The sequence below is a fragment of the Tympanuchus pallidicinctus genome, unplaced genomic scaffold, assembly GCF_026119805.1.
Source record: "Tympanuchus pallidicinctus isolate F22 unplaced genomic scaffold, pur_lepc_1.0 scaffold7, whole genome shotgun sequence".
In the NCBI taxonomy this organism is placed as follows: Eukaryota; Metazoa; Chordata; class Aves; order Galliformes; family Phasianidae; genus Tympanuchus; species Tympanuchus pallidicinctus.
In genome coordinates, this window is record NW_026294791.1 from 26,129,695 (window position 1) to 26,694,264 (window position 564,570).

At 45.4% G+C, this 564,570-nt stretch overlaps 17 protein-coding genes, 6 long non-coding RNA genes and 7 other non-coding genes across 58 annotated transcripts in view; 22 read left to right on the plus strand and 8 right to left on the minus strand.

Moving 5' to 3' along the window:
• Nucleotides 1–5,248: 5,248 nt before the first annotated feature.
• Nucleotides 5,249–14,523, minus strand: LOC128072418 (uncharacterized). Of its 2 annotated transcripts, XR_008202243.1 has the most exons (6): nt 14,344–14,523; nt 13,219–13,386; nt 11,875–12,048; nt 9,989–10,070; nt 7,062–7,168; nt 5,249–5,924 (listed from the first exon to the last, which is right to left on the minus strand). It is a non-coding gene; the product is annotated as an uncharacterized LOC128072418 (long non-coding RNA). The 2 variants fall into 2 exon arrangements; XR_008202242.1 differs by having other exon boundaries at nt 9,989–12,048.
• A 28-nt stretch (nt 14,524–14,551) lies between these two features.
• Nucleotides 14,552–71,652, plus strand: RC3H1 (ring finger and CCCH-type domains 1). Of its 12 annotated transcripts, none has more exons than XM_052666160.1 (20): nt 14,552–14,681; nt 33,268–33,633; nt 40,569–40,689; nt 41,622–41,861; nt 42,899–43,074; nt 43,924–44,124; nt 45,402–45,534; nt 47,525–47,643; nt 49,220–49,332; nt 52,466–52,747; nt 53,035–53,252; nt 54,837–55,210; nt 55,591–55,722; nt 56,322–56,492; nt 58,132–58,342; nt 58,757–58,847; nt 58,982–59,117; nt 61,155–61,325; nt 61,949–62,064; nt 63,158–71,652. In XM_052666160.1, the coding sequence occupies exons 2-20, from the start codon at nt 33,403–33,405 to the stop codon at nt 63,309–63,311; spliced, it is 3,390 nt and encodes a 1,129-aa protein (XP_052522120.1). In that variant the 5' UTR covers nt 14,552–14,681; nt 33,268–33,402; the 3' UTR covers nt 63,312–71,652. The 12 variants fall into 12 exon arrangements, with proteins under 12 accessions (XP_052522120.1, XP_052522123.1, XP_052522127.1 ...); XM_052666163.1 differs by having other exon boundaries at nt 63,161–71,652; XM_052666167.1 differs by having other exon boundaries at nt 61,182–61,325.
• Nucleotides 71,653–73,328: 1,676 nt separating this feature from the next.
• SERPINC1 (serpin family C member 1) lies at nt 73,329–79,415 on the plus strand. 2 transcript variants are annotated; one of them, XM_052666192.1, is made up of 8 exons: nt 73,336–73,469; nt 74,674–74,794; nt 75,757–76,138; nt 77,208–77,423; nt 77,692–77,829; nt 77,919–78,312; nt 78,617–78,681; nt 78,908–79,415. In XM_052666192.1, the coding sequence occupies exons 2-8, from the start codon at nt 74,790–74,792 to the stop codon at nt 79,079–79,081; spliced, it is 1,374 nt and encodes a 457-aa protein (XP_052522152.1). In that variant the 5' UTR covers nt 73,336–73,469; nt 74,674–74,789; the 3' UTR covers nt 79,082–79,415. The 2 variants fall into 2 exon arrangements, with proteins under 2 accessions (XP_052522153.1, XP_052522152.1); XM_052666193.1 differs by lacking the exon at nt 74,674–74,794 and having other exon boundaries at nt 73,329–73,469.
• A 1,796-nt stretch (nt 79,416–81,211) lies between these two features.
• On the minus strand, nt 81,212–99,338 carry ZBTB37 (zinc finger and BTB domain containing 37). Of its 2 annotated transcripts, XM_052666191.1 has the most exons (5): nt 99,233–99,338; nt 97,059–97,167; nt 94,570–95,522; nt 93,063–93,162; nt 81,212–90,641 (listed from the first exon to the last, which is right to left on the minus strand). In XM_052666191.1, the coding sequence occupies exons 3-5, from the start codon at nt 95,490–95,492 to the stop codon at nt 90,153–90,155; spliced, it is 1,512 nt and encodes a 503-aa protein (XP_052522151.1). In that variant the 5' UTR covers nt 95,493–95,522; nt 97,059–97,167; nt 99,233–99,338; the 3' UTR covers nt 81,212–90,152. The 2 variants fall into 2 exon arrangements, with proteins under 2 accessions (XP_052522151.1, XP_052522150.1); XM_052666190.1 differs by lacking the exon at nt 99,233–99,338 and having other exon boundaries at nt 94,570–95,519; nt 97,059–97,184.
• A 211-nt stretch (nt 99,339–99,549) lies between these two features.
• LOC128072567 (uncharacterized) lies at nt 99,550–106,142 on the plus strand. Of its 4 annotated transcripts, XR_008202351.1 has the most exons (14): nt 99,550–99,574; nt 100,546–100,594; nt 101,126–101,165; nt 101,435–101,471; nt 101,875–101,907; nt 102,133–102,225; nt 102,837–102,862; nt 103,300–103,349; nt 103,865–104,021; nt 104,127–104,175; nt 104,662–104,706; nt 105,610–105,636; nt 105,821–105,856; nt 106,027–106,142. It is a non-coding gene; the product is annotated as an uncharacterized LOC128072567 (long non-coding RNA). The 4 variants fall into 4 exon arrangements; XR_008202348.1 differs by lacking the exon at nt 103,865–104,021 and having other exon boundaries at nt 99,551–99,574; XR_008202350.1 differs by lacking the exons at nt 99,550–99,574; nt 103,865–104,021 and adding an exon at nt 99,634–100,354 and having other exon boundaries at nt 101,065–101,165.
• LOC128072875 (small nucleolar RNA SNORD74) lies at nt 100,144–100,223 on the plus strand. Its single transcript, XR_008202482.1, has one exon. It is a non-coding gene; the product is annotated as a small nucleolar RNA SNORD74 (small nucleolar RNA).
• Nucleotides 100,973–101,039, plus strand: LOC128072882 (small nucleolar RNA SNORD75). Its single transcript, XR_008202489.1, has one exon. It is a non-coding gene; the product is annotated as a small nucleolar RNA SNORD75 (small nucleolar RNA).
• Nucleotides 101,714–101,796, plus strand: LOC128072877 (small nucleolar RNA snR60/Z15/Z230/Z193/J17). The gene has a single exon (XR_008202484.1). It is a non-coding gene; the product is annotated as a small nucleolar RNA snR60/Z15/Z230/Z193/J17 (small nucleolar RNA).
• Nucleotides 101,966–102,049, plus strand: LOC128072878 (small nucleolar RNA snR60/Z15/Z230/Z193/J17). The gene has a single exon (XR_008202485.1). It is a non-coding gene; the product is annotated as a small nucleolar RNA snR60/Z15/Z230/Z193/J17 (small nucleolar RNA).
• On the plus strand, nt 103,610–103,673 carry LOC128072881 (small nucleolar RNA SNORD78). Its single transcript, XR_008202488.1, has one exon. It is a non-coding gene; the product is annotated as a small nucleolar RNA SNORD78 (small nucleolar RNA).
• LOC128072867 (small nucleolar RNA SNORD79) lies at nt 104,515–104,593 on the plus strand. Its single transcript, XR_008202474.1, has one exon. It is a non-coding gene; the product is annotated as a small nucleolar RNA SNORD79 (small nucleolar RNA).
• LOC128072565 (heme-binding protein 2-like) lies at nt 104,999–110,519 on the minus strand. Its single transcript, XM_052666481.1, has 5 exons — nt 110,357–110,519; nt 108,376–108,460; nt 107,886–108,021; nt 107,453–107,618; nt 104,999–107,165 (listed from the first exon to the last, which is right to left on the minus strand). Exons 2-5 carry the CDS (start codon nt 108,448–108,450, stop codon nt 106,991–106,993), a joined length of 552 nt encoding a protein of 183 aa, XP_052522441.1. The 5' UTR covers nt 108,451–108,460; nt 110,357–110,519; the 3' UTR covers nt 104,999–106,990.
• On the plus strand, nt 105,679–105,753 carry LOC128072874 (small nucleolar RNA SNORD47). Its single transcript, XR_008202481.1, has one exon. It is a non-coding gene; the product is annotated as a small nucleolar RNA SNORD47 (small nucleolar RNA).
• A 9,678-nt stretch (nt 110,520–120,197) lies between the features above and the next one.
• Nucleotides 120,198–131,533, plus strand: NPL (N-acetylneuraminate pyruvate lyase). 5 transcript variants are annotated; one of them, XM_052666215.1, is made up of 12 exons: nt 120,198–120,318; nt 120,498–120,566; nt 121,971–122,044; nt 123,133–123,220; nt 123,630–123,687; nt 123,779–123,854; nt 125,074–125,166; nt 125,448–125,596; nt 125,955–126,001; nt 126,793–126,877; nt 128,034–128,073; nt 129,198–131,533. In XM_052666215.1, the coding sequence occupies exons 2-12, from the start codon at nt 120,502–120,504 to the stop codon at nt 129,347–129,349; spliced, it is 927 nt and encodes a 308-aa protein (XP_052522175.1). In that variant the 5' UTR covers nt 120,198–120,318; nt 120,498–120,501; the 3' UTR covers nt 129,350–131,533. The 5 variants fall into 5 exon arrangements, with proteins under 5 accessions (XP_052522175.1, XP_052522180.1, XP_052522176.1 ...); XM_052666220.1 differs by lacking the exon at nt 120,198–120,318 and having other exon boundaries at nt 121,971–122,013; nt 122,720–123,220; XM_052666216.1 differs by lacking the exons at nt 120,198–120,318; nt 120,498–120,566 and adding an exon at nt 120,573–120,700.
• Nucleotides 131,534–133,683: 2,150 nt separating this feature from the next.
• Nucleotides 133,684–155,123, plus strand: LOC128072431 (uncharacterized). 2 transcript variants are annotated; one of them, XR_008202245.1, is made up of 9 exons: nt 133,684–136,583; nt 136,958–137,153; nt 137,913–140,199; nt 143,561–143,687; nt 143,843–144,973; nt 145,428–147,825; nt 148,542–148,597; nt 149,872–150,076; nt 150,201–155,123. It is a non-coding gene; the product is annotated as an uncharacterized LOC128072431 (long non-coding RNA). The 2 variants fall into 2 exon arrangements; XR_008202246.1 differs by having other exon boundaries at nt 143,843–143,923; nt 147,291–150,076.
• Nucleotides 155,124–156,423: 1,300 nt separating this feature from the next.
• Nucleotides 156,424–206,407, plus strand: LAMC1 (laminin subunit gamma 1). Its single transcript, XM_052665662.1, has 28 exons — nt 156,424–156,823; nt 183,339–183,643; nt 185,419–185,549; nt 186,526–186,692; nt 188,533–188,721; nt 190,728–190,845; nt 190,937–191,035; nt 191,139–191,275; nt 192,053–192,175; nt 192,263–192,452; nt 192,733–192,845; nt 193,502–193,723; nt 193,808–193,996; nt 195,324–195,569; nt 195,658–195,811; nt 196,251–196,393; nt 196,864–197,042; nt 197,204–197,360; nt 199,123–199,328; nt 199,747–199,826; nt 200,118–200,255; nt 200,435–200,579; nt 201,124–201,273; nt 201,694–201,808; nt 202,358–202,557; nt 202,689–202,847; nt 203,308–203,407; nt 203,777–206,407. Exons 1-28 carry the CDS (start codon nt 156,424–156,426, stop codon nt 204,031–204,033), a joined length of 4,812 nt encoding a protein of 1,603 aa, XP_052521622.1. The 3' UTR covers nt 204,034–206,407.
• On the plus strand, nt 156,942–164,914 carry LOC128072199 (uncharacterized). The gene is made up of 2 exons (XR_008202169.1): nt 156,942–163,305; nt 164,448–164,914. It is a non-coding gene; the product is annotated as an uncharacterized LOC128072199 (long non-coding RNA).
• A 4,791-nt stretch (nt 206,408–211,198) lies between the features above and the next one.
• On the plus strand, nt 211,199–225,143 carry LAMC2 (laminin subunit gamma 2). Of its 2 annotated transcripts, XM_052665666.1 has the most exons (23): nt 211,199–211,350; nt 214,450–214,638; nt 215,316–215,445; nt 215,624–215,719; nt 215,805–215,941; nt 216,033–216,155; nt 216,449–216,638; nt 216,953–217,065; nt 217,360–217,578; nt 217,934–218,110; nt 218,623–218,856; nt 219,303–219,439; nt 219,590–219,743; nt 220,007–220,212; nt 220,405–220,484; nt 220,922–221,059; nt 221,199–221,343; nt 221,538–221,687; nt 222,027–222,141; nt 222,552–222,751; nt 223,076–223,234; nt 223,323–223,422; nt 223,605–225,143. In XM_052665666.1, exons 1-23 carry the CDS (start codon nt 211,278–211,280, stop codon nt 223,853–223,855), a joined length of 3,516 nt encoding a protein of 1,171 aa, XP_052521626.1. In that variant the 5' UTR covers nt 211,199–211,277; the 3' UTR covers nt 223,856–225,143. The 2 variants fall into 2 exon arrangements, with proteins under 2 accessions (XP_052521626.1, XP_052521627.1); XM_052665667.1 differs by lacking the exons at nt 211,199–211,350; nt 214,450–214,638 and adding an exon at nt 214,731–214,996.
• Nucleotides 225,144–225,806: 663 nt separating this feature from the next.
• NMNAT2 (nicotinamide nucleotide adenylyltransferase 2) lies at nt 225,807–247,399 on the minus strand. Its single transcript, XM_052665701.1, has 11 exons — nt 247,227–247,399; nt 233,554–233,642; nt 233,004–233,071; nt 232,589–232,667; nt 231,977–232,103; nt 231,290–231,370; nt 231,155–231,199; nt 230,413–230,489; nt 229,067–229,168; nt 228,428–228,495; nt 225,807–228,275 (listed from the first exon to the last, which is right to left on the minus strand). Exons 1-11 carry the CDS (start codon nt 247,309–247,311, stop codon nt 228,173–228,175), a joined length of 924 nt encoding a protein of 307 aa, XP_052521661.1. The 5' UTR covers nt 247,312–247,399; the 3' UTR covers nt 225,807–228,172.
• Nucleotides 247,400–253,324: 5,925 nt separating this feature from the next.
• Nucleotides 253,325–298,619, plus strand: SMG7 (SMG7 nonsense mediated mRNA decay factor). 3 transcript variants are annotated; one of them, XM_052665665.1, is made up of 23 exons: nt 253,325–253,435; nt 268,990–269,021; nt 270,222–270,339; nt 270,826–270,958; nt 273,239–273,410; nt 274,222–274,293; nt 274,959–275,109; nt 275,446–275,581; nt 277,638–277,800; nt 278,601–278,757; nt 280,719–280,789; nt 281,171–281,231; nt 281,777–281,896; nt 282,259–282,691; nt 286,239–286,383; nt 287,539–287,927; nt 289,394–289,759; nt 291,330–291,479; nt 293,537–293,617; nt 294,196–294,355; nt 295,621–295,791; nt 295,884–296,032; nt 296,510–298,619. In XM_052665665.1, exons 1-23 carry the CDS (start codon nt 253,407–253,409, stop codon nt 296,621–296,623), a joined length of 3,573 nt encoding a protein of 1,190 aa, XP_052521625.1. In that variant the 5' UTR covers nt 253,325–253,406; the 3' UTR covers nt 296,624–298,619. The 3 variants fall into 3 exon arrangements, with proteins under 3 accessions (XP_052521625.1, XP_052521623.1, XP_052521624.1); XM_052665663.1 differs by having other exon boundaries at nt 253,329–253,435; nt 278,601–278,754; XM_052665664.1 differs by lacking the exon at nt 291,330–291,479 and having other exon boundaries at nt 253,329–253,435.
• Nucleotides 298,620–299,569: 950 nt separating this feature from the next.
• Nucleotides 299,570–306,677, minus strand: NCF2 (neutrophil cytosolic factor 2). Its single transcript, XM_052665695.1, has 15 exons — nt 306,438–306,677; nt 306,264–306,346; nt 305,973–306,081; nt 305,198–305,332; nt 304,981–305,088; nt 304,270–304,329; nt 303,742–303,785; nt 303,408–303,549; nt 302,954–303,016; nt 302,363–302,438; nt 301,411–301,454; nt 300,853–301,004; nt 300,673–300,784; nt 300,377–300,533; nt 299,570–299,816 (listed from the first exon to the last, which is right to left on the minus strand). The coding sequence occupies exons 1-15, from the start codon at nt 306,609–306,611 to the stop codon at nt 299,719–299,721; spliced, it is 1,557 nt and encodes a 518-aa protein (XP_052521655.1). The 5' UTR covers nt 306,612–306,677; the 3' UTR covers nt 299,570–299,718.
• A 1,844-nt stretch (nt 306,678–308,521) lies between these two features.
• ARPC5 (actin related protein 2/3 complex subunit 5) lies at nt 308,522–314,132 on the minus strand. The gene is made up of 4 exons (XM_052665716.1): nt 313,933–314,132; nt 313,688–313,759; nt 311,822–311,998; nt 308,522–309,642 (listed from the first exon to the last, which is right to left on the minus strand). The coding sequence occupies exons 1-4, from the start codon at nt 314,074–314,076 to the stop codon at nt 309,580–309,582; spliced, it is 456 nt and encodes a 151-aa protein (XP_052521676.1). The 5' UTR covers nt 314,077–314,132; the 3' UTR covers nt 308,522–309,579.
• On the plus strand, nt 310,894–336,574 carry LOC128072194 (uncharacterized). Its single transcript, XR_008202164.1, has 4 exons — nt 310,894–310,948; nt 316,104–316,153; nt 321,006–321,122; nt 335,584–336,574. It is a non-coding gene; the product is annotated as an uncharacterized LOC128072194 (long non-coding RNA).
• On the minus strand, nt 314,424–316,082 carry APOBEC4 (apolipoprotein B mRNA editing enzyme catalytic polypeptide like 4). The gene has a single exon (XM_052665699.1). It carries the CDS (start codon nt 315,803–315,805, stop codon nt 314,783–314,785), a length of 1,023 nt encoding a protein of 340 aa, XP_052521659.1. The 5' UTR covers nt 315,806–316,082; the 3' UTR covers nt 314,424–314,782.
• A 2,636-nt stretch (nt 336,575–339,210) lies between the features above and the next one.
• On the plus strand, nt 339,211–342,924 carry LOC128072203 (uncharacterized). The gene is made up of 2 exons (XR_008202172.1): nt 339,211–339,362; nt 342,550–342,924. It is a non-coding gene; the product is annotated as an uncharacterized LOC128072203 (long non-coding RNA).
• Nucleotides 342,925–344,799: 1,875 nt separating this feature from the next.
• On the plus strand, nt 344,800–408,148 carry RGL1 (ral guanine nucleotide dissociation stimulator like 1). Of its 2 annotated transcripts, none has more exons than XM_052665683.1 (18): nt 344,800–344,943; nt 345,691–345,801; nt 369,620–369,828; nt 379,190–379,267; nt 387,186–387,370; nt 389,993–390,117; nt 390,760–390,975; nt 394,505–394,608; nt 395,353–395,437; nt 397,531–397,620; nt 399,248–399,334; nt 400,137–400,169; nt 400,812–400,933; nt 401,450–401,539; nt 403,551–403,737; nt 405,434–405,688; nt 406,687–406,801; nt 407,267–408,148. In XM_052665683.1, the coding sequence occupies exons 1-18, from the start codon at nt 344,917–344,919 to the stop codon at nt 407,452–407,454; spliced, it is 2,307 nt and encodes a 768-aa protein (XP_052521643.1). In that variant the 5' UTR covers nt 344,800–344,916; the 3' UTR covers nt 407,455–408,148. The 2 variants fall into 2 exon arrangements, with proteins under 2 accessions (XP_052521643.1, XP_052521644.1); XM_052665684.1 differs by lacking the exon at nt 344,800–344,943 and having other exon boundaries at nt 345,784–345,801; nt 369,620–369,671; nt 369,784–369,828.
• A 1,347-nt stretch (nt 408,149–409,495) lies between these two features.
• Nucleotides 409,496–442,700, minus strand: COLGALT2 (collagen beta(1-O)galactosyltransferase 2). Its single transcript, XM_052665693.1, has 12 exons — nt 442,357–442,700; nt 419,952–420,062; nt 419,282–419,399; nt 418,669–418,803; nt 416,698–416,902; nt 414,603–414,722; nt 414,413–414,489; nt 413,116–413,222; nt 412,341–412,473; nt 412,026–412,153; nt 411,362–411,568; nt 409,496–410,932 (listed from the first exon to the last, which is right to left on the minus strand). The coding sequence occupies exons 1-12, from the start codon at nt 442,620–442,622 to the stop codon at nt 410,656–410,658; spliced, it is 1,884 nt and encodes a 627-aa protein (XP_052521653.1). The 5' UTR covers nt 442,623–442,700; the 3' UTR covers nt 409,496–410,655.
• Nucleotides 442,701–444,493: 1,793 nt separating this feature from the next.
• On the plus strand, nt 444,494–453,918 carry TSEN15 (tRNA splicing endonuclease subunit 15). 2 transcript variants are annotated; one of them, XM_052665713.1, is made up of 4 exons: nt 444,494–444,679; nt 445,438–445,519; nt 446,507–446,642; nt 446,829–451,528. In XM_052665713.1, exons 1-4 carry the CDS (start codon nt 444,563–444,565, stop codon nt 446,998–447,000), a joined length of 507 nt encoding a protein of 168 aa, XP_052521673.1. In that variant the 5' UTR covers nt 444,494–444,562; the 3' UTR covers nt 447,001–451,528. The 2 variants fall into 2 exon arrangements, with proteins under 2 accessions (XP_052521673.1, XP_052521672.1); XM_052665712.1 differs by lacking the exon at nt 446,829–451,528 and adding an exon at nt 453,384–453,918 and having other exon boundaries at nt 444,531–444,679.
• Nucleotides 453,919–480,107: 26,189 nt separating this feature from the next.
• Nucleotides 480,108–564,570, plus strand: part of LOC128072182 (uncharacterized) — a 406,177-nt gene continuing 321,714 nt past the window's right edge. The window contains exon 1 of the mRNA XM_052665711.1: nt 480,108–480,511. Within this exon, the coding sequence (XP_052521671.1) occupies nt 480,284–480,511 (228 nt within the window). The 5' untranslated portion in view covers nt 480,108–480,283. The remainder of the gene's footprint in view (nt 480,512–564,570) is intronic.
• CUNH1orf21 (chromosome unknown C1orf21 homolog) overlaps nt 521,145–564,570 on the plus strand; it is an 88,013-nt gene continuing 44,587 nt past the window's right edge. The window contains exons 1-3 of one of the 2 annotated variants that reach the window (XM_052665715.1): nt 521,145–521,293; nt 531,933–532,138; nt 556,803–557,008. In XM_052665715.1, the coding sequence (XP_052521675.1) occupies nt 556,915–557,008 (94 nt within the window). In that variant the 5' untranslated portion in view covers nt 521,145–521,293; nt 531,933–532,138; nt 556,803–556,914. The remainder of the gene's footprint in view (nt 521,294–531,932; nt 532,139–556,802; nt 557,009–564,570) is intronic. The other variant, XM_052665714.1, reaches the window with a different exon arrangement.

The following is a 564,570-nucleotide window of genomic DNA, read 5'->3' on the forward strand; positions in this document are numbered from 1 at the left end:
CAGAACTGCCTGGGTTGGAAAGGACTCCAAGGATCACGAATCTCCAACCCTCTGCCACATGCAGGGCCACCAACCTCTACATTTCATACCAGCCCAGGCTGACCAGGGCTCCATCCAACCTCCAGGGATGGACGGGGCATCCACAGCCTCTCTGGGCAGCTGTTCCAGCACCTCACCACTCTCACAGCAAACAACTTCCCCCTGACATCCAACCGAAATCTGCCATCCCTTAACTTCAAACCATTTCCCCTTGTCCTGCAGTTATCTACCCTTTCAAGGAGTTGACTCCCCTCCTGTTTGTAGGCTCCCTTGAGGTACTGAAAGGCTGCAATGAGGTCACCCCGCAGCCTTCTTCTCCAGGCTGAACAAGCCCAGCTCCCTCAGCCTGTCTTTGTAGGGAGGTGCTCCAACCCCCTGATCATCTCTGTGGCTCTCCTCTGGACCCTCTCCAACAGCTCCCTGTCTTTCTTGTTCCGGGGGCTCCAGACCTGGACACAGTACTGCAGATGCGGCCTCACAAGAGCAGAGCAGAGGGGGACAATCACCTCCCTGTCCCTGCTGGCCACCCCTCTTCTGATGGAGCCCAAGATACCATTTGCTTTCTGAGCTGCAAAGGCACACTGCTGGTTCACATTCAGTTTTTCATCCATCAGGACCCCCAGGTTCTTCTCTGAAGGGCTGCTCCTTCCAGTCTTTATGGATGCCTGGAATTCCTCCAGCCCAAGTACAAAACCTTGCACTTTGCCATGTTGAACCTCATTAGGTTCACCTGGTCCCACCTTTCAAGCCTATCGAGGTCCCTTTGAATGACATCCCTTCCTTCCACCAATCACTGCAGTGAATGTTATGAGAAATAAGATGAACAAAGTGTAACTGTCAGCATGCTCAGGTGCTACACACTGCTGTGAGGATGCGAGCAACACACAGCAGGAACTGAAAGTCACATTCGTAATCAGAAATGGTTATAAATGGTGACCATTATGGAAACAGTTTGCTCAGGAGGCACTGGTGGAGAGAAACTAACATTAGGGCACGCAGCTGTTGATACAGGGCTGCTCCAGAAGTAACACCACTTCCTGTGTCATTCTGCTGGCCCACAGTGACAGAGGCAGATGTTGGTGGTGTGACAGAGGTTGAACCTTCCTGCCAGTCTCATTACATGTTGTTGCTGTGTGACTGATAGCAGCAGAGTCTGACAGAATGGCATCTGACATGGAAGTGCATATAGAGCGTTGATGTCCCACTGAATTCCTCCATGCAGAGAAAAAAATGGCTTACTGACTCCTGCTGAACATTCATGGAGACCAAACAGTGGATGCTGGCACACTGAGGGGTGGTTGCTGCATTATAGTATATTTACAAGCACAGCATTTACATTCTTATTAATTGCTGGCAAAAATGCATAGCTAACAGCAGCTACTGTATCGAAAAGAAAGTATTTTGCATTTGAGAATTTGCTCTATCAAATGGTATTATTGTGTTTGTTTTATGTGTTGTAATTTCCATAGAAATAAATAGGCAGCATTCCTTTTGGAGCCATTTATGTATTTGGAGAATGACAAAAAGAAGAAATAGAGAAGAACAAAAAGAAAAAGATGTTAAAACATGTTAGAACTGTGAACCAAAAACATCAAGTGTATGGTGCCTTAATTTAAATAAAATCATACAAAGCATAAAGACTTGTAACACGATGGAAAGCATAGCAACAGCAGCAGAGCAGCAAAGTTGTAGACAAGTGAGGATTTGCACAGATGTAACAGCCATGAACTGTTGAGAAATAAAGGAAAGAAGCTGCTTACCTTCAGAAAGCCTCAAGTAGGCAGTGATCTCCAGCAAGATCCCCTTGCTTCCACTGCCAACCCTTAAATGAGGTCAGGGAAGGGGTAGATCTTGGCTCCATCCCTTTGGTCACTCAGGTTCATTGCATACACCTGAGCTCTCCTGGGTTGGCCCTGCCTTCCCACCAGGTGCTCAATTACTGCTTCAAGCCATGACTTAGCATTTCTGTTACAGAACTGGTGGTGACAGCAAGAGACTTGAACTAGCTAGATACCTCCTCAGATTAGAATTTGGGAGACTATCCAGGTGACAGTAGTCTTTAAGTAATGATTTGAGAGAGGGAACTCCCAGCCTGCATGTAAAATCCCACCATGCCAGATCTAGGAATGAGTACACTACAGAAAGTTTGCAGTTTCTTAAAGAAATATAGGGCCACAAACAGACCATCCCAATGAGAAAGAAGGGAAGCTGTCAAGAGAAAGCTGTGACTAAATCTAAACCATTTTGATGACTTGTATCTCTTGCAAAAAGATGTACAAGAGCAGAATCTAGGTTAAATTACAAGAATTGGTGACAAAATGACTGCAATAATGAGTACGGAAATTCAGGAAGGTTAATGTGCAAAGCAAGCTAAAGCAATCAAAGAGTCATGATAAAGCTAATTTTTATTAACTGTATTATTATTATTAATTAAACTGTGATATATCAAAAACAGATCATGAGATTTTGTCTTCGGTGAGGTTTCTGCCGCTGAGCCACCTACTATTCACATAAGAAGGTGAGAGGAGAATGGGCTGTGTGAAATTCACATATAATGGTTAGAAAATGGCACTCAGGAGTAGTGTCACACGATTCACATACAAACGAGAAGTTTCTCACAAGTGAGATCTCCTGATATTTTTGTCCTGAATCCCAGACTGCCTGATTTTAGGTGATGCAACATGACAGAGAATATTTTTATTGTATTTATGGAGGATATCCCGTTCCGGTGAGAGCTGCAAGCACTTCAGAAGACAGAATTGAACAAATCCTGACAAGTCGAAACAGAGTTCTGAAGTAAATAGAAAGTAATTCTGTAAGGTGAGAAGCTTACACGGTGCTGGGAAGAATTGACTGCAGAAATGTAAGCTGGAGACAAACTGGTTAAGCGGTTACTTCATAAAAAGAAGACTTCATTCATAGCAGTGCACAAAAGAAAATGAGTCAGTAGAGATTTGGTGTTAAAAAAATGTGATCAGTTAAATACAGTAAAAGGCTGTCAGGCACAAGAAAAGCAAAGAAATGTTTCTACTCCACTACGGTTCCAAATGGCTTCTGGTGAAGAAAACTTCTCGGTTTTGGGCACCTCCTTTCAATTACAGAGAGTTCTGTGGAGGACAGAAACACTTTTCACAGAAGTGTGAGAACTCCACCCACTGAGCGTGACTGATAGAAGTACAGTTGGACACCTGAAAAGTCTGCAAGGACTTATGAATGTACAGCCGAAACAGTATGAGAATTTGACACAAAGAAAGTAGTCTGTATATGAGAAAAGTGAATACACACACCAGCCCATCTGTTTGGCAAAAGAAATACTTTTTTGCTGCATAATAAACTCTCAGCCAAAGGCATTGAATGTCATAATGAGCCTTTCTTTTTTAGTATACCCAAATCCTCAAACTCACAATATCCTGTGAGGTGCAGTAGAAGTCCTGAGGACACAGAGCATCCATATGCTAGGGAAAAATAGTGTGGATTTTTACCTTGATGGATAAAAATACACCAAGGTAAAAAATAAAAATAAAAATCAACGCTCGGCCTCTCCTGCATTATCCACTATGGGGAGCTGAAGGGTAATCTTGCTGGATAGATGGTGATAAAGGAATCCAGTTGTGCTCTTAGTTGGAGCTATAAAGTTCACACGTACTGATTTCCACAACCTGATCTCTGCAGAGCTCACATATAAATGTGAATGCAATCCCACCTTCTCTGAAGGGTGATGATGTCATCCAGGATCTGCCCAGAATGGGTACCTCCTGCATCCATTCCCTCTGCCACTGCATCAGGAGCCAGGGAACTATGGGGTCTGCTTGAGAAAACAGGCTTGAGGAAGGATTCCTATTTAGGAGGTAATTAATCTTATCCCTGTAAATTATAGGAAGAAACTGCATGTTTCAGAACAAAACAACCAAATCTGGGGGAAGGAATGCCAGGAAAAATCTGTTCAATTCTAGGATATACCAGGAAACGCAGCTAGTATGGACAGAAAGGTCCCAGAAACATTCATTTATCTTTGAATGTGTTTTTTAATGTCTTTTTAAAACAGAATTCCCAAAATAAAAAAAAATAAACTGTAGAGAGTATTTGTAATTGACCATGTTCTTCCCCCACAGCTCAAGCAGTAGCATCATTACAAGGACCTTGCCTCGGGTGTCCATAGTACACCTAAGCACACTGCCTTGATATATCTCTATATTGATCTTATTGCTTGAGTAAGCTTTAAAATCCAGAAAAGTGAGTGATTTCTTACACATTTAGAACTAATAGCTTTAGAAATACTTAGGAATAGATTATACAGTGACTTTTCTCTATGTAGGGAGATTTCATATCCTTAAAACCATAAGGCTAGAGCCAAATATAATATGCCTGAAGTAAAATCAAGTCAATTTATCTTCAATGAGTAAGTAATTAATACTTGTACTTTACGTTAAGTATTTTACAGTTTAAATGCCTATTGAGGCTTTCTAGCTACAAGATATGGAGAAGTTAAGTTCAGTGTATTAAAGATGCTCAGCATATTGTCAAATTGTACTTAAATATTGACACAGCCTTAAATCAACACTGTGTTGAATTCTGTACACATAATCAAGAACAGAATATAGATAATCTATTTTATAATGTGGTTGTTGGTTTCCCATATTTGGTGGTTCAATAGCACAGAAATGAGTTCACAAGTTATTTCTGCCAGAACAAATCAATATGTATGCAACAGTGGATTCAATGGCACTGCTAAAGTGCCATCAGCTCAGTAACAGGCCAGCAGAATGAAGAGAGAAGCCTTCCTCATTTTTTGGGGTTGGGGTTGTAAAAGAATACACAACAAGGAAGCTGCCTCCTTCTGAGAAATGTAGCTTTGATCATTTAATTAGTATTGAACTCATATTTGGTGGAAGAGTTTGGAAATGAAATTTTAGAAAAGGCTATCTGTAGACTTTAGGTACATCAGAGTAAACTTTTTATGTGAAATGAAGCTGGAAAAAATAGGTCACTTTCCTGAGAAAGCTGTTAAGGATTATATCAATCTTCTGAAGGCCAGCAGAGACACACTGTGTCACGTAACCTTTCCCTTCACTGAGTATGTAATACAAATCCACTTGACAATATATGCTTTACACGGGCCTTATTGTCGTGACCTAATCTCTCTATTTCTGGTGTATGGCATTACGAAAAAGAAACACTTTTCTTTCTTCTTCATTTCAAAGAAGATTCTGAATCTGCATGCAAATTACCAAACCATTAATGGAGCACATGGAAGCTGAGTTTTCCCTTACATATCTTGCATAACTTGTATGCGTTATGTTCCACATAGCACAGCAGGAGTGACCACTTCATGGCTAGTCATTATGTGTCAATCAATGCAGACTATACCTCGAGTTGCTGAGGTGAGGATAGTTCGTTATCAAAAAAATGAAAGGCCAGCATCTATTTATTTCCTGATGCTTACCTAGTTCTAATGCTTACATTTCATGCTGCTGCGTTAGAAGATCTCTATCTTGTTTAAGAAACAAAGCCAGATAAGTGCAAAAGTGAGTGCTAGGAAATGCTACCATGAGATCACAAAGGGCTTTTGTGTTTATACATATCTATACTATGTATATTCATAAGTATTCATTGTATATAAACATACACCCACACAAACACTCTGTGCATTGTACACATCTCTGATATCTAGAACTGCTGTGTTGCCAAATCTATGCTCTCCTGCCTTTAAAGCCAAGTGTCTTATTTCCATCAATGCCAATCCGTTGACATCCTTCAGAAGTGTGAGACATTCCCAAAAGTTGCTGTAAAAAAAAATTGCTTCTGAACATTAACATCAGAAAAGCTGTTGGAACTTCAGGCCTGTCTGTGGCAGACTGCAATTGGTAGGCTCCAATAGTGGTGTCCTACAAAGATGTAAGTATAAGACAAAAAGTCAGCCTTAATGTGAAGCAGAATGCGAAGAGAGGGGGAAAGGCTTCCGTATTGCTGACGTATTTCTGCTGTACACAGTGTGTATTTATTATCACAAGAATTCCTGACCTTCAAACTAACCCTTCACCTGGAAAGCTCTGAATAAGAAAATTATAGATTTTGTGATAAACAGTTTTCTGAGGAAGATATCCATCAGCTGGCTCCTCATATGCACTCTTATCTGTTCTACAGTGCTTGACTCACACGTCCATTCTTATCAGTTTTTAAATGGTTAACTCACCCGTGTGTATTAGAAACAGATTCATGTCTGTTTCATACAGAAATAAGTGTAGATATGCACGTGTGCTTCCTTTGGAAGAAAATATAAGGAGAACTTTTTTTTAGTATTAAAATAGAAGACACTCCCTTTTTTTGCAGAGCACTGTATGTTAATAGAAATACTGGTAAGAAAAGCTGCTGCCTAAGAGAAACAGCAATAAACTGCAACATAAACAAACAAAACCTAACTGCTGACAAGAAGTTCAACTGCAGTCAAGTTATTAAGACTGAAGACAGCAAGATGAACACCTCTTCCTTTCTGATTCCTGTTTTCACATGTCTGTCAAGCAGAACCACTAGAAAACCAAAAGCTTTGGAGACAATGCACCATGGATACTGTGGCTTTACATACAGGAATGGGAAATGTCCCCAACAGAACAGAAAGGGCACTTTTCAAAATACAGTACACTTTACAAAATACAGTATTGTTAACAGGCTAACACTTCTGCTCGTGCTGCAGCCTTCTGGGCGCCTCAGTGAGCACAAAACTAATTCTCTCTAATGTCTAAGAAACTGATGTCACTCATTCAAAAATGAAATTAATTTAATGCCTTATAATTTTATATACAAGCCACATCTGTGTTCATGTTTGCAGAGTATATTCTGATCCTTCCACTGTTGTGGTTTTTTTGGTTGTTTTATTGCTTGTTTCTTTTAGCAATTATATCAGTAGTTTATGAAGAAAAATAACATCAGAAGTACCTAACCAGCCAAACCACAAATACTATTCCTTCCTGTCTGGTAATGAGTGATAATTCCACTATTTAGTTACTATTTCATACTCAACTTACAGTTTCCCTTTATGAATTTCCGTTTTCTTTTGTGAATGCCTCCTCCTTCCTCTGCTTGAATCAAAGAAAAGTAGACAGCATCACGTGGCACAACAGATTACTCCTGCCTTCAATCAGCCAAAGAAAAAGAAGTTTGAAAAATCATTTTATTTTTATTAAAAATAAAAGATAGCAACTTAGCTTTTAACTTCATTAACAAAATAAATGTCCATAGTCAGAATGTTAAGTTAAAAAAATCCTTCAAGGTTAGGATTAAATATGTAATTATTGATAATGATTTACCACCAGCAGATAAACACAGTGGCCAGCAGGGACAGGAAGGTGATTGTCCCCCTCTGCTCTGCTCTTCTGAGGCTGCATCTGCAGTACTGTGTCCAGGTCTGGAGCCCCCGGAACAAGAAAGACAGGGAGCTGTTGGAGAGGGTCCAGAGGAGAGCCACAGAGATGATCAGGGGGTTGGAGCACCTCCCTACAAAGACAGGCTGAGGGAGCTGGGCTTGTTCAGCCTGGAGAAGAAGGCTGTGGGGTGACCTCATTGCAGCCTTTCAGTACCTCAAGGGAGCCTACAAACAGGAGGGGAGTCAACTCCTTGAAAGGATAGATAACTGCAGGACAAGGGAAAATTATTTGAAGTTAAGGGATGGCAGATTTCGGTTGGATGTCAGGGGGAAGTTGTTTGCTGTGAGAGTGGTGAGGTGCTGGAACAGCTGCCCAGAGAGGCTGTGGATGCCCTGTCCATCCCTGGAGGTGTTCAAGGCCAGGTTGGATGGGGCCCTGGGCAGCCTGGGCTGGTATGAAATGTGGAGGTTGGTGGCCCTGCATGTGGCAGGGGGTTGGAGCTTCATGGTCCTTGAGGTCCCTTCCAACCTGGGCCATTCTGTGATTCTGTGATTCAGTATCACCAAATGATATTTTACACTTACAGTTCAGAAACACCTGTGTTTCCCACTCAGATTGAACCGTTGGAGTGCTATGTAACAGCTTTTTACTGGCACAGTAGTAAGACAGAAGAAAACAAAAATATTATCTTGAAAATAACTTTAAAGTTGTAAAACTAGGAGAGGAAAATACTAGTAAAAAGGTAATGTTCTGTGTGTGATAAAATTTGGTTGTGAAAGTAGCTGTGATATGTAGAAGCTGTTGAAAGAATTAAACAAATAACCATACAGCTATGAACTCATAAAAAATGATCTCAGCCTACCTGAACAAATTTAACATGTTCCCACTGAAAATGCTATTTTTGCAAAATGCTTCTCAAGTGTGTACTGCACCTCTGTGCTTGTGGTAGCAATAGTAATGGGAGGACGGTTGGACTCGATGATCTTGTAGGTCCTTTCCAACCTTGTGATTCTATGATTCTAAGTTACTCAGCATCTTCTCAAAAAACAGTGTGAGATGATATCTTATATATGCCCCCCTGCAATTACCTGAAAATAGTACTTTTTATAACACTAGCAGAATTCAGGTCTGCGATATTTGAAAAAGCAGAAGCTGCTAGGTAACCCCACTAATAATAGTAATTATTTAAAAACCAAAAATCAAATCAAAAAATAACACGCAATCTTGCTTTACACATGCATCATTAATGTATTAAATCTTATTTGGTCCTTTGCTTTCATTTTCCTGCAAGAACTGACAATTCTGTTTGCTGAAAGACACACTCGGGAAGATGTGTACTGGATGTTCTCAAACCAAACCAGGGCACACTTCAGTCTTTACGGGTGATACAAAGCAAAGTAGCTCCTGGAAACAGTGTTTTCTTTTTCTACAAAATTTCACCACAGAAAGGTGAAAGAGTCCCACTTACTACTTAAGCTCTAATCTGGAAAAATGATAGGAATAATTACTCAGATAATAGTTTACTCATAATGCAGTTACTGTAACTTGCGTAAGTGTGGAGGACGCAGTGATGCCTGGTGGTTAGGAGACCAGACCATGTGTCAGGCCTTTATTCCTTATCTTGCCACTGCTTGCTGTGTGAACCTGAACAGTTGCTAAACATCTACTACATTTAGCTTCCCTTTCAAAGTGAGAGTAAGGTTGTGGTTTTACAGGCAGCTCAGCAAAGATAGTGAATTGCCGCAAAAAACCCATGCTGACTGTATCACACTTGTCTTTTTCCCCCAGTTTTACAGAACATGAGGAATCTGCCAGAAAGGAACAAAAATTATGTGGCTACTGATGGTGGTTTTTGGTTTTAAATGCATGCAAGCAAGTATTCTTGTAAAATGCAATTTTCTTAATTCTCATGGATACCATGCTCAGGGAGAGGCTGTTGCAAACTGCCGTGCAACAGTGTTAGTAAGGAAGAGAACAGATTTCACAACAGAAGTACTGCTAAGGAAGCACAGGGAAAAAAAAAAAAAAAAAAAAAAAAGTGCTGCTTTTTGTTGAGATTGAAAAGGAAATAAAAAGGAACTGAACTACAAGATGAAGAGGTAGCAGCATATGGCACTTGACATAGGCTCTTGGCCCTCCCCACGGAGGATCCAGAAGCCAAGCAGACGGTTATTTCAGCAGAGGGCACCAAAACGACAAGTACGTTGTAGTGCCTTCGACTTGCTCTGCCCTGTGAGCACTAAATCCCTGATATCCCCTCAGCCTTAGAATGGGTTTGTGACCTCATTATGCCCTGACTTTACTTATATTGATTCCAATAAGTTTTTTATGTAAGTTTTTTTCTTGTGTTTTGTTTTGCGTTTCCCTCCTGCCTGGAAAGAAGTGGTGCTGAATGACACTGGAAGGTATACAGTTAAAGCAAGCAAGGCAAAGCAAGCAAAAAGGCACTAAAGAGTACCATGAGAATCTGTGACACTGTACCAGATCAGTCTGTAGGATCCCTCAATGTCAGTGGGACCAGGAGACTAATGAGATGTTACAGTGAAGTGAAACTGTTCTTGAGAAACCATCACAGGGAAGTTTCTTACCTTCCTTGCCGTTTCTTCTCTTATTATATATTTTTTAACACCAACTGAAGCCACAGTGTACATTTATGTAATTATTTCATTCCTAGCAACCAGAAAACACAAATGTTAACTGTGCTGATATCCTGCAAATCTGTTGCACATAGCATCATAGAACTGTAGAAAGCTTTACACATTTTTAAACAAATACGATAACATTTGGAGAGTTACATAGCATGTTCTTGCTTGTGTAAACTGAATGGTAGAGAGATAAGCATTCATGAAGGTACATGAATCTCACACTCATGCCCTTCACATCCCATTACACCACTAAGGCTTCTCTTGTATAAATGAAATCTGAACTTTGTATGTTACTACATTTAAGATACTGGGCGTAGCCTTCCACAGGGGAAAACTTTACTTTGTTTTCATCCTCTTACTACTTTACAGTAAGCATATATGACTGGTTCTGAAAGTTGCATCTGAACTTTCATTTGGATGATATTCAGCATTTTCTTTAATGAATATTTTTTACTTTTGCAGTTTTCACATTGGAAGGACATGCTTCTGTCTTCTGCTTCTGTCAGTGACACTTTATAAAACAGCAGGAATTTCAGGTTTTGTTAATGCATATATTTGCAATGGTCAAGCACACGAAACTGCTGAAGCTTTCCTCCAGTGTTATCTTTTATTTTATATCATATATGCAAGAGTCCTGCATATGTGAAAGAAAAGGAACATTTTTTAATGCTTGAGGCCAGTTGGAAAAAATATTTATTTCTTTCCTTTCATTTTGATATCACAGGTTTCAAAATGAGAAAATTTCCACTATTATCAGCTTTATAGGTCACGCAGGTAACTGAAATAGCAAACTGAAACACTGCCGACTTGTTAAAAACCTTTCTCTTTTATGCAGATGGCTACTGTGTTACTGCACTAAGATTTTGTACGGAAAATAATATAAATTGAATAATCAAATTGATACTATTTCACAGTTGCATTGATATTTTAGCTATTTCTGTCAGTCATGTAGGCTTGTAGAGGGACTCATTTCTAATGAATCTGAAGGCTACTAGGTTGGCTACTAGAACTGTGCCAACATTAGCATCTCATTGATGAGAGGAACAAAAATAATAAAGATGAAATGGAAAACTGACACATGGTATTGTAGAATCTAAACTAATTTATGTTGTTTTTTGAGAACAAAATAATAATAATAATAATAATAATAATAATAGAACAATGTGAATAAGTGAAGATAAATTACAGCAGAATTAAAAAGCTGAAATGAGATATGAAAACAGTAATCCTGAAAGCAAATATTTTCTGTTTCATATATTGAAGCAGTATATCATATAGGAAATAATGCTGGATAAGTGGACAAAGTGAACCTTAAGAATAAACCAGCTATCTTGTGAGATCATCTCCTGAAGAAAAAAAAAAAAAAAAAAAAGAGGGAAAAAAAAAAAAAGAATAAGAAGGAAGAAGCTCACCTACAAATTCCTGAATATTTAAAATCCAGGACACAGAATAATGACCTAGAAGCGTTACTCTGATGAAGATTAAAATGGGTTATGAAATTCAGGGCAGTCATCTTTGCAATGTTACTTAACAAGCAAGGTCATTCCAGAGCCCTCTTCTCTAAACAATGCAGCACTGGGACAGACTATGCTGTAATATGGAAATTTGTTGTTAATGAGTAAATACTGGTAACAGAATTTACTAAGTGGTAACAGAATTAAATATTGAAGGCAAACATGAGTTACCTGAAATTAAAACCTTTCAATAGACAGGAACAATATATAGGAACTGACTATAGGAAGTAGTAGAAGGCTTCTGAATGAAGTACTGAGAACACAACTGAATAAAATACTAGGATTATGTACTCTGTACCACCACTTGATATACACCAGGAAGGAGGAGCACGTGTTTGGACCTCAACTGGTTCTAGTTTCTTCAACTTCAAACAAAGTTTGCATAGAACACCAACCATTTTAGCTCCTGGTGCTGGCTTCTGTGTCTGAACAAGATACTAGAAACTTCTGCAAGGTTCACACTTGTAGCATAACAGTTAAGAAAGAAACCTGCAAAAGACAGCAACTGTTGGTTCGAAGTTTTCTGTGATACGAAATGTTTAAAATAATAGGATGAAGTAGATACTCAAATTTATATAGGGTAATGTGCAGAGATACTGTTTCATAGTTCATTTGCAAGCAGAGGGGTTAATTAGATAGCAGTATGATGATTCAGATTTTTTTTATAATAAACCAGGCTGCAATTTGCCAAGTGGTCATATGAAAGATTGTGCTTCAGGAGAGACTCTTACATAATTTACACAGTCATTGCGAACAAGTGATCTTAGTGTGTCATTGTAGGAAGCATTAAAACATGAACATAATGATAAAAATGTAATAATGTACTGATCTGTGATCATCCCTGATTTCTGAATGTGGCAAACATTGACAGTCTTGGTTAAATCATTCATCAGGATATTTAATTGTGTAAAGATGGTACAAAGGATTTCAATGTTTACAAGCATTGCTTTAGATTTCTGTTGTCCTTAGGCTTTCACAGCTCTTCTGTTAAGTTCTTGGACGTAACAATAAAACAGCCATAATGCTTGAGATTCACAATTCCATATTAAACTGTGGAAGTTGCATTTCTATAGTTCACACTAAGACCCATAATTGCTGAAAGAAAGGACTAATTCATAAAGGTTTTTTCAGTTATCTAGGCAATAGTGAAAAATAGGCCAAGGAACAGCTAATGGATTATTCAGAGCACACAATTTACACCCTAGGTGGCAAATTCATTTAGAATTGAGCCTGGCTAAGTTAAAAGTGGCCTTTGCAAAGATCCTAATCTTCCATGTTCATACAATGCCAAATGCCTGTTTTTAATATTATTTTATTCAAGCACTGATTCTTGAAAAGCATGAAGTTTTAATTATGTTGGTGGAAAACTCCAAATAGAAGTATGATTGAAAGTGATATTGTTAAAACCAGTAAGTGTGATAGAATTAATATTTAGCTACCACCAGCACAATTCTTGTAAAGTTAATATGAAAATCATAGCAGTTTGCAACGAATAAAAGAGCCAGAGAGATGAACTGAATATTAAATTCCACATAAGCTTTCCCTATTGTCTAAGAGGCTCTAGGTATTTATTTCCAGGTCTGTCTGAACGACGTGGCCCTGCATCTTTTTGCAGGTTGCTATCTCGAGGCCCTGACTCTGAGCTTTATTATTCCTCACCTGACATCACATTGCTTCAATGGTAGATGAAGGTCACACAGTCCTCTGCTGTTGGGATGTTGAACTGACAGAGCAGTGCACGCTCCTTGCAGTATTGTGAAGTGGTTAGCAATGCAAGGATTCCACGTGCAGCATCCTTACTGTATGGGTTGTACACCAAAGCCTTTCCTGAAAGGAGAATAACAGAAAAAGTATCAGCATGTAACTCTGTAAGTAAGACCTTTTAAAAGCACAACATCAGCTGCTGGTGCCTGTTGTAGCTCTGAAGGAAGAGCTGCACAAAACAAAACCCAAGCAGCTGCTGTGGCTCCAGCTGGACGCCCACGCAGGGACATCCCTGGGGAACGCCTTGGGGCCAGTGACCCCAGTGCTGGGTTTTGTATACAAATTTGAACAAATTCCATTGTATTTGGTATCTCAGATCGTACTTCCATAGAATGAGAATCAGCTTGATGCTACACTGAAATATCCTGATGTTAAATAGTTGAATGTTCTGGGGACTAAATGTCCATCCGTTTGCGCTAACTAAATGTGGTAGTTGTCAAGAATATGTGTAAAATACTTCAAAATTTCTTCAGCAACCAAACTAGCTCCACAGAAGGGCTTGGTGGGTCCCCAACACACTGAATCATGGAATCATAGAACGGCCTGGGTCGAAAAGGACGACAACGATCATCTCGTTTTAACCCCCTGCTATGTGCAGGGTTGCCAACCACCTGACCAGGCTGCTCCTTGTTTTTGGAGGATGATGGACCTTCCCGGCAGCCAGCCCAGCTCTGTGCATTCCCGAGGACCTCCTGAACAAAGCAGTGCGCAGACATCTGAGAGTGCCAAGCTAGGGAACAGCATTTATTTATTTATTATTTTATTTTTAGGAAGAAAACCCAAGCCGTAAGGCCGGCGCCGGGGGGCTCCGAGCAGGAACGCAGCGCGCCCCGCCTGAGGTAAAATGGCGGGCAGGAGCCCGAGGGGCTTCCAGCTCACACAGCTCCCTAGCACGCACAGAACGCAACGAAGAGCCAAAACCTCGGTCCTGCAACCTCGCTGCGACTGCGTGAGCGCTGGGGACGAGGAAATGAAGTGAAAGAACGAAGGGGGGAAAAAAAAAAAAATCCAACAACAAACCAAAAACACGGAAGGCAGGGAGCAGCGCAGCGGACGGCTCCCCCGCCCGGCAGCCCCTCGCCCCGCAGGGCCCGGCCCGTGACTCGGCTGTTTCTGCCGGTTCCTCCTCTCCCTCCGCCCGCCGGGCGCAGGAAGGGGCGGGCGGCGGCGCAGGGAGGCAGCCGACGCACAAGATGGCCGCTGCTGCAGGGGCGGCGGAGGGGGTGGCGGCGGGGCGGCGGGAGCTGGCGGGGGGAGCCCGGAGCCGGCGGGTGCAGGAAGCGGAGGGCGCTGCGGCCGCCCCCGTGTGCCGCAGCTGAGGGGGGCCGGAGGCCGCCGCCGGGAACCCGGCCCGCGTGGTGAGTACAGCTTCCCTCTGCCCTCACCGCGGCGGGGAGCGGGGCGGCGGGGAGCGGGGCCGGCACCGGGGTGCCGCCGAGGGCGGGCGGGCCGTGCCCGCGTCCCGCGGGGTGCGGCGGAGGGGAGGGCGCGGCTCTCGGGCCCGCGGCGCCGCCCGTCTCGCTAAGGCCTCGGGCTTCGCCGGGCTCTATTTCCGAGCGCCCCGGGAGGGAGGTAGGGAGGGAGCCGGCGAGGCGAAGGGGGAGGGGAGGGCAGGGCCCGCCGGTTGGGTCCGGCCGGGGGGTGGGGGCGGGCGGCGTCGCCTCGGGCTGCGGTGGGGAGGGAGGGGGCCGGCGGCTTTGTGCGCGGCCCGCATCTGCTGCCGCCCTTCCCGAGGAGGACCGACGGCCATCCGCGCGTCGCTCGGCACGGCTCGGAGAGAGCGGCCCGGCGGCGAGGCCGGAGCCCCCAGCCGGTGACGTGCCAGCGGTCGCCCTTTTGTCTGCGGTCCCGAGGGCGGCGCGGAGCCGACGGCGGGCGCTTTTACCGCTTTTAAACCCTGCGTTATGTTACGATTGCGGCGTGATTCTCACGGTCGGGGTTTGCGGCCGGGTGCGAGTTGCGGTGGCTGGGAGTGCCCCGGTGTAAGGTTTTGTCCGCCAAAGCCGTCGTGAGGCGTGTTTTGTGTTAAAAGCAGGGAACCTCTGTGCTTTATTCCTTGGAAGCGGTAGGGCTAAGTTTCTCTCTACTTGTAACTCTAGAGTTGCTCCCTTGTTTTGCAATTTCAATCAGTCATGAATGAAAAATCCTGCGTGTTTTGTATTATATGGAATATGGCTGAAGTAAATAGAAAAAAAAAAAAAGAATTATAAAAGAGCCAAAAATTGCTGTCATCCCTGTAACTGATTTAGCAGCACCATCTTCTTATGGCCCTCCTAGGAAGAGAAACACAGTTGTCAAACTCTGCGTTTGTATTACATTCGTGCCGTAGGCCTACACAGAGCTGTTAGGTAGCTCTGCAGTGCTCCAGTGCAGAACTTCACCTCTTCTTCCTGTTCCTGACTTCTCTTTCCCTTTCAGTCTTACAAGGAGAGTGGTGCTAGTTGGCAAACTGTGCATCTCTACATTTGTGTGTTTGAGATCAGTGAAGCTGATGAAAGCCTTCCTAGCTGTGTAAATAGCCAGGCGCACCTAGGAGGTGTGTGCATGCAATGGACAGTTTCAGTGCTTCTCTGCTAGAACCACAGAATGTGACTTTCTTTATTCTATTAATACATGACATGGATATGAAATTACGGTTTCCACTAACATAAATAGAAGCAGACTTTATCAGGTAGGCACCTTTGTTTTTCTCTGCAGTTGTTTTACCTTCCCGTTCTGCCGAAGCAGGCAGCATGACGGGTTGGTTTGAGAGGAATTTAGAAATGACAGTACTGTCATTGTAGTCTGTTTTGAAAACCAGAGTCTTGGGAGGCATGTCGAGTTTCTCAGTCACTTCTGAGCAGCGTTAACAGTAATGGAGATGAGAAACAGAGTTATTGGCATGTTTTCTGCGTTGTTGTTTTGTTTTGTCAGCATTGTGTTTGAACTAGTTTAAAGGAAAAGTGATTTAGAGATTTGTAATATTATTGTACGCTCATAAAGGTATTAAAATGTTCTAATGTGCAGGTGAACGTGTGGATCCTGCAGTTGCATACACCGGTATGTCAAGGCTTAATTGAAGGGCAGCTTAGGACATACATATTACTGTATAACAGTACACGATCAGGTGAACAGAGATTAGCAGGATTGTTTTCAGAAACCTCTGCCCTGTTGCCAGTGATTCATCGGCAATCTGGGAGGAAACCACTCTTGTTGAATTAAGCGTTGCAGATACTGAGATTCGGCAAGCGAGTGTATTGAAATAGCGACTGAATTTCTTTATATTTGATTCGGAGGTCTTGGGTGACGATGACCGTGATCACCCTTGATAATAATGATGCAGAGACTGATATCACTGATTATCTGGGGTCTCTATCTCCAAAGTAACTCCTGCTGCAAAGGGGATGTTTTTACAATATTTAACAAGTACTCATCTGCATTTACACTCATAAATGTGCATCCCCAGTGTCTCAAAATAGCTATGCAGCAGCCACTGTATGATGCCTTATAAGCAGAGAATCTTTTGTAAAAGTTGTTAATTTTTTTTTTTATAAGACTGTTCCCTGTGTAAGATTCTTATCTCCAGTGGATTCAGTGAATCATTTGGCAGATAAAGCTGTGGTTTGTGGGTTGTCCCATCCCATGCACACCCCAAGTTGGGGGATAGCCGTTTGCTGGAGAACCCCAAGCTGTTAGACCATAAATTCTGACTCAGTAGGGGATTTATAGTTTGAAGCTAATGCCTTGCACAGCGTTTAGCAATGAATATTCATCTATTATACAGAAATAAAGCTATGTTATACTGCTGTTGTGAAAGGTTTTTATATAAACGTTCTAATCCAGCTGAAATTTCAGAGTTGCCTTCAAGGTTACTTCTTTATAGGATGTATGACAGTCAAGCAATCTGAAGTCCGCAGACTCACACTAACTGAGAAAGAAAGCCACAGGTATTTACCTCTGTTACTTTCCTTTCTATAGAGACAGTTCTCAGTGTGTGCTGAATTGAGTGCAGTTCCCATCACCCACTTTGGCCACTTGTTTTTCTCAAGAAGTGCTTCTGATGATATTATCTTCTGCATTGGTTTCAATTTCTTGGTTACAGTAAAAGCTGAAATCATATTAGATTCCAAAGGGCTAACTGACTTCTGATTTATTTTTTTTTATTTGTGGAAATGTGTAACTGGGAAGAAGGTGAGGAAGCCCCATCACATTGTTTTAAGTAGATACTCTGACATAAAACAGTTGTCTGGTTTGAGTTGTTTATGGAAATAACTTCATCGCTTCTGTATGGTAGAAACTTATTCTGCGGTACCAGTGAGAAAGGAAACTGATTTTTGTGTTTGAAAGATCAAGATTTCGAGATCGTTTCTTCACTTGTACAGTTCCCTGTGCTGGAGTTGTTAGAGGAGTGTGTTTCATTCAAGGTTGCTTACTTACCTGGAGATTCGTTTTTTAATGTAGCAGGAAAGAAGGTGGGTCTGTGTGGACTGGGGTACTTCTGGCAGGTACAGGTGGCTTGCTGTGAGCAACACGGTTTGTGCAGGTGGGCTTTAGAAAGGCCATCAGCATCACAAGAGCAGGTGTAACTTGTGTTACCTCTGAGGAGGTGGCAGCTCCTGGCTCCGGCTCAAGCTTTCAATTGTGAAGAAGAAACTGGTGCCTTATTTAGATAAAGAATGTCATGTTTGTTTAGCTGCATTTTTCAGCACCATCCACTGACAACTGGGAAATCAAAACACTTTAATTCACACAGCAGAAAGCACTGCACATCTTTTACAGGCTTCCACCTGAGAGCTTTTGCTCAGCATGCTGTTAGAAAGCGTAAGGGCCACATGCACAAATATTTGAAGGGGGTAAATATTGTGTTGATCTGAGACTGATTGCACTTCAGCTACAGGACTACTGAAGAAACCAAGTGCGCGGCTAGCTGCAGTAACTCAAGTGCCTGCTGCTCTGGGAGAGCCTGCATCTTGCAGGTCATTCCTTTTCGTGTGGTTTATTTGTGTTCTAACAAAGCCTGATTTATGGCCCCCTTTCACCATGCTGGTTTAATACGTGTCTTTAGAAATGATGCTATTTAACTACTGCTCAAAGGCAGGCTGTTATGTTGAACATGCAGTCCAGGCATTCCAAATGGCATGACTTCTTACGATGCTAAAAAGCTGCCAGGCTAAGCTTTGAAGGTTGAGGTATGGCCGTTTTGAAATCTGTTGTTTGTTGTTACAAACTTCTGGTTGATCAGCTGGTGGAACAGTAGTGGTTTCAGTCCAGTTTTAAAGGTCTCAGAGTTTCCTTCTAAAATCACTTACAGAAATTACTTCATATAAAAAATGAGCAAGCTGGAAGATTTTGCAATTAAAATTTTTAACTTCCCTTCAGTTTTGAAAGGAAGCTTCTGGTATAGAAGCAGGGTCATGTCTGTTAAGTATGCAGTGAAGGTCTTCAGGGACCTGCAAACTAATTATTTTTGATAAATTGTGGCAGGCAGCATTGGTCTCCAGTTCAAATTGAAGAGCTGTCTTCTGAGGCGAAAGGAGTCAGGTTGAAGGAAGGTATTACAGAGTGAATGAATTGAGATTCATTCCAAGGGGGACTGTTTTAATTACCTACTTATTAGTAAACCAGCTTCTTTGCAACACTCCCACTGTTCAGTAGCATTTTTCCATTTGTTTGAGATGTTATTCATGCTGACCTACTCTTTTTTTTTTTTGCTTTGTTTTTGTAGCAGTTGTACATGAATCAGTAACTCTTCCATGTTTTAATACAAAGCTTGTGTAATACAAATCTTTGTCATTTCCTTCAAAAGTGAGAGTTAAATGAGACCTTTAACTGTTGACTCTTGCTTGTCCTGTAAGTCACATGGTTTGGCTTCTTTTTTTGACCCCCTCCTTCCTTTTGTTATCAGTTTGGAATAGAAGTCCTTCAGGTACTGTTTGGTGTTTGGAACTGTACAAACAAAGGCAAGTGCTAAGAGTTCCTTATCCAGTGTTCGTATCTGTTGAATCTGGTACTCACAGTACAGGAAGGCTGAAGTGGTTTGTGCCCTTCTTCTAATTGCGTGCCGAGACACGAGAACTAAAGACCTTGAAATTATCAGCTAGTTCAAAAGAAATAGCAGAAAGTGAGTTTGATTGCCTTACATGGCTCTCTGAACTTGTGACACACTGCATAATCATCATTTAATGACCATTCATAATTCTGGCAGTTACACAGACTTAATGTTAATTAAATCCCATTTCTGGACAGATGTTCTCCTGGTGGGCCCAGTGAAGCAGTTTCTCTGTTTGTGATACTTTAAAAAGGACCTAAACAGAAATTTTACAGAATCAGAGCTGAATTCTGTGCCCCAGTCGGATCTTCCGAGTATTGGGAGGAGATATAAAATACCAAAATGCTGTCCTGCTTCACGTGGAGGAAAGGAAGAACGTATACATGCTGTGAAGCAATTCTCAGCCTACCCCCTCGTTGGATGGGACATTATCTCAGCTTTCACGGTGTGTTTCCTAGCGTACTTAGAGCTTGCCTAAATCAATATTTTTTTGAGCCTTCTAGAGCCATTAAAAGGATTTGCTTTAGATGGTGGTCAGTTAATTTTTTTAGTCTTGTCAGAGGAACTCAGGAGTTCCCAAGTGACATGCTTAATTGACAGAGTACCCCGTTGCAAACAGCAGAATGAATTAATCAAGTTAAAAATGATAAATGATGGTACTGAAACTGTCACTGGTCATCAATGTGGGTAGACATCAGCATCCAAAAACTTTTTTTTTTTAAAGCTAAAATATGGCTAGTTTTTACTTAGCAGCTTTTATTGGCAGCTTTAAAAGGCCAGGAATTTGAAGTTTTACTTACTTTGTACAGCAAATGTGGATTTTTGTTTCAAAAATCAGCCAGGACAAAGCCAAGTCTCAAAGATGACTGATCACAGAGAGAGCGTACCTCCTGTGTGTCTTTCCAGACTTGCAGTGACTTTTCTATAAGGGTCTGTATTTGGTTGCTTGCTTAACTGCTGGTTTGGTTTTTGGATTTTGCTTGCTGAGTTCTCCCCGGTCCATTGGTGTCTTCACCTCCCATTGTTTTTCATGATCTTTCTCTGGTGTTACCTACTTTCCTCCTGAGTGTTTTGTTTTTGTTCTGCTATCAGCCAGTATTCAATTCATCTAGTTAATGAAGGTAACAGAGATGGCATATTGCTTATTAATTTTGTTGCTTGGACGATCCAGGATGGGTTGTTGGATAATGGAGAGGCCGTGGGACTCTTTGTTCTTGGAACTTTGCTGTGGTCTCCCAAAATGTCCTTGCTTCCTCTGGAAGCGGGGAGAAATTGGGAAGCATTGTTCATGGCACGTTCCCTCGTGACTACTTGGGCTGTTCCTGTGAATGTGAAAGATAAAAATAAGCTAGGTTAAACTGGTGTGTTGGAATGAGCTGCTAAGTTAGATGAGAGGTTGCAATTCAGGCTGCCCTTCCTGTTTGTGAGTCATTCCTATTTAATTGCGTGAAGAGGCCTCCTGTGGAATTAATTAAAAGGGATCTTAGTAGTACTTCAATAACCTTGCAGTTTGGCCAACTGTAACTTTACTCTCCCTTCTTTAACCTCCTTAAAGATGGAAGCCTGGACACGATGACTAATTCGTAGGAGATGCATACAACAAGCAGAAGGAGAATGTTGTGGCGTAAAGTGAGCTTTAGTTGGACTTCAGTTGCCTGCATTAATCCAGACTGCTTTATGGGACCGCTTTGTTGCCAGCTGCTGTTGAATTCTACGGAAGAGCTTGAGCCATCAGGGCTGTCTTCTGAACTTGATAATGCCTGTGCATATTATTAACCTCTTGTCTACGTGCTCTGTCGCATTGTGACTGTTACCTGAAGGTGTTACTTCTGTGATGCCTTTGTATGCTACTGAGCTTCTGTGTGTTGTACTTTGTAGAGAGCCATTTTCTGACTTGAGGATGGCTCACTTTGTATTTTCCTGTGTTCTTCTCTTCTGAATCATCTATTCTGTTTGCCAGGTTTAAGGGCATGTTTGTGTTAAGGATCTGAATAACGAGTTTCATGTTGATAACTGTGGCTTAAAAAAATGGTACTGTGGGCAAAGTACAGCAGGAAGGCACAGTTAAGTCGCTACTGTTCAAATTAAGGACTCGTTTTGTAAAAAGTCACCTTTAATTGTCTGCTTGAATTCTGACAGTAGTGTTTCTGTTTTGGCCTTGTGCTTTGAGAGCTGCTGATAAGGGCTGACTTAGATGAGAACAGGAGAACTCCCTTTTTCTCAATTATTACCAGAGTTGTTGAGGCTAACCTTCTCCCCAAGCACTGTAATTATTGCAGAGAAGTTTCCAGAAGAGGAGGAATATGTGGCAGATTTGTACATGTCCTCATGCTATGTTTTGTTTTCTTTCTGCAGTATTTGCAAAAAGGAACAGAGAAAAACAGAGCTATTAAAATGACATAAGAACCGGAAAGGCACTTTCAGCCTTTCTTAGCATGTATTCCTGTACCAGACATATCAGAAATGAGTAGGATTATTCTACGCTACGCATCAAAGTCTCTGCATTACAGTTCATAGAAATTAAATATTTCCACCCCTGTATTTTGGTGGCTGAGGATTTACGTGGGTTCAGCAAACGGCAGCCTGCAGTTAGCTTTTCTGGTCGGTTCCTTTCCCAGTGGAACTTCTCAGTCAAATGTTTCTAACAAAACTGCGCACCAGCACTGGGTGGGGATGTGTCTGGGTGTGCTCCTGAGGAGTTACATGATCACAGCCATCTGTATGCGGGTTTCTGGATTCAGTAGCCCAATTTAGAATAGAGTAACTTGATCTCTGTCAAGCTGAAGCCTGGATATGATTTAGATGATTTCCAGGCATACCTGGAAGAAGGCTGCCACAGCAATACATGGTAGGTGAGCTAAGCACTCCGGCATTCTGGACATAATGGTGTGGCTGTCATGTTAGCACGGTGTGACAAGAATGGGGTGTGGTGGCAGAGTTGCTCACTGAGCTTTGAAACTATCCCAGGTGTAGCTTCTCTTACGTAAAATCTGAGTTAAAACCACATTCCATTGTGTCTTCCCCTGAATAATACATGAATTCACCTGCTAAATAAAAATGGGAGCTGGCTGTTCCTCTCACCCTGCCCCAGGAAAGAGAGGAAAAACCGTGGACCTTCATCTGGCAGCTTGTGTGACAGTAACTGGGAGCCTTCAGGAGGGGAAGTGGGCAGCAGCAATGCCTCACCGATAAGTTCTGAAGCAACATGAACGAATTAGTGTAGATTTTGAGGAGTGGGAATAAAATCAACCGTGTTGCTGTGATGAGCTGGTTTGACTGCTGTCTTTGTAGAATGAAAATCGACAGTAAGCCTGTGGAAATCCAGTGACTAAAGTATGCTAATAAATACACTGAAATGTTTTGGTCCTAGCAGGCTTTGTGTGTTAAAGTAATTCCCAGCCCACATGTAAGGGCTTCGTAGGACTGTTAGAGGCTCAAACAGTGGGCTGACAGCAGTCAGTGTTAGAAGCTCTTGATGGGCTGCAACCACTTCAGGAAGAAGATTCTTAGCAGGATCCAAAACGCCCAGTTGAATTACAGGGATGTCAGACTAAAGAGCTACTTCAATTTTCTTTCAGAATCGGGTTCATTAACAAAGTTTCCTCTTTGCTTTTAAAAAATATACTAGTTCAGCAGCCATGAAGAGTTCTATACTTAATAGTATACTTCTGTACTAGAATTGGGGCAGCAGATTGTGTGAGATGGAGTGTCCTGAGTATTTCTAATTTTCTTTCTAGTTGTTGGTGCTGCTAAAATGTGGTTATAGTGTGTTTTTGGAGATGAACTAATCTTGTAGTACTTAACAGTGGTATCAACTGAGAATGAGAGAATTATTTTCCGTGGACTGCTCCACTTGCATCAGTTCTATGCTAAGTAAGCAGTAAATTGGAGAACTTTCTTCTAAAAGAAGTGTGTGTCTGTAGCAGAACTGCATTTACAAGACTGGCGTAGTGAAAACCATCAAGTTGGCAATGGAATTTTAATAGGTAACTTCATGGGATTATGTTTTGCCCTTTCACTTGGATTATTTTCAAGTTATGTAACTTTAAACCTTTAAGACTGGGTTTATAATTCAAAACCCTTATACGCCACACACTCTTTTGCTCCCATCTGAATTCAGGCTCTTGCCAAAGGTAGTTAAACCTCTCATCATTACTGATAGGAGGATGCCTGGGATGTTGGAAGGTGTTTTATTTTTTTTTCTCTATTCAAGGCTGTCTTGCATGGTTTGGTGTACTTAAATCAAAAAATATCAAGTAGTGTTCTTTTTTTGTGGTTTAGCTCTGAAATGTCAGTCGTTGGATAGGAGTAAGCAGTTAATGGAAATGCTGAGACTTAAGCCTGCTTGTTTCCACTCGCCAGAACCACGCAAGTATTGTTTTTAATAATCTTAAAGCTGCAAAGAAGAGGCACTATTTATAAATCTGGGAGGTGAGACTAACAGCAAAGCAAAAATAAGAAATAAATGTGAGGTTTTGTTTAATAATTGCAAGTTAGGTGAAATACCACATTCAGAAGTTGTAGCTTGCTCCAGGCTATTTCTGGCCCCTGGGACTGCTCTTTTTAGCAATACTACAAATTGAATCACTAGGTGCCAGTAGCATAAGGCAGATCAGGCTCAATTACACTGTGAGTCAGGAGTACCTGAATGAACCTGCTTTTCAGCAAAGGTGGTGTGACTCTCCTGCTGCTATTTGAAGTCTTTCAAGCTGTGTGTGCGTGGTAATTTAAAACTACTTGGAAATGTTGAGCAGGTTTGTCTGTGTTGCACAGTGTTTAACTTTTTTATAACGAAACTGTGCTCAGGCATGGAGAAAACCTTTGGAACAATTTGTTTGACTCTTTTATTGTTGTCTTTTATTTTTTTTTTTTTTAATCCGACAGTTGCAACAGAGCTGAAACTCTCCAGGCTCCCTGCCATTACTGCAAGGAGCTGCTGCTTAACCTTGGATGACACCAGAGCCCCAGTGTAGACTGAGTGGTTAATGAGATGCAATTGCAGCCTGTGTCATGGAAACAAGCACAATACTCATCTGTGAAACTTACATTCTTTATCTGAATATTCCCCCTGTTATTATCAGTGAAGCTACTGCAATGGTTGCCAGAAGGGGGTATCTGGCTGAGTTTGGTCTCAGTGACCTCTTTTTCTGTTAGTTACTGGAACATTCACATGATTGCTTTTACCTTCCTAAAGGAAGAATTCCATTAATTGTGTTCATTTGAGTTCTGTGTTCCATTTCACCTCTTTTCATCATGCCAGACTGCTATTCTCAGTGCTGGGATTTAGCACAGTTTAAATATATAGGTGAAAAAAGCTAGTACTTTAGAAACAGATCTCATTGCATAAGACACACTTTTAAAGTCTGTTGCCCTTGCCCTTATGCAATAAGCTGCTCATGAAGATGCTTCTAAAAACTTCATAAAACTGCACTGATGCAAAATGTGGCTTGCAGTTGGCCCCCTTCTCCCTTCTTCTTTCCTTTATGTTTTTGGGACTTCTTGACCAGTCAGCCAAACTGGAGCAGCTTTGGAGTCTATAAGGAGCAGACATGGGATGGAAAGGGATTTGGTTTTATCAGAACAAGGTCCCTGGTATAGATGAGACAGATGTGTCTGGTGTAGAGCTGGGACATGGGAGGGATGTAAGAATGCTGGGCCGTGGTGCTGCTGCCTTGCTGTGATGTGGTTCTGATTTGCTCCAGCATAAGCTGTATATGAAACTGCACTGAAAACACCAAAGAGCTTTAATTAGTATATTTAATTATCTGTCTTCTTTGATTGTGGAGTTAAAATGTAAGTCTGGGTGATTCAGTCCTCACAGGGATAAGATGGTTAGTCCTTTTTAGCTTGTGAGCAGCACAGATAATTATCTGGTGTCTTAATGGAGATAAAGTTCTGTTGCTGCAGTGTTAGACCTTAACTGGAGAATCCCATTTGTAGGCAGAGGTTGTGATTTGGTCTTTGTTTACAATGTGGGTACACAACAGCTTCTAACAGTACTCCTTTCAGCTCTTGACGAGGCAAATGAAGGGAGGCTTGAGCTGCAAGCAGGGAGAAAAGTGGGGGAAATTCAGATTACACTCCGTTGGCATCTCCTCGGTGTGCCAGCATTACTTCTTGGAAGCAGTGGCTGTGGTTGTGGTGTCATAGTAAGCAAAGCAGTGTTTGGACAACTGTTCTCAAACCTGCATTTCTTTTCCAAAGTTGATGCACCATCCAGTGTCACGCTAATGCAGAAGCGATAGGCATTGTTGACTGAAGAAGTGCAGGAGAAGAGCAGTTGAAATCCTGAAGCTGATGTAGTTTAATACTTCTGCCTCAGAAGCATTAGATAGAGGAGGGTGTAACACACAATAGAATTATGAGGTTCAGTGAGTTTAAAAAAAAAAAACCTATTTAGGAATTCCTGTTATGGTAAAAAGCATGCCAGTGCACTAGGTGCTCCATTGCTCTTTGAAATAAAATCACAGTAGTCTAGAGTTTGTTTTGTATACAGCAGAAAATAGGAGATCTCTTCTTTTGATTGTAAAAACAGCTCTTGGATAAAAACATGGGCAGGTATGCAGTGCTTCCATAGGTTTCTGTTTTTTAAAAATTCGTAACTTTGTTTTACTTGATGCTTTTATTAAAAGCTCTTTTTGATGTTTAAATGCACTCTTCCAAATTAAACGGCGTTTGGAGGTAAGTACAGTAACCAAAGGTTTATTAGAGACTCCTGTTATGTAAACAGTTATTAACGTAAGGCTGCTTGCTATCTGCTTTTAAAATGGGGGCAGTACCTACTGAATGAGGAGAAAAACCAGCTCCAAGTTAAAGGGACTGGAAGGGGTAAAAAAGCTCAGGAGGAACTGCTGACTCCAAATTTTCAAATGGGTGCTTAACATCCTTGTTTCCTGAAGCCCTGCAAGGTACTGGGAGCTGTAGTGGTGATGAGTTTCTGGTTCCTCACTCCTTACCTATGTTTACTTTTCAGTTACAGAACACCTACAGTAGTAGTCAGGTCACTGCAGGTTTTCCTGCATAGAAAGGAGTGATACAAATTTCATGATTTTGATCTCTGATACATTCTCTCACAGCATCACAGAATGGCCTGGGTTAGAAGGGACCTCAAGGATGATGACTCTTCAAACTCCTCCAACCTGCCACAGGCAGGGCCACCAACCTCCACATTCAATACCAGCCCCATCCAACCTGGCCTTCAACACCTCCAGGGTTGGACGGGGCATCCACAGCCTCTCTGGGCAGCTGTTCCAGCACCTCACCACTCTCATAGCAAACAATCTCCCCCTGATATCCAACCGAAATCTTTCTTCCCTCAGCTTCAAACCATTTCCCTTTGTCCTGCTGTTATCTACATTTTCAAAGAGTTGAGTCCTCTCCTGTTTCTAGGCTCCGTTGAGGTACTGAAAGCTGCAATGAGGTCACACCATGGCCTTCTTTTCTCCAGGCTGAACAAGCCCAGCTCCCTCAGCCTGTCTTTGTAGGGAGGTGCTCCAGTTCCCTGATCTCTGTTCTTTGAGCTGTGCCCATGCAACTGAAGTATTTACCACCTGTAGCTTACTACCTGCTTCCAATCTCTGTCTCTTGAGTTTCCTGCTGTTTACATTACTTTTCAGGTGAGGTGTTTGTGAGCTCACACAAACTGGTTTGTTGCCCTGTTTCAGTTAAAATGATGTATTTGTGTAGTTGCTGTCCAGCCGTATTTCTGCACATTTGTGTTTATTAAAAGGTTGCATTTATATGTAGAAGTAGATGTTAATGTGTATGTTCTGCAATGTAGGCTTTTGTGTAAGTTCTGCAAAATATCGTAGGGAGAACAGTCCCCCTGGATGCAGAAACTTTGCCTTCTGTTTCAGTCTCCTGGGATAGATAAGGAATTGTCCTTACTTTCCTTCCCCATGACTTACAGAAGTCTCAGGCTCAGTAGTGTCACAGTGTTGTTGGCTGGGGGCACATGAATTGCTTCGGCATTAGCTCTTGGGAGCAGGTTAGTGTTTGCCATTCTTTTGTTGGTGTGTTTAGATGGCAGCTCATCAAACATGGCTGTGCTTCTGGGTGTAGAAGTGTTTGGTTGCCGTGGCTTCTGGAGAGCAGAGTTGGTGGCTCTTGATACGTTGTGACCAGTTGAACCTGAGTGCATTCTGAAAGCTGTGGATATTTCAAGTGCTTTTTGCTGTTGATCTGATTGATTCTTTCCTTCATTTATTTTTTAAATCCTGGTTTAATCGTTGTGCTGCTGGAGATAGTCATCTGCATTGAAATATGCAAGAAGTCTTAATTTGAAGGGAGCGTGTTCTGGACCTGCTTGTCTGCTCTTAATTCCCTAGCTTTAATCATCTGTGGGTTTGAGGTTCCTTATGATTGGTAGGAAATTTTTCCTAGGTAATAGGCCATGAAACCATTTGCTATGAAGGGTTGGTCGCTTCCCCTTTCTTTTAAATGAGCTGTGAGAGATGTCTGATACCACCCAGAAGTTACAAAGGTAGGCACGTGTGGCATCCCTGACAGTGCACTGCTGGGGCCACGTCCAGGGTTGTGCTGTGGGGCAGGGTGAGCAGGACCTCCTTTCCATGCACACTGCCTTTCAGTGCTCTTGTCCTGATGGAATGAGACTGGTGAAAGAGGACAAGGAGTCAAGAAGGTGATTTGTTAGGTTTCATTCCTTTTGTGTTTTGTTTTTCCTCCTGTGGAAAACAGAGTGAACAACTCTGTTGAAGTTTTATAGTCCATAGGAAGACATCTTCCTTGCCTCACAGGATGTATGAAGTGTAAATCATTGCAAATTAGTTTTAGGTTTTCTGTCGGAGAGGTACTTGAAGAGAGATGTGATATTCCTCCACCCTTCTCCCTTGTGCTGTGACAAGCCAGGAAATTGCACAAGTATAATGTCTTGACCTTAAACAGCCCCATTTTCCCAAGGAACTTTACAGATGACCAAATAAGATAATTTTGAATGAAAGCCTTCATTGTTCAGCTATATTACTGAGGCTAAGAGAAAGCAAACCTTGAATCTGGTTTAACTGAGCTTCAGTGCTTTTGGTGCAGAATTTTGACGGTGTTGATAATTTGCTATTACTATTTTTTCTAAGAGGCTTTACGTCACTGGAGCCTGTTGGTTTTTCTGTGGGTTGGAAAGAAGAATAGGAAGGTGTTACACACAGGCTTCTGGGATTTGAGCGGGGTGGGAATCCCTGCCTTGTGTTGCTGAGGGCTGCGCTGGGAGCGGGCAGGCTGGGCATGCGCGCAGCAGGCCAGGAATGAGGAAGCGAGGAGCTTGGCGTCACTCGAGGGTGTGCAGCAGAGTTTCAGAGAGCAAAGACTGGGGGGGAGAGCTCAGCCTGTCGGAAATACTCTTCTGGGTTATTGTATTAGTGGTGTTCATGGAGCTCCCCAGGCAGAGGTAAGCAGCTTTTTCTTCTGCCTTCTATTCCCTGCTCAGGCATGGGCTGTCTCTTTCCCCATTTTTTTTTTTTCCTCTTATTTCCCCAGAGGCTTTTCTGTGGAACTAGATACAGAGAATGCTGGCCAGTGTTTGTCCTGTTGTGCAGCCTGCCTGGGTGGCTGTGTGTGCTGTTAGTGTGTGTCACTTCAGTGACAGTGGGGAACTGCCTTGTCTGTATAAACAACTGGTTACTTGTGGCTGGTCGGCATTTCCCAGGGGTCGGCTTGTCAGCTTTTCCCTAAGATGAGATTCAGGACTTGTTGAAGCGTTAGGTGCTGTGCTTCCCTTCAAGAAAGAAAAGAAATACATTTCTGCGCTCTCAGAAATGCTGTTTATTACGTGCTGCGTTGGAATGGGAGAAATACTTAAATATGCCTTGTGAGGCATTGGTGAGTCTTGGGGTGTTTGTGTGGCAGTTGCTGGGTAGGGCTGTGCTGTATGCATCTGTTTCCTCTTATCAGATAGATGGTTCAGTGTTATCTATTCCCTTCATTTAGGTTGATTTGTTTTTCACCTAGAGCTTCAGAGGTTTATTAATGTATCACAGAACCAGCCCCGTGCCTTTGGCCGGGTTGCTCTTTCTCAGAATTGTTTTATTACTGCCGAGCAGTAAGAGTCTTTGAAAGAATTAATCAAGCGGTGTATGCTTTATTAGATTAAACTATAGATCAGCCAAGAGCCGTATTTGCTTGAGCAGATCAGTTGGCACAGCTATGTTTGTTTTGGCAGCGAGGAGCTGCTTTTGCATTAAGCTTTGCACTAAATAGGCTTACTTGTACGTTCAGTGGTGCAGGGAGTTCTGCTTGTTTTGTTTCTGAGACTCGGCAGAAATAATACAGCTTCAGGACCAAAAGAAAAGCAGGCAAGAAAAGTTACCATTATCCACAATTTCGATCTGCAAACGTCCCAGAGCTCACACTGCCGGGGTAGGAAAGCTTAGAGAAATGCCATAAAGGGAGAGGTGGGAATGGAGGAGCAGGTAGTGCTCTTGGTGATGCATATCCTGAAAGGGCAGGAGTGGTGCTGTAGGGTGCTGAGTCATCTGCCTCCAGCTGACAAGCTGCGATTGTTGCGGGCTGTGCGTGACGCAGCGCACGTGATGGGCTGTGTGCTGGGGCTGTGTTTTCTCATCTTTTCTTCTGGCATGTCCTTATTTTCCTCAGTCATGCTTAAAGAAGTGTGTGTGTTTGTGTGTAGGTGTGTGTGTATGTAATACTGGGAGTTAAAGCAGGAAAGAGAATGGAAGGGATGAGTTAAAAAGTCGGAATGTTATGGGGAGAGGCTTTTTTTTAATATGGGTTTGTCTTCCTAAATGGCTGCAGTCTGGGTTTTGCTCGTGAGGTTTCGTACCTCCAGCGTGACTCTGGAGGGGTGATTGAAGCTGTCTCATTTCTGTTGTTTTATTATAGCTTGTGTGTGCTTGTTCTATCAAGTTAGAGAGTACTTTTCCTGTTATTTTCAAGGTTGTAGCAGGTCGCAAAGCTTGCAAGAAGACATCTCTACCTCACCTCACTGCTTACTGACACACCATCTGCCTGTGGTGCGTCTGGGTGGGATTTAACTTGTATTTCAGTGTGTGACTCTGCTTGGTGCTGAGGATGAGGACCCAGCAGTGAGACCAAAGCTGTGTACGTGGGCAGCTGTGGAAGGCTTAGCTCAGGGCCAGACTGCATACGCACAGCTCAGAGTTGTCAGTCCCTGCGATGTCATTCCCACTGTATGTGGCACTGGAGTTAGCTGTATGCTGAGCAGCAGGGAGATTTGTTAGCAGAGCAGGGCTTGTTGCTCACACAGCTATTCCTTTCCTCTGTGGGGAAAGGTTGGCTGTCTCAAGCCAGTTAGCCATCTGTTTCAGCAGTTAGACCATGCAAAAGTAGGTGGTTTCCTGAGGTTTCTCCCAGCCGTACTTTCTATTGTCAGTGCTACCAGTGGCCTCTAGCGTTTAGGCACCAGTGTGGGGCTGTGGGTGCTTGCAGCCAGGGGCTGGAGGGCAGCCTGTCATGGGGAGAGCTGCCGCCTGGTGCCCCGGAGTTGTTGCATTTCCAGGGCTGGGGCTGTATGTGTGTGAAGGCCATTCTAGCCCGGCTGGCCAGTACATGCAAGGACTGTTCTGTGTGCTGTACTTAGCTGTGAGCTTTGCCTCCTTTGTTATCCAGCCCTTCAAAACCCTTCCCAGACTAGAAAGCAAAAACTTATCCTAATGTTAAGACTGTAAATAAATGATCTATTTTGTTACGCTGGTTTTCTTGAGTGGCCAGAGGCATGGGTATGAACAACATCTCTGTTTATTTTTTAAATTAATTAACTCTTGTGTTAAAGCGTGTCAACTCATTTTCTCCAGTTGAGAAAGTGGGATAGCGAAGCCTGCATGTCCATGCCTACCTTTGTGCATTGGCAGTGTGGTTTCACATAAGCATCTGGTTTTAGATTTTCTCAGTTAGTAAAAAATTGCTCTTTTTGTTAATGCTTGGATTAACATAGTGGTTAATAATCAGTGTTTCACATAGGCTGTTCAAATCATTTCTGAATTGGAGAGGAGACTGGGAGGCTGTTGGTGGATCTTTTAATAGCAGCATGATGGAAAGGAAGCAGTGTGATTCAGCTGTTAAGCTGTGAGCACCGAGTGGTATTTCACAACACGGCAGTACTTGCACTAGATTTATGAAGCTGTGTGCTGCTCTTTGCAGAAAGGTCTTGTGATATTTCAAGGTAATACCTACTGCAGGTTCTGATGGGATATGGAATACCTAGGTGCTCATACAGCTGCAGGGCCTGTTCCTCAGTGCCGTCTGACTGGGCACTGCTGATTTCCTCGTGGTTCCTTGTTGGCTGCCTAGCAGACTACAATATATGGCATTGTGCATCTGTTGATGATAGATGTAATTATTTTTCATTAGCTGTAGAACCAGGCTTTAGATACACTGTTGAAACATGGCTAAAAGCTTAACTTGTAACTGTTCATTGTTTGCCCTGGCAAAATGATGTTAAGCGTGAACCGCATTGTGCTAAATTCTGGAACAAAGGCCTCAGGCTTTTCAGTCTCTGTTTTGGCATCAGATTTTTGTTGCCATTTCAAAATGCTTTGATTCTAAACTGCACAAGTTCTAACTTGAAGTTTCTTTCTGCCTTTGAGTTGTGTGTTTGTTTTTTAAGCTAAGATTTGTTCAGAGGTTGCTAGGTTTGCTTCTATTTAAACAAATAATAGCAAGCAAGTGCTCACATCTCAGTATGGAACCTAAACCAATGACTTGTAGAGAAGTGATTGGTTTAGAAAAATCTGTTTAGTAGTAGTTCAGTGTGACCTGAGTTGCTTTCTGCTGCCTTCACTGATGAAAGAAAGCAAGCCAGGCATCAGAATGCTTTTTTTTCATTACCAATTTTGCTTCTGGTAATGATTCTTTTCATATAACCTCCTCTCACATTTGCTCTTTCATATTTCTCATCGCACACATGATGTAGCTCTGCTTTTATGGCAATTAATGATATAGATCAAGGTTAGAAAAGGGTATTTGAGAAATAGTTCCGGCTCTTACAGCTGACAGTGACTTCTGTAAATTCTTGTTGTGGTTGACAGACTGAGGGCAAGCTGTCAGTGCAGAATTGCACTCAGTAATGCATGGGGATTCCCAGGGCATGGGAGGTGTTCCCAGGTAGGTCCATGTGGGATAATGTAGCTCCATGTAGAATCATAGGATGGTTTGAATTGGAACGGAGCTCTAAGAATATCTAGTTCCAACACCGTGCTATAGGCAGGGACACCTCCCACCAAACCCGGTTGCTCACAGCCCCATCCAGCCTGGCCCCAAACGCTTCCATGGGGGCATATAGATCAGCTGCAGTCTGGTGGTGTTGCAGCAGTTGTAAATGCCTGGCACTGTGTGTGACTGCATTGTGTGCTGGTGGTGTCTGACCATAACCCTGAGCCATACATCCATCTTCTGAGGCTGTGGCATCTCAGGTGCTTTCACAGAGTCATCATGTGCCAATCCAGAGCTCCTGAGCTTGAGAGGAAGCTGGCTTGTGATTCAGCTTTTGGGTGAAATTACTGAAACTTCTAGTGAATACTTGAAAAAAAAAATTGTTTTGATGGAATCAATACAGCAGCACTTTGAAAGCTGTCTTGTTTTGATTCAGATCTAGTTAATGCTAATTGAATCATTTGTAAAGAAAAACGTAAAAATTTGAAAGGTAATTAATTCAGCCTTATATCTTTTGTAAGATAACTATCTTGATTTGTTTGGTTTTTTTTTGTTTTTTTTTTCTAAGATGGATAAGAGCAGAAAAGTTTAAGTGTCTTTTCCAGTGCCAGAAAATAGCTGGAATTAAAACAAGTCATGACTGAATCCTCTGTTTAACGTCAGAACTGCACTCCTAGTTCGGCTCTACCTCTACAAGTGATATTCACGTAGCACAGAGGATTTCAGATGCCTGTTCCGGTAGAGAATGCTAATTTTCTGTTTCTGTTTTCTTCCAGGTTATGTTTCACACTATGTGCTGACTGTCTGTACTTACAGAAGATATTTAAAAGCAAACAGACTTTTTTTTCGAAGATTTTGATTCCAGTGGAATCTGCTTTAGATTTTTGTCTTGTCAATTAACTCCTGAAACAATGCCTGTCCAAGCTCCACAGTGGACGGATTTTCTCTCCTGTCCAATTTGCACACAGACTTTTGACGAAACAATTCGGAAGCCCATCAGCTTGGGTTGTGGCCACACTGTCTGCAAGATGTGCCTCAACAAGCTCCACCGTAAGGCGTGCCCTTTTGACCAGACCACTATCAACACAGATATTGAACTTCTTCCTGTGAACTCAGCCTTGCTGCAGCTCGTGGGTGCTCAGGTAACAGTGCTTTTCTATTACTTCTTCCCGTGTTGTCCTCATAAAAAGAAGGAAAGCAATTACTGATTGAAGATGTAACTGTGTAGGCATCTCTTTGGTGATTACAGGTTTTGAGCTGTGACGTGCTGTAGACAATATGGCTGGAACAGCAGTTCAGATCTTGCTTCTGCCAGTCGCTGACTAATTTTGTGCTTGTGATTTAGTGTAACTGTGGGCTGTCACCACAAAGGGCTGGTTCTGTTCTCTTCCTTCTTGCTTAAGTTGTATTTAGCCAGACTCTGCTGAAAGGATGAGCTGGATCAGGATCAGTGTCAGATCTGGAAAGCCATTTTTTTTTTTTTTTGTGAGTAGGTTACTTGCTTTGCCTGGATGACCCAATGGGCTCTCATAATCAGCTGGCCCAAAAGCAGGACGTAGGGGGGAAGAAGTGGGACAGATCCCTCTGGTAGCAACCTTTGTACTGCCTTATGTTTAATTTGAAACTGAACTCTGAAAGTGTAACTTTGTGAGCTGGCACGTTAATGTAAACTCACAAAGGTGAATCAGGGAGGCTGCCCAAGATGGTCTTTCTGCTCAAAGGTTACTCAGGGGTCAGCTGAATTGTAATGAAGTGCGTGAATAGTCCTGCAGCACTGGTACTACTGGCAGCCCAGGGAAAAGGGCAAGGATCTGGCCAGTTCATCAGTTGCAGTGCAGACTTAAATTAGTGTAAGCTTACTGATTAGTTCACCAGTGATTTCTTGTGATCTGTACCTGCCAAGGCTGGACAGAACTGTGAGATAAGGGCAAGCAGGGGTGATCGTGTCCAACTTACGAGTAAGGACAAAAATGTAGAAGGAATGCGGTTATCTTAGAGTGGTCATTGTTTTCTGTTTGCTGCTCAGCTGCCTGGATTCAGCTGAGTTGAAGAGGCAGCAGAAAATTCAGGGAAGTGCACAGCTCAAGGAAGAAATGAGTTGTATTCCAGAGGAGCTATAAAAAGGGGAAGCTAATATGTTGCTACGATGCTTCTCGTTAGATTCTGTGACTTAGATCCAGATGCGGTTTTGCCACTTCTTGTTTTCATTTGATTTATCGAGGAGTGTGGCTTATTTCTTGTTGTCTTGCTATGTATTGGTCTAGAACTTGTATCAGAAGATTAAAAATTGATTTCTGTTTCTCACTGTACTGGTGATTCATCTCACTCTGCAGAAGAAGGTAATAAGTCCCTGTGCTGCCATTTCTGTAATGAATGTGTACATGCTCCATCTTTGAAGAGTGTCCAAGCACTGTGAAATCTGTGTGATGCCATGAATATTTATCATTCTCTTCATTCTCCCCTTCTCCTTTATATATTCTTCCCTTTTCTCTGGAGATCCAGAAATAATTCTGGTTGTATCCAGATGTTCACGCTTGTGGTAAACGTTCTGCATTTGTTCAGTTGTTTTGTGTGCACTTCATGTAAAGAAACTGTGATAGCTTAAATTAGAATTTCCACAAAAATAAGCCCTCTGGAATGAGATGAAAAATAACCCTGCCCCCTGTTACAGGTAATGGAGAATTTTATTCTGGTTTTGCTAGTTAGCCAACCAGAATTTCCTCATCTGTCTGTGTGTGAGCTATGAAGAATAGTGTGGTAAGTATTTATCTTGAGAGCCTTCTGAACTCTAGCTTCAGACTTAAACTTACTGGCATATTTCTTTGGTCTTCTATCTTATACTTCACATAGTGAAGATTCATATAACCTTGTTTCATGATGTCCTTAAAAGCTGTAAATGCTACTGAAGGAGTCTGCATTCTCTTGCCTTTTGATTGCCATCCTTTCCTGTATGGATGCTGCCAGCTGCATTCTGTTAACTAAACAATAATGGTGATCTTAGCAGTTTTTAGTACACACGTGCACTTTCCCCATGAGATAAACGCATACACACACACAGCCCCCTGATTTCCTAGTTTCAGTGAGCACTTTCTAGTGCTCTAAGTGAAATCAGCACTTAGTATAATTCACTCTCCTTTCTTTTACTTTCCCTTCCCCTTCCTGGCACCTCTGGGAGTGTTTACCAGACTCTGGAGTACTATAAAATAATTAGACTACTTTTCTGTGAAGGACAGGGAAATGGCTGCTTTTTTTCCTCTGGTCTTTTTAAAGTCTGGACTTGTTTTGGACTTGTTTTACAAAGGAGAAAAAAAAAAAAAAAAACTTTGGCTAAAGGACAGAAAGAGTACAGAGAAACTATGTTAACTTTGAACTCTGTCCTTTTAAGAAGATGGGCTCTTTTGCATACATCAACAAAAACGATCTGTGAGCAGCAAATCCAGTTTATGGAATGAGTAGAATCATCAATTTTGGTGTGAAACAAAATCCATTTTCTTGTTCCACTTTGTGGCTTAGTAGTTTTAGTAGGCTGTATGTCTTTAACCTCCCCTAATTTCCAGCAAACTGTACACCTGAACCTGAGCCCAGGAAAACCAGTAATACTTTATTTTTAAATGATGAATTCCATAAAAGAGGCTTCATTTTAGAAGGAAATAAGTGGAACACAATTATAGCTTTTATCTGGGAGAAGAAAGAACAGTTTGCTCTTTTCCCTTTGGGGAAGCTTTTGAGAAGTACACACTTAGAAGCGTTGTGTGCTTTTTTGCTGGAGGCAGAGAGCAAGCAGATTGAAGAAACAAATCTATTCTGCTGTGACTGGCAGCAGTGATAGGATTCCAGGACGAATCTCGTTGGCTGGCTTTCACACAGGCACAGTGGGTGAAGTAAGCAGGGAAAATGGGCAACAATTGTCACATGGGCACCAAGAGGAGCGGTGCCTGTTTCTCTGGCAGCAGCATTAACTTCCTGAAGAGCTGGTTAGCATTGGAGAGTGTCAGTTTCTTCTTTGAGTTACTGCTTGTTTGTCAGTTTCAGCTCTCCCAATCATTTTCCAATGAGTGAAATTGTTGCCCATTTTAAAGCCATGCTTGATGTGAAAATTAACCCTTCTGCTTTCCTGCTGTAGCATGGTGCACATCAGCAGTGGGTGCAGGGTGAGCTCTGGAGCAGTGGCCATGTGGTTCAGCACACACGAGTGAGGTGGGGGGAAGGAGGCAGTTGCTGTCCTTGAGAGAGCTGGAAATATCTGAGCACCTAAGAGCTAAGAGAAGAAGTGAAGAAAGAGACGGACAGTGGTTGTTAGTACAAATCAGAAAGGCTTTATTAGAGCATTCATAGGAATGGATTCAAAACTTTTTAAACTTCTCAAGTCGAGAAGAAATCTCTTAAGCCTATTTCTAGTGGAATTAAGTTTTGAATTTTGACTGCTCAAGCATCCACAGATCACTTGCTATTGTGTGGCTGCTTTAAGCATTCACTGGGCCAGTGATTTGAAGGTGCACAGTCATGGATCTGTCATCTCATTTCTTCCCTCCTCTTTTCTGTGCCATACAAAACAGAAGGGTTCACATTCCAGACAGGTGGTGTCAAGTGGCAAAAGTTCCTGTGGCACTTCAATTTCTATTGTAGTCACCTGTGATAAATACAATTCCAGACATTAGGCAATGCAATTGTGTGTATGGAGAGAGAATGTGGGAATGTCATGAAGTGACAGCCCACAAGAAGGAGGAAGATTACAACTGCAGAGCTTATATTAGCAGCTCACTTGATAATTTTGCTGAAATGAGGTGTCACAAAAAAAGGAGCTTTCTGCAGGACCCTTCACAAATCTCTGGTGAAAACTCTTGAGGAACTGAAGACAGAAGACTGTAGTCGTGTTGGTTTGTATTTTTAGCTGTTTCTTGCTGACAGGAAGCAAGATGCACATTTGTAGGAGGATAAGAGTGGGGTAAAACAGTTTTCATACCAGACAAAGAGGGATTTGGTCCGCTCAGCATGTTTTTGTTCTGTGCAGTTAAGTATCTGATGGTAATTAGTGACAACTCAAGCTGACATCCTTCATGAAATTACAGCTAAATCGCCAGTTCCGAATCTCTGCCTGGTATGAGGTGGTGCAGCGGCATGCTTTCCTGGTCACCTTCTCATGTGTCACAACCTGCCTCTTCCCACAGCCACGCTGCCGTTCTGCACTCATTGCCAAGGCAGATGTGCTCAAAAGGAACGCAAGTTGAAAGTAATAAAGCATCTGAGATTATTTTTCCGGTCTTGTTCTCTGTTGGGAGATGTCTGTGATATTATGTAAATGTACTTGCAGTGAAAACTGCAAAGGGTGTGGTGTCTGAGAAAATGGAATATTGAGTGAGGATGAAAATCATGAACTCATTCTGCAGGGCATCTATTTTGAGGTTCTCAAGAGGCGTAAACAGAAGGGATTGTGGCGTCCGGCCTGCTCTTGGAAAGATATTTTGAGAAGGGGAAGTGAAAATGCTTTGAACTTGAGTGATTTCTCAGTTGTCCTCCAGCGACTGCTTGACAAAGCCAGAATTAACATTCAGCTCTCATGTGACTTTCATAAACTGTGGCTGTACTGTTTTTCTCTTGGTCAGTGCTGTTCTTACAATCGTTACAACGATAAATGCATGGGGAGAAATGGAACTGCATATAGCAGTACCAGCAAAAGGACAAATTACTCACAAGCTCTGCTGTGAGGTGCTCCATCTTCAGTGGTGTTGTGTGTGTGAGAAGAAAGGTATTTTCATCTCCTGAGACTCCCGAAACCACAAAATAAGCATCTTGTTTTATTGTTCTACGCGATGCTTGCTTCAGCTTAAGATGAACGTTGCATCTCTTTTGAGCTGCTCTTTTGGATTTTACACTAAAGCTTCCTTTGCAAAGAGGAGAAATAGCAGTGATGTGCAGATATGCAGAGTTGAATAGCTTTGTTAACTCTTGGCAGGTTTTCCTGTGCCAACTTTGTCCTGGGAAAGGGGAAGCTTTCTGTGAGCTTCTGCAAGAGTGTCTGGTGGGCTGTGTTGTGCTGCATACAGTGTTCCAAACCACAGCTGTGAATACGTGCTGAACCAACCCTGCCTGATTCCTGACTGAAATCCAGGGCTGAGCGAGCCATTCTATGATTCCTGCCCCATGGCTGCTGCTGCTGTGATGCTCTGCTTGCATTTCAAGTTGTTGCTGCTGGCAGATTGAATGCTTGCAGGGGGACGTGGGAGTTGTGCAGAAAACCCATTCCAGCAGTAGATAGGGCAGGGACTGCCCTATAGGGCACCGTCTGTCTCAGTACAAATGCATGAGATGCGTGTGCTGTTTGATCAATGAGCCAGTTCTGCTTGTGTAACTTCCCAGACAGAAGCAGGCTGATAAAATGGCAGCAACTTTGAGAAGGAGGTGGAGTGTTCTGTGAACATGAAAGCAGATGTTGTAGGTGCTAATGTGTGTTTCCCAAAGCCCAGTAGTCCGGTCCAGCTGAGGCTGCTGCAGTTGAAACAGTTATGGCTGACCTCCATAAGGCACAGCTGCAAAATCTTTTGCTCAAAGCTTTTTTGCATAGAAACTAGGGAAAAAAAAAATCCTTCCCAAGTTAGCTGTGGTCCATGGAAAGCATCCAGGCCAGCCTTCCTGGCTTGCTGTGATTAAGCTTGTTGTTTTCCCGTGTAAGTGGTGTGAAAGTGCCAGATGCATCCTATCTTGTGTTGTTTTTGGGGTGGTATCAACTGTCCTAATTGTTGCAGCCTATGTGTTACACTGGCAGACTTTTTTGTCACCAACTTTTGAAGCAAAAATGATGCAAGTAGTAACTTTGTGATGTGTGCCAGAATGAGCATCTGGCACAGCTGGTCTTCTGGGCCTGTGGAAGTGACATCCCCTCTGACTGGAACAGATGGCTTTCAACATAAATCAGCAGGGAAGCTCCTGTTTGTATGCATGGTGATGAACATAAATGTGTGTTTGCGTGTGTATTTTACTTATGTTCACTGCTGCCATTGTAATGGTACTCTGCATGGCTGTATAACATGTGAAGGCTGGCAGGTTCATAGCTCAAGCATTAAAGGCTTGCTCTTTTAGATTGAGGGTCATGTAAGCAGCTATGCAGGATTAGCATTATGTTATTGCCGGTGGGATGGGGATTGAGTTGGAAATAATAGAAGTCAAAGTCTGAGGTCTGTTTGCACTTAGGTAGTGTATGCTAAAATCTTGCAGTTAGTCTTGTGAGAAACCCCAGTTCTTGATGCTGTTGTGTGTTTATTGAATTGATTGCTGAATGGTGTTGCTTATAGGCCCTAGTGCAGTGCTGTACTGTCCATCCAAACTTGTTTAAAGCTGTAAGAATTCAACTGGAGAAAACAGCAACAAAAATAAAACTTTGGGGGTTAGGATCCAACATACCTTTGAAAAATGTTGGTTCCTAGTGAACACTTGCACAAGTGCCATAACCAAAACATAATAAAACAAAGCGTGGCCTGTGATGTCAGTTTAACGCTTGGACTTTGTGTTCATAAAGCTGTGTAGGATAATGTCCTCTTACTACTTGATTAATTGGGACTGGGCAAAATACATTGCAGGAGTGGCCTAGTGTATTTGCTGCTAAATCTTTCTCCCACTAATCCAAGTAGCTCAGATTGCTTATCCCAGGATGACTGTAGAGCTGTGAGGCCCTGGATGCGAATCTGCACTTTCCTGTAAATCAGTGTTCATCTGATCTGTTCTGTATTTGGTCATCCAGCTTTGAGGATGTCTCAGTATGCACGTGGCTTCAGCAAAAAAAAAGTATAATTGCAAAAAATGCTGATATCTCTTGTCATATTTCTGTTTCCTGTCAGCCACCAAATAAAAGAAATCTGATACAATAATCATGAATTTTCTACATCTGTTTAATCTTGTTTTTAACTGGTAGATTTTTGCAGTTTGTTTACTAAAGCTGAAAAAATTGCTTGCTAATGTAGAAAAATGCAGAAAAGAACAAAACAGGAAATACTTGGTATTAATAAACTTAATTTGATATTTGTAAGCATGGCTGCCAGATATTTCTGTGCATTTGTCATAAATGTACGTCATCTCTTTCCAGGTTCCTGAACAGCAGCCAATTACTATATGTAGTGGAGCTGAAGATACCAAGCATTACGAGGAGAGCAAAAAATGTGTGGAAGAATTAGCATTGTACCTCAAACCACTCAGCAGCGCAAGAGGTAATTCCTGCCTGGATTCCTGGGAAGATGATAGGTGGAAATACCATGTGTAACAAACTGTTCAGGTGCTGTTTAGTCTGTTTGGGATAAATGGGCATAGACCTAGTTCAAAACCACATTGAAACCGCTTTCCTGAGCATTAAGGTCATGCCTTTACTTATGGGAAATAAATAAAACCATTATGTCAAAAATAATACTGAGGAAAAGGCTGAATTCGTTGGTAAAGAAACCCAAAGCACATCAGGTAAAAATAAAAATTAGTATTTTTTGACTTCTGCTTTGCTTTGAGATAACTGTAATGCTGTGTGTTTGTGGCAGAGGAAAAAAACTGAAACAAGGAAGTTAGTGGATATGGAGCATGAAAGAGAAGTAATACTGTGTTTATACAAGGTTGTACACAAGAGCAGGGTCAGTGAATAATCCTAACACAGCAAATAGAGCTGAATTCAAGAGTTTTGTATCTTATCTGCCTTACATATGATGAACTTAGAAAATCTGTCACTCCCTCCTAGCTGTGGAAGCTAATGAAACACAGGCAAGAAACTGATGTCTCAAAACAGGTGGTCAAAGAAGGCAGTTATCCCTGCGGCCTGTGAATAAGGGAAGGACTGCAGTATGATTTTACCATTGAGGAGACACTTGGGAATCCGTATCAGAAGGCTCAGGACAGACTTCTAGTGTAGGGAGAGAATTCATTTGAGGCTGCACCATCTTAGAGAGCCAAATCAATCAACAAGGCATAAATGTGTGGGAAGGCTGACTGTTAGCTTCTAATGCTGAGTGAAACAAACTAACCAAAACAAACTTATACACCTTTTCTGTAGCATCAGAAAAACTAGTTTTGTGTTTCTCCAGCATAGTAATTGAAAACTGACACAGGAAAAGGAGATATGAGATAGTTTATTCTTTTTCTCTCTCATTTTACTTTGAAGGTGTGGGTCTGAACAGTACTACTCAGAGTGTCCTGAGTCGTCCTATGCAAAGGAAACTTGTGACACTGGTTCACTGCCAGCTAGTGGAGGAAGAAGGACGGATCAGAGCCATGCGTGCAGCACGGTCACTTGGTGAAAGAACAGTCACAGAGCTCATTCTTCAGCATCAAAATCCTCAGCAGCTCTCTTCCAACCTCTGGGCTGCAGTGAGAGCCAGAGGATGCCAGTTCCTTGGACCGGGTAGGTGATGTTGCTTTTAATACTTGTTTGTTCTAGAAGCAATTCAGAATTGAGGAAGATTCCTCCACAAGGGTATCCTTGTGACTGACATTGAGGGATTTCTTTTCTTTTAGGCTGTGGCCTGATTTCTTAATTGTAGGTCTTCAGAATTAATGATGTATCTGTTGGGCTGCTGTCCTGGGCTTTCTCACCTTTTTAATGCTTTTGCAGCTCTTCCATAAAATTCAGAATGATCAATGCCCTTCTGTTTTTGTGCTACAATAAAATAGGAAGTAGTCTCTCCTGCTATCCTTTGGAGAAGCAGGATCTTTCTAGAAACAGGAAGGCAGCGACTAGACATGTCATCTTTTCCTAACCAAGGGAAATAAGCAGACAAAACAGTTGTAGGGAGCGATCTGGTACCTGCAGGTGTTTGTGTATACATATCTTTTTAGAAGCTTAGAAGTTACTCAGAAATCTGAATTCTTTTGCATGGAACACTAAACTGCTTTTGCTAAAAACAAATCAGTATAAAGGCTGGTTGCTTGAAAGAGAGTTCACTTTGAGTGCCAACTCAGAAGAAAAAGAATTATTTGAATCAGAAGCCAGTTTCTTAAAATAGAAGCTTTTTACCACTGAAACAAGTGGAAGAAGACTAGCTTTGGGATGCTAGCTTTGGCTCTGCTGCAAGGAACATTGAGGCTAATTTGCTAGCAAAATATGTAGCGGTACAGCTCCTAATTTGTTTGTGTGGGCACTAATTGCTCTTTTACCTGCATGGGAACCAGCTTTGCCATTCTTTAGCCTCTCAGTATTCTGTTGCTGGGAAAGATGTGAGAGCAGCGCACTTAAAAAACTTATGTTAAAAAATCATCGAGATAGACAGGAATGAAGAAATCTTCCTATCATCTGGTATCCCAAACTCTGTGTGTGGTTTGTGCCTAGTCTCTTACCCTTGCTTGCAGGGAGACATGAAACAGTGCAGAGACCTTCCTTGGTTTTCTCTTTTTTTTTTTTTTTTTTATTTATATATATTCTCTTTCATTATTTCCTCACAGCTATGCAAGAAGAGGCTTTGAAGCTGGTTCTGCTGGCTCTGGAAGATGGATCTGCCTTGTCACGAAAGGTCTTGGTTCTCTTTGTGGTTCAGAGGCTGGAGCCGCGATTTCCTCAGGCTTCTAAAACTAGCATTGGGCATGTTGTCCAGCTTCTTTACAGAGCCTCATGCTTCAAGGTATGAAGATTCTGCTCAGAGATTTCATCATGCAGGAAAATGTTTCTTCATATAACAAAAAGATCCCTCAATGTAAAATTCTTTTTAATAAGCATTCACTGTGTCTGAAAAGATTTCTGCTTTTCTTTTTTCATTGTCCTGTACAATTACATGAGTCTAAAAACGGTTACAGAAGATATTTCTGTCAAGTCCCATATGTGTTTAGAGAGTTTCTCCTACATCTGTGATGGCAGTGTGGGCAGAAATTGCAATTCTAAGCTGTAAATCTAAGTTTGAATTCTGTCCGAGTTTAATGGATGCATCATGACTAAACCTGTAAGCAAGTCCGTGTAATGTATCTCCTTGGAAGAGGCCTAAAACTGAAAAATTGCCAGTTCTGTTAACTGAGTGGTGATGTGCTTAGAAACAAAGAAATATGAGGCAGTGGAATATGGGAGTTGTAGTAAAGTAAAGCTGTGTTTGCTGCTTAATGCTATTTAAACGCCCATTCTTATGTGCTAAATTCTTCAGTCTTGTTAAATGAGGAAAAAAAAATGCTTTATTGCTGGTAATTATATTCTAAAGTAAACTAAAAACTGCAGTGCACATAAAATACCTTGATTGGAGAAATGAAGCGATCATGTTGTGATATGTTTACAGAGTGTGGCACTGCAGTGAGTAATGTCTGGGTCAGATTCTGAGTGAGTTACAGTTGGTATCCGTTTCATAGTGACTGCAGTTGATGAAGAGTGCATGTTATTTTAGTAGGCACCAATAGCAGTGTTCACTGCTGGCTAAATGTTTCTCTTGCCTTGTACTTCACATCAGTTTATCCTGCTTAATTGTACTTGGCTTGTTTTTCCGTGCTAGGTGACAAAGCGCGATGAAGATTCCTCCCTGATGCAACTGAAGGAGGAATTTCGTACTTACGAAGCTCTGAGAAGGGAACATGATTCCCAAATTGTTCAAATTGCCATGGAAGCAGGCTTACGCATTGCGCCAGATCAGTGGTCCTCACTGTTGTATGGAGACCAGTCTCACAAATCCCACATGCAGTCTATCATTGACAAGGTAAAGCCACCTAAAATCAGCCCACTTTATCCTGTTTGCAGCTGTTGTAGATTTATGTGCTTGTAACTTGAATACTTAGATTTGCACGTTGTGCCCTGGTGTACTCACCTTACTCATTAATCATTTGCCCTATTATTATAAAACCTGTTACGGCTTGAATAATTGCAATATATGTTTGTAATCTAGTGAATCTTGCTCCTTTCTGTCACCTTGCCATCTCTTTCTTCTTTATCTCTTTCAACAGATGAAAAACCACAGAAGTTAGCTGCATGATTGGCACGTGTCCTTTCTAAACACCTGATAAGTGCCAACACAAAAAAAGAAACTAAAGGTTCATGCTTTCAGGCAGGGAACTAGTCATTAAATTGAAAGAAATCGCTTGTTTACTCTGTACTCAGATGAAGAGAGAGAAGATGAAATGTGTTTCTTAAATAAAATGATTCCACCTCTGGAAATGCCCAGATCACTTTTTTTTCAGAGTGAGCACTAATGAGAGGGCTAATGTTCCCTTCAAATGTTTAAATCAGGGGGTTCCCTATAAATAATAGATCAGACAACTCATAAAACTGCCTAAATTAGGTAGGAAGAACTGAGCCCTAATGTCTTGGTGAATGGTTATAGAAGCTGTGAAACAGTTGCTTTGAGTGCCATTAAGGAGGATTGGCTTTAGGATCTGCTATGTATTTATGTAAGTTTAGCAAGAGGAGCCTTAAAAGTGCTAAGGGATAAAACTGTGTTCCTCAAGTAGAGGAAACATCTTCTGTAACTCATGTATTTGCCCATGTTTTCAGATGTCCTGCCAGACATCTCCTGAAGTTTCTAGGCAAACTTATAGAACTTATAAATGCTAAAATGTGGGATGTTATTAATCTTTTTTCTTTCTTCCACCATGCTCTTTCCTGGCTGCTGTACTCACAGTGCAGTTCTGTTGGTTCAGAAGTTGGAGATATGAGACTCCTCAGAAATATCATATAACTGAACCTTAATATCTGCATTTCTTTCTGCCAACACAGCACAGAAGAGATCATGGGTACATTGCTAGATGTAATGCCAGCCTATTTTGTTTCTTTAGGGCTGTATTTTAACCTACAATATCAAAGAAAAGGTGTGTTCATAACACTGTAAGGGAGAATTAGTACAAGCTGCTGAAGTCGGTCTGTGTGTGGAGAAAAATGTAGTCCGGTTTGTTAAAGCAGCTCTCTGGTCTTGTGGAGTAACCTTGAGAAACCCTGAGGATTGCTTTGCCTGTAGAAAGTTAATTATTACAATTTTTTAAGTTGCAGACCCCAGCCTCATTTGCACAGAGTGTTCAGGAATTAACTATTGCTCTTCAGAGGACTGGAGATCCAGCTAACCTGAATCGTCTTCGACCTCACCTTGAGCTCTTGGCAAATATTGATCCCAGCCCAGGTAAGCCTAGATGCTTTGCAGGGCTGGAGGTGGGGAGGCCGAAAGAAATCACAAGCTCTAGTTTAGCAAGAGGAGCCTTAAGAATGCTAAGGGATGAAACTGTATTCCTCAAGTAGAGGAAACATCTTCTGTAACTCAAATTTAAGATTTTTGAATGGCATTCATAACCAACTTGAGAACAGCAGTGATCTCTGAGAAAATCAACCATTTTGAAGCCAACAAAAAGAATGGAAGGAATAGTTCAGCCACTTTTCTGGAGACACCTTCTTGTTTGTCAGCACCAGGTGAGTGCTGATAAGGATTTGGAATACATACAGTCTTGTGAGATTACACAGTACATACTTCATATTAGGCAATGCTAGCTGGAGGGACTGACAGCAGTCTTAGTTTTCTCCTTCCCCTCTTTAGTGCATTTGCTGCTGTTGGAAGCCAGACTTGCAAAGTGACAGGAGGGTTAGTAGAACCTCTAGTTCAGTGCTTTGGTTGGCACTGTGTTATTTTTGTATCTCCAGTTCTTTACTAGAACAAATTATTTATGAACTGATGGGAGTAATTAAGGACTTCCATTAATCCCCTATCTAAAAATTGTACATCTTTTCCATTACTCTAAAAACTGTACATGTTAGTTGTTGATCCAAGGTCTCCAGACAGCAGACACTGCACTCAGTAGACACCCTTGAAGGCAGCTTAAGACTGTAGGGCGCCTTCCACGTGAACAATTTCAGACATCAAAGTAAAATTTTGATAGATAAAAGCTTGGCAAGAGTCTGTCTTAATGAGACACATTATCTTAAGGAATCTGTAGATCTGCAAAACTGTGGATGATGATCTAAAGAGGGGAAATTAGGTGAAAAGAGCATAACTGGGAAATTAAGATGTTGACAGAGAAGAAAGCGATGAAAGATGTTGGAAAAGTCAGCAGCAGGAATAGAAGAGAGAGTGCTAAAACTGAAGCTTTATTTTATACCTGTTGATATTTGTGAAATTGAGACTAGTGTGAAGAATATGAATGCCTAACCTGACATCAGGAGATGAAAAGTTGTAGATAGTCTCTATATTTTTTTAAGCCAAAAAAGATACCTTCTAAATGAGAACATGCTGCACTTAGCAGTTAAAGGCAATGCAGTGGTTTCTCAAATCTTTTACATTGTAAGAATTCTGTCTCTGACTACTATGTACTGACAGTTTGGAAATTTCAGTGGGTGAGTCTGATCTTGAAGTCATTTCTCTGCTGTGCCATGGAGCTGCTTCCCTGCTATTCTCTGTAGGTATGCTGAAATTCCTTGGGAATCAAGTACTTGTGAGCAGAACGGGATGTAATTGTGTTAAAGATCTTGAAACACACTCAGTGAAGCTCATTGAGGTCCAATATATTGCAGCAGAGTGTGTCAGCATACTGTGGAGTGTCTTCTGTTGGAACAGGTTAAAGGACAAGTCAGCTAGAGAGAGCAGATGCCCCTGTGGGTCTGAAATTGCACTTCATTCACACTGCTGCGTGCTAGATGGTTGGATGCATAGATTTGCTCTGTGTCCCATGTGTTTGCATGTGAGACACAGCAGCTTTGTTTACTGCTCAGTAACTGACTGTGTGATCTAGGCCATTGATAATGGCATTTGTGCAGAATGATTTTGCCTAAAGGAATCTGAGTGTGAAGTGGGATTTTGATTTTCCATTACATGCAGGGTTTGTACAAGGCATTTCCTCTGGAGTTCTGTGGGGTATGAAATCCCTTGTAAAAGGAGAACGTCGATGTGATAGTAGTAGACTTGCTGTCTGACTTATTTTCTGTGGTTCAATATTGAGTCTGTAGGTAGCTTTATTCTTTGAATGGTGTGTACCTCTGAAAAACAATGCTTCATCCTCTTTTATTCCATTACTTTTGCTTCTAATAAAACTTGGTAACTTTTTTTTTGGTGATACTGATGGTTTCCTTATACCTGGTTTTGGAAATCCTTCTTCACTTTATTTTGTTTCCTGCTGATACTATAGATGCTCCACCTCCAACATGGGAACAACTGGAAAATGGGCTGGTTGCTGTAAGGACTGTGGTTCACGGCTTAGTTGATTATATCCAGAATCACAGCAAGAAAGGAACTGATCAGCAACAGGTAAAAGCCAAATCATTTAAGAAAAGCTTGCTCCTAAATTTTATTTGGCTCTGTGTAATAGTAGGGGTTTACTGATGTCACCTGGGGAGATCTGACTTCACAAAGAGTATGTTGAGAATGTAGCTGCTCTTTCATATGTATGTATTACAAAAAAAAAAAAAAAAAATTGCATGAATTTGCAGAGTTCATTAGGATGGAAAGAAAACAATCTGATCAAGTTGCAAGCATAGAGATTCCTGATTAGAGGGTGGGGAAGGAAGCTGGGGTGCCTGGCACTGAGCTGTGGGAATTTTCTTGCCTTAATGTGACAGATGTTAGCCACGTCACTCTGTGTTACCAATGATTATTGAATCTATGCTTAATGGAGGTATAAATTGCAAAGTTTTAGGAAGACCGTTTGGGTTCATCAAACAATTTTTTTTGTGTGATTTTTTTGTTGTTGTTTGTTTCAGAATTTGATGTTGCCAAATACAAGTATGAGATAAGCTAATATCATCTCATCACATGGTTCTTTGATCTCATTTTGTTGTTCAACTGAGTTAATCTAAATGCTAGCTACTACTGAGAGACAGAGCTGCTTGCCATACGTTCCCACTCTTTCTGCATTGGCACTCTGCCACCTGGAGAGCTGGTTCAGGGAGCTGAACCCGTGTGGGGAAAAACGATCACAAAATCAGAGTGAATTATTTCAGCTCCTTTTACCTTTTTGTGTTTCACTGCTGCTGTTACTGGCAAGAGGAGAAGCAGTATAAATACACTTGTAGAAATTGGGGTGGGAAAAAAGTGAGGAATTCTGTTTTTTTTGAGAATTACCAGGACTTGGGGCATTTTGCGAGGGAATGCAAAACTCCAAGTGGGGAAGGGAACAGTTGTTGAGTATTGGGCCATCAGCACGTCCTGTCTAAGCCTTTTCCACTGTAGTAGATAGCAGAAATGAAACAAACACAAAAAAAAACAGTTTCCAAATGCCATCTTATAGGTTTTCATCGTCTGCCTGGGTTTCTTGGAGAGCAAGAATTTATTTTTACAGGCCTTTTCCATGGTGGGAAGTCCGATATGGCTTTTTTTCTTCCATCTACTGATCAAATTTTGCTGTAAAACCAGTAGGAACTTGGTATCTTTGAGCCCACCTCTGTCCTGTCAAAGTTTACTTAGGGAGAGTGGAAAATGGGCAGACAGACAGATGGTGAGATTGCAGCAAGTCATTGTTTATTTAGGAACTGAACCAGTAAGAATTCAGAAGACAGCCCATGTCCTGATGACCTGTGTAGGAGTAAGATCATATCCTTAACTGTTCTTTCAGTTTTGTCCGGAAACATACGTTCCAATGGAGCTCCAGTAAGGAATAAGGAAGTTTTGAAAGCCTGATAATGACTCAGTTGACAAAGCTTGTTTTCTGTGATCTGTTGAGCAAACACGGATGCTGCTCCAGTCACTTCTTATTAGGTACTCCTGGAAAGCTTAAATTTGAAGGAATACTCTAGTTACACCTCAGTCTTTTAGTAAGGGAGGATATATCCTGTTCTTGCCTACGTGCACTTATATTCAGATATCTTCTTTTTTTTAACCTTGTCAGCCTCCTCAGCACAGCAAATACAAGACGTACATGTGCCGAGACATGAAGCAGAGAGGAGGATGCCCCCGAGGGGCCAGCTGCACCTTTGCACATTCACAGGAGGAGCTAGAGAAGTAAGTGTACAGATCAGTCCAGTATTTGCTTCACCTTATCCTTAGTTCTTCACATCTAGGAATGGGGAGAGGAAGCGTAACTTGTCTGTTACACCAGCCAGAAACAACTCGAAAATGTTACAGCAGTTACCTGTAAAGTTTTGGAGCTGTTCATTCTTGAATAGAGAATGTTTTGCTTTGTTCAGCAACAGTGCAGCTCTGAAACTTTGATATTTGCACAAGAAGCATTACTTGAGATTTTGGGGATAAACATTATAAACATTTTGTTGGTTTTTTTGTTGTTTTTTTTTTAATTCTTTTGTGTGTATAAATATGCTACTAGATTGCATTCATTGTGGTTACTTCTTCTTGTGTGTTTCTCAACCTGGCTTTATAGTTGAGTGTGAGAGGTAGCTTGATACTGACACGTTCCCAGATCTAGGGTTTTGTTCTTCTGTGCTGCTTTTGCTATTCACAAAGCTAAAGAGCACAGAACTGTGCATTTTTTTCTTGGGCAGTTATCCTGTACAGTTTGGCTGGTACTGTTTAGCTAGTTACATGTGCAACAGCGTGAAGGTGGTTGACTTTATTTCTGAAGAGTAACAAAATGGTGGACATAGGAAGTTTGCAGAAAATAAGCTGAATGGATTACAGATCCAGGCAGGTTATCTGAGTGCAAGCTACTCTGTTTTGAAGCTTATTTATGGTTTTTCTAGGAAAAAAAAGAGAAGCTGTATTGAGAGTTGAAAGAAAAAAAGTGTATGCAACTTGACCTCTGGTTTCAGGACTAAAGTTTCCAAGCAGAATACTTGTTTTCTGCAATCAGGAGACAACTCCAGAGATTTGGAAATGGTGTCTGCTTTTTCTTTAAACCTCTAAAGCTTCAAGTAGTGGTACAGCAGTTCATTAGCTATACAGCAGGCAATACATAGGCAAAAAGAAATAAAAAGAGGAGAGCACGTGGTGTTAGAATGAGAAAGGCGGTTCTTCAAGCTAAGCAGAATGGGGACTTTGGTACTTTTTTTGCAGAAACAATTGGATTTTTTCCCCTTTTGTCGTAATATTAAGATGAAGACTGGTAGTACTATTTTGGATGATTGACAAGGGTGGTGAGTCAGTATTAGTGCCTCTAAACTAGTAGTGTATATCAAGGACAGTTTGTCAGGTTTGCAGGTGGAGGAGGCCAATTTTATCCAGACTGGATTGTTTGCTTTAGTGATAATGTTGTCCTGGGGCAAGTGAGGTGAGTGCTGTGTGTCAGCTGCAGCAGTTACTGTAGGCAGTTGGAAAACTTTGAGTTCTGATTCCTCCTTGTGCCTTTTATCTCTGCTTAATTCCTTTTAGTAGATTGCGCTTTAATTGTTCTCCTTTTAGAAATATTTAGTATGAGTAATATGCATGGCAGAATCCCTGAAATAAACTTTTCTGGGGGAAGAAAATAGTTGCTGCATAACTGTTACATACCTGTGTATAGCTTTAATTTTGCAAGGTGGGTTTATAGGGAAGTATGTGATGATGTCTTGATAGCAAATTGTCGTCTTGTGCTGCTTAAGTAACTTGGAATGGACCGAGGACAAGTCTGATTTTGGTGGGGGTGTTTCTGTTTCTGTTGATGTTGTTTGTTTAAGATGATTTTTGTCCTGCGCACCTGGAGACTGCAACATTGTGTTTTGAGGAAGAATCCAGAGGGATACACTGTATAACTGTGTTTCTTTCTAAGCATTGTATTATGGCGTGTATCTAGAAATGTTTGCTGTGGTTTTGGAATGAGTGTTTGTATGTGTGTGTCTGTCTCTTGAGCGTACTGTTGTGCTCTAGATGAGCAAGCAGGGATTGCTAGCTGTCTTCCTCCTGCAATTTATATGCAGACCTTCAAAAGGTCAGGAGCTAGGAGGCACTGCACCTCCATGAGACCTAATATGAGTGAGATGACCAGAAGTTATTGGCAGACAGAACATGGCGTGCTGCTGCCTTTGCAGGGAAAACCAGTTTAGCCTGGAGTGGGATGGCCAAGTAAAGTGATACATTGAGTCTTGGGAGTTCATTTCAGCTCACCTCCGTGTCTCCAGCTGGCAGGAAATGCCAGAATGACTTCTGAGCAGCGTGTGTTTAGAATGCCTTAAACTGTCTGTCCCTCCTCGGGTGCTCATAGTGTGTTAATATCTGTTTATTCCTATTAATATGTTCTGAACGATGCCTCCTGTCATTACCACATAACTTGGATTTAAAGTCTTGTTGTGTTGTCATCTCACTTTGCTCAGAGCGTTTGCTTCAGCCAGTCCAACCCCTGTGAAGGCTTCCCACATAGGAAACAGTCTCTTGCTCTGTGAGCACTCAGGCTAACAGATGTGCCTTCCCACTTGTGTTCCTGTTTCTAAGCTAATAGCAGGAGGCTTAGTGGAGGACCTTCAACTCTGGAATTTGCTCTCTTTGTTAGTCTGGTACCATCAGTCTGCTGGTGTTTTAAAAGGCTCTTTTTTGTTCATCAAAAGCTGTTAGATTTTGACTTATATTGTGTTTAGAGATTTTTCTCTCTGTAGTCATTTATCAAACCATGCAAGTGGTATAAGCTGTATATGCTATAGTAATGTAGATCTTGATAGATCATGCTTTGTAAAGATGATACAATTTTGACACTACGGACTTAAGTTGGCTTACTGTTGGACGAATGGTGTAAAAGGGAATCTGATCGTCTTCTATCATTCCTTTAGTTGTCTGGTGTTGGTTTATTGAAGTCTTTATGTAGAGAATAGTCTGTGAATCTTGCTTTGAAACTTCCATTATTACAGGTCGTATTTCATATGCTGTTTGTTCTTTGGTTGGTTTGCTCCGTTACGGTTGTAATGGATATATGTGCAGGAGGTAAGATTTCAGATTCTCTGAGCTCTGAGTGCTTGGTGTACTTGTCATGAAAAATCCATCCTTGGTGTGACCGATACTAGTTCGTTTGATTGAAATTGATATCAACGTGTCGAATTGCAGTGAGATCCCAGTCTGCCAGGTATTAATAATAAATCCCTCAAGTCATTAGGAAACATGAATGAAATATGAACTTGAAGCTTCGGGTGCCACCTGTGTTTGGGGGAAAAAAAAAATCTTGAAAGTCCTTTCAGTGTTTTGTTTTGGCTTTTGACGTGTAACTTCTGTTTTGAAGATTTCGTAAAATGAACAAACGTCTGGTTCCAAGAAGACCTTTGAGTGCCTCCCTGGGCCAGCTGAATGAGGTGGGCCTGCCTTCAGGAGCTATCCTCTCGGATGAAGGGGGAGTGGACTTGCCCAATAGGAAAACCTCTGCTCTGCCAAATGGAATTGTGTCAACAGGCAGCACAGTGACGCAACTTATTTCTCGAGGGACTGACTCCAGTTATGAAAGTGCTCTGAAGCCAGGGAAGATGGACCATCTGAGTAGCAGTGCCCCCGGATCCCCTCCTAACTTGTACGGGTCTTCCTAACTGTTGTTCAAAGTGCTGTGTGTTAATATGCAGTAGAAACAAAGTAAACCCATTCTTTAGGAAAGAAACAGAATGGTTTTCTTGTTGTTTTGTTTTGTAGTGGTAGAGTGCAATAGAAAACTATAGCTTAAACTATAAATTGCATTACATCCCTGATTGCTTATATTTTAATTGGAAGAGATGATGCAAGTCTTCAGAAAGTGAGATATAGACAGAGTGCCTGTGAACTGTATCAGCTGTTAATGGGCAATGTCATTTTTCTACTTTTTAGGCTGGAATCTGTCCCCAAGAGCTCTATTTCTGCCTTACCAGTGAACCCTCATCCTGTGCCTGCTCGGGCACCAACAGATCTGCCTTCAGTGTCTGTCACAAAACAGTTGCAAATGGTACCTCGTGGATCTCAGCTGTATAATACTCAGCAGGCAGATATCTTTTATCAAGATCATAGGGGAACTGCCCCACCATTTGAGCCAGCACCCTACCAACAAGGTAAATTTGAGGCCAAGCTCTCTGTCTTTTGATTTACATACCAGTTTTATTTTTCCTTCTCACCTTGGTGTTTATGTTTCCGATCAGTTTTTTCTGCATGTTATGGAGACTTTAGGCATTACTGTGGTTATGGTAAAGTACAATGGAAATGCATGTGTCAGGATGCTGCACAGGTGTGCTTTAGTGTGTAAATGCATTTGGTGAGTTACCTCCTGCCAGACTGCTTAGGTCTTGATTGAGGACTCTGTTTTCATTTGCTTTAGAGGTTTTTGTCCACTGTACTAAGTCCTCTTTCTTCAGTTTTTCTGAACAGTTGGCCAGGTCAGGAAATTAATAGGGTAACCCTCAATTCAACTTGATGCAGGAATAATGGAAAGAAACATTTAAGCTGCAGAGGGATTTATTCTTGAGGGGTAAAATAAGTTCTTTAATGCAAGGTGTGTCAATATTTCAGAAATGTGTGCTCATGCATATGATGGGTAGAAACGAGTGAAAGTGGAGAACAGCTGGGCACAAGAAACAATGTTAAAAAAATGGAAATAATAATAATAAAAATAATAATAATAAATAATAGTAATAAATAATAATGGGAAAGGAAAAGTAAAGGACACAGGAGGAGAAGTTATATGTGAAGAGACCAAATGGAGAAAGAAAATATTGAAGAATATTTATAAAAAAAAAAAAAACAAAACAAAAAAAACACAAACCTACAGCTATATTAACATGGGGAATTAGTCTTGTCTTGAAAGAAGAAATTGAAGAGAGAACTGAAATAAAGTGAAAATAATGTCATAGAAAAAGAAAGGAAGTGACTAAGGGAAGCGGAAAGAAGAAGCTCTAGAAAGGAGTGGAGGAAAGCATTTGGGGGAATAGGAAGCTTGTATTTAATTTTTGCATGCCAGTGAAGATGTAAGCTACCCACAAAGTTGAATGTGCTCATACTTAGTGATGTGCCCCTGTCCATATATGTTTTTAAATTATCCAGAAATTCCAGATGAATTACCTGAAACATTCAGGTAATTAGCAGATGTGATTTTTAGAGATCTTCCTGTGGTTCACAGTACTGAAATTTGCTGCTGCTTTTCAAGAGGTGGAAGGAATATTTGAATAACTTTAAAAACCTCATCAGTCCCTGTTTGTGCAGGCAGTGACTGATGTGTTGGGGCAAACTGAGCTTTAGTTGCATGGATAGAGGCATACAAAATGATGGTTCCTTTTGCTTTTAGCTCTCCTCTAGCTAAAAGCATTCATGTGAAAAGAGAGACATCCTAGTGAATTAGTTCTAGTTATTATGCTGTGGTACCTGTGGTGGGCTCGATCTCGCTGCCTTTTCTTCAGCTACGGTAATCTTTACATCTTGCTGTCACTTGTGCTTTGGATCGAATCCTGCTTCTCCAGGATTTTCTGAAGTGGTCATTGAGTAGAAACACCTATTAGACAGCGGTGGCAAACAATAAATGTGAATGAATTTATTCCTGTGATCGTGATACTTGTAAACTGCAGTATTTGGATCAACCTGCGTTTACGAACGATTGTTGTAATTAATTTCTGTATTTCGTTTGTCTTTTTCTTGCCTAAATTCAGGAGTTTACTATCCTCAAACCATGTCTCGCTTTGTGCGGCCTCCTCCATCAGCTCCAGAACCCGGTCCGCCTTATTTAGACCATTACTCACCCTACCTTCAGGATCGTGTGGTGAGCCCCCAGTACACACAGCCGCAGCAATATCCTCCCATGGGACAGCCCATATATCCACCACACTACGACAGCCGCCGCGTGTATCCCCCTGTGCAGCCCTATCAGCGAGAGGAGATGGGGACAGGGCTTCCTCGGCCCATTGAAATTCCACAAGCAGCTGTACCCTCCTACGTACCTGAATCCAGGGACAGATACCCACAAGCGGAGGGTTATTGCCCAATGGCTCCGCATCTCAGTCAGATCAGACCTTCCTGCCACCGGGTACGGTTTTCCTATTGTGTTTTTGAAATCGTTCCCCAGAGAGAAAATACAAACTAGTTGAGAAATGGATCTTTCTTTTTTTTTTTTTTTTCAATAAGGTGATGGTTTTATGAGGAATTAAAAAAAAAAAAAAGGAGAATTTGGTGAAGCTGATGAAAACCAGAAGGCTGTTTATTATTGACCAACTAGGCAATTGTAATGATGTTAGTGTGTAAAAAAGCAGCTTGCTGCTTAGAGCTTGAAAAGTATAAGTACCGTAGTTTTCCATTTCTTGCAACATACAGCTGCCATCCCTTGCTTGGATAAAACATTTTCTAATTTAGTAATTCAGTATGTTAATGCTTCAGAAGTTTTGTAATGTATTTCTGTCTTAATTTCAGCCTCATCCCAGCCTGGATGAACTGCACCGACGAAGGAAAGAGATCATGGCACAGTTAGAGGAGAGGAAGGTTATTTCCCCACCTCCTTTTGCACCTTCTCCAACCTTGCCTCATCCTTTTCATTCAGAAGAGGTAAGCATATTTTTACTTGTGAGTATGGTTAGAAAATATTGTAGAGTTTTTTGTGTGTGCTGACAAGTGACAATAACAAGAAAATTAGAACAGTACTGTGTTGAAAAACATTGTGGAGATAATCATATCTTGCAGGTGTGAAGCCCTTGTAGTATGATCTCCAATGTGGCTGGCTAGTATGTGATCTACCACTGATCTGAAGTGATCTGCTGTAGGTGCCACCAAGGGAATTAGATCAAGCCATTATTAATTGAGGTTGTCAGGCTTTAAGTCACTAAACTTGACTTCATTCATTCCCGACAAGTTTTGAGTTACCCAACAGTTTGACAGAGATGTGGGGCTTCTTTGGTATTGTTTGTTTTTTAAACGAGGGTTAATATATAACTCTCATACTGAGCAAGTGAACAGTTGACACTGGAACTGTTACCAGGCGATCAGGATTTGATATGTGTTGTGCCTGTTGTGGCCTAACTCCAAATGGATTCAATTTAAAAAATAATAACAATAATAAATTCTGATGGTGTCTTTTTAAGCTCAGTGCTGCTGATCTAATCAGTTGTGGCTGTGAAGCTGCATCTTCTCCTTACTGACAGAACCAGATCTTTGTTTTTGTACAGTACTTAGACGAAGACCTGAAGGTAGCTGGGAAATACAAAGGAAATGACTACAGCCAGTACTCTCCCTGGTCCTGTGACACCATCGGCTCCTACATTGGAACCAAAGATGCAAAACCCAAAGATGTTGTGGCAGCAAGGAGTGTGGAGATGGCGGTATGTAGGGAGTACGGGAGCACTGAAGAAAGGTTACTGCTTCTCCAGGTTGGGAAGGACTCTTTGCTCTCCGTGTTGATGGCAGTACTTGTGATGGACTTTTAAGCTCAAAAGTGCATCATAGTGAAAGAGTGTATTTGCAAGTGAGCGGAGTGCTCTGCTTTTGAGGTTATAAACAGCCTGCATTACTGTTTTTAAATTCTGGATGTAGATGCAGGCTAACTACTCTGCCATGGTTCTTTATGCTTACTTGGAATCTAAAAATGACTCTGCAGGCAGCTTGTTAATTAGACACATCCATCTGTTGCTTCCTTTACTCCTCTCTGTAATAGGGAGATACCATAACTTTGTGCTATTAATTCCATTTACGGTGATTATGACTGCTGTCAACTGTATCATTAGATGCTATTAGAAAGACTTCCTGAGATGTCGTGACCACAAGAATGCTCTATATTTGCTTGAAATTTCTCAAAGGAAGTGTAGTCATAACACTTGATTGATTCATCTTGAGAACAGTTTCCAACTCTTTGCTGTGCATATTCAGTCCTTCACTGATGCTATGACTGGATATGGTGTTACTTCATGCAGCTGTGTTTTTCTAGATCACTTCTGCAAAAAGAAAGGGGCAGAGCTACTGGGGGGCCACTACTGGGAGACGTGAGTGTAGGAAAAAAATCTGATTCTGAAGTAACACCACTGTTCTGTTTCTTCCTAACATTTCAGAAGAAGTATAGTGTTAGTCCTTGGAAGTAGAAATGCCTGCAGACCTTGAAGGGAAATGTCTGTTTTTTCTGAGGGACTATTTTAGAGATGCTGAAAATACATAATGCTGGATTTCATGCATTTGGCATTGTGACTTTTGCTGCTTTAACTCCTCGTCACTCAGTAAAAAGAAGTACATGAGAATTGATGCTATCATCTAACAGACTCGAGATGAAAATGTCAGGCTTTTTTTAGAATCCCTTTGCCTAATGCTTCTTTCAGCATGTTAAATTTCTTTAGTTTTCAGCTCAGCAGTGATTTCTACTGTCATCCCTTTATTCCTGTTTGTTACCTGGTCAATTTCCATCAGTCCTCTCCTCACTGAAAGCTTGCAGAGTTTTAATTTTGAGCTGTAATGAAGCGATTTTAAAATTTTGACTTCTCTCTGGTCTTTTGTGGCCCCTAAGAGTGTTGACTATGAACCTCAGTTAGAAACTGGGGTGTTCCAAACAGTACTACTGCTTAAAGAAAAATCTGACTATGGAGAGATGCATTGTACATGTCCAAGTAAGTGTTTTATGACTGATTCCAATTCTGCAGGCTGTTAGATGATAAAGGCCTTAACCCTGTGCTTCAGAGGCATTTCTTTTGGACTGTGGAAGGAATATGTATTCCTCAGTGATGCCTACTGATCTCCTTGATTTTATTCTCTAGTTCTTCACTGCTTGTCCCATTAAACTTTCTCTGTCTTCCATCGGCTGCTGCTCTCTTCTCTTGGTTTGCTCTGTTGGCAACTGTTTCACATTGGTGGTAGTGGTGAACATCTTAAGCTAATGATTCGTGAACCAAAAGCAGCAGAGATATAAACTGCAGAACAGGAAGACTATTTGGTTTTGCTCTCTTCTGATTAAATTCTTCTTTCCCATCTCTTGTCTAGAACGTGGATAGTAAAGCCATGCGTGACCAACGATTAGACATGCAGAGAAGAGCAGCAGAGGCTGGTGATGATGACCTCATTCCATTTGGAGACCGACCGACTGTGTCGAGATTTGGGGCTATCTCTCGTACTTCCAAAGCAATGTACCAGAATTCTGGTCCCATTCAGGCCATGGCGGTTCAGGGAGCTTCCACCAAATCAATCATTTCAGGTATGCACGTGCTCTGGGATTCTGATGGTTGTCACTGTTTTCTTCAGTGCTACAGTATAGTGCAAAGTGAACAGGCTCTGAGCTTCTTTCTTGCCTCAGAAATACAGTTAAGGTGTATGTTATGACCGTAAAATAACTGCTAGAGCTGTGGCAGACTGAGAAACCCAGATAAAAAGCTGCAGCTTCTTCCTGTTCCAAGGACAGATTTGTTCACACACAGAATGTGCGTTGGTAACTTGTCAGTGATACAGGAAAATTAATTTGTTCTCCTGGTCCCTCTGAGGTGAGGTTACTTTAAATCTGTTGCAGCAGAATCTAGAAATTGGCTGCTTTCTCAGGTATGAGTTAGCTGAGTGATTTAAGTGATAATTTTGTAGGATTACAACATGACTTGTTTTCCTTGTTTGCTGGCAGACTACAGTCCTTACGGAACTCATGGTGGCTGGGGAGGCTCTCCATATTCTCCCCATCAGAATATACCTTCTCAGGGACGTTTCAATGACAGGTAGAAGTGTTCTACTTTTTTTTTTTTCTTCTGCCTTTTTCTAAGATCTTCCTTTTTATCTCTTTCCTTCTGTACCAGCTCAATTATTATTATTTTTAATCTCCTTACTTCTCGTTGTTTTTCTGATCTCAAAGGGAGAGACTGTCCATGTCAGATGTGGCTGGTCATGGAAAACAGTTGCCCTCAGCTGAGCGGGAGCAGCAACTGCGCATGGAGCTGCAGCAAGTGGACCATCAGATTAGCCAGCAGACACAAATGAGAGGACTGGAGGTTGGTACCAACACTTGTAAGAGTGATGAGAAGTGGCAGGGAGAGAGAGATGGAGCTAACTTTTCATATGGAGCTGCTTTTTGTATGTTGATGACCCTTTTCTCTGTAATAATACTCAGTATCAATATTTAATTCTCTGATGATAGACATTAGGACTGTGGTAGAAGTGTAAACTTCTTTGCTTAGCACCAGAAACTTCCAGGACTTCACAATTAAGCAAATCAACACCAAACTTGAATGTGCACTCTGCTCATTCATGTTTGCTTTCATTATCTCTCTCACTCCCCCTCTCTGTTCACCTGTTCACTCAGAGGCAAACTTCTTTTTCCAAATGGCTGTTTGTTCCTCTTGGCTCCACTGGCCCTGAAAATGTCTGATTCTGTGTGCAGACAGCTGTGTGACCTTCATCTGTTTCATGTTTGGCTTTGTGTTGTACCTGTTTCTTCCTGAATAGCACAAGCCACAGAAGTGAAAATTAACTATTAAGTACAGTTAACTGAACAAATTAAAGCTTAATATTTTGTCTCCTTTTGGAAGAAATGTTGTCACTTGCAACATAAAGAAATATGGGAGTCTGCATTTGTAAAGGAATTAATGAGCTGAAATTTTTGTTTGTATTTTGTGAGATTTAAATAGAAGGAGAAATACCAGGGCATAACGAAGCAGTGGATATAGCAAATCTTTTGTTGTTTTTTTTTTTGCTTGTTTCATTTTCGTAATACATTGAGCAGGGGAAAAATCAGTAAACATTTCTGTCTTCAGAAAACACTAGAAAACTATTTTAAGTTCCTCAGCAAGTACTCCTATCAGTTGTCTTTGCAGGAGGAATTGCTATAAGTAGTGAGTGGTTAGCAGTTTCTACTGAAGCTATGGCTGTGTGAGAACTTGTGTCAAGTTAGAAGGATTGTTGCTGATTTGTGATAACGGCTGACAAATTTGAAGTGGCAGCAGCAGTTACAAGTAGTCTGTATTTTTTAGATACTTGAAACGTAACTTGTGTTTTCGTGCTCTTGTTTGGGAACAAGAGATTGTTCAAAATTTTGCATGTCTACTTTTGCCATAATGGAAGAGTATTGGAAAGTTTTCAAAACCCTTGAATGTCCTGCCTCTCCTCCTCATTGTTACTGCAGTTGTGTCAGTGTTAAATCCTACATAGTTGAGTTTGAACTTCGATTTTACTGTAGTGGATGGTAAATCCAACAATTTGGATTTGTTGGAACACACAGGTTATTGTGAGAAACAGCAGCCTTCAGGTTGTAAGTATATTTGTAATACAGAAAGCTTTATAATTTGCCTGCTACCACGTTGTCACAGTCACTAAAATTCAAGTCTGAGCATAAATAACTAGATTATCTTGCTTTTTTTTTTTTTTTGTCAAATTAATGAGCGCCTCTACTTATAGACCAGCCATATGCTTGGCTGTGAGTAGATGGTGCAGTTCTCAGTGTCTAAATGCAGAGCACAAACTCACAGAACTCATTCCCAGATGTTAACAGATTTTTGGAGTGGCTGACATGGTTACTGCTTTTAACTTGGCTGCTGATAACCTGTGACTACAGTCTTCTGACCCTCTCTCTTCCTGTGCTTCCTTATCTGGGTCAGTAGAGAATGACATATGCCATTATCTTATATATATACTGAACTCTAACATAGTGGTGTGATAAATTCTACACTGTAAAACAAAGCAGCAGGTTTATGTATCTGCTCTTATCTTTTCTCACCAGGTAGCTCACAAAAGAGTTTTTGCTCTTATGCTTTACCTTACTTTCAGGAAGGGAGAGGCATGCAGGGAATATCCATGCAAATTTGTTACAGTAAAAGGTTTTTAAACACTTCAAAAATGGAAAGATATGTCTGTATGTAGAAGAGATGTTTGAAGTTGCATTGAAATTATTTCAGGTGGGACCTTGTTAAGCATGGAGTGAGAAGGTCTTGGTTTTACAAATAAGCAATACTCCAGAGTTATAGCCTAGTGCCCTTTTTGTGCTTGCTGTGCCATGTGCTCAGTTGTGTATGTGCTTGGCTTTATGCATTTAGGCTGTTAGTAACAGGCTGCTGTTGCAGAGGGAGGCGACTACTCTGGCAGGCCAACCACAGCCCCCACCCCCACCTCCCAAGTGGCCTGGGATGATCTCAAGTGAACAGCTGAGCTTGGAGCTACACCAGGTGGAAAGGGAAATTGGGAAGAGAACCCGGGAGCTGAGCATGGTGAGTGCTGTGGGGCTGGGAGGCAGAGAGGTGGAGTGGAGGGCTGTGTAGCTGCCTGCAGCCCTTTCACCCCAGCAAAATGGCTCTCTGCTGGCTGCCAACAGCTGGAGTCACCCATCTCCCTCTTCACCTCTTGATTCTTCGAAACCTCCAGAGAAGTTTTGTGATTCTTTGTAAAGGATTTGAATTTGAGCCACTTTAAAATACTCTGCTTTTATTTTGTTGCTGTTTGAAAATGAGCGTGGCGCTGGATTTGCTGAAAATATGAATTGTCTCCAAGATCACTGTGCTGTGAGTTGTGTAAATTGCTTTAGTACAGAAAACATCTCCTGCAGGTGTTGGCTAGTGTTCAGTGGTCTGTGTGCTGTTACAGTCTATGGTCTTTGTGTGTTCTTACAAGAATTACCCCTTCCTTTCAGAAAGTACTGCGTCCTGAGATGATGAGAATATCTTACTGAGTCTCTTTTCTTGTCTCATGGCTTTTGTGGGCTGCACTTTGCAACTCCAATTTACAGGCATTCATCACTGATCCCAAAGAAAAAGTCTCAGGTTCTTTTAACACCATGTTAAAGAGTTATTTCTTCTCCCCCCCACCCCTTTTTTTTTTTTTTTTAAAATAAAAGGAAAGCCAGTCTTCACTGGATATAAAAAACAAACTGGGCACCACTAAACAGACAGAAAATGGACAATTAGAACCACAAAGCAAGGTTCCAGCTGAGGACCTCACACTGGCATTCAGGTAACATGAATACTATGAGCTTTCTTTGCACAACAGGGAAATGGCTTAATTGGGGTCAGACTGTTATATAAATACATACCTCTTGCCTCATGTTTCTGATGTGGAAGCAACTGCTAGGAAAAGATTGTACAAATCCAGTTGTTGTAGTGTAAGTGTGAATTAAGGGCCATTTCAGCTGATGGGTAGCTCGCTGTACAATAGTTAACACGGCAGAAAAACTGCTGTATTTTTCAGACCAGAAGTTCATCTAGTCAGTATTGGATGGTTAATAGGGGGGAGTGGGAAATGCACAGTGAGAGTAGAAGAATTATCTTCTGATTTAGTTTCAAATGAATGTTCCAGATGTGAGGGGGAAGTTATTCCATCCCGGTTTGTAATGTGAGTGCTGTGTAGGATAGTACATAGCTTTGAAACCGAGTTCATTTTTATTAGGAGGCAATAATTTTTAATGTAGATTCTAGAATTAGTTTGATACTCAGTTGAAATAAGTTGTTGGCTGGCAGTGCTGGGGAATCTACAGTTTTCATTGGCTACAAGTATCTGCAGATACTCAGATGTTATCAGAAAAGCTCAAATGCTGCAGATGCGTCATTACTCAAGACTGTGGTACTTCATGCACGTGGTTTGGAATCTGCATATTTATTCAGAGAATGCATCCTTTTCAATAGTTCATGAAAGTCCACACTTCTTATATCCGCTCTTAGCTCTCCTTTGCACCATTAGACTGAGACTTCCAAAGGGGAAACTGTTTCTGTTGCTATTTTAGTACAAAACCCTGAAAGTAATGAAATAGAAACAACTTCCATACATCCATGCATGTTAAATATTCTGGAATGAATGTGTGTATCATGCAGAGCTTATCTAGAATACTAAAGGCATTTGGTTTTGTTTGTTTTCGTAAAATCTTATGTCTTCCTGATGAGATCTGAAGTGTAGCAGACAGCCTATTCGTTGTGCATAGTTTGTGATTACACATGTTCAGAACTGCTTATTGAGGTGCTGCAACAAGTACTGAAATCCTTTCACTTAAACTTTCAAAGCTCAATAATTACTCCTCTTCATCTCATCCCCTTCCTCCTCACAACTTTTCCAGCAGCGATGTTCCAAATGGATCAGCCTTGACACAAGAAAACATCAGCCTCCTGTCAAACAAGGCAGCCTCTCTCAGCCTGTCAGAGGACCCGGAGGGAGGAGGAGACAGCCAAGACTCCCAGAGAATGGGTGTTACACCCACATCTGCTCCATGAAGAGAGGCCAGCGTACCCCAGAGTTCCTTTTGCTGGGGTGTTGGTAGCTTCCGTCACGTTTTATTCCAGGAGTGATTGGAGAAACCCAGGAGCAACAGCTGTAGCAGAGCAGCAGGTCCAGAGGCAATGTGCACAAACACAAATACTAGAAACAAATCCTGCACATAGTTCACATTAACGCATTTTTTAATTAAAAAAAAATGAAAATTAGCAGTATCTGCAAGCAATTCAAATTAAATTTGTTTTTGTTCTGTGAATGAACTTTATTTTAATAACTTCGGACGCCTTGGGTCCCAGGGCTTAAAAAAATAAGATATTATATATATACTCTGTTTGATTAATTGTATGATCTTAATGAAGTAGGTTTTTTCTTTTTTTTTTTTTTTTTTTTTTTTTGGTATTATTACATACCCAGTGCGTAATTCCTTATCACTTCTATTTCTCAACAAATATAACAACCTGGCCATTTCCTTTGTATGATTTAAAGGTGAACAGGGAATGTGGGCTGTAGAGTAGCTCTGGATTGCAGTGTCAGAAGATGTGCAGCAAATTAAATTCATAGAACAATTTCTCCCCTTGTTTGTAGGAACTGAGCCCAGCTTTTTTCTCGTTTAAGTAATTTTAAGTTTAAATATGACAAAATCTTTTTCAGTGCAACAGATGCAGACCAAATGTAAGCTTGTGCACAGCATGTGTGATCAGAACAGGAACAAACGATACGTCCAACATTCAGTACTTTTATTTGAAGATTGCTGTCCTGGTGGGGTTTTTTTTTGGTGGAGTTCAGCAGAATGCAGGCAGCTGAGGCTCACAGTAGAGAGACTGAACTATCCAGTCAAGGTTGTGCAGCATTAGTGAGGCAAGGTCTCTAGAAATAGCAAGCAGGAAGAATATAAGGCTGTGCAGTTGCTTGGAAGGATGTTAACTGGAGGTGAACTGTTGGCCTGTACTTGGTCACCCAGTGTTAGGTTGGTTTTGCTTGGTTGTTTTTCCCACTCTCGTTACGCTTTTAAAATAAGCTTGTCCAAAGTGCATACAGTGAGGTTAAAGCAGAGGGACTCGTTAACCTCTCTGCTTTCTGAAACAGGTCTTTTGTGTGCACTTCCCTCTCAGCAATCCTTGCCTTTGTTATTTCTTCATTGTTATTTTATTATTAAACATATAATAATTTCTTCTATGACCTGATTATTTTTTTTCTGTTCAGCGGCACATCAGGTATTTAATTGTGATGCCGTTTTGAGTGCCTTTCATTGACAGAGATGGTCATCTTTGGTTTGTGCACATCAGCAATGGTCATATCTCAGAAACAGAGGAGAATTGTTTGTTCTCTTGTAAAGTTCCCATTGTTTAGGTTCTGTGTGTCACAGACCTCGGAATCAATTTCTGGTTTGTCTGTCGCTGCTGCACTGAATCCTTCCCAGATGCCTATTTAGAGGAGAAAAGCTGCATCAAAAATTCCACTTCAGGTGCAGCACTGATCCTATCAGTCATAGTAAAAATGAAGTAAGTTTGGTTTGAGACCTAGCGTGCTGCTTCTAGTAGATGCTTTGTAAGCGTGAGTTGGAGGAACCGTGAGCCTTTCTAGATCTGTTTTCTTTAAAGAAACAAGGGACTTGTTCTTGCTGCACAATTTTTGACTTTGTTGGCGTGCACTAGGGTGAGACCCTGCATATGAAGAACTTCATAGAGGTTGATTTTTGAAGTGCTGCTCCCTCTGCACCTTCTTGGCCTGTTATTTTCTTTCTGGGTTAGACTACTAAATCAGAAAGCACTGGTTATGTAATAAATTACTGCATTGCTTTGGTTGGGTAAAGCAAGAGTTAATAATTTTCTTGTTTGTTTGTTTGTTTTTTCCTTAACTTTAACTCCTGCTGAGGTCATAGCAACCTTGGGCTAAGCTTTGCATTCATCATACTGTTAAATAAAACAAAATATGGGGGGTGGGAGGGGATACAGTCCCACTATTGCCTACCAGTAGGAGAGTCCAAACAGAAGACTCTTTTGAGTAGCAATTATTTAATTTGCCCAGTCAAGGCACCGCGTTTGTATACTATTTCACATTGAATTTGATTATGCCCTACAGACCTGGCTGGTCAAGGATTTGATACACATATTGGCTTGGGATTCGAGCTTTCTTTTTTATTTAAATAAAAATTTATATATAAATATATATATATACATATATACATAGTTATATCTGTATATATATTGGGTATGTTTTAAGAATTTTTTCGCATGAGCGCAGCTGTTGTGATCAGATATCTGGGAGGTAGAAGCACTGAGTGAAAATAAAGGCATTTTTCAGCACACACCCATGTATCTCCATATCTTCACGCATATTTATTTTGCTCTTAGTTGAGCTTTAGCCTCTTAACTGCTAGCAGTAGTTTTAAAGCATGCTTTTATTTTTTAAACCCCTCTTAACTTTTGGCAAAGAATCATCTTGGCGCTGCAACTTTGCCAGCCCCCATCCATCCGCATCTCCTACTTGAAGCCTAGCAGCACAGCCGTTCCCTTGGCACTGAGCGGAGCGAGGCTGATGCAGTTTAGAGCCTGGTAGGTCTGTTTCCTCCCTTCTCTGCTCTGAGCGTGGTGAGGAGCTACAGGTTCCTGGCAGCGTGCTTGGCAGCCGGCTGACGCAGCACGGCGCTGTGTCCTCCCATTCTCGAGCGCAGAGCTCCACCATCAGGTCAGCCTGCTCTTCCTTGGTTTTAATTAGTGTACTTCTTCCTGCTGAGTCTTTATCAGCACAGGGAGCTCGTTTTTGTTGAGATAATTAGTGCAATATTCTCACCTAGGAGGACAAGCCCAGAAGGTATCTTCTGTTTACTGCAATATTTTTTTAATGTGAACTGAATTCTCAAAAACGGTTATGTTTGGAACTACAGATTCCTTTTCAACACTAGTAAGAAAATCTGGAGGAGCAGAGAACTTTGTTTTACCTTTTATTGCTTCTGCCAGCTAGTTTCCTTTCCACGTTAGGAATCACTCCCTCTTTCCTCTTTGCTTTTGCTCCTTGGAGGTTAGCATTAAATCTTTCAGATTGCCTCTGCTGGCCTACATATAGCAAATGCTTCCAAAACATGGATTAGAAAGGAGACCTTACTCTTGTTGCTTCTCCTGTGTCCTGCTCTCCGTGCTGTACTTTGTGCGTGGTGTCCTTGTTGTGATCAATGTGTCCAGGTGAATGGCCTCTTTGCCCAGTATTATAGTTTGGCTTGTTAAATAGTTTGTTTAATATCTACCAGCAATATTGATTTTTGTTATTTCCCCCCTCCTCTTGCCCTTTCCTTGTTTCTCTGGAAAAGCTTAGTTGATGAGACAGTCAAACAGCCATGTATGGTGCATGCGTTTAATTCTTTCTGAAAGCAGCACCTAAAATGTTCACTTTTTACGAAAAAAGCTGGGAGAGCAGGTAGTTATACCTGCAGGTAGTTATACATACAGTGAAGGCACTGACAGTTGCAGTGTGTAACCAGAGAGTGACAGTTCCTGGAGCAACCCTATAGCGCATCATGGCCCCAGCTGTACAGGAATACGTGTGCACCTGCATGAAGCTGGTCTGATCTGTAAAGCAGTTCAGTCCTCCTACTAAAGCAAGAGGAAATAGTATTACAGTGGTGTTAAGAGCATCATTTCATAGGTAGGTTGGATTTTCTCCTGCAATAGACACCTTTGGACAGTTGTTGATACCCGAGTTTCAGCTTCAGCATGGACAGCCCTCCCTCTCCCCCCAAGAATGGGAAGCTTCAGGTGGTAGGTTAAGCTTCAGTGTGTCAGTGATTCAGCCAGTGTAGAAGTGATGTTGGTTTATTCTGTACCACCAGTATCTTTCTTCTCTTAGAAACATCACTGCATCCTTTCCTACGCCCTAGTTCTCTATATAGGAGGAATCTATACTTAGTTGCCCCTTTTGTATGTTACTGTATCCTGTCCCATTTTAGAATAGCACCTTTTTCCTTATTATCAGAGCACCTTTCAAAACTTGGAGTACTGTTGTCTGCTTCTTTTCCTCAATTTCTTTTCTGTCTTGTTTCCTTCGAGCCTTCTTCTCTGCCTCTTGTCCATACCTTCCTTTCTTTCCTTCTTGGCTTGCCCATTCACCCTCCCTGATTGTGTAACAGTGACAGCTTGCTGCCTCAAAACAGAGCATTCAAATGAATTCGCTTAGCCAATAACTTCTGTGAAGTTGCCTTTTCTAATGGTGTTATTACTCAGTGATGCACAAATGTGATATTGCCCCTACTGGTAGGCAAACGAGGGATCTGTATAAACATGGTAAACTGCTGTTTTTCTTTAAAGGAGAGCCAAAGACTTGTGCTTTACACTTTTTTTTTTTTTCCTGGTGTAGCCATTTGATTGTCAAATCTTTGTAGGGTTCTGTGAGTTGACTGTATTATCCTAACAGAAATTTTAAAATCTTCACAATTGTTAAGCCTTACCCATGCATTGTGTTGTGGAAAATCATTCCGTGTAGTCATACAAATTGCCATGTACTGAGATGTATCTGGGGTATTCTGACATGTTCTGTCTCCCGTGTGCTCTCCCAGCTGCTCGAGTGGCTCATTTAGAGAGGGAGAAGAAACAGAAATTTGTATAATTGAAGAAGCCTTGTCTTAGTTTAAATCGACTTGAATACTGCTTTGAATTATCTTTATTTGCAGAAAAAGAAAAATCTGTGCTACAAACAGATTTATTGAGCTATTGAGCCCTTTGGAACTGAAAAGGTACATCAAACTAGCATTAAATTAGATGAATAAGAAGCAAACTCATACGACTACCTTGTCTCATGACAGCAAAAAAGGCAAAATCCTTTTAGAAAGGACTAGGAAGGAGACTTTTCACTGACAAAAATAAAAGTTCACTTGCATTTCCCTGCCTAACTTAAATTCTTGCAGACTGTTACTCAGGTTTTTGGCTTCAGAGAGAAATCTGTGAGGAGCCCAACACCTTGCTGCCATTTCCACTTATAATCTGAACCATAACGAAGCAAACTGCAGGATAGTTTCCTGAAGGAGTACAGTATAAACTAGCTATTTCACGCCTACTTGTATGGTCCAACAAATTCAGAGCTAACAGTCAGGAGGCTCAGCAGCAGGAGTGCTGACTCACCTTCCCTGTTCTCAAGTGAGGAACGAAGAAAACCCGTATCAGCAGCGTGCAAGTGCTGTGTGTGTCCACGTGCAGATGGAGTATTCGTTGTCTTAGAACAGCTAGAAGGAGCACAGAGCAAGGCTGGCTGTTTCTATGACTTCACTGCCGTGTTCGGATTTGGTCATTGTTCGTTTTACAGAACATCACCTCCTACTCTGAGCTAAAAAAAAATAATCAAGTGTCAGCAGCTTAACCTTTTGTATGACAACAGATCAATTTCCCTGGGTGAAAAAAAGGAAGCAAAGTTCTTGAGTTGTTTAAAAAGGAGTTTAGACATGAATTGGAAAGACCATCTGCCTTGCTTGCATAAAGTCTGAATTTGAGGAGAGTGAGGTCAGACCTTGGTGCTAGAAGTTGGATGGCTGCTGCTTGCAGTACCCGAGCACGCAGTCTGCGTAGCACAGATTGATCTTTCTCAGATCAAGAATAGCTTGGAATGTCAAACACTGCACTGGGGATTCTGTTTTCCACACTCAGCTGTTACCAAGTGCATTAACTCCTACTGAAAGGAGGAAGAAAGAGGCTGAAGAGTAAATCAGCTCAACTTATGTAAGTAAACAATTCAGGGGAGCGTTATCCCAGCCGCATCCCCTTACCTAGTTAATAAATGGTCTTTACTCTTGTGTAGGAAGAAGCTCAGTGTTGTCACTGTCTGTGAGGCACTTCTTGTGATGCAGGTAGGGTCTTGATTAGCAGGGAAAGGAGAACAAACTTAGTACTGATTTATTTATTTTTTATGGCAAGAGTAACATGGAGTGGTGGAAACTCTGAACGCTGTTGTAAGTTAAGAGGGTGCAGTTTTTTCTGAAAATTCCTAATAAAAAGAGCGTGTGGGAATTTGGATTTTTCTGCATCCTCTTCTTTCTACACCAGAAACATCCCAGTCATTAGAAGCTTAAAATCTGTGACCATAGTAATCAAAATTGGATGTCTTGTAGCTTAGTAACGTAAATAATTAACTATTTATCCCAGTCAATCTTTGCGATTTCAGTGAGCTGGCGTATGATTTTAGTGCAGATTGCCAAGTGTTCAGCATTTTGGGCAGTTTAGGTGCCTGGCTGCATCCTGCACACAGTTGGATGTTTTCCTGCTCCAGGAAACAAGAGAGTTCTAGGAAAAATCAGCTTCAGGTGAAGGAAACACAGCCTTGAGAAAAACAGAAGTAACAGGTGGTGCAGTGTCTCTGAAAAAATAACAACACAACGCATTACAGGTAATGGGGTTACGTATGAAATGTGAATGGGAGAAAATATATGTGTAAGGAAAAAAAAAAAACAACCTTGTGGAGTATTTGATGTTTAAGAAATGATTTGCTTCTTTGTACTGTTCAATGGATTTATGGATAGTTCTGTGGCAGGCTGTACTCACAAGTCTTTGGCATCCGAACCAGATTGTGTACTGGATGAATCCCACAACTGGACGTGTGCACTGACCTCTTCATTTCCAGCTTTTTAAAATAAAACTTGGTAGCAGCACTTTAGAAATGTGTAAAGCAACAGAGTGGAAACCCTGTTTGCATCACAGCTGCTCCAGAGTTTACAGTTGGCCCCTTTTATCTGCAGCCCCTTCTGCAGGAAGCTGCTGTAACGTGGACAAACCCAGCACACCGGACGGCTTGGTTTTTCTAATTCTAAGGAGTTCCCGTTACCCCTTTGGCCTTTGCTTGCTGTGTAAGCAGCCTCTGTGCTAAGAGGAGCTTTCCTTGAAGTCAGCTTAGCAACTGTGCTGTAGCTTGATTATTTTCCCCGTTTTCTATACCCAGTAACATAGTGTCAGGAGCTCCTTCCTCATTGTAGCTGTTGCTGTGGGGAGGAAGAGGTGAGGCAAAGCACTGGTGAGATGAGAGTGGAAGAGTTACAGGACGGTCAGTGCAACAGCTCCCAGCTCCTCTTGGAAATATCTGCTTCCAGTTGTGGGATTTCTCTATAGATGACTTTTTTTCTCTTGTTTTTGTAAGCCTAGGTGTTTGTTTGGTGTTTTTTTTTTTGATCTTGTTAGTTCTGTACCGGTCTCCCCGAGACATACTGCAGTCATTATCACCTTTTTGGGTGGAGTTTATTTTTTGGTTTGTTTGGTTTTTTAAATAACTTTTTAACATTGGTGCATATATGCTTGGGATAGAGCTCATGTAATTTTCCAATCGTATTGATTGTATGTGATTGTGCCCTGCAGAGGTATATTTAACAAAAAATAAAAAAGGATAGTCTAGGTAATAAAGGAGACCATGAGATTTGTTGAGTCAGGTTATGAACTATTTCTTGAATTTATTTAGGATTTTGGATAAGTGAAATTCCTTGTCTGCTGTTCTCATAAGTCACTGCTAAACAAAGCGTCGTTATTCCCATGTGTTGAGCTGGTTCTTTTCTTGCTTTTTTCCTCCCCCTGTTTTTCTTTCTTTCCTGCTTCGCTTTCCCATTGAAAAATAATAATTCTTAAGCCTTATGTGAATGGCTGACTGTTGGAGTGATTTTGTGAATATGTGCTGTGTGTAACTATCGGGACGCTTTCAATAGAAGTAGAGATGAAGTAGAGCTTATGAGAAGAGTTCCATCAAGTGAATTCTTTGCAAGTTCAGGGGAAGCTGGAAGCCTTGTACACACACTGAGCCTGCAGGCACTGCAATACCTCTCCTTGAAGCATGAGGTGCTTTCCTGCCTTTTGGGAAAACCCGGGTGACAAAAGGAGTAGAAGAGGTCACTGTATCTGACTGTCTTTACTCCTGCAATAGACTTCGTATGGTGGGAAGAACAGCCTGCCAGGTATTGTGCTGCAGCAGGACGGAGCGGGCTGAAGGAGGCAAAAGGCAAGGGAGGTCCAGAGGTCTGAAAGTCAGTGTTTGTCTCCCTGTTTCTTAAAGTACAGAGCCTACGTGTCACTTGTGTTAAAGAGCAAGGAAGCGGAGACCTATTGCGTGTGCATGATGGTGACATAGAAAAAGCCTTATGTTGAAATGCTGTTTCCTTTCCTCTCTTTGCTTTGCTTTTCTCCCTGTTCAAGCTGGCTCAGCCTCACCTTGCTTTCACAGTGTCTGAGAGTCCTTTGAGTTGCAGATCCAACGAACACTTGAACTGGTGGAAAGGTGGTGATTCACTACTTGGTCTGTAAATAGATGGAAGTGTCTACAAGGTCTTATCTGCTTTTCTGTCAGCATTTATATTAAATGATAAATTAATGGAGAACACTGAAATATCTCTCATTTTCTGTCTCGGATGAATGTGCATTCCTCTGGGTGTGCTGTCCTGATGGCGTATGGTTCAGACCAAGGTGTTGGTTCTCCTTGGGCCTGGAGCATGAGAGATGCTGAATGGCAGAGAAGCAGCTGCTTCTGTGGGCTGTCTGTTCTCTGCCTGCCTGCAAGCCAGGTCGCTCCTTCCAACAAGAAAGAATGTTCAACATAACCCATTTTGCTAATTGACTGGAGGTCCAGCATGCAGTGAGCACCAAATGCTGTCCTCACTGCCTTTAGGGCAGTCACACAGCTGGCCTCTCACTGGGTCACTTGAAACATTCAGTTCCTATGAAGAGAGTTGTGTTTGGTGAGCGATCATGTGGAAACTGGGTGTTTCTGCAGGCAATGGTTCCCTTTCTCATTTTCCCCACTGGTCTGAGGGCTCAAGGATGTTCAGGTACACTTGAAACCAACTTGAACTTCTGTGGAAGTTTGCTTGAAAAAAAAAAAAAAAAAAAAAAAAAAAAAAAAGTGAATTGCTGCAGAGTCTGATCAAAGGAACTGAATGGGGAGCTTTGGGGAAACCTGCTGGTTTTTTTCTCTGGCCTCCTCAGGGGTGGCTCTGCCCAGCCAGTGCTGAGCTGTTAGTTTGAGCTGAACCCACAATAAATTGCCACTTACCTACTGCACTCAAGATAGGTATTTATCAGCTCCCCTGTGGAGTATGGCTTGGGCAGCTGATGGATCCTTTCAGCCCTATGCTAGGTTTGGGAATAAATACTTAGAGGAAGCCCCCAGCTCGCCATCTTCTGCATTCTGCAATTAGCCTCGCTGCTAATAGAGCCACCATCGTAAGGGAGTTGTTCCCTTGCTCTGTTTTAGACATTCTGCCTCTGTTTGCAGTGAGTGCATAGCTACAGTGCTGCTGTGCCTCATCATGCTGGTGAGCCTTCAATCCCGTAGCTTGAGCTGCGTGGGATGTGCAGAACACAGTGGGTGCCTGCCCGTTTCACGTGGCATAGAGCTACCCCTCAGCACTGGATGAAGAGCCCCTGCTTGGGTGCAGCACACGGCTGTGCTGGGAGCAGAGAACAGGCGATGCCTTCTGAAGGCTCCGGGGCTGGGAGCAGACCTTGCCTCAGTGGTGACACCAGCACTGCTGGGAGCGCTGTGAGCAGCACAGCTGAGCCTTTCCTTGCAGTGCGCTGCTCGCCTGGAGTTGCTGGGTGCTGCTCAAAGGGCACCGTGTGGCTTCTGTGCTCACTTTGGACAAAGACAGCCCTGCTGGAGGATGGGTGTGAGCAAGAACGTTTGCGAGACTGACGTGTTGGGCACAGCCAGTTTCCAGGTGGTACTTGTGGCCCTGGGCTGTAACGCAGCCTTGCTTTGGAGGCCCTCCTCTGCAGCCTGGGACCACAAGCGCTGCTCCTGAGAGCTGCGTTTTGCTGAGCAATGAGGTACCAGAGTGAGATTCACAGACACCTCAGGGGTTGGGATTTAGTGACCTCTTGAAAACTTTTTCACGAGCAGTTATTTTTTTTATTGGCAAGAAAGGAAGGCACCTTACGTTTGTAAGGGGTAGGTGGTCAAACTTTCCCTTGTCAGATTGAACTTTAAAACCTCTTTCAAGCCAAACATTGCTTTTTTGTTTTCCTGCTCTTTGTTTAACCTTCTGCAGCGGTCATCAGCCTTTGGCCCCAGCATCCTGCCCCCATCCTGCCCGCTGCTGGAGCCAGTGTGGAGCTGCTCTGGGAGCCTAGGGCTTGAGCACTGCCTGTCCTCCTGGGGATCTGCATTTACATCCAGAACACAGGAGGCTGGAGGCACCAGGCCGGGTAAGAGAAACCACTTCTGCTAATGCTTTGTTTTTAACCAAATCACAGCTCCGTTTTCCTATTGAAGGAACTCAGGCTGCTGCTGCTCTGGATGTGGGGCTTCTGCCCAGGACATGGGGAGCTTAAAACATCACAGTTCCCATCGAGGAGCAATTTGTGCCCAGCTCACTGATGGACTGCGCTTCATCTTATTTCTTTGTGGAACTGCTTCATGCTGTGGCGACCGCGTTGTAGGCTGGGTTGTCCTGGGTGAGCACCAACCCTGGCCTGGCTGCGTAGGAGCAGCCCTGGTCTGCTCTGCACCAGTCTGGGGGAGGGGAGCAGTAGGGAAGGGTTTTCTGTTGATCTCTAATCAGGTTGAGCTGCTGGGCTCAGAGTGCTGCAGGACTGCCAGGGCAGGTAGCAGGGGTGAGTGCAACGCTTGTTGTGGGATGAAGGCAAAGCTGTGGGGGGACACATGGGCTGTGCTGGCTGCAGCCTGGCTGTGGGATTGGGGGTGCTCACATCTGTATGGAGCCCTCTGGTTTTTAGCTGAATCAGCAACTTGTTCCTTGGTTTTCTGTGCTTCTCACAGAGGTGACTGAAACAGGACGGCCAAGCCCTTCCCCCTCTGTGTGCTCTTCCTTGCCAGTAACTCTTCCCAGGCAGCCATTTGCTGTAATACGTTTGGACTCCCTCCAGCTGATGCGTGGAGTGTGGACAGTATGAAAAGGAGGCCCAAGGAGCTGCTGGGGGAGCAGGGCAGCTCCCAGCCAGTGGTACGGCATGCAGCCCTGTGGGTCTTGTGTTCCTCTCCCGCCGTGTGTGTGTGCACTGGGTATGCTGGGGGGCTGGGATGGCCCAAGGAGCTGATACATCAGATTGAAGGGGCTAAGAGTGTGAAATCTCACATCCCCCCCCGAACGGATGGAATCTAAAGCCAGGAAAAGCTGTGGGATGTTCAGCACCAACCGCAGGGCATGCAGTGCAGTGGTGTGGGGCTGAGCTCCCTCCCCTGCAGGAGCTGGAAGTAGGGAACAGTGCCACTTCCTGCGGTGCTCCCAACTGCCAGAGTGCTTCCCTTCCTCCTGCCTGCCATGGTGCTTGCAGGGTCAGTCTATTTGACTTCCCACCCCTTTCAGGCTTTGCGTTCTGTGCTGCTGCAGCTGTTCCATGCATCTGTCCTTCATATTCTTGCAACAGTATGTTTGCTTTTACCACTCAGAGAGGCCGTGTTCTCAAGAGCAAGAGCATCTTGTGCACGTCCTCTTGCAGTGCTTGCTGCTGCACTAACAGTGTGCTGGAGAGGGCCCCCAAGGCTCGGTACAGCCCCAGTGCCAAATGAGGTAATTTCTGCTTTCATGGAAGAACTGCAGCCCAGATGAAGTCACAGACTGATCTGGGTTGGAAGATCATCCAGCCATTGCACAAGAGCATGGGCAGGGAGTTGTGAAAGAGCCCAGAGCTCCGTGCATCACCCTGTGCTGCCCTGCTGGGTGCTGGCAGCTCCAGCGGTCATTAAAAAAAACCTTCAGTTTTGCCGCTGAAGGAGCAGCACAAGGTGGCTGCAGCGGTGGGCACATGGGGTCTTTCCCCATGCCTGCCTCCAGAGGAGCCGTGGGGACATGAGCAAACCCATCGGGAGTTACACAGAGGACATCTCTAGGATGCAGTGTTTATCAGCCCTAGGGTGCCCAGTAATGTGCTGCTGGGGCTGGCGGGATGTGTATCCCCTGCTTGAGCTTCCTGCAGTAGTTAGAACAGCGCAAGGCTGAGGTGGGCCTGAAAGCACAGCTAGAAATTGAAAGGGCAGAAGGATTTGAGGGAAGGAAGGAAACAGAGCTGGAGAAGGAGGTCTCCCAGCAAAAAGGGAAGGAAACCATCCAAAGCACCGTGTCTGAGGGCGCTCCTCTGCTGAGCTTGGGACACGGAGCTCTTCCCCAGGAGGGAGCAGGGCAGGGTCTGTGCAAAGCAAAGATGTGAATGCAGTGCAGAGCGGACTTTGACGCCTTCCCCATAGAGTGATCAGAGCTTTGGTCTGTTTTTGCACCAGCTTGTTAGGTCTGCTTAAAAAAGGGCACCCGTGGCTCTAGGAAAGCACTATTTCCATTGTGCTATTCTAAAAGCAGGATGTGCTCAGAGGTGTGCTGCCCTGCTGGGGCTGTCCTGGTCCATCCCACAGCTGCACTACAGGAGGGCAATGGGAGGAGGACCATGAGGGTCCCGATGCCCCGATGCTGGCTGGGCTGGGGGCACTGGGAGCTCCCTGGGCAGGCGGGCCCACACTCAGCAAACTCTCTGCTTCCAGGATGATGCATCTCTTCATGGTGTGTCTCTTCAGCCTCTGGGGCATGGCTGCCCCTGTACGCTATGCCGTTGAAGACATTTGCACTGCGAAGCCCCGCGACATCCCAGTGAACCCCATCTGCATCTACCGCAACCCTGAGAAGAAGCCCCAGGAAAGCGAGGTGCTGGAGCCGGGGAAGAAGGGCAGGATCCCGGAGTTCACCAACCCCCGTGTCTGGGAGCTGTCCAGAGCCAACTCGCGCTTCGCCGTCGTCTTCTACAAGCACCTGGCCGACTCCAAGGACAACGAGGAGAACATCTTCCTGTCTCCCCTCAGCATTTCCACAGCCTTTGCCATGACCAAGCTCGGGGCATGCGGTGACACCCTGCAGCAGCTCATGGAGGTCGGTGGCGTTTCCTCAGCCTTCCCTGTAGCTGCTACTGGGGCCTGGAAGGCTGTGGAGCTGGTGGTGCCAGCGGCTGCTGGGGGCTGCCTGGCCTGGGCAGCTGGCATGGGAGGGGATGCTTTTATTTAAACAGCTGTCGGGTGGGAGACAGGAGGCTGCTTGGGTCTCAGCTCATTCAGGTTCCAGTTCTGCAAGGACCCACCAAAACCTTGAGGTGTGCCTTCCTCTGTGGGCAGCCCCTGCTGTGGGACAGCAACCCTTCTCTCTCTGGGCCATGCTCCCAACACTCTCCTTTTCCCTACAGAAGGGCTGGTAACACCCACTTCTGCCTCTCATAGGAAGTGATGCCACAGATAATAAGCAATGTGCTATGGGATTTTCTGTGCCTGAAGCCCTGAGATGGATAGGAGCTGACAAATTGGAGCTGTCTTTCCAGCTGACAGCTAGGAACAGAATAGAAAAAAATCACTGTGCTGCTGCAATCTACCCTCAAAACAATTGCCACATACTTGAAAATAGATAACGAGTAGCAGAATTACTCAACAGACCATGAGAATTACTCCTGGGAAGGAGCAGCCTTCGGCATTCTCACAGGATTAGAGCAAACCCTGCAAGTCCTCCCATGGCCTGCACTGACCCAAGAGCTGCATCTGGCCCCATCAGTGCCATGCCCACCTGGTGCAGGGCTCTCATGGGGAAAGGCCAGGCTGCTGTCGATTCAGGAAAGGGTCAGGTTGGATATCAGGAGTAGGTTCTGTGCCAGTGGGTGGTTGGCACTGGAACAGCCTCCCCAAGGCAGTGGGCACAGCACTAAGCTGCGGGAGTTCAAGAAGTGCCTGGATGATGCTGTTGGACACAGGGTCTGAGTTTTGGGTGGTCCTTGTGTGGAGCCAGGAGTTGGTCCCAATGGTCCTTTTGAGTCCCTTCCAACTCGGGATATTCTGTGGTTCTGTTATTCTAAGGCTGCGCCTTAGGGGATGAGCGGAGGGCAAGAGCTACATCACCACTTGCTGTTGGAGCACAGGAGCCTGCTGATTGATTCCTTTTTCCTCTGTGGCCCCTCCAGGTCTTCCAGTTTGACACTATTTCAGAGAAGACGTCTGACCAGGTCCACTTCTTCTTTGCTAAGCTCAACTGCCGTCTTTACAAGAAAGCCAACAAGTCATCAGAGCTAGTATCAGCAAACCGTCTCTTTGGAGAGAAATCCTTGGTCTTCAATGAGACTTACCAGAACATTAGTGAAATAGTTTACGGAGCCAAACTCTGGCCATTGAACTTCAAAGTGAGTTTGAACTGCTTGAGATTCCTGGTTTGTTTGTTTTTTTTCCTCCCTGTCCTGCTTTTGCTGCATCCCCATCCCCTGCTGCAGGGAGTGCCACGCTCAGCACAGGGAACACTGGTGAAGACAGACAGCAGCTTCTCCTGTCCCAGCTCTGTAACCACAGTCACTTCCCAGCTTCTCCTTTCTAAACGGTGCTGTGCTGCACAGTGTCCTCCCTTGGGAGGTGTTTATAACCTTCCACTTAAGCTATTTTGGTCTCATCCTTCAGGAGAAGCCAGAGCTTTCCAGGCAGATCATAAACGAGTGGGTAGCCAATAAGACGGAGAGGCGCATTACAGAAGTGATCCCAGAAAAAGGTATCGATGAGCTCACTGTCTTGGTCCTGGTCAACACCATTTATTTTAAGGTACGGCTAACAAAGCTGGAGAGCAGCCAATTTCCAAGGGGCAGCGACGTTGCTCATGTTTGCTTTTGTCCTCATCATCTCCCTGTCAGGGGCACTGGAAGTCACAGTTCCCAGCTCCAAACACGAGACTGGATTTATTTCACAAAGCCAACGGTGAGACCTGCAAAGTCCCCATCATGTACCAGGAGTCCAGGTTCCGCCATGCGTTCATCCAGGAGGACAAAGTCCAGGTGCTGGAGCTGCCTTACAAAGGGGACGACATCACCATGGTGCTGGTTTTGCCCAAAGCTGGCACGCCGCTGGTGGAGGTGGAGCGAGACCTGACGTCGGACAAGCTGCAGGACTGGATCAACTCTATGAGGGAGGTCTCCCTTACTGTGTCCCTGCCACGCTTCCGCATCGAGGACAGCTTCAGCGTCAAGGAGAAACTGAGAAAAATGGGGCTGGAAGATCTCTTCAGTCCAGAAAACGCCAAGCTGCCAGGTGAGGTGTGAGGGTGGGGGCAGCCTGCCTGCGAGGAAAAGAACACTGAGCACGTTTAAGTGATGCTGCACCACTGAGGGACTCGGCACTCAGCCCTCGCTCTGGGCACACAGCCCTGCTTAGCTCTGAGGGCACGGGAGTTGAGCAATCCACTGCGTGCAGTTGGTGGAGGATATCCTCGTTTTAGGGCAGATGTGCCTGCTGGGTTTCAGTGCTGTCCATGAAGGGAGGGACTGTTTTGCATCTCGAGCTCCTGTCTCAAAACATGGTTTTGATTTCCTTGTTTTGTTATTCTGGGTTTCAGGTATAGTTGCAGAGGGCCGTACAGACCTGTATGTATCTGAGGCTTTCCACAAAGCCTTCATTGAGGTAAGCTTCATTTTGTCCCAGGATGTGTTTTGCTTTTTGTTTTTTAAAAGCATGAAGCATAACAGGAAAAATGTAAAAGACTGTGGCTCTAACACAGATTGTCTCCACAAGGAGACACTGAAGCACAGTGCATCCTCGTGCTTCAAATTGGTGGGGAGGGATGTAGAGCACTCTAAAAGCTGCATAACGCCTGTGTCTTAATTCCTCCTCCTCTTCTGGTTGGTAGGTGAATGAAGAAGGCAGTGAGGCGTCAGCAGCGACATCTGTTCTTATCTCTGGCCGTTCCTTCCCCATAAACAGAATCATCTTTGAGGCCAACAGGCCCTTCTTGCTCTTCATCCGGGAAGCCGCCCTCAACACCATTATATTCATGGGCAGAATATCTGATCCTTGCTCCTAAAGGCTGCCCGAGCCTCACCTCTCCCCTCCCTGCCCCTGGGAAAGGGGTGGTAGGGCACTGCCATGCAACCCAGGTTGTGCTGGGGTGGCTGTATTACTGTTTGGTGCCAGCTGCAGGGAGGGGCCGTCCTTCTCCCGCTCCAACCCTCGTTCAAAGGAAGCTGATTTATTTTTTTTTTTTAAATAATGGCACTGGTATTTTCATGGCAGCCATTCCAGTATCACTGGCATTCTTGCATCCGACCCCTCCTCCCTCTCAGGCATCAAACTGTAACTGATCCTCCAGTACGTTAAGGCCTATAGATCTGTATGGAATAAACTCATCTCTGAACGGACGCTTTTCACTAAGTCACTTCCTAGGCTTAACCTTCCCTTTCTCAATGAACATGCCCTTTCCCACACTCCTCAGTCGCAGCAGCAGCAGCCAAGCAACCAATGCTGGGCCAGGGCCATCTTCTGCAGCTCTGCAGCGTGCAGCTGATGGGTGGAGGAGCTGCCAAGCACCAGGGCTCTGCTTCAAGCAGTCCTGCCGTGCCCAAGTGCTGAACTAGTGAAAGCCTCGCCGTGGCTGCTCAGGCTGTTTGTCTGAGTAATGAGCTTTAAACGAGCTCCGTCCTCTGAGAAATCTGCATTTACGGCCGGAGTTCAAAATAACAAAGGTGGTGAAAAAATACGGTCTTGTCCTGCTGTTGGTGCAAGTTCCAGAAGAGCTGAGCGCAGACTGCTGCTGACACCAGAGTGGGGGGCAGTCCCTGGGCTGCCATTTGCTCTGGATTTGGTAGGGCATCTGTGTGAGCTTTCTAGTAATGTTCCGGACTGTGGATGTTGAACATGATGAGAAAGGAAGCAGCTGGGAAAGCTGGGCAGGCTCACTCCCATCACAGCCACCCACGGTGTGCAGGTGCCCGGCCTGGCTGGGAGGAAACCCTGCTAGGCAGGAGCAGTCAGCTACAGGAGACGGGCACAGAGCTGAGTATTAAACCATTTAATTCTCAAACCACTCACATGCATAATGTTCTTTTACACCGTGTTAAAAGAAAGAAGAAAAATGCAATTTGTTTTTGATACAAACAGAAGTTCAAGTATACATTGCTAGAATTTTCAAAGATTCCTACCCAAGTCGCTAGATTTTTTCATTCACATTGTTCTTAAAGCTGTCCGACGAGAGCACTTATTTGCTGAACTGCTGAAATGCAATTGTACAACTGCACAACCCCTCCGCCTCGGCCTTGTGCCCCTGCCACAGCTCTGCTGCTCACACTGCAGCCCCTGCCCATCCCATGGGGCACGGAGCAGCACGGGGACGGCTGGTGGGATCGCTGAGAACAGCAGGACCACGCTGCAACCTACTGCAGACCGAGTGTGAGTACAGACTTCTTTTTTATCTTTTTTTTTTTCATTGCAACCAAGAATAAAATTAAAAATAAACAATAATTAGTACAGCAGGAAATTTTCTTAAGTGTGAGAATAAGTCTTGAGGGTGAGGACGCGTGTCCTACGCGTTCGAGTTATAAGCCAAGAGTCGATGGTGACAGCACAATTTCTCTTACAAATGCTTACTCTGCAACCCAGCTCTGAGCGGAATCAACAGGGGACACGTGGACTTGGACTATTATTATTTTTAAATACTCAACTGCTGAGGGCTCCATATCCACAATATGAAAAACCTCACACCCCCAGGAACAGCCTCACCTTAGCTCAGCCCTGTGCTGCGCTGGACCTGGGGGCACCATCTGACCTCCTGTAAATGGGTTAAATTCTCCCTACAGGCAAAGGTGGTGGCGGGTTTTGTTTTTGTGACCGATTTACAACCGGATTGCAACAGGCCCCATCCTGTTGTTGCCTTCGGGTGGGACTCCTGCAGCAGCACAGGCCCAGGGGCACGCAGTGGGAGGTAGAGCTGCAGTAGTGCGTTGGGCAGTGCTGCTCCCTGGGCTCTGGCTGACAGCGAGCCTCCGCCGGGACGGCCGCCTCAACAGCAGCCGTGCTCACCTACCAGTTAAAGTGCATTTCTTCAGTAAAGGGTTTTTCTTTTTTTATTTTTTATTTTTTTTCCTTTTTTTTTTTTCCTTTTTCTTTTTTTTTTTCCTTTTTTATTTTTTCTTAAAGAGGAACCTATTTTAAAGTGCTGTTCTAGTTTGGAAAGGGACTCTGTTTAATTAAAAATAAAAAATTTAAAAAAAAAAAAAAAAAATGGCACCTTTTCACAGGTCAGATCTGCTCCCTGTATATTTGTACAAGACATAAAACCAGGGAGTCACATCTGCTGAGTAATGACCGACTTATAAAAGTTGTTATTGTTATTGAATTTATTGCTTTTTGCTGCTGCCTGCTCCCTTGGGGTGGGAGGGAGGTGGGTCCTCCTCACCCTCACCCTCACGCCCTCCATCCCTCCCAGTGCAGAGCACGTAACCCTGGGAGCCTCACTGTGACATACAGACCCACGGGGCTCAGAGAGAGCTGCTGGCACTGCAGGGTGCTCCCCAGTGCCATTTCCCTGCTCTAGAGCCCCCCTGTGCTGCTGCCACACGGAGGTAAGGAAAACAAATCCAAAGTGAATGCTTTGCTGACAGCACGTAGCGTGGCAACCTCAGCACTCTGACAGAGAGAGAGGTAGTTACTGTCCTGGGACTCTGCTGCTTAATGCAACACGCTTTCTGGAGTGATTGCTCAGATACAGAACAGAAAAGCTCCTGTGCTCTTTATAAAGTTATCCCAGTTAAATCCTCCTGGTGAAGACATCCTTGACTATTCCCTCCAAGAAGCTCTTACATTTTAGAAATTGATTGTCAGTTTAGTTCATTAGGAAATCAGGCGTGATTAGCAAATTGCTACACAAAGCTGCTTACGTCGTTAACTGTGCGCCAACGCCTCTGCATGGAGCGCTGGGCCGCAGCTGTCCCTGTGTGCAGACAGAGTCCTCAGCCCCATCTCCCCCAGCATCACCACGTAGGGCAGCACTTCATGCTCCCAGCAAGCTGGATGGGAGCATTAAAAGAGTGACTGGTGTCATTCACAGTGTTGTACAGGAAAGAGGAGGGTGATGCTGGGGGAAGGTGGGGGCAGAGAGCACCTTGGGCTACAACAGGGCTTCACCTCGTGTTACAGGCGGTGGAGAAGTGACCGCAGGAGCAGGGAGCTGTGCGTGGTTCTCATCCTCAGTTTCCACCACAGAGGATCCCTCTTGCTCCTCAGTTCATCCTAACCAGCAGCAGTTCTACGTACACAAGAAGCGTGTGTTATTTAATGACAGCGTTCCCTTGCACTTTCAAATATCTCTCTGGCACTTGCTCTTTGCCAACAGAGCTTCTTCCCCAGGCACAAAATTCGGGGAGCCAAGAGGTGTTTGCCTTATGCCAGGGGCCGAACGGCCAGCAGCTCCACTGCTCCCCAAGCACACTCTGGGCCAAAACCAGAGCTGTCCTTCAGAGAATTGCACCATCCCGTTTTGTTAGTGTCACGCAGTTGCTGCCTCAGCCCTCACCTCTGTCAAACCAACGATTGTTCAGATACCAACTCCCACGCAATGGAGCATTAAATAAAAGCTTCACAGTAATCCAGAGTTGCCTCAGATGTGTTAGCACTAAGGAAATGGCATCACAGAGCACCCATACCAAACCAATGCCTGCAACACACCGACTAGCATGCAGGCCCCAGACAAAACTCTCTGTCTGAGGACAGCTCCTGAACTTGGCCAAGTGGGGACTGGTGCAGAAACACCTTCAGGTGATGTTCCCACAGTGGTTTCCCAGCTGTAGTTTCATGATTCCTCCCCCAGCCTCAGCAGCTTTAATCTTATTCTGATGCTGCTACTCACTGCATTTCATAACCACGAGTAATTCACCAATCTAGCTTCATTCTTACTTTACAATTAGTTTCACAGTTTCGTGGGCCGTGGCCAATGGTACTGGGTCTGACTGCAAATGTAACAGGAAGGTTCAAATAAATAAGCTTCACTCAATTTATAATAAAAATAATGAAGACATTTAACTGTAAAACTGAGGGGGGTTAAGTACAAAATCTACGTAAAGTTGGAAGCTTAACATAACTGACAGTCTGCAAAAAAAAAAAATACACTGATTTGCTTTAAAGTACTGACGTAGACAACTGCAGAAACACAATTAACTCAGAGTATGTCAGGTTAAACGAGGAGTTACACAGCAGTACTTAAATGATACCTGAATATGTTTCAAAAGCTTAACTGATATGAACTAGGCAGCCTGTTACAGCTGCCCGTTGTTACATGGTAATTCTTCAAAATAAAATACAAGTCTAACAGAAATATAGCTTGGCTTAGTTCCAAGGAACACAGGCTGCTGCACTCAGGCACGGCAAGCACCGAGCCTGTCCACAGACTGCTGCAGACAAGATGCTGTGTCACAGGTCTATCACTGGCAAATGAAAATACAATGGTAATGCATGGGCAGGGTTGGAGCCTCTGCCCCTCGCTTCGTGTAGCACAGCACAGGGACAGGGACCCCCAGCTCCCACCTCAGGGCAGGGCCACCTTCAGGCAGCTGGCTCGGGGCTACCTTCAGGCAGGGGGTAGATCTCCCAGCCTCTGTGGATAACCTATTCAGTGTTTGGCTGTGCTCAGGGTGAAGAAGCTTCTCCGTTACACCTAACCTGCACATCCCACGCATTAGCTCCTGCCTGCTGCTGCTCCTTGCACCGTGCATCTCGGAGATGTGCCCGGCTCTGTCTTCTCTGCTCCCTGTCCTTCACGTAGAAGGAACGCGGCACAGCAGGGCTCCTGCGCTCAGCCCCAGTGCCCAGCACCTGCAATCAGACATAGATTAGCTTACAGGCTTTTTATATTTGCCAGATCTGAACTCAGGAGCTAAAAATGGCACTGTGTGTACACCCCGAGCTGTGAGCACGCACTAATCCTGCAGGAGAGTATGAAGGGAACCTATTTGATCAGCAGCAGCGGGCGGGCGGCTCATTGCTGCTCAGTGCAAGGACGCAGGGCAGCCTGCTACAAAAAGAGGCTCTGAGAGGAGGCACGGCCGCTGCCAAGCCTGCAAGAGACATTGTGGAAGAGCTGGCTGCAGAATTTGTGCCTTCCTTGGATAGGCAATTACTCTCCCGTGCAGAACGATTAGCAAGATTTTATCTCTGACCTTACTTCCATTGGTGACAGCAAAATGTGCCCCTCCATAGAGGTTACTGAAAAACAAACACGCCTCTCAACATCAGTCAGCAGCAAGCGCCTGTTTGCTACGGCACCTCAGTGGCCACTAAACACACTGGCAGCTCTGTGTGGCCCTTCTCTTGCTCCTGGTTGTGCCAGACTACATTCTGATTTGCTGCCTTCCCTCTTTTTATTTCTGGGCTTGCCAGAATACACTTGTTTTCCACAACACAGCTAAGTGCCATGAAGAACATGGCAAGTTTTAAGCCTCGATTCTGTTTAACAAAACCATTTCTCTGTACCACAGGGCTGTTCAGAGGCCTTCAGAAGGCCCTGAAGACCATCAGGGATGGCTGTAATTGCTGACAGCACACGTGAGCCAGAGCCCTGCAGCACTGCGCCTGGCTGCAGCTCTCCTCCACCTCAGTGCAAACCTCCCAGCCCTGACCCACCGCAGCCAGGAACAGCAGGCTGGGGGAGATGGAGGCAGAGCCACAGCCAGCACAGACACAGCCTGTCCCAACAAAAACTCCTCCAGTCCTGCAACAAGAAGGGAGGGCAGCAAATCCAGGCCTCAGTTCCCCTGCAGGGAAGTCCTGCTTCGTCCAGCAAAGGTAGCTGAAGTGCCAGCTGCACTGTTCCTGAAGCAGCTCCTCCAACACCAAGTCAGACTGGGTGAGAAAAAAAACAGAGCTTTAAAACAGTAACTCACACTGCCTCCCCTCAGTCAAACCTTATCCAGAAAATCTTAAACCTGCCCAAGGTTCCAAATCCCTAAGGTTCACCAGAGCAAACTCTTACACCTTACTTGTATCCGTATTTTTGTCAATACAGATCTTTTGGAACTCCCACCTCAAATGGTTCCTCCTGTTTCCAAGACACATCATTTCATAAGCTGTAATACTTTGGTTTACAACTGGATTAAAATATAAATTAAATAAGAATAATGCTAAATGAGCTTATATTGAAACACTTTATATATGTATACGTATATATGTATATACAGTATGTGTGTGTGCATTCCCTAATGACAGCTAGAGGAAGCAAAAGTCACTCTGCAAAAGCTTCTACTCTTCCAACTAGCATGGTCAGCTTATCCATTGCAACAATTCCCTGTGCATGAAAACTAATGGAGCACTGGAAGGTGGCACTGGTAAACAGCCGGATCGCACAGACGTTCAGGAACGGAAAGGTAATAAATTATAAGAAGCAGTAGTAACGTGTTCACAGTTGGGATGAGGATAATGTTAGATGAAACCTGAATTTTCTACAGTCCCTAGGAATAAAAAGTCAAACAGGTCAGTGAAGATTACAGTTGGATATCTTTTAGTTCAACCTAAAAAAAAGCCATGGTCGGATCTGACACAAAGAAATGGCAGGAACCGCATGGCAGCTCCCCAGCAGACAGAGCTCTGGTACCTTCAGATCAGCAGGAAGGCCTCCAGTACCTGTGTGGGACCAGCACGCAGCCCAGCCCTGCTTCCATCACAGCCACCATCCTCGCAATGGCAGCATTCACAATTTGCACAATGAAACCAACCCAATCAATCCTACGCTCGGAAATAAGATGCTGCCAGGCCTTCCTCTCCCGGCACCTCTCCTCCAACTAGCACCCCAACCCCCGCGGTTCAGGCACTCCTACACCCTCTGATTTTCCCTATATTTCACACAAGAGAGCTTTTCATCGACAAACCCGAGGCGGCTGGCAAGAGATGGCAGGACTCCTCAGATTATTTCAGAGCAGTAACAGCTCCACGGAAGACCCCAGGTTTCTGGCTGTGGTTATGGCTCAGCTCCTGGGGGAACTCGGAGCCCAAGCCCAAATGAAACACGAGACATTTCCTGAACCAAAGCCCCTGGATTTCTCCCATCCTCAAAATGTCCCTGACATGGTAACCACAGCACTGGTGCAGCTCAGTGCAGGACGAGCGCTGGGGCCTGCCCCGCCGACCTGCCCCAGCACTGGCTCTCATTCTGTGTCTCTAAGCGTGCTGTCACCCTGCTGTGATGAATTCCCATTTCACGAGCCCTCTTTGCTCATCCCTCGCCAGCTGCTGGAACGAAGCAGCCCTGCTTGCTGTCCCAAGCTCCTGTTGCAGGAGAACAGCAAGACATTTCGCTCGTCTCTCTCCCAGCCATTCCTCCCCAGAGGAAGGCTCGGCTTTTCTCAAAGCAGCAGCACAGTACTAACATAATTCTCATTATTTTCACAGCTATTCACAGGGAAGCTGGTGGCAGCGGGGACCGTCCGAGCGCTTTGCTCTGCTGTCACTCAGGGCTTTCTGCAGGCTGCTTGGAGAGAAGCGTTACACTTGGCATGAGGAAGGTTTCTTTGCCACAGCAAAGAAACTGAAAGAAACTAAAAGAGGTAAGAAACTAAAAGAGTTAAGAAATGTGTTCTCCCTCTGACACTGAAGCCTGCAGAAATAGAGGACGTCCCCCCTGCCGCCTGAGGCAAGCAAACAAACAGGTCAGTGAGCCCCAGCTGAAGTTGGCAGAAATGTTAAGTTACAGAGGTATCACGACAACACTTCGCTTCACATCCTCCTTGAATCACAGTTGAAATCACAGTTTTGGCAAAGGGGAAAAAGCCGCAGCCAGACGTGGAAACGCAAAGCTGTGCCTCAACCCGTCACAGAAGCATTCGTACTTGGAAAGCCGGCGTCTGTTCCTCCACAGCTTCGGCGCGACCGCAAAGAGCTCGGCGCAACCAAGGACGCCATCACCACACCGAGCAGCTCTGCCAAGCTGGGAAGCTCAGCCCAGGTTTGGCCACACTGCACGCGACCTCCAACCCTTTACTCTCCAATCGCAGCCCTGTCTGCACCGAGCAATCAATCGCCGAAAGAAAAGTTAGGTGAACAATTCCTTCCGAACCGATTCCCTCTCCTGGTGCAGATGGGCTTCGACTGCTTTCAGCACTGCTCGAGAAAATGTCAGAGGCACCGTGATTTCCACACATACATACATATACACATCCATTAAATGTACAGAAATAATATTAAAATGATTCCCACTACCATACCTTATACTGACTCTAGCTACAAGCTATAAACTTCACCTCGGTGAGGCCTGGGCAAGAATATTGGCTCTTTTGCATGCAATCAGAAATGATCATTTATACAGTGGCAACCTCTGCACTAAAACAAAACAAAACAAAAAAACCCAGAGGAAAAAATAAAGACCTTTCACAAGCTTTGTGTTCAGACTAGCCTAGAACAATATGAAGGAACAAGGTAATGATTTTCACCAGGCCAATCAGAAGTAGCGAATCAGCCCAACAGGATTCCAACCTGGGCTGTGGATGCTCCTCCATTCACAGTATCAATACAGTAAAAAAAAAGCCCAAAAATCTGCTTGAGAAACTCGCAGCTATGCCATACAAGTAAGGCATTCACCATCTCATCTCCATCGCTACGCACTGATGGATCGGTTGCCATCTGTTTCAGACCAATGCTGCTTGTATAGCAGTTACTGCACCTTCACCCCTCTCTTCACAGCAAGCTTAGCAGGGAAACTTTCCCACTATATTTATATATAATATATGTATATAAATAATTTTATGTTTTTATAGTTTGGTAGTATTCTTTTAAAAGTTCTATTTTAAAACACTTAAAAATCTTTTAAGCAACTAAAGTAACTTCTGACGCTCTCTAGTGTGAACAGGATAGCATTTCAAAGTTTGTAACTCTTTCTCTTAATGATTTTTGGTAACTTCAAAAGCTATGACTAAAGCAGCATACTCTGCATATCTTCACTCCCCCCACACCTCAATTGCAACACAGCCTGCCTCAGCCACCTCTGAGCTCTCATCTGTTGTCACTGCTCTCCAGCGACCGTACTGCTTGACCTCTGATAGGAAACTGAATGGGGTGGCTGCTCAGAGAGTCATTCCCCACGTGATGATGCACTTGACAAGAGAGAAAGAAGGAGAGGAAGGAAAATGGAGTCGAGATATCAGTTTTCCTGTCCAAAATGCTCAGTGAACTTGTACTCTGCAGGCTCCCTGCTCGGAACACTGGCCGAGGTTCCTCTGAGGAGCACATCCCTAGTACTGCTGATGAACACCAAGCCCTTCCCTCCCCCGCACACAAAAAACATTCATTAGAGCCACGTCTGCCTTCTGAGAGACGTGGGAGGAACAGTGAGACCCCTCACCTGCACAAAGCAGAAGCAAGGTAAGAGTACTTCCCTCTTCCCCAAATTCTTGCCTTTAAGGAGGTAGGGAAATGATCACGAGTCCCAATCTGGACTGGGGAGAGCAGGGCCAGGGGTGTTCCCTGTGCCCACCAGGGTGCAGTCAGACAGCAGGACGACAGGACAAGCTGCAGTTTCACTTGGGAAGCCTGCCGCCTGCCAAGCCCACGCTGTAACTGCTTGCCCGGCTTCCTTTGTGAAAGCAGGATGGAATGTTACTTTTTCAATGTCTCATTGTTCCTCCCATCATCTTAAGGATCAGAACCTCATCCTTCCTTATTATACACATTAGACATCCTCCAGAGAATCCCTTCAAACAAACGTCCTCTTCCAAACCCAATCTGCGCAACATGTCGCTCATTTCCCTCTCCATCGTGAACAATTCGGCACCAGAACCAAAGAAAACTCCTGAAGTATTGCATATTTTTAAAAAGAAGACTTCTTCAAAAGATGTCGAGATATTTGCACTTCTCTACCTGTCCCATGCTGTTCCATTTATGAAACACGTAAGCACGTGCAAACACCTATGATACACAAGGCAGGCATGTCTCTCTGGGTTTGCCAAACTTGCTCTAAACACCAGAACTGCTTAGAACTTGAAGTCCATGCAAGGGGACAGAGTCATGATTGCTCTAGGAACCATGAAGATTCCCAAACCCTTAGAAGGAAATAAAGTAAGGTTTTGTTTTTGCGTTTCATCGATAAAAAACTTATCAAATTAGTTTGTAGAAACAAGTTTAAAAGCAACCACCCATGATTGCTTGGCTGGGATTATAGTATCTCAGTAAACCATATTGCTGTTATAAAATATCAAGTGCGTGTCAAGGGAGAGCTGGGGTGAAGGACGACTTTGGTAGCCAGCCTCTAACTCCTCTGTTCAGCCAGTCCACAAACCTCTTCCTAAAGCTTGGCAACAGCCAAAGCATGGCAGTGCACCGGTCTGAAGTCAGAGTGCCCTGACCTGTCCCGGTCAAAAGATGCCTCTCCCCAAAAGACCCCTCCAAACCTTCTTCCAACACATTAAGAGTAATGCAGACCTCACAGCTGCTAAATCTTACTTTCAGTAGCCGAAGTGCTTCCAATTTTGCTGACCTCTAGAATGAATACTGCTTTCCAGCCTTGCCCTTTCTTAACAAGGGGCTGGAGGCCACGCACCTGGGACGGGCAAGCCAAAAGCCCTAAAATAATAGTTGGAGTAGAAATGTAAAAAGAGACACACCAAAAACAAGACAGGGATAAATACAGTGAGGCAAGGCAGGTTCCACCAGGACAGTCTGATTTCTTTAACGTGGCAGCTACCTGGGAAAGGGAGAAAGGCGACTGCCCCTTGCCCTGCTCTCCCCTCGCCGTTGGCTATGGCGAGGAACAGCCTGGCTCACCTGCTGGGCCACGATGCTGCTGAGAAATAAAAGTGACTGTTGTCCTGGATCACTATTAAACATTACAAAAATTTAAAATCCTGTCGATCCCTGAATAAGAAGATGATTGACACAGTTGTCTTGTTTCTCCCCAGGAGGAATAAAGGGGAAAAACGTTTAACACTCTAAGTGTGTTTGTGTGTGTGTGAGAGAGAGAAAGAGAGAGAGAGAGAGAGATTTTTCTGTTTTGGCAACATCTTGGGAGCTTCTTTCTGTCCGGTGGTGGCATTGCACTAATTACAGTACCAGCCTGTGAGGTTGGTGCTGCCTCCAGAGCCCGAGTGGGAAGACGGTCCTTTCTCCCCAGACTCCACAGCCGCGCTTCAATCCGGCCCAGTAGTGGACACAGATCCCTGTGCCGTCTCCCCCACAGCGACAGCTTCCTCCTGCGGGGGGGACTCCTCCTCCGCCTGCCCCCGGGACGTGACCGTGGTCTCAGGGGAAATGCTGTGAGGCCCCTCCAGAGGCACACAGCCCGGGTGGTTCTTGCGAAAGTGCTGGTTGAGGATGGCCTGGAAAGGGAAGCTCTTGCCGCAGACGTGGCAATGAAAGGGCTTGTTGCCCGTGTGCTTGCGGATGTGATACTCCAGCTGATCCTTGCGGGTGTACTTCTTCCCACACATGCGGCAGACGAAAGGCGTGATGCCCATGTGCAGACGCATGTGCCGGTCCAGGCTGCCCTTCTGGTTGAAGGATTTGGCACAGTAAATGCAGGTGAGCCGTGGGTTGTACCGGAACCAGCGCTCTGACACTTCCTGCTCCCGCAGGTATTCCACGTAACCGCTCACTCCGATCATGGCAGATTCCTCCCCCTGCCCAGGAAACAACACAGATTTAGAAAAACAGTGTATGGGGACTGCTGAATCACGGCCTGAACCTCGGATTGATCACCTGAGGCCAGCAATGAGTCAGCCATGGGAGCAATTCACCTGCGCTGCTGGAAGGGATGGAGCCAGGCTGCACCTCTCCTAGACCCATTTAGGAGCTGACTGCCAGTGGGGAAGGATCTCTTTCTCGAAATCCCTCCTTTGGAGTTTTACATTGAGTCCAGGATATGGGTAAGCATTCTATCTATTCTCTTCTGGTATAATAACTTGCTTAGCTAAACTCTCTTGTTTATTTCATAATTATGACATCTGTATATACATTGATCATACAAATAGGTGGCTTGATAGAAAAGAAGGGAAGAAGACCTGCTGCTTGTTCCTCTAAGCCCCAGTCCAGTCAAACATCGAAGCATGTGCCAAGCCTAGAAATCAACAGCACTAATGTCTTCAACCTCAAGCACACATTTAAGTGCTTAACAGGAGCCTTGGGGCTGGAAACAAATGAGCAATCAATTAGAAACCTCTGCTCCACGGCCCCTTCTGCCAAGCCACTCTCTAGGTCTGGGGAAGAAAATACTGCCTTTGTCAGAAGGGCACTCAGCCACTGATGGAGTTGTGGATCAAATAGGTCAATTCATGGTATTCTTTTTTTTTATTCTTTTTTTTTCCCCTTAAATTTGGGTCAGTTTCATTGTGCCCTATTTTACTTATTCAGTATTTAAAAAAAAAAAAAAAAAAAGCCAGCTGATGAGCTTACAGTAAAACCAACGTGGTGTAAACTCCAAATCACATCTGAAACTCTTCAGGTGTCATTTCACAGGTGTTATTTATTCAGGTGTCATTCAGGCTTCATTTTATCATGAATGATGTTTGCCTAAATTCTTATCCAATCCATCTACCCCCGTGTCATGGCAGGGGAAGCCACAGCACAGAGAGCTGAGATGTGTGGTCCAAGACACACAGCCAGGGCAGCAGGCTGCCAGAAAGACAAACAGCTGAGGGCTGCACTGCTCTAGGGCAGCCATGGGCACTGCTTTCTGGAACTTTCCAGAGCTATCACATCCAAAATGAATGCGGGCAGATGGCCCCGATTGCCTCTGCGTTGCAGGATGCAGCGTTTGCATCCCATGCCTGTGGCATTTCCTGACGATGCCAAACACAGACAAGCAAGCAGCGTAAGCACAGGAGAAGCTCTTCTCTGGCTGCTGGGGTTGGGCACGTGCAAGCAGCAGCATAACCACGTCAGGTGCCCCTGAAATAGGCTGTTCAAGCAGTGGCAAGCTGCATGGAATTAAAGGAGATGCATCATGCTATGGTACTTTGCTTGCACTCTGCCACCAGGCAGGGATTAAAGGCAAACTATTTATAACACCAGTACAGGAACACCAGAAGAGTGAAAGGTGATAATACTGCCCTGCATATGCTGAAGCCTACGGTTCTAAGTTTGAGGCCATCTCACTACAAAGAAATAACTGCAGCTTTTCCACACTAGGAGCTAAAATTGCTTTTTATGTCATGTTTGCCCTGGAGGGTTAGTTTGACCTGAAATTTTGTAGATGAATTCTGAGGACACAAAACAAACCTTCAGCAAAATAGGAACAAAAAGGTATCATCTGGTTTTTTGAAGGGTATTAGGAAGTTAGCAGATAGAAATTGTGATTTTTTATTCCTCTCTTCACTCGCTCTCACTCAAGGTCAGAACAGCCTGCTAACTTCTCACCTGCTTCCAGCAAAGTCACTTGATTACGAACTGACACATTGCTCATGTGTCAGGAACACGAGAGTCATACTATGCAGTGCTGGGTGATGCACTTGCACTACAGTGTCACTGCAAAGCTGACTGTATGCAAGAAAGAAACTAGACAAAGGACAAAACAGTACAAACCCACAGGGTAAACCTACAGCCACCTGACGCTCCACCCAAAAGTTTTACTGGTGTAGCACTGGGAGGGCTTTTGGGGATGGTTTTGATACTAGTAGGAAAAAGCTCAGATGTTGTCACCCCCCAGCCCTTCTACAGAAGCCAGCTAATACCTCCTCCTTCAGCTCAGGCATTTGCTGTCAGCACTTTAGCAGATACAGCTCTGCAGGTGAACAAAGTTTCTCCGCAGGAGCTGGTGGCCTGCCCAGAATGAGGGTTGGCATTTATGCCCTCAGACAACAAGAGAAAATCCTCATGTCTTCCAGCTATCTGGATAAAATCCCAAACAACAGACAATCGGTTTTAAATCATATACTGATGGCATGCGATGTGAGTGCACACAACTGAACCCCTTGCCACAGCAAATGGTTCTTGTTTCTCAAGCAGCATTGCTTGTAAATGCAGAGCATTAGATATTACACCACGACATAGTCCCCTTAACCTTCAAGGACAACGTTTACTTGCAAACTTCTAGAGCTGCCTACCTGGGAACTGGGCTGCTTGGGCTCATCCATCCGCCCGGGAGACTCGCTTTTTGATCTGTACCGCTCAGTCACAGCAACCATGCTGCCAGAAGGGCTAAATCTGTGGGGTGGGGGAAGAGCGTAAGTGGAGTTTTTAATGGGCATCAGGTCACTGTGGTGTGTAGAACAATGGGTGAGCAATAGAGGCACCTGTGTAACATCTCTTCATCCTCACCAGCTAACACACAGGAGGCGGAATGCGGAACAGCACAAGTATAAAGGAAAAACCAAGTCATAGTGGTCTGCAGTTTCAGTCTTAACATCTGAAAAATAAAACTGAGTCATTTGGCTTCCAGTTCAGTGACAGTGAGCTTTTTGGTCGCTACTGCAAGCAAATAAATTGATATGGGCCCGGGGAACTCAGGAACTCTATGGGAGAGGAAACCATTTCTCCAAGGGCGTCCCTCACGTGCCACCCTCATCCTCCTCCCCTCACAAGAGTGACACTGAGACACATCACAGCAGTGATGAGGTGGGTTCCAGGTAGGAAACAGCAGATACGGAATGCAATGCAAAAACAGATGCTCAGGGCTAGATGACCCATGGAAAAGAGGTGAGAAGTTAGAAAAGGCTTCCTGTCCCACAGGCCAGCTCAAGACCACTCCCACAGACTGATTTATTAAAGTGATGGAAAATCCCCTGCTTCTGGGTAGCTGTTGCCCCATGGGACCAGAGGGATTGAGATGGAAGAGAACAGAGGCAGATGTGAAGGGAAATCTCCCACAAATCCATAACCTCACAGATAGAAACAATCCACCCTTTATCAGCTCCGCTGTTTGGTCTGAGCTAAGGGCAAGAAAACAAATGCTGGAGCTCAGGGAAAGTAGATGGATGGAGAAACAAAACACAGGGTATTTCACTATCTATTACCAATAAAAGCTTTTTGCTCTTTCACATAATCAAAACAACAGTGGAGGCCAAAAGGGTCCCCACTTTGGTAGCTTCAGAAGAGATAAACCCAAGATCCGCTGCTATCTTGGGCCACCAGGAAGAAAATTTCCTCTAGACCCATAGCTGGTGACCAGCTAGTCCCTAAAGCAGAGCAACCCACCAGTTCCCAGGCCAGAAGGCATTGTTACAGTGGCACTTTGTGTAACATATTGCATACAATCTCATCGATTCCATCTGCTGAGGTTGAACTGCAACGTCTCTTTTAGACAGAAATCCCACCACAGTTGGAACACTGAGACACAGAGATTCCAATCTATACGTCTGCAAGTGCTAAAACTCGAGTTCCCAAGTCAGCTTGCACATGGAGAACCTGGTCTGATCACGATCCAGCCAAAACATCATAACCAAAACCATACACTCTCTCACACGATAGAAAAATTCCATCAGCTCTTTTGCTTAAGATGGCCATGTGAAATATTAGGGGCAGATATTCAAAATGGAACAATCCAGACAAGTGAAAATCTTGCTCAATCTCTTCATACAGCCAGGGTCAGTAAATAAGCTCAAGGAAACTCACCTGTCAATCTCACTGCTGGTCGGCCTCACCACTTTGGCCCCGGAGGACCCTAACGTGTAAGTCTCTTGGCTTATTGATCCATGGCCCGTGGTGTCGATGACCATAGCAGTGACCTCCTCAGCACTGCTGCCATCTTCTCCTGACGGCTGATTCTCTGTCCCCAGCCACTCCTCCAGGTTCTCTGTTTTAATGCGCACTCCTCCCAGCACCCGGACGTCATCGTCGTTCCGTCCCCCGCGCTCTCCCACTCCTGTCTCAACATACCACTGTCCCGCTCTGTTAATCCGCAGGATGGGTTCCCTGCTTTCCACGTCCGAGCTCTGCTCGATTATCTGAGGGCTGGTGGACTCCGCCGGTGGGCTGAGCTCCCGAATGTCCAGCACTGTGCTAACCTGGCCCAGGCGGCTCCCTTTCAGGGTGTTGTGACGGGGGCTCAGAGAACGGTTCAGATTTGGCGTCACCCGGTGGGACTCCGGGGGTCTCTCCTGGTGTTTCGTCCTGGTCTGGCTCAATTCTGCTTCCACCTCCGCCACGTTGATTTTGAAATGAATTCCCTCGAGAATCTGCGTGCATTTGTCTATGATGTGCTGCATCTGCAAGAAACTGGCGGCTGTTAGGTAACTTATGATGTCAGCCAGCTGCAGACATATCCGACCGGTGTAGCAAAAAGAAAGGAGCTGCTCAAAAACAGATGGGTTCTTGATGACAGAAATGGAGACCGTGCTCATTTCGTTCAAGGACATGTGGTCACGGAAGTAGGGCGAGCTGGCAGCCAGCACCACCTTGTGAGCGCGGAAAGCTTGCCCCTGCACGTTGACCACGATGTCACAGAGGCGACCCTGCATGCGCAGCTGATTCAGGTGGCTCAGGACAGAGTTACTGAAGTCAGGAATTTCCAGCTGAATGTTCCCGCTCTTCTCCATGGCTGTCTGAGTTGCAGGTGTACGGCCCTACTGGCAAAGAAAGAAAAATGCCATCGTTAACAGAGCTGGGCTACCATTTGCATTTAGAACGTCTTTCATCTCCTTTCATTCTGCTTGAAATATTGCAGGTTTTAGAGAGCTTTTCCAGCATTTAATTTACAAGTGGCTCGCAGCAGTTCTCTGATCTTTATGTTCTGCACACCACCTTTTACAAACGTTATGTTAAAACAGACCCTGACAGATCCTCATTCCTGTTCCCTGCGGCTCAAGTGCTCTAAACAGTTCGTTCTGTGAGCCTCAATAAAAGCACATTTGCATTGTAAAAAGAACATAAAAAAATGGTTCAGGTTCTAAAAATAGGTAATGATTGCATAATGGATTAAAATACTTAGCACTTCTACCTCCATAGCACGTTGATAGGGGAGAGCAGTGTTGTTACAATAATTGTCCTTTACAGGACAGGAGCAGGAAGGAGAGAGAACCTCTCCCCACAGAGACTTTTCAAAAGCTGACCAGCACGTATTTGAACTGAAGGCATCTTAATCGTGTCATTAAACCCAAAATATCTGTCATCTGTAGCGCTTCCAACAGAGGGCAAACAACACACAACAGGCCAGAGGAGAAAAAGAACAGCATCCAACTCTGAACATCAGCCGATCAGACCATCCACCGAGCACAAATGACTCTGTGAAAAAAAGAAGCTAACATTTGTGTAGTTAGATACTGCATACAGCAAAATATGACTCCTGAACAATGGGGATTAGCAAACACGCTCTCTTAGGTTTTTGGTTTTGTTTTGTGTTTTTTTTTTTTTTTATAAATCATCACATTTCATTTTGGCAAAGTTTGAAAAGGAGCCCTGACCATATATGGTAAAAATTCGGAATGGTCCAAAATTAGATGTAAACTCACAAAAAAAAAAAAAAAAAAAAAGAAAGAAAGAAAGAAAAAAAGGAAAATAAATATCTTCATTAAAGACCAGTCTTGGCACGAGCAGCTTCCAAGCCGGATGGCATCCACGCGTCAATTAGGCAGAGTGCTACAGATATCACAACAATTTCAGGCAGTCCAGGAATATCGAGGCTGATAGTGCCTACTCTGAGAAATCTCCCAATCAAAGGCACTAACACATGCTTAAACTTAAGCATATGTGCCTTTGAAGGACAGGGCTCTGGAGCTTCAACGGGCTTTTTTCTTTCATGCAGGATAGTGCATGTTCATATGCCAAAACAGACTTTGTGCAAACTTGGCAAAATATGTTACTAAACCTGAAGCTGCAGAGCAGCCTGTCAATCTTCTGGGGTTGTGCAAAGGGATTGCTACACGGCAGGACGGCTGCGTATCTACAGGGCGGATGAGATCAGAGTTGCATAAAGCTTCCCAAGGAGCAGCTTAACAATGCCACATCTGAAGGCTTCTTCTCCCCTCTGCTACGTTTGGAGGAAAGCAACAGAACCCACACGAAATGAAGAAGTAACTGTAGCGCACAGGTCCACCTCAACACAGAGTTAAGAGCAGAACTTCAAACACACAAAATGTGGTGAAGCAGCAAATCCGCTGTCTTACCTGTAACGCTAATGGTAACGTGCACCGGGGAGGAAATGGGGCTGGCGTGCTGCTGTTCTCCTTTTTTCTTCTGAGGTTGTAACGTCTCAAAACTTTTTGCCCCCTTTGCCTTTGGAAGGAAAAAGAAGAACAAATGTTGCATAGAAGAATAGGGCTGTCCCTAACAGAATCGAGGATGTCAGGTTTTGTCATCGTGTTGTGTTGGAGGATACAGCTGCAGTATTAGCTAATACATGACGTCCCACCCCAAACTGCAGGGCCAAGGAAATACTGAGTCTTATCACACCGATCTTTCCCCACCGCCTGCTCCGTGTTTGTGTTGCATGGACGGTCATTAAAATAGGAAAATGGAAGTGCAGATAATCCAAGTCAAGTCATTTCCTCTCCTACGTGGCCGATATCTCCAGCCCCAACCCTGCAGGCATTTAAATGCGCAGGGCCTTACTCACATCAGCCGTTTCACTTATACCATTAGAAACACACAGCTGAAATCACGTCAAGTATGTGCAAATGTTTACAGGACCGGGGCCCTGTAATCGCATAATCTTCCCAGCCACCGGTTTCTAAAGCGATGAAATCCAAAGCATTCTCTTAATCAAGGCAAACAGACTCTTGCAGGAGCGTGGCCGGCACACATTACACAGGGAGTGCAGGGCTGCGACGCCTGGGCCCAGTCAGGCCTGCAGGGCCGTGGGCAGGCCCAGCACACAGGGGAATCCCACGAGTTCTCAGGAAATCAGCTTGGAAAGCGCAGAAAGAAAAATAAAAGGAAAAGTCAGACGCTGCCTGTCGATGGGGGCTGTGTGCAGCCGGGGTCAGAAGTCAGCTGCTCCCCAGGGAGCCCCAAACTCCGCTTGTGCGCTTGCTCCAACAGCAGGGACACGTCGCTGCCTCCGTACCCAGGGAGCAGCAATTTGTGACACGTTTTGGGGGCAGCCTCAATTAGACGCTGGCGAGGCGTAATCTCTCTGCTCAGAAGACTGGACGCTGACCACGGAGGCAGAGGATAACGAGCTTACACGGCAGCCTCAGCCTTTGTGTTTCCTGGCACCGCACTGCACACTCCTCACCTGGAGGATAAGTGGGATCTCCTGCTGAGCGCTGCTCTTCGCAGAGAGCATGCTGAAGACGCTTGTCTATTTTTAATACAATTTAAAGCATCAGCAGCTGCGATTTGGGCTTATCTCAGAAAATGCCTCTTCCCCAGCCACTGGGAGGTGGCTGACAGCCACCACGGAGTGCAGCAGGAACCCCCCGCCAGCACTCAGGGTTTTGGGTGGAGGTCAGGCTGGGTCTATCTGTGGGCAGAAACAGTCATGTTTGGGCACTGGATGGAAAATGTCAAACTTGGGAGACCAACATCTCCCTTGTCAGAAAATTTGGGTGCTGAGCACAGCGGCAGCAGTTGATTTGAGAAGCGCTGCGCCTTGGGGCTGAGGAGATGTGCTGTCACTGGCCAAGCCGACGGCTTCCAAATTAAGATGGGACTTGAATAAAAACCTTTCAAAAACCACCGTGAACTGTGAGGAGAGATCACAGGATCATGAAGGCCAGGAAAGACCTCTCAGCCCACCAAGTCCAACCGCAGCCCACCCCACGTCCCTCAGTGCCACATCTCCGTGCTCCTCCAGCCCCTCCACGGCCGCCTCCCGGGATGCTGCCTTCCTCAGCCACCAGCGAGCTGCACAAAGCTCATTTCTTCCTCACCAAATCGCTAACGAGCGATGACTCAAGGCCTTCTCTCCACGAATGAGGCAATTACGGTTAATTTTTAGCCCTCAAAGCTACGGAGAGCAGAAGCCCGGCGACACGAACCCGAAGGCGAGCAGCAGCGCATCGCTCCCTCGGCACAGGGACCCCTCAGCCCAGCCCGTCCCCACACGGCACCCCAAGCCCTTCCCTACGGCTCGGCCACTTCCACGCCCGCCGTGTCCACAGCGCAGACCCTTCCCCCCCCGCCCTTCCCCTGACACGGCTCCGTGCCGCCCCCCGAGCCCCGCCGCCGCCCCCAGAGAGCGGAGCTCAGCGCCGTCCCCCCGCTCCCCGCGAGGAGCTGCAGCCCCCGGCCCCGCTCTCCCCCCGGACGGCCGGTGCCGCTGCCCGCCCCAGCCCGCGACAGCCCCTCGGACAACCCGACACCTCCCACAGTCCGCCCGCCTCCCCCGCCTCCTTACCGACACGGCGGGCGGCACAGCGGAGGCCCCGCCGGGGCTGCCGGGGGTACGGCGCGGCCGCGCTGTCACGGGCGGCCCCGCTCCCCCCGCCCCGCCCCGCCCCGCCGCGCCCCGCCCCGCCGCCGGCACCGACCTCCCGGGGGTGGGCACGGCCCCGAGCGCCGGCCCGGAAGCGAAACCGCCCCCCCACCCCGGAAGAAAATTCCCGCCCACTCTGCCGCGCATCGCCATCCCGCCCCAGCCCGGAGGGAGGGGCCGCTCCGTGGTCACGTGACTGCAGTGGGGCTATATAAGGGGCGCGCGGGCACGCGTCCTGCCTTTCCGCTTGTGGCACGGGAGCAGGTATGGTTACGTAGCTCTGTGTGTCGCCGGCGGCGCGCGTGTGGGGTTATTCCGCTCAGCCCCGCTCCGGCGCGTTCGGTGGGGGGTGTGGAGGCTCTGCGGGTCGTTGCTGGTTCGCGATGGAAGCTGGAGGAGGAAGATGGAGACGGATTGTGGCGGCGGGGCCCGGCGCGCCCGTTAGGCCTCGGCTCACTGTGAGGGCGGGAGCGGCTGCGTGGGAGCGCTTTTCGCTGCCGCCGCTCTGCTTTGTGCGGCGAGAGCAGTTCGAAAAAGCTCAGAGCGAAGCGCACGGGGAAAATAGGCGGTGCAGATACGAGCACCGGCTGGTTGCGCTGTGCAGCTCTACTTAAAGATTTCCAGGAGGTGGTAGTGCTCACTGTTGCCTGCTCAGGTGTGAACGAGTGGTTCTAGTGATGCTGGGGAGGGAGAACCCTCTCTGGGGAGGCTTTCAAATGTGTATTGTAAGTGAGGAGGTGCCCCTGCCCCTTTATTCGGGTTGTAGGCTGAGCTCTAGAAGGCCTCGGACCTCCTGTGCTGTTGGAAGAGTAACAGAGCTCCCTTGGCATTCCATGTGCCCGCACATGATGAAAACTATGTTGGTAGGGACATCTGAGAGGCTGATGAGTACCAACATATCTGAGCTGGACGTGGAACCGGGGAGGGAGGCAGGCAGGCAGATGGAGTGGCTGAGGCACCACGTGTTCAGTGCTCCTGGTGCTGCTGGATCCACCTGCTGGCTGCAGTCAGTTGGAACAGGTCAGTGATTCTGACCTGTTCCTGGTAAGCAATACGGGCAAGTAGTTATGTGGGTGGGTTTGTCTCCAAGTTGGCGTCCTTTTAGTAAGGGGAAGCTTTGCAGCGAGGCTCAGGGTGTTGCTTTGAGTTGCGCTTCCTCCTTTTTTAAAGGAAATGTGTGACCATAATATCCTCAGACTTAATAGAAAAGCTGACGCACGCTCTTTTGTTCTCAGTGTAAGATGAACCGGTTACACTCTTCTCTCTCCTGCAGCTTCAAAATAGGTGAGTGCTGTTTTTTGGAATATAGAGCTTAAATTGAAAAATAATATGTACTGTGTAGGTGCACTTAGAGCAACTAGCCTGGATTACTTTTCTATCTCAGGAAGAAATTGCAGGACCCGTGTAAAGCAATTCTCATGTCTCTTAAGTAATTTTCATTCTACTGCTGGGAAAAGCCACATGTTCCTTTGCTGGAAATTGGATTTCAGGCTCTCGGTTCTAGAAAATTAGTTCAGCTTCTAACCAGACCAAGAGTACACTAGATGTGTGTCTGTTCATTACTGATATTTCACCATCCACATCAACAGATTGGGGAAAACATTCTCAATGCATGTTTCTAAAAAGGACCTGTAATGATCAGGATTTGTCAGTAAACTGGAGAGCCTGTGATGTTTTCAGTATTAGAGTAGTGGACAGAAGTGATTTCTGAAAACTCTGTGCTGAGGCTTTTTCCATGCTTACTGTCACTGCAGTGACAGCTGGAGATGCTCCCTAGTTCTGCAGGCATTTGATGATGTCCTGTCTGACTTTCAGGCCTGCTGCTGAATATGAAGACTTGATGCTACTTCACAAGGTAAAACTTATTGGGGGGGGAAAAATCAAACATTTAAGGGCTCACTGTTTAGATCTTATTTTTAATTTAATGACCTCAGTAGGCAGACTTTATTCCCTAAGTTAATCCTCTGGTGCCACAATGATGACTATATAGTTTGCTACTCTTGACCAAGAAAATGATGAGAGCTCAAACCACCATAACTTCTATCTGAGGCACAGCAGCTTAAAATTCACCTTGATAAAATATTTTGGCCTTGAATTTACTTTCAGAAGCTTTTTTTCTTCCAGGATTTGAATAATGCACTCATGGAAGAAACATCACCTGGTAAGAAGCTTTGTGCAGTCTGTGTTTGGGTTTGTTCTGTGTAGCTGCTGAGTCACTGCAGTGAAAAGGGTGGGATGCATAAAATGGGATGGCAGTGCTTTGGGATTCATTGCCCCTGATGCACAGAAATGGGTACTTGTTAGTATTTCAAGCACTGTACAGAGATTTTACATGTTTCATTTTGAGAATTTGAGCTTTTCAAAGTCCTTGCTAGATGACTGCTTGATACTATTACTCCAAAGCAGATACAGTGATGACAACATAGTTCAGCAGATTGTCTCATGATGAGCCATGTTCTGTCTTTCGCTCCTATCTGATGTATCTTGCTGTTGTATGTGGCTCCTTGCTAGAAGTCTAGACTTGACTAAGAAGGCAGAGGGAATCTGATTTTCTTTTGTTGCAGGCACTGGGAAAAGCCACGAGATGAATGTGCAAGGTAAATATTGCATTAACTGCAGCTGCACAAACTAGCTTTCTGTCCCTGACCCGTCAGAAGGCTGTGTGTGATGACAACATAGTTCAGCAGATGACTTGTGATGATCACTCTACTGGTCTTTCGCTCCTATCTGATGCAGCCTCCTGTGCCTGGGGTAATTCTGGCAGACAGTTCGCATGGGAAGCTTGGGTGAAACACTGTATTCACCATGTTGTTGCTTTACAGTCTGCCCTGCCTGGAGATGGAAGAGTGCCTGTGCCCAGTAGAGCTAATTTACCTTTGCTGATGTTGGTGAACATGCTGCTGTTACAACTGAAGGTAATTCAACGTATTTTAGAAGGCTGTGTTTGACTGTGCTGCTTTTGTGGACTAGGTCAGTTACAGTGCTACATTTAGGCTTGCATTTGGAAAATGCAGAACCATATTGCTTCTGGAAAATTTGCAGCAAAGATATGTGCCCTAAATATGTCTTAACGATCCTGTATACTTCCCAGTAAAGTAGAAATTTTGTGAAGTGTTCAGATTTCTAGAATGTTCCTGCTGAGACTAAATGCCTTGAGCAGTAAATGCAGCAGTGCTAATTTAGTATCTGAAATGCTTTTTCTGGTTTAGGCCAACTTGAATGTTTGCATGGAGTTGAGGTTACTGGAGGTTTTTTGTTTTTTTTTTTTTTTGTTTTGCTGCTTTTTGCAATTCTAGCAATTGAGGAGTAAGATCCCAAAGATGCTGAGGAGAGCTGTGGGGTAGATTTGGGCTCCCCTGTGAAGGATGGGAATGTTGCAGTCTGCTGTAAATGATGTTGAATCAGGTCTCTGATCCCAATGAGGATAAAACTTGACTAAACACTGATACAGTATTTGACTGAGATGGTTGTTCTTCAGCTAAAGATTTTTGTTGGATCACATCTAATGGCAGCTTTTCCTTTGCAGGCTTTGAAAGTGCTTCTCATCAAAACGTAAGTACTTGTTTTTAACTTTGAGTGTTAGCATTAACAAGCCTAGAATGTGCTTGTGAAATGAAATACTCAGCTGAGGGCGGGGAAGGAGGGCAGCATTAGCTGCTAATTGCATTTCAGCCAGTCCAGGGGGATGTGTAAAAGAAGAGCTGGATAAAGGCCCATCCTACATGGGCTGGCTTTGTTAATCTGCATGTGTGCTTGTGAAATTGTTGATAGCACAGCACATCTGGGTCCATCCTGTTCCCAAAGCAGCCATAGCCCAGAGCAGATAGCTGTCCAGTGACTGGATGTGTAGGCTGCCTGTGTGATGAGACATAAATACCCTGACTTCAATCATGGAGGTCTGCAATTAGCTCTATCTGACTTCAGGCATCTGACTAGATTTCATTCTTCTGTGTTTGTTTTTGTGCTCTCCTGACTACTTTTTCTTCTAGTACTGTTGTGGAACTGTGAAGTGGTGCAGTTGATTGTGCTGCAGGCAGAAGTGAGTAACCAGTGAATTTCTATTACTGGTCATGGCTGTGTGTGTGTGATGGGGAAGATGCTAGATGTTAGCCTCTAATTGTGCTGCCATCTTGTAGCTGCAGGATTATTCTTAACCTCCTGCAGTAGATAATTTTGTAGCAGCCAGCAGGCTTCACCTACCAGGGTACTGGGAATTGAATTTCGTATTTGAGGCTCCAATTATTTGAGTGCTCTGTAAAGAATGTAATTGCACAGACAGGCTAGGCATGTCTTACAGGGTTATAATGATGTTGTCAAATGTCTGACCTGAAACTACTAATGTAGACTTCTCTTCACTGAAAAACCCTGTGTCTGGCAGCAGCCATAGGTGTGCTGGTAATAGATCATTAATAACTTGCAATGGGAGGGAATTCTGTGTAGCAATGGATATAAAGGGGAACAGCTTTTCTTTGAGGCTTTTACAGAAGTTGCTCTCTAGGGAGGTATAGGAAAAGTGCTACCTATTTTTGAACTGTAATTTAGGATCTTTCCTAGAGGAGAATGCTTTGAAGGTAGCTGCTGCTTTTTTCTGGGATGGAGTTGGTGGAATGTGAATGCTTCTGTGCCGCCAGATAAATGGCAGACGTTCGTCTGCTGATCGCATTTGTGAGCACCAGTAGCTTCAATGCATGTGTGGAATCACCAAAGACAGGTGGTGATAATTTTTCCAGAAGGAAAAAGAAGTTTCTGGAAGTCTCGTGGTTGTAATGCAGCACTAGCATTGTACTAAGAACTTACATCCTTGTGTTTATCTTAGATTTCAGAACGGAAGAACTGCCCAAGATCTTGTGCCAGATACTTGGTTGGTAAGCTCTTTGCTTCTCAGTTGCCATGAAATATTTTAATGAGATGTGTCGACCAGTTGAAATATGTAAGTGCTTCTGTTGGAAAGAACGCCTAAGCCTAGCAGTGCAGAGCTTGCATCAGTGACTGCTGCTGATAGAAAACAGTACAGTTACTGTTCAACTGTTTGTTGGGTAACTCATGCAGTGGGTTTTTGCAAGGATTATTACTGAATAATGTAATAAATTACTTGTCTCTGTGGCAAGATGAGTTTTTACTTCATGTGAATGAGGCGAAGTCTGAAATACTGAGTGTCCACTAAGGGAAAACAACAGTAACAACTTCAAGCTTCTCTAAGCATGTACTGTTCATGATGATTAGTTCTAAGCAATGGGAATCTCTCTGAAAGAGACTGAGGAGGACCTTTGATCTGAAACAGTACACAGATTTCAATCTTTCTTGAAACACTGCCACGCAGAATGTTAATAAAAAAAAAATCATTGTTACAGAGTGAAGCTGAAGGGGAGCATGTGAGAAACAACACCAACTTTGAGGTAAGTTTAAACTAGAGTATATTTTGGAGGTTATGAGGTCCACTAATCTCTGGGATGTTGTAAGGGTGGTGGTACATGAAAGTAGATTTGTGTGTATTTTGTTGCGAGTCTTGCACTCCCTGCTGTTGGGAGAATAAAATTGTGTGCATGGAGCAACAGTGAGCTGCAGTTCTCAATTTGAGTTAGGAATTTTCCCAGCAAATCTGGTAGCCTGATAATTCTTAAATTGTAGTCACTGGTAAACTTCATGTCTTCTGTTTCTATGAAGAAAAGGCTTGGCCACAGTGGCTCAAAAAACATTTTTTTATTGCTTGATGTCTTCACACAGTAAAAATCATAAAAGCTGAATCAGTGGGGACTACTTAAGCCAATATGTTGACAATTTAATACAGCAGAATGCACAGCAGCAGGCATACAACTCCTGGCTCGACACCTGCCTACCTGTATGGCTGTTCTGTGAACTGACACTAACACTGCTGCACACTTGGAATAAAAATACTCTTTAGCTGGCAAAAACTTCATAGTAGAATAATAGTAATCTTGCTTATGTTGGAGGTACACAAATTTAGGATTGAGCTGAAGATGTAGGTTGCTGTAGCACTTTGTTCCAGTGGTTTTATGGGGCTTATATTGTAGGTATCAGCTCATTCCAACAAAATGACTCTCAGTTAAAGTACCATTAAGCAAGTATAGCCAACTTTTTCTGATTCCTCTGGTGTTAGTGATTCTGTATTTCCAGTTCATTTAGGATTATAAGCTTTTTAATATTACATTAGGTGTTACAAATTGAAGTTGCCAGTTGACAGCTGAAATACAGCCTTTGAACAGGTTAAAATTAGTTTGATATTTTATAAACACACATATAGTGATATCTTACTCTGAAACAATTTCTCTCTTCCTCAGGAAAGGACTGCTCTGCCTCCTCACTGCGTAAGATAACACAGATTAATTCTCTCTTCTGGGAGTGTTGGTAACCACTGATGAAACTTGATTCTGCCAGATGAATTTCTGTGATATCACCATTTCCGTTCCATTCTTTCTGAGGTTACACAGCTGCTGAGGGCATCTCTTGGCAGGTGTGTCACTGCATGCTAAGTGTGTTTTCCTGCTTTAGGTGAGGATGCAACTTTGGAACTGTATGAGCAAACAGGTGAGTGTAGCTATTAATAAAACCTAGTTGCTGGAACAGATGATGATGATTAAAACCTTAGCTTGAACTCTCTCACTGAACAGAGATGAAAACCTAAGGTCTGAGTTGTTCCAGTAAGCTTGTTGTACTGGTTTGGTGCCTTGTAACAGTTCTTATGCCTTATTTAATAGGTGGAAGATCCCGGGATAATGGGTTGCACTTACATGAGCGGCATTAAAACAAGACTTTGTGATGTTAACATTTGCCTCATACACTGATTGGAGCCAATAAAATCTTGTAAACTCTACCTGCTGTTGTGAACTGCTTTGTGATTTGATTGCTTGCTATGAAGTAGCTCTAGGGTGTTTGATAAAAGCTACAATACTTGGTTTAGTGCAGGGAGCCAACTAGTTAAAAGAAATGCTAGTCCTGCAAGCGCTCTCTGCTGTAGAGTGTAGCTAATAGGAGTGTTAAGGCAGACTGGAGTTGACCTGAGCAATACCTAGGTTTGGGTGAAGTTGAAAAGAAAAACAGCAGAACAGACTTTTCACAGAACCACCACAGGGCTTGGATTCTATTAACTCTTTTCTGCTCGATGAAGTCTGGTCTGGTCAGTGGCATTGGGATGGGGTATGACTGTCCATCCTCTGTGAGGAAGAAAAATGCTAGCAGAGGTGGGGGACTTGGATAATCCAATCCTGTTTTAAAGGTAGAAATGTTTGTATGGTACTAGAGCCTGTTAAGGCATATCTGTTATCAGAACTCATTAATGCCATTATTTTCTGGAAAAACTAATGTTCTTCCCCCATCTTTTTGTGATGAAAAAGGAAACTTGCTGCTCTTAACACTTGAGCTATTGTATTGGTACAGCACTTTGAACAAGAAGAAAAACTAGATAACTCTTACAGGAATATTTTCTGATGCTTCCCAGAATTCTTGATTAAGAGGAACAAGATTGAGTTCTATCTCCCTCCCACTCCAGCTGGTGTGAACTACTTGAGTTTTTAGCCAGAGTAACTTCATCATAGATAAAATCAGTTAGAGATGTTCCTGTGTTTGCATACAAATATCTTCTGCAGTAAAACAAAAGCCATTAATAGGGTCTGTTTCCCTTCAGAGTTGATTAGTAGCCTCCTAGTATTCTCTGACTCTGGATTATTTCCTAAAATACCACACTTCATTGTGCCTGTTAAAGAGCTTGAAGGGACTGTCATAGCCTGCTGTGTAAAAGAAATCTTCATGGAATGGTTGGCCTCTGTTTCTTAAGAGTTTAGCCAAGGCTTCAGCTTCTTCAGCGTATTTATCTGGTGAGGCAAATCCACTGAAGGACCTGGTGGAAGTAAAAAGGAAAGGTTGTTTCATTCTGTTAGGAGTTCAGGCCAAAATGCAACTGTTCTCTGTTTTGTTTTTTTCCCAGAAGTGCTGGGGTGGGGAGCATCAGTATTTGAGCAATTCTTATACAATTTGTATTTAGAACTACCTGTCAGTGTACAGGCACATGCTATAGCTGAACTCCAGGCTCCTGGTTAGCATGGTATATTCACTGTACAGCTAAAAAGTTGATAGAACTAAGAATAGTGCAGCTCTTAGTTTGTCAGCTACAACCGTGCTGCTTACCTGACAAAGATGGCAGCTGCCTTCCGCTCCTCGACAAACACATCGGAGTCAGTGGGCTGTGGTGGGGAGTCCTGATGTTCAAATGGCACAAAGAAGGAGATCTTGAAGTCTGCACAGCCAGACTTTACCAGACATGTCACTGGCACAGTCATATCAATCTTGATTTCTAAAGAAGGATGAAAGATCCGTAGTAAGCTGCAAGCAAAAATGGTGAACGCAAGTGTAAAGACTGCTGCAGGCTTAGCCTAAAATCAGGTGCTAAGGTGGCCTCGGTGTTGCAGCTGAAAAAAATCTGGTTTTTACATTACCCTGCATGATTCTGCTTATATCTGCAGATATATGTCATTGCCTGGGATGCAAATCCATCCTGATGTGGTTCTTTGAGCTGAAGTTTCGCACTTGAAAGTGAGAGTTCAAAACCAGTGTGTCCTACCTTTCTCATTCTTCCCCTGGATGTAGTGGAAGAGTTTCCAGAAGCCCTGGCGCATTGCTTCCTTCTGGGTCTCTCCCTTAATGACTGTGCTGACCCACTTGGCTGTCTCATACTGGCGCAGTTCGGAGTCCTTTGCCTGAGAGGCAGCAGAAGTTACAGTGACCACAAGCAGAATACTGAAGATGACACAAAAGGGTAGCTATTCTTCCCAAATCAGCATTAAAGCACTGTGATCAGAAAACCCCAGGCAGCCTCATAGCTGCAGGCACACCCCGAAATCAAACTTTGTCTTCTTCATTGCAAAACTACACTGTTCTGCCTTAGAACAAGTTGCTTAAGATTTACAGGTGTCCCTCCTCCCACTTTGCTGTTAGGCATGAGCAGTGTTCATAGTAACGTTTCTTCATTGCTCGTCAAAGAATCCCAAATCCACCTTAACTCTGCAGCACCTTGGCTGTAGAGAATATCCTCCCAGGCCTTTAGTACTTACCATGGTCTCTATTGAGCTCCACCTAGGGGACTGCAGATCCAGAGACAGAAACGTTTGCTTGAAGGATTTGATCATCTTGCCAGATCTGAAAAGGAGACACAGTTTGTTGGCCTCTCCAGTCAATGTGGCATAGATGGGATGTGAGACAACAGTAAGGCTTTTCTGCTTAATTTCAACAGGTTTTCCTCATCCTTTGGTTTCTAACCTGTAAGTAACACCTTTCAGCCCCAGTATGAAGCAAAAAACTGTGAGGTTTAAAGTTCTAGCTTGAAATGTTAAGAGCCTTGGCTTATAATTTTTGCCATTACTCACTAGATGACACTACATAACCCGTATCCAGACAAAGCCTGCCTTTACATGTTACAGTATCCCTAGCATGCATTTCATGTTGCAGAAGCAGCATGTCATTAAGACACCATGAGGTGCTGATAATGAGGTCATAGCGGGCCATCTTCTCAAAGCACAACTCAATTGTGTGTGATTTGGGCATTAGAACAAGCTTTGAGGTTATTTTGCATTTCTTTGCTTACAGCTGCCCTCACAAGAAGCTGTTGCCCCGTAACTGCCTTTTTTTTTCCTCACAGGCTTACAGCATTCAAGGTGAATGAATGTTATTAATAGCATCTCCCACCTGACTGCTCTGAGTGACAAGGTGAAATCGTGCCACCTCATATTACCAACAAAGACAGCGTCCATGTTTTGTTACTGACTGATAGCGGTATCTAACATGAGTGGTGCACCATGTGCAATCCATGACAAATATATTTTAAAAGTCTTGAGTTACGCTGCCTTTAACACAGTGGTTTGTAAACGTCAGGCCACGACTACGTATGTAAAACCAAGACTGCTTTCTGTTTGCTTTCAGTGGCCTGGTAGCCATGAATATGGTGTATATTACACTTGCAGCCCACAGGCTGCTAGAGACTAGAGTTGAATATTATTCAACTCTATACTATACTAAACTCTATACTATAACCCTGTACACCTTGCTTTGATTCCCCTGTACACCTTGCTTGTGAGGTGGCTAAAAGGAGTTTTCTATTTGGGATTTATAAGGGTGAGAAGCTTTAAAAACCCACCCCAAACTGCTGGCAGTGCTTTCATTTACAATCCTTAAAGTATACAGACACGCATGCTGAAAAGCGCTATCTAGCAGCTGCTGTAGAGTTGTAGTACAGCAGTGATGTAACACAGACCTGATGGCAGCAGTTAAAAGCAGGCACTGTCCCTTTCCGTGTCCCAGCCTTAACATACAGCATAACTGCCCAGTCAGCACTTAGACCACAAGGTACTGTTCCACTCTAGTACGATTTCTGTCCGTAGTATTTACAAATCAAAAATAACAAGGAAGCAGGAATCCAATTGCTTTATTAGAAGCAAATGTGAACAATCTATACTGAAACTTAATACGTGGATATGTTTTATCCTTTGCCATCTCAAAGACAAAGCTGAAAAAACTTGGTTGGCACTTCCCTTTATTTCTCTTTGTCACACTTGGATAGGAAACAATTCATGTGCTGCTGGTACCCTAGCAGAGAAACAAATGTTCCTCCATTTCCATAGCTGCATTAGCTAGTCTGATTCTGTAATTGCCAGTCCTGACACGTTTTCAGAGCTGCTGCTCACAGCACTTGTAACTTCGCAACCAAAACCATCATGACTGCATGCAAGAAATACTTTTGGATTATGTACATAAAACAGCTCTTTTTGGGGAAGAGAGAGGAAAACGAGTCTTCCAAATATGGAGTTGAATTCATTCTTAGAACTACAGTAAAGCTTAGCTTTGGATTTTCTATTGTATTAATATATCTCTAACCCAAGAAGTCGTTTCCTGTTGCTGTTAACACAAAGGCTGAAAGGACAGAAAGCACAGCAGGCATCGCCACAGCTTACGCTGATGCAGTGAGTAAACGTAGCAAGTATAAGCCATTCCATGGAGCTGTTAGTTGCATTTAAGTGCAGAGAAAGTGGATGTACTTACGTTTTGGTGAACAGGCTGTCCTAGCTATTGGAGGCTGCGCGCACCCACGAGGTGCTACAAGTCGGTATTTATTTTAGTTCGATCAGACTCCGCCCATGCCTCAGCCCTGCTGCAGGGGATGCTGTTAGGAAAACCGGAGCTCTGGGTCTCATTGGAGATCTTCCACACAAAAGGCCGAAAGCTCCACCTCCTGCCCACCAGGCAACACTGGGTCCGATGTGTGATCTGGCTCCATAAGCAGTTTCACACCCTTGTGTAACTTCCACCGCTTCTATGGCACCGTGCCTACTTAGGGCTGGCTCAGCAATAGGTTTCGCGCTCCCAGGAGAAAGAACTGTACAAAAAAATAATGTCACACCCCTCCAACTCAGGTCAGAAGGTGGTGTTAGAGAATGAGAGCTTTTCCTTTTTAATCCTGGTGTGAAATGGTGGGTACAAATGTGGCTGCAAACAGCTAAGACCATCCTCACAAGATTTCTGCTGACATGTTATGAAAAGCACAGTGTTCTCTGATAGCTGGCTGTTTTGAATGGCATTTGGGGCTGGTCAGCCCCCTTAGCTCTTGGATATGTGCACAAAGGGGTTATACAGAGCTATTGTGAAATTCTATTGTGTTTATAGTACACAAAGTGAAGCTGGACTCTCCATTTAACCAGCTGCAGTTCTCGACATATTTAGATGCCAGCACAATAGGGCAAATTAAACTTCACCATTTGATTTCTAAGAACACCTCTCATGTTTCCCACACTTCATGCAGATTTCTTGCCGCTCGATTCACCCAAGCACTCTGAGACATTTGAAATCAATAGCTGGGAATGACTTCTAATAGAAAACATGCTGCCTGCAGAGATCTATACCAGGGTGCTGGCTGATACACTTATATTCTAAAAGGTTCAATTAAAAAAAAAAAAAAGTATATGCAAGTAGCACTCGCAAACCTTGATCTCATGCCATGAAAATAGGGTTGTGTAAAGAGGAATTTACTAGTTGAGCCAGTTAGAACATGCTAGGGCCTGAAACAGGTTCTCTGCAGGTTTAACTCTTCCTGTGGAGTAAACTGTTCCACCTGTTTTCTGCTTGGATCAAACAGGAAAATCATCACCAAGGTGTTTTGGGGACGGAGAAGCTGTTATTTTCTGGAGTATGCATTGGAGCTGCACTTGCTTCTGTAGGGTTAGCTGTTAAATTATTCTGTCACCCTAAATTTCCTGTGAAGTGTATGCTGATAATTACTTTCTCCAGAGCAGAGAAGGCCATGGAAGGACTACATCCTGCCACACCACTTTGGTCCATCTCAACAGTTAGCCCTGCTCACATGCGTGGAGGAGTTTTGCCTTGAAAAGGAGGGCGACTAAAATGTAGATAAACACAGGCCCACTAAATTCTTGTTTTGTTTCTGAAGCAGAGAACAAATCCCCAGTCAGTATGTATGTGCCAGCTGATGTTTCTGTCCCCAACAAAGAGCTAACTGTTCCCAGTGGAGTAGCCTGAGGTTTGAGAACAATCATCAGTGTTCCCCCAAGAGGTTGTTTTTCAACCCTCTCTTGTTCCTCATGGATGCATTGTGAAGACATGCCAACAGTTGTGAAGGGCAGCAGGGCAGCCATGAGGACATGCATTCAGTACATAACTATATATGTGCCTGTATCATAAATACCTGGGGGAAGGGGCAGGATGACAGCTGGCACATGGTTTTATGTCCGGGTAACACCTGAGCACGCTGATCTTAGCCATTGTCTGTTACACAAAAAAATAACATGAAAAAGCTGTTTTAGCACCTTGAGGTCCTGGTAGTTTGCAGAACATACAGGCAGGGATGTTCACCTGTACTGTTGGTGTGTTTGTCTATCTCTACTACATGGGGAAAGCAAGCCATATCATAATAGAAGCTTACATAAGTATGCTTTCATAAATATCAACCTCTCCTTGTACACTATACTTCTAATGCAAACATAGGTAAAAGACTTATTGCTCACAGAAGAGCTCTAAAATATATTAATTAAGCAGACAATATTCAGTATCTCATCTGTATGTATGTATGCGTGGGACTTGGCTGGTATTCTGTACAATAGCTAACAAAGCAATATTTTTCTGTATTGTAAGCTCAAGAGGCAGTAATGAGAGTAAAAGCTCACAGGCTTGCTGTTTGGAGCTGGAACTTTACTATTTTCATAAGATACTTGTGTGTGTTACAGTGTAGTGCGCTTGAACTTAAGTTGTGGTATTTCAGGCTACCAACTTCTATTGGATAAATACAAGGACAAAGCTGTGGTACTGATGGTTTCCATTTTTCCTCTGTGTAGGCTTAGCTACACTTGTCATTAACAAGCCTAGACAAGCCCTTAAACAACATGCTGTAAAGCAAAAATGCCTAGGTTTGTTCTTTGTTGTAATTGCAATCACTGTTGTCAAATGTATGCAAGTGTTTTTTAGGTCACCTTTATTCCTAGGGGTTCTTTTCACATTGCTTGCACAAATTGATGAATCTTTTCCACTGGCCTAATTGTGTCAGCCTTAGACAAACTCATGGAAAATGTTTTGTTACAGTATAGTTAGTGATAACTTTGAGTCGTGTTCTTCTAACTGGGAAGTCTGTATACTGATATGAAAAAAAGGGTGTGTAAGGGACTGAGAGGAATGCACGCTGCTCACATGCTCCAGGCAGTCTTGCTTTCCTGCTTAAGCTTCTCCCAGCATCAGCTGCTCTTCCACTTGATGATTCTGATTTAAAAGAACTGGGAGTGTTCAGGTATAAATGCATTTGCTTTTGCAAACACCTATCAGTTGCATTCTGAAGCTTCTACTTCAAAACAGAGAAAGTAGGTGTTGATGTTTCAAGTTACTGAAAATAATGGTCTGAGTCTTTCCATATGATTAGATGATCCTTATCTTTCTAATTCATCTGCTTAAAGAAACCTCTTATCTCCTTGATCTAAAGAAAGAGAAAAGCTTCTAGCAATTTCTATTTTCTTCTCATTTCCAATAAGGGAATGGGAATAACACAAGACTACCACCTTCTGAAGAAGCAGTTGAATGTACTGAAGTGCTGCTCCAAGAAGTCTCCATGTTATCCCCTGTAAATGGAATATCTCTCTAATGAGGTGGTGTTTGGACCTTGTGCTGTAACATTCTATGTCAGCACAGCAACTTGCCATTATTTGGTTGGCCTTCAGCCATAAATCCTTTGCTTTCTGGAAATACCTGTCTGTATTTTGTCCATGTGCTTTTTGCCTGTTACAAGAGATACATGAAAATGTTGCATCTCCCTTCTGCCTTGAACAAATGACACAGTTGCTAAAGCAATTCTCATTCTAAGTTGATGATGAGTATTGTTTTTTCACTACATCCAGATAGCCTTTGTGAATGAGACAACAGCTGCTCAGTGAGAGCACTATCTAAAAGCTTTCCAAATGAGTGACTTGTTGCTAGTGGTTCACTTCATCAGGGTTTGCATGGAACTCACCGATCTTGTCCAAATAAAAAGCATCCTACATCCAGCACCACTCCAGAGCATTCCTGACTTAGAGTTTTAGAAGATTTTCTTGCTGAAGGTCAACTTTTCTGAATCAATCTAAGTTTGAAGAATTAATCCTAAATTAATCCTCGCAGCTTCCATGAAGAATCTCCCTAAAGCTCCTTCTCTTCTGTCCATAGAGCCCAAAGATATTGGAATCTTTCTCAGCTTAATACACTGCTTTATTCGCTTGGCTACTTTCCAAAACAAGAGTTATTTTTAATATGAATCTGTTTAGGGATCTAGCTGCCAGCTGAACCACAAGCAGTTCCTTCAGGAAACTTCTTTAGCCAGCATTAGTATGGCAAAATAATGCAGAGAAAACCTGCATCCCCCTCGAGAGCTGGAAGGATAGGGAGCAAATTCAGTTTCTCCTACCAGTTTATCCTCTTTCTGCTTTTGACAGATTCTACTCAGAAAAATGAACATGAATCAAGGGCAATCCTTATCTTTGAGATGTTTTAGTGGTATTTTTGATTTTTTTAATTGTATTTAACAGTGATATAAGACTGTCGCGATAACAACTATAGCCTACAGCTCCGAAGATTAAAGAGCCAGATATCAGTTGTCTAAGGGCATTACTTAGAGCAAAAGCAGCTCTAAGGAGAACAGCTACATATTGATGGTTTCTTATCAACAGGAAAGTCAACCATGTTTGAAAGTGGTGTTTGAAGTCACCAGCCATCCACATCACAAATAATGTTCCCCAGAAATGAGGAAAATGAAGTTATTAACAACCACAGCAGCAGCCCAAGGCCTCTGTCTGCTAGACAGGCTCTCCAGAAGAAAGTAGGCATTCAGTATCATCCCCAGAAAGAGTGATTACCTACATCTTCCAGCAGTTCCTCAAGCAAATGCCTGTTGCCCTGTCTTCAAAGGCAGAAAGACAGTGCTTCCACAATTTCTCTTTTTTGCTCCATCTTCCTAGTCTTTAATGTGATGTCTCACTTCCATTTTTCTTTGCCTGCTTTGGCCTTCTACTTCTTCTTTTTCCCTCCTTCTCTCCCTTTCATTCTCAACTGTCTCCATCTGCATGCTGCATGGAGTGACAGCACCTTACAGCTTCCCTGTCTTGTGGTCTGGGTGCTCTTGGCTCAAAGTTTTTTGATAATGGGGACAGTCTCCAATGTGAAAAAGACCTAGGCATGCAGAAATTGCCATAGAGAGCCCAGGGACCTGAAAGCATGTCCAGGGATAATGGAAACAGGCCCAGAGAATAAGAGAAGTGTCAAAGAAAATGCTCTCCTAAAACAGATTTTTCCACATTCTACAAAAACTTAGGAGATAACTGAAAAAGCAGCATGCTTCTTGTTAGGGGGCTTTCTATTTTCAGGTCTTCAACAATACAGATGAGGACCACTGTGTACCGTGTAATGTGAGGCAGAACACAGAATCAATTTCAAAGTCCTTGCAATCAAGTTGTGAGTGTAGTTTTGGCACACTGGTGTTAGTGTTAGTGTTGTATGGCAGTAGGAAAGTGTATTCTGACTGAGGGCTTGTCTCCTGAGGTTGTTCCTGATCCTTCTTGCATGAGTTTGGATCATATCAGAACTTTTCCCATCTGCTAAGGGTGGAGATTTTGGTAACGAGTGTGGGTATTTTGATGGGTATTTTTCTTGCTTAGATTATGCAGTAAGGCTTCCCGATGGGGCTTCTTGAAGAACCCGTTCTCTCTCCAGGGATGATCCAGTGCTGCTTCCTGCAGCAGATGGCACTGTTGTTTGTTTTCAGAGGTGAAGTTTACTTTAATTACAAATTCCCTCAAAGCCTCTTGCTTGCCGAGAGTCCCTTTGGTTCATTAACAGATCCATTGTATAGTGACAGTTCTCTATAATTCTAGAGCCTTGCATGTGAATATTCTCTGGTGAGCTGTCTCTGGGGCCATTAAGTATTCAAATGCCTTGACATCTAGAGCTTTAGCATCTTGGCATGCCGAACATCTGTAGTGCAGCAGACACGTGTGAATATTCGTGTCAGAAAAATTAGGAAAAACATTGCATCAGCTTCTCAGATATTGTACTTCTGAGTGCCAGTAGACAATAGGCTATTTAAGGGAATTTCATCACTTCCACCCCTAGTACCTTTTAGAGTTTCTGCCATCATTTAGGCTTTGGTACTTGCAATTAGTTCTGAAAATAGATTTGTGTCAGAATATTGTCTTTGAAAGAAGAGTGTATCTGGGTACGTTTATTTACTTCAGAGACAAATAGAAGCCAAAGTATATTCTAATTGCACCCAAACACAACCACACACGTGATAGCTTGAGAAATGGGAAAATGCAGATCTTTGGTGCAGGTAGTTTGGGGAAGGTCAAATTAAAGTACAGAGGTGTTCAATTGTTGCCAATGTAAAAAATGTTGGAGATGTTAATGTACAAACAGCAACAGAAAGCACAGCAATCTAACATCCTTTGGAGGGAAATTGGAGTACCTTTGGCTGACCTGCCTTAGCAAATCAGTGATCTGAATAATGAAGCAAGTTCTTAGTAGCTATGTCAATTCGCTATGTCAGCACATGGCAACCTAGCTGTGCCTCTTGGCACAAAAATTCTGATTCCTAGATGTCTATAACTCCCCTCTTTGAAATTGAATACATGGGGTAATTTAGATAAGCTTTTGACACCGATGTTCATTTATTTTCCCAGTGGAAAAAAAAATACATCTGTAAAACTGTATTTTTATTCCTGTAATTGTTTTTGAAAAACAGCCACTGTATTTTTGTTGTTTTCAGTGGTGTCCTTACCATCCTCTGTGTTTTGGCAGCACTGACACTTTGCCACTCATTTCTCTGGTTACCGGGGTGATGCTTTTCCGGTCACTGCACAGCGTGCCGCAGCTGCACACAGCCTAAACCTTTCTTCTGCCTTACCCAAAATTTACAATGCAAATGTTGGATTCTCTCCTGAATACAAGCTCTCTTGTTTGCATTTTCCTGAATATAAATTTCCAGAGCCTTTTAAGCCTTTCTAAATGTGTATTTTTGGCATTGAACACACTCTTAAAATGAGTATAAAGGAGAGGAAGTATTTTAAATGGCCACAGTAAGCTCTTTTCTTCTTTCCCTCAAGGGAAACATCTTCCTTAGGATGCTGTACTCACATCCACATCATTGGCACTGCTGATTGCTCAATTGGTGTATTGGGATGGCAGGATTTTAGTAGATGGACAAAAGTAAAGTATGACTGTGAGTTTCGGCCTCATGAGACTCTTGTATTGTTCAGGAAGAATTCTCTTTTATGCAGGTGTTAATTTGCTGATGCCTGGAGGACGGTTAGTAATTATCCACTCTATTACATACTACTGTGGAAGTGAACTTATGCCATCCTTCAATCCACCGTTGAATAATTTGCACATCAGTTTTAGTTGAGGTGCAGTTCTCTTTGCTTTCTTCTGGTAATTACAGAGAGCTTTATCAGTGTAAATATCTGAGGGCCCTACAGGCTTTTTTTACCGTCCTTTTCTTAATTACATTCTTTCTGAAATAATCAGAGACCGACCTGAAACATAAAGCCCTCACCTAAGGACTGGGGGAGGGAGCCATTGTCAGTGAGGAGTGTCAGAAACAGTGAGCATGGCCTAGAAGGATGCAGGAAGACAGTCCCAACCCTCAACCAATTCTGAGCTGCGGAGGTAATGGGCTGGGACCACTGTAACATTCCTCAAAAGCGCTCTTAACCACTCTAAAACTATCCTAACCCCCTTATAGGCAGCTCTAAACTATGTATCTCTTCCAGATTGCTTGAAAATCCTTTAATCAGCTCTGAAGAGCTGTAAGGACAGCTTACTGTAGCCACAGTAAGGCAATTGCCTCAAAATGTGTAATCTACACAGCTTTGAATGGTCTCTCAACTACTCTAAAACTCTTCTAATCAGTTCTAAGCTGCCCCAAAATAGTTCTAAATATCTCAAAGGACTTATTGCCATTCAGATGCCTTGAACTTCCTGTTAACATCTCTGAAAATCTCAGAAATAACTCAAATTCCTCCAAAGCTCCACAAAAGCAATCTAAGCAGTCCTGAGGAGCTGTAATATGCCCATAAAGAGTGCTAGGGTCCTCTAAACTACCCTAACATCCTTCTAAACCTGCTCTAAGCAACTTTCAGATTCATCTGATTATATCTAGACCCCTTCTATATTGATCTGAGAACCTCTGAATTTCATTTGAGTCTCTGCATTTCCTCCAAGGACTTTTTAAACTGCTTGGAGATGCTTTGAGATGCTCTAAAGCCCTTTGGACAGCTATGAAACACCTCAGATAGGCTCTTAAAGAGCTGAATTACACCCCCTAAATTGATAAATTAAATTAAAATGTATTTAATTTATTAATTAAATAATAGAAGTTAACTGTTTCTAAAGCACTCTAAAGTGTCACTAAATCAGCCTGGACTTCTTTAAACAGCTCCAGAATCAGTTATAAGCAATGGTGAGAAGCTATATATTCATCTAAAACCTCCACTCTGCCCCTCTGAAAACCCTCTAAATTGCAATAATCTAATCTAAATTCTCTTACACTGCTTTAAGCAATACTGTAACAGGACAAAATAGCTCTCAAAACCCTCTCGATCCCCATGCAACTGCTCTAGAACTCTTTTCTGCAGCTCCGAAACTTCTTTTCTAGAAATAACACTTCTCTTTGGGCCTTTAAAATTCAATGATGCTATCAGCTCCACATCCTTCTAAATGTATCTAACTCCTCTAAAGCCCCTACGGACTGTTCTGAGCTGCTCTAAGGACACCTGGAAAAGGGAGAAAAGTCTCCAAGAAATGAAAAATAGATGTGCTTTGTGACAACCTGCTAATGAAGCCAAACAGCACGGAAAGTGACCACTGAGCACTAATGGCCCACAGTGAGCATATTTTGGAGTGGAGGAGGAATACCAGAGACCCAACCACCTCTGAGATCGTTATGTGACCGCATGAAAAATGTGCTCCCGGAGCACGCAACAACAGGGGATTGTTCTGCAGGTTACACAAACATCAGTGAGTCTTCTGTGCCTGGGCAGAGTTCTTCAGGGTCTTTGGTGGTCGTTTGGGGAGGTGTCCCCCTACTCACTTTGATGTTTGGACACAGGATTTCTGAGGGCACCTAGTCTCCATCTGCATTCTGCTGATTGGTTACTGTGTTGGACTCGTGCCCCTGTCTCAAGGATGTTGCTCTTAGTATAGAAGTCTTGTGGTCAGGAAGGATGTTTATTTATTTGGCAGGCTGAGCAAGCTGGGCCTGTTCAGCCTGGAGAAGAAAAGGCGGATAGGAGACCTCAGTTGCAGCCTTCCAGTATTTAAAATGTGATTATAAACAGGAGGGGAATTGACTTTTTACGAGGGTAGACAGTGATAGGATAAGTGGGAATGGTTTTAAGCTCAAGGAGGGAAGATTTAGGTTGGATGCCAGGGGGAAGTTGTTTCCTATGGTGAGGTGCTGGAACAGCTGCCCAGAGAGGCTGTGGATGCCCCGTCCATCCCTGGAGGTGTTCAAGGCCAGGTTGGATGGGGCCCTGGGCAGCCTGGGCTGGTATGAAATGTGGAGGTTGGTGGCCCTGCATGTGGAGGGAGTGTTGGAACTTCATGATCCTTGAGGTCCCTTCCAACCCACACTGTTCTATGATTCTGTGATTGTCATGATAAGCAATTCGTATGGAAGTAATTATCGCTTTGAGCAAGCACCTTGATTAGGCAAAATGGCAGATATTTAAGTATATTGGTCTTATCATAGCATAGATCAGCAGTACATCTGGAAGTTTTATGCAGAACTATAAGTCTGAGCAAAACTGGCAGATAACTAGCTCTAAGGCATCAGCTGTAGGAAACCCAGATGATTGTGCTGGGAGGACAGATGGGGTGGTGATGTGCACTGCTGCCTTTCTCCATGGGACCCAGCCGCCGTGCTGCATGTGCCACACATCTGGTGAAACCGCATGTGGGGAAAGCAAACAAAAACCACATGGGCTGCGTGTGGGCAGTGGTTTTAGCACCCATCTGCCATTGTCTTCTGCTCATTTTTCAGTGCCACGACTTAGAATCGTAGAATTACTTAGTTTGGAAAAGACCCTTAAGATTATCAAGTCCAAGTGTCACCTAGCCCTGCTGCCAAGGCCACTGAACCACCACCCTCAGTGCCACGTCCCCGTGTCTCTACCTGCAGGGCTGGGGACCCCAGCCTTTCCACCAAGAAATTCTTCCCGATATCTAATCTAAACCTCACTGGGCACAGTTCGGGGCCGCTTCCACCTATCCGATCGCTTCTCACCCGAGAAAAAGAGATAGCTGCGCGGGACGATGAGGTTTTCCCTCAGCCTCCTCTTCTCCAAACCGAGCAGCCCCGCTTCCCTCAGCCGCTCCTCCTAACTCTCATTCTCCAGCCCCGAACCCCCGCGGCGGGGCGGGGCGAGGCGGAGCCGCCTCAGGGCCGCTCCGGAGCCGGCGGGGCGCTTCGGACGCTGGTTGCGGAGGTGAGGGGGCTGTGGGGCAGGGGGAGGGACGGACTGCGACACACCCGGCCCCAGCACCCTGTCGAAACCTGCTTCAGAACTTTGACGCTGTTCATAGCTGGAGTGAGTGGAGACAAAGCTTTAAAGATGGGCCACTGCTAATCGGTTATTATTTATATTATTTATTTTTCCCCGATCAGCTCGATGACGCCCAGAAAGAAGCTGGAGGGTCTGGTGGCTGCCACAGTCACCCCAATGACTCCTGATGGGTGAGCATCGCCTGGCACCTCTGCACGGTTGTGTCACGCCGTCAGCTCTCCCCTCGGGATTTCCTTTCTTATTTGGAATGGATGGCTTTGGGCTGCGATTTGGATCAGATCTCTGTGGGACGGGGAACTGCTGGGTGAGAGGCTGTCTGTCAGGGCTTGGAGGTTAGATCAGTCCTTAATCCATTTTTTCAGCTGTTTTTGTAGATGCAAACTAAATCACAGGAAATCGTGTTAGTATTGCAGTATTTTCAAACTCAGATCACACCCCTCATTAAAAAGAAGTCTTAGGAGCTAAGGAATAATGATCTAAATCTGACATCCTTTTACTCCTCTCTTGCCCCTAACGAATTCACACGTGCTTTTGCGTGCATACATGTGTCAGCAGAATTAGTCTAAACCAGAACAAAATATTGCAAGGACTGCAAAAATAATGTCAAATCAAAAGTTGAATTTCCGCCTTCCTCATGGAAATGATAAACAGATGTCGTCCTTACTGCAGTTTGATGTTGCAAGACTGAGTTGTTTGGAGTCAGCAAAGGGCCCTGAGCTTCTCTAGTGGGGGATGTGTCACGATCTCTATGTATTTTTGAGGAAGGTGGTTGTTATTTACTGATACAGTCCTCTGAAAGTGAGCCTTTACAATGTAAATGTACTGTAGAGCATGGTCTGAGATCAGTAAGGGAATTTAGGTACATTGCCGTCACAGCTTGCTTTCTTCCTTTAAAGAAAACTTATTTTCAGTGTTGTTTTTTATTACTGCTTGAATTTACTGCGAGGTGGTATTTGGAATGTGATCTGGGCCCTCTACCTGGGATGCTTGGCCCTCATAAGATACATCCTGTGAGAACTGGGGTAAATTATGAACCCAGTAAAGGTCCCAGAATCAAACGTCAGACTGTGGGGTCGGTCTGCATGCTTGGCAAATAGGAACAAGAATAAAACACTATGCACTGATAAACATTTTTTCTTTTTTTTTTTTTCTGGAGAGAAGACAAACCTATAAATCAATTTCTTCTGTTTGTCAAGGAAGTCTGTTGTTTTCTCCATCCTCTAATGAGAGAGAGGTCAAAGTCACATGCAGCAGGCTCTGTCTCACAGCCTGTGTCCTGTAGTTACAAGTGTAGTTTAACTATTGGCCAGCACGTGCACAAATACCTTTGGGCTCTCAAGAGCATTCTTGCTTCTCTTAACAGTCCAGAAGATTCAAGTGTGTCTCATTGCTTGTGGTATGTTAAACACATGCTGAAGGTATCATACCTTGGGGTAATCTGTGTGTGCACAGATGCAAAACTTGACAAATACATGATGACTTTATTTTTGATTACTGAATCTTAAGTTTAAAATTGTTGTAGGTAGACACGGTTGCTGAGACTCCTAAAGTTGCTATGGTTCCTTTCATTTCAGACAAATCAACCTTTCAGTGATTCACCAGTATGTGGATTACCTGGTAAGCAAGCAGAATGTGAAGAACATCTTTGGTAAGTTTTTTTTATTCCCCACAGGAAGTGCATAATGTTCCTTTTGCCTGGAGAGCAATCCTGTGCTGCCTAGCCTCGTAGGAGCTGGAATGGGAGGGAATATGGATATGAGGTCATCACTCATGTTTATATTCACCACTGGAGAGAGTGTAAACAATACTTAAAGATCTGGTTTTACCTACAGCCATTTCTGTGCAGGGTAAAATAAGTATTGCCTTCATACAGTGACTTCCCAGCAGTGATGGATAATACTGTATTTGAAAGAGAAAACTCAACTGAGTGATTCTTCCCTTTTCCTGAGTAGGATATAATCATCTGACTTAAAAAAAAGTTCACTCAGGAGTCCAGAAGTTCCAAAGGGTTCACCAAAGCCAAGTGAATTTCTGTAAGAGATGTGTGATACACTGTGTGATACAACAGCAGCTGCTGCTCTTTCTTGTTCCCCTCTCTGAGGGATGGCTAGATAGGTGACAGAGCATCTGATAAACCATTTCTGTTCATAGCCTTGTGTAGTTAAGTAAGCTGAAGTCAATGCTGAGATTTCTGTTCAAAATTTTAGTCAAAAGAGGTTCATAATGGAAACTGGAGCATGGCAGTGACTTCAGCAGCCTCAGTTTAATCTATTTTGTTTTAATTTTGTGACTGAGCATACTGACATTTCCTTGTTTCCATTAGGTGTTAAGCCTCAGATACGTGGTTCCACTTCATGACAGAATCACCAAATTTCAGTTCAGACTTTTTCCTTGTAGTGAAGGAGTGACTGTTCCCTTGCTGAGTATCCTTTCATGCACTTGACATTTTGCTGGGTGAAAGAGGTAGCAGCTGTTGGGGAGGACATGGGACAGTTTCAGCAGCTGGCTTTGTCTCCTTCCTCGTACAACTGCTGATGCTGAAGCATGCTTTAGACACAAGCATTTAGCGATGGCAACACTTTAAACTCCTTGCAGATGCTCGTGCAGACTGATGTTGTCTTAAAATGGATTGAGGGAAATATAATTCTGCTTAATATCATCAGAATTGTCAGTACTTTTCTTCAGCATAACCAATGTATTGGGCCAGATCTCAACAGCTATGTTGTGTTGTAACAGTGAATGGCACCACAGGAGAAGGCCTGTCCCTTAGCATCCAGGAGAGGAAGCAGTTGGCAGAAGAATGGATGTGCCAAGGGAAAGACAAGTGAGTGGCTGAGAGGGAGCCGGGAATTCCAGATCTCACGTTATGGTACTGGCATACCTGATTGCAAAGCCACATTTTGCTGATAACCTTTTTTTTTTTCTTTGAGTACTTTCGTTGTTGAGCTTTGTTCCCCAGCTCTTTTGTCATAGAAGCCTGCTTTTTTGTAGCTGCCAGATAGATAGTATCCATTTCCACTCAGCTCAGCCCTTGTGAGAGTCCTTTTTGCTACACCGAAGGGTGGACAGATAAAAGCCCTGGAAACTCCCTTGGCAGGAGCAGTCTTTTAATTTACCCCACTGAAGTTCTTAGCCTGTGTCACTTCCTAGTTTAAACTGGTTCCTTTTGGCAGATGGGCATTTTTTGTCGCTGCTGAAACTTGCTCAAACCTTCTGAATTTGTTGTTGTGCAGGCTGGATCATGTGATAATTCACGTGGGAGCTTTAAGTCTACTGGAGTCCCAAGAACTGGTGTGTATATGATAAGATTTCTTTCCACTATGTGCGTAATAAATATAAAAGCAGATGTACCTTCAGGTATTTATGATTCCTTCTTTTGTAGGCCAGACATGCAGCAGCCATAGGTGCTAGTGGCATTGCAGTAATAGCTCCCTCCTTCTTCAAACCCACAAACAAAGGTGAGTAGATGTGACTGCCAGACCTCCTGAGGCCCTTTTATGCTGTCCTCAAACCATTAACAGTGTTTCATGGCAAAAGCCAGCTCCAGTCCATGAGAACCAGTGATGATAATACCGCTCCTTGTAGAGCAAATTTGGCTTTCCTCTGAGCAATAGGGGTATTTTCAGCTGCTTGCAAGGTGTCTCTTCCAATTCCTACATTTTAAAGGATATTCTCTAAGGCTAAGCATTTGAGTTGTGCATTAATCCTCTCTCAGAGCTCTCCTGTGTGCTGTTTTCCTTCTTTGTAAAAATGCTGGTTATAATGTTTGCACATCTGTGATGTGCCTGGCACCATACAAAAGCAAAACCTAGGACAATCTTTTTAAAAATGGGAAGTACCAAATATTGCACAGCAAGAAGTGGGAGGGATGTCTTTCGAGAGAGTAGTCAGCTTGTCTGTCTTCTGAATAGTCAGTACTGAAGTCACACTTGGTCTGGGCTATGCTAGAAAGAATTCAGATCCATGATCACCCTCAGTGGACGCTGACCAACTCAATGAGCTGTAGATACAGCCACATCCACTGTCACTGAGGTGATGGGGTTTGTGACTTGGCATGCCTAGCAGGGTTATCTGCCCTTTGGTTCTCAAAACTTGGAAACTGAGTCTTTAGCTTTTAACATAACTAATGTAAGATTAAAAAACAAAAACAAAACACATATCACATGGAGGTTTGGAACAGAAACGTTTTGTTTGAGTGGTTTATGAATGGAATTGTACATATGAAAGCACCAAAAGAAACAGGAGTGGATTGCCAGGATGGCTGATATTAATGACCAAGGACACAATCAGCAGCAACTGAACTGGTAAAAACACAGAGGCACAAACAGTAGAAGACATTTGCAGTGATTGTAGTAGGATGACAGCAAGGTTTCAACACAGAGCTTTTTGGCATTCCTCTTCCTTCTAATGCCAATGGGAAGATTGCCTCAGAATTATGAAGGATGCAATGAAAAGATTCTCAGGAAGAAAGAATGTCAGCTGAAACCAGACTGGCTTAGAATAAATATGACCTTTCCTGAGGTCTTTCATTAAGGACAGTTACAATTTATTTTTGTGATGTGTTTATATGGTTTATATGTTATTGGCTATGTACGTTCCACAAGCTATGAATGGGTGTTCCACAGTCCCTGGCTGCTGTGAATTTGAACTTCCCTTCACTTGATTCTTTTCTTCCAGATGAACTCCTTGGTTTCTTACAGAAAGTTGCATCCGAAGCCCCTGCAGTTCCATTTTATTACTACCACATTCCAGCTCTGACGGGTGTAAAGAGTAAGTACTGCTTAGGCAGCTCTTCTTGAGCCCCTAAACTCATTTTCTTTTTCTTTTTGATCTTGTAAAAGGAATGTTTCAAAGTATTCAAAAATATGTTTTTAATGTAACTTTTATGTCGCTCAAATTGTCTTGTAGTTGTTTTAAAAGGTGTGTAGTTTACCAGGCTTAGGCCAAAAGTGGGTAATCTGTAAAATAAAAGTCTAACACTTAGGGAAGAGACAGGGAAATCTCCCAGAACAGGGCTGTGCTTCTTCATGTGTGGTTGCTGTTATGCACAGTTCGTGTTGAGGAGTTGCTGGATGGAATAAGAGAGCAGATCCCCACCTTCCAGGGTGTGAAGTTCAGCGACACAGACCTCTTGGACCTTGCACAGTGTATAAACAAGAATGAGAGAGAACAGTTCATGTTCCTCTATGGAGTAGATGAGGTAAGAGGCTCCTTTTAATGATTTATTATAAGGTATTCTCTTGTTTCAGCCTTGAGGAAAAAAATAACCCTGAACATACAGTGTCAGGTGGTTTTGCTGTCCTCCTCATTTTTTTTTTTTCTTTCCCCTTTTCTTTTGTTAATTGAAGTAAAAGTCTTAGAATCATAGGCTCATTAAAGTTGGAAAAGGTCTCTAAGATCATCTAGTCCAACCATCCACCTACCACCCATATTACCCACTGACCACATTCCTGTGGGCCAAGGTCCTACTCCCTTCCTGTATGTCCCGGGGGTTTCTCTCTTCTTGAAAGTGCATCTATGATTATTTATTTAACATTCTCTTTCTCCTCCTAAACTAGCAACTGTTGAGTGCACTGGCAATAGGGGCAAATGGAGCAGTTGGAAGGTCAGTATTGCTTAAACTTTTCCCTCTCCCACACACATCTTACTGTTACATCTTCCACTGTCGATGGGGTGTTTCTGTAACTGTCCTCTGTCACAGAGACAGAAGGTTCTTCAGGGTAAAGCTGCACGGTACAAAGCAGACAGACAAGATAGCATTGGGATAGTTTTATTATCTGGGATAAGGGCATAATATACCTTAATTATAGTTTAAGGGATTATTGCTGCAGTCCATAAGCAAACACAAAGGTTTCAGCATACTTTTTTTTGAAATAGGGAATCATTCCTATCTTCATTGTATTGGTAAGGAATCAAAACCCAAGCAGATTAAAGTCATTTACTTCAGTTCACATTATAGGTCTGTGGGCTCTTTGACAGTTTTTGCAGCTTGGTTTCTGATTTCACTTCTTCCTTTTGTACTGGGCTGCTGGGCTTCTTAAATGAATTTCTGTATGACACCCATGGTTTTGTGTAGACGATCCATTAAATGAATTACTATCTAGAATGTTAGTATTCAGAGCCTAATTATTTATTTTTTCTTATACATTTTAAAAACAATTCCCTTTTGAAAGAACTTGGCAGAGAAATCTGATCTCCAAACTACTTCACAGGCCTTGCATACTTCTGGTGCTTTTCTGTTAACAGCACTTAGCAGCAGGAAAGTAACAGGCATTCTGATAATGTCAGCAGAGAAAGCCAGCAGCTGCTTTGTTTCAGTGGTTCTAAGCTCTTATTCCACATTTTCTAACTTTGTGGCTTTATTAATTTAATGTACTTACTTTTTTTTTTTGACAGTACCTACAACTACCTAGGTAGGAAAACCAATCTGATGCTGCAAGCTTTTGCAAAGCCAGACCTTGCATTAGCACGGAAGTACCAGGTACAGTATTTTGCTGTCCCCACAGAGAGCACCCTTGTTTCTCCTCTACCTGCACTGGGATGTGCTCTGTGTCTTTTTGTCATCTGTGCCCTGACATGTATCCCTGCTAAAGCAAACTGCTTTCAGCTCCAGCCCCCTGCTTCCTAATCATAACATGAACATATACTTACCCTCAGCACGCTGGTTTCATTTGTGCAGAGCAAACAATGGCTTGGCCTTTTGCCTTGAGCAGGCCCCACAGTAACTAAAATTCTTGGCTAGGCATATTCTGATACCTTACAAGATGTAATACAGAAAACTCTCCCAAACGTGCTCTGCCCTGACCCCTCCTGGACTTGGGCTGCACGAAGGTTTTGGAGGAGTTGTGAGCACCAGTATGCAAACTCTACTCAATATCTTTATGTCTCACTGGGACATTTGATGCTTCCTTTTTTTTTTTTTTTTTTTTTTTTTTGCCTTAAAAGATATGTGGCTGCAGGATGAATGTAAAAAAGCCCAAACACCTAAAGAATGATCTGCTCTGGGAAATGTCTTCACTAGGCAGTGGATGTTCAGCTTGGTAAACCCCCCGGAGCCTGCCACAAGACTTACCACTATTTAAAGACTGCTTGCATTGAGGGGCAGCTTGAGCTTTAGTAATAGAACGAGTCTAATGTTTTTTTAGTATTTCACTCTCTCACCTATTCCAATGGAATAGAGTTATTGTTTCATATGGGCTGCCCAGGTGGCTGTAGTGGAAAAGCTAAGTCATGTCTTGAAGCAGTGATTGAGCACCTGGCAGGAAGGCAGGGCCAACACAGGGGAGCTCAGGTACAAGCAATGCACCTCATTTGAGGTTCCAGGCCTCATTTAAGGGTTGATGGTAGAGACAAGGCTGTCTTTTTGAGGGTCCTGCCTACCTGAAGCTTTTTGAAGGTAAGCAGGTTTCCTTTATTTCTGTGCCTATGACTGTTGCATCTGAGCAAATCCTCACTTACTGTTGCCTGGGACCTTGCTGCTCTGTTGTTGTTGCTGTGCTTTCCTCATGTTACAGTGACAAAAGACTTTTCTCAAAACAGTGTAGCAATTGTATAAAATGTAAATATCATTATGGTTCTATATGCTTCTGCTTCTTTAAATTTGAAGGAATGGTTAAACTGTTGTTTGTCTCTTTTAGTTTCTCACGGGGGAATTTCTCAGTTTTGTCATCAAACTAGGTAAGTTCTATACTGCCCATGTCTGTTGTTATATCTTAACATGCAGACTCAGTACTCCAGGGACGCTGTACCCTAAGAATTTCCTTCCTGAAAGATTTCACAATGAGAAACTGCTACTTATGCAGCTTCCTGAGTTGATAGCTGACCAGGCATCCCTGAGAGATCTCACTCTCACTTCCTTCTGTGAAATTTTACAGTTTCAAAGCTGTGATTTACTTTCCTTTCTTATCCTGACTGTGGTGTCTTTTTGTTTGTTGTTTTTTTTTTTAGTCTCCTAAAGCCCATTGGTAGTGTTTGTTAAGAGTCTCCTCTCCGGAATAGTGGTGCCCAAGTAGGGGAACGCAGCTCTCATACTTGTTTCTCGTGCTGCTCTGTAATTTAGAGTAACTGCTTGAGGATGTACAATGCCAAAGCATTTTCAGATTGTATTGATTTTTAGAAATTAAGTTTTAATGTGAAAAACAATTAAAACCAACTAAACCAGAGTCATGTAGAGGGGCTGAATAAGATATTTCAAAATGATCACCTGGTGAAAAGAACCATCCGCTGTGCTTTTGCTATACGTGTTTTATAAGAACTCCAATGAATCCAACTGAGCTTTCAGGTTAGAACTAAGAGGAAATGCATCATCATTTAGTCCTACAGGTTAAGAAGCAAACACCCAGAGTATATAGGGAGACTTGATGTACAGGCAGGTAGGCATCCTGAAGTTTCCCTTGGTAGTTGAAGCTACTGCCCTGCTGTCACCGTCACATACCAACAGGATGTTATCATTCCCAGGGCTCTATTTCACATGAATGCTCCATAGGTTGTGTCAGGGATAGCTGTGAGGCTGCAAATGTTGAAGACAGAGAAGCAATTGTCTAAGATGGTACTTCGATTTGATATCAGCAGGAGGGAAACAGTAGTAGTATAAGACATGTAATAACTAGGTATAGTTTTTGCTGTAATGTCTTTCCTGCCTGCAAGCACAATCATCTGTTTGTTATGCTGTTCTCACTTCTGGGAAGTGCTTCAAGCCCAGTTGATGCCATATTACACAGGAATTGTGTGCTGCTGCTTTTTGACTTCTGCACAGAGACTGGTATGTGTGAAATAACCTGATCTTGCTTTTGTCTGCACAGGTTTTGGGGTTGCACAGACAAAAGCTGTAATGACTTTTGTTTCTGGCATCCCCATGGGACCTCCACGGCTTCCGCTTGTTAGTGCCTCTGAGGAATTCATTGCCAAGGCCAAAGCAAAGCTGGAGAGCATTGTGTGGCCCGATGGTGACTGACTTCACTCCCACGTCGGTGTGCAGGGGCTCCTTTTCTGGGATTTGCTGTCACTTGGCATGCTCCTCATGCAGTGCCCTGGTTTGACTGGGATCTCCTTCAGGAAAATGAAAGTAATCGGTGTGGAAGGGCTGGCACACATGTAGCCAGCCACCTGCTCTTTAACTTCTCTCTGCTCCTCTGGAGCTCTGCACTGCCCGGCACTGGCTGCTATCATTAAACAAACAAATGAAAAAAAAGACAAAAACAAACAAACAAAAAAACCTGGTTTGTTCCAGCAGAGGGATCCTGACCTCCTTTTGTCTAGAAAGAAAGGTCTGTCTGCACTGCCCCAAACAGGAGGGGAATCAACTTTTTACAAGGGTAGGCAGTGATAGGACAAGTGATAGTGATAGGACCCTTTAACCTCAAGGAGGGTAAGTTTAGACTGGATGTCAGGAGGAAGCTCTTCACAGGGAGAGTGGTGAGGTGCTGGAACAGCCTGCTCAGAGAGCTCTGGATGCTCTGTTCTTGGGGGTGTTCAGGACCAGGTTGGATAGGACCCTGGGCAGCATCTGGTCTGCTACCAGATCTGGAGGTTGGTGGGCCTGTCTGTGGCAGGGGGGTTGGAATTTGGTGATCCTTTGTGTTCCTTCCAACCCAAGCCATTCTAGGACTCTGTTTTATCTCTCCCTGAGCGTCTCAAGCCCTGGGGTGTCACTGCTGTACCACAGCCTGCTCAGGCTGGTGTTCTGCTGTTTCTCACCAAGTCATTTGTACGTTGGTTGTGTCAAATCACTGTTTACCTCCTCTCATTGTCTTCGCACATCTTCACTTCCTGCAAAATTTAAAACAGAAGAACCTAAACCAACCCTTTTCTAAAATCTGTTGACTCTCCAATGAGTCATGGTCCTGCAGCCGTTTCCTTGTAGCCCAAATGTTTGGCACATCTATGACCCCTCACGACACAGCCCTGCCATGGGATAGGTGCTCTCCTGTGGTGGTAGAGCCTTCCCTGACCACTGCCCAGCTCCATTCTGCACCCTGGGTGGGAGGGTTCACTGTGGGTTGGCTGCTGGGCAGGGGGGCAGCTGATGTTGTGGGCCCTGGAGAGAAGTGAGCTCGATGTGTTGGGTGGGAGGGCGGTCCCTTTGGGGCTTTGTGACAAGACCCTCAGGTGGGGACCTGGGGTAATCCAGTGCAGGCATCTGGGAGCTCTAAGGGTGAGTGAGAAGTGAGCTAAACCACTTTGTCAGGCATGAAGCAGCCTGTTAAAGGCTGCTGCTGTGAAACTGGGTCATAAAGAACTACAGACGTCTGTTGAACTTATGCTGAAATGTATTAAATTCCACTGGGTTGGCATCTGCTCTGTGCGCTGCTGGGCTGATCCTGGCTCCTGGGGTCCTGCACGTGCTGCTGGGGAGCCAGGCTTTGCTGCTCTACAGGCAGAATAGCAGAGCTGCTGCACTGAAGCATCAGCTCTGTTGACGAAGCTGCTTGTTGCTAACTGTAATGACGTGGAGCAGCAGCAGAGGACGCACGAGCTCGCTCCTGACCTTGTCTGAGGGTTTGAGATGGAGGATGTGGGGAGTGAAGCTGTGCGGTTTGCTGCTGCCTTTTGGTAGAATCCCTGCCTACGCCTCTTCGTGTTGCTCAGTGAGGTTTTGCAGTACAATCCTACTCTCTGAGAACGAACTGCAGCGTTTCCTTTCATAGATACGAAGGATTTTCTGGCCACAACTTATACATGAAAAACCTATGGGAACGTGCATCTATCTGTCTGCATAGCTATATATATACACAGTGGTATGTGGTAATGTTTGGTAATGTTCTCTGGTACTTTTAGCAACTTAAATTTAGCACTTGTATATTACTTATTGGTTTTCAAGGCAATCTACCCTGCACCCACAGCAGATCAGCAGTTCTGTTTGCAGCTCTGGGTGAAAGGCTTGAACGACATTGCCAGGACAATTCCACCAGCAAGAGAGATGTGCAGAACAGCACTGCCAGAGACCTTGTCACTTGCTTGATTTGGCTGAATGACATGAAGATGGATGTGTTCATAAAGAGTCTTTTGGATTTTCCTGGATGTGAGATACAGCCCAGTGTTTGTTAGCTTTCTCTAGGTGCCAAAACAGTCAATTCTAGAATTGCTGAACTTCAGCTACTTGTTGGCTGGAAATCTTTTTATAGAGCACTCAGAAAAAGCCAAGTATTCAGCTCTTCTCTTTCTTTCAGTTTTTAACAGGGCTTTACTCCTGGGGATTATTACTAGGGCTTGCTGTTACATAATGATGAACGATCTCTCTAAGTACCTGAGCAGTCTTTTAGCTAAACAGTAAGAAGCTTTACCCTATACAAGCCTGCTGATAATTCCCTTCATTCTCTCTTCTGGTCAGAACTGGTTCAGGTTCTACAGAGGTAGAATCTCTTCCTCAACATTTGAGGCTGAAGTAGGTAAGGCTGTGAAAACTCCAATTTACAGGTACGTGAATATCATATATATATCCATGAAAATTTGAGTGTTTTAGCTTTTTGTTCCCCCTCAAAATAGCATGATTGTGCACAGAGAAAGCAGTTAGGAGTCCTTGTCCTTTTGTGGCAGAGGTGTGAACGACAAAATTGAGTTCATCCAGTGCTCCATCCTGGACTTCCTGGGGTAAGAAAAGGATAATTTTTCTGTGGGGACCATATTTTGTGCTGTTGTCCTTTTGTAGAATGAATTGTTGGTTTTCCATTTGTTTTGGGTTTGATAGAGGTTATGTACTTTATCTTGCAGTCTATCCATAGATTTTTCAGTATACTTTTCCTGTTTTTTGTAGGATGTTTTGTCTACCAGCACTGCTGAAACCAGCATCACCACCAATTATGTGGTCTATGTCATAGACTTCTGCGAGTGAGCCCTGCGAGTGAAATAGCTTTTTGTTTTGTAAATCCTGTCCTTTGGAATGCAAAAAAGGGTTTTCTGACCACACAGAACTGCTTTGTATTCCCACAATCCCAGAGCTGAATTTGAGGACTCTAGCTCACTCAAGACAGATTTGCATTGTCTTTAGCTGCTCAGCGGAGTTACAAACCGCCCTGGCATCTCAGTGGGCTGCTTTTGGTCATCTGCATTCATGCTGGCACCGTTCATGTGAGGTGTCACCGGGTCTCCATGCAGATTGTAAATATGAAGTGTGCCAAATGGGTGCTCCGAACACACAGCATGCAGGTGATGGAAGTTAGGAAGATTGTTGTAGTCTGCTGCAGATCCCATCTTGCTGTGCACGAGCTGTGAGCAAATTACACACAGGAATCTCACTAATCGCATTAGAATTTGGAGCGTTTTGAGAGAGTTCTGAGCATTTCATTCTGTATATAGCTTGGAGCACTGCTTTATAAATAGTGCTATGTTTGGTTTGCAAACAGATGGCTAAGTAGCCAAAGCTTAGCTAGTCAAGCAGGGATGGTTTGCTTCTTAAAAGCAGTGTGGCTGCAGGGAATAAAGTAAGAGCTGGTTTGGCAGGACTTAAGATGTTGAACATCAGATCTTCTGCTTCACTCTGTAACAGATAAAAAGTGAAGCTGTTCTCTGCTCACAGTAACATCAGTCTGAGCATCAAAAACTATTTTGCAGCAGCAGAAAAGAGCAGCAGGACACATGCGTGCTGGGTTTTGTTTCCATTTGTGTGACAGAACTCTTGAAAAGCAAGGCTGTGCCCTTCAGAATTAAAATAACCATGGAAAGTTCTCCAAGAACTGTTGCATGCTACTTCTGATCTAACTAGGAAAATAAAGTCAGGAAGCACAGACAGGAAATGCAGGAATTCTTGGCTATCTTGGTTCTTTTGCTTTAGAAACATATATGTGTTTATATGCTTTTACCCATAGTAGGAAGTCGAGAGAGAGTTCATGATCTTATTACTAAGAACTTTCCTGTGAACCTGAAGAATCTCTCAGGAGAAAATGTAATGCTGCTTGAGAACTGAGGCAGAAAAGAGCTTTGGAATGAGAGTAAGGCTCTCAAACATTCCTTCAGATGTTGCAAGCAGCTGGATTTTTCACATAACACGCAATTTTGTCATGAAGGTGGTAAAATCCAAGCAAGACAGATGTTCTTTTCCCTCCACCCCCATTCTGTGGTCAGGAACACTGCTGAACTGCTGCTCTAGCACCTTCCCTGCTGCTGAGGCTTCTGATTCCTCTACTGGCCAAACTGTTTCTCAGTCAGTAGAGCTGTGGAAATCTTTTTGCCAGCTGCAGAAGTCTACAGAGCTGTTACTCTCTGCTCCCCCTCATGAAACTTAGCAAGCCCCTTTCTCAGGGAACAGACAGAGCATAGCTGTGTTTGGGTGCTCAACTTCATGCATGTGTTTGGGCACTCAACTTCTAAAAGCATCAGTTGCTCCAAAACTTTCCTCACATTCTATGATTATTTCAGATTTAGTCTAGTAGATCTCATTCTAGTACAGTGTAGTAATTGTAAGTCAGAATGTTTGACAGTAGGCTACTTCATGATTTTAAGATTATCTTCCTGTAGAAAATACAGAAACAAAATATGCTAAATTCATGGTTCTGGGAAGGAGACTGTGTGTTTTGTGGATTTGTGCAGAGAAATATCAACTAAATCTGATACCATCTCAATGTCAAATCCGTTTGAGGTGTCCTGGAAGCTTTTCCAGCTGTCTGCTACTCAATGTGATCATTCCTATAAGTTCCTATTTCAACCAGCAAGCTAAGTGTCCATTGACAATACCATGCCAAAGAGAGATAAAGACTTCAGAACTCTCTAACAGGTCCCTGAGATGAGAACTGAGAAGAATGGAAGGCTAGAAGAATGTAGTGAGAGATGATGGAGTGGCTAGGAAGCAATATTTGCTTTGAGAGGCAACAGTTGATGCTGATGGAATGATCCATGTTGGTCATCAGAGAGCATGTTCAAAAAATGTGGGCTTTTTGGTTCTCTTCTCACTCCTGACTTAAACTCATATGATATCTGAGCTGTTTTGAACATCCTTTTGTGAAATACCCTCAGGAAACTCGTCGCTTTTTGACTAAACAATAGAACCACCACCTTTGGGTGCTGGGATGGAAACTGAACGCTCACTAAGTGGTACCACTGTTTGCTCACAAGGCTGTGTGTTAATGAAGGTGAGACTGAGTGATTTCCCATGTATAGTGATCACTTACAAACTGCTTTAACTTCTTTCTTGTAAGCTTGTTTCTGTAGTAGCATGCTGACCAAAAGAGCAGGGTGTTTTTTGGAGGCATTGTGTGGGTGGCAATGTCTTCTTGCAGCTGAAGAAATATTTGAATTCCCAGGTGGAGCATCTTTCCTTTAAGAAATTTGAGCCTTCGAACTTAAGGCTTGTTTTGTTACCAATGACTTTTGCTAGCTTCCAGCTTCCTGTTTTCCAGCTGTGGCACTGTTGTGTATTACACAGACACAGTCCAATGCCTAAGGCATTTACAGACCTACTATAAAGCCACTAAAAAGAGGCTTCTATATAATTACTGCTTTCCACAGTTTGTTAACCTGAGATTTCAATGTTTTGTTGAATAATTAAATCTCCAGTTTCTGAATGTGTGAGTGTCAGTATCCTCCTAAAACAGAAGAAATGGAGGTGGGAGTTAGGCAGTATGTCCAGTTTCTCCATATGGAAAATGAATAAGATGAAACAGAGAGGAGCATGACATTTATGCTTTGGATTTAAAGCAATGATCACAGACCTGAGCATTCTTTGTAAATGTCACTGAATAAGCATTTCGTAACAATTTAAAGTAATTTGAAGTATTTGTTTGATGGCTTTTATGGGGAAAAAATATGTAAAGAGACTACAGTGCTTCTGTATAGAAAAAAGACCAGAATTAAAAATAAAAATCTCTAGGATGTTCAAGTTTAATCATGGAATCATAGAATGGCTTGGATTGGAAAGGACCTCCAGGATCATAAAGCACCAACCTCCCTCCAACACGCAGGGCCACCAACCTCCACATTTCATACCAGCCCAGGCTGCCCCGGGCCCCATCCAACCTGGCCTTGAACACCTCCAGGGATGGACGGGGCATCCACAGCCTCTCTGGGCAGCTGTTCCAGCACCTCACCACTCTCATAGAGTAGTGACATCCAACCTCAGTCTTCCCTCCTTAATCTTCCCCTTAATGACTGTGACTTAAAACGTTAGTTCTCTTACTTTTCTTACAAGAAATGCTTTTCTTTAGAATTTTTAGACCAACAGATACTAAAAAATGCATTTGATAATGGCTAAGGAGTCCATTATCTATTTGGTTTCCCATTTCATTGCTGACACAATAGATGTAAGTTGTCTAATTACACTGAAGTTTCCCAAAGTATATGACGGCTCAGTCTGTAGAGCATGCAAACGGTATGTTAGCAATTTTCATTTGTTTCTTACGAGTTTCTGAAGATCACTTTTGAATAGGTTTTCTTTGGCATGCAGACTTGAGAGAGGGAAAGAGAACAGAAGGGAGCACAGAATTGTGAAGTGGAGTGTGATGATGGTGATCAAATCTCCACATGGAGATGGACCAAATCTGCAATCTCCATAACTTAGAAAGTTAAGGAAATCCAGGGGGTTCTTCCATCTGCAAAGGAAACAGCCACTGCTGCCGGTGGTTTCATAGCTTAAAGGTTGAACTCGAGTGAAAATGTTTGGATTATGGAGGGAGAGAAAGGAAGACAAATGCTGTGTATAACCTCACGGAAGGAAGACTTTATGTTGTTCTCTTTCTGATGAACAGAGGGTTTTGTCTTTTACCAATTGTACTGTTAGCTACAGATGACTGTCATGGGGCTGCTTTGGTTTTGTGAGGCAGAAATTGGGTTAGATGAATTTGATCAAATTTAGAGACTTAAAACACCTGCAATTAATAGTGTAAGAAAGGTTTGTACAGAAGCAAACTAAAAAGAAAAGGAAAAGTATGAAAGTGAATCAAATAGTGATTAGCTAATGGAAGAGGTAATAAAACATCCATGAGTATAAATACATCTGTATTCTTAGCTGACCTCAGAAAATCAGATAAGCATTATTGCCAACACTACACTTAAACATAGATGAGGTTCTATATTAATTCAGTCATTAAAATTTTGAATTTCTTATGTAAAGATTGCTTGGATAATTGTCTTTGATGGTAAGAGATCTTGTAGAGCTTCATGCCCTGAATTCCAGCAGTGAGCTGACATCTCTTGGAAGAATCCTACCAGCCTTCCCATTGAACCACTTGGCAAGATGATGACAACAGGATGTAATTTTAGTAAGTTTAATGGCTTTGTTCCTGTGAGCTCTTGAGCCTCTAGAAGTGCAATATACAAAAGAAAAAGCAGTACATCCAGATGAGCAATAAATGCTACAACTGGGAATAAAAGACTGAATATTGATGAGATCAGAAAATAAATAACTTTTTGTATAGGGAATAAAGTAGTTGTGAACTGAAAGGGTGAGTGGAGTGACTGAAACAGACCAGTAGAAGCTGAATATTTATGAAGCAAGAGTGGGACTACAAATACTAAGTGCAATGGTAAGGTAGAGATAGAGGGATAGGAATTTTGAGGCCTGTAGAGATAGAGGGATAGGAATTTTGGGACCTAGACAGGTCAAACAATGAATTCACGCATTTTATTTTGACAGAAGACCTATTGCTTTTAACTGTGATGGCTGTGGGGTCATTTTCACCCAAAGAAGATGGTGGAAAGACCTAGAGATGGTTGGAAGAAGATAGACAAAGTATGCAGCAAGTGAAAAAGCAGAGAAACACCACACTTGTGAACACAAAGAATTTAGCATGGCTTAAGAACGGTTTAGGTAGAAAAGGTGCAGCTGAAGGGTGTGTATTCAATCTGTCTTCCCAGAAAGTGAGATTCTATTTGGACATAGTGATTTAATGAGGGTAATTTTCATTCAGGGATGAGAAATAAACAGGATAATCTGAGATGAACACACAGGCAACGAAGTGTGCCTTAAAGAGCTTCTACTTTTACAGCTATGTTCAGGTGAAATTACAGTCCTGCCTCATTCTCATTATTGTCTACCAGACAAAAACAGACAAGCTGTGATGGCTGAGATGCAATACAGGGAGGTTTTGGAGGCTGAGGCTAGGCCAGAAGGATTGAAAATATGTTGATTGATTGTCCTTAGAGAGTAACCTCCCTGATTTACTGTTCTTCACTTGCTGCATCCGCAAAATGTCCTCTCTAAGTGCTGTGTTTCCTGGCTCCTTGGTATTAGCCTTAGGGAATCTGTGTGTTGTAAACACTGTGCTGTGTGTCTTATGATTTTTTACATTTGTGCCACAGCAGAGATGTGCAGTAATGTTTTATTCAATTACTCAGTTTTCTAAAAGTGCCATTTTAAAACTGTTTCTTAAAGATGACCAGGTTCTGAATTTGCTGCAGCTCCCTGCAGCCCAAGGAGCCTGCTTATTTAACTGACATGGCTGGCTGAATTCAGCAGATGCTTGTCTCTCTTAAAAAACAAAACAAAACAAACAAACAAACCAACCATTCCTTTAATATTATTTCTCTCTTTACACTGCTAGAATCATTATTGCATTTATCCTTAACCTTTTTTTTTTCCTTTGGGCAAGATGACATGAAACCAAGCCACCAGAGAATCTGGGGAAGTTCATAACAAACGAAGTAATGAAAACATTCTGACCTCCCCCAAACGATCTGTCTCCAAAACAAATGACAGGAAACACACTGTGGTACAGCACATTCTGGGCAAACCTCTCGCTTCTTGTTTTTGAAGAGCTTGGGAGAGAAAAATACTTCTTTGTAGTAGTATTTTTCAGCTTTTTGCTACCCATGAATTAATTGGAAACTGGTTGTAGAGCTGAAATGCTCTGAGTGCAGAGGTTATTTAAGAGTAGATGCCCATCTGCCAGCTGATTGAATCAGAAAACGCATTGATCCGGGATCCTAAACAACTGCTGTGCTGTCCTGCATGACCTGTGGATGCTAGCCAGTCTTCTGCTCTCTGTCAACAGAATGTTTGATGACTCAACCATTTAACAGCACTGGACCAGATAATCATCTGGATGTTGTAATATCCTTGCTTGCTTTTGAGGTCTACCCCAATGTCTGCTATCACAAGGAGAAAAGGAAAATTCGTACTGCTGAGGGGCATTACGTGCTCAGCCACACATCACCTGTCAGCAGACAGGACAGGAAGTGTCGGCCACCTTTCTTCATGGTTGGACAATCTTGGTTTGATGCTTGGGATTTCCACAGGTATAATTCAGAACTGTGGTGAGGCTTCACTTCTGCCCCAGCTTAGCCAGAACTTCAGTTTGCTTCTGTCGTCTGTGTAAAGTGAGCCTTCTAAATAGGCCACAAGACTTTTGAACTCAAAATACTATGCTTTGTTAAATCCAAGTACACATGGAATCTAAAAGCAATTAAGCTGTTGGCTTAAGAGTGACTAGGTAAGACTGGGGTGAAGGAATGATTTATTCGCAGCTCTCTTACTACCCACTGCATACAGAGAGCTCCTCTTTGAGGCTTGAATGTCTTGTTTTCTGCTATATTTGGCAGTCTCTGATCTGCAAGTTCATTGCTGTTTGTTATGGCCATTCTGCTGTGATTTCCATTCTGGAAGCTTCTCTCTTCTGAGCATGCAGCTTCTAGCATAGGATCAAATCTCTTTCCTGAAGACAAAAGTAATAGATTGTGCCCCCCACGCTGATGTGTGAAAGGAGGAGGGAGGCTGCAAACCCTAAATACTACTCTTCATGTCCTCTTTAAAATGAATGGCAGCAGCCCACGCAGCCAGCGCTGCTGTCTGTGGCTCAGTTGGATGGCTTGTTATTGTCAGAGTGCTCATTTCAAGTCCAAACTTAAGGCCTTGTTTCTACAAAATGGCAAAGTGGGCATCTTTGCATGGACATGTGGCAGCATTCAGATGTGCACATGTGAGACCCTCTTATCATCACTGCCCCAGCAATGCCAGAGGCGGGAAGATAACTCAGCACTGTCTCGGTCCTTTTTAGACTGACAAAAGATGAGATGGCTGTTGCAAAATGTCAGCTGCTTTCACCTTTCATAACTGTTTATACCTTTTAACAGCGAGTAGCTTTGAGCAGCTTTTTCTGTTTGCACTAATCAGTGCTGAATCCCTGTAAACAGCTGCCTGGTGTTTCAATTTGTTTGCATGCACATCATATCTAGATTTTGGTGTGTGCTTTCTCGTTTAGTTTTTGCTTTCCTACATAGCATACATCTTATGAAAGACATCTGAATGTCTCTTTTAAAAATATTTTTTATTTCCTAATTATTTTTAATTTCCCAAAATGAAGGTGAAGAGTTGCTGGAGTTCAGTTCACTGCTATGCTGAGGGCAGCCTGTAGTTTCTGAAATGCTGAGGTGCTGCATGCTTTTCGTTTACACCGTTTTGTATCTTGCTGTTTTGACACGAAGGATTAAGTGTTAGTGTTACCTAAGTATGCTAAATCTGCAAATCTAAGCAGGAGGATAGCTGATGTTTTAACAATATCATGTTGTAGGGAGCTGGCAAATTTGCCTCCTGAATTTCACGTCCCTTTCGTAACAAATCTAAAAGATGAGAATGTAGAGTACTGGATCAGTATGTTCTGCACACGATGGAAGACCAATCGCTGGAGTGTCTTCCATAACAGGTTATCTCCTGGAAGCTGCGATACATCTGATGTCATTCTTTCTGCTCTAGGATCAAACTGAGAGTGCCCCGCATTGGCTGCCTGTGTGTGCTGTGACGGAGATGTTCACTGTGGAAGCAGCTAAAAACCTGGAGATCATTTGGCAGCTGGACCCAGCAGATGAGCAAATGTGGCACGTGATCTATCAGATCCCCAGGCCGCCAGCAGCGGGCATCAACCTCATGGCTACTAATGGAAGGTGAGCTTGACGCTCTGGGGTGGGGGGCACTCAGCACCTCTGCCCCCAGGGACACCAATCCCCCAGACAGCAGCTTTGAGCTGTCAGCTCCCAGCTCACAGAGGCTGCAGAAGCCCAGAGCTAAAATCAGCGGGAGAGGTTTTTTCCAATGCGGAAAAGGAGCTTCAGGCTTTTGTCTGAGCATATGTGAAACTGTTGTATTCAGAGTCTGCTGTAGACAAATCACTGCCTGTTTCCACAGGAAGTATGAATGGCTCTCAGTAATAAAAGCTGTCATCGCCCGTTCCAAAACACAATGACTATAAAAGAAAAGATAATCTAGATTTATTTTGGGCAAACCTCTTCATCAATGTCTCTGGAAATAAAACAAAACTCTTGGCTGTGCTGGCACCCCTCTATTGCCCCTTGTTTACACATCCTATGAGGCAAAGGAAAATGAACACACCTGTGAGCTGTTGCTAGTTTAGGAATGAAATGAAGGACAGCTTGCTCCTCCCTGGAGACATTCAAAGCCAGGCTGGATGGGGCTGTGAGCAGCCTGTTCTGGTGGGAGGTGTCCCTGCCTATAGCAGGGGGTTGGAACTAGAAGGTCTCTTCCAACCCAAACCATTCTAAGATTATATGATTCTAAGTCTTTCCATTTTGACAAAAGAACTTGTTTCTTTCCTGAATTGCTTTCTTGCTGTTACCAGTCTGCCATTTCAGTTACCCAGCACAAATGCAGCTCTGTAAAATATTGTGCTTTAGGGGATTTACTGCAAGTTGTGTGATTTCTTTTTTTTTTTTTTTTTCTTAATAAAGAATTTGGTTTTCAAGCTTTATGGCCTGTACCTAAATTGTATTTAGATTTTGAAGCCATCTATTGTTAGCTTTGGTTGTAGGAAGTATAAGACATTCTGAAGGAATCTCGTCTAAAACCATTCTCTGCCAAACAAATTTCAAATTACAGAGCTTGGACTCAGTGGGGATTTTTCTTTGTTGTCTAATAAGCTGTGCAAATAGGCCCTGCTGCACTGGTTTTCTGTCTATGCCAGGCAGTACTTCGTTGCTTTGCAGCCACCCACTGTCCTGGTGCACGCTGCGTTGCACTTCACAGCGCAGCAGCTGACAAGCTCTTTTGCTGATTCAGATGGTGTGGGAACACGGGATACCTTTTTCAAGACTGGTGTGATGCTGCTTGCACCCAGCAAACCTCAAGTGAACTCGGAATTGTGAAGCGTGCCCTTTATCTGAGGCAGTGTTCATTTACATTCTCATTCTGAAATAGTCACACTTCATTATTCCAAAAACACGTGAAAAAGATTTTTTTTTCATTAGGATTCTTTGGATCTGTAGCCTGTGCATTCCAACTGGAGTGCTTATTCAGAACCAGTAATTCGCTGGATTTACAGGGATGTGGGGGGTATTTCAGTGTTTGAGAAACATCTAAAGCAAGTCCAGCATTTTTTGTATTTCTTATTAAGAGTTCTTAAAAACTATGTGAAGTTGAAGCACTGTTTTCCTTTAATCAAAACTGTTAAAAGCCAAATAACACATGGAGCTTAGATGTGTTGCTGTGAATTGCAAACGTCTTTGATGTCGTGTTTTAGTGTTCATCTCTGAACATAAGTCTTAAATTAATTTGGAACGTAGATCTTCTGCACTGTGTGGTGTGCTAAACTCCCCAGCCCTGTCTGTTGATGTAGACAAGTGTGTAGGCTGAAGAATGGTTGCTCATGGCTATCACTACTGCTGATGCCCAGCCTGGGGACTGGAACAGCCTTCCAAGAAACCAGAAGAGATGGACATTGAGAGATGTATTGTAGCATTAGCCACTTTCTCTTTTCACAGCTATATTTATTGTATCCAGACAAAACTTGCTTCTCTTGGTTTGTCCATCAAACTTTGTCTTATTCCAGTTGGCGTTATCACAAGTCTGGAAACCTGAAGCAGATGCACAATGTTCTTAAAGAGAAATAAACTTAGTAATTTCAGTATCAAGTTAACAGGTCTTAAAAATGATCTAATATCTGTTAAAGCTTTCAAATTTTCTCCCTAGCTGTTACTGATCTTCAGAAGAAGTCAGCATTTAAACAAGAGGCAGGAGATGAATGCAAGGTGAGCACAGAACAGCTGTGCAGAGCTAACTCAAGTGATGGCAAATACATTTGTTTTTTTTTTATACTCTGGCTGAACACAGTCCTGTGAACAGCAAAAGATATGCAGCCATGCTTTCTATTGTGATGAAGGAATTTAAGATCAGGTTTCAAGATTGCAAAAAAAAATCATGAATTTTTTTATTTATTTGCAGCTCCATTTTCAGTTGGCATAAATACATGATCTGTGAATCTTAAAGTGGAATGTATAGAGTTGCAATGCAGAATGTGATCGTGTCTTTTTACCAAGCTTTTGTAGGAGAGAAACATCCCTCTCTTCACAGCCACACTTTGTTTGTGTCACCACTTTTTGGCAGTGCATCCACTTGTGAACAACTGTAATCGAGATTGAAGACAAGAAGAGTAAGATTTCATCAGAAATCTCTGATGAGCATTCTGGTTAACTTTGTTTTATCTTTTATGAGGGCTGCTTTGAAAGTAATGCATCCTGTGGTACTACTTTGACCCATGACATCAGAAGCAGATGGTGGTGGTATGGCAATAGAGATTGAACCTTCTGCCAGTATCCCAGTATGTGTTGTTACTGTGTAACAGACGGCAGCAGAGGGGCAGCCTGACACAGTGGCATCTGACGTGGAGGTGCAGATGAAGGAAAGATGTACCATTGAATTCCTCCATGCAAAAAAAAAAAAAAAAAGGCATTTGTTGATAGTTGGTGAATGTTTATGGAGACCAAAGAGTGGATGTGAGCACAGTGAGGGGTGTGTGGTGCATTTCAACAGTGGCGACAGTGACAGGTGACAGTGGGTCACCTCTGCTGGTGTAGATTGTTACAAGCATGGCATGCAGGCTGTTGTTCATCACTGGTGATAATGCATGGCTAATGTTGCTGACTGTTGAAAAAGTGTTGAAAAATGGCTACCTGGAAGTACTTCCTGCATTCAAAGGCCATTGACAGTATTGGTTATGTGCAACAAAAAGGCAGGCAGCGCTGGCACACGCTAACTCTGAGATCGCCTTGTTCAAACTCTTCCTTTTTAAAGAAAAAAAGTCAAAAAAGGTAAAGTAAAAGATAAACTCAGAACCACCTTTTGCCAGATACGAGACCATACAACATGTAACCTGAACAAGGGTATATGTGCAAGTGAATGCATGCATTTAGATCCACGCTCACAGGCTTTGTATTGGTGAGGTGCAATTTACTGAAGCGTGATTTGAAAGTTTGTTGCTGCAAATTTCTGATTCAACCTTTCCCCTTATGGCAGTGCCACGTACAGTGCTGATGTTGACACTCTTTTGAGAAACAGAAGAAAAATCACAACAGGAGACTTTGAGGGGAGAGGCCCCACTTACTGTAGAGGCCATTATGGACTGATTTTGTGCTGAATTAAGGTATGTTTGGTTAAACTGATTTTTCACTGAATTCCTGTTGTACTGCATTCCAGTTGCACGGCATTTTTCCCTTGGTAGTAACTGATGAACTATACTCTGCTGCTTATTTTCACACATTGAAAGCTTTTAATCCAAGTAAACTTTTTCTTTCCTAGCCTTGACTAAGGATCACTGGTGAGGACTGCGTTAGAGCTGCAGTTCATAAAGATGGACATAAATTATAACAGACTGCAGTGGTAAGATCTAATCATAAGGTCTCCATTAACTGGGGTGTAAGATGATAGCCATGTATTCTCCCAGGAAAATGATCTTGTGGCCTCGCTCAAGTTACCAAGTTGCTGAGGTAGAGAACCCACAGGAAAATCTCTCAGCTATATGGAAAAAAATGAGCACCACTTCATAGATCTGAGCATACAAAAAAAAGAAAAATAAAAAATAAATTAAATTTTCATATTTCAGCACAATTTAAAAATTGCCTGCACCATCGTTTTCCTTAGCTGTTTGCAAAGGCTACTAACTCTTTCCAGATTCCAGGACTGCATTTTGGAAAAGGAATTCCAAGTTTTCCTCCCACTCTGAAAAACAATGACAACAAAAAAACATTCATAAAGGCTATGCTGGAACACAGATGAAGAATTGCAGTTTTTCCCAAGAACAACTGAGCTCCTGACCCATAGTCAGTGGCTGCTGTGTAATTACCCATCATTCCTCTTTCCTTTTCCTAAAGGAATTGATTACTCAGTGTAGACAACTTTTGTGGTTTTTTTTGTTTTGGCAGTGGGGTAAGGAGAGTAAGAGTTGTCCCAACTGCGTCAGCACTCTTTCCAATGACAGAAATTGAAAGACACACACTGCAAGAAGGAAATTCTCAGCCATCATGAGCTTAAAGAATAACTACATATTTGGTCACGTAGCTCCATGCCAACCAGTGCTGTGAGGGTAGTTGTTGCCCCCAAATTCCCAGCTAGGGATGGAGAACAAAAAGCTGAAAGTCCAATACTGCCTATGTAAAAAGAATACACAGTAGTACATAGGAGTTTAAGGAGGCTTCAACAGAAGAGTAAAAGATAACAATAATGGAAATGCTAAGTCATGGCATGAAGCAGTGATGGAGCACCTGGTGGGAAGGCAGGGCCAACCCAAGGGAGCTCAGGTGTATGCAATGAACCTGAGTGACCAGAAGGGATGGAGCCAGGATCCACCCCTTTTCTGACCTCATTTAAGGGTTGGCAGTGGAGACAGGGGTATCTTGCTGGAGATCGCTATCTAACTGAGGCCTTCTGAAGGTAAGCAGCTTCTTTCCTTTTTTTTCTGTGCCTTTGGTTGTTGCATTTGTGCAAATCCTCACTTAATGCAGCCTAGGACTTTGCTGCTCTGCTGTCACTGCTGTGCTTTCTGTTGTGTTACAATAACTCAATTTTTTTTTAATATTCTTTATTGTGAAGTATCTTAAAACATAATTCCTCTTTGACTGATTGCCTGTTTGCACACTGTTAGTACTGATAACTCCACAGCAATACCATTTTAGTTGATTATTCCTTTTGACTTAGGTTGTTCAAACTGACTGCTTGCTACATTCTAATACTACTCAATGTAAATTTTAACTGAAGTTAGACATTAAGATTCTGGGCTCTGACTCAACAGCTCAACCCAATCCCAAGATTCTGGGCTCTTTGAAAACAAGCTCTGACTTATAAACTATGCTTTTCTACTGCAGCTGCTCTTATAAAATTTATACAGATAATGCTGGAAATATAGATGTGATAACAAGCTTCTCCCTTTCCATCACATCTATCAAGAGGCCACGATGCTGTAAGGCATTGTTACCCCAACAGCGGATGTGCAGTTCACCTACAGCCTCTGAGGTTACTGCAGATACATGACAGGGTGGGTCTATTGTAGCAGTATTTAGTTACACATGTATGTATTTTTACGTAGAAGCTCTCCTCCATTCAGTGCACTAAGAAATCATAGAATCACTAAGGTTGGAAAAGACCTACAAGATCACCCAGTCTAACCATCCACCTATGACTGATGATGTTCCTGAAGACATCTTCTACTTGTAATTTATAGTTATCCTCCTCCTTTACCAGCTGGGATTTGGGGCAGGAAAGAATTTGAAGTTTTAAGATCCTCCGAAGCCCATAGTGTGGGAACTGTATGAACACAACCTACTGAGCATAAAACTGCTAGAAAATCTCCCGACGCTTTCCACCACATCATACTTTCCACCACAAAATTATCAGTATTGATTTTATTTATTTTTTTTTATAGCCTTTGAGTGACTCAGGAATCTGGCAGTGTCCGAAGTGTGAGCTTTGCTCATGCATCTGTAGTGGGTGGAAGGGCAGAGTTAAGAGACTTCTAGTCCTGTAGAAAAATTCTCTGGAAACAAACTTAAGGAACTGGGTTGGAAGAAAGAGCTCATCATTACCACGTGCTGATCAGACCTCCAAAATCTCAGGACAGCCATATATAAAAGTTAGAATTAAAACGTATGTTATCTATTAATACAGGAATACTTTATGATAAGAAGCAAACGTGTGTTTTTACTTTTCCATGCCATATACCAAATGGGACACGTTGCCCAACAAAATTCTGCTCTCCCTGTTAAAATACAAATTTCTAGCCATATCAAGTCGTAATGAAGGGATTTATGTGCTTATTTTCATGAGGAGAAAAGATTTTTCCCCTGACGTTGTCAGATGTCCCATGTGCTTTCAGACATTAGATTTAATCCAGTTTCACACGTGAAATGTACATACTGTACACTGTGCTATGTGTAAGGCATCTGCATGTTAGCTGGTGGATACATGATGAAAGCTGCAGTTTCAAAGTAGTTAACAGCTTCTAAGCAACCTGGAAAATGACCTCCAGATTTCTCATAAAAAAAAAAAAAAAAAAAAAAAACACATTTTTAATTTTTTTCTTTTTCATTGAATAATTTGGCTTTAATTCTTAATTCTAAAGTGATGACATGGAATGTTTGTCCCACATGCACCTCTGTGGCGGCATAATGCTGCTGGAGGTGGGAACCTGTAAAACACTGTTAAAACACCAATGGAAGCAGAAGAGTTGGGCTGCTAAACTTGTGACTGGAAAACCAATCGCAGCAGTGAATCCAGTCTGATTCTCTTACAAGGAGAAGACAAAGCAGGAGACTTCCAGGTGGTCTCTGACTCTGGTGCAAATTAGTTTATTAGGTAACTGTAATCTGGTATAATGGTGTTGTCCTCATCAGCAACAAACACAAAAAACCCACCCTGCTTGAATTTTGTGTATGAAAGGCAAAAGCTTTTTTTTCAAGACATGGGTTTTCAAGCCTTTTTCAAGTCCCATTTGAACAACCAGTACCACCACAGCTACAGCAATCCCAAATAAATCAACTCTGCCTTCCTCGTTCTCCAGTTTGTAACCTGAATCTCAAGGAGCCAGGACAGCTTCAGACAGCTCACTGATGCGCGCGCACACACACACACACCCTTTCCCCAACTCCCCCCCAAAACCATTCGGGTCAGTTGAGACAACAGATGAGCGGTAGCACCGGTGTTTATTGTATGACCTTTTACAGCTGCCATAAAATGGCTCATCCTCCTCCCCCAGGGCTGATGCAGACATTTAGTTTGGCGAGTGGTGCTGGCAGGCTGCTTGCATGAGTAGCCAGAAGCTCTGCAATAGTTTTGGACCAGAGCGTGACTTAGATCATAACTGCATAAAGCAATAGTCTACCATGAAGGAACAGGAAGAGAAGAAAGGGAAAATAACACTGCACATCATCTGTAGCAGCCAGTGTTCTTGCATGGGTGTGCACTTGAGCATGCCAGCCTGTGCTAACAGAAGCTGGATGGCTCTATCATGCTGGTAGAGAATGGGTAAGTGTGATGGAACAGCCAGTGGGTTATGCTTTGTGGCCAGAAAAGCACAGGCCAAAAGCAGACAGCAGTGCAGTGTCAGAATCATTATCTGCATCCTGCACAGATCCTTCCCACAGCTGAGAGAACAGTGCCCGTCAAAGAGCTACTACAGGACTTCCAACTTGGTCAGGCAGTGCCTTTGGGAGGCAGCCAGTCCTGTGAGCACCTCCATGTGACACCCCTGTGCTGGGAAGCAGCACGGCACTGAGCCAGTTGCCACAGAGGTTTGCTTCTAAAGGGCTTTCCGTGCTTTCTATAGGAGCTTCTGTGTTGGTGTGCTTACAGCCCAATAGATCACAAAGAAGCTGGCACCCATAGGAGAGCATAAATGTCAGGGAGACGTGGAAGGAGCAACATAAGTTGCTCTTGTTTTAATGTAAACTAGCACAAATCTTGCAGAGAGATGTTCCTTTGCAAATATGAATAACTGCTAAAAGTCAGCATCAAGCAGTGGAAGAGTGGAGCAGAACAGAAGTTTTCATAGTACTTTGTTCACAGCTTTTGGAATAAAGAGTGCCTTGACCTGCAACAACTGTCTCAATAACACTAGACATACCAGTAGAGCTGGAAGAGGCAATCTTGAGTTGGGCTGAAAGCAGAAAGTTATTGCATTTGTGTTTGCTTGGAAGCAGATCCTGCATGCTCACTCTTGGCAATAACACAACAACATTTCAGTGATCTGAAAGCTGTTTACACATATGATACTTTAATGCTATTAACAATAACAACTTAGAAATGAAGTTCACTGCACAAATGATTGCTCTTTGCTGAGAGTTGCGTGCACGGTCTTCATCGCTCTGCATGCCCTGGTGGCATCACCTACTCTGCTGTTAAGAGGCTTTGCAATTTGTGAAGTAAGTTGTGATAAGGTGAGAAGGTAAGATAAGGTGAGAAAAGCAAAGTCAAGTCATTATGAGAAAAGTATTCTTACAAATTACAGGCTGGCATCTTGTAATCTGTATTCGAAGAGTGAGGCATAAGAAGTGAAGCAGACAGGTAAGTGTGAAAGAATTGTCATGCTTTCAAAGCCTGAAGAGTTGGAGATTACTCTTTCTTCCCTCACTCATGACAAAGTTCAAAACTTATTGAAACTTAGAAAAATAGTTCTACCTTGTAGTCTTTCAGATTATATTTGCTTGACAAAAGTTCCAAAGAATGTAGTTGTCACATCAGCTCGTAGGCCAGAGAAGCTTCCTAGCAATGAGATGTGGATTTGCTCAAAATACATTTTCAGTTTCATTGCACTTTAGATTGAAGTTTTTTTTGTGTGTGATTACCAAAACGAAGCAAGCTTCTCAATAGTTCTGCCATGGGTACAGCTCCTCAGCTCCATCTGTGAATGATAAAATGGTGCAAAAGATGTTGCATACTTCACAACTTCCAAAGCCTTGGAATTCAACCCAGCATCATCCAGTCCTTCACCAGGGTTGTCTTCCAGCAAAGCTATGCAACAGCCCCATTCCTCCAAGGTATTACCAAGCAGTTCTCTAGGAATATTTTCAAAATAAGAAGAGAATGGTTCAGCAAAGAGGTGGAGACTCTGAGCTGAGATCTGAGGTTGTTTGCAAGGAGCCCAATTTAGACAAAGGCCATATGTCAAAGTGAATATTTGCATTACTATTGTCACACACACACTCAAAGAACTACAAAGACAGACGTTCTTGCGTGATCTTGCGATTCAATTCCATATGATGTTAAAGTAGAAAAATTGTATTTGTGAAAATAGCATCTTCATATCCTGCAATTCTTTCCAGGCAGAGTATTTTTGAGTCTCTGAGCAATATATGTTAAAAATAGTGGCTGCATCAGGTAGCTATAGTAAGCAACATCTACAAATAAGTGACAGAAGAGTACGTAAGCTGTCCCAAGTGATAGTGCCTGAATTTGCATTTTACCAGACGATGACTTCGCTCATTGCCCGTGACACATCAAAGCTGTCTAAACAATGCAAGTAGCTTGTCTAGCTTTCCCATGCTGTATACCTTATTCTGAGTTGCTTCCAGCTTCCATGAGCCTCCAGTTTTCAGGTCAAAGCTTGCCAGGTTCATTCTCTATAAAGTTGACCTTAAACTCTGAATGGGGGCTGTACGAAACAGATGAGAGGAAAAGGAGTTACTGTAGACTTAAATATGGGTATGGTTGTTGGTATTTTAAAAAACATTGGCAGGGCTGCCAATCACTGGATCAAGTGCTAGACCAGGCTGCTCAGGGGTCCATCCAACGAGGTCCCTGGGGCCACCAAGTCTTCTCCTCATCTGCCCTCATTTTAGCTTCCCTGCAGCAAGAACTCAAGAGAAACTTGTGGAATCGTCATTCATCATTTTATGTCAGGCTGAACAATTTCTTCATTGAGTTAAGTGCTACTTGTACGCTGGAACCTGAATAAATTGGCAACGCCAACTGCATGATGTGTGGAGAACAACGCAATGGGAGAACATCTGCTGTCCCAACAGTGACCTGGAAGGAAATCTGACAGTGAGTACTGGGGATCAGTATGAGAAAAATGCTGTGTTAGTGTCTGTTCACTTCAGGGGACTAACAAAGTTATCTGCTATCTCTCTGCGCTGTGGTCCTCACTCTTTTTTCTTTGCAAATCCAGATGTTGTTACGCTGAGGCTTGGCCATGCAGCTTCCAGTGACTGAATAGCTGTTATTGCCCCTTGTCCTGAAAGATGGAATTTGTGAAAACTGGGGGCTCCTGTATTGGAGATGAATACTAGAAGAAGCTTTCAAGCCTCTATGATGGAAACCTTCTGCAGCTTGGTCCTTTGTGACTGACAGTCTGAGATCCAGGCAGGGCAAGAAAAGTAAACCAAAGCAACTTCAATGATTCTCTCAGATTAGCACAAGCTAAAAAGAACTCTCAGCCATTAACTGGAGGCTTACTGCACTTTGAGGTACTGCGTGCAGAATTAGATTTATATTTGCTTAAATGAACTGGAAGTCCCATGGAGGGATCATAGAATCACAGAATCACCAAGGTTGGAAAAGACCTCTGAGAGCATCCAGTCCAACTGTCTGTCTACCTCCAGTATTTCCCACTAAACCATGTCTGTCAGTACAACAGTTCTAAACGTTTCTTGAATACTTCCAGGGACAGCAACTCCAACACCTCCCTGGGCAGCCCATTCCAGCACCTGACCACCCTCTTGGAGAAGAATTTTTTCCTAAAGTCCAACCCAAATCTCCCCTGGTACAACTTGAGGCCATTAACGATTCTGACTAAGTTAAAATCATTCCATCCAATTCAACCGCTGTGCAACCAGCTTCATTGTAAGAAGAAAGACAAACGAGCATATAGAGTTAATCAAAAAGTATACAGAGTTAATCAAAGTCTGGTGGTGACTGATAAAGCAGCAACATCCGGTAAGGTGCACTTCCCTAATAATGTGCACCACCCAGGGACACGTAATGGTTTAAAATATGTGAAAATGCAGAAGTGAAAACCATCTATAAAATGTCAGACACAATTTTTGAGCTCTGAGAGCTGCGCTGAAGCGTTGATGACAACGGTATGTTAGGTATGTATCACAACATAAAGATGTTTATGTTCCGGAGTGTTTTGTTTTCTTAACCTTTGAAGTTCAGCAGTTCGGGTGGCAAAGCCTTGGTAGCCACAAGGCCGTGGTTGAAAAGGAGTGTGAAAAGTATTTAGAGAACTCAAAGCCAAAAATGGGACCAACAAAAAAGTACATTTCTGGTTAAACAAGCACTGGGCAGTGACAATGAGGTGCTATTTTAAGGAGTATTCTGTGATTTAAAACAACACAGAAAATAGCTTCTAAGAAGCACGTTCTGGTATCTCAATCTAAAATGTCGTTTCAATGCTAATTGAAATTTAACAGTCTTTAACCAACAGGAATCTGGGATGAAACTTTGCCAGAAGATAGAAGCAGGGGAGACTGACGTTATCATCACACGAACTTGTAGCCTATGCTCTGTGCCTTCTCCCTGCCACAAACAATTATAATTTTTTTTAAAAATATTTAAACACGATAAATCTTGATTTTTAACTTCTTGCAGTGATTTTAAAATGACTTGCTAATAGCTGAGGGTAATTAACGCACCTGAAAGGAATTATTAGATAAATATTGTAGTTGATCTACTTAAGTACTTCTAATTGAATTAAATGCTCTGACATAATAATTTTATTGAGCTCCAAAATGAAAGACATGAATAACAGCTGAAGGGAGTACAAATTTCCTATTTAGAGACCTACCAAGAGGACACGATGTACAGGATGAACCATCTCTTAGCAATCACTGCTTTTTTCTGAACAACTGGCTGTCCCTTTCTGATATTTCCTGCTGAACTGAGTAGCAGAGATGAAAACGTGGGCAGAATGTTGAGGTTTCCAGCAAGCGAAATGCATTTACAACTTGTGGGGTTCTCTCATGAGGTTCCAACACCCTGCTTTATGGTTTTATTTTTTCAGAATAAATTTTTTGTCCCTGAGAAATCACTATGACTTAGAGTCATAGAATCACCAAGATTGGAAAAGAGTCACAAGGCCACCCAGTGCAAATTCCAGTCTTCTTGCAGACCAGAGAATGGTTGTGCACATTTCCTCTAAGGATTGCAAGATGTAAGACCTAGCACTTCAAAGAAACGTGACTTGCCCTCTTTAGCTGAAGATTTGGGAGAGTAAACACAGCCCTGCTCCAGCCTCCACATGCAGTATCTTCTTTCCCACCAGACCCTCCTGGGTCTTTGGGGATATTCTCTTGACTCAGATGAGGAAAGGAAGGGTGAGAAACCAGAGTGCCGGCTTTTCTCCCAGCTTTTTGCAGCAGGAACTGTGGGTGCTCTTCAGAAGCTGTGCAGACTTATCACTTTGTTTATCTAGCAGCAATAGAAGGTTTAGTCATTGTACAAAATATGGGAGAGTCGTAAATCCTGGCAGTCCAGAGTGAGAGAAAGGGAAAACAGGAAATACAAAGCAATATTACTCAGTAATGGTACTGTGTTATCCCGCCAAGATTGTCCATGTTTGATAGAGGGATGATCTTGTTGTCAAAAAAAAAAAAAGCTTTTAGTGTTCCTGCAAACATCTACCTTGAGATGGCTGCGTGACAAACCTCTTGCATTTGTGGTTCATTTATGCTTTGTAGCTTTGCAGGGACCTTGTGGGGTTTAATAGCTGTAAGTTCAGAAGATTGTGCTCATTCCAAGTATTTTTGTTTTGCTCCTTGGCTACGAGGGCTGCACAGATTTTCCCCGAATTGCTTTGTGTAATTATTGAGTCTTTTACGGCAGCATTTTTTAAGTGCAGGGAATGTGTCTTCTGTCCTCTTAGCTGGTCCTTGTCTGGCAGCACAGGGGAGAACACAGTGAGCTGGGGAGCGCTGAGAGCAGAGATGATACGTGCTGATAGACAGCAAGAACAGATGTAGGTAAGAACCCCAAAAGCAGCTCTGTGGGGTCAAACTCCTTGCAGCTCCTTGCCATTCACTGTGTACTCAGCTCTGCTTCAATTCATTTGGAGCTTCAGAGGGAGAACAAGCAATTGGGATGATCTGTGACTATCCAGATCCCAAAATTACATGCTGCTCTTACCACTGTCCAGTGGGACACCCAGATTTGGCTCTTCTGGCATGACAAATTAAATGCACAAATCTAACTGCAGCTTGCTAATCATGACAAGCTATTTATTTAGCAGGAGACACACAAGCTCTGCTCATCCAAAATCAGTCATCTGAAAGATCAGCCTCCCCAGTGGACCGTGCCCTCCATTGGTCTGACCTTGGCTGTTTGGGAATCATGGATTTCTGGGATGAGGCTTCACAATGTTTGGTTTGGAGGAGCACTGGAACTGTGCTTAAAAAACATGAAGCTTACAATGGCAAGCTATTAAAAGATGAGTTGAATTAGGGTTGGTGTCAGCGTCCATCTTCTGTGACCAAAGGAAGGACAACAAAATAACTTTATACTATTAATAAAACAATGATCATGAGAAGACCCAGACTGGCAGACAGCACTATGAAAAAAAAGCACAAAAAAACAGGTTGTGACTATAAACAACAGATAAGAACCAACTGGGAAGAAAACGTCAGCCTAGAGCCACTGGCAAAAGTACTTATCCAGCTGTGTATTGCAAAAAATCTTGGGAATTTTGCTGGGAGCTCAGGAAGGATGTTTGTTAAACAACTTTTCTGTGGTCACACAGAACATCCTTCATGGTGAGATACCCAGGACCAGCCCCAGAACTCAGGCTGTGTGCTGGGATAGTGCTTTATCAGGCTTGGAAGATAATTCTAGAGGGAACGTTTTACAGTCAGGGTAAGCAGCTCCAGCTCATGCCTGTGAAGGATTTGCATAGCTGGGCAAGTCTCTGCTCTTTGCAGTATGCGGTGCTGGAATTTCTTGGTGGCAGAGTTGACATCAGTGGACCCAGTAGTGCAAAGACACTGAGCCTGAGGTTGTTCTTGGTGAATATGCAGCTACATATTAGAGATGTAATACCGTACAGAGATATGTTAACAGTGCCTTTGATGCCCTTCCATCCTTGCAGGCTTTGAGACTGTGTGAGCTACAAGGGAAGGAGCTTGAGGAACGCTTCATCTCCAAGAAGTTCTCTGTGTGTTTCAAGGCTGAGTTCACCCATCCACGCATGCGCTTATCCCAAGGCCATGCTATCAGTGGGCTTTACAGAGGCGGCAGCTCACTGTGGTGCAGGACAGGCAAGTGGAGGTCTCAGAGGAGGAAAGGAGCATAGTAAGGGCTATCTTGGATCCTCCTGGGCTCTCTTCCGCTGCCTAACGTAGGCTGCAAAAGGTTGCTGCTTAATTACAGCACAAGGCTACAGCACAGGTTAAAAAGATGGGGTAAAAATAAAAGGTAAACATCCCACGTGCTGGGAAACAGAGATTATGATCAGTGCCTCCACTAGACAGCCATTAGGCAAAAGGATGGGCTGTGTTAGAAGAGGAGAAGCTGCACAGTCCATTCACGTTTCAGCTTTTTCATGTTGGCACATTTCTTTGCCACATTACTGTCTTAAGAAGAGAGGAAGCATTCCAGGCCTGCTCCAGAAAAGAGATAACAAAATCGCAGGGACTCGTAAGAAGCAGATTTTACTTCCCAGAAGCATGCTCAGAGGTGTATTTACTCACCTTGCTGTAGCTGCTGCACAGGATTAATTGGGATGATCAGCAAAAGAGTGACTGGAAAGTCAGACGTAAAGAAAGCGCTTTTTGAAGCCATTTCTGCTTTCACAGCTATTGGTTTTCTATTTGGTTTTCTTCATAAGATTGCTGTGACTGCTTTTCTTTGATAGACAGAAACCTCACAGTTCTCTGATGTATTCTTGGCTTTTACAACTGCTGGACGAAGGTTGGACTGAAACCACAGCCATTTACCAAAACAATTCACAGGACTCCTCTACGCAGGATGGCTTTAAACCATAATGGAATATAGAATTGTGTTGCTTGTGCCCTTTTGGCGTTAGTTTTAAGTTCCACTTGTTGCATTACCAGTCTGTGCCGTCCCCACAGAAATAAAAGGTGAGGCGCTTTGGCTCTGCTACCACTTTTCTCTCCAGTTTCAGCCATGCCCACCCACAGAAATTAAGCACTGCCTTCGCTGCCATGAGGTGAAACGGGATGGAAATCAGCCGGTGTGCAGTGGTGGCCCCGCATTGCGGTCTGGGGGGCAGAGCGTCTGATGGGCCGTGGTGCGTTAATGTCAGTGGGATTGCGAAGCAAAGGGGACTGTGGGGAGGATGCTTTGATGGGCTCAGGGGTTCCAGTCATGTAGGGCACTAAAAGTAAAACACGGGTTGTGCATTTTAGACAGGTGCGAGCTTAATGAATGAAACTTGGCTCGGCTGAATGTGAGCCAGCAGTGTGCTCAGGTGGCCAAGAAGGCCAGTGGCATCCTGGCTTGCATCAGGAAGTTGCCAGCAGGGACAGGGAGGCGATTGTCCCCCTGTACTCGGCTCTGGTGAGGCTGCACCTCAAGTACTGTGTCCAGTTTTGGGCCCCTCGCTGCAAGAAAGACATTGAGGCCCTGGAGCAGATTCAAAGAAGGGCGACAAAGCTGGTGAGGGGTCTGGAGCACAGGACTGATGAGGAGCAGCTGAAGGAGCCAGGAATGTTCAGTCTGGAGGAGGCTCAGGGGAAACCTCACTGCTGTCTGTAACTACCTGAAGGGAGTTGTGAGCTGGGGGTCGGCTTCTTCTCTTGTGTGACAGTGATAGAACTATAGAGAATGGCTTCAAGCTGCGCCAGGGAAGATTTAGGCTGGATGTTAGGAAATACTGCTTTTCTGAAAGAGTGGTCATGCAGTGGAATGGGCTGCCCGGGGAGGTGGTGGAGTCACCGAGCCTGGAGGTGTTCAAGGAACGTTTGGATGTTGTGTGGAGGGACGTGGTTTAGTGAGAACTATTGGTGATGGGTGGATGGTTGGACTGGACATCTTGAATGTCTTTTCCAACCTTGGTGATTCTGTGATTTTGGAATATCCTGTGAAACGTGACTTGCTACAGAGGTGCGTAGCAAACTGCAGGCAGGAGCATGGGTTGGACGCCCACACCAAACACCACAGAAGACCACAGAACCGCGCGATCACAGCCCGCTTTCACTCCGCTCCGCCCGCTTCCCACGACCCCCACCCCTGACCTGCCCGCCCCCAACCCCAGCCCGCGGTGGGCCCCACCGGCACGGCCGCTTTAAGGCCGCCCCGCGGCGCATTCCACCCGGCCGGGCGGGGGGTGCCGCTCCCGGCCTGCCCCGCGCCGCCAGCCCCGCCCGCCGCGGCGCGGCCCGGCCCAGCGGCACAGCAGCCCCGCACGGCCGCGATCCGCAGCGGCCCCGGGCCGAGCCATGGGCGGCGTTGGCGGGCGGCGGGCGCTGCCGCGGGCGCTGGCGCTGCTGACCGTGCTGGCGCTGCCCCGCGGCGGCGGCGCTGCGATGGACGAGTGCTTGGAGGAGCGGAGCGGGCGGCCGCAGCGTTGCATGCCCGAGTTCGTCAACGCCGCTTTCAACGCCACGGTGGTGGCCACCAACACGTGCGGCACGCCGGCCGAGGAGTACTGCGTGCAGACCGGCGTCACCGGCGTCACCCAGTCGTGCCACCTGTGCGACGCCTCTCAGCCCCACCTGCGGCACGGCGCCTCCTTCCTCACCGACTACAACAGTCAGGCCGACAGCACCTGGTGGCAGAGCCAGAGCATGCTGGCCGGCGTACAGCACCCCGCCGCCGTCAACCTCACCCTGCACCTCGGTACGGGCCGTGCGGGGAGCGGGGATGGGAAGGAGGGGAGGAAGGGGAGCCGCTCCGCGGGACGCCGCTCTCGGCCGCAGGGTTGCGGCTGCTGTGTGGGGCGGGGCTCGGTGGTCGCTTTGGTCCCTTCCAGCTCGGGGTTCGGGAACACGTGCGATGGAAGCCGCGCCGTACGCGGTGCGATGCCCGTCGTTGTGCGGGTTGGGCTGGGAGCACGTGGCTTCGTAGAATGGGCTGGGTTGAAAAGGACCGCAGTGCTCTTCCAGTTCCAACCCCTTGCTGTGCGGGGTCCCAAGCACCCGACCAGGCTGCCCAGAGCCACATCCCGCCTACACGTCCTCGTGCTTTCCTTCTGCTCTTCTTAGAAGTGGCCCCTCGATTCCCCATTTCTAGCTCCTTTGCCTGAATTCCTTCTCACTGAGACTTCACCGCAGCGATCCTTCCTTTTCCCAGTACTGCCCCGTACCCCCGTGGCTGAGCAGTGGGGCGGTGGGGACATGCCGACCCCCGGTGCAGCAAAACAGAGCTGTGTGGGAGGGACGCTCCTTCAAACAGTGGCAGAAAAGGACACAAAGCAGCACAACATGTCTTTGGAGTGCGGCACTTCTGGGCAGGGGGCTGGATTTTCTCAGGCTCGTCGTTTTTTTCAGAGCAGATCCTCCCTTTGCCTTCCCGCAGCTCTGTTGCTCTTACTATCCCTGTGTTGCACGTATCCACCTCTTCTTGGGCTGTTACACGTGTCCCCCCACCCCCTGCCTGGACCTGGCCTGGTGTCTGTGCATTGCAGCCTTTCCTGGGCAAGGACACAGCTGCTGCCATCCTAACAGAGGCATGGGCAACGCTGTGGGCCTGTGGCTGTGGGTCCAAGCACTGCTGCTTGTGGCTCTTTGGGCATCTCTGTCTTGGAGCTGCCAGTTGTTGGGAGAGATGGACTGCAGGGCTCCTCCACCCCTCTGTCAGCGCTCATCCCTTTATTTGGCTGCGAGGAGAGCGGCGGTGCTGGTTATATACGTGGTCTGCAGAGAGCAGCTCAGAGCACGACTGCCATTTGAAGGCATTTACAAGGAAACTCAGGCAAGGAGCCAGCTCTTGTGCTCAGCTCCAGTCTGATTTGCTGGTTGTTTGCAGCAGAAGAGAATTTTTTTTTTTCTTTAAGAGCAAAAAGGCAGCTTTTTGTAAAGGGTGGGCTGCAGAACGTGCCTAACGGAAGCATTCAGCACATGCAACAGGATGCAGGGAGTTGCTGTGTGCCATTATTGAGGCTGCTGGGTGCCCTGTTGGAGCTCAGCAGGGGGCTGCTCTGTGTCTTCTTAGGAAACAGCTGAGAGCATGGGAGGGTTTGTGTGAGCAGATAAAGCTTCACATCTCTGCTGAGTGGTGATTGATTTGTGGGGAGAGTGCTTAAGTTGGCACTACAGGGCTCTGTATGCTGGTGGAAGCGCCCTGCAGGATCTGTGTGACTCTCAAACTGCCATGCAGGGGTGGGCTCAACCACCTTGCCACCTTCCTTCTGTAAAGGCTGCTTATTACCCAGCACCATTCACCTGGGAGAGCCCTGCTGCTCCTGCACTTGGTTGGGAAATCCCTGGGAGCTGTGCTGGGGCTGGGCTGGGAGTGGCTCGCCCAGCGCCCAGTGCCTGCACTGCGGTATTTGTGGAGCCCCGAGGGGACTCTATTTTAGTTGGTCTCACAAAGGCTTGATTTACATTTTGCAGGTTTCAACATGAGCGAGGAGATCAGGCTTCGCGTGGCCAGCAGTTGTTCAGTGCAGTTATATAAAGCAGATTTAAAGCTCTTTATCGCTTCCCTCATACCCTTTAAATTCCTAAGTTTTCTCCCATTCCTCTGTCCTGCACCCTTTTGGGATGCTAATGCCACTGAGGCATTCAGGAACGCTATCCATGGCGGCACACTTATTTTAGGGGATGGAGAGAGCTGGAGTTGGCTGGTGGTTTAGCTGCAGAAATAGCTGCTGTTTGTGCTCGCCCTGTGTCACAGGAAGGGTTCATCACTGGCCTTGATACAGCCAGTGACTGCTTTTGCAGTCCGAAATCTTGGGAACTTTGCAGCTCGGAACTCTTTGCTTAATGAACAACGTGTGGTTTGCTCAGTAGCGTTTCCCTCGCAAGTAGCAGCCCTGGCTGCTGCTTTATGGGGGGATGAATGTGGATCTGCAGGCAGCACGGGGACAGCCACCTCCATGCTGGGGGGAATGGGCCTCTGGTTCCCAGGGTTTGTAAACTGCGGTGTAAAGAATGTAAATGCAAGCCTGGGAATGTTGTCTGACAGCGTGCAGCTCTGTGGTGCGGTACAGCTCTGTCCGTGGGGAAAGATACATCCCTCACTGGTTGCTTCAGAAAATACCACGGGTTTTATAATGTCCCTGTAAACAGTGGAAATCTCTGTTGTCCTGCTGCACAAACAGGAACGGGTTGGTTTTTCCCCCAGGTGCTTTACAGGCTCGAGGTGAGGGGCGAGTGGTGGTGCCTGTGCTGAGGGCTGTGGTGTTACCACCTGCTCTGTGTGTGAGACCCTGTGAAGAGCACGACCCATTGACATCCATTTGCAAGGAGTGTCCTTGGGATGGCCCGTAGCATCCTTTGAGTGACCTGACTTTGAGAGGACATCTTTGCTATATGCTGGAGTAGCCTATGAGAACATACGCGTTGTGAATTGTGTTTGCTGACTGCTTTCCATGCTGTGGGGCTGGGATGTGGGCTGGAGCTGCTCTTAGCCTTGTGGGAGTGGGCTTTGGGGTTGAAGCATACATTCTGGCTTTTTCCTCTGCAGAAGCTTGGAAAATGGTGAAAACCCATCAACTGTAAAAAGGAGCAGAAGTTATATTTAAATTGAAATACCAATACCACCCGACCTTGTTCTTTAATCTCTTTTCCACTGGTCCAGGCCTGATTGAGAGATCATCTAAAAACAACAGAAGCCCATGAAATGTGGTGATCTTCACCATTTTGTTTGGAAACTGGGTGGCACAGCTTTCCTGGTTTCCATGCTTCTACTTGTTGTAGATATTCCGATGCGATAGTCATCAAAGAGATGCTTCCAGTGCTAATCACGCCTGCAGTCCTGACACAACACAGCTGTGTTCGCTCGTGGAGAATTTAAAAATTTCCTCTTTCAGAAATAGTATCCAAAAACTATTGTTGGATTTTGTCTGTGTGTGTGTGTGTGTAGGTGAGCCAGTATGGTCTTGTATATAGGAAGCAGAACTCCAGATAGATGTAGGATCTTTGTACGTTTGGTTTTGGGCACTGTTGTTTCTGTGGGGGAAGGTGTTTGTAGGGATGGTACGTTGAGATTTTGCAAAGACGCAGGATTTGTGGATTCCTGTGGATTTCTGTAGCATTCTGGTCTTTGTTGCAGAAAGAAATGCTTGGAGAGTTGATTATTCTTATTGGGTGCCATGTTCTACTGAACCAAACCACCAGGACCTGCTGGGTAGGGATGGTTGTTCTCAGCACCTCGGTGGCTCGCGTGTGGCTGTCCGCAGGGCCTGCTCCCTCCCGTGCTGCAAGGCCGAGTGAGCTCTGTAGAGCCTCAAGCTGGCAGCACTCCAGTTCTCAGCAAATTGCTTTCATCTTGTGATTTATTTTCTCAAGGTCTGCTTTCTGGCCCAGCCTCCATTGGCCCTGAGGAGCCGCGGTTTCTGCCGTGCGCCCAGCACCTGGCACATGGCTGCAGGGTGCTGCTGAGGGGGGGTAAAGTGCCTGCATCCAGACATGTTCTCTTGTTAAAACAGATTTTCTTTCCTTTCCTCATGTGTTCCATTTTGGTAGTGCAGTTTTGGAAAGAAAAATCTTGATAATTCTCTTTGAATTAAGAGGTGATGTTGCTCGTCAGGGGCTTTAAGCTAATGGTTGCACTTGGTCTCTTAAAGAGGGAATAAATGGGCCCATTTCTTCATGCATGTGTGGGGTGGGTGTCTGAGCTCGGTGATGCTGGTGACCTCATGGAGACCGATGGAACGGAGAATTGCTCCCTTCTGGAAAAGCCTTTCTTGATTTCACAGTGTTCAGTAGGCTTGCTTGACTTAAGTAACGTTTTTTCTTTTCTGAGGACTTCTGCAGTCCGTTTCTGGTTCTGCCAGTTATTTATAGGCCTTCCATCTGCAGCCCTTGACGTGTCCATCCTGTGGGATTTGGCTGTGGGACGCTCTTCCCGGCAGCTCCTGGGCCGGGTGAGGGGCAGCCCTCGGTGGGGCCGCACCGCCTCCATCTTTGGACACGGCCGATATGTGGGTGTGCAGCCTGCATTGCTTGCCTCTCCTTTCTCAGCTCCCTGCATCCTGCCTGGGCCCTCTTGTTCCCATATCCCTGCTCCTGGCGTGTGTGGGCTGTGTGTTTGGGGTCCCTCCCCGATCTCCTGTTGGTGAAGGGCAGCCTTCTTCCTGCTGCCCTCTCAAGGTTTCGGCAAAGGGATGCCGGGATGGAGATCCATGGGCGCTCTGCAGGCATGAGTTAACTGATTAAATTACCAGCATTACACGAGTCACTGCTCTTCTGCTTTCTAAGCAGAGTGACTCTGCGTGCATCTGTACGTACACACCACCTCTTTCTCATCCTGAATGGCTGTTGGCCCTGGTAGTTTGTCAGTCTGAACACATGGAGCTGCGTGTTGCGGTGCCAGAGCCCTTGACTTCTGGTTAGGATGGAGGCCTGTGGTTTGGGGAAGGGCTTCTGTTTCAAATACCTCAAGGAAACAATGGCACAGCTTGCAGAAAGACACATCTGGTACTGCAGTGCTCTTAATTGTGTCAGTTACTATCTTAAAAAGGTGGTGATGGTCCTAAAAAAGTGAAATTTCTCCATTCCTAGATGCATTTCTTTGCACTGGGGAACTGGGGCTACTGGATGAAGACAAGGCATTTGGAAGCTGCCTCAATAGATGATGCGTTTAAAGAGACTCTTACTGACCCTGTGTTCCCTGGCATCTCTGTGAAGGCCTTGTTGTGTCACCGTGAGTCACCACAGACATCTCCACTCCCCTGGGAGCTGCCAGCAGCTGGCCCAGAGCCTCCAGGCTGAGACTGGGTTACTCATAGAGCCAGGACAGCAGGGAGGAGTGGTGCTTGTGGCACTGCTGGCTGCTGGGCAGCTTCATGTGTGTTCTCAGTACGTCCATCCCCAGCAGGATGCAGGAGCTGTGTAAGGGTATAGCATCACAGAATCACCAAGGTTGGAGAAGACCTCCAAGGTCATCTGGTCTAGCCATCTGCTTATCACCAATACTTCCCACTAAACCATGTCCCTCAGTACAACATCTAAACATGTCCATGGCAGCGTGGAAGATGCTAGAAATCCTGAACTCAGAGGAGCCTTTGGGGTCCCTCTCAACCTAAGCCATTCTGTGACTCTGAAAGTTGGTAAGGAACATCAGATTTCCCCAAATCAGATTGGTTGAGTTTCTGTGCTTTGTGCAAACAAAAGCATGACAACAATGATGCTGCTTTTTGATAACAAATGATATTTTGCTCCTGATTCATTCTACCTTACAGTGGTGCCTGAGAAGTGGAGCAGCTGTGATGCAGCTGCAGCGCTGGCTGTTTGTGAGCATGGGGTTGCAGCCCTTGTGAGGTGCTCAGACAAGTCAGAGGAGGGATGGTTTGAGTTTTGGTACACTTGAAGTACTTGGCTCTGGTCTTTCCCTACTTACTAACCAAATGGATGTTTATTACTGCCAAGGATTTGGATGTGCTGTAGCAGCAGTGGTGTGGTTTGTGCTGCTGACGCTGCTCCCTGCACGCAGTGTCACTTGCACATGGAAGGGGCCAGAAATCTTTATGGGAAGCTCGGTTCTTCCTATTGCAAAACCTCATTCCGAATTTGACTCCTCGTTAATTTGTCCATGAATTGATTGCCTTTTTCATGTCATCCAGATGGTCTGTTGCAACTTCAGGGGCTGTGGCACGTTCTTTTGTTGAATGCTTGGTGGGAAATTAACATGCTGCTCTGGCAGATGGGAGGGACCCTGTCCTCTGGCCTTTCTGTCACGCAAATCCAGCTTTTCTCTTTCTCCCCTACCCCTAAAAAGTCTACATTAACTTGAAAACAGTGGGAGGGAATTAAATGTGTTTTGAAAGGGTGATCCCATGGGTAGGGGTGGTATTGAGTGCTTACACAGGGTATAGAAAGGGCTTGTGGGAAGAGAGGTTGTTCAGCAAAATGAATGGCGTTTAGAGTTGTTAATCTGTGTCATTAGCACTGTGTACCAGAAAGTTTAAACTGTGCCTGACTGAATAGCACGAGTCTTTGAAATTCACAGCAGTGCTGGCAGCCCGCTGGCTTTTATCCTCTCTTGCTGCACCCTGCCTGCTCCAGCTGTTGTGCCCAGCATCCTGCGTGCTCCACATCCCCACTGCTCCCTCGTTTCAGCTGCCAGAAAGCCATCTGTGAAGAACCCGCAAGAGGTTGACTTGAAGAGACCTGCAGAAAGCAAGTTGGTGTTGCCATTGGACCCACGGAGTGAAAGTGAGCATGGGAGGGAGCAGAAGGCACACCTCACATCTCTGCTCTGGGTGCGTGGTTAATGTAACACAGGCAAACTTTATCACCCCCTTCTGAGGAGTGATGTGTGTCCAACTTGCTCAAGAGATCTGTTGGTCGCAGTGCAGCAGTTTGTACTTCTGTAGTGGTGTGTACCCTAAGAAGCCCTCACCTCCTTCAGGTGACCGTGCTGGCTGCCTGCAGTGCTTTGAGTCAGGCCTCTCTTGAAACAGGTGGCTGCCATCTGTCTGCTGTTGCTTTTCTCTTGGTGGTTTCTGGATGACATATTTTGTCACAGGTAACTCAGCAGAAAAGGCTACTGATTGCTGAAAGGATTTTGTAGAACTGTTAAGCTTGGAGAAGAACTTTAAGGTTCCCAAGTCCAACCCCACCCCACCGTGCCCACCGACCACATCTCCCAGTGTCACACTTGTTTTTTGAACACATCCAGGGATGGTGACCCCACCACCTTCCTGAACAGCCTGTTCCAATGCCTTACTACTCTTTCTGAGGAGAAACTTTACCTAATTTTGATTGTCAAAACCCCTTGAGGGTGTTTTTTTTAAGTACAGTGGTTGCTCACCAAGTGATGCTCAGTTACCTCTTGGGTCAGGAGTGGCAGTTGCTCTGAGTTGTGCTGCAAGGCATTGTGCCACCTCCAAAATAATGGTTGCCCCTCTGTGCAGTTGTTCCTTTAAAGGAAACAAAAGAATACAGACTTGGTGGCTTATGGAAGTGTCCTGCTCCTGATGATTGGACTACTTCTGCTTTCTGAGATGTCAAGATGGAGAAGATGATCCTCCGGTAAAAGTGGTGGTGCTGTAGAGTGAAGCATTGAATTCTGTTGTAATGATTATCTTCCCATTCACCATCCCTGGAGGTGTGCAAGAAATGTTTAGATGTTGTACTGAGGGGCATGGTTTAGTGGGGAAATACTGATTGTAGGTGGACAGTGGGACTGGATGGTCGTGAGCTCTTTTCTGACCTTGGTGATTCTTTGAATAACTTTAGTATCAGAGGTCATTGCTTCGATATATATATATATATATATATATATATACAGCCATTTGAGTTGAAAGAAGCTTAAATTGGAGCTCAATGTGCTTTATTTATTTTAACATCCCTAGGAGAGTTATGTTTAAAGGCTTGAAGAGGAGGATTCTTAAGCCAATGGAAGAGAGTACTTGTCATTCTGAATCAGCAGTTACCGAGGAATTAATAAACAGGTGGTGCATCATTCCAGGAACGTCTTCCATCTCCCCTGCCTAAAGGCCACATGCTGCTTTTCTTTGAAGGATATGAACAAAATTAAACAAGCATTAAGCTTTTCCAAAACTAAACATGGGCAATAGGGGTGTGTTGGGCTCCCAGTTACGGGCTCGGCTCATGGCACCTCTGATTGCTACCTGATCTGTGCCGTTCAGGTACCTGCTTCTTTCCCTCTTCTCTTCCACTGGCCCCACAGTTTTTATGCTGCAGCTTCGTGCCTGGTTACTGTGACAGCAGAGCATAGGGCAGAAGTGTGCTGGTGCCCAAGCAGTGCAGCATTTTTGGGCCACGTCCTTCATTTGGAAGGAGGCAGTGAAGATGTGGCTTTCCACACTGTCCCAGCCTTGCAGCTCCACTGCAGCCCTGATGCTGTGGGCTCACTCAACTAAGCCCAGAGATAACCACAGCTGGGTTTGGTGATAGTGGGACTGCGGGCGGATGCCGGGGGGGCGGGGGGGGGGAAGTGCTGGGAATGTGCAGCCTAAGGCTCTGATTTCAGTTTGGAAAACACCCTAAAAGAGCTTTGAACAAGGAGCCTCGTGGTAAGGCTCATCAGAAGGGAATGCTTTGGTTGGCGCAGATCTGCCCCGAGCTGATGCTCAGGCTTTGGTCAAAGGAAGGAAATGAGCTCGCTGAGACTTCCGCCTGTGTGCCACGCGTGGGGACACTTCATCTGACAACCTGGGAAAGAGATGGAGAGATCAGGGAGCCTTCCTGTGGTGGGACTTCATGCATAAGGCGTTTGTGAGCATGCTTTTGCTCAAACGCAGAATTCTTGCAGTGTTTGACTTTATGAAAAACGTCCTGATTGTATGTTGGGATTCAGCTGCCCTAGCTTGTTCTAGCTGACTTTGCATAAGCAGATCTCTTGAATTAATGGCCCATTAAAATAAGCGGGCAAAATGATATTTCTGCAGCTGTCTGACTGCTGGGGAAGCAGGTTCAAGGACAGCAGGTTGATATGTAGGGTGGTTTTTGTTGTGTTTTTTTTTTTTTTTTTTTTTTTTTAATCATCATAATTTTAGGAAAAAAAATGAAACTAAAGCCTGATTTTCATAACTGTTGCTGAAGTATTGGATGGCGCTTCCAAAGGCAGTATAATTTACATACTTGCTCATTTTGGTGTTAATAACTCAGTGGCTTTTCTTGCTGTGGGCTCAGGGCTCCTGTGGTGATGGATGAGAGAGGGCTGGTGGGAGAGCAGCGTGCTGCTGGTGGTCACTGCACATCTGAACAAAGGATGGATGGATGGAGGCTGGACATGTCCGTGGTGCCTCAGCACTGTGCTGTGTTCAGTACTCAGCAGCTCCTGCAGAACAATGCTGTGAACACGTCAGGTTGGCTGGGCTGGTGTTGTGTCAGCATTCTTCTCATTGAAAAGCTTCCCAAGGAGCTGTGTGTGCCAGCCTTGTGTCTGCAGGAGGCAGCTTCCCTGTCTGCTCTGCCACTGTGTGAAGCTGCAGATAGCCTGTGTACAAGGATACACCTTTGTAGAATACAGCTGTGAGAAAGGTTGTGCCGCCTTCTGATTTTTTTGGGGGTGGAGGGGGAAGAGCTCTTCAGGCCAGCGAATGAGCTGTTAGCCTTAAGGAGAGGATTTTCTTGATGCAACTTTCACCTACTTGCTTAATCTGCAACTGCCTGGAGGAATGGAAAATGAGCTTAGCTTACCTGGCGGCATCTCTTGCAGAGCTTTTCCTTTAATTGTGTCCTACCCACACAGAGATAAAGGTGAGGAAGAGAAGCCCTGGAGTGATGCACTTCTGTGCAGGTATGCAGCTGTGCCTTTGGTTCAGCTCTGTCCTGTGCTGCTGTGATCCCAGGTGCTCAAGCACTGCTTTCCAGCATCTCTCCCATCCCCAAGACTGCCACACCGTGCTAGGTTAGGGATCTTCACAGTGTATTTGGGCTGCAGGAGGCTGTAGCTTGCATTCTTGTTAATGTGGCTGGTGCTGAGTAAGTTCTTCCACTCTTTCAATTGCACTTCCTTTAGGTTTATGTCCTTCTCACAGATGGAAAAAATGTTAAAAATAGCAGGGCCATTGTGCTGGTGCTGGGAGTCCTGCTGGCAGCCAGGCATGCACTGCATCTTAAGGAGCACTGGGATTTGGGCTGCGTTGCTCTCCTGTGCCTTCCTGCCCTGCCACTTGGAGCTGGGAGGGGAACCTTTTGTGTCCCCAAATGTGAGCTTACACCACTCGCTTCAGCAGATATGTGGGCTTATCTCAGGCCTGCAAAGCGCTTGCCCAGCGTTACTCTGCATCCAGCTGTCTCGTGCAGCTGTGAAAGTCATCTGTGACTCGTGTGGGACAGCAGCTCTGCCAGGAATTAGGACATAGAACAAACAGAAGGAGAATGTAGGAGCTGTATTTTTCTTTTTTTTTTTTTTTTTTTTTTTAGCTTGTGTAAAATGGTTGAAGAAAATCCAGTCTGGTGAAGGTGTGACTGTGGGGATAAGGGATTTTATTTTCCTGTTGGTGAGGTAGTGGTTGTTTCACTTTTTCTTACTGTGCATTCCCCATCATGTGGTTTTGGTAAGGAGCATTTAATGTGTGCAGCATCTTGATTTGTCGATACTGTGTGCTCTCTGTCTGGGGGGTGGAAGCCATGCTGTTTGAAGAGCATTTCTTGAGCACATACAGGTTAAACTTCTCTGCTCTCTACCAACTGTATGGACAAACAGGTGGCAGAGCAAAATGCAGGGAGCTGACCTGGCTGATCCCGTTGTTGGGGGCACTGAGGCTTTCCTGTTTATGCAGCATGCCTCTCAGATGTTCATCCCACTCCTTATGAATAAAGCACTTGGTGTTGATCTCCGGGGTTCTGGCATGCCCCTCATTGTGCAGGTTTTGATGTCTCCTCTTTCATAAAATGCATCCATTTGTAAGTATCAGAGGGAAATCTCTGTCTTTGAAGGCATGAAAATCCACCACTGTCAAATTGGCAAACACTCTTTTCTTTTCTTTTTTTTTTTTCCTTTCCTTTTGGAGCCAACAATCCATTAGAGAAATTAAAATGGTATTTATTTTCTTTTTCCCATTCCTTCTTCCCCCCTAAGTACTTCTGTCCTGAGAGCAGCACAGGCCCTGGGCAAGCTGCTTTGCAGAGCTGGGGATCACAGAATGATGGTTAGATGCTTGCCTGCTGGAAGCTCCTTACTCTGAACATGATGCAAATATTCCAAAACTGCTGAATTATAAAGCTGGTGGCAATAGCAAGCAACTTTGCCCTTGGAAAGAATTACCCAAATCTCTGCTAAGTGCTCATGCAGAGTCCCCATGGCATAGAATACCTTACGTTGGAAGGGTCCTTATAGACCATCCAGTTCCCCCTGGGCGTGTGCTGGCTGCCCCCACCAGCTGGGGCTGCCCAGGGCCCCATCCCACCTGGCCTTCATGCTCCAGTTGTGCATTCTTTAAATGGAAACTTATTTTTTTTTCTCCTGAAGATGTTGCACACAGTTTCGTTTGCAGAACTGTTTGCTCCAAAAATGTTTTCTTTCAGGAAGCAGAAAGATCTGGGGGCACTCAGCTGGATGCTTCCTTTGTAACCAGCATGACAGCAAGCCAGAGTACTCTTAGCTAAATAAAGTTTTGCCAAAACACACATTTTTTTTATTTGAAGAAATATCACCAGGAACACTCAGGAAGAGGAGTTGGTCTGGACACTAGCCTGATTTTTTCAGTTTTCTGATTTCTATTAAGCATGAGCCTGGATTGTGGAGACTAAGGTTATGAATCCACCGGGAGCCTATAGGGAAGATGCCAAATGAGTTTTCTTGAGTGTGAAACGTTTTGTTTCTCAACCCAGCCTGCTTGTAGAGGGATGGCACTGAAGTGCCTGCTGGGCCACCGCAGGCCAAGCAGAGATCTCAGCCTGACAGCTCTGTGCTGCTTTGTTCCTGTGGCATCTGTATGGAGCAGGGTTGTTTTCTGCTTCCAGCAGGGGCAGTTAGAGGAAAATGTTTCTAAAATATTTCAATGCTTCAGAGTTTTGTGAAAATGTTTTAGAAATAGAGCTCTATTCCATGCAACCACTTTCTCCCTCTGGCTCTCATTTCCTTCTATAAGAAAAGGATTTCGTATCTGTCAGTAACCTTCCTGCAGAAGCAGTGATGCTGTTTGGACAGCTACAAAGACAGCGGCCCAAATGGGGACACGTGTCCATAGCAACTGGGGAAAAAAAGAGCAAAAAGAGGAGGTGAAGCAGCAAGCTCTCTACTGGCTCACCCATCCTCTGAGGCTGGTGATGTGGGAACATCTTGCCCAGTGGTTATGCAAGGAGTGTGCTTGAAGACATCCAGGGATGTCTTCTTGCCCTGCTGTTCAATCAGAGGTGGAACTGATGCTTCCCTACATCTAGAATCATCTGATTTGCAGAACTTCATACTTTCAATTGACAGAGTTACAAAGTCTTGGTAAGAAATAAGTGCTCATCTGTTTGTTGAAAATAAAGGGGATAAGTAGGAAAAGAAGATCTCTTATTTCCCCTAAACACAATTGCAAAGCTCTTAACCAACACAGCTTATCAGGATCTGTGTGTACTGCCTGTGCATGCTGTCAGCTTCAGGCTGATCTCTGAGTTCTTGTGTTCCTCCCCACTGTTGTGTAAAGCAGAAATTACAATAGAAATGTATCTCAAGTGTAGTCTGGAAGGGCTTTCTGTAAATTTGTCTGGGGTTTTCTGTAAACTTGTGTGTCCTTTCTTGTCTTGTTCCTCAGTGATGCAGTAGCTTTGGCTCTTGGTTATGATCAAAGTCTGAAGACTGCTAGATTTGTTTTAATATTTCATGGTTTAGGATGTCAAGAGATTGAAAACTAAGAATACATCTACTATGTAACTAAGGTTTCTGAGGAGAGGAACGTGTTACAGAAATACTTAGACGGCCTGTAGATTTTACCATTTAATGAGAAATGAGGCTGTAACACATTTGGACAAGCCAAGAAGGCCAAAGGCATCTTGGCTTGTATCAGCAGTGGTGCAGCCAGCCTCTTGTCCTGGCACTTGGCAGAGGTGAATACAGCCTTCATCCGGAGAGTGGCTAGCCAGTTGGATGCTCATGTTTTGTTGGTTTTTTTTTTTAACATTTACCTCTGTAGACAGGATTTGACAGCTGCTTTCGTTCTCAACACTTCGTTAATGGTTCTTGTCCATGTGAGCTGTTCTGTGTGTGAAGATAAGGGTGATGGCAGAAGATAGCTCTCCTCTTTGCATTGCTGAAGCCTGGTCCAAACAATTCATTCAAGCTGGAAGGGTCGGCAGGGGCTGTCGAGAGGAACAGATGGTTCTTATTCCTAAATTTACAGTGTTTTTTCCCCTTCCCCCACTCCCCACTGTCAGATGAAACGATTTCTTTCATTAATTCCAGCAAGTTCTGTAAACAGAGCGTGTAAATATATATAAACAAATGCCTGATCTGCCTTGGTTTGAATATTTAAGAGCAGCAGTTTACAAAGCTCACTCCTGCCTCTGGGCAGAGGAGGAGAAGTGGGAGGAGGAATTCAGCCGTGGGTCTCCTTTTGTCTTTGCAAACCTCTCATCTGAGCTGCTGGGGTCTTTGTGGTCCTAAGGGCAGGCTGACCCTGGCAGTCGCAGCAGTATGTGGGGGATGTAAAGCCTATCTGCCTCATTTTGGGTGGAGCTGGGAACAAAATTCTCTGCTGCTTTCCCCACCTGATGTGTTTTTTGTTGTTTTTTTTTTTTCCTTTTTTTTCCTGCCAGTATAGACTCAAGGCACCAGTAAGTAGGCTGATGTGTTGGGTGGGGATGGACGCTGGTCTATCCATGGTTTCATCATGGTTTCATCTGTGTGATGGGCTCACCGTGATCTGGGCTCCCTTACAAGGGCAGCATCACCTGTGCTGATATTCAGTCTTCAGCTGGTGATGATGAGCTCAGGGTCAGTGTTATTGCTTGTGCTGGTGCCTGCATAGAAATGCTGGGAAAGGCCTGCTGAGCACTGTGCGTGGTGCTCAGGTTGCTTCTGTGACCATCTGCTAGGAGGTTCCAAGGAGGTAGAGCTGGTGATGCAGACGCCATTTGTGCTTTTTGTTACTGGCTTTCAACTAATAAATTCTGCCAAATCCTGATGATTTTATATTTCTGCTAGTGTGTTTAACAGGGTTTCATTGGAGTCAGTGAAGTGATCTGCCATGAAGCCAGGGGATGTGCTGGGGACAGGCAGGTTTTCTGGCAGAGGAAGAGGCTCTGCGGCCATGCAGAACTGGGCATAGAGTCAGGACCAGTCACACAGTCATTCTCCTGGCCACAACTCACCCTTTTTCAGGAAAAGAAAACAGAGGAGTGAAAGGTTGTTGAAGGTGCACTCTTGGCATTAAAATACTGCAGTTAGTTTCCATCAGAGGTTAGCAGTGGGGTTTCTTGAGAACCACTGTTGGCATCTGTGGTTTTTAATCGCTTCAGAATGGGAAGAGGTAATATTTGCAGATGACACAGCTACTGAAGCCAGTGGTAATGAAGTTGATAGAGTGGTTTCGGAGGTGTTTCAAAAGGCTGTAGAGAAGTTGAGCTGCTCAGCAGCATCCAGCAGGGAAAGCACTCGCAGACGTGTGCTCTGAATAAAGATATTCAACCTATTCAAATACAATTGATGGGGGTTAATTCTTAGCTACTTGGTGAGAAGCAGGCTGGAGGCTGCTGGCTGTCAGCAGCAGCACCTGTCTTCTGTTCTGGTGCAAAATAATCGCATTTGGTGCAACTGCTGCTGTCCATCGTTTTTGCTCTGTTGTTTTTGTGCTTATTATCAGTGAAAGCCCTTCATATTGCAGCCTGCAGTAGAGAACCTCCTTTAGCAGGGTTTGGACTTGGTGATCTCCATAGGTTCCTTCCGACCTCTGTGATTATGTGATTCTGTGATTTTGAGTGTGTTTGTCTGTACCATCTCAACCCCTGACCTACCCAAGTCGGAAGTTGGGATAAGCTCAGTACTTATTTAGAGGAGTAAAATGTTCCAAAATGCCAAACTATTCTATTAAATCATCAAGAGGTTTTAATTTCCTGCTGGATAAATGCCTAATAAATTTAAGTGGTCAGATGAATACAAATATCACCCTTTGTAGGGAGAGATGGAGGCAGGGGTGTCAGTTTGGCCTGTCTATACAAACCAGCCTCCATCAGAGCCCTTGCCCATTTGTTATCAAGGGTAAGGACAGAAGTTTCTCTGACTGTCCTGCTGTGGATCTGGGTAGCGTGAAGGCCTGCAAGCTGGAGCAAGAGACAGAGAGAAACAGCATGGGAGGGAGAAGGACAGGGTGTGTGGTTGGATCCATCTTGGTTGAACCCCAAATAAGTATTTTGAGGCACCGGTGATGCATCTGGGGCTGATGGCATTCAATAGCTGGGCTGGGAGCCATCCTGGATGACTGCAGGAGCCTTCAGAGCTTGTGGCTGCTTGGCTGATGGCTGCCGGGGGGTGGAGGAGCTGGATGTGGTTAATGTGCTGTTTGCAACGCGTGGCCCAGTGGGGCTTCGGTGAGGGGAAGGAGAGGCTCCTCTGCAGCTGCACTGAAAGGATAAACAGGAGGACAAACAAAAATCTCAGTACACTTTGTGCTCAGTGCAGCCGTCCAGACGCTGAGCAATGGACGCAGAGCAGATGCGACCTATCTGGTGTGCGTGGTGCTGGCAGCCCTCCTGGTGCTGCGCCCTTCCCCAGCTGGCTTCAGTGCACTCCTGAATTTTAGCAGCTTCTTCCTTTCTTAATGCTTCCCCTTTGAGAGAGGTCTCGCTGTGGCTGCCCTGAGCTGTGGTTGTGGTTTATCTGAACCACAGATTATTTGGCTTGTTGCCCAATAGAATGCCAAAGCTGAAGATGTCCACAGCCAAGCAGCGTGGGAAGGGGGGAGGAAAGAAGTCATGGCAACGTGTTATAAAGGCCTGTTCTTGAAAGTAAACTTAGATTCTAATTTTGACTTTGGATATATATGTGCCGTCTTCAGCCTTGTAGCCGTGGATGCTCTGCTGAAGGTGACATGAATGCAAAAAGCACTAACGAGGAAATCCTTGGCAAATCTCCTGATAGCCTGACTTCAGCTGAGATATTTCCAGTTTTTAAAAACTATTTCACGGTGTGGAAAAAGAAAGAAGTCAGAGCAAGGGTACAATCAGCTCTTTGCCTAGAGGTTGCTTACGGAGCTTTCCTTATGTCATTATTTTCTTTCATATCGGTTTGAAGGTTCCCTTGTTTGTTCTGAATGGTGTTTTGTCTGAATATACTTTCAAGATTTGCAGTTAATGGTGGTTGTAGGATGGAGAGATTATCCCAGAGCTGCCCTATTGTTCCGTGGGAAGTGGGAGCCACGGGAATGAGCTTCTTCTAAGGGGATTTGGTGGGGAGGTGGGAAAAGGGAGAGCTGGGAGCGTCCTGTGTGCCAAGCAGTGAGCGGGGTGTCCTTCCAGGCCCAGGGAGAAACCTCCCAGCTCTCATAAATGGGAGTTAATAGTGTGGTTTTATTTATTTGGGTATCGTTTTAGTGCTGATCTGAGTCCTGCCTCGAGGCTTCTGTACGGGTAGGATTGGCACAGCTTTGATTTTCTTTGCTGTAGAGATACAATTATATATAGAAACTTGGCGTAGCAAATACATGGGTATGTCCATCTTCAACTCCATGGATATGTTTGTGTCGGGAGGACTTGGGAATATTTGAGAGCTCTGTCTTTTGAGGGGAACAGCTGACTCTTGGAAATAATTGATTTAAAATAAGAATCTCTGCTGCAATGTAATGTATGAGTGCAATTAAACAGTACAATGATTTTCTTCTTCTGCATCTTCATGCTCATGGCTTTACGGGTTGAAGCTCCCTGGTATGTCCATGAGGGCTGGGAACAGCCTGGCTTTGTTTTCCCATGAGTTGGGGGGAAATAGATTACCGTTCAGTCCATGGGTCTGGGGGAGGATATGGACGCATTAGGCAATGTGGTTTAAATCTGAAGGCCATTACTGTTTGGGCACTTAGTTAATGGAGCGTTGCATAGTTTATGTACTTAGTGTTCCTGGGAGATTGAAATGCCCTTAAAAAGCAAATCTGTCCAACAGCCCTGTCTTTCTACAACATAAATTAAAAGGCCAAGTAACCAGATCTGGCTCGGTGATCACCTGGGGAAAATGGGGCAGAGTCTGCCCAGTGCACTGCCTTGATTTCTGACTGCATTCTGTAGCAGTGATCTCTGCCTGGATGAGAACTACCTGATGCATACGCATTTCTATCCAAACTCACTCAAATTTAGTTCTTATTGCTGCTCATGTTCACTTGACTTCAGCACTCCGGGCTTACAAATAAAGGAGGGATGAGAGGAGAGGGGAATGGCAGCTTGGGGCTGATAGAGGTGGGAGTTGAAGCATGAGTGCATCCTAACATTTCCTGAAGGTGTTTCTTTTTCTCCCTTCTTTTGGTCTTTTCAAAAGTAGCTTTTGCTTACTCATGAAGTACTTTCCCAGTGTAAATGCAGGGCAAGCTGCTGCTCTGTTTCAATAACATCAGCCATTCCAGGGAAATCACCCCCACCCTTCCCTGTGCTGTCAGCACTAACAATTTTTTGTCCAGATTTGTTCATGCACATTTCAGAAATCAGTGCACATCTGGATCTAGAAGTGTTAAATGAGCTTTGAAATGACTTTTTCTGTCTTTAAAGGAAATAAAATGCACATATTTCATAAGAGGGATAACTTTCAGATAAAAATAAGTTTTGTTACAGCCATGCAAATCCTCTGCAGCAAGACCTGGGGCTGTTAGGCTTTGGTGAAGGGAAGTCTGAGCGCATGCTCACCTCATCCACACGTTGGAAGCTCATTACAGTTTGCTCTGTATCCACTATCTTTACACTTGCTCTGTGTGTTCAGGCTTTATGGCGCTGTGACATGCAGGAGGCTCATGGAAATCTTCAGTGACTTGGTTAGACGTAGGTATTAGTTTATGCTGTCAGCTGTCCTACTCTTCTCATGTCCATTTGCTGCTGTATGTAACAAAACACCTTATACTTAAAGGCCAGGGATGAAGTCCTTGGAAAGCTGTTAATGTCTTGCAACTCTTACTTTTAAGCTAAAACCATTACACTAGGATTTTTTTTTTTCATTGTAGAGTGAGAATCTATAACAAGAAAGCCAAGTGGGTTTGGAGCTTAGAAGGCAGTGTTGGTGGTACACGTGTTTTTGATGAGAAGAAATCCTGCCCCCAGTTCTCCATCACATTTGTAGCATTTCCTTAACGTGGGCAGATCTTGGTTTTGACTTCTTCCTTCTTTCAGGGGTTTATATTGCTGCTGTCACTATGGCTGATGTGTGCTGCTAATTGGCTTTTTTTTTTTTTTTTTTTTTCCCTATTAATTGCTTTGTAGATTTGTGTTGATGCCTTCATTTGACATCAGAACTTGAGTGGAAAATTGTATACTTAAAAAAATATATGTTTAAAAAAAGTAATCTGATGAGGCCATTGAGGAAGGGAGCCATAGATCCATCTTAACATGATAAATGTATTGATTGCTTAGCGAGGTCTGTGCTTGCAAATGAGTGGTAGCAGTATCTAAGGGCATAGAGGTAAGAAGCTGATCTTCCTTGGTGGTGTTGAGCAGATGAAATGATTCTATTTCCAACTGAAGTAGCTTTGGTTTTCCATTATTCCTTTTGTGCTTTTTCTAAATTTTGATCCTTGTAGGATCCCCCCTCAAAATACTGTCCAAAGAGTTGGTGTACATACTGAGGACCCCAGGAGCAGACCCTGCTTAATGGGCTGCCACTGAAGGTCAGCAGATGACTTAGTTGAATATGTGGTAGTTGATGTTAGGAGAGTTATCATCTTGTGCCTTTAGAACTTTTTTTTTCTTAAGGAGCTAAGTATTTATTGTTTTTACAGGCATGTTATGGCTCTGCATGCTGCCTTAGCAGTCCTAATCAGAAAATGAATTTTTAATAGTCTCTCTCCTGGAGAAAAAATACCTTCTGGTAGTGTTGATTTGAGCTTCACAGCAGTGTAGCTTGCCTGAAACAATATCTCTTGTTTTGGCATGCAATGCAAATGATTAAACTAATTTTCTGCACAATCACCCTCTTTTAGACACTGCTACTGAAGGAAACCTTGAGCTATTCCTGTGCAGCCCAAAATCCTGTGTGTGACTGGGGAGGTCGTGGTGTGATGTCACAGGCACACTGCCTTGGGACAGGTTTGGTTGTGTGCAGGATGCTGCTTATCAATATTGCTCTCTGTGCAATAACCCAGGGGCTGCTGAGCCTCATGTAGCCATGTGAGTGGGTTTTCTCTTTCTGGGCTTTGTTCTCAATGTGTTGCTGCAGCTGTTCCCAATCCACACTTCAAGGCAGCTCTGACTTTTTGAGCACCGTGACCCCCGACCATCTGGGAATAAAACATATTTCTTTGCAGGCTGCCACCAGCCTGCTCAGGCTGTTCTTATCGCTGTGACTGCCCCGCTGCTCTGCTCCTAACAAGGTGAATTAATGAGGGAATTACTGGGCTTCACTTGCATTCCTGCCACCAGGAACCAGTCACTAACATTTAGCTTTACACCCAGAGGCTGCAGAGCCTCTGTGTCAAGACCAGTAGGTAAACTCAGCAAATTAAAAGCCCTGGGAACAGTCCCTTGGTGTGTTAACATTTAACGCTTGGTTTCCGCTTGGGCTGTTCTAGGAAAACATGCTTTGTAGGAAACTTGTTTGACTTCTCTGCAGTATCCCAGGTGGTGGTCAGACTGCTTCCAACATCAGCTTTCTGAACCCAGGTTCGGTGTGGGTGTCTCGTGGTCTTCTGGAGCCTGACCTGAAGCAAATTTGCAGCTGGCAACCTGGGAAGCCTGGGGTTCGTTCTCTGTGAGACGTCAGGAGAGAGCAGCCAGTTTCATTTTTTGTCAATGGTGTTCCAGAGCAACCCTATCGAGTCGTTTCTCTGGGAGAAGAATAACGCTAAGCCACGCTTACTTCCCATTTTTAATGCTTTTTGATAAATTCTCTCTCCTTAGAAACAGGCACTGCATTTAGTGCTTGTCTGGACGGAAACATGGATGGACGTGTACTCGTGTGACTGTCTTTAATGCACCTTTGTAACTTGGAGCATTTTCAGTGCCTGCACTTGATTCTCCAGATGCAGAGCCAAAGGCACATACTGGCTGTTCCCGTGAGCTGAGAACTGAAATGCAATTCCCTCTCTGCCTCAAGAGAAAAATGTTGGAAGAAGCTTTGTTTCTGACTTTCCAAAACATATTTGAAACATAAGTCAGTGGCAGGCTTTGTTTTGGAAATGGTCTCGCTCCAGCAATGGTTCTGCCAAGGCTGTTTATCCCAATTCCTACATAGTTTCACAGGCTGAGAAAGTAAAACTGGTGTGTGGGTGGCTGCTTGAAAATGGTCCTTATGGATATTGCTGCAATTTGTTTAGCAAATAGCGGTAGCTTATGCATGAGCCTGTAATTCACACAGCATGTACTAGAGCACAGTGCGATGGCATGTGGAAAGATGGGGTGGTGGAAAAAGCAGAGGCAGGAGGCTTTGGAAACTCTGTGTCCTGTTATGTGACGTGATTCAGATGTGCTAGAAGTCGGTTTTCTTAACTGGTTATTGGAGAAGTCAAAACTTCCAACATCACAGAGAAAAGAGGGCTGTTCTGTCCTTGCTGGGGCAGGTGATGGATGTGAACACCAACAGTGTTCTTTCCAAATAGTTGCAGCGTTAATAATGGACTGAGTCTGAGGAATCTTTGGCTGGTGAGTAGGAGGTGGAAGGACAGGGGTGGGAGGGAGGTGGAACCATCCAAATTCCAGAAAATTCACTGTTTTGGGATAGGAAAATGCTCGGTCTCTCTCTGGTGGTGAAGACAGCAGTGTGCTAGCTAGCCTGGATGGCTGTCCTGTTCCTAAACTGGTGCTGCTGAATTTGCAGCTCTCATCTTGTCATATAATTTAATTTCGACTTAATTAGGCTCAACAATGCCAGTTATGTCTTTGATATCATCTGATTCAGATAGGAGCCGAGTTAGGCGCTAGCACTGCTTTGGGCCATGGGCACATGAGGAGTGGAGAAAGGGCTGCCATTCAGCAGGCTGAGGAAGGAAATCCTTTAAGAGACTGTTTAATAAACCAATGGGCTGAGATTGGTAACGATGAAGGACTGAGCTGCTGGGTTGTGTCCAGAAGCAAGGGCTTTGGCAGTGTGTCTACTTGCGCACCTAAGCTGAAGCTGCCTCTGTGCTGCCTTTGGCCTGGATTGCCTTCAGCTCACCACTTGAACTTGCCCAGTTTACTTGTCCTTTAAAGAAATGGTGTTGCAGTTCCCACCAGATCGCCTGATATTTCAGTTTACTGTTTGCAAGGTACTGCAACGTAGCCCAGTAATCCTGTTTTCTTTTTACAGGAAGATACTTGTTTGCCAGTTGGCTAAATGTCATGTTTGAAGAAGCTACAAGTTCGTGTTTTAGCTATCTAAACTTCTGCTGTTTGGAAGTAATTTATTTTCCAGTTGTTCTTCCCTCCATGCATCTCCACCTCTGAGCAGACAGCAGACAGAGCTGGGGCTGAACATTGGGAACATTCCCACCTACATCTCCTACTGTCTAATTGAAATGTCATAGCAGAAATTAAAATGTAATGTGATTTGTTTAGTTTTGATGCCTTTGGAGATATTTTCTCATGCAGGAAACATCTGTAAGAGATGCCTTGCGCCACTCCAGGGCTGGGAAGTATGGCCTTCATACAGCTGGAAAGTTGTTGGTGGATCTCCTCAACTCCCAGTGCCACCATTGGATCTGTGGTGGGCTCTGGTGGGTAGGAGCTGCATCTCCCACATGAGGAAGACTTACCCTTGCTGTGACCTTTCATATTCATTTTGGGGTTAGTTTGGACTTGTCCAAGGATCCCAGCCCTCTGTCGCCCCAAGCAGAGGTAGCTCTGTGGTTGGGTCTGTGAATAAAATGGAGCCCTTCCAAAATGGCGTGTGCAATCCTTGATCATCTGTGATCTGGCAGCACTTGCCAAGTGTAAAATGCCTTTTTAAAACGAGCTTTTATCGTTTGTGCTGAAAAAGAGCTTTGAGCCTTCCTGTGTGGATAGGACTTTTGTGTTGTGCATGGTATCTCTCCAGTCCCTAATGAATAAACACAGCTGGCGTTTTTGGGAGATGGATTTAACATCTTTTCATCAAAGCTGTAAAAATACAGCGGCGATTACAGAATTCCACATCTTCTGATTTTTGTGCCGATCCGCGCACCAACTTCAGAGTGATCAAATGAAAAATGCTTTTCTTATGAGGCTGCCTTCAGCCCATTCCAGAGGAAACAAGTTTCCCCTCCTTCCCCCCCCCCCTCTGGAAACTCGACTGGAACAAGCAGCCTTGATGACTTATCAATGTTGGATTATCATGCAATAATTTACCAGGCAGCCCTTTGCTGTCCGGAGCCGCCTACACGCACAAGTCAATGGTGCCTTTGTTCTGGAGTGCCTGGAAGAATGCATGACCTAATGGGGCGGTGGGAGTTCACGTTCATTCCAGCATGCTGAGGTTCCCCGAGCGTCCCTGTGCCTTTCCTTCCTCCTGCCCCATTTCAGGACAAGTGCCATAGGAAAAGCAACCTGCTTTGTTCCATCCATCACTGTTGGAGCTCACTGTGCCAAAATCTATTGTTTTGGTTGAGCACGGCTTGTGACGTGCTTGTGATAAATCCTTCAGATTATCAGAAAAGGTAAACCCTATGTTTTCTCTTTGTTTCAGACTCTGGCTACGCCATTTCTATGTGCAATACCAGTGCTGTAATAATCCTGCACAAAATTTCCCAGAGAAGCCTGGGTGTCATTATTATAGATGTCTGCTGTAGCACTGTAATAATTCCTTGCTTTCATAGAATTACAGAATGGCTTCAGTTGGAAGGGACCCTGAGGATCATCAAGCTCCTACCCCTCTGCCACAGGCAGGGCCGCTAACCTCCAGATCTGGTACTAGAGCAGGCTGCCCAGGGCTCCATCCAACCTGGCCTTGAACACCTCCAGGGATGGAGCATCCACAGCTTTTTGTGCAGCTTGTACCAGCACCTCACCACTCTCTCTATGAAGAACTCATTCTCCTTAAACGCTCCCTTCCCACCATCAATCTCTGTGCTCCAGGAGGGTCTCTAGAATGAGAGGCTGCCCAAAATCCTGCAGTAGTTGAGAGCAGTGCTTGGTGCAAGAAATTTACTCCTAAGTAAAATCTTGTTAACTCAGTATCACCTGTCTCTTGCCATTGCTGGTGTTTCTCCTTTGGAGATACTGAGTGCTTTCTGCCCCAAGTCTTTGGCAGTAGTGTCTGCTTGTAGCTGGTCGAGCCTTGCGCTGGGTGAGGGAACTGAGGCAAGAGTAAGAAGGAGGGATGAATGTCCATAGGCACCTCCCAGGGCCTGAGCTGGCTTCCGTTCTGGCCACGAGCATGGGGCAGGTCAGCAGGAGGAAATGCCAGGGAGCTGCTGGCCCTTACCTTGTTGCTGTGAAATGGAAATGAAGGCCAGTCGAAAAGCAATAAATGTGAAGCAGGAGATAGCCAAAAGGGAAACATTCAGAGCAAGGTTTAACTGTTTCATTACAATTCTGAGAATTTTGCTGAAAATGAAAGTGCAGGAAAAACTCTTTGCCCAGTGCACGTACTCAGACGGAGTTATTTTCTCAGCAGCAGAACTTAGCAGCGGCCGTTTAAAGCTTGCTGTGAGGAGGCTGCAAAGTGGAGTCGCAGACAATAAGGAAGGGAGCGGGAGTTCTTCCTGGGGCCATGGATGTGAGCGGACCGATAATGAAGGAGCCAAGTGTCGGTCGGGGCTTATCTCAAAGGCATCTGCTCACAATCCGGTGCTTGTAGTGGCTGTGCCAGCTGGCAGGATGCTTTCCTGATGTAAATCATCCATCCCTTCTGAGGAGCCTGAGCACAAGGAGCCCTTTTGTGAGTAGGCATGAATTCTTAACTTGGAGGGGAAAGGGAGGAGTTTCTCATCCAGATCTAAACAGCATTTACTTACATTTTCCAGGCTATCTTTATGGTGCTCAGTGTGGTGTGCTTCCTGCTGGGGTGCAGGAATGATGACCCTACTGATGTCTACCCCCTGGCCCTGGGTGTTGTGCTTGGGCTGACAGCATGGTTGGGTTGTTGGGGATGGTGTGCCCTGCATCCGACACTGCCAAACAGCTCTCACCATTACTGCTGCCTTCTTTGAATCTGTAACAGCAGAGCAGCCTTGGAACCACGTGCATATTTATGTGATTTTCTACATCAGCATGCACCGTAAGAAGATCTGGTTGTTTTTGTCACCTTGCCACTTGCAGGTGGACATCTTCCTGTGACAGAAGGGATGCTGTATGAAAACACGAGGCTTGTGTTTTTGTGCTCCAGAGGCATGCCAGGTTGCACTCCCAAAGTGCTGAGCTCATGATTGCTAATTACAGTGCATCATCTTTCTGCTAATGACCTTCTTTAAAAAACACATGGAGCTCTTCCTGTAAAATAGATCTGCTGCTTCTCACTACACAGGGAAATACATCAGATGCATGATGCTGTTAGATGCTTTAAGGCCACAATGAGATCAAAACAATTGTCATTGTCTAGGAACAGAAGAGCAGTGACTTCTCTCTTCAAAATAAAATGTTTAAAGCTGCTTTTCACCTCATTACTGCTGTTGCTATTCCTTAGAGTAACAGCAACATGTATTTATGGAGCCCTGCAAGACCTGGAAGCCTTATCTTTGCTAGGGAAAAGGCTGTGCAGCCTTGAAGAGTTTGCAGGCAGGCTGCTAAGCACAGCTTTTATGTTCAGTATAAACAAGGGGGGGAAACGTGTTTCAACACTGTGTCAGCTGGTCTTGGGTAAATGCTATTGTTCCTGCAGTATTTACCCATGGCAGGCTGTTACAGTGCTGGAGCACAGCCTTGCTGTGTGCATTAACTGCATTCCAATGTCATGCCATTAGCGGGGCTTCTCAAGCAGTCACGCTGCCAGCTAAAATAAATGTCTTTTCACCTGGGCTGTGCACTTGGACAAGTTTCCAGTAAGTTTTCTTTGGCCTGTGATGTAAAACTGAAGATGAAGGAAGCGTTCTTTCAGTTTAACGCATGGGTTTCTATGGAAAAATGTTTCTGTGCTGCTCAGAGCCTGGTTTGCACATGCTGTGCCTTTAGCTTGGGTGATGTTTTTTGCAAGGAGCTGCAGGAGAGCTCTTTGGGAAACAGAGATCATAATCCAGTTAGTTAGAGTGGAGATGGGAGAAAAGCCAGCAGGTTGTTGGCATGAGGTGGTGAGGGCATGGATGTTTTTAGCTGGGATGCTCCTGCAGGCTTTGATTTATTTCTTGATAGGGATGTTCAGGCTGTGAATTGGCCTTCTGCTGGAACAAAGTACAAATGGGATTACATCTCCTGCTTGTGTTGGGTAGTGAGAGGAGGCTAAGCCTTTGCAGTACAATGGTAAGTATTGATAGGAAGAATTTCTGGCCTTCATGGGATCAAGTTGTCATTGACAATGAGAAATTCTCACTTGTTGCCTTCTGTGTGTAAGAAGATCACATTGAGTAACTTGACTCTGAACCAACAGTCAGCTGGAACAGAGCAAGAGGAACAGATTGTTAATGTCTGGCTTCCAGTATTGGGCTTAGCTCATCCATAAGCTCACACACTGTATGAGTAGAATAGTAGGAAGTGTTGGGGGCCTTGTATCACTGTGATGCTCCAGGTCGGAGGGGGAGTCATTCATTAACTTCAGATCAGAGTCTCACTTGCATAAAACTGGGATGATTGGAGTAAAGTTAGATGTGAAAGAACTTAAATTGGAGGTGTCATTTCATTGCAGTCAGCTTTTTGCAGATGCGCTTTAGGCCTATGCTATTCCTGTTGCCTTGTGCTGCCTGTCTGTGCAGTGAAGCACTCTTCAGCAGGTGCCAAGTCTCCTGATAAAATTTAATGTGGTGCCATTCATTTATTTTTACAAACAGGGGTTAAACCTGCATAACTCCTGCAGCAGAGGAAGCCTGTGTCTTGATCAACTGATCCTCTGAGCATTTGGTTTATGTGTGTAGGAATGCATGTTCAAGTCACCAGAGAGAATCCTTTTTGGAGGATGGTGTGCTGTTGTCTGCAGACCTGTTGGGAGAACAGAGGGAAGGGATGTGACTTTGTATTTATCCCATGGCTAGCGTGTTGCACTTCGAACTGAAGAATGTCTTGGCAACTTTAATCATAGTTTCCAAGAAACTTGAACCTTGCTTTGTCTTTCCCAGGGAATATTTAGAAGGGGATGTCCTCAATAGTTCAGTGCTGGAGGAAAGACATCATGAGTACTGGAAAGAGTTGGGACTGTTTCTCTGTCTGAGCAGGGGGAACCCTGCACTGTGACTCTTACCTCTGGTTAATAATGTTTCTCCAATATGTATTTTTGGAATAAATATCAAATTGCATGATTAGCTTAGACCTGACCTTAGATATACACGTGCTGTTTGTGCATCTGTAACTGTTCATCCTTTTGGGATAAGGATGTAATCAGTGATGCCTGCAAAAGAGAATTACAGTGCATTAGCTGTGTGTTAAGTTGTGCTGAAATCCATGGATCTGTTTATTTATCTCTTCAGCCTTCTCCTTGACCTTTGGTTCCTTCACCTTGTCTTTGCTGGGAAGTACAGTGCTTGTGGTACTGGAAGCTGCCCATCCTGTTGGATGGAACTGGAGATCTTCTAAACCTAAACCTTTGTTGTGAGTTGTTTCTCACTCCTTTGTCCAATCTCCTACAGGAAAGGCCTTTGACATCACATACGTGAGACTGAAGTTCCACACCAGCAGGCCAGAGAGCTTCGCCATCTACAAACGCACACGGGAGGATGGCCCGTGGGTGCCCTACCAGTATTACAGTGGGTCCTGTGAGAGCACCTATAACAAAGTCAACCGGGGCTTTATTCGGACTGGGGAGGACGAGCAGCAGGCACTCTGCACGGATGAGTTCAGTGACATCTCCCCCCTCACTGGGGGCAACGTGGCTTTCTCAACGTTGGAAGGACGTCCCAGCGCCTACAACTTTGACAACAGCCCTGTGCTGCAGGTACGTGAGCAGGACTGGTGTCTGTCAGATGGTCTGAGCTGGGTCCTTCTGTTAGCTGTCCTGGAGGGCAGCTTTGGGGGCTGGACTGTTCATACTTGAGCTCTTGTTCATACTTGAGGACCACTGGACAGGTAGGGTGGGTGGGGTGATCCAAAGAAATGTTTCTGGAGAAAGAATGGAACTCCATTGTAAGTAAGTTTAAGGTAAAACAACAACAAAGAAAACATCAGTGGTATCAAAGATGACTTTTCATAAACACCATGGAAATCTTCAGAGAATGGATGCTTACCTCTGTCAGCTTAGAAAGCAGCTGCAGCATTTTGCTGTTGTTTCAGCTATACGAATAGGGCCTGAGTCTGCTATGAGGTATCTTCATGTATGTTTTGAGCACAGAAGATCAAGAAACATAGTATATGATTAACAAGTGAGGAGTTGTTTGAAACCCTTAACTTTCTGCATTACATGTATGCTGAGGCAGGGGGAGAGTGATTTTATCTACCTTTAGTTTCTCTTACAAAAGGCTTAGATAAGGGATTTGGTCAGGGGCTTTTTGTTCTTACCATTCATGCTGCTGGCTGGGCAGTGCTCTGGAGCATACTGGGGGCACCAGTTTATCCGGTTTACTTGCCATTTTCTCCGTGGTCATCATGCAACAAAGAGCTAAAGCTGTGGAATTTGCCCCAACAGGGCTTGTCTCCTTCTTTTAGGAGCTCCTCCCTCCCTCCTCTTACATTAGCAAGGCGATCCCTGATCTTCAGTCAGTGGACAGAAAAGCAGGATCCTGTGGGGCTCAGTTCTACAAACAAATATAAAGATAAATGGGAGAGAGAAAAACTTGTGAAATGGAAAAGAACCAGTTTGGCCACCTTATTCCTGCAGCTAGACCTTGTTGAGAGTGGTTTCTAATCATGAATGTGAGCAGAAAAATTTCCAGTTGGTGATAGGGTTTATAATCCTCTAATAAACTCCATGTAGGGAACGGAGACCTGACCACTGGTTTCCTAAAATACATACAAGCCTCTGGCATTGATTTTGCAGAACTGAAGTAAATCTGTGTTTTGTGCTCAGTGTTTCCATGTGTTGATGCCAGTGCGTGTAGCTCAGCAAATCTCCTTATTGTGCTGGCTGAACAGCAGCGCAGCTGCAGTGTACACGCCTGGATGTTTTTCCTGTACTCTTCACCACGTTTGAAGGAAAATAGGATTGCAAAAGCTGTAATAAGAGCAGTGAAATGCTAACAGCCACAGGCTGAAGGTGACATGAAATCTGGAGACTCGCTATGTTTGCTGGCTGTTGCTGGGAGAGGATAGGGAGGTACTTCGTGGAAGATGCTGTGTAAGTACAAAGATTAATTCACACCCTCACTCATCTGCCTGTCTTCTTTTCTGGAGATGTATGTCTGCAGATGAGCGCACCCTAAAGCTCTTCCCATTCTTTGCAAGAGGGCAGCCACCAGGTATGTGAGGGTAGCAGAGCTCCTTGTGCTTCTTGCAGCTGAGAGCAGTCAGGGCCCAAGAAGGCCCTGGGAAGGGGTGCAGAGAAAGGGCTGTGTGGAAAACTTATCCATAGCAAGAGGATATGAAGTAAGGCTTCCTGGGCAGGGCTGGGTGAGCCTCAGAGGAACGGAGGGGAAGTGGTGAGGTAGGAACGTGCTGACTGATGGATGACTGCTGGCCAGACTTACGGAATGTAAATACAGCAGCTGGTGATGCGGTGCTGACACGCACTTCAGGGTTCCTCTGTGTGTGCTCTGATGGGGTTTCTGTCTGCCCTAGGAATGGGTGACGGCCACCGATATTCGGGTGAGCCTCAATCGCCTCAACACCTTCGGAGATGAAGTTTTCAATGACCCCAAAGTGCTCAAGTCGTATTACTACGCGATTTCTGATTTTGCCGTGGGTGGTAGGTGAGTAAACAATAAACCTCTGTGTTTGTTTGGAGCTTTTGGTGGGGATTACCGGAGTGCTTGACAGATGCTGGTTATACTCACGTGGTACTGTTAAGTTCCTGTCTTTATTGACTGTCAAAATGCCACAGAGTGAGTCTTTATGGAGCTCACAAATACTATACGTGTCTTCTTGAGGCTGTAAATCTCAGAGGGAGACGAGGACTGTGTTTTATTTCCTGATTAGCTCAATTAGTTCAGCGGTTGGGGAAGTGGGGCACAAAAAGTGACAAGAAAGTAAAACAAAGGGGAAAAAAAGGTATTTAGGAGTGCTTTGTTACACACGTCGTTAATCCGTAGCCTGGAGTAACAGCAAGTAGGAAGTCTCAAGGTTGTTGCTTCACCTAAAGGTTGGGGGCCATCTCCCATGGAGATCTGAAGCACTGTACAGTGCTGTGATTCTCTGTTCCTTCTGCCAAAACGTACTGCAGAATGCTTTAATCTTCATTTGTTGGCAATAGAATGTTTTCGTAAACAGAGTTGAGCCCAGTGGAGCGTTTCAGGCTGTTTTGCAGAGAGCAAGCTGGAGACTGGGCTGCCATACCAGTCACATTGTGATCTTTAATTCCTTACTCTGACAACAGTAGCATATGGGCAGCATGTATAACTTTTCCAGGACTCCCATGAGAGAGACAGTAAGGAGATGTGTACTAATGTAACACCAGTACTATTTTTGCTTCTTCTGCTTAGTTTATCCTGCTTTAGTGACAGATTTCAGAGGGAGGTGGGTTGGCATTCTTGCTTTTCTATGCACTTGCCTTGAGGATGCTACACCTGCTTGTTCCACAGGATTTGTATTATCAGTTTTGTTGTAATCTTACACCTTCTGAAATACACCTTGTCTCAAGTTTTTATATCTGGGCATTTTCTGGATTGCTCCATGGGAGACCTGGATCTCTGGATTTTAAACACCCATTCTTTGTCTCTTGTTAACCAGATGTAAATGCAATGGCCACGCGAGTGAGTGCATAAGGAATGAGCTTGGGAAGCTGGTCTGCAACTGCAAGCACAACACCTTTGGGGATGACTGTGAGAAGTGCCTTCCCTTCTTCAATGACCGGCCGTGGAGAAGAGCAACAGCAGAAAGTGCCAACGAGTGCTTGCGTATGTGTGTCCACACACCTGGCAGGGCGAGTGCTTGAGGGTTTGCTCCCCTGGCTGTTGAAATGGCCTGGTTTTAAGTCTCCGTCTCTATCCAAAGCCTGTGTGATTTGTGCTCCCAAGTTGGAGATGCTTCAGATCCCTCTTAGTGCCCCTATAGAAGTATCTCAGGTTTCTGAGAGCATGAAATGTTTGTTGGAGATTCTGGTGTTATCCAAACTCACATCTGCCCACATTTTCAAAGGAAGGAGACCCAAGCCTTCCTTAGAGGCAGGCCTAAAACTGGGATGACCCAATGCTGTGTTTTATCTGGCATTTCAGCAACATGTCCTGCGAGTTCTCTGATGAAGCATAGGGTGGTAGATGGACTGTTACTGCTGTTGTGTCAGCAGAGGCGTTCAGATTCTCCTTGGGGATCTGCATGCATAACGTGCTCTCAAAACAGGCTCAGATTCCTATCTCAGAGTATATGCTGATGGGAAAGTAGAGCAGAGTCCATTTCCTTGTGCTGCTCGGAGCACATCCAGATCTTTTGAGGAATGTTGCCTTTGGTTTGTCATCCCTGTTCTGCAGGAGCTTTTTGCTGTGTCCCTGGGAAGGAGCATGTCCCTTCTGGAGAGAGATGGGAGCAATCTTTAGGAGAGAACTTTACCACAAAACCTATCAGCTCGTACTAGTAAAACAAATGCATTTAGTTTCTGGAGTCTAATTGCCTTTTAAAAAGTTCATTTAGTGTTCCCTGATTTCCTCTTGGATTTGGATTACTTTCTTTAGTTACTTCTAGACTATTTCATCCATTTTCAAGATTATTGCAACAGTTCTGGGCTGCAAATGGAAATGTCTGGGACTGAATGCCAATTTATTTTTCTTAGTTTAGTGTTGCAGCTCCTGGTAGTTTACTTTATGGGGAAGCTTTTTCAGACAGAAAAGCTTTCTTCCTGTCTGACCTCGGTGTGCACTGATGGTTCCCAGCTGGCTGTTGGAGACCTGTGGCTTCCCTTGACAGGATGCTGAAGCCCGGCCCTCCCTCTCCCAAGCAGAGGGAATTTGGGCTCTGCCTGCTCCCAGGAAGAAGCCCTTCTCACAGCAGGATGTCAGCCCTTGCTCTGATCTTGCCATGTGTGTTTGCGTGACTGGAGTCGGTGGTACTGCGTGGGATGGGAGGGCACTCTGTGGGCTGGAAGTCACCACTAGGCTCACGGGGACGAGAGTGGCCCTGCTGGTGGTCACTGGGTGCCCCGTGTCACCAGGATTCCTCAGCATGGCTGAAGTATTCATATTTGTGTGCTGGGTTTTGTGACTGGCCGGGTTGGGATTTTTTGGGCTCCTCGCTGCAAGAAAGACATTGAGGCCCTGAAACGGGTTCAAAGAAAGGCGACAAAGCTGGTGAGGGGTCTGGAGCACAGGACTGATGAGGAGCAGCTGAAGGAGCCAGGAATGTTCAGTCTGGAGGAGGCTCAGGGGAGACCTTACTGCTCTTTATAACTATCTGAAGGGAGTTGTTGTGAGCTGGGGGTCAGCTTCTTCTCTCATGTAACAATGATAGAATTAGAGGGAGTGGCTTCGAGCTGCGCCAGGGAAGATTTAGGCTGGATGTTAGGAAATACTGCTTTTCTGAAAGAGTGGTCATGCAGTGGAATGGGCTGCCCGGGGAGGTGGTGGAGTCACTGAGCCTGGAGGTGTTCAAGGAACGTTTGGATGTTGTGTGGAGGGACGTGGTTTAGTGAGAACTATTGGTGATGGGTGGATGGTTGGACTGGACATCTTGAATGTCTTTTCCAACCTTGGTGATTCTGTGATTTTGGGATATCCACACAGTTGATCCCCATGTGTTTTTCTGCAGCTTGTGACTGCAATGGGAGATCCCAGGAGTGCTACTTCGACCCCGAGCTGTACCGCTCCACCGGCCATGGCGGGCACTGCTCGGGCTGCCGGGACAACACCGACGGCGCCCACTGTGAGAGGTGCAGAGACAGCTTCTACCGCCTCGGGAGCGAGGAGGGCTGCCTGCCCTGCAGCTGCAACCCTGTGGGTAAGTGTAAGGGTGCTGCAGCCGATGGCAAGCCTGGAAGTGAAAAGGCTTTTTTGTCATTTTTAATTTCGGCCTGCACAGGAGATGTTTAGTGGGTTGTGTAATGGTTAAAATTATCCTTGGATCTAACTGGGCTTGGAGTGGCAGGGGCAGATAGTTCACCACTGCAGCATTTACTCCTTCGAATGTACTCTAAAATAGTTGTCTTTTTTTTTTTTTTTTTTTTTTTTCCACCACTGTGTATGTGTTGCCTTGGGCACACCCAGCACTAAAGCACTCATTTAAATTCTTAATAAACAAGATTACGCGAGCGGATATTTCAGGAAGTTCTTTGGACCAAAGAATGGTAGTGAATATTAGCAGCATCAGTTTCTCCTACTGAGTATCTAAGCACTGTAAATACAAACCAGTGAAACCTTAAACACAAAAGGGGACGAGAAGAAACAAAGTCAAGTCAAAACATGCAGTTAGATTCCTTTTTAAAAAAAAAAAGAATGGAAAAAATCCTGGCAGGAGAACAAATCTTTTGTCGTCAAGGGAACCGCTTGACCTGTATGGCGTGGTCCCATAACTCCAGCAGCCCTGCAACAAATAGGGGCGAAGGAAACAAAAGGGTAACAGATAGTAAGATATGATGTGAGGTTCCAAAATAGAGTAGCTGGAATAAGTAATTGCTTTCGGCATGCCCTAAAAGCAGCCAGTGAGAGGGCTGGCAGGGTACGTCTGCTAGCTAATTTGGTCAGAGTCATACAGTTCTGAAGCTTTGACCAAGAAAGGCCTCTTTTTTCCTCCCTCGGCTCTCCCTGGTTCTCATGCCCTACCTTATTTTAAGACATGTCTGTGCTGAGGGTTGGTGTCAGTGGAGTGAAGAGGCAGTGAGGTGACTTCCCAGGTATTTTAGGACAAATTTCAGAGGCCCTTATAACTTAGTCATCAGCTTGTGTCATCCAGTGTGTATCTGGATTACCTTACATGACTGTTTTTTACCTGAACGCTGTTTTTACCTTAGTAGTCATTTGTGGGATTGCAAAGGAGTCTCACAGAAGTATGCTGTACTTGGTATATGGTGAAGGTTTTGTACATTCTTCTCTCCTGTCCAGCCTAATTGTCTCATGACTTTTCACTTTGCTATAATCGTCTAATGAGGACTGAAGTGGAAAGAAAAGTATTTATCTATTTTAGTATGCTTTTGTCCTAGTTGTTAACTCTTGTAGTGCTGACAGCTTTTGGCCTGCTGACTGCAGCAGTGCCTGAGGAAGAGGCATTGAGGATTAAAGAAACCCTTGCTGCTGTTTGTGCAAGTCCCCTTCTGGGGATTTTTGGGTAGTACCTTGGAGGAATCCTGTCAAACAAGAAAGTTTTTCTGTAGAATTGATTAGGGCTAATAGTGTAAGCACATGGAGCCTCTCTCTGGGGGGATGGTTCAGTCTTTAAATCCAGCTTCGGAATCTCTGGGGGAAATTGGAGCGTGAAGGGTAGAAGAGATCAGGATAGCTCCTGGCAAAGGGGAGGTGGTCACTGGGGAGACACAGGGCTTGGGGAATAATTTCTTAGGGCGTGCTGCGGGGAGAAAAGGTGGGGCATTAGATCATAGACTCATAGAATGGCTTGGGTTGGAAGGGACCTTGAAGGTCATCTAGTTCCAACCTCTGCTATAGACAGAGACACCTCCCACCAGACCAGGCTGCTCAAAGCAACATGGATGGACGTAGATGTATCAAGGTAGTATTGAGAGCAAGAAATAAGGAAGAGAATGCAATTAAGTTTTGAAGAATTGTATAAAAATAACATTTGGAAAGAATACTTCAAGCTGAATACAGGTTTGTTTTTCTTTTTGCAAAACTTGATAATCTGTCTCCAGGCCTGCTATGGAGAAACACCAAACTGTGAGCTGTTGCTCATCAGCTTGAAGCTGTTCTTGAGACTTCCTTGTATTTCTTGCACGTTCCCCACAGCTGGGTGAATCTCACATGTGTGTGGTAAGGCCCCTGTCCTTGTTTCCCCAGGCTCCCTCAGCACGCAGTGTGATAGCTATGGCCAGTGCAGCTGCAAACCTGGTGTCGTGGGAGAGAAATGTGACCGCTGCCAGCCGGGCTTCCACTCCCTCTCTGAGGCTGGGTGCAGGTAAGAAGAGTTGCTCTCTGAAGGGAAAAGAAGACGCCTTTTTAAAGTATGAGTGATTTTAATTAATTATCCTCTCACGTGGCTCTCTCAGGCCCTGTTCTTGCAATCCTGCTGGCAGCACAGGTGAATGCAACATGGAAACAGGACGGTGTACTTGCAAGGACAACGTTGAGGGCTTCCACTGTGAGAGGTGAGTTTTCGTCCTGTGGCTTTGTTTCAAGAATGAGAAATATTTGAGCAATGGCCTGGAGTAAGTAACAGGGAAATGAATTCTTTTTCCTTTGCAACTTCAGATGCAAACCTGGGTTTTTCCATCTGGATCCCTCAAATCCAAGAGGCTGTACGCCCTGCTTCTGTTTTGGACACTCCTCAGTTTGCACCAATGCTGTTGGCTACAGTGTGTACAGCATCACCTCCAGCTTTCAGTTTGGTAAAATGAGCCTTTCTTTGTATCTCAGGTCGGGTTGATGAAAGTGGGATAAGTCCTGCTCCCTCCTCTCTCTGTGAGATTGCAAACTTTGGGTGCAATCCCAGATTCCCTTTTTTGGGAAGCACGGAGCTTCCAAAGTCAATGAGAACTTCCCCATCTTCAGGTTGTTTGTTTCGTTGGGGTGGAAAGAATTCATGGCTTTGCCCTCAGGCACCCAGTGCATGCAGTTTAAGTGGGTACTGATAATGTAAAACTTTATGCCTCAAAAAAGAGGTGCTAAAGAAGGAGGGGCATTTTCTCCATTTTAGAACTGAATCAAGAGTTTGAGGGAGAGGATTATAATTGCTTCAGGTTTTGGGTTGCTTGGCTCTGAATGAAACGTGATTGTGTTTCTGATGGATCCGTGAGCTGAGCAGAAATCTTTTCTCATACAGTCTGTTTCCTGCATATGAATGTTTTCATTCTGCGTAGTCTAAAAAGAACATCTTTATAGTTAAAATTCCAATGGAGAATGGTTCTTACAAAGGCTGAAACTTGCATAAAGTCATTGCTGACTGCTAGTTTCCCAGTCTTTTCCTGAGGTCTTTAGAAATCAAAATGTTAAGCAAGTTTGCGTTTTTTGTAGTGTTTGAAGTTCAGAGGGCTTAAATCAGCACTCTGGATATGCTGTGTGTGTTCTGCACAGTACCAGCATATAGAATAGAGATGGGTTACATATGAGCAGTTTGCAGGATGACTCCTTCGAATGATGTTGACTGTTGCATGTTTGGCTTTCAGGAGAGGACGAGTGGCATGCTGAGCAACGTGATGGCTCCCAAGTCCCACTGCAGTGGAGTTCAGAGACCCAGGACATCTCTGTCATCTCGGACAGTTACTTCCCCATTTATTTTGTTGCACCACGTAGGTCACTGCAGAAAAGCTCCCTTCTTGACTCCCTTGCCTCTCTGTTCTCTGTCTCCTGACCATAAGGATTTCTTCCCATTCCAGGCAAGTTTTTGGGCAACCAAGTTTGGAGCTACGGTCAGAATCTGACCTTCTCCTTCCGCGTGGACAGACGGGACACACGTCTCTCTGCAGAGGACCTGGTGCTGGAAGGGGCTGGGCTGCGTGTGTCGGTGCCTCTCATTGCCCAGGGCAACTCGTACCCCAGTGAGAGCCCACTGACCTACACCTTCAGGTGAGGGGGCCCAGCCCAGCCCAGTGGGAGCCCAGAGAGCAGGTGGGACCCAGTCTGCCACACACCCTGCCCTCTGAGCTCCTGGGAAAACAAACAGCAGTAATTTTAGCTCACAAGAGCGGTCTTATCAGGTCAATTTGAAGCTGGCTGTTCAGCGGTGTTGCTTAAGTGTATGAAGAGTATGTGGCAATTGCATGCCTTGCTTGGAAATAGTGCTTTAAAAGGACACAGCTGTTAGCATCTGAAAGCTTTGCAAATGGAGCATGGCTTTTCTCCCTAGGCTCCATGAGGCTGCCGATTACCCGTGGAGGCCTGCTCTCTCTGCATTCGACTTCCAGAAGCTTCTTCACAATTTGACTGCCATCAAGATCCGTGGAACATACAGCGAGAGAAGTAAGTCGCTGAGCAGAGTGCCATAAGAAAGAGGGATAGACCCCTTTATTTGGTGCTGTGATTGCTTACTTGCAGGGATTGGTCATGAATAAATGCGGCAGGTTATTTGGCAGAGCCATGCTGAATTGCTTTCTGCCTGGCCTTCCTGTGTAGCAGTTTCTCCTGGGGCTCCTGGAGAGGAGATGGAGAAGAAACATGATGTGCTGCCTTTGAGAATCTCAGAGTTGAGTGCTTGTCACTGCTGATGTCCCTCTGTGGAGCAGATGTGGTTCTTCACTCCTATTGTGCATCCAGCGCTTTCCAAATTGATAGGAACGTGCAGTGCAGAATCCTGACAGATACGATAGCGTAGATGTGGGGAGACAAAAATCAGTTTCTCTGTGATCAGTTACCTTCATCCTGTTGAAAAATTCCCCATGGTGTGAGGATTTACAAAAATCAAGTGCTAGTTATGGACCGTTGGATGTTGTCATGAGAAGAAGGATTTTCGGAGTTAAAATCAAGCAGACAAAAATGCACATTTGCAGCTTCCCCAGATGTGAGTAGGGGTTGTTCATGAAGAGGAGCCCAGAATGATGCATGACAGGGAGCGGGCTGTCACCTGGGCAGCTGCTCGTAGTGCAGCAGTGACCATGTCTTCCTCTCCCTGCTCCGAGGTGCCGGTCACCTGGATGACGTTACCATCACCAGCGCTGTCCCAGGGGCCGGCGTGCCCGCGGCATGGGTGGAGAGCTGCTCCTGCCCTGCAGGCTATGAGGGGCAGTTCTGTGAGCGCTGCTCCCCCGGGTACCGCCGAGAGACCCCTGGCCTGGGACCCTACAGCCCCTGCGTGCCTTGCAGCTGCAATGGGCACAGCGAGACCTGTGATCCTGAGACGGGTAAGCAGCAAGAGGGCGAGTGAAGGGCTGTTTTTTTTGTGTTGGCTGAAGAAGGAAAAAAACCCACTTGCCTCCTTGTTTCAGGCGTTTGTGACTGCAGGGATAACACTGCGGGCTCTCACTGTGAGAAGTGCAGCGATGGGTACTACGGAGATGCGACAGCAGGCACAGCCTTGGACTGCCAGCCCTGCCCGTGCCCTGCTGGCTCCAGCTGCGCCGTTGTGCCCCGCACAAAGGAGGTTGTGTGCACCAGCTGCCAGACGGGCACCACAGGTGAGCCCCTGCCAGAAGGGCACTTTTCCCACCCTGTGTTCCTGATCTCCTAGCAGTTCTGCTGCTCTGACCCACAGCAAACTGCTGTGTCTCTTCATTCAAATGTGACCTGTTTTTCCCTTCCTCCACCAGCCCTGCTTCCCCAGGCGAGGCTCAGGGCTGAAGGACTTGTTCTTTGTGCACTTCTCTCAAGAATGGAAGGGAAAGGAATGTTTTCATCTGTGCAAATCTTAACATTTCTGTGCTATGTATGTGAGCCATGCTGGCTTCTAGTACAGATCTGGCACACGGGCCCAAGGCCATGAATCCCCATCCCTGAGCTGACTGGGGGGCAGCCAGCCCATGGCAGGGAATGTTGCTGAGTCTTTGGGTTCCCTTCCAATCTAAGCCGTTCTGTCCTCTGATAAAACTGCATAGCATTGGGCTGAAACTTTGATAGATCTAAGAGTCAGGAAGATGGGTTAGACTGAAACAAAATTAGAAGGTGTGCCTCCTGTTTGCCAGCCAGAGGCAGTGTGGGATGCTCACAGAGGCCAGTGTCCTCCCTAGAAAGAGCTGGAAGTTTGCAGTGACATGTGAACACCAATCAAAACATGCAAGACCAGACTTATACTCAACAGTTTTGAAAAGAAATGTGTGAACAGGTGCTGAGCTTTTTCCTTAATGACAAACCGGAAAGCCTGAGTGCGTACTTGAGTTGTGAAGTGGAGCCTTTTGTTCTGTCTGCCAACAGCAAATAAGACTTAAGATGGTTGGCAGCTTCCACTCTTCTCTGTTGGTTTTTTGCTTGGCATGAAAGACTCCAAAGTCCAGAGTACCTGTAAATGCTTTAAATGCTTGGGAAAGCCCCTGCTCAAGCCCAGAGGCACGCCATCTGGAGCAGCTCCTGGGGGTTCCCATGGATGCTATCGCTTTGTGAACCAATTCAGAGTGCTGAGGTCGGAGTTCCTTGCAGCTCAGGTTTCCATGCAAGCTCATCATTTATTGTAGCTAGCATGACCACCCAAGAGTTGCTCCTGCTTCTCGTGCTTCTGAATGTGTTCGTAAAGAGGGAAAGGTGAGGGAAAAGATGGTTTGTGTGTGTAGAACTGCCTGAGAAAATGCTTGGGACTGGCAGGGAAGGCTGAGCTGGCAGCTAGTTTGGGAAGCTGCTAGGCTGCATGCTTTGGGGGCTGCCTGCTGAGGTTCAATAAATCTCACTGTTGTGTGGCTTCCTGGAGCAGGGGTGCCCCCATTGAGCTCCTCCCACTCGGACTCTTAAATTAACAACAAATTACAGCAAATACGGATGGATTTAGGGGTAGCATGTGCTTCTGTCCCGCCACAGGCAAGAGGTGTGAGCTGTGTGATGATGCCTACTTTGGAGATCCGCTGGGTGAAAATGGGGCTGTGAGGCCGTGCCGCCTGTGCCAGTGCAATGACAACATCGATCCCAACGCTGTGGGCAACTGCAACCGACAGACAGGAGAGTGCCTCAAGTGCATCTACAACACGGCCGGCTTCTATTGCGACCGCTGCAAGGATGGCTTCTTTGGGAACCCTCTGGCCCCCAACCCTGCTGACAAATGCCGGGGTACGAGCATTTCCTCTCATGTTCTAAGCTGGTTTGGTCCCTGAGAACTGCCTTGGGGTGACGTTTCCCATTCCTGACCTTTTTGCAGCTTGTCACTGTAATCCCTATGGCACCGTGAATCAGCAGACGAGCTGCAATCAAGTGACAGGGCAATGTGAGTGCCTTTCCCATGTCACTGAGAGGGACTGCAGTGCCTGTGAGCCTGGCTTCTTCAACCTGCAGAGCGGCCGAGGCTGTGAGAGGTAATCTTCAGCCCATGCTGGGGCAGCGGGCCCTCTATTGGGTCTGCCATCAGCAGCGGTGGGAATGTGGTGCTTGTCACCAGTGCCTCTTGTTCCTTGTTAACACTGCTGAGTATGGGGAGGAGCAGGAGTTAAGGAGTAGCTCCAAGAGCTGTACAAAAATCTTGATTTATAAATAGCTTTATAAATAGCCCTAAATCAGAGTTTTAAATAGAAAAGTGTCACATGGCTGTGTGACTGTTGGTAGCAGGGGCTCGTGGGTTCCTTTTTTAGTGCAGCCACCAAGTGACCTTGCATGGTTCAGGGGCTGGGTGCCTTGTCCCAGCAAGAAAAGTTCACTGCCTTGCTGTGGAGGCTTCCAGCAGTGCTCAGAGGGCTCCTTCAGAGGCACATCAGTTGTGCCTCCTGCCCGTTGTTGATGTATGGCTCTCTCCCCCAGGTGTGACTGCCATGCTCTGGGCTCCACCAACGGCCAGTGTGACATATGGACGGGGCAGTGTGAGTGCCAGCCCGGCGTCACCGGCCAGCACTGCGACCGCTGCGAGGCCAACCACTTTGGGTTCAGCCCTGAGGGCTGCAAACGTGAGTGTGGGTGCTCTATGGCCTCAGTGTACAGATCCAGACTTAAGGAGCAGCGTGATTGAAAAAGAGGGTGATCCAGACTTTCCTCCTGATATTCTTAGAATCACTAAGGTTGGAAAAGACCTCTCAGACCCCTAAATCCAGCTCTAGCCCATCCCCACCACTGACCACATCCCTCAGTGCCACATCTGCGTGGTTCTTGATTGCTTCCAGGGATGGTGACCCTACTGCCTCCCTGGGCAGCCTGTGCCAATGCCTCACCACTCCCTGTGAGAGTGAGTTTTTCCTAATATCCAACCTGAACCTCACCCTGGCACAACTTAAGGCTTTGCCTGCAGAGCAGCACTCTGATGAGAACAGGGCTCTGCCATGGGTCGTTAGGTGCTCTGCTTCTTTGGCAGAGAACGGGCTGCAGTTTTTTAGTGTTTGTGTGTCTCCTTTGCTCTGACCAAGGCTTAACTTCCCCGCAGCATGTGACTGTGACCCGGAGGGCTCACGTGCCCTGCAGTGCCGTGAGGATGGTCGCTGTGAGTGCAAGGAGGGCTTTGTGGGGAACCGCTGCGACCAGTGTGAGGAGAACTACTTCTACAACAGGTCATGGCCGGGCTGCCAGGAGTGCCCTGCATGTTACAGATTAGTGAAAGATAAGGTAAGGCCACCAATGTGACTGACTGTGTGGTTTCTGAGGTTGGTGCTTTGTGCCATACCTGCTTGCCCGGTAGCTCTGGTGCAGTATCAGAGTGACGGGAAGCAGAAAGGTGTGCTGTTGCTCTCCCCGTGATGTAACTGTGCTCTGCCCTTTTCACACAGGTAGCAGAGCAACGAGAGAGGTTACGAGAGCTGGAAAATCTTATAGCAAACCTGGGCACGGGAGAAGAAACTGTCACTGATCAAGCCTTCGAGGAGAGGTTGAAGCAGGCAGAAAGAGATGTTATGGAGCTGCTCCGAGAAGCACAGAACAGCAAAGGTGAGCTGAGCAGATCAGATGTGGGCTAGCATGAAATGAGCTTGGTGTTTGTGTTCTCTTAGGATGTAGAGCTTTTTATTTCAAGACTTCAATGTGCACCAGGAAGAAGAGCTATTTGGGATGGTGTTGAAACTACTATGCATTATTATAGGAACAGCAAAGGCTGATTTTTGCCTCTGATGTTCTTTTTTTTTAAAAGCAAAAGGGTGCTCAATAGGTTTGTATTTCTGCAGTTTCACCATTAGCAAATGCAGCCTGAGTTGCTCACAGATTTGTTTGTTGGATGCCTTGGGCCAAAGCGTCTCTTGTTGGGATATCATCAGTGATAAGAATAAATGCCTCAAAATCCTGCTGGCAAACTTTATTAGCTCACCATGAAGTGCATAATGTCCTAAAAAGTGCTGTTGTGGTGGCCTGTAGCTGTTTTTCCTGTTACACTCTGCTTCCTAAGAGTTCTTGTTCTGCCACCTCTACTATAGGATGTCTACGAGGAGGGCATTAAGAAGTGTGACAGTGGATTTTGCTTAGGGTTTTTTTTAACACATTGAGTTAATGCATGCTCTAGAAAAGAGCAACTTGAAGGAGACTCGACTTTGCACTAGCAGTGTTTCCCCCAGGAGTTTGCTCGCTGATTTGAGACCGCCTGGGAAAAATCTTTTGGCAAAGCTTGGAAGAGCTGGTACCAATCTGACACTGCATGTGTTTGGAGGGATTCCTGCTGATGGGAATGATTTCTGAAACTCTGCATCTCTACATAGTGTTGTTTCCTTCTTAGCATCCGTGCCTAGATGACAGTAGTCCTGTGTGCAAGGTGTGAGTGTGGGTATTACATTAAGGTTAGGGCATAGATTGGCTTTGGGGTGTTACTTCTCCATCTCTCCACATCTTTCCTCTGGAAAAGGCAAGCTCAAGGCAAGCAAAAATGACACTTGCAAAAAGCACATGTGGCATTTCTTTGTGCTCTTCTACTTGAGATGTGACTTTTTTTTAATGCTTTAAATGCTCACATTTAATACATAGGATGTGCTGCAAGACAAAGATGTGTATTTGTGGAAAACCTTAGTTTTGAAGGCATGTGAAGTTCTGCTTGGACTTTGTCCCCAAACAGTGCTCAAGCCTATCAAAATAGTTCACGAGGCATGTGCCTGTTCTACAGCTCCATTATTGAGAAATTGCTATGGGGCATTACCTGGCAGACAAGATTTTAGGGAGCTCATAGTTTGTGTGTTGAAGAACCAAGGCTGGATCATCTGTTCTGCCAGCTTTCATCATCCCTCTGGAGTGGGTGGCAGTCAGGGTGGGTTTGCTGCGCTGCACATCTTCAGCTGCTCTGTTTGGGACAGAGTCTGGCTCAAGGGAAAGCCACCATTGCCCAAAGAGGATAACATACAGCCCTGCCATTCCTCCAGCTCTGCTCATATTGTAGTAATGAAGATAAATGGAATCAGGAAAGCAGATGTTACGTACCTTTAGAAGAGCAGCTCAGTTGCCTTTCTTTAATCAATGATAGAGGTGAAACAAGATTCTGAACACAAGATCTCCCATTAGAGCCAGTTCAAGCACCCAGCAGGTCTGTCCGATTAGTAGTTAATGATGATGACTTTGATCTCAAGCCAGCTGAATTATGAAACACCTTTGCTAAGTCCCCTTTCAGCAGAGGATTAACCTGCCAGTGTATTGACTGCGATGCTAAGCTGCTGCTCCAACTTTTTTTCCTGCTTTAATTAATTTTGCTTCCCTTCTTTTGCATGGTGTCTTTCAGACGTAGATCAGGGTCTCATGGATCGTCTCAGAGACATCAACAGCACACTGACAAGTCAGCTCAGCAGGCTGAGGAACATCCAGAACACGGTGCAGGAGACAGAGAACCTGGCAGAGCAAGCCCGGGGCCGGGTGGAGGACACAGAGGACCTGATTGCAATGGCTTCTGATATGTTGGAGAAGGCAAAGATGGCAGCTGGCAACGTGGTGAGTGTGCTGTGCAGATCTATGGGGCAGGGGGAGGGCAGGGCCATTCCTTGCTGTACTGTCTGGCTGTGTTTCTCTGCTTTTTGTCACTGCCATAGCAGATTTGCTGTGGAAATGTCTTCTCGTTACTGAATAATGCTAGAAAATAAATTAAGGAATTTGCAAATTCTCTTTCACAAATGGCATCCTTGCCCCTGTTGAAGGAAAAACCCTGAACATACACCAAAATGTTTGCTTTTAAGGGAAAACTGCTGGTGGAAACAGCAGTGGCTTAAGAAAAAATAGAGGTCAGAAGTAGGTTAGACCCATCTCAAAGCATTTAGATCATGACAATAAATATTTAAAGCATTGATGAATAAAAGATGAAAATAGAGCTTCAAGGTATTTTTTCCCTCTTTTTTTTTTTTTCTTTTTGCAGTCCATTACAGCCCCGGAGTCGAGTGGTGACCCCAACAACATGACTCTGTTGGCAGAAGAGGCTCGCCGGCTGGCTGAGAGGTAGGCTGTGCTGCAGCTCCTACCAGTCCACATCTGGGCCCCGCAGAAGGAGCAAAACAGAGCTGGTTTGCTTGATGTGAAACATGCATCCTTGGGCTGCTTAAGAGATTGCTTGGTACCCTTTTTGCACGCCTGTGTGTCAGGGCAAATCCTGGATGCGTGCTGTATGCTCCAGCAGCATCTTCCACTGCACCACTTCACTGGGTGAAGGAGGAAGATCTTGGAGCTGAGGACAGAAAGTGCTGCTTGGCAGTTCTAACGGTGTCATTTTCCTTCTGTGATCTTGTCCAGGCACAAACAAGAAGCTGATGAGATTGTTCGCATTGCCAAGGCAGCCAACGATACTTCCACAGAAGCGTATCAGCTGCTGCTGAAGACCCTGGCTGGGGAAAACCAAACAGCACGTGATATTGATGAGCTCAACCAGAAGTGAGTCAGGAACAGAAAACTGAGTTCATTTCCTGGCAGTACTTAAAATTAGATGGCTTTTTAGCATTTTGTGCTTTTGGGTATCTCTGTGTTCTAGCCTCTCTGCTCTCAGTAAGTTCAATTCAACAAAAAGAAATGATAGAGTAACGGGATCCTTGGTTTTATTTATTTTTTGTTAGGTATAACCAAGCAAGAAACATTTCTCGAGATCTAGAGAGACAGGCCAGCAGTGTGCTTGAGGAGGCAGAGGAAGCTGGAAATAAGGCCCTCCAGATCTATGCTAATCTCACTAATCTGCCTACTGTGGACACCACAGGGCTGGAGGTATGTGATGTGCATGGCTTTGTAAAGAGGACAGACATTAAAGCAGTGTGCTAGGTGGCTGACAAACACTGTGTGCTCTTTTCTAATGGTACTCTGCCTCAGATCCATCTAGACATCATCCAGATGTCTGTGTTTTAGTTTTTATGAAGGAGACTTGCAAGCGAGAAACTACAAATAGATCCCCTATTTCTGCCAGGTTCTGAAGGACTAAAAAACAGTGAAATCTCGCTTGTCATACATCGTGTCTTGAATTGAAAAGTGGGAAAAAAGTTGACTCCTGTCAAGTTTGCAGAGCTATTCCACTTCCACTCGCCATGGAAACGTAGTTTCTCTTAGCACAAAACTGTTCGCAGCCCATCCTTCCTTGCACGGACCTTTGGAGTATATAGAGCTTTGAAAAAGTTGCAGCTCTAGTTGTGAAAGATGGGAGCTTGTCATGGCTTCTGCCTGTTTTATCATTAAAAACCATGCTGTGTTTTGTCACCTGTTCAGAAATTCTTTAATGTTCAGAGAACCTGCATGTGTTTCTGATGTCTGCATGCAGAGTGAAGCAAATAAGATCAAGAAGGAAGCGGAGGAATTAGATCAGTTAATAGCAAGGAAGTTGAAGGACTATGAAGACCTGAGGGAAGATATGAAAGGAAAGGAGCTGGAAGTCAAGAACCTCTTGGAGAAAGGGAAGACGGAGCAGCAGGTCAGTTCTGTTTGGTGCAGGCAAAACAACCCAAAGGGAAACAAGTAACTGGTAAGATGCAAGATATTTAGCCTTAGTCATGTCCTAGTGGTGTTTGTTACTTATGCAGATCCTGGAATGAGGATCACTGATACCATGAGGAATGATCCTGGAAAGGAAAACCAAAAAGCTGCTAAAAGCAATGGCATTGAGGCTATACTGGGGAGTTGGTGTCTTTGCATGCTGTCTTGTTTGTATTCAAGACAGTGTTCCAAAATACCTGAATTTATGTGGTTTCATAGCATGTATTGCCACTCACATGGGGACAAATTCTGCCCTGTATTTGCATTGGTATTTCTTGTGGGGTGATGCTTTTTGATAGGCCAGCATGGTCATCCATCAAAGAATAAGAGTATGCTGATAGGTGTCATGTCTCTGTAGACTGCAGACCAGCTCCTGGCTCGAGCAGATGCAGCAAAAGCCTTGGCTGAGGAAGCTGCTCGGAAGGGCAATGGCACATTGCAGGAGGCCAACACCATTCTCAGCAACCTGAAAGGTAAAGAGAACTCGTGTGGGGAATCCTGCAGCTCCCATCAGCTCACTCTGCAGGAGGGCATCTTGGTTAAATGGCTCATGCTGTTGTCATTACTTGTGTTGGAGGATTCTTTTGGCTTTTTTAAAGGAAGAGCTGTGTTTTAGCTTCAGCTGGGTTGGAATTCTTTTCTTCAGTTTCTGGTACGATGCTCTGTTTCGGTTTTAGGAGAAAAACAAAGCTGATTACACACTGATGATAATAGTTGCTGTTAAGCAGTGCTGTACAGAGCCAAGGCCATTTGCAGCAAAGGGCCCAGGGAGCTGGTAGGGAGCAGAGCGAGGACAGCTGACTTATGCTGACAAAGGGATATTCCATGCCGTATAACATTATGTGGACAGAGTTTTGAAGGGGTTGGGAGGGCTCTCTTCACTCTCTCTTCTGCTGCTTGGGGTCTAGCTGGGCTGTTCTTCCCCCAAATTTCAAGGAGGCAGAGGCAGGGCAGTGCAGTCAGAGAGGTGCCACAAGGCTCTTCCAGAGCAGGTGGTGAGAACCTCTTTTGCCCTGCCTCAGATTTCGATAAGCGGGTGAACGACAACAAGACAGCAGCTGAGGAGGCTCTGAAGAAGATTCCTGCCATTACCCAGACCATTGCTGAAGCCAACAACAAGACCCGCCAGGCAGAGCTGGCTCTCGGCAATGCTGCTGCTGATGCCCGTGAAGCCAAAACTAGAGCAGATGATGCTGAGAAAATTGCCAGCACTGTTCAGAAGGTGAGAGCCCTGCAGTTCTGGAGCCAGCCCTCCAGAGCCACGTGTCCCACTTCAGCAGCACGTAAGCTCTGTTCTGCTAAGTTCTTCACCTTCTCCAGCTGTTCTCATCCTTCTCCCCATGCTGGCTGTAGAGTGCTGCTGCCACCAGAGCAGAAGCGGACAAGACCTTCTCTGACGTGACGGGGCTGGCCAAGGAGGTGGATGACATGATGAAGCAACTCCAGGAGGCAGAAAAAGAGCTGAAACGTAAACAAGATGATGCTGATCAGGATATGATGATGGCAGGCATGGTGAGTAATGCTGACACTGGTGGCAAAGAGGTGACTTCTCCCTGCCTCTGGAAACTTTCCTCCCTCTGCTCTGCTGTACTGACCACACTGGGTCCGCTTAGTGTTCTCCATCTTCCGAGTTTTAATTGCAAAAGTGAACATAGGTTAACACACAGTTTACATAGGTTCCCTGCTGGACTTGGAGAGCTGGTTTTCTTAATGCAGTCCTTTTTACAAACCTGACTCTGGGGTGACTTTTCCTGTGAAACAGTTTTTGGGGATCAGCACCATCTCCTGCAGGAAATGGAATGTTTGCAGGCCATCTTTTCCAGTGCTGTGACAGGTATCTCTGCTCAGAGATCGTTATGGAGAGAGAAGGCAGGAGTGCACGCAACTGCTTAGGCAGATACATGAAAGGAGACAGAGTGGTTTCACTAAACCCTACATAGCTTACAATGTTCTCTTGGCTTCTATCCCACAGGCCTCACAGGCAGCCCAGGAGGCAGAAGACAACGCAAGAAAAGCGAAAAACTCTGTGAACAGCTTGCTTGCTGTCATTAATGACCTTTTAGACCAACTAGGTAAGGCTGTCCTTTTTTATTGTCTCCAAACAGGGAAGTGCTGGCAGCCAGCATGATGTGGTGCTGTGCTGGGAATCAAACAGGTCCATTTTGTTTTCTGAGAAATTAAATTAACGTGGTTTTGGCAATTGTTCTTTTTGTTCTTAATGGAGTAGCTCAGAGGCTCATTGTGCAGTGTTCTGTACAATTCCCTGCAAGCTAAGGACTGCTGGTGAGGTGGAGCCCCTTCAGTTGTTCTTGTTTCTTACACAAAGAATGGCCTGATGCAGATCTTGCTTTGCTCATCCAGAACATGGGATCTGCTCTGTAACCACCTGGAGGCTTCAGAGGCTTTTTAATGGTTCTCACTGTTCTGTTTTGGCTTTTCAGGGCAACTGGAGACGGTGGACTTGAACAAACTGAATGAGATTGAGGGTACCCTGAACAGTGCCAAAGACCAGATGAAAGATAGCGACCTGGACCAGAAGGTGGCTTTCCTTGAGAGAGAAGCCAGGAAGCAAGATGATGCGATACAGTCCTACAACAGGGACATTGAGGAAATCCTGAAAGACATTAGCAACCTGGAGGACATCAGGAAGACCTTGCCATCTGGCTGTTTTAACACCCCGTCCATTGAGAAACCCTAAGGGTGTGCTGGGGGTGGAGGGTATTCCCCCGCTGATGGTGGAGCAATTGTTTGGCTATGGAGTGCCTTAACACACGTTACCTTCTTCCAATCCCCATCTCTTTGCTGCTTGCAGCCACTGTTCTCTTTTCAAATCAGGATAAGTTGAAAAGGACTTTTTTCTTTTTTTCTTTTTTTTTTTTTATGAGAAGCAAATTAAATATCCGTCTTTGGGCATCAAAGGGTTTTTTTAATATAAATTGTCTTCCCGAGCACTCTGCCTTTGCCCCTTTCTGAGACACAGTTTCCCTTTGATTAGCGCAAGGATGAGAGATGCTCTGGACTCTTTATACTGTTCAGCAATAACCATGTGAGCTGTGTACAGCAATGCAAAACTAACTCTGCTTTCTCTCCTCACTTCTCCCTTTGACTGTAAAATCCTTGATCTGGAACTCTGTCTCCATGAAGGAAGGGGGTTGGCTACCAAATCATTACTGTAATGGCCAGTATAGCTGCACTCATTCAGATCCCTGTTCCCAACTTCTAACCCTGTGAATTTTTTGGTCTTGTTTTGTGACGTGAACTAGCGGCCAGTCGGAAATGTTGGTAGCCTTTTACAAACTATCCTAAGCCTCTTTCTGAAATGCTTTCTGTGATGATGCATCGCTCTGAGAAAAACGCAGCCTCCGAGAGGAGCTTTTTGGGAAGATGAGATGCCAGGGGAGCAATAGGTCTCGCCAGCACCGCTGGCTGGTGGAGCAGAAGTTGTGCGTGCAGTCTGCAGGCAGCTGCCTGTTGGGTGGCCCAGGCTGGGGAGTCTGGAAGTGACGAGCTGAGTTCCCATCTGGAGGTGTTGCTGTCAGTGTCAGAGGATCTTTGTTTGAGGCTACAGATGTCTGGGTGGCACGTTGACCTGATCATGCAACAGAAATCTTGCTGAAGAGGAGAGCTGCCATCCAGAGGGCTCTGAAAGCTGGGCTGACCTCAACCTGAATGACTTCAGGTGGGGAACAGAGAGACCTTGAAGATGTCAATAAGAGGATCTTTCTCCCCATTTTCTTCCTGGAGGAGGCAGGTGGCATTTTTACACTTCCTGGTGTTGCTCTTGCCTTTTGTCTTTTGTTTTTTAAGCCAGCTGAAAGAGCAGTGTTCAGGTTCCTTGCGGTGTTCCCCAGGTCTGCTCCCAGCCCGGAGCACCCTCTGCAGCTCTCCCTTGGGCTCTGGCCCAGCATCCCCTCTCTCTTCCTTCAGATCAAGCATATATCTATCCTTAAACACTATGCAACTTTGTACGTTTGCGTAGCGGGGAAGAAATTATTATCTGACACACACTGGTGCTATTAATTATTTCAAATTTATATTTTTTGTGTGAATGTGATATATATATATTTTTCCTTTTTTTTTTCTTTTTTTTTTTCTTTTTTTTTAAATCATGATTACAGTGTGAGGAAGTCTCTCGTGCGTGTGTGCGTGTGCATGTGTAAATATCCTCAGCCATATTTCCAGAGTGGTACAGCCTGGCCTCTTCTCCATGCTTTCCCCCATAACCACCGCAGCACGTGCACTGCACTGCTCCTGCCCCATTGCCCCTGCAGCACCCGGTTCTTCCTCTGCCCAGCTTCTCATTTGTCCCCCATGTGTTCTCAGCATCTGCATTGTGTGATGTTGGCAATAACCACTGTGCAGGGAGCACACCTTGCCCTGTGCTGCTGGGCAGGATGATGCCAGCAAGCCCCGCATCTCCATACCCATCTTCTTAGGGTTTCGTGCCATTTACCAAATACTGCCTTGGGGTTTTCCCACCTGTGAACATAGCTGGACCCCGGAGGAGGGCTCCCCAGTGCTCACCTTCCCTCCGTGTTCCCGGCTGGCTGCTCTGGTCAGATGGCTGTTTCTAACCACGTCACCTCTCTGCCAAGGCTGTGAGAAGAGCAGATGCGAAGATGCGCGCATGCCCTGGCTGACCTCAGGCCTAAGGTTTCCTGCTTTCTCCTTTTTTTTTTTTTTTTAAATTTTATTATTTTTAATTTTTGTCGTCGTCGTCGTTAAGCTGTTTTTAACAGAATTCTATTTTTAAATAAAAAAAAAAAGTCTTTATAAGCGATCTCTTAATCACTGCTGCATTACAGCCATTATTCATTGTATAAGTCCAGTTATTTCTGTACGTGATGTGATGATGAGATGGCTGCTGGTGGAGTGCTGGATGGCAGCGCGTGTCGGTCCCTCATCACTCCATTCCTGACTGTGGCCCCACAGTACGTGCCTTCACTTCAGCTTTTTGCCTTAATCTGTGGTCTTGCTGTCTGGGGCGGTGAACAAAATGCAACACTTGCAGTTTTTATGTATAAAACAGTATTTCTTATTTATAATAAAGTCTGAATATTTGTAACCCCTTATACCTCGGGATTCTTTCAAGTATTGCTTTTTTTTTGGTGGGGTTTGGTTTCCATCCCAGGGTTTGCTTCTCATTTGGTGATGTCCAGTGTTGGATTGCTACGGCTGCAAGGAGTTCTGAGCTGTGGTTCTTCCAGTCTGTAAGAAATGTGCGTGAGCTGTTGGTGTGATGCAGGACAGGAAGGTGGGAGGGGTGGTTCCTTGTGTTGTAGGGGAGCAGTCCTGTCCCTCCCCAGCGGAAGAGGCAGCTGAGGCGGAAGGATTGCCTCCAGGGGAAAAAGAGACCCAAAATAAAGGGCCTGGCATTCCTTTCACTGGAACTGCCAAGAGCTCTCTGTTGTTCACCGGTCCTATTTGCAAGAACAGAGAAATTTTATTCTCAAATTCTGTTCTGAATGTCAGGACAGATTACTGTGATAGCAGACAGCCCAGCTTTGAAATCCAACCAGTCTACGTTTGGGTTTCTTTTATTTTTCTCAGCAGAAGAAAATGCACACGTCTCGTTAACTTGCATTATATTTAATCCCTTCTCAACTATTAAGTTGTTCTTCCCCCCTTCACCATTTTCAGATTGTCTGGTTGCAGCTTTATTCTGAAACTGCAGTTGCTGCTGATGGATTCCCAATCCGGATGCAGTATTACTGCATTTTGGATTTTACACCTCAGTGTATGAAGCTGTGTGTGTGTGTGAATGTATATATAAAATACGTGAGATAGATATAATAGATTAAAAACCTATAACTGGAGATTCTTCTCTGCTTCCTTGTGGCCAAGACTCTGTTAAGAGCAGCAGGTTGGCAGTGCCCACTGTGCTGCATGGGGGGAGCTGAGGATGCTTCCAGCTGTCCCTGGGTGGTATCTCCATCATGAGGTGCTATTTCCAGCACAGGAGATGATGCTGAGCACTCTGGCTGTCATGATGGTCAACAGAAGGAAGGTGGGCACCTGGGGGTCCTGCTCACTGGTGGCTTTGCCAGGTTCAATGTATTGCTGAGCTACAGAAGCTTGTGAAGTGTCTGAATGCTCCAGTCCATCCAGAAGAGCTGACAAAGGGCTTTCTCCCTGGGGTAGGGGGAATAGCCAGTACTTATGTTTCACTGCGCAGGTAGAGAGAATCTGAGGATTTCTGCTCTGTGTGGGCTGGGTTCAGAGCTGAGGTCCTCATCAGGAGAGACCTTTCCAATGCCGTGCTCTGGTGGCTTTCCTTCTCTTAGCCCCAGTGCCCAGAAGGCTTCCTGAGGAGGGGCCTTCCTGGGAAATGCCAGCACCCCTTATCTCCCCGCCTGCCACGTGTCCATCTGTCCGTGTCTCCTTTGGGCAGGGCAAGGCGATGCCTGGCATGCTGCCACTGCCCTGCCCTGCTTGCTCATTGCCACAGCCCTGAGGCGAGGAGCCGGGCGGCCCTGCGGCTGTCATCAGCGCAGGGTGCGTCACCGCCGGGCATCCTTCCTCTCAGCTGGCCCTGTAACCCAGGGGGAACGTGTAGCGTGTGGGATTTGTCTTTCCTGAGCTATCAGAAGCATTAGCAGCAATATTTTGATGCCTTGTTGGCTTTAGGAACAAGTGAGAGTGGTGAGCGCCGCTGGTGGGCTCTGTTGGGGCACTGGTTGCTGTCCTACAGAGCAGCTGGCATGCTGAGCACAGCCAGGCCCAGAGGTCTTGCCGTGCCCCTGCCCTAATCCTACAGCTCTCTGCTGCTCTGCCTGGCCAAAATGAACGTGGGCTGCCCCAGCTGTTGAGCTGTGGGTCCAAATAAGCCAGGAATGTCAAGAAAAGCCTTGCAAGTGCCCAAAGATTACTCCTGAAGAAAGCATGCATTTTCCTGAGCAAGGGGTTTAGAGGATTAGCTGATAATGTTGGAGTTCTGCTTTAGGTACTGGGTTATGAAATAGCTCATTTTCAGGGTAAATGCCTGATTTGCTGCAGAATAACACCATACATACCATGGAAATTCATCCATGAGAGCACAGCAAGGCCCATAGCAAAGGCACGTGCCTGGCAAGCCAGAGATTGAAGTCTATGCTTTACCAGCGGGCCATGCACTTAGGAGCCTGCTGAGTTCTATCACTGAGCCTTCCCTACCAAGAAAGGCACAAATGGAAGGATCGAGTGCTGCCGTGAGGCCAGAAGAAAGCTCCATACAATGGAAGATGGTGGACGTGTGTAGGTGAACACATGCTTATGGTGCAGCGACATCTGGAAGGAAAACAAGCAAGCACACATCTGCAGGTAATCCACACCTTCATAACTCCTGAAGGAGAAGCCCATAGGGGCTTGCTGGTAAGGTCACACCAATATGACTGTGGTTTTCATGTGTCTAGAACCTGTGAGAATCAGCACGATTCAGAGTGTTTTGTGGATTCGACGTATCTTTGGAGTGCTTCATTTTGGTATGGTTCCCTGTAGCCGTAATGTTAACTTCCTTAGCCCTGTTACAGGGAATGAATGAAGGACAGCTTCAGAAGGACTCTTCTGTTGTTGAGAGGGAAAGGGAAGGGCAAGCCCAGCTTCTCCAATAAGGTAATGTTGCTCTACTACAGCATCTGCTGATTATCACTCTTGTGCCTCCAAATGCCTACTGCTGCTTACCTTGCTTTTACTCTCAAAAGTGTTATTATTTCAGCCAACCATGTTTGCATGAGGCCTTTTCCAAACAGTGCTGCCATGGGTGATGAAGGGCAACATTTCTTCAGGAGAAGGTGGCAGGCATCAGTTTGCTCTGAGTCTGCTGTGCTTTAAAAAGCAAGGTCCTCAGAAATGCGCTTTGGATGGCACTGTGCACATATCGATGCTGTTTTCAGAGGTAGGATAATGGTGGAGGATGGCAAGGTGAACGTAACCAAAGCAAATATGCAGAAATGACTGGGGAGAGAGCTGTGTCAGTGCTTGTTTGTAGAGGTGAAGTCAGAGGCGGGGTGATAACGGCGAGACAGGAGGAGTAATGTGGAGGAGATGGATAAGGGGAAATTGTGAGTCTTGGGGGAAGCTTCCTGCTGGTGAGAGAGGTTTTCTAAGGGAGAACTCGGCCAAGAATTTGGGTTTTGGAGGAGAACAGATTCAGTGCATTCCATTACAGGGATTAACAAACCCGAAAGGACTCTGCCAAATTGATGCCAACACTGTGTTTTTGTTTTGCTCCTCAAAAAACAATAGGAGAATCAGATAAGACAATCTCAATGCCAAAAGTCAACATGCCACCAGCATATTTGTGAAGCTGACTTCCTTGTTGCGAACTATAATAAGACCCAGTATATGGGATTAGAAAGGAGCAGCCTGTTTGTAGAAGAGAGTTGAATCAGTCTGCGGAGGCAGGTACATTTGGCAAAGGAAGTCACAAAAATTTGGTGACTTCAGGCTGGTTGCACCCATGAGATCACTGCAGTGTGAGGAGGCACCTGGGGAAGCCCTGAGTCATTGCTGGCTATGTGAACATGTGGATGGAGGCTGTGGGGCACTGCAGAAGAGAAAGGAAACGTAAGCGTTATGAACTCCAGATCTGTTAGCTCTGGAATGAGAAGTGAATCAGCACTGTTTGGGCTGAGTTTCAGTCCTTACTGTGGAAAGGGGGCGTTGGGCTGGGGGTGAGCTTGTTGGACTTCTTCATGTAATGGTGCTGGTGTCTGTGGACCACTGCAGTCAGACAAAGATGATAAGTAGGAGAGATTCTCAGATGCAGCGCATGTGCCATCATCCCACTTATCCTGATATCTGGCTGTGGGCAGGGCAGGAGGACCTGGGGGTTGGTTTCACACTGATGGCTAACTCAGCTCTACCACACTGCTCTCTCGCTGGCCTCCTCACAGGAACAGAGGGAGAAAATATGATAAAAAGGGGCTCAAGGGTTGAGATAAGAACAGGGATGTTGTTCTTACCAAACTGTTCCTGTGTGGGCTTCCCACGGGCCACAGTGTGGGTCCCTACCAGGTCCTCCTGCCCTCTCTTCCTCTGCAAACAGGGTTGTGTCTTCCCATGGTGCAGGAGAAGAGTGAGGTGGGACTGTCCCTCGTGTATCATGCAGCACAGTGGCTCTCCTTGAGACCAAAATGCCGTGGGGCTCTGGAGCATCCATTCCTCATCCTTTTCTAGCATAAACCCTAATGAAATGGGTCAGGCCAAGGGCCTATACAACCTCATCTATCTCAGGAGTAGTTAGAGAGTTCTATCTCAGGAGTAAAAGCAGATACATGTAGATAACAGATCTTGGTAATTCCCAGCCTCCATCCTGTCTCTAAAGCTGGGGATTTCCTGAACCTGGTGCTGGTAAATCCTGATAGATGTCTTCTCTTAGCACATATCTAAGTTGACCTCAGGGGCTTTTTGCACCCTCAGCACCCTCTGGCTACAGGTCCTGCTGGTGTCCTCACTTACCTCCAGCCTCACTCCTGCAGGGCTGCTTGGACAACATGGAAGGCTGCACAGACAGTGCCTGTCCCCCCTCCCCAGGCTTCCCGTGATCTCATCCCATCCCACTCTGCTCTGTGCATGCCCGGGCAGCCCCAGCCTTGTGTGCAGAGCTGCCTGGGGAAGAAGCAGCATGGCTGGGAAAGAGCTGGACGGATGGGATGGAGCTGGACAATGGGCAGCTGTAGGGACCGCCTCATTGGGAATCATTTTGTTCCCCCCGGACGATGCCATCGGGATGCCCTCAGGGTGCTGCTTCTCAAAGCCCAAAGGCAGCAGGCACGTGTGTGCCTGCCTGCTGCCCCAGGCTGGGCGCTCCTTGCTCACGGTGAGTCAGAGCCGGGCACACGCGCTCTTCCTGTTGGGAGTGACTCAGGTGGAGCAGCCGATAAAAAAGGAAAAGCAAAGCCTAAGAGCAGCAGCCTGGAGCTGGGGCTCCGCGTGCCCAGCGCCCACCCTGGGGCTGCAGCGATGGCCGTGTGCTGGCTCCTTGCCCTGGCTGCGTCCCTGCTGCCTGCAGCCCTGAGCACCAGCGGAGGAGAAGGTGAGGGCTGGGGAAGGCTGGGGGCTCAGCTTTAAGGCCCCAGTAATGGTGAGCCATTTGGGACCAGTGGTGCTCTTCTGCTGGTTCCCACTCCATCGCTGGGGATAAACCTGGACCTGTAGGTGCTTTTCTTGAGGTTTCCTCTGGAGTTAGATTCCCGGAATCACTCCGGTTTTGTTTTTTTTTTTTTTTTTTTAACCTGCGTCTCCTTTAAATAACTTGTTTAGGTGTAATTCCTTTATTGCTTTCTGGAGAAAGCCTGGCTGCCTGGGTGGGACGTGGGTGTGAGCAGGAGGACTGCCTGGGGAAGGGCTGCCTGTTTGTCTGCTGCCCAATAAGCAGTGTGTCCCTGTGCCCAAGGAGGAGCAGGGGACATGTAGGACCTGACTCTGTGCAGCAGCACATAAGGGCTTGTGTCTGTGCGAGCTGGCAGCTTGTGGGACGCGTGGAACCCAAAGATCCAAATCACGTGTATTTCATAAATGCTGAGCAACTTCAGGATTGTTTACTGTGTCTGTCATGCTGCTGCTGCTTGGAAATGTGGTTGCTGGGTTCGAAGCAGGTCCTTTGGTATCAGCTTTCATTTGAGTGCGGTGGAAGCTGATAAGGAAAAATAAGTGCTGAATGAGCGGGTTTTTAAAGGACAGATTGATTAGCTTTTCCTGCTAATTGAGTAATTACTACAGCAGCCATAATTGCATTTCAGAATCCTGGTACAGGTTTTTATTTCCCACCTCTGCTAGCTCCTTTGGCTGTGAGACGTCTGAGCCATGCTGGGAAGGCCAGGGCTGCAAAGCACAGGGGTTGTGTTTCGTTGCTGCAATGGCTTTGCTATGTGGAAAGTCTGATGGAAAAAGGGCTCCTGATGGATGGGCTCATAAGGGTTGGGCTAGTGGCTCCTTGGTGCCCTGCAGCCAACAGAGGTTTCTGTTCTTTCTCAAAGCCAATCTGATGCTGGAATTTGCACCAGCACGGCAACCAACTTTGATCATCGTGCTCAATGGGTGGAAGCTTTGGAAGTGACATCCTGTTGGGTGCATGCCCCAGGCTTTCCACATTCCAGTGAGGCCCTTTGCCCTCCAGAGCAGCCCCTTCACCACAGCCATGAAAGTCAGGGAATGATGGTGGGGCCTTGGGGCATCTGGCTGCCTGCTGGAGCCCGTAGGCTTCCAGGAGATCAGCAACAGAACCAATGACATGGGGCAGCGGTGTCTCAAATGGCTTTGTGTTAGTGAACCTGGAATCCATGCCAAGCTGGGAGTTGGCCCCAAACATGCTCCAGCCTTGGAGCAAGGCCTGAAAACAGGCATTTGTTCCCTGTGGGAGCTGTGCTTGGCACCAGCCCTCGGATCACGTAGGGTGAGGTGTGGGTGGGGATCAGTGCCTCTGCATGGAGGGGTGGGGAGGGGACTGACTCCGAGCATGCAGGTAGGGAGTGGAAGCACTGAGTAAAAACAACCTCATGTTGTTTTTGCACTCCTGTGCTGGATTGTTTCTGTGCTCTGTGTCCTTTGGTTGCTGGCTGTGTCCACGAAAGCTCTTCTCTTGGTCCCACTGAAGGGCTGAGCATGCCAGGGCTGGGAAACCTCCATCCCTGTTTGCTGGTGCATGAGGTCATCTTCCTTCTCGTCAGCAGCTGCTCACTGAGTGTGCCTGTCTGGTATGTGTGCACTAATGGGCGTGCGAGGCAGCTGGCAGCATTGCAGCATGGAGCCAGGAGGCACTGCATGGCCCCAGGAACCCCAGAGGAGGAGAACGGGGCTGTAGGGCTGTTTGCCAGGGCTGAGCTGTGCCACAGGAGCCTGGAGAGAGAGGATGCTTGTTCTTGGGCCTCATCCATGACTATTGGTCTGGGACTGCACCTGGGGTCCTGAGGAGGCCCCTGGGAAACAGAGCTCCTTCCTCCTGAGCTGTGATAATGGGGTGGAAGCAGGTTTGGGAGCAACACTTCCAGTCAGGGCTGGGCTGGCTGGGAGCAGTATAAGAAGAACTTAAAACTGAGTATCCAAGGTGGGCTACAAAGATACTGAAGGGTCTAGAGTGGGAGATGCACGAGGAGTAGCTGAAGTCCCTTGGTTGTTCACGCCACAGAGCAGGCTGAGGGGAGACCGCATGGCAAACTGAAGCTTCCTTGTGATGTGGGATGAAGAAGCAGACATCGATCTCCTCTCTCTGATGATAGTGATAGAACCTGAGGGAATGGCATGGAGCTGCAACTGGGGAGGATCAGGTTGGATATTAGGGAAAGGTTCTTCACCAAACGGTGGAGGACACTGGAACAGGTTTCTCAGGGCAGTGGTCATGGGTCAGCTTGTCAGAGTTAAAGAAATGTCTGGACAGTGCTCTCAGACATACTGTCTGAGTTTTGGGTGGTTCTGTGTGGAGCCAGGAGTTGGACTTGGTGATCCTTATGGGTCCCTTCCAGCACAGGATAATCTATGATTCTGTAATCTGTTCTCCTTTGTGATTCTGAGGAGATGGAAAATTCATCTGAGATAAAGCTCACACTTAAATGCTGTAGTGCTGGTAACTGAGGTCTTGGCAAATAGATGAGAGCTGGTTTCATGAGAAGACCTGGGCAAGGCCATGGAGATGTGTGTGCCCAGAGAAGGGCACTGAGCAGTGCAGGGTCTGGAGCACAGTGTGATGGAGAGTGGCTGAGGGAATGGGATGGGACAGTGTGGAGAAGAGGAGCTCAGGGGACACCTGATTTCTCTACAACTGCCTGAAAGGAGGCTGTGGTGAAGTGGAATTGGCCTCTGCTCTCAGGTAACAGCGATAGGACGAGAGGTGGTGGCCTCAAGTTGTGCCGGGGCAGGTTCAGGTTGGGTATGAGGAAAGACTTCTCAGAAGGAGTGGTGATGCACCGGCACAGGCTGCCCAGGGAGGTGGTGGGGTCACCGTCCCTGGAGGTGCTCAAGAAAAGGGTGGGTGACATGGTCTAGAGTAGTCACAGGCATGAGCTGACAGTTGGACTGGGATGATCTTACCAGTCTTTCCAGCCTGGACAATTCTATGTTCCTTGGGTTGTGGTTGAGCTTCATATTCAACACTCATCCCTCTAACCCTCTTCGGATGCTGCTCTTTTCTTTTCTCCAGCTTGTGACTGCAACGGGATGTCCAGGCAGTGTGTCTTCGACTGGCAGCTCCTGGTGGAGACGGGCAATGGGTATCGCTGCCTCGGCTGCCTGGGCAACACGGCGGGTGCCCGCTGTGAGCGCTGCAAGGAGGGATACTACCGCCAGCGGGATGGGGACTGCTGCCTGCCCTGCCACTGCCACCCCCAGGGTATGGGGCGCCCACAGGGATCAGTGTACTTACGGTTGGGTTTTGGCTTTGTTTTCCAACCAGGGATGAGGGGTGGTGTCCATCCACTGTCAGCAAATTGTGCTGCCTCTCTGGATCCAACCCCTTGCTCTTCTCAGCATGGTGTGACACCCACTGATGCTCAAGAGGTTCCTCTGGTGATGCCCGATGCCATTAGATGAGCTCACACTTGTGCAAAGCTGGGTTCTGCAGACCCTGTGGATGGTGGGAGAAGGAAAAGAGGAGAAACAACCCCAAAATTCCCCAAACAAGCTGTATTGTGGCAAGATCTCTTCATGCCCAGGAGGGAGCCTGCTCCTCTCTGTCCTGAATTTGGCAGGTGACCAGGACCAGAGGCCCCATGGCAAACTGCTCATGTCCTTATCACAGAGGGTGCTGACCAGGCCCAAGCACAGGGAGCTGAGTCTTTTCCTGGCCTCATGAGTCAGACCTAAGGATTCTGTGCGTTGCCGTGTTTGGCAGGATTTGTGAGGTCTCTTAATTGCACTGTAAAAATGAAAGAGTAATTTTGGAGCCCACATGGGGACAGGAGGTGCTGCAAAATATCCTCACTCTGGGGATAGGCAGGAAGCATCCAGAGGACATCCCACCAGGCAGATGGTGGCACCTCCCTGACCTCCCTGTCCCACCACCCACAGGCTCCCTCAGCACGCAGTGTGACAACAATGGCCGCTGCAGCTGCAGGCCTGGTGTGATGGGCGAGAAGTGCGACCGCTGCCAGCCGGGCTTCCATTCCCTCTCTGAGGCCGGGTGCCAGGGATATGGGCAGTAAGTACCGGGGCTGTCCTGCACTGGGGCATCACTGCTGCGTCCTCTTCATGCTCACTTTGTCTCACTGTTATTCCTCTGGGAGATTCTCTGATGTCTCATATGACAATTGTGCTGGGGCGGTGAGCCTCTGCCCGGGCTGGAGGTCCCTTTAGTGTCCCCACTGTCCCCATTGCAGGAGCCAGCTGTGTGCCTGTGATCCAGCTGGCACAGAGGACTGTGTTTCGGGCCGTTGTATCTGCAAGGTTGGTGTCACTGGCGAGCAGTGTGACAGGTGGGTGTCTGGAGGTTTGTGCCCTACAGCAGGCTGAGCATGAGAGGAGAAAATGCACGCAAATGATGTCATCTTTCTTTTCCAGGTGCAAACAAAACTTTTATAACTTGGATGCCAGGAATCCAGCTGGGTGCTCTCCATGCTTCTGCTATGGACATTCGTCCTCATGTGTCAGCGCTGAGAATTACAGCGTCCACAAGATCATCTCCAACTTCCAGCAAGGTGAGGCTGAGCAGGATGTCCCCACAGCCCTCAGGGCTGGCATACCAGGAGGGGATTGACTGGGGGTGCCTTCTCCTTGTTTTCCCTCCAGGTCCTGAAGGATGGACGGCTGCCCATGAAGACAGGTCCCCAGCCGAACTCCAATGGTCTCCACGCCACCAGGATGTGTTCATAGCAGCAAGGAGATGGGAAGCACTGTACTTCGTGGCACCCAGTAGGCATGGGGAGCATGGCACGGAGCTGAGCCCAAGCCTGGGCTCATTTGGGGAGAATGGGGTGACTGAAGGGTCTGTGGGGCTGGGGAAGGTGTGAAATGGGCAGAATGAAGGGCCCGTGCTGGGGAAGGGAGGTGGTACCCCAGTGCTTCCACAGCTTGAGAGGTGGCAGTGGTGGCAGCCAGCACAGTGATACTTGGTCTGACCTCGTGGAGCATGACTTTAGGAGGAAAGGAAGACTTTAAGCCTTTAATTTCTTTCTTCTGCTCTTCTCCCCTGCTTCCCCATGCAGCCAAATTCCTTGGGAACCAACAGCTGAGCTATGGCCAGACGCTCTCCTTCGATTACCGCCTGGACCGAGGGGGACGGCTGCCTTCTCCGCATGACGTGATCCTTGAAGGAGGTGGCCTCCGAGTAACTGCCCCCTTCTTGCCCTCTGGGAAGGTTTTGCCCTGTGGTGTCAGCCAGACCTACACCTTCAGGTGACAGGGTGCTTGGGATTGTGGAAGAAAGGCTTTGGAAGCTTGTGGATTCAGTGATGGTTCCTCAGAGGTGGTCAGGCTCAAATAGTCACCCTGTTTGGACCTGGTTCAGCTTGTATGATTCTCTCCCTATAGACAAAGAGAGGGCAAGAGGGGTTGTAGAAGATCTGCTTTGGGACTGGGAGGGGTGCTGTGCTTGGTACAAGTTGTGTGGGAGGAGGGTGCTAGTGCTTTGGACTCAGGAGGGAGATGGGAGAGAGCAGCTGGGACATCCCATGTTCCTGAACACTGCTTCCACCTGGCCCCATGTGCAGGCTGGACGAGCACCCAGGCAGCAAGTGGAGCCCCAGGCTGAACCACTTTGAATACCGCAGGCTGCTGGGAAACCTGACGGCCCTCTGGATCCGAGCCACCTTCGGGGAGTACAGTAAGTGAGGGGGATAGCAAGGGGGCAGCACAGCTCTCCTTGCTGGAGACAAATAGCTGGACACAGCTGTGCTAAAAGGTATTTTAAAAAGCGTTGTATCGTGGGCAGAGCTATATCACGAATTGTTTAAGCTAGATGCCAACAGCCATGGGTGGAGGGAAGCAAAACCTTGGCCAAGGTCCATCTGCCCACGCATGTTGTAGTTGACCTTGCAGAGATCAGCATGAAGGGGCTGATATGGGGCTCACAGACCCAGCTGGGCTGTTGGTGGTGATGTGCCACATCTCCCACCAGGCACTGGCTACATTGACAACATCACCCTGGTATCAGCACAGCCTGCTGCTGGCATCCTCGCACCTTGGGTGGAGCGGTGCCAGTGCCCCGATGGCTACCAAGGGCAGTTCTGTGAGCAGTGTGCTGCTGGCTACAGGAGGGATGCACCCCACATGGGGCCGTTCAGCATCTGTGTGCCCTGCAACTGCCATGGTGGTGGGATCTGTGACCCGGATACTGGTAAGAAAAATCGTGACCTCTCTGAGCTTGTTGGGTGTGTGAGGCTGGAACAGACATCAGTGAGTGATGTGGAAATGTTTTGCTGCCTGTGTTGGCAGAATAGCCTGCAGTGTTGCAGTGTGAGCTCAAAGCAGTGCACTTGCCACTCTGAACAGTGATGTGGTTTGGTGGAGCCTCAATGGAGTCCCCTCAGCCCCTTTGCCTCACATGCTGTATGTCCCCTCCTGTGTTTCAATTCAAAGGGAACAGCTGAGGCTGAGTTGCTCATCTTCAGAGCCGCGCAGGGTGTCCCACAGAGGGGACAGCTGGGCTGATGGCCAACTGGTTGTCCCATGCCCTGTCCCTCCTTCCTTAGGTGAATGCTACTCGGGAGATGAAAATGTGGGGAACAGCATCAGCTGTCCATTTGGTTCCTACCGAGACCCCCGACCCCCGCACAGCTGCAGGGCATGTCCCTGTGGCCATGGCCAGAGCTGCTCAGTGCTGCCAGGCCAGGAAGTTGTCTGTGACCATTGCCCTCCTGGAGCTGCAGGTAAGGCTCAGATCATTTCTGCCATTAGCCCATCCCCTGGAGTCTTAATGTGCATTATGTGGGTGCTTGCTGCCTGGGATGCTTGGAGCTGGGGGACAACGCCTTCTCCCCAAGGCTTCCTCACCTGCGTACTCTTGCTTGTAATCAGGTGTTTCAGCAAAGCACTGGGACACATCATGCTGTGCAAATGTGCATGCCCTGCCCTGGTAATGCATGCATACATCTGCTCATACAATCTTTTGGAAAGGCTGTTGTGCAAACAGATTAAGTTGATGGAGAAAGGGCTGATGGGGAGGGAGGAGAACAGAACTTAGAGGCCCCAGCATATCTTAATTTGCCTAGGGAAAGCCACTGTGCCCATTTTGTTGTCAGCTTTATGTGCAGGGTGTGGAAGCCTACAGGCATCCTGTGAGAGGTGTGATGCTCATGTGTGGGCCTTGGTGTCAGCCGTGTCCCCATCCCTGCGGTCAGGTGGCCGCCAGCGTTGGTCCAAGATCCTCTCCCTTCCACAGGGCCCAGCTGTGAGTTCTGTGCTGACGGCTATTTTGGAGATCCTGCAGCCTCCCAGCCATGCCAGCCGTGCCAGTGCAATGGCAACGTGGAGCCCAACGCCGTGGGGAACTGCGACCGCCGGACAGGAGAGTGCCTCAAGTGCATCCACAACACGGCTGGCTTCCACTGCGAGCGCTGCAAGGATGGCTTCTTTGGGAACCCCCTGGCCCCCAGCCCTGCTGACAAGTGCCGGGGTACGAGGGTGGGGATGGGTGTGTGGGGCTGCACTGTGGTGGCCGCAGGGTGCAGGAGGTTTCAGCAGCCACAGAGCAGCTCTCTGGGGCCAAGCAGGAGCATCTTGGTGGGCACGGTTTGAGTAACAGCACTGCGGATGAGTAAGGAAATCCATGCTGGAGTGTAAGAGAGCTTAAAGGGGAGGATGTGGTGTATTTGCACTTGGCCTTGTGGCTTTCAGTGTTTGCTCCAGAACCCTGGCGGAGGCGCTGAGTGGTGTTTGCTCAGTGCACTCTCCCAAGACCAGTGGTTTTTCTCAGCCAGGTCTCTCTCACCAGAATGGGAGGAGACACACCTGCAGATGAGATACAGGAAAGTTAGGGAGAATCAGGAAGGATAGAGGGTGGAAAGATGTGCACAGACCAAATGGAAGAGGGTCCTTGGCCACTGATCTCTCACTGTGCAGCTTGCAGCTGCAACTCAGTAGGGGTTGAGCCCCTGACGTGCCGGAATGATGGGAGCTGCATCTGCAAACCTGGCTTTGGGGGCCCTAACTGTGAGCAGAGTGAGTGCCCAGCCTGCTACAGCCAAGTGAAAGCCCAGGTGAGTGCCCACCTATCCATCTGCCTGTCCTTCTCAGGGGTTGGGCTGTGGGTTCCTGCTCTTCAGGCAGAGTTGTGCTGATGCTCCAGCTGTTGAGAATCTTTGAGGCAGTCACCCAGCATCCGATGATCTGATCCTCTGTGGTTGCAGGTGGACCTGTACCTGCAGCAGCTGCGAGAGCTGGAACTGCTTTCCTCAGAGGTGCAAGCTGGAGGCGGAGCTGTGGGCCAGGAGCTGGAGGGGAAGATGCAGCTGGCTGAGGAGACGCTACAGGCCATCCTCAGAGAAGCCCTCAGCCTGCAAGGTACCACGTAATGGCTGCCATCAGGCAGGGCTGGGGAAGCAGCTGATGGGGATCTGCTTCTGGGTGGAGAGGACGTTAGTCCTTTGTGCAGAGGCATCGTGCAGAAGATGACAGTCTGGAGTTTTCTGTATTTCTCCAAGCGTGCCCAAGGCATGGGGACACCAAAAGTCCGAGGGAAAGAGCAATCTGTGTCACTGCACAGTTTTGCTGTCTCTGCCTTTGAGTTTCTTTTCACTATTGCATGTCTCTTTCCTTCTCGCCAGCTTCCGACAGATCCCTGGAAAGCCGTGTGACCAGGATGAAAGGACAAGGGTCTACCTGCCAGAGTGGCTTGGATGACGCCAAGGCAGCAGTGGAGAGGCTGATGTCTCTGGGCAGGCAGTATGAGAGGCAGGTACAGGACACCCGGCGGCTGCTGGACACAGCCAGGCTGGACCTGAGCCGCAGTGGAGCCTCTCTGAGCCGAGCGGTAAGGGAATGTGTGCGTGTGTTTGTGTGTGTGCCATGCTTCAAACCCTGAATATGGCAGGCTATTTCTGTGGGAAGCCAGGAGCTGCTGATCAGGGTGGCTCGGGAGGCTTAGCATGCCACAGTTACTAATTTCCTTGCCAAATCGGAAGCAAGGACAGGCAAGAGCATTCACACCTCTCTCTCCCCCCAGGCTATCCCAGTTTCACACTTTCCTGGAGGCTCAAACAAGATCTTGCTTCTGGCCCAGGAGGCTCTGAGTCTAGCCAACAGGTGAGCCACTCCTTGAGTGAGGGCAGGAGGCCCAGGAGCTCCCTATTCAGTGGCCTTACATGATGCTGCAGCTCCATGAGCTCTACACAAGTCCCAAAGAAGGGGAAGAAGTGTCTGCAGGGTTGCCTTTGCTATGCTCTGCTTGCTTTGGGAGTGGTGCTGGGTGGGGTATTTTGGAAGCATTTTCCTGGCCAGAGTTTGGCCTGTGGGCATGCAGTTGGAGCAGGCAGCATCAGCCTCTTTCCCTGTGCTCCCCTACCCTGGGGAATGCAGGAGGGGCAAGAAAGGCAGATGACCTCGGGGTGTGAGTACCCATTCTCACATGTATCACATGCAAGAACCTGATCTGGCACTGCTGGATAAAACCACAAAGGAAGTTGAAGGAGGGAACTTGAGTGTGCAGCCCTTATGACAAGGACCCCCCCTGTGCCTTTCAGCCACATGCAGGCAGCCAACATCATTGAGCAGGCGGCAAAGGGAGCACAGGACGACTCACAGCAGGCACTGGAGCTTCTGCAGGCAGCCGTGAGCGGGGAGGCAGAGGTGCCAGGCTCCCTGCAAGGGCTGCTCAGGAAGTAAGTGGAGGGAAAAGAGTGTGGGGTGGAGGCCTGTTTCCATGCCCCATTCCCTGCATCCCCGGCTATGTTTCAGAAACTTGGATGCAGGATGGTAGGACCTGGGATTGCCCTTGGGTTCACTCTTCTGTCTGCACAGGTATGAGGAGCTGAAGTCGCTGGCTGGAGGCCTGGAGGCTGATGCCAGTAGGATAGCCACCGAGGCAGACAAGGCTTATCAGAGCAGCCTGATGCTCCTCAGCTCTCTGTCCCGCCTGACCAAGACCAGTTTTGGGTCCTTTGAGGTGAGTGCTTTGTCCCTGTGGGACCAGGACATCCCCTTTCACTCACTGTGCCCTCCCTGCTGCCCTTTCCACAGCTCAGCCCTCTCCAGGGCCCCACTGCAGCTGGCCAGGCACGTCATCTCATTCCTCACTTGCCTGTGAGCAGTAGGGTGACACTGGGCCTCCGAAGCAGTGACCCCCTCTTTGTGTTTCAGGGGGAGGCAGCCCAATTGAAGCAGGATGCAGCTGCTCTTCTGAGCAAGGTGGACACTTATATGGCACAGTACAGGCAGCTGCAGAGCCGCATGGGCCGCTGGGAGGAGGAAATCAAGAAGCTCTTGCAGAGAGGAGAAGGCGAGAGAGCGGTAAGACATGGGCTGATACCCCGTGTACATGGAGCTGCAGGCTCCCACCAGCACACCTCCTACACGTGAGGCAGGTTAATGACATGCCCCAGGACAGATATGAGCTAGGATGGCTCACAGCAGCTTGAGCCAATCGAGGGGCACTCATAGAAGCCTCTGCTGATGGATCAGACTGTGCTCACCTGGATTCAGGGGCAACAGCAGGCATGTGGGAACAGGCTGGTGGGTCTTCTCTCTCTGCACAGCTCCCTGCAGATGGCCGTTGTGGTTCTTGTGACTGTTCTGGGATGTTCCTCTGGCGTGTCCTTCACCTCATTGTGTCCTCTTGGTCTGTAACAGATGCTGACTCAGCTGCTGTCCCGTGCCAACCTTGCCAGGAGCACAGCCCTGCAGGCTGTGAGTGCTGGCAACGCCACCTTTTATGAAGTGGAACAGATCCTGAAAAGCCTGCGTGGTAATTTTTTTCCTTCTGACCCCTCCCTTGCACCCAAGTCTCATGTTGCAGTGGAGCATGCTGGGCAGGATGCTGATGGTCTCTGCCAGAAGTGCACTCCAAAGCAAGGTGGGAGCATCACATGCTGCTTTGGGTTGGATCTACTGTGGGGAAATGTGTCCTCAGGGTCCAGTGGCTTTCTCAGTGCCCCAGCCAGTCCAGCAGCTCCTACGAGAAAGAGAAAACACCCATAGCAAGTCCTCTCTGGCAACTGCTCACTTCCCTTCCTTTCTGTCCTATCCCCACTGTTGTCAGGCTTTCTGGAAGTTGTCTAAACCAAGCCAGAACTACAGGAGAGCTCTTCCTTCTGCGTGCCTTATGAGTTCTCACAATGTAATGCTCTGCTCCATTTTCTTATGTGTTTCTTTCAGGTTTTAACTTGCAGGCAGATGACAAGAGAAGGCAAGCTGAGGATGCAATGAGGAGGCTCCCAGTTATCAGCAGCATGGTGGCAAGTGCCAAGGAGAAGACTGACAGAGCTGAAGCCATCCTGGGCAATGCTGCTGCTGAATCCAAGGCAGCCAGCAGCACAGCAGGGGAAGCGAAAGAGATCACCTTTGGGATCCAGAAGGTGAGGACAGGCCCTGATGACGGTGCCATGGAGGAGCAGATGGCTGTGACTTCAACCATCTTTGCAGTGGACCTGATGCATTTACTTCTGTGTCGACTTGCCTGTAGAGGAGTGTGTAGAGATACTTGAGCTGATTCTAAATGAGTGAGTGCGTGGGGAGTTCTGCAGACAGGTTTATCCAATGGGGATCTCTGTGGCAAGTCGCTTTAGCCGCCTTGTGGTGGTCTCAGGTCTGTGGAAGGAGCCAGGTCCCAACAGCTCCACGTCCCAGTGCACCCAGGCTGACTGCTCTGTCCCTGAGCATCGTGCCCTTGCCTCCCCCAGGAGATCATGCGGCTGAGGCTGGAGGCCAACAAGACAGCTGATGGGGTCCTCGCGCTGGAGAAGGCAGTGGCAGCTCTGCAGCATGAGGCCAAAGAAGTGGATGGAGAATTCCAGAGCAAGGTTTCAGAAGCTGAGGCAGATGCTGCCATGATACAGGAGGTGGGTCCCTGGCTCCCATAGTGTGCACGCTTCTCTGTTGAATTTTGGGCAAAAGTTTGCCTTACAGCTTCTGTCTTTCTTTCCCCAGACTACCAAGGAAGCTCAAGATGTCCATACCAAGGCTGGCCAGGCTGGGGTGGTGGTGCAGGAGACATTGGGTGTCCTAGAGGAGCTGCTGCGTCTGATGAGTAGGTTTTATCATGTTGCTGTGGTGTGCAGCTGAAATCTGGGTACTGCTGGGCTCTGGGTGGGGGTACTCAGTATTTCTTGGGAAAACGACACCTGTGGATGGAGCTGAAGTAGCTGGGAGGATTTAGTTTTCAGGCTCCACTCATGGTTCTCTCTTCCTTGTTTTCCTCCTGTGCTACAGACCAGCCTGGTGCTGTGGATGAAGAGGGCCTGAAACAGCTCGAGTTGAATTTCAGCAAAGCCAAAACCAAAACCAACCAGCTGAAGGAACAGGTGTCAGAACTTGAGCAGAGAGCCACTCTACAGAAGGTCCGGGTACAGAAACTGGACAGCAGCATCGATGAGATCCTGGCAGACATCAGGAACCTGGAGGATATCCAGAGGAGCCTTCCTCCTGGCTGCTACAACACAAAAGCCATCGAATTACCCTGAGGCAGCACTGGGAGGCTGCAGCCCATGTCAGTTCGCAGCAGAAGAGCCAGGCCCCTCTGCTCCCACAAAACCTGGCAGGAGAAGCTGAGCTTGGTTCTGTTGGACTTATCTTTACTCCCAGGCTCAGGGTAGTGCCTGCAGTTCACGAGTGCTGCAGCTGAAGTTCACATCACACTGGACCTGGAGAGTCTCTGATTTTCAAAACGATCCGTCCCTCAATTTCAAGAGGAAGATGCCCACTTGTGGGCTGGGATTTGCTGGTGCCATTTTGGATATGGCTTAGGGGTTCAGCAGCAGCAGGTGACACTGATGACCCTTTTCATAAAGCTGCAGGTTTTCCACCAGGCTCCTCAAGCAGGTGGTTTTTATTTTGCCCAGCCCTGAAGGGATGGTTTTCCCATCAAAGGTCTTTCTGGGCGAACACAGGTTTCCCTAGCATCCTCTCTCTCTCACAGACACACAGACACAACCTTTTCTTTCAAGACTGGTTGCTTTGGTTCCTGGCAGCTTCCTGGGTGTCCCAGAGCTCAGGGAGAGCAAGGTCATGTTTGCTCTGTGCAAGCATTTGGGATGACTCTCATCCCAGGCACAGGAGCTTTCTGTGGGGGACTGCAGCCAAGCGTTGGTATCTGAGAGCCAGAGCCCATTCCCATCCTTGCTGCAGTGCCAGCATCCTAATTTGACCTGGTGAAGGATACTGAAAATGTCTCAGATGTTTCTCCACCTCTGGTTCGGTGCTGCCCATTCCCTCCCATCCTACATGTGTGGTGCTGGATGTTCCCAAAGCACACTAGATGTGAGTCATTGTGCACGAGGTTTTTCTACTGTAAATCTTTCCTGGAAGAACTGAAGACAACGGTGCTCCCTACACCCACCCACTGCTTTCCTGTGGACCCACCTTTAGTTTGACACCATTTCCAGCTTTATTCTGATACTTTTTCAGGGGAAAAAGAAAGCCCAAAGCTCTCTGATGCTCAAAACCAGCCCTGCTGAAGTGCTCTGACCAGCATGGAGTGGGTGCTGGGCAGAGGAGAATGCTCTGAGGACTGAACACCAAATCTTGTTAACACTGCTTCTCTGGTAAAGGAGTGCCTGTGCTGTTGCATGGTTGAGGGTTTTCTGAGTAACTGTGTTATATTTGTATTTAAGTGAGATATGCTCTTACCTCTGGCACATTTTCTTTCTCTCCCCTACGCCATAGGACAGGTATTACAGATCTGACATTATTCCTCTAGGAGTTGGGTTTTTGGAAGGGAGGAGACCAATAAATATTGAATGCTTTTGGTAAGCTCTTGCCTGCTGGTTCAATTCCAGCGCCGTGTTTTGGCCAAGCTTGGCCATGAGTTCTCCCAGCAGCTTGTGCTCCTCAGGCTGACTCCACCTGGAGCTGGTTTGGGTTTGAAATGGCACAGCAGCAGGGAAAGATGACACCAGTAGCATCTTGGGTTTTTTTCCTTTTGTTTTGTTTATTACATAATTTAAACATTTTGCTGATAAAGTTTTTTTTCTTTTGTCAATGACCATTTTCTTTATATAGCAACAGAAGAAAAAAAAAATTTAGGCTCCAAAACCTTTCACAAAAGTGAAATTGGTGGCATGGCAACTTCAACCCTTCCCCCCGCCCCCCTTTTTTGTTTTCCAAAAGACATTTGAAGTTCATTTCTCTTTCAGCAAATCCCACTGTTTAAAATCGGAGGTTCAAAGACCCACACCCAGGAGCTGCCTCCCACCCCAGCAGTGCTGGAAAGCCCCTTCCTCACCTCCCCGCCATCTGCATGGATCTCAAGGGATGAGTTTTTCCACACCCACCCGTAGGTGTTTTCCAAACCAATCCCAGCGTTGACTGACCTGTAACAAACCCCCCTCCCACCCCATCCTCGCCCCGTTCTGTGAGTTTTACTGAGCAGATACATGAAGGCATAGATAAGACTAGTAAGACAGAATATACTCATCATCCCTATCACAACGCTATGTCTCTAAGGCATGCCATCCTAACCACGATGAGATGGAAAGCCAGCTGGCTTCCTGCACGTCCCATCTCGTGTACCTGAGGGAGGGAGAAGGGGATCTGAGCTTGCTCTCAGGCTTGCCGCCCTCGCTCCTTCTTTGTCTCCTCTTTTGTTATTCCATTGTCTTTTCCTCTCTTCAAAGCCACCATCCTTCCTTCCTCTTCAGCTTCTTCATCTCTCCCAGAGGTTCCAATCCCTTTGTGTGTGTGTATTGGAGGCTGGTTTCTAACACTGCTGCTTCTCCTTCAGCTTGGAGCTAAGAAACGTGGGTGATGTCTGAGGATGTTTTCAGGAATAACCCCTGCGTTGGGGTGGAGAGGAAAAACAGGTTGAAAACCTGAATACATGGGACAGTGGAGGCAATGGGTTTAGAGGAGTCTAGCTATCAGATTATGTAAGTTGGGTGCTCGTGGATGAGATGCCCAGCTAGAACATATCGAAGCATTAGCTTTGGGGTTCAGCAGGATGGGGACTCATCCCTGGAGGCGTTCCTACATGCTCTGGCTGCCCTCCCTGGTCTGGGATCTCCGTGCTCCCTCACCTCTCAAGGTATGTAAACAACTGCCTGGAAATAGCATGGCTGGATCTGAGGGATTCAGCATGTTTGCTGCAAAGACCCTGTATGTGCAGACTGTGTCGTTTCACCCAGCGTTTTTGCGGTTAGGGAGGTGACAGCTGCCTTCTCTGAAGGGGGCTGTGGCACACTTCCAACAGGGAGGACAGCAGTGCCCAGCAGGTCACCAACCATAGTACAAAGTCTCATCTTTGAAGCTTCCAAAGAGCAACTTACGAATTCTTGTAGGTGTGGGGGAAAAAAAAAAGTTAGCTCTTTCTTTCCCCAAAATATCTTGGAGTAGTCTCAGCCTCCGTGTGTGCTGTTACCACACTGTCCCTTGCTGGGGATAAACAAAGTGCCCTAGAATTCCCTAAATCTCACCAGCCCAGGTCTGCAGGGAATGGGCAGATGTCCAGGAGCAATAGACTCTAGAAATGTGAAGCTGGAAGGAGCAAAGGCAGGGATAAAGGTGTGAAGGAAAGCAAGACTTGTACCCTCTTCCCTGTGGCTGCCAGCTTTCAAGAGGCTGAGCCACCAGCAGGATCCTTGCACCCTGGGATACCCAGCAGGACAGCAGCTTGCTTAAGTAACCCTTATCTGTGCAGGGCTCAAATTATTCCCTTTTGCTCCATGCTACATGCCTTATTTTTTGGCATCTGGCTGAGCAGCTTCCGCCAGGCTTGTCACAGGCAGGAAGGCAGGAAACTGGCTTGTCCCAAGGGATGTATGAAGTATCTGAAGCCAGTTTGGAAGGGTGAATATATCATGCATAAACTTTTCAAAGACAGGAAGAGGAAAGGAGAGAAAGGAAAAATGGGAATTTGACAGCCAGCATTGGAGAGCCTGGAGGCTTGAGGATGAGGACGGGCCCAGCCCTGAACAGCTGAGCCAGGCCTGGAGCAATTCTCATCAGTGGCGCCAGGCCACCTCTTCCCCTCTTCTTCCTTCCTTGCTTCTTGGTGTTGTAAATAGCGGATCCCTTTCCAGGGGTTGTAGGCTGCCTCTTCTGACATGGGGCTGGAGTATAGCATCTATCCTTGGCTTTGGAGTGGGCTGAGTTCGCTTGCAGACAAGGAGAAGTGAGATGTGACATTCCCCTGATAAGTTATGCTTTGGCAGCACTGCTTGCCCCTTCAGAAATACCATCTTTATGACCTGTCAGAGCCAAGTGAAGGATTTCGGTGGCTGGGGTGTCCTTACTGCTGGCCTGAGGAGGTTCTGCGGGGCACAGAACCACTTGCATTATGCCTGCCCACTGCCCACCAGGATTACATGGGAAGCAGGGCACTGTGGCAAGAGAGCTAAGGAGCTTGCACTACAACTATTTAATTAAAAAAAAAAAACAAAGAAAAAGAAAAAGAAAGAAAAATATTCACTTAGATTTGTTGAGCAAAGAGGAAGCTCCTGCTCTGAGCATGCTGGGAGGACGGACCGGGGGGACCATTTCCCAGTGACATGCTGGGAGGAGGGATGGAGCTGTCCCTCAGTGAGCACACTGAGAACATCTCTGCCCCCCTCCCTCCCCGTATACAATGGGGAGGACAGTTCCCATAAGAAAAAGAGACCAAACCATTCCCCGTGGGGCCGTGCCGCCAGTCCCTGGATGTTGCTGCACTACGGAGCATCGGCGCCGAGAGTGAGAGGCCATGGGGTGGGGAGAGAGATGGAGACACAGAAAGAGAGAGAAAAGTGTGATGGAGAGCTGTAGAGACGTGGGACGACAGGGCTGTTCTGCTGCAGGGCCTCTGGCACTTAGCCGGAGGTGTTGATGTAGAGCTGGCTCTTGAGGATGTAGTCGATGACAGGCTGGCAGAGGTAATCCACAACGTGTCCATCCCCGTGCTGCAGGGCCAGTCTAGGGGAGCAGGGGAAGAGGAGTGTCAGAGCCTACGTGGGGAGTTGGACCGCCCCTTTCCAGGAATTTGGGCTTCCTGAGCAGGGGCTGGGAACATGGTGGTGTCCCCGTGAATGGAGGGGTTGGCTGGGAGCACCCTCACCATCACCCACCTGCTTTTGGTGGAGCTGACGACTGACATGGGGTGGTTCGAGTCGTCCTTCACCACCAGGATGTTGTTCTGTGGGTGGAGAAAGAAGAGGTGAGGGAAGGGAGGGATGAAAATCAGTGTTTGCCCCACCCGTGTCTGGTTGGCCATGGAGGTCTGCTACTTGGTGGCCACATAAGTGATCCCAGTTAGCAGCTGAGGCAAAACCAAGGGGGGGAACTCTCCAGGACCCATGTGCAGTGTGACCTTGGTGGAGCCTGGGGGGCACTTCGAAGCTCTCGAGAAGGTTTAATCTCATGGAAAGTGTGTAGCAAAGAGCGAGGGAGTGCAACAAAGACAGCATGCAGTCTGGAGAGCAAGACTGTGAGGAGCAGCTGAGGTGCTGTGGCTTGCTCAGCCCAGAGCAGGACAGAAGGACAGGGACAGGGCCTGTGTGAGCAGCGTGGAAGGGGGGAGGGTCAGGAGTAGGGAAAGGGTCTGCTCTGTGGGGCAGCAGGTGTGGCCCTGAGCTGTCAGAGCTCAAGGAGTGCTGGGACGCTGCTCTCAGCCACAGGGGTTGGGCTCAGTGTTCCCTCTTGGGTCCCTTCTAACTGAGGATATTCCATGATTCTCTGGCTCCCTGACTATGTATGAATCCACTTACTTTGTACTTGCGGAGTATTGAGGAGTGGTTCATGATCCGATCAGGGTCTGCTCCATCCCGGGGCACCACCACGATCCCAAACTCCCCAACAATCACCTCCATCTAGATAGAATTAACGCAGAGAGAGTTTTCATGACCTGCCAGTGCAAAATCTGCCACAGCCTTCCAACCCCCACCCCGAGCAGATGTGCACCCTGCAAGTACTTGGCAAAACCTGGATGGGGGTTAACCTCAGATTTTCTCTTTCTGGACAGCTTTTGGGAAAAAACTTGGATTTATTAAGGAGTGATGCTGGTGACACGCAGAGTGATCTGTTGTGGATGAAATAAAAAGGAACAGGGTTAAACTCTGTTAATGAATGTTGAAGTTAGGCTTCAGGGAGAACTTGTCATGGTAGTAAGGATAGCAGCAGATGTTGCCTGAGGATGACATGAACTCTGCCTCACTGGAGATTGGAGCGGAGGAAGCAGCAGCTGCACTGCTGCATGTTGTCTTTACAGCCCCTCATCCCTGGATTTCTTTGTGTTGATGTTATTATTTATTAGTATCTCGGAGATGGTACTCTGGAGCAGATCACCAGGACAAACTCTCCTCAGGATGGAAGGGAAAAGGATTCTTGGGGTGGTGCATGGATCCAGCACCATCCTGCATACTGGGAGTAGATTGCTCCCATTGCTGTGGAGGGATGGTGACTTCTCCAGTGTTAATTGAAGCATTTTTCATCTGTAGTAGTGTTTGAGACAGGCTCATCTCAGTGCACTGAACTGTGCCTGAATTCTAGTGGGATGCTGTAGAAGCACCAACATCAAAGCCAAATACAGAGCTAAACCATCTCTGTAGAGATAATTTGCCATCTGCAGGTTGGATCTGCCTTTGCAAGGGGGAGGAAAAGTGACTTCTCCATTGCTTTTCATGTGTTTTGCCATGTGGTTGTGGTCTTGACTGCTCTCAAAATCTCACTACAGTCGTTACTGCATATTGCTTGCCCACGTGAGATGGTGTCAGGCAATGTCTGGCTGAGGGTAGACATCATTTTTCTTCTCAGTTTTCTCTTTTCTTCTTTGTTATTATTTTACTTATTTTCTTCCTTTATTATTATTATTTACTCTTCTTCTGTTAGGTGCAAGCTGCTGGTATGATTTTAAGGGTCTTTCATTTCTAACATAAGGGCAACACTTCTCTTACATCAGCTTTTTTGTAAACCAGGGGTGCAGAAGCCCCTGTTGTTTGCGCACCAGAGACAAGTGATGGGGGTGGGGGGAAAACCAGAGCAGCACTCAGGAGATGGTGGAGGAGGAGGGATGGAGCCCGGGGAAGGGAAGAAAGAGGCCCTGGCAGTGACTCACATCAGACTCGTTCCAGAGGCCAGGGATGCAGAAGGATTCCAGCAGGTCACTACCACAGAGCAGGAGGATGCGCAGTTCTGAAGGAAGGAAGCAGAAATGCTCAGAGATGGGAGAGAGCAGGGCTGAGTACACCTCTCCCCCTCCTTTCTTACCATCCCGTTGCTCTGCTCAAGGGTGTTCTCTTTCACCAAAACACCATCTTTTGCCAAAATGAATCCTGCTAAAGAGGCTGCAGTCCTTGCATCCCTGATGATACCGAACAGAAAGCCATCCCTGAACTATCCTGTGCACTATTTCTGCTTCTCTCCTGCACTGCTGGGTCATTTTCAGCATTGCTGTGGGCTGCTGAGACACCTAGATGTGCCCTAAATGCGTGGTATCCCTCGGGGTCAGGAGGCATTTCTGTATTTTCAGACACATGTAAGTGCTTTGTGGCCTGTTGCAGGGTCTTGATCTGCAGATATGTGTGGAGCTGCACTGAGCATTTGGCATGGCTTGATTTTTCTACAGCAAAGCTGAGCAGTGCAACTGCATGATGAAGCACTCGAGCTTTTAGGATTTATTTGTTGGTTTGGAAACCCAAAAGAGGAAAGCTACAAAACTGCTCAAGTAAGGAGGGGTGGTCAGAGGAGATGTCAAGCAGTTCAGTGCTGCCTGGCACCAGGAGTGGTGATGGTTCAGCATCCTTTACTTGCCACCAGATTTCTGGTGGTGCTGATGGTGGTGGGGGCTGCATACTCACCAATCTCCTCGTATCTCATCACAGTCCCCAGGTTGGCATTTTCATCTGGGAGAGAAGAATAGAGTTACTGATACCTGGCAGGGGGTGCTGGGGAGGCAGGTGGGGCTGCGGGTGATGCTGTACTCCTGTACCTACCCACAAAGGTGAAGCGCTCCATGGGTGGGCGAACGCAGCAGATCCGACTCAGGCTTTCTCCTACCTTCCCCAGGATCTTTGCTGAAGGCAGAGAAGAAAAGTAAGTTAGGGAGAGGCTTCATCCATGGCTGATTGCCCTCACGGAGCATGGGATGCTCCCATGCATGGGGACAGCAACTCCCACGTCTCCTCTGGCAGATGACTCAGCCTTCATATAACCAAATATCCCTCAGGCACTATGAGCCTGCTGAGAGACCTCACCCAGGTCAGCTGAAAAATAAAATGATTGTTTTTTTCAGCTGGAGCAGAAAAGAACAGAAATACACCGCCAGGAGTGTGGAGGGAGCTAGACTGGTGTTCATCAGGAACATGGAGGCAGGTCAGCTTAACACAGAGTTATAGAAATCTTTCGTTAAGTTTGGGACCAACCAAAAATTAATCTGAGTCATGAGGCAGGTTGGGGATCCTTAGGCTGCAAGGAGCACAAGCACACTGCTATTCCCCAACCCCAGTGGTGCCAGCAAGCTAGAAAACTGGGAAGAGGGAATGGGAACACTTCTCCACCATTAGAGGTGAAAGAGGACTTGGAGGAGCTCAGGAGCATTCCTGAGCAAGTGTTTGGTACCTCATGATGGGGTATGAGGAACAGGTGGCCAGTTCCTCCCCTTCCTGCGCAGAGCCACCTACCTGCGGTGGGCTTGTTGGACACGTTGTTGTTCTGGTAGATAGGCTGCGTAGATTCATTCTGGGGCTGTCCGATCACAGGGGTAATGGAGGGAGTGTTGACATTGGAGAGGATGCAGCCAGTCACCCTCTGCAGCAAGAGAAAAATTTAGTGGTAAAGATGGCTTCCCCAAGGCTGGAGGTGATTCTTGAAACTTTTGCTGCTCTGGTAGCCACCCCCTCTCACTGAAGATGAAGGTCATCATTAGTGACAGACCTATCCATCTCACTTTAGCTTTCCCGTTGCTTTATAATCTCTAGCCTTGGGCTAGTAGGACCCTACTGTCTTTCATTTAGAGAAAAAACCTGTTTGTTCCCTGCTGATTGATGATAATGCAAGTAGTTCATCCAAGGGGCTCAGTTTGCTTTCAGAGGCAGGGAAGAGGAGCAGAGAACAACTGTGACATAATATCTTGTGTACTTCTCCAGGTCAGGAACATATATCTTCTCCATCTGTCCCAGCCATGTTCTAGGCACTGATGTACACCTCTGGGCTCCAGATCTATCCAGGCAGAGGATGGTGTCTGCAGCTTGATTCTGGTGCAGGACCAGGGCACGAGATGCAGCGGGACTCACCTTCATCAGGTCACGGTGGTGCTCCAGCACACTGCAGGTGGTCTGCCAGGTGTCCTGGTAGCACTCCCAGGGGTCCACCCTGCAGAAGCACAGTGAAGCAGCAGCATTAGTTGGTGGCCGCTGCCTTTATGTTCTCACCACACCACCTCCTTCCTCCAAACCTTCCACCCAGCTCTCTCTAGTAGCTTCATCCCTCCATTCCCTGTCCTGGAGTGGGAGAGAACCTGAACGTGTGCCCATGCCCAGACTCCTCCATACTCTTAACTCCTGACCCCCTGGGCTCGGATATATCTGCGTGTAGTGTGATCTTCCTGATGGCATTACTGGTTCCAGCTCACATGTGGGCTTTCGTGGACCAGGGATTGCTGCTGTGTAGCCCCAGCACCCCCTCCCTGCAGTGGTCTTTGTCACTCACCGGATCCAGTCGGAAGATTGCACAGCCAGCTGGCACATGGTCAGGCGGTGCCGGCTGGACACCAGGCCCTGGAACAGTGAAACTGAGGATTAAAAGGAGGCAGTGCATAAAGATTATCTGAGTTCCTTGTTTCTGGATAAGAAGTATTCCTGCCTTTCAAAGCTGAAGGTCTCAGTGTGGTTACCTGGGGTATGGTGGGTCCAGGCCCAGGGGTGGCTTTTCCGGTTGAAATTTCTGCATCTCACAAGAGAGGAGCAAAATCTCCTTTCTTATTTTAGATTTTTTTCCTCTTCAGAATAAAACTCATTTGTATTATAATAAGAACTGGCTTTAAAATCATTTAACCAACACAACCCCCAAAAATGACCCCCATCATTTTGGATGGTAGCATTTCTCTTTCCTTTCTGGTTTTATCTGGTTGCAGGCTCTCGCTATAAGTTTTGTCTGAAGACTGCTGGTTTTATCCCTCACCATCTTCTTGGAGGCTTTCTTGTGGCTTCTCAATGCTTGACATTGCACATACAAAGAAGAGGTAACAGGAACAACTCACCGTCTTCCCATAGGAATCATGCACAGGTGAGACAATGCCACCGATGACGATGAACCGTCCAGTCTTGTGCAGGTAATCACGGGCTCTCTCTAGAGGAGAGCAAGAGGGGATCAGTGCATTAACCCATTCCATCAAGCCCCACAGAACTGGCTTTATGGCTTTGCCAAATGCTGTTTGAGGGTTTCACCTCCAGCTTCATATGGCCATCACCTGCCTTGCCCTAAAAACTGAACCCTCAGCTGCCAGTTGTGAATCTGTTATTTTTCAACACCCCCCAGAAATAGAGAATCCTAAGGGCTCTATCATGTTCATCCTCATCCTCCTCATTGGCTTTTCTTGCCTTCTGCATGGCTTGGGTGCAGCAGGATAGCTGGAGGAACATTTCGAAAGCAAATAAGACTGGCCAGCCTGCATGGCTGAGATGTGACAGTGGAGTGTGGACATGTGTGCTGCTCATCCAAAATGCTGGATGGGAATGGATGACAGCAGCACAGGGAAAAGTGTTCTGTTTTAGTCTAGATTTCAGCGGAACAACCCTCAGTGCTCTGGGACAAGGTAGAGAAACATCTGCAAGGGTGTCAGCCCTAGAGGCTGATATGGGACTGGAGATGAGGAGGGAGGCCATTTGTGTTTTGGGGTTGCTTTTGTTGTGTGAGCTGGAGTGAGCAGGACAGGGCACAGTGTGCAGCAGGAAGGGAGGGAATTGGAGCAGGGATTGTTCAGTCATCCCTGAAAGGGGCTGGTAGAGATGCTGAGCACTGACCTTCCTGAAGACCCAAAAATACTGTGGAAAGGATTTATGGAGAAAGGGGGCACGTCCTGGGCTCTTTTGGCAGATCCAGAGGAACCCAGCTGAACTCAGGAGGTGATGCATGAAGCCAGGATGCAGACAAATACTTCCTCTGGAACAAATAGCACCCCCAGGTGTGCTCACGTACCTGTGTCTCTATCTAAAGCCACTTTTCTTTGCTTTCATTGTGCAAACAATAACCCACGTAGAACTGCTTGGGCAAAATTATTGTGTTCCCTCAAGATTTGACATGCATAAAAAGGAGTATTGTTCACAGAAACAGCTGTGGGGCACTTGCAAGTCAAGAATGGCACCATGATTACTGTGGACTTTTGTTTCCTGAGCTCTGAGCAGCCCTGGGACATCCTGTGAGACATTTGTTAGCCTTAATGCACCTCCTAGACTCACCCTAAATCCTCTCTCTGGCTTTACTCCCAGTTGTTCTCCGTGCATGTCAGCATCCAGAGAAATAAAAATGGGGGTAAATAATTCAATTTGTGTGGTGGAGCAAGGAGCAAATCATGAATGCCTGAATTAGACATACCTAAAACTGTCCTGCCTGCCTTTGGGATCCCGAGCTTGAAGGTGTTAGCACCAGCAGTTTGGTTTGAATCCTTTTCTCTTTTTCCCATCTTTGCTGGGTATTCCTCTGCCTATTGGGATCCATGTGGAGCATCTTCCTCCATCAGTGGCTCTCACTGACCCAGCTCAACCCTGTGGTATTGGGTCACCAAGGGGGAGAAAATGGGTTGGACAGGGTATTTTAGAGGAGTAGAGGTACTGGATGGGATTTCTGGGAGTTTGTTCCCTTTTGTGCATGTTGAAGTGAGCACCCATGGTACTGATGGAAACAGCAAGGACCAAAGGGCATTCCTGAGGTTGAAGGTTACTTTTTCTGAGGGCACACTCCCATCCTTTTATTTGCAGCTATACTAGGTCAGTGCTATTGCATAATTATTGCTATGGGTGATATAAATCACGTACATAAAAACAACTTATGCAGAAGCTTGGGAGCCCCTTGTGCCTGCTGAGGACTTCCAGAAACGCTGAACCAGTCCCCCAAAAGCATAAAATGAATCACAGGGGAAGAGTGGCAGCTTGTCCCTCTTGGGTGCTCTTTGTGTGCTGCTAGTGAAGTTAATTGCCTTCCCATCACTACCTTCACAGTTAATTTTAATTGATCAGAAAGGGGAAAAAAGTCTTCTTTTATTCTTTTTTTTTTCTGAACGTGACCTTTCTTTCACAGGAGCTGTGTCCTGGTACCTCTTACAGATCTTTGAAAAAAGACATCAGAGAATAAACATCTTGTGATTAAAATGGGAAAAAAAAAAAAAAAAAAAAAAAAAAAAAGAAATTCACTAACAAAAAAATGTTATTGATTTTTAAATTAACACATCCTCTCATTATCCCTGCTTTGCTCTGGCTTGATTTTTCCTTGCCTAGAGAAGATTGAAGTGAATGATCTGTCACCTCCAAGCCTTCCCATTCGTGTACAGCATCTTTATAACATTTACTTTAAGGACAACGAAACAGTTCATATGTTATCTCTGCTTCATGGCTGTCAAGGTGACCAGTGCTCTTAGTTGGCCTTGAGTTTTTGGTGGCCAAATCCAGCAGTTGCAGGCACATATCGGGAATATGAGATAGAAGATGAATATCAGGGGGCAGAACACAAATACCAGGAGACAGAACGTAAAGGCCAGGATAATGATGGGGACCTGGGACAGGTGGCTTTAGGGTGCTATAAAATTGCAGAATTGGTGCTTGCAGCATCTCGATACATCGGTGCTATAATCACAAGACTGCATTAAAGCTTTGTGTTTTTTAGCTGATTTGATTTTCTTTGGCTGAATTACTCTTCAGTACATAGATAGGGAAAGCTACAGGCAGCTGTAGCCACGCCTGTCCAAACACATAAGCTTATCCAGCCCTGAGTATCACCTTCTGCACAAGGCAAGACAAAATTACTTTAGATTTTCTAAGAGGAGATGATGCCTCCCGCCACGGAGTGGTCTTCCAGCCCAAGGTAGCAGTGCTGTGCATTATGTGGGGTTAAGCTGAGTCACTCTGTGCCAACCCAAGTGTTATTTTCTGGATCTGGGGGGTTGGAAATGGGATGCTGGATTTGGTGGGACATTGCTTTGAACATTTAGGGTTGCTCTGCTGTTGCAATGCTTTCTCCAAATCCCCAGGCCATTCCACACTCAGAGCTTTTCTAAATAGAACCTATAGTAATTTTAATGTAAAATATTCTGCTTTTGGAGACCAGGTTGAAGACTCCTTTGTGCCATGGTGGTGCCAAAAACAACTCAGTAGTGTTGCATTCCTCTTCCCATCTGTATTCCTTATGGTCAGCTGTTTGTGCATATCCTAGCCTTATCTCTCTACTTGTTCAAAGATTTTTGCCTGGGAAAAATATCTTTTTGTTATGGTTAAGGATTACTTGTTTCCCTTTTTGGTTAGTGCTGAGGGTTATTATTTTGGGTTAGGGTTAGGGTTTAGGGCTAGCTATTTGTACTAGGGTCAAGGGTTACCCTTTTGGGTTAGGATTAAGGGTCAAGGATTATCCTTTAGGATTAGGGTGAAGGGTTACCATTTGGTGTCAGGGTTAAGGGATGCTGCTTACCAATTTGCAATAGGTTTGAGAGTTACACTTTTGGGTTAAGGTTTAGGGTTACCAATTTTTATTTACTGTTGAGAATTATCCTTTTTGGTTAGAGTCAATAGTTAACCTTGTGTGTTAGTGTAAAGAGACTCAGGATCTGAGTCCCAGTTCCTTTGGTTTTCTGGACTGTTGCCTTTGTGCTCAGCCTGGTGGCAATGTTTCCAAACCAACAGCTTTGCTTACATTGGGCTGGCGTGGGAGAAGTGGGCTGGGCTGAAATGTCCCCAGCCCAACCTTCCTCCCTTCTGCTGTGGAAGCATTTTGTGTGTTTTTGGCACTGCCAAAGTTCTGCAAAATGATGGTGAGGCAGAAGTGATCTCAGGATTCTACGAAAACAATAAACTGTTTTGTCCAGATCGCATAAAAATAATTTAAAAATCCAGCTTCCCTGCTAGGAAATCACTGCTTATTTAAGAGATGTTTCTTTTTGGTGATTCTAACTGAGCATATTTAATCGTAACACTTCTGCTCCATTGGTGCTCCTCCAACACCTAAACTGCTGTGAATGCAATGAAGTATTCCTTGCACATCATTTTTCAAGGTGTGAATTCAAATGCCTTTGTATCTGATTCACATGCACCCCCAGGAGTTCCTTTTTCTCCTTTTTCTTTACAATTGTTTGTTTATTCATTTTCTGCAGAGGAGGAGATGCAGCCCATGGGATGCTATGGGGACATTGCTGCAAACCCACAGGTGCTGGCCCCCTGGCCAAAGTACCTCCTCCTGCAGGGTGAGTGACCCAGATACACAAGCATGATGCTTTACCCTTCTAAATCCTGCCAGGCAAGGTGCCAGAAATTATTCTCAGCCTAATTGAGCGACGTATATAAATATGTATATGACTCTGATTGCCAAATCAGGGGTGTGTTTGTGGCTGCATCCATTTGGGCCTTTAAAAATGCTGAAAAAATGAAATTACCATGGCAGCAAGCTGGGATAGTTATTGAAGCTGAGGTGTGGGACAAAGCCACTGTCCCTCTGTCTCTGAGCTGCTGCCAGAGGGGCTCAGACCCCTCAAAGCTGTCCTCATCCTCATCACAGAGCCTGGCTCCTCTGCCCCAGCTTTTGGTACACCCCAGGAGCTGCAGCTAGTCCCTGAGGGCCAGGATGACGCTTCTGCTACAGAAACAAGCCCTGGCTGCCCTCCAAGGAGAGCTTCCCTTTCCAAAGAAGCAGGAGGAGGGGGAAGAAATATCCCATTAAGCCCCATAATGCTTAATGATTTTCATCTCCAAGCTAATTGCTCTGTTACACTTCCCCCCCCCCCAACCCTGTTAGTCCATAGCCGCATCTAGGCATCACAGAAATAAGAAAATTGGAAGGGACCCTCATGCTAAATGGCTTCAGTTGTTGCTGCTCTTTTCTTTTAATGGCTTTTTGTCGGCACAAAAAAAGAAATGGCCAGCAAATGCCTTGAGAACAGAGCTGGAGGCTGAGCTTTTAAAGCCCGTGAGCCCAGCTAGATGCCCCACCAGTGCCCAACTGCCTGAGGGACAACAAGGGAACCCACTCCAACACCATCTGCTCATCATTCCTGGCTTTGGGAAAGAAAAGTGAAATTAGAGGCTTAAAAAAGAGAGAGAGAGAGAGAGAAGAAAAGGAAAAGGGTGAAGGCTGAGTCAGTTCACAGCAATCTGTGGCCTAGAAATGGCAGAGCATGAGGCCCAATGGCAGGGAGCAGTCCAGTTCCAGTCTATCTGGGTCTCCCAGATCATGCTGTAAAAGAACAGCCTATCTGGTATAACTCAGATTCAAATTAAAATCATCCTGTTTTTCTTTTCTCTTTTCTCAGGACAAGAATATTGCAACAGGATGTGTGCAAATAGGCATACAGTAACTGGGGAAAAAAAACCCAGTGTGTGGAGTCTGAGAACATGTTCTGCAGGAAGAGTCTAATACATGGCAAAGCAACCCACGTCAAAATGCTTTTTCCAAAATGCTGACATATCCTACAATGGAGGGAAGGAGCAGATGGAAGCAGGAATTCCCCATCAGCTTTGTGTGCTGAGTACAGAGGTCCATTATGGGGAGCTCATGTTGGTGCAACCAGCTTCTCTGGGCAGGTGCTGGGCCCATTTTTTCATCTGGCATGTGGTAAGCATGATGCTGTCACTGTCACCAGTTGTAATGACCTTTGAGACAGGTATCCATACAAGCTATGGGCTTCCTCCATGGAGATGTCCAAAACATGGCCCTGGGCACACTTCTGGGTGGCTCTGCTGGAGCAGGATGGGACCAGATGGACCCAAAGGTCTCTTCTGACTCCAACCATTTGCAATTCTGTGTGATTCTGTAATGAGATATGGTACCATTTTTTGCCCAGAGAACTTGGTGGGAAAGTCTTCCTGGCAAAGGACGAGGTGAATGTGCTCAGAGCCTTGCTGGATCCCACCTGAAGCACAGGCAGCCACATCCTGCCAACCATATTCACCTGATGTTTGATACCCACAGCTGCTCCCAGGTTGTCTTGAGGTCTTGGTGATGGTGAGGTAAGAAGTCCAGCAGTGGCTGGTCTGACTTGCTGCAGAAGAAAGGCGATGAGCCCTTTTCTCTCTTCCAGCACAGAGTTTTCTCCTCATTTAGAGATAAATGTGCCAAAATGATTACAGATGAGCATTTGAGAAAAAACGCCTTGAGCCCACTGAGCTGGAGCAGGGAACAGTGCAGTACTGTGCCCTCCCAAGCAGGAAGGAAGAAAAAGAGGTGCTGCAGGGATACAGCAGTCTTGTTTAGCCACAAAAGCCATCAAATTATTTGCCTGAAGCAGGGGATGAGTGCCACCACTGATGGCTACTTTTCTTGCTGCCTGACTCCCTTGGGAGACTGTCTTGGGGCAAATGCTGGCAGAGCTCTATCAATTTCCAGCATGAATCTAGCCCCAAGCTTGTACTGCATGGCTGTATCTCCGCTTCAATTAGAGCCTAAATATCAGTAACCAAAATAAACTCTTTGGTAAACAGAGGAGAGCGTGTTCCAGCTACACCCAATAGCTCTCTTTGGGCACAACTTTTATTGCTGTGGGACCACAGATACAGTCAAGTAGGACAAGCTGAGCATCGAAGGGCACGCAACAAATATTTTCACTATTCTGTCATGGAAAAGGTTCTGCTCTGCTTCTATTAGGACATCAGTGGATGTTGGGTTGGTGCTTTGCTGCTTGTCCTCAGAGAGGTGCTGGTCCACTGCAGGGAGCAGGGATGGACACCCCCATGACCTGGGGTTAGGTCTAAGATAGCTTTTGAGAACCCCTACCTTGTGCAAAGCACATTAGACATGTCCTTGCACAAAGGAAGCTGGAAGCAAAGCTGCTTCTTCCAGTGTTCCCACAGTCCACAGGAGCTCGTCTCCTTTCACCCCGGCCTCAAGGCTTTTCCCATTTCACCTCCCACCAGAGTGAGCTCTTTATTGACACAGTCTTTGCTGAGCTTTCTCCATGCACAGTACCCCAAAAATCCAGCCCTGTTTGGATGAGTGATGGTGGTGCTGGGGAAATGCTTTGATTCAGAGGTTATAAAAGCCAGAGAGAATGTGTTCTCCTCCAAATCTATAGATGCCTTGGCTTCATCCACCTCTTAGGCTGGCTTTGCTTTCCTAGGACCACCTGCTGGCAGAGATTAAGTGACATGCCCAAGGTCCCATGGGAGATGTGGGTGCCACTGTTGGGGTGCAGTTGATCGATGTACTCAGCATCTCGTGGGCATTGCCCAAAAGTAACACAGGAGGGCATGTAGAGGTGTGAGCCTCTTGCTAGTGAGCACATCGGTTTTGAAACGGAAGTACAGGTCCTGATTCTTGTTTGAATAAGGTTGTACGAGTGGATTTCTGTGTTTGCTTGAGTCTGGTTGAGGCAGGAGGTGTGTGGCCCATTTCAGGAGGTGGCATTGTTTTAGAGACAACACAGTGCCTCATCGACCGTAATAAATACTGCTAAATATTTAAGGGCTTATAAATATTTCAGAAGAATCCTTGAGTGGTTACTGATGGAGTTTAGTCAGGTGCTGAGCAAAGCTCCTCCCCTCTGTGGGTCAGGAGGATGAAACGAGATGCCTGAGAGGTCAAGGGGTCAGTGGGTGTTCCTCCACACTGTTGCAGAGCCCGTCCCAAATCAATGTAAAGGAAGCTGAGATGGGAGCATGGACAAATAGAATTTTCCCTGCTACGACATCCAATATCTCACCCAGAAGACTATAAACTATATTTGCCCTTGCTTGGCTGATCCTTCTGCTCTCCAGAGTCCAACAACACCACGCCAATGCAGGGGGGAGCAAAGCTGTCCCGAGTCCCATTGTCAGCTGCAATGTCCTGCAGAGAGTCCCACCAGCGACCTCATTGATCGCCGGAGCTAATTGCACATTCAGATCTTGGAGCAGAGGTGAAATGGAAGTATGAGGCAGCCTCTGCTCCTTGCTCGTGTAGCAGACTGCAGAAACAAAGCCTTTCAAGACCCTGTATGGGCTTTTGCTAGATGAGGGATTTTGCTTCTGCCCATCTGGAGATATATAATTTAAGGAAGAGGGGACAGGACAAGCTGTCCCTCCACTCACATCTCTCCCAGCCCTGTTTCAGGAAGCAAAAGCCTCGTTAAACTGCTTTGCACTTTGGTTGTCCCAACAAGTAAGAAAATGTGATTCTTGAAATTCAAGCCACTGAAACAACACAAGAACAACAAAAACCCCAGCTCCTGCCTCTTCCTCACACTTTCCTTACCCAGATTGGCTCCTTTATCTCCAAAGCCTGTTTACATAACGCAGCAGAGCTCAGCACTGCGCCTTTGGAATAGCAAGGAATAAACAAGGAACAGCCCACTGGAATTTTTCATTGCTCAAATTCTCTTAAGAAGCAATGCAATTGAGAGTTTTACTTTTGATGGCTGAGTCCTCTTTCACTGTTTTTTATCAGAAGTATTCTTTACCTGTCTACTGATCGGTATATGAACTCTCCTCAATAACAGATGCAATGCAGGATATAAGAAAAATTCAACAAAGAAAGTAGGGAAGGGAGAATAGTGGATATTTACTGAATGTTAGATGTTTAGATTCACCCAATGCATCAGCTTTGTTTTTCTGCATGTGTCCAGGAGTTGGCACTGTGTGAAAGGGATTGAGCTGACAAAACGGGTGTAAAGCATGTAGGGTGCTGAGAGCCCCTGTAAGAAGACCACATCTGAACAACAGGGCACAAGTTGCATCCACAGGGCTGAGGCAACGCAGGAGTCAATAAAGCAGTCTGCAAGAGATGATAGTCTGGTTACAGACAGACATGACAGATCTGATTAAAATCACCTATTCAGTATCAGTGATTGATAATGCAAAAAACAACAACAACAAAAAGTGAGTAAAATCAGATGAATGCGAGACAATGAAATAACATCACCATGGTCCATTCTCTGGGGTTTGCCCACTGTGCTGCCTCTGAATCCTTCAGCCTCCAGACAGCTGGATCTCATGAGTGCCAGGCCTTAAAACCACCCTTTGGCAGGGCAGAGAGGTGAAGGAATGCTCTGCTAATCAAAGCTTGATGAGCAGAGGAGGAAATGGTGATGGAGGAGTGGGCATGTCAGAAAGAGTCGAGTTTGATAGGTGGCCAAACTCTGAAGTTGAAACGGACTGTGGATAGAGCGGCATAGAAACATATCAGTAAAACTGAATTTGTTGTGAAAAGTCATCTTCTGGAAGCCGGAAGGCTGCCTGTGAGTGGACAGTTCGTGTGGAGATTCAGAACTTTATAGAGACAAAGCAAATGTCAAATGTGCCAAAATGGGAAATTATTGTGTTTGTAGAGAAACTCTTTGTTCTATAATTAAAGAAAGGGGGAGAAAAAAAATCAACATCAAAACATGGCACTTTGTCTGATCTGATATTTGTTCCCCCTCCCAAGGCCCTGATGTTTCAATCTGCAGAAATAATCAGAAACCTGCTGAACTTCATGCACTCATGGAACAGGCCAAGACCTTTCCCACAGAGTACTATGAAGAAGCTCGCCCAACAAAAGCTTTTGCTTTCAGCTTTTTTTTTTTTTTTCTCTCCAGAGCTGAAGTACTCAGAGTGACCCATGCTGGTCCTGGAGCATTTGACCTTGCAGAGGGACACCTTTAATCCCAGCATAGACCCAAGATTGCCTTCAAAGTGAATTGTATTCTGTTCTTGTTGTTTTGTTTGTTTTAATTTATTTAAAATATGCTTTCTACCTTGCCCAATGGTTTCATGCTCTGGAGGAGGAATCCATGGAGTTTGAGTTCCCTGTGCTGGGGCAGGGTGGAGAAGTGATTTATTCGTCAGAGCAAGCAGACATTTGTCATCTGGAGGGGTGCCAGCACAGGCTTCAGTGTATTTACAGCACCATAAGGATTGAATTTTGCTTTTGACATTGGCCCGTTGGCTTTTGTCCTTTGGGTGGCCTTGCTTGCGTAGTAGCAGGAAAACCTGCAGTGAGGCCAGGGTGGGTCTGCCATGGGGCAACTCAGCCTGCTACAAGGGAAGAGGACTAAGCACATATCCAGAGCTCAGTGTCCGGTGCTAAAGAGAAATTAAAGAGTATTTGTTTAAGTTTGGGACCTGCTTTCCTTCTCTGTGCATCTCTAGAGTATAAATGAGATGGATTTCCATCTCAGGCTGAAGCCAACCAATGACTGTGTTACATCTCGTAACATGTTAGTGCTATGAGACTTAACACGAGATTCTGCCCTCTTTCCTCCTGCCTTTCCTTCCCCTAGCATCCTAGGCTGAGTTTCTCATTGCCACATAAATACAGAGCACACAACTCAAAATTGTGACTCAGAACATACGTACATCTCAAAGCACAGTTGATACCACAAATAACTCAGAGTGTTTTCGGGGCTATGTGGGTGTTGTCACAGCCCTTTAATATGGATGGATGTACAGCACAATATCTCACCTCCTTTTTTATTATATGCTATGTTTGTATTTTATTAATTATTTCAATCAGCATATTTGTTTTATAGACAGAGACGTGAATCAGACTCATTTTATGAGTCCCACGGAGCCAGCCGTGGAACTGGCAGAGTACAGATGGAGCCCTGTTGAGGTAAGTTCTATTCCACACAGATGCAAGGGGTCAGTCATGAGCTGCAGCTTCAGGTCTGAGGTTGTAACAAAATCCCAGCTTCCTGGGAACTCAAACATAAGGGCGGATACTGAGTCTGAAATTCACATCAGGTGGAAAAAAATAACAATGGAGAAATGTTTTCCCCATCAGACAGTGCTTTCAAATAATTAACATGTCTCTTAATCGGGCAAAAATCAGGCGGGGCTTCAGCCTGAATAAAACACGACAGGATCCAAACAGAGAAGTGAGCATACAGTGGTACGTCTGTTGCAACACATCAGTGCAAATCTTATATATCCTCTAAGCTTAACAAGTGCCACGACTTAAAAAGATAAATTGCATCTATTTAAATTAAGCAAATGATCCTAACTGGCTCATCAAACCCAAATATTTGTCTGACAATAAAGACAATCATTTTGCACAAATTCAGCTGTTGGAAATACAATATTTACAGGATGGAGTACTGTTTTTCTGGGCTCTCACAGCACAGAGCTAAGAAAGTAGCACAAGTTTTGGTCAGTATTCCCTTGCCCTCATGTGATTCTTCTTTTAGACGTGGGAGCATGGGGGTCCTCAAACAAGAATGAATAGGGATTTAAAAGTCAGATTCCATGTAGATGACTCATATATCCCTATTCAGGCATCTCAGAACTTTATAGGCCAAGATCTCTCCAGGACATACAGAACAAAAATTCCACATGAAGCCATGTCTTCCCGAAAGATTTCTGAATCTTGTTTATAAGCCTCCAAGTGACAGAATACCTTTTCTTACTTGTTGATTAGCTTTGCTCAAAAGCACACATGAATTTTCTAGTTTGAAGTTGTGCGGTACCCCAACTTGTTCCGGCACCTCCTCACCTTCCTCTGCTAAGTAAAGCAGCCTCCTTCCATCACACGTCCCTCCCCCATGCAGACACTCACAGGCCATGATCTCGTCGCTCCTTAACGGCTTTTGTAGATCTAGATGGAGCCTCTCTCAACTCTCACCATAAAGCCTGTTTCCGGAGCTAATGCAATTCTTGTTACTGTTATTCCAGGAAGGGTTTTGCTAATGCAGTACGTAAAAATAATACTACCTATCTTCCTGTGCTTGATATTTCTCTGCTTGCATGCACCAGGATTGCATTTGTTGCTTTATTTACAGCACCACGCCGTTTATATTCAGTGGGCTGTGTACAATCATTCCTCAGTTCTTGACAACATCACTGTTTGGCACAAGACGTTTGTTTGCCTATTGTTTATATTCGATGTACATTCCTCCTTACTGGCCACATGACTTTGCATTTGACCTCGCTGTTTGAGAAAGACCTTCCTATCAAACAACCCAAGCCAGGCAGCACAACCGGCTCCTGATCTTCATTAATTCCACTTATATCCTGTTTGTGATCACTGCCACTTTTTACCTGAAGAGAATATATGTTTTATTATGAGAGACTGATAAAGATATGAAAAATACTGTGCCAAAATTAAAAAATAAAAAAAATCATTGGGAATCTGAAAATATCTACTGCGTGCTGTTATTTCACTGATAGTTATTTTCCAAAATAAATGTTTTACTAGTATTTAGTCCAGTGAATATGGGTCACATTGATATTTTTAGTATTACGTTTCCTAATCACAGTGTCATCTAAGACAAAATAATGTGTATTTCAAAATCTGTTTTAACAATAGTTACTTCTATTGAACCGAATCTCTATAATTTCATTTAATTATGTCTTGATTTTAAAATAGTTCCTCTTCTCCTTTTTGTTTGCAATTGTTTTTAGATTAGGGAATATATTTTTTTGAAGTTTTCATTGTATTATTGTCCAGTAACACAGTCTGCTTGCACTTACAAAATGAAATTACAGCGTGATCTTTTCCATCTAGAAAGCTATTATTTTCTAGGCTGCTGACCATCTCATTACGATCTGTAAAAACAAAGCCTGACACAGAAATACCCCAAGCTGATTTCAATTACTTTTCTTCTTAGAAATCTATGTACAGCTTATAGAAACCCTAGGGATGCTTCCCCAGCACTATCAAGAGATCGTCGGCATCTGCTCCCTCATCAGACATCAAGGATGTCTCCTTTCTCTGTACTACAGAAAGGTATGTTAAAGGAGATGATCTTTCTGCTCCCATTTCATTTGGTGGTTGGTAGTGGACACTTCACAGTAACAGGACCCCCTTCTCCAGGTAAGTTGCTGCTTGTAGATGGATCTCAAGGCATTTCAAGCTTTATCTGAGTGGTCAGTATTTATGTCATGTCAGACTGCCTTTCACAGAGACTGCCCTTCCTCCTTCTCTCCCTCTTTCCCTCCCTCCCTCCTGTCTTGCCTGAACAGGCTGTAGCAATGGTTTTAGCATCTCCATCATTTGGATCTCGTGGATGCTCAGTAATATCAATCATCTCACATGAAGGTTTCCAATTACTTTGACTCATTATCAGCTGAAAAGCTGGATAGTCTAATATTTCAAATAACTGCCTGTGATTTTCTTCACTTCCAGCAAACCTGGCTTTAGCTGCTTGGCCCAGTCCCTCCCTCCTCAGCCAGGGAGGAAATAAAAGTGCTGCAGAGACCGCAGACTTGCAGACCCTATGGATGAGCAGCAGCTTATAAACACAGACAAGAGTCCTTGCCAGAACCGAACCCGGGGGTTTTGTGGGGGCAGAGCACTTCAAGGGGAATGAAAGCAGAGAACTCTCACAGCTTACGTGAAACGCAAATACAACCCAAGCCTTGATTTCATCCTTTCTCACACGATACAGAAATCAGTCTCCTCGCCTCATCTCCCCATCGTGGTGCCGTTTTCCGCGGTGGCGGCCGGGTTGATTGCCAGCACCGCGCCATCACCTCATCCTCCTCGGACAGCGCTCGGCCGGCCCGGCCCCGAGCCCCCCGCCCCGATGTGCCGCCGCTCTTCCAGAACCACCCGCCGCGGACAGCGCGCGGCCGCTGCGCCCCCGGAGCCGCCCCGGCCCTGCGGTGCCGCCGCCCCCGCCCGCGGCGCTTTCAGCACCACCGAGCGCGGACAGCACCCGGCCAGGGGGCGCAGGAGGCGGCCCGGTGAGACGTGCTGCCCCCGATGCCTCCGTCGGAGCTCCTCTGGACCCCTGGGGAAATCCCCAGCCCCTCCCCGACCCCCTACCGCTGTCCCGGCGGGACTCACCGAACATCTGGATGTGGCCCTTGGTGATGGGATTGAAGGTGCCGCAGGACAGCAGGATAACGTGGGTCTTGGTGGTCTCCGTCATGGTCCCGGCCCGGCCCAGCCCCAGCCGCTTTTTGTGTCTCGGTGCGGCTGCGGCGGCGGGAGGGAAGGAGGGAGGGAGCGGGGCCGGGGCGGGAGAGAAGGCGGGGCCGTGGCTGCGGGAGCGGGGATGGGGCCGAGACCTCCCCCCGCCCCCGCCCGGGGCTGGCGCGGGCAGCCCGGAGTACACAGAGCCCGGCGCCGGCACGGGGACACGCGAGGGTGCAAGCTGGCTTGCCCACGCACAGGTAACACGGGGATACAAGTGGACATGCGTTGCATCAGCTGCCCAAGGAATGGGGGCAGTGGGCAGGCACCGCCTGCATTCACCCGCACAGACTCGGTGTTTGGGTGCAGCCACGCGGAGTGCCTCCGTGGTCCTGCTCAAAGGCCCTGGAGATCCCTGCCCTTCTCTAGGGCTGCAAGGAGAAAACACCCTGGCAGGCACCGAGCACCTTCCTTTCACCAGCTGAAGGAAATGAAATTTCTGTAGATGGGCCAAAAAACAGTCTTTACTGCAAGGTAAACTAACACGAGACCGACTGTTTTCATTTCTCATTTGTGTTCCTCAAGACAGAGCTGTGGGCAGTTGCCTTCAGGCTGCCTTTAGTTGCTGCTTCTCCCCATTTCCCAAACAAAGCCTTTTCTCCCAGCAGGGAGTTGTTGGAGTTATTTGCTTCCACCCAGTTTTCCTTTCCCTTCCTCTATCTGTTAAATCCATTGCCCTCCTCTATCACACCTCTGAGCAGCATACAAGGCAGCACCCCTGGGGAAGAAACCCAAGAAGTCCCTGAGTTGCTCAGAGAACCCCTAAATCCTTCAAGTACAAATCTGGATTAGGTCAGCTGTTAGATTAAGAGTGCACAGTGGCCCCTAACTCATGTGAAAGACTAAAAGTGCCCTGAAAATAATGGCATCACATTTGCAAGAAAGGCCAGGGAAGCAGAGCCACCTTCTTCCATTGGTTGTGTGGGGAGAACAGTGATAAAAAATAAAATAAAATAAAAAAATAAATAAATGAAGAAATAACATCATCAGGAAAGACGTGGTGCACTTTTAGGTTGTCTCAGCAGTGGTGCTGTGCCTTCTCCCTAGCTCTGTAAGGACATCTGATATTTCAGAGAACGGGGTGAGATTTGGAGGTTTGTGCTGGGCTCTTCTTTGTGCTGCACATCCTTGCTTGCCTCGAAAGGCAGTGTCACTGCTTCAGAGGAGTGGCTCTCTGCAGTTCAGTGCTGCACAGCTCTGCCTTTAAAACTACAGCCTTTAATTAGCATTTATCAGCCTCAGGGTGACAGCAGAAAAAGAGGGCATTCCTCAAGCCTCTCTTGGTCATACTTGTGTGCTCATGTGTGTGTGCTCTTGTGCATCTGTCTTCATAAAACTTGTTCTCTTTTTTTTTGGTTGAAGTTAGCCAACAGCTTCAAAAGTTATCTGTGAGACTGAGGGACGGACACCCCTTCCTCAGAAACCAGGCTGAGGAATGGCATCGTGAGCTCTCTATGCTGTGAGCAGCTTTTGCACTGAAGCACTGATGAAACATCAGCGCCTTATTTGTTTGTTTGTTTGTTTGTGTGGGTCTTTTTTCCCCCGAAGCTGATTTAGTGCTACGTTGATTTTTTCCCCTTACTATTTAACAAGTGAAGTGCCTGGATGTGGCAACCTCACAAGCTCAGTCCCCTCTGGGTGGGAACATGACTGCTGGATGAGGCACTGGAGGGGCACTGGGTGACCCTCCACAAGCTTTTGGCACTGAACTAGGAGGTGGCTCTGCACCAGCTGCTTTCCACACTGCTCTCATTCTGTTGTGCATCCCCTCATAGGAAATAAGCTGAAGCACAGGCAAAAGCAATTTTTGGTTAATCTTAACTCTACTGCCACTATGTTTATGTAGGAAATGCTTGTGCAGAGATCTTTTCCCTACAGCCTTCCATAGGAGGCACAACCTGCACCTGCAGGTGCTGCTGTTAGCTATAGAAATGGGGAAAGTGAAAAAATGTGCTTCTCTGAGGAGCGCAGGGTGGATGAGTGCCGGGTGGATGAGTGCCGGGTGGATGACAGATGCTGTACATCGGCTGTCACTTAGCAACGCTGCCGGTGCGGGAAGTGGGTGCTGTGATGCTGGCAAGCCATTGTGGTGGTCAGAGAGCCAGTGGCACAGCCTACCTGTACCCAGGGTGTACAGGAGGAGGCTCTTTCTTCCAATACAGAATATGTTGGCTTGGCAGGAGGTGGGGTGGGGGATGTTCTTTCATATTTTTTCCCACTGTCTTACATCTGAGCACTTTCTAGGGCATCAAACTGACTTTTGAAGATACCTCCTCAGGAAGGTCAGCCTGGGAACAGATTTCTCTCTTGCATCTATTCAGAAGCTGAGCACTGGCCACAGATGCAAACAGCTCCACTGGCATTTAGCATCTGTAATTCTGTCTGAGGTTACAGCTCAGCCATGCAGAATCAGTCTGTGTGGTTATGGGCTGTGGTGGGGGTGGAGATGGGGACACTTGGTGTGACTCCCCACGAATAGCTTTTTTTTCCTTCCTTTCCAAGCCGGATTTAGCTTTTATTTGCTGTGAAAGGGCATATCTTTCCAGAATGCACAGCACATGTTCTCAGAGAATTACAAGTAAATCCATTAGATACTTTATGAATTATAAGGATTAAAAGGGATTTATTTAAGAAAAGCAGCATTTTGACTTTTTTTTTTTTTTTTTTTTTTCCTGTCCAGAATAGGAACAGGATGCCCAGAGAGGCTGTGGATGTCCCATCTCTGGAAGCATCCAAGGCCAGATGGATGGGATTCAGGGCAGCCTGTTCTAGATGATCTTTAAGGCCCCTTCTAGCCTAAGCCATTGTATGAAATGGAATAATGAAGACTTTACACACGTTTATAGACTTAAAAATTCTGAAGTTTTATGTATAGAGTCTGTTTGGAACATTGATATTGCAATTAGGAAAAGAGGCTTTTGAGGCTTTTGTCACTAACCATTAAAACCCATGTCTGGGACAACAACAAATACATTATAACTAATTGCTGAGAGGGACCAATACCAGGCAAAATAAGACTGCTTAAGTATCTTTACACTTGTTTCTTCCTTCAAGTTTTTCAGTTGCTTCAAGTGCTAATTTCCTGCATTCATAATATTTAGATTCTTACAATCATTAAATTGACAGATGATCTGGGGTTTTATCATTCAGCTGTTTTGCACTGTACTCTCTGCTTCCCTTGATCCCTGTTTCCACACAGAGCAGCAGACAAACATGATGTCTCAGACATCCGCAAGTCAAGGTCTGATACTTGAGATAGAGTCAACCAGTGGCCACATCATACATGAAAATGGGAGAGTCCACATGCCCAAAGGGAGACTTTGTACTCCACAACGCTTCCAGGGTATTCCTGGACAATTAAAGAGGTCAGAGCTAATGAAGCAGGGTGGGATCAGGCTTTGGTTTGCATTCAACTCTCTGTTCTCAAATTACCTCGAGGAAATTTCTCAGGTTCCTCTGACTGCCTGTTAAATGGGAATGGCTGCTCACTCTTCTCTTAGAGCAGGTTATAGCAGTGCTCTGAGGATAAATGCATCAGAGGTCTTTGAAATGCTGACCCCCAGTGATAAGAGAGGCTGCTGGTGGATTCACATTTGGGATCGTGACCCTTACACTGGGGAGAAGCTTCGCTCCTGGGCATTTTGGCTGCCAAGGTATACTGCTGAGTCCTCGAGCTCTCTAGTCAATGATGCTCATCTGGGGGATCAAATCCTTCCCAATGCCATGTGATTAATAAAGTGCTAGACCATGATTATTGGCTCGTTAATGATAAAAATGTTGATATACGTTGATTTCTGTGAGAAATCTGCTTCTTTAAAGATAAAACTCATATCACAAATCTCTTAGAGTAAAACTAAGGAGAAAGACTTTTGACTCCCTCTTAAACAAAAGGAGATTATGCCCTTTGCTTTGTGCACTCAAATAGTTTGGAGTAGAGATTAATAAGGTCCACTTGCTCCTTGATACAACGAGCTGCACAAGACTTGGGGATCAGTTTTGCCCCATACAGCTCCCTCAGGTCTTTTGGGGCAGCTCTTGAACAGATTCAACTTGGACAAGACTAAACAAGACAGCCACTGAGTCAACACTGCCCCCTCCTTGCTTCTCCCCAGTGCACCCTGAGGGAATGCTTTGCAGCCTCCTGGTCCAGACCCATATGCTCTGGTGAAAGAGATGTTGCAGAAAGCCAGAAGTTGCCACCCAGCATGTGCTACCTAGCTGAAATGTTTCAAATTAAGCTTCTGTCTTTGAATCCACATGCAGAAACATAGTTCAGGGTAAAGCAGCTCTGAAAACTCCTTTTTGCACAGATGCACACTGTTCTGCCCAGAAGCATGCACACAGTCACAATCAGGTGTTCCAGTAACACTGAGTAAGGCCCACTACAGTGATAAAGCTGGCTGGAAAAAAAAAGAAAAAAAAAAATCAAATTAACCTTGCAGCCACCTTTTATTTTAAATAATAAATACAGATAGCTGCAAAGCATTGCTGCCATGGGGGACACAAAGCGGAGGATGTGTCTTAGTGCCATTTGCATTTTGGTGGCTGGGCTACAGCTGTGCCTTACGGTTTCATTCTGCTTGGAAGGCAGCTCCTGGCAAGAGATCCTCCCTGGGAAAAGAGGTAGAAAAGATTGTTTGGCCAAGGGTTAACAAGGGAAGGGGACACAGCCCCTGGTGTGAGTGAAGTGAGTGAGTTAGTGGGAATGGAGATAACTGCCAGGATGATTGCAGGTCAGCTCCTTGGGAGCGGCGAGGCTCAAAGAGAGGCTGCAAACCTAGAACCACAAAATCGCAGGATCAAAACATGCAAGGTTTTGACTTTTGCTGCTGAAGGTGATTTAAGCCGTTGCGATGGCACCTCCCTGGTGTTGTGGGTTGTGGCATACGCTGGCAGGGAGAAGGATGAGATCAAACATTGGGAGTGAGGGGCAATGTGAAGCACCAAGTGCTCCTGTTTCCAAAGCTCTGGCTGTACAAACTCCATCCTCCTGGGAGATGGGAGCAATCCCAGTTTGCCCAGTGCTGCCCAGTCTGCTCCTGCTTTGCAGCTGAGAGCCGCACAGAGCAGGGATGGAGGCAGAACTCCAGGTGCTGCAGCGGGAGCTGCCCGGCCGTGATTGCTGTGAAACCCATCTCAGGAGGGATTTACTTTCGAAACACGACCTCACACTTTGTCCTTCGGGTCGGTTAGAACCACAGGACGCTTTGGGTTGGAGGGGAATTTAACAGACCATCCAGCCCCAACCCCTGCCGTGGGATTGGGTTGCCTGCTCGGCCTCGGGCACTGCAGAGATGGGGCACCCATGTATTGGGTTCCATATATGCACAGGTATTTGGATGTGACGAGGTGCCCGGGGCGGCAGCGCACGGCTTCCCGCCCAAAGCCGTCCCGTCAGGAGACGCCTCGCCGGCTCGTGAAGAGACGGGGATCCCGCAGGGTGCTCCGCCCAGCACCGAGGCCCTCCCGGGGGATCGAGGAGCCCCGGGGCGGCGTGCTGTACTACAGGGCCGGGTCGCGGCGCGGGGCGGGAGGCGCGGGAAGTCCGGCCGTGTGGGGGGGGCGGGAAGGCGCCGCGGTTGCCGTGGCGACGCCCAGCCGCCCCCCTAGGTTGCTATAGAGACGGGAGAGCCAATCGGCGGCCGCCGCTGCGGGTCGACGGGGGGGAAGGCGCGGGGGAAGGCTTTGCCGGTGGCGCCGCCGGAAGTGGCTGCGGGCCGGGCCCGGAAGCGCGGCCGGCGCGGCGGGAGGCTCTGGGCGGCGAGGGCCCGAGGACGGCGGAGCGGATCGGGTGCGGCCGGGCGGCGGCCCGAGGGCTGAGGCGGAGGTTCGCCGGGGCGGCCCGCGGGCGGCCGGAACGCGGAGCGGGGACGCGCGGCCCCTCCCTTCCTGCTCCTCCCCGCGGCGGCGGCGGCGGGCCCCGCACGGGAAGATGGCGGCGGCGGCCGGAGGCGGCGGCAGCAGCGGCAGCGGCGGCGGCGCGGGGGCGGCGGGCCGGGCCGGCCTGTGAGAGCCGCGGCGGGGCGGCACGCGGGCGGCGAGCGGCGGAGGATGAGCCTGCTGTGCGCGCAGTACCTCCGGTGAGAGCCCCGGGGCCGGTGGGAGGGGGGGACCGAGGGGAGCGGGGCCGAGCTGAGGGAGCCCGGGCTCGAGGAGAGGTCACCGTGTGTCTGCTGGGGCCGCGCCTCGTTGCTGCCCGCCGAGCTCCGGGGCGGCCTCGCCGCCGGGCGGCGGGGCCGGGGTTGAGGGACGGAGGGCTCCGGCCCTGGGGGCGGAACGCCGGCTGTGCCCGCGGGATGAGCGGGCTGTGAGTGAACCTCCCTTGTGGGTGCGGAATGCTGCTGGTAGTTGATCGCTCCAGGAAGAAGCGCCGTGAAGCACATGGCCTGCTAGTGTCAGTGCCATACTAAATAACGCTTTGTCCATGCGGACCTGAGCCCCCCGTGCACCTCGAGGGAAAGATGTTTCTCCACCAAAAGGATGTGCTGGGTCTTTCTGAAAAGTTATGGCTTGGGCAAGTTTTCTAGAGTGAATTCCAGGAGACTTTTACATTTCCACCGTTCTGAAACGCTTGAACTGCCTCCACTTACTGACTCTACCAACGTGCTTCTGTCCTCAACCTGTTTGGTGTGACTCCCTGGTGGTCTAGGCCTGTCTCAGCCTCACCTCCCCATTCCCGTCCCTTCAAACAGAAGCAATTGATCTCTCTAGTAGCAAGTTTTTGCATCTTTTTCTTTTAACAGGTTTCCAGCCTATGCTTGGCTTCTTCCTTCTTTCCAGTCACCTTATGAAAAAAAGCTCTAAAATGTCTATTATTAGCTCTCCTCTACTAGTTACTTACTTTCATATATATCTTAATAACACCTTAATTTCTTGCCTTTGCCCTCATGACTGAGTCTATGTCTGCTCTAAGTCTCTGCTCCATCCACGTGTGTCCTGCCCAAGTCCCCTTCCTGCATCACCAGGTATTTCTCAGTGCTCTGTGTCCTCCTCGTGGAGGTGGAGAACCTCATTGCCTGGCAGCATATAGGTAGCAGTCACCTCGTTCTGCCAACTGTTCCTCCAGCAGCATAACTCACCCTGTACTTTTTTTCCTGAGTGTTCTATGTTAGTAGAGTGCTTAATGCAACAGGACATGGATATATTACAAGTAGTGAATCGTCTCTTTGTCACCAAGGAGCTTATCTGCTTCATTTAAAAAAAAAAAAAAAAGGGGGGGGGGGGGGAGGGAGAGGGGCAGGCACCCCACAAAACTTTCCAAGTGCTTTTTAGCCAGTACTCTGCATGTTTTATCTCTGAAAAAGGTGTGTTTCAGTTCTGGGTAAGTTTGGGAGGTGGTTTCCTTAATTCTGCAAAATGTCTTTTCTATCCACAAAAGCAGTACTGTGTGTAGATTGAATTCTGATTTGCATGGAGATGTTGAGAGTTGGTTTACAGCAACCCAGGCCATCAGGAGGATAGGGAATAGGGCCTCAGACTCTCATAGCTAGTTCTATTAGTGCTTTTCCTTACAGAGGAAGGCATTCTCCTTCATACTTAGCACTGCAAGCTTTATTTGTATGTAATAGCAAGGGATATGTAGACCTAAGTGTAGCTGTACAAAAGGTAGGTTAACAAACCATTGTGCTGAATAAAGATGTGGGGCAATTAGTCTCTGCTGAGGGATGGAAAAGTTTTGGGGAAGATCTTTGTATTTGAAGTTCAGGTGTGAGAGAGCTGAATTTCTAAGGTGACCACATAATGGTTGAATAACTTGTGAAGTAATGACTCTGCAAGAATTGGGAGACACTGAAAGAATGAGCAGGGAAGAAAGAGATTTTCAGCCAGACTGCCTTAACTCCTCCACCACCAGTCTCTTGCTTTTTCTCTCTGTGTACTATGTGTATATATGGATGCATATATATATATATATATATAAATCATTTTTGAAAATATTGTCCTTAAAAGATCATACCCAGGAGTACAAGAGCTGGGAAACAGCTGAGACTGCTGCAGAAGTGTTGCAGAAAGAACAAAGCAGGTCAGACTCAACATCTCCAGTGTTTCTACAGTTGTGAGGAATCCTTTTTTTTAAGTCATCTTTCTATACTGCGCGATAGTATTGGAGCTTTTCCTTTCCTATTCTTCGTATCCTTTTCAAGGTCACCTTTCAAGAGTGAGTACATGATTGCTTTCTCCCTCATCTCAGTTAAGTTCCCTGGGTACTCCTCTGGGGTTCTTTGACTGAGTCACTTCACAAAGATCTGCACTGGATCTGGTCAGAGGAGTATAAATTTCAGGAAGTTCCACTAGGGATCTCAGAAGAGAGGCTCTGTTTGGGTTAATGTGTTCTGGGCCTGATGTGTCTGATCTTTCTGAAAAATTTGGGCTGTTTCTTTCGTTCTACTTTGGGAATCTTAAAGTACATTCCTTAAATCAAACTGAGCTTGTAGGACAGTCTTACACTAAACATTTCATGTATCCTGCTAGGTACAAAGGCTCTGGTAAGCAAACTATCACTACAGATAGAATTTCTGTTGTAATGCCACCAAAAATGAGCGCTTCCTTTCTTTTCATAAGACAGAATTGAACTGAAGATCACCTGGTACACTTGTGTTTACTATAAAGACGTGGTCTTTGTTGCCAATTTTATAGACACTGTGTGGTTTTTATACGTTCAGAATGCAGTTACCTTGGATTTAAAAAGTGTTCTTGTTCGACTGAGATAAGGCCATCTCAATTGCATTTTACAAAGATGTGAATTCCAGTTAATAGTTGAATGTGGCATTATCCTGGTGAATTGTGGCTTTTAGAGCAATGTAAACGTAACATAAAAAATGCCTGAATTACAGGGCTGGAACAAATGCTTAGAAATTCTGGTGCTGACAAACCAGTAGGTAGCTTCCTGATGTGTTATGATGAGGCCATAACCAACTTCATTAAAGGTTTGACTGCTTTAATAATTTAAACTGTGACTCTCTTCTCAAAGACTCATCAGTAGCTCCATTAACTTTTGCATCGGCTGTCTCTTCATGGTGGCTCCTTTGCTGTCTGCCAGTCCATGACGCACCTCTTGCAAAGTTTCTTCACTTTTAAATGAAGAAGGGCAGGAGCAGAGGTAATTTAATGCTGCAGTCTTTGCTTGTGAGCATGTTCCTGATTAGGATCCCGTTCCTGATTAGGATGCTGTAGAATTGATGTTTGTCAATGCCTGACAAGCATAAACAGTGCTACTTGAAGCTCAGAATGAACTCCATCAAAACAAGCACAGTCAGTTAGTTAACTATCTTGAGAGCACACGGAGGAAGAAGTGCACATAATGTCAGTGTTAGCAGTCTAGCAGTGTGTGACTGCAGTGTTCTGCCTGGAGTGCACAGTGCCCCTGGCACTGGAGGTGACCTCAGGGTGTCCCTGTCCAGCCTCCTGCTCCGGTATCACACCAGCTTGTTCAGCACTTCAGCCAGGTCTCGGCAGCCTCTAATGTCAGAAGCAGCCTTTGCTGTTCTGCTGCTTTACTGCCGTTGTGATAGAAAAAATCTCATTGCATTCAGTTGGGACCTCATGTATTTTAACTTGCACTGATATTCCTGCCACGTGCTGCAGCCAGGAGCCCCCAGAGCCCTGCTGCTGGATGAGCACTGTGGCCTGACTGCCCCAGGGTCTCACAGACCTCCCTGCTGTTGCTCTGCAGTCCTCAGTGATTTGTCTTCGTGTCCAATCGGTCTTGGAAAGTTTTCCCTGTGGCTTTTTAATGTTCTGCGATGATTAATGGTACTTTCATGCATTGTTTACTTTTGGATTTTAAACAGGGGAGAAGTAGCAGAGGGGTCAGAAAACTGCATTGGCCTTTCAGAAGGCACCTTTTAGCACACTGTTTTCTCTGGGGGAAGATAAAGGCAAAATTTCCCCCTCCTTTTTTTTTCCGGCTTGTTCTCTAAGCAAGCTGCTTCTAGTATTTGTAAGTAGAATTACCACCAATGTTTATTATGAGCAATGCTTTTCAAGGGAGAAGGTGGTGATTTAAAATGGCAAGTAATTTTGGTGGTGATTGCTATTTGCTGCCTATCTACAAACATTGTAGTGACCTACGAAGTAAAAAAGTTACAATAAAAAAGAGTGTAAAGCGATTTCCCCAGAGGGGATTTGGATTATTGAGCATCCTTCTGCCACCCAGGGGCAGCTTGTGTGAAGGTCACATCATCTGGTAGCTATTCCCACTGTGTTTTGCCCATGATCTGTAGGAACTTGAGTGAATGTCCTGCTTGTCATTTGTCATTTCTCTTTCTCAAATGGTTTTGCCAGGGTTTATCTGTAGAGGGGTGGAATCCCACGAGGACTTGAAGGCACAAGCAGTTCAGGAGGTGGTGGGCCCGTTCCTTCTGGAGTGGCTGGCAGGAGGGTGGCTGTGTGCTGCAGGTGTGGGGAGAGTGCTGAAACAATTAGAACTTGGCCTTTCTTCCTTCATGCCTGGTAGAAGTCCGGCATCTGGAGAACTGCTGACAGCAGGCTCCTCTCCTCCTTTCACCCTCTCCCCTCAGTACTGGTTTGATGGCGTGTGCTCTTTGGTGTCCAGTGGACTGCTTTTGTTTTGTGTTTTTACCTCTGGGTAGCTGTACATGAGTAGCTTCTGCATCCTGTTGGTTATTACCACACATGCTGGCGAAAGGGGTGAGGTTGTGTGCAGCAGGAGCGAGGTGCTAAGAGTAAGGGCAGGGTGGGACTGCAGCTTCTAATGATACCAGTGCTCATTCTCTTTAAGCAGTCACTGACCTATAGCCCTGGAAACTAATGTCCTGGTTCCCATGAAGTGTGAAGCACACATGCCCTGCCTGGCTGGTATCACTGTCACAAACAGCACCCCAGCTTTCTGTCTAGGTTGAGCAGCCTTTTTGCTGCAGAACACAGCTTATCACAGATGCTGTTACTGCACTGTGCTGGAGGTTACTTGCAAAGCAGTGTTCCAGTGACCTAGAAGTGCAAGTTAGTGTAAGTAAAGCTACAGCTGTATTTATTTATTCGTTTTTGATTGTAGAGGTGATTCTTGCAGCAGTTGGTTCTTGTTCTAACCTGCATATTCATGCACGGTTTGATCTGTACGGAAAAGGAGAGGGTTGTGTTGTGGCAGTGAAGGCAGGTGATGCTTCCCTGAGGTGTTGGTGGGGCCGCTTGCTCTGCACAAAGCACTTTCAGCAGGCTGCCCTTTCCCTGAATACAGACTTTCAGAGGCTTTTTGATGCTTTTCTTCATTCCAGTGCACGGTAAGAAGACACACATGCCCACTAATTTCTTGTATGATGAATGCTTAGCTATTTTATGTAATGGAGGAGAGGTTTCTGTAGTGGAGCAGCTGGTTTTGCTGGATGAGGAGCACTGCTTTTGGGTCTTCATGGTAGCTGCGAAGATCTGCGTGTGGGAGCAGACTCATATGTAAGGAGTGGTGAGGAATATAGCTGTAGGTAAGGAGTGTATGTGAGAGGATGTCAGGTACTGTTTTCCTTGCTGTGAACTGGAGGCTTGTCTTCATCTCGCTTGAAAACCATAATGAGTCTTTCAGGCAAGAGGGAAACAGAAACACGGATCTATTTCCTTAAAACCATTAGTAGAACTGCATAGTTTGGTCCTGTACTTTTAATGTATTACTAGGGAGGTCACAGGCTTTAACAGCACTTACTAAAATGTGTTTGTTACTCTGTGCTGGGAGGGCTGAGGGGAATGGCACCTGAACTATTTGTTCATCTCCCTGCAGTGAGCAGGAGTGGAGGGCTAGCCGAGTGCCCGTAGGGTGCAGGGGATGTGGGGCTGCCCCTTGGGCTGCAGTTTGTGCAGCAGGGAGGATTGGTGGTTTTTCTGTTTATGCCTCTCAAGTATTCGATCCATGGCTTCTTTATGTTAATGTGGCTTCTTTGCCTGCTCCTGCCTTTAGGTCCTGTTCCTAGGCTTGCTTGGGCACTGCAGCTCTTCCTTCTGTTGCCAGGAACAGTTCTGATCATAAGCTCAGGGACTTCCTAAACAACCAAATAAGGGGGAAATGGCTTAAGCAGTGTTTTGATACTGCGTATTCCAATTCCTCCAAGCTATATCTGCAGCTGCCTTTTCAGATCAATGTAATGCGGTGAGTTGAGATGGAATAAGAGCTTTTTGAGTAACGTTAGGCCTGCTTTCTTTTCTTTCTGTATTCCAGTAGGACTTTTCTTGGATTATTCACCCTGGCTTCTGTACCCAAGGGATTATTGTAAGAAACCAGAAAGCTGAGGATTTTCTTGGGATTGCTACACTGCCGTGGGCAACCTACTGAATTTCACTGATGGGACTCAGATCAGAGATACCTTTGAGGTACTTAGGAGTCCTGCTAGAGTTAATTGCCTCTTCTTCTTTTAGGGCAAAAAAAAAAAAAAAAGTGTGTTTCTGAAAATACTATGTCTCTAATACATCAACAGTCTAGTTCTCATATTTTAATTTCAGTGTTGTGCCAAGTATCTTCTGGTGCTCAGCCCTATTGAACACATCTTTGCTTCATCAAATATTGGTATGTGTAAGTTGGTTCAGTCTATTCAACCCCCCATCTCTGAAGTGTCTGTTTTGAGCAGTCTGGCCCCACTCATGATGTGGCTGCATTGTCTCAGAAGGCTGCTCTCTAGCTGTTAGAAAATGAGAAGCTCATTCTGAATTCCACTGAAACCTCTAGGGCTAATTCTGCCAAATGAACGTGGGGAAAATGTCTTGAATTTACAGAACTGTGTGCAGAGAGGAGATTATTCATCTGGATACAACAAAACATACCTTTTGGCCATTGAGAGGCTTCCATCAAGACTCGCTTTGGTTTTTCTTATTGCCTTGATTTAATGAGGCCTTGACATCTGTTTCTGTCCAACCAGACTACTGCTAAGGGCAGCCAGTTGCAGAGGCTCCCTGTGTTCTCGTGTAATTCACATGACAGTCTGATTTCCCTACAGCTGATGGTGAGGAGCAGAAGGGAATGGATGTGTATTGATTCAGCTGGGGAAAACCATCTTTAAGCTTTTTTTTTTTTTTTTTTTTTTTTTTTTTTTTTTTTTTCATAATTTGAGAAATTCTGCCTCTGTTTTTGTTTGCAGTGAAAGGCTCCTGGAATTTGCTTTGCCATGTCCCGTCTTGGTCTCCCTGTGAGTTGAGGAAAGCGTGTGGGTATTGCTGTGTGTCAGACAGCTGTGACCATGTGATGTTACCAATCTTTTTGTAAACCAGGGTTTCCTGTCACCAGCAAGGAACCTTTGACAGACTCCAGCTTTGGTTCCTTCTGCAGCTGGTGTTTTTGGCAGTGCTCTTGAGCATTTAAACTCCTAATTGGAGTGCACTTGAGCCATTGAGAGGGGTCTTCAGGGTACTTTCCGGACCAGCCTTGTGATAACTAAAAATAGAAATGTCAACCTTGTCTATGAAGAGGGGGAGATGTCACCAAACTTCTTCTGGATATCGCCTAGATGCTGCTGGTCTGAAGCACTGCAAGTACTTGTAAGTAGATGACAATGCAGTAACAGAACTCCTAAGAAGAAATCTTGATGCAGACAGCTGTTCCCCAGGAATAACAAACATAGAAAGCATGATCAAATCTGATTTGTGTGAATGGCAATAGGAATAGTCTGTAAAGAATTTTTCACACTTAAATACATATACACTTGTGTTTTGTTTTACATTGAACTGTGCAAACCGTAACTGCTCTTTGAGCTTCAACATCCAGCTACAGCTGCTAGCAAAGCAGAGGAACTGTGATCCAGTATGGGTAAAAATGAGATTCAAGAAAGTCTGTTTTTCTGTGTGAGTTAATGATTATAAACGAAATGATTGTAAGATACTAGGTAAGTGTGTAATAAAAATCCTGAGGGTATTTTAGTTTGCCTTAACATCAATAAAAATTAAGGTGAACCTGTATGTAAGATCTCTAGCTAGAGAAGAAGTGATGAGTGCCTAATACAGGTCGTAATATTTATTTGAATTAAGACAGAAGACCTTAATTTGGGAACATTGCTCATAGAGTACATTGGAACTCCTGATAGTTCTTCCACCCTGGGCTTTGGACAAAGGCAGTTGTGAGGAATTGCAGCTTTCTGTGTGTGCTGAAGCACACGACTTCCAGTTATTGATCTGAAAAACTGAGCAGCCTCTGAAACTCGGAACTGTCTCCAAAGGTATCTTCAGTATTTTTCTCACTCGCTGATGCTGTTTGTGCAGCTACTGACCGTTCTGAGGGTTTCCATCCTAGGCTGCCAGGTAGAAGTGTGTGCTGAAAGTGTACTCAGTGTCCATAGGTAACATGACATTGTGTAGGGTCTAGAGGAGGCCACAAAGATGATCGGGGGCTGCAGCACCTTCCCTATGAAGACAGGCTGAGGGAGCTGGACTTGTTCAGCCTGGAGAAGAGAAGGCTGCAGGGAGACCTCATTGTAGCCTTCAGTACCTAAAGGGAGCCTACAGACAGGAGGGGAGTCAACTTGTTGAAAGGGTAGATAACTGCAGGACAAGGGGAAATGTTTTGAGTTGAGGGAGGGAAGATTTAGGTTGGATGTCAGGGGGAAGTTGTTTGCTGTGAGAGTGGTGAGGTGCCTGAACAGCTGCCCAGAGAGGCTATGGATGCCCCGTCCATCCCTGGAGGTGTTCAAGGCCAGGTTGGATGGGGCCCTGGGCAGCCTGGGCTGGAATTAAATGTGGAGGTTGGTGGCCCTGCGCGTGGCAGGGGGTTGGAGATTCGTGATCCTCGAGGTCCCTTCCAACTCTGCCCCTTCTGTGACTCTGTGTATTTAGAGTTCTGAGATACTGTTTCAAAATCAGGTAAGTCTGTACACTTTGCATTAAAGAAAGTTTTACAAAGTATACATTAGATAGTGTATAACTGTTTCTGCTAACTTCTGAAATAACTGAAGGACTGCAAAGGTAGAAGCTGCCATGTTGGATTCCTGCTTTTCAGCTGTGGCCCAGGGGAATCTTGTGTTTAAAGAAGAGCTCAGAGCCTTTAAGGATTTAGCTTCATATTTGTATGGCTGAAAGCACTGTTGCACATACGGATTTCAGATTTTGAGGTTAAAGATGCATGTTGGTTTCCACTCTTTGTTGTCAAATGCTGAAACACAGCACTAAAACTATTCTGTTTTCAAATTTGTTTTGGATGTGCTAGAATTATATACAAAACACTTGTACAACGACAAGGTCAAAGCTATTGTGGTTGCAGAGCGAAGTGCCAGAGCTGAGGTGGTATGTGAGGGAGGAGTTCCAGCCTTGGTGATCCTTGGTGTCAAGAATCCTTAATTACACATGTGGTTCTGAAGGAAAGGTACTTCACCTTCTGGCATCCTTTCTGTTTGTTCTTCAGGCTGGATGTCTTATTTCAGGAACCTTTTCCTCAGCAGCTGCAGATGAAGTGAATGCAATGAGCAGGGCTGCTCTGTGTGAACTGCCCGAGGACAGAATCCTTTATAGCTCTGTATCTGAGGTATTGAGATGTAAATTTGAAATACAAAGATTTTTATAGAAATGTTCAATCCCCAAAAGCAGGATTAACCTTGGAGGTTATAAATTTGCTCAAAAGCTTGCTCCTAGCCAATTCATTAATTTTTAAAGCAGGAAAGGTGAGTTACTGGTTAACTGGCAGCAGCTGTGGGAGCTCGGTGGCAGTATGGCTCGAAGGTGGTCTGGAGCTGTGGGCCCAGCTGGCCTTGCTGAGGGAGCTGTGTCACTTGGGTTGGGGACGCACCCCTTGGTTCTCCTTGGGATCCATTTGTGCTCAATTTGTGCCCCACGCTGCAAGCTGCATCCTTGTAGCGGGTCATCTGTTCTGCTTCATTCCCAATCTAGTAAAATGCTATCAGATCTGAGCTGGTGGAGTTGGTTTCCCTCTCAGCTGAACACAGCGGTTATTATGTGAGCAAGGAACCTGCACTTTTTGGTGGTGGGCTCTTGGCTTTTACAACGGACAGCCCAGCTGGTTGGGGGGATGGATCTCGCATGTTTCAGTGTACAGAGCAGGGAGAGCTTAAGGTTGGACACACAGCTGTGGCTGCGGAATGGTGGCAGGTTTCTCCATGGAAGAGTTGTTCCGTCTGCTGTGTGTTACTGAAACACACTGGGGAACTGCTGCTGGTGCTCCTGTAAAGTGTTGGCAGTGATGCAGTTTTAGTACCCATTAATTTCATAAATGGCTGATAGAATTCTCCGATTGGTGTTCAGTCTTAATGCCATTTCTTAGCTTTCAGAGTGCTGTTTGCTTTTACCTTCAAGACAGAGGCTCAAAAATAATATCTGAGATGCAGCTTCCAATAAGAATCATCATCATATAATATGAATGTGACTTGTCATAGCTTGTGTAAACCATGCCGTGTGCCTTCACGCTGGCAATTGTCTTAATTTTCATTACAGGCTATTTTAAAACTTATACAGATGTTGCATATTTGTGTGGATATGTTTTATTTCTACTATCACATAACTGTGAGTTAACAATATAAATGAGACTGGGCAAAAATTTGCTGTGTACCATTGTCGAATTGCTACAGTGAGTAACTTCCATGCCAATAGTTCTGCTTTAAGCCATACATTTTTGGAGGTCTTGAGTGTAGGAGCATCAAACCCAGTGCTTGGAGAGTGCTTGTTAGAGCAGTGAGTGCTGCAGTACCTGTTGTGGCCTGGCCTAATAGGATCGTAGGGATACAGTTGCTTCAGGGCAGCCACCCTCTGTATGAAGGGGGAGAATTTCTGGTGACCTGCTGATCTTTGTGCTTTTCTTTCTTCTCCTCAGCCATAAGCAATATCTATATAGAGGTTAGTTTTCTCCTGTGTGTCTCCAGTAGAATGATATTCCAGGCAGCTAATAGGTCCATATGGGCAGTATGGTCAGTGTTTTAAAACTACTGATACAAAACTCAGCTGAGCTTAACAAGCACTAGTCTTAATGCTGCTTGCTTATTCTTTGAGGAGGGATGGAGGCTTTTCCTTCCCATGAAGATTAAATAGAAGAGCAAGCCCATATGGAGTTCCCTTAAAGTAGCATTTGCTTCGAGGACACCTTTTTCAAATCTGAAGGCAAAGGAAGTTTTAAGAGACTTCCATGAAGCTGGAGAGGAAAAAATTGAGTCTGAATGATGCTGACTGAAGATGCCTCGGCTATTATCCAGAGATGAGGACTGTCAGTTCTGATCATATTTGGGGAAAGAGCTGCTTTTGGTGGCTGCTTTTTGAAGGCAATTATTATGACTTGCTTCTAATAGAGCTAGACTAGGAGGAAGGGGGGGAGATGAAGAAGAAGAAGAAGAAGTAAAAAATAGTAAAACTCCAATTCTGTCCACTTTCTCACCCTGCCATCTGGCTGAGGTGGGAGCAGAAAGGTCATGGAGCAGGATTCCCTGTGGAGGGGCTTTGGATGCAGATGGTGCCCGCCTTGCTTTCTGCTTGCAGAATTGCTGGTTTTCTTTTTCTTTGCTTTCAGAGTTGCGCTGCTGCTGGATTAATTGACTGCATGGCTTTGATCTCCAGCTACAACCTCATAAAGCCACTGGTCAGAAAATCAGCTGCACCCTGACTTCAGAGGCAACAAGCTTTAAACTCAATAGCATGTGTAAAAATGACAGTAAGATGTTGGCTGATGGGATTTTTCCAGGAAAATCATTGCTAAATGCACAAAGGCTGTGCATTCAGGGCAGAAGGTGTGTGGTGTGTTTGAGTGGATGACTCAGCCTGAAGATCTCTTGCTGGTCAGTGAGAGCTGACATCACCAAGACCTGCTGGTCCCACAGCAGGCAGCTCCAGCCCTTCTTTAAACTTGTGGATGCTTAAGTGGAGTGGCAACGCTGGCAAGTTTGGAACAGTAAAGATTTCATCAGTAAAAACAAAGCTGCTTTAAGAGAAGTCTTATATATTGCATGCATGAACAAGTAAAATTATACACATAAGAAACTTAAACTCCATAAAGCAGTCTCAAAAGATTGCTAATAAGGCTTTCTACTCTAGCAAGCGTTGTTGGCTACTCTTAGGAATGGGAAGTGCTTATTTCATATAAAACCATCAGCCATGTTGTACAGTGACTTCTGCTCAGCACTGAATAGCACGTGTGAGTGCTCTCCTGGTTGCAATGTTTAGGGGCTTCAGAGAAAGCCTCCTTCTCCCTGCGCCTGCAGCAGAATGTTGTTTAAACAGTGCCTGTGGTGCCCATGTTTCCAGGTGCCTTCCCCTGGATAAGCTCAGGTATACTTATGGAAAACACAAATCTCAGGTACATTGCAGATTTTTGTTCAAGTTAACTTTTGTTCAGAGGAAAATCTAATAGTGGTTGCTGGGTGTTGCGTTGGAGTTCCTTCTGGGTGTGAGCATTTCCACCTATTGGAAGGTTAAGCATTTGGTAACAGCATGTTTTGAGGGTGTTGAGCGTACTTTGTTTAGTTTCCTATCATAGAAAATTGACCTTTTCTACCCCAAATGAATAATTTCCTCCGCTTATTTTCCAACTCTTTTAGAAGGAGGAGAGCTTTCTGGCAGCGCCCACATCTGGACAGCTCTAGGCAGCCCTGTCCTTCAGTGAAGCTTCCACATGGGTTGTGCATCTCTGCTCAGGTTTGAAAGGCTGTGGGCACCTCTTGCTGCTGAGCAATTTCTGCCCTTGCCTCTGGGGAGGGGAAGCGCAGGAGTATGAATTCATCCTGGGAGTGAAACTACACAGATCATTCAACACAGTTTTGAGTGGTAGAGCATTCACAGAATGAGCAATTGGGGTCACATTGCTCTTACGTACCCAGCTACCCATTTTAGTGTTGAAAATCATCAATTCCTTGTCAGCGTGTGGCTGGGATTTGATAAAGGAACTGAAATAGCTGCTGGTGTTTTGAGACTGCTGGGGAAAAGCGAATGGAGTTCCCCTCCAGGCATGGTGGAAAGCAGTGTGTTGTGCTGTGTTTCTATGAGATCATGGTTTTTTTGTGGGTGTTGTAAGATGTGTCATGCCATCGCAGATCTTTCCTGGCTCTTTCTCACTGTGTAAATGAAGGAGTGTGTCCTTTAGATGTTAAACTAGTTTACTGACTTGAATGGGAAGTTATTGTATTTGAGCTTCAAGCTCAACTAAAACACAGAACTGAATATGTATTTGATTAGGAAACTTAACAGGATAGCTATCACAGTATACCAAGCTATACGTCCTAGCAAAGGTGCTAGGAATATGGTATTTGATGAGCTATGGTTTGTTAGTCCAGAGTCAAAAAAGCAGAAACTGGTTGGGTAGATGGACTTGAAGGCTGAACTGCTGAGGCAAACCAGACAGGGAGCTACTTGAGAATGGTATTAAAATGATAAAATGTGAGTGAGATGCACCAAGCTTGCTGGCAGGCAACACATTTTTGCAGCAGAGTGAGTCATTCTGATGCAATATTAGCTGGTTCAAAAATATAGGGACAAAAACCTTTATTACCAAATGCCCAATGATATTTGTAAATGCCAATTTATGTACATTTGTACTGCAAGAAACTTCTGCAGGTGTCAGTAAGCCCTGGTGTGTACCCGCTCCAGGCACCAGCAAACACTTCAGTGAAGGCTCCTGTGGGAGCCAGCAATGCTTTTCTCTCAAACAGCAATACTTTGCCAGTGGTGCAGAGCAGGTTTGGTACCATTGTGCTTTCTTAGCCTGTGCTGCTGTCTCTGCTGCAGTTGGAGCTGTTTTATTTACAGGTTATCCTTAGGAGCGGCGCGCTGGTGTGAGACCTGCCTCATTCCTTTGGTCTCAAGGAAATGCTGAAGTAATCCAATGCTTTTTATTATAAAAGTGTAGTGATAATCTCTTTAGTGTATTGTGCTGCGAGCTTATCAAATAAGCAAGGCAGATTGCCTTACAGCTAGTGATGAGATTAATATGACAGGTACTTGTCCTGGGAGCTTGTGAGGATGGCTGTACAAATCAGAGCTAAGCATTTTTTGATGGGGGGAATTCAGGCAAAAATGTTCTTCCATAGCATTGTCAAGGAGGAGTTGCACAAATATGGAAGGTTGAAGTGTAAGTGCCTGACTTCACAGTCAGAGCAGGGCCAGTTCCAGACACTCTGGTGATGCTCTTGCAGAGTGCCTTTCAGTAATTGCACGCATTTGGCTGAGGCTCTTTTAGTCTAAACTCTCCAGGAAACAGGTCTTCAAAGCTTTCTGGGGAAAGAAGAGGTTTTATAATGGTGCTGCTTGTGTTTCCCTCTTACAGAGCTGGTACTTAATATAGTAGCAGGTAGTTCTATCCCTGTGAGTTTTGGAGGAGCAGTTCTTGGGCGGGAGGAGAATTTGAGGATGGCGTTTGCTGGGCAATGCCCTGTGTCCTGCTTGGGCTGAGCTTCTGTAGGACTCATGGCTCGGCTCAAAGGGAAAGGCTTACAAAACTGCCAGGTGTGTAAAGGGCAAGCCAAACTGTACTGGCTTGGCTGTTTAAAAACAAGTCAGCTTCTCTTCTGAGCAGTTACATTTCAAACACCCAAGTTGTGGCACTGCAGGGTTTGCTCAGCTCTGTGCTTTTTAGGACTCGTGGGTCCTTCATCAGCTGTGGGCTGATGAATGCTCCTTCCCTTTGCACTGTCTCAGGGCTGGGAGAAATGCTCGTTGTCTCTCAGCTTCTCACTGTACAGTTTCCAAACTTTTCCTTTTCCACCAGCATTTATGTGTGGTCTCATCTGCCAGCACTTACTACTGTCAATAGATTAAAAAAAAAAAAAAAATCTTGGAGGAAATAAACTACAAATGTTATGAAAAACCTAGGATAGGTTAAACTTGAGAAAAATGGGTGAGGGAGGTACAGTTTTACTTCTGTTAGGATATTCTACGTTTAAGTACAGCCCTGGGAGTATCCCGTTGCTCCCTGTCAGGTGTGTTGGTTCCCAGTGACCAGAATGAGTGTTTGGACACATTTCTGCAGTTAGTACAGTCAGAAAGCCTTGTGAAGGGGCTTGCCAGCGTGCACCTTGCCTGTGGAGTGCTGGCATCAGCCTGATACCTTTAATACTGATGCGAGTCTCAGAAGCTTTGCTCTTGTATGTGGCCAGGACGTGGAACTGACTGTAGTGGGTCACACATAGAAGCCATTCTTTCTTGATGCTCTTCAGCCAGCCTTTCTTTGAACAGTCGTTCTTGCCATGACTTTGGTGAGGCAGTGCAAGGGGAAATACCTGGGGAAGCCATAGATCTTGCGGTGTCTCTTCATAAGGAAGGCTGGTAGGGTGTGCAGAGGTGTGGGAAGGCTGCAGCAAGGTGCTGACAGGCACTGGTGGCAGTCTTCAGTGCTCTGGAAGCATTTCACGTGTGGTGACTTAAGAGTGAATTTCACATTCCCAGTTACAGGTAAGCAAGTGCCGTTTGTATGCCAAGCCACTGCTGCCAGGCAAACCTTACAGTGCTGTGTAATATTCTTTAGTTCTTAGTTTTTTTCTGAAATAGACTTAATCTAAGCAGAGAAAGTTGAACAATTTACTTTTATTATGATGTGGAAGTATAAGAAAATATCGATAAACAGCAATAACTCAAATCTATAACTCAGGTAGTAAGCTGGATGGCAGTTTAGTTTGTAGGCACCCTCTCGGGAGCTGGCCTTGTTTTCTATGCTCACAGTTGCATGAATGTGGTTTAGCAGAACTTGATCAGTGTCTTTCTAATTTATTGTTTGATCACTTTCTTACAGGCAGGCAGAAGTCCTGAAGGCTGACATGACAGGTAATTGCCTTTGTTATGTAGCAGATCTGGCTAATACTGTTTGCTTATTGTTTGTCTTTCTTTCCTGTGCTCCTTGTGCTTACGTTCGTGAGAATGCAGCATTATGTTAAAAGATTGTTCTCTGCATGTGAATAAATATCAATGTAATCTTAGCAACTATGCTGGTCTCTTCTATATCTTAAATATATGATTTCTTAAAGCTGAATGTGAGTGTGATAAAAAGCATTTGGAAACAGATCATGTTCCTATTACTCTCCCTTTTGGGGATGAGAAAGAAACTTCTGTCCAGACTGTCACAGGAACTGCTGCACTTTGGGTTAGCAGGGGATAGGATCTTGCTGGTTTACAGAAAACTGGGTGGTGGAAATGTTGATCCCAACACTACCACGTGTGTTACAACATGCTACAAGCTGACTTTTAAACTTTGATTGTTTATGGAAAATGAGAGTATTTATATTAATGTCTCAACCACTAGAATGATGAACCCATGCCTGCATAACAAACCTATGCTCAGCCGAGATTAGTGTCTTGGTGTAGCACATGCAGCAGGTTGGTGGGGTCCCTGTAGGAACATCCTGACTGTTCAGATCCATCTAGCCAGCAGAAGTGGCTGCCCCGTTAGCAGAGCGTCTTCCTTGGGGCAGCGTGTGTCTCGTGTGCTTCAGCAGCCCCAGCCCAGGTGATTTTACAAGGCTTGGGCAACTATGCTGTGTAATCTGTGATAGCAAGGGACTGTGTTTGCGCTCACCTCAAATGATGTAGAGCAGATGGCAGCAAAGTGTTTAGAAACTGGCAAGGACACAGCCATGCTTCCCGGTGGTGTTCTCCTAAACAGCATTAGCTCACGGACTCTCCTACTTACTTGCACTTGATGGATTTCTTTTCTACTAAGTTTTTCAGCCTCCTCTGGATTTTTAAAATTCATCTAGTGACAAGAAGTTCTGCAACATAATGGCTTATGGAGAGTCACCCCTTTTTGTTTCTCCAAGTTTTCTGCCACTGACTTTGCTAATCTCTAGTTACTTCATTATAAGATAAGTTAATCCCCGGTCCCTCTGTGGTTTTTGTATTTCAGAGTTCTCACGAATCTGTGAGACAAGTGGGTGTTTGGCATCTTGTGTTGTTGTATTTTTTCAGTGAATAATCAATATAATTTGAGTATTTAAAAACTATTGTCTACTTTTACTTTTTGTTGCTCAGATTCAAAGCTGGGTCCAGCGGAAGTCTGGACTTCCAGACAAGCTCTACAGGACTTATATCAGAAAATGCTCGTGACTGATTTGGAGTATGCTTTAGATAAAAAAGTGGAGCAGGACCTGTAAGTACACATCAATAAATCAGTGTGTGTGTAATGTGTGCTGATGAGCAGGAATCCCCAGTGCTTACAGAAAAGTGATTTGTTTCCTATGAAATGATTGCCTTATTTCCTTTAAAGTGAGAGCTGTGTTGGGGTGGAAAGTGAAAATTCACTGTGGATTAGATTGAGAGAGTTCTACAGACGAGTATTCTACTTCTGTCAGTTAGCAGCAACCGTGTCATGCAGGATTGATTTTTGGTAAGCAAGGTGAAAGAAAGGAGGAGAGAAGGAAGGGAACGTTAGCTATACAATATCAGAATTGATTTCTGTGGTATTGAGAGGAGGGGAAAGATGATTCTTCCTGATTTAATATTTCTACCCTGAATGATGTCTGAATTTAATGCACTTCATTTTCACGTTTAACGCTATATAATTAAACAGATGTTTCCTATTTCTTGGTGTAAGATGCTTTCAAAATAAAAAGGAAAGGATTTCTTTTGTTTTCAGTTGGAATCATGCCTTTAAAAATCAGATCACAACGCTACAGGGTCAAGCGAAAAATAGAGCAAATCCAAATCGCAGCGAAGTTCAGGCAAACCTTTCTCTGTTCTTGGAGGCAGCTAGTGGCTTCTACACACAGGTGAGTTGCAACAAATCTCTTGGTTGTGGTACATCTGCATAGTCTGGAAGCATGCGTGCTGCAGTCATATGCCACATGCATGTTGGGTCATTTGTAAAGCTTTGATTGACCTCTGTCAGTTCTACTGCTCGACCAACTGCTTGTTCCCAAATGTGGATGCACTGAGGATTTGCATGGTGGCATGATGTTTCTGTGTCCCTTCCTTGTAACTCTTATGCCAGCTGTTAGCACTGAGTTAATGTTTTCCAGGAGCTATTTACAATAAATACAGCTTATGTTTTTGTGATAAAGCCTGACTTAGTGCCTACCACTGTTGTGCATATAAATAGCAGGGCTGTCCCAAAGAGTATTGTTTCACATAACAGCTTGCTGGTTTTTTTTTTATCAGTTTGTAGGCTTACAAGCACATCTTCACTCTTAATTCTATGTTTTTGTAAGAAGTTATTTGAAATTGGAAGCTTCAGATATAGCTCTTCTTCCTGTTAAGTAAAACTATATAGATGTGTGATCTTGTGTTAGGTATCTTCTGTGAGTTTTCAGTTCACTTCAGAAGCATGTTCATGTATTTATTCATCACTGCCATTTTTTGCTTTGTCTCTTTGCATGGTTAGATTTCAGCTTGTAGAATTCTGAAGAGAAAGTTAGTGTGTGGTAATGGCCTTTTTACAGCTAACTTGCCTCTTTTTTTTTTTTTTTTTTTTTTCTTTTCCCCATTTGTTGTGTGCTTGAGGAACTTGGTCAGTGCTGTCACCTGTAAATCAAGTAGTGCCCTGACTAATTGTTTTATCATGGCTAGTCTGTGCTGACTTTGGGTTGCAATGTGCAGCATAGGTCCATCTTTCTTCTTCAGTTCTGGGTTTGATTTTTGACCATGTGCAAAGCAATCCTTTTTTTTTTTTTTTTTTTCCCCCCCCCCAGTAACTGCATTGATTTCTTTTTGTTCCATTTATTTTTCCTTGGGCATTGCTTTCTGGGGTTGCTTCTTGTTGGAAGCAGCCAGTTGGACAGGCTGTGGCTTGGTTGCCAAGAGATGTCTGCCATCTACATCATTTGTCTTGCAAGTCTTTCTTGCTAGCAGTACTTCAGGAAACTTTGTTCTTCTGTATGACACCACAGAATCGGTTGTCTTTCTCAGTTTGTCATGTTAATCATTCCATTTTTAGTCCAAAGACTGCTCAGCCGCGATGCCTGCTTTCCAACAGCGAGGTCTTTATAAATGGCATTTTGGAAAAAGCATGAATTCTCATGATTCAGCATGTTGGAAGATGTCTACTTTCTCTTTTATCCTTCTTTTATCTGTGAGGTTCCTCTTGTTTTTTTTTTTTTTTAATCTCCTTACCCATCTACTCTGTCTTTTATACAGTAGATCTAACACCAACCGTTTTCTGCAGCAAACAAACAACGCATTGAATCTTTAGCTGCTGGCAGTGCACATCTCTTATCAGTCCTTGGCTTTTTGAATGCATTTATTTGGAAGTGGGACTCAGGTTTATTTTTGTTGGAGATTGTGTTCCCACCAGGGAGAAAGTCTGATAATTTTTACTTGGATTTCCAACTTGGTAGAACAAAGAATTAATTTCAAGATGACTCAATGGAGTCCATCAGGAAAAACTTTAAAAGCACTAATTAGAACGTCAAAGTTCAGCTTTTCCTTGAATCAAATTTTGAGATATCTGATTAAGTAGCTACTGCCTAGTTCATTGAGTGTTGGCTTAGCACAAATATTTACTGACTTGGCAGTCCACCCAATGGGATAACTCGGCCACTTTTGCCTCGTGTTGCCTGCAGACTTGGTTTTATTCAACCTAATCCCTGAAGCTAAACCCCAGGGAGTGCTATTTCTTATGCTTCGAGTTTCTTCAGAAGGTGAATAGCACACCTGTCTGTAATTGTCAGAGAATGGTGTCTGTTCATGTAGGTACCAAAAAAGACTATCCCTGTTTTGAAAACAAATGCAAGACTTCTAGACCTCTGATAATCCATCTCTACTGATGCTAGGTAGTTTGAATAGATGGGAATTGAGGTGCTTACTGCTTTGAGATGCACAGCTCCAGTAAAAATTCTCCTCGCAGTTCTGGGAAGAGCAGAGCAATATAAAGCTCGGTGACTTCCACATAAAGTAACGCAAATGCTCATTTAGCAACCTACACTTGATGACTTTAAGCATGTTCAGCTAATCCATGCCTCTGAGCGGTGATTTGTGTGCCAGTTTTGTCTGCTGTTTCAGTGCTGTTCTGATTGCTGCCTCTAACTGCTACTAAATTAAACCTGTTCTTCCAGTTATTACAGGAATTGTGCACAGTTTTTAATGTAGACTTGCCATGTCGTGTGAAGTCTTCCCAGCTGGGAATCATTAGCAATAAGCAGACGCACACCAGCGCCATAGTGAAGCCACAGTCTAGCTCCTGCTCCTACATCTGCCAGCACTGCCTTGTCCACCTCGGAGATATTGGTGAGTTTTTAAAGCAAGAAGAGATGGGACATTGAGTTCTGCCTCTGTGTTTAACTTTCACAGCAAGGAATCTGTGCGAGTGTGCTCCAAATTAGTGGCTGGTGGTGTACTTGGCTGTTGCAGGGGAAAGCAACACTGTTAGATATTTTTTACGTGTTAAAATTTAATGCATGGAGACGTTCAAGGGTGGCTTTATAGTGATGTGGTAGGATCTTGTGTCCTAGCATACTGACTGCATAGTCCATGCTATAGCTGGTGGGAGCAGTGAACTGTTGAAACTGGTAAGTATTAGAAAAACTTGTTGCAGCAGGCTTCTCCATTTCAGAATATTACTTTTAAATCCCTTGTATATGAAGAAGATGGTTAGGAATCCAGCCTTTCATAAATGAGGTTTTGATTTCGACATTAAATTTGACAGACAAATTCCTTTGAATAGAACTAAATGTTTTAAGAAGTTCTTTTTTTAGAGGAATCTGCAGTTGTTTATGTAATGATCTAAAAGTAGGTGTAGTTGCTGGTTGTGCAGGTAAGTATAAAAAATATATTTGTAGCTCCTTGGATGTGTTGCTGTTGGCACAGCATCTTTCTAAATAAAAAATGATAAGCCATGACAACCAAACCTGAGGTAAAAGCATGTCTTTAAAAAATTTAACTTGTTGAATCTTCTTGCTGTTTGACATAGTTGTAAGTACTGATACTAATTTCTAAAACGGTAATAAAACACTCTTGGGGTAAACTGCATTGTACTAAAGTAAGTGCAGGAAGATTGCTTTTGTTTGGTCTCAATTTGTTGGGTTTTTTGTTTCTTTAGCTCGATATAGGAATCAGACAAGCCAGGCAGAGTCTTACTACAGACACGCAGCTCAGCTTGTCCCTTCTAATGGTGAGTTGGGGATACTGATTAGTCTCATAATTTGAAAGGAAGATTTGAAGTGTCTGCCTTGTGTAGTGGTTGGAAACAACTGTACAAGAAAAGCCTAATCCATCAGTAAATCATTTAGGTAATAGCTGTTTGCCTGATCTGTGTCAATTTTCTTTTTTTGTGAGTATTTAATAACATGGCTTCACTCAGACTTTTACTGCTGCATTATGCTGAATTAGTCATTCAATTTTTTAGCTATATCTTAACTATTCTTCTTACAATAAAAATTTTATACTGCAGGCAAAAATATGAACTGTTGATATTTTTCTTTCATGAGGTAAAACTAGATAAGGTCTTACCTAATTATAGGGTAATAAATATGTTGGTGGTAGAAGCCTAGTTTGAAAGTATCTTATTTATACAAGAAGCTTGCAGAGTGTTTGTTATCTAATTTTGAAGGATATGGTTAAAAAAAAAAAAATCTATGCCACAAATGTCAAAGCTTTTTCTTTTGAATAATACTGATAATTAGGCTGGAGGAAAAGGCTGAGCAGACTAATCTGAATCTTGTCTCTTGAAAATTTTAGAACTTTTTACTCCCTTTTAAAGTGACCAGGCTTGAACTCAAATCTAACCCACTTCACTTAATGACACTTGTTGGACAACTTGCCTTTTCTCTCCTTCAGGTCAGCCTTATAATCAGTTGGCTATTCTAGCTTCTTCCAAAGGAGACCACTTGACCACAATTTTCTACTACTGCAGAAGCATTGCTGTGAAATTTCCTTTCCCAGCTGCATCCACTAACCTACAAAAAGCACTTTCTAAAGCACTGGAAAGGTGAGGCTAAGCATGATGTATTTTGTTCAGATAGGATGGAGGAGATTGCCTCCCTTGCCAGAACTTAGTTGTGTTTGGTAGTGGAAACTGAAGTCCCTTGACATCCCTTTCCAGTCAGAACATTGTTATGCATGCTTGGAGCAAAGGATTTTCTGTGTCTGGGATGCTTTTAGTGCAAGTAGGGAGTGCAGGACAAAAGCATGTTATGCCAACATGAAAAAGCAGTCTTGCATGGATGTTGCTCCTTCTTGAACTTCACAGAGAAAGCTTGTAATGTTACGTGCAGCTCTGTTTAATTCCATAGACTGAAGCCAGGTGTTTTTTTTCTGACCATAGTCGTGATGAGGTGAAGACTCGATGGAGTGTGTCTGACTTCATCAAGGCATTTATTAAATTCCATGGCCACGTGTACCTGAGTAAGAGCTTGGAGAAGCTGAGCCCTCTTCGAGAAAAGCTGGAAGAACAGTTCAAGGTTAGTTCTAACAAGTATTAATTAATATATTGAAGAGAATATTTTTAGTGGCAGAGTTCTGAAATTACAGTCCAATAATAACATTTTTCACGTGCTAAAGCAAGTGGAGCTCAAGTAGCCAGTTACGGATGGTTTGCATCACAGTTAATAGTGGATAGTTCTGTTGACTTCTGCAAAATATTAGGATATTTTTCCCATTTGATACGTGGCGTGTTGGTGTATAAATCAGTGAAGGCAACTGATTCTGTGCTCCTCAACCTGGATGATTCTTGGATGCCTCTGCAAAAGTACCTGCTTAATCTGGAAAGTCTTGGCTCAGTTGCCTGAAGAGTTTTGAATACTTCATTTTTGGATGGCATACCATCACTCCCACTGGTTAATAAGACTGCTTTTAATCTTCCTCAGACAACTAGCTTCTCTTGTCAGTGGCTTGCCTTTGAAAGTACAACCTTAATTTGTGCGTAGACCAGGGCTATTCAGAACATGTTTCCTCTGGAAAATCCAGGAGTACCTATTAATTATGCAGACAGCTCATTTAGCTGAACAATACAGCAAAGACTGAAACAGAGGGAACTTTTAAAGGTATGGGTGCAAGGTAGTACAACTTCAAAGTGGATATACAGCATTGTCTGTTATGTGCCTTCTGGAAACATCTTCACTAGTAGAAAATGAGCAGCGTGGATAAGTTCAATAGAGCAAATGGAGTAGATGTTTTTCCAAATGAAAAAAAGGGAGTGGGTCTAAGCAACTTAAAGAAATACAGGTCATCTTCATAGTGTCAGTTTACGTTTCATTGTGCATTAAAAATGCTAGGTCCAAACAGTCACTGAAATAAAAGCAGGGCTAGACTTGTATGAGCTTTGAATGTGAGCTGCTTACGTGCTAAGAGTTTTTCAAAATTAAATAATTGTCTCTCTTTGCGTTGTTGACTGTTGAGCAAGTTCTGCTTTTTCCACAATGCTTATAATCAATAACTACAAGCATTGCTCAGGCTTGTGGCTCAGGCCTTACTTTTTTAATTGATCCACAGTGTTAAAATAGAGCTAATTGAGCCCTATTTTATTGCTTGGATTGCTTTTGTTTACATCATGCAATGCTTAATTCACTAGAGAGTAACTCTTCTGACTTAGATGACTTGAATGTGGATGTGAAGTTGTTTGGATGGTGGATAACGACTGATTTGTGTGGCTGATGTTAATTGTGAATTTGGAAAGCAGTTGTAGGGGCAGGAATGTTCAGCCAGGCCCATGGCTCTGCTCCTGCCAGCACCAGTGGTTTGAATTGCCAACTGGCAAGTGCTTCCTGCCTTTAACTAACAACCAAGGTTGCATACAGAACTGACATTTTTTCTGGTGCTTACACTGGTTAAGCAGTTTGCCTGTCTGACTGTTGTCTGAAACAGAACAGATTGGTTGTGGTTTAGTATGTATATGTATGTATGTATATATATATTTATTTATTTATTTTTTCCACTTAGTACTCCCAAAAACTGTTTGTTTCTTCTCCTGTTCTGAGAAATGTGTTCTACAGTGTACCTACTGACATGCATTTGTAAATAGCTTGTGCTATCGCAGGCAACCACAGCACTCTACGGCACATGAAGTTAGATGTGGAATTAGTTTTTAATACGTAATCACTCAGTGGTTAAATTTTCCTGTTGTCTTTATTTTAAAATGTTGCCTTATCACTGACATTTCTTGGAAAGGCTGAGAAGAGCAGCAGGCACGCGCGCTCCTGCAATTCTTGCATTGCATTACAGTGCTGTAATTGCACATTACAGCCACGCTTTTTCTGGAAGAGAACCACTCCTAAGGGTTCTTTGATTTGTTACCTCTGTGAGCAAAAACCCTGGGCTTAACAGCAGGCATCTGCCTGTGTCCTGCTGGGAGTGCCTTGTGCTGCACTATTAGTGAGGACCTGAAAAAATGTAGAACGAGTGTTGCCTTGAGGGCAGAAACATTAGTCCAGCAGTGCAGTAGCAGCTACTCTCATCCTTTCAGGGGGGTGTGCTTTACCATATAAAAATGCACGTTTTATGTATATGTCTTTGTTGCAGAGGTTGTTATTTCAAAAGGCCTTCAATTCTCAGCAGTTGGTACATATTACTGTTATCAATCTGTTTCAACTGCATCACCTGCGAGATTTCAGCAGTGAAACAGAGCAGCACAGTTACAGCCAGGACGAGCAGCTCTGCTGGACACAGCTACTGGCTCTCTTCAGTGAGTATGAAAACTGTTCTTTGTATTTCTTTTGTTTTTACATGGCATCCATTAGTCATTTGCTGTCAAAAGGAGGAAAGTTAAGAGAGAGTGGTTATGCAGGGTCATTCACGTCCAGCACTGCTGATGAATGCTGAACTGTTTTCTATTTTGCTAGGACTGAGGGTGACCTGGTGCTGATAGACTAGGTCTTAGCTCTTCTGTGCCTTTGATAATGTTATGTAGAAGTGCAGAGAATTCTTGACTTTTGAATTTTTGAGTGCTTAACTCAAAAAGGCTTAAGCTCAGCTTACAAAACCCCTCCAGGTTCCAGCCTGAAGTTCACTGTGAAAGCACCAAGGTCATTTTTATCTGGTGCTGTTTCTAAGCCTGTGTGCTCTAACAACTGCCTACCTGCAGAGGTACAAATCTGTGTACGTGCTGAGATGGAAAGTGAATAAAATGTGGATAGATAGTTGAGAGCTGACCACTTACAATATGCAAACAAGTATTTTCTGGTCTGGTTTGTAATGGGGTTCTCACAGAATTTTATTGACTTATCAAAAGAATTTGCATTTTACTTACAAGAGAGGAGGGGGGAAAAAAAAAAAAGGGAAAAACTTTCTTCAGAAGACTGAAGATTATAGGGTGGGGGAAGAGATCTGATCTGCCATTGAATTTAAGATGAAGTAATTGGACTGCTGAAAGAACTAGCTCTTAAAAGTATGCTTCTATGAGGGGATTTATTTGATGAGATCATTTGACCAGTTTGAAAGTGTTATTCTTGCACTATTTTTTTTTTTCCTTTTCTGTCTTTTCAGTGTCCTTTCTTGGAGTTCTGTGCAAGTGCCCTTTACAAAATGACTACCAAGAGGACTCTGTGGCTGCATATCCTCTTCCAGCAGTGAAGGTTTCAATGGACTGGCTGAAACTTAGGCCCAGTGTTTTCCAGGAGGCAGTAGTAGATGAAAGACGGTAGTGAGTGTTAATCTTTCTTTTGATACATTTAATTGTGTAAGGTCATAATGACTGATGATATACAGATTGGTAGGAAAACTGATCCTAGATGTTGTCGTTACATCTTCTATGATTTTTGTGCTTACAGTGTTCATAAAACATCAATGACACATGTGATACATGAGCAATTTCGGTGTTTTATTTGGCTTTAAATTGGCTTCAGGGTTGCTTGTAACTTTTAAAAGTTAAGATCAGAAGAGGATTCTGCTTTATAATAGTTAACTTGTGCATAACTGAGTGTACCATTAGTCAGGTCTGTTGTAATGATTTATCAGATTTATTGAGGTAGATGGCAGGAAAATACTTGCCTTAATTTCATGCAGTAAGTCATTGGCTTGGGCAGAGCTGGAATCCAGATTTTTTTTGGCTCATGATCGTGGAAATAAATTGGTTTTGGTAGAGAAGGTCTTGAAATGTCAGCACAGACATTACTGTTCTGGACTCTTGCTGGTTTTTCACTTCTGCTTCTAATCTCATAAACACGCTTAAATAGTTGAAAACTAACCAACTTGTTTATAGCCTGTGAACTTTCCATGAGTTATAGCAGTTCAGTAAAGTGTTTCTGATCTAGTAAATGTTTCTTCAGACTGGAGCAGTTACTGACACAGTTGGATGAGTATTTTTCCTAGGATTGCCACTGGAAGGAAAACAGCATGAAAGCAGCTTGCTTTGCTGCCTTAACCCTACTCCAGACTGGAGGAACATCTGAAATAGGAAAGGCACTTACCTGAAAAGGCAGATGAACCTGTAGACAAGAACTTGAGACAAAAACCAATATATCAGCATTAACCTGTTTCATTTCTTTGGAAACGAATTTTCCAAACCACATTGCATCTAGATTTTTTACGTGACTACATTGTTCTGATTTAGAGATCTCTTATTACGAAATCTCTATTTTCTTTCAAATCTGTAGTGAAAAGCTGGCATGTACTGTACACTGCAGCAGACTTGTGCTCTCTCTTTTTTCCCTCCTTTTGTTTTTTGTTTTTGTCAGTCACAGGAAGGAGTTATTGCTTATTTTAGCATACAGAAGCAATGTACAACATAATGCAACCACGTGGCTGAGCCAGGCTTTCAAATGCATGATGCATTCTTCAGTCCAGGTGCTGGCTGGTGGCTGAAAGCCTGGCTGCAGCTGAAGGAGGACAAATATTCGTGTCACTTTTAGCACAACAGGCAACTTCTTAAAATAGTTTGCCTGCTGCTTTCATAGCCACGATGCCCATTGCTAAAGCCAAAGAAGGTTGCCTACACTTTAGGTAATAAATAAGGCAGCCTGTTGGTAGTAGTTAAATGCTAAGCAGCTTTGCAGTGATTGTTGTGATTCTTAAATTATTTGCTCCAAGACCTTTGTAACCAATTTCCAGTCCTAACTTGTACCAGTATTGCTGGGGCAAGCTTGGGTTACTGCCAGCTAACCCCCCACTTTTCATCTCTGTTACTTCAGACCTTCTTACCTTTCTGGTATCTGTTTTAGTGCAACAGAGCTTTGCTAATGTCAGTAGAACGGCAGGTGTATCTCTTACATTTTGTGTCCAAACTGATTCACTTACCATCTTTTGATAGTAGGCAGCTGTGGACTGGAAAACACGGATTACAAGCAAGTTCAGATCCCTCTGAACTTTTGCTCATGCAATGTTTTTGTCTGGTTAAATTCATAGCCAGCCTCCTGAGTTGTTGGCTCATGAACGTGATACTGCAGGAGTCTGGCTTATTGGGTAGCCTTAGGCTGGCTTTTTGAAAATACCAAGTACTTCAAGACAGTGATCTTTTCCCTGACACTTGAGGAAAAACCTTTGATTAGAAATCAGAGAAGTAATATGAACTGTAACAGTGTAATAGAATTCAGTATTTCTCTAATAAGGTGAGTGGCTTCCATGTTTTGTGGTTTTCACTTAATTTGTCTGCCTTCTGATTTGCAGCATATGGCCCTGGCTGATTTCTCTTCTAAACAGCTTCCATCCTCATGAAGAAGATCTATCCAATAATAATGGTAAGAATACTTCTGGTGTATGCTTTAAAAACAAACTAACAAAAAAAAAAAAAAAGAAAAAAAAGAAAAAGCAAACAAACAAAAAAAAAAACAGGAAACAATACAGTCTTTTCTGATGATGTGGGAAATTGCAGTTGGAAGGTGATAGCTGAACAAGTTGTCTTCTTTATGAATGTATATGAACACTTGGTAAGTGCTACTTTCTCTTGCTCAGCTGACTATGCTTTATTCTATCTCCTCGGGTTGCAGACTGGCCTAGTACAGTCAAGCACATTAGCAGGAGGCTTCACTGTGTATAGAGACCTTGCTGAGGTGTCTTTTTACTGTTCTGTAGTAAATGCATTAATACTTTCCTTATCTTGTTTACTGTCTATTCACCAGCAACCCCCCTTCCAGAAGAATTTGAATTGCAAGGATTCTTGGCTCTGAGACCCTCATTCAGGTGGGTGACAGCTGAAGGCAACTGCTCTTTCTAGTGTTGCTACTTTGGTAGACATTGATCTGTTCCCTATAGTATCTTGCTCATGAATGCATGCTACTGTTGGAATAGATAACATAGGACTCCAGTCTCCATTCTGAAGAGGAAAATAGGTTCTGTGTCAGTCTACAGTAAAGCTCTGAGGAAAGTTACAAGCTTACAGAATTGCTTATGACTTTTTCTTCTGCAATCTTCAGGCTGCTAAACTGAGAGGGGAAAAAAATAAGAAATGAGGAAAATAATTTTTTCAAATATAATACGTTTTTACTGGTTTTTACTGCTTTTAACTGTGTCCTGTGACTAATGTCATGCTCCAAAAAAAAGCACCTTTAATATAGAGAATTGGATCTGTAAATTGGATGCCTGTGCTGTCATGCTTTGAGTAGGATCTGGTGAAATACCAGAAGTTATGATAAAGTAATACTGACTAATTGTGTTTCTGAAGGAATGTGGTTTTGCTGAGGGGAGCACTGTAATTAATATTATATCCTCTCCTATTTCAATGCTAGGAACTTGGATTTTTCCAAAGGCCACCAGGCAATTACAGGAGATAAAGAAGGGCAGCAGCGTCGGATACGGCAACAGCGACTGATCTTCACAGGCAAATGGATTGCTGATAACCAGCCCAGGTAATCACAAATAGCTTTAAGTAGCAAATAGTTGTTTTCAGTTGCTACCATAAGCTTGGGTTGTACAAGCGACAGAGGTGTACCTGTTTTTCTTATTATTTTAAAGAGCAGTTTGATATAAGGTGTGCACGTTGCACTGATGCTGAAAGACTGGCAGCACTAATAAGTCAGTGTGCTGTGAGTTAGCACACTGCTTCAGGAGCTAGTTCTGATAGGAATTATTTGTAGTGAAATATCATGTTTGATAAGACCTTTATAGTGGTATTGAAGCGCAGCTGAGATGAGAGAGAGAGTGTTAATGTGTGAGGTTGCCATATGAAAACCTATTTGGACATGCTTTTCAATTCCTCTGTCTTTTTCAGGCTGATTCAGTGTGAAAATGAGGTGGGAAAGCTGTTGTTCTTGACGGAAATCCCAGAATTAATACTAGAAGACCCTAGTGAAGCCAAAGAGAGCCTCGCCTTGCAGGAAACTTCTATTGCAGAGCCACTATCCACAGATGGGAGCCCTGGACTCAAATCAGTTCTGTCATCTGGCAGAAGTTTAAACAACTGTGACTCGGGAGAAAAACCAATGGTCACGTTTAAAGAAAATATTAAGCCACGGGAAATGAACAGAGAGCAGGGGAGGATCTATCCTCCTAAAGATGTGGGTAGGGAAAGACGGGACTATAGCAAAGGAATAGTAGCCAGTAAGAATGATGGAAAGAAGGATAACAACAAAAGAAAGAACGAAACAAAGAAATGCGGTGTGGATAAGATACAAGAAGCAGGAAAGCAGAATGTGGCAGTTCAGGTAAGCCTTGAGATCAAAGGGATACTGTATCTTAGGCAGTATGATGTTTGAGTGAGGGCCATCACTGCTTGCACAGAGCACTGTAGAGCTGAGGTCTCTCCGCGGGTCCTGCAGAGACCTGCAATGCACAAAGAAACGTGTCTACCTCAGAGGCCAGACGTGTTACTGTCCTATGGATTTCTGCTCTTTTCCTTGATGCTGTCTCAATTCTGGGGGGAGGAAAAGGTGGGGAACAGTGAAAGGTGACATTTCGTATGTTCATGTTTTTAAAAAGCAAGGACTTATAGCTTGTTCCACAAATTGGTCGGGTTAACAGGGCAGCTTGCATGACCAGGTCCTAGTCACTCTTTCCCAGCTGTATTCTGCTGTGAAAGAACTGGGTGGTACTTTGCATTTTCAGTTCAGTTGCTTGTGCACATTTAATAAATTGAGTGCATCACTGTACTGCATGTGAAGTCAGGTAGACCTCCTTGAAAGTAAGGAAGACCACACAGCTTTTAGACTGCAATTACCCTGCTCAGGTCCTTGTTCGGGATTGTTGGTTGTCACATCAGTGGCTCTTTTCTACTTGTGTTTTTCAAAGGTGTGTGTTTTTTCTTGCATTTATGTGAGCATTGTGTACAAAAAATGATCACTTCTTAAGCTGATAATGAATCTACTCTTCTGGCTTCCATAGGGCAGTAGTAAATAGGGGGTTAGATGGGGAGATGCTATTGTTTCCCTAGAGAAACTGTGCGAGTTTTTCACCATTCTTACAAGCACAAATGATTTTGTTATGCGTTTACCTCCCTTGCCACTGTCCTACTGCTTCCTAGATCATGTCTGCAGAATAACCTGTCTTCTCCTCTGCAACTGCTCTGAGGGCCTTGTTAGCAAGATCTTGTTTTCCCTAGGCTGGATAAACCAGCTTTTTGTGTCTTTCTAACATGCATTGGTTGGACCCTTGAATCATTCTTGTTATCCTCCTGATTATTTCTTGTTAGGCATCAACATTATGAGCTGGTAGGTCTGCACTGGCAGCATTTGGTAGTTTTTGGCAAGGTCTTTGCAGGTGTGAAGGGAAGTAGCTTGCAGAAACCATGTGGCAGTTGCTTGTGAGTCACTCAACAAGAGACTGGTACCTGAAAAACAGCTTAGATGAGGTAGAATAACAGGAATTTTATTTATTGAACACGTCTGGAATGTGGTTGCAGGCCTGAGCATAACTCCCAGTTTCAGTGTTTGTGCCACAGTCTTGAAAAAGAAGGACCAGAGTCTGGAAAAACATGATGTTCTGATAAGTATGTGCAGTTTTTTTGGCATAAGGAAGATACTGTCATTTTGACATAATTTATCTACCAAATATTTAAGACTTTTTAGTCTTAAGACTTATAAAACCAGCAAAAACACATTTCAAACCCAAGTGTAGCACACTGCATTCTGATCTGTTTGGTCACTGTACATCTCTTGTTGCATAAGTATTAACCCTGGCTTTTTAGCCCCATCAGCTCTAGTTATATTAACTAGTACAGTGTTTTATTTTAATATAAATACGACTGGGAGGACTTATTTGCCCAGATCTACTGCAGAATATGGGGAGGGTTTTCTCCTTGCCCTGCTGAAAACAAGCCAGTGTAGGTTTTGTACCAGTTAGTAGTCTGCTTGCTTTCTCCTTCCTTGAAATTTCAAGCTTTATCTACTTCACAGTTCATTCAAAAACCTAAAAGCTATAGTCATTGCAGATCCTACTTAGCAAAAATGTTAGGATCGTTGTAGGGAAGTGATTAGTCCTGTTTCATGGATTTGTGGAAAATTGCATGCTCAGGATCATGAGAGTGTGGAACAAGTTGATTCTGCTCACTAGAGGTGATGATGCTAGCTGCAAAGTGAGATATAATGCAAACTTACTCAAGGTGATGCTATCTTGAAAGGCCACTGGGAAGAAATGATGCCTTCCCCAGGCAGTAGGTGGGGAGCCTTGAGACCAGTAGGGATATAAAGGTTTGATAGTGTTGATGCTTCTGAGGTGAGATCAAGGAGAAACAAGGGAAGCAATTGAAATTTGTCTTTCTTGATTAAACAAATCCGGTAATTTAGCTTTCAGAAGCCACCTTTGGGGATGTTTTATTGCAGCTTTCAGCATATGGTAGGCTAGGACTTTGAAATCCCACTGCCAGAAAAGCATCTTTGAATTCTGATGTTACTTATGAAAAAATGCACTCAGTATCAGTTATAAAAATGTTTGGCTTGTTGTGGAGAAAAGGGACAATATGAGTGAAATGTTCAGAATGTGACAAAGGGCAAAGGTGGGCAGTGAGCAGACGTGGCATGAGAGTGGGAGCAGAAGTTGCTACATCATTCATGGTATTTAGCAGCAGCCAGACCATGAGGAGGAGGACCTACCTTCCAACTTTTTCTAATGGGAGATGAGAAATGCACCCAAACCTCCCAGTTTCATATCCTACATTTTTAATGAAATGAAAACGAAACTGTGCTCCCACAATTTCTAAATGGGAGAAAGACTTGAAAGAAAATTTGAATGCATCTGTCCCGCCACCCCAGTCATGTTTTGGAAAGATGCGCCTGTTCTCTTAGTCCTTTTAAATCAGCAGAACTAAATGTTAAAATAAATCCCACACTGATTTTTTTTCTTTTTGTCTGTGTTTTTCATTTGGCCCCTGATTTAAAAAAACAAAACAAAACAAAAAAAAAACAAAAAAAAAGCACCACCTTTTCTTTCAATCACCTCTGAGGCTTGGCGTCAGGTCTGCTCCTGGGCCCTTCCTGTATTGCCCGGGTTCCTTGCTTGCTGTCTTTTTCCTGCCTGCTCCATCTTGCATTCCAGGCAGTTCTGCCGAGCTGAACAGAAAGGGAAAGTAGTCTTCCCCTCTGTCTTCCTCTCCAGGAAGACCCAGACTGCAACTGACTCAGAATCAGGTAAACATTACATTACATTCTTCTCTCTGCCTTTAACTGGTGCAGCTCTTTTAACAGAACATACAGCAGTTACACAGTAAACTGGAAGAGGTTAAGCACTTCAGCTATTTGTTGTATATGCCATTGATCAGAAGGATTTCATGATACTCAGGAGTTTGTGCATATTCAGCACCACGTGAGGAGGTTGAAAAAGTTATGTAGGAAGGTGGTAGTGTTTGTTTGTTGAGGTGCTGCAGGTAAGTAGCAGTAGCAGCACCCTAGGAGAACCATTAATAGCACTGTTAGCTTTTTTTTTAAGGCACTGCAAGCAAATAGCTTGGTAAGTCCTTTGTATGGTCTGAGGATATTATGTTTGCTTCCCACTTCCTCACTAGAGGAGGAGCCTGTTGCAGTCTTGGGGTAGCTATCTTTCAGGTGCTTTCATGAGGCAAGGAGTGCCTGAGGACAGACAGTTACCTGCCTGAGGTCAGAGAGCAAGGAATTGCATTCTGATGTTCCAAACCTCCTCCTAACACCGAGGGCAAAAGAAAATTATCTGTCAGACAACCTGATTTTGTTTTGTGGCTTGAGCTGTGATGTGGGTAATTACAGGAAAAGTAATCTAACTTCTTCTTGCTTTATTTTGCATTAGGTGAAATCCCAGACAGAGATGAGGAAGACTCCGGTGTCCGAAGCCAGGAAAACACCTGTAACTCAGACTCCAAGTCAGGCCAGCAGTTCGCAGTTCATCCCCATTCATCACCCAGGAGCCTTCCCCCCTCTTCCTAGCCGGCCAGGTAATTTGTGGTGTTTGTTCAAAGTGAGATGTTACTGTTGACTATGAAGAAAAACCTGTAATATTAGTAGTTATAACCTCTGAAGGTGGTAGCTGCTTTAATGAACAAGCATTCCCACACTGAGACTCTTACAGCCTAGTGAAGGAGAGGTGTAGCAGAACTGAAACAAAATGAATAAGATTCCTTATGCATCTGAATCAAGATCTGTCATGAAATCTGCTACCTTCCTTCTTGTTTAGTGGGTACAAGATCAAGGCACTTCACAGGAGGTTGTTTCAGTAGTTAGTCAAAACATGACAAAGACTTCTGCAAGCCCAGGAGAACGCGTTCTCTCTGCATAGGACTATTATAAAAGATCAGTCACACTGCTTTCTTTTTTATAGCTCAGTTCTTTTGTAGTGATGCTCACGCTTCAAGCTGTTACTTGTGTGGTGTCATCTGCTGTTGTAGCTGCGTTGCATGCTCCCATTTTGTTGAGGAGTGTTCCTGCCATGCCTTGCTGTCCATCTTTGCTCACAGAATAGCAAGGAGCAGTATCATTCCAGCAGCTGCTCTGTGCAGTTGCTAAATAAGACAGAAGCACCTCCCTTTTTCTAAAGTCACCACGAAATCTAGCTTGTCATAGAATTAAAGCTTCCTTCCAAACCTGGCTTTTTTGAGTGAGCTAAGGGGAAGAAATTGATCTTGTGGGTGTGAGGATTGGTTTGCTCACCATCTGTCTGCTTATCTAAATTAATCCTGAGACTAGTTATCCTGTGGGAGGAGGCAGGAGACTTATTGATTGCTTTTGTTTCTCAAAATGTGTGATTGAGGGAGTAGGAGCTTCAAAGGTAACACATCAAAAACACCACAATGGTGAGTGAGAAAGTTAGTGGAGGAAAACAAAAGCACAGAGATAAAGGGATGGAAATCCTGCAGTTCTCACAGATACTGCTGTAACAGGCTGTTATCAGCACCTGGAAAACTGGCAGTAAACTTGAGAACTGTGATTGTAACTGTGTACTTGCAAAGGCAGAAAAGGACACTATAGCGCATATATGGTGTTATTTCTTGTACTCACAGTATAAATATGCAAAATAAATTCACAACAATTTCTTCTTGAGGAAGCTGTCTGGTATGAGAAACTGCAATGAAAGGCATATTTTTCTTTTGCAGGGTTTCCACCTCCAACCTATGTTGTCCCTCCTCCTGTGGCTTTCTCCATGAGCACAGGGTATACCTTCCCAGGTGGTGTTTCTGTCCCAGGAACCTTCCTCCAGCCCACGGCTCACTCGCCTGCAGGAAACCAGGTGCAAGGTGGGAAACAGTCCCACATTCCTTACAGCCAGCAGCGGCCCTCAGGACCGGGGCCTATGACCCAGGGACCTCAGCAGACACCACCTCCTTCCCAGCAGCTCCTCTCATCTTTACCAGCTCAGGCAACAGCACAATCTGCAAGCCAGTTACAGGTCCAAGCTCTGGCCCAGCAACAGCAACAACAGTCCCCAACAAAAGCTGTGCAGGGCCTGGGGAAGAGTCCGCCACACCACTCTGGGTTCCAGCAGGTAAGCTTTCCTTGAATCTCCAAGGATAGTGACTTCACCACTTCCCTGAGCAACCTATTCCAGTAACTCAGTGCTTCTTCTGAGATTTTTCCTAATTTCCAATCTGAACCTTCACTGGCACAACTTAAGGCCATTACCTCTTGTCCTGTTGCTGATATCTGGGAGTAGATGCTGACCCCCACCTCACCACAGCCTCCTTCCAGGCAGTTGATAAGAGCCAAAAGGTGCCCCTGAGCAATTGTTCTCCAGACTGACCCATCCCAATTAGCTGCTCCTCACAATATTTTCATTCCAGGCCCTTCACCAGCTTCGTTTCCCTTCTCTGGACATGCTCCAGGGCCTTTATATCTTTCCTTTAATGAGGGGTCCAAAACTGAACACAGCACTCAAGGTATGTCCCCACCAGGGCTGAATAGAGGGGATGATCAACATCCTGGTCCTGATGACTATGCTATTTCTGATACAAGCCAGGATGCTTGGGACACTCCTGGTTCATGTTCTGCCAGCTGTCAGCTAATACCCCCAGATTCTTTTCCTCCACATAGCTTGCCAACCACTCTGCCTCAAGCCTGTAGCAACACATGGGATTGTTGTGACCAAAGTGCAGGACCCAGCACTTGGTCTTGTTAAAGCTCACACAGTTGGGCTCAGCCCATTGATTTAGACTGACTAGATCCCTCTAAAGGACCTTCCTGCTCTCAAGTGAATTTATACTTCTTCCCGGCTTGGTATCGCCAGCAAACTTACTGAGGGTGCACTCAATCCTCTCATCTGGATCATCAGTAAAGATACTAAACAGGGCTGGCTCCAACACTGACCCCCGAGGAACACCATTAGTGACTGGATTATCTTTCAAAAGCTGTTGTTAAGAATCTTACTTTGGAATTTTGATCTGTGAACTTCTGGGAGAATTTGATAAACAGATGAAGTTTAGGGGGCATGAACTTATGGTTCTGAATTAAGAGGGAAGTTGGGTACGTGGTAATCTGCTTTATCTGTTTCTGTTTATGGACAGGGTATGAAGGTGATGTTTCTGAGATGCTTCTCTTGGATCTTTGTAAATATGTCTCACTTAAGTGTGAGAATGGAGTCTGAATCTTACTCTTTCTGTTGGGCTCAGTTCCCTCACACTTAGTTCTATATGTACGTGCTCGACAAAATCTGCATTCTGGCCTGTCTGACCTTACAGGCAAGACCCTCCTGTTGTTCTGGACAGCAGTTCAGTACTTTAATAAATGTGCTGTTAAGTGCTGGCTTCAAGTAAGGATTATGCTTGACTATTGGCACATAGCTTGTTGAGGCTAATATGCCTATCGAGTCTGAATGTTGGTGAGTAATGTAGCAAATTAGAATGCCTGTAATATATCTGTAATGGGTTGGCTAGAACAACAGTTTGAATGAATTTAGGCAATCAGTTAATATTAATTGTTCCTACCTGCTGATGAAAGCATGTGTCTTTGTCTTAGTTTCCACAGACAGACTCATCAAAGCAGCTCTGGAACCTGCCTCAAGTCCAAGGTTCACTGGGGAAGATTATGCCAGTAAAGCAGTCCTATTACCTGCAGGCCCAGGATCCTCTAAAATTGTTTGAACAGTCATTACAGTCTCCTGTGATGCAACAGCAACCTCTGGAGAAAAAAATGAAGCCTTTCCCAATGGAGCCATATAACCAGAACCCCTCAGAAGTCAAGGTGCCAGAATATTACTGGGACTCTTCCTTTGGCATGGCTGACAATAGGGTGATGGCACAGCAGTCTAATGTGGAGCGCAGGGGAAAGCGGCAAGGAGTCTTCCGTCCAGAGCAGGATGCTGTCTCCAGGATGACCTTTGAGGTAAAGATCTGTATTACAAGTGAGAAACAGTGAGGTTCTGGCATTGCTGACAGCTCAGGCAGGAGTGCTGTGTTCAGGAGTCCCCTCTAGCCCCAGGCAGGTTACTGAGTGTATTTAGTGGGGGGCTGGATGTTGGTATTGGTAAATAGGATCCCGGCAAATGGTGCTGAATTTGCCACTTCAGTAGGCTGTGTTGTGGGATCAGACTCTTGAAGATTTAAATCAAGGAGGTGCAAGTTCTGCTGAGTGTAGATATAGATGCTGATCTCTGTACTGTGTCTGCCAGGTCAAGAAATGTGGCAGCTGACAGGGGAAATTCTTGTCTGGCACCTGATGAAAACCATCCAAATAATTGCAATTGAGTTATTACACTTTAAATAAACTCTTGCCACCCACAGAGTACCTTGAGTGTGTTGAATAGTTTGGCTACTGCAGCCTCAGCCTGGGCTACAAATCAAGGGTGATTTGTAGCAGCCCCATTGTGGGATTTTTTTTTTCTTTGCTTTTCCCTCTCTGCAAATCCCACCATGCAGCAAGAGAGCTGAGCGACTCCCTTCCTTAGCTCTTGATTGCACTGATGGAATACTTTGCTTCTGTCTGTGCAGTTGTGCTTCATGCTGCAGTTTATAAAAAGCCTGTCACCTTTTTATTTATTAACGGTCTCGAGTTGTCTGGAAGTGCTTCTAATGTTGTTTATAAGGAAACTTAAACAGAGGCTTTTTTAAACCTCTGGTCAGATATGCCTCTGTAGATGCACTCAATGTTCAATAGATCAGCTGGGATCACTTAGCTTATCCTTCAGGGAGAAAAACCAGACAATATCCAGGAGACTGCCTCTACCCTGATGTCAGGCTGTGGCTTTTAGATGGAGAGTGGGTCAAAGCCTTGTTCTCCTCCCTAAAAGGAAAGCATTGCCTTGGTGCAAGCACACTGCATACGGATAGAGACAGTGTCCACGGTGCTTGTTTTAGGCATCCCTTCCAAATCTTGGGATGCCAAGTTTTATTTGCACTTGGCAGGGTATTTTTTTGCCTGGTCTGTGGAGCTGTGCTGTGGTGTAGTAGCCATGAGCAGAGAAGTGAGTCTTACGGGATTTCAGTTCCACAAGCAGAGGAAGGAAGGTGCAAATGCAACCATAGTTGAAACCTAAATTACTCACAGCTCTGGAAGAATAATTAAAGATCTTATCAGGAAAAATAAATCATGTTCATTGTCCTTAAATGTAAAAAACAGATTTTGGTATTTGTCAGTAACGCAATGGGAAGCACGTGCTGTGTTAATTAAAAGTAGCTGCCCATCACTTTGGCTGTACCACTTACTTCACAGGCAGCTGCAGCGCTCCTGGCACACGTTAGGCTGGTTTTGTTTTCTGCTCAGTGTTTTCTCTGTGCACCTCCACACCCTTCTGTTGCACTCTTCTCATCACACCCTTCTGCATGCTGCCCTCTGCACTCCTCACAAGTCTGCCTCCCCCTCTGCTCTCTCGTCCTGCTTTGCTTCAGCCTCTCTCAGCTCTTGCTCTTCCCCGTTCTGCCTTCTGTTGTCTCACTGTGCTCGTTTCTGTCACTAGGACCCCAAGAGCTCCCCTTTGCTTCCTCCGGACCTGTTAAAGAGTCTGGCTGCCTTGGAGGAGGAGGAAGAGCTGATTTTCTCTAATCCTCCTGATCTTTACCCAGCTCTGCTGGGGCCTCTCGCCTCTCTTCCTGGACAAAGCCTCTTTGTATGTATTTGACTTAATACTGCTGCTTCTCTAACTGGCATCTCTTTCTTCTGTGAAGTTGTAAGAAATGGGAAGTTACTTTCTCCTCCCCATTCCTCCCCTCCACCTCCTCACCATTGAGTCAGTCTCTGTGTGAGAGCTCAGACCAAGGCCCCTGGCTCTGGATAACTGCAGAGGTGACTTAGCACAAAGTACAGCTCTTTGTCCACGTCCAGAGAGCAGTCAGTGTAACTGGGACTTCTTTTTTTTGTAAGCACAGTTCACGGGAAAGACACAGGATTGTCATTTAACATGCCTGTTCTTCTGCAGTTGTTTGGGGTTGGTAATAAGGATGTACATGGTGGAAGTCATCAGAACAAGAGTGTCTTTTGTTGTGAGGATTGCATAATGGCAGGGGGAAGCCACACTGTTAAATGCAGAAGAGACTGTAAAAGGGCCAGATGGTTTTAGAAGAAAACTGCAAGCAATTGTCCAAATAATCAGTAACTCCTATATCAGTACAGTAAGTTTTGACAGATTACTGTATGTGTATTCCCAGTTCAGTAGCTAGAGGGCCTTTGAGCTGCTGAATTTTTACATTACCTCTGAAAATGCAGTAAGCCTTTCTTCTATAGCTAGGAGCAAACTCATTAAACACGTATTTTGGAAATGTAGTGGTAATAAGGAAGAGTTTTTTGTGGCTTGACATGGCATTTCTGCTTAATAACTCCATTCCTCAGGTTTTTCTACATGTCATTGCAAGGAGCCAGTAGCAAAGCAGGCACCCATTGCTGTTGTCTTAAATTTGCTAAGAAACTAATAAATAGCTGCTGCTTCAACAGCTTCCTTTGAAGCGCTTACGATTGCTGTCTGCTGTCAAAGGAAATACTTCTCTGTGCAAGCTGTGTGCATATGCAGAGTGTGAATTTTGTCTGCCTTTTAAAACGTGTTTTCAAAGTAATGAGTTGGCACTTTGAAAGCCTAACAAGCTACGAGCTGCTTGCCAAGGAAGCAAGGCTGTTTGTCTCAGGCTTATAAGACAAAAGCAAGGATATTCCAGATAGTAAGATGATGGTAGAGAAGGAAAACTAATGCAGGTTTTTGTTATTGGAATAATAAAATCTGATATGTCAAGCTGGTTTGAGTGCAAGAGAACTTTTGTTTGGAATGAGACTACAGATGTAATTCTGGATCATACGTGGTTTTAATTGATTTTACTGATTCTGTGACTTCAGTGATCCTGATCCTAAATTCAGTGGTGTTCATTGTCTGCCAAGCAAGCTTCAGAATGTTGCTGTGATTTGTGCTTTGGTGATAACCAGTTTCTTCCCCAAATAGGTTTGCTTCATGTTTGTATTTTTTTTTTATTACCTAATGATAATAAGAGCTGAAGAAGGAAGCTGAAAAACATTAGGCTGCAAATAACAGCTGTATGGGAGGAGGTGTAGATGATAGAATGGGTCATGGAAAAGGCCACGATATCTTAACGTGGAACCAGGGGAAGCTTTGGAACCTGTGCTGTAAATACTGGGGCTTTTCAACTGTAGTCATTCTTAATGAAAATGAGAGAGCACTAGATGAGGCTTGCACTGTTTAACACGATTAAATTCGCAGCTAATCTTACTGTCTAAGAGTGTACAGGAGTATTCAAAGCTGAAAAGTCCTGTCAGTGAATAGCAACATACAAGGGTCTCAGCAGGTGTGGGTGAGTTCTCACGTCACTGGAAAGGATCCTGTCTCACTGACACAGCCATAGGTTTGGTAGCTTTGGTAGAAATGTCCCCTGTAGATGTGTCAGACACAAAAAGGCACTTAGGATTCTAAAAGCTGTTCTGTTAGCAGGGTTTGCCCGAGACTCTCACCTGTTCCAATTGATTTTAGGCAATGATTACAGTTAGAAAGGAAACTTGTGATCTTCTGTTTTTTGCTTGGTCACCTCATCCTCCAGGGTACCAAGGCTGAAATACAAGAGACTTTAAACACGACCAAGTATACTTTGGTAGCTCTTCATAGTTTACTTTCCTCCTGCTCACTTTGCTGAACACTAACTGCTCTTCTTCCACTTTTGGTTTTTGAAGAAGTCCCTGTTGGAGAAACCATCAGAATTGATGTCTCAGTCGTCGTCTTTCCTGTCCCTCAGTGGCTTTTCTCTTAACCAGGTACGTGATGACCAAAGTTGGAAGCCTTTATGCTGTTCAGACCTGCCTTTAAGCTAGATGTGTAGGCGCATCCTTTGGTATAAACTAATGGCAAGCACCAAGGAGACCAACATGCCTAATTTTAGTCCGTATGAGCAAGATGATCTTTGCCTCCTATTGTTCTTGAAAATCAATTGTCTTCTGAAATTCATCCTAGCTATAGCTCACAGATGTGCTGTTGAGTCTTGTTGAGTTCCTGGGATGCTTTCGGAGGAATTGCTGAGAGAAAGGGTTCATCCCCAGGCCTTGTGACACAGTTGTTTCTTTATTCCTGACTGTTGGAATGCCTCTTCTCTTCCAAGGAACTGCTGAGCAGGGTCTTTTGACTGGAAGCATGAAAAGTTTATGAAGGCATTGCGATCCAGCAGAAGAAATTCAGAATGTGATGGACTTTGTCAAGTAAATGTTCAAAAAAGATTCTGAGGAATGAGAAAGGTGTTAGAAAAGTGTTTAGATCTGTAACTGCTTCATTTGTGCAACCTGATTCTCAAATTAATCTTGTACTCAAGCTCTTGCTTTTTTATTTCTTTGCTTTGCAGGAAAGGTATCCAAATAACAGCATGTTTAATGAGGTATATGGGAAAAATATGAATACCAGCACAAAGACAGAGGTCACCCCTTCAGTTGCCCATCAGGAGACTTCGCTATATTCTCTCTTTGAAGGGACCCCGTGGTCTCCATCCCTTCCAGCCAGCTCAGGTAATCCTGGCATGAATGTCTCGACTTCAAGAGGATGGGAGTTAATTCTGAACCTACTCCAAGTTAACTGTAACTAGAAATTAAAAAGAAAATCTTTTACGAGGTCTGAAGGTCTCTGTTTATCTTTACATATCCTCTGAAATGTGATGGGATTCTGTCTCTATTGTAGTGTAAGAGCACAGATCTTAGTTGAAGCAGTTGAGCAGGGTGAAAGTTGCAGGAAGTGTTAAATCCTGAAATCTTTTCAACTTACTCCTCAGAAGTACTTGGGAGTAGGACTTAATTTTTAAAATGTCTGCTTGTAGTGTTGTTTCCTTGCAAAAAGCAGGAAGAACTAGATTTCATAATGCTGATATTTGAAAGAGAAACTGTAAAGAGTGAGGAGTAGAATATGACAGTTCTTTTTTTGAAGCAGCCTACAAAGCAAACTAGCTTTTTCTTTAACCATTTTCTGAAGGGCATAAAATACATTAGAATTGTCAAGGCTTTACCCTCACTAAAAATCCAGCAGAGTGTGAGAGGAAGGAAGGAGTTAGCTGAGTCTAACGAATGAGAGGATTTTAAGTAACTTGTCCCCTGCAGATGTTGCTTGGTCATAGTGAAACTTTTGCAACAAACCAGAAGTGACTGCTGTAGATGAAATGGAGGGAGCTGCAGAGGGCCTTAATGCTAGTAGGGGTAATGGCAGGACATGGTTACAGCTTTTAAGCTTTCACTTCACCTCATTTGAGACCACGTAGCTTCCTGGTGCCCTGCTCTGCTGGTTCTCTTTAGGCAACACTCTGTCTGCAGACACTCCCATGTCAGCCTCCTCCTTTGCTCTGTGTTTGGTTCTGGTCTGAATTACTTTCAGATTCACAGACATGTGAAACTTTCAAATTTGAGTTGTGAACTTGAAGCTCCTTGAGATCTAAAGTTATTTTATATTGGCTTGTGGAGCTTGGAGATAGGATTTTTATTGCTTTGGTTTGAGAAAAGGTGCCCAAGAAACTTGGGGAAAGCTTAATCTGTTAGCCAACCCTCTTGAGGTTGTTTTTTTGTTTTGCTAAGTGCACGTATGCATTAAACAGTCATTCTGGTTTTTTTATATGCACAAACATTTCCACTTAGAATTTAGGAATTTGCATTACACTCATGTGAAGGAATAAAAACAGGCCTTCAGCATTGGAAAAAATGGTGATGGCAGAATCGTTAGCAGCACTAAGAAAGTCAGAATGAGGAAGCTCCTCATCTTCACCTTTTTCCTCTTGCCTTCTAACCATCAGATCACTCAACACCAGCCAGCCAGTCTCCTCACTCCTCCAACCCCAGCAGCTTGCCAAGCTCCCCTCCAACCCATAATCACAATTCTGTTCCCTTCTCCAACTTTGGACCTATTGGGACTCCAGACAACAGAGACAGAAGAATCGCAGACCGCTGGAAAACAGATAAGCCAGGCAAGTGCTGCATTCCAGGCCTGGAAGAAGCCAGCTGTCGGCGTTTGTTTTGCAATAGATTTGTTTGAATTTGTCTCTCTTCCCCGTTTCAGCGATGGGAGGGTTTGGTCTGGACTACCTCCCAGCCACGTCCTCATCCTCAGAGAGCAGCTGGCACCAGTCCAGCGCTCCCAGTGGCACCTGGGCAGCCCAGGGCCCCGCCATGGAGGACTCCTCAGCTGTGCTCATGGAGAGCCTAAAGGTGTGTTGAACTGAAGCTGTGCTCGGGCGTGGGTGCTTGCCTATGGAAAGGGTGTGGTGTTATGGGATACAGGCAGTGTGCACTGCGTCCGAGTTCACTGGGACCTTGAAGGTTTCTTCCTGCAGATCCAGAGCAGGGTGGGAGGTGTGACCAGTGCTAGGAGATGTCACAGTTCTGCAGTTCTGTTGTTGAATATTTTGTGGAGCAAGAACAGGCTGGCAGAACTGGGAGAAAAATAACATTTGCTTTGACCAGTCTAAAATTAGTGATTGTTAATGTGCGACAGATTTTTCCGTTCACGAGGCAAGGGTAATCTTCAAGGGGAGCCTCTCTTCAGAAGGCCTTCTCTTGAAGTCTGGGTAACTTTCATGACAGGACAGGTATGAGTTGCAAAGGGAAGAGAGAACACAGAACAGTTTCTGAGAGAAAAGGTCTGCCTCAAACCAGGAGGTGCTAGTGTTGACTGTTTGTTTTTAGTCCATCTGGTCCAGTTCCATGATGCACCCTGGACCCTCGGCCCTGGAGCAGCTGTTAATGCAGCAGAAGCAGAAGCAGCAACGTGGACAAGGCGCCATGAACCCGCCGCATTGAGAACGAGGTGGCAACCCTTGCAAACCAAGGCTCCATAAACCATGGCATGTTGGGTTTGCAGGACTGGCCCACACAGTCCTGTGCAGGTGGCAGCCCTCTCTTCTGTTCCTTGCTGTCAGGAGGGCGTAAGTGCTCCACCAACCCACTGAGTGTGCACAAAATGTCTGCAGTGCAAGCAAACAACATCAGGAACTCTCCCAATCCCTGGGCCCTCTGGAGGGAGAGAGGAACTGCTGTTTGTCTCACTCAGTGACCCGATATCACCGCCTCTCACCTTCTCCATCGTGCATGTCCCCAGCCACATGGGAAGCAAAAGCTGAGAACGAAGGGCAGATGGGAGAAGCTAATGAGAACTTCTCAATCCTTTTCCTCTCTTTGGGGATATAAAATAGGAATCCATTAATGATTGCTTTGCTGACTGAGAATGTAGTTGAAATTACTCCTAAACATCTTTATTACTATCTCAGTAGTAAGATCACACTGAATTCTTCCGTACACAGATGTGCTTTGTAGTCAGTGTGTAGCAGTGAAAGCCCCAGCTGCTGCTCCAGTCAGAGGTGGTTGGTGGCAAGGTGGGGCTCTATCTCCTGGGCTAGCAAAGGAGTTTCATGAAGGAGAGTCTGGCACTTGACACCACTTCACCTTTCACTCAAAGGCTTTGGCCGGCCCACGGGTGGGTTAGAGATTCCAGCATGAAATGCCCTCCTCTCAGTAGGTGTTTGAGCTGTAATGGGTGACGTGGGGCATTGCAGCACTCTGCTGGACGAGCAAGTTAACTGCTATGGGGTTTTAAATTAATGTTTGATTCCTGTACATTTTACTGTAGCAAAGTGGCTAGCCCCGCAAAGGGCAGGCTGCTCTGTGCATTCACAGCCTGACTCATTTTAATAGGTAGGTAGAAAGCTTTCAGTGTTTTTCATTTTTTCTTTCTCTCCCCATCCTTCCATCTTTGCTGGATGCTAGTAGTTTTATCGCCAATGTGCAACATCTTGCAGAAAGTAATCAGGAGTCCAGCAGGACTGGGTAAAGACGACAGTCAGCCTGGACAGTGTGGAGTGTACGAACCCCACAGGCATACACCAGCTCTGCAGAAACCCGTCCCCCGCCCTCCCAGCAGCAGCCCTCAACTTCCAGTTCTAGAAGGAGATCTGAGGTGCCACGGACACGCGTGTGTAACCCGCGCACGGAAGAAGCATAGTGCTGTTCGCATATGAAAAGGTGCAGAAGGGAAAAGAAAATGTTTTATTTGCTATTTATTTAGGGGGAAGGAAGACTGGAAACGTCATTAAAGAAAAAGACAGCATTTTTGTTAGGTTTCCCAGGGAAGCGATCTCAATGTCCGTTTGCTGTGTTTAGCAATAGGGGTTTGTGTGATGATTCAGGATCTCTGGGCTGTAAGTCAGCTGCAAAGCAAAGCACACGCAGGAGCTTAAGTGACACTGGAGTCCGGGCGGCCCCAAAGAACGTAAAAAGGGAAAACTGAGGCCCAGTACCCTTGTGAGGGCGTGAGCAGCTCCCCCACGTTCTCCACCTTCGCAACATCACTGTTCTTTGTTGCATTTTGAAGATGTATTTCCTTTTAAAAAAGTCCAAAAAGTGAAGTTTCCACCCAATGCTAATACTGACTAAGCTCCCTTCCCCATCCCAGCCCCTCAGTTTGTGTATTGAGCCGTGCCCCCGGCAGCTGCGACATTCCAGTGTTAGAAGTGCCGCTGACTCTTGCACCTCAGCGAGCCGACCAGGTTCACCACCTCACTCCTGGCAGTGCCAGGTCCCAACGCACTGCTCCACTTGTGCATGAGAACCCGGTGTCAGGAACACGGCTGGCTCTCGGCTGGGACTCCCATCCCGCCCTCTGGCGCCCGGGGGAGCGAGGGGAGGGACCCCAACAGAAACTGGTTTGTGTCGTAAGCTTTTTTTGTGTTTTTTGTCTGTCTGTGCAAGAACTGCAGCTGCTGAAATCAGCTTTGCCTTTAATTAAACCATGTTCTCTCCATCCGGGTCTGTGTGTTACGTTTATTTCCCCATGGAATTCAGCTGCAGGCTTTGAAAAACACGTTATTTTTCTGGAGAAATTGGAAGAAGGTTCAAACTTTAATTTTTTTTTTTTCCAGTTTGAAAGAAAAATAAATTGCAGAGATTCTGGCTTGGGCTCAGTGCAAATAATTGGATCGTGGTTTTGTGCTGTGCTGTACAATGTGTTTTATGTATGGAACCAAAAGGCTGGGATGGTAGCAGCTTCCAGAGCTTAAATCTGATTAGAGCACAGGCAGCAGGAGCTGAAGGACACACAGCCTTCTGCTGTGGCCCTGCTGTAAATCAGGATGGCACCTGCACTGCTCCAGTTTTGAGAGGTCATGAGGTTGTTTTCTTTTTTTTTTTTTTAAATCCAGAGTAAGTTCCTTTTAAAATAAATATGAGATTTAGGTAATGGGGTTGTATAGGATAAGTGTTGACTGGTGCAGGGTGAGGCTGCATGGTGTCTCTTATTTCAGCTCTTGAGGCTAGCAGTGATGTTTTAAGGAAGTAGATTCTCTTTGCAAGTTCCTGGTCCAAAGTTTCCCGAGCTCCCCAGTCTGTTTTTCCCTGCTTTTCCATTGATTTTCACAGAACCACAGTATGGCCTGAGTTGAAAAGGACCACAGTGCTCATCTAGTTCCAACCCTCTGCTATGTGCAGGGTCTCCAGTCAGCAGACCAGGCTGCCCAGAGCCACGTCCAGCCTGGCCTTGAATGCCTGCAGGGATGGGGCATCCACAGCCTTCTTGGGCAAGCAGCTGATTTACCTTGTGGAAGCTCTGCCCAGGGCAGGCGAGTGGGGTAGAGCTGCTGCTACCAAGCCTGATGGTAACCACAGTCCTTGGGACTGACTGTGCTCCTAGCAGGGAGATTGCTAGTGACCTTTTTTTTTAATGTGTTTTATACATAGCAACACAAAAGGTAACACACACACACACAAAAATGAAGATTTTAATACATGTAGCAATAATATTCTAGGTCTGTTTTCAGATGCAGTGATTAATGTGGGAACTTCTTAGTTGCAACATTTGAATTCTTAATTTCTTTCAGTGTCCATGTCCCCTCACACTTCTGAAATCAGATCTCTGGGTCTTTAGTGTTACCATCACAAACAAAAGCAGAGGGGAAGATGCCTATCTTGCCATTGCATTGCCCTTCCAACCAGTCTTCATTCACTGCAAGATAAAATTGACACCATTTTTGTCACCCTAGAGATGTGCAGGAGCACGATTACCCATTTTAAGATCATCTGCAGGTAAATATCCTGGTGGAGAGGTGACAGGAGGCGGGGAGGAGGAGTGCAGAAGAGAGAGACAGCAAAGTTTATGAGGTAAGAAAAACCTCAAAAGAAAAGCAGTCAGGAAAGGGTGCCAAGTGAGAGGAATTGGAATGACAGCGCTCTGGGCATGGTGCAGGGTCAGAAGGAAGCAAGAATACACTGATCAGCGAGCTTGAAGACAGCTGAAGTAAAACTCTCCCATCTTGCAATTGTTAGGACAGCAGGTTGTGTGTCCTTTCCTTTGGCTTCCACCTGCTGTCCCTGTGATGTTTTCTGACTGGTCTGAAGCCTTTGCATTCGATGCAAACCTTCTCACCCCATTTTCCACCTGGAGGTGGCAGACTGCAGTTTGAAGGAGCAGCATCCTATCGGCACAGGCTGCTCCATGTGTTTGGCACCTCGGAGCCAGGCCCATGCTTTCCCTCCCATCTCCCGCAGTGGCCGGAGCACAGTTACCTTTGGATAAAACAAGTATCACATCTCCAGCCTGAAACTCCAGGTCTTCAGGCTGGATGGCCTCGTAACTGTACTGTGCTACCACTTGGGTTGGACCCGTCTCTGCTGTTGCCTTCTGCGACTCCTCTGGTTTGCTGTCAAGTAAGAATCCCTCTCCCTAGGGCAGGAAAGAAGCTGGTGAAGTCACCCCGTGGCTTCTGCTTTGCACCAGAAAGTGGCAGATGAGCTCTGCTTAGGCTTCAGCCTAAGTGAGCCCCTTGCCAGCACCAGCAGAAGAGCTGGTCGCTGCTGCTGACCTCTGTGCAGTCGCACCACACCGTCAGGCACCGATCCTTGCTGTGGTTCCATGCTGCCTCTAGGTTCTGCGTGCTCAGAGTCACCAGCTCTCTGCTAACTGCAGGCTTGTACCTGGGCACCGGAGGAACAGGTAAGGGGACAGCCACAAAAACTCAGCTCCTGCAGCAGGCAGTTCTCACCTCAGCATTGTGTGCTCAGGCTGCAGCTCCAGCTTGTCGCAAACCAGGTCCAGGAGCTCCTTGTAGGACAGGTCTGGCTTGACTTGCATGGCAACTGTGTATTTGTAATGCACCTTGAGAACGTAGGGCTTGGGGACGGCCGGTTCGGTTTCCTGCAGGTGGGGAATTGAGGCGTCAGGGATCTCCCTGCTCCCACAGCATGGGGAGCTTGGCTATGGGCAGGGAAAGGAACTGGGGCATAGGACTGCTGAGCGACAGCTGAGCTCAAGAAACCATCTCACTGAATTCTGGCAGTCCTCAATACTTCTGGAGCAGGCCACCAAAGCCATGCTGCACGTGTGGCTGGTTGCCTGCCCTGGGTTTGACCTGGCAGTGAGTGCAGCAATGCACTGGGCACCTAGTGACCGCAGTGTGGCTTCCCAGTGACCGGGCTCAAGGTGTGCCCCCACCCCTCTGCACTTGTTCTCATTTGGGATACTGCTTCTCCTGGAAGAGACCTCCCAAGCTGTACGTAACGCGGATCTGGGCTCTGCCTTCCACCACAGCACAAGGTCTTACCTTATTGGCTTCTCTCTGCTGCGTTGATGCAACAGGAACGAAGTCTGAGGAGGCAGGATAAGGTAGGTCAACAAGTGGAACAGCATAAGCATTACTGCTGTGGGCTTAAATGTGTTTCCAGATCCTCTCAGCCCTTCAACACCCACTGTCATCTACAGCAGCACCTCCCCAGCCCTGAAGCCAGCTGTGGTTGCTCGAACAGATCAGTATCAGCTGCAATGAGGTTCTTCTGTGGGATTCTTCAGTAACCACTGAGAAAAGAGGTTAGGGCTCTGCCTTGCCTGCTGTATTTCAGGTGCTCACATGGTAGGGCCTGTTCTGTGTTTGTAGGAATTGTAACTTTAGGTGGGATGCAGTTCCTCAATGAGCTTTGACATACCAGTGCATTTGCAAGCACAATGATCTATCTTGCCCACTGTCACACGGCTGCTTCTGGCAGCTAATAACCTTAAATATGGGAATTTGCAGACAAAACAGGAGCCCTAAGCCACACTTTCAGCTGGCAGTGCCTGCCTTGGTTCACCATGTTCAAGCATCTGCGTGGCCCTGGTGCCACCACCCCTGCGCCAGGTGCTGAGACACACCAGCCACATCTCCTTCCTGTAGCTCCCTAGAACTTGGCCTAGCACTAAGATAATCCCAGCTGCTCTGCTTTACGGAGAAGCCTGTAATTCACATTCTGCTCTGGGTCTTATGCAAGCTGGGTCACTTGCCCTGCTGCTTTCCCTAGGCCCTTTTTTCCATTAGCTGCTGCCCTAATTAAAAGCAAAAAGGGGACCTCGAGCTTTATTGTGTTCCATCCTCAGTGCTGCAGTTGCAGTATTGTCTCCTCTTTTAATGCCCGCACCCCAAAAGAAGCAGGGATGGCCCCCAGCCCTGGTTCTCCATAGGACACAGTATAACAAGAGACTGTCCCTACAGCTTCCCCCGTTCCTTCCCTCCTTACACTGACCTGGTGCTGGCCGCCGGGGCCTTGGAGCAGTGCTGCTGGGTGGCTCAGGGATGTCAAGCTCAGGTGGGGCTTCGTCCTGTGCCAATAGGAAAAGGGCAGCACTGGCACTCAGCATCCCTAGGGGAGCAGGTACAGTCCCCGGGGTGCTGCTGCCTTGGGGACCCCCTCCTGCCATTCGAGGCAGGAGTCCTGGGGCTGAGTTCTGCCTACTGTCCATTGATTCGGGGTGGAACAGGGCAGTTCTGGTCTCTGTGAGAGCAAACAAGGACAGTTTTCAGAAGACAGTGCCATTTAGGAAGCAGTGTCTGATGAGTATGTCCAGACCTGTTTTCTCAAGGTGTGTTTGGAGTTTCGAATCAGTGAATTGCAGGGTGAATTCACTGCCCCTTCACCTCCCCAGTGCTACCACCTCCCTCCCCAGGGATCATCAGCACGGTGTCTGCACAGATTTTGCAGGCTCTGAGCTTGTGCTGAAATGGCCATAAAACCAGGAGTCCCCCAGCATTGAAAGGAAGAAAGGTTTGAGGTGTGGGTCCTGCTGGGTGATCTATGTGATGTCCTGGGGCCAACAGCTTCTCCTGGGCTCCTTACCTGGACGTGCAGCTTGTGCTGGAGCTCCATGGGCTCAAGGAAGTTGCAGGGGACAATCCCTTTCTGCAGGGAAGAGACAAGGGAGGAGCATTGTTGGGACTCAGGGGTTAGTGGCTGCCTGGGGTGAAAAGGTCGTCTAGTTTCAGCCCTGTGAATAGCCTTGAATCATCTTGAGATGATTACTTGGCCATCCAGGAGACTGAAGATAAGGGAATGATTTCTGCGTGGTACTTATGATGGGCAGCTTGGGCATACGTGGTCAGGCAAGCAAAGCAGCACATCTGGCCCCTGCCTGGTAGGAGCAACAGGAGCAGGACACCAGGAGGTTCCTTCTACCAGCCTATAGCCATCTGCCCTCAGACTTCAATACAGGATGCAAGGAAACTGGCTTCAGAAACCCCATTATTGCCCTACCAGTCCTCTGTAGTCCCTTTGTGCCAGCAGACTCCCATACCTTCCCGTTAAACATCACCGTAGCCCAGTTGTCCTTCTCTTTCTTCAGGACAAAGACGATGTTTCCAGGCAGGACCTGCAGCTCCTCAGCGGTTTCAGGTATGAACTCATACAGGACGCGGTGCGGCTGCCCCTCAAGAGCCCTGGAATGGAAGCCAGCATCATGTCAGGAGGGGACGTGATGCCGCTGCTTTACCTCACAGGGGGCCTGAGCTCTGCTCCCTCATTTCTCTCCTCCTCTCTCCCACTGATTCTGAACACTCAGCTGGATGGTGCAGGACATGGCTGCACCAGGCTGTTTGTTAGCAATGCTGCCGATGTTTCATCCGACCTACCTGAGGATTTCCGGTGTCTTGGGCCTGGGTGGAGGCCCAGAAGCCTGTGAACAAGAAGACAGAAGGAAATCCGTCATAATCTGGAGGATTTGGGTTGCTTTGCAGAAACGTCCTGCAGTCCTTTCCCTGCCTGTTGTCCTCCCTGCGTGGGTCCCTCCTTCTCACACTGGTATCAGGTCATTAGTTTCCTTCTCCACTCAGCCCTTATGAATCTTACGGGAGGGTTTGTCACCTCCCCGAGCTCCCAAAGGCCCACCCATGGCTCAGGGCCTGGCTTCCCCATAACCTCAGCTCAGACATGAGTGGGCTTGGGCTGTGACTTCTGGTGAAGGAAGCAGCTGGGATGTGGGAGTAGCTTCCTCCTCACCCTGGCCGTGGTAGGAAGTTTGGGGTGGTGACGCTGCTCTTTGCTCACCACTCTCATCCAGATGTCGCCCACCCCCAAGTATGCCCAAAGTTCTGCTTGGTATCCCTGTGTATGCTTGAAGCTCTCTGCACCACATGGACTGCAGGGCATTGATTCCTTACCTGTGGTTGGAGGGGAGCAAATCCTGAAAAACTGTCCTTGTCCACCACGGATGCCACCACCTACAGCCAAAGGAAGACATGCTGTGACTTGGTGCTCCTCTTAGACCTCTGATCTCCGACATCCACTGTCCTCCTTTGCTTCCATCCAAGTCAACCTCTTTGGGTGTGGGTGCTCTGGGTTTGCTTTCCCTGGCAGCGCTGGCACTGGGGTGTCCATTCTGCCTCCCAGGACCTGAGCTTGAGGGTGCACCCTTGTGCTTGGACCTTCCACAGTAATGTGGGAGAAGCCCTGCTCAATTGTCTGAGCTGCTTCAGGCTGAGCAGAGCCAGTACTGGAGGTTACTTGCGGGTGTCAGATTTTAAATAATTCCTTTTTTTTTTTTTTTCTTCCCTTGTGCACCAAATATCTTGACTTGGTTTGAAGCTCCAGTGGGACCTTCCCATCTCACCACTCAGTGACCATCCCTCACTTCTCATTAAGGAAAGTGAAAATGGGCCATGCTGAGCCACACAAATAAAAGGGTGTTTCTGTGAGCTTAACTCTGCTATTCCTACATAGTCCTGGAGCCTGCAGCATCCCCAAGCTTTGGGCTGGCTTTGCATCTCTGTGCTCAGCAAGCACAGCTCAGTTCTTGGTGGCTGTAAGGCAGAGGGCTATCGGCATCTCTCTTCAGCCTGCAGACGTGGCTTGCATTAATGTTCCTTTCTTACCATGGCTTTTCCCAGGTAGTCCTTCTTCTCCAGCTGAGCAACTTGCTTTTCGTTTGGTCGAAACAGCTTCCCTGTGGGAATTGCCACTGGTTCATAGAGCTTCTGCTTCTGCAGCAGGGAGAAATCAAAGAGCCATTAAGGTTGGAAAAGCCTTTTAAGATCATCTAGTCATGGACCTCCATAGGCAGGCACTGAGCTGAGACCTGCTGCTCCTCACCAAGATGGCTTCCATTGCCCTGTCAATCTTGTTGTGCTGGGGCTCACTCTTTGAGCTCATTGCCAGTGTCAGGTGCTCCTCAGCTTTCTTCCAGTCCTCCGTGGTGGCATACACCAGTGCGATGTTGTAAAGGATCTGCAGAGGGATGGGAGCCAGAGAATGGTCTTTTAGAGGCACTAGACCCTTGCTGTGGGTGTTTTTTGCTACCCTGATGACATCTTGGGTAAAACCAGCTCTCTATTCCTACTCTAGCATGCTTGATTTTTTTGCAAGGCATGAATTGTAGAATCCTTCAGGTTGGAAAAGACATCTCAGTTCACCAAGTCCATCCCCATCATGCTCACTAACCACATCCCTCAGTGCCACATCTTGGACACCTTCAGGAATGGTGACTCCAACACCTCCCTGGGCAGCCTGTGCCACTGCATCACCACTCTTTCAGAGGAGAAATGTTCCTAATGTCCAACCTGAACATCCCCTGGCACAACTTGAGGCCATTCCCTCTCATCCAATTGCAGTTACATGGGAGCAGAGGCCAACCCCACCTCACCACAGCTTCCTTTCAGGCAGCTGCAGAGCAGTGAAGTCTCCCCTGAGCTCCTCTTCTCCACTCTGCCCCGTCCCATTCCCTCGGCTGCTCCCCGTCGCGCTGTGCTCCACACCCCACGCAGCTCCTTGCCATTCTCTGGACATGAAGAGTCCAGTGAAAAACCATTGGGTGCATTTCCTCTGGATTTTGTTGACCAAGACTGAAACACCGTTTGGTTTCCATCACCTCACAAGCAAAGAGCCTGTAGCGCAGCCCCAGGATCTTGTAGTCGATGAGCTGGTTGCCTCGCAGCTGGGCCAGAGCCTCCTTGAAATCCTTCATGGCCATTTCATAGCTGGGGAGGAGAAGACGAGGTAGAGGCTCCCAAGGCCCCTCCACCTCCTCCTGATGGTGTTCTGGTAGCCCATGTAAGCACTTCACCTCAGGGCTGAGTCCTCAGCCCCCCACACTGCCCACGGCTGCTCAGCCAAGAGCCACCAGCTGAACAGGGGGGTAAAACCGAAGCCATGCACTCACTTGTGTCTCTTGTAGAAGACGTTTCCCCGCTGGAAGTAGGCCACGGCCAGGTGCTTGTCACAGCTGATGCTCTGGGTGAGCGCCTGCAGGGAGCAGGGCAAGAGGAGTGAGAAGGGAACATCTGCAAGGAGAACTGGGCGACGTGTCCCTGCAGCCTTGGGAGCTGTGCCTTACCTCCTCTGCCTCGGCCAGCTGCCCCAGGACCAGGTGGGTGCAGCCGATGTTGAAGCAGATTTTGGCCGGTGGGTTCTGGACGGCGGTGAAGGCCTTCAGGGCTGCGTGCCACTCCTTGCCATCCGCAGCACACACCCCCTCCTGCCACAGCCGGATGGTCTCCACCAGCGACATGATGGACGCGGTGCGCCCAGCCTTCCCCGCGGTGTCTGCCTCCCTCTCCCAGCCCCTCCCGGCTGCACGTCTGCCTTCCCACAGCCCGCCTGGTGTCACAAACCCACCAGGAAGTGGCCCTGGTGGTGTCAGAGCAGCGTGGCCCCGAGATGGGGAAGTGGAACTGCCCTGCTGCTACGGGCTTCCACTCGGGGCTGTGCCTGCATTGCAGCTTCTCCTCCTCGGGTTGTGCTTCTGGGGGCTTTGTGTGGGGGTGCCAGCATTGGAGGGGTTTATTGGCTCGAGGTTGGCCTTGCAAAGCTGTTTGGTGAGTGCTGCAGCCCATCATAAGCGTTTCGTAAGAATCTGAAAGCTGTCAGCCAGACTTTGCCCTTGTGTATTTATGCAGGCTTCCCCATAGATAATGCCAACAGCAGGAGGGAGAGTGCGGAGGAGACTTCTGCTCTACTGCTCAGAAGAAACCTGATCTGCTGAGGGCTGGGTTTGAAGAGTGTGATAGAGCGCATCTGCAGACCTCCGTGCACCCTCATGGCCTCCCTGCAGGGCTCTGCTCTCACACTCCCATCCAGCAATGGTTCCCCCCTGTTGGGGTGCTGCCCTGCTGGCTGGGCTATCTGCTAGCCCAGGTTGATCCCAGAACTGGAGCCAGCGATGCGGGGGAGGATCTGAGATCCCTCCTGTGGAAAGTGCTCATTTCACCTGCATTTTGCACACGGATGAGATCCGAAGCACAGCAACTGCACGTAGCAACTGCTCCTGATAATTTTAACCTCACATACAGCTTCCGATTTTGAAGCTGTGATAAGCACTGCCTTTCTAGTAACAGAGCAAGCCTCTTGTTCCCCTTTCTCTCAGTTTAGTAGAAGGAGAAACCTATTTCTTGTCTGAAGTGAGGAATGTGGATGTTACCATCTGCGTTGTGAGCCTCTTGAAGCACAAGCACAAATCACTGAGAGCTGGTAGGAATGGCACAGGACTGCCTGAAATCCAGCGACCGTGCAGTAGTCGCCTTTAAGTTTGCACTGCAACAGTATGCATGGTTTTATCATCATTGCTGGAGTGAAGAGACACAAAAGGAGCCCAGATCAGCACTTCCTCGTGTCCTACATCTGCATCTCCAGGAACAGGAGTGTGCCCATCATGTGACGCTGCTCTGGAGGCAGATGGGTGAGCAGGGCCAGCATGATGCACCGTGCTGTGATGTGAGCACAGCGTGCTCCTGAGCTCACTGCCCCTTCCCGTTTCAGTCAGCAGCAGTCAGCAGAAGAGAGGCCTTCCCTCAGCTCTGCCCTCCTACGCTGCGCCTGCAGGCAGGCTCATTTCGCGCATCGCTGAGCACACAGGAACAAAATAAACACATCTTTATAACCGTTCCTAAATACTTCATAGCATACCCTGAGGGGAATCTGGAAAACCTGAAGATTGCTCTTCCGCTGCCTTTGTTAGTCCAATGCCACACAGAGGGAGCCGGTCCACTGAGACTTTGATTGGTTTTGGAAAGTTGATTACAGGTTCATCCCCTGGAGATGCCAGAGATGAACACAATCCCAATCACGAGATCAGGACTTTCACCCCCTGCAACTACCCCGCCTCACTGTTTTTCTCCTTTAGGTAAGGCATACAGCATCAGTGGTTGAGAACATCACTCCATGGTTCAAGTCTGAGTGCAGGCAGGGACACCTCTAGCAATCCTGGTTTGGAACATCTCCTGTTGTTTAAATGTCTTGAAACAACCTCAGATTTTCTTGTATACCACGTATTGCCATGACTTGCTTAAGAAAGCAAGCTTAGCAAGATAAATAATGGAGGGGAGAAGCTCTAGGGCTTGCTTTTTATCTTTGGTCAGCCCTTGCATTCAGCTGCCTGCAGAATTAAAAAGAAGTTAGCCTCAAGATATTTCAGACTCCAAGTAAATATTCAGTGACGATTTATTTGTCTGGTCTTTATTACAAAAAAAAAAAAAAAAAAAAAAAAAAAAGCAGGTATCAAAAAACAGCAAAGAGTTTACAAGTCCCCCAACCGTTTCACACAATGGAACTGTTGTAAAATGGCAAATGTAAAACTGTGTATCTCAGTCCTGGCCCTAACCTTCAGTGGTGAGCTGTGGGCTGGGATGCCCAGGGCTTCCTTAATTCCTTTTTAAAATACTCCTCTTTATTTTGGAACTTTTATTTGTCTACTAATGCGCTGTGGTACAGCAGGAATGTCAACTGTCTGGTAAGCCTCAAGACTACGTCCCTTTTCTTCTCCTGTGTAGGATCTTTAGTTCCCAAAATAAAAAGCTTCCTGGACTGGGCTCCTGTGTAAATGGACCTTTAAATTCTAACATACGAAGCACAGGAAGGACAGCTCCACCCTCGCTGTGATCTGCCTGCTGTTCACCTGGCCTCTGACTGAGCACAGCACGTCGGAACAGGCCACGAGGTGTGAGGTTAAGGAAAATACCTGGCTTACTGGAATGACGATCGGTCAGAGGGAAGCTGCTCTTTTCTGTCCTACTCACTGCTGTAGGCTCAGAGGCTGACCAAAGGAAACATGGTCCAGTTAGCAACGTTTGCAGCTGCCCCACTTTTCAAATATTTATCTTACATCAGAACACTGCTTGGCTAGCAAAAAGGATTAAGACATTGCCCTACGTCCCTCAGCACTTGTGTGGAAAGTCAGGCCCAAATCTGCCATAATTATACACAAATACAAATCAATCTAAACATGTTGTCAATGTAGCTATGCGTGTCACTGAAATGCTCGAGTACCAAATAGTCCTGTTAGAAATAAAATTGCACCTTCATAATTTTCCAGAGTTTAACAAAAAGAGATCACGATATGCATTACTTGTCAGGTACGAAAGAAGCAGCGAGAAGGCAAGCTGAGAGACAGGTGCTGCCCACGGGGCAGCAATGGCATCTGGGTGGGTTTTGCACCAGCATTTCCCACACCACGGAGAGCAAACAGCCATTTGCTGCTGGAGTTAAACCGTTTTCCTGGCAGTCAACACACGGACGATGGACCCCAATCCACCAGCAGCCAGTGCCTGAGAAGAGAAACATGGCAGTGAGCAGCAAGGCCTGGCTACAGACCCAACCAGCTGCTGGTTGGACTTCCCCACTGTATACAAATAAGCACCTTTCAGCAGCTCAAACCCAGAACAACAACAGGGAAGCATGGCTGCATTCATTTTAGGGACAGCAAGTTAACAGGCTTTTGTTTCCCTGCATAACTAAGCTGCAAATCTGGCTTCCCTCAAGGAAGGAAATTCTATTTCCATCCCCTTGAACCACTATGTTGAACTATTTTGTTTGCCCCAGTCTGACTTAAAAAAATACACATAAATCAAACTCTAAATGCAGAATTGTTACTTAAGGAATCAGAAGAATGAGGAAGAACAACAGAACTCTGAACGTGCAGGACTGCGCACTCCTCACTGCGGGAAACGCAGCACTTGGCTGTTGGCACACTGTGGTTATGGACAACTCCGAGCTGGTCAGAAGGGACAGGTGAGGAAGAAGGGAGGTGTTCCCTCTCTCTATCATGAGAGAAACAGAGTGCTCATCACGAATGGCTACAGACAAGTTGAAAGCTTACAGGTGGGAGTTAAGAGACCAAGGAAACAAAGGGAGCAAGAAGAAAATGCACTGGCAAAGGAAGCAGGGACAGGTACTCCGGGAGGAGTACAGGGATGCTGCTGGGCTGTGTAGGGGTGGGGTCAGGATGGCTGAGGCCCAACTGGAAGTGGGCTTGGCAAGGGACACAAAGAACAAGAAAGTGTTCTACAGGTACATCAGCCAGGGACACAGATGGTCTTCCTTAGGGGTCAGTACTGGAACTGGTGTTCTTTAATATCTTCATCAGTGGGACGGAGTGTGCCCTCAGCAAGTCTGTGGGTGACACCAAGCTGTGTGGTGCAGACAACGTGCCAAGGGATGAGATGCTGTTCAGAGAGACTTAGGCCAAGCAGCAGGCCCAGGAGAGCCTCATGGGGCTCAACAAACCCAAGTGCAAGGTCTTGCAACTGGGTCATGACAACCCCCACCATCAGTGCAAGCTGGTGGATAAAGGATAGAGCGCAGCCCTGATGAAAAGGTCTTGGGGGCTGTAGGGAAACTGCTAGGTCACAACATGAATTGGTGATTGAGCACCTGGTTGAAGGGGTGTGGCTGGGCCAGGGAGAACAACCAAATTGTTTGCACCTGTGCTTCCCATGTGATCAGAAGGGGTGGAGCCAGGGTGGATCCACCCTGAGCTCACATAAGGGCCAGGAATAGAAGGGTGAGTATCTCTTAGCCTTGGGTTACTTCCTGGGGGATGCTGAGTACTTGGAGAGACTTTTCTCCAGTTGGGTGAGTTTAACTCTTTATATGGTATTAGCCTACCTACAAATACTTCACTTGCTATAACTAAGAACCTGTCAGAAGCAATTCTGCTTCTTCGTAAGTCAAAATGGATTACTGGTGGATGGCAGCTGGGCATGAGCCACTCATGTGCCCTTGCAGCCCACGAAGTCAACTGTATCCCTGGCTGCACCAAAAGCAGCATGGCCAGCAGACTGAGGGAGGTGATGCTGCCTCTCTACTCTGTGCTGGTGAGACCTCATCTGGAGTACTGGATCTAGATGTGGAGTCCTTGGTACAGCAGAGACATGCTCCTACTGGAGCACATCCGGAGAAAGGCTACAGAAATGACCTAAGGGATGGAACACCTCCTCTGTGAGGGCAGGCTGAGAGCTGTGGCTGTTCAGCATAGAGAGGAAAAGGCTCTGGGGAGACTAAGAGAAGCATGTCACTATCTAAAAGAGGGCTGTAAGAAAAAAGGGGACACTTCTTAGCAGAATCTGTTTTGACGTGATGAGAAAATGGTTTCAAACTAAGAGGGGAGGTTAAGACTGGATTTAAGGAAGAAGATTTTTACGATAAGGGAGGTGAAGCACTGACACAGGTTGCCCAGAGATACAGTGAGTGCCCCGTCCCTGGAGACGCCCAAGGTCAGGTTGGGCAGGGCACCGATGGAGCTGTAGGTGTCCCTGTTCAGTGCAGGGAGGTTGGAGCAGACGGCCTTTAGAGGCCCCTTCCAACTCAAACAATTCCATGATCCTGTGAACCTATTTTAGTTTCACCAGGCAAAGGGTGGCTCTTACCAGGCTCAGTGAGTGTGCCCAGGACCCAGGAACCTGTTCCACAAAAAACCCAGGGGAACAGCACATTCTATACACACACCTTCTCATGCCACTGCAGCAGCACAGCACTGCTGTTGTCAGAGGGGCTCTCAAAGCCTTTGTAGATGTATTTCATTAGCAGATCAACACCATTCTTATCCAGGGACTGGACTGCCTTCTCGATATCGTTGGCTTTGAATGAGATGAGGACCTTCAGGACAATACTTTCTGCACGATCCTGTCAATAGGTAAGAAAGGCAGCGAGACTTATTCTTGTATAAGATGCAAAATAATACATTTGAGTAGAGCAGTTTGTACACAAATCTTATAATACTTTCTCTATTTAATAATTGTCTTTCAATGCTAAATAGTGTAATGAAGTTGTGAGTTTGCTCTGCTCTACGTTTCTCTGCCTCTCTGCTTGTTGCAATTTTTCATCCATTAAATGAGGTTAGGACTAAATACTAACTTGCATATTGAAATTCAAGTTCTGACAAGCTCCAAAAAAGGTAAGGATTGAGTACTTGGCTGGCCTTATTTGTTACCAGAGCTTTTCCCATATCTTTGCCCTGTTTAACGAGACACAAATATTATATTCCACGGAAGTGGCACTGGCCAAGCTGGAAGGAAAAACTGCTGTAAGCCACATGCTTTCAGGAAAATCAGCTCCTGTCCTAGGTGCAGAGGACACAGTCTGGCAGCATTAACAATATTATGCATTAATGACCATTTGCAAGTCAGTGTGGATGTCATTTCAGGTCCAGGAGTTTGTGTGGCATGATTACAGCCCTAGATTAGCCACGCAATCAGCAGAAAGTGACTGTTCCTGTTCATCCATCACTAACTGAGGGAGGATGAAAGAGAAGAGGTCTGAAGCTTGTTAGAGTTCTAAATAATTCCATTATACAAATACTTCCAGCAGCTTACTCTTGCATTATAGATGCTTAGTTTCCTTATTTCAAGTTTCACAGTCACTTGACTTAGTGAGACTTCTCACATGAAAAGCTCTGAGCAAAGCTTAAGTCACATAAGGATGACCAAATGTTTAGTGAAACACAAAAAGTCAGCTGCTCTGCCCTCTCCAGTTGCACTACCTTTGCACTGTATTGTTAAGAACTTCAGTACAGATCTAACAGAAACAAGTCATTCATCTGAAGATAAAGCTGGTTGTGCTTTTAGACAGTGTCTGCAACAAACACCAGCTGGTTCTCTGTGAAATGCCTTGGGAAGGGGCTTGGGGAAGATCCTCTACCAGGGGTCTGCTGAGGACAGTCTGGTGTCAGAGCAGCAGAGCACAGAGCTGTGAGGCTCTGCTCAGCACCTCCTCCCATCTGCTTCTTCCTCTCGCCACTGCAATCACGAATGACTCAAGGCTCATTCTGGGGAGATACAGAACTACGTGCAAGCAGCACTCTCCTGCGTTCTGTCAGAGGGGAAGTGCACGTGATTGCTGAGGTTCCAACGGCTTAATTTTGATTGGCTGCAATAACCACCAGTTCTTCCTTTTTTGTAGGCCCAGGTCTAGCTGTGCTAGCCGTTTCCTCAGTCGCTGCTGGCTGCGGTTCTGCAGCCGTTTGGTGCTGAGCTGGGGAAGCTGCCCTGAGGAGCGTGACCTGCAGCAGGGGCGAGCTGTGATGTGCCAGACCCACCCAGGCACAGCACGTACAGCTGAGGGGCAGCCAGCTAAAGGTGCACCAGGCTGTGAGCAGCTGATGGAGCTGTGGGTGCCCCCCGTTCACTGCACGGGAGTTGGACCGGGAGGCCTTTAAAGGTCTCCTCCAACTCAAAGCATTCTATAAAGGCACGCAGACATCCGAGCTGCGGTTTTTAGACCAGGACAGAGATGGGGGATGTCGGGACACGTCCCAGCGCCCGGCTTTCTGCAGACGCGGACAGGAAGGCACGCTTACGGAAGCGCCGGGCTCACCTTCACGGCCTGGTTCTTCGTGTTGATGGGCGGATTCTTCAGAGCCGCCTGCAGCGCGGCCATCATGTTCCCTGTGCCGGGCGTTAAGGAGCAGCAGCGGCAGCGCTCCCTCAGCACCCGCCCGGCTTCGGGGGCGGCCCGTCGAGGATCGCACCGCCTCGCCCCGCTCAGCCGCCCGGTTCCCGTCGGCCGGCCCGCCATCGTTTCCTCCCCCACCCCTCCTCTCGCCCCGTGACGGAAGGATATTGCCTGAGGCACGAATCCACCTCGCCTTCGTCGGGTCCCGCTTGCCCGTCGCCTCCGTCCTCCTCGTCCACGAACTTGTTCTCGTCGTACTCGTCCACATCCACCCGGCGGAAGCGGGCGGACGACACGGTGTGCTTGGCCATGGCCGCCCGCTCGCCTCCGCGCTCTGCCGCCCCGCCCGTCCCCGGGCGCAGGCGCCTACCGCCGGCCGCACTGCGCAGGCGCGCTGCGGGGCCCGCTCTAGCGACGCGAGAAGACAGCCCGGGGTGAGGCGAGCGGCCATTGCTCAGCCCCGCGCGCTCTTCCCGCCGCCCGCGCGCCGTTTCTGTGGTGACGGGGCGGCGCCGCTCCCTCAGCCGTGGGAGGAGCGCTGCTTTGATACCCGCAGCGCCCTGGGCGGCTCCTGCCACTGCGTCACCGCTCCTCGTACCCAACCTGAACCTCCCTCGGTGCAGCTTCAGGCCATCGCCTCTTACCCTGTCGCTGTTACCGGGAGCAGGGGCTGACCCTACCTCACCGCAGCCTCCTTTCACGCAGTGCGAAAATGCAATGAAGCCTCCCCTGAGCTCCTCTCCTGCGTGCTGCCCCGTCCCGTTCCCTCAGCGGCTCCCCATCACACCCCGCACAGCTCCCTGCCATTCTCTGCACGCATTCCGGAAGCTCGGTGTCATCCTTGCCCAGAACTGAACACAGCACTCGTACCGTTAGTACCGACTGTACCGTACAGTCAATTAATTTTCAAGTTCCACAGTTGTAACCTGCATTAACATTAATCAGAAGCAATATCGGGGTGGATTTTTTGGCTGCTTGTGTTCTTGGTTTTACAGCCTGGAGGTGGTTCGGGTTCTGTCACCTTTGCTGTTGGTTCCTGCTGGACATCACCGCTTCAGGATTACAACTTTCATTAATAAACTCCTTTGGTATTTTTAAATGCCTTACAATATTTATAGGCCTGGGGTGGAGACGTTCCCTCTGGGAGGGCAGAAACAAGCCTGGAAAAAGCACCGAGTGTCTTTGAGACAGGGGATGTGGCAGACTGCCCTTTGTCACTGGTAAAGGCTGCTGGAAGGCAGGGCGAGAAAAAGCCTTTGGGTTTTGCTGCATAGCAGGCTCTCCATGTGTTGCTTGTGGAAATGCTGTCCTACAGTAGGTTTTCACTCCTTTGAAGTTGTTAATTTGGTGTGGATTCTGTCCATCTGATACGGTTCCTGACGGTAAAGCCGCATGCTGAAGCGTTGACCCTGGGATGCCATACACGAAGTTGGAGAGGAGGTGACACCAAGTCCCCATGGGCAGCGGTTGCAGTGTGACCCATGGCCACAGGCTGGCCAGGCTGCGCAAGGCTCGGCGGTTCCACGCGGCCGTGGGGAAGCTGTCCTCAACGTGGTAAGGCTGGGAGAAGTAGAGGCAGAGCCTGGTTTCTGAGTGCTTCAGCAAGAAGTTGTAGATTTTACTTATGCAGCAGTGGTAAGCCTCATTACAAGGAGAGTAATTTGAATAGACTGTGATGCAGTCAGTGTTTCCATAGGCATGTATCACTGCATCCAGATAACCGTCTGCCTCAAACAGCATGGATTCCGGGTGGTTGCCCTGCTCAGCACAGCTGCTGGTGTGGCCTTTTTGGACTACAGTGCCAGAGAAGCTCCTCAGTTCGTAGAAGAGAAGGTGGTGGGTTTGTGGATGTGCTGTGCTTCTGCATGGGAATCCAAAAGCCCTCAGAAACTCTGTGTAAGGAACTCTTGCTTCTTCACCTGTCCGTATGTGATAGGGACACTTAGCACAGGTTTGGCTCTGTGTCTGCCAGCGGTAGGGCTTTACCACAGTCCCCTGGTTTGTGAGATATTCTTGGAAAATTTTCTCTCCTGGGTTCATGTTCTGTTAGAATTCTCCCTGCTTATGTGCTGTAGAGCTAACAGTCCTGGATAAAAAAAGTGAAAATAGTATTGCAATTTAATCCTTTGATTGCTTTTCCACATAAACTGCAAAAATACTAGTAGATAGCCACTTCCAAAATGTATTGAAACTCATAACCCGGATTGGAATGTTGATCCACAACGCAGAGAACAAAGCTTTCTTGCTGCCTGAAAGCCATTCTGAGTTTACAAACCAGCCTTTTTGCTAAAAACATGAGGCAAAAATATTTATCTGGCTTCTGCCCTTTTTTCCCCAGACAGGAGAGGCTGCATGGTGAAAACAGCCCTACTTTTCCAGAGTTAGCAGGTGAGTTTTTTGCAATCTGGCAGAACGAACAAATAAATACCAACCAAAGGAAAAAGAATAAAGCTATAATTACCATCTCAGCAGCTCCAGCTCAGGGCTGTAGTAAAAATCTTATGGTAAATATCTTATTTCCTTCACTGGCTTTTTAAGATGATGGTTCAGAGTTTCCACACCAGTGAATATTGCAAGCTTTCTTGTCCAAGCTGCTTGATGAAAAAGAAAGTCACTGCTTCTTGCTGTGGTATGGCAGCTCAGCTGCAGAAGGGTCTTTCCCAAAGGTGGTGCCTTTGCTCCACTTGTGCTAGGGACAGCAGGCAGGTTCCTTTGGCTGTGTGCAGGTGCCCGGTGCTAGGAGATGGGAATACAAACAGGATTTTCTTTCCTACCTCCAGCCACCTGCGGTGGTTAAGCTGCTGTTCTTTGCCTGTCAAGATCTGTTTCCCGCTTCAGAAAGCTTCCTTTGTTTCTTTAGTGCTGCTTTGATATAAGATTTTTACAGCTGCGGGATGGATGTTTTTCTAATGAATGTGTTACTAAATTCGATTCTAGGTCACTTATTTCTGTGTGTTCCTGCCTGTTGTGCCAGGTGAGCAGAGAGCTCCTGTTTTACTTCTGCTTTCATTTGAAGGCAGCAGTGTTGCCCCTTCATTTTTGCCCTGTAACTGAAGCAAACAGCAGGCCGTTCCGTGAGCAAGGTGTTTCCTTTGCGTGGGCAGAGCTCCATGTGTGTGCAGATGTGAATGTTGTGAGGATGGGCAGCTTCTGAGGCAGATGATTGATTTTCCTCCCTGCCACTTGAACTGAGTCACTCACCATCCCTGGATTCAGTTTAATTCTGTCACTACTTTTCTGGATTTACATTTTTTTCCATCTGCATATTTTATTTATTACAGCTTGCTTCTGCATTCCACGCTGTGTTGTCCTCTGTCACTATTTCATTTTCTTCTTAAATTACTAATGATTCATTTGCTTTGTTTTCCACTCCTGACTCCACGCCAACAGCCATCTGCTTTCCTGTGTTGGGGCTCTTTCCTGATCTGGGCCATTGTTCTGTTTTTATTCAGATTACTTCTAAAGATTGGCTTCCTGACATCAAGAGTGCTGCATTTGTCATTGTTGATGTTTCTATACAATTTTTGATGCCCATGATGACTGTGCACTGCAGTGTATTCATGGCAAGGGTGAGCATATCCAGAAAATTAAAAAAGTGTGTTTGCTGCCTAACATTTGTTCAGAGGAGGGCCACAGAAATGACCCAAGGGATGGAACGCCTCCCTGTGAGGACAGGCTGAGAGCCAGGGCTGTGCAGCATGGGGAGGAGAAGGCTCTGGGGAGGTCTGAGAGCAGCCTGTCAGTATCTCAAAGAGGGGCTGTAAGAAAGGAGGGATAAACACTTCAGCAGGGTCTGTTGTGTTGCAGGAGGCAATGCAACACTGTTGTGATAGGACAAGGGGAAAGGGTTTCAAACTATAGGAGGGGAGGTTTAGACTGGATATAAGGAAGAAGCTTTTTTGATAAGGGCTGTGAGGCAGTGGCATGGGCTGCCCAGAGAGGTGTGGGTGCCCCATCCCTGCAGACACCAAAGTCAGGCTGGATGGGCCATGAGCACTGATGGAGCTGTGGGTGTCCCTGCTCAGTGCCGGGGAGGTTGGGGCAGATGGCCTTTGAAAGACCCTTCCAGCTCAAACGATTCTATGATTCCATGATACAAAGAGCAGGACTGAAGAAAGGAATGTTTTTCGTCGTGGAGGGGCGTTACGAGACCACCTCTGCAGCTTATCTGGAGGTCGCCTCCCTTCAAAAAGCTGCGCGGCTCTGGTAAGGCTTCCGTTCCCTGTCCCTGCCGGCGGAGCTGGGTGGCCGCACGGTGGCAATGTTGCCCACCAGAGGTGGATCAAACTTAGGGCTTGTTGACTCCGTTTCATTGCGTTTAAAGGAATGCCACCAGAGAGACCTAAAATATTACATCTCTCTCTATTACTTGGTGATTTGGCCAGATCCTAGCAAGCTTTCCATCTTTCTCCTAATAGCGCTGAATCCTTACCCAGTGGCAGTCAGATCCCACAGTACCCCATTTGCTAGGTTGGTTGGGACGGTGCTGGCAGGACCGAGTGCATTCCTGTGTAAACTGCAGCTCACAAATCATTTTAACTGATGGATGGATGCCCGTGCGTGTGGATGTGTGTGTACATACATGTGCATGTGCATTAAGCAGCTAATGGGAGCACACGTCACTCAGCTGTCATGCAGAAAAAAATGCTGTTTCCACTCACAAATATATTTAAAAATATTGAATGGTTCTTTAGCATTAGTCATCTTCTAAATAGTTTATAAATCTGACCAAAAGGTTAAAATACAGGCTGGTGCAAATGGCTTTCTCTGTGGTATTTCTGCTGTTTAGCGTTACTTAGATCTTGTGCAGGAGAAACTGTGTAAGTGGCTCAGCGATCCTGATGTATCTGCAGAAGTAGGAGGTGCTGCAGTTCATAGTTTAGATAAGTTTGAAATTTGAAATTGACGTGGTTTCAGGCTGGGAAATAAAAAATGCAGGTACTCCAAACAACCCCTGCCTTTTAGGAGCTCTTGACTTCAGAGTTTGCAGCCCTTAGTTCTGTGAAAGAGGAATTTTGCCTGCTCTCTGTCTTATTTTGCTCTGTCGTTGTTTCTGAGATGGCTTTCCCAGTGCTTCCCTGCACGTGCACAGCCAATAGGCTGTTCCACGTTCTCAGAAGGAATGCTACATTTTAAACATTTAACCATAAGTCAGGCTGATAGGAGAAGTACCGTCTCCATCTATCAGTGTAATTGCCATGACCTGATGCAGAGGATCCTGTGGAGTGGATACAACCAGGAACTCAAAACATATGTTAAGGAATGAAAGACACCCCTGTCTCCTCCAGAAACGTAACAGGGGGAGATAAGGATATAATTATCATTAAAAAAAGTAGTTTCACTTATTACTAAAACACAGCCGTCTCTGGGGCAGAGGGCAGTAGCTGTTTAATAGTGCTCCACAACGCAGCATAAGCATTCACAGGAGGAACCAGAGAGGAATGCTGTATCCAGTTAAAATCACAGGGGAAACTTACGTGGTCAGAATGTAATTACTGAGGTTGGAAGTTAGCCAGGAGACAAGCCATATGTTCTGCTCCTAGGGAAAAAAGGCGCAACGAGGGCCCTGCTATTTTTTTGTCCAAATATTGGCTAAAACCTGGGATTGCTTTGATATACAGAGATGCTGATCCATCCCAGTGCGGGCAGCTTGGAATTCAGTGATCATTTACTGGTGTAACCATTGTAAACTTGGGATTCTTTGATTTATGAAGATGTCTTCTGGAAGCAAAGTCGCACGCATTGATTCAAGACTAAATCAGGATTAGGCCAAAGCTATTTTTCTGGAGTGTGATTATATGGAAGTATGAGCATTTTTTTCTTCAATGACTGAAACATGCTCTACTTCCATAGTCTCACACCAACGTCGTTCTGTTTCTGTGGGGGATCTGCTGCTTCCCCCCCTGGCACTGCACTCCTGTACGAGAACGGTTCCTTTTTTTGTTGCTGAAATACGAGTGTTGAAATTCTGTAGCACTTCTTAGTACAGTTTGGTTCAAAATAATCTCTGTTGGAAGCATTTCACACATGACTTCATTCAGTAAGAAGTTTATCTGAGTTCAAAGTACAGAGGAGTCACATGGCCCTTACCCAGCCAGGGCCTTGAAGTTCTTCTGCAGTCGTAGGATTTTAAAAACTAGGGGCAAAGCCAGCGAGGGTCTGGGGCACAAAAGCGACAGGGCTGCATATGCTTTGCCTATTTAGGATTTGGAACTAGTAATCCTGCAAAAGCAGCAAAAAAAAGAAGAGGAGAAAGATGTATTTTGTACCAGAAGTGTTTAAGAAAGGAAAAAAAAAAAACTTTCTGCTTCTTGTCGAGAGTGTTGTTGATTTGTTGGGTACCAGAGCAGTACATGTTATCAACTTACTGCAAAATCATTCTTTGTAGCTGAAAGTCACCTACTGTGTGCATGAACTTTGGAAGGGATGAATGTTGTGTTGAAGATGTGCGTTGGATGTGTTGGGAAATGTAAGCTAGTGAGAGCTGAATGGTGTGACTGCAGAGTTGTGGTGCCTGGGAATGTGACGTGCTGAGGGCTGGCTGGAAGTGATGCGTTTCAGTTTTGTTGTTCCCAGTTTTGCTCCATTAGGGGAACTGAAAATTAGATCCCCTTGTTCTACCAAGTCTACATATGTGATCAAATTAACAAATGTGAGGGCTTCTGCTGATGGCACTGGCACTGTTTATGTGCATGAAGTTAAGCAGATGTGTAAATCTTTGCAGGGTACAGGGCTAGAACAGTAACAGCTGCCAAAGATGATTTAGTTATTGTAGGAAGGAATGTACTGGCTGCTCTGCTTTTCCTATCACAACAGAGTCTGTCCCCTTTAGATACTGGAAGGCCGCTCTCAGGTGTCACTGGAGCCTTCTCTTCTCCGTGCTGAACAGTCCCAGCTCTCTGATGTCAGAAAAAAAGATGTTGAATGACTCCATATGCCATGATTCTCAAATAAATTAGGACCCAAATTTACACTGTTATGATGTCCAACCTTCAGCAGTTCCTGAGCCTGGGGTGAAAGTTCAGCCACTTTTACTGGAATAAAGTGTCATCTGCCTTCGTTTACCAACTCTTTCAAACCTTGAAAGACTTTTCAAAACTGGCAGAAGTGAAAAACACTGAAATTCTTTGGAGTAACCTGATTCTGTGAGCTGGATTCCTGTCTCAAGGGCTAAGTATGAGTTTTGCAAGCAAAAGGTTGTCATCTGTAGTTCATATTTGTTCATATGGCTCTCTTTCAGGTAGAACAACGTTCTTCAACCACATCCAGGAACAACCATAGTATATCTTACGTTGGAAAGGGCCCTCAAGGGTGATCGAGTCCCGCTCCTGGCTTAGAGAACACTGAAGTGCCTAAGGTAATTCTGCCTTGTTTGGGTGGCTTATACTGACATGTTTCTTCCTGTGCATCACTGATTGTCTCATCGCTTACTTCTGCTTTGGCTTCATCTGCAGCAGTGCAAGGGGTCTGGTGCTCTAAATCACCACTATCTCAGAAAAACTCACAGTTTTGACTGGATTTGGTAGAGTTCTTGCTCATGACAGTGTCATTACTGGTTTTCTGTTGTGAAGAGGAATTATTGAAGAGGAATTTTAAGGACCCTGAACTTGCTTCCTCTTCTGCCAACACAGGTGGGAGCAGGGATGGCATCCATGTTGGTAAGATTTGCATGGATGGATGAGGTGCCCGATCCTGCAGTGCGCAGCTCAATACTATACCCTGGTCTTGTGCCTCCTGCTTCTCTGGGTTTCCAGTCCTCCTTCTCTCATATAATTTTCTCTTCCTGGCAAGGTCGTGCTCCTCTTAACCTGTCCAAGGCTTTTGGAGTTCTTTAGCTTTCAAATAAATCTTGTTGTTTTCTGAAGAATGCTGATCCACAATATCCTTCCGTCATCATCTTCTGACTTTAGCTTTCAGTCTTCCTCTTTTCAAAGAAATCCTTTTTTGTAGCTTCTTCCTGGAATCTAGCTTCAGAGTCCTTTCCTAAATCTTCAGGGTGGCAGTCCTGGGACCTTTCTTGTCCCCTTCCTCAGGCCTTGGTCAATAATTTCTTCTGGTGGCTTCTTCCAACCCTCTGCAGGAAGGCCTTTTTCATATGTATGTATGCTGTCTGGCTCTTACTTCGTTGGCTTTCTCTGCAGGCAAGGGACAGGTTTTCTCAGCTTTCACTCCTCCTTTCCTGAGGAGGGCATGATTGCACACTCTGACACGGATGGATGATCAGAACCAGACATTTGTGTGCTCAGGTTTCAGGGAGCCGTGTGGGCACAGTAAACAAGAGTTGTTTGCTTTATATTCCTGTCCAGCAATCTCCTTAAAGGCTAAAACACCTTTGGTTTGTGAAGCTCAGAACATACATATGTCGGTCTTTTGTGCTAGAAAATACTGTCCTTGAGTCTTCATTCTCCCAGAGATCATAAAATGGAATCGTAGCATTTGCTGCAAGGAGTTTTGTTAAATTGTGCACAGTTCTTGAAGTGAAGACTGCTGAAGAGGGTGTGATGTTGAAATGGGGGGCAGAGTGGGATCTTGATCTGTTATTTATCACCATCCTAACATCTGACCACCCAAAAAATATTATGGAAAGAATATGAAACTACAGCTTTCACTAGACAGAGATGGGTGGTTCAGGTTTTGATTATTCTTTTTCTCTTGCTTTTTGCTTAAGGATGAATTGCTGAAAGTTTGGTTAGTGGTTTGCCAGTTTTCGGATAACGTTCACTTGTTGCAGTCGGTTATTTCTTTGCTTGCATATGGGAACATTCTGACTCCAAGCTTAAAAGGTGTAACCAACCGCATCATAAAAATGAGAAAATAAGTTTCATTATTAACTGATTAAGAACTCTGTCTGTCAGTTAGTTTCTAATACATATTGAAGAGAAGGAAAAAAGAGACTGCAATTTTCTGGATTAGGCAGAGGTAAAACCAGAGAAAATGAAAGGCAAATTGGGTTTTCTGGCTTTAGAATATTGTCTAAAATAAAGCAGGAAACTCTCGAGACAAGCATAAGCTGTAAGTACCTTAGAGCAGGAAATGCCAGCAGCCCTTCTTCATATTTCATGTTCTCTATGGCATCTTGAGATGCACACCGTCACATCCATTTGAATGGCACTCCTCCTCCTCCTGACACCTGTCTGCAACACTCATTTCAGTGGCCTTCCTTACACTCTTCCTACTCACCTCCCCAAGGAATGGGAGTGCTCTCCTCCTGATAGCTCTCCTCTGGGTGTTGCTCCCATTAGGCTGTAGAAGTGGGCCATCTCCTTAGTCCTGTTTCAAGGAGGCGATGCTGCAACTTTTTGCATTGAAATGCAGACTTGTCTCGTAGCAGCAAGGGGTGCAGAAGGGGAATGACAAATAAGGAGTGTTCCAAGTTTCATAGGGTGACTAGTTTAAACGTTAGGATTGTAAGAAACATAAGGAAAAAGACAGGATTTTGTTTGCTTTTGGTGATTTAAAAAAATAGCTTTCCATTGAGTGTGATCACAGTACAGATCCTAGGCTGATAATTTCTTCCCTATTACTTTATAGACTGTTTCCAGTATGCTGTGATTGTCAAACAGTTGGGCAACTTTCCTCTTAACCTATGAAAAAAAAAAAAAAGTGAACTTGCTAAGAACCTCTATTTGTAGACAGAAGGCCAAACAGAAAATCTAGAGGTGAAAAAAGAAGAGAATTTGTCTTTTTTAAAGTTAGAATATTTCTGAGTTGTGTTCTATTTAGCTGTCACTTTTTTATAGGACTGAAAAATGCAGTAAGGGTATAAGTCTGACTCTAATGAAACACATGAAGCAAACAGAAAGAAGAAATGACTGCAAACAGTGACTGTATGGTACCACAGAATCACAGAATGGCCTGGGTTGGAATGGACCTGAAGGACCATGAATCTCCAACCTCCACATTTAATAGCAGCCTTGAACAGCTCCAGGGATGGACAGGGCATCTACAGCCTCTCTGGGCAGCTGTTCCAGCACCTCACCACTCTCACAGCAAACAACTTCCCCCTCCCTCAACTTCAAACCATTTCCCCTTGTCCTGCTCTTATTTACCCTTTCAAAGAGTTAACTCCCCTTTGCCACATTCCTATTTAAAATGAACATAATCATTGGACTCAAAGAGCCGTTCTTCATTCTTAGAAAGTATCAGTTCAGAAAATTAATTGAGGTTTAGTACCAAATGATCAGCATGACTACAGATTGCTTCAGTGAAGATCAACAGAGCTAGGCTGGTGTCCAGAAGGGCTGGGAAAGTTTTACCAGTACTTGTCCTAAGCATTGTGAGAGAGGCAAAAGTATTCATTTGTACTCTTGCATGACCCATGAGCTGTGTATGTTTAGGAAATTTCCCCAGTATTCTGTCCAATTTGATCTCACTTCCAGCTGTCAACCTAAAGGGCATTTCCTTTGAAATGAATGGAGTTGTGCTGGCAGAAAAGCAGAGTAAAGTTCTGACTACGCCCCGGTGATGGCATGAAGCAGGCAAATCACAGTCAGTCAGTGCAATTAGGGGTGAGTACACCTATCACCTCCCCCTTCCAAACCAGCTGCCAAGGCATTCAGATCAAACAGACTGACAAACACTGATTGTGTATCAACAAGGAGGAGGAGGAGGAGGCCAGAACGAGGTGTTCTTTGGGAATACCCAGTCGTGCCTGTAGGTGTTTTGTCTGGGGGTTTGGGCCTGGGTGTCCCAGTCAGCTGCTGCTGCCCTTGTGACCTTTGGAGTTATTTACAGAATTGGTCAACAGAGAACCGAGAAATAGGACTGTGTGGTGCCTGTTTCCAAATGGTTTGGTGGGGCTCTGTTATTTCGGGCTGGTTGCATCCCTCCCCTAGCCATTAAAGCAGGAGCAGAGTGCAGACAGAGCCGCTGGTTTTTCTCTATTTAGCTGAGCCGTGTTCTTTCAATATGCAGATACGAGCGTAAATAACACGATTCAGAATCTGCTGGTCTCTTGCAGAATAAGACTTTTTATAGTGTAGGAAAATCTGCTTTCAATTTCTATTGTAAGGCGTTATTTTAGTCAATGAAAACAAAGTGTGCTTGGGAGGCTGCCTAGAAGACATGTGATTTCAGGGCATTGCTATTTTCTTTTTGATGAGAAAAGAACTTGCTTTTTTCTTCTATGTCATGGTCGGATAGAGTGATGTATTCAGTGTGGGTGATGGGAATTCATTCCGACTCCTTTGATACGTGTAGGGCAGCTCCACACGGCCACTTCTTGAATGGGGGAAGCTGTTTCTGGAAAAAAAACTGAAGTATTTTATTTAGGCTAACTAAAATTCATGTAAACCACCCGACTTCTGTTAGTTGGGTAAAAATTGCAGTGTGGATCTCATTTCTGGTTATGTACAGTGTTCAAATTAAGCTGGTTTTTATTCAAAATCGTGTAGGAGAGAACAGGGCAATTCCTGGTATAACTGATGGACAATGGGAGGCTGGACATTCATGTTACTTGCACTGCTGATTAGCTTGGAGTACAGCGAAGAAGCAGAAGTGGAAGTGGATGAGAACAAACAGAAATGTGGGAGTATCACTGGCTGTGCAGTGATTCTTATTTACAGCATAAAGGACTTCCTCTCTCTCCATTTTCTACCCCCTTCTCCCTTTTGCCAGTGTTAAACTGAAGAAGAATTGCATGACCTCATTTTGTTTCCTACGTGATTTCTTGACCAAATCTGTTGAGGTTTCCTGTGTTCTCAGCATGGTGTCTTGTTTAGTGGTAGTAGGCGAACCTCAAAAGGTTCAGATTGCAGATGCAGATCAGATAAGCAATGAAATTATTTATTCAAATTAAGCCTCAAGGGTCTGCAGTCTCATCCTTCCTGCTCCTAGTTATGTTGAAAATGTCTCAAAGCCTCTCTCTGATATTTCTGTCCAGATATCCCAGACACTGTGTGGTGTAATGTTTGTGCTATTTTAGAGTAATAAACCTGTGGGTGAGAAATGTCTTTTTAATTTTTTCTTTCTTTGGAATTTGACTATTTCCAAAGTATCCATGCCTGTTCTGCTACAAGACCCTTGTTGCAGGACTTCTAAAACACTTTTACAAATACCAATGGAATGGGCTGTACACTTCTCTGAGCTACAACTACAAAGTCACAATAAAACTCTTTTTCTGTTCACTGTTCAGAGCGACAAACTGAGGTACAGGTGAGTTACTGACTGAGCCAGGAAAGAATCCAGATTCTTCCAGGTTTGTGTTAGCAGCAAGGCTAACTTTCCTCACAACAGCAGTTTCTTCACTGCCCCAGTGCTTGTGTGTGCCAGCTGTTCCCATTCCAAGCCAGATGTAAATATTATGATGTAGCCTTCTCACATTCCCCTAGATTTGACCCCTAGAGAAATACATCAGAGGACTGTAGGTCAGCATCACATCTACAAAGATGGGGGAAAAAAAAAAAAAGAAAAAGACTATTTCAGAGAACCCCAGCATCCCCTGCAATCTGCTGAGTCACATAGCACCACCAGGTGAGCAGGTCCTGAGTCAGATCTGACAGCCCATTTGGTTGTCCTTCTAACCAGCATACTGCAGGTATGCTTCTAATTGATGTCAATGGCAGGTTCTGGACTGAGGTTGTTTTTTTGTGTTGTTGCTTGTATATGAAATAACAGCCTCATTCTTTCCAGGTTTTGCTCTGCTGGCTCCTGGGAGTGTTTACAATATCCTGCACTACGATACTGCAGTGCTGCTGTCTGCTGCAGGCTGTAGCTGTGTGTGTGGTTGATCGCTGGATGTGAAGCATGGTGGCTGTGGTGTGAGCTCCTTCCCACCTGCCTAGCACAAACAGGAGGGCTGGATCTAGTGGCAGTAGAAGTAGTGGGTGAGCTGGAAGAGTCGGGCTGTTGATTCCCCTTCCTCACAGCTCCAAAGGATGTGATCTTTTGGGAGTGTGCCTCAAGGACTCCATTTCCTTGCGTGCCATTATTTTCTACAAGGCCTAGCCAAGAGGAGGAACTGTATGCTTTTTCCTTTTTGAGTGACACCAGATACCCTGCTCTGCTTCTAAGATTGGAGTTGGCAGAAGCTCTGCAGAGAAGGAGGCTCTGAGCTCTGCTGTCTTCCTATCTGTGGTTGGGTGACGCATTACTGAGGTGGATACAAAGCCTCAGAGCGGAGGACCTCAGCCTTTTGATTAGGGAGATGTGAATTCAGTTCCCAAGTTAGCATTTGGGCTTAGACCTGCACTGCACGGTGTGATTGATGTACGTGGAGCGGTAGCCTGGAACGTAAAACCTTAACATTTCTTCAGCTGTTTGCTCCTAATGGCTGTTCAGGTAGGAGCATAAAGATTTTACAGGCAGTGAGCTGCCAACAGAACCTACTGACTAGAGCAAAGAGCGACAAGTCAGTGTTTCTAGGATCTGTTCCCAGCTCTTGCACAGAGCCAATCCCTCCCAGTATTTTAACTGCTAGTGTTTCAGTTCCTGCTCTGTGATGTTCATCCTTGTAACAGTTCATTCTTGCTTCTTAGAGAGTTGTGGGATGTTTAATCCAGTAAAAATCCGTGAAACGTGAGGAGACCTGATGAGGAATGTTAGCAAACGCTGAACTTTTGAGAATGCGATGAGTTGTAATGTCCTAAATTGTTCTGGAGTTAACAGTGGGTCCTTTGTGCTCATGTGGTTTGCCTACCAAGCCAGATCATAACTGCAGGTAATTCACTGTTCTGCACAACCTTTTGATGCACTTCTGTTGAAGGACTCAGTGTAAAATCATATCCTTTATAGAGAAATTAAAACAGATTTGATTGTGAGAAATGTACATCTGGCATAGTCATGCCTTTTGCAGAGGGCTGGGGCTTTTGTATACCAGAGTGGGAGAAAAATCTTAGTGTGATCAAGGAAATACCTCAAGATCTGGAATTTTCTTTTTCTTAAGCTTTCTAATGCTTTAGCAAGGCTATGTCTGGATTTCTCATCAGCTCTTAAGAGTACCTTGAGTAATTCATAACAGCACTTGAAAAGACAATGCAGGGCAGCTTGTGCATGTTTGTTAGGTGCTGGTGTTGTGATACTTGGTTTTACTTACATACATAAAACTATACCAATTCTAAAGGTGGGTTTTGTCAGATGTGAGTGCCAGGTAGTTGACCTCTTCTATCTCTGTTTTAGGTGTAAGTTTTCAATACCTGACCCTTTAAAATGCCGTGGTTCCATTTTGATGCCAGTGTAGAATGCACCAGATGAAGTGTTTTGCTGCCTCTGAGTTTCTCAACCTACACAGTGCGTTGTACTGCTTGTTGTGCACAGGGCTTTTTGCTCTTTAGTGCCATAGCCCACTGCTTCCCTTTCCATGATCACAGTTGTTAGTGGGTATTGTTGTATGTATTTGTTAAGTGTCCAATGTGACTGCTTTTGCTCTATGGACTCCATTAGATTTCGTCCTCTGTGAGGACATGGCTGCAGCTGGATGGTTGCCTTCTTGTGGGCAGATGGATTGCTGGGATAGCATAACACTTTGTCTGGTCTGGAAGAGGGAAGGAATGGTGGATGACCAGCCAGGACATATATCCACTTCTGAGTTATCAGAATTTAATAGTTTGCCATCTCTGTGTGAATGGAAATCACACATGGCCTGTGTGTTAGTTCAGGACTGTAAACCACTGTGAGTCAACCAGTGTCAAATCTGTGCCTGGTTCTGCTGGAGGAGCCTGAATTTCAGTTCTGTAAAAGCTTTGTGAAAATCTTTAGTGTGACTTTTATAGTTGTCCAAGTTGGCCAAGACACACATTTTTGAGGTTTTAAGGTATTTTTTAGGGTTTGTTTGCTTGTTTTGTGTACAGTTGTGGCTGATCTCTTCTAAAATGTTTCCTGATTTCACTTTGCTCCAAAGCATTGCCTCATTTTCCAAGGATATTTTTGAATTCTTTCTAATCTCCAACCAACACTACTTATTGGCATGAGCAAGTAAGGATAACTTCCTGTAGCCTGTATTTCATTGGAATTTTGAATCGCTTTGCGGATATCAGCTCGGCTTAGCAGAGCAGTAGATGTTCCCCAGGTAGTAATGTGAACGTCATAAAATCAGTGCTTGGATGGAAAAGAGAATTTCTTTCACGACCCCACTGTGAGAAAGGGTTCCAGCTGGAGCTCCAGAAGTTTCTCCTCCACTTTCCTGTTGCAGTCCAGTTGGCACAGACAAGCTGCTCGAGTGGCCAGTGGTGGCCATGCAGCGGTGACCATGCAGCCCAGCTACGGCGTGTGCTGGTTGTTGCGTGGGAAGGAGAGGAGGGTTGGGGTGTTTGCAGGGGGCTCGGGTCATGTTGGGAAGGTTGGAAGGAGTCACACATCAGGAGGAAGCTGGGTCTCATTCATATGTATAGCTGATTTGCTGCAGCTCCATGTTAGTGGATTTCTAGACAATCCAAGTCCCTGAGTTCCTCTGTATTTTTTCCAAATATGAGGCTTGCTGAAATCTATCATTTATGCTCTCACATGTGTTTTTACACACTCCCAGCCCCAGAGGCCAGAACTAATGAAGCCTGGTTTTCTACTGCTTAGTGCTTTCGGACTGATTGAGGAGGTTTATGCTCCGAATGCATTGTTTCACAAGGATGGGGCGTTTTTATCAACAAAATGCTAGAAGCCCTCTTCTTTCCATCTGTAGGTTTCCATGAACCATACAGTGGCTTAAATTTCTGTTAAACTTGGCTTGAATCCACTCTAGGGGGGAGAGTGGCAGGCAACATGACTGTAGGAACACAGGGAAATCAAGTTGAAGAAGAAAGAGTGAGTTGATCTAATTCCTTCAGTGTTGTTCTACAGAGTTAGCCAGCTGAGCTCGCAGGGCAAGGCTGATTCCTGACACTTCCCACTATCTCATCAGGTTCTGGCCACTTTGGTTAAGAGTTTCACAACTTCCTACTAGCTAAACCTCTGGGCTTTGAGTTTCTTCAACATGTACATAATGCTTTTCCAGCTGTAGGACTTAGGAATAATCAGGTTGCACTTGTCACATCCTGAGTTCCTTGTTCAACAGATTTTGGATATTTGGGTAGATAGTATGTGGAAAACAAGCAGTGAGTGCTGTACCTGGGGGATGCCCAGGTAGGTCAGCAGCTGCATGTCCTGGGGCCTGCTGAAGCTGCTGCTGTGTGGGTACTTTCACAGATTTAGTGACAGCTTTCTTTGCAATGGAAGCGTGATAAACCTGAAAAAATCCCTCTTTGATTAAATATTGTTTAAGATGATGTTTACCCAGTTCTGCTCTGTATTGTTGCTGGCCTGAATACCTAGATCAAAGGAGGCTGTAAAACAATTCCTCAAATAATTGAGGAAGAAAAGGTAAAGCAGTGACCTAGATAAGAAACATTTTTACCAGTACAATAACCGTACCAAAGGCATGGAGTGGGACTCCATAGTCCCCTGTGTCTGTCTCCCATAGAGACTAATTAATTTTTGCTGCATATTTTTGGTGTACCTGTGAAACATCTGCATTAGATTTGGATGTTATTCTCTCATTCTTTATAAGCATGGGAGAACGATAAAGCTATGGAGGGTAAAACATTTGTTGTTGTAAGACTGTGATAGCAGATGGGTACTGGAGTATTCTGATCCTAAAATGAGACGTAACTTGAATGCGATGCATGTTGTGACTTCTAATGTTAAGCCTTTTTATTAACTGTGGAGTAACGGGCAAGTTACATGCCCTGCATGTTATAGGCAGTGTGTTTCGTTTTAACCTACACTGATTGTACATAATGTGCAGGTTGGGTGCAACATTCATTTAATGTTAATCGGCATTTTACACAGTCAGTTGGATGTTACTTTGGAGTATTTGTTTCCATTCTCCTCTTTTAAAGGCTTTCCTCATCCCCCAGCTGAAGCCTGAACCGGAGGAACCTGCAGTGTCCGCTGAAGTAGTCTGAGGGCTGGCAACAGGTTGCAGTGAGGGAAATGTAAGGTAATCAAGAAAAAGATTGGGGGAGAAAAGGAAATGGAGTTGTGCTGTCATTCAGTGTGATGGGAGTGCTGCCACGACACAGCCTCAGGAAAAGGATGGGCTGCAAATTCCTAAGCGTTGGAGGTTTAGCACTGCTATCTGTCCCTTCTTCCTTCCCCACTCATCAAACCTAGAAAGTAGTTAAGGGTTAGTTAGTATTATCTAGGTGTGATTAGAGATGAGGAGCAATTAAAAAGATCACATTTCCTTAAAAGGAAGAAATGAGCAAAGCTGAAAAAAAGAAAAATGCAGGGCTGGAGTGTTATCCCATATCAGTGTAGTAAAGAACAAATACATAACCTTGCCTGAACCGAATTATCAGCCTTTCCTGACTTCCCTGGAAATTTAGATGTTGGGTGTCTTCCAGAACCCGGCTACGATCTCAGATGCTTTGCGTTTTGAGATTTAAATGCGAGGAAGTTAGCAAGTAATATTGGGATTTTCAAATTAAAGCCCAAGAAGCAGTCTGATTTAGAATAGCAGGACTTCATGGCTGTAATCCTTGGATTAAACGTTGGCTTTCTCTACACGTCCAGGCAGTGTGTTTCTCAGGGGGAAAAAACAATCTATCAAAACAGACTCGAAGCTGGGAGAGATGTGATGATAGCTGCACAGCCAGGATGGCTTTTCTACATGGTGGAAAGGGATTTAAAGTAAATCTCTTGGTGTTCAGATGAAACTGGACAATATCCTCATGTGTCTGAGCGACAGCTGTTAGGATTACAGCCACATAATTATCAGCCCCACCTGGCAAGTTCTCCCTGCTCCCCAGTGCAAGGATGATATAAACATAAGAGTTGAAGATAATGCAAGCCTTACTTGCTGTTTTCTAGGTTTTAGTGGAGTTACTGGGGGATCCACATTCAGGTGTTCAAGATAGAAAATTATTTGTCTTCAAATGAAAGACAGGGCTTTCTGGGGAATAAGTAGGACGTTCTTCACAAAAAATGCTGAATGGGACAAAACAGTGATGTATGGCAAGATGGCATTCCTGGGTCGCTTGGCTTAGGATACACATCTGGCCAAGAAAATGTATACTCTCACCTTGAGACATCAGTCAGGTGGTGATTCAGAAGCAGCATCTGTTGCTCTGTATTAACGTTATTTTTGGAGGCTGTGTTTAGGTTCAGACGTTATAGCTGCTCAAGCCCAGGCCATTCCTGCACAGACTTTACAACAGGTCGACTTTTCTCATTATAGTTTTGGTTGCCACTTGGTGGAAAGCCTTTTCCATGGCTCAGTGGTTGGATGAGGTTGTTAATATGTTCTGTGTTACAGGAGAGTGAATGCGTTTACTTAAACACAGAGCTGAAAATAACATCTTACAGAAGTCATCGTGGGTTTCTTTGTCAATGATTCTTTCTTGTTTTCAGCCTCTGTTTCTTTCTGTTTCTTTCTGTAAGGACTAGGCCACCAGGCCTGAGTGGAGAATAGGAAGTCGCTCCAGCTGTTTTCCTTGTGTTGGCACTCTGTGCTGAACAGGAATTGCTGAGCAAAGAACATCATTTCCCCAGAGAGGTTTGCTGGAGTAGCACAAAGCAGTCTGGATTTTTTTTTTTTTTAAATTAAAAGTTCCTGCCAAATGCTATCATCAAGGGTTGGGGGATGAGGGGGAGAAAGAAATATATGAAGTTCAGAGTCCACTTGGAAGAGCAAGAAACCTGCGTGGGACAGCAGAATGGCAATGTGTTCTCTGCTGAATTCTTGGGTTTTAACATATAGCCACTTAGCAGTAAGGAGGACTGTTTTCTTTCCTTCTTTTCTGTGAATCTTAGTTATAAATATTGCTCTTCCAACAAAGTTGGACGATTGTGCAACTTTGCACTTGGTTTTGGACTAACGAGTGGAACAAAAAACAAGCAGAATTCCTTCTCTGAAGTGGGCGCCAAATTATCAACTCACACATCTGCACACTGTGGTGATAAATGCACGTCTGGTCGTGCTTTGCAGTGAGCTTAAATTTTAAGGAAAACAAAAGAAAGATATTAAAGCAGTGGCTTTTTTTGCTTCCTTCTCACATTTCAGAAGAAAGGTTAAAAAAAAAAAAAAAAAAAAAAAAAGCCAAGACATAAAGAATAGTTGACAGGTATTTGGGGGAAGCAAGCGATGGAGGCATTTCATGCCTTGCTGGCCAGGTTTAATCCAGGATAAATCCATGAGAACTGAAGCTTGCTGCCACCTGATGCTGTCTGCTGCTGGATGGGAAGCACATCTGGTGGCTTATTCCAGTCCTCGGGGTGCTGGTGGCCACCTTACAAACTCCTTCCTTGTATTTGATGCTTTCTGATGTTCTCACTGACCGTGTTACTAAATTGCCTTGCATTTGATTAGTCCTCCCTAGGAAGGATTTTGTTGTGGATGCAAGACTGTGTGTTTGAGCTCATACTTTAAAGATCCTGCAAAATTCTTGTAGCATGGAAGGCAGCTGTGGCTATAGCAAGATTGACAAAATGCCTATAATATAGAGTGTATTGTGCTCCTTTGTGGACAGCTCTGCAGTAATTACTTATAGGAAAAGTTCTTTCACAGATCCTGTCAGTATTCTTCTTATAACCTGAAGTGAAAGAATATAATACCCCCTTGACATTTTTTCCCCAGTGTTTTCTAATGTAACTGCATCATCTATGATTGTCTATTTTTGTTTTCCAGTCCAGTTCCTGATCTTCCTGAACACAGTAACATATTGCACAGTTAATCTGCCATTTGTAATACTCCTTTGAAAAGAGTATTCTTCCATCCTGTTTATTGGTGTGTTTGCAGCTGATCTCTGGAGATCAGAGCAGTTGGATTCTGCTCGAACTTTTGTGCTGCTCTGCAACCTTAGCCAAGTTTGAAGGCCTTTCTTGTGTTTTTTAATCTCCTTATGGAGATCAAAGATGAAATGTATGGCTTCATATACCTAAAACACCCGTGTGCAGCATTCAGATGACTCTAAAATAGAAACTTTGAAAACACTTAAGATCCTCTTATATACCCATCACAAAGACATCAACTGCTTTTTTGTTTCTTGATTTATAGTTTTACTTGGAAGCAGACAGTGAGATTTCTCCAAGTGGAGCATTGAGTCGTTACGTGTCTTTTTACTGTCGTGCCGCCGTTCAATTCCTGCTTTTATATAAATAATCTTTTTCTAACATAATGCACCAGACTTGGATTCTCTTTAAAATTTTCCACTCTGCTGACATCTGAATGCGAGAGGATTTCCCCTTTGCAGAGTTTTGTTTATATTTTTATTTCACTTTTCGGGCTTCAGTAGAGGTAATCTGTAAGGGAGTTGGGGGAGCTTTCAAAACACGGGCTGCTTCCTGTCATTGTCTGGAGTCTTGAGCATTGTGGACTTCCACCTCCTTCCTGACTTTTGTTTCTGGCTCGATGGTGTTGTCTTTAAATAAGTTCAAATAAAAATAAATGTCATAGAGCTGGAAATAGAAACTAGTATCCTTAGATGCAGGTCTTTGCTGTCTGAGTACAATGCTCTAATAATAACAGGTCAACGTAGTCTTAGAGGGTACTGAAGTGTTTACAGCCTGAATTTAATCCTGTCACCTTTCCCTGCAAGCAAACCCACTAAAGTCACTAGCAGCACTTCTTCTAGGAAGTTATATATAAACTGTGGCAACAGCCAAGCAGCAAGATCTCAGCAGTAAGGGATTTCTCTGTAGCTGAGGATGCTACTTCTGGAATTTGATAGAATGTTTAAAAAGGTACAGATCTAAATTACAGCAGATTGTCCTTTGATAATCTACATCACAGTGTGGCATCAAATGGTGTGACTGTGTTGGATATGGCCCTCTGTAGACCCACAGTAAAAAAAACCAACATTGTAATAGTGCCTGAAGGTCACAGCTAGGGTTTGTATCATCTTTTCCTGGAACCTTTGCAAGTGGGTGGAAGACTGTCTCAAAGAACATGATGAAAATGAAAAGGCAGCACAAGGGTAGCACAAACAATAGGAAGGAGGTAGGGCAAAGTCTGAAGGCAAATGCCAGCAAGATTTGTAGATCACTGGTGATATGCATCAATTGCAGGTTTAAACTTTTTCTAACGAAGGAAATGTTGCTGATGTCCCACAGGTACCTCATGTCATTGTTTTGAAATGCAGATGCATTTTGGCATCAAAATAAAGGTGTGTCTTGAAGGTGATTTATCAGTTTGAAATGGTTACCGAGTGCATGTGGGTAACATGCAAAAGGAAAATCCTAGCCGTGCTAGGCACTGCTCTGTGAGAAGGAGCGTCAGCAGAGGTGAAAAGCTTCTAGAAGACTAAAATAAGGAGAGTCAGAGATCAGATTCTGAGGGATCTTAAAAGTGAATATTAAATAACTGTGGGAAAGCAAATCTTAACGCTACATTTCTATGATTTGAACAGATCGTAGAGGGCAGGAATATGAGGTTTGGAAAGCTCAGAGTTTGCAGTAAGTGGAAAACAAGTCGTAATTACATGAAGTGAAAGGTAGAAGCTGAGATGCTGTTAAAACAAGCTATTTTCAGAAGCATGTTTAGAACCCAGTTTCTTAATCTAGAAGTATCCTGAGCAGGGAGAGGAGGTTCTTAGCACTGCAGTTATGTGTGCAAGGCGATCAAGAGGGAGAAGCGGATGTGGTACGTGGGTACTGGCTTAGGCTACTACAGTATCTGTGCTCACTCCAGTATCAGAGGAAGCAGAAATGTAAGAGGGATGAGAGGGGGTGATGGGTATATGTCTGGGCCATTGGCTGTCAGAGGCTGGCACTGTATCTAACAAACATGACTGAGCATCTTCCTTATCTGTGTAATGATCTAATTCAATTGTTGTGTTTTACAACAGAGAGAAACAGAATCGACTCTGAAAGCAAATGCATTTTAAAACTGCTTTTCCACTGTTTTCAAACAGGCACGGATTTCCTCCTCCAGCTACCTGGTTCTTAACAGCTTTAGTAGAGGAAAGCAGAAGAGCAACACACCTGAGCAACACTTTGAGCTGAAGTGCCTACACAGACTGCAGAAGGCAAGTCGCTGCTGTGCATCTCTGACTGTGCTGTATTTTAGGAGACGGAATGGCTAAAAAAATAGAAATAAAAAACAAAGCAAAAGCCCCAAGCCCCAGCCTCCCCCAGCCTGGATTTTACTACACTGCACTATAAAGATACCTTTTCTGATTTAGAGGTTTCTGTGTTTAAGACTGTGGTAGCTAATAAATCCCTGACATCTGAACTGTTGGGAAGCAGCGTGCACAATGAAACAATATTGTGGTTGCAGAGTGATCATAATATATATTTCTAAGGTTAGTTGTTCCACGTGTGTATTTAAAGTTCTTTTGTTCTTTGCTTCTCCCTGCAAATCTAAACAGTGCTCAGATGAAAGCTGTGGAGTAGGAGGCTGACTTAATGGTGCCTACTTGGCTCTGTAGCAGGGCTATAAGAGGGTAATAAAATCCTTGTAGGATTTGATGAAATCAGATAGAATGAATGTAGCATTAAACAAAACAAAGGACCCATAGATAAGCTGAATTCTTGTTTCACTTCAATTATTTCCCTTTTAATCCAGTGAGAAGAAGAAAAAAGATGACAACTCTGCCTTTCTGTTGTTTGAGCACTGGGATAAAGGTAGGGTCAGTGCCCAAGCCAACTGGAAGATGAGATTCTTTCTCATGTTTTCACTCCAAGCTGAATTGAAGCCTATTTTCTGTTAGCTAGTGGGAATCCTTTGTTGGCTTGAATTAACAGCACTGCAATCAGAGAGCAGAGAACTGCACAGTGTCCATCTTGTATGAAAGCTTGCAAGAATTTGTTGTAGATCTGGCTGAGAAATCTGTCTGTGATGTCCAACAGCCTTCAGCATCCAGAAGAGCTCTCTTACATGACAGCGCAGCAAGCTTCTTAAAATGAGGTCTGTGAATTCCTAAGGATTTTGGAATACACCCCACCATACAAGAGGGCACATTAAAGCCGTAATAAGGGTCACTTAGAATAAAATGAGATAAACTACAATGGTAATGCAAACATTTTTTGACTAATTTGTTCTTGTTTTAATGACCTCCTTGTGTTTGCATGTAACTTGCAGAGATGCCAGGCTTTATTTTGGGGTTCACAATGCGCAATACTTTTTCAAGCTGATTTTCCTCATGTTTTAATCCTGAACTATAGAGTTAATTTTACTGGTTTGAATTAAGATGTCTAGCATATATAATGCCTTTCAAAACATCATTACTAAGATTTGCTATAGGAACAGCACTGAAATTGAACTCCTCGCTTACTCTTTCTGGAAACTATGTATGCACAAAGTGAATGAGTCAAAATTAAGACATGCCATCTGATTATAACTCAATGGGTGGGAGGGACAAAGTCCTTGTGCTTTGAACTAGTTAGATATAAATACAGAGCTAGCTGGCAAAGATCTGCTCAGAGGAATGGGAGGCCCCAGATAGTGGGAAGTACTCCCAGTATCCTAAATAATAGACATTTCAATATAATTATTAAGCCCAGTGTCCTCTTGGGAGAGATTAAAGGATAGCAGAGTGATGCAGACTTCTAAGGGAGGAAATATTTCTTTTCAGGGGGAAAAATGAGAGAAGACTCTAGAGTGAAAATTAAGGAGGTAGAAATCCTCATAGTCAACAGGGGTTTACACTGTTTAAGCATACTATTGCAGGGCCATAAAATTGCAGTATATCTGTGAGCAAAGCAAAGTGAAACAGAGCAGAAGGTGAACAGGAAGTTACATTTTGAGAGCTCGTTTAATCAAATAGTTCAATTTCTTGTTCTGGAAGCTGAAGCTTGCCAGAAATGAGCATGGAGGATGGCAAATAATTTAAGAGTGAGGAGGAGGACCGAGTACCAAGTAGCCAGTAATGAAAAATAACAAGTTTTTAAACGTATTGAAAGCTAGAAGCTTCTTATGGAGAGCAGTTACGGCAAACAAGAATTTGTTTTATGATGCTTTATAAGAGCTGTAGCAGAAAGCTCAGTATTTACAATACTGATGATGTTAAACAGAGAACTTTGTGTGTGTGTAGTCGTAAAACAAGCAGGAGAATCAATCCCCTGGAAAAGGAAGAAATCAGTGAGCTCCCCTCTACTCCTTTATGGACACACTTGCCTATTCCCCTTGGAAGCAATAATAAGATAAAGGAACACTTAGGTCCCATTATTTACAGAACATAAGCAACTTTGATTTTGTTAATACCCAAAGAAGGGTATATCCCAGGGCAGCTTTGGTTCAAGCACTGTGCAGTATATCAATTTTTCATCATTACCTCTTCAGAGGTAAACACTTGACCTCTTGTAGCTCTTCTGTACCATCTTCTTTACAAAGAAATTACTGAATGACATGTCTTGGAAGGGAAGCATCAGGCTGGGTGTTAGGAAAAGGTTCTGCACCAGAGGGTGGTGAGCATTGGAACAGGCTTCTCAAGGCAGCGGGCACAGCCCTGAGTTGCTGGAGCTCAAAAAGCATTTAGACAGTGCTCTCAGACGCAGGGCTTGGGTTAGGGTGGTGCTGTCTGGAGCCAGGAGTTGGACTCAGTGATCCTTGGGTGTCCCTTCTAACTCCGGATTATCTATCATTCTGTGATTATCACGTGATGTTTTGCTTGCTTTTACTTTTATGAGATGTGATCAAGTTACCACAAAAGGGTAATTTGCCATTCCTAGCCAGTTCCAATCTGGTTTCTATGCCTAATCTACCAGCTGAGCAGGGATATGCAGATACAGGGGCAGCTGCATAATCCATGTCTCCATGTGACCAGAGTCACCAGGCAGCCCTGGAGCTCAGCTGCATGCCACGCTCAGACCTGTCTGACCACGACCCAGGAGGACTGATGGGGAACCACTCTCCTCTCCAACCTCAAATAGTTTTGGACCGCTCCTGTTTCATCATTTTTCAGACATCTTGCAACATGAAAGTTTTGTTATGAAGCTTACAGGGCTGGGCATTTTGGTCTGCTCTTTTATGGTGCCGCTTATTTTATTACTATACATACAGACCTAATGCTTTCTGGATAGACATATCTTCTGTTTTCAGTCTTCATAACTTCTTGTTGGAGGAGGAGTAATAGTTTCTCTTAGTTCTCTGTAGGCACTGGGGTTGATTCTGGTCTCAAGGCAGTGTAAACTGGGAGAAATGGAGTTGACATCAGGAGAATTATCCACGATCACACTAGAACTTGCAAAATGACTTTTTTCATATGATTAAAGCATTAATGCAGAATGTTTTAAAAATGTTCAAATGCAGCCCTTGGGCTTGGCTCAAAGGTGGATTTTTTGGAAAGTTTGAGCAAAAACATTTCATCCATGTGTGAGTGTGAGGAGAGTGGAAAACTATTTTTCCCTTCTGTAAAGCCTTTTTTCTTTTGAACAGTTCTGCAGCAGAGTGGTTGAGGCCTGTATGTTAAAATTTGGCATTGAAATAGCTGTAGCTGCAAAATGTCTTGGTTTTGGCTTTTATTTGACTGAGTTAAGAGCCTTAGAAAATATCATGTACTCAGCATGCATTTCAGGATTTCGTTTCCTTCCGCAAAGGTTGTGAAGGATGCAGTCAAGAAGATTTGCAGTGAACAAGCACCTGAGCATGGCACAAAACCAGAGAAAGAGACAGCTTTGAAGCAGCAGGGATGCGTGGAGTTAGGAGAGGAGCAGAAAGCCTTGTACAGCATTTACCTAAAGAATGGTCTTGGTGAGTTTGGTGATACGTGTGACTGAGACTCAAGCTCCTAGGAGCCCCTGCTCCTAGGGGTTGTTCCATAGATCTGGAGGTTCCTGCAGGCCAGGTAGGGGGCAGGTTTGAGATCAGACTCAGGTCCTGCAGCACTGCTTACACTCCTCTGGAATCAGAAGGTTCAGGGGAGGTGAAATAAAATATGCCTGTGCTTCTCTATATGATGTTGCAAGGGGTACATTTTGACAGTGACGTGCCCATAGTTTTGCAAGCAGCATTGCTTTGAAGTCTTAACAAACAGAAGTTTATGCACTTGCTGTTCTTGAACGAAATAGATATGCCACTCAGATCTAAGATTGTACAAAAGCACGCCATACCCTATTGGGCAGCATAGTTTGTGAAATCGTGCATGCTTATCTAATTGCAATCACATGTGAAATGAGAGGCCAAGGGAAGGCTGCATGTGCTTCCTCAGCTACACAGTTTTTTGACTTAGCGTTGTTAATTATGCAGCCTTATGAATCATTAATTTAGTTTTGTGTATGGGAGCTCTGCTGAATTTCCTCTGGCATTTTACAATGAAACTGGTTAGTATTTCCAATTGCTTGAAGGCCTCCATTTAGCTTAGTGTCAATGAAGACAGAGAACAATGAACTTGTATCTGCTTCTTTATTGAGCTGCTACTGCGTTGTTGCTTACATCTTTTAACACTGGCCAGGAGTAAGGATTGCAAAGGTTGCAGGCAGTGGAAGATCAGGCATTCAGTATATAATCTGACATTTCTTTGATTAGTGGTTTGAAACTCAAATTTAATTTTTGATCCCAATGATTTTTCTTCTCAGCTGTCACGTAGTGACAGTGCATGTCATTTGTTTAAAGAATGCAAATATCCAAATGAATTTATTTTCAGCTAAGGAAGGCAGAGGACCTGACTCGCCTTTGTTACCTTTGCATCAGCATGTGGTGTGTGCAAAGCTCTGCCTATGTACTGATGGAAATGACTGCATTAGGTGTATGGCTGAGAGCTGCTCTGAGAGGTCAAGGACCTCTAGCATAGGTGAGATTGTAGCACACTGGATGTTGAGCTAATCCAAAGGACTCCCTGGCAAGCTGTGTAATTAACTGGACAGCAGGAACAGAGGTGTACTAGATGTAAAGAAGCATTCGCAGGTGATTTTCATAAGGTAGGTGTAGTAAACAGCAGCCAAACTACAGTTCAGAGACCACAATCATTAAAGCAATATGAAACTTGTGTTTGCATTTCTACAGTCTGCATGGTGTGGCCTTTTAGCTCACCTGCACGTGAATTTTCTTAGCTTTTAAAATATCTTCAACCTCAAGAACTGCAGCACCTGTTACTTATCAAAAGAGGGCATGTGGCTATAAACATAAAACAAGAACTAAATGCGGTTTTAAAGAAGCCAGACCAATAATAATTAATGAGATAGTCTTAATAGACACAGTATTTGGTTCCTTCTGCAGACATGCACGTCTAATGCGCCAGCCATTGCTGGGGTGTCTCCTTGAACGTGCTTTATTCTGCATCATTTACTACAGAATGAACACAAAGATTGTCTTGTGAAATCCCTTCCTCCAATTTACAGTTGCACATCATTCGGGCAGTGTCTTCAGGTGGTAACCTTAAGGTGTGCAGGTCTCTGGTACCTGCCTCCTTTTCCCTTAGCTATGTGATTCCTTTCTCACGCAGACGCTGCTGTAATACTTACATCACCTGGTTACTTTGCCCTTTTCCTGCACTCTTCTGAACGTTTTCTTTTCTTGATGTCTCTGACTTCTGTTTCCTCTGCACCTTCTGTTAGGCCCCTAGCAGAAGCAGTAAGACTAACCGTTCTTATTTCCCAGATGGTCTGTAGGTCTTTTGCTTGGTCTTCTTATGAAAGTGCCTGCATGCCAGCTGTAGAAGCAGCAGTAAACAAGTAAAAATCATCACTCTCTGACTGGCTTATTTCTCTGTGGACAATGGACAAGTTCTGGCTGGGCTGTCAGTGATCAATGCTCTGCAGTTTGAGAATTTTCCAGGCCCTCACATTTCACTGTGAGAAGCGTGAGGTTGCACTCCCAATCTGTATTTCTTTCCTGCTGTAAGGGGGAGGGAGGACACACTCAGATGTACGAGAGGAACGATTCTGATTCTGCAGGAAGGGCAGATGCAGGGCTGATTATGGCAGCGATGTCATTATTGCATGTGAACGTGATTTGCCAATGAAACACGGTGTGACCGTGAGTGTGGTTCATTGGTGCACATCAGTTTCATGATGCAGGTCTGCTGACAGCAATACAGCAGTTCTGGTGAACCAAGCTGCAGGCTGTTCTTTACTTTTTAATGCTTCCTGCAGTCCTTGAAGCCTTTACAGAACATCTTTTAGATTAATCAGAGGCTGCTTTGTCTTTGTGTTTTCCTGTGCTTTTTGATGATCTCCTGATCTTAAATAAGCTGTGTAACACTACATAATTGTCTTAGAATGCGACCAAATGGAAGTAAAGTACAACGTGTGCTTTTCTCCCCTTTCCAGCATTAGTCTGTGTTTGCATCTAAGGTAGAGTTTTAGTGTATTCCTTACATTCTACAAGACCAGAACAAATATGTATATGCATAAACAGGCATGTATGTTTTGGTAAAACCTGATGACTGAGAATGTGATTGCTGGTTTCTCTGCAATGCAGTGTTGGATGAAATGCTCACGGGGAGAAGACTCAGTCCTATGGTGGTTGGAGGCTGCAATTCATCTTGATTTCAGAGTCTAGGCTTCAGTTCATGGAAAAAAATAAGACTAGTTCCTTTGATGTGAATGTTCTAGGCTTGTGCTGAAGTAAGACTGGTGCTTGATTGCTTTTCTAACTGGTGGGAACTGAAGTAAGATTAAATGAGTTTCTCAGACTGAGTTGCATTGTGTGCTATCCTGGCCATGTTGCTTGCAGTTTTTACCTTCCAGCTAAACCTTTTAATGGAAGCAGCTTCCAGAAGCTTAATCATGTAAACTGATTTATGGGGATAAATAAAAAAAAAAAACAAAACAACCCTAGATTCAGATTTAAATCAAGTAAATACTGGAGGCTTCCACAAGGGCTAAGCTATTTTAATACTGAGAGGTTTTTCTTTTTTTAATTTGCCTCCTCCTTAAAGAGCAACAACTCTTTGTGCAGACAATGAATTGCCAAGCCAATTCTGATGTTTCCTTCCCAGGTCAGTTGTCTGAGGACACAACAGACCCGAGCGTCCCACTGGATACGTACCATCTTAAAGGCTCACTGTGAAATCTGTTGAGCTGGGGAAGCTCAGTGAGATCATCTGGCACTCCTTCCTAACAGCCTCTGCCTGTCGCTTGCTGGTGACCAAGCTTGGAAATGCCATCTGTGAGAGGCTTCTGCCTCACCTTGGATGGAAAGTGCTGAGCTTGTCCCTCCATGAGAAGATGTTCCCTAAGGCCCTACTCTGAAATTTGTAATTCCATGGAAGCTAAATTGGGTCAAATGTTTGTGCTTCTTCCCAATGCTTTAACTCACTGCCATTTTCTTGCTTTCAGAGAAGCAGTTAGAAAAAAACCTACCCTTTCTTTTTTGTGTGTGTATATGTATATGATTGCTCTCCAAAGTAATGGTGGTGGCACCAGAACATCATGATAATCCTTTCAGTACAGGATAATTATTTGGCTTTACTGCTGTATCCCTTGTAGCTGGATATCCATTTTCCTTTGCTAACATATGCCTGTCCTATTCAGTAGCAATTTGTTCTGAAAATGCTTGCATGCCTGCTGGGCAAGCTACATGAATTCAGTGCAGATTCCTTTTTTGCACCTAAAGATTATTATGTAGAAAATCATTTGCAAAATCTAAGGCATTCAGAAGGCTGTGTGCAGTTTTTCCAGGAGAAGCTGAGGGACATTGGAAAATTTAGACTTTAATTTGTAGGGCACAATAAATTTTATTCAGATGAATAAGTCTGTATCTGCCTCAGCACATTCTGGATTACTTTAGTATTACACAAACAAACTAATTGCACAGCCTGCAAAATAATCACATCTGTTCATCTGTAACAACGCAGCTCAGTCTTGGTTTCATGGCTTAAAATAATGTTCCTTGCTTTCCTATGCTTCCTCATATTACCAGCTGCAAGTCACTCTGAACCAGCATGGCTCCTGAGGTAATTGGTAGTAACACTTGTGTATAAAGATGTCAAAATGCAGGAAAGTGGAACTCTCTCCTTCAATTCTTAGCTCTGTCACTAAATTGGCTAGGTCCAAAAAGGAAGGAAAACCAAACAAGAGCAGGTGGCTCTACAGCCAGCCCGAGAGCCAACCTAAAGTAGTTTTTTTAAGGTCTTTTGAGATCCTTGTTAGCAGCTCGTGCTTGTAGAGTGTGGGCAGAGCAGTGCTTGTAAACGTAGGCAGGCTTGTCTGCAAGCAAGGGACTCCCACACTGGAAAAAGAAGGATGTTTTGCTTAGTCTTCATTGAGATGGGAGGTGGGAAATAAATAAATAGATAATCTAGTCATTATAGCATCAGTATGAGAAGTTTTTCTTGCTGGGTAGCAGACAGGTGCCCCAGAGGCTGAGCTGGAAGCACTGTTCCCAGGCAGAAGTCTCATCCACTCGTTAACAGGTGACAGAAGCACCAAGCCCGTGTCTTGCAGGGCAGCGCACCAGGCAGGGCCTCCTGCTCTGCGTGTTCAAACTTAACACTGCGCTGTCATGCAGAGGATGCGGTGGAGGCACAGCCAGCAGTCTTCCAGAGGCTGTTAAGATGGTCAGTGTTGGGCTGACCAAAGAGGAGACCATCAGCACGTGTTCTCACTTTGCACGGGCAGGAGCAGGACGAGTCATTTTTTGAGGCGGGACAGATGAGATGAGAGTGGCCAGGATTTGTTTCCTAACGTCAGTCGTGCAGGTCAGAGGGGGGTAGGAACGCTTCTCCCGTCACACTGAACCTTATCTCAATCCCGCTCCCCTCTGTGTCCGGCGGTGAGGAGGTTCTCCTGCCGCCGCCGGTGCCGCCCTCTCGGACCCGGGCCGGCTGCGCACGGGATGCTGGCACCTCAGCGGGCCGGGCTCCGCCGGCAGCCGCGCTTTGCTAACAGCTACGTTCCATTTCCTCGCTTCGCAACTTGTAGCAATAAGTTTCTGAAGCGAAACCCGTCTCTAAATCCAGCCACGCGCACGCGTTTGTTTTACACCCGAACGGCTCGGCGATGCCCGCCCTGCCCCGCAGCCCCGCCCGCGGGGTCCCGCCGAGCCCTTTGTCCCCGCACCGCTCGGATGGACGCCGTCACGCTCGCGGGGCCGCCGCGATCCCGCCGCTCCGCGCAGGCAAACGGCGCTCGGCTCGGCCCCGCCGGGGGCTTCCTGTTGGCGGCGGGGCCGGGCGGCTCGGGGCCGGGCCGGGGCGGGGCCTGGCGCCGCCGCCCGCCCTCCCGCCTCCCGCGCGGAGCGGAGCGGAGCCCAGGGGCCGCGCGGCTCTGGCCGGCCCGCGGCGGCGGCCGCTGACGGAGAGGAGCGGCGTCGGCGCCCGGCGGCTGCGGCATGTCCCGTCGAGGCGCCCGAGAAGGAACTGAGAATGAGATTGCCGTGGAAAGCTAAAATGGTAACCGGGTCTTCCCGCGGGGTGCGGGATCGGCTTTGCGTCGCGGCGTCCGTCTGCGCTGCGGGTCGGAGCCCGGCCGGGTCCGTGCGGGGCTGCGGCGCTTCTTTGTGCGGCTCTTCGCCGCGATCGTCACGGCACGTGTCCGGTTAAAGTCGGGGAGACGTCGCGCTCCTTTCTTCCCTTTCGTTAGCTGTGAATTTTAAAGCTTCGGCTGCGCAAAGTTTTTGCAGCTGGAAATAATAGGATTTGAAGAAGAGAACCGCAGCGCTTCGGATCCCTCCTGTCAGAGGAGCGGAGGGTCGCTGCGCTTTACACGCTCGTGGAAGTTGAAAGGCTGTCCGTCCGAGTGTGCAACGGTTTTTAAAAGTGCCGTTCCTTCCCTAAATGAAAGGCCGGAGAGATTAATTGCTTTAGAGAAGTGGGGTGGGAGGGAGAGGGAAGAGAGACTGCTAATCAAAACCAAACTATTTCCCTAGAAAAGACTTTGTACAACTATTTGAAATATGTGCTAGTCTAGGAAAAATAGCTAAATGGAAAGTCAGGGTATCTCGATACCACAGGAAGGGCCAGCTTGCCAAGAATATCTCCAGTGTTCCCTCCGTTTAAAAGTATCCATCTAGCTTTGATTGTTGTGCTTATTTTGTGCAGCACATCTCTGCCCTCAGCAGCACGGCACCTGGTATGGATTGCGGTCTGCAGGAGAGGGGAAAAGTTCCTATCTCTGTTTTTCTCTCCCTTTCCCGGCAGAGCTCAATTCAAGACTGGGGCGAAGAGGTGGAAGAGGGAGCTGTTTACCATGTCACCCTGAAAAGAGTGCAGATTCAGCAAGCTGCCAACAAAGGAGCGAGGTGGCTCGGGGTAAGTGAAGTTGGCACGGTGGCATTTTGGAAAGCCGCTCATGGACTTTGGAGCCTGCCACAGAGAGCTGGATTTCACACCAATCTCTGTGATATTAACTTCTAGCACTGGCTGCTCTCGTCATTTAAAAACAACAATGCTGGAGTTGTCTGTCAGGGCAGTCTGAAAGAACTGTTGGCTCTTCCTTTTTTACAGATGTGCATAAAACCAGATCTGACTGGTCGTGGCCGTGGATCAGGCGATGCTTCATGCAGAAATAAGGGTTGTCTTTTGGTCTGATCTAAAATGTTGGGCATTTAACAGTTATTTCACATGGGCTGTGATTCGTTTCAGTCTGCTTCATGTACCTCAAGCGAAGAGTCACTGTATTTTAACTAACGAGGGTCTCTCAAAAGTTAGCAGAAACTTCTTCCAAGTTTAAGTGAATGTAGCTTTGGGTCTTGTTTCACTCTTTCTTTCTGGGCCAGATGAGATATTGGTATTCCCTTTTACTTGTCAGCATTTCTGCAAGAACTACAGCTATGTGCTCGGTGTATTTCAAAGCAGGGAGGCTTTAGCGGTGAGTGAAATAAGCTTAAATGTACACACACTTAATTTGGCATGCTGCTGAGTGCCTTTACCTTTGTCAGGCCAAGTCCCCAGCTGATAGAAAATGTCCTCACGTCCCTAGAATCGCTGCAGCTGTGTCAATCTGAGGCAGGACTTCAGGAGGTAGCTGTAACTTTGGTATTATTTTATGTTAATAGATTTTCTTCAAGATCAAAGGCAGTCACATAAGAACTTGGTTTGTGATAGTGTCCAGGTTAGTATTTTCAAGCCCTTTTAAATCTGCTCAAAGATTTATATCAAATAGTTTTCTTGTGAAGTTTGACGTCGTGAAGCTATATAGCGATGCTGAAACCACAGTCAAGAAAGATAAGCAAATTTTGTCCTGCATACAGATAGCGCTTAGAATTTCCCCTTTCCATGCTTGCAAGAAGTACACAGAATTCTTTTCAGAAGAGATAATTTCAAATCTGCTTCCTCTGAGTGGCAGATTTCCCATCTCTGCCTCCCGTTTTTACCAGGGTCAATAGAAAAACAGTAGAAAGTATTTTTGCACTCCTGTAAGATTCCCAGATGGTGGTTTTGTAAGAGGTGGTCACTGTGAGTGAGCCCACATCCCAAAAGCATCCTTCAGAAAAGCATGAATTTCTCCTGTTTCAGACAGTTGTTCTGCCTGTGTAGAAGGAATCTGCTAAGCCTTGATCACGTTCTCAAAGGAAGAATGTGTCTGTGTTGCTCAGACCACTGGCACAGCTTAAGGTGCTGGTCTCAGTAATAGGACAAGGGACTGCAAGGTCACAGAGGTGGCTTTTGGCTTTCTATGTCTAGTGCAAGCTTCTTCAGGTCAGGTGGAGCCCTGTTAGTGGGGCAGTGTGTTACCTGTGCCGGGCATAAACCAGTGACTGCAGCTTCCAGGCTGGCATCTTTAATCAGCAATAATCTCATGCACTTTATTTAAGGATATTTTTAAACATATGGGGTTTTTGTTCCCTTAAGCTGTTCAGAACAGAAAATATTTTAAGCTCTTTGCGATCTTGTTTTATTAATGGCTTTACTGTGGTTCTAAGGCCAGCAAATAGCCTCTAGCCCAGGATGTTATCTATGAATAGGCATCCCTACCTCCTGTGGTTTTGCCCTGAAAAGCATAATTGTCTCTTTTGTAATTGCTATCAGGTGATTGCTTATTTATCTATTTGTCTTTTTATGTATAATCTGTAGCTTACAGAGTTTTATGATGTAATTTTTATTTTTTTTTCCTCTCAAAACTTTGAAATTCATAGAGCTTAATTAAAAAGCTGTTGGATTCATCAATGGTGGCCCTCACCCTTAGGTTGAAGACAGGAGAACATCTGAAGAATATGGGAATAATGTATTTGTGCGTTTGCAAGTATTGAGCTTTAATTGTAACAAATATGGTAACTCTGTCACTGATTATGTGTGGGTTAAAGTTAGAAAACATTGACTTATTCAGTGTCGGTTTGTATCCTGCAAAGGTCTACTTAGTTTGACCTTCTCTGAGGCATTGAGTTTCTGGTGGTTTACTGCAGAGGGTCAGGTGCCTTGTGACTTGAAAAGCCAAAGTTCTTCAAGAACCTCCATGTTGCATGTGGATATTGAATGTTGCGTGGCATCAGAGTAGGGGTTTGGTCCAGTGATTCCGGAGCAGATGGTTCTTAGTGGTGCTGTGTTTGTAAACTGGAGACGTTTCAGCTGGAAAGCGTTAGGGGGTGAATTACTTGATGTGTCCAGGGATGAATGCCTCCAGGGATGGGGCATCCACAACCTCCTTGGGCAACCTGTTACAGTGCATCACCACCCTCTGTGTGAAAAACTTCCTCCTAATATCCAACCTAAACCTCCACTGTCTCAGTTTAAGACCGTCTCCCTTTGTCCTGTCACTATGCGCCCTCATAAACAGCTGTTCCCCCTCCTGTTGGAAGTCATGGATAAATATGTTCTTGAAGAGGTACCAGTAAGTGGATGACCTTAGATTATTTATATTTCAAGAGGGCTAATACACTTTTCTTAAAATTCTATACACTAACATAACCGTCCAGGCTTCTGAATGGTCATCCCTGCTGTGAGGGAATGTTTAAAAGCCCACTGTAGGATTACAGCTTAAGCCCCCTGACCACTTGTTTATTTTCAAACTTCTATAATTAATAAAAGGAGAAGATAAACAGGCTGTGACTTACACAGTCGTCAGTAGTTCTGTATCTTTCAGAAGTGTGAAGCTTTTGTATAAACACCACATTTTCAGCTTTAAATTTAATACAGACATCAAAGGATGCCAATAATAACTACTGGTTTTGTCATTAAATGCTTAGTCACTAAATATTTAGTGAAGATTAAGACTTTAGGCACTACAGTATTAGGAAGGATTAGTAACCCCAGCAGTAGCTCAGTGTTGTGATAAATGCTGCACAAAAGGACTACCCTGACCAAAAGGAATGTACAGACTAAGTATCAGATAAGGCACATATGTCTGTGCACATATGTTATCTCTTCTGCTGGCCAGTGTCTGAGGCAGTGCTATGAATCTCACCCCAGTCTTGGTGTTTTTCACGTTATTTGCAAACATCAAGGCAACAGAAAGTCTTAGGAAAATTTTCCAAAGCCAAGTGTTTCTTCTGGAGGTGTTTAAAGAGGATCCCTAGTGAGCTTGAAAAGTTCAACAAGAGAAAGCATGAAGACTTTTTTTTTTTTTTTTTTTTTTTTTTTAAACCTAAGTAGGTGGAAGTGTCTCCAGAATAGATGTGTGGCAGAAGGCATCGTCATGAGAGCGAGAGAGGTGGTGTGGAGACTGGGAACAATCCAGGAACCATGAAGGCCATGGAAACAGACTGATAACCTAACTTGTGTGAGAGAATGGGGAGGCGGAGAACTGTATAGATGGATGGGATGATAAGGGCCAGGAGCCTTCTGAGTGGATGTTCAGCATCATTTTGAATGAGATTACATCAGGCTAGAGAAAAAGACCTACCAGTAACTGGATTAGAAGGTGAAAGGGTGCAGCAAAGGGTTTTAATGATATGCCTAGAAAGAGAAGGTTGTATAAAAACTATGACACAAAACCTAAAAAATGAGATTGAGCTTACTTTTGAGGATGTAAAGGCAGCCCATAGAGAGGCTGGTACCCTGCATGTCAGAAAGGACAGCACTATTGTCTGTGAAGAAAAGGCAGCAAAGCAGAAAAGGCAGGTGAAGAGTTTAGTGTTCTGTGGTCTTTTTTTGGTCTTGAACTGTCAGCCATGTACTTGTGAAACAAGGCTGAGAGACTGGCTGAATCATACTGTAGCCAGAAGCAGATAAGAGTAGAGCTGTATAAGTAGATCAGCTTCTGAACACCTTAATTTCTGTTGCCAAGAGCAGTATGCTGACTGAGTATAAGCGCTGGAAAAGGTGAACTCCAGTCGATGACTTACTGTAAGACACAAACTGAAGAGTAAACAGGGAGTTGAAAGAAAAGGGAAGAAGCAGCAAGTAGGTGGAGAAGAAGAAGGAGTTTTTTAAGAGGTGATGTACTGAAATAAACTTTGAATGGGAGAAGTGAGTGATGAGAATATGAGAGGCAAAAGGTCCAAGAGAAGGAGTTATGGGGAAATTGGATGGGATCTGTGAGATAAGTGACAGGATCAGAGAAGGAGCACAGGCAAGAAAATTCCACAGTTGTCACCCAGTAGAAGTGAGAGTTGCTCAAGGTATCCTTTGCAAAGAGGAGTGAGGGCTGGAGAGTTTCAGGAGCAAGGGCTGCAGATGTAGAATGAGATTAAATTGAAATACTGAATTTTATTGACTATGGAGAGGACAAAAATGAAGTAAAAGGGAGGGGAGAAAAGGTTTTACTGGTGAAGATAATTGGCCTGGTGGTTGTGGTGCCAGGTGCCAGTGGATGCATCCAGTGAAGATGCACCAAGGATAGGGGTGAGCAGGATAGACCCTACAGAGATGGAAAGAGAAAGGGATGAATGATGTAGGACAGTAAGGCAGGCAGAAATGAATGACTGTATAAAGAGCAAAGACAGTTTAAGGCTACCTCAGTGGAGGAAGATCCTTGGTAACTGACAGGAATCGAACCAAAGCAGTAGATACTGCTAGGAACCAAAGAGAAACTGCTGGTCTGGAGACAGCTGCCTGTGGGAGTCCTGCAGGTCAGTCTTGTAACTGAACTGCTGTCATGTGTTCATTAAGGTCAGTGATAAAAGCAGAAGCACGCTGACAAAATCTAATGGTCTGGCAGAGGAGAAAGCAACGAGAGGCTGACATTTGGGATTGGTGTAACTGGAGCAGGTTGAGGTTACGTAGCAGAACACAGAGACATGTTTGTGAAAGAATTAAAATTTCTGCTACAGGCTGATATCTTTGTCCTTTTTTGTCCCTTCCAACTTTGGACATTTTAGTCAATCAAAGTACACGTGACCCACGAGGATGACTGAAACCAGAAAGGCAGATGTGATGCTCTGGTGTTTTAGGTTATTGCCAGCAGAGATGGGAAGCGTGGATCTCCTTGGATGGTGTCCTTGGTGTGACTCTGCAATTCTGGTTGTTTTCAAGAAAATTGGTTTAAACTAGGAGATAGGATAATCAAGAAAATGACAGATGTGTCTGACTATTATCTGAAGATTATAGTTTGGTTATCTTAACGAAATGAATAAAGTTTCAAATCATCAGATCAACCAGATAGTGGGGTGACACTGCAGGGAGAGCAAAGAAGGCAAATAACTGTACAGCATCAGCACTGAAGCTGCTTTGTAGTAGAAGTCCCCACTGTCTGAACCAGGCTGATGAGGAAAAGATGAGGCTGTAAAGTCTTGCTTAATTCAAGGTAGGCAGTGGTGCTAGTCTGTCCTGGTGCTGGAGAGACTGCTCTGTGAAGCAGAGTCACTGATGTCATTTTATGTTTGAAGTTGTTCGAGAAGCAGCAGAGAAGGGCAGGTGGGAGAGGAGTGCCTGCAGGGGAGGCAGGAGGTGATGGCAGTGAAAGTGCATGAAGAGTGCCTTGTTTGTGTGAACGTGCACTGGTAAGCAGAACATGGGGAAGCAAATGCAAAAAAAGTAGCAGAGGGGCATTAGAAAAGATTGAAAAAATCTGCTGTGGAAATGGAGGAGGGGGGACAGTGGGATAAGAATGATAGAAAGGATGCATGCTACAGAAAATGAGCAGCGAGGGGCATGGGTGTGGTACAGGCAGATGGACAAGATTACAGAATGAAAAACAGAGTTTTCAAAGTCCAGTGAAGTTATTTTTTGCAGAGCTCCCCTGTCAGCCAGCTGGAGTGTTTTATCTCACCCTTCCAGGGGCTACAGGGAGGGGTGGGAGACTTGTGTCCAGAGCTCCAGGAATCTAAGGGAAGTAGAGAGCAATGAGGACCAGGAGGGGCTCCTTAATGCTTGCAAATGTTCTTCCTGTCAGAGTACTTCACCTTACCCTGAAAGGAGTGGGGAAAAGACCTGTGCTTTGCCTCTGGAGTTTTTACTGGGGCAGGTCTTGGAAAATCCAGCCAGGAATGGGAGTTCCCTTGAGCCCAGTGCTCGGGAGGAGCCATGCAGGGCCTGTATCTCCACATCTTAAATGGTTGCTAAGCTTTGTGAGCCAGTCCTCAAGTATTAAGTTTCTCACTGTACTAATGGATGACACAGACTGCTCTTCCTTTCTGGCTTAAATATCCAGATAACGGTGAAATAATAAGCTCCCTCATGGCCAGTGCTGCCTGATTTAGTTTAGCCATTGGTTACATTTCTAAAGCAGATTTTAGAGACACGTTTTTTTTTTTCCTTCTGCTTTCCTTCTTGGCCGCAGCTGGACTTCTGGCTCTGGAGTCTGTTAAGTGAGAGATTGACTCAAAAGATTACTTATTTCTCAAGCCATCTTTAATGCTATAGCATTAGGCGTACAGCTGAACGTGTTCTTCCAAAACTATGAAGACCTTGTTGTGAAAGGGTGCTTTAAATCCCTCCAAAATTCTGAAAGGGAACACGGTGAGAAGCATCAACTCTGTCGTTAAATATTTATGTATTTTCCTAGCACTGATAGTGTTTGATAAGTACCTTTCCTGAGAACTTCATGGCACATTAAAACTGATTTTTGAATAATTGTCTTGTGCTGCATGTAACCACATGTTTGGCTTCTGAATGCTTCTGTAGTCATGTATGTTGGCAGGAAGCTTGTGTTGGAGAGATCAGTGAGAAACAGTACGGAACTGTCTAATTGCAATTAGGACCTAGGATATCACCTCCTCACTGACTTGAAAAGCAAGTCTGCAAAGAAGTTTTACTTGGGATTTATTTTCTTTCCAATGCTGACCTCCTAAGTACAGGTTGAGATTTAAATGGTGCCTGGAACCATCAACATTTTCAGAACGTGCAAAGCCTCACATTTTCTCTGAGCCTGATCCTGCCCTCCTCTGTGCACTTTTAAGCCAACTCTGTGATTTATTTTTGTCATACTCTTAGGTCCCAGATGTTCTTCTCAAGTGTAGTTTTCTGTGCGATCAGTAGGCCAGCACTTAGCTGATCTTTGTCCTCGCTGCAGCTTTCTGTTTTTTACTCTTGATTTGTAGCATTTGTTGGTCTCTTCTGGCTAAATCAGACTCCTTGAAATCCTGCTGCCTGTTGTGACCACCAAGCCCAAGACTGGGCTATAGTTCAGACTGTGTATTTGGCATAAGTAGAAAGGCAGTTGACAAGGAGCTGACAGGCACCCTGCTGTTGCACTCAGAATGCCGTGTTCTCTGAGGACCTGTCTTGCAGATGGAGGATGGAAGATGGGGAGTGCTCACATGGATTTGGTGTGGCAGAAGGTAGTTGCCAACTGCTGGAGACCCATCAAGGAACGCAGATAGGAGATTTCAGAGACAATGAAATGATTTTACCTATGGACAGGTACACAGTTATCGAAAGAAAGCCCTGGAATTCATTTGGCTTACCTTCTGGTTTTGAGTAGGCTCTTTCCTCCTGCCCTTTCCTTCAGCTGTAGTCATAGTTGTACGCTAGCATCATACCCCTTATTAACAACTGCTTTTTCCTTACTTCCTCATTCAGGTATGCTTTTCTGCTCTAGGGATATTCCAGTAGCACACTGCGATGCAATCATTAGCTGGGTGTCTGTGCAACAAACATTTGAACATGAGACCTGAGCTTATTATAAATCTTAAAATGGAAGCCTGAAAAATTACCGTCTTTTATTTTTGCAGTCCCAAATGCAACGTGCATGATGAGAAGGATAGCTAGCTTTATAGCACCATATCATGCTTTTGGTCATGTTTAAAACCTCACATTCCAAACTGTCAGAGAGTGACTGGATTGCAGTGCTTTAGTCTTGCATACTATTAACAATGAGTGAGGCTATAGGATGCTCTTGCTTGGCCACTTGAAACTAGGAAGAGACACAGAGGAAGCTTCTCTTCATATGGGCTGTGCAGAGGCATCTCCTGCTAATGACTGTTCCATTAAGTGGAATAATGAGAGGTAAGGGAGTCTCAGAAGAGCAGATGTTGACTGCACTGTTCTGTTTTTGCACTGATTGTTTGTGACTGCATCTCGGAAATCTCTCAGGCAATCTGTTTCAACCTGAAAGCTTGCTTTTGACATTCTTTAAGGTTACCTGTGACATGTGGGGACATAACAACACCCTGTACAGTAAGTGATATCCCCTGGGAATTCCTCCGATAGCCAGGATGCCTGTCTATTCTAACTATGCTTCTTGGATGGAAAAGATCCTGCCTTAATTATAGTGTTTTAACTGTCCTGCTGCTAACATCAGTGAATTTTATTTTGTTTGCTTCTCCAAGAAGAAAGGAGTGAAAGGGGTAACAAAAAATCAGCTTGCTCTGAAGAGAAACTGGCATTTTCCTTCTGAACATTGGAAGATGTAGGTCACTTGTTGGGTTAAAGAAGTGTTGGCAAGGAATGTGGCTATGTGTCATCGGAAAGCCTGGGAGAAGCAGCATATGAACTCAACTGAGATGCTGTGGAGAGAACAGCCCTGGAGAAACCATTAGTTTTACAGTTCAGGGTTTGATGTTTTCATTTAAGAAACAGACTGAAGCATTGCGAGCATGTTAGTCATGCTTGGATTTAAATTTAGCCTTGCTAAAGCTAATTAAAAATATGTTTAGTGACAGTGTGTGTATGCACGCTTTGAACGTGCATCTTTTACTACCGCCGTAGGAATCTATTCTCTAAATACACAGCTTCCTATAGCAGCGCTGTAAGGGGCCACAGCTGTGTGTAGAAATGATCACAAACAATCAGATCTTGGCCTAGCTCCTGAAAGGCAAGAGTGTTACCTTGTGTGACGGGGGTAAATGGATGCTGACACAGCGTGATTCATACTTTTTCTTGTCCTTATGTAGCTGGTGTGTGGTTTCTTGCTTGTCGTTGTGCAGCTGGTGTGTAGCCTCTTGCAGACCAGAGGCAGAGTAAGTGTGATGTCTTAGTGTTGTTTATTACCCTGGCAAGATAGTTTCAGAGCTCATAAAACATTATCTTTGGTGTTGTGGTTTGTTTACACCAGAAAAGCAGAATGCCCCTCGTGTTTGAAATGGTTTATCATTTGTGCATCGCTCAGCCAGCAGCAAAGCTCTCTAGTCCAGTGGATATGGGCCAGGCTGACAAACCATTCTTTGAATACTGCATGTACAAATGCAGTATTTCCATGTATGTTATGTACAAACTTTTCAGTCGCTTTTCATGTTCAGTGGCCACAGAAACTCATGAGATTTGGCGCATAGTTTTCCATGAGTGCTACACCAGCAGGTAGCGCTACCTTCAGGGCTGAATTATAAAGTCTGTGTTATATTTTTATGATTTCTGGGATAAGAATTTTTTTTTAAATGCATGAAAGTGGATTTTTTTATGGAAATCACTCTAATTTGGACCAAAATGGATCCATACCAGTGCCTGAATACAGCAGCTTTGTAGTTCAGTTCAACGTGGTGCCACTGATAATTCACCAGAAGTAAAGTAAAAGCATATCCTACTGAAATGATAATGATCCTAAATTCTTGCAGCATCTTTTATCCAAATGGCTTTCAAAGCATGGCCACAAATTTTCAGCAGACAGGCTATGTAAAGTGTGTTGTCGTGTAACGTGGTATAAAACTCTGCCTTTGAGTGGGGCTTACAGCTCAGCAGCAGTGCTGATGCTTTGGATTTGGTGTACCATAGAACCACGTAGGTTGCAGAAGACCTCTTAAGATCGTGCAGTCCAACCATCTACCCATTCCCACTGTGCCCACTAAACAATGTTTGTGAAGTTCCCCTTTCTTCTGGGAGGTGAGAAAAAAGCATTTCTGGGACAATCTCACTTTTTAAAAGTGACTTTTTTTTTTTTCCTTTTTTTTCTTCTTTTGAGGTTGTTGAAGAGTTTGAAGCATTAGATAAAGTTCTTGGTAAATTGATTAGTTGTCAGAGTTGCAGGATGATACTTAGTGGCTTCATTGTTTTATCACATGGATATCTTCCCCACATGTGGCAAAGCAAGAAGCAGCTGGTTAACAGTGCATAGCAGCACACTGAAACAATTTAGGACCAGAAGTGAATTAATTGGAACCATTTGAGAAGACCCGGACATCTGAGAGTCCAGGGTTCTGTGCAAGACTTCACTCACCTTGCAGCAGCAGTTGTGAAAGCAACCTCAAATATCAGGCTGCAGTAGGCAAGGGGGGAATGGAGCAGTGCTTAGAAAACACTGCTCCAAGAGGATACTGTAGTATCTCTGTTATTCCCTCATCTCAAAACAAAGAGAACTAGAAATGCGATATGCAGATGGGATATGACTGTTGGCATTTGGAGAGGCACTGGAAAGGTGAGGACTATCCAATCTGGGATTTGGTGCAAGCAGGATTGATTGACACTGTCAGTGAATAGGAAAGAATAGTGAAAATGCTTGAAATGGTGAGTGGAGCAGGGATGCTTTGGTGCCAGGGAGTGTTTCCTAGAATGGCCTGGGTTGAAAAGGAGCACAATGCTCATCCAGTTCCAACCCCCTGCTATGTGCAGGGTCACCAACCAGCAGACCAGGCTGCCCAGAGCCACATCCAGCCTGGCCTTGAATGCCTCCAGGGATGGGGCATCCACAGCCTCCTTGGGCAACCTGTTCCAGTGCATCACCACCCTCTGTGTGAAAAAATTCCTCTTAATATCTAACCTAAACCTCCCCTGTCTCAGTTTAAGACCATTCTCCTTGTCCACCCTTGTAAAAAGCCATTCCCCCTCCTATGTTTGGTGGAAAGCAGTACATTAAAAGCAAGGGGAAAAGATACCTGTACTTTTTCACTGCATGTAATTACCCTGAAGGACTCACTGCTAGAAGTAATCGAGTCCAATAGCCTAGAAGGTTTTTGGGAGGACTGGGCATTTATATAAGTAATGAGAACAAGCACACGAATACTGCCTGAGATTGAAAACAGCCACATAACTCTTTACTGTTTAGGTATAAAACAACCACTTCCCATGACTGAGCAGTCTTTCCTTTTAGGTCAGTTATTCTTTATGTTATGAATGTTATTTCTGCACCTTGGTCTGTAACATCTGGCCACTGTCAGAAAGAAAATCCTCTAGTTTAGTTTAAGATGACAATTATTATGTGTTGCCATTTATAAAGTTCTGTTTTCTATTTGTTTGTAGCAAATATTTAACGAGGCAGAATAAAATTGAACACAGGCACTCATAAAAAGAATCCTGAGAACTCAAATGTCCCCAAGATGTCAGAGCCATATTGCAACATGACCTGGGAGTTTGCTGTGGGCCTGCTTTCCTACAGCCTCATGCTGCTCGACGAGAACTTTGGGTGCTCAGATCCTGCTTTTTTCATGCATAAAAATGAATGTTTGTATCTTTGCTGCTTGAGGCTCTGTAAATGTAGGAATCGCGTGGGTTGCTGTGCCCATTCAACTTCATAATAGCTGCCTTAAAAATAAGACAGCTAGAACAGAGCTCGGTACTCTACATGTGGTCTCATCAGACCCTTTATGCACAGGAAGAATAATGTCCCTTGACTTGATTCAGTGCTCTCTATTTATACATTGCAAATTGTTTGCTTTTTGCTGCTGCTTCCAAGTGTTGTGCTGAAAGATTGAGTGCTCTGCCTACTCTAAGCCTTCAGATCTTTTCTCTGTTCCGTGTGCCACAGTGTGACCTTTGAAGGTAGTACTTTCAACAGACCTTTTCTGCTGAGCTCTTAAATTTCTCTGCGTTTGGGTGCCTAAGCCATCTGTTGCCTATGGGATGTCGATACCCTTTGACTGCTTTGTCAACCAAAGGCGTGAAGGTTTTTAGCAGTTGAGTTGGTAGCAGTCACCAACCTTGTGACTGTCAAGCTGCTGGGTTGCAGCCTGGTGGAGTTTTCACTTGTTCCTGTTTGCCGCGGTTTGATTTACCCCTTGACAGAAGGGATGGTAGTTTACACCTCACATCTTGGCACTGTGTGTTGAATCATATTGAGTTGCTGATTTGATTCAAGCCAGTGCCCAATGTCCTTCAGGTTTTTTTTTTTTTTAATGGTACTCATGGATTGGATTTATTAAAAGGAGGCTGGTAACATTTCAAAGCTTCATCAATGTTGGGTGCCAGTGGCAAGTCAGTACGCCCTTCAGGATTAACTACTGACTTCAGTGCAGAAGAGATTAGGTAACTAAATGCTCCTGAGGAGTGTTTGGGAGCCAGTATAAACAGTGCAGGCAAATACAACAAGAAAATGGTTATGAAGATATGCCCACACATCCTTCTGTCTTAGTGCTTGGCTTGTAGTATTCTCTGGCCCTACCTGTGATGCACTTCGCATTTTTAGAGCAGAAACCCTTGAAGGCAGGGATGGTGCCTTACATTTTGACATAGCAGCCATTGTGCTGCTGTTGTAGATGTCTCTTAAGTAACAACAATCCATTTCATTTGGAAGTCAGATCTTACACTTCGCATTCTTCCCAATGAGTGCCACAGATTGATTCTGGCTGTGCAATCCACTGGCTCCCTGCAGCATGTGAAACGGGAATGAACTCTTGCACGCTTACTTGAACCATGAGGCTTGCATTCTTCTTTGTACAAAGCAGTCTTCTTGTTCAGAAAACTTCAGATGACTGTGGAGTTAGAAGAGGACAGAGAAGAAAAGAAATACGCCATTAACTCCTGATGCATAATTAAACAACAAAAAAAGGACAGACAATAACGTGGAGGACTTCTGTTTCATCTTACAGTCTGACAATTTTCGCTTGCTCTTTCCCCTCTACTTGTAAGCTATGCTTCTTGTGCATTCTAACTCAGTACTTCCACATAATTATGTGTGTTTTGATTTGTATTCACTGCCTAAGGATTTAAGTTCAACTGCAACAGAACTCCAAAACTGAAATACAGATGTCTGCAGTGGGTTCAGCGCCAGCTCACGCAGCTGGTGCTGCTTTCTGCAATGTCAGAAGAGATGGGTTAAAGGCCGGGTGCTGCACTTAGTTATAAGAATGCAGTCATTTTTCTAGATATATAATGTGCTTCTTTATCATACACATTGGCAGATTATTGTGCAAAAATGCCAGTTTCTCATAGAGACCTATGTAATTGGCAGAAGAATGTTGCCATCACAGACATGGTACGTACACATGTGAGCGTTTGTACACGTAGGCTCACACTACATGTTCATGTGTGCGAGAGAAGGATCTTAATAGACTCCATAATCAATCCCCTGTGCTGTCTAGATAATCTAGTAAAAATGCAGTTTGGCCTGAACTACTGATGGAACTAATATTTTTGGACTCTCTTAGCGCTTGAGTAAATGTTCAAGCTAGTAACTTTTAATATTAAGTAACATTATCTTGCTGCTTTTTCTGGTCAGGCCCCACCCTGGAGACATCTCTTAGTTTCAAAACAAAGAGTAGTAAAAAGCACAGCCATTGAAATGAAGTTTATAATTCAATTTAGATATGTACTCATGCTGTGGTCGTAAAAATGCTTTACTGCTAACCTATTTCTGCTTTAAAATATTAAAAAAGCTTGGCAGTGGAGATTACTCACAGAAATCATTATGAAATGTAAAAACATTTCCTTGTTTCTCTTCTTTCTTCCACAAAATTCAATTTATTTTAAAATCTGAATCAATCTTCTGCTAAATATTTTCTCCTCTGCCAGAACGCGCACCTACAGTGTTATTTTCCAGCTACTCATGCTGTTAAAATCCATCACTCTTGTCTTGTTGTTTGCACTGACGGCAGTAGCAGTTTACATTGATTTCCTGAGTCAGTATGATTTTAATTTCTGGGCACTTCTGGGGCAAGCTTTATAGTGTGAAAGGGAAGCCAGCCATCCAATCAGGATAAATAAAACCATTTTGGGTTATGTAATGTGTATTCATGTTATAATTATGCAACACAATTCTTACTTCTGCCATCCTTACAACCATTTTGAGTTCACCAGTTTTGCCTGCTGTCTCACACAGGACGTTCTTTGTTTCTACTGACTGAGCAGAAAGTGATGATGAGCTCCACAATTAAATTAAATTACATTCCTGGAAGGGAAAAAAGTGGTGCAGCTTTTCACAGGATAAGCATCACAGTTTATGACTACCAACAATACAAGCACTGGGGAAAAATGATCTCTGTGCATCTGAATGGTCAAAATACCTTTTTTTTTCTTGCTGATCTATAATTGCCATCAAACGGTGTAACTCTTGCCACCCTAAATGTCTGACCATGTTAGTGGCAATATCAAGCACTCCTTCTCCCTGCTAGACTTGGCATTTATTAAAAAACCGCAGCGTGAAAGAGTTGTGGCAAATTACTTCACCAACCAGTGTTTCACAAACTGAATTTCTGTAATTCTGTTTTTCTTGGGGTAGATGGAGAGTTTTCATCATCTCTAAGAACCAGACAGCTTATAAACATGAGGGTAATTAAGAATTTTCAGCTTCTGTGTGGTAGTGATGGAGCGGGGCTGATTCCATAGCAGCACTGAGTGGCATCAATATTCAGTTGTACTGGAAATAATATCGTGCTGTCTGGCCCTGTGTTAAAGTATGCAAGGGCTGTATAACAACCAAGAGGGAATTCAAGAGCTGGGCAGTATGCAGCAAAGCACTGGTGTTGAGGTGGATGAGACTGGGATGAGACTGGCTGTAGGGAAAGGGGTAACCTGGGTACAGAGGCCTGAGGTCAAACAAAGCTCTCAATCCCAAGGCAGGCTGTAAGCTTGGAGAATGACTTCAGCAGCTGTATTTTTTACCACGTTTTAATCTATCCTGAAGAATGTAGGTGTAGGTGACTTGGGGAGAAGGGTCTGAGACTGTAGGCCTTTCACATGTGCACTGTGTTAAAACAGCAGCAAATATTTTGTGTGGAGGCCATACTGTTGTGATATGTCACCGCGTTATGCAGCCTGACTTCCAGCTTATGAAGCCTGATGTGTATAAAGTTCTTAATATTTGCATACAAAAGGAGTCCTGGAAGGATTCATATGTGCTTTTAAGTCAGTAATTTAACCTCAGCTGCCTAATTAAATTAAAGAAAGTAGGTTGTGGCATGTGCACGTTTGTTTATATGTATGTAAAGCTTGGAAGTTGACATGATCTTAGCCATTCATGCAACACTTTTGCAGTTGGACTAGGTGATCTTTGAAGGTCTCTTCCTACTGAGCTGTTCTACCCTATTTAAATACATTTCAGAGTTCATTTAGCTCCTCTGTAAGAAATGCCTGCTGGGAAATGAGTATCACTATCACGTGCTATGACAATTATTTGACCTGCATACCAGTGTGTCATGTAGTTTAACAGAAGTATGGCAAGTTTGTTTGGTTTTTTTGTTTGTTTTTGTTTTTCTCCTTGTTTGCTGTACCCTGTAAGTTGCTTGGGACAGTACTCTGTAATCACTTTATCCCAGTGCAAAAGCTCCATAAATGTCTGTTCTGCTGAACACTTAAGTGTTTCAACCCAGTGCTCAGACCCAGACTGACTGTTGTTGCATGGCACTGGCAGATCCCTCCAAAGACAATAAAATGGGTGAGGAAAAATAGGGGAGTTTTCATTTTGGTGAGAGACAGTTTGTTCTCGAGTAGGTCTTATAAGAAGGGAGCTGGAGCCTGGCCTTTGAGCTGAATGTATGGATCTGTCATGTTTACAGCTGCTACTTCTACCTTCCACCATCTGCTCATTGCAAGAAAACGATGTTAAGTTGGTGGTCTTCTACATCTGTTGTATGGACTCAGTATAGGATACTACTGCTTAGCTCTGCAGAGCGCTTGTCATCTATGAATTCAGAAGTAGTTCACAGAGCAGGTCAGTTCTCAGCTGCCCTTTCAGAGCTGGCAAAACAGAGCACACAGATGTCTTGCACATGGCCACCCAACTGGTCGGTGCTACCACAGCCGACATTGCTGGAGCGCTCCCTTGAGATCCCTTGGAGCATAGAATCATTAAGGGTAGAGAAAACCTCCAAAACCATCTGGTCCAACTGTCAGTCCATCCCCATCATGATCACTAAACCACGTCCTTCAGTGGCTCATCTCCGCAGTTCTTGAGCACCTGCAGGGATGGTGACCCCACCACCTCCCTGGGCAGCCACTGCCTCACTGCTTTTTGGAGAAGAAATTTGTGCTAATATCCAACCTGAACATCCCTCAGTGCAACTTGAGACCATCAGCTCTCATCCTAAAGCATTTGCCAGAAGGGACTCTTCTTGCGAGACTGTGGTCTGGAGATTTGCACAGCTACTCTGAAAAGAGTTGCATTTCTCCTAAGAGGTGGCCAGTGGTTCTGGCTCAGCTCCGTGGTGCCCAGCCAAACACTTACCCGGTGATTTGTCTGAAGTTTTATAGATAAGGGTTACATTAATGTCTGGGGTGGTTTGTGGCAGAAACTTCCCGTCTGAGGGCAGTGTTTTCCAGCACTCATGACTGAGGCCTGCATTCTGCTTGTAAATACAGCACCTTTACCCCTTGGTACTTGCAGAGTGCAGTGTATTATCATTTTGAGCTGAAGTCAAGATTACTAGAAGCAGTTCTCAAGTCAAAGTCCAGTGCAATATCTGATCTGCCTGCCATCTTTAGTACCACTTTCCTCTGCTCAACAGCTCTTCCTTTCTCCTTTGGACTTACTAGTATGTAGCTCAGCCTTGGCACCCACCAGCCTCTCAGAGAGGCTGCAAGCAGAAAATGTGAGGAGGGCATGGGAGGAATGAGGCTAAGATGAGGTGCCTGCGGAACAGTAATTGCTGCTCACTGCTCCTGTGCACAGAGGGACTGCTCCAGCTGCCTGTGTCTCCTTCTTGCGATTCTTAAAAGCCATTCCTGTTTTTATACCTGCTTTTATTAGTTGTGACAGTTTTATGCAAGGCTGAAGACTCTGTGAAGAGCTCTTTGCTCATGGAGACACTGTGTAACACATCTGAGTCTACGCAGGTCAAAATATTTTGCAGAACGGGCTGAGCTTACTGCCAAAAGGGGCAGTAAAATCTATTTCCATGCCCTCATTCTGGTGCACTGTTCACTTAGACTTCTGCTGTTTCTAGTATTTATTTACTGCTCAGTTTGGAGACTGGACATTTTGGTGTTCCTATGCACTGAAGCAAGGAGAATGCCAGGTTTTATAGAAGTTATTTTCCTCTAATATGAAAAGGGTATAGAAAGATGTTTAATATGAGTTGTATTTGTTAGTGGGCTAGGAAAATATTTATACTAAGTGTCATTTGATGACAGATGCTTCTCAAACAGTATGAAATGCACATGACTGTGAGTTCTACCTGACTTACCAGTTCCTATTTCTTGGTTTTCTGTTTTAAATTAAGCACTTGCTAAACTTCAATGTCCGATCAAAGCCACCACAAGGAATATTTATACATCCCAACATATTATGAAAATAACATATCCATGGCACGCTAGTGAAGCACCACACTGTGGCAAACTGCTGAACTGTGAAATGTGTCAGAAGAAAAAGAAAGGAAGAGAGAAAGAGAGAAAGGGAGGAAGGAAGGGAGGAAGGAAGGGAGGAAGGAAGGAGTGGAATGAATCTGATAGGTTCAGTTAATTCAGTCAAGACAGTAAGTTAGATAAGAGGGTGCGAGGGCTTGTCTTGATACTGCTGAAAGGCACAGCAAGGTGGGAGAGTCAGCATGAGAAGGGCCTTTTCGTAGGTTAGAAGGAATGAGAGGGTAAGCATGTAAATCGTACAGGATAGCTGGAGATGAAGATTAGGATGAAGTTGTTGGGGCAGTTTTGGTCCCTCTAAAAAGCGTGTGTACTGCACAGCGAACCTCTTGGAGGACCTGCTTCTCATTGAATGCCACAGCTACATTCCTTTGCATGGATATTTCTAAGAAGTATGCCAAATTAGAGAGGGAGAATTTACATGTTCCCTTGGCTGAGATTTTTTGCACTACTATAAGAGTCTCAACTGCTTTATGCACTTGCTTAAACTCCTCTAGATACGCGCAGCAAGAGGCGGTGTATAAATTAGTCTTCTTTACTTTTGCTTTGATTCATTTAGAGGTGGTTCCACACCATTCATGATACCTGAATGAGTCCAAATTTGCATAACTTCAGAAGGTGTGAGAAATGCCCCTCAGTGCCTCCGTATGCTTGTTGTTTCTTATTTTTCCCCCAGTAGCTGCAAGGTGCCTGAGTGAAAGGGTTCTAACTGAGCAACAGTGTTTGTGGAAGGCTCCTCTTTCTTTTACCTACAGCTTTTGTTGCTGTTTGCTGGTTCTTCAGACAGATACGTGCCAAGCTGTGAGCTCTAAAGATATGAGAAAATGAGAATGCCTTTTGAACAATGATCATGGAATTAATTAGTCCTGGAAACTCTGGGTTGCTGCCAAGAAGAGTTATTTATGTGGTATGAAAGGAAAGGAAAAGGGTGGAGCTTTGGAAATCCAGGAATACCCCTAGCTGTCAGATCACAGGAAAGAGCTCATAAAGTTACATTGGCTTCTGAGTTTGGTGCAGTCAACACACGGTATTCTGATTTTCAGCAGCATCTGAAATGAGGAAATGGGAGTTAGCAAAGTGGAGAAAGCTCTGCAGAGAGCTCTGTGTTCATTTTATTTCCAACTGCACTGTACGATAAAAACAGCTGCTCCTGCAAAGGCAAGCATCCATGCTGCCTGGAGCCTGCAGGCTGCAAGGAAATCTAGCGCTGGCCACCCAAATCCTGCATTCCAGCCACGGTTTCCTAGAGTGGAAATTCTGCTTCAAATTCAGCCTTATCTCACGCGAGCTATTTTCCAGGCTGACAGCTTTGCAGCATGGAGGACAAGGACAGAGAGGAGAGAGTGGTGGATGCGAGGTCCTTATGTACTGTCAGAGCTGCAGAGCTGATTGCAAGAGGAAGCACAGGTGTGTGCACCCCAACAGCACTTGAAATGCTGTGTCTTCACCTGAGGGATTTAGTCTGGTCGCCGATGTCAGTGATGTACACTGCTACGTGGTGTTGTTAGAGCAAAACAAAACATTTTTCACTTATTTTCTTTAATGATGATGTGGCCTGGATGGGGGCAGTCAGCAGAACGTGTGCACGTTTGAGTCAGTTCAGCATGATGGTCAGCTGCTGTGGGTTTTATCTGTCAGCATGCACACGGGGCTTCCTTCTGAGGGGAGCAGACTCAGCTATAAGGGTCATTAACACTTCAGTTGGAAACGCCACGTCAAATACGTCGTTAATATCTTTGAAGTTGTCATTAACTGTAACACCTAACTAAGGTGATAAGAAGTTTTGTAGAGCATCGTCAAGTCTTCCTGCTGCTTATGTTCTGTGCTTTTTTATTAGTAGTATTATTTTCTGTTCTGGAATCCAGTTCTTGAAAGAATTTCTGTTTTACCTGTTTTGATGCTCAAGGGTGAAATTGCAAAAAGTGTTTTATTCCTCTTTTCAGAAGGTTCCCAAGGAGGTTGTGGATGCCCCATCCCTGCAGGCATTCAAGGCCAAGCTGGATGTGGCTCTGGGCAGCCCGGTCTGCTGGCTGCTGACTCTACACATAGCAGTGGGTTGGAACTAGATGAGCATTGTAGTCCGTTTCAACCCAGGCCATTCTATGATTCTATGATATGATCCTATGATATTAAGGCAAAGAGCAAAAAGGGCCTTTTTTTTACCTAATGTTACTGCAATTTGGGCAGCATTAGTCCAGTGTAGAGCGTATGTCCAGTAAGTTGATGAGAATAACTATAATGGAAAAGTCCACATCTGGAAAAGCTGTGAACTTCATACACAGTCAAAAGCTTTTGAAAAATCTGTCACAATCAATAAAATGGGGATTTATAGACAGTGGTTGATTATGCGCTCTTGAAAATCATTTTGCAGGATTTCTAAATGAATAAATCTTTACTGAAGTGGTGATGTTTTACATGACTGAGTCCAAGGAATATTTGATTTACTTATTTTTCATCTCATTTGTATTTTTTAAGTATCTATTTCAGCCTGCTTAATGAATAGTGATTGTGTTGACTTCATTCCATCATTGTGACTGTCAGAATCTCAACAGATAATATTTGCATTGGAAAAACCTTCAGATTGTGGTTTTGGGATAAAGGAGATTGTTTCCAATGGCAGTTTCGAAATCCTGACTACCAGTGCCTCCTAGCAGCGATCACCATGTGTCACTGTCAAAACTCGCACAGAGTTTTAGGCGCCTGCAAAGAGCAGTCAGTCAAGACAAAAGCAAATATGAAAACTCTTTTGCTTTGGGCAGCCCGGTTATGTCAGTGAGGAGATGTCCTCTTGATTAAATCCAGACCAAGCAGTTTCCTGTTAGCATGCGAGCGCAGCCCACAGTGTCTTACTCTGAGAGCCTGGCCCTGAACTCCTCTGCCAAGTCCTTTCCTCTTCAGCTTACAGGCAGGATTGCTAAAATAATACAAATACAAACAATCCCTAAAAGACTCTTAAAATGATTTCTAGCAGTTTAATGTCTTGCAGACAAACTTAGCCTTAGATTTTCAAAGTTTTGATTTTTATTGTTGTTGTTTTTTGTGTGTTTTTTTGTTGTTTTAAACATTCTCCTAGGGTTATGTATTGGGGAAGTTGCAGTTTTGCAATTACAGGAAAATTTTGTGCACGCATCAGTCTTGGGAACACATTCTGCCCTTGTTTGGCACACATCAGTGAGTGCGAGGAGGCTTTTTTATGTGCCAAGGAGAAGACAGCCTTCCTTCAACTATCGTGCAGTGGAGGAATCTGCTGCATAGAAAATGAATGGTTAAATGCAGTGGTGCACAGACATTCTGTGTTTGAAAGTGGTTGTATTCTGTAACTAGTAATTTTCAAAAGTACAGTTTAATCAGAAGATGAAAGGTCAACAGTATATATTTTTTTCCAAGCCAGTTTTACTTAGGGTAAATTTGGATGGAGTTGTGTAGCATGAACAATCCGTTCATGACAGGAGACCAGGTTAACAGCCTGCAATTGCATGGTCTGTTTGAACAGATGTAAACCTGCAGTGCTTCTGGGAATCGTCTCTCTCCTTGAGCCAGAGCTGTTTTCCCTGTGTGGGTCCGTGTGTTCCTGCAGCCCTGGGGTAGCAAGGTTGGGCAGCTTGTCTGGGTTACATCTCACCCCACCGAGTGCAGGCTGTGTTCTTCCTAGACTCCTTTTGTGCTCCAGTTCATCACATGGCTGCATGAAAAACAGCTTTGGAGCAGGGCAGCATGTGGTGAGAAAAGGGTCTCTGGAATGACTTCTTGCAGTGGCTTAAAATCGATGTGAAATGGTGCCATTTTCCTGCTGAGTTGTGGCTGCAAGTTTCCTGAGCCCTCTGCCTGTGGACTGAGCCATTGGTATTTGTAGGCTGTTGAAAGGTCCCTGTGCCTCGACCCTGCACGATGCTCCTGGTTCTTCCAGTGCTTTTTACAAACCCAGAGGAACATGGCAACCAAAACCATTGCTGGGACCACTTCTTGCTATGAAATCCAATCGTTGGGAGTACTGCTAGAAACAAACAATTGCTAGTGAGGATGCTGGAGCTACTAGTCCCATTCTTTCATTCTCCTCTCAACTCTGTTTTAGCAGGCTGGATTTTCATGTTCTACCAAGCATCTGTTGGGCCCTGTGCCCTGGGAAATGGGATCTCCTCATCCTAAAGCAGCTGAGCTGTGCACTCAGTAAAGACATCTACATTACCCAAGAGAGGAAGAGATATCTATTATGAATAATTGAAAAGCAATAGAAGGTAGTGCTATAAATATGAACTGGATGGGCTGTCTGTTCCTGATTACTTCATAAATAGCTGACTTTTTTCTTCTTCGTATTTTGCCAGTGTGCAAAGCCAAAGTCTGTAATGCCTGTGCAGTCAGTGCCGTGACATCTTCAAGTCCTTGAGTCTAGGTGCTGGGTTGGTATTTGGAATAGAACTGTCCTCATTGTTTTGAACTTACACCTTACTGGAAAATTTCCGGAGCAAAATCTGTGGTCAAAATGTCCGTGTGTCTGAACTTCACGTGCAGTCCAAAATGTAGTTCTTCAGGGGGTACTTGAGATGTGTTGTCAAGCAACCATGGAGAAACACAAAATATGCCTTAATTTGTTACTTAGAGGAGCCTCTCAGTCTGATGTTGCTCATCATACGTGCTGGTGAATTCAACATTCAAAGCCCAGAAGCACTGCTAAATTGCAAAATATTACTGTAAGGCTTCTCTGGGAAATGTGACCTAATGAAACACCATTATTGTCTGTATTGGGATACAGCAGGGCTGTTACCCAAGAAGGGAAGGCTGTGTGGTTCAGAAGAGCATCATCACAGCAGTCCCAGCTGAAAGCTTGCTGTGAGTGCATATGTGAGGAGGAAATCAGCACTGCAATACTGCTGCTCTGCAAATGGCTTTCTTCTGAGACTGTAGGAGAATTGGTGATGCAAAGTCTAAGCTAGGCTGTTGTGTGCTTTGGTTCAGTTTATTTCCTGTAGTATTTTGCTGCTGATGTATTCAATCCAACCTAAACAGATTAAAGAATTGGTTTTCAGGCTTGAACTATTTCCCGGTGGCCTGATTTTTTTCCTTTGTGTAAACCCATTAATCCCAGCTACTTACAAAACTCGCTTTAAACAGAATATATTCTGATCTCATTGAATGTGAGTGAAAGTAACTCCATACTGTGAAAAGATATTTCAACCATTCTGATGGCTGCCCAGGAGTTTATTTACCCGTAGATAAATCCTGATGTCCAGGGTTTTTTGCCAGGGTCTGTATTTTTACTGATGGTTGCAAACAGTTGGATGAGATGGGGCCATCTCTTTTTCCCTCAAGAGAAATGGCTTTTTTATTTCTGCCATTCTGTTATTGGTGGTGCAGTGTGATTACAGTAATTAGTGACTGTTTAAAAAATAACCCTTCCCCCTCATAAAAACAAAGCATCAAACCTGAGATCTGTTGCCAAATACTGCACCAAACGAAAACTGTAAGAGTGAACTGAGGGGTTATAATGGCATGTGTACTAGGTGAATTGACACCTTCCTTCCTTGCGAAAGTATCATGAAATGTTTCTTGTCCAAATGTGCTTTATGACTATAGGTTGTTTGTCAACCCAGAGCTGGTATTTCCAGCACAGGAGTCCTAAGTTCTGACACTAAAGTTGTGACTTCATTGCAAACTTTCAGTAACTTAAGGGAGCCTACAAACAGAAGAGGAGTTGGCTCTTTACAGGGGGAGATAATGGCAGGGCAAGGGGAAGCAGTTTTGAATTGAAGAAGGGAAGATTGAGGTTGGATGTCAGGGGGAAGTTCTTTGCTATGAGTGGTGAGGTGCTGAAACAGCTGCCCAGAGAGGCTGTGGATGCCCCATCCATCCCTGGAGGTATTCAAGGACAGGTTGGATGGGGCCTTGGGCAGCCTGGGCTGGAATTAAATGTGGAGGTTGGTGGCCCTGCATGTGGCAGGGGGTTGGAGGTTCGTGATCCTCGGGGTCCCTTCCAACCCAAGCCATTCTATAATCAGTTTTAGAGTTTATGCAGAAGTTAAGTGGGACTGAATCATCACTGTTGTTTCCTTTAGCAATGTTATTATTCTCTTTGTGGGATAATGAACTTTCTTCTAGATTATAATACGTAGTAGTGCCACAAGAAACACTGATAGCAGTCAGAGTGTAAAATATTCCGCGGAACATGTCAGGGAAGTAAAGATAAACTTACTGAATAACGTCCATTCTTGACAGAGCTCCTGGTGTTTGGAGAGCCAAAATGGACAATGTAGTTTAGTAACTAAGGGTGGACTCCCAAATAACTGCTCCTGTGAAAAGATGAGTTGAGTGTGACAGCTGTGTGAAGGATTTGGTTTTTGCCTGATTTTTATGTTTTGTTTTTGTTTTTGCTTTGTAGGTTGAAGGGGACCAGTTGCCTCCAGGACATACTGTCAGCCAGTATGAAACATGTAAGATCAGGACAATAAAAGCTGGAACTTTGGAGAAACTTGTGGAGAACCTTCTGACAGCTTTTGGGGATAATGATTTTACCTACATCAGTATCTTTCTCTCAACATACAGGGGCTTTGCTTCTACTAAGGAAGTACTAGAGCTTCTCCTTGACAGGTAAGAGCCAGTGGATGGTGGGAGCTGAGCTGTCATTTACATGGCAGGGAGATGTTGTCAGGAATTGTTTCCATTACTGTCAGTGGACGTGGACTTAATAACCCAATGGACAGGTGTCAAGAATATGTCAAAATTTGGAATGTATAAATACATGCTGCTCACATTCACATTCTCATTAAAGCATGCTCACCATGTAGGGAAAATATATTGTGTCTGGCAACTGAGGAATCAAAATGGGGCTAGCACGTGGAAATTAATCTAGCTTGTATCTCTCCAAAAAGACCGAATGAGAGGGCTGCAGAGTCACATCTAGCCTTGATTCCTGTATTTCACTGGATATTGAATTTTCAGACCTAAGTCTCCTGTTGGGGGAAATTGATCTGAAGCAGGGATAATGCAAACATACTCAAAACCATGTCTACATCTGTTCACATCAACACACTGTAATAATTTTTTTTGTGGACAGCACAAAACCCCCTAGATATACAAATTACCCTTAGATACACAAACAGGCAAGGTCAGAGGTGGAAGTATCATATTTATTTCATTTTGAAAAGGAAGTGATGTACAAAAGCAGCTATTCAGGCATGTAGTAATAAGAGGGCTAGTGTAAGAACTAGGTTTTGATTTTGGCTCTCCCACTAGGTAGATAAGGAATAAGGTGCATGTAAGTTATCTGTGCTATTCTTTTACATCTGAAAAAGAGTGTGATACCACTTGCTTTGCAGGAATGTTATGTGCTTAATTAACAATGGTGTAGAAATGCCTAGCTGCCAAGCCTGCTGTAATTATAATAACAACTCTGGTAGCTCAAGAGTAGTAACTTCACAGCCAATGAAAAGTCAGATCTGAAAAGAGAAGCCATCATGGGTAGAGGCTGTGCAGTTAGATTTCCTACAATGACCTTTACGTCTCAGTCCATACACATTCTGACATAATTAGGACATAAGCAAAAAAAGAGCAATGGTTCATATATGTAGGATTGTAAAAATGCAGAGGAATTCCTTCTCAAGAATAAGGAATTCTGCCTTTACATTCAGTTTTTTTTCATTCTGCATTTTGGATGTAAGTATCTTTTGAAGAATACCTTGTGAAAGACACCAAATTCGCGTGGATTCTATTAAATTTAAAACAGAGCTGGCTGGCAAACGGGCAGTGTGGTAAGAGAATCTCTTGCTCTTAAGCATGTGGGTTGCCCAGAAGCTGCACATCTATGGTTATGGGCCAATGGTTATATGCATATACACTCTTATTTCCAGCCAGTAATGCTTCCTATGTGATTTAATTGAATTATTTTTTGTAAAGATAGAGGTTAGCAGAAGCAGCTCTTTTTATTAAGAAAGAGTTGGGTTAGATAAAATAATACCTTTTGCAATGATGTGTTACCCAGAATGGCTGTTTAAATTCTGTTCTAACAGTGCAGTTCTTGTTGCTCTGTGATGGAGCCAGACTGCTCTTTTGGGGTTTTCTATTAGTCGACATGCACCTAGGGAACTTGCCTTTCTGTAATCAATGAGATCTTTAAGATGGCGTATACAATGTGAATTAGTCATTCCAGAGTGGCTCCAAACCTGTTGATACACACTTAGTTTTTAAATTAAAGGTGCTTGTATAAAACGCAAGTAACTTATTTTGTCTTAAAAGTGTGTTCACGTACCCAGTTTAAATGCCCAGAAAACATCCTTATGTGTTTGCCATCCAGTTTAACAGAGTTTAGACTTTTAGTAGTTTTCCATTTTTATTTCTTTGTTAGTGGGGTGTTTTGGAAATAGAAAGAAATGTCCCACCTGAGACTATGACCTCATTTTAGGGCTCACTGTACAAACATGCCTAGGAGTGTTTGCAGCAGCTCCCACCCTAAGGCCCTTCTTCTGTCAAAAGATCCTAGAGACACAATGAGAGGAGCAGGCTGCTGGCAGATATTTAGGAGTGCCCTGAAGCACAGAGAGAATAAGGGTTCTGCTTCACCTTACGGTTTTGGAGCTGGATCTCTGTTTTTGTGTCCACATCTGGTTGTTGTTTTGGTGTGCTTGGGAGACAGAAGACTATTATGCAAAGAGCAATTCATATGTTGTGCTTATTTAATTTGCATAAATTATACAAGATCCCATGTATCTGACAGGCAAGTCTAGAATCTACTATCAAAACCTGTTAAGATGGATGACCAGCAAAGTGATGGTGTTGGAGAGACATTCTTGTTGCTGGGAGGCTGCCTGCATTTTTAATGGGGGGCTGGTTTGTTGGGGACTCTGCACAGAGCCCCTGGGCAGGACTAGAGAGGGCCCCTGTAGTGCACAGCTCTGCAGAGAACTCGCTGTGCATAGCACTGCAATACCAAAATAATGAAATAACATCTCTGGAATTGAGGATTGAAGAATGATAAACTTGGGGTTTGTGCCAGATGGGTAATCCGCTGAAACAACAGGCCATCTTACAGTCAATTAGCCTGGTTATGGTTTTGATTGTTTTGTGGTGTTTCATCACTAGCCATTAAAATGTTCAAACTCTACAAGGCTGTGCTGCTGTAAGGATGATGAAAAAGTCTTTTGGGAATCTTGCTTCTTTTGCACTGACGTTAGCAGACTCCACTAGATAAATGGTTCTGATTTCTTCCTGTATTCTCCCCAAGAGAAAATTATCATAGCAAGCTAAAAATAGGAATGTACAAAATTAATAAAACACTGAAGTTGTAAATTCAGATACTTAAAAATCAGGAATCTGAGCAAGGAAAGAAGTCAGGATCGTTTTTAAGTTCATACATCATGTGCTTTAGTTTCTACTTCTATATAGGTTTTTAACATAGGCAGTAATGATAGGATTTTAAAAACAGCCTGAAGAAAGTAATTACTCATTCTCTGAGAATCACTAGTCTTACGACACCTGTACTCTTCAGGCTTATATGAAAATGCAGCAATGGTAGCTGTTAATTGTATTTTTGGTGCCATTTAACTCAGTTAACTGCAATTAAGTTCTTAGTATTTTCGTATCTGGGAATTACATCTCTACCATTACAATTAGATTGAAGCACAAAAGTAGTAGCAAGTCTAACTTAAGAGTCATATTTTTTCAGGCATTTATCAGGGGAGCAAATGAAAATCAACACTGGTTAGAAAACAAATTGAGCAGACAGGACTAACTTCTTAGCTTTGAAATCTGTGCATGGCTATTTTGTAATGAGTTTCATTTGAGTCTTCAAGCAGACAACCAGGAAAGTAGAAGTCTTCTAAAGATGAGGCCCTTGTTGTTCATGGCTTTGTTGGCTGTCGATTGAAGGGAAGGATCTTGGCCCAATCTTGTCTGCTGCTGTGTGTCTTCTTGGGCTCTGTCTGAAGAGCTTGTGCCCCATTGGAGCTTTTGGTAACATGCTGGCGTGGCAGCTGTTCTGCCTTAAGGAAAGGAGAACAGGGGAAGTTCCAGTGCTGCAGGTCTGCTTCAAACAAGTAGGCCAGGTGATATTTCTAGCAATGTCTAAGTTTGGGCGCTCAGGTGAGCGTCCTTCTCCTCCAGAGCAACTTAAAAGAGGTGAAAATGTCATAAGATGGCAAGAAAACACAGGGGACAGAGCAGAACTTACTTTCCTGAGCCAAGTTCTGGTCTCCAGCTTACATACCTCTTGGAGCAAGCCGTAATATAGTCTACGAGGAGGGGCACGTAGGCTGCTTGACCTTGTCAACGTTATCCCCAGCTTTTTATAACAAATGGTAGAATCCTCAGGAAATCCTAGGAGGTCACCACTTCCTTCCCCTCTCACAAATCTCAGGAGTGCAGTGTTTAAGAGTCTGAGTTAAGTGTTTAAGATGTTTCTCTTGGCTTTTCAAATATCATGGTTTATCTAGAAGTGTACGGATTGGGACAAAATATAGATTAAATGTAAGCTGTAAAGGTTAGAATGATTTACATCATGTGTGGAATATGAACTTGTGAAGAAAAGCAGATGTTGTAAAGAAAAATACATAGAAATGGATAGTAATTGAATTTAACTAACTCAGTTTTCATCTTTACTGCAGAATAGGTAGCTAAGAGTCTGCGTTTTTCAAATTTATTGTTAGCAATATTTCTATATAACAGCACAGGCATGAAGGTGGGTATTAGTGTATAGTCTGTATTCTGTAGCTATTATTTTTACTTCCCAGTTGAGTAAAAAAAGAATGTGAAAAAGGCTCTCAGAATAAGCTTTAGTTGTCAATTCCAACTTCATGTGGAAAGCTTGAGCACTGTTTCTTCTTCTTGGTGACAGAGTGAGAGTGTAGAGTAAGGGGGCAATCATGGATGGCAACGCTCAATCTTTATTTGTAGGTGTAAGGAAGAACAGTGATGTGGCCAGATCCAAAAAGGCCCTTCCATCTTTCTGCAGGGGAGCAGCTCTACGACATGGGGTTGAAGGAACTGCACCAGTACTTCCTGCTCGTAGGACACACTGTATGTGGGAACGTACACATTGGGAACGTACCTGCCCAGAAACATAGGTCAGCCCCATGAGTGTGTGAGGCTCTGCAGCCATCGGGACTTGGAAGGGGCCTTCATTTCCTGCCTGGCCATGGAGGAGTTGGTAGTTTTGACCCTGTGGAGTGGTGGGATGAGCTAAAGGGACATCCGCATTGCTTACACTTCCTTTGCTCCTCTTCACACGACATAGGAGTGCAGGAGGAAGTCCTCCCAAAGCCACACACACATGGCTTCATTTATTTCACAGCAGGAATCTCATGGTTGCACAGCACTTGTACTTGTGGTGTCTCGAGCTCCCACATCCTGTGCTGGTCAGCACAGAAACGCACAAACAGACTGGGCAAAGAGAAACATTCCTAAAGGTGATGCATCCAGTGCAGTGAGTACCAAACAAGATGTGTGAAAAGGGTTAAATCTGCTAATGTAAAACTCAGAATATTGTTAAGATGGATGCAGCACCCTCTGCATCATCCGGGAGGTACTTGCTGGATTTCTACAACTGTGCTGCTTGTAATGGACTACCAATTGTGCTCTTTGATAATTCCTGCCTTTAATATAGTCAGAGATGTGTTATTTGCCCTCTGAGTAAACTAACATTTCTTGCAGACTTTTTTATTTCTTTGCCCCACGACTTCAGATTAAATTTTTGCTTTTTATTAAATCTAAAATTGGAGCCTTATTCATTATTTTGGCTGTATTTGGTCTATGAAGATTTTCTTTTAACATAGAGTGGAAGTCAAACTAAACAAAACACTGAGTGTAGGCCAGTATGTTAAGAAGTGAGAGGGATGCAAAGCTGGTTAAGAGTAATTGGACGTCCACGACCCTTAGTATGCATGGAAGTTTGGCATCTAAATACACTAGGCAGCTTTGAAAACCTGCCAAGTCTTTAATACTATGCATCCTGATATTGCCTCTTTGTTTGGTAGAAGTGGTTTAAAAATAATTTAAAAAAAAAAAAGTCTCGTCAGCATTTGGATGTGGAAATGCTGGATGGAAGACTGTGGAAAGAAGGAAAGAAGGGGCAGAGCCAAGAACAGACAAGCTCCTCCTGCCCCCAGCACAGCACTACAGCAGGGTGCCCTCACTGAGCCTTCAGCATCCCCTGCTGCTGTGTGTGCTGTGGCATTAAGTGTTCCCAAGCGTGATGGAAGCCAAAGATATTTAGCTGTCCAGAGGAGAGCAGGCATAAGCCAAGTTCCTCTCTGATGTATTTTACTTTGTCATGGTAATCGTGTTCCTTGCAGTGGTGCTTAAAAGCAGGCTGTGCTGTGCTTGTGCAGTAGCATATAAAGTAGCAACCAGTCCCTATCTGAAGAAGTGTGCAGAAAAGGAGAGCTGGAGCTGTAAGCCCAGCAGTATGATGATGGCAAATAACAAGTTAGTTTTACGTTTCTGGTTCATTTCTTTTTCTGGAGGCTGGCTTGATAAGAGGGCAAATGGAGATGGAGAGGAGAGAGGGGGGGAACTTGAGAAAAGCCTGGCTGGGTAGAACAGAATAAGGAAGCAAGTATAAACAGAGGGCTTTGCACAAGCTGCAGACAGTCCTGAGGCCATTTTGAACAAACAGGGCAAAAAGCTATCACTTAGGACTGTGTGAAGAAGAGAAATCTCCCAAAGAATCTGCTCTTGCCATTTTTCTTCTCTGGAACCTGAGTGCTTTCGTTCCAGGTTTTGCACCCTGGTTACAGTTTGGGTGAGCTTATCATTGTGTGCTGCTTTCTGTGGGGGGTTTGTGCCATTTCTGCATGCTTCTTCCAAGGAGGGATGGCCTGAGCAGCAAGCCTGTCCATCTCTCCCCCAGTACCACAGTGTCTGCTTCTGGAGCTTCCTCCCTCACCAGGCACCTTCAGCTCACATCTGTGGTGTTTTAGGAGGCACAGAGGAGTGGATCCTCCTGTAGCAGAGCAGATCCTTCTGTGCTTTATATGGCATCAAGTTCGCTGTTACTGCTGTAGCATTTATCTTTCCTGTGTTGTTTCCCTGTATATCACTTGGCTAAAGAATTGACTTTGTTTCCATTATTCTGTGTGTATAATTCCAAACACCTCACAATTCTTGCTGAATATCTGTGCTTCCAGTTATTTTCTGCTTGCTTTGATGCTTCCAAGCATTATTTAGGGCTTTGGCACTTCTGCAGAGAACCACCTTTCCTTATTATTTCCTAATCATTCAAAGAGGATTTTCCTTCCTCTTCTTCCCTTTCCTTCTGAGCAGAGATGCAGGGGTGCATTTTCTACCAGATTTTTCAGTATTTAAATATTCAGCACTACGGGTTACATTCCGGTCTCATTTGCTTAGTCAGATCTTTTGAACTCAGTCTATAACTTTCCAAACACCAAGCAAGGCTGAAAAGTTCTGTGGGCTACAGGATCCTTTTGTTTCTCATGTCTCTTTTTGTATGCAAAGCATTCATACAAGGCTGGGTAGTGAATGGCTCTTTGTCCAGGAGCTGGTGAGAACAGAGTGGTGGAAGTCTGCAGAAACACTGTTCTTTACATCAGATGTATCATTAACTCCTCCTAACCCGTTTTTAATGGCCTGTTGCTCATGCAGAGCTCTTTTTTGTTGAGAGATAGGCAGAGATTTACATTTGGCAATATGACAAAATGTTATATACGTGCCAGGTTTTGTACTGCAGATTGCTTGCTTTCTATGACTGGGTTATAGATTTATATTAGAAAAATCAGCATAAGTACCTCTAGTGGGATTTATGTGCAACTGCCTAATGTTCTTCAGATACATCTTTTATATTTCACATGTTTCTAGGACAGTGATACTGAGAGTCATCTCAATGCATTTTGCTTGGAGAACTAATGGGAAGTTTTGAAAAATGAGTATAAAAATGTGATTATTATTCAAGAGTTGCAGCTTTCTTTGCTCAGTAGGGGAAAATTGTCTTTTGTACTGACTAAGATGTATTTTAGTCACTTCCTAGCAGATGGTGATGGAGAGTGAAGTCCTCTCCTTTTATCAGCAGGCCAAGAGCATACGATACACACTGCATCAGCAGCACGGGGTGTTGAAACTAAATGATTATTGTGGTCCCTTTCAACCAGGCCATTCTGTGATTCTATGATTGTTCTTTCAATGTCTGCTCCCTCTCAGCAACCCTCTCCTGTAGCTGTTCCTGTATTGGAACCAGTGTTCCGATATTTGGAAGTGCAAATACTGAAGCCAATGGAGTTCAACCTATTTTGAGGTAGAGTGTGAAATTGCTTGGAAGCACATAGGAGAAAGCGGAGAGGCCACTGATGGACTGAAAAATTTACGAACAAGATTGACAGCAAAGTAGTGATTCCTCTGTGAATGCTGCTGCTGTGATTCACTGCGACCCTGTGGAGACCAAGGTGTCATGCAGCGTAATCAGAAGTAGATTCTTACCCCACTGTCACCATAAGCATAAGCTGAGCATGTTTTTCTTTAGATGTTTGCAGTAGCTCTATGAAATCACAATGGAGAAATGGCTTATTCTGCATGAACCTCCAGGCCAAGAACCCTTTACATTTTTAGGAGTCCTTATAGTGTACTCTCATGTCTTCAGTCCTGTAGGACCAGCAGTATTGTTTGGGTATAACTGAGAAAAATTTGAGCCCTTCAAAGTGTAGTTTTGCAAGTGTTTATGTATGTGTTATACCTTTGTTTCGTGGGCAGACATAATGCTGAGATTTCTGAAGTTTTCACTACTGGTCTTGTGTTGAACGAGGGACAGCGTGTTGGTCGGACTAAGATACTGGGATCAAGCAGTCATATTTTGCTCTCAGCTTTGCAACAGATAAGTGGAAACAACATTTTTGTTGTGTCTACATGCAGCTGGAGATGCAGGAGCCAGTTTTAAATGAGCCATTGTTGCAGATAACACAAGTGGTCCTACTGTGGTACTCTCAAGGTTAAGGAAGCCCAAAGTGACCTCCTTACAGCTGCAGCCACGCTGCTGCTGTCTGAGGAGCTTGCCTTCATTAGTTTGGGTTTACTTTGTAATGCACTGGAATGAGCTGTGCATTAAAACCACTGATCTTTCTGTGCCTCAGTTTCCATCAGTATTGAACAGTCCAACGTTAAACCCCTGGCATCATATTGTTGAAACTTATTCTAATGTATTGTGAAGTTTTGAGATTGAGAGCAGAATGTCAACATGGGGGTGGTGCAAAAACACATTATTTACAACCCGCTGGTGAGAAGGAGCTTGAATTAAACTGTGCTGGTTCAGTTTCTGTACAGATCTGCAGTTCTTGCATATGAAACCTTAGACTGATACTTTAGAAGAACATAAAGCTACCACCTCATATTTCTAACCTTTGAAAGTTATGGATGAATTTGTTGCAGTTCTGCCGTGATCTTTCCCTACACAAACTGACAGCCCATGCTATTTTCTTTGTTTGATGTTACTAGAATGTTACAAACACTTAAAGATGCACTTGTTCTCCTAGCTACTCAGATTAATTGCAGGTGCTCGACTAACATAATTAGTCAAACACAGAATGTTTAAAATCAGCTTGCCTAAGTCTGTACTGCGAGTAATTGTCTGCCTTCATTAAAGCTGGCTGTAAGGAGCCATGAAGTTCTTTGTAGAGCTGTGTATCTGAAGCAGTGGGTACTCCTGTTGAATATGAAGTGCATTATCCTGCCTGCAAGGCACAAGCATTATGTATGTAGGTGTGAGATTTTGCTTTGTGCTGATGGAGTTGTACCTCTGGTTTCCTTTTTCCAATGGCATTTTCACAGTGCTGCACACCATTCTTGTTCATGACAACTGCATCAAGAGTTTTGACACGAATGGGCAATTACCACTTAGAAAAAATCTGTGTGGAAATCTCACGTGGTAGGAATGATGATAATTGTGTAAGAAGTGCTTTATTTGGGCTTGTGTTTTCATTTCGTAGGTGTTCCTCTAAACAGCCATCTCCTTTTTCAGGTATGGAAACCTGGAGACCTCAAGCTGTGAAGAAGTCGGGAGCCAGAATTCCTCTGAATCCAAAACAGTACTCAGGAAGTAAGTGTGGTTTTGTACTGTGCAGCAGTCAGGATTCATACTGGAGGAGGATGTGGGTAACAGAGCTGTTGTTTCCTTTGAAAATGCACAGCACTGTTTTCTTGTTTAAACAAGCTTGTGTAAAAGCCAAATATCAACCATCTCAAGACATATCCAATGATGTAACCCAGAGGTCTCTCAGTCAGCAGAACTGTCTTGGAATTGAACAAGAGCTGAACACATCTAGGCCAATATTTTATTGATTAAACAAACAAGGAATGTTTGTTTCCCCTGCCTTATCTATAGCAATAAACAGTTATTGCTTATGACTGATTTTATTGTGCATTACAGCAGCATCTGCAGAGCGTAGCTGAGGGTGTTCCAGGCAACATGTGCATGCATGCATCTTCTCCATTAGTGCCCCTCTGATTTACAGTGTTGCTTTTTGAGTGAAATTTAAATTCTGATGTCATCCCGTGTTGCAAGAAGAATAGCTGAGCTGATTTGAAATGCAGTTTACATGGAGAAAAGTGGTTATCTTCCTAACATCCTGTGAAACTGCATTTTATCTTTAGGCATGGGATGTAAAATGTTCCTTAGGTCATCAGAGTTTGTACTTTGACATCTGTATGATGTGTGGTTTGCACTATGGCAATGAAAAGTAGCTGAGTAGTTATATTTGATTACAGTATGTTGGGAATCAACATTGTTGTCAGCATCACTCTATGATTCTATTTCATCTATCAGTTAAAAAACAAATTTAAGTCTGACTTGGCAAGGAGGAGTTGAAGAAGAGACCCTACAGCATCAATTTGTTTGTTTTGAGATATAAGAGAATGTTGAATTTTTCTAGAACGTGAAATACACTGCATAATTTCATTCCTAAGACTGATGCAGATTGTTGATTCAAATCACATCTTATTTTAAAATATTGGGCCTGCCCTTCACACTGCTTCTCTTGCTGCATTTCTGATGACGCATGTGTTGGGACAGAAGGTTTTGAGTCTGTTTTAAAATGGTTCATGCGTCCCCAGTGCAGATATTTTCCATTAACATGCCCAGCACCTCCCTGTCCCTCATTGTCTGAATGGAATTGTTAGACAATGGGCTCGCTTTGCCTTCTGTCATCCATGCAGAAACTGTTCTGTTTAAGCACCATAGATAAATTGGTGAAAGCCCCTTGTACAGGAGTGTTACTCTGAAAACACAAGTAATTATGTTTGCCTGAAGATGGAAGAAATGTAGAGCTTAATTAACGTCTATAAATGATACAGGACTATCAAAAAAGGCTTTAGTTAGAAACAAAATGTTACTGCTTGTTAATTGTTTTAATGCTTAGAGAGAACAGAAAGCCACAAGTTCTGGTGGATTGGACTCCTCCTCTTGACCCAGAAGACTTGGTAGGAGAGCTCATATCTCTGACTCTTTTGTGATTGCCAGAAGCAACCTTAATACAACAGGTGATAGTTAAAACTTGGTCATAAGCATCAAAGAGACAGAATGATGTTGAAGGTAAAGGAAAGAAAACAGGCAGTCAGCCTTGTCCTTCTTGTCAAATAGATTTAGAACTTTTTGTTTAGATTTAAAGGAGGATTGTTTTTCTACTGACACACATAATTTATCATCATGCTGCTTCCTGCTGCATCCATCTTGTCTTCTCTCTTGACAGTAATTGTCACACAACATCTTTGCACAGGTGATGAATGACCAGTGGATGGGGTCTGTCTTCCCATTCTTCTAGTAGCACAACTTTTAATGTGCTGATCTGACTCCATTTTCATTCATCAGCATGGCTGATTTTGATTCTTCAGCCCTCATCTTTTACATCTGAACCTGATACCTGTTACCCAACTACTTATTTATAGAAAGTTCAACAATGAAGTTACCAAGCGAGTAATTTATATGTCATGGGCACATGTTTCAACAGATCCTGCACAAACGTGAGTTCACTTCCCTGCCTTAAAAATTTCCATTGCCTTTCAGTTGCTGTGGCTACTTGTCTCTTAGCTATGATTAATGCTATCTGGAAGAGAGACTGCCTTTGTAGTCCTGTTGCGAAACGCGTCATTCTGGTAGTTCAGGTTTTCTCTTGTCTGGGGATAATTCCAATATAATTGCATTTACCCTCTTGTCTCATAGAACAGAAACATGATATAGGTGTGCTCTCAGTGTTATATGTGCTGGAGCAATGTTATTTCTTGCCATTAACGCTGTATTTTTGGAGGTGAAACATCTCTTGGGAAGTCCTGGAGTTTGTGCGCAAGGCTCGTCTACGTTCATCAGACTCCTGGTGTGACACATCTGATGTTTTATAGTTCTGTTTGATGCATTAGAAATGTAAAGCATTTCCTCCTGTTTGCCACAAGAAATGCTGTAGAAGTGAAAAAAAAAACAACTTCAGGACGAGAATTCATTGCTCCTGAGATATCTCATGCAGCTTTTAAAAAGTAGGGGGTTTCTGTAAAACCTTAGGTATGTATAGGAGGAATATTCTGTCATATTTTGTGTACCGTTAGGCCTCCAGTTAGTACTTTGTGTTGAAACTCCCTGTTCTTTTTGCACTTGTGGTATAGAGCTGTGATGTGTTTTGAGAAGGAAAAGCCCCGATTCATGTAAATTTCCTGTACTATTTTAGTGTTCCACCTGGTGTTAATGTAGCTAAGAACCTGCATGACCTACACGAGGGCTTGAGTGCACTTGTGGCACAGCATGGTTTGGGAGCCCTGTGGGAGCTGTAAACCTCGCCTGGTGTTCTAGGTCTGAGCCAGCAGCTACTTCTCACACTCACTGCAATGACATGGAGTTGTTACTGACCCAAGCTCACTTTAGCTCTGCTCACAAAATGCCTTCTTAGGGATCCTTTCTGCCAAGGGGATTTTCTCCTGTTCACTTAAGCGTCATTCCTAGCATTTTTGAGACACAGGAATGGTCAAGTTCTTTTCTTTTTATTCAACATCAATTTGACAATTATGTTTAATACAAAATGTCTGATTTTTTTAAAATTAGTATGGCCATTTTCTTTAGATCTCCATTCAGTAACAGAAAGTTTAAACAAAGTGCTGTAATGTTGTAACTTAAAAAAAAAAAAAACAAAACAAACAAGACAGCATATCTTGGGCCTTAGAATAATGATTAAACTCTGAACAATCAAACTTTTTGGCACCTTAATAACATTGCCTTATACCTCTTTATGTTCAATAGCTTGCTTTTCACATTTCTCACTGCTTTCCGACAGTCAGAATGTTTATGATAGCAACGTGAAAGCCAGAAACAGAAGAATAAAGTTTGGAAAAGGACAGATGCAATGCCCAAATGTCTGAGTTAGATGGACTTCGGCCCACGTTTCCAAAAACATGAGGCCATACCTCACTTAATTGTCTGATAAAGGAGTTGTAAGGAGTAACTCATTTGACCCTCTGTCTCCTGCTACAAGCAATTCTTTTTGCTCTTCTTGCATCATGTAAACAAAACTCCCAGAACATTGCTTAATTCTACATCCTCTTGTGTCAAGGTGTTGCCTTCTCATCTGTGGAGCTCTCTGTGCTCTGTGTGTTTTTTAGCTCAGGACAGGTGACTTTCAAAAAGAAAATAATGGATACAGCACACCAAGACGATTCAGAATAAAACCATACACGTGCTAAATATAAATGAAAATTATCAGTATGATGAAATGATGGGAAGTTTTAATGAGATAGGCATGTGTAAGATATTTCAAGCTCCTTGACCTGTTGTGGGAAGGGCATCTTATGGCCAAGCAACTAATGCCACTTGAGGACTTCAGGTGACCGAACTGTTGTGTGTTGCAGATGAGATAGATGCAAACAGTGCTTTTGGTGATATGAGCTGATAGCTGTAATCTCTATTCCCAGACTCGAATTCCTCCTTGGTTAACTTTTAACTGATAGTTAAATGTTGAGTTTCAGTGCAGAAAAGATGTGGACCTGTTGGAGTGCACCCAGAGGAGGGCCACAGAAATGATCCAAAAGAGGAATACCTGCCTATGAGAAAAGGCTGAGAGCTGGGGCTGTTCAGCATGGGAAGGAGAAGGCTTTGGGGAGACCTGAGAGTGGCTTTTGCAGAATCGCTGTGTAACCTACTGAATCACTCATGTCTGTGTGATAGGAGAGCTCATTCTCCACCTTGTCTATGCTCTGCTGGCTCAGTTTAACAGTGATGTTAGGCTCAGAGCTACCATGGTCTTGCCCTGTTTCATGGAAGCTAGTGAGTGGATGAGTAGTTCTGTGTTTCCATTTGTAAGGCAACAAAACCACACGTGCGTCTTCTGATATATAGGTTTTAAAGTCTGAAATGTTTTAAGCAAGGGTGGTGCAGAAATTGCAAGATTTTCTGAAGGGTGCAAAACTTGAAAGCATTTTTGAGCAGAGCCCAGAGTCCGCGGTTGGAAGGACGGGATTTAAACATTAAAAAGTTTTTCTTACAAGCTGCAAATATAGGAAAGTAAGAATTTATAGCTCATAATCAGCCCATGAAAAATGCAGTCTGTGATGTTTCTTTCCTGTCTGAGATCTTGGAATGCTCCCATTGCTATCTGTCTCTGGATCTATCAAGTGTAGGGAGTGTAGGGAGCAAATGTAAAGCTCCTGCAAGCTGTGGGCAGCCCTCCAGCTCGTTTTCAGAAAGCTTTCCTCCCTGACGCACCAATTAGGAAGTCAAGTGATAGGAGGTCAGTAGGCTAGAGTGTACCTTTTTTCTCTTTCCTATTTCCCCTCTCGACTGAAATTATTTTGCTGGCAAAGAAATCTGTGTCTGTAATGGCTGTGAACTCTTCACCCGGTTCTTGGAGACTGGGTCCATGTTCAGCTCTGTTTATTCTTCAGCTTATGAAAGCGGCCATCAACCAGGCCTCTGGAAACTGAGCTCAGTATGTGAACAATATTAGTACAAAAAAGTGTCCTGGGGAGAGGCTCTTGCTTTGAAATCATTGCAGAACTGGTAAATGCTCATAAAAAAAGAAATACCTATTCAACCTATTCTGTGGCAGTGGAATCAGTAGGAATGACAGTGAGTTTGTGGTGTGGAGAAAGGAGGCACAGAGCAGGGGACAAAAAGGGGACAATTGGAAGTGTGGGGAAGCAGGAGTGAGGGCTTGGGAGCATCACGGGGGATGGCTGACTGTTGTGGCAGTGATCATCCTTCTTGGGAAGTGGAGCTGGTGATGCTGGCTTCCCTGTATGATGGCATGGCATTTATCCCAGCTGAGAAAAGCAGTCCTGGAGCTCCCAGTGAAAGGTTTGGCACCCATGACCTTAACCTGGGAAGAGCTTGCTCCCTTGCTGCGTGCACTGAAAGCTTGTCTGGGCAGAGGTGTGAAAATCCATTCCCAAGTGGTTTTCAAATGTGACGAATCTTTGGAGCTGCGTGATCTGTATTTCATATTTGCAGTAGAACCTGAAGCATAGTGTGTTTGTATGTTAATTTTTGGTTCCAAATACTCTTTGTAGCTCTAAAATTTTAATTGCAGATTTTTTCCTGTCAGCAAGCCTAACCGAGCAGTATTACTGACAGCTTTCCAAACACTGTCACTAATTACAAGTTTGAAGTTGTCACAATATCAGAGAGGGAAATAAAAGAAACAACAGACTAGTGAAGTGAATAGAGCTTGCAAAATGGCATCTGTTTGGGACTGAAAGTTAGACAGGGTGTAAGGAATAGAATAGGAGAGGCAATCTTTACCCTTCTTTAATTATTAGTTTATTCTGAGTGCCACCAAGCAGCTGAATTAACCAGATGTTGCTGTTTAACAGCAGATGCTGGTAGCATCTGTGTGCAGCTCTGCAAGGAAAGCTGTCTTGGCTGGCTTCCATCTTCTTCACTGTACAGCGGTCTAAATGTGAAATCTCTGTTCATATTGAACAAATTGAGAGACAGGTCCTCCTGGCTTGTAGCTCTGTGTTTTCCAGCTGTTAATGTGACAAACCTAAAGCCACTACTTCTGCATACCATGCTTTTGAGGACTCTTGGAAACTTTGAAGGCCATGTGCCTGGTTGCCATGAGGGGAGTACAGATGCTCACTGAGTTGCCATGTTGGTGTCTCAGACTGCATGCCTACGGTTAGAGGTTGCTCCTGAAAGCCCAGCCCTTCTCTTCATGTATTGTGTATGAATATGGGATACTGTTATTGAATGAGGGCATTGTGAAATGAGGTTAGTGGAAGAGGCACTACTTGATCAGAAGGTTTCTGTAGATGTGAATAATATTTTCACTGTGGGGCTAAGTTCTCACCTCTAACTACACAGCAGAATCCTAGGGAGCTGTGGAGCCGAGTGAGACCTGCTGCCATCCAGGACTGCTTCACTTAGCTCATCTCAGCTGCTTTCTGAAGGCAGTGTGAAGAGCTGCTTCCCTAAAATACTGCATTTCTTCTCTCCTAGACATCTCCCCCGACTTTCCATGACAGCAGAAAGTGCAGCTCACCCCTCTTTCTTGCTGCAGCCTCTATTGACTGCTGGCTGGAAGAGGCTTGAAATAGAGGAGTAGTCTTAGTGTTGCAGAGAAAATATCTGAGACTTCCTTTTCTCAGGGATTTTGATGTCAGTGGTGCATTTCCTTATGGAACAGAGTGCTTTGCTTTCATGTCATGTCCTGTTCTCAGTACCACCCTGCGTGTCTGTGAGACAGGTCCTTGTTGGTGTGTCATGCTCATGGAATCGTGGATAGGAAGCTCTCAGAGTCTTTCATTTCTTAAAAAGTTCCTATAATTTTCAAGCATCCTTTCCTTCTATGAGAGAGGCATACCTTCTTGCCTGGCATAATTTGATGGTGCCTCCTTCTCTTTGAACTAAGGGTAAAATCCACATTCTGCTAATGTTTCTGTTACACAATTTATCCAGAGATTAGCAGACCCAATCTGTTTTCTGGGCTCAGCCATCTCAGCTCTTCCAGCCTGCTGTGGAGAGCTGGCAATGCCGTGCTGTCCATGCTGCACAAGTCGTGGTGAGTCTTTTATCTGCACACACATGACAGTATCACTAACGATCTGCACACATGGGGGTTCAGGCTTACGCTGCTTTTTCCAACACACACAGCCTTGGTGAATGGGCAGGCTCTCTTCTAAGAAAGCAGACACCTTTGATTGTGCAGGACTCTGCTTGGGACTGCATTCCCAGGCTGGGCAGTGTGATTGATGAGAGGAAAGACACCAGAGGAAGTGTTTGATTTAGCACTTCCACCAGGAAGCTCCTATCCTGAAGGAGCCACAAATACCTTCTTCCTCCCGTGTATTTTTCCACAACGTCCCAGGGAACAGTTACTGAGCAAACACTGCAGCCGTGCTGTGCTGCAGCATTTCCCACTGGTGCAGGAGTAAATTAAGAAATTATATTCTCCTGATTGTGTGCATTATGACTGGTAGTCATTCAAACGTGGTCACGGTACAGCTAAGCAAAGATACTTCAACTGCTTAAACAAAGGCTGACTCCAAAGTAGTTGGCAAGTCTTGCCTTTCTAGCTTAACAAAGTACAATGCAGGGAAGCAGGACTAGAATGAATCCAAGAGTTAGGAAATGTTTGGGCTTTATTTGAGGATGCTGATCATATATGCTTGGGAGATGGTTAATTTTTAATTTATTTTCTTAATTGCTTTATGTATTACTATTTGATATCCTGAATTTAATAGAAAGGTCTCAGTATTACTTAAACGGATTTTGATTCTTCAATACTGTGCGTTCTGGGGCTGTAGTTGGATTTACTTGTAGTAGAGCAAATCAGAAGCAGCTTCACTCAAGTCCCTGCAAAACCTGAGCAATATCTTAGTAAGATTCCATGCATAGAAAAGAACAAATTAAATTCTGTGCTCAGAAACATCCTTGTACTGCCTTCATGAGGGATATGAATGTTGTGGTGTTTACATTTTTATATAGATACATGCAATTGGCAGAAGCTGTACAAGCTATGTGCTCTCTGTGTATTTGCTTTCAGTGCAATAGCATCAATCTTGCGAGCGTGGCTCGATCAGTGCTCTGAGGACTTCAGAGAGCCTCCCAGCTACCCATGTTTGCTGAAGTTGCTGGAATACCTGCAGAGGAGCATGCCTGGCTCTGACCCAGAGAGGAGGGCACAGAACCTTTTGGAGCAGTTCCAGAAGCAAGAAATAGAAAACGATTGTAAGCTACCTTCCCTTCTTTCTTTCCTTGTTTTCACATGCTGAATGGTACCTTGGGATTTACGTAGACTACATTTTATTAACACTCACGCTAACTGGTAATATTGTGAGGCTCAGCAGTGACTTCATTCTTCTTTAATTTCTGAATGAGACATCAGGTTCTGTGTGAATAGTACAGTACAGCGTGGGAGCCTTCTGTTCATTCTGCGGAGGACTGGGAGTCCCAGCACTTATGATGTTCAGCCAAAGTCTCAAGACTGCTGCAGCAGCTGAGTGGTTAACTGTCAGTAGATTCCCCATTGTCACAGAGTTAAAAGAAACAAGCTGCTATTCAGCTGGTTCTCTTACTTCAACCCTCACAGCAAAAAAAAAAAAAAGAAAAAAAAAAAACCAACAAAAAACCAAACACAAAACAGCAAAACCAAAATCAACCCTAAATCAATAAAAAACAAAACCAAAAAGCTCATCTTACTGGGCTGCGACAAAATACAGCCTGAGTCACAGCCTTGTTGCTATGAAGCTTTTCTTCCTAGTTACCACCATGTCAAAGGAAGTGTATGTGGCTGTTTTTTCCTATTTGAGTGGCTGGCTGCTTGGTATCCAAGGACAGAGGAAAAGCTTACGTTATTGAGGGTCACAGTCTACTGAAACAATAGAGAACTGTGGTAATGCAGATATGCTGTGTGCAGTGTCAAGCTTGACACATACCCTTATCCTGCTTCATAAGTTTCCTGTGCCATAAGCTGAAATGTCATAGGAGGTCCCATAGTGTGTGAATGGGAGCTAAAACCAACTTCCAGGTTTGGCAGAGAGGCAAGTGGGAGTAATTCATGGAATAAAGGATAAAGGAAATGAGAGAAAAGAAACATTTCATTCCTAGACTAAAGTCTTCCTTGCTGAATATCCCAGAAATGCTATGTCAGTGCATAACGTGGTGCAGTGCCAACTTTTCTTGCTCATTAACACGTGTGTAAGAAGCACACAGAGCCCAAGCGGTCTCCTTACTGAACACAGGTAAGTGAGCTGGGTTGCTGACGTGTGCCCATTGATGTTCTTCCCTGAGTTCAGTTCCCACAGGTCAAACAAAGACAGCTCAGAAGAGCTATATTCGGATTTATCTGTTGTTCAAAGTGAGCAGCTGTTCCCAGCAGCCCTGCTTTCTGTGTTTGTTTCCTAAAGCAACAATTGAGAAGGCTCTTTTCTGAGTTATAGACAAGTCAATTTGAATGGTAACATTTTCCAAATTGGGGCAGAATAGAAACAGTGAATTAGGATAAAAGGAGAGGAGGAGAATGCAATTAACCTGAGAGGTCTACGGAGGAGAGTTTGAGTTGTGGCTTATTTTATCATCACTCCATCTTTGCTCATTTCTCCAAATGAGCAAATTCTTTCAAATCTTGTAATGTATGGCTGCAATCATATCTCAAGACGGCTGATAATTATTGTTCTAAAGCACTAATGTGCTATAAATTTACAAATTTAGGTCCTAATCATAGACTCATAAAATGGCCTGGGTTGAAAAGGACCACAATGCTCATCCAGTTCCAATCCCCTGCTATGTGCAGGGTCACCAACCAGCAGACCAAGCTGCCCAGAGCCACATGCAGCCTGGCCTTGAATGCCTGCAGGGACGGGGCATCCACAACCTCCTTGGGCAACCTGTTCCAGTGCCTCACCACCCTCTGTGTGAAAAACTTCCTAAAATCCAACAGATTGGTTTCTGTAATCAAACCTCCATTCAGTGCTGCCATCACCCATCCCAGCAGAGTAGGTGGCAGTGCCAGCTGCACAGCTAGAAGCTGCTCCCAGCCTCAGCACCAGCAGCTTGAGCAATACAAAGCAAGGTGAGTCAGCCTGGGTCAGACAGAACCACAGAATTGCTGGGGTTGGAAGGGACCTCAAGAGATCATCGAGTCATCAAATGGTGCAGTTGGAATGTACAGATGGAAATGGTGGACATATAATTTGTTACAGCAGAACTGTAGGAAGTTACACTGATAATTACGTTTTGCAAGTTTGTGAGAGCCAAGTATTTTAAAAAGCAGCAAAGTACTGCTATCTGTCTTGTTGCTTTAATGTTTGCTCTGCTTTAATTGAATACAAAGGATTGCATAACGTACTCTGAAATGCACTGCTTGTTTTTGTTAATGAAATCTCTCTGGTAGTAAACACAATGCTTTTGCTGTTAGACTTCAACAAAAGGGAAAGTCCAATTTTCTTTTTTTTTTTTTTTCTCCCCATTCTTTTGTACTTATTGTCACCTTCCAGTAAAAGAGATTTGAAGAGGATTTATTTTAGGGATTTTCTGTTTGACTTCCTCCTTCACTGTGGGCATATTTCTTTGTGGCTTTTTTTTTTAATGTGTCTTTGTTCCAAACTGTGGTAGCCGAAAGGTGACACAGGAACATCTGAGAAATGGTGTGCAATGCTGGAATAGCTTCTCTTCATTATTATCCATGTGGTCCATATTGTGCCCCTATACCTGATACATTCTTTTCTTTCCACATTCAGGAGGTGAACTCTGGGTGTAAGAACATTCCTCATGCAATGGTTTTGGAATGTAATCACAGTAACAGCTGCTCTGATTCACTGTTTACTAAGTCATGTTTTCCATCCTGCACAGATGAGTTCCATAGCACTTCCCCCTGTAATCTGTATGATGAAGAGGAAATGGAAATCAGTGGTCCAGAAGAATTCTCTATTTTCCGGGAAGACCTTGTGGCAGAGCAGCTGACGTACATGGATGCAGTATGTACAGTATATGTACTACTTGAAATGCTAGGGGAAATACTGCTGGGCTTCTGAGTTTTTTCTTGTGTTATTCCCTTTTTAATGATTTCAACATAAATAGTGCTCCCGAATAAGTCTAGTTCTGGGCCACAGAACGTAGCTTTGCTTGGTCATGCAAACCTCCTTCATTTTCTGGGCTTCTTCCTTCAGTCATTCTGAAGATTTTTAAAAAAAAGACAACTAATAAAAGAAGTGGACAATGTTTGTGTATACTATGTATATTATGTAGCCTTTTTTTGTGTGTGGGGTTTTTTGTTTTTTTTTTTATTATTATGTTGTTATGTGGTCTAAAAACGTATACATACTCCAATTCTGATTTGGTTTGGCTGTGCCATTCTACTTCAAAACAGCATTATTTTTTAACAAATTTCCCCTCAGTTGCACTACTAATATAAATGTGTCTCTTATATTCCAAAGGTTTAGCTGGCAGTTATTCTAGGGCATCAAGCCTACAAGCAGTATGCTGAAGTTTATATTTTAAGCTAAGAGAAAGCAAATATTTATATTTTAATATGGCACTGGACTTCTAACATGCATTTCTTGCAAACAGTAGAGACCTAGGAGGATCCTGCTGACTTAGACACCTCTGTTTCACTCTAGAAGCTCTTCAAGAAAGTTGTGCCACACCACTGTTTGGGATGCATCTGGTCTCAAAGGGATAAGAAAGAAAACAAGCACCTGGCACCTACCATCAGAGCCACCATCTCTCAGTTCAACGCGGTTACCAAATGTGTTGTCAGCACTATCCTGAAGAGCAAAGAACTCAAAACACAGCAGAGGGCCAAGATCATTGAGAAGTGGATTCATATTGCACATGTAAAGCATTTATTCTAGATTGTTTGATGTTCCTCATGCAGGTGCTTTGGAGTGAGGGAGACGAAGAAGGGATTGTGTACATTGATCTCAGGCCAAACTTAGCTCTGATTCTTTCTAGATTTGGCCAGCTTTCTTGCTAATAGAAGATTGATACTGCCACCTTTTCCCTAGTTCCTTTTCCCATATGGAAATTGGGTTGATGTTTGTCTCTTTGCAGGGTGGGGAATGCTAATTAATAAATGAGGCAGATAATGTGCCTTGCAGATGGGGAGTGCTGCACACTTGATAATGTAACATTGATGGTAAGATGGATATAAATTCAATCAGTTGAGTTCCCTGGTAAGAAAGTACTGCTCATATCAGTGATAGAAATGATGTGGTGGTTGATCCCCACTACACTTCCTTTATCAGGCAGTGCAGCGACAGCACAAGGGCTAACGGTTTTAAGCTTAAAAAAAAAATAATGGGAGGAGGAAATTATGTTTGGTAGGGGTGGTGGGGCACTGACAGGCTGCCAAGAGAAGCTGTGGTTGCTCCATCCCTGGAAGCGTTCAAGACCAGGTTGGAGATTAGGATTTGAGAACCTGGAGGTGTCTCTGTACATGGCAGGGCATTGGAACTGGGTGAGCTTGAAACTCTTTTCCAACCCAAACTACTCTGTGATTCTATTATATCACTAAATGTTAGAATAAAATCAAGTAGAAATGGAAAACTGGCAGTGGTGTAGGCAGTAGGCAGTTAGAGTGAGCTTTGCACTTCACTTGCCTTGGCTGTTAATATTCAGTCAGTGAGCATCAGCCTCCCTCTCCTGCATATGCAAATGATGTAAGAGGTGAAGCCAGGTATGGTGGAAGACAGCATAACTGTTGTGTTTTCATACACATACATTTAAATATATGTGTATGTATGTATGAAAGTTAAGTACTAGATTTTAAGTGCAGAAAAAAATAACTTCTAAGTAGTAGTAGCCTTTTTTATCATGAGAAAAAAATGAAATTATTGTTTATGCTCTTTTGTTCTGAACAGTTCTTGAGACTAAAGAGTCATTTGCTTACTGAATTATTTCTTGTTTACATTGGGTCTGCAAACCAGCTGGGTTTGGGATGGGGCAGGTGGACAGAGCAAGTAGTGGTACGATATGGCACTGGTCTCATCATCTTACTTTTCTACTTTTTCACTGTCTTATATTTATTTCTCTCTAATACATTCTTCCTTTTCACCTCAATTCCTTTGTCTTTTAAGAGATTGTGTGTTATCTTGGCACAGCAGAGTTTTCCATACCTTCTTTGCATAACTCTAGTTACCTTATTTCTTAGACTTTATCAGTTATATTTTACTGTAAGCTTTTTAATAAGTCCCTTTCAGGGCTGCTGGCACCTAAACCTAGGTCTCCTTTTTGAAAGGAACTTTAAAGCACTTTAATATGGATATCTGTTGACTATGTTTGAAGAATCACATGGATTCTTTCAAAGCTCTACAAAACAAGCAGTCATAAAAGGCTCAAGCCAAACAGAGACCTTCCAACCTTGACAGTGCACGTCTGTGCTTCCAGAGGCAGCATTGTTAGTACTGGCACTTAAGCTCCAGCAACTGCATGGTTCAGAAAACTGGTATGGGGAAGTTCTTTCACCTCTACTTCGGCACTTATGTCGAATCGTTATCTGCTGCCCACTTTATAGACCATGTGAATGGATTAGGAAGTTTGATTCTTATTTCCTGTGTGCAGTTCTCCAGTTAATGGGGCCTTCCTGGAGCAAGCTGGGCTGCAGTCTGGGCAAGCAAGCATGGAGCTGCATCTTGCTCATCAGAGGGCAGCAGGAAGGGCCAGGGAAGCCAGGCCAGGCACCGTAATACTTGTTCTGTGGATGGAGAACTTGGTTCTTCACCTCTATAAATCCAATCTCCCTTTACTTAGTTCATGCACTTAATTAAAAACTCCAGTCTTTGCCAGGCACATGAAAATGCATGTGCACACTCTGCAGAATAATTGCACATGTAAAACAGCTACTTGCATATAGAGTCAGCTGCCCACTTCTGAAGAAAGTTGCTTGCTTTGTGCATGCAAATGAGTGTTTGGAATAGTTAGATGCCTGAATTAGAAAATAATCCACTCATTAAAGTGCAGTTATTCACTGACAGCTAACTCTGTATCTTAGCAGCGTGGAGTTCTGCATTTCTTATCTGTTCATCAATTCTGGATCCAGTTTCTTAGATTACAAGGAAAGCTGAATAAACTGCAGCCCTCTTCACTCCACCTCCATCTAAGCAGGAGCCAATTTTATTCAGACAGTATTTTCTTTAAAAATAAAAAGTAAAAATGGAATAATTAGTATCCTGTTATGCTTAATTAAAAAAAAAAAATCCGAGTTCTTTCGGAGCACTTTGCAGGATTCTTTCTGGTTTTCCCCTTGAGAAGGACGCAGCGTGAAATGAAATCGTTCAAAGCAGTCTAAAAAATTCTTATATGCAAATGGGAGTTTGCTAAAGTTTAGGCAGCAGTCAGTTAGAACACTGAGAACATGAAATCCAGTATTGAATTCCTAATGAGCTTTTAATCATATGACATGCATTTTAAGTCAAGATGGTTCCGAACTGGAGCTTCCAGTCGTAACTCCTGTCATACTTGAGAAAAAGAAATGTTAAGAATTTGCCTCTAAATCTATATTCTCCACAGCCTGAATTTCAAGCTGAACATGAAGAAAGAAGGGTTTTGTTCTCAGAGGTGTCAGAGCTGTGCCTTCTTTGGCTGCAAACCATGCAAAATTAGCTTTCAGGTCTTGTGTGTCCTACCACATGATCTTGAACTTGGTCTTCACAAGTTCTTCTTAGCCATGTCTTAGTCTGGGGTGGTGAGGCACAGGAACAGGTTGCCCAAGGAGGTTCTGGATGCCGCATCCCTGGAGGCAGTCAAGGCCAGGCTGGATGTGGCTCTGGGCAGCCTGCTCTCCATAGGAGATTTTGCCACAGCAGAGCTCCATAGGAAATGCCCATGAACCAAATCTCTCTGTCAGGATTTGATCCCAGATCTGGAAAAACTTAGAAGGTTTACTCTTTAACAGGGTGCACGTACTTGAATAACTGGTTATTCCAATTATGTCTTTAGTTTTAATGGACTGAGGGTTTACATTTTAAATACCACATACAAAGAGGTGAAGCCTGTTTTTTTTTCCCCTAAAGAGCATAAGGGGTTGGTATCTATAAAGGGCCTTTTAGGAAGCGTAACAATTCTGCTCTTTAGCCTGGCTTTGTGAGCTCAGTTCAACTTATTTTTTTCTAGGGCTGGACTCCATAATTCTGCAACGTCTTCACAAGTACATGAAAGTGAGGAAAACAAGATATGAGTGCCAAAGCCCATAAAGCATTTGGTGTTTGGAGGGGGGATGATATTTTTGATGCTCGGTATTTGTACAGCTGCCTGCTTAGCAGGGAGAATATGTAGCAAGCATGACACCGGTCAAACAGAACAGCACTAACCTAGCCATAATGCTGACCTTTAATGCTCCTGTATTTCTAACCACTCCTTTTGCAGGAATGTAGGATCCTGAAGAATTTTTCTTCCTTGAGAGCCATCGTTTCAGCACTGCAGTCCAACTCCATCTATCGGCTAAAGAAGACCTGGGCAGCTGTTCCAAAGTAAGCCCCCCCTCACCCCTTGTTTTGACTGTTCCTGTGGCTGACCCCAAAGGCAAGAAGTGCTTTTTCTCTTTATCACCTTTTTCTCAGCCTTCCCACTCTGCTCCTTCATGGATATCTGTTCTCTTTCAGGAGAACCTGTCATTCCTGTTAGGCTCAGACCCCTTTTTTGGGTCTGACTGCTTCTCTTTGCTGTTCAGGGATCAGCTTGTTCTCAGGGGGCACTGGGACTCTTCCATCCTTTTCAGCATACTGATCTCCCACAGCCCATTGCACTTTCCTTCCACTGCCCTGTTTTCCTGTTCAAAATATTGCTATCTCAAGTCTGCAGTCCTGGACAACAAAAAGGATCTTATGTATCAAATGCTTCTAGCTTTCCAGAGAGCATCAAACAAGGCAAAAATTAAGTACTTGGGATATGTCTCACAGCAAGTATTCTGCTCCTTGTTATCCATTTATCCACAGGAAATTTATACTAGTATGACTGAAAATCCTATTCAGAATCTGAATTTTAGTACCTGTAGCTTGTATGGTGCTGTCAAATAAAGCTCTGCCTTGGAGCACCACAAGGTCTCTGGAGGGTTCCTAGGAGATGTGCTGAATCTCCTTGAGTGCACCTTGATGTTATTTTTTTATATGCTTTCTGTTATTGATTCATGAGGGAGAAAAAAGGCTGAAGAGCAATCTGATCTGATTTGAAGTGCTTACTAATGACCTAAATTATTCAATTCTTTTCCTGTGCAGGGACAGAATGCTGATGTTTGAAGAGCTGTCTGATATCTTCTCAGATCATGACAATTATCTGACAAGCAGGGAGCTGCTAATGAAGGTGAGAATTAGCTTGAGTTGCAAGGCTCATAATCCCAATGAAAGCTGAAGCTGGCCCGTTTTCCAAAACTCATCCCTTCCTAAGCTACTGCAGTGCTTCAGGGGAGAAACACTCTATCGCTTGTAACACTTTTCTGCTAGGGTGAGGTGATTTCATTGTTCATCTCCGAGCAGATCTGGAAAGGTTAGGTTTGCACTGCTGAGTGGAAAGCAGCTCCAGCAAGATTCTTGACTGGGTTGCACCGCTGTGACTTCACTGGAACAGTGCCACTGAGCTTCAGCTGAGGAATTAAACCAAGATGTTTATCCAACTGTCCTGTACCTTCCTTGGAACCAGAAAACAGGGCTGGGACTCTCTATGGAACAAGCTTCCTGCTCTGTGTGTGGCCAAATGGACAACAAAGCAGAGTCTGTCTGGAATAGTTTGACTGGTGTGCTCTCCTGGGCAAACCCCAGCAAACTCAAGAGCTTGAATGGAGTGAGGAAGACTAGCAGAGAAGCTTATATTATGTAGCATCTGAGGAATGTGTCAGTGGCAATTTTTTATTTTTATTTTTACATAAGAAGTTCCTCTAAACCAGCTAACTAGTTTACTTTTTGGCAGTTCTATCCAGTCTATCTGGCATTTGTACCTAACCCTTGATATCTGAAACACTGTTAAGCTCTAGAGTGATTGGTGAGTGCATTCAGAACTGGCAGTCTGTTTATCACCCACTTACAGTCAGCCTGTAGCTCAGTTTTAAAGCAGGTGAGACAGTAATAAGTGTAGAGGAAAAATGCGTGTTTGAAATGGTTTGTTTGAACTAAATATTAAAAGGACGAAGCAACCCAATCCAAGCCCAGACCTTTTGGCTCCCAGCACATCACTCTCTCCAGCTGCTGTAAGCAGATCTGCAAAACATTTTGAAAGCAGTGAGAGGACAAAAATTCCATAGAATTAGCTAGAACTCCTCTCCTAGTTCTTGTGGACTGATTTGGAATGATTGGAGGATTCACATACGCTGCCTCCTTCCAGTCCTTGCTTTGTGTCTCTATAAGCAGTTTTCCTGAGGAGGTCATGTTTGACTTTGTCTATCCATCCTGCAAATTTAAGTGCAGAGCAGAAAAAACACTGCACAAAACAGGTTGTCTGGCACAGAGAAGGGAGTGCTCTGTTCTCTCCTCCCCAGACAATGGCTCTGCTGTGAGCTGTAGCTTTAGCTTCTGGGCCTGCCTGTTGGTGACCCTGCACATAGCAGGGGGTTGGAACTGGATGAGCATTGTGGTCCTTTGCAATCCAGGCCATTCTATGAGTCTACAGAATCTCGTTCACCTTCCAAGATCTTGAGGACATGGATAATTCTTTTCCATTACTCATTTTTCAAGTCAAGGAAGGAAATGCAGAGTTCAATCCATCTGTTCATTACGTGTGACTGGGAGAAGTAAATGTTGTAGTGAGAGGCTCTTTACAAGTGCAGGCTGTTGTTTTGTGCAAGGTTAAAAAGACACTGATGATTCATGCCATATCTATCTGGCCACTGGAAAAAATAACAGTAACTCCCAGCATCCCATATGGATCTGGGGAAATAAAGGCTGCAGATGTATTGCGAAATAGCTCATCCATTCATAGGAATTGTGGAGATCAAAACCTATTACTTCCATTTCCTGCGTGTTTTTGGATTAGTCAATAAGCCACAGAGGTTAGTTGGATCTCTGTGTCACAGCCTAAGAAAAACAGCAAAGCATTACATAAGACAGAGATGTTTACTCATAGCAGTCCTCATTGGGAAATTAAACAGAAATCAGAGAAGCATACAGACACCTAAATATGCCTAAACATCTCAGATTTTAACTCTTAGGGGACTTACGATAGCACTTGGCTTTGGCCAGAGCTGAGCTATTTTACAGAGAAATTCCCCCATGGTCACCTGGTGGGACGTTGCCAAAATCCCCAGGTAGTGCACGGGACCCAGAAAAGCAGCACATGCATATATGCCCAAGTAACTGTGCTAACCTAGCTTGCCTTGTTAAATACATTTGCAGTGATTTTACACAGACGTAGTTGCCAGCTCACCACTTACCTCCTCCAATAACTGCCTTTTACATCCCTTACAGGAAGGAACATCCAAATTTGCAAATCTGGACAGCAGTGTGAAAGAAAATCAGAAAAGAACACAGAGACGTCTTCAGCTTCAAAAAGATATGGTGTGTCTGGTGCCCTTCTCTCCTTTTTGAACTGGGAACGTGGTTAAGTTTACCATGGTGAATTATGAGAGAAGCAGAAGCTAGAAGGTTATCTAAAAAAGGGAGCATGCAGGAGGTGATGCTCTTGTGGATGCCTTCTGCACGCAAAAAAATCACTAATAATCAATGCTGTTGATTAGCTGATACCAAGCAAGTGAAGCGCAAAGCTTAGACTGACTGTGTCACACTGAATGTGTTACACTGTGCTGCCAGGCTGTGTGAGCTGTGCGTTGTGGTGCAAACTAGTTCTCCTTGTGCTCCAGTAACACCTGTCTGTGTACTGAGGTGCCAGAGGAAACAGACCAGGCATCAGCATAGCCAAGGTGCTCAGGGATCTGGTGCTGAGAACGCTCCGGGATCACAGGGTCTGGTGGATGTATGCAGTGTATGCAGGGACCACTCTGTCTTTCCTGGTGCTGACCTTCCCTTGCTCCCTGACAAGAGATAAATGGGTGCATCAGGCTGCTACTCCTCTCCCCACTTGTGTATGTTTCACATCCAAACCAGCTGTTGGGGATGGACTCTGAGCCAAGTGCTTGGCCTGAGTTTCAAGCTTTGCAGAGATTTACAGAGCATGTCATGTAAAAGAGGGACAAATGAGTGATGTGTATAAACATGTGCTCGTCGCTTTCAGCTGCCTTGTTTCTGCCTCACAAGCAGGAACCCCATCAATTTACCCTTGTTATCCTTTAGAGAGTAATGGGGAAAGCTACACAATTGTTTCTTAGTAAAATATGTAATGTAAATACTGGGATTCTCCTGATAAAGAAAATTAGCTCTGACCAGAGCAGAAATCTCATTTACTTTTAAACAAGCTCGTGAAGCTTCTGACAAACCAGCTTGAAAACTGCACAGAGCTTCACAGAGATTGCTTTGTAAAATGTCTGGTTTCCAATCTGTTGGTGAAAATGGCTTTTGTCTCAAAGTTGGCAAAGATTTCAAAGAACAGGGGAAGAGAGATCTGGGATAGGAAGGCAAAACTGCTGAATATGATTTTTTGTTTGTCTTTTAGTTTGACTGGAAAAAAATACTGATCCTTTTGGATGGTAGGAACAAGCATTTCCTTCATGAGTGTAGGAACGGCCTGAACTCTATGACTGGTTGCAGTCTAGAAAGTTAAAATTTGAATGCTAAGTAATTAAAATGCAGTGGATGACTGGGGGAGAAATTAATTTTTCTTGGAGGAAAAATCTGTGACTTGATGTACTTGATTGTCACTTGATTGTGCAGTGCAATCGAGTAAAATCCCACCAGAATGAAGCAGAAAGAGATATTTCCACCAGCTAGCCTGGATTGCTCCAGCAGGTAGTGGAGGAAGTCTCAGTGCTCTTCCCACAAGTAGGGTTTCCCAGTGCCTGTTAGAAATATTGCAGTATAAAGCCACTCCTCAACGTCTGCAAAAGCATCCCGCTTCTCAATAGGATTTAATTTGAATTCTAGCCTACATACCAAAGGTGATGCGATGAAAGAAAGCTTCAGTGAAAAGACTGACATTTGGTTAAGCTGCTTTTATTTCTTCTTTTAGTAGTGTTTGAGCATTCTAATTACTGTTTCCCAGTCCATCCAATGCTGCTCTCATCGTTTGCAGGGAGTGATGCAAGGCACCGTCCCTTACCTTGGTACCTTCCTCACTGATCTCACCATGCTGGACACAGCCCTTCAGGATTACATCGAGGTAATCTGGGGCAATGTTTTCAATCCTGCATGCTCTCCTTTCCTGCCTGGCACTGAGCGCTTGTGTTCGTCTGTCTCCTACTGTGTTCATGTGCGGTTCTCAGACCTGGAGGAACGAGTGAGCACAGGAAGGATTGCAGGAGTCTGGTCACATAACAGAGCTTGAGGAGGGGGCCAATTTTCAGAGGTGTTTGTTTCAGAGCTTTCTAGACACCTTTGAAAATTGGCTCCCAGTTAATGCAGACACTTGAGGAGCCCTACTGAAGGCACCCAGACTTAATTGTGCCAGTGCTGATGGTTATGATAGGAATGGGCAAATAAATTTCTGTCTGGGCTGGTAAATGCTGCTGGCGTGTTTGGTTGTTGTTTGTTTTCCCAACTGCACTAAAGCAGGCTTGAATGAGATCGCTATATATCCATTTTCTTTTTGGCAGTTTCCCATTCCTCTGTGCTTTGTGTTCAGCTGGTGTTCTTGAAGCTTGCTGGGAATGCTGCTGCACTCACAGTATAGGCAGAAAACAAGTTTGTCTCCTGCATGCAAGGACTTCTTCAGACCTAATCTCAATGCAGCTTTCTTACACTGGACTTTTCTTCTTGAGCAGATTGCCCAAGAAGACAGATAACGTTTGGAGATTCATGTATATGAGCGCTATGGTTTTCATCCAATTGGGAAACAGTATTTTTGAGTCCTTGCTCAGGGCACGTCTCTGCTCTGTGTTTGTGTGCTACTCCATCTTGTTTGTGATTAAATTCAACTGAGCATTTGCTCTTCTACTCTGATCCTTTCTCTTTGCTTCCAACAGGGTGGCCTGATAAATTTTGAGAAGAGGCGAAGGGTAAGAAGCATGTTCTGTGATTTTCAGTTCACTGATGCCCCTTCTAGAGAATTCTCATGCTTGACGCCTGTTCTCTTTGCTCAGGCATATGCAGCAGCTTGGGACACATTTGTCTGAATAAAGTTGTGCCAAATCTCTGTTCTGGGGCCTGAAAGTGACTTGGATTTGTCTGTGATGGAGCCATTTCCTTCCCTAGCCTCTTCCCAGCTCCATAAACTGTTTCTTGGACTTACCTTTTATGTATAAGTGCATGGTTCAGGTTATTGATAAGAGTAATTTGTGAACTTGTGACCCTGCTGTTTGTGGAAGAGGAACTGCTGTGCTGCTGCTCAGCTGGCTTGCACTGATGCTGGTTGAGCGTGGTTCCTTGTGCTTGTCTTTGAATTGGTGCATCTTTAATAAAATGCTCACATTTCAATGCACAACCAAGCAGAAACCACAGCAGATTTCATTGCTTATAAACTGGTTGTTGAAATAGTTCCTCAGCTGCAAGTGACAGTAAGTTTGTCCTGGGTCTGTTGTTGCATATATTTAGTATATGAATGAGTCTGTTTGGCTTTATCTTGTTTTCTGTTTATATGAATGAATATGTTTGGCTTCATCTCGTTTTCTAAATAGAATTTCTGTTTGATTATTTCTTAGGAATTTGAAGTAATCGCCCAAATTAAGCTCTTGCAATCTGCATGTAACAGCTATTGCATGACACCAGACCAAAAATTCATCCAGTGGTTCAGGAGGCAGCAGCTTCTGAGCGAGGAGGAGAGGTATGGTTCTTCATCCAGCTGGCAGAGCAGGCTTTGCTTTTCTTACCCCAAGCCCACCTGGATGAGTTATGTCAGCCTTTAGGGATCCTCTTACAGATGTAGCATACACTGCTGCTCCAGCATGGTGGAAATACATCTGTCTGCTGCTCAACAGCTGTAGAAAAACCGCCTAACGCTGAGCAGGGCTTAGTTCTGAGATTGGACGTGAGGGTTCTGACTTTGAAATGTGAGAGCCTGTTGTGTCTGGCCTGTCTGCATACCCAGACATACTCAGACCGTGATCCTGAGGGACATCAGGATGCAGAGCACTCAGCTGGTGGACACAGGCAGCAATAGCCAAGGCAGCTCAGAGCTCATGGTAAAATGGGAGCTGTGTTCCTCTTTGTGCGGTTGCAATTTTTCTGTGAAGAGGGAGTAGTTGAAGATTTCTGAAACGTCTTCAACACGTTGCTACTTTGACATATGTAACTAATGCTACTGTATGTAAAAATTGAGGCAGTGCTCTCTGTCGTGCAGTTATAGCCTCTCGTGTGAGATTGAAACAGCTGTTGACACGAGCACCACATCACCGAAACCTCGGAAAAGCATGGTGAAGAGACTCAGCCTGTGAGTATGACTGGGACGTAGCAGCATTGCATGTGTTGGTACGAACCAGAATGAATGCAACAAGCAAAACTCATTTCACCAGCTGAAAACTTGGCTAGGAACTCAGACCACCACGTTACTTTAAGGAGACACCATTGGCCAGAAACTCTTAATTCTGTCTGAAGCTGTCTTCTTCTATTGTTATAACTGATCGTGAGGATTATTAATGATGAAAGAGATTAGAGACAAACAAACCTTTTTAAGAGTCAGGAAAAGGAACAATTTCTGGATTGGGTTATAAATTCAGTACCTATTGTGCAATAACTTCCCTGAACGCAGTAGCAAAACAGAGTAAATGAGGATAAAGTCTGGCCTGTTATTAGTCTAATTTACTATCCACATGCAAAAATTCCTCGCAGGATTTGACTATGATAATTAAGGTTGGCAAAAAGGCATTGAAAATAGAAACAATCTGCCTAACTGCCTTTAGGTTGGAAAAGGAACATAATCATGGGGACACGGTCCAATTCAGTCTAATAGCTTAAAGATTTGGGTAGGTAAAGAGCTAAGCAGATGTGGAAATAACAAACGAGCAGGAGCTCAGGGAAAGCTGCAAGGAATGAAAAGGCAGGTCAAGGGTCAACGTCAAAATACCTTAAAGATGAAACATGTGAACCTGATGTGAGAGGAGATACGAAGGAACTCCCGTGTGTTAGTGGTATCATCAAGATGAGGGGAAAAACTATGAACAGCTCTGTCAGCTCTTAACTGTTCTTTCCTGGCCGTTCTTGTACCTGGCTTCCTCAGAAGAGCAAACAGCCATTCATTTTACATCAGCACTACTGCATATTAGGGTCTGAAAGAAGAACAGATTTTTTAGTCCAGAGTTCTGAGTTCTGATGTGCAAAACAGTAAAATGTACAAATCTGTGGGTAGCTGTTTGGGAAAGGTGTGTTCAGTCCATCCAACTTGGTTGTGAAAAGCTGTGGCACCACAAGCTTTGCAAATAGCCTCAACTCGGAGAGCTTGCACGAGTCTCTCCTGTGGTATGTGCCTAAACTGAGTGTAAGAATTGTCACTGCTGATTGGTCTCTTATTTCTGACTGTTTCAGTGCTCCAGTATTGTAATTTACCATAGCATCAGCTTTGTTTGCACTGTGCAGGCTTTGTGTAAGGAGCTGTTTCATCTATAGGCTGAGTGTATTCTGCAAATTAATACTGTAGAAAAGACTGGCTTAATTTTCCTGGAACCACTGAGTGACACCACTCTGAATTGTTTTAAATCATTAACTACGTGCTGACGTGGCATCTAATCCACTTGGTTTCTCTGCTTTATGTATTATACAAGCTTGTTTCCTTTGGCTCTCCTTTAAACTTACCTGACCTGCATTTGGAAATGAGTCTCGGTGAGGGAGAGCCTGTCATTTGTGTCATCTACACTTTCTTGTCATCTTATTGTGCCTGTGCCCATTTAGCTCAGAGAGAAACTGGTATCTGTGGCAGCTTTACTGAGTGCAGGAATGTGCAGCAGAGGTGAATCTGCATTCTGAAGACCTTTGCCCAGTGTATGGGCCACACATTACCCATCACTCACTGTCCTACTTATTCACAGCGTCTCTGTCTTGAGTTCCTTTGTGTCAGAGAGACAATGGTGTGCAGCAGTCCATAAGGAGTGAGCTGCCAAGCCTCTAGCTTGGTTTGTAAACATGTCATATTTACCATCAATCAGTTCCTGGCAAGAGAGTCTGAAAATGTATAAGACTGAAAAGAAGCCTCGTTTATGATAGTGAGCATTAGCTCTGATTTTGGTCTTGCAGCTGGAGCTTACGCGAGGTCAAGACAGGATTATGTTAGTGTGTAGCAAACTCTCTTGACAAATGATATAAAACAGTAGAGAGGAAGTGAAAACAATAGGCCACTAGAGGTAGAAAAGCAAAGCAGTACAAAAGATTTTGCACCGAATGACAGCTTTGCTCAACCCAGCTCTGTTCTGCTTTTACTTACTGGCTGTTACGTTTGTTTTCTGTGTTAGACTATTTCTGGGCTCCGAGGTGATCACCAACAGCACGCCCACCAAAGAGCAACCCAAATCGACTCCAAGTGGGAGCTCTGGTGAGAGCATGGACTCGGTCAGTGTGTCATCCTGTGAGTCTAACCACTCTGAATCTGAAGAAGTCTGCGTCACTCCCATAGACACTCCTGATGAGCCACAGAAAAAGGTACAGCCTGGGGCTCGTTGCCAACACAATTAGACAAAGGCAGGCTGCACCTAGATGTTTTCCAAGTCTTGAGTCTTGTCTAGGGCACTGCTGTAAAGGCAGAGGAGAGACTCTAAAAATAACTGTGTCAAAATGAAAGCAATCCAGTCGGGTTTTTTTGCACAATTCCTTTCATGTTGCCTGGATACCAGGCAGACTGCAGTTTGCTTTCTGTGAAACCAGATTTTAATGTGGTGCCTGACAGCGTTTTTGGTCTTAGAGGAGGCTTTGGAGCAATATGAGGTTAATTTGTCTCTCAGCCACCCATCATGCTTTTTGCAAGGGACGGGACAGACTGGCAGCATTTCTACCTTGGAACCATAGGAACTGGGGTGAGGAGCCAGAGCATCCTGCTCGCAGATGGTGGCACGTCTCTCCAGCATGCAGCAGTGTGACATTAGCAGATGAGGATGGGAGGATCTGTAGGCTCCCCCAAACAAAACCAAAGGAAACAGGAGATGGGATCATCTGAACATGAGTGAATCAGCAGCAGGTCATTTCACCCCAGGCTGTCCTCGGGTTCAGTGAGCTCTTCTGTGGTTAGCAGCCTGGTGCCATGCTTGTGCTGAAGCAATTGATGTGACACGGCTGTGTTTTAGCTCATGTATATGTTGGTGACAGCACTGGTCTCATCCTAGAGTAGGCAGAGCTGCTGCAGCTGCCCCCAGGAGAAAGGTGTTGCACTAGCAAGCCAAGAAATCCCCCTTTTTCCTTCTTCTTGCTTGGCAGAGCCCCATACCCTGCACATGGCCAACTGGGATGTCCCCCAGCAATGCGAGTGTAAAGATGTAGGGGTGAAACTGTGTGTGTCTGTGCTGGCAGCAGATGGGCTGGCCATTGTCTGGTACATTCTGGACAACCAAAGTGTAAAGACAGGAAGGCAGTAGGTGGGATCTGACTGGGGGATCCACAGGGACACCTTCCCTACTGGCAAATTCTTCCATTTTGTTCTAAGTTACATTGGAGACATTTTAGGGATGTTTGGGCTTGAGCTTATGGCTATTTTAAATGAAATTGCATTTAGTGTTCTTAAACCAAATGGAGCACAAGGTCCCGGACATCAGCATCCAACTCACTAAGTCATTCAAACTTAAAGTTCAGCTGGAGTGGTTGTTAAAGTGGATTTGAAGCATGAGTTGGAGAGGGAACCTCCTGGTGGCAGCTTCTGAGCAAGGCATGTGGAAGAAAATGGTGAAACCCTGCACTTCAGGGGGAGGGAGGGAGGCATAAAGAATAGACAAGGAGCAGGGGCAGACAAGGAAGGGTGTGTCTGTGTATATGTATATTTTCACAGCAGTCACAAGTCCAGTTCCCTGTGCAAATTTGGGTCTTGCTGCAGAGCAGAGTGCCCTTCCCACACCCATTCGCCGCCGGCCACGAGCCCACTCTGTTCCTTGTTTCTGCTGCCACCTCCTGGCCTTCGCACACTGTGAGCAACTCACCAAATTGGAAGCAGGGAAGCACTAAAATGCTGAAATGAATCAAGTTTTTTTTGGTGTTTTTTTTTTTTTTTTTTTTTTTGAGATAATACTACAGCCAATGTGCTGGACAGAGTGCAGAGCAGTGAGGATTTGCACATGCCTCCTACTTTCCTGAGTTCTCCTCCACACGCACAAAAGGTCTGGTTTGTAACTGTGTTTTTCTTCCTGTTGTGCAGCTCTCGGAATCCTCCTCCTCCTGTTCCTCCATCCATTCCATGGACACATCCTCCTCGGGGCTGTCATCTTTAACCAACATAATCTCGTCCCCTCCCTTCTTGTCCTCCAACCCCAAGATCCACAAGCGCTCCATCTCTGTGACATCCATTACCTCAACAGTGCTGCCCCCTGTTTACAACCAGCAGAACGAGGACACCTGCATCATCCGAATCAGCGTGGAGGACAACAATGGCAATATGTACAAAAGCATCATGGTGAGTGGTGTGCAACAGCAGGCTGCTCTTAGCCTTCATCCTGCTTTCTTTCTGGGTGATTGCTAAAGTGCAAGGTGCTTTTAATGGTGCAGAGACCAATTGGCTGAGCCAACTACTCAAAAAGGGCTTGAGAGTGAAAATGACGTATGTTTGAATTCAGCATCTGTGGAACGTGATGTGCATAGGAGATTTGAATACAGCAGAGTATCTCCGTGGCACTTTCTAGTCTTGAAATTTATGTTTGTGTTGGATCAAGAAATTTTAAGTGTGATGAGTGCAGGATGTGCTGCTCCTGCCTTTGTAGCTAAAGCCAGCTGCTGCCTCTCCTGCTTGGTACGTGAGTGACACAAGCTCTGCTCAAAGCCTTACCTGGGAGCAAACAAGGGTATTTTTTTAGCAGGTTCAGCTTTTTCATGGTTTTAACGGTCTGCCCTAACCAAATTGCAAAGAGCAGTTCCCTCTGAGGGCCTGCCTGATTCTGCCTCCAAGAGGTAAATCTTCCCTTCGACTTGATAAGGCCCTGCAGAACCTCATGTCTGTCCCTAGCACACCACTGCAGACAGTACTGTAAGTTACAAGGCCAAAAATCTTTGCTGGATGTCAGAGGAGGTATTTAGCACAGTGAGGCTCCAGATTAATTGATGTCTGCAAACGGCAGATGGGGCAGTTAGTTGTGTGGAAGTTTATGGCTAGTAATAATAACATCTCATTTCTCAGAGTGGTTGCTCAGGGAAGCAGACGGTGTGATTTACTGCTGGCTCTGCCCGTACAGCATCTGTCTTCTTGAATTAAAATAACAATAAGTGTCATAAATACCACAACTTAGTAGCTAGGAGTATCTGTCTACTCCCATGTTACCGACCCATCAGAGTTTCCCGGTTCTCTAAAACCTTTTGCAAGGCCAAGTGGGCTGCAAAGAGACCGGCCTTTACTGATCATTAAATCATTATATAAAGTATCGAGCAGAACATCTCACTACTCATTTATCTCTCTTGCAGCTAACCAGCCAAGATAAAACTCCTGCTGTCATCCAGCGAGCTATGTCAAAGCACAACCTGGAATCTGACGCAGCCGAGGAGTACGAGCTCGTCCAGGTCATCTCCGAGGACAAAGGTAGGGAGGCAGAACTGCTGCTGCTTGAGAAGTCATGCTCCATTTTTAAGGAAGGGGTAAAATGCCGCGTTATTACAGTAGGAATAATCACTGCGTGGGGATGATGTAGCATGGCCTGCCAGCACCTTGCCTTCTATAGGGAGAGCATGCTCGTTGGCTTCCCGACAGCCCCTCTGTACGTGTGCTGTGTGGGCACAGCCACCTCCAGGGCTGCTTGCCTTCCCTGAGCAGAGCAGCCTGCCCAGAGGGGCACAGCCTGGATCTCTGCTGCTGCCACCTCATGTCCTCCAGAGCCCTTCTCTCCTGTTTCTGAGAGAGTTTATTGTTTTCTGTGCAGCAGAAAGGGGCAGCACTGCTCAGCCGTGTGCAGGCATCTGTTCATTGGCTCCCTGTTTTGTCCTGCAGTACCACAAATGTTTTGTTCAGTATCACCAAAGAACACTCACTCTGCTCCCTCTGTTGCAGAGCTGGTGATCCCAGACAGCGCCAACGTGTTCTACGCCATGAACAGCCAGGTGAACTTTGACTTCATACTGAGGAAAAAAGCTCCTGCTGACGGGCAGGTGAAAATGAGGAGCAGATCCAGCCTGACACTCCCCAGAACTGCCAAACGGGGGTGCTGGAGTAACAGGAACAGCAAAATCACGCTGTGAGGTGGACGCGGCGGCTCTGAGGTGAACTGCTTGAGAACCCAACCTTCGCTACCATCCAGTATTACAGAATCACAGCAGGTGAATGTGTCAGTATTTAACGTTGAAAATATTGGAGGCAAATGCAAAGTGAGCATTTGGTCAACGTCCAGCCAGAGGCGTGCCTCTTCACCTGAGCTGGACAGACACGGATTTACAGGACAGGCCAGACTGGGATGATTTTGTTTTGCACATTAGCCTAGGAAGGTGAGAAACCCCACCTAGAGGGGAAAAAAAAGGACTGCAATGTTTGTACTCAGACCACCACGTAAGCCTACTTCTTGTGTGAGAAAACCTTTTCTTTGTGCCAGTATTACATACAGTGAGAATACCTAAATTTATTTTTATAAAACTGGAGAAGGAAAGCCACAGGCCTGTTCTGTCGGAAGGGAGCAGGAGCCCCCGGGCCGAGCAGCTCATGGAGAGTGCTGGGTCACAGGAGGGGTGGGCACAGAGTGCACCCATGGCAAGGCACTGTGGGTACAGCCCCAAAACGCTCATCTCTGGAGAAGGAAGAAGCAGCTGCAAGCACGTGCATTGCCTTCACACTGCTGGCAGCCTTCTTTTTGCACTTGTTCGAAGCCAGAAAATTAACTACTTTGGGATTATTATTATTTTTTCCAAAGAACATTAAAAGAGAGGACTGTGCTTGCTTTCACATGAATGTCATGATTTGTTCATGAGCAAGGCACTCAACACTACATGTCTGGACTTCAATGCCACTGCCGCCTGCTTCTCCTTTTGCTTTGCTAACCCACTCAACAGAAGTTGATGCCTCTGCGTGCACTCTGACATGACTGATGTACCTCTTTGTAATGTGCAATCAATATTCAGGAGCAGAACTTTCCCCACATTACTCCATCTGTTTCATTCCACGGGAGGCAACTACATTACCTTCTGTCTTAAAAGTGGGTGTTGTCAGGAAATAGCCCCATGTCTAGCATTACCCTCAAACAGATTTTATATCCTTGTAGCATTATTATGCATAATCTCCAGCCACTCCCCTTGCTCTTTGTATACGTCTATAAATGAATTTCCTGACATGGTACATCCTTTCAGCTGGAATAAAGAATTTAACCATTTGTTCTCCATGAATGCACGCCTGGAGTGTCTTCCCACATCCAGGCTTCCTTGAAAGGAGGGAGGTTTGATTTTATAAAGCCATAGATGAGAGTGAGGACTGTAAACAGGCCTTACTGAACAGACAGCCTTTGAGATACCTTAGTGTTAGTTACAATAAACTCAGATACTGAATTTTACACATTTGCCTGGGGCTGTTCTTCCACCCATTCTGCAGCTGCCATGTCCAAACTGAGCTCAGAGTACATCAGCAGTCTGTGATAAATGCATGACATCAGCAGCAGTGCAGGTGCAATTTGGCACACTGCCTTCACAGGAGGCACCACCCAGGGTACATTCTGTGTAAAAACTAAAACTGGACTTTGGTGAGTGAGGGAGGAGTGAGTTTGTAACCAGCCCTTCGCACATGCCAAGGTTAGCACCAGTTTACAGCACAAGTGGTTTTCTTTGTATTTCGGTGTAAGAGCGCACTGATGTCTGTACAGCATCCTTTGTAAACTGCAGTGTTGCTAACTCCACCATTGCATGCCTGTATTAAGCTGAAAGGAAAACAGTCTTGACCTCAAATTGACCCCTCCCCAGAACATTATATATAAAGATTTTTTTAACTGCTTACCTGTAATCTTTATACAATAAGCATATAAATATTTTTTTTCCACCGATATTTGCCTTAAGTTAATCTACGCCCTTCTCTTAGGCTTTATTACTACTGTGTGTCAGTTCCTTTGCATCTCATGCCCCCTTCCATTAATGCCCCTCTCTTCAGCATTACCACATTAATTGGCTCGAGTTCCCAGCTCCTTCTGCCTCCCCTGGCAGAAAGCTCTCAGCTGCACTGTTTGGGATTGAATGGAAAATGCCGTGTCAGCCAAACCAAGCATGAGCAGCGCCTGCTCCCACCCAATGAAGAGCGCACACAGCTGCATTTCTTGCACCAGGTTCTATGTATTATCAGACCCGCTGACAGGTAGTAACATGTCGTCTTTAGCAGAAAGCACAACATGGATCAGGAATTATTAAAAACAAACAAGAAAATTAAAAAAAAAAAACACAACAAACCAACCACACACAGATCAACTGCACAGATCAGCTGGCAGCGAGGCTCTGCGCTGCCGTGCAGGAGAGCGGCCCAGAGCTGCAGCCCATGGCCACCTGCCTGCTCCCAAACCTCTTCGAAACACCACCATCGCACTCTGCTGTCACAGGAGCCAACAGCAAGGACGTCAGCACACACCCAAAAAAAAAAACAGGTTTGCTCCTCACATGAAAAAATAACAAGACAAGTTGCCTTTACGTCCTGAAGGAACACGTGGAGGGGGAAGGAAGCTGAATGTGTTCCTTTTGGAGTGCAGAGGAAATACAAGTGGCAGCACTGCTCTGCCTGCTGCTCTGCAGGTTCTCTGATGCACCAACACATCTGTCGTGGGCCAGGAGCCCATCTGAATGAGATCCGGGCAGCCTCGACATTCAAACAGGAAGCCAGGAATGCTTTTCTGCAGAAGCATGAAAAGAAGAAGACACTACACTTAGAGCACTGCTCCAGTGCATGGAGTATTTTTGGACACCATTCTGATACTGACAAAACAAAACCTCCTAACCCAAATACTCTCTGCAGTTTCTCTCATAAACAGGGTTATAAAAACCTGCAGACTACAAGGAGAAAAAGCTACACAGCAGCCCAGTTACAGCTATCCGGAAAGGTATGGAACACTTGTACACCTCTATATATTAATTTTCATAAATACAGCATTCTACACAAGGTACTGTAGAAAGACGTCATTCAAGGATTTTTTTTTTTTTCAAACAAAAGCTTACAAAGGCTTTTGTTCAGATCTCTGCCTGCCTGGAACACCTTTTTCCTCCTTTGTTTCCCCACAGTCTCAGAAAAGCAGCCTGGTGAGCCATAACCCAACTGAGTCCAACCTGATTGGATCCAACCCCACAGGGCCCAACCAGCAGCCCCGCCGTGCCGTCCCACGCAGCAGGACAGAGTCCCTGCAAACAGCTGCTCTACAACTTCCAGAGGTGAAAAGCCAAAGCGTGAGGCAGGTCTGGCTGTCAACAGAGCCCAGAGGAGGCGGGCAGTCATAGCTCATCCCTGGAGGACGGCGCGTTGAGGGAGGACTGGGGCGGCAGGGCGTCCTTGTTCTGTGCCTCGCTGTGGATCTGGCCCTGCTGCCGTGACTTCCAAGAGTGCGTCCTGTCCCAGTCCGTGGACACGGTCTCGTTGTCCCAGATGGTGGAGGTCTCTGTGTCACTGAGGTAGCCTGGCTGCCCTGTGTAGTGGGTGGGGTAAACGAGCAAGGGTTCTGCTGAAAAGGCCTTCAAGTCTCGGGATTCGTAATACTCCATGTACTTTGCTCTAAAGGGGGACAAAAACCATCAAGAGCTGAGTGTATGTCCATGTGTAACTTGGAGCCACAAGCCAACCCACTGAGCAGATAGGTCCCAGTGCAACAAGGTGGAGCTGGGGTGAGTCTAGAGCAGGTCTGACCCTCAGGATTGGGGACACAGTCTTACAGTGATGCAGATAAAGCCTCTGTTACCAGACAAGCACCCCAGAACGGCCCACAGGCCCTGCACCAGGCAGGCACACAGCCCCACTGCCACAGGGCTATCACTGCCTTGGCCCCACGGCAGCTGTTCTGCTGCAGACAGCCCGCAAGCACAAGGAGCAGCCCTGCTCCCCCAGCCTGGCTGCAGAATTGAGATGCATTGATGCCATCCATTTTAAGACCATTCAGCAAGTCCCAGTATATGTCAACCCAAGCCACAGGGACATCCTACTTACACAGGGTGCTTGTTGTACATGACTGGCAGAAACTCATCCACAGGCAGCATCTTGCTGAAAGGCTCTGCCCCAATTAGCTTCTGAGCCCCTTGGAAAGAGATTGCATACCCCAGTGTCCAATATGAGTAATCAGCTTCCACCAGATTCATGACATTGGGAACTGCTTTCTCGGGCTGCTGCACCTGCATCCTTTTCCGGCCAATGTAGCTGAAAGAGTGAAGAGACCACAAAAACTTGAGCTGAAGTGAATCTGTAGCAATGAAAACCACTCAGCTGTATTTCCACCAGGACAGGGCAGAGAGTCAATCCAGGAAGCAATCCCTGCTCCCAGACAGCCACAGCGTAACCCAGCAGTGGCACAGCTGTGAAAGGCTCTGTCATGGCACTGAATGCCTCAGTCCAACCCCAGGACCAGGCAGTGCCAGCTCCTCTGCCACAGCAGCATCTCTTACATTGCTGGGACCAACCAGCACTGCCCACAGAGGGTACTAACAGCACCCATGACAGCTGGGGCACTCCACTCTGTCCCAGGGAGTGGGGAGAGCCCACTGAAGTCTGCAATCTTAATGCTCTCTGGCATAAAGCTGTACCTCTGCCATGGCATGGCATGCTGCTCCCCTCTGTGTGCCCAGCAGCTCCCAGTTGCCTAGGGCCAACCACTTACATAAGCTCCCAGTCTAGCTGAGCTTGTTCTATGTCATCCATCAGCTTCATCAGCTTCCTCTTAAACTGGTGTTCAAAGCGCACGTCGTCCTCGATAACGAGAGTCTTCTCCAGTCCTCTGCTCATCACCTGCAACACGAGGGCACACATCAGTGACGGCCCCAGGACACTCCTCGCACCTTGGGATCACTGGAGGTCAGCCTGACCTGACAGTGGCTCCCAGATCCTGCAGGCAGGGAGGCAGAACCACTCTCAGACTCTGAGATCAGCTACAGATCGCAAGAGCTGTCAAGAACAGCACCCACCAACCTCTTACCTCCTTCCAGATGTAGTAATGGCTGAGGAAGCAGCCGATCTCTCCCCTGGTCAGCGGCCGGGAGGAGTAGGGGTCCCGGTACCCTGGCAGCATGTCGATGCTGAGAGCTTTGAGCTGACTCGTGTTCAGTGCTCTGAGAAACAGAGTGTGTGTCACCACTGCAGAACAGTCACGTCTCGAGCCAGACACAGAGGCAAAATGGGAAATGCTGCTGACGTTCTGGGAAAACTGATGGACACCCAGAATTCAAAGACCATGAGATCCATATGGGTTCCTCATTCCTCCAGGAACCTGTGCAACTTCCCACACCTGACATGTGTGCTTTCATTTCTCATTATAAAAATGCCCTAACACACCTTACAGTAGGGTGCTCAAGGAAAGGGCAATATCAGGTTAACACTGTAGCACAGAAGTTTCATAGCACCTTGCCAGGAGGTGAATTCTCTCAAACACTTTTGCTGATGACTTAAGAGAATCACAGAACTACAGAATGCTGTGGGTTGGAAGGGATCCCCCTACCCCTTCCTCAGCTTAGGCTGCCCAAGGCCCCATCCACAGCCAAGGGCACCCCCAGGGATGGGCACCCGCAGCTCTCTGCAGCAGTGCCAGCACCTCACCACCTCTGAGTAAAAAATTTCCCCTTAATATTGACCTAAATCTCCCCTTTTTGAGTCTAAAGCCATTCCCCCTTCTCCAGTTTCGATCAGACCATGTACAAAGTTGGTCCTCCTGCTTATACCCTCTCTCCAAGTACCGGAGGGCCACGTGAACTCACTTTCCATCCACAGCCTCCACGATCTTGACTGCAATCTCCTGCTCATAGAGTGTCCGCAGCATCCGGTCCCGCCTGTCCTTCCGACGCTTCAGATTGATCATGAAAATCTGGGTTGAAGAGAGAGACATCAGCCTCATGCTTTGGGAGGAAGCACAGGGAGTCCTGATCCACCCTTTTTCCAGCAGCCCCATAGGAAGAACAGAACTCATTAAAATACCACATCTGTTTTTGTCTCAGGCTTTGGAATTTGTCCCCAAACTGGGGCTGATTTTGAGGGGGAAGGTGAGAGGCTTGTTCTCTGTCTAAAACCAGTTTGTGCTGAACGGGGGAACGTTGCTTTTCCAGGATGAAAAGCTGCAAAGAGACCAAGCCTGTGTTGTATAAAGACACAGGACGCTTTGATTTTTGTTTAACACAGGGTACAATGGTCAGCTCCAGCTCAACACTGACCCACGTCTCTCCACTAAGATGCAACCGCTCATATTTAGGGTGACCAGCAGGGCCACCAGCCAAACACAAGGACACCGTAAAGAGAGGATTTTTGTAATTACTTCAGGCACTGAAATTCCACTGCTCCCTTTGCCTGAGCAGATAGCCAAGACCTGGAGCAGAGATGTCTGGGCAGGGCTCAGCCCAAACCTGGAGGACACAGACTCCTTGGTGGAGGGCTGAAGCCCTCGCTTGTAGGTAAACAGCAGAGGGGGGGGGGATATTTTTCAGCCCCAGGCAGACACGTACAAGTACAGCTTTGTATGTTGTGGAGCAAAACCTCATCCCAGTAAGAAGCAGATGGAGTTCCAGGTCAGTACAAACACAAAAATAATAAACTGGATAAATACAGCACAGCCACAAAGGGCAACGTGGAAAAAACCTACACCAGCTGTGCAGCGAACACAGACACACAGCCAAGCTGGGCTCCCACTTCTCTGTGTGAGCTGTGTAAACAGATGTAGCAGAATGAGCAACAAAACTGAAGAAATCATTCCCTTCTGTCACTCAAGAGCAGGAGAGGTTTCCCAAAAGACAGTTTCTTTTGTCACAAAACACAGGGATCAGCACTTGTGAACAGAGCATCAAGTGCTCACAGACCTGACTGGCTGCGTGGCCACCCAGCACAGCTTCTCCCCAATAAGGGCTGCTGCTGTCTCCATGCATAAAGTTCGAGTCCAAAAGGGAGTGACTGGGAAAGAACTAATGATGTAAAATCACATTATACTCCAAGGAAAACATCTGGAAGCTCAGCTACGAGGAGTACGTAAAGGATGGGAAAGTAATGACAGCAAAACAGGTTCCTTACTTCATCAAATCCCATCTTGTCAGGGTGCTTTGGAGGAACGGAGACGTACTGAGAAGGCTCAATGGGAGGACGATCGACTGAAAGAGAGGAGAGATCCCAACCATCACCTGGGTGTACCTTGACTGAGATAACTGAAGATGTTTGCAAACGTTCACTGGGGGCTCCAACGCAGCGGGGCACAGCCACTTACTCATAGCCTCAATCAGTGTGTGCACAAAGTTCTCTGTCTCTTCCTGCAGCGTCTGGTGTGACTTCAGGGGCATGGGAAGGAAACCGTAGTGCTCGCGGTTGCAGATGAACATCTGAATTCCTGAGGATTGCAGAAGTAGGGAAAGGAGAGCCGGGTGTTTTATGGGCAGGTTTCAGTGCTCTGTCGATACGCAGCCACAACCCCAGGGAGCTGGGCTCTCATCCACAGGGGCTGGGGTTGGCTGGTGCTGTGTGCAGCTCAGCAATCCCTGCGGCCTTCCAATTCAATCAATACATGCTATGATCCTATGAACATCACTGTGTCATTTTCTGTTCTGTTGCCTGGCAGAGTCTGGCCTCTCCTATGAAACCAATATCTACTCACTCCCTAGCAGCAGGTGTTTTAACCACAGCCAAGATTTCTTTAGGAGGGGCTGAGACCAGAGAAAGGGGCCTTTTTCAGCCTTCGCATTCAAAGTGATCCTACAGAAGAGGGCAGAATGGACCCTTAGCAAAAGCAGTGCCTGATATGAGCTGCAAGAGGTGAAGGTCAGGCGGAAAGAAGCAGTCCTGCTGGATGCCTTGTTGTTCCTCTGGGTGACATGAGATCCTGCCTGGGGTCACGCAGGATGGAGCTGCAAAACCCAGATTATCAGTGCAGTTACAGGCCCTGCCACTGCCTCTGCAAAGGATTCAGCAGGGGCTTTGCTACCAGACATCCTCCTACTTCTGTTTGCTTTGGCTGGGAAATGAAGATGAGACATTTTCACCTGTGTCAGCAAAAAAATGTCTGATCACCATCTTGGAAATGCAAAGTCCAGGCACTGGCACAGCTGCCCAGGGAGCCGTGGAGTCAACCGTCCCTGGGGGGATTCCAGGCCCACAGAGATGTGGCACTGAGGGATGTGGTCATTGGGCACAGTGAGGGTGTGCTGGGGTTGGCCTCAGGGATCAGAGAGGTCCTTTCCAACCTGTGATTGGGCTCAAAACACCCAAGGAAGGGAGTATACTTGTTTTCATTGAGTTTTGGTAAGGCCCTTTTATTAACTAAACACTGCTTGAATCACCACAACTGGCCAAGCAGATTTAAAAGAAAATGCAAAACTGGAATCATCTGCATTTTCTGCCTTATCTCCCTTTCTTCTCCTAGTTAATAAAACAAGGAGAACCACTCCCTCTAAAGAAAGCAAAAGCAGACAGACAGCTACCTGGAGTGCAGCTGCTTTCATGTGCAAGTCCCCCTAATCCCTGGTATTCTACAACTGTCTGCACTAATGACCCCCATGTTCCCATCTCTTGAAGTTCTGTAAGCACATTGCTGGCTGCAGTGCTTGCCAAAGCACATCCAGTTGTCAACTACACTTAAGGTGAATGGCAGAATAAAAAAATTCCTACCTGCTGACATTAATTGGTTTGGCACTGATCTAATCAGCTAAGCTTATCTGGCTCTCCGATCTCTGCTCTCATCTTCCACTGGCTTAAACTTGGTTAATCTGTGTATATTCATGCCAACATTTCTTTTCCTTCTGGGATAAAGGCAACTTTGAAGAAGCAAAGCTACTTCAAAATGGGGAGTGGGACTTCACTCGCTCGATCTGTTTTTACAGTGAAAATCCATTAGTGTGACAAATAAAGGAAAAGCTGCAGATGCTGGTGTTACTGGCAGCCTTTGTAGACAGAACCCATGTTCAGGCACCAGGAACATCCCCCCCACACCCCTGCATTTCAGGTCGAGCTGAAATCCTCCTCTTTCAGAGACAGACACAGTACCAGCAGCCTCCTGCCCTGCCCTTGGCTCAGGGAGCCTCCTGAAGGGATGACTGTAGACACCCCAGATACAGAATGTAGGATGCCTTCCACTCTTACAACATTGACCCTTGGTCACTGCTGCCTTGCTGTGACACAAATGAAGGGTGGGTGCCACAAAGCCCCTGTCCCTGTAAGAGCTCCCATTCTCCCTGAGAGACCTCTCAGAGGAGGAGGGGAGGGGGGTACAAACTGACCACTGGAGTCAACATACAGCTTTTTGGCCTCTGAACTCCAAGCAGAGCTCTGCACGTCTGCTAGTGAATCCTCCCCAAAGGCTCCAGGCATACCTGCTTGGCGACTGGAGAAGGCAAAGACCATGATATCATCAAAGCTCCAGGTGTAGTCCTGGTGGGGCGGGTAGAACATGAGCTTGGTGGAGGCCTCCTTCCTCAGGTCAATGAGGAATGTGGAATGGATCATCGGGACAGCAAAACAGCCCGTCCTCTTCCATTCCCGGATCAAGGGGTAATCCAGGGTCCTTTTGTAATAGCCCTGCAAACACAACAAGCAGGCCGCTCGTTACAAGAGATCTGTTGCAAAGATGCTCCCCAGCAAAAGCTCTCACCCTCTGCCCTCCCTAGCAGAGATGGATCAGTGCCCAGTTCACAGACTTTGAAGCATTCCCTAATTGGAAAGCATTTAGAAACAATTCCCATCCCACAGGTTAAAGCTCAACCTTCTCTCTGTTTTAGCAGCTACTGGAAACTCAAACCTTCCCTCTGCAAAATCAAGAACACTTCAAACTCAGCATGGTGTTCCCTTGGCTCTCTCCAAAGCTCTTTTTGCATTCAGGTCTGATCCTGGGAGCATTGCTCACACTCAGCAGCCACAAAGGGCTCTCCATGTCTGCCACAATAGCACCTAGAGGTTATTTCTGAATGTGACTTAAACAAGCCACGTCCCTGGCTGGAGGGCAAGTCGCTTCTCAGTATCCATTGGCTGTCCAACAACTCCTGCTTCTCCATCCCAGGGCAAGTAGGCTTCACACCCATCTCCTGAGCTCAGCCCTCATCATCATCACCAGGGAGAGAAAGGCTGAGAGCAGCATGAAGAATGCGAGCACAGCCACGTGCAGCAGTTCCAAGAGCAGCTTTTTCCTCCCCATATTCTGGAAGGCGCATTTGCTGCTGGTTTTTTTCCCCTTCTTCCTTTTGCAGCTAATGCCGGTGTCAATGGAAACTTCCTACTGGAGAGGGACTCGCAGGGCCAGGGCTGAGGCTGGTGCATGCAGGCAGCGATCCACTTCAGTCCGTGAAGAAATGCTGATTTACATCAGTGGAAAACCTGGCTGTCTCAGCAGCAAACCTTAAAAACCTACAGGAAAATGCCTTCACCATGAAGTTACTATTTCCAACTTAAAACAACACGAAAAAAAACCATGGAATAACTAACACCACTCACAAACATCTTATCTCTACATGAAACTGCCAAGAATTTGGGAAGCTTAGGATCCTTTCCTGCTGTTTTTATACCCAAATAACTCAAGCTGTGATTTTCAGAAGATGGGAAAACATTGTGGGGAGGTATCATTTATGTTTGTCACTCCTCACTACCACCCCTGCTATCAAACAAGACGTGTGGCATCTCCACAGCTCTGGAATACCCCCAGGGATGGTCATACCATCATTCCCTAGGCAGTCTGTGCCAATGGCCAACCACTTTTCCTGAGAAGAAACTTCTCCTTATATCCAACTCACCTCCAGAGAACCAAGTTTACAGATGGGGTAGAGATTGCCCAGACTGTGGCAATAGATTTGCCCCTCCATATTAACGATTTTCACACTAAAATCCTATTCTCCCTGTTGTATATGAGAAGGAAACAACAGACTCTAATTTCTGGCCTTGGCACTTCTGTCTTTTACATCTGAGCATGCACAGAGATTCCTCTGTGACCCTACTGCATAAATCTTGCTCACTCATGAGAAAAATAACTTGCATGCAATGGGGAGCCGTAGAAAGAAAAGCAGATTCCTCCTGGAGCAGAGTCAGTACACAGAACAGCTAATCCAAAATAAGGTACTGTCAGTTTTAAGGCTATTATGCAAACACGTGGAACTACCTCAAATATACACTGGTGTGACTGTATGGTGGTATATACTTTTTTTTTTAATGTAGCTAGTGGAATTGTACGGCTTCCCCAGACTCCAGCATAGGAACAGCATCCCTCAGATCCAGCACAGCACCCTTCAGACGCGGTGTTTTCAAGTGAGGAAAGCCCCAACCTGCAGTCACCGTGCCTCATTCACCCAACCACCTGCCTGGGGGGTGATGCCACACCAGAAGTTGGAATACAGAAAGCGAGACTCCAGCATCGGTGCCACCAAGGTCTTGTTTTCTGCTATCAGCAGGTTCAGAGTTTCTGGGTTGGTCAGCAAATTATCCGTATCGAGAAACTAGAGAAGGAAGAGGAAAATAGTTTATTAGATGAGATGAGACCGTATGCTTCCCCTGATGCTTGCCAAGGAACACGGCAACCAGAAGTGTGAGGTATTGGCAAAAAGCACCCAGCTGGTGGGTCTGACACTGCAGGACACGACTGCTGTAGGGAAGCCCAGAGGTGGTTGCCCCTGTGACAGAGACAGGAGATGGGGAAGGACATGGAGCTGTCTCTCTGACTGCAAAGAATTGCTCCAGAACAGGGCATGGGGAACCAACAATGCTGAAAATTCAGGGCAGAGCACTCTGTGAAGAGGAGCAGGAAGAGTTCTGAAACAGGCCCCACACCTTCTCCTTGTTCAGAGCCTTCAAGACCACGACCACCATCACCCCCCATCTCTGCACAGCTGCTCCGCTCCTCTGCTCCCTTAGCCCATAGGCATGGCCTGAACGGCTTTAGCCTGAGGACAGAGAGAAATGCAAGGTTTTCCTTACCAGAACGTAGTCTGACCACTTCTCCCGCGCGGCACGCAGGGCAGCCTGCCTCAGCTTCATCACGTGGGTGAAACGGGAGCTCGGCCAATGCTTCGGTCCCATTTCTTCTGGGTAGGACCTAGCAAAGAAAGCAGTCGAAAATGCACAGACCTCTTGCTGCCTTCTTTGCAAAGAAAACAGCATCAAAGTCACCTTGGGCAACTCGGGAGAGGAAAAAAGAGTGGAAGAGTGCTTCTGAGGGAAAATGGCTCCAAATTCATGCTGGCAAGTGTAGAGCACAGAGCACTTCCTGACAACCAAGGAGCCACAAGCACAACAGAAGGATCCCATCAGGCCCAGAGCATCAAGTCCAAAGGCAAAAAGGGATTGAAGGAAATTGTGGGACAGATCCCTGTGCAAGGTGATGCCATTTTCTGGCTCGGAACTTGCTGCGTAGCTTTCAGCAGTGACAGAGCTTTGGTGGAAGCAATGGGAAAGGGCTGTGATTTCGCTATTCTCTCACACATAAAGAAGGGCAATCTTACGTGCTCCACCAAAACAGTTCCAATGGGGCAGAGCCCACAGAGAAAAACCACATGCATAACTGAATGCATCTCCTGGTTGGAGAGCAGGAAAGCACCAAGGGAACGCGGGCTATGCTTCAAAAGCCAGTCCCTGCTGCAGTACTCACTGTGGGTCTTCCATTGGCCTCCACTCCACGTCATGGTAGAGGTTCTGCACGTTCTTCAGCCACTCCCTAAGGATTGCAGTGGTGTTATCAGCGTTGTGGTCAGTGGCCACCCTGGAAAATAAGAGCCCAGTTCATACAAGATTTACACACCAGGAGTACGATCTGCCTGTTTGGCCCAGGATGGTGCCGGGAAGGTTGGGCTCCAGTTCCTTCACATATCCCAGCTGATACATGGGTTGCTCTAGGCAGAACTATTTTTTACAGGCAATCTGACTGAGCTGTGGGCATCCCTGTTCAGTGCAGGGGAGTTGGACTAGATGCCCTTTAAAGGTCTCCCCCAACTTGTATGCTCACAGCCTTGTGACAGCCTTTGGGTTACACGTGACCAAGCTGATGCTCTTCCCAGCTGCTTCTCTCCAGCACAGAGCCCTGGGAGTGGGACCTCAGTCCAGCTGCTCACACAGCTGTGATGGATCCCACAGCACATTCCCTTAAGCTGAAAGGCTGCTCACTGCTCCTGGTCAGAGGAGCAAAGCACTGCCCCACAGAAGGACACATCCTGCACCGCCACAGCTCTAGAAGCTCCACTGCAAACTGACAGTTCCTTCCTATTCCTTCGGGAGTACAAGCATAGGGTTAAATTTATCAAAAAGAATCATCAGAAGAACACAGTCACTCAGGGACAGGAAGCTTATTTGTTGAACGCCAATTCCTGTTTATTAAAACAAAAAATAAGGAAAGCAGCAAGCAAATGGATGTTGGTTTCCGGCTCTTGATATCTGCTCTTGCTCTGCGTGGCAGAGCAAGGCTGGTGTCAGCCACGATGTTGGGATTTGCTTTTAACCAAGCTCCTCATCAGACCCCACAGCAAACCTACATGGCATGGATATTGAGTAAGACAAAAACTGCCACTTGCTGCTGAGCGGAACAGATGAAATCGGACTGCTCTGTGAATTGCAAACACTTTTCAGGTCAGCCACCCAAACCCCATTTCAGCAGACTCGCTCAGACCTCCCTCAACCGCGCGCATTTCATTGGTCTTGTTCCACTTCCCTCCTACGCTCCCAGCTGCGCAGGCACTGAGCAGCAGCTCCAACATTCCTCAAATACCGCAGAGAACCGTGAAAATGGCTTTCTGTGAAAATGGCTTTTTGTTCGTGGCCGTCCTTGAAGCTGCAGCAAGAGGCTCCTGCCACACAGCAGGACCACACCACTATCAGGCATCACGCAAACCCAGCAGAGACAAGGGGCCATCATGAAGAAGGTCGGGGCCCAGCTTACACCGTGCTCTTTGCCATGGCTAAGCTGGTCCCACTGAGCAGGCTCTCCCAACAAGTCCACAAGACATCCCTGGAAGTATACAAGAAATGTGTAGACGTGGTACTTATGGACATGGTCAGTGGGCAATATTGGTGGTAGGCAGACAGTTGGACTGGATGATCTTAGAGGTCTTTTCCAACCTTCCATGATTCTAAGAGCTGACAGCCTCCAGCCAGAAGTGGGACATGGGAATGGGAACCTGGAGGCATCTCTCCATCTGTCCACAAGGAAACTGCTAGAAGGAAAATGCCATTTTTACTGCCCAGGCTGTAACAGTGGTGTTATGTGGAAGGCAAATTCTCACCCAGTAGAGCCTTCGGAATACACCAGTGAGCCAAAGCTCTGGCACAAACAAAGGACGGCTGCCTCCAGAACTATCCACCCAGCAGCTTTTCTGAGCCCAAAGTGCTCAAAGACAACACAGTTTGTCACGCCCTGGATGAAACATGCCCTATGACTAGTAGTTTGGCAAATCATTGTTTTTTCCGACTTTAAGCCTAAAAAACAAGCAAAAAAACTCACATACAAAGAAACCAACAGTACAACAATTATCACTATTAGTTTTGGGACAATTCACATTTCACATCAAGAGAAATTAGCACTTCTACTGTAATACCTGTACCACTGCAGCCCACTTACTTCCCCAGATGAAACAGCAACTATGGTGCTTGCAACACTACTGCATGGAAAAAACACAGGCAAATACTTTTTTTTAATTATTATTTTAAATGACTACGAGGAAAACAGGCAAATAAAAATATGAGCAGAACTTCCCAACTTCCCATTGGCAACAGCTAGCTTCTCAAGACATAAGAGGCTCAACAGGATATTCTGCTATAACCACTTCTGGTGTAACACATGATTCATAGGACCTGAAGTGGCTGAGTATTGTTAAGGCTTCAGTGCCCTTATTGGATGGACAGACCATTGGACCCCGGATGTTCTGAATCCATCTGGAAGAGACTAAGTCATCTCTGCTGCAGCATCCACCGCTACCAATGGTCTGTTGTCCACTTTGCACACCTCCCCAGTTCTGGAAAACAGTCAGGAAGGGTTGAGACACTCCTCACCATCCTCATGGCTGTCTGCCATGACTCGATCACATCTTCCTTGTGTCAAAGCGGACTAAAAGCCAGACAGGGATTGCAGATGTGGCCTAGCAACTGCCTCGCAAAAGAAGAAACCCCTCCTCAACCTCCTGGTTGAGCTTCTGCTCAGCTTGCCCAGGCTGCAGCTGGTCTTTGCTACCAGCGTAGCTCACAGACCACAAAGTCTCTTTAGCCAAGACCTCGCTCCCCCTAGCCTGCACCATTGTAAAGGGGTTCTTCCATGATGAATTTCAAGAGATTTCTTGCAGACAACTAAATTCAAGGCCAACATATCTGCCTGCAACCATTAATTGTTGTAGATTTAAAAACTAAATTTCTGTGAAGAGGTATAGGATACATCGATGACTTTTGCACTACAACACACAAAATCACAGCAACATTAAGGTTGGAAAAGACATCTACGATCACCAAGTCCAACCCCAGCCCCATCTCACCATGCTGCTGCCCGCAGCACCATGGCTCTCCAACACCTCAGAGATGGTGACCCCACCACCTCCCTGGCAGCCCGTGCCACTGCCTCACTGCTCTTTTGGAGAAGAAACTTTTCCTAACATTCAACATTCAGACTTGTGCTCCAGACCTCGCACAGCTCCGTGCCTTTCTCTGGACACGCTCCAGTCCTCAATGTCTTTCTTGCAATGAGGGGCCCACAGCTGAATCCAGCAGTTGATGTGCAGCCCCACCAGTGCTGAGCACAGAGGGACGAGCACCTCCGGCTCCTGCTGGCTGCGCTGTTTGATGTTTGGATTTGTCTCCTGCCGGTTTTACAACCTAAAGCCTGTGTGACTTAACCAGGAAAGACTGGTGGAATGTAAGAAAAAAATTCATCTCCTGCCACGCTTTGCAGAGCAAGAAAAGGGTAATAAAAGTAAAACAGGCCTCCAGATGAACATCCTGTAACATGGCAGCTTTTTTCACTCAGTTCTAAATCCATTTCCAATAAATAGAAGTTAAATTTTAGAAAAAGTTTGAGTGAGAACGTTCATATAGGGGGTTACATGGGCACGACTACAACCACTCCAGTATTTACTTTGGCTTTTAGCAGCACTCTTAGCACAGACACAAGTCCTCATTGTCCATACTGAGCAAAGTAACCCCCTCCCAAAAAACTCAAGCACCATGAATAGTGGAAAATTAAGCAAAATGTTGAGCTCCCACTGCTTTAATTAAGTAACATGTGAGCAGCAGCACAAGGCAAACCGCATGTCATGGAGCACTTGTATTTTTAACCTGACATCTCCACACTCTGTGTTTGCAAAAGGCAGTTAATGTGGGCTCTGATGGTTCTCCTCTTTTCATCCCCAAAGGAAAGAAGAAAAAAGAAAATCCTCTTTTTCATTACTTCACTGCCGAGCCTGCCCTCCCCAGCTATTTACAGGTTATTTATACCTCAGGCACCAGGTTAGAGGAGGTTTAATTATTACTATTTTTTACTCTTTATCATTGCTATAGGAAAAGTACTACAGGACAAACCTCTGGCTGCTCAGCAGTCCAGCTCACACTGCAGCACTTGTGGGAAACCCCAAGGCCAGAGACCTGCAGTAATCTTCCTACTGAATTTAACAGTTCCAACCGTCTCCATTAGCAAACAGCAGCAAGTACTTCATGATCAAGGTCTGCAGAGTGCAGAGCTGCTGGGCTGCAAATGCTGGAGCTGTAAGAGGGATCCTTTTCCTTCTTGAACATGCTCTGAGGGCTGCAAGATATGATAGTGCGAGGTTCTTCCCCCACTGCAGTGTACTGTAATACAGCAGAATGACCGGGGCTGCTGAAGGCAGCTGGTGCCAAGCCATCCGCTCCAGTGGGAGCCAACCTGAGGCACCTGGGTGGGAAGCACAATGGGTGACAATGCTCAGGATGCTGACAGTCAGGGATGCAATGAGACTGACATACAGCGAAGAGGACATCTGTTGCTGTAGTTGGCCACATGCCCTCCACCCCAGGGACTCATCCAGAGAATAGCCCAAAGCCAATGGAAAGCCTGTTAGATCCCTCCTAACAGATGGAATAGAAACAAAAATCAAGCACTGGCCATCTTCCAAAGGAGAGAACAGCCATAAAGCACTCAGAGAGAGGTTATGCAACAAAGCAAATGGCAGCAGAGGTCCCCCCTGTGAGGTGCAGACCATTGCACGCCTTGTGCATGCTGTGTTCCATCAGCTGTGCTAGCAGAGGTGCCCAAACCTCCAGTTGGGCCCAGAACCTCTCCCTTTGAGAGGGCCATCTGCCCTCAAAGCTGGGGTCTATGTGTTCCTGACAGCTTCTGTCTCTGACACCATGGGGAAAAAGCTAGGAATTCAAACCGCAGAGCATGAGATGACCATGTCACTTTGCCCAGCCCCATGCACTGCTAACAGCCATTGCTGCACGCTACCAACCAGAGCACCGTGCAACACTATTCACAAATTTAACACCCTAAGCTCAGCTAAAGAATGCATAGCTAAGGAAGACAGCAAGAGACTTCCAGTTTTGTAAGACTTCAGCCCCCTTGAGTTGTTAGGATCAGCAGGCAGAGCCCACCACTGCCCCCAGCCAACCCTGCAGCTCAGGGCAGGCTGAGCACACAGCCCCCAGTGCCCAGCAGCCCACTGACTGGTGGCTGTGCTTATTCTGACCATGAGTTCAGCCCTGTCAAAAATAACTGAAAAAATAAGATTCGCAGCGGAGCCCTAATGTGAGTCAAATACAAACTTGAACTTGGATTTCCCAAAACAAGTGGTAAATAAAGTAACAGGGAGAGTCATCTCTCCCTGCCTTTTTGTTTGAACACTGCCAGACTTAGAGAACCAATTCCAAAACACCAAAACCACCAAACTGGCAATTTCCACTGTGAGCCAGAAATGAGTTACCCTGCATAGGGAACAGTGCAGCTGAGAGAGATGGGAAGAGAAGGCACGGATCCTACAGAGCAGAGAAATGCTCTGTTGCCTTGCAGACTTCATTTCTGCACTCTGGACCATCAGCTGTGCCCTGCAGCCACTGAGCTGTGAAGGACACCTCCAGTCCCACAGGTATCTGTGGGATCAGGCAGCAATACACGGTCAGACCCACCAAGCCAGCTCACACAGCGCAGCTCAGACGCTGAACAGATGTCAACTCTCCTTGCCACTCTGCACAATTACACTCACAACACCTCATTAGTAAGGTCCCAGCGTTCAGGCTCACATTCAGAGAACTGTTTAAGTATTTAATCACGCTGCTAGGAGTCAAACTGAGTCAGACCTTTTTTGGCTTTGCAGCAATCCACCATATACCCCGGGGTTTTCCTTAATTCAGGACAGGCTTTTGGGAGTACCTCGTTTTTCGGTGTGGGATTTTGTTGCTGTTGATTTGTTAGCAGCTCTGGTGGTTTTTCCCACATTAGCTGGGTCCCTGGGCTGCCAGCTCCCAGCGGGGGTAGTGGGAGCCCCAGCAGCAGCGTGGAGGCACAGGAGCAGCACGGTTCCCGGCCTGGGCAGCTGTACAAGAGAAGGACCTCACAGTACAGGAATGCAACAAATGTCTCCTCTCATTCCCCTTGCCCTTCAGCCACTCATGGATAGCAGATTTTGCTGGCAGCAGCAGCAATCTAACAACATCCAGCAACCTTCCAAACCGAAGTAAGGGAATGACTCACAGATGTATATAAATGTACACATAAAAACACACCAGGGTTTCTGTTCTTTGTGTGCTAACCAAGAAATCTCCCAGACGTTCCTGGCTTCCAACCCAGAGTAATGCAACACTGGGGGACACTCTAGTATATGCAGAAAGAGGAGATGAAGTTCCTGGAGACTGACCTCAGAAGCACAGCTTCTCAGCACACTAATGATGGCTCTAGGATGCAGCAGCAATGCCTCAAGTCATCGAGCTGCTGCTATTAGCACAGGGCTGTGCCAAATCTGTGCTTCAGCCCAGCAGGCACACACAGAAGCCTCTAGAAGACACAACAGAGGAATCAACATCTGCCCAGAAAAGCCATCAGAGCCGGGCAGCTCATTGCTTCACCACACAGCCAAAATTTCACACCTCCCCAGCTTCTGTAGAAATTCTCACTCCAGTGCAAAGCAGGTTCTGCCCCTTCCGTCCCAAGGCCCCTCTTAGTCTTGCTCGAGTTCTTTCCATCTCACCCCAGTGCAGACAGAGCTTTCAAACATACAACACACTACACCTGGCCTTGCAAGTATTTCCAAGCAGACTTGGCTTGAAGGGAACAACTTCCATAAATAAAGCCCAGGGAGTTTCCTAAGCACAGGATCAGGGCTGTGGCTGGCCTATGGGAGGGCTCAAATAAGGAATCAGTTGCAACTATACCCCAATTTCTGAAGGGGTAGCTTGTTCCTACCTATACTAATTGAAACACCAGTTAATGCAGTTCAAGGTTAATTATAGTGTACAAGCCACTGGGAAGGAATGTTGATGTTTTGAAATATTCTTGGTACTGGTAACAAAAATCTGATAGATTTTGAAAGCCAGGATCTAAAGCTGCAAGGTTCCACTGATTTTTCAATGAGCACATTGAGCACAGGCACATAGCACGTTACCGAGGGTCCCCAAAATAGGGACACATAGTAAGCTCTCCACCTCTTTGCCAGCCTCCTGCAGGCAGGCTGCCTTGACCCCAGCACAAAGCTTCACCTCAGGGACCTCTGATGCCCAGAGCAGGAGGGACAGGCAGACCCAAGTCAGCCCATGCTGTGCTTTACTTTCTGTAGCTGCAAATAAGAACTGAATTATTTGTTTTTGTTAGCCCGCATTATGAACAACATAAGAAAAGAGGAAACAAACTGAATATTCTATTTCAAGCTTCTAATTAGGAGTAATCAGAGCAGCAATAAGAAATTGCACAAAGCTAATCCTGGAGCAGAGGCAAATTCAGTCTTCACCAGCCGAGAATCTGCTCTGTGAACTGGAAATGGCAGGATGTTATGGGACATAATGACTGACCCTTCATGTGAAAACTTTGCCCAAATGCAGCAGTAGAGACTTTGTTCTCAAAGGTTTTCAGCTAACTTTCTGAGGTCATGGTAAATAGGAATGCAGCGATTTGTGTCTCAAACCAGAACACCATCACAAAAGGACGCGTGTGAAGTAAGAGTGTTCTCCAAGATGAAACTCAAATTTAAAATTTAGTTTGGTTAAGAGATCTGTACCAAAGACACAGAGGAACTGTGAGAGAAACTTAAGAAAAGGCTAACAGGAGCAGGGAGCAATCATCCCCATGTCTCAGCTCTGATGGGGCTTTACATCAGTGCTGTGCTCACTTCTGGGCCCCTCACTGCATGAAAGACTCTGATGCCCTGGATCATGTCCAGAGAAGGACATGGAGCTGTGTGAGGTCTGGAGCACAGCGTGATGGGGAGCAGCTGAGGGAATGTGATGGGGCAGTGTGGAGAAGAGGAGCTCAGGGGAGACCTCACTGCTCTCTGTAACTGCCTGAAAGGAGGCTGTGGTGAGGTGGGGTCAGCCTCTGCTCCCAGGTAACAGCGATAGGATGAGAGGTGGTGGCATCAAGCTGAGCTGGCAAAGGTTCAGGTTGGATATCAGGAAAAATTTATTTCCAGAAGGAGCAGTGAGGCATTGGAAGGAGCTACACAGGGGTCACTGTCCCTAGAGCTGCTCAAGAACCACAGAGATGTGGCACTGAGGGACACAGATTGTTGGCATGGTGGGGGTGGGCAGGGATTGGATTTGATCTGAGAGGTCTTCTCCAACCTTAATGATTCTACAGTTCTATAAATGGTTTTTCCAACAAGCAAAGCAGAAATGGAAACTTGACTATTCTGAAAGATTTTACCTCTAGAAAGAGGGAGAAAAATGTTTAGAAGGGTGAGAGATGCTCAGAGTTGAGCAGTCAATGGCATTTCATATTTTTGCATCAGTGGGAGACTCACTGGAACATCTAACCTCTATGTACATGTAATGCAAGCACTGCTGAAATGCACAGGAGATTTCTTTCACCTTCAGTGAGCTTCAGCTTACAGCTCACTGGCCTTCTGCCACCTCAAGGAAGTCATTCCATAGTTTACATTTCTCATTTATGTTTTCAAAGTTGTACAACTTTCCTCCCAGTGCGGAGCACAAGTAATGAAAGTAAGTCACTTCCACACATCAGAATGTCTTAAGCCTGCTTTCATTTTCAACTCAGACTTTCTCCTGTTGAAAGCACAGATATAAACACAATGCAACCCAGCTGCTGGAGGCACCCTTAGCACTCTCAGCACCCTGCAGGCTTCCCACCACACAGTCAGTTGGAGGGCAAGAAGCACATTACAGCAAGAATAAGGGGAAGAGCCATCAGGCAAATGTGATGATGAGAGTACCTGGTGCTCCCGGAGTGATGCACTGTTCCTTGCCATCCAGTCATCTTCTAGCCTGGTTTCGACAAACCAAGCCTGCTCTTCAGCTGAGCAGCTATTGGTCTTTCAACAAAATCCCTATGGAGATGAGGCAACACCAACTGCCTCCTCAACATGTGCAGCATGTGAAGCCAGCTCAGCAGCTGCAGCACCAGCCAGACCCTGCCTCTCTAGCGGACCCAGGAAATCCCTGGCTGTCGCTGCAGGCTGAGTAGCACTGTCAGTGGTAAAACTGCACAGAGTTCACCTCCAACAAGTTGTTGCCTGCCTACATACTCAGGTGCAGAGAGACATGACAAAGAAACCTCAACAGGAAAGCTTCTTTTTTGGGAAACATAGCACAAATGCTGAGACACTTTCCAGTTCAGCAAGTCTAGAGGACTTTAATAACTCATATACACACTTGCTGTGCAGCAGCCTGCAAAATACCACCTCTTTAGACTTTTGGATAGCAGTCGTGGCACTGTGTACTAAACCTGTGCAGCAGAATGGAAAAGCTGCCCTGCAACCTGTCTCATCTCCTGGGAGGGTTTCTGCAGGCAACAGCTGCGCAGAGCTGGATGAAGCCATGACACATGTGCCCCATGGGTGGCACAGCCTGCCCTGCAAGGTGAGAGCGGCCTTGCTCCCTTTCCCTCTGCCATATGGCTCACACCAACTGCCAAGTTTAAAGGTTTGGATCTCAACATAGAGCTTGCCTTGCACAAGCATTCCCAGCACTTACATTAAGATCAGTTTTCTCCCACTGCATATGCACATGGATTTCTTTCCACTCCAGCAATCTGCGATGATCCCACTATGAGTGGACAATACAAAATAAAAGGACAAACTTAAGCCCAGGCAAGGAAGGGAAAACTTCCCTGCTCAGAGCAGATCAGGCTGACATACATGAGTGCATTTTACCAGGTATTAGACTTAAAAAACAGGAACAGCCAAAGTCAGCAGGATGTTTTCAAAGGAACTCAACTTCAGAATGGCTGTAGAGCAGCAGTTTTCATACTGTGATCAGTAGACACCTGGAAAGTATTTCCTATGTGTTTGTGAAGGTAAGTCACAAGAAAAGCACATCTACTGTAAGTCCAGGTTGCTATGCAGAGCCCTGCGTTCTCACAGGAAAAGTGTGTTGGGTTTGCATTCAGCCCACAGAACACCATTTCCCTTTTGCTTGCCCTGGAAGTGCCAATATCAATACACCCATCAGACCCGCTGCTCACATCTGCATCTTTGTAATGCAATCCCTGGTACAACCTAAGCAGGCAGCAATAGCAATCTGTGCCTCTAGAAACTCCTAACTTCTGACAACACACCACCACAAGCCTATTCTTAGTGCCAGGCACCCAGATTAATGCTGGCATGGGCACACAGTAAACACTTTCCTGCTGGCTGCCTACAGACAAACAAGGCAAGTGCAGGGAATACAAAACCACAGATTCAGTGCAGAGAAATAAAGTCAGAAAACAGTTTCTCAGCTGCTTTTCCAAAGGTATCCAAGGTGCTTGCATCAGCTCTGCTGCTCTGCTGCTGGAGGAGGCTGAAAGCACAGCTTAGAGGATGGCCATGGAGCACACGCTGCTCCTGGGCAGCTGCCTGCCAGATGGGAAGGAAATGAGAGCAGCTGAGGGGTGCAGGTCAGGGCAATCTGCCTTCACAGTAAGGCACGTGTACTGCCTCTACAGTCTGTGGTACACTGCAAAGGAGCATACAGTAAAGGTACTGCAAGGAAAATAAAAATAAATCAAACATCCAACACAGCTCCAACTCACTGGTCTCCACATGGTAAGACAGAGAATGGCTGCACAGCTTTCCTCTCTGCTGCAGGGGTTTTATCCAGTCCCTGCTTCCAGGCACTCCGCTGACTCCAGAGGGCTCAGACCTCTGCCACGTCTTCACTGCCCTGTTGAGCTACGCCTGATGCTCAGGATCTGATTTTCCCTCTGTGCTCATCTCTTGTACGGAGAGCAGATGCTCCTGCTCACAACCTGGTCCCCACCACCACCCAGCCATGCAGAGCTCCTACGATCAGTCAGCCAGGGCTACAGCCAGGGCACTTTGTTCCTATAACACCGCAGACGGGCAGAGCCAAAGCACCATCTCTCCGTGTGAACATACAAGATAATATTGACCATACACAGCACTTGGATGACATGCAGACGGCAGACTCCGAGCAAACAAAAGCACAGTGGGTTTTATTATCTTCTCACTTAGCACAGGCTTTGCCAACTTTTGGTCTCATCAACATTAAGCTTGCAGTCATGACTAAGTTATTTGGGGCTGACAGTTTACTGAAGCCAGCATGGAACCTGAAACTTGGTAATTTTGGCCTAACTTACTTTCTTAAGTAGCCAGTTACACTGGGAAACTGAGGTGCTCTGAACTGCATGGAACAGAGCAGGGCTTCAAAATAAATGGATTATGTCATATTTGCTGGCAAATGGCTAACAACCTTGTATATGCAATTAAGGAAGAGATTCAAAAAACAACCACTATAGCCAAGCTGGAAAAAAAAATACTCAGCCTTGGCATGTTTTGCTGGATGCCACCTGTGACTTCATCTGCCACATTTCAGATGAAGAAACAGCTGGGAAGGTGACACCTCCTATACTGAGAGGCTTTGAATATGGAAACAAGCCAACCTGCCTACCTGTTGTAAACATGAAGTAGTCAATCTATCAGTTCAAATTTCTCTGGGGGACAGATTTTAGAGTTTCCCACTGAGATGGTTGGGTGTTCCCATCCCGGAGGTGCACCAGGAAACCCAGCATCACAGAGGCCCCAAAAACCACAGCAAAGGCCTCTGTGCACTGAATTCAGCAGCTCTATCACTCTGTTTTGCAGAGAGGGAAACAAAAGCAGAGATTAATGGATTTTCACAGGTCACAGAAGAGGAGTGGGTGTCAGGCTGGGAACGATAAACCGTGCCTGCCCTCCCTTCCGGGATATGCGCTGAAATAAACTACAAACGTTCTGCTGCTGCAGGGCTGTTTACTTAACACGTTCACAGAGTATTTGTCACACTTTGGTAGATCTGCAGCCATGGCAATCTCTAGAGCAACTTTTCTTCCATGTAGCTTTCAGGAAGCTCTCAGAGGCTCAAAAGCAAAGCCTCCCTTTCTGCTCGGGTACCTTCATTACAGAGAAGAGCTGCAGTTCAGGGTTTACTTTTCAAAGCTGTGAAGCACTTGTACTTCAGGAAAAAAACACATCTCCAGGATCAGACATACCTGCACACACTTAGGAAACAAGTGGATGAAGTCTAAGAGCTCTGAATTAAGGCAATATAACCAACAACTTCATCACATAATAGCTATGTGTAAGCAGAGCACTTTAAAATTCCAAGTACTCTGGGGCAGCTAAAACTTCCGAGCCCAAATCTCTTTCATTTGTCAGCTCTTATTTTGCTCACACATGCAGGAATCCACTGGGCCTCCCCTATGAAGGAGGCCCAGGCACACATGCATGACACGTGGCTACTGCTTTGCAAATGCAAATACCATGCTATGGGTTTCTGAGACAGAACATATTTTATCTGGGGAAAGAATGACTGCTCTTAAACTGACAGAAAAGCAGTGGTCCGCTGATGGCTGGCTTAATAAAGAACGGAGAAAGATGCAAACCAAGTTCTCAGCATTTCCCTAATCTTGCACTTTAAAAGGGATGCAGAGTAATGCCAAAAAAGCTGTGCCTTTCTCATTGCCAGCTAAGGAAATGGGATTGTTAAGTGGCATTAAAAGAAACCGTGGGATCAATACCACAGAAACATTAAGGCTGGAAAAGACCACGAAGGTCACCTAGTTCAACCATCAACCCATCACCACCATGCCCCTCAGTGCCACGACACTACATGGGGCTCCACCACTCTCACTGTGGGTCTGACCCCTAAATGCTTCCAGGGAACTTTATGGAGAGCCAAACAAACATGGTAGGTGCACACAAAGCCACCCCCAAGGGGACAGACTCACTATCACACAGCACTACCACAGTTGCTGCCAGTGGACTGCAAGTGAAACTGCAAAGGCTGAGCCAAAATGTCATGCTGTCAGCGTGAGACTCCCCCAGGCATCAGACCCAGATGTTCTAACAGGGACACGTGCTGACCCAAAAGTCCTTGCTCATGGCACGATCCTCGTCCAGCAACATCCTTCCACCTGGGTGGGAGGATGGCTCCAGGGTATCCAGTAGGTATTTAACCTACTATATGCCATGGGCAAAAAATCATTTACTGTCACTATTTCAGCATTGCCATTCAAGATACTTTTATGTTTGGTTGTTTTTCTTTTTTCCCCTCCTGACTTTCATCTGAAACTGGCTTAGGATCTTTAGCTGAAGCCTTTCAAGTAAGCCACCAAAAGCTGCATTTGAAATCCATATGATGTGACGTGCCATATCCTCTGCACATCACTCAGTGATGCGTCGTACAAGCAAGTGGCCACCAGGGGGATTCCTGAAATCGGTGATACAGAACCAATTGCTGATTTTCTTCATGGAAAAACTGAGCAACAAAGTCTGTCTCAGAGGAAACATCATTCTGGTCTCTCCTAAATATCTGCCAGCTCCTCACTCAGCCGCTGCCTGGCAGGACCAAAGAGCAGATAACGGGTGAGCTCTCACGCTTGTTGAGGATGCTCTCAGTTGCAGCCCTCGTTTCTCAGGCTCCAGTTGTTACCCAAGGCAGAGAGCAGAGACCTCGCAGACCGTTGCACCAGGAACATTTGTGCTAAAGCATTCCACTGACTAATTCAGACCATGTAACCTGATATAAGATCTAACAAGCTGAAATCTCAGTGTTTTGGCTCCTTATTCGGTTTCTCCCAAATACGTTCCTAACTTCCATACCAGAGCTCGTAGTGCTCTTTAGCTCCATCTGTGCTGTCAGTTCAGGAGACCTAGAGGAAATAAATCTTTCTTGGTTCAGTAGATCTGGAAGAAATACGTCTCCCAGAACAGAAAAAGCTGCAGTTTGGGTCTACACACTGTGGTCTCACAGCTACGTGCCCAAAAGCTGTCATGAGCAGATGTTTTTCTTTATCAGCAGGCTGCCCCATAAGCACATTAAGCAGCTTGGCCACGCACCCTGCAGCAGCACCAGGAGCTGGGCAGTCAGGCAGGAGTTCAACTGCAGCAATGAACTCCCTTTTCCCTTTGAGTTCCCACTCTGCTGGAGAAGGAAAAAGTAATTGAAAGGGACTCGAACCACATTTTCCTCCAGCAAGCCTCCTCTGTGGTACACCTGTATCCACGTACACAGGATATTGGGAAAATTTCTTCTCTGAACAAGTGGCAATATATTGGAACGGGCTGCCCAGGAGGTGGTAGGGTCACCATCCCTGGAGGTGCTCCTGAACCATGGACATGGAGCACTGAAGGCCAGTGGGCTTGGTGAGGTGGGCTTGGGGATCTAAAGATCTTTTCCAACTTTACCAACTTTATGATTGTATATGAAGATAGGCTGGTCCAAAAAGACAGGTTGTGATGCTCGTACTAGAACCCCTCTGATAGCAGTCTGATTCTCACTCTGTGAGAGCTTCCTTCAAGGCTCAGGTATGAGGCAAAAAATCCTGGCAGCAGCCTTAGTTTGTGGGAAGAAGTCAGAGCAGAGTTCTGCCAGCAGACAGCTATGAGCTCACCAGTCTGAAATAACAACTCATTGACAAGACTTTGTGGAAGCAACAACTGACTTGTTTGTGTGAGAAATAAGGATGGGGGGAGGGAAAGAAGAGAGCGCGTATGCTAAGAGTCATTAAAAGTGTAACATGAGCCCACTCTGTGGCTTAAACTGGTAATTTATACTTAAATCCTGATTTGCACTCATAATAAATTAAGAGAAAATATTTGAAAGCAGTGACATTTTCATATTCCAGTCACATACACAGTACTCATTTCAGATTGTTTTGAAAAATAAGCATAACCAAAGGCTCCATCAGCAAGCGCTGGAGGAAAAAAATATTTGAAGAAGCAGAAGACCCAAAAGCAGTTATTACTCTCCACTAAGCTATTTAGAAGAATCTGAGGAGGGTCCTCCAGAATCCTGAAGCCAGTCATCTATACAACTAAACAGCAGCCTCCTACTGAAGAAGCCATGTATCACCTGGAACACACTGCATCCAGAAACTGCTTTGGGCCATGAGGTTTACTTGACAGTCACTAAGACTGATTTCAAAACCTGAAGGCTAACCTCCAAGCCAATCCAGCCACGGTAAAGAGGTCCCTCGTCTATGCCCAAACAGAATGCACCTCCACCCACCCACGCAAGAAACCTCTTAACTCTACAAAAGCAGCAGAATCCAGCAGAGACCTGAGTGCCAGAACTTTCACATCCCCTAGCCATTACTAGAAGTAATGGATAAACTGTACCATAACAGAGAATACAAGGACTGTGCTGCTGCTGACCACACACTCCTTTCCAAACCCAAATTCAATAAGGCTTGCTACAACCTTAAAACTCTCCATTCTTCCATCATAAACCTAATCCCCAGAGCTACTCACAATCCTACTTGTTACAAGAGACCAAACTCTAACATGAGACAGAACAAAAGGCATCAATCCCAAATGGCATCTGCCTCCTCCCCAGCGATACCCAGCGAGCCAATACCACTTTAACACCAAACACACTGCTGCTATCAGCAAGGGCCTCTCATCACCTACAGCTGTGACTTCTTGGGCCCTTCCCTCCCAAGTGCTAATTGGGGTCTCAACTCCAACCCCTTCTGATCGCTGCAGTTGAACAGCAGATGGAACCACCACAGTCTTTCAGGCCACCTTTCTAGCCAATTCTAGACAAGAATTAGGAACAGAATATTTCATTCTTCCTTATAGACGCCAGAACTCTTTCTAACCTCCCAGTGTGTAGAAATGAGACCCAGCAAGGCTTCTGTTTGTGTCTAGGAAGACAACACAAGCCTTGGCCCCAGCAGTGCCATTTCTACCCTCGCCCTCCATCCCCCAGCACAGAGGGGCTCTGGGGCACCAGCTATTTGAGTGCACTGACCTGTGCACATAACTGCTGTGCCTTTCGCTTCCCTTCACAGCATTTTTGTCATTGTCTTTGCACATTACAGTGTCAGGCTACAGGAACAGAACCAATCATTTAAGAAGCATTTTTGAAAGCAAACGCACATTCTGCACTAATCCTCGAGGGAGTTCATAGCTTTAATACACATCTCAGTGCTGAATCTCCCACGTAGGGTACATGCAGCAAAACCCTGGGGCCTTGCAATCTCGCATCAGGCTCCTGGGACACTGCTAGCTCACCATGCCAGCCCAAGCCCTTGAGCGTGCCCCTCCAGGGCTGTTTCTGCTGCAGCATTTATTTATCTTCCTGCACAGCACTGCAGGTGGGAGACAGATCTCCCCCTAAAAGTCACTTCCCCGCTGGCAGGCAGCAAGAGGAGGCAGCCAAGGACCACACTCCAGCGCTCATCAGGGAAACAGCTCACAGCTACAGCCAGAGTCAGTGCAGCTGAGGTCAGCGCCCCACACCTGTGCTCCTCAGCTCTGCATCAAACAGATAAAAAATAAAATAATACAGTGGCTCCTCTCCAAAGAGTTTTCAATCTCAACTGGATGCATTTGTTTATTTTTGATGCAGAAGTGGCGTAACATCCCAGCATCCCTCCATAAACTAAGTGCTGATAATTAAGGGAGGGAGAAGAGCTCTGCTGCTGCATCAGTAACATCAGCAGAACTTTGCATTTCACGTTCCTCTTTGACTCTCAATGCAACGAGAGGAACACAGGACTTCTCACTGCTCCTTCTGGTTCTCTAAAACCCAAGCTCCCAAGCTGTTGTTGTCCCAGGGCCCTGCTATGAGGCTCCTTCTGGCCATCAGTCTGATTATGGGAGCTCTGATTTGTTTGGTTGAAGTCTCCTGGGGTATAATACATGCCTCTGAACCAACAAACAAGCAAAAAAAATAAAAATAAAAATAAAAAAAATCAGCGTTTGCATTTGGCAGAGTTACACATTCACCTTCCATGTCATAATTAGCAGATCATAATTCATAATTAGCAGATCAAAGCACGAGCGCAGGAAAACAGCCTTTTCCTCCAGTTTTCCTAGGTACCTTCTAAGGACACAAATGCCTGAAAACACTGAGGAAATAACACAAGCTGCAGCTTTAAATTCCTGGGCTGCTCCCAGAGGCACAGTGCTGTTATCTCATTTGGGAACAGCTGCTGAGCAAGCAGCCACACTGAGCTTCTGCTGTGCCACCAGCAGACAGCCACCTGCTGTCAGCTCCCACGCAGCCCACAGCTCACACCACCTCAGCTGCTAGTGGGCAAAATTCAGAGCAGAGCAGAGCCACGCATTGCCTTGCCCTGCGGTGGGATCAAAGAGGAAAAACAAGTAAGCAGCCCTTTCCAAACGAAGGGGGAAGCCTGCAGCCTGGCTGAAAATATGCATAAATGAAAATCTTATTTTTCCGCCTCAGAGAAAAACCAATCCCTGCTGGAGCCGAAGCCTTTCAACACTGATGTGAAAGAGCTTATGTGAACCCAGCTGCAGCATTTGGGCTCCCCTACCTAAGCCCTAGGGAGCAGGTGGGACGGTTTCGAGTTTAATGCATTTTTTGGCCCAGATCAGGATCTGCTTTTGCTTAGGAAGAGATGTGCTATTCCTACCAGCACATACAGGCAACAAGAGTTCACAGTGAGCAACCGGTTTATTTCCACGTGTCACAACACAGGGACAAGAGGGGTAACACCAAAGCTGACACCTTCAGCAGTGCCAGCATTTGAAGAGACCCTGGAAAAGAACATGGCTTTGGCAAAACATGCTACAATCCCCCAAATAACATTCTCATTTTTCGTCCTGTTTCCCCCGTTACACATTAATGAGTGGGGAAGATACATTAACCACGTAAAAATCAGAATGTCACTCCTGAACAAGGTGTTATTTCCCAGCTTTTTGTTTGTCCCAAATAAATGATCACCCCTCTCAAAGGAACTGCACCAGCACAGCTCAAGCCCTCCTTACTCAGTCTCCAATACAATGTTAAGCCATTTGTTTATGTCTGTTATTATTTCTTCCTTTAGCCTGAGATCTTGATGCATGTGGGCCCCATTAGCTCTAATCCACCTTTGAAGATGAAGCTAAAAACGTCATCAGCCTAAGCAATGCTTCATTAAAATAAAGGAAATGAAATGCACTCCAATAGGTTGGAATAACACAAAGCCTGAGCTGTCACCCCAAGGAAGGACATTCCAGGTGCCAACACAAGCAGCCCCCTGTGCTCATCACAGCCCTGTCCCTACCCCACGGCTCACACATCCCTCTTGGGATGCCCCACAGCACTGCCAGCGATGGGCAGCTCCCCATGTTCTGCACACCATGTGTACCTCTGCTCTATTTTTACAGCATCCTGACCCCAAACATGAAGACTTTCAGTCTCAGAGGACTCAGATAAACAGCTGCAGGTGTTGCAGTGCTTTATGTAAAAGATGAGGAATGCCCTTCAACCCACAGCTCAGTGTGCACAATGCAGCCAGCCAGGCAGGATACTGTGCCCCATAATTTGTTCCCTCTGTCCCCTGGGATCCTGGGCAGAAACAGACTAGAGGATTCTTTGAGGTCTTCTCACCCCTTCTTTATACTTAATAAATATCAAATCAATCCTGAAAATTAGTTCTCCTTGACATCTGAAAGCATCCAAAAGCTTTTAGTAAGATATAACATTTTACAACACCCTCTCTCCCATGCTGTTTCTTTGTAACAGCACAGTATCATACTGTTATCTCCCCTCTACATAAAAAAGCAGCATCACAAGGCACCTAGCAAACCATTCCCTAAGGAGATAAATGGACAATAAGGTACAGCCATCTCAGATGGCAGCAGTCCAAATAAATGGTTGCATTTTGAAAGATACGAAACATACAGAATTACACAAAGCAATTTTAAACACGCCCCACAACATATAACATTAAGTAGTTCCAGAGAGTGCTTACATGTTCTCATGGTATGATCACTCCCCAAGCACTCGTTATGAAAGACCCCAACATTCACACTCTTGTCTTGTGAACCCTAGTACAAGACATGAGGCATGGTGCTCTCCGACACAACAAAAGCGGCATCAGATCTGGCAATTTAAGAGCACAGATGGCAAAGAGAAAAAGAGAAATTGCTGCTAACCAGCAAATGTTTGCCATCTCACAGCTCTGTGAAGAGTTCAGCTGCAGCAGAGCAGTTTAAGCCTTGCTGTGCAGACCTCAGTTAGGCACAGCCGTAATTTCGGCTTCCCATCAAATGCTTCTGCTGGAGGATTTCATGATGTCATTCCGTTAAGTTTGCCAAGGCCTGGATAAGCAAGACAGACCCAAAGGACAAAGTTACTGTGGATATTGGGATGGGATCATCGTTCAGCCTTCCACAATTTTCCATTTCTTACACATATTTACAGCACTGAAGTGTAAAAATGGCCTCAGTAAGATGGAAGAATCAAGAAATGTCAATTAGGAATACTCTCTCTGGTCCTAACCAAGTCAAAACTCTGATGTAGGTTACCCAGCCTTTCTTCCCAGTTTTCCCAGCTAGGAAGTAAAGTATTTTACTCCTAGACTTTCTCTTGATGTTGTTACTTCAGTGCAAGGCCTGTGGAGGAGAGATTAGCACAGGATGTTGCACAACATGTTAGTCACTGGACTCACAGCTCCAAGGCTGTGCAGGTCCCATCCCACTCCACGTTAGTCTGTGATGAGAGCCAGCAAGACGGAGCCTCAGCACTCCCAACCAAGTGATGCTGGCTGTGAAGGTAGATGTGACCAACAGAAGCAAACCTGAAAGCCAGTGCCTCCCAGGGAGGCCTAACACCCACCAAGGTTTTCAATGGTCTCTGCATCTTACCAGCAAGTATCTTCATGTGGAATTCCTCACATTTAAAAGTAAACTGTTGCAGAATAAGAAGACACTTAGATATGGTATCATGAGCTAGCTGTAGACTAATGATGTGTAATTATGACAGTTACCATTATTACACTGATCTCATCAGCTTCTAATTTTGGCTACCACTCACTCTTCGGAGTGCAAGCCACACTCTCCCTGGAGCAGCGTTACAGCATCCCCAGTGACCCAACACCCCACCTTCCACCCCCACCTCCTAGCTCACATTACCATTTCTGAAGCACAAGGACACTCCATTCTGCAGGACAGGCTCAGGCTTTCAACAGTAACCCAATTCCTGCTTCTCAGGGCCAACTCATTTACACAGGTACTTAATCCCCAGGGTGCTAAAAGATGAGACAGCAAACAGCCCCTCGCTAACAGGCATTTAAAGGTGAAATTACAGACAGCTTTCCCTGCTGCACCAACACCTCATCTGAGCATAAGGGAAGTGTAAGCCAGAGCAGTAACTGCTGAATACATGAACTTTTACTCTGCTCACTCCAGCCAAGATGGTCCTTATCTATCATAGAATGGCTTGGGCTGGAAAGGACCCCAAGGATCATCAAGTTCCAACCCCCAGTCACAGGCAGGACCACCAACCTCTAGATCTGATACTAGCCCAGGTTGTCCAGAGCCCTATCCAACCTGGCCTCGTACACCTCCAGGGACGGAGCATCCACAGCCTATAATTGAGTGGGTTTATTTCTTTGAAAGAAATCCATCTGTACACTTGTTTAGAACAAGAAAAACAACCCCCAAAGTAGCCAGGGTTATTGCAAGCAAGGGTCCATTCCCAACAGGCCTCCCAATTCCTGGAGGGGGAAGGAAGGAAGCGTTTAACTGCAAGGACCCAGGTCACAGCGTGCCAGCTGGCCTCCAACCAAGCAGCCTGCTCAATTCATTAGGGCGTATGCAGCCAGCAAGTCTTTCCCAGGCTGCTCACCACCACCACAAATCAGCATTAGGACCAAGGGGAAGAATGGAGTACAAGGCTGCCTGAGGTACAGCTTGTTAGGGACCAGGCTAATGAGGACTGGCACGTACTGACACACAAATTCCATGTCTGCTTCAAACTCATTCCTCATCTTCTGACCCATCTTCGCTGTCACTCAAAACTTCCACCTCAGAAATCTGAGGAATCCACTGCTGAATTTAAGCCCTCAAGCAATACAGAGCCCATATGGAAGTTAAAGAGATGATACATGTTTCTAATTTGCATTCTGAAGATCCACATTTGGGTACTTCCGAATGCTGATTTCAGAAGCTTTTAAGTATAAGACGAGTGGCAGCAAAGGAATGCAATAGCCACCACTCACTGCCACTCAGCCCAAAGGCACAGCACAGGGACATGGGACATCTTGGAATCCATCCACGGAAAGCACTCACTCAGCTATGGAGGCCGGTGATCACAGAGGTCTTTTCCAACCTATGTTACATTTTATTTATAATTTCTTCTCAGTGGGCCTCCTCTCAAGGGGCCCTTCATGTCCCAGCGTCCCCACACCTACTGAGGAACTGCCACCTCTGCAGGTGCTGCTTCTCTCGTGCAGCTCCCCAGGGCTGCAGTGCCTTTTCAACTGCCGTGACATTTAGGCATTCTTGTTTTGAAAAGCTTGCCATTTTCAGCACAAGTTTTTCCAGGCTATCCATGCCTTGTGTCTGCACACAGTCCTCTTAAGAGTACCACCCCACTTGTTATGGAAACTGGCACATTTTTAAGTTATCTTGGGTCATAATCTCATAAACAATCCTCACAAACACTTTTACACTGCAGAGACAGTAAGCCAATTAAGCATAATGCAAGAAATACATTTTAAAAAAAGGGTTGTAGAGGCAATCAGTGCTCCGCAGGACTTTGAATAAACCAAAAACAAACCTTTATTCTGCACTTTTACAGCAAGAAGCATGCCAAGCTCCACTCTGACCAACAGGTCCACACCTACAGCTCCTGCTGCATCCCACAAACACTGAGAGAGCACACCTTGCTCCAACACAGGTGTGCAGAGACCTGATGGCATGTACTCACATAGAATCATTATGGTTGGAGAAGACCTCTAAGACCCCCAACGCCAACCCCAGCCCATCCCACCATGCCCACTGACCACGTCCCTCAGTGCCATGTCTCCACGGTTTTTGAACAGGCACAGTGACTCCACCAGCACCTTGGGCAGCCTGGGCCAGCGCCTCTTCGCTCTTTCTGAGGGCCTATGTGATGGGATGAGATCCAGAACAGCAGAACTCCTACGAGCCTGCACACTGGTAGGCACGGCACACACCCACTGCACCCACATCCGTGGCTGGGGGCAGTGGGGAGGGCGCACAGCCCCAGATACCCCGCGCACTGGGATACTTTCAGCAAACAGGAGCGGGAGCTCATCAAGCTGCGGGTCAGGCCTTACATCCCCTTTTCCACGTGTATCAAGGTACCTATTTAAGGCAGGTCCCGTCGCTCTCACCATTAACATCTAGATAAGAGATTTTTTTCCCCCTCCGCAGATGGACTGCGCAGTCCCCATCGGCTCCAATCCTCCGCTCGCCGCACACCGCGCTCCCAGATCCACTCGGGCAGGCACCCCCAGCAGACAGCCCATGTCAGCGCCCCTTCTCGACGCCCACCCGCAGCGATCAGCGGGAGGCACAGCGCCCGATCTGCCCCTCCTCACTGCGTTTCGCGGCATCGGAGCGGCGCTCAGCCAGCGCGTGTTGCCCGGCTTCGCTCCATCTCCACCGCAGCAGCAGCACCGCGCGGCCCCGGCTCCTTACCAGAGCGCGATCCTGCTCTTGGGGTAGCGCAGCCTCTCCACGCAGCCGAGGAAGTGCGGCAGCGCGCTGGCCGCGTTGCGGGCGATGATGGCCAGCAGCACGGTGGGCTTGCGCAGAGCCGACTCCGGCAGGGGCTGCGGCTGCAGCTCGGGACTCGGCGGCGGCGGCGGCTCGGGGGGCAGGCTGGCCCCGCAGCCGCCCAGCAGGAGCAAGAGGAGGAGGAGGAGAACGGGACAGGGGGCGCGGGGCGCTGCGCACGCAGCCATGATGGGCGCGGGGCGGCGATGCGGGGCCGCGGGGAGGGGCGGCGGCGGCGGCCCGGAGCCCCGCAGCCGGCCCTGTGGGCAGCGCGGCTCCCCCGGCTCCGCTCGGCGCGGCTCGGCCCGCCCCCACGGGCTGCGAGGCGGGGCCGGCGGCGGGCGGGCAGGTAGGTGGAGGCGGGGAGGGGTCCGCGCTACGCCTCGCGTGGCTTCCGCGCACCTGCGGGGCTGCTGAGGAATAGCCCGGTAGCCAAGCTGAGCCTCCCCTCGCGCGGCTGGATGCCACCGCCTCTCACCCTACCGCTGTTAGCTGCGGGCAGAGGCCGGCCCCAGCGTCACCGCAGCCTCCATTCAGGCAGCGGGAGAGCGATGGGTTCTCCCCTGAGCTCCTATCACAACTCCTGTAAAAGGTCTCCAGAGACGATGCAATGTGAGAACCTTCTGCAGACTGTGAGCATCCACCGGAACAATTAAGGAGGACGCGTTCCTCCTGTTTGCCCTTCATGACATCTTTCTAATTGTTCCTCTAGAATGATACATTAATGAGGCTTTCCTTTCACGCTCAGTTTGCCACACTTCACTGTGCTGCTCGGCTTCATTAACCACACAGAAGGAACAGCTTTGGCATCTGCACAAAGGGATTCGAGTCCCACAGGAGCCAGGCACACACTGTGCTGCTGCAGCCCTGGGACCCCTCAGTGTGGAGGAATTGGGGACCAGTGCTGCTGTGTGACACACAGGGCTGGCACCCAGCTCTTCCCAGCGCACTGAGCCACGGCTGCTCCAACTGGTCCACAGCGCCCTGTGTTGTTTCATAAGCCAGGACCCACTCTTGGAGATTCATGATCCTTTGAGGTCCCTTCCAACCCTGGGCATTCTGTGTGATTCTGTGGACGTTAGGAAAAATTGCTTTTCTGAAAGTGTGGTCAGTTGCTAGAATAGGCTGCCCAGAGAGGTGGTGGAATCACTGACCCTGGAGGTGTTCAAGGAATATTTAGATGCTGTGTTGAGGGACAGGGTTTAGTGAGAACTATTGGTGATAGGTAGACAGTTAGACTGGATGATCTTGGAGGTCTTCTCCAACCTTGGTGATTCTGTGGTTCTGTGCTTCACTCTCACATACACAGGGACCAACCCCCCATTCGACCGTGCATTTCTTGCAAGGCCCTGTGTTGATCTGAGCATCCTCAGCTCAGTCCTGGTGTTTCCCCTAAGCAGTGCCACCATCCGGCTGCTCCCAGGTCTGCCTTGTGTGCACCCTCAGCAAGCTTGCTGATGGTGCCAAGCTGAGCGGTGCAGTTGGTGCAACAGGACGAAGGGATGCCATCCAGAGGGACAGGCTTGAGAAATGTGCCCGTGTGAACCTACTGAGAGTCAGCACAGCCATGTGCAAGGTGTTGGGGCAATCCCAGATACATGGATGGACTGGGAGGAGAACTGCCTGCGCAGAAGGACTTGAGGTATAACAGCACACCATTTGCTTTTGCTTTCGTTTCACAGAATCACAGAATAGCCAGGGTTGGAAGGGACCCCAAGGATGATGAATCTCCAACCCCCTGCCACATGCAGGGCCACCAACCTCCACATTTCATACCAGCCCAGGCTGCCCAGGGCTCCATCCAACCTCCAGGGATGGACGGGGCATCCACAGCCTCTCCGGGCAGCTGTTCCACTCTCATAGGAAAGACATCCAACCTAAATCTTCTCTCCCTCAACTTAAAACCATTTCCCCTGCCCCCTTCCCCGTTTGTCTCTTCCTTCTCTCCTCCTCACCCCTTCCCTCCCCACCTTCCAATCCCCCCACCCCCCCCCCCCCCCCCACACACACACACCCCGTAGTGCCGCTCCCCCCGCAGCCGTGAAGGAACGGCGCGGAGGCGGAACTACAGCGGCGGGCAGATCCGTGCCGTGCCGCCCGGAGCGCGGCCGCGTTGCACCGGGGAAGCATGGAGGAGCCGGCGGCCGGGCGAGCGGACGAGGCGTGCGGGCCCGCGGAGGGCGGCTCGGGGGCCGAGAAGGGCTGGGCGGGGGGGAGCGGCGACTGGATGGCCGCTCATCCCACGGTACGGCCGGGCGTGCGCTGGGGGCGGGTCGGGCTGCCCGCTGTGCGGGGACGGAGGCGGAGGGCCGAAGCTCGCGGCTCTCCGTGCCGCCGACACGAGGTGTTTGGTTTGGCCGTCCTCTGGTGTTGATGTACTGCGGCAGAAATTCAGAGCCCTTCTTCCTCCCCAGCGCCAGCTCTGTTCCAGAAATAGTTGTGTTTTCCTCTGTCGCTTATTTATTTGATTCCCTTTTTCTAAAACGGGGGGAGAAAAGCTCTTGAGAAGCTCTTAGCAGACTGCTCCTGTTTTTCGTGTCCTGTCAGCCCCTCCAGCTGGTTTCGGGTTCATTGGATGGCTGTGCAGATTGTGGGTTTGGCCATTGTATGGCTGTAACTGCAGCTTCCCCTGAGCAAGGCTGCCTTTTGGCTTTCAGTACCTAAAGGAAGCCTACAAACAGAAGGGGAATCAATTCTTTGAAAGGGTAGATAACAGCAGGACAAGGGGAAATGGTTATAAGTTGAGGAAGGGAAGATTGAGGTTGGATGTCAGGGGAAGTTATTTTCTTTGAGAGTGGTGAGGTGCTGGAACGGCTGCCTAGAGAGGCTGTGGATGCCCCGTCCATCCCTGGAGGTGTTCAAGGCCAGGTTGGATGGGGCCCTGGGCAGCCTGGGCTGGTATGAAATGTGGAGGTTGGTGGCCCTGCATGTGGCAGGGGGTTGGAGATTCATCATCCTTGGGGTCTCTTCCAACTATGACCATTCTGTGATTCTGTGATTCAGTTCACAGCAATGATGTCCCTCGATATATCTGACAGCTCTCAGATCTATGCTGCGTTCCTGGTGTACCTGGACCTCCTGGAAGGTAATTGAATGAACCGACCGGACAGGCATAGCAAAAATGCATTCACATGTACTCAGGTGTTATGAAAGCTTGTGCACTGGCAGAGCCTTTCCTAGAAAAGTCCTTGGCAGTGGTTTTGAAACTTCACGCAGTGATAGTTCCCTAAGAAACACAGTGTTTTGGCACCTTGGATCCCTGTCACGCGCCTGCACAGAGCCTTTGCAAAGATCAGAGCCTGCCTCGGCCAGCTGCCACAGCTGCAGTGCCAGGATAGAAGCAGAGGAAAAAAGAGGGAGGTAGAAAGGAGAGGTTACCAGTTCAGTGGTTGTTGTGGCAATAGAATGCTCTTCTATATGCTAAAATCAAAACTACTAAATCATAGCATCTCCCTAAGAGTCCAGTTTAGCAATGGGCAGAAGTGCCCTGGCCTGATCAGAATGCTGGTGGCTGAAAAGGGCAAAGATTCCTGTAGGAAAGAAAGATGCCTAGTGGTAATAATTATGACAAGCTTTTGGAGCCTTACAAGAGTGGAACAGAGTTATGTGATAATGAAGAGTGTCTTTTATAGTGAGGGCGGTAAGGCACTGGCACAGGTTGCCCCAAAATGTGGTGGGTGCCCCATCCCTGCAGACTTTGAAGGCCTGGCTGGACCAGGCTCTGAACACCTGATGGAGCTGTGAGTGTCCCTGTTCACTGCAGGGGAATTGGACCAGGGAATCTCAAAAGGTCCCTTCTAACTCTAGTGATTCTATGATTGTAAAGCTCTGCAAACTCTTCCAAACTGGCTTAATTGAAAAGCGGGAAGGCAGTGTAATAAATGTTCCATAGGAGCGCTTAGAAAGGAAACTTGGCGTGTGAATGGGCTATTTGTCTCTCCTGGGAAATGCCCTGTGAGGAGAGGGAGGGAAACAACCAAAGATGTTAAATAAAACTTGAAACCTAATATTTGAATGAATGAAACTTGTGTTTTGTGTCCTGATCCTTCTCATCAACTATCGACCTTTTTAGGGAGAAGCTGGCATGAAGTGAACCATGTTGGATTAGCAGAACTGCAGCTCGTATGTTTACATGCCCGTGAAAGAGAACAGGGAGATCTCCAAGTGATGGTACCGATACCTGCGGATGTGTTAGTGAGCCACGAGAGGTGAGGCTGTGCTCAGTGTTTGGATCCCATTGCCCGCAGGATGAAAAGAACACTAGACAAGAGGCTGTTAATTCAGCCCAGGGGAATTGGGAGGAAACAAGGAAAGCAGTATCTCAATCTGTGAGCTGAGTTATTTTGAGTGCTGTGAATGTGTGTTTCAAGTTGAGATTGCTTTCTCTTTCTAAGTTGCATCAGTCTCTGCTTCTCCCTCCCTGGAAGTGGCAAGCCTTGGATGTCAGCTTCCTGCAGCACCCAGCTCCTTCTGTTGAGCACTCTGGATTGTTTAGAAGTTGCCTGTGTTGTAGGAGGTAATAGTGGATATCAAAGCATGCGTTGGAGAGACAAGGTCAGAACATGAGACCTTCACAGCTTATGTTTTGAACATTCTTATGCTGTGTGTTTGCTGATAATACCTTAAGTCACTGGGCTTTCAAGTACCAAAGAGGAACATAAATCCCTCTGGACCTCTCTGAATAAACTTCTTAATTGCTGAATCTCAAGGATAAGCCTAGTGTGCTACATTTGTTTAGCTTTTTGGTTGGATAGCATAATTTGGCTGCTTTCAACTGGAAATGCATCATGCTTACTGAGAATCTAATGCTCAGCTATCCTTTGAGCTGTGATTCTGACACAGTATGTTTTAGATACACTATGTTTTCTGCTTTTTCTTAGGCTTCAGGAGTGACAAATCAGTTTTCAGCGAACAAACTTACATCTTAATTCTGTGTGCTTTCCTAAGAGCATATCTTCAGAAACAATTCATTTTGAGGGGAAAGAAAAAGACTCAGCAGATACTGATCGATTTGAGTGCTGTCTAGTTGCTGAAGAGTCTTCCATTGGCCAACAATGGTCATTTCTTGTGGGCTTAGTTTTAAAGATATGGTGTGATAGAGCAAATCTTCTTACAGGACTTGCAGAATGATATGCTGAGCAGCAAGTTGCTATAGGGGGCCTTTGAGAAATTACTCCTGCGTGCAGAGTTGCTGTGTTTGTTTAACACAGTGGGTTTCCACTTAGGTTGGAAACTTTGATTCCTAGGAATTGAGTCAAGGCCAGCAAGTATGTTCTAATTAGTTTTTAATGACAGGGAGATGATGTGCTGTATGTATGTCCTATCTGGTACTGTTTCACTGGGGCTTTTCACTTGGAGCCTCTGGACTTGTTTGTTCTGTGGTGATGCTGTTTGCTCTGCTGCTGGCACCAGCGTGCATGGAATCTGTTACTGGAAGGATGTGTGTTAGAGAAGCAAAGAGTGAATGCGTCACATTGATTAAAAGTACAGTTTGTGACTAGGTTTTGCTATAGAGCAAATGCAGAGAGCACATTGTCACTGAAGTGAGCCAAATGTTGGGCTTTAATGCCAGGTGAGTTCATTAAAGCCTGTATGTGCTTGATACAAACGTGTGCTGTCTTCTGCCTGACAACAGCTTTGGGAGTTTCTGTTACTGAAAATGTGTGTGTGCATGCTTGGAATTTCATTAGAAGGTCAGCACTGATCAGAGAGGCCTGGCATGTCTTTGTAGAGAAAGGACAGCATCAACTCAGCTCGTTTGCTGAAGCAGGAGGCAAAACAGAGGGTTATGGACAAAAACTGTGCCTCACTGAAGAGGAAGTTCATTAAAAAGAAATTGGAAACACAGTTATAGTGTCACTGCCTGTTTGTTCTGGCATCTGTGTTGTGACTACTGATAGCAGGAGGCTTGCTGTATATATATGCTGTCTGAAATAATATTTTCTCATTTGATGTCCCAAGCTGTAGACAGGAAAGCATCCATGCTTAGTTACTTCGCTATTCTGTCCAAAAGTAACAGAGTTTTTGTGTTACTTGCTGTAAGGTAGAGGAATGAGTCTGAATACTGAATTTACTGAAATGAGTAAATGCAGTTCAGTTAACATTGAAGCAGAAGCCATTGGAGGTGGTTGGGAATGTGAAAATAGTCTGTCCTCATTCCTGGGCCTTGAAAGTTTGCACTAGCTGCACAAGCCGCTAGCAGTTGGCACTGTTCAGGTCAGCATTTCCTTGCTTAAACAGTAAGCCTGGGTAGGAGCTGCAGGGGTGATTTTCTTCTCAAAGCCACTTCAACAAAACCCTGCCAAGCTCTGCCTTCCCAGGTGGCTTGGGAAGATTCCTGTTTGGCTGACGCTCCAAGGACAGTGTCCTTAAAAGGCTATAGTGAAGCTGGCATGGAAATTACCAGCAGGACACCCAGATGATAAATATGAGTGGCCTGAAAACACCCAACAAAATGTTCAGTGTTTTTTTTAGCTTACTCTAAGATTTCCTTTGTCCAAAGGCAGGATGGGCTGTTGTGTGTGCTGTGCTTTATGCCCAGAATTGTGACTCCTCAGAGGGGTTGAAGCAGGTAAGTACAGGTAGTCCTGTCTCGGAGCTAGTAGAAATGAGATGCTGGATCTAATAGAATCAGGCACAGTCTGTCCTGGACAAATGACATTGGCAAAGCAATAAACCACCAGACTATATGATATGTCCCTGTCCCATTTGTTAGTTATATGGAAGTGTTGGAACTGAAAAATGAAGCCAGTTACATCTGGTTATGAAGACTGTGGAGTTTGTTCTAAGCTGTAACTATAATGGGATGATAATAGCAGAGTGGCAAAGTCTTTGGCTGCAGCAAACACAGATACAGAAACGAAGAAAAAGAGCTGCTTACCTCTGGAAGGCCTCAGACACAGATCTCCACCAAGAGATGCCCTCACCTTCACTGCCAAACCTTAAACGAAGTCAGGGAAGGAGTGGATCCTGGCTCCATCCCTTTGGTCACTCAGGTTCATTGCATACACCTGAGCTCCCCTGGGTTGGCTCTGCCTTCCCACCAGGTTCTCAATCTCTGCTTCAAGCCATGACTTAGCATTTCTACTACATGGGCTAAAAGGAAATGGACTATTTTATTACAATGGTAACTTGATTTCAGGAAAGGAACATGTTAATGTTTAATTTTAAAGCCGATAAGCATCTTTATAGACAAATCTGGTGGTTGGAAGTGTAATCTATAGTTTGCAAAATAGATCTTCCTCTAATCTGAGGGGGTTTTGCTTTTAAGCAGCGCTTGTGATTTAAATGCACTGGAAGTGTGATGTGCTCCCTGCTTAGCATCTGCTTCAGTTTTGTCAGTTGTTCTGCTGTTAGCATTGAGTTTACTCTTACAATACATCAAACATTAAAAATGTCATCAGTGGCTCCTAGCTAAAAATTCTTTATCAGTAGTTGCAAAGTGACTGATGTGGCTTTTGCAGCTGAGTTAGACATGCTGTACTGCTTCAACTAACTACAGCCTGCGTACCTCGCAGAACTTTGCCAAACTGATTTCTCCCTTTTTGCACAACTTGTTTTCTTTTTCAGCTTCCCTGGAAAAAAAAAAAGGGCTTCATATTCCTTGGGGTTTCAGTTCGTTCCTCTGATGAGTGGTATTTTCTTTGGTTCTGTTTTCTTTTCCATTACAAAAACAAGAGTTTCTTCTTGCATCCCATATTCTTGTAAGAAAGAAATCCCAAGAAACAGTGGCGTCCATTTACGCACCGTCCCCCTGCCCCGCACCACACGTTTCTTCCCCTGTATTTCAATGCTTGTATCAACTTGTATAGACTCTCAGCACTGCCTTTCATGGAGGGGAGGGAGCTGTTCGGGTTGGCCGTGCCTGCGATGAATTATTCATCCCAGTACAAAGGGCAGATTGAAAGCCGTTGGCTTTTATGGTAAGGAAGGCAGTAGCTCCATTTCAGCTCAATGGAGCACTATGCAACCTCCATAAAACAGCTCTGAGCTCTCAGTGTTTTCTCTGCTTCCCAGAGGCAGCTGCATGGGATAGACCACTGAAATACCTGTGTTGGCCACAAAACTTTCTGCCAGCGTTATTTGCTTTATGATTCTGTTCTCTTTTGCTGGTTGGACAATCAGTTGAAATCTCAAGCCCGAAGTTCACCCACCATACTTTTAAGCTGTTATTTACAACGCTAATAGAAGACAGCTAAATTCCCTCTTGTGATGTAGTTTGAAGGCAGCACTGAGGGCAGATGCAGTGTGACCTTAGCAGTGATGTTACCTTACTGCGGCGGTCCTTGCTTTGACGTTCAGTAAGTTAATTCTGCTTTTTCAATGAATTCTTTTTAGAAAACTAGCAATCATTGCTGAATGTAGTTTGTAGTATCTAGAAACCCCCTCAAGGTTTTCTGAAGCAAAGGGCCTTAGAAATGGCAGATGTTTACTTCTGTATAATAGCATCTCTTTCATGTGTTTGAGACTAGATTCCTTTCATCTTCTGCAATGTGAGGTGAACAGGAGGTTGCTTCCTATGTGGGAACTGAGGGCTTCATCTGCTTGGGTTTTATGTTGGTGGGAGCAGATTTAGCTTGCACTGCACATGCAGACACCATCAGCATTAGGGATGGGTTTTCAAGCTGTTCTGAAAAACAGGTACAATGTGATGTACAACTGACAGTAATTATTTGGGAAAAATGTTTAGTCTTACTCTGTTCATGGGACTTGAAGCTTCCCAATGCTTCCTGTGGTGTCCAGCTTTACATATTTTTCCTTTCATGAGGCCTTAGTTCAAAACACACCTTTTTTGTGTGGGAAATGTGATGTCTGAGTATTGCTGTTTTAACATTCAAGGCTTTTCTCCGTTGGGAAGGGAAGAGAAGGGAAAGGAGTGGTTGCAGGGTATTTTAACTCCTAGACTCCCCCCTGTATGTGCAGCAGCACGCATGCTTGACTGTTCTGTGAGCTCTCCCAGGACTTTGGCATAACATGTATAGGGTGTCTGTCCCCATTCTTCATAGCCAGGCTGAGCCTGTGGACGAGCCAAGCTGAGGCGATGAACCAACGCATGCATTGCTTTGCATTTCAAATGCCTTATAACCATAAAATTAATCAGGCACATCAAAAGGATTTAAAAACATACAGATTTCCTTCAATGTTTCATCTTTCTATCTGTGTCAGGTAGCAAGTACAGTGAAATGGGGCAAACCCAGATGTTCTTCCCTGACTACTCATATGTCTGGTGCTGCAAAGAAACTTGGTGAGCGTGCTGGCTGTCATCCTTGTTGGACACCCTCAGGGAGGAGCGGAAATGCAGGCCTCTGATACAGGCTTCCTGAATTCCAAAGCTTATTCTCTTCAAAGATACCATCCCACTAATCTGCAGATGTGCTGGTTTTGGTCTGCATGAATACAAGCTCTTGTTCTGGTGCTGCCTGTATGGAAAAATGTGCTGTTAGGGCCTGGCCACTTCTGTGAAACTGTGAGGCTCATTTTCTAAGTCTAGGTGCTAAATGGTGGGGGGATAAAGGTCTGCGTCCCTGCCTGAAGTTGTAAGAAGAAATCATGAGTGATGGTGGGTCGGTGTCCCTGGAGGTGTTCAAGAGCTGTGGAGATGTGGCACTGGGGGATGTGGTCAGCGGGCATGGTGGGACAGGTTCAACTAGATGATTTCAGTGGTCATTTATAACCTTTGTGATTCTATGAGAAGTGTAGATCTAATGCCTGGCTGTCCATCCAACCTCCTAAAAGATTAGGAAGATAAATGTAACAGTTACTAAAGAAAATACAAAGGAGTCTTAGCTGACAGTACAGGCCATGCTCAATACAGCTTTGTTGTTTCGGGAGGTCCCAAAATATTTCTCCAAGGAAGCTGTGCCATTTTCTGACTTTCTATTTTTCTTTCTGTTTCTCATTCTGGGGCCAGGGAGAGGTTAACCTCTGCTGCCACAAAAAGAACAATGGATACTTCTTTCCTGATGGGATTGCTGCCAGCAGCCTGGCCCCACCATTGGCTTCTGTTCAGAGCTCACTTCAGACAGAAGCAGTTGAGGTGTGACACCGGCTTCTTGCTCTGTGCGCATACAGCATTCTGTAAGGACAGCTGCAGTCCTTTCCCAGCCCCTTGTCTCCCACGAAGCTCCTCACTAGGTGCACTGCCAGAAGGCCTTGCAGTGTTTGAGGCATGGCTCGTATGGGAATGCATCTCTTTCTGGTTCCTGAGGAGGAAGCTTGCTGCAGCAGTGCTTGCTGGGGCAGTGCTGTTCTCAGCTCTGAGCTGAAAAATAAGTAGCTTATTATTCTTAAACTGAACAGGAAAAATTGCATAACTTTGTCTTGAATTTTTAAGGAAGATGTTATTTATGCTGACTCTCCTGAAGAACATCATTAGTCTTGTGGCTTCTAGTCTAGACAGGGAGGTAGAAAAGCCTGGCTTCAGTTCCTGGGTCTTCCACAGGCTCATAGAGAACTGTAGCACAAAGACTGAAGGGCTTATCTCTACAAATGGAAGAAGTCACTTGGTTCTATGTGGGGTGTGTTGTTGTTTAGGTTTTTTGGGGGGATTTTTTTTTCCTCTAAATGGTTATAGGAATTTGGATTTTTGTTAGAGCAGATGTTACACTTTCTCTGTGCAGACAAATTTATAGAACAAAACAGGCTTTTTACTGGATAATCTCCTTCCAGCTTTTTTAATAGCAGTTTTGCTGGAGCCCTGGTGAAAGGCTCAAATGCAAGTTTCTATTACTCCCAAGTTTTGCAGGAGTTTTTGGGGGGCTTGTGTTTTTGCAGGAATGATATTAAATAAAATAAAAGTGTGTAAAATACCTTTCAAGTTAGAGAATCCACAGTAGGAAAAACTGTTTTCTGCTTTGAATGTCATCAGTACGGAGTCCTACAAAACCCAGCTTCTTCCTGTGTGCAAGGTTGCTATGGGATCTTTTCTAACTGACTCTTTTCTCTTCTAGGTTAAGAGAAATCATGAAGAAAGCTGCTCTCCCCCACGATGATCCTGACACCCCGCTGTCAATTACCTTGGCCATAGTTGAGACAGATTCCACAATAGTCTACTATAAAATGACTGATGGCTTTGTGTTACCAGAGCCTCCTGATGATACTGAAGATGCAGACAATAAACAGTGGAAGAGGAAGAGACGGAAGCTTTCCAAGTAACGAAGACAAACAGACTTTTCTTGAACTACTCGAACAAAAATCCAGGAACTTAAGTGTGTAAATAAGCAGTGTGCAGAAGTCTGCCTTCTGCATATCAAGTGCATGTTCATGGAGCATGGAGTTTTCTTGCAGCTACGCTGTAATAAAATACCACTCGAAGCATGAAATGGGTCATGCTTTTGAGACAGATTGCTCCTAATTAATTACTATAAATATACTTCTCAGAGGTTTGCACTGCAGGATCTCTGATTGATAACTGTTTGGGTATGTAACACTGTACAGATCCTTACCCATATTATAAATACTTAATAAAGGTCAATCTTAACAGTATCCCTGCCAGAAATCATTACTAAGGGCTTTGTAGTTCACAGTGTCTTCATCTTAACGCTGTCAGAAGTGGTCATGCTACCTCCCAGGTTACATTTCTGAAGGCTTCCTGCAGAAGTAACTACATCTTTCACGTAACAGCCTTCTTCAGATTAAACTTGATGACATCCTAGTAAAAGCTTCCTGAGTAAAAAGATATCCTTGCCCCCATCATCCAGGGGGGAGTGTGCTGATCTGGGGTACTTGTTACCTGCAGGGAGCCCTTCGCTGGCTCACTCATCCAGGAAAGCTACTTCAGAGCACTGGAGCAATTCTCTGACACCATCCCTTGTGATAGCATTATTTTTCTGATCTCGGTGATACTTTGTTCTGCTGTATGCTATGACCACACTTGCTGCTCTTGGATGTATTTTATGGACTCTGCTGCATATTCCATAAAGCAAATCTTAACTTTGCTAGGCTGCATGCCATTAGGTAACTCAGGTCCTTGTTAGAAGCTGTTAAATCCTTCAACCCTAGTGTGAGTATGTGCTGGAAAAGAGCTGGTTTTGTGTGAAGAAAGCTCTGGCAAATGCTACACCTTGCAGAATTTAAGCAACATGTGCTTAACCTCAAAAGCCCTTTAGCATGTGCTTTCTTTTCGAGAAAACACTGACATGTATTTGCTGCGTGGCTGATGCTAGCTTGGCTTTTCTTCCTTCATTTTATCCCTTTTAAGTACCAAAAAGGAGTGTCTATTTTTTATATACTGCAAACTGCAACTCTGTCTTCAGGAGCTGAGGTAGAGGATCAGTATCTAGAGGCTTTGATCTCTATGCATCCCAGTGAGGAGTGCTTATGTGCGCCTTTTTCCTGGTGGCCCTGTGTTTCTCAGGGGAAAAAAAGAAATACTATCAGTGCACCCTTTGTCCCATAGGCATTACTGTGCAAACAAGGGGATGTTAGAAAAGTTCAGAACCAGCAGTGCTGCTCCTTTACATCCCGTTGAAGTGGTATTGCTTCTCCATGCCCAGCATGAGCTGAGCCTCTGGCATCCTGAGCACTGAATAAAGATGGGGAGAGACTTCCTTTGGAAGCTTATCGCATCTGAGCAGCAGCACATTTAGATTCCTAAATCCACAGGATCTTGGTACTATGCCTGAAGTACTCAAGCTCTGCATTAAAGGTTTGCAAGACACAGAATCATAGAATGGGCTGGGTTGAAAAGGACCATAATTCTCATCCAGTTCCAACCCCCTGCTATGTGCAGGGTTGCCAACCAGCAGACCAGGCTGCCCAGAGCCACATACAGCCTGGCCTTGAATGCCTGCAGAGATGGGGCATCCACAGCCTCCTTGGGCAACCTGTTCCAATGCATCACCACCCTGTGTGAAAAATTTCCTCTTAATATCTAACCTAAACCTCCTGTGTCTCAGTTTGAGACCATTCTCCCTTGTCCTATCACTATCCAGCTGCAGAGGTGTGACCTGTGACATCTGGCTGTGACATCTTTGTAAATTCATGCCTCCCAGCCCACCAGGTTGCACAGGCTCCACTTTGCCATCTTCTAAATGAATCCTTGCAGGGCTGAAGTGACTACATTGAAGTCTTCAGTCCTCCCCATCCCTTTTGCTAAGAGATGTATACTGTATATATACAGCTAAGAACTGTATGTATATCATATCTGTATATACAAATACTCCATTTGGGAGCTTTCTCTCTGCCATTCACATTGCTATGCTGCAGCTCAGCAGGCCTGAACTTCAGGACAGTGAGGAATTTGGTGTACCCTGGGTTTGTAGCCATCCCTGCAGCCCCAGCTGCCCCCCATCAAAGCACTACCACAGCTCTCTTCCTCTTCCAGCCTCTTAGTGCAGAAATGAAGGTAATTGTGAGCAACTGGGCTTTCCTGACTCCTCCAAAACAGCTGCACCTTGTTTTTCAGACTGTCCCATGGGACGATCTCTTTACCATTTTGTTTACATAGTTTCTGGATGCTCTCTGTCCCTTTGGTTGCTCTTTGAGTACCTAGCTGCTGCCTTACCGACAGCCCATTTGCTCAGGCAGGTTAATGAGCCCATTATGAGCTGTGTGCTGTCACCTCTGCACTTCACTGACGCCGTGTGCTGCCTTGATGCCCTTCCATCTCACTGATCCTCCTTCACATCCAGCTCCAGCAATCCTCCAGATTCCCTCTGCCAAAACCGAGCGGCTCTTTTTGGGGCTTTTCCCCCCTTTTTGGAGGGAACCCTCTCAGTGTGGGAATTGAATGTTGTTTCTGCATCAGAACAAAAGAAGAATTTTGTTAATTTCATGGCCTCTGCTACCTTTTGGGTCTTTTCAGGGGCCTTTCTTCTTTATTGGGGTTCTCTGATAAGTTTTCATTGCTAATCCCCTAGATGAATCTTCCCTAACAACACATACTAGGTATATAAGAAAAGTAATTTGTATATATATATGTCCATAGAGATTAGGAAGATGGAGTAAATTATAAGCACAAAGACTGAAGCTCCTGTCTATCCAGCCATCTGAAAAAAAAAAAAACTTCTGGGCCTTCAGTTATAGGCAAGCTAGATGTGATAAACATCTTTAACTACTAGCTTTTGGTGCTGGATAGACAGGACCTGGGTAATAGAGAATTAAAGGAGAAGTTAAATAATTAAGAACATATATATAAGCTAGTAACAACTTACGTATAGCCAGCATTGAAAATATATGTCACCCACATTGCAAGAGTATCCTGTGCAAATTACAAGGACAATCCATTGCATGCCTCAGGGAGAACCTGAAGAAGTTATGGAGGAAGATAGGGCACCTCCCCTCTGTACAATCTGCTTAACAAAGACTCCGAACAAAATCACCATATCCATACGAACAAGAAGAGTGTTGAGACATCTTGGAGACGACAGGACTGACACGAGATAACAAACAAATTAACAAGTAATTAACAAATGTAAACCTTCTGATAAGACTGTGAACCTGGACTACTCAGGCGGTGGGGAAACGGGAGGGAGGGGAAGGCAAGGGGAAGAAAACAGGATATAAAGGCTGTCACGTTGCGTCCATAAGTGCATTGCAATCGCGAATAAAATCTGCTTTTATCAGAGATGCCATCCTGACAAAAATTATCCGGATATTTCCAAAATCAGGCTCCGTCCCTGCTCCTCCATACGCACCCCGGAGGACTTCCAGCCGTGCCACCAGCTGACGGCGGGCACACGGGGCCGAAGCCGCGGGCTGGCGTTCAGCAGAGGGCGCTGCGGACTGCGGAGCGGCTGCCCTCCTCCGCCGGCTGCTCCGCCAGAGCCCTTCGATCTGCGTCAACCCTGACCGCTCCATCACGGCGCTGACTAAAATGATGCCTGAACTACAGTAAGGCCAGAGAAGAGCACAACCTTTCTCTTGCAGCTCTGTAACGCCAGGCCCCATCCAATCCCGGCTGGGTAGTCCTACCACAGCACGCTGTTCATTCCAATTTGGCTCCTGACTTCCACCTGTTCAGGTCAATGAAAGATGGACTTTGTGGGCAGCGTATTCCCAGCACAGTGTTGTGCTGTTGCTGTGAAACAGTGGGTCACCTCCACAGGTGCAGATATTTACAAGAGTGGCACACAGGCTCTTGTATGTCACTGGCAAAAACGCATGGCTAATGTGGTGGCCACAATAAAAAACAGTGTTTTGCAGCTGCACTCTTTGTATCAGTTGTCGTTTGCATGGAAATAAATAGAAGGCATTACTTTTGGAGCTACCAACATACATCACCGTGAAGAGTGTTTCCCCACAATCAAATACTGCCAGGAATGACACAGCACAAAATCCTACCAGTTGTGACAGCGAAGCACTGGGTCCTCCCAGCTGCCATCCTCATGCAGAGAGTTCTGGGTACGCCTCTACCTTTGTATGTCACCATCTGAAAGCTTGGAATTGACATCCAGAGGGAGAATCCAGCTTGAATCCTGCCACAGAACATCATATTTAATGGAGAAGAATGTGACTGTCATCTAAGAGAGGCTGAGAGAGGCTTGGAACATTTGCTGTTCTTACAAAACATGGTGCCTTCTGCAGAAAAGCAGTTGAGAAAACAAACTACATAAAGTAGAAAGTAATACTTCAAAATCCAGGATCTCCAGCAGCCTAAACATGCTGCTTATCTGCCCGAGAGCCAGACTGCTACCTGTTATAGCCATCTTTGTCCCAAGAAGGGATGGGCTCCACTGATCCTTTGCCCAATCTATTGCTTAAGCAAAATTATCACAAGAGAGCAATCATAATTAACCGGCAAAGTGGGTTTGGAGTTGCGACAGCTAGATAGATGAGAATCTGATCAGGGAAGAACCAGGAGTTGCACACATCAAGGAAGTACTGGGCTGGAAGGAAGTTGCTCAAGTGTTTGCCCCTGATCTTGGGCTCAGTATGTTCACTTTCTGTAGCTGGACAGAGACTAAATCTGGGGACAGAGCTAAAGAAGTGACAAGGCAGCAAAAAAAATACAGAAAGGAACTGATTGCTTTGTGAGGAGGAACAAATGGCATGAAGTGCCAGGAGAAATACCTCTGCCTTGCCTGCAGAATCCGCGTGCAAATCCATGCTAGGGACTCTGGCTTACCAAGCAGGGCTGTTGGAAAGCAGGATCTTAAGGTATTAGCCATTAGGCTCAGCAAGATGCCACCAAATAGCAAGCCATGAAGAGAAAGGCACTTTCTAGGCAAAGTATTTCGAGCAGATACGTGCTCTAGGAGTTACCAGTGCTTGTCCCATGGAGTGAGCACCTGTCCCCATTCTGGGACACTGTTGGCAATGGTGGGCATCAGGTCCAACCAGCCAGGCTGCACAGCACGGTTCTCTCCATCAGAACAATTCCTGTCCAGATTGTTCCTCAGCACCATCCTTAATTGCTGAAGCCTCGTGGAGCAGCCTGCCTAATGAAGGAAGATAGTAATTAGCCCAGTATTTTCCCTGCCTTTGCTGTCTGTCCACAAGTACTGCCCTTTTAAACATGGTGAAATCAAGCTGTTCTGGTGGGTTGCTGGAGAGGAGACAAGGAGGAGACCACATAGTGCTTGTGGGTGGCTGGCTTTCCCTCCAATTAGCAGCATCGATAACAATCAAATTAGAATTAAAGCAGGAGCAGCATAATCAGAAGGTCAGCTTGCCAACTGAAAATTATGCAAGAGCAAAGGAGGCTGGTGCTGTGCCAGCAGGATACACTGCTTGTTGGGCTGCGTCTGCAGAAGCAACTTTCGAGAGATGAGAGGCTGCAAAGGTATTTAGTGTTGTGGGTTGATACTGCTTTATCCCAAAGGAGGTGATGAAAGCAAAGCTTGGCAAAAGATTTTATGGGATGTGCAAAAAAAAAAAAAAAAAAAAAAAAAAAAAAAAAAAAAAGAGAATGTAACTTGACAGAAAAACAAAGAATCAAAGAGCTGAAGGATGAGGGACTGTGATTTCTTATCTATTTTTAACAATTTGGTAAGAAAAGGGAAGATCCATCACTAACCTGAAAGGCAACAGATCCAAGGGATGTCTGAAACCCATCTACAGTGCAGAGATAGGGTCAAAAATTTCTGGCTGTTTTGGGAAGAGAAAAAACAACAGAGCACTTCAGCACCAGTGCTAATAATAAGATATGATGACTCAGTGCCTGGGAAGGAGGCTGGGGGGAGAAAGAAAAATGAGCAAAAGTTGGGATTTTTGGAAAACAGAAAGACTGAGGCATCCTGATGAGGGCCCAACTGTGGGAAGTTATCTAAAAATACACAAACAAATAAACCCCATCTCTCTACAGAGATGTAGAGATGTGTGTCAGAGCTGTTCACACTGGCAGCTGAGTCGAGGCCAAGGCTTGGGGCTGGAATCCAGCAGAGATGTCTGGAGTCCCTGTTGATGCGGATCAGCTCACTGCTGGACCTGCCTTGTGTCTCCCTGCCCTTAGATCTGAGGCAAGGCTAGTGGAGGGAAAGGGGAAAGCAAAGAGCATGTTTTTGTTCTTCATCCCATTTTCTCTTTGGAGAAGAGAGCCTGCATCTGTTTCTTCAGATGTCCCTCCTGCACCATCTCAGCCAATAGGCAACTATGAAGTCTTTTCTCTGCATGAACACAGAGCTCTGGAGCAAGCACCACAGTTATGCTCAGGACTTACCCTTGGGGTAGATGCTCCTGGTGAAGTCTATGTTAGTTAAAGCATGCATGGCAACTAGCAGCATTAGGTCAACTTCTGAAGGCAACTTTTGAAGCCTCTACCCAACCTTCTGCTATCAGGATTTCTCCTCCCAAAACTTCTGCAGATATACCAAAATGTATCCTGCACAAGAATTGCAACTGCAACGATCCACTGTACCCATATAGGAGCAAAGAGGACACTTTTTACAGATCTGATTTCCCCTTGGCTGAATCCAGCCCTCTGGATATGAAACTGCTCGAGGGTGAGAGCTTCTTGTGCTGGGCAACGTGCCCCTGCTTTGATGCACCAGCCACTACAATGTTGCAAAGGAGGAAAACAAGACTGCGTTTTGCCTAATTACCAGACAGTGAAAGCAATTCTGATGCTGTTGAGCCAGTAGTAGAGAGCCCGATGAATTTCCTATGGTTTCTGCAATTTGTCACAGCATGGGTATCTCACACACACACACACACACACACACACACACACACATACATACACACACCAGAAAAACAGCCTGCAGCAGGGCAGAGCCTCACTCACTGTCTTCCCAGATCTGAGAGTCTGAAGGATGAGGAAGATGGGTTCAGGCCAGCTTTTCCCATGCAGGATGAAGGACAAATGAAAGTCCTTAAGATTCAGCTCACATGCCCGAGAGACAGGATGCTGAATTTCTGCCCAGTGTTTAGCTGTTCTTTTGTAGGCACTAATCTGCTGACATGGCAACTGGGTCCACTTGGATCCTGAAATGTGAACAAATTTCCCAGGGAGGTGGTGGAATCACCATCCCTGGAAGTGTGCAAGAACCACTTAGATGTTGTACTGAGGGACATGGTTTAGTGGGGAATATTGGTGATAGGTTGATGGTTGAAATGGATGATCTTGGAGGTCTTCTCCAGCCTTGATGATTCTATGACTATGATTGTGTGTTTTAAGGACTGGTTTAAGCTTTAGGAATAACTAAACCTAGACTCATGCACATATCTGTGCGTGGGTGCGCATAAGACACACAGGTACTGATGAAGGAGGGGTTATTTATATAAAAGCAGACTTTCAATAAGCAAACCTGAATAGCTGGGGATGTTTTGTGAAGGCTGAAGGATTTTACTGTAAAAGTTAATTTTTTCACCTGGAGAAAAGTATTTATTTAGCCAGGCCCCTGGAAAGTATAAAGGATGGTCTGTTTAACTCAATTTCCTCACTTTTTTTTTTTTTTTTTTTTCCCAGAAACTTCCCCAAGCACAGATCACCACAGCGCCTGCACAAAGACTGGTCACCATCCTACAGGTTGGGTGGGACGGGTGTTTTCCTTGCAGCACTTCGGAGCAAACCAGACCTTCAATACATGGGTGCTGTTTGGGTAAGGGTGGGCCTGGCCTTGAGACCTTTTGTGGCTGAAGGGTGTTTGGATTTGTCCAGGCTGCTTGCTCCAGAGAGAGTTTGTACTTTGGAAGATGATCTGATTTAAAGATATTAAAACCCACTGACCTGAAGACCAGCGTCTTCCTGGCTGGTGGACAGAAACGTGAAGTCTTTGTCTTGAAAGCAAACCTGGGAAAAGACTGCTGGGTATCCTCTTTCACCTCACCAGGAGAGCAGAACTGGAAGGAGAAGAAAAGAAAGCAGGTTATCCCAGCTCTGTGCTGGTCTTTCAGCCTTGGTCTGCTGCCTCAATGCTTCTTTCTTGTGATTCCTCCACACCTCTGTATGCACCCAAAGAAAAAAAAACAAACTACAAACTGCCACGAGTCTAGGATGGAGGTGGAGAAACAAGCAGCTGAGAAGGATGAGCAGCCACTGAGCTGTGCCAAATGCTCAGTGTCTTCAGAGAGACACGTCCACTTGTTAGAGGTTTGGGCACTTTTTGGAGCACATCCCCAAACCTGTCATAGACTCAGTGGGAGCATTTGAGCCGGCGCTGCCTATGGAAAACGCAGCACATGCCTTTGTGAGGGCTCACACTTCTGCCTCAAAAGCTGAGACACAACACTCGTAAGCTTGTTCAGGCAGACCAGCTATTTCTGCACGAACAACCCTGGAGCTCCTGACAGGCGTAAAAGCCTGGCAATAAGGAAGCTGTGCTCTGCATCCAAATTGAGATATAATTTTACTACTGGGTGGTTTATATTCACACACATCTGCTTAAGGATGTAGCTGTAGGATCAGTGATGTTAAGAAAGCAGCAAATTAACCAGCAATTTGTTTATAATGTCAGTTCTGTCTAGAAAAATCTTCTTCCAGCATAGTACCAGCATATCTGCACCAGCAGTGGGTCAGGGAGTGAGATGCAAGAACCAAACTCAGTCCTTTTAACAAAGGCAACATTCCCACCCTGATGGCTGCTGGCATGCAAGTGTCACACGTACAAAGCAAGGTACGTAGCAGGCTGCAGGGAATAGCCTGTGCCATAACTCACGTATCTGCAAACAGACTTTGGGTTGCAGCAGAAATGTGGGACTCAGCAACGGGCAGGAGGAACCTCGCAGTAACAAATGCAAATGTGTTTGCCACCTCGTGCTCCTGCTCTCTATTTGTAGAGGGGGCATGAATGCAATAAGGCCTTAGCAGGGAACTCAGGATGAGTCCTAAGCCAATTCAAGCCAGTAGATCATCTTCACTCTGGCTCCAGTAGCCTTTACATCCCTTGCTAATTAATGCAGTGTGCTGCATTATTATTCACATCTTCATGGTTGGGAATACAGGAACTCAAGAGCCTTATCTCCAGTTGTACAGCTTGTGATTTGCAGGGTCACAAGCAGATACTCAGCAGAGATGCCAGTCCCAAGACATGGGCTCAGACTGGCAAGTACATTCTCAACTCTGGCATGCCATTACTGGATGTCATCCTTTTCACAGGAGGAAGCAGCAGAAAGGCCCTTGCAGCCATCAGCACAGGAATGGCTCCAAAAGGGGATGCTTAGCTGATAAAAGATGTTTGTTTTCATTGCCATCTAACTTGGATGTGCTAATCCACTCTGTCATCCCTCAGATGTAGAAGTGACTATATAATGAGGTCTGACAGGGAAACTGTCAGAAAAGCAGGCTAGCAGACCTCTGCTGTCAAACTGTTGGCTTCTAAGTCCCCTTAGGTCTCCATTATTTCATTAGTATGCACTTTGGCAATCAGATTTTTGATCCAAAAAATAGATGACACGAGCTTAAACCATGTGAACAGGTTTCTGTTCAGCCTAGCCCAGTCATCTTCTGTCAGCTCCAAAATCACATACTCAGTATGTGCATATCTATCTGCCTGAAGAAGTCTGGTTAAAAGGGTGGAGGCAGCAGACACAAAGGTGCTCTGCAGCACAGGCTCCCTGGAGTCAGTAGGACAAACAATGGCTTTGCTCCAAGAAAATGACAGGAACCCTAGGGTGTTTTCAGGTCAGATATCCTCCTTTTGCTTGTGCTGAATTACAGAGCAGTCCCCAGATGAAACAACAAACAACAAAGGTTTTGTCCTTCTGCAGCCCAGCAGACTCTGCCCACAACCCAAAGCAAACTACAGTGAAAAATTAAATGGTATCTTACATCTGGCAGGGAAGGTATTTGTTTTACATTGGAGCTGATGTGCAAATATGCGTTAGAGAAAGCAGTCACCGTAGGTTCACTCTTACTTCAAGGTACCTTGGCCATTTCAGCAAAGCTGAAGCTTGGAGCAGAACAAAACTATGTTTCAGAAGTGAGAAGACATCTCCACCACGCTGCTGTTAGTAGGAGTTGGAAGATGCCTCTATCCAGAAGTTGAAAACATAACAGAAAAGTAGGTCAGCTCTAATGAGCCCTGTAAAAGTTTTGCAGCATCACTCTGGGCTTCTGCATATGCTACACCAGCTGTGAAGAAACACCTCCATAACAAAGGTGCATTGTTCCTTAGATTTTGTTTTGTTTGGTTTCACATAATATTTGATTGCTTGGTTTGCCTTCTGTAAAGTCAGAGCCAAGTGGTCCTGAGGGCTCAGTAACAGCACCTGCAAAGAAAGAAATGTCCCAAACTGTCTCTGAATAGGACTTCAGGGATATCCAATTCATTAAAAGGCAAGGAGAAGTAAAACAAGCTTACTAAAGCCTACTGCTGGTATCAAAGTGCAGTATTTCTGTCATTTAATATCTGTTTCTGGTAAGAAAGCTCCCTGGTGGCACAGAACAATTAGCTCTGATGACTGGGGATGTGCATGACACCTTATAGGTGACTTTGTTTCAGCCCTTCCCAATGCAGACACTGACAACACAAGGATTTGGGGCTAACCTGGCTTTGGAAGATCCTGTGATCCTGTGTTCTTCAACACAGTTCTTTATGATTATGGAAGATGCATTTTGAGAGCCTAGGAAATTTGGAAAGCCAGCCTTTGTCCTACAGAATACACACAAGAAATGAAAACCAACACTGCAAAAATCAAGAGGTAGAGGTACGTGCATTATTCACTGCAGGGACTGATATGTCTCAGTGCACACAGCACACAGATGCAAGCAATCATCTTCATGTCATTGTTCATCCAACCTCCTTCCAACTCAAAAAAGCACATTGCAGCCCACGAGATCACAGCTGGAACCCAAACACTGAAAAGCTTTCAGAAATGATAACACTTAAAGAATCAGCTTTCAAAGAGCGGGGAATGGAAATGAGACAAGGTTTCCTCTTCACTGTGCCCTCGCTGGACACCATTAGCTTGGGACATGCCTCATTCTTGCATTTTTCAAAGCAGAGACAGTGGAAATAGGCAGGTTTGCAACCATGGATTTGAATTCTCAGCAGCTGTTCGGCTCAGCCATGCTCAAACCTCTCACTTATTCTTTGCAAGTCATCTGTAAACAGTCAGGAAAAAGGCTTTTTGTTCTCACAGAATGCTTGGGAAGTGCCTCTGCGTACTGAACATCCAGAACTGGGTATGAAAACGTATTACTCTTCTGCTTGCAGAACCTCCCAAACATCAGGTGGGAAAAAGCAAGCAGAGTGACTGTGTGCTCTGAAAAGTGTCGCTTCTGGAGATGGTTTGTAGCTGGAGATCTGTAAAATAAGCTGTGGGTTTGGGTGCTTTGCATGAAAGCTCGATACTGCGTCTTTATCACTGTAATTCAAGTTCATCTGCTTGTGGGAGCAGTTCAAGCAGTCCCTCCATTAAGATTGCCTAGAGAACTACTGAGGTCCATTCTGTCCTGGATTGTTGCTAAAAAAAGCTGATGTCAAATGGATGCCAGTGGCAGGAGGAGACAGTGCCCATGAATGAGCGAAGGAGATTGAGTTTTCCTCCTGCTTGAAAGATTTCAGCCCATCAGCAAGCAGACCTGATGTTACTGCCGTGATCACATAGGGCAGGAGAAAGAACAGCAACAGAGATGTGTGTGAAAGTCGCAGGAATACATCCAAACTGTTCTAGGAGCACCTAAAATACTAATTAGCCAGTCGAGATGTAACAAGGACAGCAGTTGAAATTAAACAAAGCCTTTGGCAGATAATGCTGCAGGGCGCGCTGTAGTACAAGCAGTCTTTGTGTTGCAGCAGACAAGAAATCTGCATTCACATCCACACTCCTCCCCATCCCGGCTCTTATGTTCTTCTGCAACGTGATCCCGTTGGTTAATCGTTAGAACAAGGCAAAGATGTGTCTCTCAGAAAAAGCACAGCTAGGTTTAAATAATGCAGAGCCCTTCCTTTCCCTGAACAGGGCACAGAAGCAGCAGAGAGCTTGGAGCTGCAAAATCTTGGTTGAGGAACTCTGAGCTGCCCAACCTGTGCCTCATCAATGCCTTACTGGTGGCACATCTCTCCTGGAAATTCAGCAGAAAAGCAAAACTAAAGCTTCCACTAACAGCATTTATGTTTTCATTGCCCTATTTATGGGAGGAAAAAAGGAGAAGACTGCAGGAAAACAATAAGCTTTCCCCCATCCTTTAGACATAACACAGGAATATATTCTCTTTTCTCACCCACAGCATGACAAACCTCATTGTCCAGCCATGGCAGCCCAAACATCAGCTTTGTCATCAGCTCACTGAAAAATGGTTGAATGCTGTCTGCCCTCTCTCCCATGGGTTGGTCATACTGCACCACAAAACTGGACCTAAATGGCCATTTTCTGCACCTGAATGCACCAGTGAATGGTGTATGATGGGTGAAGCCATACCAGGAGGTAAATAAATAAAAAATAAATAAAGCCCATAGCTTGCATCGAGCACTACCAAGGAAAAAGTGACATTTGCCATGCAAATGAGATGTTGCCAAACAACAGATACTCCATGCAAATGCAAAAATCCTCCTTCCTAAGCCAGAGCCCACCTCAGAGTACCTCACTACTCTCACCCAGCACCCGTATGTGGTCTCATACAACAAACCTGGACTTCCAGTTTCCTCTAAGTTACGTGGGCAACAGGTCCCTTCCAGGAGAAGGGAGGGAGCCTGGGCTTGGGCTGCAGTTCAACTTGACTGTGCTCCAAGAGCTTCTGTGCACTGAGGTGTTGTCCCACAGACACAGGAGTCAATGATGATGCAGTTACAAGACAGTGCTGTTCAACCTTGCTGCTGCTGTCTCTTATGAGAGGCCTTGGAATACTCGATTTTCACTCTTTTGCGTTTGCCTTTGCCTTTTTCTCCAGCTCTATCTGGTCTTACATATAAGGTGAACAAAGACAGCAGTTTGCTTTATGTCTGAGCAGAGAACCTCTTTCAGCAGTGTCTTGCTCAGCTCTCAAGGATGCCCATGGTCCCAGTAGCCTCCCTTCACAGGAGACACCAGCTCCTTGGTAATTAAATTCAGACATTTGGCAGTTCTTTTGCTTGCTTATGAGGTGGATTCCTCCTATTTCCTTCAGTGTAGAGACACCTTCTGGTGTGGTGTCAGTCCTGTTCTCCATCTGGCTCTCCCTGATTTCCCTCTAAGCAATGAGCACTGTGTAACACAATGACCTGCATAGCTAGACACAACTTCTGAGCAACACCTGAATAACTGAAAGGCAGTTTCTGATAGCTGGTTCCCTCCTCAAACCTCATGAAGGTGAAAAATCATAATACCATTAAGGCTGGAGAAGACATCTAAAATCACCAAGTCCAACCCCAACCCACCATGCCCACTGACCATGTCCTTCAGTTCCACATCTCTGCCTCCAGGGATGGTGACCCTACCACCTTCCAAGGCAGCCTGTGCCAGTACCTCACCTCTTGCAGGAAAACTTTTTCAATTCAGCCTGAATATTCAGCCTGAACCTCCCCTAAAAGGGGAGGCAATGGTCTGGACAGACATTACTCCATGCCATCCTCAGTACCTGGTACAACGGGAGCCAATATGGAGTTTCCAGGACTGAGTGAATATCTCCACTTGGGATTTAAGGACAACACTTTGACAGCTGAGCTTGCAATAGCCATCCAGTTCCAGGAGATGCTGCTGTGCTTTCAGCTAAAGGCCTGGAAGAGATGCACACAGAGCAGGGGAGTTGTGAAAAATTAGGGGAAAAAAACCTGCAAATGCATTTGAAGCAAATTGTGCCAGAGAATGTGTGAGAACTGGAACCTGAGCAACACCCTCCTCAGCTCTCAGCAACGTAGCCCAGCTACACAATACCATGGGCTTCCAGAGCAGGGCTCCCTGGTTACTGGATAAAAGGTGATGTCACACCCTTTTTCAGGAAGAGTAGAAAGGATGACCCGAGGAGTAACTGACCTGTCAGCCTCACTTCTGAGCTGGCAAAGATAGTACAGCAGATCCTCCAGGAATCTATGCTAAAGCACATGGAAGAGGGGGAGGTGATATGATATGAAAGAACTTGCATGGCTGCACCAACAGTAAATCCTGTTTGACCAACCTGCAGCCTTCTAAGATGGTGTCACTGCATCAATGGACAAGAGAAGTGCCAATGATATCATCTACCCAGACTCCAGTAAGGCCTTCCACATGGTACCCAACAACATCCTTCTCTCCAAATTGGAAAGATATGGCTTTGATAGGTGGAGTGAGACTGGATCCAGAGAGTGATGGTCACTGGCTCCATGTCCGGATGGAAATCAGTGGTCTCTCTCAGAGGTCAGTACTGGGATCAGGGCTCTTTAACATCTTGATCAGTGACACTGATAGTGGGATTGAGTGTGCCCTCAGCCAGTTTGTGGATGACATCAAGCTGTGTAGTGCAGCCAGCATATCAAGGAATGGGATGCAGCCAGCATATCAAGGAATGGGATGCTGTTCAGAGAGACCTAGACAGGCTAAGCAGTGATCCTAGGAGAACCTCATGGGGTTCAACAAAGGTGTTGCACCTGGATGGTGGCAACCCCTGCTATCAGTACAAGTTGGGGAATGTAAGGATAGAGCACAGCCCTGATGAAAAGGACATGGGAGTACTGGTGGATGGCAGCTAGACAAAAGCCAACAATGTGCACTCACAGCCCAGAAAACCAGCATTCAAGGTCAGGCTGGATAGGGCTCTGAGTACCTGATGGAGCTGTGGGTGTTTCTATTCAGTGCAGGGGAGTCAGACTAGATGGCTTTTCAGGGTCTTTTCCAACTCAAAATATTCTGTCATTCTATGAAACAGAGACTCGGGAGGCTGCTATCAAAATGCAGAAGGGCAGCAGTGCCAAGAATTGGGCCCTCATTTCCAGACAGCTGTCATGTCTTGGATGGTACTGCCTCCTCATGCTTGCTGATCTGATGACACACAGAAAGAAAGACACTGCTCTGAATAAGAATTCAGTTCTTCACAAGAATTCCAAGCTATCATGTGCATCTCAACCCCTATTACAGCACAACTCCCTAGAGAATGACAACAGGAGATATGTACAGTTCTTCTAAGCTTTTAAACAAGAACTCAGATAACAATTCCTTCAAGGTACAGAGTGCATTCCCTAGGAGCTTCTAACAAGGAACAGGGCTCCAATGCTGTGTGAGCAGAGGAGTCAGACTTGCCCAGATGTCCTGGTTTAACTGGGTCCATCCCAACATGCCAGCAAGATGAGTCACAGTGCTGCCGTGGGGCTTGCTCAGGCTCCAGGATATGCTGCTGCCATCACCCCTAGGCTGCAGCCCTGGGAACAAGTCAGTTCCCAGCTCCTCAGCCCGTCCATGGGGCTGTTACCCATGTACAGGGTCACACGGCTCGGCCCAGCCTGGGGGGCCTGCCTCCTACATTTGTTTTTAAAGATTGGCCACCCTACGAGGAGAAATAAGGATAGGAGCATGTAGGGTTACTGCCTTCCCATGTCTACACTGCACGGGCAGAAGCAGCTTCAAGCACTGCACACTGCAAACCCCAAAAGACATGCAGCTACAGAGCAGAGAGCACTAGCAGCCTGCCTTGCCTCTGCCCTAGACAGAATCTGCTGCTAGAGCTGTGCCCCTGAGCCACAACCTCATCCAGCACAAGCCATGGAAGCTAAAATACCTCTGAGAGAATGAAGAGGGTGTTTGGAGTAATTAAACTCTTCTGGGTGAATTGCTTATTTTATCCATTTGTGTTACAGCCAGCCCAACAAATGAATAGGATTGCAGCCCCAGAGAAAACAAGCTTCATGCCCCAAGGATCCCTGTTTTACCAAGGGACAGAAAGACACTACAGGAGAAGTTAAAATGTGATGGTAACAGACACGGACACATGGGCTGCTCAGAAGGTTGAGTCAGCATGCATTTACCCGCAGCACAGGGGATGGGTACACTGAAATAGCTGAGGAGCCAACTGCATTCTGGTGCCTAATCTCTTTTAAACCTCTTAATTTGTTGCTTGTTTTCCTCCTCTCTCAGAGAACAGAACTGCATGGCTTGGGGCTAAATGAGATTCATGCAGGATTCGGCCAGCTGAAGAAGGATGCGGGCTGTCCAGTTCCTATTCATGCAACCACCAGGGTGTGGAGTTACACACATGTCCAGGGCTGCCCCTGTACTGCCAAGTACCTGCAGCATGCATTGAATACTACTGTTAGAAAGCAGCTGAGTGCACAACTACTGATGCAAAAGAAAACAAACAGAAAGTGTCTAGACACAAGTCTGACAGGATGAATTCTTTAGTCCTTTTCAAGACAGACACGGAGGGGGAGCAACTTGACAGGACTGCAAGCTCCTGGTCTGTGCCCAGTATAATTGCTTACTGCAATTACCAAGTCTGGGCACCTTCATGCTCTGCACTGAGCTTTGATCCCTGAAAGGTAAGCACTCCCCAGGACAAAGCCTTCCTGCTGCTGCTTTTCTGCCTCAGGCCCCCGGTTTATACTAAGAACATGTCAGAAATACCAGAATATGTCAAAAATAATGGAGATCATGGAGGAAACGCACTCAGTTTCCAAAGCACTTCCGTTTTTATGCTGTGGACACAATGAATGAGATACCTGCCCATCTAGCTGATGATCACAAAGGCTTGACATGTTCTTTGCTGTTGTTTCTGCCCATCCCAAGTGGCTGCCTCTCAGGACTCAGACTGGTGCAGAAGTAGCAGCTGACTCCCAAAGCACAGAATTGGAAGCACTGATGGAAATGCACACTTCATGGTGACCTCTGCATTTGCTCCTTTGAAAGATCAGCTAGAAGAGCACAGTACGGAGGCAGAGGTGAGCAAACAGTGTGGCAGCCACTGATGCCAACGTTGAAAACCGCGGTATAGCTGAAGGCACCTGGACCAGAGAGGTCATTTTAAAATTGTTTGTATGCAGTGAAGTGCCTTCACGTTCAAAACAACTTTGGGGACACTGCAACTCCAGAAGCCTCCCAGTCCATGGCAGACCAAATAGCCCTGATGAAATACGGCCACTGCAGGGGCTGTGTGGTTTTACTGAGCTCCACCGTGAGGTTTCAGCAGGCACCAGCTGATGCTCTGTCAAGCAGTATCTGGTTACTGGGAGAGCACAAGCCCTGGGCTAACTCCAGAAGGCAGAAGGGACAAAGTCTTGCTGTTTTGGGCAAGAAAGGCAGGAAAGAGTGCAAGGACAGGACCTGCACAAGACCACTTGTCTTCAGGACTGCCCAACAAGCCTTGTCCTGTCTCACTGAGCAGCTCACATGTGGCCAGAGAAACTGCAGAGCTCTTCCATGTCTGAGGAGTGAGTTTTTGCAGGCACACACTGGATCCATCAGGCTTGGCTGATTCCTGGTTTTCAACAGAGCAGCTCCAGTCAATACAAATATTTCAGATAAAGTGAGAAAAATAACTTGGTTTCACCTTCAAAAAGAACCTTCACAGCTGTATAAAACAGTTCTCATTTCTAACTTTTGCATAAGCTTTTCCAAGTCCTCCAGCTGCAGCTCACGGCACTGGGAAAAGCCAGGCAAGCTTACAGTACTTCTACATCTTTTTGTGACGGTGTTGAAGTAACTGCCTGCTCACTTTTAAGTCTTTTAGACAGAAAAAAACCTGACTTGATAAATTCCAAAGAACTGAGGAGCCAACATCTCTTCGCAGCTGAGAAGTCTCATTGCAGGTGTGGGATACAACCCAGCCTGCAAGGAAGGAACAGAGCTCAAGGTCATCACCCGTGTGAGCTTGGGGTCATACTTGTTTTCAATCCTCCATAACTTTGTCTTCATACTCTGCTTTGGCCCAAGTTCTGGGGACTCTCCAAGTCATACTGGCGTCGTATTTGGATTTATTATGTTTATATGCAATAACATGTATTTATAACATGTTGCAATGGGCTGGGTTTCATGCAAAGCCTTCTCAACATCCACATACAGCATAAAAAAAAAAACAAAACAGGTTCAACACAACAGGGCCTCAGCTTCTGCTCTCCAGCATCACCCCCAACATCTTCTTCTTTTTTAGAAGCAGAGCAAACCTGCTAGTGCTGAATTTCACAGGCAACTGTCAGTGCTGTGGTGCTGCTGATCAGCTTCTTTGGCTGCCAAAGACCCTGAGTTTCCACATCCATCACAGCCAGCCGTGGGCAAGCAAGGCCTGCCTGGAAAAAAAAGCTGGCCACCAAAATGGCTTTTGTTGCCTCATGTTGCAGAGATAAGCTGCTTTTTGCAGTCTTTCATCCAGATTAGGGGCACCAAGTTCCATCCCATAGTGTCCCTCAAAGCAGACTTGGCTCTGCTTGCAGGTGGGGAAGCTCAGGTGCCCCAGAAAGGTGTGCCCTTCTGACCCACGATGGTACTGACCCACTTCTCAGTATTTAAGACAGTGGTGCATCAGTCCTGTTTTTGGCTTTGGTGTAAGTCACTTAAGGAAGAGCTAGGTCAGTAATCCCCTCATACCATCCCATATCACAGATGCCAATGAAAAGGCAATGCAGTGAAAATGCAGTTCATCCCCTGGTCAGTAAGAACTGCTATAGACTATGACAAGAGACTCAGTCCAGAAGGGTGTGAATGAAAGAGCGATCCCTCATTTTTCCTATTTAAAAACAAAAAGATTTCAGTAGTGAAAATAAGGATGAACACTGAGCATAGATACTTTACACAGTGTCCTTCAGCAGCTGGCTTCAGTAGCTTCTCATTAAATAAAGTTTCACTGTCAGAGGGCTGGAAGTGAGGAAGGCTTCATTAATACAAAAAAAAAAATCAAACACTGAGTCAGGTGTTAAGGTTTAAATTATCTCCTCTGACAGCACAGAGAATCCAAATGGAGGCATCAACCACCACTACGGCAGTTTCAAATGTCTTAACTGAAGCAGGCAGAAGGAAAACCATCAACAAGTCTAAATGAGTTTAAAGTTATAAAGAGTCAAAGCAAAACCTTAGGTTTCTAAGCCCTGAAGACAACACTCCATCACACTTACCCATTTTATAGCAGGTAAAAATGGTTTAGAGTGTTTTTATCAACTAGGATATCACTGCTTAAGAAAAAAAATTTCCTTCAAAGCCTAGAAGACTCCTGTGATTGGTCATAATATTGACTTTAGGAGCCCACATTTACAGAACTGCTGGGAAACTCAATATCCACCTAACAGGAGAACTCGTAGAATCATCACAGAATCACCAAGGTTGGAAACTATCTCCAAGACCATCCAGTCCAACTGTCCATCTGCCACCAATGTTTCCCCACTAAACCATGTCCCTCAGCATAACATCTAAATTTTTTTTTTTATTATTATTATTTTTATTATTTTTATTTTTTTAAAACACTTCCAGGGACAGTGACTTCACAACAACCTATTTCTTTATCTCCTAAATTTCAGTTTTGTTCAACTAAAATTCCAGAAAAAAATTATCACAATTGTTTTCCAACTAGTCATAAACTTTATCTTAAAATGGATTATTGCACTAGAGACCTCCATTATAAACTGGAAAAAAACGAAAAAAAGAAGAAACCAATTTGAAGGAATGTGTTAGAGCAGCAATAAAACTCCTAGGTATGGCTGGAAAACTCTGCTTTTACAGCTAAGTGAAAAGGGGCTAAGAAAATTGTACATAATTTGTGTGCACCAAATTTATTTCAGGAATGGTCAAGGATGCTACTGCAAAAACATGCAGGCAGTGCATCTTCCACATCACCACAGTCCTACTCTCAAAGAAAGAGGTGGCTACAGAATCTGTCCTTCATCATTTCAGCAGAAAAATGACTAGACCTCTAGGCAAAAATAGCTGTCTGAGGTAGGATGTGGGCACTGTCTCCTCCTGACACTGACATCCAGTTGACTTCAGCTTGTTTGAACAACACAATTATTCAGGTCAGAACAGACCTCAGGAGTTCTCTAGCCAACCACACTCTCAAAGCAGGAGGGGTCCCAGGAGGGGTCCCTGAGTCATTCCACAAGTACCCAGCCTTTGGGTAGAGCACAAACCATTAACCACCATGCTTTGTGCCACATGACCCAGCCAGTTTTTCCACACATCTATGAGGCCACCCATCCAGCCCTCAACATCCCAACTCGGACACAGGAAAGCTACGAGAAGCCTGCACTGAGGGCCTGGCTAAAGCCAAGGTAAGTGAAATCCGCTGCTTTCCCTCATCCACACATTTATTCATTTTACCTCAGGTTGGTCAGGCATAATCTACCCTTCACATATCCATGCTGTCTCTTCCTAGCCACTGCTTTCTCTTTCCAGTGCCCAGAAACGTGCTCCAAGAGGTCTTGCTCCATGATTCTCTCAAGCAGCAAAGGGAGCCTGACCAACTAAGTAGCTTCCTGACCTGTTCTCCCTAATCATGTTGGAGGTAAGTGCAACATTTACCTTCTTCCAGTTGTCAAGATCATGCCCTTATTTCCAAGAGCTTTCAAAGACAACAGATTGCAGCCCTGCAGTGACAAGCAGTCAGCTTTCCCAGCACTCACAGATGCATCTCACTGGGTACCTGGATAGTTCAAGTCAAGGTTTCTCAAGAAATCCCCGTTTCCCAATCCTGAGCTCCACTATTCCTTGGTCATTTCAGGGAAGGCTGCTGTAGCCCACCACATAGTCAGCTCATTATTGTTAGAGGAAAGCAGATCCAGCTGCACATCTTCCCTGCATGACCTGTGTCACAAGCTTGGGCTAAGTTGTTGCCTGACATCCTTCAGAAACCTCCTGGACTGCTTGCATTCTGCTGTGAGGAGTCAGGGTGTTAAAATCTCTGGAAAGAACTAACCTCTGACTTGAAGACTTTCTCCAGTTGCTTGTAACAAAGACTGTCCTCAGCCAGACAGGACTGGCAGGATCTTTTGAAGTCCACCAGGCTTCCAAACAGCCCCTTCTGCAAAAGGATTCCTTCAATTGAGCCACTCCATTGTCAGCTTGGTAAGACTTGGCAAACATGCTCTTCCTCAACATGGGCAAATGGATGCCTTCTAGGCCAGCAGCTGTTGTCCTGCCACAACTTATCAAAGCCATAGCATTGCACACAACCTCAGCCACATGGCCAGCTATGAACTCAGAGGATACATTCAGCTCTAACAGAGCCCTGCTCCTTCACTTACGGGATCAAAGAATTGTGCAGCCACTGTCCCTGGAGACGTTCAAGAAACATTTAAATGTTTTACTAAGGGAAAATATTTAGTGGGAAAATATTGGTGATAGGTGGATGGTTTGATGGATGATGTTCCAACCTTGGTGATTCCATGAGATACTACCTCACCTTCTTTCTTTATACATCCTTTTAAAATAAGCATTGGTGGAGGATCAACAAGGGTTAATGAATCCAAAAGTGGATGAGACAGCCTCTTGTATGTGCCCTCCAGCACCAACTGGGGACAGAGACACTTGGCTTTGCCATCACAGTTGCTGTATCTCCCATGTGGTCTAGAGCAGTTTCTGTTTCTGGCCTTCTCCACCCCCTGCCCTGCTAAGAGGACAAGTCAGCTGTGTTCCCTGGGTGAGCCCAGCACACATCTGCACAGAAGCCCCATATACCGTGACCAGTCCAGAACAAAAAGTAAAAGCCTTTAGGTTGTTCATAAAGGGCTACAGAAGCAGGTAGCTACAGAAAACACTTGGAAGATACTATGAGCAAGCTGAATTCAAGAATAAGAAAAGCTGAACAAAACCAAAAACGCCTTGAGATACAGCAAATCTTATAAACAAATACAAAAACCCAGAGAAAATCTCACCCCCACAAAAGCCTGCCTGTATAAATAATTTAAAACAAAAACAAAACAGAGAACCACCCACTTCCCTAGACTGCCAACAATGGAGGACAAAGTCAACAACAACAAAACCAAAAACCATCTAAACAAAACAGCTCAAACCCAGAAACAATAACCTCCCAACCAGACCTGCTGAAAAGACCAACAGCAGTCATGTTTCCTGATGAAGAAACTCTCTCTCTTAAAAGGAAAGAAAAAAGACAGAAGCCAAACAATAGTTTGTTGATTTCTTGGAAATATTTATGTACAATATTCATAGGAAATGTTCTCAAGGGGAAGTCACATAACTGGGTACAGAAATGAGACACAGATGGGAAAGTGGATGGATCTGGCTCTCCAGAGGGGAGTTCTGGTGCCTAAGAAGTCCAAAGTCATCAGTTTGTTCCCAAGCGCATACATCAAACCTCTGACAAAGAATAACCTCATAGAACAACTTGGTACATTATCTACTGACATTTCTGATGAGATACTTCAGCTGGCAAGGGTTTGATTTATTAACTGAAAGAGCTGACTGATGGCAGTAAAGATACATTGATCAACTCACCCAACCCAACCCGCAGAGGGTTTTCCAGCCTGTTCTCTGTTTTAGCTGAATATTGCAAAGGTTCTTTAACTGAAAGCCCACAGTACGGATTGCTGTAAAAGGCCTTCTCATTTATTTGCTTTCAAATGAAAATTTTGCACCAGAGGATGATTTTTGCAACCAAAGACCCAGACCATTAAGATCTTGCCCCTAATGTGAACAAAGGAGCCAAGTCCACCAGCCACAGAATGCAATGAAGAGCAAACCATTCACCTCAGAGGGCTCTTGAGTCTTTACTGACACCCATACAATTTTCCACAATGGTCCAGCATTAATAATCAGTGGCGCTGCTCACCACCTGCATTAAAATGTTTGTTTTTACTAGAAGCCTAATCAGCATTTGTGGTGCTTACCACTGGCAATTCAGCCTGGATGTCGGAGGCTGAGCCACTGTTCCCCTCCAGGATGGCATGGGGGCTGGGATGGTGCAGCTGAGACATGCACTAAAAGAGGGCAGCAAGGTGTTCCACTGCACAGACGTGCTTTTCTGAAATAATCTGTGCCCAGTAGGTAGAAACAAAGCTGAGTCTGTCCTTGGGCATCAGCAAAATGAAGCTCTAATAATACTCAGCATGCGATGGCATCCTAACTCCTCTCAGAGCAAACACAGGTAGCATCTATTTTTGTAACTGGATCTGAAAGCTCTTGCTGATTTCTGTTAAAAGCTAATTGCCAGCAGCTTCAGACAGGTTGCACCAGGACTAGCTGCCCTGGCCCCCCAGGCAGCTTGGTGTCCTACAGGCAGAGGTAAGCTCCTACAGCTCACAGGATGCTACCACAGTAAACATAAGCAGATCTTTCAGATTGAGAAATGTTAAGGGATTACAAACTTGTGTCACATGAAGTTGTGGACTTGTTTACAACTCATAAACCCAGCAGACCTGTTAGGGATGCTCATAGTGGGTATCACTGTGCTATGCAAACCCAGTCCAAGTGCATGGACACATCAAGCTGTGCCCAGCAGAACATGCCATCCTCTGCCCCTCTCAGTGCATTACCAAAACCCTTAATTGGACTGTGATATCATTGCCTTGCCCTACTCTGCATTTATCTTTAGCAGGAGAATAGCATGGTCACACAAGCTGTGAATACATCTAGACAAACATGCTGTGTATCGCTGGAAATGTTTGATTTGGGACTTCATGCCTCACATACAACACGCTCCAAGGAAATATAAAGAAATTTCAGGCAGATCTCTACCACCCCTCCGTCCACAGCCAGCTGGACTTTATTAGCCTTAGGAGCCATTTAAAGGTTCTGTCAAAATGAGAACTGGCTCTATGTACATTTTAAATGCACTGTACATTCGATAACCTGCATTAAATTTGCAGGGCACGTTCCCACTATGCTAATAATCCATCATCACCAAGTAATTCCCATTTTTCATTCGTAGTTTACAGTACTACTGAGTTTCTTACAGCATTATTTTTAAAGTTCACCAACTGTTCAATCCAAGAAAGAAAGGAAGGTCAAAAAAACTCAGCAACTCGCTGAGGATCTCAAAGCAAATCAGCAAAACCCAGGTGTCTCTGCATCAGCCCAGCACTCTTATAAATATAGATTCATTTTACAGTCCTTCAAAGGTCAAAGCCACAAAGAGCTTGCAAGAGAAAATAAAAACATATGTGCACAGAACACTTTGTACATCAAACCTAGAGGTACAACTACATTTTAGAGGCCAGAATAAAAGCATTATAACTTGGCTATCTGAAACTGAGAGATGAACTGTTTGGTACTCCACTGTGAACAGAAGCACCAAACCCATCTTCTGCCTCTGGATCCCATGCTAACTACCACATGGCAGCAGCAAACCTCTCAACCCCAAACAGAACAGACCTTTGCCTGTCATTTCCTCACCCGAGTTTCTTACTCATGTACACATATGGAAAACAACTTTCTTCTCACTAGAGAACCAAACATTTCTCATTTACATAAGAAGTGATAACTGCAATATGATTTTGGATCCCAGTTTGCAGTTAACTCCACGCTCATTATATGCACTACCACTGCAGATGTATCTGAGGTTTCTTAACACTTGTCTACACTGATATGCCCTAGTATAAGTCCAACCTCAAATACAGCTTGGTCTCCCAGCCACCTGAGCACCCAACAGCAGCAACAAGGGGAGCTCAGCACACAAATCCTTACAGAAGAATGAACTGCAAATGGAAACACATCTAGCATTACTAACGTGGCTAAAACATACTAGAAGTTTCCCGTGACTTGCATGCTTGCTTTCCTTTATATATATATTTTTTTGAACAAAGCCTGGCAGCAGTTCAGACCTAGGATTGAAATTGTGGCTCCCTACATCAGAGAATGCTTCTACGCTACTGAGATTATGAGTGGGGACGATAACATTGAATCCCTATGGGTAAAGATGAGAGGAGGGGCTGACAAGACAGGCACCCTGGTGGGCGTCTGTTATAGACCTCCAAATCAGGATGAAGAGACAGACGAGGTATTCTATAAGCAGCTGGCACGAGCTGCACAGTCGCCTGCCCTTGTCCTCATGGGGGACTTTAACTTCCCTGACATATGCTGGGAGTACAGCACAGCACAAAATAAGCAGTCTAGGAGGTTTCTGGAATGCATAGAGGACATCTTCCTGATACAGCTGGTCAGAGAGCCCACGAGAGGAACTGCCCCACTAGACCTGCTGTTCACAAACAGGGAAGGTTTGGTTGGGGATGTGGAGGTTGGAGGCTGTCTTGGACAGAGTGATCATGAAATGATAGACTTCGTGATTCATGGTGGAGCTTGGAGGGGAAATAGTAAAACTGCTACCTTGGACTTCAGGAGGGTGGACTTTGAATTGTTCAAGGGACTAATAGGGGGAGTCCCCTGGCATTCAGTCTTAGCGAGTAAAGGGGTCCAGGAGAGCTGGTTGCTCTTCAAGAAGGAAGTCTTAAGGGCGCAGGAGCAGGCAGTCCCCCTGAGCTGCAAAATGAGCCGGCGGGGAAGAAGACCGGCGTGGATGAATACGGACCTATTCTTGAGACTCTGGGAGAAAAAAAGAATATACCGCCTGTGGAAAGAGGGACAGGCCACTCAAAATGAATACAAGGAAGTTGTTAGGATGTGTAGAGGAGAAATCAGAAAGGCAAAAGCCCAGCTTGAATTTAACCTAGCCGCTGGGGTGAAAAGGAATAAAAAACTCTTATAAATACATTAACAGTAAGAGGAGGACAAAGGAGAATATCCACTCTTTGCTGGATGAGACTGGGAATGTGACCACTGAGGATAAGGAAAAGACAGAGGTTCTGAATGCCTTCTTTACATCTGTCTTTAGAAGTCAGACCAGTTATCCTCAGGACACTCCTCTCTCTGACCTGGTAATCTCGGCTGGGGAGCACACTAACCCCCCTGTGATTCTGGAAGAAACAGTCAGAGACCTACTGCTCCAGCTGGACTGCCACAAGTCGATGGGGCCAGATGAGATCCACCCCAGAGTGCTGAGGGAACTGGCGGAGGTGATAGCCGAGCCGCTTTCCATCATCTGTCAGTGCTCCTTGTTGACTGGTGAGGTCCCAGAAGACTGGAGGCTTGCCAACGTGACTTCCATTTTCAAGAAAGGTCGTAAGGAGGATCCGGGGAACTACAGGCCTGTTAGCCTGACCTTGGTGCCAGGGAAGGTTATGGAGCAGATTGTCTTGAGGGAGATCATGCAGCATGTGCAGGATGAGCGGGGATCAGGCCTAGCCAGCATGGGTTCATGAAGGGCAGGTCCTGCTTGACCAACCTGATCTCCTTCTATGATCTAGTGACCCATCTGGTGGATGAGGGAAAGGCTGTTGATGTGGTCTACCTAGACTTCAGCAAAGCCTTTGACACTGTCTCCCACAGCATTCTCCTGCAGAAGCTGGCAGCCAGAGGCTTGGATGGGTGCACTCTTGGCTGGGTAAGGAGCTGGTTGGAGGGCCAGGCACAGAGAGTGGTGGTGAATGGAGTCAAATCCAGCTGGCAACCGGTTGTGAGTGGTGTTCCCCAGGGGTCGGTGCTGGGGTCTGTCCTCTTCAATATCTTTATTGATGACCTCGATGAGGGCATCGAGTGCACCCTCAGTAAATTCGCAGATGACACCAAATTGGCTGGAAGTGTGGATCTGCCTGGGGGTAGCGAGGCCCTACAGAGGGATCTGGACAGGCTGGAGAGCTGGGCTGAAGCCAATGGGATGAGTTTCAACAAGGCCAAATGCCGGGTCCTGCACTTCGGCCACAACAACCCCAGGCGACGCTACAGGCTTGGGGCGGTGTGGCTGGAGGACTGTGTAGAGGAAATGGACATGGGGGTATTGATTGATGCTCGGCTGAACATGAGCCGACAGTGTGCCCAGGTGGCCAAGAAGGCCAATGGCATCCTGGCTTGCATCAGAAACAGTGTTGCAAGCAGGAGCAGAGAGGTGATTGTTCCCCTGTATTCAGCACTAGTGAGGCCGCACCTCAAGTTCTGTGTCCAGTTTTGGGCCCCTCACTGCAAGAAAGACATTGAGGCCCTGGAACGTGTTCAAAGGAGGGCTACAAAGCTGGTGAGGGGTCTGGAGCACAGGCCATATGAGGAGAGGCTGAAGGAGCTGGGAATGTTCAGCCTGGAGAAGAGGAGGCTCAGGGGAGACCTCACTGCTCTCTATAACTTCCTGAAGGGAGGCTGTAGTGAGCTGGGGGTCGGCCTCTTCTCTCGTGTCATTAGTGATAGGACAAGGGGGAATGGTTTCAAGCTACGGCAGGGGAGATTCAGACTGGACATTAGGAAGTATTACTTTTCAGAAAGGGTGGTCAGGCACTGGAATGGAATGCCCAGGGAGGTGGTGGAATCACCGACCCTGGGGGTGTTCAAGGAAAGGCTGGATGTTGTATTGAGGGACATGGTTTAGTGGGAGCTATTGGGAATAGGTGAATGGTTGGACTGGATGATCTTTTAGGTCTTTTCCAACCTTGGTGATTCTATGAGTCTATGATTTTGAGCACTTGTTTCACCCCAAGGGAAAAGCAGAGAACACCTCCATGCTTTGCCAGCCACTCAAAGCCCGCAGAAGGCGTAGTTCTGTGCAAGGCCTGGCATGAAACATTCCCCAAAGTGGCCAACACTCAGAGATGCCATGCAGCCTTCCCATTGGACATGGTTTGGGAAGCTCAGTTTGAGAAGATTTGAAAACCAGCTCTCAATTCCTAATGTCATTGCTTAAAACCTGTACTACACAGAAGTCCAAATGGAGAAGAAACACATTTGGTAGCATTGGACATTAGGAGCATTCAGTTCACACACACACACACACACACACACACACACACACACAAGTTACAAAACTCAGTTAGGCTTCTATATGGCTACTACTACAAGAGAAGGTTTCTTTCCATGACTATGAGGGCCTGAATGCTTGAGAATAAGAACTCAGAAGCCAGTAAGAAAATAAAAACCCTGAGGTTTCTTTGTATTAAAAACAAACAAACAAACAAAAAACCAACAAAAAAAACACAAGAACTGTGACCAAGGCCTCATGACTTCTGGATTCTTGGAGGTAGCAAACTTAGTAGTTCTGTGGCCTGTTGTGGACTGGGACTTGTATACATTTCTTTACATGTAGCTAACAGAAGTGTCACACAAGCCTTCCAACCCCTACACAGCCACACTGTACTGAAATGCTTCACTCCAAGCAGTCTGGGAAAAGCCAGGCTGCAACTTCTGCAGGAGGCATTACTGAATAACACATTGAGCTGTTTGCAGCAAGATCAGTCCCCTAACCAAAAGCAAAGGCTGAGTATCAGTCATACCCCATACACCAACCCACTGTGAGCAGCACAATGGAGACTTTCAGTCTGGCTTAGAGTGAAGCACAGAGAAAGCCAAAAGCATGGCTTTACATGTGCTACTCCACCTTTTAAAAAGGTGTAACTGTAGTGGCTTGCACTACTGGATGCCATCCTTCAGTACAAACACAGCTCCTATGTGTTCTTTGTGATCCCAGGAAGCAAGAAGTGGGGCTGAGACATTTGCTCTGCACTAAGTTCCAGGGCTCCTCACCTGCACTCAGTTATTACAACTCCATTTCCCACAGCCCGGCGCTCCCTGGAACGTGGTATGCTGTGCCTGCGAGTTGATAAGGCTGCTTTATGATCTATGGCAGTTGGTTTTAATTAAAGCTGCCTCCTCTGCATTGCTTTTAGTCTTGTGCAGACAGGAACACAAATGATTTCATCTTTGCCCATCTACCAGCTGCCAGGCTCACACTTATGGGCTGCCATTAATAAGGAAGCTTTTTCTACTGCTCCTGCTACTTCAAGTGGAGTCAGAGGAAGAAAAATAAGGAGAAGACATACAGCAACAGCAAACTAACCTTCCACTTCACTACACAGACTAAGCAGAATACTGATTAAGCACGTTACCTTCAAACCTCCCTGCTTGAGGAGCTCCTAGAAGCCGACAGCAGAGGGATAACGAGATGCCAGCACAACCAAGCTGCATGCAGTCACCTTCAGGGCAGCATACAGCATTCCATCTTCAAAGCAGCAATACAGCTCTTAGGCACAAAGACACTCTATTTCTTACTAATGGGACTCCATCCTTCATTCCTCCTGACAGCTTTCCAGGGGGATATATATTGATTGGAGGCTTAGTTATACCTGGGGTTACACTTCCACTCCTCCACCAGTGGGACCAAGCAGTTTGCAGGGTGCTGGAGGCATTAATGGAGCTTGCTCACCCTGACAAGTCTCACCTGGTTCACTCACTAACTACTAAGAGCCATGCTTTGGTTCAGGCCTGAGTTCTCAAGTCACAGCTGAATGCTATGCCATGGTTTGTGCCCAGTCCCTGATGCTCCTGACATACTGTCTGTCCTTCCTCCATTGATCTTGGCCATAACCACCACGGGGCTGTTAGGAACCTGCTGCTGTGGTGCTGTGGCCACTCAGCCCTACCACTTCACTCAAGCACACCAGCTCAGCACAGGCACCCTCAGCTACTGCCTTGTGCCTGCCCCTGTTGCTCTCTAATGGCCATCTCAAGTCCTGAACTAAGCACTGTGAAGCTTGGGCCCTCCATGAGCAGCCTGAGATTCAGAGGAGCCTCTGGGCCTGCAGGCAGGGGGAGTGTGGGTCCAGCTAGAATAAGCCCTGCAGCACCTTGAGTCTGGCTTGCCTTGGCACTCCAGCAAGATCTCTTGGTCTGGGAAGCTCATCTCCATATCTTCCATCTCAGACAGCTCCACATGCTACAAGGGACTCAAGGTGGGAAAACCCCAAGAAGGCTGGTGGATGTTGGGGGTCAGCGGCCATGCAGTTGAGGCAGAAGTAACATTTTGTGTCCCTGGTAGATAGTTTTTGCATAAAGATGAGCTCAAACCATAGTTTTGGTTGGCACAGAAATCCTATCTATCTTCTGTTCTTCTCACCTTTACACTGTTCAAGTGAGCCATATTTTCTTCAAAGCAACCTGAAAAAGGAAAAAGCATGAAACTGCTGACCCTGCATTCCAGGGAAGGAAGTCAAGCAGCTGGACTTTTGTTCTGTGGTCATACTTGGTAGAGACAATATTTAAGCTTTGTAGAACCAGCTCATTGATAGATGGTATTCTCATCAGAATAGGAGGCTGTGTTTTCCATGTAACTAATACAGCACACGGCAGGGCTGCTAGCAGCCTTCCTCAGCTGTCAGGTCATTTCTCCCAGCCTTCCTGTGCTGAGGGCTCTTAACATTTAGACTGGAGGCACCACAGCTACTGTCAACTCATGATTCCCTATTGAGGGTCATAGTGGTGGACATTGCTGTGCTGCAGAAGGGCTCAATTTGCCAGTTCCCCAACATTCTCAAGACATGTCATGCAGACACGTGAAACGAGGCACGTTAAGCTATTAAGTCTCAGGGAAATTTCTATGGCCACTTCAAGATAGCAGGCAGTTTCATCTCATCGTGTGGGATGTGCTGTGCAGAAGTTATTGTATGTCTCTAATGTTGTCATAGAAGCAAGAAGCATGGGGTGTTTTTTTGTACAGATCCACTTGGTACATCCCAAGCTGATACATTTGGTGTTTAGTTCCTTTCTCTGGAAGACAAAAATAGCAATCTCAATCCCGCTTGAACTTTTAGGATATCAGAGCACGCTGTGTTTTTTAAAAGAACCTGCAGTATCCATCTACAGTCAACAGACTTAAATTGCAGGGGGTAAATGGTTGCACCAGGCAAGGACACTGCTCAGTAGTTGGGACTGTTGATGAAGTTAGCTGACCTATTTGGAAATACCAAGTATTTTTAGAAATAATTTGTACATTTAGTTTTTAATGCAGAGGAAGAAAGAAAAAGGCTTTTCAAGAATACCACTGAGTGAGAACTTGGCTTGAACAAAAAAGCTGAACAAGCCCAGTTCCACGGTTGAATTTTGTTTTTCCATGAAAGGATCAAAAATCTCTTAAAACTGGGTTCAGCACCTAAACCTTTCCCCATCAGAGGAAACAAATACATTTACCTAAAGATAAGATTTTGGTCTGTGGCTATTTGGCTCAGTCCTTAATTTCACAGAACGTCCTCCAAGAAGGTCATGGCTTTGAGCTTGCTTTACCAAAGAGCCCTTTTGAAAGGGCTGAGTTATCAACTGTCTTAAACCTTTTTCCCAATGAATGTTCATCCATTCGTGTTTTCCTTCTTTGTCTGTTTAGTAATCGTGGTTCCCTGTGGAACCTGGTTAAAAGATAAGGCTCTTCAGGAGCTGGATCTGCAGGACGCAGGAGTGCTAATCCACTCTGTGAAGTGTACCTTGTGACACCCAGCTGGAAGACAGGGGCCTTCTGCCTAGGAATGAAACCCTCCAGCCTTTGCTCAAAGCTTGATTTCGTGATGACTCAAATGAGCATTTCTGCTAGCAGTCTAGCAGGAACTGCATATCGCGCTCGCTGTGTATCATAGCTGAAGGCTCAGAGCAGGGCGAGTTTTCCATAACATATGGAACTTCAATCTATGTTTATAGCAAGGCTTGTCATTTATGAGAACTCTCTTCTATGTAAAAGAAAAAACAACCACGCAGGAGATAAAGCACTATTCAAAGCTATCTCAGAAACGAATGTTTTTCTTCCCAGAGAAATTAAAGTCCAGAATAAATAGAAATGCCAGCCCAAACACAGGAATCCATGCAAAATTCATGTGAGTTGAGCTTCCTGGCTCCCTTCATTCTTTCTCATCAGGCTCCTTGTGTGAAAGCCTGAAAGCAAAGCGAGCAGCACCCAGCTGGTCCAACCTCCTTCACCTGGAACATCCTTCACCCTGCAGTCATGTCTCATAAGGGGCTGGATGGAGACACTGACCCTGCCTGCAGGTAAAGAACACTAGATGCAAGCATTTGCTTCAGGTTTTACATAACCAGGTATCGCAGTCTAGCACCAGCCCTCCTTCCGAGAGCCTCAGAAAGATTCTTGTGTTCCTCCCACATCGCTGCCACTGCTTGATGGTGTCTCAGCAGGCAGGTACTGAGCTGTGCAGTCCCTCGATGGACTCAGCCCGGAGAAGCCAGCAGCCCCCATTGCCTTCTCAGACAAGGTTCCCTGAGTAGTTCTGGTTTCTGCTGTCTCTTCCCATGCATCTCTGAACTTTCCCAACGTGTGCTGGGGCTGTGCTGGCAGCTCCATGCAACGCCAAAAAATCCAGCTCGCCCACAGGGCTCCTCATTCTCACTACAAACGAAACATCAGCCCCTGGGGGGAGGACCCGGGGCCTCCCATGTCCGGCTATGGGATCATGTACATCTGGGCTGAGTCATTTGCAGCAGCTTTGGGTGAATCCAAAGTCAGGTAAAGAGCTCTTGCTTTTGCCAGGGAAAAACAGATAGAGAATTTGGCTTGCGAGTACAGTTATTTCAGATGATCTAGCTAATACACATTGCACTTCCCTCTGATATAAAAGATTATGATCAGGGCTCTTGTGGAGTCATAAATTAAAAATGAAGCTTCAGGATATCGCTGTGCTCTCTGACAACAGTGGCTCTGAGGTGCTGCTGCAGGCAGGGCAGCTGACAAGCCTCCCACCACATGATCAGCATCAGCCACCCAGAGGGAAAGCAAGCTGCCATTTGGTAGCAAAACTGACTTCTTACTTACATGGACTAGCATCAACTACGTGCTGAAAGCAAAAGCCATGCACTTCAGCACATTCAAAAGATAGTTACAGCTCCTATTTTTGAAAACAAATGCTAAAAGTACTGTAAAAGACAAGTCAAATGGAGAGCAGAGAAAATCAGGCATGTTGTAAAGCGAATATTGTTACTGTATGCCCTTCCTTGGCAAGACAGGCCAGCAGGAACGCAGGTTCATTTGGACTTGCCTCCGGGAGAAAGGCTGTCAAAGACCACAACTGTTCTTCAAGTGCCAAACCAAGAATGTCATCATGGGTAAAACTCAATGGCATTGTTCAACACATCACTCTTGTCCTACCAGAAAATGCCAGATGGAAAGCAGAGGTTGTAGAGTCTACACCTGTGGAGGTATTCACGCACAGTCTGGACATGGTCCTGTATAGCACACTCCTGACGCTGCTTCAAACAGGAGGGCTGCATCTCCTGCAGAGTTCTTCGGCCGCAACTATTCTCCTGTTTGGTCAGCTTTACTGGTCTCATTTCATCCTCCTCTTGAAAACACCATCGTAACTTTCTTGGAAGGAATTGCTAACACTTTTAAGTAGCATATGGGCATGCTTTCACATCATTTTGACTAAGAAGGAAAAATCTTGCCTCCAAGATTCCGTAAGTGTGCTCCACTTCTCTGGCCCTTAATCATAGAATCATAGAATGGCCTGGGTTGAAAAGGATCACAACGCTCATCTAGTTTCAAGCCCTCTGCTTTGTGCAGGGTTACCAACTACCAGACCAGGCTGCCCAGAACCACATCCAGAGCCTGGAAATCAAAGCCCTTGCTGAAGAGCTGTTTAGTTCGCAGTTCAATTTTCTGTATTATTTTCACAAACTAACGTCCCAATTTTTTGATCATCCCATGTGTCTGGCTGAGAGTACGGGTGGCAGAAGGCAGAAATCAAGGAAGGCTAAAGCCAAGTATGGGAGAATGAGAAACAGAGTCATGAAGTTACCTCGGGTTGTTGTCACATCCATTGTTATACACTACAACAACCTCCTGCAGACTAATGAGCACATGTCCTATTAATTCTGCAGTCACCACAAGGAAAATAAAAAGCTTTGGAAGGGTCTCAGTTTCGAGCCAATTTTATATCATGGAGTATTTTTGGCCAGTACTTCTCATTCAGGTCCTTCTCAGAGCTGTTGTTAAGGCAGAGGTTATTTTCATAGACAATGGTCTCTCCATGGTGCCTGTGGCCCACATTCTGGCTGATAAAAAGCACAGTTCATGCCTCTGTTTTCATTCATTTGATTTGCTCTGCAACAACACCTGCATGGCCTGATCAGAGCCATGCTGGGCTGGGTGCCATACACATCAATGAGAAAGAGCATACATTTATTTTTTTTTCTGCAAAAGTGACCCTGAGAATCTGAACCCACATCAGTTGTGCAATTATTTAAAAATGCAATCTAAACTCATCATAAAGGGATAAAAAATAAACACTGCACCATGGACCTGCACAGTGGAGCTTTGTTTCCACCCTTTACCTTTGTCCAACCTCCTGAAGGATCTGGTTCTTTGAAACCTTCCCTGTAGCCTGCCTGGCTGTGGGCCCTTCCATGTAATATATTTTATAGATTTCATGAAAGCACAGAAAAACGCTCCTTCCAGGCTACTGGAAGTCAAAAGGTGAGGTTACCTGCTTCACTGCAAAGCTGCTCCCTGTCCTCTCCCCATAACTCCTTTCCGCATCTGCAGCCCTGAAGATCAGCTCACTGCCTCTCCGCACTGCTTAGGCTGGTTCTCATGGGCCTGGCTTTGCTCATGCTCCCTTTGCCAGGCAGCCTGTCAAACCATGAGCAACGTTTTGTTTTATAAAACACATTTTTGCAAGCATTCCTGTACCTTTCAGGCATCATTCTGACCTGGTGGGAGTTAGATCAGGGTCAGGGTAAAGTGAGTTCAGCAGGGCCAGAATTAGCTAGATAGCTGTTTAAGCAAAAAATATATATTTGGGCAACCTAATTAAAGACTATATTCAATCATGTTTAAACATCAAATTATTTTTTTTTTCAGAAAACTTGTTTTTTTTTAATGATATTGAGGCTTCTGTCATTGTTCTGCAAAGACAGCCAACTTAGTGCTAATTAACTGCACTTGGAGTCACACTACATCACCTCAAGCATACAAAAACAATGAGCAGCGTATAAAGAAAGAGCTACTGTTAAAATTCACATTCTGAGCTTCAAACTTAAAGATTTCCACAGGACTAAGAGGTCACTCCGCTGGCTATATTTATCTCCTTAAAATTAACAGAAAGGAAAAAATAGGCCTTTCCACCCTTCAACTGGAACATAAGGTCAGGATCACAAGTGGTGCTGGCGGGGCTGGGGGTCTGGCTGTGTCTGCAGCTTCATGGAGCTCACGCAATCACCAGCAAAACACAGGCATTGAGCTTGGCTCCAGTACACTGCATGGAGGAGGCTGGAAAACAGTATTCCTCCACGTGCTGAGTCATCTCCCTCTTACAGGCAAAGTCTTGATGAGATTAAAAAAAAAAAAAGTTGCAGAAATGTGCTCAGTCTTTCCTGTCACTTCCCGGCATGTGAAAGTCAAAAACAGCAGGAGAAAAAAAACCTCCCCATTTGTTTCCAGAAACCCTGAGCATCCCCTTCAGGGATTTGAAATCTGGGAGTGACTCAGAGGGTCTCCTTTAAAACAGCACTTGTTGCACTTCCAGATATTTCAGCGATCTGAGAAGCTGCTAGCAGGAAATGGACAAACTATCATTTTAAGCCATGCCCCTACCAAGGGATCTGTCCTGACCTCTCTCTGCAGGTGTAATGGCTATTACTAGCCATGGTGGGATCTGCATAAGTGCAGAAAGGAGAATAAATGCTTGTGCTGTTTCAGTATTCTTGCTCTCCTCTTGCAGGACTGATGCTAGCCCACCTCTGGAGGGAAATCAGAACAACATCCACTGGAGCAGAATGTCCCTGTGTTCCCAGCCTCTGGTGTTCCTGCCCTCTGGGCATCCTTGCCTCCAGGCATCCTTGCCCTCTGAGTGTCTCTGTCACTGGCAATCCATGCCTTCAGGTCTCCCTGCCTCCAGGTCTCCCTGCCTCCAGGTCTCCCTATCTCAGGGTGTTCCTGCCCTCCTGGTGTCCCTATTCTCTTGGTGTCCCAGTCTCCATGTGCCCCTGCCCTCTGGGTGTCTCTATCTCCGTGTGTCTGCATATATGCACGCCAGCAGCATCATGCTGTAACAACACTTGACATGGTGCTTGTGAAGGAGGCAACTGTGAGCTTATTCATTATTTCTACACATAGCCAAGGACTCCAAAAGGTCTGGCAAACTAACCAGGAATCAGTGTGGCATCCCACGTCCACATAGCATCCTTCTGTCTTTTGTGTGCACTTGGAAACCTCTCCAAGGGCTGGGGTTGGGGCTGGGGTTGGGACCTTAAGAGCTCCCCAGGGTTCAGCTTTTTACTGCTCCTGTGGGCTGTTTTCCTGCACTGGGACCATCCACCAGGAAAAGCATCAAAGCAGACTTAGCTGGAGAGCAAATAGCAGCTTAGAGCAAACTCAAGCCAGCACTCTACAAAGGGTTATTTCTGTCTCTCTAATCAGAGCCTTTGTTTAGGCAATTCAAGCACCCTTACTGCTAGAACAACTGACAATGAAGCTATTAGAAAGTCAATCCTTTCCAATTTATCTTCTAGAAAGTCAATCTTTCTAGTTTATTTTGCAATCTGAATGCCCAGTTAAATTATTTCAATAACTCAAAAATATGTGAAATACCTTAATATTCCTGTATGGGCACCTGAAAGAGTTAATAAATATGAAGATTTATATCCCACAGGCATAACATATTCCCAAAGGTGCAAAGAATCCCAAAGAGTTAAACAAGTCAGAAGTCCTACAGTGCTATTTCATAAGAGAATGAGAATCATAGAATCCTAAAATTGGGTGAGCTGGAAGGGACCCTTAAAAGCCATCTGGCCCATCCCCCCTGCAGTTCACAGCTTCATCAGGTGCTCAGAGCCCATCCAGCTGTGGGCTGCAGTGGGGCAGCAGCTCCCCTGGGGCTGCAGGGCAGGCTCCTGAGTTTGAACAGAATGTTTTTCTGCCGATGGAAAATTCTGTGGCAAAAGCAGACAGAGAGGGAGAAACCACTTTGACTTCAGTTCTTCTCTATGCATGCTAAACTTAGAAACAGGACTTAGACACATAATTTAGAAAACCAAGATAAAAATGAAGCCAGCTGCTCTTCCCCGCCAGCTCCATGTAACAATCCTGTTTACATTTCATGTGTTCTCCCAGTGCTTATTCTTATGATGATGGCTTCCCAGGAAGCTGCATGGATAGAGTGCTGTGTCCTGAGTGCAGCCTGTCACGGCTAAGCCATGAAACTTGCCGAGTGTAATTTCTGACTGTGCAATGTATCTTCTCCGAGCCAGATTCAAAGGCTGCGGAATGAGAAAAGAAAGAATAGGATGTGAACTGTCAAGTACCGTCAGACAGACTTTGGTGACTGGTAGTATCCATAATGCAGAGTGGAAAGGACTTGGATGGTCATTTTGCCAAGGTTTTCGGACAAGACAACACCAGGAGATGCTGAAGTTGAAGGTCCTGAGACTCCAAAGAAGCTGTGATTTCTGTGCCACGGTGAGAATTATATCCCTAATTTGATCTCAGTCTAAAGCACGGCGAAATGGATGCTGCCCTCTCATCACACCCTGTGCTGGTTCTAGCTGATGGCTCTGGATAATTCAGTAGAAGGGTCCTCTCCTGCAGCCAGCACTCAGACACAGGCCCATTGGATGGATTACAAAAAACAGAAGCCAGAATGTAGAATCAGTGTATTGATGTATGTGTTTAAGAAATCCTTTTATTGCTAATGACTCTGAAGGGGAGAGAAAGGGAACAAAGGCTGAAACATGGTCTCCAGGCTGAAACATGGTCTCCACTAGACAGTGGGCTCATTCTAAGAAGACTGTAGCAACCCAGACTGAAACCTTACTAAGAAATGTTGCTGTTCAGGCCTCTGGCTGCAGGGAGTGCCTGAGCCTACTTCTGCCCAGGGAGAGTGGCAAGGACTTAACCTGTGCAAGGTGTGAGCAGGTGGACGAGATGTTCAGCCTGGTGGTGGAGCTCAAGGATGAGATGCAGAGGCTTAGGACCATCAGGGAGTGTGAGCGGGAGATCGACTGGTGGAGTGACTCACTGGCTTACCTGAGGGAAGGGCCCTAGGAAAAAAAAAAAGTTGGTGGACCCCCTACCCTGTCATAGTCTGACAGACCTCACTGATGAGAAAGGTTGGAAAAGAGTCCCGACTCGGTGTCACAAGAGACACCCCCGCCTGCCTAGCCCGCTTCCACAACTCCCCCTTAACAGGTTCCAGATGCTGGAAGTTGAAGAGGAAGTGACTGAAGAGGTGATGGAGGATCAGCCTAGGAGAGAGCCCAGGGCGAAGTGGCCATCCCCACGCCTTGAGACTGCCTCTGATAGTAAAGAAAGAAGGGTGGTCACAGTGGGTGACTCCCTTCTCAGAGGAACGGAGGGCCCCATACGCAGACCTGACCCAGGCCGCTGGGAAGTGTGCTGCCTTCCTGGGGCTCGGGTCAGGGACATAACCAGGCAACTCCCAAAGCTGGTTAGGTCATCTGATTATTTTCCTCTACTTAGTTCAGGTGGGCAGTGATGAAATCACTCAGACAAGCCTACGCATGATGCAAAAAGATTTCAGGGGTTTAGGGCAATTAGTCCAAGGAGTGAGAGCTCAAGTGGTCTTCTGCTGTATACCTTCAAGGGCAGTGAGGGAATCTGAGCGGGATCGAAAAGCACAAGCAATGAATAATTGGCTCGGAGGCTGGTGTTGAGCCAGAAATTTTGGGTTCTTTGATCATGGGGAAGTTTACTCGGCCCCTGGCCTGCTGTCTGCCTGTGGAATTCACCTATCTCGAAGGGGGCAGCGAATACTAGCGCAGGAACTAGCGGGGCTTATTGAGAGAGCTTTAAACTAGCTATGAAGGGAGAAGGGGACAAAACAGGCCTCTCAAGAGATGAGCCTAGGGGAAAGATGCTTGAGCAGGGGGTGAGGCAGATGACTTATCTGAAATGCGTCTATACCAATGCACGCAGCATGAGCAACAAGCAGGAAGAGTTGGAAATGATTGTGAGTCAGGCTAATTATGACCTTGTTGCTATTTCCGAAACATGGTGAGACCACTCCCATGACTGGAGTGCTGAGATAGATGGCTACAAGCTCTTCAGAAGGGAGAGACGAGGAAAGAAGGGTGGTGGTGTGGCCCTTCATATTAAAGACTGTTTCGATGTAGAAGAGCTTGGGGTTGGGAATGATAAAGTGGAGTGTCTATGGGTAAGGATCAGGGGGAGGGCCTGTAGGGGTGGCATCTTGGTGGGGGTCTGTTATAGACCGCCTAATCAGAACGAAGAGTTGGATGAGGCATTCTATGAGCAGCTCACAGAAGTCATGCGATTACCAGCACTTGTTCTGATGGGAGACTTCAACTTCCCTGATATATGTTGGAAATATAATACAGCGCAGAGGAAGCAGTCCAGGAGGTTTATAGACTGTGTGGAAGATTGTTTCCTTATGCAACTGGTAGGAGAACCTACCAGGGGCAGTGCCCTGCTGGACCTGGTCTTCGCTAACAGAGAAGGACTGGTGGGAGAAGTGAAGGTTGGGGACTGTCTTGGGCAGAGTGACCACAGAATTGTAGAATTCTCCATTCTTGGGGATGTCAAAAGAGTGACCAGCAAAACTACCTTCTTGAACTTCCAGAGGGCGGACTTTGATCTGTTCAGGGCGCTTGTAGCACGGGTCCCTTTGGAGTCACTTCTCAAGGGTAAAGGGGCCCAGGAAGCCTGGACGCTCCTCAAGACCGAAATCTTAAAGGCATAAGAACAGGCTGTCCCTGAGCAGCAAGGTTGGGTTCTTTAAGCTGGTTTTCTACACAAGATGAAAATCAGGAAGTATCCCAGCAGCTCTCTGAGACAGCCGAGATCACGCCTGCTTCAGGCAGCGGTGAGCAGAGGCAGGGAGAAATACCGAGTGGGTGCACCGTGGAATCCTCTGAACCCTTCAGACAACAGCTTTTCTGTGTAAAGTACATGGTGACATGATTACAACATTACAACGTTACCACCAAAACTGCCGTAACATTCCCCCAATGAGGCTCTTCAAAGTACTGTGAGAGACAGCGTCAAACGCTTTACTAAAATCAAGGTCAACCACAGCCACTGCTTTACTATCATCTTTCCACCTGATTATGTCTTCATAAAAGGCTATCAGTTTGGTTAAGCATGACTTCCCCATGGTGAAGCCATGTTGACTGCCTCTGATGATCCTCTTATCCTTGATATGCCGTTGTCCTGGTGATTTCTCTGATCCGGGCTCCAGATATACTGCAGATTTCCCTATGGGGGTCCACTTTGCATACTGGGCCCTTTTTCTCTTCAGGAGCAAGTCACCAACAACTAGAACCCTTCTCTTCCTCCTTGTGGAAGAGGTTGTCATACTGCTGGGAGGCCTATTCAACTGAGGTAAGACTTTGGGAGCAGGTTGCCTATCCTCCTTTTGGACAGCCAGTCCTTCCTGCAGGATGCATCCCTGTTCTGCAATGGTAACTGGGGAGGTAGGGGAGGTTGGGAGCGCATTCGTCTGAGGTTGACCCCAGTCTCTGAGGTCCCCCCCTGCTGCTTGGTGACAAGAGGGGAGGAGATCCTCCAATTTACCTGGGCCCTCAGCCTGTTTCCTCTCTTTTGGGGGATGAGCAGATCATTCACCTGTTCACATCTGATACATGTGTTGTCTCTGCTCCCCTCCTTTGCAAGTGCCAGGCTCCAGCATTCCCTCCCAAACTGTGACAGGACAATGATTTTTCAGCCAGGCTGTCAACCAAGCAACAACCAAGCAGAACTCATTTTAAAATGTGCATTTTTGTCCCTAAATGCAGTCCTTGATCTGGTGTACTGGATAGATGGGCTTAGTGTTAATCTGAACCTCTGATTGATCACCTGAGGCAAGCAATGAGTCAGCCACAGGAGCACAGGTGAGGGCAATTTACCTGTGCTGCTGAAAGGAGCCTGGCTTTACCTCTCCTAGACCCATTTAAGAGCTGTCTGGCAGTGGGGAAGCGTCTCTTCTGGAGATCCACTCTACTGGAGTTTTCTAGATGTGTCCAGGATATGGGTGAGTGTACCTATCATTTCTGTTTTTTGCTTTGGTGTGGTAACTCTGTAGTCGAACTCTCTGCTCTACCATAACATCTGTATATTCATTAATTGTACATCAGTGAGTCAGGCAGGCCAAATATACTAATTTTAAAGCATGGCCTTCCTATGGAATTTCTTTAAATGGGTCAAGGGGGAGAACATTACCCCCCCCCCTAGATAAAATGATTCCAGGGCAGATCCCAGGATTTGCAGGATCTCCCTATTATGAACTTGCTGTTATTATTGAAAAATGGGGTCCCTTATGTGTTGTGGGAAATATCTCCCTGTATCACATGGCAGATTACTTTTAGGGACTTAGCAAAGATATAATGATCACAAAAGAAAGACAATTGGCTGCTTCCACGATGGCAATATTAAATGCTTTAAGTCATGTGGAAATGAGGAATAATACTTTAGACAATGAAAACCAACTTTTGAAAGATCATATTGAAACACTGGGGCAAGAACTTGGCATGTTAACAGGGAAGAAACTGATTCTGCATCTTCCAATAGGTCAAGTTTGTAACATTTCAATAGGCAATGATCAGACTCCTGAATCAACAGACTTCGTTGATCAGGAAAATAAAAAATCTAAATTAGATCTCAAATCTCCAATTTTGACAGATCCACTAGAAGTCCATCCTGTCATAACTCAGAACAAAGAAAGTACAGGACAGACCAGCAGGGGTGCTGCCTGATCAGTGGCCCCCTGCCCAGACTCATTTGCACATAACAGCCTGGCCATACATGGCAATGGAAATTGATGGATTTAGTACAGCGATTTTGGGAGAAGCCTAGAGAAAGTGTGCCAGCTTGGTTATTAAGACCTTGGTTATTAAGGGATTCTGGGACGGAAAATGTTTTGGTGGATGGCCCAGAAATAGCCAAGTTGGCTGCCATGACTGTCCATCCTACTCTCAGGCAGAGGTTATATGCAGGTAATCGATATCTTAATGAAAGCCATTCTGTAATAGAATGGTTAATGTCGGCTGCCATATGGTATGGCCAAATAAATCTGATATACTGCTACATACAGGGATGTGATCCTCCATGGAGGACCTTCAAAATTATATCCGCAAACTAGGTATAAGGGAAGCAATTTATGAAGATATATTTGATGGCCCTAATATGGTCAAATTCTCAGCAGGGATGAGAGACTTAATTTGACAGCAAGCTCCCTCTCATTTATATGGTACTTTGGTCTCTACATTAAATCCCTTGGTGGCCTCAGAAGGTGTAGTCCAGCAGGCTGCCCAGTTAGTGGCTGACCTAGAAGAAACAGAACGCCTGCAGACCAGGCGCAACATTCGGACATTAGAAGAAGCTGAGGTCCTGCTGGTGACTAAAACCAAAATGCTGGCTACTCAAGCTCCTCAATCGGGACCCATAAGGGTTTCCTGAAAACCAATGTTTAATGACTTAATTTGGGCTGGGGTCCAATTTGCTAAGATTGACCGCCAGCCCAACTATGTTCTTCTCCAGCTTTGGAGACAACTAAAGGACAATCAAAAATTTCAGAACTACCCTAAGAAACCAAGGGTAAGGGTTATGGAGAGAATACCAACAATGACATGGAACCTAGAAGATTTTGTTATTCCTAGTAAGGAAAAAAAAAAAAGCCACCTCGGGCCACAATGCCTGAGCCGCCCGAAGCAAAAGAATTGGCCATAGCACAATTCATGGTGTGACAAGGGATGCTAGTCCCCCTAGGGCCTCCAGATGGCCTATGTAGAATTAACGATTTATTGGTCCTGAAAAAATATTCAGAGTTATGGCATTAGTAGACACCGGAGAAGAGACATCAGTTATCTATGGAGATCCAACCCACTTTGATGGAGAAAGAGTGATGATTGGTGGATTTGGAGGACAGACTATTCCTGTCACCCAAACATGGTTGAAACTGGTGGTTGGGCATCTCCCACCCTGGGACTATAAGGTATCTATTGCCCCAGTCCAGAAATACATCTTGGGCATAGATATTCTATGGTGTATGGCTCTCCAGACAATCATGGGAGAGTTCAGACTTCAACAGAGATGCATCAGTATCTGGGTGATGCAGACAATATTAAGAGGCCATGTGAAACATGGGCCTATTTGCATGCTGAAACTGTGCCGGATTACTAATGTAAGACAGACTCCCGGGTGGGCAGGATGCAATATTGAAAATGGTGCAAGAATTAGAAAAAGTGGGCATTATAAGACCTGCACACAGCCCATATACTTCCCCCATATGGCCAATGTGAAAGTTGGATGGCACATGGAGAATCACAGGGAATTAAATAAGGTCACGCCGCCTATTTGTGCAGCCGTACCCAATATTGCCTCCCTAATGGACACATTAAGTAGGGAGATAAAAACCTATCATTGTGTCCTAAATCTAGCAAAAGCGTCCTTCTGTATCCCAATTGCTGAGGAATCGCAAAATCAGTTTGCATTTACATTGGGAGGCAGGCAGTGGACCTTTCAGGTCTTGCCACAGGGGTACGTGCATTCACCCACGTACTGTCACAATCTAGTGGCATGTGACCTGGCTGACTGGAAAAGACCTGATGATGTTAACCTATATCATTATATTGATGATCTTCTGCTGACATCTGACTCACTGGAGGCAGCAGGGCAGGCAGTGGATTCATTAACCGCCTATTTACAACAGAGGGGATGGGCTATAAATCCCCAAAAGGCGCAAAGTCCAGGCCTGTCTGTAAAATTCCTGGGGGTAGTTTGGTTAGGAAAGACCAAAGTACTACCCAGTGCTGTCAAAGATAAGGTTCAGGCGTTCCCAGTCCCTACAACATTGAAGCGGCTGCAAGAGTTTCTAGGTATATTGGGTTACTGGCGTTCCTTTATACCTCACCCAGCGCAGCTGCTAAGGCCACTGTACAGACTCAAAAAAGGGGCAACTATGGGATTGAGGGAAAACAGAACAGGACACTTTCCAACAGGCAAAGCTGGCAGTTAAACAAGCCCAGGGTATATTTGGGTATATTTAATCCTACCCTCCCAGCTGAATTGGAAGTTCATGTCACTCAAGATGGCTTTGGTTGAGGCCTGTGGCAACGCCAGAGTTCTGTTCGGATCCCCATTGGTTTCTGGTCTCAGGTCTGGCATGGAGCAGAAGAAAGATACAGTATGATTGGAAAACAGTTATTGGCTGCCTATTCAGCATTACAGGCAGTAGAGCCAGTAATTCAAACAGCTGAAGTTTTAGCGAAGACCACTCTGCTGATTCAGGGATGGGTGAAAGATCTGACCTACCTTCCTAAGACAGGGGTGGCCCAAGCACAAACAGTGGCACGATGGGTCGCCTATCTCAGCCAAAGGAGCAGTCTGTCTTCATCACCCTTGAAAGAAGAACTCCAGAAGATCCTAGGCCCAGTGACGTATCACAGTGGTGCACTAAAAGAAATACTGGTCACTCCACCAGAGAAGAGTCCTGTTCAGGAGGGAAAATATCCTATCCTTGAAGATGCCTGGTACACAGATGGGTCCAGCAAGGGCAACCTGAGTAAGTGGAGGGCAATAGCATACCATCCTTTTACTGAGACAATCTGGTTTGATGAGGGAGATGGTCAGAACAGCCAATGGGCAGAACTATGAGCCGTGTGGATGGTTATAACCAAGAAATCCACTGATGATATCCTGAACATCTGTACAGACAGTTGGGCTGTGTACCGGGGGCTCACTCTGGATTGCACAGTGGGCCACCCAGGAATGGACTATCCACACCCGACCGATCTGGGGCAAAGACATGTGGTTAGATATATGGAATGTGGTCAAACACAGGACTGTACGTGTCTACCATGTTTCTGGTCATCAGCCCCTACAGTCACCGGAAAACGATGAAGCCGACACACTGGCCTGAGTTCGATGGATTGAGAATTCACCATCTCAGAACATCGCCCTCTGGTTACATCAGAAGCTACGGCATGCTGGACAAAAGACAATGTGGGCAGCTGCTAAAGCATGGGGACTGCCCATACAACTATCTGACATCGTCCAGGCATGCCAGGATTGTGACGCTTGCTCTAAGATGAGACCAAGATTGTTGCCTGAAACAACAGCCCATCTTGCTAGAGGATACAATCCTCTCCAGCAATGGCAGGTCGATTACATTGGGCTTGGTCTGAGGGGGAGAGAGATGCCCTGACCTGCATTGACACTGCAAGTGGACTATTGCAGGCCTATCCAGTACTGAGAGCAAACCAGGCATATACCATCAAGGCATTCACTAAATTGATGTCTGCCTACAGGACACCTCGAGTCATCGAGAGTGACCAAGGGATTCATTTTACTGGTGCAATGATACAGTGCTGGGCAGAAAAAAATAACATTGAATGGTGATTCCACCTGCCATATAACCCAGCAGGGGCAGGCCTCATTGAATGTTATAACAGTATTCTTAAGGCTGCCCTGAAGACAGACTCCCAGTCCCAGTGGAAAAGACTATGAAACCTTGTGGGACCTGAATGAAAGATCCCAAGATGGCAGACCCAGTGCCCTGAGAATGCTGCAGACAACATGGGCCACCCTGCTTAGGATCCAAATTACGGGCACTGATCATCAGGTAAGACCCCAGATTGGTAATGAAAATAATCTTCTGCTCCCTGCCCCTGAGAATTTAGATCCAGCCACCTGCAGAATAAAATAGCCCTGGAAGGTGCAGGTACATCACCCAAGTGATGTGGCCTACTTGCACACTGGGGGAGATTGTTGGAGGCAGGAGGCTCAGTAGTCCCTCCATTAATAGGTACATGGCCTGCTGATATTGTGGTCAACACTCCGATCTTTGTTGCTAAAGGGGCCCCCATCATGTCCCTGTGGCAGATCAGGACACCTCCTTTGGTGCCTGATATTATTGTGTAGCTACAGACATCTGGCCAGAAGGTGTGGTACAGGCGGCCAGGATGTGCCCCAGTACAAGCAGAAGTGTTGACCCAGGATAGAAATACAGCCTGCATCTCGCCTGGAGAGAGTCAGAACCTAGGCAGACAGATATTAAAAGCCAACACAGAGCTGTGACTTAAATGTGAGGAGCTTTAGTTCCTTAACTGTAGGATGGCTACAGTGCCAGTCCTCAGCCTCATGGGGGGGGGGGGGGGGGAGGATTAACAATGATGCAGTGTGAGGCAGCAGGCTGAGCAGTGCTATTCACCAGCACATGAGGGAATGAACTGCACTGTCTAAAATCAGCCTTTCAATCCTGGTCTGAAACCAGAGAATGGACTCAGCCACTGAATGATGAGGAAGAAGCAGGCTATCATGTTGACTTGGCATTAAGCGCTCATCTAAAGATTAAAGCTGGTGTTCTGTTTACATACTGGATGCTTGCAAGAGGGCTCGAATGAAGCTGTGATATGCTATCTTAGCATTTTGTTCTAATGCTTGAGTGGCAGACTTTTTCAGAGTGACTGAAACTAAGGCCAGCAGTCTGGGGCTATGTTTCAGTGACTCTTACAGACCAGTTAGTAGCAGATGAGCTCAGTGAGCACTGCTAATACACTGTTTGCAGGGAGATCAGTGGCCTTACTGTTCACCTTTGGGCTCCATGACAAAGCAATTGCAGGAGGAAGCACAGAGAGGTTGTCGTTTGTCAGACAGACTGGCAGCTTTTCAAACTGGCAGCTTCCAAGCATGGGCAAGGAGAAATCTTCTAACTTTTTTTTTTTCTTTTTTTTTTTTTCCAGTGGAATCAGGGCTGATGTGGTGGCACTGCATGCCAGTCCTGCAAGCATTGGCACGCTGGTCAGCTTTCACCAAAGTTAGCTAGCAAGCTGTAGTAAAGGCCTTCGAGAAATTAAATTCCCTCAATTTTAATATCTTCCTCCTAATATCTAACATAAACCTCCCCTGTCTCAGTTTAAAACCATTCCCCCTTGTCCTGTCACTGTCCATCCTCTAAAAAGCCATTCCCCCTCCTGTTCATATGCTCCCTTCAAGTACTGGAAGGCCACAATGAGGTCTCCCCAGAGCCTTCTCTTCTCCAAGCAATCCCAGTTTCCTCAACCTTTCTTCATAGGAGAGGTGCTCCAGCCCTCTGATCATCTTAGTGGCCCTTAGTGGTCCAGATACAGACCACTCCAAGAGCTCCACGTCCTTCCTATACTGTGGGCCCCAGACCTGGACGCAGTACTGCAGATGGGGCCTCACAAGAGCCAAGATGATGGGAAAAGAGATATATCCATTTTGCAGAGAGCTTCACACTTAGTGCTCTTTTCTTCTTAACCAGAAGAAAAAAAAAAAAAAAAAAGCAAGATTTCTTGCCCACCAGGCAAAGATTATTATAGCTTCTTTCTCAGACCATCCTGAAGGTTGCAAATAAGCCTACTGGTACTGAGAACCAAACTGGATTCCACACTGCTTTAGTTCCATACTAAGACCTCAGACCATATTCTACAGAGCCATCAAAACACAGGTACAGAAACCCACAAAGAAAATCAATTTCAGATGCGATAGCAGATTTTTCTACCTATCCAACATATAGCAAAGTAAATAAAATGTCCTAGTTTGGTATATGCTTTGAGAAACATTTTTCTCGGGATTAATGTGTTAAGACTTTGCTTTACAACAAACATTTTTACAAGTATAGGTCCTCTGTTCATTCAGAGGAGGACTTGAAATCATTGCATTATGATAACAAATACAGTTTTACCAAAGCTGTAGAAAAACTGCCACTCTTCCCATTCCTGTGTCGCAGCCTGAGGTGCAACTGATGATCTCGGTGTCAGCAATGAATCGTTCCATTTACGACACTGCCATAGGTGAAGAAGGGCCATATTCTGTCCTCTTTTACTGGCTCCACTGCGAAGGATGCCTCTTTGGCTAGCTGATGTGATTCCTCTGAAATTGTGGTTGTTTTCTGCTTGAAGAGGACAAAGATGACTTGTCCCAGCACCTTCAGTGGTTGGCACTGATGAGACCTCAAAGTGGATTTTTTCCACCCTGAACCTTCTCAATGATGCTGAAGCTAATGGGCTGGAGCAGGTAGGACAGATCTGGCAGATATGATCTTTATAATGGAGAGGGTGTCTAAGAAGCCATAAGTTAATTTGACTTTTCAGGCTAGCAGCTAGACAAGAGCATCAAAGCTTTCACTTTTAGCTGAGCATGTTTAGCATCATAAGTAACAGACAGGCTGGGGAATGGAGGAGCCCGGGCTTTTAACTAAAGTAGGACAGCACTTCTTGCACAGAGAAATAGTGTTTAGCTTTACTTCTGCATTAGTTTTCATGCCACTAGTATTTTGTGGGTTAGTGCTTTTGTGGGGGAAAAAGGGTGGAGAGCTGGGCAAGCTGTTCATTGCTCTCCTGCTTCAGCATAAATACATTCTCACATTCAGCTCCTTTTGGCAAACCAAGTGAAGAGACTGCACTTGGCAAATCAAGTTGTATTTAGCCTCTAGCTAGTAATGTTTATAATTTGTTACTGAAAACAGCCCTGAGTATGTCATAGCACTGGAAGGAGTTCAGCTAGTGTCAGCTGAATGTGGGAGGTGGGCAATTTTCCTGTATGGAGTCTGCGGATTCAGGTATGTTCTGTGTTAAAACATCCATAGCAGTGCAGTCTGGTCCATGCAAAAGGCTGAGCTGCTTTGCTATTTATTTTTATGACTGCTTGAGGTCAAATCATCTCTGTGAAGGATGATTTGATGACAAGTACTGACAGAGACCTAGCCTACTCCTCTAGTTATTTGACAATGTAATCCTAACCAGCATCTCCTCAGCAGACAAACTCACTGGTCAAGCCAATTAAACATAATCAATACTTCTATTAGATTTACATTACAATCCCTTGGGATTTCAAAAGCTTTGAAGGATTTAGACTGATGAACTAGAATTGCCCCATAATGACATCCCCACTGATGCAACCAAGTCAGCAGCTAGAGTTCTCTTCAGCCACTGTGACAGGTGAGGAGTGCAAAGATGGATAAAACACAAGCAGTCTGTTTACCTGTAGATGGATTTTTGGCAGAAAAGCAACCAGAAAACCTCCTCCAAAGATCTGAACAGGCTGCATGGTCAGTCTGTCTGCACTAAGACATGGTTTGAGGGCTCCTGAGCTTGAGTTATGGATGAGCATTTTGCTGGCATCACAGAAGAGTGAGGAGGAGAAAAAAAAAATGTTAATCTAGCAAATCTGTGAACTTTTCCAGTCAGTGATGAAGAAGCAGCTTTGACTCTAGGCCTTGAGCCTCCAAGGTCCCCATCCCTCTTCTGCTGGGAGGTAAATGCTCTATCAGGTTCTTACAAGAAAGAGGGCTGAGGTGGGATGCAAACTTTCAGGGACAATGACCAGCATGCACCTTGCCATGGCTCAGCCTGGGCTCTGTCTTGTGTCTGAAGCAGTGAGCTGCAGTTTCTGCAACTTTAATAGATGTCAGCAGATGATCATGGCAGCTATCCACTTCCAGTAATTAATTTCAATTGATGAGCTCAATCTCTATAGCATTTTCTTCTTTGCTGTTACTGCAGATTAATGATTAGTATATTTAAAATGCTAGACTGCAACATTTTTGCAATGGGAAAAAAAACCCTCCAGGTTATCAATCTGAAGAGGCTGAGTGGTTGGGTGTCAGAGGCTTCCCCTGACATGCAGAATTCACATTCCTAGCCAAAATTTTGGTTTATATTAGTTAGAGAAATTGCAGTTCTGTTTTAAAATCTAGAGGATTTGTAGGCCTGGAAGCTTATTATGTCTCTACCAACCTCTATGAAAGACACTGCCTCTGCCCAGAGCCTTTGCTTTGCATTGTCTAGCCAAGCAGATAATTCTGAAAAGCTATCCAGACCATGGCTGCTTTTGCTGCTCATGCCAGCAGGTTATGGACTGAATGAAACACACAGGGTGACAGACCTGAATATTTCCATTCTTTGATACTATTGTTGTATTGTAAAATCATTTCTTCCCACCTGTTTGTTCAGGTGCAACATGGCATAAGTTTAGGTCATCGGAACAATTACTACTATGTGGGATTTTTGCTCTGTGAAAATAGGAGTTTTGGGCAGACAATCGTAATTTCTGTCATCTGCCATAGCCTGGAAAGTTAATTAAGCACTTTCCATTTTCCATTTAAAATGGTATACAAATGCCGGACATTAAAAGAAAGATTTCCAAATCAGAACATGTGAGTAGCTTCAAACTTTCCTTTGGCAGAGAGCCATGTGCAAGGTTCAGCAGAAGTTCACCATTTCCCATTGTGTAAGGCTATTTGTTTAACATTTCTTTTGTCTGAAGCGGCCTTGTCAAATGAAATCTCCACATCATTCTCATTTGGCCCCGCGCTCGCATCTGAGCTGTCACTGCATAGAAGCAGTTTAACTTTAGGCTTAACAAGAATGTAAGCATAAGTGGATGAAGTTTTTTAAAAATCCGCAGGACCTTTCAGCTAAATCATACAGTCAGCTTTCAAAAAACCCCACCAAAAACTGGGTAGTCTCAGAATCTCGTGGCATAAACACCCAAAGACACTTCCAAGGACCGAGGTTCAGCAGCCTGGCTCACTTGGTGTTTGTAGACAGGCCAGCCCAGGTGCCACAGCCAAACTCCACTCTCAGTAATTGCATTTTGACCAGATTAAAAAAAAAAAAAAGCCTTATGTTGTTTTGAGTGAAGAACATATCCTTCTTACCACCCTGTCCTGTGCTGAGTGGTAATGCTGAGCTCAGTTCAGTGTCTGTCACCTTCCCCAACTTCAGCATGAAGCCATGCACATCTTGTAGGTATGCATTATTTGGGATGCCCTGCAGGGTCTGTCTGGCACAGGACCTTGCTGAAGCCTTTTGAAGTTTCGTATCAACAGGCAGCGTCATTAAACATTGCATAGGATTGCCTCTGCTAGTAATGATGTACAAAAGAAAAACACAAAACCAAAACATTACTGCTGGCATAGAATGACGTGTTTTAAAAGGGAACTCTGGAGGTCCTCTGCTCAACCTCCAACCTGTCGAGGCTTCTTCAGTTACAGCACATTGCTGTAACTGGAATCCTTTCTCCTTAGCATTTTTGGTTTGCCAACAAAGATACATCTTTTTCTAATGTACTCAGTTACCTATATAACCCATCTGTGTCCAAGGCTGTGTTGTGTTTTCATTCCCTGATATCCTTTGCTCGAAGGCCTGCTATCACTGTATGGTAGCTTGGTATATTTTGAAAAAATAACAGTTACAGGATTCTTCCAGACAGTTTATTTGGATGTAATACTATAGAGTGAAATGTGTGTAGCAGTAGCAGAGCTGTTCTTGCAAGGGTCTGCAAGAAGAGTGCTGCAAAGCAGTGCCCTCCCAGGGATGCACTGCCTCCTGGCCCCAGCAACCCACAGCTATTTCCCTCTTGCTGATCTCCTGTGAAAAGGTGGAGGAAATGAGTTCAGCTAATGCCCCTGCTACCTAGGAACAACAATGCATTCTCTTTGTGTCATGGTATATTTTGCAACTTGTTTATCTTTAATGTGGAGACTTGGACTCTTTCTGGTGCAACACGCCAATAGCTAGCGCTGTACTGCAGGGCTGTGTGCAATGGGAGCTATGGCTCAGGCTGATGCTTCTGGCATGCAGCCCTCTTTCTCTCCCAAGTCTTTGATTTTTTTCAGCTGCAGTTACCAGACAGCTCTCTGGCCCTTACTGCTAACAAGTGGCACTGTAGCAACAGCTTTCTGATGCTCTGTCTACTCCACTGCACCCTCCCTCCGCTGCCTGAGATACAGCGATGCTCACACGTTGCACATGAAATGTCAGCTGAGGGATGGGCTGTCCCCAGAAGGAGAACCATCTGAATTGACAGAAGATGAAAAGCTTGCTGCGATCACAAGAATTAACAGCATAAATATGAGAGGCTTTTGACAAGCTCCTGACTGTCACACACATTTGACTAGCTGCTCTTTGCCACAATCGTGCCTTATTTGATATCCTTGGATGACACTGCATAAATGCAATGCAAGTTAGTTGTACGTTTCCCTTCCAGAAGGGATGCTCCAGCTTTCCCCTCCTCTCACTGTTGAGTGATACATATCCAGCCATAGCAAAGAATCAGAAAATTGCTATCTGTCCTAGACAGATTGGAAAAGTTCCCCCACTAACAAAATGATACACTTCTGAAATGTTGTTCCATAGTGCTAACGAGCTGCTGCTTATTGTTGCATGGGCAGTTCTGCAGCAGGAGACATCTGGCCGTTTGTAAATTAATAGTCACTTCAAATGTTAGAGCTAAAATAGAAATACCTATTGTTTTTATGAGATTAAAAATACACACTTTTGAAATTGTGACATTGAGAGAGTTTGGACTAATCCCTTCCCCACACCAAACCCCAGTAACCACTTTCCAAAACGCCGTGGTGGGATGGTAATGGGGAGGAATCCAACTTAAGAGAAGCTTTGAAAATGTTAAGGAAAACAATGGAGTTTTGCCTCCAGTTTTTCAACTGGAAAAAAAAAAAGAAAAAAAGAAAATTTGGGAAAGATGCAAAAACATCTCTTTAACATAGCACATATTTCATTTAACAACAAAAATCAATAATTTTCAGCCCAAAGAGAGGAAGTGCAGCTACTTGCACAGGGCTCTCACTTGGCTCCTCTGTGTTAACATGCACTGCAAACTGTAACTGTTGTAATGCTTTTTAGCTACTGCCTTCTTACACGACACTGAAAACATCCGGCTTGCAATGAAATAGATCTGTATCGTAGTGAGATACTTGTCTAGAATATTTATTCCTTTATGCATTATCAGATAGGAAGTCTGAAAAGGAAACAGTGGAATCCACAGAATCCAAACCAAACTGTTCCTTCCCCAAGATGAAGGTCATTTGTGCCTCATGCAACTGTCTGCTTATGTCCAAACTGCTAAATTGTTCCTTTTCTCCAGTGTTGTTATTATTTGCTTTTTGAAAGGGCTGAGCATCAAATCTGGACTTTTGCTGGTGTTGCTTCTCTGTGACTGTGCCTGCTAAAGATCTGTTAATGAATATGACTGCACTGGCATATTCTTAACATGAGTATCATGAAGACATTTCAAATGTATCCCTCCTAAGACAATACATGTTGTGTATGAAGAGATGATTTATACATGTCACCTAATTTGTCCTAGAGCAGTTTATTTCTTTACAAACTTAGAAGAACTGTGTATGTGCATTCTGAATTTATCTAACATCCTTCTGCTTTGACTTTCACCACGCTTTCTTCCCAGATCTGATTCTCTTGTTTACAGCTGGGTCTGTTTTCACTTGACTTCCTAACAGGTCACAATTCTGGTGTATTTCTGCTCTCAGGAAACTAAGATCCCACCTGCAGTTACACGCAGGTTGTACTTCTCAACTAGCCAGCCTTACCTGGAGGCAACCTCCTCATGGCGGCATGCTCTTGGGTAGAGCTCAAAGCACAGCTGTCTCTCCGACTGCCTATGAAAGGGTGGCAAGGTAGACACTGTACTGCTTTCTCCATGATCAGAGTTCTTTATGGAGCTTCACACAAACTGTCCTTGTGTATTTGCTGCATATCCCCAAAGCAAACTGTGACCCCTTCTAACCTATTTGTGCATCACCTAAACTCACCCTCTCAGAGACGCATTAGAGGAGCTTTCAGTGCTATCTTGTTTGATGCCTAATGTGCTGGTTTGCTCTTCTAAATTTCTGCTTCCCATGCCACCTCTCCATTATATACAATTAAAGGTCAAACTACAGGTTGGATTATCTCTTCCACCCCCAGATGATTCTTCTATTTATAATGTGCTTCAGCAAGTAAAATGACACAAAAAGGGCATTTTCATTCAACCACTTCTTCCTGCAAAGTGCTTCAGGATTTGATTAAAAAGCTAGAGTTGACAGATGTGTTTGCAAGTCACCTTGCCACATTCATAAGGACTATTCCAGGTTGTTGAGGGCCCTGAGGCTGACTAAGAGTTGGGCTTGTTCAGCCTGGAGAGAAGAAGGATCTGGGAAGACCTCATTATGGTCTTCCACTACCTAAAGCGAGTCCATAGGAAAGCTGGAGTGGGACTCTTGCCAAGGAGTTTAGTGACGGGATGAGGAATAACAGCTTTAAGCCCTCTTTGGGTTTAGATAAGCTAGTAGGAAGGAATTCTTAATTCAGAGGATGGGGAGGCCCTGACACAGTCTGCTCAGAGAAGTGTGAGTGCCCTATGCATGGAGGTGCCCAAGGCCAGGCTGGATGGGGCTTTGGGCAAACTGGTCTGGTTGAAGGTGTCCCTGTCCTTGGAAAGGTTGGAACTGGATGGACTTTAAGGTTTCTTGCAACCCAAACCATTCTGTGGTTCTGTCATCTTATGTCTCTCTCCTGTAGGACTGTCCCAAGCCTGCACTCATCTGCAGAGCGGAGATCCAGTTCTGTATCCCTGCAGGTGAGGCTGGTGTCATAGCTTTGCTTTCAATGCAAGGCACCTATCTCCCTGTGGGACGTTATTCATGCTGCCTGGTTTCTTGCATTCAACTTCAGTGCCTAAGGAGTCATTAAAACAGGAGAGGGCAAAAGTCTGCACCAGAGAGCACAACTTAGGCTGAACCAAGCAGGGACTCGTCTCCACCGACTGTAAGTAAAGCAAAGGCAACTTCCTTGTGTAAACATTTAAATCAGGAGTGAGATAACTGGCTGTACCACTTCAGTCAACTTCCATCACCTGTCCAAAGCTTGTTCCAAGTTTGTCATTTGGCTTTGATACAACTGTCAGTGCAACAAGGTGGGGACTACAGCTCATACACACATAGGAAAGCACACTGTGAGATTTTGAACTGCTTGATTGTTGCAAACCAGCAACAATCTGGTATTGCTAAAAGCTCCGCAGGATAGAAAGAACAACATGGAGCTTTCCTTCATGTTGTCTGAAGAACTAGAGGGTCTAAACTATATGAAAACATTAATGTTGGTGACAGACTTGCAATTAACCCAACAGGTAGATCAGTGAATACTGTGAGTACGCAGTGACATTTATAACTTTTGTGCAAGCTGAAGCAATAAAACTAGTTCAACATGTAATTTTCTGAAGAGCTCTGAGAATATTTATGGCTGCCAATCCTTCTTTTCTCTGCAATTTTTAAAAATCTTTGCAGAGCATCAGTTTCTCCCACAGGCAAGTTTCAAAGAGTGGTGTTCAGCTATCTGAATGCTGAGCTAGCTTGGGCATTTGCTAGTTTCAAAAGTATCATATTCACTGTACGTCAGGCTGCTTGGAAGGATGCCTTTCACTTACAAAATTCCATCTTTAACACTACACTTTAGTTACATTTTATTGGATGAGATACACGAAGAGTCTTTATTTCTAGAAGTTTATTTCACCTCCCACTGGCATCCAGAGGAAATTTGGGGGCAGAGCTGAGGTAAATTAAAACTTACTCCGAAAGGGGAGGGTTATTTTTGTTAATAAAATTAGTATATGCCTCTGTCAGAAAGCTGTGAATACCAGAAAGGGCAGCTGCTTCATGTCAAGTAGAAGTAGTGTATTACATGAAATTATTTGGAGAGCACATTTCAGTCCTCATTCCAGGCACTGGTTGTGAGAGGTGCCATGGCACAAACTGGGCAGTAACTGGGAGCGTTCTGGAAGCAGGCTGGCTGGAATGGAACAGGTACAGCTTTGTGAAGACAAGGAGGCAAGCATTCCTCCTTTTCACTTTTAGCAGAAGACAAATAGCAGCAGCAAAGTGCAGCACCAATGCCTGCATTCTGAACTGAAAACACAAATACAAGTTCCAGAAACATGCAGATACTTTGTGCATAAAACTACCTCTGTTTAGATCTAAAAAATGCTGTGTAACTACCTCTTCTCTCAATCTGTAGATAGAAATAGGAACTATCTGAAATGTCTCAAGGCAAAAGACACCAGCCCAAATTTCACTTGGTTTTACTCATTCCTGTAGAGTCAGTGTATCTTTGGGTACACTCGTTTGCACCAATGTGCTTTAACCCAACTGCCAGCTAAGAGATGTGGGTAACTTGCTTGGATATGGGAAGATAAACACCTGGAGCTTTACCAAGTGTCTCCTTGCCAAGAGTACCAGGGAAAACCTGATCCCAGGGAGATGACAATTGCTCAGGTAAGTCACTGCTAAGGGGGAATTTTCTTCCTTACACACTTTGTTCTTGGTTTTATAAATGGATTTTCTATGGGTGACACCAATGTGCACATCACCTAAAGAACTGACTGTGAATACCAGGTGGTGCAGAGACAGATGTGTGCCTTATTTGATACTCCTGATGAGTGAAAAGCTATCTTCAATGAATTACAGACTTGAACCCATGCAGATTAACTTTACTAAATTCATGTCTAGTTTCTGCAGCTTTGCACCCTTAAATGTTTGCCATTGTATCACTTATGCCAAAAGCTGAACAGTAAGAACTGGGAATATTCTGGCAGGACTAAATATTTCGCCATCACTTTTGAAGACAAAAAAGATTAAATCATGAACAGTAACACATGCAATAAATGGTAGTTTAAGCAGAGTAGTATATAGTAGGTGTAAAACAGCAGTAGTTACTAGACAGAAATGGAGAGCTTTTGGTAGCAAAGTAACCACCTGTCTCCAGTGTCCCTGCCCTGCAACCTCTGCTGTGAACAGAACTATTGATCCAAGAGAGGATGTTTTGCTCCAAGGTTTGAATTCAGATTCTCTGTAAGCAGGCAGCTCCTCTAAGCGTGCTGCCCAGCAGAGCACTCAAGCCAAGAAGAAATGACCTTGGAACTTGCAGTGTCCTTATTTTCTCACAGATATCTCCTAGCCCAGCTCAGACACTGGTTTTCCTTTTGGCTGCATATGTGCAGATGATGTCTTGTGAGTCATTTCAGAAAACACAGTTCCACTCTCTCTCACATCCATCCAGTGTTCTGGGCAGCTTTCCCTTGCCTTCCAGTCTTTCATCCTCTGCAACTGAGTCATCTTCCATGCTTTCTGCAGTCTGGATTAATTCCTTCTTCGGCATGTGGGATTTTCTCTCCCACTCTTCCTCCACAGCCTTTTAGAGCAAGTCATCTTGCTCCGCTGCCTTAGCTTTTCCATCTCTAACAGGGCAACCAGTGCACTTCCCTTCCTTGGAGCTCTTTTAAGAAAAAAATCCACTTCTCTCGGCAAAATACTGTGATGACTGCCACAGAAAACTATGTAAGCAGCATAATTCATAGCATGCTTTCGCAGGAGTATCAGCAAATGAATAAATGCTCTTTCCAGCTAACCACATCTCTGGAATGGAAAGTTCTAGTCACAGCAAGCAGATGCTGCCAAACAAATATGAGTTGTTCTACTGACAGTATTGGTGTGGCAGGTAAGGGGCAAAAACTGGGGTTTCTCACAGGGAGATGAGGATTTGAAGGTAGAGCAGAAGGAGGAAGAGAAAATGTTGAGCAGGCCAAGAACAGACAAGCTGTTTTGAGGACGGTGGCAGGTATGATGAAGAGTAAAGGCAGGAGGCACTTCCAGCACCTAATTCAGGGATCAGCCTGAGATTATAGCATGCAGCCCCACTGACTGCTCCTCCTCTGCAGCCCTGCTCACAGTACAGCAGCAGAAAGCACAGCCTCCCAAGAAAAGCTGCAGCACTATATACAGTGCTGAGGTTAATAAAAACACCATCCAACTTTCCACTCAGCACTGGGACTGTGCCAATATTGACCAAACTACTGATGTTATTAAATAGACTCCTTTTCATTTGAAATGCAAACAAGTAAATATTAGTGCTACCTCTAATGAGACTATGAGAATGCACATACCTAAAAAAAAAAATACTCATGACCCTTACATTAGAGCATACAAAGCGTTGGGGCATGATGATGGGCTGTATCTCAGCCAGATTAGACTCAATTATAAGAGAGCTAAAAGCAGAACACAGAAACAGTCTGTGCTGGACACTGGTTTGCAGATTGAAAATGATATCTGCATATTCTGCATGCATGCTTCATCTGTATCTTATGAGCTCAGAGGTAAGGTCTAAGTATCTCTATACATCACACTGCAGGCTCTTAGGACAGTCTGGTCTGTGAAATCCCACAGGTCCAAAAGCCGCCCAAACTCTCAGCTTCCAGGGATGCTTTAATTTATTTTCAAAGTCAAGCAAAACCAATGAGGATCTGACCCTGCACCCTTTATACTCACTGTCTGCAACAGGTATGGACTCGTTCCTTGGATTGTAAATAAAATACTTGCAGTCCATAAATCTTGAAAAATGGCTGTCTCTTGCAGCAGCAGATCTATTTTCCTGGCCTGCTGCAGGGCAGATTGGGTAACAGTCCACAACTCATCTCAGCCCACAAGGTTTAGGTATTTATAGAGCATCTTGGAAAAGATTTTATAATTTACATATGATTTGCTGCTGGAGAGGATACTGAGTGCCTCTCCTACAATGGAAATAATATTCTGCATATATTGTTACAAGCCCACTTTGTAATACTGCTTTGTAGTACACAGACTTCTTTTTATTGGCTTTACTTACATCTGGTATCTTTTATGGGCTCTGAACCACTCACATTTCTGAATCATTTACACTATTCTTAATACCGTCGTGACTGAAATGAGAGCTTGGCTTTTATTCTGCAGTTTACTAGCAGGACATGCATGTTGAAACAAATCGTAATGCTGTGGCTTTGTATCTTCAAAGTGCTGCTCAAATATAGCACAATAAAATTTTGCACTGCTCAGGAGAGGAACCTAGGAGTATTTATCCCTGAGTCGTTGGTGACTGAGCAGCTAAGGCACTAAAGTTGATGCCATGCACAAAGAAGACCAGCAAAAGTTGTGCCCCAGCTCAGCCCACAGTCAATTCTCACCTAACAGTCCTGGTCACACTGAGAAAAGAGAAGGTTTCTTGTACTTGCAAAGAGCCACAATCAAAGAAGCCCTAATCTTCTTCTGAAACACAACCTTCAGTGTGTAGCAGGGAGGTGTTCTACTCAGTTTTGTAAGTTAATGGGCTGGATTGGCTCTCACCCAGTTTGGCTGAGGGGGAACCTCCTCCAGTACCTCTTCAGTTGTGCATATAAACATATGGCAATCTCATGTATGGTACCCGGTCTCCCTTCTGGTCATGGTACAGAAAGAATAGGTAACACCTAGACAATGCTTAATACAGTTAATGGGATAACATTAATGGAAGTAGCTGTTTTCTGAAAGGTACGCAAGAGGAGCCTGTGACATTGATATGAGTGTTCTCACTCCCCAGTTATCGTGATACATGTTGGGACATATTGGGTCCTGAATTGGTCCTCAATGAAACACAAAAGAGAAAAACATTCATTCGATATAAAGATCCGTGCCCAGAGAGGTGGTGGGTGCTCCACTCCTGGAGATACTCAAGGTCAGGCTGCGTGGGCTCTGAGCACCTGATGGAGCTGTAGGTGTCCTTGTTTAGTGCAGGGCAGTTGGATCAGATGGCCTTTAAAAATCTCTTTCAACTCAAACCATCCTATGATTCTATGATTCTGTGATTCTCTCCTTGATAACTGGGATCTGCTCAGGTTAATTAGTTTTTTTGTTCACTTAACTATTCCACCACCAGACAGGGTAGGTGCTAAACAGAGTACAGACAGGTCAGTCTTTTCCCTCCATCTTCATCACTCTGAGTGAGACAATAAAACACCTAGCCTTTTCTCATCCACATATCTCAAAGCCTGCTGTGGAGCAGGACAACATATTATGTATATTTGAAGACAGAACAACAGAAAGAAGGAACTAAGGTGACGCCCATCCAGGTCACACAACAGCACAGATGGGAGATGAACAAGGCCTGCTCCTAAAGTACACCTTCAGACACGCTGTTTTCAGTCAATGATGAAACCTCAGATTTAATCAGATTTTTTAGATCTCTCAAACATATCTAAGGAAGGAGACAGATATGCAGAGACACAGTGAAGATATTGAATAAAACCGATGACACAATTTCTGCTTATTTTTGGAAGGTTTTGCTGAGTTTACAAGCCACTGCTCTTAAAACCAGAAGTTGCATTAAAACCTCAGACCACTCACTTTCAAGTTTTAAGCAGCAGCCAGTTAAGAGGAAACCCCATCTACAGCTAATGCACTTCTGCTCAGCAGGGTAAAACCTTCTGTCTGATCTATGCTAAGAGCTATACTCCACTTTTTGGTCAATGGTGAAAGTCACAGACAATACAAGCAAAGGTTTGGTTTGCTCCATACCTTTTAGCTGCTGGTAGCAACTCAGGGAGGGAGAGCACAACCCCACTGCAGCTAAAGGAGGAAACAGCACTTTCTATTCTTTATGGTAGCTACGCAAAGTTGAAGAAATCACACACAACAAATGATTGCAAAGGTAATGAAAAGCAAGGTTTCTAGACTTTGGATGAAGAGCTCCGCTCCTCAATGCTAGAAGAAGCGTAAGTACCTTCACAGAGTTATCCTTAAATCTGTCTTAAATCTAACTTTTCTTCAGGACTGCACCTGGATCTCTGAGTCACAGCAAACTTCAGAGGCTGCCAGGTCTTTCTTTCCACCTCTCCTTGCCCTTCTCAGAAGAGCACATATACACACACGCACACCCAAAACAAAAAGCAAATCAAGTAACAGATGTTTGCAGCATGCTATAAAAAAAATGGCACCTCCACAATGCTTGGAGGTAGGTTAATATTTAGTTTGGCTTATAGTATCATCAGACTCATAGGGCAGAACCCACCCTAGGGCAGATTCGTTCTCCTTTTTGGAAGCCTGGAGCACCCCATCCTACAAGCAGCAAGCTCCAGATGATGCTGGAGCTGATGCAGACAGGCAGCTTTCTTTTCACTGTATCACAATCTGTAAGACTTTCATCCCCCAGCTCCTGTTCAGAAAAGGCAGTGTTATCTCTTCATTTAACTGGATCACCTGGGTGGGTATTAATATCATGCACTTCACACAGTCGCATGCCTGACTCCTGCCTCTGTTGTGGCTTCACAATCCAAGGAAGCTGTTAGTGATCCTCAGCTCATTTTGCAAAACCTTAATAACCTCCATTCAGCTACAAGCTCAGGGCTAGAAGAAATGGCTGTCTTTTTTCCCATAAGCTCAGGTAGGACAAATTGCCTTCCGGTCCCACAGCCATAGCCATTGGTGGAGCACATCCTTGTGGCCTCTCACTGGCAAGCTGAACAATCTGTTTTTCTAGATCCAGAGCAGTGCTTATTGTTTGGACATCAGCTCAAAATGATGGAGCCTAGCTTTTCATTCTGGTTAAACACGAGTAAATAACAGCCAAACTATGTATCATATCATAACGCAGCTCATTGGAAACACTAATTCTGATTTGGCCTCAAACCAAAGTAAACTTATTTAGTGTGAATGCCTAAGCAACATTCAATTTTTAATCACCCATCACGGTTTTCTGTTAAAACTTTGTCTTTTAAAGTGCAGTCTCAGAGACTTGTCTTTTAATTCCTCCTTTTACTCTTCCAGCTAATTAGAGAAGTAGGCACAGGACATGCTGATTAATGAGAGTCCAAGAATAAGGCAAACCTTTTACATAACTTCTTACAGCACTACAAAACTGAAACACAACACATACGAGACATTACTTCTACTAAGCTACATCATTAATTGGCTCTACAACTGATACTTCCAATACATCTCTGCCCCACAGAGATACTGGGCTACTGTCTCAATTCCTCTCCTTGCCTCAAAGCTACAGAGATCATTAAGAAAAGGCTGCTGGCAGGATCCTCCCTGGCTTTTATTGAAAAAGACATTCTTCTTTCTATGAACCGTTTTCCTTCTTCCTCAAAGAGAGGAACTTTTGAGTAGCCTAGGGAGCAAACAAGTTTGTTTTGATAAAGAACTGAAAGCAGTTCTTTGAGTAATTACTGAAGTGGCAGTATTTCCACGAATCTCAAGTTGAATGATGACAGTTCTGGAGGAGGAAGAACAAATAAACTCTAACAAAGCAGACAAGCAAGAAAAGAGAAACACTACGTGATTATGGAGGGAAAGCTGCCTAAAATGACAACAGAGTGATTGCCTTAATAAAGATTACAGAATTGCCCCCTGAGGATGGGATTCACCTCACGTAGTAAGGACATCAGAAGTTAGATGCTGTGTTTGTGCTTGCTATCTGAAGGAAGCCTACAGGAGGTCATTGGTTTCTCCTTAAGATACTCATCTAAGAAATCAGCCTCTGGAGGTCCTTATTTCCATCCTGCCTATTTCTCTCCACTGACAACAACAAGAGCATGGATGACTAGCTTCTCTTATTTTCTGTAAAGGTGCATAGTGACAATCATTCCAAAAGAGCTCAGTGTTTTGGGTCAAGTTACAATTTCTAAGGGATCACAACTTTGCTTTGATTTGAATGCAATTAAATTCTCTGCTGTAATAGCGGCATAATGACATTGAATATTTTTTCATTATTTGCTCAGCTTGGAAATTAAACAGGATTAACAGGCAATGTTGCACAATAAAATAGATCTTCTCACCCATATGGACAGCACTAGCTCAAAGTCAGTGCATTTTCCTTTCAGTCTGAAAAGCAAACAGACAAATCCATTCCTTTCTAATACCTCCTTTCCAGTGCATGAAAAGAAGGAAGCTGTGCCAGCAATTATACAGCCTATGAGCCATGGCTGGTAGCTTTGCTTCTCAGACTCTGTGCCATTTACTGAATCACTGTTTGCCCCTGCCCTCCTGTCTGTAAAAGAGATGTCAGTGCCTGAGATCTTGATCTAGCAGAAGCTGTGCTCATGTTTAACTCTGCGCACAGTGCAGAGTTACTTGCTGAAATGCTGATACATGCCTTGGGTAAAACACAAATGATGATGACTTCCCCACACTGGCTTTTACTGTTTGGAGCAATCCTTCAATTAGTTAAGAGCTTGGAATGTTTTTTTGTTTTTTTTTTTTGGTGCATTAAATATATGAAAAATCCCCTAATTCTTTATTATTATGTATTTTAACCACCACTTTTTGCTTTGTGTTCTTGCAAAAAGTATTTTCAAGGGCTCAAAGGACTGATTTACTTAAAACTTAACAAAGCATATCTCCTAGTGTAGTGGTCTCCATATTCAACATCAACAGTTAAGATCTTATCATGACAAGTAAACAGCTATTATTGTATTACAGCCGTCCTGCCAAGGAATCATTACATAGCAACTCTTATCTCCCATCACATCCACCCACCCATTTCCCAAATACGCAGACAGCAAGATTCAAACCAAAGTTCCCTGTATGAAGGATGGCTTCCAAAGAACCATTCTAAATTAAGCCTATATCCTGGCAGCCTCCTTTGTGGTGAATGACATAACAGCATGTCTGTAGGTGATCTATAGTTTGTATGAGGTGGTAGGGAGATGAGGACCCCAACGCACTTGTGGATGGGGGTCTCTGTGTGGGACAATTTTCTGTTTTTTTTTCTAACTAGTGGGAACAGATTTCTAATGCAGCCAATCGCAGAGAGAAATGTATTTTGGGCTAACAGTCCAATCCACAGAGTGCACTGACTTCAGCTGGATCTGTGCTGCAGCAACAAAGCTGAACAACCAAACACTACAGCTCTTGCTCACTCTTTCCTCTCTCTGTCTTCACCTGCAATTACCAAACAGCTTTGCTACGCCATTAACAGGGAATTGGACGGTCTGACACAGTTCTTATTTTTGTTTATACAGCATCAAAAATGTGCACGTCCTATCTGAGGACTTATCTGCCCGCTTCATCTTAACTTGCCTAATTGCAAGGCCAGGTATAAACAGAATAATTGAATCTGAAGAGTAAATAAGCAAACGCTGCATGTAGAGCTGGGATCAGCAAAGCTTTTGTAAACATATTCTCAGGAGCATCTATAGGTTCCTGCTGCAGCTGAGCTTGCTTTCAGTCCCAGGTTTTTAATGTAAGCCCTATTCTGTGAAGATAAAAATGTGAAAAAGAAAATTCAGTAAAATCACTCGACTTTATGTAATGCAGATCAATCTTTGGCTCTTTTTAAATACTTCAGTCTCCTTCCTGCCCTATGAACAGGTGTGCTGCTCAGAGAGATGAAGGAGAGCAATCCAAGTTTCCAAGGGCATTACTTTCTCTAAGATGAATTGGTTGAAATGCATTCTCTAATACGCTGAGAATTCACAAATCTTTTTTTTTTTTTCTTTATTGCAGACTAACACCATTTCCATTTTAATAATGACAGCGAAAGCAATGCAGGGGACAGATTGTGCAAAACAAACATCCACTAATTTGTAATCATTTAAATATGTAAAGCTAGACTTTGATGTTAATGCACCATTAAAGAGAAGCTGGGAAGTTCACACATTGGTTCCTATGCAGCTTGTCAAGAACAGAACAGCTCAAAGAGCAGCTCACTGATTTCCAGCATCAAACCCACCTCGGCAAGCTTGCCATCTTGTAAAAATATTTGTTCTTGACATCTTTCAATTTTGCAAGGCAGGGAAAATCCATGGAAGGATCCATGTAGGAAAGATCTACACAGCTTGCAGATTTCTGTGCTTTCTCCTCATTATCAAACAGTATCAGCTATCTTGTCCAAGAGAGCCTGGCTCTGACTCTCCTCCAGTCCTTAGGGAGGAAGGAATGTCTTAATCATCCCAGCTGTCAGAATCATTTCACAGCGACTGTATTTTCCAGCCTTTGTAAATTATGTTTACAAAGACCTCTGAATATTGGCATGTTTAGGAAATAGTTCCACATTCTGGAATTCCTATTCTTAAAGGGAAGAGGAATTTGTTGTTGTTGAGGTTTACGTTAGCATCTCCCAGGCACGGTCTCGATGACACTAGTTGCTTAGAACCTTCAAGCTGTTCCCAACAACAACTTGTGTAACATTTTAGTTTTCTTCTAAACTTCTGCTAATTAGGAAAAACGTGTTGCAATTTCACCTTTTTAATCTGTAAGCTGGGCCATGACTTTGCTAATTTAGCCTATTTCTGAAGTGTAGAGTTTCATTAAAAATACTGGGAAAGGCTGATACCTGAATGCAAAATAGTTTGTTTGTTTGTTTTTGCATAAATGGGCCACAATGATGTTTCTGTACCGCTGCTATAACTGCCTGCTTGCCTTTTGCAGCTCTCCCTTCTATATTCTATATATTCAAGGCTCATTCTACGCAAATACAGCTGTAACACTCTTAAATCTCCTTAGATAGTGATAATAGACTGAAAATGCTCTTTTGTGAATGTAAGCATGCTGTAACGCTCGAGTGGTAGAATCCTGTCATGACTGCATCCACACCGGAGATAAAAATATCAGCCTGGGTAAAACTACACCATAACCAAGCAGATTAATCAGGATGGAAATAACACATCAACTAAGCCAACAAATAGCCTACCAGTGTGAACCTTCAGCTTCTGAGACATCGAGTCACCAACCGGTGCACGACTGGAAAGCCTGCTGGCTTAGTCAGAGATGGAATTGCACACATCCCTCTCTCTGCTCCAGCCAATGCATTGCTGTGTCAGAGTCCGCGTGCACAAAGCTCCCACTGATGTCACACTTACCTCACTTGGGGAGCGCTTCCAGTCGGTAAATCTAGTGATTTCAGTAGCATGCAAGCTAATACCTTGGAGAAGACAGGGTCCCAAAAAGCAGCCTTGGAGAATGTAGCCCAGAGATGGAACATCTTGCAGAAGTCAATCAGTTGCAGACTGGAGTCTGCTGATATTCAATTCAAATCCCATTCTTTTTCTTTTCCAAGATTTTTGAGGGGCAGTTTTCCTCTTTCACAAACAATCCCAGCCCTTGGTTTCGATATTCAAATCATAATTTGTTCTCAGGGTAACGAACTAATACCTGCATTCAGGCACGCCAAGGAAGGACACTAGGCTCAGCTGAAACTTGGTACCAAATATGTTCTGGACATCAGACACCATTTACACTCCTTTTTTCCAGCTTCTAAAGGTAACTGTGCAGTATGCAGTGTCAAAAAATGAGTAAAACAAGCAGGAGAAAAATTTTCAGCCTTAAGATGTAACTTTGACTATGCTGCAGTAGTAGACAAAGACTTGATCAACAAATCTTTACACATGAAAGTGGATTTTAAGTAAATATTTATATTATAAATGTTAACTAATTATCACAAGGAAAACAGAGAAGTTTGTTCATGGAAGCGAAACAAAATATGTTTGCTTTATGCTGCTCTTATATGGTCATTTTTATTTGAAGCAGTCACAGCAGCATAGCAATCATATTTTTCACTCTGAAAGCCCCATTGGAAACAGCATCAGGCACTTGATAGGGTGAAAAACAAAGTAGGCTGACTTCAAAATCATCAGCTTAGAGTTGAAAATACTATCTCCTGTGGAATCTCCTGATGTTGTTTACATCTACTGCTCTGGTAGTTATTCCCAGTGCAGGGAAAGATAATTAGATTGCTGGAAAGAGAAAGGTAGCAATGACTGTAAATGGGATCTTGCCAACGATTTGGCAAACAAACTGTTATCTATCGTAACATTTTCATAATGGTGAAGGAAAAATGTCCTCAGATATAAACATCTCTGCCTGGATTACTGAAAGATACTGACGCCTGAGTGATAAAATAAATGTATGCTTGCTAGAGCCTTTCTAGTTCATGTGGCAGCACTGCTTGGCAGAAACAATCTGAAAAAGCTCTATAAGCCTCACCTCAGCCTCCATCTCTTTCAGACAACAGTCATTTCCATGAAAAACTACACTTCTGTGCCTACAGACAGCTTCTGTGAATACAGAAAGAGTTTCACCTCTGACAATTCAGGCACAACAAAGCTGAAACAGCATACTGAAAAAAAGTCTCCACATTAAGGCAGAGAACTTCTCTGCTGGCCCACAGCTGAGCAGAAGGACACAAAATCCAGGGGGTCCAGGGGGTCTCTGCATGTCTGGCCCTGCCCAGACGTCTGGTGTGTTCCATCCCAGCAAACCAGACTCCTGCCCGGGGGTACTGGGATGCAGGGCTGCTCTCCAGGGGGTGCTAAGCGGTCGGCGCACAGAGATTTCTTCTGTCCCAAGGCTTTCAGGGGTGGGAATGAAGCACATCCCTGTCCTTGTTCTCCTAATCGCCCTTTCAAGCTAATGAACCACTCACACAAATACTGCACATAAAATCAGAGAGCGCGTAACGACCGTTTGACCTGATAAAGTCCTATCGCCGCACGGCTGCCACTCCCGGTGCGCAAGCAGGATTCCAGAGAAGTGATCAATAAGCAGAGCACCGATAACCCCTCTGGTTATATCAATCAATGGAACGGGACAAATGGGCTGGTGTGAGATTTTTTAAGGATTTCCAAAATGCCTGCAGAAATGCCACGTGCACTGTCTGACTACGTGTGTTTGAGACAAAGCGTTAGACGGGGAGCACTTTTAATAATAACTCTCTCCCGATAAACGGGTGGCTATGAGGCTGCTCACTCTAATTAAGGCTATGTTCTGATGGCAAACACAGCACTGCATCTGTCTCAGAATCGCAGCACAGTCCGTGCAGCACGCGTCCGGGACAGTGCACTTTCTGTAAGCAGCCCTGCGCTATGAAACAACGTAACTAATCCCATCCCCGGGTGATTTATCTGTGAGGAGGCAAGAAGCCACGCAGAAATATCCCAGATCCACGAGAGAGAGAAACGTTATGATCCACGAGGTAAAGAACACGTCTAATGATGGAGAGTACGGAGGAAAGCGGGGAGGGCGCGCAGTCGCAGGAGAGAAAGGTGTTTAAACGTCAAGTCCGGAGGCCGCCGAGGACACCGCGGCTCGCAGCCCGCCGGGCCTTCGCCCACCCCGGGCGGCGGAAGGAGCGGGCGGGACAGCAGCGCGGCTCCTCCCCGCCTTCCTCCGCCCCCCGCTCCGCGCCGCCCCGGCCCCGCCTCGGTCCGTCCCGGCTCGCGGAGAGGCCGCGGAGCGCCCAGCTGCTCTCGCGCTGGCTCGGAGCCGCCCGCTTCCCCGCGCCTCCTCCCCGTCCTCCGCAGCCCGCTCTCGGAGGTGGGGGAGCGCTGCGGGGCGGCGGCGCTGAGGTGAGCGGCCGGGGGGGGGGCAGGGCGGGGCGGGGGGTAGCGCGTCCTCGCGGAGGCCGGGCCGGGCCGGGGCCGGGGCCGGGGGGGGGCCGCGCCGCCGTTATTCCGTGCCGTCTCCGATCCCGCTCCGCGGGCGATGTTTTATTCACGGCCCGGCTTTGTGCGGGCGGGGCCGGCTCTCGGCTGCGGGCCGGGCGGCGGCGGCGGCGCCTCCGCTTTGCTCGCAGCTCTCCGCCGGGAACCCGGAGGACGGCGGGCTGCGGATAGAGAGAAAATAAACGCGCCTCCTGATCCGTGGGGCTGGCACCCAGCGCATCGCCGCGGCGGGAAGCGGCAGCACTCAGCGCCGCGCGATCACCTGTAGGTGTCAGCCCGGGGCCGGCGGAACCTCAGTCCCGTGCCCCCCCTCCTGCCCTCGTGCCCCCACCCCCGATGCTGGACGCAGCCGTGGCCGCGCGGGCCGGCCGGAGCAGATGGTGAGCCTGGGTCTCGGTTGCTGAGCTCTCCGACCCCCGCAGCTGAAGCCTAAAGGTGCTAAGATGCTTCTGGGCCAGCGCTGCGTGGTGATGTCCGGCTCTTCTGGAGAACGGAGAGGCTGCCGCCGTGGGCAGCGGTGAGATGGAGCTGGCTGTGTGCTGCGGGAGGCCGGCTGCAATCAATGGGTGGTTTTGTGTTTGCTCCGATGCTGTCTTTTGATTTCTCAGGAGCCGATTGCAGACTGGTGTGAATTGAGAGATGCTGAAGCATATTCCTTGCCCCCTGCTTTCCTGCTCGCCTGGCCTTCACCTTCCCAGTGCCCTATTTGCTAAGATCTCAGTGGAAACACTCCGCTCGAAGCTTTGCATTTATCCAGGTTTGGGTTTCCCAACCCCGCTGCCTTACAGCCACTGCCAGGCTCTGTGCTCCTCAGCCTCCCATGTGTGGGGGCTGGAGCTGTTTGCCCTTCGTTACACGCCGAGCGCGTCGATGCTGTTTAACCACATATTATCCCAAGCGTTGTATAATGAGGCGGTTCGATTTGTGTAAGACTCTGCGGTGGTGTAATACAGCACAATTACACATCGTCATGTCTAAGGAGCCTTCCAACTACTGCTCTGTCTCGGGAGGTGCTTTGTGAGTGTTGATTTCCAAAGTGGTGTGGGCAGGAGGAGCGGTGTCTGACCCTGGAGCATTCGTGGGAGGGCTGGTGCTTTAAGCTGTAATGTATGGGTGTGACATCACGCAGCCGATAAGCTATGATGGGATCTGCCATGTCAGTGATGCCCTTTGTTTATGTGCGTGCAGTTACTTGTTTTGAAAATCCATGCTTATCGTTTCCTTCCCCGCCTGCGCGATAGCTGTGAATAAGGCAGAACAGGACAAATGCTAATTGCACGAAGTTGTTTTCTGGCTGAAAATGTTTTGCTTTAGCTCACTCCAGCAGCTTGGGCCAGGTGTGAAGTTGTGATGTGGCATCTGCACGCTGCCACGCATCTCATGCTGCAGCCAGGTGCTCGTGTTTTCTCCTTCCACTCTAGTTTCTGAAGAAGCAGAGTGCTGAAGTGAGCGTTTTTTGGCTAATCCATCCTGGAGACGGCAGCTTGGTTATTTAAGGCTGCTGTAGTTTGTTATGCAATCAGATTAACAAAGGTTGAAATGATCATTCAACTTTGGGTAAACAAACGATATTTATAACATCATGGATTAGAGTGACTGCTTACATCAGAGAGATGTGCTGCGGTGAGCATATGGCAGATATTTGACAGAACGCAAGAGATGGACATGGTGATGAAGTAAATACATTTTGGTAAACTTCTCAGTATTATAACACACTTCCAGTGCTTGTCTGTATTCCAGGAGATCTTGCAGTGTGCTAGATGAAGCCCATATGCGTGGGCAAAGTCCTTGCAGCTTCACTTAGCTGGTAAGCAGAGGCCACCGCGGTGCCTGTGCGCTCAGCCCGTGGTGCCTGGGGTGCTCAGGTGGCACAGCCTGAAGATGACCAATGCTTGACTGGAGGCTTTCTGAGTAAGAAAAACAACATTGCAAACGCATTTGCAGAAGCTGGCAGCCCCTCAAGCTGCCCATTTTAAGTTGGCTGTCCTCTCCCGTTGTTCCTGAGGTAGAGGCGTTGCTGCAGGAGGAATCTGTGGGCTTTTCTCCTCAGATCTGCTCAGAGAGGAGGCAGTACCACCGGTGCGGCAGAGCTGAGATGGGAGCTGGTAGAAAAAGGGGAAGGTGGGAGACTATGTGGTGAGGAAATGACTCTGATACAAGGAGCAGAGGGAGGTGTGCAGTATGCGTGTGGAGCCTTGCTGGGGATCTGCTCCGTGGTGGAGCTCATAGTGCAGCCATCTCATGCGGGCTCCGGGACTGCGGAAGCAGAGCGGACCTTGCTCTAAAAATACCCTGGTGTGCCATATGCCTGCTGTTGTTACAGTATGTGATGGCGTCAAGCCACAGGGGGAGCAGTGAATGACTGACTTCTGTCAGCCAGTATTCTGGAGGCCTTCGTGTAGAGCCTGAGCACTTCCAACCTGCCTCTGGCTCAGGGAGCAGTAAGGCACCCTCCTGGATGCTGCGTTTCCATCCTTCGGCAGATGGTAGAGCATCACTGTGTTTGGATACACATCCAAAAATATTCTGGAAAGGGTTTTTTTGTTTGTTTGTTTTAGTTATTGATACTTATTTCCTCGCTGTCTGTTTTTAAGCAGGCATCTAATTGCAGTGGGATTTCACGGGCGCTTGCAAAAGTGTGTTACTGTGCTGCTGGCTTATCTTTGTGCTGTGTAACGTATTTGCAGCTAAATGTACACAAGCACACTTTGGGTGTGCTGCAGTCTGGAAAGGTACTTTGGGGAGGAGGTAGTGCTGTTCAGGCTGTGTAACTTAGGATGCTCAGGGAGGAGGTCGTGTGTAACGTGAGATGGCCTTAAAGTGACTGACTGTATTTCTTCTACTTGTGCTAGTCTACTCCCACTCCAGCTTATTAACAGCTTGGTGTCTTCTTCAGTTCTGTGCTTTGAAGGAGAGCAGTTGCTCTTGGTGAGCCCAGAGCTCTGTCCAGCTCAGTATGTCTTCTCTGATGGGATACCGCAGGGGCAGGGGCAAACCACCACTACAGAGCATCCCCTGTCCTGCCAAGACCTCAGCATTCCTGGCTCTGGAGGTCCTTGGGCTGGAGGATCCAGGGAGGCTGTTGTGTGGATCAACTTCTCTGCCATTGCCAAATTTGTTTAGAAAACCCTTATGGCATAGCATTAACAGCATCCCGTGTTGGTGAACTTTGGTATAAGTGCACTCTGAAAAGAACTTTATTCTACTTTTTTCATCTGCTTGGAGGTCTTGTGATTTTTATCTGAGTTCTGGAAGATTGTTTTCCTTTCCAGACTTTTCAATGGGCAAGTGCTGTTTGGGGATGCTGACGAGCCTTAGAATGCATATACAGACAACTACAGTATGTGAATTTGCAGGCTGTGAATTAATCTACAGTAATTGTGCAGTGGTTGAGGTGTCTGTGTGGGTCATAGTGGTAATAGCTGTTACATTTGGAGCATTAAAAGAAGCCCTCCTAAGGTTTATTCACTCATTCTTTACTGTTCTGGCAGTTTCTGACATCCTGTTGATTAGAATGGGTGGAATTTTCATTTTTTAAAGAAGATGGAAAGTGTGTGTTTCATCCCTTTCTACAGCCATTGCACCTTTAAGCCATTTATGATTGAAGTGGGGGGAATTTCAGCTTGCTGGTTTGTGAGTGGGATAATAGTAGAATGACCAGACAAACGCTCTGTTTTAAAAATAGAGACACTTACATAATGATGCTATGGAAAATAGCCAGGCATGCATATGGATAAGATCTTTGCTACAGAGTATTAATCCAGCAGCATCTCCTGCATGCGTCTCTGCTGTACCTTGCTTCAAAGGAAGAATCAGGGAAACCGTCCTTTCTGCCTGGCTCTGTTGTGGAGCACTGCTTGTGCTTGGAGCTGCTTTGCAGGGATGTTGCCCTCAGTGTGTGGTTTGTGCTCTGGGTGCTTCTAAGAGGGGAATTTAGGGACTATTGCTAATGAAAACTCAGGCCTGGTGAACATGTCTGGAAGAGCATTGGGATCACATCAGGGTTTTTCCTCTTGTTGTAAAGAGGCCTCTTTTTTTCCTGTCTCTCTAAGAGAAAGCAACAGATGTCCTCTTTTCCCAACATTGATGGGTAAAAAACAAGTTCACTTCAAATGCATATTTAATAGAAAGAATACTTCAGGATCTATATATATGCAGGTGGGCATTTTCCCAGAAGGGTGTGTTGGGCATGGAGGGCTGTAACTATGTTGTTTCTAACCAAAATTCTAGCCCTGAACTATAAATACCATGGCCTCACCCTCTGACTCCATGAAATGAGACGTAGCTGGAACCCGGTCGTACGTCAGGACATGAAAGGACCTTGGTGAACTTGTGCTTTCATAATAAACAAGGAGAAGTTTATCCAAGTTGCCCAATGTACGAGTTTGCCCGCATAAAGACAGCTTTTCATTCAGCGCAGAGGAGGGACTTACCTGTTAGATCTTTCTCCTTCCTATTTTTATCTCATCTCTTTCCAAGTTGTTCTTAATAAAAGCAGGACAGCCTTAATGTAATTGTGGATTTGACAAACAGACCTCTGTGTTCTAGACTCGTAGATTAGATTAGCGAAGCCTGTGCAGTTTGGGACACTGGGACTCTCTTCTGTCCATATCCAACTTGCACCCTGCTGCTTAATTTTGCCTGCGGGTCTGCTCGTCTCAGCTGTGTCTTCACGTGAAGGCAGCCGATGCGCACTGAGCATGCTGATGAGATGTGCAGGAGCTGGGGCTCTGCTGCAGATGGGTTTGCACAGCTCTGCCTCTGGAAGCCACCCCCAGCAGCAGCAGGATGCTCCGAGGCAGGAGTGGATGGATGGTGTTTGAAGCTTCTGCTCGTGGGCAGGCACGTGCTGCTGAAGGACAGGGTCTGCTCTCTTCTTCCAGTGCTGTTACGCTTGTTAGGTATGCACACAGGAGCTGTGGTCTGGTGGATGCCCGGAGGCTCAGCTTTCTCTTCTGAGCCTTTATTTTTGCAGGAATCTGAAAGAGCAGAAATGCGGCTGTTGAATAAGCCAGACCCCATCCAGGGGAGCAGATCTGGCTGCTTTCCCTTTCACCTACCTCCAAAGTGTGCAGAGGAGGAACTCATATGAGTATTTTGGGGATTTGTTATGTTTGTGGGCAAAAGAAAAGGCAGCCAGAGTTTTCTAATATTGTCTCTGTTGTTTTTTTCCACTCGGAGTTCTTAAGCAGTTAGTTTTTCCTTATGATGTATGTTTTTTCAGTTGCTCCCTGGTTGTCAAAATGTGGGACCCTCTGTCACGTAAAGGTGGCTGGCCTGTGTTACTGCAGTGAAAATCCTAAACCTCCCGATGATAATTTCTATTGGTTCTCCTCTCTCAGAAATAAAAAGAAACCATATTCTTTCTACTTCAGTCGTGTTAGATAAGATATGTCTTTGAGATTAAAAAGCCCTGATGCTGGTGGGAGGAAGGAGGGCATTTCTTTTGTCTGAAACATTGCAGTAGAGGATACTAATTAAAAACAAACAAATTGGGTTTGGGGAGAGCCTTCCTTTGCCCTCGCGCAGTGAAAACGGTTTGGAAGAGCTGCAAGAACGACACCCGCAGGCGTTTGAACAGAGATAAATCAGCTCCTGGCTGCCCAAGATCTTGCTTCTCCAGACTGCAGAAATCTGCCAGGAAATCTTTTGAAATGGCAAGAGCCAGTCTGCATGTTCTGGAGCAGATTGTGTACCGGGGACCACAGCACAGCCCTGAGCAAAAACGTCAGCAGAGCGGAGCGACTGTCATCCCCAGCACCAACAGGCAGACTCCATCGGCCTGCCAGGGCGGCCGCGGATGACGCAACGCTAATGGGCAGATCGTGGTGATCGTCAGCTGAGGATGTAGGGTTTGTTTATTGTTCTCCCCCAGTGACAGAAGCTGACTGTGAGGCGGATTTTCCTACAGCACTCTGCGTCTTCGGCGTTTTGGCAAGAGTGAGAGTATTTCCTAAAAAAAAAATGGAATAAGAGGCCTCAGGCTTAGTAACAGCGTTTATGAGAATAATAAATGCTCAGCCTTGTCAAGCTACGTTTAGTTGTGCATTTATTTTGGGGATTTTTACGAGCATAATGGAAAATAATGCTCTTGATGCTTCACTGGGGTTGCAAAGGGATTTGGAGGACCTGATTTCCCTAAGACTTGGAAAATCCTGTTCTTCCTGTTGTAGTTTTTGTTTTCCTTTACATTTATGTACTAGTCTCTGAGTCTTTTCCACGAGAGATGCTCTGGTGTTAGCAGAGAAATAGTTGAAAGGCCAGTGCGCTGAGTGAACATGAGCTGGAGCTTCCAAGGCGTGCTGGGAGGCGTGTGGGGATGGCATGGAGTGAGATTTGTTTGGCATTAGGGCAGAAATCTGTGGCTGAGCCATGGAGAGAGAGCTGCGCAGCTTGTCCCACCCTGCAGTGCTCTGTGAAGTCTCTTCTTCAGCCCAAGTCCAGGGATCAGGCTGATGTCCTTGTGACTGCCTTTTTTCCTGTGCTTCTTCTGCAGTTTCTTGTTGTTTGGGCAGCCGTGGCCTTAAAAATACCTCTGGAGGTGAGCAGCTTCCCAGAAGGTCGTTAGAAACTTAATACTACTATTCAATAAGCTTTGTGAGTTACCTGGAACACAAATAACAGTGCTGACTACTGCTTTTCAATTATTAATTTTTGTACAGTGTGTTTTTGGCTACTTAAGGTGGGTTGTCTATGCAAAGTGGCTCCATAAAATGCAAATTGTTAGCTTCTATGTGGGTCAGAAAGCGTTATGTGCTTCGTGCAACTCTTGTAGTTAAGTGGCCTTCTTTGTTAGCCAAATAATTTAAGCACCGGTTGACTCTTAGCAGTGTCAAAAACACAGTAATTCTTACCCAGTGTAAATAAAGCGTCTGGGCTTTGAACGATGACTGCAGGTTTTGGCTAGGAAACTATTTTTGGGCTTCAGGCACAGCCCGAGGCAGGGGGACGGATGCCGTGCTCCTGGAATGGCGTCAGGCCGGAGGATGACTCAGTCAGCCAGCACTTCCTCATCACGAAGGTAGGGATTCACCACAGGTCTGTGTCAGCAGTGAGCAGCCGCCCTCTCGCTGCTGATTCAGCCACCCAATCATACGTAGGGCTGCACACCTAGCCTGGCCTGCTGCGGCCCTCCCAGCTCCCTGCCCGCCCTGTGCTGCCCGGGGTGTGGGTGCAATGGTGAGCCATCCTTCCTCGCCTTTCTGCTGGCTGCCAGTGCGGATCTTGTCCTCGCAGATGGATGTGCCGTGTCTGGGGGTTGGATGCAGTTCCTGTTGAGTCAAGCCTGCGCGTTGCCCGTGGGGTTTGGTGCAGGGTTCTGAGGTTGGAGCAATAGCAAAGGTGGCCGAATCAGCATGCTGTGCTGTTGCCAGTGGGGAAAATGGGTCCCAACCCATGTGGCCCTGCCCTGTTCTCCTTTTGTAGGCAGAACAGGTTGGGCAGCAGCAAGGAGGTAGAAGAAGGTGGGGTTTGCCAAGGATGCTCATTAACCCTGCAGGCAGAGGACTCCAGTTTTTTGGGGTTTCATGGTAGAGGAGGAGGTCTTTCTTTCCTCCTGGTGTTATCGAGTGATTAATAAGAGGAAGGCAAATAGTTGTATGGCTGGCTTTCTCTTCCTGCTTGCCCTCCAAAGATACCCTTAGGTGCAATACTTCCTATTCTAACACCTGGTTTGGACATAAAGCACTTCGTTCTGGCTATGTAAGTGATCACTGTCGCAGCGAAGACTACGATGGAGAGCAGCATCCTCATGACAATATCTTGTGTTCTTTCTTGTACCCTTCTTTTCCAACAGCTCTCACAACCCTAGAAAGTCACAGAAAGAGCCACTTGCTTTTTCTTGCCATCACAACCCTTTCCTTTTTCCGAGGAGGGCAATACCAAGTTAACTGCTATGTTTCCATGTGAAACCAAATACGCGAGAGCCAAAGTGAGGCTTTCTTCATTTAGCAGATGCTTTGAGAAGGCCCATAGGAGTGGTGTTACCAGCTTCCCAGGACGTGGCCTTTTCCAAGCAGACAGCATGTTTTTGTGGTGCTTGTGAGAGGTAGGGATGTAGCACTGGAGGTTGTGGGTGGATTCACCACGTCAAGGAGCCCATCCAAGGCTGAATCTATGTGGATTTTCTCAGCCTGTGAGGTGATTCTCCTTTTGATCTCAGCTGTGACTCTGAACATCCTGAGGAGCAAAAGCCACAAATGAGAAAGGAGGTGGCCCTGCAGACTCTTTGCCTCTGCTCTGAGGGCTCCTACCTGGTGAATCACATGCCCCGTTTGCTGCAGGGCTTTCTGAACAAGCACAGTGGTGTCCTCTATGCTTTTCCAGACATTCAGTGTCCTTTTCTTCTCTTTCCCAGCTATAGTCTATTTGTTCTTTCTCCTTTCGCTCTTACAATGCCAGTGATAGCTCATGAACTTGCTTGGGACATGTTCTATACAAAAATGGATCTTATTGCTTTGAAAATGCTGAGGGTGGCTGTGGAAAAGTGACCCGTGTGCTTCACAGTCTGCTTCTTTGATGCCAGCTCATCAAACTCCAGCTCTTATGCTGCGTGCTGAGCAGGCTTCCTAGGAGTGCAAAGTGAGCTGAGGTATGTGTGGGAGTGCTGATCTGGCCTCAGATTCATGGGGAAAAACGGTGTTGGAGGAGACTCAGGTACCTTGCTGTAGCCTCAGACTGCCCAGCTGGTTTTGTAACTCCATTTGAATGTTAAAGGAGAGACAGAAGTCAGGAGCTGTGTTTGTATGGCAGCGTGTGCCTTTCGATGTGTGGGCTTGTGGGCCGGATAGCCTTTCAGTACCTAAAGGGAACCTACAAACAGGAGGGGAATCAACTTGTTGAAAGGGTTGATAACTGCAGGACAAGGGGAAATGGTTTTAAGTGGAGGGAGGGAAGATTTAGGTTGGAATCTCAGTAGCTTAGTTTTGTTCTCCCAACAGATGTGCTTCCCAAGGACTACTTTTGAGTTGGTAGTTCTGAAGAAGAGCATTTCCTGTTCCTGCCTGCAGCCAGTGTTACTGCTCTCCATGCAGTCCTGGGTGCGTTTCCCAGTGCCTGCTGCAGCCGCTCCCTCCATGCTGCTGCTGATTGATGGAGGCTTTCTGCTGCTAATAACTATAAACAAGCAAATCTGACTCATTGGTCATGGAAGGCTGAAGCACAATCAAATACTGTGGGTATGTTAATTTGTTTACATATAGCAAAATTATGTAAATATCAATGCAGATTAGGTTTAGGCCCTTTGTGTGCTTTGCGTTCAGTGCCTTGGAGCCAAAATTTGGTATTGCTGAAGTCACAGAGCTTAGTAACTGTGGGATTTAGCTTCTAAATGTTTAGAGATACAGTGGGTTTTAATACTGTTAAGTGCTTTAGAAGAAGGATTTCTGATGGCTTTTGGTGGCTATTACCATGAAAGCCATAATCGTGGACACGCAAAAGGACACAGCAAGGTGAAAGCACGCCCTTCCAACCCTCTGACTGCTGTGTAAAGGTGCATGGCTCCCATGCCCACCCTGCTCCTGGGTGCTCTGCTGCTCTGTCTGCAGCCTCACACAGGCCAGCACCCAGGGCTTCTCTGTTAGCATGAACAGAGACACTGGAGAAGTTCCAGCTAGTGGTTGGCAGTGCAATGCCCAGCACTGGAGGTGGGAGCATCACTAAGAGTTCTCCCTTAGTTCTGCTGTGTACAAAGATTGCTTTCCTATCACTTTGAGGATAGGGACAGATCCTGGGCAAGTTTCTGTGTCATCATCATCAGGGGCCAGTATCAAAGAGAAGAGAAATGGTACGGAGAGTGAGCACACTGCAGTTGTTCATGGATGCATAGAAGAAGATGACAAGACAGAGGGCTGCAGGTGAGATGTGAAGGGCAGAACAGCTGGTGGCAGGAGGCTGGAGATGTGAGCAGGAGGCAGCAAGATACTAACAAAACTCACAGGAGGCACTGACTGTTGGGAAGGATTGTGTAAGGGAACCCACGTGGTTTGCATTACTCTCTCAAGGTGTGTGGCCAAGCAGGCAGAAATGATAAAATACTTCCTTCTGTTCTTTATGTGGTGTGCAGTGTGAGTAAAAGTCTTTTGAGTGAGAGGCTCTGGACCAGAGGAGTTTAGGGTAAGTTGAGGTGGCAGAAAGCTGACTCTTGGAGTGCTTTTCCTTCTGCAGGTGGAAGTGCAAGCACCCAGCCTGCCGAACAGCAAGGGCAGAGGCTGCAGCCAGAGGTGATGGTTGCACGCCCCAAAGCTTGCTGTAGGGCTGGTCTACTCTTGGTGCTGGTGGTTGCGTGAGACATTGAAACGTGGGTCTGGTTCTTTGAGCACTGCTCTTTTTAAAGGCAGAGATGTAATTGGGCTTTGTTCAACTGAGAGATTTTGTTGGTTGAGTCATGCAGAGCAGCATCATAAGCTATGGGCTGGAAGAGGAAAGAAAGAATTTGGTGTACATTTCAGGCTTCTTTGCAGTCCTGGAGATCAGTCAGAAAGGTGAGGACTGGAGTGTGTTTGTTTAATGCACCTTACTGACTCTTCCTGTCTTTTTTTTTCAGATGGAAACACTAATGCCCCACTTAGCCAGACAGGAGCTGTATTTCCTCTGATCTCTGCTGGTGCCCAACGCTTGTTCCCTAAGCTCTCTCTCCCAGTAATGACCTAAAAGCTGGTGTTATGTCCAAATAATCATCACCTGCGGTAAATTTCTGATGCTCAGGAATACTGCTTGGCACTCCAGCATTTGAAACTGCAAGGCAGACAAGTAGGTGTGCAAAGGCAAAGCAATGACAGCAAGATTAAAGGAATTATATTTGATTGTGGTATAGTTGTAGCTGGTCCAGAAGCATGTCTTTATGGGGAAACTAAGGATGAAGCTTTGTGGATGAGCCTTTGCTTGTTGAGCATGGGCTGGGGGTTGGGTACAGGAGGCCACAGGCTCATGGTGGCACTGCCAGGTGTTGGGAAGCAGGGAGCAGTACCTGGCCCTGCAAGCAAAGGCGGCATGAATGAGCTTTCTCCCGTGATTTTGGAAGTTCTGCTGGTTAATAGTCCCACTGATGTGCCTGCTTTGTAGGGCTGAGCTTGCTTGCTTGCATTTCTGTTTCCTGTCTACCACCCAGACTCCCTGTGTTATGCAGCAGATCTGCAAACCCTAAGCAGCATGAGTTTCCATGGAGCTTCCTGTTGCCACTTGTGCAGGCACACAGTGTGTTTGACAGGCTGCGTGCTGGCAGGATGCCACAGGGCAGGAGCTACCTTGTAGGCCAGCTGATGTAGTGCTGGTGAAGTGCTGTGCCTGCTGCAGAAGAGCCTTACAGCTGAGGTCGGGGAGTGCTTTCATGCTGGCTTTGGGTGGGCAGTTGGTATTTGTGGTAGATGCAGGTATATGCTAGGCAACATGAAGTTATAGATTGGATCTCTTTATTGATTTAACATCTTAAGGAGTTTACCCTTCAGAAAAAAAGTCTGTTGAAGAAGTTCCTTGGTTAACTTTAATCCCTTCTTTATTTTGGAGCTTGCTTGCCAGCAGCATTTCCTCAGCAGAGGAAATTCCCCAGCTCTGCTGTGGGAAGGCAGTGCTCTGCTGGGAGGGCATGGTGGCAGGCCTGAGCTATGTACACCTTCTCTCAGGTACTTGCTTTCAGCTGCTGTTGGGTACTGACCTTGCGTGGGACAGACCTTGAGACAGACAGGTTGTGGCTGTGTTTGGTACTCATTCTGTATGGTCTGTTATCTCCAAAGCCAGGTGAAGTGGGACCTGCAGGGCTAAGATGAGCTTCTCTGTTTGCTTCCATACATCCCCAGCTGAGCTGATGAGCTAACAGCAGTTCTGGAAAGCAGAGTAATGTAATGAAAGATTGCTGTGCAAAAAAAAAAGAAAAATCTTATTTCTGTAGCACAGATGAGAACAGAAGACTAGAAGGGTCAAGCCTCCTTTTGCCTGTGCTGTTCTGCTGGTTATTTGCTTTTATATTATGTCACGTATGGGGAATATGTCTGTCTTTTGCTTCTTTTAAAGTATTTGCCAGTCTTCCTCTCACATGAGTGCTAAGAGAAGTGCTTGTATGTTTACTGTCTGCAGAGAAATGATGGATTCTCATCCCATAAGGAGCTGACTGTCTGATGTAAATAGTGAATTTTGGGCACTGTGTGAGTGCACTTATTCCTTGTGTGCTGTTCAGTGACTGTGGCATGTGAATGCATGCTAGTGCAGAAACTTGTTTTCATGTGTATACACTTAATGATTTATTTTGGTAACAAACTTATTTTTAGACTCTCAAGCTAGGAGAAAAATGAACTTGTGGAGGGGGTCACTTAAGATTGCACTTATTTGCCCCCTGAGGTTTGTAAATAGCACTCTTCCCCATGTTTTCTGCTCCCCCTCCTTGTGCACTGTAAATCAGAATACTATTTTTTTTTTCCAAATTTACCTTTTAGAGTAATTTTGCACTGTATTCATCAGGACTCCATCTCTCCCAGCATGCCATGGCAGCAGTGATCAGCCAGCAGTGCTTTAAGAGCGTCAAGGGTCAGTAGCATCCAGCCAGCTGGAATGTCTTTCTCCCTAAAGGTGAGGGGGAGCTCTGCAGGCTGTGAGTGCGTATCACCCCTCAGTGTCCAAGTTCACCCCAGCTGTTCTTTTACAGGCAAATGCTTTATAAGCTAAGGAGGAATGTCTTTTTGATAATTGAATGCAGATACAATGAAAAATTCAGAACAGAAAATAAGTGCAGACATCTAAGGAGAACCTTTCTGGTAGGTATTTTCTTACACAAACTGTGTTCTAAGCCAGTTGATAGCACTGGTTTTGCATATGGATGTGTCTGCACGCACATTTTTTCATCTCGGAAACTATCACATGTCATTTGGAAGTGACACAAAATGGTATTTGCCTGGCTATCAGAGTCAATGGTGGTGGGCCATCTGTCGTGCACTGCTTAGATGCAGGCTGGTGGCTGCAGGCTCCCATCTGCAGCTCCCACCCAGCTCTGCTGCTCAGCCGGTACCACGAGACTGAGCAAAATCCTGTGGGTAAGATGACTTGCACAAAGCATCGATTGCTGTGAGACCTGCTCAGCTCTCAGGCCACTTAGTCATGGTATCCGCTGACGCAAAAGAAATTGTATATTCTGTGCAGATGTGAGAGCAGCGACAGCAGAAATATGTGCACTTGTGAAAAGTATGCTAAAGAAAGGCATGTGTCCCTGCACAAGTGTGTGTGCTATCTAACGGTGTGTTTGCAATTCTGATGGTGGTTATTGTAGCTTTTAAATAGCTGGCAGGGAGGGCGAAGGCACAGAAAGGCAGTTGCCCATATAGATAGCCAGTGTTCCCTGATGTCTGGAAATTGGTCGTGCAGGCAGGTGGAGATGATGCTTGTGATTCCAGGTTTGATGCCTTTTGCATCTTCTGAGATAACTGGTGATTTGTATGCAGGTTGGATCGGATGACAGCGACTGTGGTTTCTGCTTTCGGAAGTGCACGTGAGCAAGTAAAGATTTTTTTTTTGGAGGAACAGGTTGGTAAAGTGCAGATAAACCATGGCAGCAGTACAGTTTTGTTTCTCCTGGCTCCTTTTCTTGCCTTGTGCGCCAAATACTTGCTTGCCCTTAATTTTCACTCTTCCTCTCTTTTAAAATGTGTTAATTGGCCTTTAGTGAAAAGATGTTGATGCAGAGTGCTTCAGAAATGAAAGCCAATCTAAACATTCAGGGGTTGTGGATGGCTATGCAGCACTTTGGGTGATCTTCAGAAGCCTGAAGGAGCTGCAGCAGCAGATCTGCCTGAGCAGCTCGCGTGGGCTGGTGTTAGGTTGTGTTTTCAGTGTCAGCAATTGCCCAACTCTTGGTGGCTATCTGTTTTCCTTTCTCCTGCTGCCTGCGTTGGGATGGAGCAAACTGGAGGCAGAATGAACAGATAAGTGGAGGCCGAAATGAATATTTAAACACTTCTAGGTTTATTTCACTGACAAATAAACTCACCGCTTGCCAGAGCCTTGCCAAATGCTCCAAAAAAGGAGCTGAAGAATGTGAAACACAAACCCCACAGCATTTGATGAGAGTTTATTTGGTTGTTTCACTTGTGACTCATCTCCAGAATGATCCATCCGTTCCCCTCTTTGCATGTATATGTGGGAATAGAAATCTGGCAAAGGTCTCAGAGCAACCTACAAAATCCACCGTCCTCTTTGATTATTACTTAAAGCAGTGGAGCATCCTAAGCCTGCAGGGAATTTCAAGAGTTATGCTGGCAAAAGATGTTTACGCACGAATCGTGTTGGCTTTTGTTCCACATCCTCTATTTATAGGGTTAGAACACAAGAAGAAATAGTAAGTATGGTTTTCTTTTTCTGCTGTTGTTCAGCCGCTAGCAATTCTGCCTATGGACAAGACTGTTGTTTTTGAAACTGTGGTTGTTATGGACATTGCTTTTTCCTTTCTGTGCATTGCAACTTTGGCTGTCTGGCCTGAAAATTAAAGATCAGCAGTGCAGTGTGCTCCTGCTTCCTGACACGGCTGCTCAGAAAGTCTGGATTTCTCTCCTGCCTCTCCTCCTTGTCCTCTGAAGGCAGCAGCCAGCACAAAAGCAGGAAATGGGGTCGATAAAGTGTGGGGAGTGGAAGTGCTGAGCTAGGGACACCAGAAGGAAATGGCAGTGGTGTTTATTGTACGAAATGAACTGGGGATGACAGGCCACAAACACTTTCTTAGGGAAAGGAGGTTCTCTCTTTAAATGTTTGTGACTCTTTTCTGCCATTTTTTAATGTCGTAGGGTTGTATGGTGCCATAGGTATGAATGGATGCTGGTGTGTTAGTGAATGCTTAGGCAGTATACGCAGACAGCATTATCTGGAGGATTTGTCAGCACGTGATCTGCATGCCAAAGAAAGCAATGGCTGGGATGGCTGGCTTCTTGGAAACTCCTGCATGCTGTATTTCTGCATGTGAAAGCCGCTGCTGACAACCAGTAGTGCATTGTATGGCAAAAGAGCTGTGGGTTCAGAAGAAGGGAAGGTGTTTCAGCAGAAGGCTGAACCAAAACCTCTCCATTTATACCCATTCAGCCTTTCCATGTCAGTTTGGTCCCTTGCAGATTTCCTGAAAGTCTGCAGGGTGTGGATACAGGCAGGGTTTATTTTAGAAGCAGCACGGAACAAATGGGGGTGAAGTGTTGTATTTGACTGCTGTTTGACGTGTTTCAAAGAATATAATATGTCTTAAGTAAGAATAATTTTCTAACAAAAAGCAGTGAGCCATCAGGAAATAATTAAATGTATGGGAAGCTATGGAATTATTTATTAGGAATAGTGTCTGCTCTGGGTTTGCAAAAAAGAAGCTCTGCTTTTAGCAAGAGAAAGTTACATTTCGTAGAATCATCATAGATGATTTACATGAAGATCAGCATGATATCATGACAGCCAACTGATTAACTGGGAGCTTTCTGTAATAAAATAGCTGCCAGTGAAAGTGCAGGAGAACGTTAGGGTTGCTTCGTGGAAGGTTTACATTTGCTTGGGTATAAACAAGTGTATCTTACTTTTTGCAAACAGCAGAGGTAGCAGTTTGTGCCACGTTCTTGTTATTGGCCATGGAGAATATTGAGGTTGGGGGCAAAATCAGTGCTTTCCTTCCCAGCCCGAGGGGACAGGGCACTTCTGCTTGGGAGCTGTGGGCAGGATGGGAGCTCCAGAGCCCAATGAAAGCTGTGCAATGGAAAACAATCAGGTCACTGCTACCCTTTTTTTTTTTTTTTCCTTCTGTGGTCCTTTTTTACTTCAAAGAAAATGTTCACTGTCTGTTGGCAGGTCTTTTTCTTGCAGATGCTTGGTGTTTGCTTTGCTTTGTGGGACTTGAGTTCTTTTTTCCCTATGTTATCTACAAGGGATTTATGAAAATGTAGTGAGATCCTGCCTGATGTTTTTGGGAAGTCGACTGTGGGAGGCAAGTAGAGATGGAGTGAAACAGCCACCGGTGAGCAGACTTTGTCTGCAGAACAAGCTGTTTCTGAGAAAAGTTGAGTAATGCTTGATTTGATTTTTGTTTTTCTTTTCTTTGCTTCTTTGGCTTCCAAATCAGAGTTGAAAAATACCTGCCAACTATAATTATCTTACTGGAAGCTTAATTCAAAGCTTGATTTTACTGGGAGCCTGAAGGAAGGGAGGAGACTGGAGCTGGAAAATGGCATCACACATTGAATGATGGCCGCGTCAGATCTGCTTAAGGAAACTTAATAAAATAAACACACAGTGCTGCTTTTGGTCATTCTGGTCATTCCTCCAAAGTTCTTCGTCCTGTATTCATTGAGCTCCGTGGATGCTTTGTGTCCCTTCAGTGAAAAGATGTAGAGCCCTAAATCTTTCATCAGCAGTTCACGTGGCATGCGAGCCTCTCGGGTTTGCTCTCCATTGCAAAAGCACGCAAGGAGTTGTAATGCAATACTGATCTCTGCAAAATATTCCTGAAAGTAAACAGCTTGTAATAGATCGTTTCAGATTTGCTTTGTGTGAAGTGATTACAGAGCAGAAGGAAGGGCTGATGCAGGAGCAGTTAACCGTGAATTCTAATAGTTCAGGCAAAAAATGTTTTGAAGCAACACAATGGGAGACTGTGCTCATGATTTCAGGAAGAAGAACCAGCTGTCCCAGCACAGCTTCAGTTTGGGATGTTGCTTTGAGTATGAAGAAGGGTGAATAGGTTACATGGGGATTCTGTCCTCCCTCATCTGCTTTTCATTTAGAATATAAACTGAGTGCTACCGGCTTGCTGTGCAGCCCCCAGCCAAGTGGATCAGCATTTGCACAGCCATCTTTCAAGCAGGGAAAAGAAGGCTGCAGAGTGACCTCATTGCAGCCTTTCAGTACCTAAAGGGAGCCTATAAACAGGGGGGAGCCAACTCTCTGAAAGGGTAGATAGCAGCAGGACAAGGGAGGGAAGATTCAGGTTGGATGTCAGGGGGAAGTTCTTTACTGTGACAGTGGTGAGGTGCTGGAACAGCTGCTCAGAGAGGCTGTGGATGCCCTGTCCATCCCTGGAGGTGTTCAAGGCCAAGTTGGATGGGGCAGCCTGGGCTGGTATGAAATGTAGAGGTTGGTGGCCCTGCATATGGCAGGGGGTTAGAGATTCATCATCTTGGGGGTCCCTTCCAACCCGGGCCATTCTGTGATTCTGTGATTTGCTGTGTCGAGGGCTGAAGCCTAATCTGTTAGCCTGGAACCTGCTGCACTCCCAGGCCTGATGCAATTACGGGCTGTTAGTGTGTCCATACGTAAAATAGGACCCGTGATACTCTCCATCTTCTGAAAAACAGCCCTGGCATCTATTATGAGCAGTGCTTTGTAAGGGCAGCACAAGAGTAATGCTTATTGTTAATCTTTTATTATGATTATTATATTTTTCTGGTGGGTTCAGCCAAAGTAAAATTAACTTTAATACAATTTTAACCCGTCTTCTATTTGTTCTTGTGCTTGTTTATATTCTATGCTGTGCTTAAACCATAGGGCTTTTGGAAGAGGCTGTTCTTGCTCTGCCTGCAGTGTCCAGCTCAGCTTGATTTTTTTCCATGCAACTCCCACGTACTCCAGATGTTTAAGTAATAACAAAATTGCTGCAGCTCTCTGTATCCTGCCCACACTGCTTTGAACCATCCGGCTTGTTCTTTCACCTGTCTCATTTGAAACCCTGTGAGTGATGCCTGGGATTGCTTTGAGCTGTTCAGAGCTCCCTGCTGCCGGTTTGGTAACAGGCAGCACCATTTACTTATGGGCTGATACATCCCATGTATTTAACAGGAGCTGAAGCTGAATACTTCAGGAAATCTTGAACAACAGTTTCCCCCTTTTCCAAGCACTGAAATATTTACTTCTCGTCTTAATCTTGAAGAGAAGTTCCTTGCAGAATGTGTTTAAAAAAGAGGTGAGTACAAATCCCGGTTTGAAAAGTAGAGATATTTATTCTATGTTCACCTTTGTTCACAAAAGAAGCAGCATATATTTTTTGCCTCTCGGTTGCTGCTTCTGTGAGCACTTTGCATATTTAATTGATGATTTCACGTTTGAATTGTTCTGCAACAAATTCTTGCTTCCCATTGGCAGTCACTTTTCTTCTGCTGTCATCTGAAACTACTCCTTTCAAGTGCAAGGACGGAGCAAGCACCAGAGATCCTATTTCTGCAGACATTTGTGAATGCAGCCTTTGCAGTATTAGAGGCCTGAAGTCTGCAGCTGGTTTGGGACTCACATTCTTAATGACCATGTGAGTGTCTGTCTTTTTGGTCATGCGGTGTGTTAACCTGCAGGTCCCCATTGAGGCTGTGACAGTGTTTCCTTCATGTCAGGTATCACTGGCCTGGCTGGAAGAGCTTTTCGCATGGCAGCATGCAGTGTGTAAGGAAGTCTTGCATTCACTGTGAGTTTGGGTTACACGAAGTGCTGGGTTTCAGGCTGGCTGCATGTAAAAGCTGGCAGAAAGGGGGGTGGTGTGTGTGTGTGTGTGTGTGTGTGTGTGTGTAAGGAGGAGCCTTCCCTTGTAAATAAAGCACAGAGCATGTGCGCATGGAATTATTTGCTTCTTGGGTCTGGAAGTCTACCAAAGCGTAGTGGTACCAAAGTCGTAAGTGGCTTTATTGACTTTTTTTTCCCTGTGATTGGAAACAACATTTTTTTTCTCTTTACTCACACTGCTCTCTTAACATTGCAGTGCACTTCTCTTCCTGCCCCATTTCCCTGTTGGTGGATGCATTGCTGCTTCTTCTTGTCCCATGCTGCTATTCTCTACTAGTCTCAGAGGTGCTTTTCCCAGCCCGTGGCTCCTGGGCACGCAGCGTGCCATGCCTGGTGCAGCTCCATGGCACAGCTGGTCTGTGCTCACCACCTCTTGTTTATAGGAGGGATGTGGCAAGAGGGGCTGAAGTAGTTGATTCCTGCTAAGCTGATGCAGGGGTATCCTGGTGTAGGCTGGCAGATGCATCCTTGTTCCTGTCATGCCCCTTTCCCAGTGCTTCTTCATCTGGAGTCACTCTAGGTTCATGAGACTTAGCTAAACTCACGGATTAAAATAGTTGTTCTTAATATTTACATCTTTTCTTCCCTCCCTTGGATTTTTACCTTGCTGAGTTCTACCACCATCCTTTTAAAACATGCTTTTGTAACCTGTGATTATTTTTCATTGAATTCCATGCTGCTAGAAAACATCTGAATTCAATATTGTCATAAATGATGTGAGCAGTCTCCTAAGTACCTTTGTACGCTGTTCTTGCATGTCAGATACAGTTAACCTTCATTTCAGAGGTCTGATATTTCTTTAGCAACAGCATAATTTGAGTGCATGGGAACGCGCTCCCTGCAAATATGGAGCGATGCTCTGTTGTAAAAGAAACTCGAGTGCTTGTTAAACAACTGCAGGCAGATGTAGTTTTTTAATTTAATAGAAGAGCTCATTTGAATGTTTTCCCGAGGGAGTGCCGCTTCGGTGAGCAAGTTGGTTGACTTGTGCAAATTAAAACATGTCCATCAAAAGGCAGCCCTATAGGATGTTTCCTTAGAGGATGATCATCTCTGTTCGGTGCAGGGCGGCTGGACTGGATGACCTTTAAAGGTCCCTTCCAACTCTGAGGATTCTGTGATGTAATGTTGGGAGAGGATGCTGGAAAGCATGTACAAGCATTAGGAGTTTTTGGCTAAGCATTTGGTCATGGAGGAAAGCTTGGTATGAGGCAGAAAACTGAGGTAATCCACAATCAGGCCAATACAAGTACAGGAAGTTTATGTCATCTGGAACATAGGGTTTTTGTTTGTTGTTTCTCTCGGACGTGTGAAAAACAGAAGGTGATTCTGTTTTGCTTTGAATTTCATACATTATGTCATACTTTTGGGCTCCTGTCTGGTTATTTATAAAGCATGATGAACAAACTACTCCCAGAGTTCCTGGTGGGTATCATTTGTTAGGATGCTGTGTTAAAGCACCTCTTATTTAGTCTGAAAGCTGTCATTGATGCTCCCTACCTCAAGATGCTTGGGATTCTGTGGGCTGAGTGGGACACAGTGCTTTCCCCAAAGTGTTTCTGTTAGAAGCTGCTGCTCAGGAGAGCCAGCGTTTCTTTACTAATGGTACCTGCTCATGCACCATGGCAAAAATGGCAAGGTTTTCCTTGCTGCACTTTCTGTTCAGGTACTAATTAGTTGATTTGTATGAATGCATCAGAAAATGCAGCACAGTGCCAGTTGAAAGGATAAACCAAGTGAACTAAGTTTTTAAATGCCATTGAAAAAAAAAAAAAAAAGTGATCAGCAAGGAGGTCTAACGCACGCAGTTCTGTAAGAAAATCACTCCTAGGAGAGCCAAATCCCTAAAGCTTTAAGCCTCTTTTTGATCCAAGGGATTAGTGCAGATTTCCATTTTTGCAAGGCAAACTGTTGGGGCTGTTAAGGCTGTGTATTGGAACCAGGTTTTCACAGAGGTGATGTTACAGAGGGGAATGTTGCTTCCCAGAGGGGAACGTTGGTTTGCTCTTGGTCTGACTTTGCTCTGCCACCCAGCAAGGGCATCTTCCTGTGCAAGGAGAAAAATAGCATGAAACAAGGAGCAATGTGTGGTCAGGTGTGAGATCATTTGGGTGCCCCATCCCTGAAGGCATTCAAGGCCAGGCTGGATGTAGCTCTGGGCAGCCTGGTCTGGTGGTTGGTGACCCTGCACATAGCAGGGGGTTGAAACTCGATGAGCATTGTGGTCCTTTCCAACCCAGGCCATTCTATGATTCTATGGTCAGTGGTTTTTAGCAGAACAAGATACAAATAAAATAATGATAAAAGAAGATACAGACACCATCTGTGTGTACGAGAACTGAGTTGTTTCAGCTGTTGGCATAGCTTGGACTGCTGTTTGGAGTGTTGATACTGCAGTGTGCATGTAGCATCTCTCAGTCACCTGGTGAAAGGAAACAGGTGAGTGTGACATTTGTGGTTGTGAAGACCCAATGTTGGGAATGATCTGCATCCTACAGGCTGCTGGTGTGAGCAGCTGCAGCTTCCTGCCGGCAGATAGGAGCCAAGGAGGCCCTTGATGATGCTGCCTCATTAATGAGCGTTGTTCAGAACTGCTGCTGCTGGACGCTGACGGTGCTTGGCAAAGGAATGCCAGAGTGGGAAATCCAGGTGCTCTGAGATGTGGATTGAGGTGCAGAGAGAAGTTGTACGGATGCCTCCCACCAGACATCACTTGTGCTTGTGTTATCTAAGGCAAGAGAACAAGATTCTGCTCAGCGGGTAAATGCAAGACTTTTAAAGTGGTGGTAAAAATAAACAGGCAAAAACCTGTGATATCTTCTCTATAGCTTCAAGTGGAACGGCTCTCCTGCTGTTTTGCTGAAGGCAATTGCTTGGTGGTTTATTTTCTGCAGGGAGTAGGATAGATAGCATTTATGAATGGCATGGGCATTTTCCATCCATTACAACGTGAAGTCTAACAGCAGAATCCTACAATTAGGTAGAGATATTAATAGTAACTGAAAAATTCTGTAGAGTAGTTCTGTGCAGTGGGTTTCTCAATGTGTGTTAGTCTCCTCCTTTAGTCTTTGATAACGTACAGTATGAAAAGTTTTGCTCTGCGTAGTGAGCATATTGTCAGTGGGTAACAAATGCTTTGCTTTTAATGAGAAACTTCCAGGCTAAAGATAGCATTCTTTGTAGCCGAGAGGAAACTGATGCTCACGGACAACTGTGTTGTAATTAAAAGCCCAATTATTATTAGCTGCCACCAGAAATACTTACTCTGTTGCAAGATGTGTCTTGTCCCTTGAATCTGATCCTCACCCACCCTGTTAAATATACTAACAGTGCTTCACTTGTTTAATCTGATGTTTGAAAACAGCGTAGCAAGCACAACCCTAACAGGGTGCAGCTCCTTCCTTGCTCCTCATCGTGCGTCTGGATTCCTGCTGCGATTTGCTGGCTTCCTCCTAGCCCCAAACATCAGAACTTGGCAGAGGCTGCTGGCTGCTGCTTGGCATTGGGAAGGAATTACGTAAATCCAAACGCTTGGGTTGTTCCTATCAGAACTGAAGTGTTCCAGATTGACTGAAAATTCATCCCGAGTCACTTTGGATTGGGCAGTTTGTGTTTTCTTTTTATTATTTTGTTTTAGAAAAAACAGCGCTAGGGTGACTAAGAGAAAAAGGGTTTTAAGACTTAAAAATAACCAGCAGCATCTTCCATATCCTCATAGCCATATTCCTCTTCCAGTGGCTCCTGTTTCTGCCCAGGGAGGTTGTGGATGCCCCGTCCTTGGCCGTGTTCAAGGCCAGGTTGGACGGGGTCCTGGGCAACCTGATCTGAATGTGTATGTTTGGTGGCCCTGCTAGGCAGGGGGGTTGGAACCACATGATACTTGAGGTCCCTTCCAACCCAGGTGATTCTGTGATTCTGTGATTTAAGACTTGTCTTACCCTCTGAAAATGAGCTCTGATGTTGGAGGACCAGAGATGCTTTGTGCACTCCTGGCCATCCAGCAGAAGCCATGCTGGTCTAGAGTTTTTTTCCAGAGCTTTTTCAGGTTAAAAAGCCAATGCAAACTGTTGCTTAAAAATGGGAAATTTGGTTAACTCTTTCTGTGAGCCAAGGGAAATGGACCAACAGAAGGTGATCTGTGCGGGGAGAACATTTTGTTCTCATGAGTCTGAGAACCCAGGAGCAGAAGCATAGCAGTCTGATCGTTTTTCTGTCTGACTTGGTGTGCTGCTTTGTCTGAGCTTCCTCTTCCAAAATGTCATGCCTGCTTGCAGGGACTGCTGGATTGACAGGGCAGCGTATGGAATGGGAACCTTAGCATCGAGCTGGAGCCTTAATGAAGGGATGTTAACAAGAGGCTGTCTGGTGGCATATGCTGGCTGTAATGCAGTTGAGGAGTACAAATTCTGCCATCTTTCAAGGGAAAAATCCAAACTTGCAAGTGGAGTCTCTCAAGCTAAACGTGAAAGATTGATCTTGGGACGTGAGATAGCTGGGTTGCTCTGGTGCACAGAAGTTAGGGACAGGAGCTGCAGCCCATGGGTACACACTGCACAGCAGCGAGGTGCTCTTGGTTTTTAATCAGAGTTATGTAACAGGAATAATAGGAGAGAACGCTCCTGCATGTTGTGCTGCATGGTGACAACTCTTCCAAGTGTTACACACCGACTGGGACTTGCTGTGCCTTGCAGAGAAACAAGGAAAGATCTTCTGAGATGTAGTGCAGAAGGTGAGTGAGGGCTCCGGCTGGAGGACTGTTGATGTGTGTGAGCAGAGTTAGTGAGGATGGTCACAAGATACAGTCCTGCTCACTAAGAAATAAGCCTGTTATATCCCTTCTTACTCTCTTCTTGCAATACAAATCAATACAAATTCATCTTTCTGCTGCTTTGATTTGTTGCTCTTTTTTTTTTTTTTTCTTTCATTATCTTGCTATAACTTGCTATGGTAATTGATAAGGTGAAGGTAGAAAACAAGACTTTATGGTGTTGGCACTCCTTAAATTATTACGTTCTATCCCATTTTTGGAGTTTTGCTTGCTTAATCCCAACTGCCCGTAGTTGTCACTGAGCTGTCTGCAGTGGAACCCAGGCAGCAGTTGTATGTTATTCCTCCTAATCTGGTTACCTTGCACATGTCAAGATAAATAAATTCTACTATCGGGTAGCTTAATTGTCTGGCTTTTCTCTGCCCCTTTGGGATTTGGCACTTTTCTCCAGATTTGATTAATTTGCATCACTTGGTGCCACCCACTGTGCATGGCTCTTTCCTGGCTCTCTTTTCTGAAGGCATGGTTTAGCTTGTCTCTGTTTAATAAAGAATGCTGGTGAGGGTTTTGAGTAATGTTTCTCAGTACTGAAGTGTGGTTTCCCCCAGCCACATGCTAGCAGTGAGGGTAAATGAGGGAAGATGTGCTCCAGGATCACTCAGCTCTCCTAAATCAGGATCCTCAGCATCCCTGAAAGAATCATTCCCTTCTTCTGACATTACAGAAAACCTATGGAGGATAAACTTGCCCTCTTTTTACCATTACACCAGGCTAGGTGACTTTTTAGGGTGCTTCCAGTTGGCTCTCAGATTCCTGTAGTAAAGTCCCTCCAGGATGCTGGCTTCTGAACATTCAAATAGCAGTGGTATTTGCTTTGCCCAGCCAGACAAAGAAAGCAAACGCATTGCCTTCCGTGTCTGAAGCCATGTGAAGTTTTTTTCAATTAAACATGTTTCTCCGGTTGTTTTCAAACACTCATTAATTCTGATTTCAAACAGTTGGTAAGGCTGATTGATTTGTAATTTTCAAGATCATGCCTGAGTGTTTTCCACTCCTCCCTTCTCTTGGCTCAGATGGAAAACAGAGTATTTCTGCCTGGTAAATTCTGAATAACTCAAACACTCGATATTCTTGCAAACTGAAGAGTGAGAAAGTGGCACGGACAGATTCTGCATCTCACTGCCTGTACCACACCCAGTAGCTGCATGGCAGGTGGTTATTGGGGCGATGTTTTGGTTTGTATGTATTCAGTTGGATCACTAAAATAAATAGGATTTGTTCTTTTTGAAAGAGAATTTCCTGCCTGCAAGCTGCTGGTGTGTTTCAGAGCCCCGTGCCTGGGTTCCCAGATGTGCCATCCCGTTTCATTTGTATGCTGTGAGGGTACATGGCTGCTCACAGGGACTGACGTTCCCGGGGCTCGGCTGCTTCTCCTGCCCCCGAGGAGAGCCATGTGCTATGGAGGAGCACACAAGTGCTGGATTTTATCATGAGCTGAACATAAAAATCAGATTACCTGCGCCATTCCTTCTGGAAAAAGTCTACTGTGCTCTTAAACAAGTGTTTCTTTTATTTTCTTTTCAATGTCCTTCTGGGAACCTGTACTTAGGCATACATAAAATCAGATCCTTTTTCTCTAATAGGGCACTTAAGCAGCCCTAAATGCATGTTAATGCTCCATTACACTCTTATCAGCTGTGTTAGATTAGAGATGGAAGTCTATTGGCCATGTGCAGATTGATCTTCCCAGTCAAATAATAGCAAAAATGAATTACTGTTTTTAACCTGCAAGAAAGAGCTTGTTTATGCTCAGAACTCTTTGTCTTACTGAATCTCTCCTGGGGATCTGTGCATGCAAGTGAGTTGCCCCAAACGAATACATTAAGTCATTGGTAAGCCCAGCTTTGTGGTATGTGAGAGTCCAGCATTGTTCCTTGTGCCCATTTCAGCATAATGTTACCACCTGGCCTTCTAGTTCAGAGATCTGTGCAAGATTTTTTTATTGCCCAAAAGAGATGAGAAGAGTTGGAAGGAATACGGCTTCCATCCTAGCACGTGTTGCCTGGCAAACACCCAAGGAGCTGCCATTCCTATTAGGGCATCTTGGCAATATTTACAGATTGATATATGTATATGTATATGTTGAATTTCATTGCTCCTATACTTCCAGTTTCACCCAACTCAGTAGTAGTCAGAATATCAGAGTTGCTAGGCAACTTCTGCACTTCTCTCCTTAGTGCCACAGCATTTCTCTTCTTCCCCTCTGGTCTCAGGTCTCTCCCATCCTGGGAAGCAGCCTGTCACTTCCATGCTCTCACAATGCCTGCTTGGTGCTGTGGGGACCATAGTTGCATTGGTGCCATGAAGCTGATAGCCTCTAACTCCTTGCTGGATTTGCTTCTCCCATCCCTTGGTTCCCTGCTGAGTTGGTACAGCGGGTTTCAAGCAGAGTGTTCCACCTCTAGCTACAGTGGCATCCATAGAGCTCAGAAATCTGCACAGACCTATAATGGGAGCTTCCCTGGGCCATTCAGGTACTTTGTTTCCAAAAAAAAAACCTGCCATTGCCATGGTGTTTGCTGATCCTCCTTGATGAGAGATGTCTGATGACTGAGGTCAGTATTGCCAAGAAGCTTGTGCAGGGCTCATGCTATCCTGTTCTATACTGAAACAATATATAGTTTCATAGAATGGCCTGGGTTGAAAAGGACCACAATGATCATCTAGTTTCAACCCCTATTGTAAATAAAGTTCTTCAGCTGGGATGAGGGGAAGGCCTTTGTACAGGACAGGTACGTCTCTCCAGGTCATTCTTCATTAAGCCTCAGTGGATCAAGTACCATATCTGTCCTTGCTCTTTTCTGTTCTAGATTTAGTCTTTTGAGTTTCAAAGGTCTGAATTTCATTTAGATGAAGTAGAGTTTATTTATGAGCACTGACATGCACTGCATGATTCACTGTGACAAAACAGTGGCTCTCAGTGTAATTTCCTGATTAGAAAACAGGACTGAAGATGAACAAAGTGAAGAGAGGAGAATCCTGTGACTCGCCTCTGGGATTGATGCTTTTCTACTGTCTCTGTGCTACTGACAGTTGCAGTGAGATGTAGGCACTGTTCATAGTCTGTTTAAAATAACAACTGGAAGCACTCACCCACAGTGAGTTCAGTTGCGCAGAATGTGCACATCACGTGGTGATGGAAAGCTGTAGTAACGCTGACTGAAAGCTTTATGGTGTTTTGGTGCTTATCTCTTCTGAAATGGGTTTTCATGAGACTGTGATCATCAGTTGTCTGGCGTTGTATAATTTACAGGTACCGCAAATGATGCCAGCATTTATGATTACCTTGCTTTGAGGGTAGGAGCTGCCAGAAATTAAAGGCTGTTCTAGGAGGCAGGGCTGGGTTACATGGCTGTCCTACTGATAGCAGCCAGTTGGCTTCCTGTTCCAAGCTCCCTGCTCAGCTGTGTCCAGGAAGGAGCACAGTGGGCTGCAGTCCTGCAGGCTGAATGTTGGCTTTTGGAGAAGTGCTACAATTAGCAGTAGTTCAGTTTCTCCCCATCTCACTCCCTCTTTTCTTAAAAAAAAAAAAAAAAAAAAAAAAAAGAATATACAACTCCAATGCATTTTGAAGTTAGACTCAGTATTGTTTCCCTAGCATAATGAAAGCATACCTAAGATAGCCAGCCTGCCCTGAGAACTCAGAAAAGTTGTTTCTTTTTCTAATTTTAAAAATAAATCCGTCTCACCCTTGAAGCCAGTAGGGAGAGGGACAGGCTGTAAAGATATTGCAGGATTTATTCCCAGCAAAGCAGCTGCTATTATTTTCATGTGCAGAGCTGAGTGGGGGAGTCAGGGGCTTAGTGCTGTACAGCTGTTGGCTGGCTGTGTTGCAGGGTTGGCACAGCTGCTCGCGGGGCCATGGAGCCCATGGCTGCTCCTCCTGCACCAGGAGAACCTGGCAAGTGGGATGGGGAAGGTGTAGTGAGTTCCTGCAAGGAATCCTGGCTGGGGTGTAAGGAGGGAAATAACAACAAAACAGAGAATGCTCTGCAGGGAGCCGGGCCTGCTAGCAGGTGACAGAGAGCCTGGCAGCAGTTCCTGAAGTGAGGCTGTCCCTGTAGTGTCGGTGTGAGGCAGGGGGTGAGGTCTGTGTGTCTGCAGATGTTACCCTCCCACCTGGAGGGTAAGAGCATCAGCAGTGCTCCAGGTGCCTGCCTGGCACTATTTGGACATGGCTCACTACTGATGGCACAGTCCTGTGGCAGTGTGTGTTGTGCTGGCAGCACAGTTCTTACAAAAAGCCCCACTTCCTACTGCACTTCCATCCCTATTGACTGTATACACGGTATTGGGAACCTGTTCAGTTATTTATTACACGTTTCTCCTCTGTTCCTGCCGTTCAGCAGAATGCATTTCTTTCCTTGCTCTGTATGACTTTTTCTCCTTGCTTTGGCTTCAGCTGCCTTTTCCCTCCTATTCCCATACACGTTTGGCAGAAAAATGACTACTAGAGCTCAGCTGTGTGTCTGGGTGAGTGTGTGGGGGCGTGGGAGAGCACTTCATTTGCCGTTTGCTTTCAGGATTATTTCCTCTAATTTGTTCATGCTCTGTTATACACCTTTCACAGCTTGGGAATCATGCCAGCAGTTCAGCTGCCTGACTTTGGAAACTGCATGGTCCTTCAGCCAGGCTGCTGCCTCTGCTCCTTAGCTGCATTGTGCTCTCTCTGCCATAGGGAGGGAGTCAGGAGTATTTTCAGTATTGAGTAATTCTGATTAATTCATTCAAAAAAATTGAAAAGAATAATAGTAATAATCATGGAGTTGGTGCTTTGTGCTTGCTGTGCAGTGACTGGTGCCCCTAATGCATTGCAAATGCGACTTCCCTGAAGATCCATGGGCCTGCGAGGTTCCAGCACTATTTGCAGAAGTGCTTTCAAAGCAGCTCTGGATAAACTGGTGGTAAATCCTGCCTGTGTGCATTTCAGAGCAGCAACTGGAGCACTTGGCTTTTAATAACTTCAGATCGAGTCAACTGCGGAGTGCTCTGAATTCAGCCACAATGAGGCATTGCTATCATTGGAGTTGAACACAGGAGTGCTGAGAGTGTCTGAGATCATAGAATGGCCTGGGTTGAAAGGGACCCAATGCTCATCCAGTCCCAATCCCCTGCTATGTGCAGGGTCACCCACCAGCAGACCAGGCTGCCCAGAGCCACATCCAGCCTGGCCTTGAATGCCTGCAGGGATGGGGCATCCATGACCTCTTTGGGCAGCCTGTTCCAGTGCCTCACCACCCTCTGTGTGAAAAACTTCCTCCTAATATCTAACCTAAACCTCCCCTGTCTCAGTTTAAAACCATTCCCCCTTGTCCTGTCACTGCCCACCCTTGTGAACAGCCATTCCCCCTCCTGTTTATACACTCGCTTCAAGTACTGGAAGGCCACAATGAGGTCTCCTCAGAGCCTTCTCCAAGCTAAACAAGCCCAGTTCCCTCAACCTTTCCTCATAGGAGAGCTGCTCCAGCCCTCAGATCATGGAGATGCTGTGTAGGAGCTAGCTGCCTGCATGGAGAAATTTAACATGCTCCCTTTTGGGGAAAGATCAGAGCCAAGCACAGGGCAGTTGCTAGCAGTGTGAATAAGGTGCAAGCCATTTAAAGACAATAGAGGGTAATTCCTCTGTTTGAGATCCCTCTGCTGAGTATGCTGCTGGTAATCCAGGAGCACTATCACTACGAGGAAGGACCTGCAGAACTCTGTTCCTGCAGTGCTGTTCCAGCTGCAAGTGTGCTGTTGTGATCATTTGAGTTATAGCAGTGTTAATGCAAACTGAAAAGATTCAGTTGTTTTGGCTGGTCTGCTGCTCACTTATGTCATGGGCTGGAACACAGGTATGTGCTGTGCTTCATCACCTGCCACTGGGTGAAGAGGAGGTGTCTCTAGGGGAGTCCTGGCGAGGCGCAGCACCCCTGCAGCGTGTGCTGGGGGGTGCAATGAGGCACGCACTGCACACTGAGGGGGAGATGGATTAATTGCTGCCGTATTTGTGACCCTAGACTCGTTATTGCAGCTGAACCAGTGGGTTCCTCCATTTGATTTTGTACATTTGCAAGGATTTCCCAGGGAAACTCCCGGTAATCAGCTGATTTGAGGTGATATTTTCCTTTAAGGCTGTTTTGATATGAACAGATCAATGGATGCAGTTACAGATAATTGCATTAGAAATCCTGATGCTTGAAATTTACACACCAATTCATGGGAACTTTTTTTTTTTAAAATTATTTTCTCTAAAACAAATGTATATATGTATCAAAATTGCCATTATTGGTTAATCACAAGATTCCTCTGATGCCATGCTTAAGGGTGCTGCAACATTAACAGATGTTTGCCGTCCAGTGCTGGCCATGCAGTACCAATCACTGCTCCCATACTTCAGAGCTTTGTGCTTTATCTTGCTCAGTAAGCCAAGTCTTAGTTTTAAGCTGGGAAGAGAGAAATAGCATTAAATTGGAGGGCTGAGCTTAGCAAATGGTGTTTTTCATATTTCAGCAGTGCTTGGCTGCCTTATCCATTAGAGCAACTGGTGGATGTGCTTAGATATCAGGAAGCTCATGTATTGAGAAGAACTGAACCTGGGCTTTGTGTAGTCCTGCCTGTATCTCCCATCACTCCGGAAGGCTTAGCTTGAATATGATCACCAGCGGTGCCTTTCTGAAACCTCTTTGGAAATAAATCACAAAGCAATTTCCTTCTATGAAATGTGTGTCTTAGAAAGTGACCTCAGGCCATCAGAAGTCAATAGAAGGGGTCTTGTTGCCTTGAGTCGGGGCCCTTGAGCTGTTTTCTGTTGGGTGTTCAATCATCTAGCTCTGACTGTAACCTGAAAGAAAAGGACTGTGTGATGGGCTGAGATACTGCGGTAACAGCCATCACTGAAATAAGGTCTGAAATGAGTTTGATAGCAAGCCACTCTATATGAACATTTATTATTTGGTGGAAATATATCCATTGCCATTCTGTAATGCCCTCGTGATACCTATAGCAGTTGCTCACAGAGAAGTGGGAAATGCTGAAGGTATTTGCAACTTATTTTCATGTAATCTCACTTTTAATTGAAAAGGCTTTTAATTGAAAAGGCTAATTTTAATTGAAAAGGATAAATGTCCGATTCTGTGGATATTCTGAGAAAGTGACACCACCTGCAGTAGTAAAGAGAAGCTGCAGCAGTGTGCTGATGTGAAGGAGAAAACAGCTGTGCAGGTGAAACACATTGTATGGAAGCCCTGCTGTCTCCTCAGAAGCACCCTCTTCTCCTGGGTGTTCATCCTGTGTGTTGGAGGAAAAGAAAAACCTGCACTTTTGCCAGCCTATAGTTTTGTAAAGTCTTGTCTGTCTTTGGTATTTGGTGTATTTGGTGTATATCTCTTAGATAGAGGGGGGAAAAAAAATGTTTTGAGCTACATTCTGTAATAGCTGTGATAATCTTCCTGTTGCTGTTCTTAAGGCGCTTGAGGTTTTTAAAAGAAACAAAATGTAATGAACACAGTGTGGAAGTGCTGTGATGTGCATCCCTTGCTGCTGATGGCCGGCTTCTCATGCTGCCATGACTTTAACTCCACACCATGTGAATTAATTAGGAGAGGGCTGTGATGCAATTCCCCCATTGCTTTCTCATTTGTATTTTGCTGTGCATGAAATCTCATCCCTGGGACTCATAGTACTGTTTGTCCTTAGGAGACTGAACAGGGAAGTATCACGTTGCTTCAGGAGCTGTTCTGTTTGGAAATCACTTGTTGCTTTGGGATCGGGCATTGGATGAGAAGTGCTGACTGCAAACAAACAAATAAACAAAAAGGCTAACTCTGCAGATAAAAGTGGTGAGATAAGCCTCAGTTGGACAAAGCCTGTCCTGCAATAACCTGCTGATGCTAACTATTAGTATTAATTCAAACCGGGCCCTCCCTGCTAGGAGGAATCAGGTAGATGAGCTGGAGCTGCTTGGTTTCTCTCTCCAGTCTCTCTAGCTGTCAAACCGCAGCATTTGTGTGCCCTTTGAAATGTGGATGGTGAAGCTGTTCTTTCTGCTGAGCGCAGCCTCACGAGAGAGGATACGTGCAAAGTGTAATTTCAGATGGCAATTCCACCTCCGTCCGGCTGGGTAACTGGGTCTGGGTAGCTTGTGGATGGTATTTTTAGTGCAGCTCAAGTAGAACACTACAAAAACGTGTGCTCTCTGTCTGCATCTCCTCATGTGTTACTGATTTTGCAGCACGCTCTCATCCTTTCCCCCTTTCAGCACGATGAGTGCTGCATCCACACTGCTGCCAGAACAGCAGCTTCCAGTGGAATAATGAACTGCAGGAATAAATATGGGAATTCTGTATCTTGGGACAAACACTTCATAGGAGGGAGAAAATGTTTAATTTCATGGCTATTAATATCAGCAGAGGGAGAGGAGCACATTCTGCCTGCGTGCTCCATGGAACAGCACATCACTGTTGACCTTTCCCCTCCTGCCACTGCAGGACTTTGCTCTGAGCATCCCCAACCCTCATCCTGCTCTAAGCTTTCCCTGCTCCTTTAGCTTCATTCTCACCACTACTTTGTTACCCATCAGCAGTGCTGCTTTGAATAATGTGAAGAAGAGGAAGAGAGCTTCTATGTTGTTGCTTTTTTTTTCTCCTCCCTTAGGCCACCGGTGCACTTCAAAGGCAGAAGTTCTCAGTTTTTGGCTCAAAAATGCAAAATAATAAAGGCATCTTTCGTGGCACAGGTGGGCGATGGTTGCTGGGAGGGGTGTCACAGCAGGAACTGCCCTCTGCTCACCCCAACGACCCTCATGGAATGCAAATTCAGAAGACAGCTCTGCTTTCTTTTATTAGAACAAAACGACATGAAAGCCAAACGGACCTATTGCTTAGAGGAAATCAGTAATTACCAGCAGTAAGTCAGGTCCCTGGGTTCTGCCTGGACAAGGCTGCGTTGTAGGTGAAGTCACTGTGGTTGTTCCATGTAGCTTTGGGTTTTTTCACAGCTGGTTTTGTGAAATTTTAGCCCAGCGTGGTCAGAGCATAAGGAAACTTAGAGATGTATCTGCAATCTGTACAAGGTGAAAGGTTATCTCAGTGCACTAAAGATGAAAGGAAATAAAGCTGTGGAATAGAATAATTAACATTCATTTATTGTAGAACACTGGAAATTCTCTGCCTGATATCTGCTGCTTGGTTTCCAGCTATGGAGGCAACGTGTGTTTTCTTGAGGATACAGCCTTTATGTGACTGCAAGAAATAAGGGCTGAGTGGATGAAGAGTGGATTCATCAAGTGTTAAAAGAACTGGAAAAAGAAGAAGCACAGCAAGTAATTCAAAAGAAAAAATGGAAAAATTAAAAGAGAAAAAAAAAAAAAAGGAATTGTTCAAGGTTTCCGGTGGCAATATCTACTCTAATAATTGAGCTCCCTTTCTGGATACACTCAGAAGAGTCTTGGGGTACCAAGTACGGCATCTGAGGCTGAGTACAGCCATCTTCTATTGGCTTGCACCAAAGATGTTAATAGCAAAGCTGCACATTTTATTTGGAAGTAGCGTAGACACTTTTGATCTGCCTGAGAGGTTTTTCTCACCAGCATTTTGCAGATCGGAGCTTGCAAATTGCTTCTCAAATCCTGATAATTAATGGTGGTGGGTGGTGAACATGAGCTGGAGGTTTTCTTGTGCTTTTTATTTTTGGCTTCTGAAACCGACATGTCCCCAAAACACTTGTGAAGACAAAAGAGAAAATCATATTTGAGAAGAAGGGAAGGAGGAGGCTGCATTATTCCATGCCACTGGAAGTGCTGTATTTCCAAAGGGATGCTGCTATGCTGGGGCCTTCTTAGCCTCGTTGGTTGGCATCAGGAAGGATTGCCTATCCAAAAACTAGCTGTGTGTAGTTTTTTTCGAGATACTGTTGTGATTCCCATTCATTAATGCAAAAAATAAAAGCTTCCAGTTGTTGCATTTGGGTTGGCTCCTTGCTCCTATGTTTCAGGAAGGTGTGTACTGCTGAGATCCTGCAGGCGATGCAGCTGGGGATGGGTTTTCTTCCTTCCCCAAAGAGCTTTACCCTGATGTATTCAGTATCACTTCTTTCCCTTTTGCTTCAGCAGCAACCTGATGTTGTTTGATGGCACCGTTGCTCTCCTGGGCACTAACCAGTGATTAAGGCAAAAGCTTTTCTGCTCTGCTTTTTCATTATTTTCCCTTATCTGCCCTTTAGCAGAGGCAAAGTCTGGGAGCTGAGTAATCCCCGATGTGTCTGGATGTCTGCACAGCCTTCTTTGTGCTCTGTATTTCTCTGTGTGCTGGCTGCCTGTGAGGTTTCACCAAAAAATGCCCTCCCCAAAACAGCCCACTCCTGCATTACGAAGTGTGTTAGAGTTGCATGGCCAAGCAGCTGCTTCCCTGCTGTGAATGTTAGTGACTGGTATGGGGTGCTTCTGGGTCCAGAACAAGCTGATATGTGCTCCATGCTGAGAGATGAAGGCAAAAGTTAGGTGAATATGGGGCTTGGGTGGCTGAGCATGCTCTCGTGGTCTCTGGTAGGGATGCTGGGTTTATAGCAGATGGATTCCTCCAGCCCCGTATACTGTGTTAACATGGGTTGTCTGTCTTGGTGTTTTGGGTTTCTTGGGGCTAACAGGTTGCTGGTCAACCTGTGCTCTGTCCCTGTAGCTGGCCGTATGCTTTTCCCTTGAGTGAAGTAGCTGGTGGTGTTTTAAATCAGAAAGCAGAGTTCCTATTTTCAGCCTCTGCTCACCGAGTTTGCTGTTTTCATCTGAAATCTGCAATGAGGGCATTGGCAGAAAACTTGGTTGTTTCAGCTTATCCACTAGAAGCCATTTCCTTCGGGCAAATTTGCATCCTGTAAGAAAATGAGCATTCCACATCTCTTTTACAGACCAAGCAGTGGTTACCTGTCCCAGTCTGCTGTTTCTCCTTCCTTTCCTACAACTCCACGTACTTCTCCCTACCCTCAGGGCAGGCACAGAGGGCTGTGCTGCAGATCTTTGTGGGTCCTTGTGCCCATCTCGGTGCTGAGGTTAAGACCTCTTCCTGCAGATTTGAGCATGCATGGAGGCAGCTGCTCAGCAGCACTCCTGCTGCATTGCAAGAATGTGGGAGCAACTAGGAGAGACTGAACATAATGAGTGTATCACAGTAATTAGGATGTGTGGTGGTAAAATTTGACGTCTGCTCCGTATGTTATATTCCTGCTCGGTGCTGTTAGATGCTGTGCTGTTGGGGTGAAGCGTGGAAGAAGAGAGGGATGGGAAATGAGAAATTTGTGCTGAACTGTGTGTGGCTAGGAGGAGATGAGAAAGGAGGAGGAATGCGGGGGATTGTACTGACCGTAAAGGAAGAAATCCATCCGTGGAGATGCAGTCAAACTTTGGAGGAGTCTTTGTTCAAGAGGAGCCGTTGAGTCATTGCACATTTGATGTTTTAGACATAAGATACTGCAGCTGTAACCTAGCTTTTCCTTCCCCTTTTGTTTTGTGTGACATCTGGATTCTTTGGGGAGTGTTATTCTGTCTTCAAATGGGGATCATTGCCACTTTGGGCAGCGGAGTTTTTACAGATTCTGTGGAGTAATGAACATGTAAGAAAAAGATTATACAGCTGGCTCTCTTCTCTCATGACTATTAGCATAAGATCTTTAATTGATTTAGGGGGTTATTTTCTCGGAACACTTGCAATTAGCAGCTCTTAATCACCAAAACACTTTTTAAGAAATCTGGCTTGATGGGTAGGTTGTTAAAAGGAATGGGAGAAGCATATATTGCTGGTTTCTCATCTTTTTTTCCAAAATAAAAGCAGCACTCCATGTTAATAGCTGGGTGAGTGGGAAACGTATCTGTGTGCCTTGCTTGCTTCAAGCCACAGATTAAAGCTTAGAGCCAGAAGGGACCTTGTGGTCAACCACTGCACTCCTGTCGCAAGGTGGGATCGACTGCCTTTATTGCACTGATAGGCGTTTACTGAACAGACATAGCAGTGTAACATGATGGAGATGGTCTGTGCTCTTGTACTCTTGAAACCCCATCATTTTGCTTTCTTAAAGCACTTTACAGGTTGCTTTTTGTTAAATATTTTTCTCTCTTATGCTGTCTTTTAGGTAAAAGGCTCTCAACAACTGTGCAAGAAGGTGGATTATTTTTAAAACAATGAGCGTGTGTCCCTAGTCATGATTTGTGGTTCAGTCCAGCTGGAGCTGTCTGAATGAAGCTATGGGCTGTGCATCAGCCAAGCATGTTTCTACTGTTCAAAACGAAGAGGAAACTCAGAAGGGGAAAAACTATCAGAACGGCGATGTGTTTGGTGGTAAGTGGTGTGGGACTGCAGCTTTCTCCAGTGTCACAAATGGTCTGGAAGGTATTTTTGGGAGTTTTAACCTTTCACAAAATGTAAAGGATGTTGTTAGAATAAATCACGATGATAATGCAGTTGGCCTCTCCAAGGGGTAGTGCAAGGATAGCTGAGATAGAAGTTGGATGAAATCCTTAGTGGCAGATTGACCTTCTGACTGGTGTTCAGTACTGCACTGCCTTTAATTCCTTGCATCCTAGGATAGTTCAAAGACTGCCCTTCTTTTCATACTCATTTTCGTGGTATCTGTGCATAGTTTTGCCATTAGATGTCAGAAAACTCATTTATTAAAAATAATTGAAGAAAAAACCAAACATTTAGAAAGAAAGACAATTCCTTAGTACTCTTGTCCTGTAAAGCAATAGTGCACTTATCCTGAAATTCTGAAGCATTAAGGGTTTGAGGGTACAGTGAGACTAGAAATATCCTTTGGGAAGGAGTCAGTGGTGCTGGGAATGGCAGGAGGGGCAGGGAGAGGTCTGTAATCGGGGCCTTATCACAGACACTTCTGCGCTGGGAAGGGCAAAGTGCTATAGAGGTGACATGCATAGTCAGCTGCAGGGTGTTTTCTTCAGGTTAATGTAAGCTTAGTGGGTTTTTTTAGATAACTGCCTCAATAACAATTTAGTTCTTCAAATATTATGAACTATCTGGAAGTTTGTTCAGAATGAGAGTTCTCAGCCTTCCCAGATATTTGTCTGAAAAGTCCTTACTGTGAATACAGTAGCTGGCTACTGCTTTTAAAATAGATGTATTGCTACTGAGTATGCCAAACTTCTCTGATGGTTTTTTTAGCAATTGTTTGTGTAGAAGTGGAAATGACACATCCAGCAACAAAAAATATGTCTTTGTAATTTTGGAAGCAGTGATAATTTACTTTTTCAACATTTCTGGGGGCTGGCTTGCTACCAGCAGTGGATCTCAGAGTGAGTACAGCTGGGGTTATCATCTGAAAGAGACACAAGTTAATCAGGAAACTTCAAGCTGAAGCTTCAGGTTATTTTCCCACATTTCCCTCCTTGATTCTAGCCTGAGAGATGCCAGTTTGGGGATTGTGGGTTCAGTCTGCTGTTTTTATTTAAAACAGGCTGTAGATGCTGGCATGAACAAAATCCTCTGTTAGTTTCTGAAAGGAATCTGAGTTGATATTTTACCTGATACTTAGCAAGGGAGTAGTTTGGGTAATTCGTGTGTCTCAGCTTTATTATTATTTTTTTAAAATGCATGCTGCAAGCCTAAGATCTTGACAGTAACGACGGGAAACCTAAAGTAACATCTGGAGGCAGAAGATGAAGAAGACTGAAGGGATTCTAAAGGATTACCACTTTACAGAGCTGGGCTTGTTTCAGCATCATCCTTGAGCTGTTCTGGGATCCATTTGAGGATTTTTAATCTTTCCCTGTTCTACAGAAACCTGTCGGTACCAGAAATACAATCTGCACTTACCTATTTTCTTAGTTTAGGTATGCAATTTGTGATAGTTAATAATCCAGTTCAATGACTGATCCTTTTTTAGCAAGGAGTTTATGCACCCATGGTATCTGTGACTTAAATTACTTGTTGAGTGGCAACCAGAATAGGCACAGAAGCTGTGTTCCTGCTTTGTTTCTGGGGGACAGCCTCCAAATCAGGAACTGGGTGCATAAGAAAGGTGAGCTGGAGGTGCCTGACTTTCCTGCTGCCCGTTTTGGACCTGTAAAGGATGTATGGCATGCTGTGATGCTTAGAAGCAGGAAACCATGTACTTCATGTGCATGGTACCCTGCACAGTTCGTCCTAAAAAGGATGTTTAATATAAAGAATGATGCAAGAAAGTCACACTTTAAGATCGTGTTTATCATCCTTGTTAACGATCTTCTGGACTTGCCAATTGCCAGAGCTCTTTCACAGGAGACAACACTATTTCTAACCACCGTCTTCTGTGCTGAAAATGGTAGTAGCTAATCACAGTGTTTGGTGGGGGAGGCCTGAATGCTCAGAGTATTCTGCCTACTTCATTTTTGGTTAAATTTTTGTGTTTTAGTCCTGAATTACTTCCTTGCAACATATCTGCAATTATTCTTCAAGCCATCAAGGAGGGCGTTGCTCAGTGCCATGTCAGAGGGCTCTCATAATCAACTCCCTGCAAGGAGAGAGTGTAGTTTGTAAGAATTGAGCAGATAATCACAGCTAGGCTGACACATCTTAGCACAATAAGTTCCCAGAGATACAGAAGGATCCAGAGAGTCTACCAAGGTTAGAGTGCCCTGCAACACTTCCATCATGCATTTCCCCATGCGGTGCCAGGTGCCAAGAACTGCTGAACGTTTCCTTTCTTGTTGCTGGGAAAGGACAGAAGTGTCTCATCCAGTCAGTGGTCCAGAGCAGAGCATCTCTGGGCAGATTGAAGCTTAGCTGCAGAATGACCAAGGAGAGCAGAAGTTGGATGGTTTGCATGGAGAAAGAAGGTAATAGAGAGGGAATTAAGAAGATGCATTTGGTAAGAAGAGTAGTTTTGTGGTAGGAGGCAGCAAAGTAGAAGAAGCAAGTAGGCTTGGTAGAGCTGTGGTGTTTATAAGGTCCTAAAAAAAGTGTGTGTTACTTGCAGTTTTCACATCTGAGGACTAATCTGTCCTAGAGCACCTGAGCAGAAGTCCCAAGTGTGAGATTTGTACTCATGGTGGTGAGGGTTGTGTCAGATGGAGGCAATGTAACTCCAGCTGGAGCTGGAGCATTTGGATCAGCAGTGACAGGATTTAAAGCAAATACCTTGATGCAGATGTTGCCTGCCCTGATCTGAAAGACATGGCTTGAGGTATTTTGCTCCTCACTGCTTGACTAGCATCTGAATGAAACTCATCTTTCTTCTTTGAGCGTCATCTGCAGAAGGAATCAGTAGTAAGGACTGTAATTTCCATCCTGCTTTTGCACTAAATAGGTCATTTTGAATGAGGAGAGAGATGAAAATACTTTATTTGGTTCTAGGCAGTTTTGCTCTTACCTTTGTCTTAGGCTGCTGGGTTGTTTTTTTTTTTTTTTTTCCACTTAAGGATTTTTGTAATGCACTGTTGACAGCGTGAACTACAAAGCTGAAAAGCCTTTACCTTTCATACTAGTGTCCTTTCCCACAAATAAATGCACTGACAAGGCAGGTGTTCCTGTGATCTTTGTGAACTCTTTTTCCTCTGGTGCTCAGGAGGAGCTTTCCCACTTTGCTCCACCACTGTAACTGTAGCTCCCAAGTTTGCTAGTGGACCTGCTGAGGAGTGAGCAAGATGCTCATCACTGCCACTGCTATTGCAGTGGTTTTCCATTAGGGCAATAAGAACTGTTGGTGCCAAGCTGCAGTGATGCAGAGCACATGGCTGCTCTGTGCCATCTTTGCTGTCAAGTTTGAATAATGGTGAAAGTTTCAGAAGGCAGAGAAGGAAGAGTTTAGTCATAGCCTGAGGTTATTAGATTCCAGCTTGTAACTGATGGAAGAGAGATGTAGCTAGAATGAGGGTGGCTGCTGGGGGAAGGAGAGGAGACCTGTCTGGTTGTAGTTACAGATGCATTCTTGCTGTTAAGGAGGATTGCTGTGTGTGTAGTGGAAATAAGAAAGGTCCTTCATTGCCTGAAGTGAAGAAGATGTTGAGGTGGTTTCAGAACTGTGTGAGTGGTGATGTCTCCAAGCTTCTCTTTTTGGGTAAACTCCAACTCGTGCAGGACTTAATGGGAAAGGAGGGGTGGAAAGGACATAAGTAACTCCTGTGCAGCTCTTTGCCCTCTATGCCTTGGATAACAGTTCTCTCTTTGCACTGTAAATGTTGCCAGAAGAGCATCATTATCTCATTGTTAGTTTTGGCTTCCTTTGCTCTGAACACATTTCCAATCCTTCAGTACTTTTCTCTCTTCCTTTTGGGGCAGAAGCAGACAGGGAAGCCACGTAGGACTTTCTAGAGCCATTGAGAGCAGCTTTCCTCTGTCTCTTTGTTGCTGCTCAGTTGATGTGAGCCTGTATTTGTTCTGTAGACTTCCCTCCAAGCCCCCAACAGATATTCTGTCTAGAAAACCACTTAACATTTCCAAAGCTTTCTTGATTTCTTCTGTAGAACATAATTTGCAGGTATTGAGTGTCTGGATATTTTTTCCTCACTAGTCAGTTGTACTTGGATGTAGATGACACCAAGGTGATCAGTGCTGCAGTGCAGTTTGCAGTTCGTGCTCTTCATCAGAGCCTCTGAATGCTTGCTCTTGTTTTCACGGCTGGTGGTTGGTTGTAGCCAAGACTGCTGACTATTGGCGAGATCATCACTTCTCTGAGGATTGTTTTTGGACTTTCAAATGTCACTGCAGGTTATGATCATGCTCCAATGTCTTATTGCCTCCCTGGCTTTTAATGCTCTTTTTCCAGTTGAGCAGATGAGCAGGAGCACTGAGCCAGGTGTTCATCGTAAGTTTGAATCTAAAACTAAGAAACCCACCAGGGTACCTGTGAATTCTCTAACAGCAAGTTCTGCTTAACTGCAAACAAAACAATAAACTTTTTGTCTTATCCCGAACTGAAGAAGGCACCCTGCAATTTGCTGTAATGTATATTTAAATAATTGAGTTAGCAGGCCTATCAAAGGAGATGTTCTAGAGAAGATTGAATATAATATGATTATTATGCCTTGTTGGTCTCTAATGACTTTAAAATCCCTCTAATAAGGATAGCAATAATAAATCTTCATTTATTCATCATTTCAACTTCAAAGCTGATTTCCAGGGTGATACATAAGATCTGTAATAACGTAAATACCAATGAAGAACCAAATGCCACGATAGAGCCTTGAGCATTGTTGATTGCAGGATATGTTTTAATAATGTAACATCTCTGCTAGATTAATTGTATTTACTCCTTTTTAAAAAATCATGGTATGTTCATTTGGGGAAGAGGTTATTGGTGTAATTTTTGTGTAAGAAAATCACTGGTAATATGATTTGTTTTGGAAAAAAAAAAGCTATTTAGAATGTGCTCAGTAATCTGAGAGTCTAATCCAGATGTTTATGTGGAGCTCTCGAGTGCTTTGCAAATGTAGGAGTAGTAAGAATCTCTTGGCAGGTTGGTAATATCAGTGCTGCAATTGCCAGATAGGATTTCTGTTATTAACAGCGGCTCCATTTGCTAAACCAATCTAAGTGAAGTTGAATGCAAAACACAGCAGTGTTTAAACAAATTTGTCTCATAACAATGAGGACATTGCAAGAAAAGGAGATCTTTAGCCTTGAGGTATGATAATGAGATTGAAAAACAATAAGCATAATATTCAATTGCTTCGTGAGCTCTTGTGTAGTTGCCTTCACAATTTTCCTGATTTGTACTGCTATCCCACCCTTGTTTTAGAGATGGATGGCATGGAGATTTGTACTGAACCGCAGGAACTGATGCCAGATTGCTCGTAGACCGGCATGTTGTGTGTCTGCTCTGCTCTTCCTCACTTCTTTTTTCTTCAACAGTTTTCTTCTGTGTGGATGCTCATTCCCAACCCCCTTGAAAATGCCATCATGTGGAACTGAAGCAGGAAGGTCACAGTTTTAACTATGGCAGGTGTTGACCTGTCTTGTCTGGTGGCAGTGGATGCGCAGTGTCAGGAGAGCAGCAAGCAGCCTGGCAGGAAGGACTCCCTTCTCTCAGCAAATGGAAGAGCTCAGCTTAACCCCAAGACAGACGTGCTGCTCGGTAGCTGCCCTAGCTCAACTGAACCCAAAGACTTTGGGTTTTGAAACTCATCACAGATTTGTCTTTTCACCCGTGTATTTATGGCTTTGTCTGACTGCTGCTAACTGCTGCTTTGTCTGTCTCCATCTTCGTGCCTGCCCTGTCTCATCCACGTCAGTATCTCTCTTGTTTGGAAGGCTTTTTCCTTGATTGACAAGCCAAGAAGCATCATCCTACTCAAGACTTCAGGCTCAGAGTGTTGCTCAGGGTACTTCAAAACATCTGCGAGCCCAGCAGACTGCTCAGATGTCCTTAATTAATGAGAGGTCAGCTTCCCAAGCCTGCCTTCCTCCATCTAGCTCTTGTGCACACAGTTCTTCACTCAGTCTTCTGCACATTTGAAGCTCTGAAGTTGGGAAGCTTTTAGAATAAGATTTGAAGTTAGAAGAATGTATCAGAAGTGTCTTCATCAGTGTTGGCTCTTTCCTCAGCTGTCAGAAAAAAGTGCTGAAGTTGAGAATGAGAATTTCTTTTTTGTGGCCAAGCTGTCTTTCCTTGTGGTCATCCTCACTGAACTGAAACTGTATAGAAAGAAGCAGCTGAAGGAACAAAACTTCTTTAATTTGAGCCATGTATGCGTGCTATGAGCAGGAGGTCTTGCTGCACTAGCTGGAGCTTTCTCTGTCTGACAGCTTTTATTTTATCGACCTTCTTCATCAGCTGATTAACGCTCAGCTATTAATTGCTCCAGTTTGTTTGTCTGTCCCGACACGCTTCTGCGACGTCAGGCCTTCCTTGTTTTAGCAACACCCAGTGATTGCACAGCAGGGAGCCAGCATCATGCTGTGCCCTAATACCATGGCAGATATTTTGAGACAAAAACTTTTACAGACATTTTCAAACAGGAATAAATATATCCAGTCCCACCATTGGCACCTGCTGCACGTGGTACATAATGTGGAGCTGCCTGGGGTTGGGCACACACTCTGGTCTCATGGGGCAGAGGTGCAGGACCTCAAATATCATCCTGACTTTCAAAGGAGAAGCTTTTCATTGCTTACATTCAGCTGAGCTCCAGCAGCGGTTGTTTCCACGTAGCTCCTGATTTGAGCAGCTCGTGTTGTAAAGCAGGGTTTGCTTGAAGGCTTGAAAAACTGAGATGGGCAGATGAGTGTGTTGTTGTATGGAGCTGAACTACATTCGGATACATGAGCATCTTCCATAATTATACTGGATGCTGGTTTTCTTAACTTTTTAATTACTTTTTAAGGAATTGTGGTGGGAGAAGAGATCCCAAGTACATGATAAGATACAGCATCTTTTTAAATGGAATTATGCTTATTGTTTAAACAGCATCTTCATTCTGTGCTGTTCTAAGCTGGTTCGTTGACAGTCTGCTTTCTTATCTACGTAAACATGGGCCAGTATTAAACAAAACTGTTTCAGGAAGTGAGAGAGAAAAATAAAACAAAACAGTCTTTCAATGGGAAATGTAATAACATCATCCTGGTAATCTGGTTTCGTGGTGTATTTGTGTAAGTAGGACAACACCCTTAGCAAGTCAATAATTCACTATTTTATTCCCATAAGGAAGCGACAACATAGTTTTTCTTTATAAAAAAAAAAAATCAAAATAAAATCATACTGTGCTATCAGACTTTTTATAGAGGTGCATTAGTGGTAAGTGTGCGTGTCTGAAGAGAGCATTTTCCCTGTGAATTCAGACTTGGTGTTTTTATCTTTTGTGCATGGAGGAGGCTCGTCTTCATAGCTCTTTTGTAATCATAGGCACTGCTGTTGCAATGTGAGGAAGAAGCTCTGGGCTTTGGGTGTGCTTCATGGTTAGAAGCAAAAC

Bases quoted from the DNA above. Each gene is read 5' to 3' on its own strand.
- RC3H1 (XM_052666160.1), top strand. From the start codon at position 33,403: ATGCCTGTCCAAGCTCCACAGTGGACGGATTTTCTCTCCTGTCCAATT. The intron at 33,634-40,568 runs GTAACAGTGCTT...ATCTCTTTCCAG, and splicing joins TGCAGCTCGTGGGTGCTCAG to GTTCCTGAACAGCAGCCAAT. The intron at 56,493-58,131 runs GTATGTAGGGAG...TCTCTTGTCTAG, and splicing joins CAAGGAGTGTGGAGATGGCG to AACGTGGATAGTAAAGCCAT.
- SERPINC1 (XM_052666192.1), top strand. The intron at 76,139-77,207 runs GTCGGTGGCGTT...TGGCCCCTCCAG, and splicing joins CCCTGCAGCAGCTCATGGAG to GTCTTCCAGTTTGACACTAT. The intron at 78,313-78,616 runs GTGAGGTGTGAG...TCTGGGTTTCAG, and splicing joins AGAAAACGCCAAGCTGCCAG to GTATAGTTGCAGAGGGCCGT.
- ZBTB37 (XM_052666191.1), bottom strand. From the start codon at position 95,492: ATGGAGAAGAGCGGGAACATTCAGCTGGAAATTCCTGACTTCAGTAAC. The intron at 93,163-94,569 runs GTGAGTTTCCTT...CCCACCCCACAG, and splicing joins ACCAGCAGTGAGATTGACAG to ATTTAGCCCTTCTGGCAGCA. The intron at 90,642-93,062 runs GTAGGCAGCTCT...TTTCCTGGGCAG, and splicing joins CCAAGCAGCCCAGTTCCCAG to GGGGAGGAATCTGCCATGAT.
- LOC128072565 (XM_052666481.1), bottom strand. From the start codon at position 108,450: ATGATCAAATCCTTCAAGCAAACGTTTCTGTCTCTGGATCTGCAGTCC. The intron at 108,022-108,375 runs GTAAGTACTAAA...GCTGCCTCTCAG, and splicing joins GGAGCTCAATAGAGACCATG to GCAAAGGACTCCGAACTGCG. The intron at 107,166-107,452 runs GTAAGCAGCACG...TACTTCCACCAG, and splicing joins GCAGCTGCCATCTTTGTCAG to GTCCTTCAGTGGATTTGCCT.
- NPL (XM_052666215.1), top strand. From the start codon at position 120,502: ATGACGCCCAGAAAGAAGCTGGAGGGTCTGGTGGCTGCCACAGTCACC. The intron at 120,567-121,970 runs GTGAGCATCGCC...CTTTCATTTCAG, and splicing joins ACCCCAATGACTCCTGATGG to ACAAATCAACCTTTCAGTGA. The intron at 122,045-123,132 runs GTAAGTTTTTTT...GTGTTGTAACAG, and splicing joins GAATGTGAAGAACATCTTTG to TGAATGGCACCACAGGAGAA.
- LAMC1 (XM_052665662.1), top strand. From the start codon at position 156,424: ATGGGCGGCGTTGGCGGGCGGCGGGCGCTGCCGCGGGCGCTGGCGCTG. The intron at 195,570-195,657 runs GTACGAGCATTT...ACCTTTTTGCAG, and splicing joins CCCTGCTGACAAATGCCGGG to CTTGTCACTGTAATCCCTAT. The intron at 200,580-201,123 runs GTATGTGATGTG...GTCTGCATGCAG, and splicing joins TGGACACCACAGGGCTGGAG to AGTGAAGCAAATAAGATCAA.
- LAMC2 (XM_052665666.1), top strand. From the start codon at position 211,278: ATGGCCGTGTGCTGGCTCCTTGCCCTGGCTGCGTCCCTGCTGCCTGCA. The intron at 218,111-218,622 runs GTAAGGCTCAGA...TCCCTTCCACAG, and splicing joins TTGCCCTCCTGGAGCTGCAG to GGCCCAGCTGTGAGTTCTGT. The intron at 218,857-219,302 runs GTACGAGGGTGG...CTCACTGTGCAG, and splicing joins CCCTGCTGACAAGTGCCGGG to CTTGCAGCTGCAACTCAGTA.
- NMNAT2 (XM_052665701.1), bottom strand. From the start codon at position 247,311: ATGACGGAGACCACCAAGACCCACGTTATCCTGCTGTCCTGCGGCACC. The intron at 231,200-231,289 runs GTAGGTACAGGA...CTTCTCTCCCAG, and splicing joins GGAGCGCTTCACCTTTGTGG to ATGAAAATGCCAACCTGGGG. The intron at 230,490-231,154 runs GTGAGTATGCAG...TCCTTCCTTCAG, and splicing joins GATGAGATACGAGGAGATTG to AACTGCGCATCCTCCTGCTC.
- SMG7 (XM_052665665.1), top strand. From the start codon at position 253,407: ATGAGCCTGCTGTGCGCGCAGTACCTCCG. The intron at 281,232-281,776 runs GTGGGTGACAGC...TTTCAATGCTAG, and splicing joins GCTCTGAGACCCTCATTCAG to GAACTTGGATTTTTCCAAAG. The intron at 294,356-295,620 runs GTAATCCTGGCA...TCTAACCATCAG, and splicing joins ATCCCTTCCAGCCAGCTCAG to ATCACTCAACACCAGCCAGC.
- NCF2 (XM_052665695.1), bottom strand. From the start codon at position 306,611: ATGTCGCTGGTGGAGACCATCCGGCTGTGGCAGGAGGGGGTGTGTGCT. The intron at 306,347-306,437 runs GTAAGGCACAGC...TGCTCCCTGCAG, and splicing joins AGCTGGCCGAGGCAGAGGAG to GCGCTCACCCAGAGCATCAG. The intron at 306,082-306,263 runs GTGAGTGCATGG...TCTCCTCCCCAG, and splicing joins GTCTTCTACAAGAGACACAA to CTATGAAATGGCCATGAAGG.
- ARPC5 (XM_052665716.1), bottom strand. From the start codon at position 314,076: ATGGCCAAGCACACCGTGTCGTCCGCCCGCTTCCGCCGGGTGGATGTG. The intron at 311,999-313,687 runs GTGAGCCCGGCG...ACCTATTGACAG, and splicing joins CGAAGAACCAGGCCGTGAAG to GATCGTGCAGAAAGTATTGT. The intron at 309,643-311,821 runs GTGTGTGTATAG...TTCTCTTCTCAG, and splicing joins TGCTGCAGTGGCATGAGAAG to GCACTGGCTGCTGGTGGATT.
- APOBEC4 (XM_052665699.1), bottom strand. From the start codon at position 315,805: ATGAACCCAGGAGAGAAAATTTTCCAAGAATATCTCACAAACCAGGGG.
- RGL1 (XM_052665683.1), top strand. From the start codon at position 344,917: ATGAGATTGCCGTGGAAAGCTAAAATG. The intron at 344,944-345,690 runs GTAACCGGGTCT...CTTTCCCGGCAG, and splicing joins TGCCGTGGAAAGCTAAAATG to AGCTCAATTCAAGACTGGGG. The intron at 401,540-403,550 runs GTGAGTATGACT...TTTCTGTGTTAG, and splicing joins ATGGTGAAGAGACTCAGCCT to ACTATTTCTGGGCTCCGAGG.
- COLGALT2 (XM_052665693.1), bottom strand. From the start codon at position 442,622: ATGGCTGCGTGCGCAGCGCCCCGCGCCCCCTGTCCCGTTCTCCTCCTC. The intron at 414,723-416,697 runs GTATGCCTGGAG...TGCAATCCTCAG, and splicing joins CTTCTCCAGTCGCCAAGCAG to GAATTCAGATGTTCATCTGC. The intron at 414,490-414,602 runs GTAAGTGGCTGT...CCTCTCTTTCAG, and splicing joins CACACTGATTGAGGCTATGA to TCGATCGTCCTCCCATTGAG.
- TSEN15 (XM_052665712.1), top strand. From the start codon at position 444,563: ATGGAGGAGCCGGCGGCCGGGCGAGCGGACGAGGCGTGCGGGCCCGCG. The intron at 444,680-445,437 runs GTACGGCCGGGC...TCTGTGATTCAG, and splicing joins GGATGGCCGCTCATCCCACG to TTCACAGCAATGATGTCCCT. The intron at 445,520-446,506 runs GTAATTGAATGA...CGACCTTTTTAG, and splicing joins GTACCTGGACCTCCTGGAAG to GGAGAAGCTGGCATGAAGTG.